The following is a 558,189-nucleotide window of genomic DNA, read 5'->3' on the forward strand; positions in this document are numbered from 1 at the left end:
AGTAGGAGACAGGCCCTATTGATGCTGTTATTGGTGCCCTGGGTCCCAGCTGGCACTTTCTCAGTTCGGTACCGCAAGTCCCACGTCCCAGGACCCCTCAGTTCCAGGCACATGGGCGGTGCCAGCCTGGCTGTGCTGCAGGGCACAGGTGGGGAAGCATGTGTTAATATTGCCTCTGCCACGAGACACAGCTTCCATGGAAAGGAACTGCAAAAAGCAGATCCTTTTTGTACCTCAGAACTTCAGTTCCCAAAGAAACTAGTTTATTCTGAACTTGCTGGCCTGTCCAGTGGGCCAAAGCCTCTAAGTATTGATATCACACACCTGCTACTCAGAACCCTGGGGATACCAGGACCGACTGACCGAGCAAAGAGTTGCCAGATTGAGTGAATAAAATACAGGGTGCCCAGTTACACGTGAATCTCAGAGAAGACGTGCGCAGGGGGCCCGCTTCCCTGAAGGCGAGGCCGTCCCACCAGCCGGTGAGGTGAGAGCCTTCTGTTACGTTGAGCACCTCATATTTTGGGTTTTTGTCACTTGAAACTAATCCTGGTACAAGCTGTGAATACACACACTGCTCTACAACCGGAAAATGATGTCGCAAAGACAGCAGTGACACAGACAATACCCTGCATCTGACAGGCGCTGTTGTCTGAGCGTCATAATGTCGATGACAATGCTTTTCATCACCCACGCTTCCTTTAGGTGGCCAAGTGGAGTTTTCCTTTGGTCTCCATGGGAACCACACCCTCTGACCCCTGACCGGCTTGGGGGAGTGGGGTGTGGTTTGATCGCAGAGAGGGCAACTACTTGAACAGGAGAAGGAAACCTCATGAGTATTTGTGCAAATCCGTTACTCTTTGGAACTGTCTACAAGTACTGTGTTGTTTCTATAAATCACCGTGGTCATTTGAAAAGACAGTGTCAGACTGAATTTTTGTGACACCTCTACCGCAAAATATGCACCATTGTGAGGTTTGTGCGAATTGTTTGATTTTATTGAACTCGACAGATACCTCCTGCCACGTCCAGGTACTGAGGCTGCATCCAGGAACACATGAGACAAGAGTACCCTGCCCTCATGGGACATGTTTCTGGTTACAGGAGACAGATAAGTTGTGTACTATGCTAGAAAATTATACAGGACATTACGTAGACATTCTATAGAGGAGTACGTTGGATATGTGTTGTGAAGATAAAAACTTTTCTTTTTTAAAAGGTGCATATATCCTTGCCACAAAGCACTAAAGGTGCTGACTTTCTCTGAAGTAAGAATGGGGTTCTAAGAGGCATAAACAGATCAACAGATCAGTGGGCCAGTCAGTAGAACCACCATGAATGTTACGGAAAAAAAAGACTCGCCCGTCTCGTTATCCGATGCACATTACTCAGTGGAGAAGCCAGAGCAGCAGCGGGGGCGGGGGGGTGGGGGGGGCGTATGGCCTGAGGAAGATGACAGCCCCTTGCTAGCCTCCTGAAGCAGTGGCCTGGGGGACTGCCAAGGGGGCCGTGGGGAAGTCTGGACCCGCTGCCTCTGGGAGCTGCTGGTCAGCGGGCTGGCGGTTGGGAGGGGAGCCCATCCACACCTGGGGTGGGGGAGGTCTGGCCGCTGCTCTGCTCCCTCCTCGAGCTCCCAAAGCTCCTCTCTTGGCCGAGTGGAATCCAGAACCACACCGACACGGCATAAAACCGCCACAATCGCCAATCTCACTTTTTCAAACCTAAAGCGTTGTGAGGGTAGTCACCGGGGCACCAAATGTGTTCCGCGTGGATTCTCGCTCTTACTGCAGCTGGGCCTGAAAGTCGCCTCCTCTGAACTGCACGGGTGACAGCGAGGGAGCCCCGACACGGTCCACGGTGTACCTTCAGCAAATAGTCTGAAGGACATCTGCTCATCCGGCCCGCGAGTGGCCAGCCCTGCCCACCGCCCCCCTCGTCCGCCCTCCCCGCCGTCTCCATCCTCTGTCCACGATCCTCCATCCCCGTCCCCGCCGTCGGGGCCGCCCTGAGGCCACGAGGACGGAACAGGCGGTTCACACACACTCTGCAGGTGCTCGCTGCTCCGGGATCTTCTGCAGAGTTCCCTACCGGAATCCGGATCCCCGGAAGCGGCGCTGACCCCACAAAGCGGCTTAGGGCCCCGCCCCGCCCACCGCGCACGCGCCCCGCCCACCGCGCACGCGCCCCGCCCCGCGCACGCGCCTTGCGTCCCGGAAGGGCTCCTGTGCCCCCGCGGCGACCCGGAAGCGGCCCGGGCGTCGGGCGGGAGGGAGGAGCGCTGAGGAGGCGAGGTCGACGGCGCAGCTGTTGCCCGGAAGATGGCGGGGACGGCGCTCAAGAGGCTGATGGCCGAATACAAACGTGAGTTCGGGGCGCGCGCCGCCCCTCGGCCCCCCTTCGGGCCCCGCGCCCCCTCCCGCCCGCTGCTGGCGGCCGCCCCGACGTTCGGGTGCGGGGCGTGGACTCGGTCCGCCGCCGAGCCCGGCCCGTCTGTGCGCCGTCGGGGCGGGTTTCGTGCGGTCGCCGGGGGCCGCCCGCGACCCCCGGCGGGGAGAAGCCGGCGCGGCGCTGGTCTGCGGACCCTGGGCTCCGGCTCTGCCAGTAACCGGAGGGCTCCCGACCCAGCCTCGCGGACGCCGGCGGGCCGGGCGGAGGGACAGCTCACCGGCCTAGTGAGAAGTTGCAGGAAGCGTCCTAGGAGGGGAAGCGCGTACTGATGAGGCGGAGGCGAAAGGTCAGATTCGGGTTTTCTCTTTAACGAGGGAACAGGGTTTTTGGACAGTGCCACCTGCCATTCTTCCCGGGTAGCGTTGCAAAAGCCTCCTTCGTGCTTTCTTAGCCCGCAGAATTTTCTGATGTTTGGGGAAAGCAAAGGGAGAAGCGAGAAGCGTGTTCTCCCTTTTACAGCGGAGGCTCCCTTGGAGGAGTCGCTGTGAGAAGCCGGGGATGGATGCCCTTGTGTTTGCTGGGCGCAAGGTGGGAGGGAGCCTGCTGGGGGTTCACACCTGCCTCTGCTTGTTAGCTGTGGACCTTGACCTCGGACGTCGCCCTCTGCCTTTCCGCGTCTGTGGAGATGGTGCTTAGCCAGGTACCTGACAGCTGGCTCTCCGCAGCGTGAGCTGTTCCTTTTGTCATTACACTGAGGACACTTTCCAAAGAAACTGGAACATAAACTAAAATAACGAATGTCGTAAAGCTAACTGGTAAATACGCACGCAGCTGAGTTTCCTAAACCATCTTGGCGGCCCTGCGCAGCGGGTGTCAGTGTTTGGCTAGAGCAAACCACAGGGTTGCAAATGCAGGCTCGTTAAGATAAATGGTTAGATAACGCTCACCATCTAGTGTTCTCTAAAGTAAGAATGTATATTTAGGGGAGACTTTGGGGGGCAGAGTGGGGGAAGAGATGGTTCCCCCTGAACAGAGGGTTGGAGATGGGGGCGTTGCCTCTGTCTCCTCATGGGAAACCTGGCTGGGGGTCAGATGTCTGGGAACACGTGCCATTTCCTGCCATCCTGGTCTGTGTCGCTGCATCTGTTTTAGTTTATTTGGCCCTGTTTCTAGACTGCCAGCAGGTACTATTTTCTCATTTCTGTAGAGAAGGACTCTGTTAAACCCCTGCATGGGGAATTTAGGTGGCTGCTTCAGCCCAGTCTTTGCATTGTTGAACTTGTATTTCCTAATATTTTCCCCTTTTCTGTGCTTACAAAAGTCCCATCCGGTATCTCAACCATGTTGTCAATTTGTAGTAATAAAACGTAAGTAGCAGTTGACTTCCAAAGCTGTATCACAGAAGTGTATCGTGTGTGTTTTTATGTGTAAATATACGACATTTTGGAGTGTGTCGCAGACAGAGCTCTACAGGTGTCTCCCCAAGACTCCCGTCCCCCGGTTACTCAATCAGACACCGACCTGGGCACCGTGTGAAGGGACTTTGGAGATGTTGTTTACAGGTAACTAAGGAGCTGACATTAAGATGGGGAGAGTGTCCTGGGTTATGGAGGTGGAACCCCATTGTCACGTGAGGCCCCCAGACGGGAGAGGAGACAGGAGAGGGGAGGCAGGAGACCCAGCGCAGGAGGAGCACCCCCTGCCGTGGCTGGGCCAGGAGCTGAGGAACACGGTGGCTTCTAGAATCTGAGAATGACCCCGGCTGACAGCGGTGAGGGCCCTGGAGCCTCGGTCCTGCAGCTGCAGGGAGCAGGATTCTGCCAACCCTCTGAATGAACTTGGGGTGGCAGCCTTGTGAGGCTCTCGGCAGAGAACCAAGTGGCCTGTGCGGTGCCCAGGCTCTGACACACGGAAACCGCGAGATCATCAGTGGGTGTTGTTTTTAGCCACTGAGTTTGTGGTCATCGTGACATCAGCCGTAGAAAATGACTCCATTGTGTTGCTGGGGACGGGGGTTGTTGATGCGGTATCTTAGGAACGTGATAAAATCCCACTTAGTGATTCTTGTCTTTTGTGTCTTAGCATCTGGTTTGCCCTCCTACCACATTCTAAGGCGGCACATCCAGTAGAAAGATAGGCTTTACAGAAGCAACTTCTGTGCGGAATGGGTTTAGGTAGATTTGGATGGGGTTCAGGCCCCCTGTCTTATATTTGGAATAGTCACAGAGCTGCAGAAACTCAGAGGTGGTAGGACCTTGGATATGATTCCATTCAGGCCCCTAATTTTACAAATTTTATAGGAAATTGAATAACAGACAAAATGATTTGCCCAGGTTCTTACAACCAGAAGAAAGGAAAGACGGGAAAAGAAACAAGGTGTCTTAAACCGATATCTTTTCTGGATGTTTTATCTGTTTTATCTTCATGCATCATCTAGCCTTTTCTAGGAGTATCAGAGATGGACTTAGGTATTAGTTGCCAGGGCTGCCGTAACAGAGTAACAGAAATGTATCCTCTCACAGCTCTGGAGGCCGGAAGTCCCAAATCAAGGTGTTGGCAGGGCCAGGCTCCCTGCAGAGGCTCTAGGAAGGATCCTTCCTTGCCTCTGCCAGCTTCTGGGCATTGCTGGCAGCCCACGGTGCTCCTTGGCTAGGTAACAGAACTCCCGTCTCTGCCCCTGTCTTCCCGTGGTCGTCTTCCCTCTTATAAAGACACCAGTCACTGGTTTAGGGCTCATCCTAATCCAGCGTGATCTCGTTTTAACTTGATTACATCTGCACAGCCCCCGTTTCCAAATAAGGTTATTTTCACAGGTTCTGGGGGACACTGTTCAACCCAGTACAGTGTCTAGTAGGAACCCCAAACTTACACGTGTGGCGCCAAGCCGCTGTGCTCCTGCATCGTTGTTGTCCCACAGCCTTACCTGTCTCAGTGGCGGCCTCATTCTTCCAGCCGTTTGGGCTCAAAACCTTAGATTGGTCTTTTGAGGACTCACTTTCTTCTGTATCCAAGTGTAACCTGTTGACCTGCCTTCAGACTTTATTCATTTATCCGGAGTCCAGTGCTGGCTCAGGCCACTCGCCTCCGGCCTGGGTAGCTGCAGCCCAGTCCTGACGGCGGTCTGCTTCTCTTTTGCCCCGCTTGGCTCTGTTCTCAGCACAGCAAAGTCAGATCGGGTCTCTCTGTCCAGAAGCCCTTGCAGTGACTTCTCAGGCTCTGTGTGCTCCGGCCCTTCTCTTGCCTCTGACCTCAGTGACCCCTGCGCCCTGGCGCGTCTCCCCAGCCCCACTTGGTGGCTGCAGCAGCGCACTCCTCTTGGGGTGTCGGCCCTTCCTTGCCCTGCTCCCCTGGAGACACCTTCTCTGAACCACCAGACTCAGCCTGTCCCTCCCATTACTGTCATCCTTCCCTGTCATTAACCCGTTTTAGTTTTTTAAAGCATCCTTTATTGTAAAGTATGTTACGTATGTAAAGGATATAAAAGGTGTACTTTCAGATGACATAGTGAAATGAACACCTGTACCTGTGACACCAGCCTAAGAAGTAGGACGTTAGCAGGAACTGAGCAGTCTGGTTTGTGCTCCTTCCCACCGCCACCAGGAGTTACCACCACCGAATTTTGTGTGACTTGTTCTTTTCTTTTTCTTTATAGTTCTATCACTTAATATTCTCCTACACAACATTGTATTTACTTCTGCCTGTGTTTGTACTTAGTGGAAATAGGATTGCACAGTATGTATTGTGCAGATTGAATCTTTGCTCAGCACTCTTTCTGAGATTCATTTATGTTGAAACATATAGCTGTGTCTATTTTCACTGCTGCGTAGTATTTCGTTTTATGAATAAGCCACAATTTGTCCTGTACTGCTGGGCATGTAGGTTATTTCCAGCCTTTGCTTATTATACAGATTGGTCGTTGTGGACATTTCTGGTGCCTGCGCACGGTGTGCCACAGCCCTGGAGCGCTCACGGGTCGGCCTTATGGATGATGCTTCCCTGTGTGCGCGGTCCGCGTGCATCGCTGTGGGTGTTCACCGACACCTTGGTGTTGTGCGGGGTCTGTTCCTTCCCATCCGGTGGGTGTGATGTGGTTCCTTGTGGTTTTAATTTGTAGAGCATGACTAATGAATGAAGGTGAGCATCCTGTCATGTTTTCCCTTTGTGAAATGTCCGTATCTTTTACCAGATTTCCATAGTGTGGTTTCTTTTTCTTACTGATTTGTAGGAGTTCTTTATAAATTCCCTATCCCTTTTTATATTCCTAATCCTTTGTTGGTTATATGTGTTACAAGTATTTTATCCCAGTTTGTGCTTTGTCTTTTCAACCTTTGTGGTGTCTTTTTTTCTAGCCACCCTTTTAAAAACAGTTTTATTGAGGTATAATTGACATACAGTAAGCTGATGTATTTAAACGTACATTTGATGAGTTTGGATGTACGTGCACACACCTGTGAAGCCATTGCCACAGTTAGGATGCTGAGTAACCACCGCCCCCCAGTCTCCTCCTGCCTCTTTGTAATCTGGCTTGGCCTTCTCTCTCCTGCACCCCCAGGTCCCAGACAATGACTGATCTGCCTTCGGTCACTTCTGTAGTTGTTTTGTACTTTCTTTGTCAGAGGTCCTTCACTCAGCATAATCATGTTGCAGTTCATCCAGGTTGTTGCTTGGGTCAGTAGTCCCTTCAAGACCACAGCTTGTTGCTGCATTCACCTGTTGGTGGACCTTTGGATTGTTTCCAGTTCTTGGCTATTACAAATAAACCTGCTGTGAACGTTTGGGTTAGGGTTAGGGTTAAACCTGTCTTTCCGTGGACATATGCTTTTGTTTCTTTTGAGTAAATTCCTGGGTCATATGTGAGGTGTGTGTTTAATTTTTAAGAAATAGCCAAACTGTTTTCCCAAGTGGTTGTACCATTTTACATCCCCACCAGCAGTGTATCAAGAGTTCCACTTCCTTGCTGACACTTGGTGTGGTCAGTTGTAAAGTTTTTAGTCATTCTGTTGGGTGTGTAGTGACATGTCATTGTGGTTTTAGTTCATGTTTTTATATGCCATCCACATATCTTTTCTGATCATGTGTCTTGAATCTTTTCCTCAGTTTTTAATCGAGTTTATTGTTAGCTTATTAAGTTGTAAGAGTTCTTTATATAATGCAGGTACAGGTGTTTTGTTGGATATTTTGTAAATATTTTCACTTAGACTGTAGCTTGCCTTTTAAAAAATTGTGGTAAGAAACACATACTGTTGCCCCGTTGCCATCTGAAGTGTACAGTGCATTGTTGTGAGCTGTGTGCATGTGGTTGTGTGACAGGGCTCTGCAGCTCCTTCACTAGGCTGGACGGAAAGGCTCTGTCCCTTGAACGACAGCTCCTGTGGTTTGCCTTGTAATTTTCATAACATTGCCTTTAAAAGAGCAAAGGTTTTAAAATTTTCAGTGACATCCAGTAGATTGACTTTTAAAACATTTCTTGCTTTCTGTGTTGTGTTTAGAAAATCATTGCCTAACATAAGATCACTAAGGTTTTGTCCTATGATTTCTTTATACTCTCAGCTCTTACGTTTCAATGTCAAGTAAAGTTTTGTATGTGGTATGAGATAAAGGTCAAGGTTTATTTGGAGATGATTTGCAAATGGCCGTCCAGTTGTTTGAGAACTGTATTAGTTTGCTTGGGCTGCTGTAACAAAGTACGACAGGCTAAGGAGCTTAAACCACAGAAACTATTCCCTTACAGTCAGAGATCCAGTTGCAGCAGGGCTGGTCCCTCCTGAAGCCTCTCTCCTGGATGTGTAGACGGCCACCTCCTCCGTGTGTCCTCACAGCGTTTGTCCCTCTGTCCATGTCTGTGCCCTAATCTCCTTCTTATAAGGACATCTGTTAGATTGGATTAGGGCCCACCCCGATGACCTCATTTAATTACTTCTTTTTTAAAGACCGTAGTTATACACTCTAATGCACTTTTTGTCATTTACTATGTCCTGGAGTTCATTCTGTACTAGGACACAGAGGTGTTCATCATTCCCTTTTACAGCCGCAAAGTGTCCCATCAGTAGACGTATCATAATTTGACTGGTCCCCTATTGATAGACATTTGGGTTGTTTCCAGTTTTCTTTTTGCTATTACAAAAAGCCCTGACATGAATAACTTTACGCATGTGTCTTTTCTTGCCGAGGGGTAGATTCTGAGAAGGAGAACTACTGGTCAAAGTTTATATTTATATTTTATTTTGCGTGGTGTCTATTTTTAAAGCCACTATTTATTGAAAGCAGTGTTTTTATTAACCAATTAACATTCTCAAGGAATCAGTGCCAAAGAATGGTCATTGCAAATTTCTCTGATATTGTTAAGATTTTGTTTCTCTTTTTGAAGTTGTTTTTATCATTAAACATGAAACTATATGGTTGTGGGTGTGTGTTTTGAAAACAACAAAACAAGGAAACAATGTAATCTAGAAACATTCCCTCCCTCTGGAAAACTCGGTTGCTGTAATTCTTTGCTGACCGGTAGATGCCGCTGTTGACCAAGGATGCAGGTGGGCAGGCTGCTGGAGGTGGCAGTTGTGACCCTGAAGGGAGGGTGTCACGGAGGGGAGTTCCCAGGGGATCTCCGCAAAGGAGAAATAAGGCCAGCTCTTTTTGGTGTAAGCTCCTCCTCGAGGCTCCAGGTGCCCCGCTCCCTTTCCCACCGACATTCTATCCTCCGCCCCTCTTTAGCACTTTGCAATTCATCCGCCCTAATCTGGCGTGGGGCTTTTTCTTATAGAAGATGAGAAGTGCTGGGGATGCCATGTACAGCATGGGACTGTAGTAAATAAAGCTGTGTTGTGTGTTTGACAGTTGCTAAGAGAGTAGGTCTTAAAAGTTCTCACCACAAGAAAAAAATTTGTAGCTCTCTGTGGTGATGGACGTTAGCTAGACGCATTGTGCTGATCATTTCACAATAGATACAATTATGGAATCGCTTTGTTGTACACCTGAAATTAATATAATGTTCCATATCAATTATACCTCAGTTAAAAAAAAAGAGAGCCCACCTCCAGTACCACCTGCCCAGCAGGCCTCTCCTGACCACCTGGCCATGTCGTGCTGTCACTTCATTGTGTTCTTCACTGCGCTCGTCAGTATCTGAAACACTCTTTGTGTTTATATGTCTCCGTGTTCACTGCCTGTCTTCCGCCACTAGAACTGAAGCTCACTGGAGGCAGGACCTTGTCTGTCTCATTCACCACGACACCCCCGCTGCCTGGAATAGCTTTGCAGAGAGAAAGTGTAATTGATGTTTGTTAGTTGATATGTGATTTGTGGTTGGCTACTTCTGGTCATATTGGCCAAGTGTGGGTGCTCAAGCCATTGCCCTGTGGCTTGTCTAGCTCCTCAGAGCTTCAGATATCACCACGAAGCAAGCGTAAAGAGAAAAATACCACCTGGAATTGAATGAGTCTGTGATTAGAATTGTAACTATAACATTATATAGGGGCTTCCCTGGTGGCACAGTGGTTAAGAATCTGCCTGCCAATGCAGAGGACACGGGTTCGAGCCCTGGTCCAGGAAGATCCCACATGCCGCGGAGCAGCTAAGCTCGAGCGCCACAAGTACTGAGCCCGTGTGCCTAGAGCCCGTGCTCTGCAACGGGAGAGGCCACTGCAATGAGAAGCCCATGCACCACAACAAAGAGTAGCCCCTGCTCGCTGCAACTAGAGAAAGCCCGCGCGCAGCAACGAAGACCCAACACAGCCAAAAATAAATAAACAAATTAAAAAAACAAAACAAAAAAACATTATATAGCAAAATAGAGACATGTGACCCACTTTTAAACCACCAGTCAACGATATTTTCATGACAATGAAGAAATATTTAGATTGTCCTTTGTCTTACAAGATTTAGATTCATCAAGGCTCTTCAGCAGTGGTACTGGCGAATTCTCCTCCTTACTCTTGCTTAAGCTACTATCCTTGGTCAGAGCCCATTCTCTGTCCCTTTTGGGAGAGTGCCACATGTTACAATAGAAAATTCCTTAATCACATCCAGTGACATTTCACCTGCTATTTCCCCATGTTTTTCCAGAAGTTGACACATACGGGGATTGTTATAATTTGTTTCAAGTTGCTCTGCATGTTGGTTGCTACCTAGATTCTGAAGCTAGTCTTCTAAGTCACGACATCAACAGTAAAAAAAAAAAAAAATTCTTTGACATGTCTCTTGGTGCACATGTGCACATATTTCTGTGAGTTTGCACTCTGGAGAGGAATTTCTAGGTCATAGGAGGTGAGAGCAACCTCATTTTCAAAGTGGTTGTACCAGTTCACACTCCTTCCGGCATTCTGTTTCTGTGGCTCCTTTTCTGTGTGGACACTTCGTAGGGTCAGCCCTCTCAGCTGTGGTCACTGGGTGCTTCTGGTTGGGGTAGTACTCTGATTGTGGGCTTAGTTTGCATTTCCCCACAATTAATGAGCTTGAACACCTTGTCTTAGGTTTATTGGCCACTTAGGTGTCGTGTGTGTGTGTGTGTGTGTGTGTGTGTGAAGTGCCTGTTCAAGGCTTGCTTGTGCTTGATTTTCTTTTGGGTTGTTTATGTATTTGTATTGATTTGTAAGGCATTCTTTCAAAGTTCAGATAGTAGCTCTTTGTTGGCTATATCTGTTGCAGATGTCTTCTTCCTCTCCGGGGCTTACCTTTGCATTCTCTTAAAGGTGGTTTTTTTTTGTTTGTTTTTTGGGGTTTTTTTAGGATAATGAAGCTATTTTAGTATTATTTAAAATAAGAACAACCTTTAAACTGTATAAAGTGGGCAATAGGGGAGAAGCACGCCCTCCTGAGAAGGGTCCTCCGAGAAGGGTCTTCTCAGGGGAAAAGGCAGGAAGGGTGGGTGGGCAGGAGGAAGTGAAGGCTTGGACGTCAGCAGTGCTTCCTCAGGGTGGGCTCTGCAGGTAGGAGAGGTGGCTCTGGGGCTTGGCACCCCCTGGCTGGAGTGGAGGGAGCTGGCCTGGCGGTCGGTGCCAGTGACTCAGGCAGGGGTAGAGCAGGGGTCAGCTGGGTTAAAAGAACTGTGGGTTTGAGTGTCAGGAGGAGGTGGTGGCCGGGCCTTGGCTCTCAGGACTCAAGGGGGACATCAGGCTGCAGGAGGCCCAGGCCCGGGAGCGCTGATCCGCTCCCATCTCTCCAGCGAGGCTCTGTGACTGTGCCCTGGGCAGGGGGTGGCCTTGCCTTGTCTCTTTTGAATATTAAAAACAAAAATATCTTTTGATGTCAGACTTTTTGTTTCTTTTTTTTTTTTTTTTTGGCTGCGCTGCTTGGCTTACGGATTTCGGACCAGGGATGGAACCTGTGCCTGCCTCCCTCCCTCCCCCGAGACCGCCAGGGAATTCCCAGAAGTTCTTAATTTTAGTGCTCTTAATTTTATCAGTCTTTTCCTTTATGGTTCGTGCTTTTTGGTTATTAACTTTACTGTTAGTTCTGTTTAAGAAGTCTTTACACTAAGAGCATGAAGAGATTCTTCTGCATTATCCTCTAAGAGACTTATTGTTTTATATTTCATAAAAAAACATTAATTTGGGGCAGTCAACTTTATTGAGATAAAATTTACACACTATAAAATGTGTCAATTTCAAGTATACCATTTTTTAGAAATTAATTAATTTATTTTTGGCCGCGTTGGGTCTTTGTTGCTGCGTGCAGGCTTTCTCTAGTTGTGGCGAGTGGGGGCTTACTCTTTGTTGCGATGCGGTGGCTTCTCTTGTTGTGGAGCACGGGCTGTAGGCGCGCAGGCTCCAGTAGTTGTGGCTCGCGGGCTCTAGAGTGCAGGCTCCGTAGTTGTGGCGCACGGGCTTAGTTGCTCCGCGGCATGTGGGATCTTCTCGGACCAGGGCTCAAACCCATGTCCCCCGCATTGGCAGGTGGATTCTTAACCACTGCGCCACCAGGGAAGTTCCAAGTATACCATTCTTTGAGCTTTGACACGTGTATGCTGTGTATAGCCGTCAACACAATCGTGAGAGACTGTTTCCATTGCCCTGGAAAGTTCCCTTGTGACTGGCCCCTGGTCTCTGGCAATGTTGGATTTGCTTTTTATTACTATAGCTTTGCTTCTTCTAGAATTTCGTATAAATAGACACAGTGTGTAGCCTCTATGTCAGGTTCCTTCACCCAGCCCAGTGCTTTGAGAGTCACCCTTGTTGTCACGTGTGCCGGTGGTTTGCTCCTGTCTGTCGCTGCCTAGTGTTCCTGGTGTGGATGGATCACCCCTCATTCATTTACCAGTGGATGGATATTTGGGTTGTTTCCAGTGTGGGGCTGTTGTGAGTAAAGTTGCTGGGCACATTCACATACAAGTCCGTGGGGACGTAAGTTTTAATTTTATTTGTTTGTATTCCATTCCTGTTTTCAGGTACCATCCTGTTTCAGGACCCCTGATTTATGTGTCCAGCCTGGACTACTGTTTAGGGCTCTAGTCTCACGTCCAGTTTCCTCCTTGACCGTCCGCACTTAGATGACTTACAAGCATCTTTAACTTGATGTTTTCAGAACTAGACTATTTTCTTCCCTCTGAAACGTGTTTCTCTGGTGGGGTTTTCCAACTCAGTAGCACGCATTCTCCGTGTGGTTCAAGTTCGACGCGCTACTGCGTCCCTGACTCTCCTGGTCCTTAGCTGCCTACAGAGTTCAGCACGCGCTGTCTGTTACGTCTGGTTGCAGCCGTGCAGCTGGTATCAAGGCTCCAGGATTTCTTCGGGCTTCGTGCTCGCTGGCTCCGCTGTAGGAGCAGTGTGGCAGGATCTACCTTAGCAGCAGGTGTTGAACACTGGGTCTGCTGCAGCCGGGGGGTCAGCTCCCAGAGAGGAATGCAAGAGATCTCAGGATCCTTAATGCAGTATTACCATTTTGATGATAAAACTATTATTTATATCATTTTTATTAACTGAACGTATACACTTTGTGTTAAGATAAATAATACACATTTCTGTTGGGGAAGGGGAAGGAGGTACTTCGCTTTGTCCACAGTCTTTAATCCCTGAGAATCAAGTATAAGAAAATATTACAGATTTACAGCACCAAATCAAGCAAATGAAAGTACAATGTAAACCTTTTCTATAAACAACGTAGTCAATCAAGTATTTCCTGAACACCCACTTCATGCCAGGTGCTCTGCTAGGTGCTGTGAAGGGGCTCACTGACCACCAAGACAGGGCTCCTGCGTGTGCACAAAGTAGTCAAGAAAACAGGTTTTCATTTCTCTTGGGTAGGCAGTCCGTAGTAGAGTTGCGGGGTCTCAGGGTGAGTACATGTTTAAACTGTTCGCCAGGGGCAGCCAAAGCATTTTGCATTCCCACTGGTGAAGCGTGAGAGACCCAGCTGCAGAACTTACCCATGCTGGTATTAGCAGTCTTTTAAATTTTAGCTCTTCTGTTCCAAGTGAAGATACTCTCACCAGTAGGGCTGTAGAGCAGTGTCTGTTAGTGGTCTTCATTCCGTTTCCCTCTGACTCACCGTGTTGAGCATCTTCCCACGTGCTCGTTTGCCTCCGTGCCCCGCTTTGGTGATGGGCCGGTTGCACTCTCTTGCCCTGTTTAGAAAACCTCGCTTGTCCTGCACTTCTCCTTTACGCTCCTTCAACTGCCGCACTCACAGCACTTCTGACGACAGACGCTTGGGGGTCTTCCTGCACCCGGCACTTCTGTGACCCCAGCTGGGTGTCCTGCGATTGCACTCAGTTCTGACACTACCTACCTGGAGTTAGTGTGTCAGATCCCACAGGCTAAGGGCCCAGTCCCACGAGGCTGCTCCCCCTCCCCCGCCCATTGCAAATCCAGGGTATTGCCTGTGCTTCTGACTGATCGGCTATAAATTGGAGGTTTCCGTGACCCCCCCCTCGGGGTTGATTAACCTGCCAGAGCAGCTCACAGAACCCCGAGAAGCATTTTACTTGCGTGGTTTCCAGTATATTGTAGAAGGGTAGAACCCAGGAATGGCCGGATGGAAGAGAAGCAGAGGGCAGGGGTGGGGAGGAGCCCGGAGCTTCCTGCTCTCTGGGTGCCTCTCCCTGCCAGCCCCGCCACGTGCTCACCAGCCCGGAAGCTCCCTGACCTTATGCTAGTGGGATTGTATGGAGGCTTCCTCACGTGGGCCTCACTCACCAGTAACTCCATCTCCAGCCCCGCTCACTCTGGAGAACGGGGGGTGGGCCTGAAACCTCCTAGTCATGGCTCGGTCTTGTGACCAGCAGCCACCCACAGTGGGAGATGCTCCTGGTGCTCTTGTCACTTGGGAGTTTACGAGGGACTTGGGAGCTTTGCTGGGAACTGGGGCAGAGGCCCATGTGTATATTTTCTACTAGTTCTCATACCCCTTCTCCCCTTTTCCTTATATACTTTGATTTTTGTATGTGGTTTGAGATAGGGAAAAGGGTTTTCTCTTTTCACCTCTGTTCTTTTCTGTTCTTTCACCTCTTTCCTGTGGGGCGACCTTCCTAGCAGATGGAGGACCTCTCTTTGCATGGCCTGCGCTGGGCGTGCTCGCTTCTGTTCCATCGTCTATTGAACTTTGTGCCAGTGTCTACTGCCTACTTACTGCAGCTTTGTAATGAGTCTTGCTAGCCCATGGATGGTTCTCAGTTTACCCTTTTTAAAGAATGCCTTGGCTGTTCTGGTCGTTCACATGTTCATGTGTGTCTACCTAGGCAGAGTCAGACAAGAAAACCTGGTGGGGTTTTGGCTGAGGTTGCGCTCGATCCGTAGGTGCAGTTTGAAGAGGATTGATAACTTGACAATGTTGAATGTTTTAGTCTATGAACGTGATATAATCTCCATTTATTAAGGTCTCTTAAAATTTTTTGTTAATGATGTTTTCTATTCTGTTACAGATCTTGCACATCTTTGAAAAGCTAATTTCTGCATGTTTCCCATTATAATTGGTGTCTTTTTTAGACTTTTCTAACTTGCTGATATATAGAAGTACAGTTCAGTTGTATGTATTGACCTTGTATTCAGCAACTTTGGCAAACTCACTTTTTATTATAATTTATCTTTTGACTCTTTTGGACTTTATGTAGGTAAGCGGAGCATCTGTGAATAATTATTTTTTCTTTTCCGGTCCTTACGCTTTATGTTTACTTGGCAGGGAATTGTTAGTTTTATGTCGCTTCAGAGAACTGGCTTTTGGTTTTGTTGATCTCCTGTGTGTTTCTCGCTGTTTTAGTCATGTCCCGGCCCTGCACTCGGCCCAGAGGGGGTGCCCTTGCCACCTGACCCCTTGCTCCCGTGGCCGTCCTTCTTGCCGAGTGCTCCTCCGTCTCCCGGTGTTCCCTTTGCCAGATTTGCCAGACTTGCCCGCAGGTGTGGTTTCATTCTGTAGCCTCCCGTATCTCATACAAAGCGAGGAGGCCAGGAGTGGAAAGGACAGCTTCCAGGTTGGCAGAGCCTTAGAACAACTACTAGCCTTCAGTTGCTGAGGAATGCTGCTGCCCATGGTTTCTTCCTGCTTCTCTCTCACTCTGCTGTTCTGTGGGACCTCACGCGTGGGGGGGGCTCATGGATTTTGTAGCGTGGTGTCGGAGGTCGACAGCCAGCCTATACGGTGCTGACGGACTTGATAATACCAGGCTTTGGAAACCTTGGCGCGGGCTCATAGCTCTACTTTGTCTCATTCAGAAAGCTTTGTGCCCACTCTCAAAATGACAGGAAATGCCTTCAGTTAGGAAATAATATACCGTGTTTGATTTATGAGCTTTAATCAAAATAACCAGCAGGAGTATTTTGGAAAGAGAGTTAACAACACCTTTTGTTTGTTTCTTCATTGTAAAGTGAAAGTGTTGACAGTTCTAAAATTCTCCTTTTTGCTGGTATGAAGAGCTGTTGACACAGTCTTGATCAGAAATGTAACTGCGGCAGGTGTTCACTTGGGACAAGCAGAATTTTAATTTTCATCTGCTAATATGTATGCCATATAATTTGTAGCCTTGTATACGTTTTAATGTTTTTTGTTAAAGTGCAACATAATATTCATTCTTTTTCATAATGGTTTTACTTTTTAACCTTATAGAATTAACACTGAATCCTCCGGAAGGAATTGTGGCAGGTAAGGTAGTGTGAAGTTCGCCTCTTTATCATTTACTCCTAATTGCCAAAGTTTCCTTCAAAGTAAAGTTGTGGAATTTCTTCTTTTCCTGCAGGCCCCATGAATGAAGAGAATTTTTTTGAATGGGAGGCATTGATCATGTAAGTTAATCATATGTGTTGTTTGGTTTTAAGCCTTTATTGGAAATTAGAGCCATGAATCACATTCTGCACTGTGAGTGATCAGAAGCGTCAATGGGGAAAAAAGGCCAAGTGCGCCATTGTCATCGAGCTTTTCTGTGTCTGCTGATCTGAAAGCAGACAACACGTACGTTCATCCAAAAGAAATGAAAGTACTTCCTTAGAACCAGTAAAAGGTTTAGTTGTAAGTATTTATATTTGTAGAGTTTCAAAATAATGAAGTTTGCGTGTTGGGTTAGCCTCAAACAGAATGGGCTTTGGCTTCAAGGAGTCCCTGTGAGCCTGGGGCTCTGACGGTGCGGAGGGGTCCTCAGGGCGTGGGTGACGCCCCAGGCCTATTGGTGCCGCCTGGGCCCTGCCCGCCTGTGTGCCTGGGTTCGTTCCCCTCCCCCTCCCCCTCCCCCTCCCCCTCCCTTCCCTTCCCAGTTCTCAGCTCCTCTGCTGCTCCTCCTTTTCTGTGTTCCTTGTCTGGCCTTCCCTTGCCCCTGACTTAGAGATCTGGCTTAGTTCTAAGGTGAGCAGTGTGGCTCCTGACCTCATTCTAGAAAGATCCTGACTGGATTTCATATTTCACTTACAGTGATGTTGCTTGGAAAGAGCCAAATGGACCCCTGATTCCAGAGTATTCTTTGGCCCTATGACCCAGGCCCTTTTTTTCTCATCTTTCTGCCTTAGATGTGCAATTCTTGGCCATTCTTAGACTGTACTTTTAACAAAATGTGGTTAGGTAGACTTTAGGAAGTTGAAATTTATAATCCATTTCAGTAGTCTTGTTAGTAAAATGAGAAAGTAGCTAGAAAGTTTTCAGGTGGGATTTCGTTGGGCTGAGGCGTGCTCTAGTGGGGTGGGCCTGGAAGGTGTGTGAGGGGATGTAGTGTCAGCCTCACCAGACCTTCTGCGTTTGCCCCGTGCTTGTATCCCATTTACTCTGAGAAACAGATTGCTGCTCAATGTTGTCTGTGGAGCTTAGATTAGTACATGAAAATTGGTGTGAAAATGAGTTGTTTTGATAAGCAGATTGTTTTAAAAATAATTAATAAACACTATCCAGAGAAAGTACAGCGCACCTAACATTTCCTGATCATTTGTTATACCCTAATTGTTTGGGCCTGTGATACCCATTTTTTTTCTGTTTAAATGTTTCTGGCATGATGATGACTTCACAGTCTGTGTTTGTATCTAATATGGTGTTGTGTCTTTCACCCCCTGAAGCACTTACAAATTGTGTGGTGGGTCTCCTGGTCAGCGGTGTCCTTCGTTTGGTGTAACAGGGCATTGTGCACTTGGGTCAGCTATAGCTTTTCATCTTTAGGGAAACAGTACGCCCCAGGGCAGCTGGCCTGGCTGGGGTGCACAGATGATTGGAAGGCCTTTGTGAGTGCACAGGTCAGCGGGCCCCTGACGGTTTTTCCATCTTTGGAAGACGTGGCTGGTGCGCACCCACAGGAGACTATTGCGAAGCCCTTCCAGGGACACTTGAGCCTCCCAGTATGGTTTTTTTTTAAGTGTTTATTGTTAAGAATCTGTTAGGATAAATATTACTAATTACAGATAAATAACGTAAAATTAAACCAATATTTTGAAAACTTATCTTAAAAAGTAATTAGAACTGTTTTTAGGTAGAGCACTTTTATGTTTGAATAAGGCTTTTGCGTTAGTATGGAGTTCCCCTGCTTCAAGATCTGGTGAGTTTGTGGGTTTTGGTCCTGTTCCAGATCCTTTCACAAACAAGAGGCCGTTTACAAATGTACTTAAAACATCTATTAAGGAATTAACTGTCCTCCTATTGATTTGTCTCACTCCGCTGTTTTGGCAGACAGCTGGCTGAGTTTCACTCCTTAGTGATAGGTTTTCTCTTCTCTTCTCTCATTTTATTCTTTGATTGTTTCCAGAGTTTCTTCCATACCCTAGTGCTTCTAAAAACCACACTTGCCTCCGTTTCTGGGAGTCTGGTGCTGTTGCAGTAGTGCTTACCTTCGGAGCCTCAGCTGTGCAACGAAGAGAACATCTTTTCAGATGTTCAGGCAACAGATACTGAGTGCCTGTTATATTAGGGCCCTCGTCTGAGGATACAGGCGTGTCCTAGGTGACCCCAAATCTCTACCCTGAAAGAACAAGATTAAGGGACTAGGATGGGGAACACAACAAATTAACCAACAGTAATAAAATCATCATTAGCCTGTTCTCTGATTAAAAGGAGACAAGAACTCTAGTGACTCCAGCCGAGCTTAGGGCGGAGTTTGAGCCTGTGACCCAGTGGGAGAGACCTGGGGCTTCCGGTCAGTCACACTGACGGCTGCGGGCCCCTGAGCTGTGTGTGGCTGGCCTGGCTGTATGGTCTTGGGCAGTCACTCTGCCTCTCTGACCTTCACTTATTAGGATCAGTACAGAGCCTCGACACCTTTTTAGACCAGTGGCTTCACTTCCACCTCTTCCAGCTGCAGGGTCTCCGGCCTGTGCAACCTCGTTGGCCCTTGGCTGCGGCGTGGCAGCTGTGGAGGGTCGACGCGAGCTTCTGCAGGACAGGAAGAGCCCTGCCGTGCAGGACGGCGGTTTATCCTCCGTGGCTGGAAGAGGCGTGAAGCCCTTGGCGTCTTGCTGCCCCGTTTCTGCCCTGCCCCAGGTTTCTTCAAGCAGCCGCATGGTGACCTCCCTGCCTGGTCTGTGGCCGAGCCGCTGTCCCGTCTCCAGATCAGGGCCCCGAGGCTGTGGTGAGATGAGAAGGCCCTTCCCTTCCCCAGCAGTTGGGAGCCCTTGGCTGACCCCATCCCCGCATCTCCGCTGGCGCACTTGGGTCCCAGCTGGTTCACACCTGCGGCGGGGAGGATTCCCCCGGCTGCGGCTCCTCCTAGGCTGTGCTTGGCTCATGCTGGGTGCCCAGGCCACGGTCATGGCACTGCCCTCCGCAACAGCCTTTCTTCTTTACAGAAGCCTGGCTCCTGTCAGGATTGTGCCTGCTCAGATAAACCTGAGATACTACAATAGATGTTTATAATTTGCACTGTATGTTCTCTGACCCAGCGGTTCCCACCCTGGGAATGTCTTCATCAGACATTCTGTTAGGAAAACCTCTGTGTGAGGAAGTTTATTACAACATTCACTGCAGTCATAAAAGAAAGTGGAAACATCATTGTTCAGTATAAGTTACGGACATCCAATCAGCAGGATGCCGGCAACACTGCCATGGTTCAGGCAGACGCTGGACGACGGGTCTAGACCAGTGTTGTCACCAGGTGTGGCCTCGCCCCCAGGGACTTTGGGCAGTGTCTGGAGACATTGTGGCTGTCACACCGGGTAGCAGGGGGAGATCTCTACTGGCCCCGGGTGGGAGAGCGCTGAGCGCCCAGCCGTGCCCAGGACGCCCGAGGTGGCAGTGGTGCTGAGGCTGATCTCTCAGCCTGGTGTGGCCGGGTGCATTCAATAGCTTTATTGAGATAGAAGTTACATGCAGAGTTTCACCTGTATTAAGTGCACAAGTCAATGATTTTTAGTAAATTAAATTTATAGAGTTGTGCAGTCATCACACTTCACTTTTAGAGCATTTCCAAACACGTGCTCATGCCCTTGTGCACTCAGTCCCCCTCAGCCACGGGCACCCTCTGATCTGCTCTCTGACTCTGTCGATTTGCCTTTTCTGGACTTCTGCTGCAAGTGGAATCACACGATACAGCATCTTCGGTGTCCGGCTCCTTTTTCTGGGCGTGGTGTCTTCGAGGTTCCCGGCGCAGCCTGTGGGAGCGGCTCCTTCCCGTCACCACCGAGCTGTGTCCACCGTGAATGGACCCGCTCACCTGTCGACAGGCATTTGGCTGCTTCCCTCTTCGGCTGTTGTGACGGTGCAGCTGCGAACACGGGGCCTAAGTCTGCGCGGACGGGTTTCCCCCTCCCTCGGCTGGATGCGCAGGAGTGGGCCTCCCGGCGTGTCGTGTCACCATTTTACACTCCCACCCGCAGTGCTGAGTTCTCGGCTCTCCACTTCCTCACCCTCTTGGTGGTGTCTGATGCCAGCTGTCCTGTTGGGTGTGAGGTGGGTCTCCTTGTGGGTTTGGACTGCATTGCCCTAATAACCGATGCTGTTGAGCATCTTTTCATGGGCTGATGAGCCACTCACCTATCTTTTTTGGTGAACTTAAGAACTTTTGCCCATTTTTTAATTGGGCTGTCTTCTTATTTAGTCCTAAGAGTTCTTTATATATTCTGGATACAGAGTCCTTTATCAGATGTATCAATGTGATTTTCAGATATTTTCTCCCATTCTGCAGCTTTCCTTTTCCTTTTCATTTTTCTTTTCTTTTCTTTTTTATGTTTTAGGCCGAGCTGTGCGGAATGCGGGATCTTAGTTCCCTGACCAGGGATCAAACCCATGCCCCCTGCATTGGGAGCGTGGAGTCTTAACCACTGGACCGCTAGGGAAGGTCCCTCCTTTTCATTTTCTTAATGGGGTCCTCTGAAACGCAAAGGTTTTCATTTCCAATGAAATGCAGTTCAGCAGTTTTTCCTTGTATAGATTATGCTTTTGGTGTCATGTAACCCAAGGTTGAAAAGATTTTCTCCTGTGTTTTCTTCTAGAAGTTTTATATTTATAGCTCTTAAATTTAGGTTTTTGGCCCATTTTGGGTAATTTTGGAGTATAGCATTAGGTAGGAGCCAGCTTCATTTTTTGGCATGTGGCTGTCCAATTGTCTTGCACCATTTGTTGAAAAGAAAATCCTTCCTGCATTGAATCGCCTTGGACCTTTGTCGGAATCAGTTGACCCATAATTATATGGAAGGAAGCCTGTATTTGTTACCACCGTGCTTTCCTGAGATGGAAGGCCCTGTCCTTTTCCTCCCTCACAGTTTAACCAGCGCTGGTTCTCTACATCAGGATCGCTAGGGTGCTTAGCACACAACAAAAGAGGAAAGCGGCTCTTGGGTCCATCCCCAGAGACTCGGCGCTGAGTCAAGGCTGGTGCCAGATGGGTGTAGACACATAGTCCGGCTGAGACCACCAGGCTCCCAAGGAGAGAGGCAGCGAGGGCACTGTCTCTGGGACGACAGCTCCCTGCAGCCCGTCCTGGCTTTCCTGCCGGTGTGAAGGTCCTGTGAGCGGGACCTTCCGGTCAGTTTCTGTGCAGCCTCGCTGCTGGCGGGGTGACCCTCACGCAACAGGCGCTCCTTCAGTGACTTGGGGGCTTAGAGGCACAGCAGGGCACCCCGGAGCTGGAGTCATGGCTTCTAGAGCCCCTGGCCTGGGGGCTGTGCTTGCAACCCACCTGCACTGGGGAGGTGGGGGCTTTGGCAAGAAGCTTTGGCCGAGCTGCGGAGCCAGGGGCGCAGGAAGGAGGTGGCACCCCTGCTCTGACTCCAGGCCCCCTCTCGCCACCACCGGGTGCTCCGTGTGGGTTCTGCAGCGAGAGAGCGAGGGCAGTGACACCCTCGCCTGGGCTGGAGGGTGTTTGTGAAGCAGTGTGCCCTTCTTTTTTATGCTTCAAGTGGTCATGGCTTTGGAGAATAATTGTCCCTTGGTAATCCAGTTCAAGGGTGCGCTAGTGAATGGGTTTACAGTCTCCATTATTTCAAGCCTCGTATGTATGTTTGAGAATTTTGTCTGTGTGCTGTGACAAACTTGCAAAAGAACAGCGCCAAAACAGCTTCTTCCACACCTGCCGCAGCTGGAGTGACGTGCGGGCTGCGGTCCTGGAACATGCCTGGCGGGCAGGTGGCTCACGGACGCCCAGACACACCCAGCTTCCACGGTGGAGTACTCTGGCCTCGCTGCCGCCTTCAGTGTGCAGGCCGTGGGCTGCTTCTGTTACCTCCGTACGGTTTTAGAGGTGAAAGGCAAAGCACGGTGCCTCACTCGACTTTAATGTTGAAAGACTAACCAAGCGTGTCTCCAGTTTTTATTGGCTCTGCAAGTGACCGACCACCAGTGACGGCGCGTGGCTGCAGGTGTTGAGCCAGCGCTGCCCTTTGGGAGGAGTGAGCGTTGCTGGGCCCTGGTTGGGCTTAGAGCGTGGGTGCTCCTCCCAGTGCTGGCTCCCTGGCCGCTCGCTCCCCTGAAGCCGGGAAGTCAGAGGGCACTGTTGCCTTTCCAGAGGGGAGCAAGGGCGTTCTGCTTTGCTCTTAATACTAGTCTCAGAAAATAAATAAAACACTCACCTCAGAGCTCGGAAATAATTTAGGCCGTTGTTTTAATCAATTAAGATAGAAAATAACTTGCAGGCTTTGAAGAGTTTGTATTTGCCTCAGATAAATTTGATTTTGAGGTGAGGCCTTCTTTGGTGAAAGAGGAGTGAGGCTGTCCTGAGTATGACAGGAAAGCTTGTCCAAAAATAACACTAATTATATCTCCCATCTTGGTCCAGGAATTTACTCGATAGCGTTTTCCATGAAGTCAGCGGGCAGGCCCCCGTGCACGTGGGCGCACCTGTGTGCTGGGCCAAGGCACTGGGCATTCTAGAAGAGAAAGAAGCCCCTGTTTCAAACCAGTAGCAAACCAGAGCATTTGAAAATGGCTTGGATATTTCAGATGTGGGAGCACTTTAGGAAATGTTTGATCTTGCTTCGGAAGCTATGGACGACCTAGTGGGTTTTGTTTTTTTTATTTTAAAGAAAGCTCTATTATGAGAAACAAAGACCTGAGCAAATATCAAAGTCTTGAGAAAATACCATTTGGCTCAGTCCAAAAACACTTAACTACCCAGACATTCTTTTCCGTTCTAACTTGGAGGTACCAGGAATACCGAGGCGCTGCGAGCATTGCTGGTGTGGCCGCAGCCCTGATTTACAGGCTCCTGGGTTAGCAGCCTGAGCTGCCCTCTGCTCTCCACTGAGCCACCCGATCCGGGACCTGGCCTGAGTCAGGTGACCCTCGCTGAGGTGACAACACTGCTTCCTGGCACCTTCCCTCGGGAGGCCGTGTGAGGGCCAGCGCAGTGGTGTTTATCCTCTACCGTGAGTTGTAGGCTGGAAGAGGGGCGGGGGGCGCAGGCTCTCCCCTGCCGTCGGCGCTGACCCCCTTCAGAGCGGAGGGCTTGGAGGGCGGCTGTCGGGGAGCCCTGGCCCCCGAGCTCGCCTCTCCGTGCGGCCGTCCTGTTCCTGCTTCCTGCCGGGGCTCTGGGTGCCGCTGTCCAGGGACGCTTATCCCTCCACGACAGAGTAGCTTTCCACTCTTGGTTTCCCCAAAAGTAGCAAGGACACAGTTTTCAGAATCCAGATGTGTGTCTTCAATTGAAAAAAATGTGGCTCCACCAAACACTTGCTGCCTTGTTCTTGTTTTGGCCATTTTACCACCCCCCCCTCCGCACCCCATGATGCAGTCCTGGCCTCCACTGCACTGGTGCCGTCGAAATCCCTGGGCGTTGTCAGCAGGTGGAAGTGAAGCTGCCTGCACAGTTTCTTTGAGAATTTTTTGTCTACTTGAACTGCTGCTGTAGCGCAGGGTCTCGGCCCCTGTGCTGGTTTGGGGCTCGTGTGTTACACGCTTGGGGCCTTGCCCTCTCCGCGCCCAGAAAGAGAACGGGATTCTTCTTCGTTGTTGAACTGACCCGTCTTCCCAGAGTGCTTGTCTGGTGTCGCTGTGTGTAGCTGTCATTCAGCAGCTCTGCCTCCTGATAAAAATGTACAGAGGAAGGGTGGTCTTAGATTTTAAACTGCTGTTGTGCATGTTGTATAAAGGACGTTTGTGAGGGGAGGAGGCGTCCCTCTCTCTGTTACGGTGCGAGCTGGGCTGCTGTCCCCCTCCCTCTCCGGCTGGCCTTCGCGTCTTGTCTGTTGGTCAAGATAGTGTTCATTTACACATATAGAGCTTTAAAATTTGACAGGACTTTGGAAGTGGTTTGGCCCGTTTCTGCCATTTTCCACGTGAGGAGGACGTGAACTTCGGCAGGCAGGCAGGCAGGCACTGGTGCCTGGTGACGGTGAGGACTCAGGTGACCACGTCGTCCCAGGATGTGGCACGAGCCCAAGCCTGCAGGTCAGGGCTTGCGGCTGACGCACGTGCGCGCGAGCATCACAGTGATCTGTGTGTGCTCTGTACCTGTTTCTTGAAGGTTACAAAACCACTTCTCAGGCGCATTTAAAGATTAAAAATAGACTTTGAAGTAACAACTCTTAACCCCTCATTCATTTAGTACAATAGAATCCTGCTCTAACATGTACCATGATTTGTATCTTTATCCTAAAATGTAATTGTACCACATAGAAAAACAGAATCCCTGCGATCTTGCAGTGTCGGCTGCAGTTCTTTTCTCTGATCCCGTCGTTTTCAGCAGGTGTTGCTGCCCCACTCTCAACCTTATTAATGTGAAAACTGTGCCTGTGATCCGGTCTTTGTGATTTAAACCTGATTGGAACAGAACAATGACACATTACTTTCCAACCATAAAAAAATACCAATTCATCGTTATTATAATATTTAGATAATCTTTTCATGCGCATTTGTAAAGCAGTAGATATTTCCTTAACTCGTTTCTAAAGTGTGGTAGACATTGAAAAAAATCTACCTTGAAGTTCTGTCTCTGTATTTTGTATCTTTTAGGGGCCCAGAAGACACCTGTTTTGAGTTTGGGGTTTTTCCTGCCATCCTGAGTTTCCCACTTGATTACCCGTTAAGTCCTCCAAAGATGAGATTTACCTGTGAGATGTTTCATCCCAACAGTAAGTGCTTTTGAAGTAGTTTCGATGGTTCCAGGAGAGGCCTAGAGATTGTGCGCCTGTGGGCATTCATGGTATACTGCTGTTTTGCTCTGTGTTTGGAATTTTCCATAATACAAAGTTTAAAAATTCATTATGGTCAGAAGAGTTGATTGAGGAAGTCAACAAGTTCAAGGTGATTAACCATAAAATGCAACTATGAAGAGGATTGTGGGTAATTAAAAAATAAATGATAAGGGCCTCCCTGGTGGTGCAGTGGTTAGGAATCCGCCTGCCAATGCAGGGGACACGGCTTCGAGCCCTGGTCCAGGGAGATGCCACATGCCGCGGAGCAACTAAGCCCGTGTGCCACAACTACTGAGCCCACGTGCCGCAACTACTGAAGCTCGAGCGCCTGGAGCCCGTGCTCCGCGACAAGAGAAGCCACCGCAATGAGAATCCCACTCACCGCAACGAAGAGTAGCGCCCCCCGCCCCGCTCGCCGCAACTAGAGAAAGCCCGTGCGCAGCAACGAAGACCCAATGCAGCCAAAAATAAATAAATAAATAATAAGATTATATTGAAGATAAATACATTCTTTAGAACGATACCTGTGATGTGGTTTAAAGACAGATACGGCCAATAAACTGATTGAATTATGTGTGTACTAAGAATAGCCTGATAATATTATTTTTGATGTTCAGGTAATCAATGCAAATAGTTTTTAAATTTGGCATTACTGTAGGCGGGTATGTGTTACTCTTACTTTGTAAAAATTATTTTTGAGAAGAGCTATTCAGTAGGTCTACCAATGTCATAAAAATTGGTCGGTCCATAAATACTTTAAAACATAGTCCAACAGATTCACTGAGAGTCGCTGGGATGGGGTGGCGAGCAGACCGTCAGAGGTGGGGGGCTGGACGGTCAGGAGCTCCCAGTCTGAGGGCAGCGATGGACGCTGATGAAGGAATCATACAGGGAGATGTGAAACCACATGGGAGGCCAGGGAGGCACCTGCAGGGGTGGTGGTTGAACCCACCACCTGCAGGAGGAGCTGTAGGAGTTGCCCAGGGGTCTGTTTGGGGTGGGGAGGGGGTCTAGCAGGTGCAGAGGCCCGGTGTGGGGGGGGAGGGGGAGGGGAGGGGGGGGAGGGGCCAAACCGGTTCAGGCCTTTCGGTCAGCATGGTCAGCATTAAGGACTTTGATGTTTATCCGAGGAGCTGTGGAGACCCGCTGAGGGGCTGGGAGTGAGCGTGAGGGGCGGCGTGACCAGCATGGCCTTTGAAGGGTGACTGTGGTGCAGGCTGGAGGTGGAGCGGAGCGCGTGCTGGGTCGCTGCCGTGGCCTGGAGGGGAGACCGCCGGCCTGGCACCAGCGGGAGTTGTTGGCGCTGAAGCGCTGCGGCTGGGCGGGGACTCGGGAGGGTTAGGAAGTGACGCTGCTGTGGTGTGGTGGGGGGGGTGGCAGGGACACAGCTGCTTTTTGATGTTTCTGGGGTCAGCGGTGTCATCGCATGGTGCTGTCACCTTGAGGAAGTGACACTGAAGTTGAGAACTCTGCATCACCTCCTCTCTGTCCGTGGCAGAGAGAACTGTTCAGAGCATTCTGGGCGCCAGGTCCCGTGTGTGTGGACTTCAGATGGACATCCTGGTGTCTGAGACAGATCGCGCGTGGTTTCCTAACCCTTCAGTGAGAGTTTGCGGTGCAGTTTCAAAGCGCAGAAACCACTAGAACAAGGGATGCATGGGGAAAACGAGGGACCAGGTGTAAAAGAAAGGCCGTTTATAACGACTCACATTTCTAAATGGTCATGAAATGCTGAGCTCACGAGTGAGGGTGAATTAAATTTATTTAAAATTGTCTGGTATTCTTATTATTATAACTTAATAGCCTTACAGTTTTACAAGTGATTCCTGGATATCTGAGCATATACTGAATCATCTGAGAATTTCCCCAAGTATGTGTAAAAGAAAGATAACAGATGCTTTTGACCTTTTTGACAGGACCAACCCCAGACTTTGAATTGAAAATTTATTTTTCTTGAATCAGATCTTGAGGGTCTTGTTAGTGATGCTGTTGATGGGAGATGCATTTAGATTCAGGCACAGCTGATTTCCAGAGACGACAGGCGGTCGTTTTTCTGTTAACAGTAAGTTACCAAGAGAAATCTTGGTATCTGTCTTTCTCTGGATATTTACGTAATTCCTGTAGCGTTTTTCCCAGCTATGGCGACGTATATTTTACACAGTCTATTTCAGGGATTTAATGGCAGAACGAGGGATATCTAAGAAACTTTTTATGAAAAGTGTTGTGAAGAGTCCTAATTACATGAGATATTTTGGTGGACTGTCTGGCTGCCAGGTAGCCTTTCATTATCCCCTTTGGATATAATGCTTTTAAAATCCATATGAAGGTGGAGTCACCCCATGATACTAGAACTGTTCAGACCGGCCCAGCACCCTGTCCGTGCGTGGGCGCTGCCCTGGGCGCCCGGCCGGGCCCGCGGGGAGCGCGTGGACGTGAGCATGGCCGTGAACGTGGCGCTGGGGCCGCAGGTTGTGCCGCGTGCAGACGGCTCCGTCTCGGTGTCTGCGCCGCTTGCTGCCTTTCCTCTGTGGGCCTGACCGAGCGCCCTGTCACGGGCCCATTCCCTCGGCTCACCGGCTGTGCTCTGACCCCGCAGTCTACCCTGATGGCAGAGTCTGCATCTCCATCCTACACGCTCCCGGCGACGACCCCATGGGCTACGAGAGCAGCGCCGAGCGGTGGAGCCCCGTGCAGAGCGTGGAGAAGATCCTCCTGTCGGTGGTGAGCATGCTGGCAGGTAACGCCCCCCCCGCCCCCCGCCGGCTCCTGACACGCTGCAGGTTCACGTCCAGAGCGGGGAGACCCGACACTCGGTGCTGCTTCTCTTTCCTCATCAACCCTCGTCTTATAGCTCCCTGTCCGCCGTGAGGAGTCGACATATACTGTTTTCTTTTCTGCTTTTTCATGTAATGTTACTCATACACACTTTTCCAAGCGTAAGCTGCTTTTTATAATTACGGATGTAAAGATGGTCTCGTGCGTATCACATTGTTGGCCATGAGTATCCGTGGGCATTTCATTCATTCAGTGGGCACTACATTGCAGACGCCGTGTCCTGGGGTGTAAAGCTCAGGTGACACTGACCCCAACCTTAAGGCCCCACATTCTCAGGGAACTTTCACAGCCACCAACTATTGCAGGACACTGTGATAAATCCTGAGATCAGGGTACAGGGGCCACTTCCCGAGGTGAGTTTAGAACATGTGGGAGTTAACAAGGTTGGTGGGGGGCGCGGACCCTCTGGGGGCGTCACCAGGACTGGTATGGCTGGAGCCCGGCTGGGGGCGGAGCGCCCTGTGGACCTGCACCTGCCCGGAGCTGACGCTCGCTCGTGGGGCTGTTAGACCACGGATCGCCCTTGCAGCCCATGTGCTTGAAACAGGCGGGGTGGGTCCCAGGCCAAGAGGACGGGGGAGGTTGGGGAGGGGGACCTTGGAGACTCCGGCTCTAAGGCTCAGCGTCCTGGGGGGGGGGGGGGCTCCTGCTCCTGCCCTCACTGCGGGGTGGAGGGGTGCTGACTGTGGGGACAGGACTCCAGAGGGAGCAGGATTCAGGGGAGACAAGAGTTCGGGGTGTTGTGTGAGTGGCCGCCTTGACGGGGGCTCTCCCAGGACTGGCCGTGGAGGTGAGGGACAGGGCGCGTGGGGGGAGGGAGCCGAGAGAGGAACGGCCCGGTGGCCCCGGGGGAAGAGAGCGCCCGTGAAACGGGGGAGCATCGAACGGAGGGAGCTGGTGGCCAAGCGGGAGGCCCGAGGGGGAGGCCCACAGCGGCCGCTTGATCTGCTCGGCTGGTGCCTCCTGAGTGAGGCCGAGCTGGCTTGTGTGGGCCCTTGGGAGGCTCGGGTGGAGGAGCCCTGAGGGTGGGTCTGTCCGCTGCCCTCTCGCCGCTGCTCAGCCCCGCCCCTCAGGAGAAGGCTCTTGTCTCCACAAGAACTGATGTCCTTGCCCGGAGTTCCACATCCCTCGGCGCTTCCGGTTTGTCTCCGGTTACCTCTCTGGGAAGATCAGTGATGTTCTTCCAGGGGGTGGGAGGTCTTGCCGGGTCCTTCTTTCTTGAGCCCCTTTCACGTGGAGGTTCTCCTTCTCTTTCAGAGCCCAACGATGAAAGCGGGGCCAACGTGGATGCCTCCAAAATGTGGCGGGATGACCGGGAACAGTTTTACAAGATCGCCAAGCAGCTCGTGCAGAAGTCGCTGGGGCTCTGAGCCTTGCCCACGTGTGTGCACAGCCGTGTGCCCGCGCCTGCGTGCAGGCGCACCACCGAGCAGACTTGGAGTTCCTCCTCCAAAACGCTTAGTGACAGTGACACTCTGTGCTGGTACCAAAAAAGGCAAGCTTGCAGAACCACAGCATCTATTTCTTTTCTACCTTTCCCACCCCAAACAGCCTTCTCTTCTGCAGTGATGGTTTCTGTAGGACGATGACAGCTGGGTGCAGTTGAGGGACCCACCCCTCGTTCTTGCCGAGGTGGCCCAGGGGGATGATGAGAGCTGTCACCACTACCTCTCCAGCGGACGTGCCTGCGGACCCAGCACTTAGTGCGGAGCGGGGCGGGGCGTACGCGCCGGCCCCCAGAGACTAGAACCAGTGCCGCTCCTTCCGAAGACGCGGGGCCTCGCAGCCCAGGAGGGGGGCGGCGGCCGGCTGTCCCTGGGGGCCCCTCCGGGCTCCCGTGTCCCCCGTGAGGAGGACATGACTTTGTTTCAGTACTTTGCTTTACAAACAGATATTTTTCTTGCAATCTAGTCACATTTTTCATTTGTTGTATGTTACAAATAATCACATTTAGAAATACTTTCAGGAAATAAATACTTTTTTAAAATGTGGACTAATGAAAAATGGGGCACATAGAAAAGAAGTTTCCTGCTGGCCATGAAGACCGGCGTTTTCCCTGCTGGTGTTGATCACACTTTACGCTTGTGTCTCAGTTCCTAGTGCATTTACCAGAGCAGGGGCACGTGAGACCGAGATTTTAGTCAGAGTGTCTTCTGGGTGTGTCGGAGCTTTTCTATTCCACTCTGAAAACTGGAAAGTTCTGAGCGTTTGTACGTGGTAGCTGCAGCAGAAACTTAACTATTGGGACAAAACCGTTCTTGGCAACTTGGGAAGGGACGCTCCCGTTAGCGCAGAGCACGGAGGTGTGCTTCACCCCGGGCCTGACCAGCGCTCGTGTTCTTGGCAACTTGGGAAGGGGCGCTCCCGTTAGCGCAGAGCACGGAGGTGTGCTTCCCCCGGGCCTGACCAGCGCTCGTGGGAGCGTGGCGCACGGGGTCCCCGGGGTCCCCGGGTCGGTGCGGGGCGCTCAGCTGCGGCTCGTGGTTTTGAGGGGGTCTGGATTCCTCCGGCGTGGGCAGCTCAGCCGCGGGGCCAGGGCTCCGTTTCAAGCAATAACAGATCTGTTGCGTGCAGTCAAATATTTGGCCTGTTTCAAACAGGTTAAATTTAAATAGGAGTTTCTATTTTTGAAATAAGGGACAGTCTACAAGACGTACATTTTACTTTACGTTATCCTTTCCCTTTCATAATGTGCCCGCGGGCAGGAGTCTTTTACTGAAACCTTGCTCATTTCTTGGTGTTACGTGGTACTGGCTAAAGGGCTTCTGTGGAAACCAGACTCTCCTTCTCAGAAGGGAACCATTTACAAGTTGAAATTCAGTACGAGGACTTGCATTCGGAAGGGGACGGGGAAAGGAGAGGTACTGTACCTACATAGTATCTGCGGGCATGTTGGATGGGACGTAGCCCTCTCCATAGAGAGGAAAAGGTGAGTGTGGTGGAGTGTGGGCCTGTGGCCACGGGGGCTCAGGAAATCTGGAGAAGGAAGAGAGGCAGTCTCTTTGCAAAAGAAAGTATTTTTATTCATTTGTATTTATTAAATGAAACAAAAGAGAAGGAGTCCCATGGTGTCCTTATTCTGTGACGGAGTTTATTAATTCCTATGGTAAAATAAAGCTATATTTTCCCCCTGTCCCGAGCAGTGTTTTCTCTGCCGTGTTTTAATATAATCGTATGGGAACCCCGTGGCCGGCGGGCAGCGGGGGTGCCCCCCTACGGGTGGCACGGCCGCCAGGACTCCCACTACCACCTCCTTCCGAAGACGTGAGCTTCGGAAAGTTTCGCTCTTTCCTGTTCCTTCCGCCCGCTGGTCTCCCCTGGAACTCCCGGGTGTCCCTGTCGGGGTCTGCAGACGTTTTCACCAGCCTCCACTGACCCTCGGCCTTTCCTTGACCTGTGAGTGTTGGCAGCAGACGGCCGTCGGGCGAGGAGAGACCAGCAGGCGCGGAGGTGGCGCTTCTGTCCTGCTCTCGAGTCTCCAGTCTCGTCACGGCCGCTGACGTGAGTCTGCTTATGTCCCTCAGCCTCCTCTCCCCCAGTGCCCTCTGCGCCGTGTCCGGGCCAGGGGCTTGGCCCGCCCTCCAGCAGCCTTCATTCTGCCTTTTGCCCAGGGGTTTCCAGCATACTTCTTACTATTGAAGATCTCCGACGTGATCGTGAGTTGGGGTCCCCGATACCACCCCCACGTTCAGTGGTTCCGTGGGAGGCTATTACAGCCAAAGGCCCAGGGACTTGAGCACCACAGGGAACGTGGCGTGGGGAGGGGTTGGGGGGCACCAGGCACAGGCCTCCCGAGCACCCCCAGCGGAGCCACACGGGGTGCGCTTGACTCCCCAGCAGGGAGCTCCTGGGGGACCAGCGCCCAGGGTTTTTATCGGGGGCTGGTCACGTGGGTACCCTCTGCCTGGCACCGAAACTCCAGCCCCCCGAGGGAGAGCAGGTGTGCAGCGCACGCCATACTGTGGTGCAGATTGTTTAGGCCAGTGAGGCGCTCCTGTCCCACCACGTGGGACCCCCTCCCCGAGCGCACGTCCCCAGCTGCCTGAGGACGCGTCCCAGGCCAGCTGTGCTCTTTCCCACACAGGTAGCCTGAACTTCTCCCCTTTGGGGATTTTAATTAGATTTAATTGAAAAGGTTGGTTTGCTCTGTTAGGTTTCTTTGTGTTTCATTTTTCATGTGTTGTGTTTGGTGCCCCTTCTCCATGGCATTGGTCTCCTGCAAATGTTCGGATATTTGAGGCAAATGCCCACCCTTGTCTTCCTGTTTGCCAGTCTGGTTCCGGGCACAGAGAGGGGAGTTCCGGGGTTTTGTCTTCTGGGTGTGGGAGCCCCACTGCGTTGTCCTGGGTGTGTTCTGGGGGGAGGGGCGCGTCCCTGCCGGCCCTGTGGCCCCGGATGACTGGAAACACGGAGCCCGCAGGGTCCACTCCACCCTTCCCTCCCATGTGTGGGCTGTGGCTGCTTTCCGTCTGGTTTTCGTACAGGTCAGGTTGCTGATTTTTCAGAGGTTGTGCTGGTGTGATGCATCCGTCCTGTGCATCAGTCAGGGCTCCTGGGTGGGATACAGAGCCCACCCTGGTCACATGGGGAAGGCTCAGGATCGCCTGCTGCCACTCCCCCCGCCCCCCCAAGGCCTGACCGTAGGCCACGTGGCCAGAAGGCTATGCCCCGGCCCTGGAAGTCAGCTCAGAGCACAGCAGGACACTGGACTGGCCTTTGTAGAGGGCACGGAACCACGGTCCAGTCCCTGCAGAGGCAGAAGCGTGCCTTCCCCACCCCTGACCATGTCCCCGAGCCCTGCCCCCGCCGCCCGGGCCCCGCGGCATCTGGCCTGTGTCCTGGGTGTGGCCTCACCCCGGGCCCACCACCTCCCCGCTCGAGCGAAGCCCAGCTCCTGAGGATGCCAGCCCGGCCGGGTCACCAAGGCCGCCCCTCCAGCCTCCCCTCAGCACCATCTGCCTGGGCCCCCAGCCCTGTCACCCTGAGCCTCTCTCCACCAGCACCTGCCCTGCTGGGCGCGGACTCCCCGCAGCTGTCTGCGGCGCCCGCAGCCTCGGGGGAGCAGTGCTCTCTCCCCCGCCTGGCTGCTCCCTTCCTTCCGTCCTAGGGTGGGGCCCCAGAGCCCGCCACTGCCTGCGTCCCCGCGGCCCTCGTCAGCCCGGTGAGCTGGCAGGCCCCCGCCACCCCGGGCTCCTCATCTGAATGCCCGTGGGGCGCGGCGCCCGGGCGGGTTCCGCTGTGGCCCCACGGACGCAGCGTTGCTGGGGCGAGTCGACCTGCCGCCCTTCGGACACAACATGTGGGGCGTCTTCGGCCTCACCCTCTCTGCTGACTACACTTGTCACGTGAAGGACGACGTGTAAAACGCACGGAGCATGGCAGGGAGAGGTCCCCGGGGTGGGGAGTGTCTGCTGTGACACCGAGGGGTGCTCGCGGAGCCAGCAGGGGCGCAGCCGCGCTGTGGAGGCCCTCCCTCGAGTCCCAGGGCGGCTTGGTAGTGTCATCTCCTTTCAGGGGCCCCGACAAGGGTGGACGTGTTCACGGGCCCCAGGCCTGGGCATCCAGCCCTGCAAGGAGCTGAGCTCAGCCTCTGGAGGGGCGCAGGCTGCGGGGGACGGGCCGGTGGGGATGGCGGTGGGCGGTGAGACCGCATCACCTCCGTCCCTCCGCGCAGGTTGCTGCGTTGCGGGCGTGGGCTGCCCTGTCCGAGCGGCTCCCACTGGGCCCTGGCAGCAGCACTGTGAGGGCGCCCGGGCCTGCTGAGTGGCGGCCGCGGACGGGGCCTGTCCCCACCCCACGCGGCTCGGCGGAGCTGTGTGAGCGGCTGGACGTCCCTGTGACTCGTGCTCGCTCCAGGGAACGGTGGCGACACGTCCCTTTCAAGTGGGTGTGAGCGTGTGTGCGCGTGTGGGCTTACCTTCCCGGCAGAGGACCTGACGCTGGAACCGACTCGGTGGAGATGAGACCGAGGATTGTCTTTTGCCGGTGGCTTTTGGAAACCCTGGGTGATGCACTAAACGAGTTGGAACCACAGGAAACACTCGCAGCTTCAGGGCAGAGCAGACTCGGGGATTCTCACCGGGTTCTCCCTCCTGGACTAGTTCCCGCCCGCGAAGCAGCTCCACGGGGCGACGGGTGGCAGGGAGGCCCCACCTGCAGCCTGGGCACCACCTCGCCCAGCCCGGCCCTGCCTGCTCCAGGCCGGTGCCCCCACCCCACGTGTGCCCGCACGGGGCTCCTCCGGGGCAAGAAGCCTCTGGGCCTTGAAGGCTGGGGGAGGGTGAGCGCCGGCGCCCGCACTGGACCCTCGGTATCCAGGGAGGATGAGACCACCGAGGTCCGGCCGTGCGGGGCGGGATGGAGCTCGGCCTTCACGTCTCGCCCCTGCACCCCCTGGGCACCGCCGGGATCCCGGCAGTCTTACAGGGACCCTGAGGCCTGGGCGAGAGACGGAGGGCGTCCTAGCCCTGCTGCGCTGGAGCTGAGGTCACCGGGTTGTGACCGGCCGCCAGCCAGGGACCAGCAACGGGGGAGGGCGGGAGTGAATCCTCCATCTGTCCACTCTCCTCCGGGCCACGGGGACATGCTGGAGCTTCCCTCGGCCAAACCTGGCCCAAGGCCCCCGAGAGCGGGGCCTGAGCCAGGGTAACAGAGGGAGGAGGGGTGGGCCGGGCCCCGGGGCTCAGCGCACCCTGCAGGGGGGGCCCACGGGGGGGCCCACAGGGGGGCCTCGGGGCCGGTCTTCTTTTGGGCTGGGGCCCGTGGGTGGTCGAGGGAGTGGTCACAATGCGTACTTGAGCCAGGGCCCCTGGGGGTCTCTGGTACGCCTCTGGAGAGAACGGAGCCTGCCCTTCAGCGCAGACCTCTGTGTCTCCTCTTACCCCCGTCGGCCGGGGCCACCCCGTTGCATCAGCGCTCCCCGCTGTGGACGTGCAATCAGGGTGGACGAGCACAGCGAGATGCCCGCTGGGTGTCATCACGCTGCTGCCCAGGGCCGAGGGCGCCACGGAGTGGGGCTGCCAGTCGCCGCAGGGAAATAGAAGCTCCCCCCAGATCACTCGCCTTTCAGAGCACACGCTGAGTCCTGCGGCCCCTGTGCTATGAAGCCCGAGGGCTCCCGGTCACCAGAGGACAGGACTGCCCAGGAGAGCCTGCCCCCCGACCCCCTCCCCGTGCTGAGAGGCAGCCCCCGCTCCGGGTAGTTTTCTGGGCGCTGCTCAGACTTCACTTGCTCTGATGATGACTGCCCCGCCCCTGCCGCCCGCCTGCACCCATGAGCACCCTTTTCCTGTTAATCCATAAAGTGAGTTGCGTTTCCAGATTTTTCTATAATTGCACCATCCTGTGTTTGTGGGGTAATCAGCTGTGTTCTTCCTGAAATTGTCTGTTCCACTTGACCGGCAGCGTTTGGCTGAGGGGTTTCTGGCTACACTCACGAGGGAGTGGGTTGGCTTCTCCTCTCTGTGTCTTGGTTTTGGCATCAGAGTCAGACTGACCTCAAGGATAGTTTGGGGAGTCTCTGTTCTTTTTTCTTACTGGATCACCTGTTTCTTGAAAGTTTGGTAGAACTTACCTGTTAAACTATCTGGACTTGCTGGTTTCTTTGGGGAATTTTTTTTTTTTTAAACATTTAAGCCATATATAGCATTATATTTAAAGTGGATTTCTTATAGATAGCATGTATTGGGGTCTTGTTTCTCTGTTTTTATTATTTTTATCCGATGTGACAATCTCTCTTTTAATTAGTATATTTTTGTTTAATAAAGTCATTGAAGTGCTTGGATCTGGTCTACAGCTTTATTTGCTTTCCGTCTTCTCCTCTGGTTGGGGTATTTGTTCCTGTTTTCCTGCCCTCTTTTAGGTTATTTGAATCTTTTTTAGTATTCTGTTTAGTTTGTTAGCTTTTAAAATATATTTATTTGTATTAATCTTCTAACGATTGCTCTAGGGATTACAGTAGACATACCTATTTTGCACAGTCTATGTTAATAATTTACCACTTTAAGTGACACCCAGAACCCATACAGCTGCGCAGGACCCCCCCATTTGTCATCCGTGTCACATGTGCACACGGGGGGGGGGTGTCACCCAGACGATGTTCTGGTTTTTGCTTTCAGGATTTAGTTATTTTAAAGACTTTCAAGGAGACAAATAACGTATTATCCTTATTGAGATGTTCACTCTTTCTGTTTTCTGCACCGGCCTCTGGGGCCTCGTCCCCCTGGTGACATTTTCTGCCTTGAGAATGTCCTCCTCGTTTCTTTCCTCCCAGCCTGTTGGTTTTGCCCCTGTTCCTGGAGATGCTGCACCGCACGTAGGATTCGGATTGGACTCGCCGTCCCCGCTGCCTCTTGGCCTCCACATCCGGCGAGGAACCGTCGTGGCTGGACTTGCCGTCCCTTGAGCACTCCGTCCCTCTGACGGCTTCCAGGCTCCGGCCTCCGTCTCCGGTTCTCTTAATGGGATGAGTCTGGCCCTGGGCCCCTTTGAGTTTGTCCTGTTTGGGTGTCATGGAGCTTTGTGAGTGTGTAAATTTGTGTGTCTGCCAGATTTGAGCAGCTGTCAGCCATCCTTGCGCCGAGGCACTTTGCTGCATCATCTTCTCTCTCACCCTGGACGCCTGGAGGTTACTTTTAAAGTGTGTTTCACATTATTTTTTGGCTTTGACCGACCGTCCTCTGTATGAACCCACACTCTGTTTTGGGGCCTCGCACGGACCTTGATGTCAGGCCCATCCAAAGACCCAAAGCAGCAAGAACCAGAACCCCCGACGCGGCAAGGCCACCGTGCAGGTGTGCCTGGCCCGGGGACCGTGGCGGGTGTGGTCAGCGACTAGTGCACGGAGGGCGCCCAGCATCCGTGGGGCAGCCCGCCCAGGAGGTACGGGCCACGGGAGCAGGGGAGGGTTTCCTGCCACAGTGATGGAGTGGTGAGCGAGGGGGCAGTGCATGGGGCAGCCTGGGGCAGCGGGGGTACCTTGGCTGCCAGAGGTTCTGCGTTGACGGCGGGAGGAGCCAGCCGTGGCCGGTGCTCTGTCTGGCTGTGTGCAGCCCCCCGAGCTCCCCTGCAGGGTTAGCTGGGGGAGCCAGAACATTCCGGAGGGATGGCTGAGCCGGCAGGTGGCCCGGAGCAGGGCTCTGACCAGGGGTGGGGGTCAGGAAGGCTGAAGTCTCAGGGGAGGAGCCAGGCGGGGGGGCCCTGCATCCCACGGTTTCTAGATTGATCTAGAAAGTTCAGTTGTGCTGCTAAATGGAAGAGGGTGGGTGGGACGAGGGGGCCAGGACGGAGGAGCTGGGGTGGGGACCCCACTATGGTGACAGCACCCAGGGGCCCGCTGGTGACCCAGGTCTTGTTGTCCAGGCTTATCGAGGGAGGGGCCTCAGGGCTGGGCAAGCAGACAGTGCCCGGAGCACACACTCACATCTAAGTGCCTGGACACCCCGCAAGGGGCCCTCAGTCCCCTCCCAGAGCAGGGCAGAGGCCTGGCCTCAGCGCCGTCCCCCGCCCCTGGCACTCCCTGCCGCTGGCATCCCGTCCATCAGATAGCGCCCTGTACCCGGCAGCGCTCCACGTTTGTGGACTGGCTTCAAGTATTTTCATGTACCCTTGAGAGGATCATTAAAAAATAATTAACCTAATTTAGCCTGACTGTCATAAAGAAATTAGCCACATGAATCACCTGCGATTTGCCAGCCTGCGCACGCCTGGCTCCAGGTGATTGCGGTCGCCGGGGAGACGGCTGCCCGCCGCCGGGGGAGGGGCCCAAGCCTCATCCGGAGGACCGGGACCCGCCAAAGCCCCTGTCCACTGGCTGCGTCCCTGCTGACCGTAGGTGGCAGACGAGGTCCCCGGTGCATTGGCACATGCCAGGCCGCCTCGGTGGCCGAGACTGGGGCCCCTGCCCGGAGCCCCGTGGGCTTGCCCGGGCACTGGCCGGCCCCTCAGCCCAGCGCTCCAGGGAGGGGCGTCCTCTGACGCAGGAGCCTGCGGGGTCTCCAGATGTGGCCTGGGTGGCCACTCGTGCTGCGGCCAGGTGGCTGCGGGGCTCCGGGACGGCGGGGGGGCGGGCCCGCTCCTCGCTGCCCATCCCGGTCCGGCGGGTCTGCAGGGGCTCTCGGCTGGGGCTCCTCCCCTGCACGCCCCTCCAGGAAGGGAGGGGCTCAGAGCCAGCAGGTGGCGGGGACGGGGGTGTCTGCGCATGGGAAGGACGAAGGGGAGACAATAAACCGTGAAGACAGACACGTGTGTCCCCATCCCGACCAGGAGGTGTCGACGGCAAGGTACGAAAACACAGTTTAGTTGTGGCCGCTTGGGTCTGGGGCCTCTGTTGGTGAGCTGGTGACGTCGGATGTGTAATGAACACAGACACGGTTTATTCCCTCGTTGTTGTGCATTTATCCCATAAAATGTATATTCTTGCCCTCGTTTCAACAGAATCACTAATCACGTCATACTCAAGATTTTCACTAAATTAATATCTATTAACAGTGTTGCTCTAAAATATTCTTAAAAGCTGTGATTATATTCAAAGTGTACAAAACTTGAATACATTTCCATCAAATAAGTAAAGTTAAATAGAAAGATAAAAGACAAAGTACTTTTCAGTGTTTTCAAAAAGTTCTCTTCTGAGGTATTCAAGGTACTTATTAAAAGTGAAAGTGCAAATTATAACGGATGATTTGCAAAATTCAAATATAATTAATGATTATAACATGGAAATCAAAATTATTAAGATTAAGCTTTTGAAAATCTAATTCTTTTGAAAATGCAGCTAAATCTTATTGAAGGTGCTTTAAAGGAACGACTTGCCATCTGAATATTGAGTAGAAGGAGGAACCAGGTGTCCTTCTGGGCCTGCATCTAGAGGATGCTTCATCACGAGAAACGTCTCTGGGTCTCAGCAGCAAGGGCTGCAAATCCGCGAAGCCCCGAGGACGCCGAGACCTATCGCCCATCAGAACGGGAGGAAGCGCCGGGCAGCCAGACTCGCACTGCTCTGTGGCCAGGACTGGACAGGTGAACTCACCTGGTCCTCTCACGCCCGGAGTTTCCTCCCGTCATTCCGGGGCCCAGGCCCAGCTCTGCAGCTGTACTAGCCACAGGCCAGCCCTTCCCGGGATGAGGGCCTGAGCTGCACTGGGCAGTGCTGGGTCTCTCGCGGGTGTCCCCTCCCCGTCTTCAGTGAGTGTGACCTGCAGGTGCCTGACAGGTGGGCCAGGACCACCCCCGCCACCTACCCTTCTGGGATGCGGTCACCTCGCTCACAGCCCACTGGCCAGAAGCAGTCACCCACAGGGCTCGGGACAAGGATGGGGCCTCCCGGGCCTGGAAGGATTGGGGGGTGGCCGGTCTTGGATCAGGACTCTCCTCTCACCCCCTCCCTCCCCTGGAGCCTCTCCCTGCACTTGACCGTGGGCTCACCTGGGGCTTGTGATGTCTGCTGGGGAGGAGTGGACCAGCCAGGATTTCGCTCAGCTGTATGCATATTTTTGAACTCTGTTTCCTTTGAAATTTTGTAAATGCACATGAGTAAGTGTGACTGCCCTGACTCCTGTCCCAGCATTCCGTGCCTGCCGCTCCTCTAGGACAGGGTCCCTGGCTCTGCTGCGTTGAGGGCCACCTTCCTAGACTCCCTGCGTTCGGGACTGTGGTCACCCAGAGAGTGTAGCCCTTTGCGGGGTGTGGCCCCTCTTCTCAGGAGCCCTGCCTTCCAACGTGAGGGCTCAGCCAGGCTGGGCAGCCGACGCCCAGGTTCCCAGGTCCAGCCGAGCCCGGGTTCCCAGGTCCGGGTGCCTTCCTGGTCCCTTCCTCCCCCCCACCCCCCCCGCGGGCTCCTGCTGTCACTCGGCCCTGAATGCACTGGGGGGTGTTTTTCGTACCCCCACCACTGTCTGCCCCAGCACCCCACCCTTCCGTCTAGTCGCTTGTCTGTCTCTATGGAGACACATGGGGAAGGCATGGCACTGCCAAGTGAAACGCACGGGCGGCCGTTTGAACAACGGATGTTCACTTCTCGTGGGTTGGTGCCCGGAGGCCGAGGCCAGGTGCCTGCACGGTCGGGTCTGGTGAGAAGCCTCTTCCTGGCCTGCAGCCTCCTTGCCGTGTCCTCTCAGGGCAGGAGCGGAAGCTCTGGTCTCCCCCTCTTCTCTCAAGGACACGAATCCCGCTGGGGCCCCACCCTCATGACCTCGGTTGACCTAGCTACATCCCGAAGCTCCCACCTCCAAACACCATCACACTGGGGCTTCAGTGTGTGAATCTGGGGGACATGACGGCCTCCTGCCCTGTGCAGAGAGCTGGGCCTGGCTTGGATTCCCTGCCCCGTAAGTGTTCATGGAACGAGCGGTCCCCTTTCCCAGCACTGGCCTGGTGCCTCCTTGATGGCGTGAATGTCCCAGCTTTGGGAGCCTCCCGCACCAGGGGGCCCCAGGGAGGGGCGTCCTTCTCTGCGGCTCCTCCTCTGTTTCCCTTGGCCCAGCTTCAAGTCCAGAACCTCTGTCCTCAAGGCAGAGCCACGTCTGCTGCTGTAGGGCCTCCCGCGTCCCATTCCCCGAGTCTGGTGAGAAGCCTCTTCCTGGCCTGCAGCCTCCACAGCCGCCCTACTGGCTGTGACGTAGTGATTGAAACTCACCCCAGGAGGGCTCGTCCTGAGGTCAGACAGTGGAGTCCCCATGGAGGGCCTCGCAGAGCAGCCCAGGGGTGGCTGAGAACTTAGCTCGGGAGCAGCCAGACCTGGGTTTGAGTCTGGATCCTTCTCGCTGGAGCTAGAGCCTGGCGCTCAGGGGCTCGACGTAAACAGGACCCGTGTCTGTTGTTATTGTCATTTGTCACCGCCGTCGCCCACTATGGCTCAGGGGGCTGACCTCCCCGGGGTCCTCGAGGGCAGGAGGCCTTGAGTAGCAGGCACTTTCTACTAAGCTGCCTTCCAGGGTGCCTCCACCGCCACCTCTGCCCAGAGCACCGGCATGGGGAGCCCCACCCTCACCCTTGTGTATGTATGCACGCACACACACACACGCACACACACACACACACACACAGAGGCGGGCTCACCGCGTGTCCAGACCAGTCGCCAGCCCCTCATTAGCGATGACCCTCCTGGAGTCAGTCGTGCTCGGAACCTGTCCAGCTCCCTCCCTCACCTGCAGCTGCCCTGCGCACCTGGTCTGCCCAGATCCTATCAAAGCTGGGCCTGCCCCCAGCACTCGTCACCTGCGGCTGGAGGAGACGCACAGGCCTCGGAATCTCGTGGGGCCCTGTCCTTACTGGTTAGACAGCCACACGCGCAGGCACAGGCACATGCGTACATACACGCCCACACGCAAACGTGCACAGAGACGGCTGGGAACCGGGCGCCCCGCTGAGGCTGGACGGAGCCGCCCGGACGTGGCCCCGTGGGCGGCGTGTCCAGTGTGGCTGTCCCTCCGCAGATGGTGGGGCCATCGAGGTCTCAGGAGCCACCCGTGTGGAGTGGCGTCTTCAAAGGCCCCTCCTGCTGGTGGGGGACGGGTGGGGCAGGGGCCACGGAAGCCGGTCAGCTGGAGGCTGTGCTAGGGGGTTGCGGGTGGAGAAGATGGAGACTGGAGGCAGTCGAGGCTGGTTTTGGAGAATCCATGGGATTTGCCGATGGATCCGCGGAGGAGCAGAGGCAAGGGACTAAGGCTGCTAGCTGGGGCGGCCGGGCGGCCGGGGGGACGGGGACAGCTGCTGCAGTGTGACATGTGACGTGCTTGCTTGGGCCCTGGGCCCCTTCTCCCCTATTTTGGCAATGCCCCCCACCCCCAGCGCCGTTTGGGAATTGCCTTCCTCCATGGCTGCCATCGGTGGGACGGGGAGCCTGCAATCCACGCCTCAGCCACTAGGGCCGTGCCTCGGTGGCTGGAGCCCTGAGCCGAGGGTCCCAAGACAGACGCACCCCAAGCACGTCCCCCTCGGGACAGACGTCCTGTGGCCCCGTGACCCCGGAGCCCTCCATCCACTTCCGTCCCCAGGGGCAGATTTTGTTCTTTGCAACCCGAGGAACCCCGAGAGTGAGTGACACACGTGTCCTGCCTGAGCTCAGGGGCCCACGGCAGGTCAGAGGCACAAATCCCAGGGAGTGAAGCCGCTCGGAGTGTTGGAAGGGCCGGAGCTTCCACGGGGCTGTTCCCGTCTGCGGAGCTCACCTGTAATTGGTCTGCGCGTTCTGGTAGATTCTGTGCGGGCACTGCCCTCGCTCCACTTGCAGGTCGTGGCCCTGGCTCGACCGTCTGGCACACACGCGCCGGGCGTTTAGTTCTGCCTGTTATACGCCGATACCCGCCACCGGGAGCGAGGGGTTAACCCTGCCTAAAACCACTCTAGTTTCAGAGTGCAAGAAACCGGCGGCGCGTTGTGTTGGTTTGTGAGTAAGAGCATCTGGGCAGACACTCGTCACCTGGACGCGCAGAGAGCAGAGCACAGGGGACGCGGCTCAGCCTCTGTGTCCACAGCCCAGCGTCTGTGTCCATCGCCAGAAACGTAAGAGCTTCTGGCGGGGCCCCTCCTGCCGTCCAGAGCCAGTGAGAGCCGGCTGGCGCCCCAGACCAGGGTCTGAGTCCTAGGGGGAGTGCAGGGGGGCAGCAGGGCTGCAGCCAGGCCTCGTGGGCTGGGGGAGCCCCAGGAATCCGCCAGCTCCTCAGTGAGCTGTCAGCGGGGCAGGGACGTCATTCACTCATCCATTTGGTACGAACTGCGTTTGCTCAGCCTGGCAGTGCGGGGGATGAACCGCAAGACTGTTGCACAGATCTTGGAAACATCTGGCCAAGTGCTTCACAGCTTTGGGCAGGGGCTGGGTGGCCCACGCTATCCCTAGACACAGGCTCCAAAGACCCAGCCGCCAGGCCTCTGGACTTTTTCACTCGAGGCTCAGGTGGACTCTGGTTGGTGGAAAGGCCCTGTAAGCACGGACGCTGCAGGATGCGGCCCCCAGCGTGGGGCTGGCTCAGGCAGACTTGCTTCACGTGGGGTCCCTGGCAGGTGACCGGGGGCGGGGCCAGCATGGTGCAGGCTGCCCTGGCCGGGTGGGAGCTCCTGGGACCAGCCTGAGAGGAGCCAGGGGTCGGCTGGGCCAGCGGCGAGTGTCCTGTGTCTGGAGACGCCTGGTCAGGCTCGGCTGCGTGGGGAGAACAAGAGCCACCCACCCTGAAGGGGACCGCAATCACCCTGCTCCCCCAGACCCGGTGGACATCTGAGCCTGAGCGCTGGCGCCTGCCTTTCCTGTTCCTGATGTCCCCGTTTAGGGGCTGCAGGCAGTGATCTGGGACACGGCTCGGGTGACAGCTCTCAGTGGTGATGGCGCCTGGCCCAGAGCCCCGGCCTCTGAGCTAAGCTCGCACAAGGCGCCCTTGGCCTCAGGGCAGCCCCGTGGGGAAGCTGCACCGTTGCCACCCCCCCCCCCCCCCCCCCCCCCGCCAAGGCCTTAAGAGGTTCTTCCCGTCTGGGACCCTCCCGGGGCCACGGGGCCGGGCAGAGCCCACCGGCATCACTGACCCGCTGATCAACGAGGCCTTTGGTCTCTGGTACTGGGGCAGCTGTGCTGACGGGAAAGGATCTCAGACAGCTTGTGACCTAAGGGACAATGGAAGTGTGGGCGGGTGACAGACGGAATCACGCCGTGGTCCCCAGCGGGCTTTTTTTAGAGAAAATGCATATAACATAAAATTACCAGTTTTAAAGTGACCGTTCAGCGGCATTTAGCACGTTCACATTACCGTACAGACATCACCTCTGTCTGGTCCCCAAAGGTGAACCCCGCACCCATCAGCCGTCGCTCCCCTCCCCTCTCCCGCTGGCACCCCCGAATCCGCTCTCTGCTGCTGCAGAGCTGCCCTCTGAGCACTTCACAGAAACGGAGTCGCACACCGTGCTCCTGGGGCCTGGCTGCTTTCCCTGAGCGTGGGGTTTTGAGGTCCGGCCGCGTCTCCTGGCCTGCGGCTTTTACTGAACAGCGGCCTGGAGGGAAATCCGTGCCTGGCGGGGCCTCCCGCTGGGGCTGTGGGGGGAGGGCGCAGGGAACCGGGGCTCTGCCTCGTTTCTGACCTTCCCTCCCACGTCCCGGCGCCCTGGCGCCTTCTGCAGTGCAGCCCGTCCTGGCCCACGCCTCCCCACACCTGAGGGTCTGGGTTCTCGGCCTTTCTGCCGCAGATGCAAAACCCCACTCTTCCTCCTCCCGCCTCCGTGTCCCTCCTCCTCCCCACAGCTGCTCCCCGTCCGCACCCAGCAGCTGCGTCACCCAGAGGCCTGTGCCCCCAGCTGGGTGGGGCCTGAGAATTTGCATTTCTAAGGAGTACCCAGGTGATGCCCCTGGGGCTGCTCTGGGAGGCCCCGCCCCTGAGCTGCTTCCTGCCTAGGCGCCGGGCCCGGCAGAGCGGGGGGGGGGGGGGGGGGGGGGCCTGCACGTGGCACGCCGAGAGCAGGCTTGTCTAACTGACACCCAGAGGACAGCACGGAGCCGGGGGAGCTGGTTCCTCAAAGAAGGGCTCCGTGCTACCCACGCTCACAGTTTAACCAGAGTCCCATTGTTTTCCTGGGAAAGGCTTTTGTGGTTCGTCCTATCCCACTTCTCTGTAACAGAAGTCGGTGTGCCAATCGAAACGAGCATTTAAAAAGTTCTGTGAGCATCAGGCTCACAGGGCTCAATAATTTCTTTTGGATTTTTCTGGATTTTCCCTTAAATTAATCTTAGTACAAAACGCATAACTCTGCATAAACATAATATAATTATATATATATATTTTTTGGCTGTGTTGGGTCTTTGTTGCTACGCGCGGGCTTTCTCTAGTTGCGGTGAGCAGGGGCTACTCTTCGTTACGGTGCGCAGGCTTCTCATTGCGGTGGCTTCTCTTGTTGCGGAGCACGGGCTCTAGGCAAGCGGGCTCAGTAGTTGTGGCACGCGGGCTCAGTAGTTGTGGCTCATGGGCTCTAGAGTGCAGGCTCAGTAGTTGTGGCGCACAGGCTTAGTTGCTCCGCGGCATGTGGGATCTTCCCGGACCAGGGCTCGAACCCGTGTCCCCTGCATTGGCAGATGGATTCTTAACCACTGCGCCACCAGGGAAGTCCTAATTATATCTTTTGATAAAATATTTAAAACCACAGTAGGCATTTTTTTTGGGAAATGCATCTCTTGCTTAGATGGCTGTTTGGGTTTTTCTGTGGTTCATGTATCATTGATTGATAGGATCAAACAAGCCTCAGTGGACATTAACACTGAAATGATGACCACGTCATAGGCCACTCAGAAGTCCGGGGCTCACGCGAGTACTTCGATGACTGGCTGAGTGTCTCATGTGAGCTGAGGTTGACATTGCATTGCTGTTAGTTTGATCCACATCCAATCGGTAGATGATGGGGCTGGATGGAGAAGTGAAGGTGGCAGTCAGGTGACAGGAGGAAAGGCTGTGTCTGAACAGAAGAGGGTACCTGCCTGAGTACCTGCTCTGTAACATGTCACCCAAACTTAGCTACTCAAGACAGACACACGTTTCCTGTCTCTGAGGGTCGGGCATCCCGCGGCCACTGGGCTGGGCGGTTCTGGCTCAGACATCCCTCGAGGCTGCCATCAGGGTGTTGGCCGGGCTCCATCGTCTGGAGGCTCCCGTGCGCTGGAGGGTCCACGCCCACGAAGGCTGCCTCGCAGGATTAGCCTCGTCGTGCTGGTCATCAGCTGGGTGCCTGAGTGCCCTGCCTCGTGGCCTCTCCAGCGGGGTGGCCTGGACCATTTTACGTGGCGGCTGGGCTCTGAGAGGGGGTGGGGGAGAGACAGAGAGATGAGGGTGGGAGAGAGTTGGGGAGAGAGAGGGAGAGACTGGGCCGCCCCCGGAGCTCCCAGCCCGCACCCCCAGGGCCGCCCCCACCACCTCGGGGCCACATCTCTCATCTGGGATCTTCGCTTCCTCCTCTGAGGGGCCGTGCATGGCACATCCCGCACCCCTCCCCTCTGCCCCGCTAACAGCTGGCAGCTGGCCCTGGGGCCCATGCCACTCAGGGCGTCGGGCCGAGCTCTGGGACAGGGCACAGTTCGGGTGCAGATGGTCTTCCTTGCTTCGCAGGGGCCGGTGGGGAGGGGAGACTGGCCAGGTCTCCCGGGTCCCAGGCCGGCCCCTGCGGAGGGACGTGGGGCAGCGGCCAGAGGCGGTGCCTCCCCTGGTTCCAGTGCCCGGGGTCAGGGGTGGCGGTGAGCTCCCCTCGCCGGCCTGCAGCTGCCTGCGCGGTGCAAGGTCCCCTGGGGTCCCCCGGTGGGGTTTGGCGCTCACCAACCTCGGTGCCGTCCGGGCTCCCGAGCCGCAGGCAGCGTGGGGAACGTGCCGATGTGCCCCCTCCTCCTGCAGCTCCTCCACGCACTTGCCCCCCGACTTGAGACCCCTCCGGCTGATGGCCAGGATGCCTCCATCCTCCACCGGTGCTGCTGACAGCCTTCTTCTCTGTCCTTGTGCTTCTGTGGGAGTAGTTTGTGACAGTGTCCCCGGCGGGACTTGCTGGGTCAGAGGGCCAGACGCTCTCAATGCCGAGCTCCCACCGGGGGCACGAGGCCCAGGCCCCCACCGCAAGGACGGTCGCACTGGCCTGGCCCACCTTCCCAGCTGGGGCAGGGTGGGCCCTAATCCAACAGCGGGCATCCTTTAGTGGAGCTGTGAGAAGACAGACCAGGGAGAAGCCAGTGATCAGGGGCAGAGACGCAGCCACTAGCCTGGACACCGGGGCTGTGGGCACTGCGGGCGTGGAGGTCAGCCGCTCGCAGACCTGAGACGGGTCTCGGCCCCCCGCCTCCCACCCCCGGACACCTGCCACTCCAGGGCGCACGCAGCCCTTCCTCTCGGGAGCTGCCGCTCCACGAGATTAGGGGAGAGAGGGCTCAAGGTCTGTGCTGAGAGGCGGAGCAGGAGGGGGCGAGTGAGGAGGGGGCCCAGGGGGCACGAGACTCTCCAGGATGGGGAAGGAGCCTGTGCCCCGGGTCAGGGCACAGGGGGTCCCAGGCACCGGGCTTTCAGAACTGCTGTCCCGGAGCCTCCCTTAGCAGGTGGAGTGAATGGCCCTCGCGGGGGGAGGTGGAGGGGCTCGGAGGGAGGGGCGCCCTCAGGAATGAGGGCCATGGAGAGGAGGAGGGGCTGGACACCCCCGGGGGCTGCAGCGACCCGGGACTCGGCCTCACCTGCAGGGCAAGGGGGCAGGTGTGTGGACCTGGTCAGGGGGGAGTGAGGCGGCTCAGCTGAGGAAGAAGAGGGGGTGTGCCGAGAGCCCGGGCAGGGCACACGGCCTCTGACCCCGCGGTCCCACACGCAGCAGAGAGGCTGAGGCCGGGCCGGCGTTCATGGGAGTAACGGAGAGACCGCATGCACTCTGACACGCGCCCGCCCCCGCCAGCCAGGTGGGGTCACGGCCCTACCCCCTCACTGACCAGGCAGAGTGACACGCACGCCTGCCTGGGCAAGAAGACATCGCGAGAGAAGATCTCCATGCAGGACTAAGAGTCCACAAGTGCCCCAAACTCCATTTCTATTTAAGCCAAAACACTATGCGTTCACTGTCACTACCCCGAAACCCATTTAAAACTGGGCACACGGTGCCCCAAGGCAGCATTCGCACAGCCTGTGTCTTCGGAAGACATGGTTTGTCTTAAGGTAGCAAGGCTAGGACACCAACATGGAGGCCAAAGTACTCTGATTTGGGGCCAGTCTGGGGCCAACTGGCCATCAGGCAAGTGGCCCGTGGGTGGTCACCCTGGACCCCGAGCTTTCTTCTCTCTGGTAGGTCCCTCTGGAGGCCCCCCAAGCCTGGCTTCCCTCTCCAGATCCCAAGGTCCCCGTGGCAGGGAGGGCGGGACCCCTGCTCTTCAGGTGCCCGGGACACCCAGCCCCAGGGAGGCTCTGACCTCTGCCTGCCAAGGGCAGCTGGGGTCCCGAGAGGGTGCAGGCCAGGGCGCAGACCTAGCCCTGTCCCGGCAGATGCCCCCCAAGGGTGGGAGGCAGACCACGCCCATCTCCGTCCTGCTTGGGGCACCCAGGCCAGCACTGATAGGGAGCGGATGAGCCCCGTTGGTCTCCCCAGAGCCTGGCCTGTTGCATCCCTGAGTTTGCACCGACTGGGCAGAGGGAGGGCGGCTGGCGGGGTCCCCGGGTGCAGGGTGCAGGGTGCAGGGTGGAGGTGCACGCCTCCCCTCCTGGACTCGGGTGGATTCACATCAAACAGTGGGGCCTTTGTTCCTGCCGCCCTGAGTGTGTACACACGGCTTCCTTGCTCCTCAGCGGCCGCTAATTACAGCTCTGCCTGCTCCCGCCCCCATCCCCAGCCTTTGAAGTGGGTGCTGCCCCGCCGGCCTGCACCCCGTAATTGCAGCTTCCCTCCAGGCCCTGCTGCTGGTTGCTACGTTTTCTTGGTTTTTTCACCAGGTTGTTGGGGGAAATTACAGTGCAGCTCCGAGTAGAAGGTAAAACCTATGCTTTTATCGGGCTTAGATTAATGTAGGTTAATCTGTAAAGAATTTTAAGGACATGCTTTGTGTGGCAAGGATGGGCTTGGCCTGGAGGTGGGAACTGGTGCCCCCGGCCAGCTGGAAATGACAGGCCTGGTGGGCCAGGGGGAGGAAGCAGCCTGGTGGCCTCGGCACTGAGGCTGAGAGGTGCAGCCTGGCCTCCACAGGGCAGATGTGCGACGTCCCTTGTCCTGCCTTTGGGGCACAGCAGTCATAGAAATAGCACAAAGCAGAATGCCCTGGCTACCTGGCCACTTCGCATCTGCTCCCTTTTTATAACCAGCAAATAAAACTAACTTGAGTGATTAAACTAATGCAGCTTTTGGTATTTATTTACTTATTTTAAAATTTATTTAATTTATTTATTTATGGCTGTGTTGGGTCTTCGTTGCTGCGCATAGGCTTTCTCTAGTTGTAGCGAGTGGGGGCTGCTCTTCGTTGTGGTGCGCGGGCTTCTTATTGTGGTAGCTTCTCTTGTTTTGGAGCACGGGCTCTAGGTGCGTGGGCTTCAGCAGTTGTGGCACATGGGCTCAGTAGTTGTGGCGCATGGGCTTAGTTGCTCTGCGGCATGTGGGATCTTCCCGGACCAGGGCTCGAACCCGTGTCCCCTGCATTGGCAGGCGGATTCTTAACCACTGCGCCACCAGGGAAGCCGGCTTTTGGTATTTAAAATAAGCCAAAAGCCTGTTAGTGGGGGGAAAAGCAGGGTCGTACTTCCTTCTACCCAACTCCACTCCCCCATCCCACATTTGGTCCCAACATGATGGGTGGAGCCTTTAGAGATGACCACTCCAGCAGTAAACATGCTTCTAGAAACAATTACTTGGGGTTGGGACGGGGGTTGTGGTGTTAGAAATTCAGCATGCCTTCCTCCTCCAGGCAGGCTCCTGGTGACAGCGAGCTGCCTTCCCTCTTTCTGGAATGGGCTTCCCTGGGCCACATTTGTGGCAAACCTGGCCGAGCCCAGAACCTTCAAAGGAAAACTGCCAGGGCCTCCTTGAACCATAAATATGACATAATGCTGAGCTCTTGGACAGGGTTTGCCTGGGTGGAGCTATAACAAAGAGTCCCTTAGAAGCTTCTGGGATGTCATTATAGGGCAGAATAGTGTAGAAAACAGTAAATAAGTGCCTAAGGCGTGTGGTAACCTACTCAAGGAATAGATCCTACCATCTGGATCCACGTAAATGGATCACATTGAACTTCCCTACCACCGTGGTTTCTAGACTTAAATCTTAACGTAGGAGACCCTTTCCCCCTCAAGTGACATCACACGGAACTCCAGTTGATAAGCTTAGTAAAAGCAGAGCTCTGTTTGCAGAGGGGTCAGTGTCCAGGAGCCTCACCTTCTCAGTTCCTCTTCCTCCTTCTCCTCCCCCTCTGCGCTCCCCTCTCCACCCTAGGGTGTGTCCTGAAGATAATTTATGAAGCACTGCCTTAGCTATAGTAGTCAGGGTTCGCCAGAGAAACTGAAGCAACAGGAGAGAGAGAGAGAGAGATTGATTTTAAGGAGCTGGCTCCCGTAATTGTGGAGATTGGCGAGTCCAAAAAGTCCAAACCTGCAGGGCAAGCTGGAAGGCTGGAGGCCCAGGGAAGAGCTGACATTGCAGCTCCAGTCTGAATACAGATTTCGGGCAGAACTCCCTCCTCCTTGAAAGCACATCAGTCTTTCTCCTGAAGCTTTTAACTGGTTGAAGGAGGCCTGCTCACCTTATGGCAGGTAATCTGCTTTATTCAAAATCTACTGATTTAAATGTTAATCTCGGGCTTCCCTGGTGGCGCAGTGGTTGAGAATCTGCCTGCCAATGCAGGGGGCACGGGTTCAAGCCCTGGTCTGGGAAGATCCCACGTGCCGCGGAGCAACTAGACCAGTGAGCCACAACTACTGAGCCTGCGCGTCTGCCACGTGATGCAACTCTCCTTATTTAACCAGCAGGAGTGTCCTCATGGAGAATCAGGGAGCAGCCGTTAGAGTGACGAGACTGGTGTGTATTTGTTGGAAAGTTGTTCACAGTACAGTAAGCGAACAGCAGAAGCAGCAGTGGCTCTGTGTCTCGTGCTCACAGTACTTCAGGGGCTATTCTAAGAGCTTACTGTATATACCACCTCATGTAACCCTCCCAACAAACTGGCAAGGCAGGGGCTGTCCTTATGCCCATCTCACCCAGGAATTAACAGAGGCACAGAGAAGTTAAGTGATTTGCCTAGGATCTGCACAGCTAATAATTAATAGAGCCAGCATTCAAAGCCAGGAATTCTGGCTTAAGAGTCTGTGTTTTAACCACCGTTCTACATTGCCTCTGTCTAGGCAAAGATGTATGACATAATATCACACTGTGAAACTGTATCAGCTATATATTTACATATAGGCTTATGGAAAGATCGAGACTAAAATTTTAAAAGTGATTGTCTAGAATTAGAGACACCATTTCCCCTTTTTTGCTTAATTATATATATATATATATATATTTTTAATTCTAATTATTATTTATTTATTTATTTTATTATTATTTTTTTTGGCTGTGTTGGGTCTTCGTTTCTGTGTGAGGGCTTTCTCTAGTTGCGGCAAGCGGGGGCCGCTCTTCATCGCGGTGCGTAGGCCTCTCTGTATCGCGGCCTCTCTTGTTGCGGAGCACAGGCTCCAGACGCGCAGGCTCAGTAATTGTGGCTCACGGGCCTAGTTGCTCCGCGGCATGTGGGATCTTCCCAGACCAGGGCTCGAACCCGTGTCCCCTGCATTAGCAGGCAGATTCTCAACCACTGCGCCGCCAGGGAAGCCCCTTAATTATATTTTTATACAATGAAAATGAGTAATATTTTATGCGTAAAGTAGTTGTTATACAGTGAAACTTTTCTTAAGGGCAAAGAAGAGACTGGCATTGACCCCCCTATAAACACCTTTAATCCCAAGGCAGAATGAGGCTCTCTACTACACCGCTCATTCCAGTTCCGTGAAGTTCCTCTTCCACAGCTGAAGGATGAGAAGAGGATTCAGGTTTTTCCATCGTTTCCCACGCTTTCCAAGCCCAGAGATCTTTTCTCTGTCTTGATGCTTCTGGAGCTGCAGCAGGATTCCTTGTCCGCACTGGCCTGTATGACAGTCAGCTCTCAGGCCGCTTCGCTGATCCCTCGTCAAATAAGTCATCAATATTAACTCATGAAGAAGTATAAAGAGTAAACAAATAAACATAAAAGAAATTGTAAGTTTGTTTGAAACATATATCATTGAAAGAGTCCCAGTCTGGAACTTAAATATGGTCATTACTGGATTAATGGTATTTTTCTTAGGTATGATAATCTTATTGTAGAAACATTGGAGTGTGTCCTTATTTTAGGAAACACATGCAGAAATATCTGGGGTGAAGGTCATGTTAACAATTTATGTCCAAATGGTTCAACAGAAAAAAGAGTTTCTATAGGCACATATAGGCATGAGAGAGAAGCAAATATGACAAAGCGTTAACAACTGCTGCATTAAAGCACATTTTCTGTCAAATTTTCTGTAGACTTGAAAAGTTTTTTAAAATGTTGCAAGAAGAAGAAGGCTCAAACATTTTCACAAATGAGGCCCAGTTTATCACCAGAAAACAAATTCTTACCATACTCAAAGTATTCTAGACCATGGAAAAGCCTGGAAAGCACCCCAATTAGTTTTATAAAGCTGGGATAACCTTAGTATCACCCCATGATCAAGATAGTAAGTTCACTCATTGATTACATGTTTTTGAATGCCAGGATACAAGGCTGAGCCCTACAAGGTGTGGCCTGGGCGCCGGAGCTTCAGACGTCATTCAAAGGGTCACCGGAACGAGGGAGCTCCTGCAGGGAGGCTTCCCCACAGGAGTTAGGCCAGGGAGGCGGAGGGTGCTGGGGAGCCGCCCCACCTGGAACAGCCTGGGGCAGGAAGAGGCACAGCCTGGACGTGGCGTGTGTGTAGACAGGTGAAACTGCAGCTGGGTGGAGGGCAGGGCCGGACCCCAGGCCACACCCTGGATGTTGTCTTTATTCTGGGAGCCACTGAAGGGAGACCAGCCAGGCCAGGTCTGGAGTCTGCAGAGGTGGCTACTGGCAGGTGCAGGAGGCCCAGAGGGCGTGGGAGATGGCTGAGCAGAGGCAGCGTGGAACGGGGGTGGCCGGACCAGGAATGCGGGGGGCAGGAGGCAGGAGTATTTGGGGGTAAACCCAATGGGACTTCCTGAGGGAGGTGCCAAGGATGAGTCCTGGGTTTCTAGCCTGCACCCAGGACGGGGTCTGCTCTGAGTGGGGAGCAGTGGGACGGTGCCTCTGAGACGCCAGCGGGTGGGAGATGTCAGGTGAGTAGCTGCAAATACGGCCTGATGCTCAGCACAGAGGTACAGGCTGTGTCCCCTGCGTCCGGGGGTAAGACTGAGCCCCAGGGGCCTGTCTGGGAAGAGAGCGAGGAGAAGAGAAGGATGTGAGTATGAAAGCAAGCATTCCAAGTGCAACGTTGGGTGGACTCGGCAGTGTATCAGAAGAAAAATGCACCACGACCCTGTGTGCTTTACCCCAGGAATGTAAGGATGGTTCAACATTAGGAAGAGATCTTGTGATTAATTCCATTGACAAATTAAATAGAAAATATGTGAAATCATATCAATCGAGGTGCAAAAGCATTTGAGAAAATGCAGCAGCCCTTCCTCCTCTAAGGAAAAGAGGAAAAGAGAAAAAATTCTTTAATATGATAGTGCTTCCAAACTCTACTGTGATTCCCACTGAACTCAGGAATGAGAAAAGCTCGCTATTGTCACTGTTTCCAACATTGTTTTGAAGGCTCTAGTTCATGCCATAAAATAAGAAGACAGGCTGGCGCACATATTAAAACAGAAGGGCCAACATTATTTTTATTTGTAGACAATGTTTGTCTAGAAAAACAAGAGATTCTAAAATCACTTAGTAAATTTAAAGTTGTTAGATACAAGATAACTGTACAAAAATGAACCAGTTTTCTTTTCTTTTTTTTAATTAATTTTTTTGGCTGTGTCCCACACAGCTTGTGGGATCTTAGTTCCCCTACCAGGGATCAAACCTGGGCCCTCGGCAGTGAAAGCATGGAGTCCTAACCACTGGACAGCCAGGGAATTCCCCCAATTTTCTTTATACTAGCAATAACCAACGACAAGTGGAAATGGGGGGATTATGTTCATGATGATGATAAAATCATAAATAAATTTATAGGATATTTACAGGAAAAACTTTACAGAAAAAGTACAGAATCTCTATAGTCAAAACTATAATTTTTTTGATGAATTTAATTCAAGATTGGAATAAACAGAGAGATACACATATCCCTGAGTGGGAAGACTTCATATCATAAAAATATCCAGTATTCTGAGATTAATCTATAAACTTATTGCCATTCCAATAGGTATTCCTGTAATGCTTTTTGCTCATTTGTTCAAATTTCATTTGAAAGGCAGAGATGAGACCCAATTGTTTTTAAGGTCATATGGGACAATACATGAGAATTGCTAATACATTCTTGAAAAGTGAAAACTAGTGCGTATATCCTTTATCTGTCTGTATGAACACTTATTATAAATGCTGTTGTCAAAATAATATGCTGGGAAAGAAAAGAGACAGAGGTTAGTAGAACAGAGATTAGTGGAATGGATCCAAGTATACGTAGAAGCCGAATCCAGCATAAATGTGACATTTCAAGGTGGTGGGAAAGGAGAGATAGTTAATGAATTGCGCGTGCATAACAGCTTCGTGGAAATAGAGTTCAACTCACTGCATTCGAAATATTCAAGACCACACTCCAGAAGGAATAGAGAGTTACACAAATACAACAGCAGAGAAATTGAAAAGTCCTTCAAGACCCACAAGTCTTAAGGAAACTGTTGCTGACTAAATAAAAAATTTAAATACCTGGCAAAAGACAAAAGCATCAAAAAGTATTCAAAAAAAAAAAAGCATTTAAATCAAAGCATCAAAAAAGAAGTGACAGGGAGAAAATACTTGCAGTAACCCTTTAGCAGACAAAGGGTTACTAGCCCTAGTAATCTAAAGAACGCTTCTTGTGATAAGAAAAGCAAGCTCTATTCTCTTACTCAATAACCTAATGAGACCTCTCTTATTAGATCACTTTCAAAATGGAATTCTAGCCTGCATTTCCTGGAGACAGTGGGTCTCATGAGCTCCTCTCCAGGTGAGTCAGTGATTGATGGGAGCACAGCTGGGTGCCAGGTGGGAGCCCAGCCCTGGAAGGGGGCCTGGCCCAGGAGCAGTTAGCCTGAGGTCGGCTATCCTCACTGCCCAAGCTTGCTGGGCCCTCCCAAGTCCATCGACACTCACTGTCACATGCCAAGTGTTCTCTTCTGTTCCCCAGAGACATTTCCAAACATCCTTAGAACAACGGTCATTAAATACCAAATTATGGCATATTTCAGAGGAGTGTTTGTGTCTTTAAATTACTAAAAACCACTGAGGTTCAACAGTCTGCATAAGTGACAGGTTAGTTTAATAGAAAGACCAGGGGATTAGGTGATATATTTTTGTAACCCAAAGTTACCATTTCAAATTTCTCCTTTACCTGTGACTTCTCCCTGTTTTCCTGGAGGAAGCATCACCCCTGGTTGGGATACAAGCTTCCCTTCCGGTCTGAACAGCTCCAGAGAAGTGGACACACAGTGGAGAGGGGCAGTCAGCACCAGTTAGGCAGGATGTGTTTGGGGACATTCTCGGGAGATTTCCTGTGCTTTCATTTGGAGGCAGTTAGCCGACCCAGGATGGGCTGGCATTCCGGCCTGCTCTTCCCGGGACTTACCCAGCCTGCTTCCCAAGAGGGAAATCCCATCTATGAAAAGTTCGCGCAGCTTCTAAACAACCACACAGATAGGGGCAGGGTCGTGCTCTGTTCTTCACACACGCATTTGTCTTAGTGGGTTCTGGGGACGCATCTCTGTGACTTTAGTGCCTGTGATGTGGGGAAAAGCGATTTCCACGGCAAATGAGCCTGGGGAAAGCTGGGATAGAAAGCTGTAAGCAGCTTTCTTTGTTGCCAAAGGCTCAGAGGCTTCCACTCCTGGGCGCTTGTGTGTCCCCGGGGAGGGACGTGGAATCCCCCTACTCTGGCTGCGTCCCTCAGAGCCGTGTGACTGGGACGCGTTTGCAGAAATGCTGCTTCATGTAAACTAAACCCAGCACGTAGCTCACAGGACGTCCCTGCCGTGCAGGGCTTACGAGGCACATTCTACAGATGTGGAAACAATTCTGAGCATTTATGTGACTTGTCCAGGGTCACATGGGAACCAGTCTAGAGAAGGAAATTCTGAGCTTTCTCTGCGTTCAGGCACATATTTTTGTAGCTTTAAAAATGAATAAATTTTCACTAAAGACCCTTGTTGATCATCAAGAGTCTGACTAGTATTACTGGGTCAAATGTAACAGAAGGAAAACTTTTTTGGAAGGGTTCCAGGTAACATAATTTTGATTTTTCAAAACTGGCTGTTAAAAAACAATACATGATTTTATTTTTATCAACCAGTTAAAGGTCAGCAAGAGACTTGGGGGTCAGAGGTCATTGGTCATGTGGCGAGGTCAGCAGGAGTCACAGGGACGCTGCCTGGGTTGGTGGCCCTGCCCGAGGGGCCACCTGCCCATCCTGTGGGAAGTCACCTGTCCTTCTGACCTGCCCTGCCCCACCCAGGGCCACCGTGACCCCGAAGTTCTCATCAATTGAGAAAGAAAAGAGAAAAGCTCAATTTGTTCAATTTAAATTCCTGTCCCTTCTCCAAAGACCAGGCCTTCCCTCTTTGGGGGGACTACATCCTTCCTCTCATCAAATGGTGCCCGTATCTGTACCGTGTGTGAGCGTCTCACAGCTCCTGGGGTCCCGCGGGGTCAGAGTCTCCTTCCCTACCCTGTGGGTCCGGCCGGACCTGGGTGGGCAGGGGCCCTGGGGCAGGGGTGAGGGAGGCCCCCCCAGGGATCCCTGGCGCTCTGAGGGGGCAGGTGTAAGTGGGGGGGGTCACAGAGTTTCTTCATGTGACCCCAGAAAAAGAGACCCTATGACTAGGATGTAAAACACCTGCGTGTGGACAGACAGACGGAGAGACAGACAGAGCAAGAATCTCTGGAGTCACAGCGGCTGTTTTATGGGAAGAGCCTTTAACATGTTCTTTCTCTGCCTACCCCCCCCCCACTTCTTTCTCTCTGTCTCCTGTCTCTCTCTGTTTCTCCCTCCCCCTCCCCCCAAGCCCTAACCCCAGGGTCTGTGTCCTCCACAGGCCCCTCTGTGTCAGACCGGCCTCTGCCCACACCTTGCAGCTGGGGCTTCCGGGGGAGAACTTGGGGTTCACAACCATAACGCTGCCTCTGAAACGAGGAAAGGGTGCCCTTTGGGGGCCTGTGAGTTCTCTCCCCCTCCCCTCTCCCCGGTCTGTCCTTGCACACTCAAAGGAAGGGTTTTAAAAAAGAATAATCACACTTAGTAACTGTCCGGCCTGGAGAAGCGTTGCACGTGGACCGCGGTTTGGGGAGGCCAGAGCCCAGTGGCCGGTCGCCAAGGAAACGAACCACCCGCCTCACGGCCACGCCTCTCCCGGGACGCTCCTGTCTCCTCATTAGCTGTTCCCCTGAAGGACTGACTTCCCTCCGGAGGGAAATTCCTGAAACCCAACGGTTGACAAACCCACACGCCCTCGGGAGGGCTGGGCACCAGATAAAAGCCCTGGGCGGCCACGTGGGGACCACGGCCAGCTCAGGACCGCCCACCGGCTCTGCTCCCTCCTCCCGGCGGCGGGTGGCCGGTGCTCCTGTCCTCAGCCCGCGGGCGGGCGCGGGGCCTGCACCCAGGGAACACCGGCCGGGAGTTTTCTGGTTTGCTCTCAGCTCTCCCGATGATCTATTTTGTCTTTCCTTTGGGAAAAATGCGCTTTGCCAATGACTAATCGTGGCCCCGCCAAGATGTTATCAGCTGTCACCTGCAGGGCAGGACCACAGCCCAGGTGTGAATGAGATAGAGTGAGGCTGCAGCCCGACCTGCCAGCACCACCAGCGTCCTGTCCCCGCCGGGCGCCGCTGTCCCTGCGCAGGCCCCGGGGATGTGGCCACCACAGTGACCGCCGGGCCGAGGCCGCCCTGAAAGGGCCGAGCCAGGTGTGCGAGGAGCAGGTGCCTACCGGGTGCGGGCGCGTGTGGAGCCCCTGGATGGAGCTTGGGACCCGGGCCCCTCATGTCTGTCCTGCTGACTCTGTGTGTCGTGCTCCTGCCCCTGGCGACCCCGGGCCGAGGCGCCGGGCGATGGGGGCCCTGCACAGGTAAGTGGGGGGCACGGGGCGGGGCGCGCGCGGGGGCCGGGAGGGGCGCCGGGCGTGCGGTGCCACTTTCTCAGGCCGAGTCCAGGTCACGGTGCTGAGTGGCCCTGGGAGGAGGGGGGAGAGAAGATTAAAGGGAGCAGCAGGGCGGGCGCTCACGCTAGGAAAGCCAGCAGGGTGGGGACTCCTTTCAAAGGGTTACCCTCCCCCATCCCAGGCCCTCCACAGTACTTACCTGCTGGGCCTGCAGGAAGGCCTTACACCTGCCGGAGGAATGAGGCCCAGCGGCTGGCGGGTCACTCGCCCGCCCTGGACAGAGAACCCAGGGCTGCACTTGGCACAGGGAAGGCCCGCCGCTGGGGCCGGGCAGTCCTGTCCCGCGAGAAGAGGGGCACGTGGGGCGGGTCCCAGGCATGCGGACCCCCCTCCAGCGGAGAGCGGAGTCGGAGGGGAGATCCCGCCCCCTCCTCCTTAGAAAGGCCGAGTTGACCTGCCAGTGACCACGACATCATGCCTTTCTGCAGTTTCTACCAAGAGACTATTTATCCGACCTAACACTGACAAACAGAGTAAAGGGGAAACGAGACCCGGAAGCTAGAAGCTGAGCTTTGGGATGGGGAGTGAGCGATGGGCGTGCGGGGCCTTGCCGAGGGTGGTGGCGCGGAGATGGATTGTGCGTGGCTCCCGGTTTATTTGCAGATATCTCAGCCTGGGCTCCTGGAATCCTCCCAAGTCCCTTGCGTGTTATGGCTCTTTGCTCTGATGGCACTTGGTTCCCAGTGATGTGACCAGGAGATGGCCCATGATGACCCAAGTTTGGAATGCTGACCTGTGTTCACACTTGGGGGGGGGGCATAAAAATCCCCAGGCCCCCAGGGAACAGCCAGACCGTGCGGGTGGAGAGGAGCAGCCCCCGGGTGTGTGTTGGGAAGGACTACCCGGGCCCACAAGGCCCCTGCACCTGCTGCAGTCACAGCCTTGGGATGCATGATGTGCAAACCACACAGAAGCCGAGCCCACCTGTAGCCCTGAAACACCGCCGCCCCCCACCCGGCTTTGAGCATGGAGGACAGACCCGCACACGGGGTCTGGGGCGCAGCACCCGCTCTGCGTCGTCCTGAGCACTCAGTGTCTCCCAGGTGGGGTGAGTCACAGACGTGTATCTTCATGTTCCCTTCAGCACTGGGAACAGAATCAACTTGCATAGTAATAATAAAGGTTATTTATAAAGCCCGCCCCCTCTCCCCTGAAGGTATGTTGCAAATAGTTAAAAGATGACCCAGTTATAAATACCGACAACCAGGGAGAAAAGATAAAAGTCAAGTAAATAATATTGAACTAAATTTGGAACTCTCCCAAGACACTTGATAACGGCTAGTCAGGACTCAAATAGTTAAAGAAGTCACTTTGATCGCATTTGGTTTTGAAAAGCACAGGAGGTTACACCGTAGGGTTTGTGTGGGGTTTGGATTTCACTTTCCCTTAGCCCTTGCTCCTGGGCCTGCGCTGCTGCGTGTGAAGTGCCTGGACCTTGGCTGTGACGACCTCGGGTTTTGAAGTCCTGTCCCCCTTCCCCACGCCCGTCCGAATCTGTGACCATGAGACAGCAACCCCTTACAGGAGGTGGTGTGGACAGTTTTGCCAATGAGGAAGTTGAGGTTACATCTCTGCCCGGGGTCTGGTGCAGACCTTCTGATAAGGGCTGGGTACTGGGGCTGGCCCTTCTGCACAGGGGCATCTGAGGACGGGTCAAGTCTCAGAGAGCCTCAGCTGACCCTGGCAGGCTGTCAGCACGAACGAGGCTGCGGAGGGCGGGTGGGAGGTGCAGGCTGGGAAACCAGCTGCAGCTGCTGGACCAGCCTCAGGGCGGGAGGGTGAGGCGGGTCTGGAGCAGAGAGGCCGGGCTCCCGGCGCGCAGCGGGTGTGTGGGGCGGGCTCCCCTGGGATGCTGTGGCAGGCAGGATCCTGGGGCCTCCCTGAGCCCAGAGCCAGCCTGGGTCTTCTGATACTCGGACCCCTGCGCTGCTCCAGCAAGCCGGGCCAGCCGCCCTGGGACAGAGGCTGAGCCAGGAGTGGAAGACCTTCAGCTCCCACACGAAGTCCACGACTCTGGGGGGCGTGATGTGCGTGGTGCCAGGAAAGTGGCTGGGGGTGTCCTGCCAGGGGACAGCTTGGTGGCCTGAGTTCTAGACCTGGGCTCTTGGTCAGGGAGTGACCAGCCGCCGTGGCCAAAGAGCCTGCCGTCCACCCCCGACCCAGCCTGTCCCGACCCAGCATTGTCTCCACGTGGGTGGGAGGCCAAGGCGGAGGGGTTCTGTGGAAACTGTAGCGGGGGCAGCTGGCCCCCAAGGCTGGGTCACTGGCGGGGTGCGGGGGGGGTGCTCGGAGCGGGGTGACCTGCCGCGGGGTGTCCTCTGTCACCCGGGGAAAGTCAGAGGCGGCTCCTCACCGGGGTCTCAGGGCCGCGCTGAGGCGTGAACCTGGCGAACATGGCACCCTCAGCACCCCCTTCCCTCCTTCACTTGCTCGACGCCCCTGCAAGGAAGGCACTGCGCCCGCGCTGTCACACTGCAGCCCGGCCCCGTGCGAGGACAAGGCTCTCGGCCGGTGTGGGGGACCCCGGGGCGGGCGGGGGTCAGACCTGGGGTCTGGGCTGGGCTGCATCCCTGGAGCTAGAGGAGGTGCCCAGGAAATGAGGGGCACAGATTTGCATTATAAAAGCTAGTTGGGGTGTGAAGGCTGCAGGCGGGCGGCCCAACGAGGGGCATGGGGTTGGGGGGGAGGAAGCCCTGCCCCTCCCTTGCTGGCGGCTCCCAGGAATCCTTCCACCCTGTCCTTTGGGCTCCGTTAATGGAAACGCTGCAGGAAGGGCAGTGCTGCCCAGGGAGTTGGGGAATCCTGGCCACCTGGCGAGGCCCGCCGCCGGGTCCTGGGAGCCCTGTGTGGGCACGACGCCCCCTTCTGGGCTCACGCGGCTGTCAGCAGGGCCGTGGGCAAAGCCGCTAGCAGTTTGCAGTTAGGAAGCTGCCGCTAGGTTCCCAGTCAGCCTCCTTTGTCCACCTTTGTGGGTGTGGCTTCCCGCCCCGCCCTCGGGTGCTGGGGGCCCCCGAGGCTGCTTCCGAGCCGCCCCAGCCCCAGGCCGGCGCCCCGTTCAACACCAGCCTCATCTGAGCTCCACACCCCAGGTGGCCCCCGGAGCCGGGCACGGGGGACCACTCTGCGTGGGCCACAGGAAGGAGAGGCCGCCAAGTGGCGGGTCGTGTGGTGACCGAGGCTGAAAGGCCCACCTGGCCTGCTTGACAGTTTTGCAGGGCTGGCAACTGGAGACAGACTGTCAGCCTGACGCCCATTTCCTTTTAAAGAATTCTCAACCGTTAAACCAGGGTGTTGTTTGCACAGAAATTAGGAAACCAAGAATATTCATTTTTATAATGCAACCTCATACACTATATGCTGGTTCTTTGGTTTTGATTTTTAAGAGTAAATCATAGATTTCCAGGAGGTCTTTTTCCAGGAGAAAATCTAGGAAGCCACCAACGCATGCTTCAGGGTCTGGGCTCTGTTTCCAGCCGGAACCCCCCCCATCTCTCCCTCCCCCCTGCCCCACAATACCCCCCCCCGGGGTAGATTCTGAGCTCCGGGCTTAGAGGGGACCTCTGTGTCTGTGTGGGGTAGGGATGGGAGGGCGCCCACTTGTCTCCCCATCCTGAGAGTCTGGGGAGCGACGGGGACGTGGTCCCCAGCTGTCACCCTCGGCGTCCTAACCACACATCTCTGCCTGAAGGAGCGTCCGGGGCGCGGGCTCCGGCCCCAGCGGTCCGGGCCGGGGTCTGGGGGCTCCCGGAGCCTCTCGGAGACCCCTCCTCACCCAGCAGCCATGCCCACGCTAACGCCCCCACGTGACCCCACCCCCAGCCCCGCGCAGAAAGCCTGAAAAAGCCGGTTCCTTCGCGCGGGTCTCGGTCCCCGGGAGGGGCTGGGGCTCGGGGTGGGGAGCCCTCTGTTAGTGGCTCACTTTCCATCCCACCCCCAGGTCGGGGAATGGCGCTTTGGGGACTTTGTGGGGGACTCCGGCGAATCCACTCTAGTGAGCATCTCTGGCACTGCCAGGGGGTACTTACCCGCCGCTGGGAGGTGGGAGAGGAAAAGGAGGATGCCCACCCCACCTCCACGGTGACCCCACGGTCGGTTTGCAGACGGCGAGCCCCTCCTCCGCCCCCGCTTGGGCCTCGGGTGATGGAAGGGGGAAGGGAGGTGACCCCGAAGGCGGGAGCTGCCCACCTCTGGGCGGGGCCTCGCTGTCGCCCCTGCCGGCCTGGCGGGACCGCGGGGCGCGCGTGGACCGAGGGGGGTCTCCCTACACCGAGGGGAAGGCGGGGTGTGCGCGCGCGTGGATATGTGAGTGTGCGCGGGTGCGTGAACACGTGTGAGCATTAGTGTGAGTGCGTGTGCGCGCCTGCTCGCCGCTGGGAAGAAGCCGGAGGACATCCACCCAGGTGGTGAAATTCGGTCGTCTTTCTGGCCCCGCGCGTTTCCGCGGTTGCTGCAGCGGCCGCGGCAGCGCGGGTAACCGAGGGAGACGGGAAACTCTTCCAGGCCGCGGGCGCGGCCGCTTGGCAGCTCCACGTGGCGCAGGCGGGCTGGACGGTGGCTCCGGGCTGGGGCTCTCGGGGTCAGCGGTGTCCGGGCTCGGGTGCCGCCGCATGGGGACGGAGCTCAGGTGGGCGCTCCTGGGACCCCTGCGCTGGGGAACGGTCCTCCCCGGGATGCCTCGCTCCGCGTGTCGCGCGTCCGGGGGCGTCGAGCGCTGAGCTTGGGGCGCCCCAGGGAAGAGTCACCAGTCTTTGGTGACTGGCCGCCGCCGCCGTCCGCGTGCGCTCTGTCCCCGACGCAGCTGGCTCCATCCAGGGTCGGGGGCTGGAATTCAGTGGCCGTGAACTTGGGCAGGAACTTGGGCGCTGCACCTTCGTCTTCATAACTAACCCAGACGCAGCAGCTGCCAGTGAGAGATGTGCCTGCCTTGGGCCACACCTGGGACTGTCACCAGCTGAGCCACCGGCATCCTCCTGCCCCGCACAAATATGCACAAACGTTCTGTCACCCATCCGCCTGAGGCCCGCCGCTCCTCTTGTTAACGCCTTAGTAAAAAAGCCCACATCTCACTACATCATTAAAATTGTTTTTTTTGTTTTGGTAATTGGTAATGATAATGGTCTCCCCTTGAAATCTGGAGTGTTATATTTTATGCAGTTAAATTCGTGTTTCTGAGAAGGGGCCTGTGGGTTTCACTAGCTGGCAGAGGAGTCAAGGCGTACAGGAAGCTGGGGCCCCACAGTTCACTGGTCTCTGGGATGCGGGATGCTGCTCTCTCTCTGGGATGGGGGTGCTGGTGGGGTTGGCCAGAGGGAGGCTGCTAAAGGCATAGAGGAGGCCCTGGTGGGCAGAGCCCCAGTGAATTTTCTGGGCCCTGTAATAGCTGGGGGAATTGATTTCTCACACCTTCTCCTCCATAGGAGGGTCCCAGGAGGCAGGGGCAGGGTCCCCTAGAGAGCGGTGGGGAGGGGCGGGGCCCCAGGGGAGGCTGGGTTCAGGACTCGCACCTCCTTCCGCAGCCCCAGAATGTAGGAGGAGGGCCGTAGGGCACTAGTCTGTCTGTACCCATTTCCACCACCCAGTTCTAGCTGCAGGAGGGCCCTACTTCCACTGACAGATTCCCTGAGGACCCCCTTTTGGGGGATAGTGGCACTGGAAAAGCCAGCCAGGGAGTCTGGACCCGGTTCTCCAGGGGAGACCACCGGAGGGTCAGGTGATCTCTCAGACCTGCTCTAAGGGGGCATTCACTGTTGACCCCCCTCCTTTTGGGGAACATCTTGCTGGATTTCATGGCCTCCTGGGAGGGAGGGAGGTGTCACGTCAAAAGCAGGGTAGGGTTAAGAGCTAGAGGTGGCACTGGGGGCAGGGTGGAGGTGGAGGGAATGCTGGTTAGGAATGAGGGCTGGCCATGGGAAGCTTGGGGCTCCGGGAAACATGGGGGCCCCATCCAGACTGGCCCCAAGGGTCACCCTCAGGCAGCAAACCTAGGCTTCAGGCCCCAGAGTATGGGCCCTGGAAGTCACCTACCTGCTGGCCTCTTCCCCTTGACCTCTGCCCCACCCAGCCGGGAGCCGGGGCTGGGGAGGGGATGTTGTCACTAGTCTATGTGGCACAGACAAGGCAGGTTGGGACATTTGAAGATTGAATAAAGCGCACAGTTACAGGGGAGGTGGAGGGACAGGCACAGCTGGTGGTCAGCAGGGACGCTCTACTTCAGCTGTGTCCCAGGGGGCCAGAAGCCAGCGGGGCCCTGCCTTCTGCGTGTCCCCAGGCTGACCAGGGAGAGCCAGGCCGGGGGCAAGGGGGCCCTCTCGCCAAGGGGCCCGCTGGCCAGGTGGCGTTGGCCACCACAATCTCAGACACACAGCACAGCCACCCAGAGCTGCCCAGAGATACAGACGCAGGAGTCGAGGGCCGTGGGGACGACTGGGTGGGCCTCAGAGCTCAACACCCTTGGAAATGCTCCCAGGGCATGGCTTGGCTCCAAGGCTGCTGAGGCCAGAGTCATTTATGTCAGCCCCGAGGGCCGGAAGCGATGAAACATACAACCAGCTGGGAAGGAGGACCAACTGAGGGGAGGATGGCGAGTTTATTCACTCAACTCAAGACCCCTGTGAGGGGAGGGGAGGGCACACAGCAGCAGGAGGGGCAGAGACGGAGCAGAGTAAGGCTCCAAAAGGCTAGGGCCGAAGAGCGGTGTCCATGGCTTTCAGGAGAAACCTGGGGGCCCGCAATAATAGGGGCGGGCTGTCTCAGGTTCATCTGGGCCTGATCTGGAGGCTACAGATGGGCTAAGCCCTGCTTGTTGGGGTCCTAGGTCAGCTCACATTCATGTAGAGGTGTAGACCGCAGCTCGTGCTGGGTTAAATCCTGAGGGTGGCCAGTGGCTGGCAATGGCAGAGGTGGGGGTGGCCCATAGCACCTGGCTGGCCCTGAGGGGACGTGCTGGTCAGCTGCAGGACGTGCCCGAGGCGGGGATGCAGCAGGCCAGGCGGGAGCACAAGGGGCGGCAGAGGAGGGACACGGAGGAGGAGGGTCTGCAGCAGGACGAGGGGCAGGGGGTGGGCTGGCAGCACGAGGGGGCTGAGCAGGGGGTGGCGTCACAGCACACGGGCTCGCAGCACACAGGTGCGCAGCAGACAGGTGTGCAACAGATGGGCTTGCAGCAGACGGGCACACAGCAGGCCTGCTGGCAGGGGGAGCAGGTGCAGCAGGAGGGCTGGCAGCTAGACTGCTGGCAGCACGGGGCCGTGCAGGAGCTGGTGCAGGCTGGTGGGCAGCAGGGGCTGGACACGCAGCTCACTGGGGCACAGACGAAGGTCAGGCAGGGGGCCGGGGCGCAGCAGCTGGGGGCGCAGCAAGGGGGCTCGCAGCAGCTCTCTGGGCAGTCGTCCACCTGCCAGCAGGAGCCGGTGCAGGAGTCACAGGAACCGGGCAGGCAGAGCCGCTGCCGTAGCTCAGGGCGCTGGAGCAGACGGACGGGGTGGACGCGGCCGTGGTGGGGGCGGTGGCTGGAGGAGGGTGTGAGGGTGAATGTGTGAGGGAGTGGACGGGTGAGGCTGTGTGAGGTTTTCGGGTGGTTGGAGGTTATATACAGCTCAGGGGTGTGTGTCGTTGCATCAGGAAGGCCCAGCAGAGGCCATTTCCTTGTTGTTGGTCCTGAGGAGACTCGTCATAATCCCATGACAAGTAACTCAACTCATTAAACTCCCAAGGGGCTGGAGCCCAGGGGATCCACGGAACAGGGGTCCAGCCACAGAGGTGGTATCCAGTAAGCTAGAGCCAATCCCGTGGGTGGACCCTAGAGGGCCAGCAGCTCCTGACAGCCACCTGCCTCCCCTCGCACTGAACATCTTTCTGGGGCTTCTTACTATTATTTCCCCTACTTCTCAACACTCAGTGGAATCACTAGCATATTTTGTTCTTTTTAAATATTCTCTTTATTTCCTCCTGAATCCATATACCAATGAAGGGCACGTTGAGTGTCATGTTAGCTGTGGAGTTTTCATAAATCCCTTTTATACTGTTGAGGAATTTCTCTTCTATTCCTAATTTTCTGAGTTTTTTTCTATCATGAAATTGTGTTGGATTTTGTCAAAATCCTTTTCTGCATCAATTGAGATCATTTTTTCCCCTTTATTCTGTTAATGTGGTATATTACATTGGTTGATTTTTTAAAAAAAATATCGAACCAACCTTGCATTCCTGGTATAAATCCCACTTGGTCATGGTATATAATCCTTTTAATATGCTATTGGAGTCAGTTTGCTAGTATTTTGTTGAGGATTTTTGCATCTGTGTTCATAAGGCATACTAGTGCGTAATTTTCTTTACCTCTGGGAAATGCTGGCATCATAGAATAAGTTAGGAAGTGTTCTTTCTTCTGGTTTTTGGAAAAGCTTGAGAAGGTTTGGTGTTAATTCTTTACATGCTGGTAGGATTCACCAGTAAAGCCATCTGGTCCTGGGCTTTTCTTTCCTGGGAGGTTATTGATTAATAATTCAATATCTTTACTATTGAGATCTTTACTGTTGAGGTCTGTTGAGATTTTCTGTTTCTTTTTTAGTCAGTTTAGGTAATTTGCATGTGTATGGAAAAATTTCCATTTCATCTAGGTTATAGTTTGTTGGCATACAATTGTCCATAGTATTCTTTTATAATACTTTTTATTTCTCTAAGATTCATGGTAATATCCCTACTTTAAGTTCTGAATTTACTTATTGCACCTTCTCTCTTTTTTTCTTTGCTAGTCAATTTTGTATATCTTTTCAAGGAATCAACCTTGGTCTGTTAATTCTCTGCTGTTTTTCTATCTTCTATGTCATTTATTTTCACTCTAATCTTTATTATTTCCTTCCTTCTTCTGTCTTTGGGTTTAGTTTGCTCTTATTTTTCTGGTTCCTCAAGGTGTTAAGTTAGTTTATTGATTTGAGATCATTCTTCTTCTTCTTTGTCTTTTTTTAATGTTAAATTGCTGTGGTAATTAATACCAAGACAGATGTAGAAAGAATCCAAGCATGACTTCTTTTTTTAAAAAAATTTATTTATTTATTTATTTGTCTGTGCCATGTCTTAGTTGCGGCACGCGGGATCTTCGTTGCCACATGCAGGATCTTCATTGTGCGTGCGGGATTTTTAGTTGTGGCATGCGGGCTCTTAGTTGCAGCTTGCGGGATCTGGTTCCCTGACCAGGGATTGAACCCAGACCCCCTGCATTGGTAGCGTGGAGTCTTAACTGCTGGACAGCCAGGGAAGTCCCATTCTTCTTTTTTAAATGTAGGCATTTACAGCCTTAAATTTCCCTCTGAGCACAGCCTTCACTGCCTCCCACAGGTTTTGATACATTGCATTTTAATTTTAATTCATCATTAGTATTTTCTAATTTTCTGTGACTTTCGACTTTGACCCACATTAAGAAAAATAGTATGTTGTTTAATTTCCACATATTGTGAATTTTCTAGTTTCCTTCTGTTATTGATGTCTAGCTTCATTCCATTGTGCTTGGAATAGACCCTTTGTATGATTTCAGTTTTTTAAAAATCCACTGAGGCTTGTTTTGTGGCCTAACATATGGTTTGTCCTGGAGAGTGTTTAATGTGCTGTTGATGGGTGGAGAGTTCTGTATGTGTTTGTCATGACTAGTTGATTTATAGTGCTGTTCAAGTCCTCTATTTCCTTATTGATCTGCCTAGATGTTTTGTCCATTATTGAAAATGGGGTATTCAAGGCTTCAAATATTGTTAGAGAACTGTCTGCTTCTCACTTCAATTCTGCCAATGTTTGTTTCATATATCTTGGGTCTCTGTTGTGTGGTGCATATGTGTTTTTAATTCTTATATCTTCTTGATGAATTTAGTCTTTTATCCATATACAGTGTCCTCCTCTTGTGCATTTTTACAGTTGTTATGATATGGATGAATTGGTCCTTGGTAAGTGTTATGTTGGTCATTTTTTAGAGTCTTAGTGTGTTGATGGGGACTTACGAATTCTTGAAAAATAAGTTTATTATAGAGAAAGTCAGCTATAAGTCATGGCTGGTTCATCATACTGTGTTAACAATTTAAGACAGTGGAGACATAAGGGTGAAGGCCATTCTTTGCTGTAAGCTCTGCTCCCTGATAACCAATGACGTACAGGCCAATTCCATGATCTCTGGAAGCTTGGGGAGAGAGGGAGTCAAAGTGACAAGACTTTAAAACCAAGTCCTGGGGAGATACTTCAGAGGTGAGGACGTGTGTCAGAGAGAGAGGGGAGGGGAAGAAGGAGAGAGAGGGAGAGAGAGGGAGAGTGAGAGGGAGGAGGGGTGGGATGGAGGGGAGGGGAGGAGGACAAACTGACAGGTCTCTGGATTCCCCATCCTACTTTTTTTTAAAATAGATCTTTATTGGAGTATAATTACTTCACAATACCGTGTTAATTTCTGTCGCACAACAAAGTGAATCAGCCATATGCATACACATGTCCCCATATCTCCTCCCTCTTGAGCCTCCCTCCCATCCTCCCTATCCCACCCCTCTAGCTCATCGCAAAGCACCAAGCTGATCTCCCTGTGCTATGCAGCTGCTTCTCACCAGCCAACTTTTTACATTCGGTAGTGCATATATGTCCATGCCACTCTCGCCCCAGCTTCCCCTTCCCACCCCATGTCCTCAAGTCCATTCTCTACGTCTGCATCTTTATTCCTGTCCTGCCCCTAGGTTCTTCAGAACCTTTTTTTTTTTTTTTTTAGATTCCATATATATGTGTTAGCATATGGTATTTGTTTTTCTCTTTCTGACTTACTTCACTCTGTATGACAGACTCTAGGTCCATCCACCTCACTACAAATAACTGCTTCATTTCTTTTTATGGCTGAGTAATATTCCATTGTATACATGTGCCACATCTTCTTTATCCATTCATCTGTCGACCCCATCCCACTTTTAACTAAAGAAGCCATTTTTAAAATGTGGACCATTTTTGGTATATTTTCTAATTTTTTCTTTTTCAAAACCTCTTGTCCTTGTCTTATGACTGTAACATCTTCTTGAATGTCTTTGCGTTACATTTAGGATCTTTAAAAGGTCTCCCCTGCTTCTTAACTTTTCTGCCTCCAGTGGGGTGCATTTTTACGTTTGTATCCTGGTCTTTCATTTTCATGCCGCTGCTTTTCCTTGTTTGCTGGGGTGAGGGTGGGGGTTGTCCTTGGTGGCCTGGGCTCCTCTTGCACCGCGTGTGTCATTCTGTGCTGTGTTAGAGAAATCTCACCTGCGTGGGGAAGTTGACATGGCGCCTGGCATTGGGGTGGGGGTCTGTCAGGCAGTGGGCTTCACTTTGGAGTTTGGAATAAGAGATGGGAGCCCAGATGCAGGAATGAGAGAGCTGTGGACTGGGGTGCCAGCAGCTTCCTAGGAGCCTCAGCGTCCTGCACCCCCCGCACCCCAGTGAGGGGTTAAACTGCCCTGGAGATACACACATCCTGGGAGGGTGTGGGACAGCCGGGCACTCTCCCTGGGTCCAGCCGTTCGCTCGGCCCCCCTCCATGTGGCCACGTTCCATCCTCCTTCCCCCAGGCCTGCCCACGGGGAGCAGAGTGGCGTGGTGCTCCTGGGCCAGGCCAGCCCCCACCTATTGTGCCCTGCCTTGCGGTCAGCACACTCTCTTCCACTTCCATCTCATGTGTCAAGTCCCTCATACATCTGTAAGCTGACCCCCCTGTCCCCACAGTGGGTCTTGGGAAGTTTGGGTGGGATGGTGGGTGGGCTGAGCCCTCCATCTTGAACTGGAGGCATCAACTCTCTCGGGGGGCTGGCTTTCTCACAACCACCCCGCACTCTGGATATTTGGCTGACCTGGAGTCCAGTCTTATTCCACTTGAATTCCGAGTACCCAGATTCTTTTGACTGCACCCCCATTCACTTTGCTGCGGCACAGACACTATTGGTTTAATTTCCCCATCCAAAGCAGGAACTCCATTTGTGGCTCCTGTTTTTTTCATGAACATTTTAATTATTTTAAACCCCTTAAACCTTAATTATATTTTCAACTCTTTTTTTTTCATTTTGTTGTGAAAAATTTCAAACATATGGAAAAGTTGAAAGGATTAAACAGCAAGTATCTACACGTCCACTCCGAGAATCCACTGCTGACCCTGTGCTTCGTTTGCTTCCTTGGGTACCTACCCAGGAAACCCTCATATCCATGCATCTTATTTTGTGAAGCATTTCAAAGTAAGTTACCAACAGCTGTGCACATCACTCAGGCACTTTAGGAAGCATACCCTTAACTAGAGTTCAGTGTTCATGACCTGGAACGTCCTTCCTGCCCCGCCCCAGTCAACTTCACCCCAACCCTCCAGCAGCAGCCACTCTTCTGATTTTTTCAAATCACATATTAGTTCAGCTTGTCTTAGGGCTTCAGCTAAATGGGATCACACAGCAGGCGCCTTCGTGCCGGGCTTCCTTCACCAGCACAGTGTGTTTGAGGTTCATCCCTGCTGTTGTGCTGATTGCATTCTGTTGCCTGACTACACTAGGCTTTGTTGACTGGCTCCCAGGCTGACGGACATGTGGCCGGTGCCAGCTTCTGTCTGCTGTCTTCCAGCCTCCAGCACCCAGAAGCCGGGACAGTCGCCAGGTGCCCATTACACTGCAGGGTAGCTCTGACTTGTAGGAAACCCTTTCTTCTCTTGAGCTGAAATCCGCTCCCCTGTCACCCCGGTTCCTGGTCCAGGCTTCTGGGCAACATGCAGCGAACCTCATCCCTAGAAAGCCCTTTGGGAGATTGCAAGCAGCTGCAGGTCCGTCAGGCTCTTCCTCCCTGCCCCCCCCACCCCATTGATCATTCCTCATCAGCACCGTTTCCAGGCTCCCAGAGAGCCCTGGAAAGGATCAAGGAGGATCAAGGTCCTCAATGCAGACACTGAGGAGAACGTCCCCTTTGGATTCAACAGCCTGGGCCGCCACTCCTCCCAGAGGGCCCCCGCCCCCCTCAATGTCCCAAGGGGCGTGACTGTCCCAGAAGAACCGCCCCAGGACAGGACTGCATGCTGGCCTCAGCTTGTCCAGGACAGCAAACCTCAAGGAGACAGGACTTAGGGAAAAATCACACACAAACCCAGCATTGAGGGGCAGAGATTTATTTTTTATAGATTGCTAAGCTTTCATGGGTAAGAAAAGTATGGCGGATTTCCCGCCCTTATGGGATGTGGGTCCACCTCCGATTCAGCACTGAGATGTGTGGACGGAATCTTGATAATTAGACAAGAAGTCTTCTGAAATCAATAGCAGAGAATTGATTTTCCAGATCATTAGTCAGCAGCAGGAAGGGGTTCCACAGGGGACAGGCCTGTAGGTGAGGGCAGGGCAGGAGGGCTGGTGGGGGGGGACTACCCACATGATCGGCTTGCAGCTCACGGGCACGCAGCAGGATGCCTGGCAGGGGCTGGGCACGCGGCAGGCTGGGCTGCAGCCGGAGGCCACTGGGCAGCACGGGGACGGGCAGCTGCAGGCCGGCCGGCACAGCAGAGCCATGCGGGGGGCATCGCAGGAGCCCCTGCAGCCCAGGGCAGGACAGCAGACAGCAGGACGGGCCGGCTGGCAGCCCTCAGAGCAGCTGGCGTGGCACACGGTGGCGTGGGGCTGGGTGCGGTCAGGGCAGAGCACAGGGCTGGTCCGGAGGCTCCTTCCCCGGAGCAGCCTTCATACCCAGGCTGTGGCGTCCTGGCCATGAGGCACCTGGGTGTCTTCCTCGTGGCGGCCTGTTGTCTTTCCTCCTCGTCCCCCACTCGGGTCTCTTCCTGGAGTTTCCAGTGGCAGTGATTCAGTTCAGGAAGCTTCTCAGCTGGAGGCTGACGGTGACCCAGCGGCCCTGTGATTTCTGGAATCGGAGCCTGGGTTGGATGGGGAAGGGCCGTCAGCTGGGGACGGGGGCCCCACTTCATGATTTTCAAGGCCCTCCCCAGTTTTAAACACCCTGTCCTTTGTCCACACAAGTACGGCCACACTCACCACACCAGCGTCCCCCATTTCGATTTGGAAACTCAGTGATCCAGAAGGTTCTCCCTCAGGGTCGGGCGCCTCACTGGGGGCTGTGGCCACGTTATTGCCATAATCATAACGGCGGGTGATGATTCCAGCTTTGTGCCAGAGCTGAGCTAAGCATTTTACATGGACTCTCTCGTAACTGATCAATTATCAATCCTGCCACCATTCAAGGGGCAGGTGATACCCCATTTGCACAGATGTTCAATCAGGAAGATCTGGAAGGATCCCAGGATGTGTGCACGTTCTCACCGCTGCAAACGGAGAAGCAGGCATTGAGGCTGCTCAGCCTCACTCTGGGATCCATGGTCTTTCCATTGTGCCTAACTGTGCTGGGACCTTAAGGGGTCACTGGTGACATATCCTAAAGTCCAGAATCAGTTGGCACAGACAAGAGTGAGGGACAGACAGATGTAAATATCCATCACATTTGGCCCTGGAGAGCATGGCTTAGGTGTGTGACCCCTGTGGGCTTCCAATTCAGAATTGCCCACCTAGGTCAGGCAGCACTGGGTCGGTCCCAGGAGGACCGAGTGTGGAGGGAGGGGCTGAGCAACCTCTGGATTCCTCTCCCCACCCAAGGGTCTGGTGAGCCGGGCCCTGCAGAGCAGTTTGGAGCGAGCTTGGAGCCAGCGTGAGACTCCCCAGTGCCCCTCCGTGGGCGGGGGGCAGCGGGCTGGAGTGTGGTTTACAGGATCCTCCCACCTCCCTGCCCTGTGTTGTCTACATGTCGGCCACAGCATGTTATTCTACGGTGGGTGCTGTTCACAGGGCGTGGCCGTCTCGCAGGGCAGTGCTGCTTCCTCCTCTGAGGCTGTGTCCCCGAGACCCTCTGCACCTGTGCAGGCCCCCTGTGACTGCTGGTGTGGACAGAGGGGACTCCCCTAGGAAGCCCTGTGAGGAGTCAGACACCACAGTAATGAAGTCACCCAAAGGCTGAAGACCACTGTGGTCTCAGGAGCTAAAGCATGATCAGAACTTGCAAAACTAAGTGACTGGAGCTGACCCGAGACCACACAGCAGATGAGCTTGAGGCCTCTGGACAAGCCGTGACCCATGAGGTCAGCCCTCCTTGGGCTCTGACCGCAAGTCAAAACCATACTTAAAACAAAGAGAATTTGGGGCAGCCCCATGTGACCACATGTCCATGTATGACCTTGTTACTGAGCAATACATTTGAAACAGTCAGTTGTCTTACAAGTCAGTCGCTAGAAGAGTGAAAGCGAGCCTTCTGTACTTACCTGCTTTCTACGTCTCCTGTGCTCCTCATTCCTTCCTGTACAGCCAGTGTCCACCGGAGCCCATTTCTATTCCACCTCAAGGACATCCTTCAGTACTTCTTGTAGTGCAAGTCTGCAGGTGAGGAATCCTCTCGCTTTTGTTTTTCTGAAATTGTTTCACTTCACCCTCAGTTTTGAAGGAATTTTTTTTTTTTGGTGGGGGGCTCGATCTAGAATTCTTTTTTTTTTTAAACATCTTTATTGGAGTATAACTGCTTTACAATGGTGTGTTAGTTTCTCCTGTATAACAAAGTGAATCAGCTATACATATACATATATCCCCATATCTCCTTCCTCTTGCATCTCCCTCCCACCCTCCCTATCCCACCCCTCTAGGTGGTCACAAAGCACTGAGCTGATCTCCCTGTGCTATGTGGCTGCTTCCCACTAGCTATCTGTTTTACATTTGGTAGTGTATATATGTCCATGCCACTCTCTCACTTCGTCCCAGCTTACCCTTCCCCCTCCCCGTGTCCTCAAGTCCATTCTCTATGTCTGTGTCTTTATTCCTGTCCTTCCCCTAGGTTCTTCAGAACCTTTTTTTTTTTTTTTTTTATAGATCTAGAATTCTTGATTGGGAGTTTTGGTCTTTATCATTTTACTGATGTCATCCCACTATCTTCTGTCTTTCATTGTTTCTGATGAAAAGTCAGCAGTTGTTATCTTTTTTCTTGTATGTAGACTGTTTTCTCTCACTGCTTTGAAGACTTCTTTTTATTTTTGGTTTTCATCACTAACTATTAAGTGCCCAGATTTGGTTTTCTTTGTATTTATCCTGCTTTGGGTTTTTTAAGATTCTTGGATCTGTAAGTTGTTTCAAATCAACCTCAAATCAAGTTCTGAGGTTGAACTTACATATATGTTAGCATGATATTGTCTCACAGGTCTTTTGTTTTGTTTTGTTTTTGTGGGCAGGATTTTAATAAGTCAGAGACTCAATTTTTTAAACTCATATTTGTTCACAGTAAAATATATCATACTGTCCTTGAATTTATAGCTTATTCACCATTTCTTAGAACGTTTTCTAAAAAGGCTTACAATTATGAATCCTTCCTTTGTCTCTTTTTCTTTTGAATTTTTGAATTTTATTTATTTTTTTTATACAGCAGGTTCTTATTAGTCATCAATTTTATACATATTAGTGTACATATGTCAATCCCAATCTCCCAATTCATCACACCACCACCCCCCCTGCCACTTTCCCCCCTTGGTGTCCATAAGTTGGTTCTCTGCATCTGTGTCTCTGTTTCTGCCCTGCAAACTGGTTCATCTGTACCATTTTTCTAGGTTCCACATATATGCGTTAATATACGATATTTGTTTTTCTCTTTCTGACTTACCTCACTCCGTATGACAGTCTCTAGATCCATCCACGTCTCTACAAATGACCAATTTCGTTCCTTTTTATGGCTGAGTAATATTCCATTGTATATATGTACCACATCTTCTTTATCCATTCGTCTGTCGATGGGCATTTAGGTTGCTTCCATTCACAGGTCTTCTCATTTTTCTTAATTCTTCTTTCTCCTTCAGACTGGATAATTTCTATTCATGTATCTTCACATTCACTCACTTTTTCTTCTTCCATCTTCAATCTGCTGTTAGGCCCACCTAGTGAATATTTTATTTCAGCTATTGTGCTTTTCATTTCTAGAATCCCCCCTCCCTTTTTTTAAAGTTTCCATTCCTCTACTGAGATTCCCTATCTATTCACTCATGGAAATAATATTTTCCTTTAATTCTTTGAACATACCTTCCTTTGATTCTTTAAACATATAGCTGCTCTAAGTCATTGTCTGCTAGCCCAATATCTGGGCCATCTCAGGTTGCATTACTATTGTTTTTTCCTTTAACTGTGAATTACATTTTCCTAGTGATTTTTGATTGTATATTAGAAATTATGGTAATACATTAGGAGATCCTGCATTCTCTTATCTTTTACTGACTATTCACTGATTTTCTAGCAGACAGTCACTTACTAACTGATCACCTTGAACTTGTTTGTGCAGGTTTGGTTTTACACTTTGTTAGGGTGGAACTGTGGAAAGTCCAAAGTACTTCCTAAGCTCTACATTTTGGTGAGACTCAACTTCCAAACTGTCTTCCCTGGAAATCTTGTCATGGGTTGGCTAGGCTTTGTCAGGGCAGGTCTGGAGTGGGTCCTACTAGAGTAAGGAGTAGGGACCCCTGCCCCTTAGGTGCAGACTGTGTGGGGTCTCAGTGGGACACCAGGGGAATTGCGCTCTCAATCCTACAGCAGCTTCTCTGTAGACTCCGGTGGTCTTGCCCTGAGTGTAGACAGCCCCTCCCTCTTCCATAGATTTACAGGGAGCTTATGCACAGGACCCTCCTTTCTGATGCCCCTCCCTCAGATTCTAGGTGATTTCAGTGCCAACTACTGGTCTCTTCCTCTTCAGCAGAGTGGGGCCCTCACATTCTGCCCAAACTCCAGCTCACTGTGCTGCATTTGGGACGTTGACCCCAGGCCAAGAGCTGGGCAAATGTGCAGGTCATCTTGTGGGTTTCCTTCCTCTCAGGAGTCACAGTCTGTACTGGTTCTTGCCCACTGCCTGGGAATGGATGCTCATCAATTTTCTTTAGTTGTGTACTTGACAGGAGGGCTGGCTTGGTACCAGCCTCTCCATCCGGTTTTCCCAGTATTATTTTGTCTCCATGTTCAACTCTGTCTGCAGCAGAGGCTGTGGCTTGAGGAGGTGTCTGGGTATCTTTCATCTTTGCCTCAGTGTGGAACCAATGGACATAGGCATCTGTCAGGCAGGTGGAGCTAAATCCACCCCCGTTGCTGATAGAGGACTTGGATAGGAGTGTGGCTTCTGGAACAGAATGAGGCAGACTCTGCTGTCAGGCTATCCTGGAACACCATAGACCCCCAGGGGCAAGGGTCTTTGTGCTGAGGTCACCCTGGCTAGGCAGACCAGCAGGTGCTTGCCACAGGCAGGCAGGTGCCACTCCTCGTCCCAGAGCCGCCCCTTGGGTGATCCTCCCACTCCTGCAAGGGAGGCTGGGGTGCTGGTGGGTGTCTCTCCTTATGGAAGAGAAGTCAGGGGTGGGGAGCAGTGTTTCCCCTAACAGACAGGTCCTACCCGTGAGTGTTTGCCTGGGCCCGGATGTGTGTGCATCTGTGCGGTGCCTGGACCACGCTGGGCTGTGTGCCAGTCTTTGGGGACCCTGCCTTAGAAGAATCTCGTCAATCCAGCCCTGTGTCTTTCAACTCAGCAGCCTCTTGCAGGAGTTTGTTTGTTTGTTGTTGTTGTTTACAAAAACACCATCTTCTACATTAAATTCTCAATTAAGCCTCCTCATTGTCAAGGATGGAGGTGCAATAAGAGAGACCTTGAATTCTTTATGAAAACGGTATGGAGGTTTAGCCACATGCATATCCAGATTTTACAGCAAAAGCACCAGGGAGGGCAGTGAGTGGCTTTGGGGCTGTAGGACGGGCAAGAGCCGGGGCAGGCGGGAAGTGGGTGCCGGGCGGGAGTGGCTGTGTCCCCTCACCTTGGCTGGTCAGTGTACCACCCGCCGCCAGACCAGACAGCCCCTCCTCAAGTCCCTCACAACCCCACACTGACACCTGCAGGCCCCGAGGTTGTGCTGGCCACACGGGTGCAGGCGGAGCCCACTGGACGTGTCCAGAGGCGACCCTTCCACAAGCAGCGCACACCTCCTGCCGCTGCCCCCCGGGGCCCCTGCCCCTCACACACTTCCCTGGGGACATGCTGGTCCTGCTTTTCGTGGAGCTGCGTCTCCGTGGCTTTGTCACTTGGTTCTCTAACTACAAGGCTTTCTCAAGACGAGGAGCCAAGGTCACCAACCACCAGAAGTTCTCCGAGACCCAACCCTTTGTCCTCAGGACACTGTGGCCAAGGAGTCCCCATCCTTCGTGTGTGTCAGCTGGCCCCCCCCACCTCCAGCTCGACACCCCTGGATACTCGGGGACCAGGCAGATGTGCTCTGCTCTCCTCGCATCCGCAGTGGAGCCGGCTGAGGAGGAGAGCAGCTTCCGTGGCTGTTCGAGGACCAGCGTCACACAGAGAGGGACGTCTGGAGATTTGTACAAAAGTGGCTCAGGTGAAATTTTAAGGAATGAGGCAGAATCCAGATGGAGCCAGTAAGGCACGCAGGCAGGTTGCCAAGTGACCAAGAGCTTGAAGAGGGGCAATTAGTCATGAAGGTAAGTCAGGGCCAAACAACTAAAATCTACAACAGAAAACTATGTCCTGGGAGATGGCCCGGAAGAAGCAAAAACAAGGAGGACAACAGTCGTGTCCGTGTTGTCCAGACGCCCACGGCCCGGGTATAAAGGCCCCCGGGGCAGCAGCCTGCAGACATCACCACTCTCCTCCCGACACCAGCGCAGCCCCATGCCACCGTGTGCCACACCAGCTGCCCCTCGGGCTGCCAGGCTGCCTGCTGTACGTCCAGCCCCTGCCAGGCGACCGGCATGCCTGTGAGCTGCAAGCCAGTTGTATACGTGCCCGTGAGCTGCAAGCCAGTTGTATACGTGCCCGTGAGCAGCAAGCCTGCCGTGTGCCTGCCCGCGAGCTACAAGCCTGTGCGCGTGGCCTCCTCCTGCCACTCCTCCGTGTGCTGCCAGCCCTCCCGCCCCGCCCTGCTCTGCAGACCCGCCCCCTGTAGCACCCCTTCCGGCTTCTGATCACGCGCCTCCTCCCAGCGGCTCCCACTGCAGACGGGGTCACACCTGTACCCCTCCCGGCACGAGTCCTCGGTGGGCCTCCAGGTTCTGCACGTGGCAGGCGACAAGCACGCTCAGCCAACCCTCTGAACTCGGGCGAGGAGATGGCAGGATGATCTGGACCCTTCTGTGAGCTGGCGCATCCCCCCTGGGAAGCCCTGGTCCCCAGGGTCCTCCTCTGTCTCCAGCAGGAAACCACGCCCCACGTGAGCCAAATAAATCGTGCTTTCCCCATGCAACAATCTTCCTGGCTGTCTTTCATTTCTGTTTCCTGGCCAGCTAGTCTGCTACCAAGGATTTAAGGCTGATCTCTTCAGTGATACCTGTCCCCAGCGGCTCATGGAAGGTGGGAGGTTTTGGGCGGAGGGAGTGGCCGATGAGGCCCAGGTGCAGGTGGCACGGGCACCGACTTGTCTGTTTCTGTGGCTGGTCTTGCTTCCCGTCAGCTATCGTGTCCTGCCCCAGGGAGTGAGGGCCAGCTTCCCCATCGTGTGGGAAGACGTCCCGTTTCCCGTGTCACGGGAAGTCGAGCCCAGTGGGGCAGCTTTGACTGCTTTGGAGTCAGGTTCGTAGAACTAGGATAGCTCTGGTCCTCAGCCCATGACTCACTTCCATCGCTGGTGCACGTATCACCCACTGTTAATTGATGATCAATTATTGCTTCTTATAATAAACCCCCATGAATACCCTACCTAACATGGAAAGTAGAACATCAGTAACTTACCCCTAACTTCGTGGGGCAACCACAGTTGGAAATGTGTGCTCATTATCCTGTTACCTTTTAAAAAAATATAGTTGCGTCACATCTCTCTGTATTCTCGAAAGGTGTAATTTCTGATTTGGTGGTTTTGCATGATGTTGGAAGGGCATTATCCCGAATGTAATCTGGAACTTACTTTTTTCACTCCCTGTTCTGTTGCTGTTTCCTCCGCACATCCGTGCGGTGTAGTCCATAGGTTTAGACCCCTCCCCACTGTCCTGTTGTGGGACTATCTCAGGTTAGACCTGCTCCAGTGGATGGTGGGCGTGCGGGCCCTGAGGGGATTGTGGGGGGACCTGGCTGTGGACTGTCCTTGACCCTCCTGTTGGCATCCACGGCCTGTCTGTTTGGGGCCAAGCCAAGCTCCGCCCGATGCAAGGTGCCCGCGGTCAGTCTGTCTGGCAGAGAGAATGACAGCACGTGGGAGAGGCGGGCACCGCAGGACAGCGCTGGGCAGGGAGCCGGTGTGCCTGGCAGGGCCAACTTCACCCACAGGAGCACTTTCAGGAAACGTGCCTTGGGCCCAGGTGGAGCACCGCCGGCAGGTGAAGCTACAAGGAGCTGACGGAGATGCAGGAAAATTGACTTCTCCCCCCTCAGAAGCAACCACAGATTCCATGCCTTTTGTTTCTGGGATTTATTTTGTAACAAATTTTCCTCAGAGCTTTTCTAAGGCAGCGGATGGGTGTGGTTTGAGATACACCAGCACCGCATTGGCCAAGGTCTCTTCTACTTTGTTTCCAGCCATAGAGAGAGCCCTGCCCTGTGGGCCTGAGCATGACTGCCCATCTGGGGGAGTGGCCTCCAGATGCCGCGGTCCTTCCCTTCCAGCCCTCAGGGGACCAGAGGTCACAATACAGCCAGAGATCCCAGTGCGGTGCGAAGCGCCCCAGCTCTCCAGGGGTGGCCCCTGAATCCTAGGCTTCCTTTGCTCTCTGTCAAGGGTAGCGCCCCTTCCCCTTCCCTGTGGGCGGGGAGGGGACACAGTCCCTCCCAGGACGTTCTCACTACTGATTGCCCTGATTTCCAACCTTTTAATTTATGCCCTGGAGGCAGATGATAGAGCTGATCTATCGAGGTGATCTGGGACCTATTTCCATGGTTTAAATTTCCCCAAAGTTAAATTTCCCCAAATTTTACCTTTGGGTAAAACTGAGCCAGAAACGGAACCAGTCAGCTTGGACATATAGTCTCACGCGCATGCACGCACAGGTGCAAGTGCTCACACAGGACATATACACTCACGCATGTTCCTACGTCCCGCGTAAACACGTATACGACACGCACGCACGTGCACACGCACACGCACGCACGCACGCACACGCAGGCAACCCAGGGCGCGCCGGCCCCTCCCCGCACGCGCCGCCTGGTCTGACAGCTGTCGCAGCCTCTGCAGCCCGTCTCGCCTGCAGGAGCAGAAGCCGGTTCTCTGCTGTCAGGTCAGTCTGGGCTCTACTTTCCGAGCAGTTTGTCGAGCCCACAGCACCGTTGACCTGACAGACCCACCCCCAGGTTTCCTGTCTCAGGTCGGGCACGTGGGGACTGAGATGCTGAGTGCCAGGCTTCCCAGCAAAGCCCCGGTCACAGCGCCTTCCGTCTGCGCCCTCTTCCGGCTCCAGGCTGTTACTGCAGGGGGTTCATCCATCCCGTCACCACCTGGACCACACATGCGCACACAGGTGCACACACAGGCACACACACACAGGCACACGTGCTGGACTGGCTCCTCGGGGTCCCTGGTTAAACTGGCCGATGGTAACTCCTGTGAAGCTCGTGGCGCAGGTGGGGACGGGAGGCCAGCAGGAGCTGTAGCTGTGCTGCCAGGTGAGCTGTGCAGCGAGATAAAGATGCCAGCAGAGCCGGAGAAGGGAAATGAGTTTTATTACCTTTGAAGCATTTTCCCTAGCTCCCCCTGCAAGAACCCCCTGTGTGAACTTGGGGTTTATCTCCCAGTGCATTTCTTCATCCAGGTTCTGAAACAATACATTTCCATTCCTTGGCATGTTTTTAAAGTTTAGATGTTGTCATAAGCTGTGTATCTTTTTGTAACTTGCTTTTTTCCCTCAGTGTTATGTTGGAGCAATTCATCCCTGCTGATAAGCGTAGCTCTTGGCATCTGTTCAGGGCTTTATAGTATTCCACTGACCAAATATACTATGGTCTATCTGTTTAGTCTCCAGTCACAGACATTTAGGTTCTTCTTAATTTTTAGCTACTACCCCAAATGCTGCAAGTTTCCATTCTTTTAACTTGTTTCTTGTGCACAACATGCCAGTGTTTCTTGAGCTTATCTATCCAGAAGTGCCCTGCTTGTGTGTCACCATGCACGTCTTCACCCACACCAGAGGGTGTAAATCTCTCCACAAAGGGGTTGTTCCCATTTGATGCTGCCAGCAGGTGTGAGATGGGCTATTCCATGTCTTAAACCACAGCCACCATGGTCAGATGTTCCAAGTTTGGACAGTCTGGTAGTTGTGAAATGTCTTGGGAACTTTATTTTCTATTTTATATATATTTTTATATATTATATATTTTTATAGGGTGATGCCCATGCAGAAAAGTACACAAAACATAAAGACACAGCTTGATGGCTATTCACAGAGTGAGCATTACCTGTAACTGCCACCAGGCCCAGGAAGTGGGCACATCCAGCCCCGACACCGTCCGGGGCCTCCTCCAATCACCCCCAGCCCCCAACCTCCCAGAGTATCCATCATTCCTCTAGAAGGAATGATGTGTTTTGAGTGGTTTTGAGCTCCTATAAGTAGAATCGCACTGTATACATTTCCTTTTATCAACAGTCTTTACCTGTTTTAGGTGCTCAGGTGAGTCTAGCCTCACAAAGTGAGGGAGGGAGCTGTCTTCCTTTTGTATTCTCTGGAAGAGTTTGGACCAGTTTGGAGACATTTATTCCTAGACTGTCTGAGTCTGGTATTGTCTTCGTGGGTGGATTCTAACACCTGATTCAATTTCTTTAATGGTTAAAGGTTATTCAGATTTCTGAGAAGTATACTGTGGTAAGTTTTATATATTTTTAGAGAATTTATTGGGATAAAATTGTTGTAATAGCCAATGATTATTTTAAAAATCTCATATCTGTAGTTCTGCCGTAATTTTCAATCCCAATTTCCTAGGAGTCTTTATCGTGCCTTGTCTTTTATTCTGCTGGCCAATTCCACAAGCCAAAGATTTGTCTTTTCAGAGAACCATCTTTTGGCTTTGTTGGTCTGTGCAGATAATTGTTTTCTATTTCATTAATTTCTGCCCCTGATTTTGCTATGTATATACTGAATGGCTTTAACCACTTTTCCACGATACTTTTCATAGAAAAGCTTCAGAAAACAGCACAGATATTTTCAATATGTCATATAGTGGAACAAAGCCAAAAAGGAAACGTCAGTCCCTTGTTTCAAAGTGATGATAGTCAGTCATAGCTGAGTATCATCTTGTGACAGATACTATTTTGGGGGGTATTTAGCTGAAATTCTTTTTTGATGGATGTAAAAGATTCAAATGTATTTATACCTGAACCGCAATTTTTTAGGCCACTGTGACATTTCCTCATAAATTTGGAAGTTCTTTGAGACAAAATGTACCCAAAATATTAGTTGGACAGAGTCTCATTTCAGCAAGATCATCTAAAGCTAAAGAAAAGTATTTGAAAATTTTCAAATTTTGAATAAATTAACCTTTAATGCCGTTTGTCTGCTTGCTCTGTCACGTTCTGAGAAGAGTGTGTCAGTCTTTCCCTGTGAGGATTTGTCTGTCTTCCTTGGAATCCACCAGATTTTGCAATTTTGAGGCTGCACTTTGTGGTATATGGACGCTGGGGATTATTATGTTTTTCTGGTGAATTGAACTTTATTATCATTAATTAGAAATCGTCTTCATTCATAATAACATTTTCTACCTTAAAGTATATTTTGTCTATTAAAATAGTTGTTCTAGATATCTTTGGTTGGGTGGTTTTTTTTTTGGGCTGCGCCGGGCAGCATGCAGGGTCTTAGTTCCCAGACCAGGGATTGAACCGTGCTCCATGCACTGGGAGCCTGGAGTCTTAACCACTGGACCGCCAGGGAAGTTCCACGGTTGGGTGTATTTTTTCTCCTCTTTTACTTTCAATCTTCCTGCCCTTTCTGTTTTGGGTGTTGGTCACACCTCTACCCTCCTTATCACTGAAAGCGGGTTTCTCCCACTCAGCTGCAACGTCCGTCCAAGGCTCTTGTTTTACCTCGACTTTTTTCTAACCCCACGAATTAGCCGCGTTGTCATTATTCTAGTCAGCTCGTATTTGTTCATCCACACGCCTACCAACTAGTGCCCTCACTGCCCGCCTCCCGGACCCTCCTGCTGGGATGCTGTCCTTCTTGCCTGAGACCCCTTTCAGTGAGGGTGTGGCTGGTAAACGCCGAAGGATCGTGTGCTGTCCTGGTTCTCAGTGGGTGTTTGTCGGGGATGCAGGTCCAGCTTGACACCATCCCATCCCCGCGCTTCGACTGCCCTGCCTGCCGCTGCTGAGAAGCCCCCTCTTCGTTGTTCTTCACGGTCAAGCTGCTCCTTTTGTTACCCACCAGGGTTCTTGGCCTCCTTAATCAATAGAAATTGATCAGAGGCCAGATGAGAAATTCAGGCAAAGCTTAACTGGGACTCGTGCTGCAGCAGGAAGGAGTGAGAACAAGTAACGGGTACCCTTGCTCGCTCCCGGAAGTGGGGGGCGAGCTGCTTCTTAAATGGGTTGAGGGTAGGGGCGGGGCAGTGGGGCGGGCCAGGGGGGTGGCTTGGGTCGGCTGCCCACTCCCTTGGTGGTGCTGTGTGCAGGGATCACGCGCAGGACCTTCAGAAGTGGCAGGTGGGTTTTTGGTCTTTTTGTATCTTGTTGTCCATAATTTGCCCCAGCTGTGTGTGCACGCAGTTATTTTTAGTCCCTTATAGTTTCTTTGTATCTGTTGCTTCAGGAGATGTTTGTCCAGGTGCAAGCACTGCAGCAAAGGGTCCCGGGTCCCGGGTCCTGGGTCCCAGCCCATCTCTCTCTGGTGCTGTGGACGCTCCCTCTCCTGAGCATTCTCTGTTTTCACCACGTGGATTTCTTCTTTCATCATGTGTCATTTCTGGAACACGGTCTCTGTCTCTGCTTCTCTCTGGAGAACCACGTGACGTGTACCAGCCCTTCTCTATCTTCCAAGTCTGCTAGTCGCTTGCCATTTTTTAGAAAGTGTCTTAGTTTCCGTGTAATTTCTTCAGGTCAGCATCCTGGTTCGTGTGCAGCGTAGGCCCTGGTCTCTCCAACCTGCCGTCCCACCTGGGCCGTGGGTTTTATTGCAGTGATTTTGTATGCTTTGGCTTTAGAAGTCGTATTTGGTTCTCTCAAATATCTGTTTTTAAATAGTATCTTGTTCCTTTCTCTCGTTTCTCATCCCACCTTTTAGTTCTATGGTTGTTTAAGCACACGTACTTACAAGTCTGTGATCAAGAACCCACAGCATGAAGTTCTGGGAAAGTCTGTTGTGTCCGTCGCCCCTGGCGTGGGGACGCGTGTCCCCATGTGCGTGGGGGCTCGTGGGGGTCGTGGGCTCACGCTCAGGTTCTCAGTGGTGTTAGCGCTGCCCGGCAGGCTGCGGGTGCCTCAGGGAAACATGTGCCGGGACCGGGTGCAGCTCACTGTAAACCGCATCTCACTGAGCGCTCCTGAGTCGGGCACTGGTCAAGACCCGCTTTACAGATGGGGACACTGAGGTGACAGGTGGGCATGCGGTTGCCCCAGCGACAGAGTCTAGACGACACAGCTCCCCTGACAGTGCAGCACCTGCCAGGCGCATGGGGACGGAGCACTGACCCCCCCAGGCTGTAGATGCCACGTGAGGGAGGGGAGGGCGGCAGGTTGCTGGGGCCCAGCAGGTATGTGGGGCGTCACTGCACATTCACCTGACCTGCCTGGTCAGCCGAGGGGCACCTTGTCCCCCACGGCTGGGGCTGGGGATCTGCGGTGGTGGCTTGTGGCTGTCCGCCATGGGCCCCCTCGGGTGCTTGGGAAACAGTGAATGTGGAATCAGATGCGAGGGGAGAGCCTGCCATCTGGCTCCTCTCCATCCTCAAGCATCCACGGCCAGGAGCGCCCACGGCCAGGAGCGCCCATGACCAGGAGTGCCCACGGCCAGGAGTGCCCATGGCCAGGAGTGCCCACGGCCAGGAGTATCCACGGCCAGGAGTATCCACGGCCAGGAGTGCCCATGGCCAGGAATGCCCATGGCCAGGAGTATCCACGGCCAGGAGCATCCACGGCCAGGAGTATCCATGGCCAGGAGCATCCACGGCCAGGAATATCCATGGCCAGGAGTGCCCACGGCCAGGAGTGCCCACGGCCAGGAGTATCCACGGCCAGAAGTATCCACGACCAGGAGTGCCCATGGCCAGGAATGCCCATGGCCAGGAGTATCCACGGCCAGGAGCATCCACGGCCAGGAGCATCCATGGCCAGGAGCATCCACGGCCAGGAGTACCCACAGCCAGGAGCATCCACGGCCAGGAGCGCCCACGGCCAGGCGTCATGACGGCCAGAACACTGGCCGAGGCGCCCCTCGGTGCTCAGAAGATAGGTGCCACTTCTCCCTGCCGAGGGCCAGTCAGTGGCAAGAATCGAGCAGCTCAGGGAGCTGAGGGGAGCAGCCTGGCTGGGCTGCCAGTGCGCCCCCTGCTGTCCTGGTGCCGGTGCCCCCGGGTGGGGGCTCTTTCACAGGTGTGGCCGAACGTCCCACGCTTCATGATCAAGGGCAGCGTGGCGCTTGGCCGGCCTCACAGGCTATGCAGCAGGACCCCCGAGGGCAGGGACGCGATGGCAGCCTGCAGGGAGGATGGAGGTGGGCCCCGAGCTTGGGCCACACTCGGGATGTCCTCATGAGGATGGGCCAACCCCCAGCCCTGCCTCCCAGATGACAAGTCGCCCCTCTGGACCCTGGGGCGTGTGCTCGTGACGATGTCCAAGGAGAGGAGGCTAGATGGATCCATTTATTAACCAGCCGGTAGGAGTTGGTTCCTGGTTCAGTCACCCTGTAGGAGCTGGGCAAAGTCCTTGGTGATTAGCTGGAGACCAGTGTGGGACCTGGAGAGCTTGCTCCCATGAAGGGCAGAGCTGGAGGGTCAAGACCTTCGTGGCACAGCTCAGCTATCCGTGACCAGGGAGCCATGGCTTTGGTGGGCACGGCTTCAGCAGCAGGCGGGGATGCAGAGGAAAGCAGGCATACAGATGCAGGCGGGGCAGGAGGAGGCCTCGCATGCGATGGGCTGGCAGGTCAAGGCCACGCAGCAGGCCGGGCTGCGGGAGGATGCTGGGCCGCAGCCCGCAGGGCAGCACGCGGACTGAGGGTCTCAGGCCTGCTGGCAGGAGGTGGCCGTGCAGCCTATGGGACAGCACAGCAGAGACACGTGGGGGGTCGGGGTGGCCGCAGTCACTCCCACAGACCAGGGGAGGACAGCAGATGGGGGCGCAGCCCAGGGGACCACAGCAGACCGGCTGGCAGCCCTCAGAGGAGCTGGTGTGGCACATGGTGGCCGGGGGGCCGGGCTGGTCTGGGGGGTCCCTCCCCGGCAGCCTTTGTTACCCGGGCTGTGTGTCCCGGCAGCACGGCCACTGTTTGTGCTGTTGATGCTGTTTTCACTTTCCTGTCCCCATTTTGGGTGCCCAGCCCAGCAAGGAAGCCCCACACGGAGTGCAGTCTCGGGGTGGGAACGGCTGGCGCCAACAGTGGGCTGGGCTTGTGCTGGGCCGGGCACTGGGCTCTACTGGTGCCTGGGGGTGACACACTGCCCGGAGGACTCAGGGTCCTGGTGCACCCGTCCCCCCGGTGTCCCTGGGGGCCGACACTCGTACGCCGCAGGGTGTCTGCGCCTGCCCTGCGGGGGGTGGGGCACCGCTGCTCAGCCCCCCACCCAGTTCCCCACTGGGGCCTCTTCCTGTGGGGACGTTTGGGCGTCCTGCCTGCTGGTGTGGGGTCCTGGTCTCGGGAAGGAGGGGAGCTCACTGGGGTGATGCGCCCAGACTCCCGCCCACAAGGCCCTGCAGCCCCCGGCGAGGGCAGACCAGCCGGTCACCACTGAGAGCCAGGGAATTCAGCCCCGGGTGTCCCTGCCGGCCCCGCTCCAGGCCGCGCATGGCCTTTTCCACCCACAATCTCCATAAAACTTCCCTCTGAATCTCCAAGGAAGCAATCCTTACCCCTGTTGATACAGGCAAGGCACCTGAGACTCACCTGGCACCTGGTCCCGGGCCAGACAGCAGCTGGCAAGGGCGTCTGGTGGGTGACACTGGCACAGGTGGATTCCAAAGGATCCCCACGTCCAAGACAGCGGACTCTTGGGAGCAAGGGGCAGAGAGGGGGTGGTGGGGTCCCCGAGGTGTGTGAGGAGGCCTGGCCCCGGGGGCCGGCAATGCTGTGTCGGGCCTTTGCAGAATCGTGGATGGATGCTTGTCTTTATTTTTATTTTATTTTATTATTATCATTTTGGGGGGCCGCACCATGCGGCATGCAGGATCTTAGTTCCCTGACCAGGGATCGAACCCACGCCCCTTGCAGTGGAAGTGCGGAGTCCTAACCACTGGACCGCCAGGGAAGTCCCCCAGATGCTCATCTTTAAAAACCGAGCGATGGGTGGAGTGGACACCCCGTGTGATGCAGAGATGCCCCGGCTACTCCCTGATGCCTGGACCTCAGTCCCCTCTGTTCACGGGCAGGCCTGCACTGATTCCAGCCAGGAACATTCCAGAAGAGAAGTTACCAATGACCTCTGTGCTCGCCTGGCACAGAGGCGAGCCTCCGAGTGAGGCCGAGTAGCAGATCCGAAGGGTGAAGTGCCGCAGTTTGATCTCGCCGGGTGCCCTGGGGGCTGGAGAGGTGATGGGGTACAAGGCTCGGGCGTGAGCGGGCCTCTCTGGGGCGGCTGCCCGCGCGTCTGCTGTCCCGGCTACAGTGTTGCTGTCTGCGCTGCAGGCTTCCTCTGTGTGGAAGCGGGCGATGCTTCTCTGCAAGGGCCCCACAGGGAGGGTGCACGCTGGGGAGCCGGTCCTCACCCTGCTCCCAGTGCCCCCCCACCTGTGAAGGACGGAGCCTCGTTTGGAGACCCCCAGGTGCAAAGCACAGGCGTCGGGTGCTGTAATGGTGAGGCCAGAGCGAGGCGCTGCTGATGCGGAAACCCAGCCTCTGTGCACCAGGACCAGATCAAATCTCGGAGACAGTTTTGGGATTGTGTTGAAACTGTACATCAATTTGGGGAAAGTTGACATACCTGGCAATCCATGAACCTGATATATGATTTAGGTCTTCTTTGATTTCTCTCACTAATGTTTTATATTTCTCAACATACAAATTTTACACATTTTTCCCAAGATTCATCCTTAAGCATTCAGTATTTTTTATGCTACTGTAAATGGTACTATTTTAAAATTTCCAATTATTCATTGCTAATATATAGAAATAAAATTGATATCTGTATATTGACCTTTATTCTTTGACCTTGCTAAACCCACTTATTAGTTCTAGTAGCTTTATTAAAGAATTTTTTTTGATTTTCTAGATAGACAATAATGTAATATGTTAATAGAGATGGTATTATTTTTTCCTTTCTGGTCTGTATGCACTTTACCTATTTTTATTCCCTTAATGCACTATTTAGGAACTCCAGCGTGATAATTAATGGAAGAAGTAGAACTGGAAACCCTTGCTTTTCTCCTGATTTTAAGGAGAAAGCACGAAGTCTCTCATCATTAAGTTTGATATTAGCTGTAGTTTTTTTGTAGATGCCCTTTAAGGGAAGTTCCTTTTTTAATTTATTTTTTTATTGATTTACAATATTTCAGGTGTACAGCAAAGTGACTCAGTTATACACACACACACACACACACACACACACACATACTTTTTCAGATTCTTTTCCATTCTAGGTTTTTACAAAATATTGTAATACAGTTCTATACAGTAGGTCCCTGTTGTTTATCTATTTTGTATATAGTATTTTGTATCTGTTAATCCCAAATTCCTAATTTATCCCTCTCTCCTTTCCCCTTTGGTAATCATTAGTTTGTTTTCTGTCTATGAGTCTGTTTTTGTTCCATAATAAGTTCATTCATATCGTTTTTTTAGATTCCACATGCAAGTGATATCATTTGATGTGTGTCTTTCTCTTTCTGACTTACTTCACTTAGTCTGATACTCTCTAGGTCCATTCACGTTGCTGCAAACGGCATTATTTCAAAGAAGTTTCTTTTAATTCCTGGTTTGCTGAGAGTTTTTATCCTGAATAGATGCTGGAGTTTTTCAAATGGTTTCCTGAATCTATTGGGATGATATGTCTGTTGATATGGTGAGTTACATAAATTGGTTTTTGAACACTGAGCCAGCCTGTCTTCTTGGGATGAAGGAATCACACCATCATGCCCTTTTATCTCTCATATATTTCCTGATTTGATTTGCTAATATCTTGTTGAGGATTGTTGCATCTTTGTTCATGAGAGATACTGTTCCATCATTTCCTTGTAATGGTTTTGTCTAATTTTGACATCAAGATTATGCTGGCCTTATAAAATCAGTTGGAAAGAGTACTTTCCTTCTATCTGCTGGAAGAGTTCATGGACAGTTGGCAGTATTCCTTCCTTAAATGTTTGGTAGAATTTGCCAGTGAAGCCATTTGGTCTTGGTGTTTTCTATGTTGTAAGATTTTTAACCGCAAATTAAATTTCTTTGATAGATATGGGACTATTTAGCTTATCTATCTCTTGTTGAATGAGCTTTTATGATTAAGTCTTTTAAGGAATTTGACCACTGCACCTAAGTTTTCAAATTTATTGGTATTAAGTTGTTGATCTCATTCCCTTATAATCTTTTTAATGACTATAAGATTTGTAATAATGTAAGTATAATCTTTTTGATGACTGTTAGATCTGCAATAATCCTGTTATTCCTAATATTGTATTTTATCTTTTCTTTCTTTTTTATTTTCCTGATTAAGCTAGAGGTTTAGCAATTTTATTGCTCTTCTCAAAGGAGCAGTTTTTCGTTACTTGATGTCTTTTTCTATTGTTTTTCTATTTCATTGTTTTTTCTGGTATTTTAAATTATTTCCTTGCTTTTGTTAATTTTGAGTTTAATTTGCTTTTCTTTTCTAGTTTAAGGTGAAAACTTAGATAATTGATTCCAGAATTTTCTTCTTTGTGAATATAAACATTTATCCCACCTGTTTTGACATATTGTCTTCTCATTTGTATTCAATTAAAAATATTTTCTAATTCTCTTGTGACTTCTCCTTTGAACCATGGATTATTTAGAAGTGGGTTGGTTAATTTTTAAATATGTGTGTGTGTATATGTGTGCGTGGGTTTCCCTCTGTCCTTTCGTTATTAATGTCTAATTTAGCTTCATTGTGGTCAGAGAATATTTGTATTTTTCAATTTCTTTAAATCTGTTGAAGTTTATTTTATGGTGCAGAATATGTTATTTTTGGTGTATATTTTATGTGCACTTGAAAAGAATGTATTCTGTTATTGTCAGTTGGAGTGTTCTGTAAATATCAATTCACTCAAGTTGGTTGATAGTATTGTCAGGCTTTTACATCCTTACAAATTTTCTGTCTACTTGTTTGATTGATTACTAAGAAGCTGAACTCAAGTGATAATTGTGGATTTGTCTGTTTCTCCCTTTGGTTCTATCTCATTTTTTTGTCTCATGTGTTTTGAAACTTGTTGTTAATTGCTTACACATTTAGGATTGTTAAGTTTTCTTGGTGAATCAACCCCTTTTTTATTATATAATATCCCTCTTTATCCCTGGTAATATGTCTTGCTCTGAAATATACTTTTTTTGATATTAATATAGCCATTCCAACTTTGATTAGTGTTTGTGTGGTATATTTTTCCATCTGTTTACTTTTAACCTATCTATGTTTTTACACATAAAGTGGGATTTCTGATAGATAGCTTATAGTTGGGTCTTGCTTTTTCATCCAATTTGAAAATCTCTGTCTTGATTTTGATGTTTAGACATTTTACATTTAATGTAATTGTTGATATATTTAAATATATCTTGATGTATGTAAAATAACATCTTGCTAGTTGTGTTCTATTTGTCCCATCTGTTCTTTTTCTTCTTTTCCTTCTTTTTACGTTTAATATTTTTAATTAATTCCATTTAATTAATTCCATTTCATCTCTACTTCTGGCTCATTACCTATACATCTTTTGGAAGCTGATTGACCTAGAGTTTATACTATACACCTTTAATATAACACAATCTACCTCCAGATAATATTATGCCACCTCATCTATACTGTCATGACTCCACAGCAGGGCACGTCCATGTCCCTTTCATATCCTTTGTGTTATTGTCACATTTTACTTTCATGTAGGTTAAGACACTCAATTATCTTGTAATGCCTCTTATATTTATCTTCTCTTTTAAAATCGTCTCTAGAGCCATTCTTTTCCTTGTGTAGATCTAGGTTTCTCAATGCTATCACACTCCTTGGCTTGAAGACTTTTCTTAATATTTCTTGTAGTGTATGTCTTCTGTTAATCTCTCTCATTTTTTGTTTATCTGAGAGATTGTTTATTTCACTTTCATTTTTGAAAGGTACTTTCAGCTTCACAGGGCTGACAGATTTTTCTTTTAGTATTTTATAGATGTCATTCCATTGTCTTTTGGATTGCATAATTTCTAATTAGAACTCTGATGTAATTCTTATTTTTGCTTTTCTGTGCATGGCATGTCTTTTTCATATGGGTGCTTTCAAGATTTCCTCTTTATGTTTGGTTTTTGACAGCCACCATTTTAATATGATGTGTCCAGGTCATTTTTTTTTTTTGTAGGGGGAAGATATTTATCTCACTTGAGGTGCTCTGGTATTTTTAGATTTATGGTCTTATGTCTTTCATCATTTTCAGAAAATTTCTCTGCTATCATTTCTTCAAATATTTCTTCTATGAAGAGGTAATTTCTATGCCTTTTTTCTCTCTCTTCTCTTTCTGGGACTCTAATTACATGCATCAATGATAATTTGATATTGTCCTAGAGTCTTTGATGTTCTGTTCTTGTCCCCCCCCCCCACCATCTTTCTCTTTGTGTTTGAATACAGTAATTTCTATTTCCCCATCTTGGAATTCAATGATTCCACACTTGGCTGTGTCAGGTCTACTGAAGAGCTCACTGAAGGCATTCATCTTTGATATTGTATTTTGATTTCTACACTTTCTGTTTGACTATTCCCTGTAGTTTCCATCTCTCTGTGGCAATTCCCCATCTGTTCATATGTGTGGTCCATGTTTTACCCTAAACCCTTTAACATATTAGTCACAGTTATTTTCAAGTTTCAGTCTGACAGCTGCAACATTTGGGTCATTTTGAGTCTAGTTGTGTTGATTGCTTTGTCTCTTGACAATGGATTGAATTTTTTTGCTGCTTTTTTGAATGTCTTCTAAGTTTTGTTAATCTCAGATATCATGTGTTAATTTAAATGGACATAAATGGTGTTTCCTCCTGGGAATAGGTGTCAGGTCATCAGTATGTGGGGAAGTTTGAATCAACCTGCTCAGATGTTGACATTGGTTTGGGTTTTGGTGTTCTTTGAGGACCTCCAGGGTACCAGCAACTTCAAATTCCTTGTGGGGAGCCATCAGTACCTTGTGCTTAGGATGAGGGCTGGGGGACACAGTGTGTTTGCTCTGTCCTACCTTTCAGCTGTTCTCCACACAGAAGGGACCTCTACACGCACCTGCCTTTCCCTGGTGGGGAACGATGCTGCTCAGGCATCTGTGCTGGCCAGGCTGGAGCCAGGGGGCGGTGGGGGGGCTCTCTGGTCCTGGCCCAGGGTCAGCCTTGGCAGGCCCTGTGTGCCTGGGGCTTGGGGGTGAGGCTTTCTCAGACTTCTGCCTCTTCTCCCTGGGATGGCTGGACCCCCCTTTGTGTGTGTGGTGGGTTTGTGTGAGTGTTTCCAGCCCTCCCTGTATAGACATCCTTTAGGCACCAGGTGGGACCCTGGACCCAGGCCTGTTTCCTGTGCCCCACTCAGAGGAAGGGGAAGTCCTTCCCCATGCACAATGTGAGTCTCGAGTGGTGGATGTGAGGACACACCTTCCCCCACCCTCCACCCACCAAGGACCCTCCACCTTCAGCTGAACTGTCAAGAGGGCTCTTTGAGGAGGGTCTTCTGTGCTTGTGATTTGTATATACCTTCAAGAAGGAAACTTCAAAAATATGTGAAGCTAAAACAGGGGGACAGGCTGCATTGAGAAAGCATGATTTATGTGGCTCACGTGGGGCGTGGTTTCCTGCTGGAGACAGAGGAGGACCCTGGGGACCAGGGCTTCCCAGGGGGGGATGCGCCAGCTCACAGAAGGGTCCAGATCATCCTGCCACCTCCTCGCCCGAGTTCAGAGGGTTGGCTGAGCGTGATTGTCGCCTGCCACGTGCAGAACCTGGAGGCCCACCGAGGACTCGTGCCGGGAGGGGTACAGGTGTGACCCCGTCTGCAGTGGGAGCCGCTGGGAGGAGGCGCGTGATAGGAAGCCGGAAGGGATGCTACAGGGGGCGGGTCTGCAGAGCAGGGCGGGGCGGGAGGGCTGGCAGCACATGGAGGAGTGGCAGGATGAGGCCACGCGCACAGGCTTGTAGCTCGCAGGCAGGCACATGGCAGGCTTGCTGCTCACGGGCACGTATACAACTGGCTTGCGGCTCACAGGCATGCCGGTCGCCTGGCAGGGGCTGGACGTGCAGCAGGATGGCTGGCAGGAGCTGGGCACGCGGCAGGCAGCCTGGCAGCCCGAGGGGCAGCTGGTGTGGCACATGGTGGCATGGGGCTGCACTGGTGTCGGGAGGAGGGTGGTGATGTCTGCAGGCTGCCTTCCCGGGGGCCTTTATACTCGGGCCGTGGGCGTCCCAGCGACACAGAAGCACAGCTGTTGGCTTCCTCGTGGCTGCTGCCATCGTGCTTCCCCAGCATCTTATTATCCTGGGACGCACTTTCCTGTGCTGTTCTCCACCATAAATTAGTTTGGCTTTGAGGCCAGTTCCTCCTTCTGCAAACAGGATGTTGTGGTTTGCCTTCCCGTGGGGTTCGTGGTGTTTCTCCAGGCCATCGCTGTGCACAGAGCACCCCAGGATCCACTCAGAGTGCTGTACCCTTTTACTCCTTTTTATCTCATGCCGTCAATGAAGACTTTGAGGTCGTCATGTATTTTGAGTTTTTATTTTGCACAGGAAAACATTGAAGCCGGAGTCTGCAAACTGCTGTCTGTGGGGCAAGTCTGTCCTGCTGCTTGTGTGTGAGGAAGTTCTCTGGGGCACAGGCACGCCCGTGCGTTTAGTGTGTCTAAGGCTGCTTTTCCCTGACAGCGCTGAGTCGTTGTGAGCGAGACCATGTGGCTGCAAAGCCTGAGATACTTACTCTCTGCCCTTTACAGAAAGTTTGCCAGCTCTGCCTTACCGTAATCGTACAAGAACTGATTTGTTCATGCAACAGATTATACTGTGGGCTGGCAACGGAGATGTTCGGCCTCATGAGCCTTCCAGGGCAATGAATAAATGGAAAATTAATGCATGAAATCATTCGGGGGGGGGGGCGCTGAGGTCTGGAAAGGAAAGCAGGTTCAGCTGATAGAGAGAAGTGGGTGCTGGTGGGTGGTCTGGGGGCCTCGGGGAGGAGGTGATGCAGAGCCGGCACTGGGTGCAGTGAAGGGTCAGGGGTGGTGCTCCAGGCAGAGGCAGGCAGGGGGCTGTGAGGACCCTGCTGCAGAAACCGGCATGTTCCAGGAGCAGCATGGGGTGCTAGGGAGCCGGTGCAGGCGGACAGATTCATAAATTTCTTTATTTATTTATTATTTACTTTTGGCTGCATTGGGTCTTCGTTGCTGCACACGGGCTTTCTCTAGTTGTGACGAACGGGAGATACTCTTTGTTGTGGTGTGCGGGCTTCTCATTGCAGTGGATTCTCTTGTTGTGGAGCACGGGCTCTAGGCGTGCGGGCTCCAGTAGTTGTGGCTCATGGGCTCTAGGTGCGCAGGCTTCAGTAGTTGTGGCTCACGGGCTTAGTCGCTCTGCGGCATGTGGGATCTTCCCGGACCACGGCTCGAACCCGTGTCCCCTGCATTGGCAGGTGGATTCTTAACCACTACACCACCAGGGAAGCCCAGGGGGGACAGATTCAGACCATGGAACCCGAGGACCAGACAGCACAACCTTGGGCTGATGGAAGAAGAAAGAGTCGGTGAAATTGAAGACACATCAGTTGAAAGTATCCAATCTGAAGAAGAGGGACAAAGAGTTAAGAAAAATGAAGAGGGCCTATGAGACCATATCAGAAGGGCTAACATGCAAGTAATTTCATCCCAAAGGAGAAGAGAATGACATTGAAGCCTAAGAACATTTCGAGGAAGTAATGGACAAAATTCCCAAATTTGATTTAAAAAATTACAACTTACAGATCCAAGAATCTCTGACCAATTTTGATTTAAAAAAATTCCAATTTACAGATCCAAGAATCTCAGACCACCCCTAAGGTCCCAGAACCATTAGGCACAATGGAAAGACCATGGATTCCACAGTGAGGCTGAGCAGCCTCAATGCCTGCTTCTCCGTTTGCAGTGGTGAGAACGTGCACACATCCTGGGATCCTTCCAGATCTTCCTGATTGAACATCTGTGCAAATGGGGTATCCCCTGCCCCCTGAATGGTGGCAGGATTGATAATTGATCAGTTACGAGAGAGTCCACGTAAAATGCTTAGCTCAGCCCTGGCACAAAGCTGGAATCATCACCCGCCGTTATGATTATGGCAATAACATGGCCACAGCCCCCAGTGAGGAGCCCGACCCTGAGGGAGAACCTTCTGGATCACTGAGTTTCCAAATCGAAATGGGGGACGCTGGTGTGGTGAGTGTGGCCGTACTTGTGTGGACAAAGGACAGGGTGTTTAAAACTGGGGAGGGCCTTGAAAATCATGAAGTGGGGCCCCCGTCCCCAGCTGACGGCCCTTCCCCATCCAACCCAGGCTCCGATTCCAGAAATCACAGGGCCGCTGGGTCACCGCCAGTCTCCAGCTGAGAAGGAGCTTCCTGAGCTGAGTCACTGCCACTGGAAACTCCAGGAAGAGACCCGAGTGGGGGACGAGGAGGAAAGACAACAGGCCGCCACGAGGAAGACACCCGGGTGCCTTGTGGCCAAGACGCCACAGCCCGGGTATGAAGGCTGCCCCGGGGAAGGAGCCTCCGGACCAGCCCTGTCCTCTGCCCTGACCCCACCCAGCCCCATGCCACCATGTGTCATGCCAGCTGCTCCTCGGGCTGCCAGGCTTCCTGCTGTGTGCCATTGAGCTGCAAGCCTGCTGTGTGTGTGCCTGTGAGCTGCAAGGTGGCCCTATGCCTGCCCGTGAGCTGCAAGCCCATTGTGTGTGTGGCCCCCTCCTGCCAGGCCTCTGGGTACTTCTAGCCCTCCTGCCCTGCCCTGGTCTGCAGACCTGTCCCCTGCGGCCTCCCTTCCTGCTGCTGAGCCCATGGCCAGCAGGACCCCTCCTCCGTGTGTGGGTCAGAAGCAGCGGCTCTCTGAACTCCGACGAGGCGGCCTAGACATCGTCCTCTTCACACCTCCCAGACCCGACTAGGCCGCGTCGCAGCAAGGCCACCTGGTCCCAGCCAGCTGGGCCAAGGGACTCACCCCCCAGTGTCCCCGGGACCCGGCCCGGGTCATCCCCGCGGCGCCCTCACCGGCTGGCGCGGGGCGTCCAGGCTCTGCGGCCGCCAGCATCACAGGTCTAATAAACCTCAGAGTGCGATGCTTACAGAGTGTGCGATGTCTCTCCTCTAGCGTCTTCCCCTGAACTGCTTCCTCCGGGCGTGGTTCCCCAGGATTCTGGAAAGTCCCTCTGCAGAGAAGGCCAGGTCACCAGATGGCCGGGCCGGTGACCGAGCATGGGAAGGCGTCCTCTGAGATGAGGGGCGAGCTCCCGGCGCTCAGCCCGAGGGACCCCACTCTGTCCCCTGAACTTACGAGGTCAGTCCTCACCCTGCTCTGCGTGGATTGAGGGCAAGTCACTAGCTTCCTGAACTGACCCCTTTTAGGTAAAAAGGTCTTCTGCTCCGCAACTGATACGTGGTGCCCCGTGTCCCCCTACCCGGAGTCTAAATGGGAATGAGATGCTCCACTGGCAAGCAGGGCTCCTCTGCCTCCCGATGGGTGGGAAAGAGCCTCGTGGGGACCTTCCGTGGTCCCCCAGAGGTGCCCACGGCCCGCCCCCAGGACTGTGACGCGTCCCCTCACACAGCAAAGCGATTTTGCCGACGGGAGTAAAGTAAGGGTCTTGTGATGGGGGATGGTCCTGAGTCATCCGGGTGGGACTTGGGAGAGGGTCCGGGGAGACTCGGCCACAGAAGGGGAGGCCGCGGGAAGAGGGAAGCCAGACGCTAGGCCACAAGCCGAGGATGCTGTGCCTCTGTTTATCTATGAAGATTGTCGTATTTTTCTTAAATTTGAATAAGTAAAGAGTACAGGTCTTGAATAAACTCGGCAAGATATTTAAGAGTTGAGGCAGATTTATGATCCAACCACTTCCTGTTTAAAGGTCCTCTTTGGGTTTTGCTCTGTCCCCACTTCCCTGCATATAGCTAAGCTGGGGTGGGGGCGGGGCCCCCTGGGAGGTGCCTTCAATTCCTGGTCCCTCCTGCCTGGCCTCCACTGTTCTCCTGCTCCTAGGGGCCTCATCAGTCTGTTATTGATGGGGTGATAAGTAGGGCATCCAATGCTGACCTGGTCAGTCTGACTGCTGCCCTCTTGACTCTAGAGCTGGTGGTCCACTGAGACTGCAGGCCCATCCTCCTACTGTCCTGAGGGTTTGTTCACAAGGTGTCTTTTTTGCTCTGTGCCTCCTCACTCAGGCCTTGAAATCTTGAGTAGAACGAGTGATGTCTGAACCGACCCTGCACCGCCCTCGGGGCCCACAGGAACTCGTACGCAGACCCGCATGCAGGCAGCCCTCCTCTGGGTGGGCACCTCCCTCCAACGGTGCTCGTCCTGGACTCTCAGATCCCGACCCAGTAGGGTTTCCGCTGCTCCGCACGTAGCATTAACCTGCACAGGCAGGGGGGTGGGCATGGGAGGAACCCAGGGCCCGCTCAGGGTCCGAGCCTTCTGCCCCCACGCCCGCCTCCCTTGCCGGCTTTGGGGAGGGTGGGCCCTGGGGTAGGAAGGGACACGGAGCGTGCAGATGGCACCCACTTTCAGGTCCTGTGGTCTCTCAGCTGCTTGAACTCGGATTCGAGACTGTGTCTTTGAGGAGGACACAGTATTTTATTGATGATAGCAGCTGACCTTTGTCACATGGGATTCAAGCTGCCAACCTCACAGAGGAGGCGCCCGGGGCCCGCAGTCCATCCTGGTCGAGGGGTCTGTGGGATGGACGGCAGGTTCAAATCCCTTCTGGGCAGCCACTGAGTGTCAAGCGAGGGGGAGAAGGGAGGTCCTGGCGCCAGCAGAGGGGCAGGGGCTCCCGAGAGACAGCAGCTTGTGGGGGGCAGATGATCCAGCTGGTCAGGAGCAGGACGTGCCCGAGTTGGGGACGCAGCAGGTGGGGCGGGAGCACACCGGGCGGCAGAGCAGGGACACGGAGGAGGCCGGGCGGCAGCAGCTGGGCTGGCAGGAGGCGGTGGGGGCACAGCAGGCGGGGCGGCAGAGGAGGGACACGGAGGAGGAGGGTCTGCAGCAGGACGAGGGGCAGGGGGTGGGCTGGCAGCACGAGGGGGCCGAGTAGGGGGCGGCCTCACAGCACACGGGCTCGCAGCACACAGGTGTGCAACAGACGGGCTTGCAGCAGGTGGGCACACAGCACGCCTGCTGGCTGGGGGAGCAGGTGCAGCAGGAGGGCTGGCAGCTAGACTGCTGGCAGCACGGGGCCGTGCAGGGGCTGGTGCAGGCTGGTGGGCAGAAGGGGCTGGACACACAGCTCACTGGGGCGCAGACGAGGGTCAGGCAGGGGGCCGGGGCGCAGTAGCTGGGGGCGCAGCAGGGGGGCTCGCAGCAGCGCTCTGGGCAGTCGTCCACCTGCCAGCAGGAGCCGGTGCAGGAACCGGGCAGGCAGAGCCGCTGCCGTAGCTCAGGGCGCTGGAGCAGACGGACGGGGTGGACGCGGCCGTGGTGGGGGCGGGGGGGCTGGAGGAGGGTGAGCGTGTGTGTGTGAGTGTGAGTGTGAGTGTGATGTGCTCGGCTGTCGGCTTTTTTACCCTCCTCGGTGTGTGTGTGTGTGTGTGTGTGTGTGTGTGTGTGATGTGCTCGGCTGTCGGCTTTTATACCCCTCCTTGGTGTGTGTGTGTGAGTGTGAGTGTGTGAGAGTGTGTGTGTGATGTGCTCGGCTGTTGGCTTTTTTACCCTCCTCGATGGGTGTGTGTGAGAGTGTGTGTGTGTGTGAGTGTGTGTGTGTGAGTGTGTGAGTGTGTGAGTGTGAGTGTGTGATGTGCTCGGCTGTCGGCTTTTTTACCCTCCTCGGTGTGTGTGTTGTCCCTCCTGTCGTTCCTGGTTGGTGCCTGGCCCGGAAGCCTCGGTAGATGAGTCAGTTGCCCACTGGGTACCTGGCTGACTGCCTGCCCGGGGTACGGCCCTTGAAGAGGCTGGTGTTGGGCTGGGCTGGGCTGTGGTCCAGCTGTTCCTTCTGCAGGTTCCCTGATGGCGGGTCAGGGGACACGTGTGGCCGTGATTCCCTCGGGGGGGACACCATGGTGGCTCCTGGTGAGGTTGCTGTGGCTGTGAGGGGGTCCCAGGGTTTATGCCCGGAGGACAGTGCCCGCCTGCTCCTGGTGCCCCTGGGCAGGGGCATGGAGGACAGCCCATCCCTGAGGGGGAGGCCAGGAGCTGGGCAGGAGCAGGGGGCCGTGCTGGGACTCAGCCAGGATTCTGCTGGATTAATTTGTCTTTCCTACCCACAACTGGGGGGGCATGTGGGGTGGGCGAACATTGGGCTGGAGCCATCCCCAGGGTCAGACGGGCCGTCTGGGGAGTTAAGGAGGCAGCCAGGTCCTCACCCTGCTGGCATATCCCACGGGGAGGGGCCTTCAGCTCCGGGTGTCCTGGAACAATATTGAGAGTGGAAGGAAGATCCTGGAGGTCTCAGTGGTTATGTGACAGTGACAGCGGGACCGGGGCAGCGCCCTGGTTTAGGCTCAAGAGAAGCTGCTGGGGCATTCAAAGGCCACAGCATCTCCTGTGGCCTTCTCCTAGTGCCCCCGAGATGGTGGACGTTGGGCTTGTTGGATGTGCTGGTGTTTTGTGTCACGCCTGATAGAATTCACCAGTGAAGCCGTCTGGGCCTTTTCTTTGTGGAAAGTTTTTTTTTTTTTTTTCTAATTTCAATTTTGGGACTTCCCTGGCAGTCCAGTGGTTGAGAGTTTGCCTTCCAATGCAGGGGGTGTGGGTTCAATCCCTGGTTGGGGAGTTTTTTGCCTTGCGGCCAAAAAACCAAAGCATGAAACAGAAGCAATATTGTAACAAATTCAATAAGGCTTTAAAAATGGTCCACGTTAAAAAAAAAATCTTTAAAAAAGATAAATAAATAAATTTTCAATTTTGAAGTAATTACAGATTTCCAAGAAGTTGCCAAAAAGGAGGTACAGGGAGTTCCTGTGTACCCTTTACCCAGTTTTCCTTAATGACAGCATCTTGGGTAACAAGCGCAAATCACAACCAGGAGATTAACAATCCACAGGTCTTATTCAGATTTCATCAGTTTTTTACATTTAATTTTTATTTATTTATTTATTTATTTTTGGCTGCCTTGGGTCTTCGTTGCTGCACGTGGGCTTTCTCTACTTGTGGTGAGCCGGGGCTACCCTTTGTTGCGTCGCGTGGGTTTCTCATTGCGGTGGCTTCTCTTGCTGCAGAGCACGGGCTCTAGGCGCACGGGCTTCAGTATTTGTGGCTTGCAGGCTCAGTAGTTGTGGCTCACAGGCTTAGTTGCTCTGTGGCATGTGGGATCTTCCCGGACCAGGGCTCAAACCCGTGTCCCCTGCCTTGGCAGGCGGATTCTTAACCTCTGTGCCACCAGGGAAGTCCTATATATTTCTCCTTGAGTGAGTTTTGGTAGTTCGTGTCCTCCAAGGAATTCATCCATTTCACTTAGGTTGTCAAATTTATGGGCATAAAGTGATTCATAATGTTTCCTTATTATACTTGCAGTGTCTGTAGGATCTCTAGTGATGTCACATCTCTGATTTTTCATGTTGGTGATTAGTATTTTCTCTCTGACTTGCTGGTCAGTATGGCTAAAGATTTCTCAATTTTATTGATCTTCTCAAGGAAACAGCTTTTGGTTTATTTGATTTTCATTTTTATTTTTCTGTTTTCCGTTCCATTGATTTTCCACTCTGATCTTTGTTATTGTCTTTCTTTTTTGAGTTTAATTTACCTCTTAGTTTCTTAAGGTGGAAGCTGAGGTCATTTATTTCAGAACTTTCTTCTCTAACAAGGACATTCAGTGCTACAAATGTCTGCCTCAGTATTGCTATAGCAACATCCCACAAATTTTGATATGTTGTATTTTCACTTTCATAGATGTCAAGATATTTTCTGATTTCCTCTTTTCTTCATTTCTTGATTTTTGGGTTATTTAGAAGTCTATTTCATTTCTAAATAGTTGGGGATTTTACAAGATCTTTCTGTTACTGGTTTTCTAATTTAATTCCACTGTGGTCAGAAAATACCAGTTTTACGATTTAAATCTTTTCTAATTTATAGAGACTTGCTTTATGGCCCCCATATGGTCTGTCTTGACAAATGTGTACATGTTTTGCCTTCACTTAAAACGAAGGGTTATTCTGTTTGGGGGTGGAGTGTTCCTTCAATGTCAAATAGTTCAAATTGGTTAATAGTATTGTTCAAATAGTCTATATCCTTCCTGATTTTCTGTCTACTTCTTCTATAAGTTATTGAGAGAGGATTGTTGAAATCTCAGGCTATAAGAGTGGACTTGTCTGTTTCTCATTGCAGGTCAATCAGTTTTTGCTTCATACATTTTGAAGGTGTGCTATTAGGTGCATAAACATTTAGGATCAATTGGCTCTTTCATCTTTATGAAAGGATTCTCTTCATTCCAGATCATTCTTTGATCTGGGATCTATTTTTTATGGTATTGATATAACTACTGCAGCTTTCTTTTGATTAATGTTAGCATGATATGTCTTTTTCCATCTTTTTACTTTTAACCTATTTTCATCTTATATTTAAAATGCATTTCTCATAGGCAGCATAAAGTTGGGTCTTTTTTAAAAAACTCCATCCACCAGTCTTCTAATTGGAGTGTGTAGACAACCTATGTTTAGTGTGATAATGCTCTCTATTTGCCCCACGTTCTTCTTCCCCTTTTCTTCTTTTTCTGCCTTCTTTTTGGATTCATTGATTTTGTTTACGATTTCCTATTATTTCCTTTGTTGGTTTATTAGCACAGCTCTTTGTTTTGTATTTTAGTGCACCAAGGTCTTTCCAGGATCCAAGAAAGGGTGATACGCACAAGTAATGAGTAGATGAAGCCATTATGTGTTTAAATTGAGATACATGCAAATCAAGGTGAAAATTTTGCCAGAATTCTTCAGAACAGATTGAAGTAATTTAAAGGCAACCAGAGGCTGGTGAGAATTTTTCATGTACGAGTGTTGCTCTAGCACTGGGCCATAGCTTAGTTACTCATTTCCTTCCTCCTTGCTTCCCTCCCTCCCTCCCTTCCTTCCCCGCCCCCTCCCTTTCTCTCCCTCTATCCCTCCCTCCCTCCTTTCTTTCTGCACTAAAATGAGGGTGCATGTGTCAGCTTGGGTTCTCCAAGAAGCCGATGCCAGGACGGGATAGATTTGCTAGCGATTTGTTGTGGGGCTGCCTGTGCACGAGTAAAGGGGAGTGGGGTGGGGAAGAGCCTTACCGCCGCAAGGTTGACCAGACCTCTGTGAGTGGCAAGCGGGAAGGAAGGAGGGCCGGGTGGGCAGCGCCTCGGCCCACTGCACAGCTCTGAGAAGGCATGGGGCTGGGGGATGGGTGGGAGAGAAGACAGATGAAGCAGCATATGGAGTCGAGAAGGCGAGTTTAGCAGGCCAGGCAGGCAGGTCCTCCCAGGGGAGCGGAGAGGGGTGGGGCCGGGAGGAGGGGCGGGGCCCAGAGAGACAGGACCTGGACCCGCTGTGATGACTCAGGCCTGGGCTTAGGCTCTGGGATGGCTGTGGCAGCAATTGCTGAGAAGACCCTGGAGGATGAGGAAGTCCTCGTCATTCCTGGTGACACAGAGGACATGGCCTGTGGGTGTCCTTTCTGGAGGATAAACTCCTGGAGGAGGCTAAGTGCTGGTATCTCTGAGCTCAGCCCCTCTGCTGAGGGACCATGGAGACCAGCTGGCCTTGGGGGGACGTGCCCGGTCAGCAGCAGGGCTCCAGGGCCGAGGCGGAGACACAGCAGGCCGGGCAGGAACACACGGGGTGGCAGAGCAAGGACACAGAGGAGGAGGGTCTGAAGCAGGACGAGGGGCAGGGGGTGGGCTGGCAGCATGAGGGGGCTGAGCAGGGGGTGGCCTCACAGCACACGGGCTCGCAGCACACAGGCGTGTAACAGACGGGCTTGCAGCAGACAGGTGTGCAGCAGACAGGCTTGCGACAGACAGGTGTGCAGCAGACAGGCTTGCGACAGATGGGCACACAGCAGGCCTGCTGGCAGGGGGAGCAGGTGCAGCAGGAGGGCTGGCAGCTAGACTGCTGGCAGCACGGGGCCGTGCAGGGGCTGGTGCAGGCTGGTGGGCAGCAGGGGCTGGACACGCAGCTCACCGGGGTGCAGACGAGGGTCAGGCAGGGGGCCGGGGCGCAGCAGCTGGGGGCGCAGCAGGGGGGCTCGCAGCAGCTCTCTGGGCAGTCGTCCACCTGCCAGCAGGAGCCGGTGCAGGAACCGGGCAGGCAGAGCCGCTGCCGTAGCTCAGGGCGCTGGAGCAGACAGACGGGGTGGACGCGGCTGTGGTGGGGTCAGTGGGGCTGGAGGAGGGTGAGAGTGTGTGTGAGTGTGTGTGTGATGTGCTCGGCTGTCGGCTTCCCCCCCTCCCGGGTGTGTGTGTTGTCCTGGGGAGGCTCCACACCCTCCCTTCCTGCTTGCTGCTGAGAGCAGGTCCACAGAAAGAGCGGCAGCTGTTGTTGTTCCAGGAGTCGTTGCTCAGCTCACAAAACTCTTGAAATTGGCTTGGGACGTCTTTACTCGTTTTTGTCCTAGAAAGAAACCCCAGGGTGGAGTGTAAGTCACCTTGTCATTTTAGGCGGTGTCGCGAGTCGGGGCCGGTGTCTGTGGGCACTGGGTCCTGGCCCCTGGTCAGGGTGAGCGCTGCTGGGGTCGCCCAGCTGGCTGAACGAGGTCATGTGCCTCCGTGGTTGGAAGGTTAGAGAGGCGATGTATTGGGTTCTAAATAAAGATAACGTGAGTCATGCTTTGTAGGCAGCACTGCATCAGCGTCCAAGGCAGCAGTGAGAGCACAGCAGATGGGTCGGCTCACACAGCAGAAACGTATCTCATAGTCTGGACATCGGACGTCTGAGGCCAAGGTGCTGGAAGGGCTGGTTCCTTCCAAGGCTGTCGGGGAGAGTCTGCTCCAGGCTGTCTCCTAGCTTCTGGGGCTTTTCTGGCAATTCTTGGGGTTTCTTGGCTTGTAGAAGCATCACCCTGATCTCTGCCTTCACCTTCACAGGGCTTTTTCCGTGTGTGCCTGTCTGCGTCCAAATTTCCCCCTTTCATAGGGACACCAATCAGGTTGGATTAGGGGCCACCCCAAAGACCTCATTTTATCTTGATTATATCTGCAAAGACCCTATTTCCAAATAAGGTTAGATTCACAGGTGCTGGGGGCTGAGGCCACAGCATCCTATTGCGACACAATTCAGCCCCTCATAAGTGCTGTCCCTGCTCTGAGGCTGACACATGGCCAGAGTCTGGGATGGAAGGAAAAGCCGAGCAGGTGTTCTTTCTTCTTTCTCAGGGACAGTAGTGAAGGGCGGGGTGCAGGCAGCAGGTGGCCTGACAGGTTTGGAGCACACCCACAACTTCTGCCGGTCCAGGCGTGGTTTGAGCTCATGGGTTGATTTTTTTTTAGTTTATTTTATGGAATGATCATAAAAGGAGTACAGAGAATTCACGTATGCCCCTCTCCCAGGTTTCTCTATTGTTAACGTCGCACAGAACTGTAGATCAATTACCAAGTCTTAGAAACCAGCATTGGGACATTACTATTCACTAAGGACAGACTTTTCGGATTCACCAGTTTCCCAGGAGTGTCCTCCCTCTGTTCCAGGACCCCACAGTGCATTCATCAGATCTCCTTAGTTGGCTCTAGTCTGGGACAATTGCTCACAGTTTCCTTGTCCTTTGTGAATGTGACACTTTTGAAGAGCAGTGATCAGGTGTGTTGTGGGCTGTCCCTCAAGTTGGGTTTGTCTGACATTTTCTTATGATTCGACTTGGACTGTTACATTTAGGGGAAGAATCCACAGAAGTAATGTGTCCAGCGAAGCAGGGGTTACTTGGTGTTGTTATGTCTAATCACTGAAGATGTGACTATTTCTCTCTTTGTAATTAATAAATATCTGGGGGAGATTCTTTGAGACTTTGCAGATATCCTCCTTCTGCTGAAACATTTGCCCTGTGGTTTCAGCACCCCTCTGGGGATCATGCCTACAGCATGATGACTATGGTGTGCTAATGGGATTTTCTACTTCTACGGCCCATCTCCAATTATTAATTAAAATTCTTCTCTAAGGAAGAGTTGTTCCCCCCACCCCAATATGTTTATTTGTCCTGTTATGGACTAAAGAATGTTAATTTTATTGATTTCTACTACAATATTATCATTATTTTCTTGTTCGAATTGCTTCAGCTTTGGGACAATGACCCATCTTTGACATTTTGACCACTGGAGCTCTTTCATTCAACTCTTGGACCCTTCCAGCATCCCTGGAATCAACCACTTCTCCAAGGAGCCCAGGTCCCTGGTAGTGGATGGTGGCATTTAGAAACCAAGGCCTGGAGCTAGGTGTGCTCACTGCCGCTGGGTGTCACTTCCCCCATGCCCTCTGGTGGAGAGAGCAAGGAGGTTCATGTATGTCAACTAACACATGCCTGAACTTAGGGGGAACGCCTTCAGTCTTTCACCGTTAGGGATCATGTTAGCTGTAGTTTTTTCTAGATTAGCTTTCTCAGGCTAAAAGTTCTCTTCTGTTGCTGAGAGATTTTATCATGAATAGATGTTGGGTTTCATGAAATGCTTTTTATGCATCTGTTGAGATGATCATATTGTTTTCTTTGTAAGTCTGTTAACATGGTGAATTACATTAACTGATTTTTAAAAACTTTTTATTTTGAAATAGTTATAGATTCACGGGAAATTGGGAAACTAGTATAGAGAGGTGCTGTGTACCCACATTGATTGATATTTGAATATTGAAGCAGTCTTGAGTTGCTGGATAAACCCCACTTGGTTGTGATGTATTGTCTTTCTGGCATGTTGCTGGACTTGATTAGCTAATATTTTGTTCAGGATTTTCATATCCATATTCATGAGGATATTGGTCTGTAGTTCTCTTTCACTGTAACATCTTTGGCTTTGATAACACGGTTTTCATCATAGGAGTTGGCAAGCTCCTTTTCCATTTTCTACAAGAGATGGTGTAGAGTTGGCATTTTGTCTTCTTCAAATATTTGGTAGGAATTTCTAAGAAACTGGAGTTTTCTCAATAGATATAGGAAATTCCAGTTATTTGTTTCTTCTTTAATGAGTTTCGGTAGTTTTGTTACTGAACCAAACTTGGGTCCACTTGCCCATGCACAGTAAAGCCAATCTATTGATGCCGAATTGTGGTGAAGGAAAGTGCGGTGTTTACTGCAAGCACCAAGCAAGGAGTTCGGGTGGCTCATGCTCAAAAGACCCGAACTCCCCAAAGGCTTTCAGGAAAGGTTTCTAAAGACAGGGTGAGGGAAAGAGTTGTGGTACGTGATCATCTCGTGATTGGTTGGTGGTGAGGTAATCAGGAATCAATATCATCAGCCTACTGGTTCCAACCAGCCTGGGGTCTACATGCTTGTGGTCAGCATGCAGTTAACTTCCTCCACCTGGTGGGGTTTTAGGATCTGTGAAACAACTCAGTGGTATGACTCAGGATATTACCTATAGCCCTTGAGGAGGAACTAAAGTTCTTTGACTTTGTTTAATGACTAAACTATTATTATTTTGTCTTGCTTGACTGTCTTCCTTTGTTTCTGCATTTTCTCACTTCTCTGATTAAATTTTTTCTTTGGAACTCAGGGAAGGCCTAGGAGGCTAAAGTTTTTCTACCAACAAGAGGCAGGTGGAGGACATGGGGGGGCTCTGTCCCAGGAAGGCCCCACAGGGTCCTGCTTGGTTACAGTTTGTGCCTATCAAGGAGTTGGTCCATTTCATCTAAGGTTTTGAATATATAGGCCTAATGTTGTTTGTAGAGTCTCCTCATTATCCTTTTAATTTCTTTTTTAAAAATTTATTTTATTGAAGTATAGTTGATTTACAATGTTGTGTTAATTTCTGCTGTTCAGCAAAGTGATTCAGTTATACACATATACATACATTCTTTTTCATAGTCTTTTCCATTATGATTTATCACAGGATATTGAATATAGTTCCCTGTGCTGTACAGTAGGACCTTGATGTTTATCCATCCTGTATATAACAGTTTACATCTGCTAATCCCAAACTCCCAATCCATCCCTACCCTGCCCAACCCCCTTTGGCAACCACAAGTCTGTTCTCTATGTCCCCGAGTCTATTTCTGCTTCCTTTTAATTTTTGAAAAATGTTTAGTGATATCTCATTTTTTGTTCTTGACACTGATACATTGTTTCTTCTTGTTTTTCCCTGTCAGTCTGGCTAGAAGTTTATCAATTTTATTGATCTTCTTGAAGAACCAGCTTTGGTTTCAATGAATTTTTCTTTTGTTTCAATCACATTGATTTCTGCTCTTCTCCTCCCTTCTCCTCACTGGCGGTTCCACTTGCTCCTCTTGTTCAAGTTTCTTCAGTGGAAGCCTCGATGGTCGGTTTGGTACCTTTCTTCTTTTCTCATGGAAGCACTTAGGACCACACACCTTCCTCTTCTTCAGCTGCACCCACACATCCTTTCCCTGCAGACCATCCTGGTCTATAATCTGAGGCTTTGGATGAGCTGATCTCCACGGCCCCTTTCACTCTGATTCCATGATTGCTGGATTCATACACAAGTTTTAAGGGTAGTAGAATCGGGGGACTTAACGCGCAACAGGATTTGGGGGCAGCTGAGCCTCTGGGTGCTGAGTGTTTGGACTTCCACTTTCTGCAGCCCGAGGCCACCGCAACCGGATTCATCGCTGTTCACATTTTCACTCGCCGGGAGGATGTGCGATAAGGGAACACGGAAAGCTGGCTGGATCAAAGAATGATCGCGCCCAGCGGGAGTGGGCATTATTTATATTGCAAAGGCCCCTGAAGTCGGGGCTGCCCCTTCATCCTCGCCTCGCCCACCTTGGCTCCTGGTAGGAGAAGACGGGGAGGAGGCTCTTCAGATCAGTGGAGATGCCTCTGTGGGCGGGACCCTGCGGGCAGATGAGCATCCCGTCCAAACCCCCTCGTCCCCGTGCCAGCCCTGCCGCCTGCGTGGCGTGCGCGCTGTCTTCGCCTCCTGAATGTCCACGTGCCTGGTGAGGCCATGCGGTTGCTGGACCCAATGGAGAACATTTGAGGAAGGTTCGGGTTTGGAGCTGGCAAGCTTGGGCCGGGAGATGGGCTGGTTCTGCCCCGCGTGCGGACTTCTCCGCGTCAGCTGACTGAGGCATCCTGGATGCCCTGTTGCCTGTTTATGTGAAGTGAATTCACGTCAGCTCTTTACCAGCTGCGTGGATCTTACTCAGGAGACCTACTTGGCCGCCCTGGCAGCTGCCCTCTTGCAGGCAGACACAGATGCTCTCACAAATTCAGGGGGCAAGTTAAAAACTGACCCACAAAGTGGCCCGGCGCAGGGCTGACTGCACCATGAGGGGTGGGCAGTCCCTCTCCCAGTCCCTGTGAGGCAATCCCATTCAGGGAGCAGCTCCTGCCTGCCTGGCAATATTCCCAACCCCTCCCACAGCCCCCCAAGAAAGGGGGGAGCAGCCTCTGAGAGGTCAACACAGAGGCTGCCGTGGGAAACAGCGGGTTCCGGGAGAGCTGGGTGCAAAGGCAGCGGTCGTCACTGTACACTCTGCTTGGCCCTCTGGACAACGTCAGGCATTCCCAGGGGCTAACGCAGACTTTGGAGGATGATTGAGGGAGGGGATGTGTGTGGGTTTGAAAGCGTGGATATGTGTGCAGCCCGAGCCGGCCCAGGGGCCTCTGTTACATCTACTGGTCATTGCTGGTGTCCTGGTCTTTCGATGCCTCCCCTGTAGCTTCCATGGCCTGGTCACTATGTGGCCTTTGGCTTTCTAGGCTCTGGACATCCCAGGAACATCCCACGCTCCAGCCTAGAGAGCCCAGGTCCCGTTCGAAGCCCAGCAGCCCTGCCTCACTCCACATTCCTTGACGTCCTTTAAAACAAGTGAAGAAAAGCAGATTTAAACACACAACAGGGACGGGCCATTTGCCCCTTTGTGCTCCATCTTTTTTTTTTAATTGGAGTATAGTTGATTTACAATGTGTTAATTACTGCTGTACAGCAAAGTGAGTGGGTTATATATATATATATATATTCTTCTTCATATTCTTTTCCATTACAGTTTATCACAGGATATAGAATATAGTTCCCTGTGCTCTACAGTAGGACCTTGGTGTTTATCCATTCTATATACACTAGTTTGCATCTGCTGACCCCAAACTGCCAATTCCTCCCTCCCCCACCCCCTCCCCCTTGGCAACCACAAGTCTGTTCTCTATGTCTGAGTCTGTTTCTGTTTTGTAGATAAATTCATTTGTGTCATATTTTAGATTCCACATATAAGTGATATCATATGATATTTGTCTTTCTCTGTGTGACTTACTTCACTTAGTATAATAATCTCTAGGTCCATCCATGTTGCTGCAAATGGCATTATTTCATTCTTTTTTATGGCCGAGTAGTATTCCATTGTGTATATTTTTTTGTACCACAGCTTTTTTATCCATTCACCTGTCGATGGACATTTAGGTTGCTTCTGTGCTCCATCTTTATATTTTTTCCTGTTTCCTTTTTTAACCAGTGTAATAGGAGAATAGTGATACCTTGTCACTGTTTAATTTGCATTGACCGTATTGACTTAGCTTTCATCATATTTGAGTTGTTTCTTTCTTAGGTTGCCTGCCTTTGGGGTAAGGATTGTTCTTATGTTTTCCTTGCTGGTGTCCTGGGTGCCTTGTTCCTTCTGTGTGTTCACCCCTTGTCAGTTTTAAGAACGGCAAACCCCTTTCCTGCTCTGTCCTGTGACAACAGCACGGCGCATGGTGTCCTTTATTGAGCAGAAATCCTTGTTTTGATGTAAGCAGATGGGACCAGCTTCTTTCTGATGGTTTGTATCTAGTGTTGAGAAATCTTCCTTAACCCCAGGTCACAAAGAGAGCCCCCAACTTCTCCCTCTGACGTGGAAGTCTCACTTTCCACCCCACCTGGAGTTGATGACCTGTGTCCTGTTCAGGGAGAAATTGGGCCTGGCTTAACTCCCCACCGAAGCCCAGCTTTCCCACCACCACCCACTGATCAGTCCACCCTCCACGGATCTGCGTGGAGCCCGGACCACGTGTCACCCCTGCTTGCGTGGCTCTCTGAGCTCTCAGACCTCCCCATCACTGGTCCATCTGCCTCTTCTTGGCCCCAAACTGGACTGTTCTGTCACTATGGCAGTGTCATCGGTCCCACTGTCCCACAGGGCAGACCTAATAGTAGCCTCACCTAAATTCTTGGAAATGAATTGCTCCTGGTCCCTGGGCACCCAATGAACTCAACGAAATCCACAGAGTAAAGAGGATCTTATTGGCCATCTCGTTTCCCGCCCTCCCCACCCCCAGTGGAGAGGCCCATCTCAGAGACCGTCTGAAGCTGGCCGGGTGTCCACCTGGCTGCAGGCCTGTGGCTCATACCTGTGCATCCAGCATAAGGCAGTTGCCCCTCCAGCAAATAACCTTGGTCTTCACGGCCCCAGCATGGGGGGCCTCCCTAGGGGACTTTTCCTGGACACGAGGAGCCTGGCTCCCGGCCAGAACTGCTATGAGAGATCTCGCAGGCCAACCACAGGCCTCACAAGGACGCTGCCCACTCCCCCCAGACTTGGGGCACAGCCAGGGCACTGCCGTCCTTGGGGGAGCTGGCCTCACCGGCCACGGCCATGGCCACGGCCACACTCACACGCATATCTGCACTCCCAGCCTCCTTTCAGGCCTCCTGTGAAGACACTTTCCCCACTCTGGCCCACGCCCCAGTGCTTTCCCACTCGTGACCCTTCCTCCTGCTCCCTCCCTGGCCCCAGGGCTCATCAGACTGCAGGTGGCTTTTGTCCTGGGCTCCCTGGCACGCCCGTTGGTGCCCTTCTGGGGGGGTGGGGGGTCTTGCTGACACTGTCACAGTACAGGGTTAAAGTCTTCACTCTCCTTCCGCTTTGCCTGTTGCTGTGATCGGTTCCTCCGACACCTGGCAGCTCAGCTCTTTCTCCAGTTCAGCTGAGCCCCTGACATGGACAGTTGCCACCCTCCCATTTTACAGATGAGGAAACTGAGGCTCGGAGAGGCACAGCGAGTCAGTCGTGGGCCTGATCTTACGATACTGAGGTCTAGGTCAGGGCCCTACTGGTAGCCAGCTTTGAGTTCATCTCTCTGTGGCCACCACAGTCTCTCTGCTAAATTATAAGCACCTGAGGGCAACGACTATTTATTTTGGAAACTGGCATTTCAAGAAGCCTTTGTGGAACTGACGAAGACCACGCAAATGAGGGCAAGCCCGGCTGTTTATCCCGCTGGCTCTGGCAGGGGCCCACCAGCGTCACCTGGGTTTGGCAGGGGCTCAGGCAGGCACAGCTTAGAGCGGAAAAAGGAAGGCCCGGGTGCGGCCTGATGGAGGCTGTCGGCGAGGGAAGCTGGGGGTGCACCAGCAGCTGCGCCCCATGTGCCTGGTTAGGGAGCAGATCTGGTTTTCTCCGTGGGGTCCTGAACTGGACGTGAGGACGAGAGTTAGGGAAGCTGGTGGTCCCTGGCCACATTCTGGCCGTTCCGGGCAGCAGCTACGGAGGCTGTGGGCTGGCTTCCGGGCTGGTCGCTGCCGAGGTTGTAGGTCAGGCTTCTGTGGCCATGCATCTATGGCTCGGCCACTGTCTGTCTGTCTGTCCAGCCTGTCAGCATGAATCCAGCAGGTGCCAGTGTACGTGTCCCATCGGTTAACTTGCTGGACTCTATCACTTAGGCATCTGGATGTCCTGAGGTGGCACTGACCTTTGTGAACTTGGTCACTCACTCATTCCTGCATCCAGCGGGACTTTCCCAGGAAGGCACGAACGCACTGTCTCTGTTAACCTGGAGAACCCTCGGCAGGTGTGCGGGTGTGCTGAACCGGCACAGGTGGAGAGAGCCCGTGCGGATGAGTACCTGCCAGGCCACAGGCCGCTCGGGCCTGCATGGGTTCTGGGGGGCGGGGGGGCGACCAGGAAGAGGCCGTTTCAGTTAAGCAATGGAGGGAGAGGCTCGCCCTGGGATTAGCCGAGTTCGGGTCCCCCCAGTTGCCGGTGCCTGGGGCTTGGCCAGGCTGAGGCATGTCCTGGAAGCCGAGCGGCCTGCCTGGTGGAGGGCCCACGTACCCTGTGTCTCTCAGTTTGTGGGTGAATTTAGGGTGCACAGTGTTTACTTAGAGCCCCGTGCTTCCCAGGGACCCCAGCCAGGCACAACCACACAGCATGTGGAATCTGACCCCCGGCCTGGGCAGCCCGAGGCTGGGGTCAGGGTCCGTCCCCCAGAACATGGACACCCCTCCAGCCCTGAGATGCCAGACTCCTCCCTGGCGTCTCTCTGGGACCCCGTCCCCAACACACACAGCGGCCTTGGGGTGACCGCCGCCCTTGACCTTGGAGTACATGAGAGCGCCGAGCTGCGAGCTTCTTAGTTTACACACACGTGCTTTCCCAGGAACGATGCTCTCTCCTCCCAGGCTGCTTCTCGCTTTCAGTGGCATAAATGACAACAGTGCCCTGCCCTCCCGTCACAGAGCAGCTGCCGTCCCTCCCTCACCACATCCCCCAGAGGGCCTCGCACGCCCGTCCTCCCAGACACTGCTCCGGCCGCCACATCCCTCGGTCTCGCTGTCCCCCCCGGGCTGGCAGGAGCCTCGGGCCGGAGTCCAGCTCTGCACGCGGCCAGGCCGCCCACCGCCGTCCAGCCTGCCCTTGTTCCCGCACCCTCGGGCATGTCCACACGCCGTGGGTGCCTCCGGGCACATGAGGATGCCCCTCTCCCGGAGGACGTCAGCGTCCCTGGCGGTGCCCCCGCTTGATGGCCCCGAACTCTGTATGATGTTGAGCACTGGGGCGGGTTTCAGGAGCCCAGTTCCTTGCTTGCACAGCCCCTCCTCTTTCCCGTGGTGGTAAGAATTCCCGGTGTCCTGGATGCAAATCCTCTGTCCGCTTGGCCTTGCCCTCCCTGTGCTGCTCTGGTCCCTCTAATCACCGACCGTTCCTTCCGGGTTTCACGCTCTCACTTTGAGCTGCTTTCTCCTCCTCTCTTCTTTGAACTCGGTGTCTTTCCTCTGAACTGGTTCGGAGAGACCTCTTGTTTCCTAGATTCCCTTGACTTAATGGAGAAAATGAGCTCCTGTCTTCCGCTTCATCTGCCCCCGTTTGTGACGCCCCCCCGCTCCCCCCACACTCTCCCCTCAGTGCCGTGCTGGTTGCCCTCTGGCCGCTGTGAGTCCCTGGACGGGGGACGGGGGAAGGGGCAGCCCCGGCGAGGGTGGGGGCCGGGCCCGAGCGCGGGGGGAGCGCAGAGGGGGCGTCCTCTGCTCTCATGGCCGCAGCCCCGCTGATTTGCTGACCCATCCCTGTGGTGCACTGACCGCTGGCTCCAGGGCCAGCACCCCTGTGTCAGGCTCAGACCCCTTAGCAGGACCGCCAGACCCCGAGGGAAACGGCTCTGGGGAATGGCTGTTTCATGCGCATGTGCCTGTCGTTTGTCCCAGGCCACAGCCTGACACATGGTGGCCGAGTCTGGAAGGGTCCAAGGGGCAGCCATGGGCTCTGGTCGGAGCCAGCACTTCCCTTCCACTGCGGGGCCGGGCGGGCCGTCTGGAGCCCCACCTCTAGTCACAGGTGCTCTCTGCGCGCCCCGCTCTCCTTTCCTATCATCTGGGCTTAGGTGAGTTTTGTTTCTGATGACCTTGAACTGCAGAGCAGGAGCCTGTCTGCTCCTCTACAACGTGTGGGGAAGGCAGTGCCCAGGCCAGGGTGGCGTCCAGGTCCTGTCGGGGGCCCTGCCCTCCGACGGCACCACCGGGACCGTGTCACAGACAGCTCTGCTGGGGGCTCGGGGATGCTGTGCCTGCCTTGTCTCAGACCCCGGAGGCTTCCCGTGTGTGAGCCTGTCTCCCAGGGACCACGGGCTCCCCGGGGCCGGGTGGGGGCTTCCTTGTGCCCCAGCACACCCAGCACAGCGCCTGGTGGTTGACTTGAAAACGGCAGCAAAACCCAGGGGGACGGGGTGGAAGGGTGGGGAGGAGGGGTCACGGGAGACCCAGGTGGGTCGTGAACCCTTGGTGCCTCCGTTTGCTCACTGGATAGACGGGTGTTGACTGAAAAAAAATGCACAACCTAGAAGTTGAGAGTTAGGGTTTATTCAGCGGACAAAACTGAGGACTTAACCGGGACACAGCGTCTCAGATGCGCTGAGGGACGGCCCCGAGGTCAGGGCGGAGCCAGGATACAGAGGAGTTTTGTAAAAAAACCAGGTAGTCAGACCATCAAAAGAACGCTGTTAATTAAAGAAAACCAGACATCTCAAGTTAAGGAATTCAGTGCGTTTCTGTGTGTGGGAAGATGCAAAAGTCCGGGCTCACTGAAATCATTCCTTTGATGTGCACCTCAGCTACCTGGTGCCAGCATCCCGTGTTTTCTCATCCTGAGTCTCCTCAGGGTGCATGTCAGGGACGGCTGTAATGTGATGGCTTGATGGCTGAAACATCCTTTGTTTTCTGATGTGGCAGGAGACATTCTTAGTTCACACGGGATAATCGTGACGCCCTGCTCACAGGGCTCTTTCGAGGACCCTGTAGGACACTGAGACCAGAGCCCGCACACCCACACCTGGGCGCCCCTGTAAACGCCCTGGCATAACCCATGTGTGATTTCCTTGACACAGACCTGCGGCCCCTGGACATCCTGGCAGAGGCGGTCCCTCCTGATGGCACTGCGGTCGGGGTCAGGGTGACACAGGTCCAAGGTGCGCGAGGACTTCAGCTCTCAGCCGCTGCCCCCCACGACCTGAGCTTCCCTGCGTCAAGGATTTTCTTCAGATGCGACCTCTTCCCGGAAGAATTTTCCATCGTTGTAACCTTGAAAGTTCCCAGTCTCCCCGCTAAGGTCAGTGACACTTCCCACTCTTCCTGTAGAATGACCCCCCCCTTCCCGTACCTTTGCACGTTCTCAATGCCAGAGCGTGCGAAGGGCACGACTGATCTGGTCAAGAGGTCAAGAGTGGCCGGCCTTGATAGGTAGTGAGGTCCCCATCACTGTGAGTATGCAAGCAGAGCCTGTGTGACCATTTGTTAGGAGTCTGTACAGCAATCATAATTTTCTGGTGTGCTAAGCTGTCAAGGCTAGGGATAAGGCTCAGAGTTTTTAGTTTGACATCCTTTAGCAGGAAATGTAAACAAAATAACAAAAACATACCCTTTTGGGGTCTGTTTACCTGTGATTTGCAGTCCCATCCACCGCAGATCCAGCTAACATTCCCACCGTCCCTGGCTAGGATGGAAGCGTCCCTGGAGGTTTCCCCAGGGTCCAGGACAAGGCACTTCCTAGGCGTGTGACCAATCCTTCACATTCCAAGTCAGTATCCTCCATTCTCTCATAGCCGAGGTTCTCCCAGTTGGTTTTCTGTCGACCGTGATTCCATCCTGATACTCCCCCGGGGGCTTCTGCCTGCTCAACTTCATCATCCTGTACAATCTGCTCTCAAACCCAGCTGCTGAGCTTTCAGCTCCAGCCATTGCATTTTCAGTTCTGTAATTTCCATTTTCTTCTTGTTTTTAATGTAAATTCCAGTTCTCAGGCGAAAGTCTTTGTCTTGGCAGCTGCTTTCTTGAACAAGACTCCAACCCGTGGGTCCCCCAGAGGACTGGCTCGCCGTCAGCTCCATCTCTTTATTTCCTGTCATGCTCAGTAACTTTCTAACAGGTTCCCTGAGATATGATTCACACATCTGAGGTGCACAGTTCAGTGGTGTAGGGTGCAGTCAGCTGCTCAGTGCAGCCCTCACCACAGCACGTTGTAGCTCATGGTCGTCACCTCGGAGAGAAGCCCCGAGCCCTCTGGCTCCGCCCCCGACCCCACTCCCTACCCCCAGCGCTAAGCAGCAACTCATTGACTTTCCGTATCTGCGGGTTTGCCTACTGTGGACATTTCATATAAATGGAATCATATACTGTAATATATGATCTTTGTAACTAGCTTATGTAGTATGTGTTCAAGGTTCACCCGTGATGTAGCGTCTATCAGTGCTTCATTCCTTTTTATGGCCATGTCATATTTTACTGTGTGTATATAGCACATTTTGATCACCCCATTCATCGTTGATGGACATGTGGCTTGCTTCTACCTTTTGGTTATGATGAATAATGCTGCTATAAACATTCATGTACACATTTTTGTAGGGGCATGTGTTTTCATTTCTCTTGGGTACATACTTAGGAGTGGAATTGCTGAGTCTTAGGGTAACTTTATGATTAACTTTTTAGAAACTGCCAGACTGTTTCCCAAGGTAGCTGCACCATCTGATATTCCCACCAGCACTGGATGAGGGTTGCAACTTCTCCACATCCTCACCAACACTTGTTATTATCTGACTTCTTGATTCTAGCGATCCATGGGGGCCTGAAGCAGTATTTCATTGTGGCTTTGATTTGCATTTCCCTCATGAATAATGATGGTGTGTATTTTTGCATGTGTGTATTGGCCACTTATGTCTCTTCTTTGGAGAAATGTCTAATCAAGTCCTCTGCCTAGTTTTTAATTGGATTTTTTGCCTTTTTAATTGTTGTGTTATGAGTTCCTTATGTATTCTAGATATAAGTCCCCTATCATATATAGGATTTTCAAATATTTTCTCCCATTATATGGGTTGTCTTTTCACTTTCTTGATGGTGTCCTTCGAAGCACAAAACTTTTTAATTTTGATGAAGTCATATTTACCTATTTTTTCTTTTCTTGCTTATACTTTTAGTGCCATATCTTAGAATCCAATGCCAAATCTGAGGTCATGAAGATTTATCCCAAAGTTTTCTTCCAAGAGCTTTATAGAATTAGCTCTTATATTTAGGTCTTTGATCCATTAATTAAAGTGGAAGGTTAGGTTTGATTTGAGACCTTTCTTCTTTCTTAATATAGGTACTTACAGCTATAAATTTCCCTCTAAGAAGTGCTTTAGCTGCATCCCATAAGTTTTGGTATTTTGATCTTTGTTTTCACTCATCTTAAAGTATTTTATTATTTCCTTTTTGGTTTATTCTTTGACCCTTTGGTTATTTTAGGTGTGTATTGTTTAATTTCCACATATTCATGAACTTCCCACTTTTTTCAATTATTAATTTCTAATTTCACTCCATTGTGGTCAGAAAACATACTTTATGTTATTTCTGTCCTTTTTAACTTATTGAGGTTTGTTGTCTGTCCTAGTATATGTTCTCCCCTAGAGAATGTTCCATGTGTGTTTCTGTAGAATGTATATTCTGCTGTTGTTGGGTAGGGCGTTCTACAGATGTCTGTTAGGTCTTGTTGGCTTATTGTGTTGTTCAAGTCTTATGTTTCCATTTTGATCTTCTCTCTAGTTGTTCTATACATTATTGAAATTGGTATTTTACAGTTTTCAACTAATATTGTTGAACTGTCTATTTTTCCCTTCATTTCTTTCAGTTTTAACTTTATGTATTTTGAAGCTCTGTTATTATTTGCATGTATGTTTATAATTGTTATATATTCCTGATGGATTGACTTTTTATTATAAAATGCCTGTCTCTAGTTACAATTTTTGTTTAAAGTCTATTTTATCTGATATTAGTAAAATATTAATATTTTCTTGTGGTTCCTGTTTGCATGATGTATCTTTTTCTATCCTTTTACTGTCAATCTATTTCTATCTTTGAATCTAAAGTATGTCTCATGTAGAGAGCATATAGTTGAATCATGTTTGTTTATGCAGTCTAACAATCTCTGCCTTTTGATTGCATTATTTGCATTTATGTTATTACTGATATATAGTTGATCCGCATTATTCACAGATTTTGTATTTGCAAATTCACCTACTTTCTAAAATTGATTTGTAACCCCCAAATCAATACTTTTGGCACTTCCAAAGTCATTCATGGACATGCATAGAGCTGCAAAACATTTGATATCATGGGAACAACATGCATGTTCCCAGCTGAGGATGACAAGGCTATGCTCTGCCTTCTTGCTTCAGCTCATACTGTAAACAAGTGCCCTTTTGCTGTCATTTAGAGCTACTCTCTTCACATTTTTGTGCTTTTCACTGGTGACCTTGCTGCTTGAAATGGCTCCCAAACATAGTGCTGAAGTGCTGTCTAGTGTTCCTAAGTGCAAGAAGGCTGTGATGTGCATTAGGAAGAAAATACGTGCAACAGATAAGTGCCATTCAGGCATGAATTATGTTGCTGTTGGAAGTGAGTTCAGTGCTAATGAATCAACAATAAATATTAAACATACATTGTGAAATAATACCATATCTATCTATATCTATCTATCTATCTAACCCTGGCTAATATTTGGTATTTGACCCTGGTTTCTGACACAGATCTCCTAATCCCTTGGAATTTCCTGGGATAGGAGTTGTCTTTTATTCTAATAAGGCAACTCTTGGTGGGCTCCTGGATGGGAGAGGGTCACCAGAAAGACCAAGCCTTGATTAGTAGCTTGGTATTTTCAGCCCCACCTCCTATTCTCCAGAAAGGGGAGAGGGGCTAGAAATTGAGTTAATCAATGCCTACAAGATGAAGCCTCCATAAAAATCCCCAAAGTACAGGGCTTGGAGAGCACCTGGGTTGTTGAACATGTCCACATGCCAGGAGGGTGATACACCCCAACTCCATGGAAACAGAAGCTCCTGCACTCAGAACCCTTCCAGAACTCATCCTATGTATCTTCATATGGCTGTTTATCTGTATCCTTTAAAATACCCTTTGTAAAAAATCAGCAATAATAAGTAAACTGTTTTTCTGGGTTCTGCTCTAGCAAATTATTGAAGGAGTCATGGGAACCTCCAATTTGTAGCCAAGTCAGACAGAAGTTGTGGGTCACCTGGGTGCCTGCTACTTGTAATTGGCATCTGAAGTCGGGGGCAGTATTGTGCAACTGAAACCTAACCTGTGGGGTCTGTGTTGACTCTGGTTAGGGTCAGAACTGAACTGACTTGTAGGACACTCATATGGTGTCAGAGAATTTGTTGGGGTGGGTGAAGACCCACACATCTGGTGTCAGAAGCATTCTTCATGAGAGTAAAGGAAAACTCAGTGCAATTTTCCAAGACACACATAACACAAGGTTATGTATTGATTAGTTGATGAAAATGAGGCTAGAGGCTCACAGGAACCTAAATCTTTATTTCCCCTAGAAGCAATGGTTCAGTACTTGCTAATCCAGTGTTTGCAGTGACTTTCTATAACAATAATGAGCATTAACTGTGGTTGGATTTATGTCTGCTATTTCACTTTTTCGTTTCCTATTTCTCTTTTTTGTAATTGTGTTCCTTTAGTCCTTTTCTACTGCTTTCTTTTGCTTTTAGTAAATATTTTCCAATGTAGCAATTTTATTTCTTTAATGATTTTTTCACAATATATTTTTAAGTTTCCCTTTGCTCTAGGGTCTTCCCTTTGCTCTAGGGTGTGTATTTATTTTAACTTATCAGAATCAACTTCCAATTTATGCCAACTCAATTCCATTGATTTATAAAAACACTGCTCATTTTTATATGTAACTCTATTCCTTTCTGTCTTTTTTGTTCTTCCTGTTATAATATTTCATCTTAAAATGTTAAAATTCCAAGAATATATTGTTATAATTATTACTTAGTATACTTTTATGATTTTTAAGAAGCTTAGAGAAGAAAGGAACACAAAGCTTTTGTTATCCTAGCCTTTTTATCATTTCTGGTTCTCTTCACTTTTTCCTGTGGATTTGAGTTCTCATCTGCTGTAATTTCCTTTGCCCAGTACAGTTTTGCTCCCATGTACCTCCTTTGTGCTGATGTTGTCAAATATATTGCATTTCTATAGACTATAGGCCCCAAAATACATTGTATACATATTGTTTTATACAACATGCGTTATACATATATTGTTTTATAAATTGTGTTAAATCAAGTAAGAGAAGAAACGAGAAAAAATATGCATTTGTATTGTCTTTTCTAATTACATAATTAACTTTACTGGCATTTTTTTTTCCTGTGGATTGGAATTTCTGTCTGGGGTTACTTGCTTTTAGCCTAAAGAACTCCATTTAGTATGTCTAATAAGATGAGTCTGCTAATATCAAATTCTCTCAGTTTTTATTTATCTGAGAATATACTTTTCCTCCATTTTGAAAAATAGCTTTTTTGCATATAGGATTCTTGATTGACAGTTTTTACTTTGAGCATTTTGAATACATGGTCCCACTGCCTCTGGTCTCCATTGTTTCTGATGGGAAGTCAGCCGTTAATCTTACTGGGCTTCCCTTGTGAGTGACTCAGCATTTTTCTCCTGCTGCTTTTGAGATTTTCTCCTCGTCTTTGATTTTTAGCATATTTAGTATGATGTGTCTGTTTGTGAATCTTTTGTGTTCAAAAGATTGAAGTTCATCAAGCTTCCTGGATGTGTAGATTAGAGTTTTTCAATGCGCTTTGACAGTTTTAAGCTATTATTGCTTTGAGGTAATAGTTCTCCATTGCAGTCTGACTGCCCTGTGGTCCTCCAGCAGAGTCCCCAGCCCCACCCATCAGAGGTCAGTGAGGCCTCACCCTGAAGCCCACTGACCCCCAACAAGTCCCTGATGGAGCCCTGGCTACTCTTGCAGAGGCCTGCAGCCGAGCACATCACCAAGGGCCCTGCCCTTGCCCCTCAGAGTCTTGGCAGAGTACAGTGGCTGAAGAGTGAGGACACGAGGGACCGTGGCCAGATGTCACTAGGTCCCAGGTGTAGACCGGGCACTGGGGCATGGGCTGCTGCACGCTGTGCAGGTGTCTGTGGGCAAGGCCCCACGGACAGCGAGGCTCTGCTACTGAACGTTTCATATGACAACTGACAACGGAGGGTCATGACACAGCCACCACATCCTTCTGCCTGTGAGGCGGAGTGCTTGAGGGAGGAGATCTTGTCCTAATTTGCACCCAGGGGCTGTAGGAACCCCTGATATTGTCTGGAGCCCCCTGATATTGTAGAAGAGGAGGAAGGTGTGAGCATTAAGACTCTATCAGGGGAGGTTCTGTAAAAGTTCAAGCTGCAATGAAGCAAAAGGCGTTTGCCCCCATGGTCATTCTCTCTGCGCTAGCCTGCGTCTGCATCCCTGCCCCTCTCTGGGAGCCAGTCTCTGCCCCAGGAGGACACCTGTCCTCACACCTGCCCCAGGGCTCACTCCTAGTGGACACAGGCCTCCATACCTCCCCCGACAACCAGCAGCATCTGCTCACAAAGTGCAGCCCACCCTGTGGCCAGGCCAGCGGGGCGTGGCCAGACCTGTCCACACCTGAAAACACCTCCCTCGCCTCAAAGCCCAGATCCTGGGATTGTTCCTCCTTGTGTCTTCCTTTGGAGCGGTTTTGTTTATAAGAGCAGCCCCTGCCCCCAGTGGAGCAGAGGGCTGTCACTGACAGAAAGCCGCCTGACTGCTACTGTCCCTGCAAAACATCAAAAAGATTTCTACTGTCTATCCTCTGGAGACAGACACAGGTCAGGATAGCCCCACCTCCACTCAGGAGCCTCACCAGCCAAAGGCATTTACAGACAGTGACCAGTGCTGCCAAAACAGAGCAGGACACTAAACAAAAACAAGGAAGGAAAGACTTCACCAAGCTGCTGCCATGCCAAGACACAACACAGAGGACGGGTGTAAAGCTGGACAGCCCTGAGCACCTCACATACACACTCTCACTCACACACACTCACACACACACTCACACACACTCACACTCACACACACACGCTCACCCTCCTCCAGCCCCCCCACCCCCACCACGGCCGCGTCCACCCCGTCCGTCTGCTCCAGCGCCCTGAGCTACGGCAGCGGCTCTGCCTGCTCGGTTCCTGTGACTCCTGCACCGGCTCCTGCTGGCAGGTGGACGACTGCCCAGAGAGCTGCTGTGAGCCCCCTGCTGCGCCCCCAGCTGCTGCGCCCCGGCCCCCTGCCTGACCCTCGTCTGCGCCCCAGTGAGCTGTGTGTCCAGCCCCCGCTGCCCACCAGCCTGCACCAGCTCCTGCACGGCCCCGTGCTGCCAGCAGTCTAGCTGCCAGCCCTCCTGCTGCACCTGCTGCCCCTGCCAGCGGGCCTGCTGTGTGCCCGTCTGCTGCAAGCCTGCGTGCTGCACACCTGTGTGCTGCACACCTGTGTGCTGTGAGGCTGCCCCCTGCTCAGCCCCCTCATGCTGCCAGCCCACCCCCCGCCCCTCGTCCTGCTGCAGACCCTCCTCCTCCGTGTGCCTGCTCTGCCGCCCCGTGTGCTGCCCCGCCTGCTGTGCCCCCACCCCCTCCTACCAGCCCAGCTGCTGCCGCCCGGCCTCCTGGGTGTCCCTGCTCTGCCAGCCCGTGTGCTCCTGCCCCGCCTGCTGCGTCCCTGCCTCAGTGTGTTGCTGACCGGGCACACTGCCAGCTACGCCTAGGGCCAACCCTGAATTCCATCTGAAACCTCTGCAGCCTTGAGCCCAGTCTGGGATCTCCTTCTGCCCTAGAACCACCCACTTCCACAGCCTGGGCTGAGTCCTCACTGCCCAGCTGGCTCGCTGGACTGGCTCCTGGCTTCCTCTAGACCCTAAGTCTCAGCAAGCGTCCTCCTCTCCATCCCTGTCAGATCGTGGATTTTGTTCTGCCCTATGTGAGGGGCCTGTCTGTTAACAAATAAAGTCATTGTCAGGCCCTCTCCGAGACCCTGAGTGCATATCTGTGCAAACCCTGGGGAAGAGCTTTGATGTGGAGTGTGGCCTTGAGCTGCGTCCAGGGCAGTAGGACCACTGGGCAAGGCCAGACAGGCCCTCCCACACTCTGCCTGGGCATCCTGTGCCAGCAGTTCCCCTGCAGCCTCCAGCCCAGAGAATCCTGCTCACCTGGAGACCCCTGCAGCCTCCACCAGTGAAGGACGGCAGCAGGCAGGTAACCAGGCCCTGGGTCTCACACACTGGGGACTTGGAGCTCTACTAGGGACAAAGGACACTCCGTTTAATAAAGCATCTGCCTTGAAGGCATAAAGCCCACTCCAGAAACAGCTTCAGGCAGGCTGGGGCCACCTGCTCTCCAGTGCCCTGGGCACGAGGGTGGGTGCTTCCCTCTGTGTGAAGAGGCCAGGAGGGAGAGAGCCATGTGCAGTGACGATGGAGCCTGTGTTAGTCAGGGTTCTCCAGAGAAACAACCAATAAGACGTGTGTGTACATATGCAGAGAGGTTTATTTTGAGGAGCTGTCTCACATGATGTGGAGACTGGCAAGTCCAAACTCTGCAGGGCGGGCTTCCCAGGGAAGAGCTGGTGTTGCAGCTCGAGTGCAGAGATGGTCTGCTGGTGGAGCCTCTTCCTCCTCTGGGGACCTCAGTCTTTTCTCAAGGCCTTCAACTGATTGGGTGAGGCCCACCCATGTTTGGAGGGCAATCTGCTCTACTCAGAGTCCACTGATTTCAGTGTTGCTCTCACCTGAGAAATAAGTTTGTCATGACATCCAGACATGTTTACCCAAACAACTGGGCACCACGACCTGGGCAAGTTGACCCATGAAACTAACCATCACAGGGACCAATAGCCAAGGGGGAGGTGGGATATTTGGAAGTGGCAGGTGTTCATTGGGTGATCCCCTCAGGAATTCAAATATTAAGGCAGGTTGCCCTCTTGGGAAATACAGGGAGGGGGGAGTCACCCTGGCCCTGCAGGGACGGTGCTGGGCAGGCAATCACCTGGAGGACATGGGTGTTCCCCAGCGAGAAGGGCCTTGGCTGGGGGCCTCAAATGTATCTGTTAACTGTTATAATAGCTACATTTAAAAGTGAAAAAAGAAACAGGTGAAATTAATTTAATATATTTTATTTAACCCAATATATCCAAAAAGTTACCATTTCATTATGTGTTACTAAAAGCTGCTTTTAAAATGCTTGTAGATTCACTATTTGTTCAATATTTTTCTAAAGTGATTTTTGGAAGGAAAAGAGCAGTCTAGGCATTTTGTTCAATCTTAGTTAAAATTTAAAAGCCCACTTAATATTCCTGTTTAATGATTTAATGTACTTTTTTTTTTTTTAGCAGAAATTTTTTAAAATTTATTTATTTATATATTTATTTTTGGCTGTGTTGGGTCTTCGTTTCTGCGCAAGGGCTTTCTCTAGTTGCGGCAAGCGGGGGCCACTCTTCATCGCGGTGCGCAGGCCTCTCACTATCGTGGCCTCTCTTGTTGGGAGCACAGGCTCCAGACGCGCAGGCTCAGTAGTTGTGGCTCACGGGCCCAGCCACTCTGCGGCATGTGGGATCCTCCCAGACCAGGGCTCGAACCCGTGTCCCCTGCATTGGCAGGCAGACTCTCAACCACTGCGCCACCAGGGAAGCCCTAACGTACTTTTTAAAAAATAAATTTATTTATTTTTGGCTGCTTTGGGTCTTTGTTGCTGCACGCGGGCTTTCTCTAGTTGCAGCGAGCGGGGGCTACTCTTCTTTGCGGTGCGCGGGCTTCTCATTGCGGTGGCTTCTCTTGTTGTGGAGCATGGGCTCTAGGCGCGCGGGCTTCAGTAGTTGTGGTGCACAGATTAGTTGATCCGCGGCATGTGGGATCTTCCTGGACCAGGGCTTGAACCCGTGTCCCCTGCATTGGCAGGTGGATTCTTAACCACTGTGCCACCAGGGAAGTCCTGATTTAACATATTTATTGAGCACCTTCTATGTACCAAGCACTGTTTCAGGCACCAGGGATAGAAGACTGAACACAAGAGGAAAAATTCTTCTCTAACAGAGTTTACATTCTAGGTGGGGGAGGTGACAATCAATAATAAATAATACAAAAATTTTAAAAGTTGGGAAAATGGGTAGGGATTGTTGAGGGGATCTTGTAGTGTTTTACTATTAAATATTTAGTGTTTATCAGTGTTTTCAAAATACTTCCAGAGATTAATACCTTTATCTTTGTACCTTGTTGTTTTTCATAAGTTAATGTAGCCATGTTCTTATCATATCAGTTATATTGAAAGAAGAGAATCAGTTGTGCATGTCCAGCAAGTTGAAGATCAAATTGAGAGTAATCCTGTTTCCATTTGCATACAGTCATCATTTGTTTATTCATCACTGCTGATCCAATTAGGAGGTAGTCCAGACTCTTGATTTTCCCCCTTGTTCCTTCTGTAGCTCATCCACCGGCCTTTGTAGCATATTCCAAATGATCAAGGCATTTGTATTCAGGGATTATGACCAACTGTTCTGAAAAGTAAATTTGAAAACAAATGACTTAAATGACTTTTGAGGTAAATTTTGATTAAATGAGTTTTGAGGTAAATTTTGATTGAGTTGCTTAGGACCTTGAAGAATTGTATAATAATTCATTCCTACCTGTATAGAGCAAAGTGGGAATAGAAAAATAATCTACTTTGCATTTCTTATGCTTCCACATGTCGGGTTTTCAAAAAGTTTTAGATCTATTTGTGGATATTTTTGTTTTACTTAGGAATATGACTTGTGGTAAGATGCTCTGTTACTCTTTCATACAAATGGGCCCTTCTGTGTATCAATACTAAGAATTGTTCTAGGCACCAGAGATACAACAGTGAACAAAACAAGTTTCTTCTCTTAAAAAAACAAACAAACAAAAACAAAAAACCAAACATGTGGTACTGGCTACTTTTCAAGGGCTCAGTAGCCAGGTGGCTCTCACATAGACAAAGCATCTGATATTAATAAAGTATTAGAACCTCACCAGGGTCATTGCCTAGGAAGGATCAGACTCCGCACATAGAACCCATCTCGCTGGCTATTTAGACTTGTTTCTCCTTCTTAGCACCCACGCCAGCCCAACTCCCCAGGCGCTCCTGTCTGCTTCATCACTTGGTCATTTGTCTTATTTCTTTAAGTGTTTTTTTCAAGAGGGAAACATGAGTGGAGTACTTTCTAAGCTCTTGCTTATATGAAAATACACTGCTGTTCTCTTTACTTGAGAAAGATGTAATAATTTGAAAAAAGATCAAATCAGCCTTAATCCTGGATGTTCCCCCAGAAGCTCTGTGTCTTTCACTGTTTGGTGGGAGAGGGGTCCGGGGTCAGCCCTGGGGGGGTTCATTTCCAGACTATGTGCTGTTTCTTCCTGCACGGTGATGGGGTGCTATTAATTCTGTTCATTTTAAAACTGCCAACACATGTCTAGGGTGAGTGGGCTCTAAAGACCTGAGGCTCTTGAAATTCATGAAGCCCTTCCAGTCCAAATACACACACATCTTCGTGCACTCAGCTCAGAGCGGTTCATGCTCAGTTCTGTCTCTACTGTTTTATCCTAGCTGTGCCTTCTCCCTCCCTAGCAAATGGACTGTCATGTTTGGTGTTGGCGAAACACATGGTTCGTTTATTACATTTTCTCTCATCATATTTGGGGTTTTATTTTTTACCTCTGTGATTTGGAGGAACTAGCAGTGTTTGTCCTTAAAACCACTGAGTTGATTTCTCTCCACCTCTGTTGTGAATTTTCAGTCCAGCTGCTTGGTAAATTTCCTTGGACACGTGCTTTCTTCCATGTCCGGCCCTGAATCTGGCCCGTGGGAAGTCCTGGTTAAGAGCCTCGGTCCTATATACAGACGGCTGGCTTCCAGTCCCGGTCCTGACACTCTGGGCTGTGTGACCTTGAGCAGGTTGCTTAACCTCTCTGTGACCAGGCCTCCTCATCTGTTCACAGTAACTTCCTTGCCGAGTTGATGTGAAATTCAGTGAATTAACATACGTGATTCACTCAGATCCCCGCCTGGCCTAGAACAGGTGCTCAGACAGTGCTGTCTAACCCCACAGCTGTGGCCAGGGCCATCGTGACCGTCACTGCTCCAGACGTTGACCTCTTCACCAGAGTCAGCCCATGCTGACTTTCTGTTCCAGGCTCCCCAGGACCACATCTTCTTGATCCACGAGGGAAACTGACTGTTGCCTGGGCTTTACTTTTGGGTGTTACCTGGGGTCCACGCGTCTCCACTGCTCACACACAGGAGACCCTCTCCCTCTCTCTGAGTCTTTCAGGGCATCACCCTTGAGGGAGGCAACCTCGGGTCAAGAGGGGCAATTTGCACAGCCGAGGAGCGTGGGGTGCACAGCGTGTGCCGAAAGGCACTTGTGTTTGGGTGAAATGTTGATGAAAACGGCCCCCGATTTACCCTGCAGTCCTGCGTCCCTGTCACGGCCCCAGACTCACTCAGACACCTGTGAGCTCTGCTCCTTGAGAAAGTTTCATTACAGAGTCCACGTCCGACCATGCCCCATGAACGCCCCTCTCAGGCGCGCTAGGCTGGGCTGCGAGGGCTCTGGGCATCCCTCACCTCCTGCTGGCAGAGCCTGGGTCTCACACCAGGCCCTGCTGGAATGTGACCCTAGACCCCCTCTATGGTCCAATCCTCTGAACCACTTGCAGTTTATAAGACGTGCCAATGTCACTTTACACTTAAGATTTTTTTTTTTTTTTTTGGCTGCATTGGGTCTTCATTGCTGAGCGTGGGCTTTCTCTAGTTGCGGCGAGTGGGGGCTACTCTTCGTTGCTGCACGCAGGCTTCTCACTGCGGTGGCTTCTCTTGTTGCGGAGCACGGGCTCTAGGCGCGCGGGCTCAGTAGTGGCGGCACGCAGGCTACACTTAAATTTTAAAATGCTTAAAAGTTAAACTGATATTAAAAGTACCCCAAACACAGGAGAGATGGAACAGAATTCATCAATTTAGACATGTGTTCACCTCTAAACCACACTCAGCATAATCTTGCCTCAATATTTTCCATAACTTTCTGGAGCCAAACAAAGGAGCAAAGGGAAAACATCCTGCAACTCAGGATATTTACACTCACAAGTTTAACGAGGGAAAACTATTGTACAAACTACGCCAGCACTAATGAGGGATTCCTGCAGCCAGCTCTCAACCCCAAGGAGGAAGGGCAAGTGTGGGAGCCCCCTGCTGAGACAACACAAGCCAGGAGCCGGATATAAAAGCCCTGCATCCCTGAGCACCTCACACACACTCACACTCACACACACACACACACACTCACACACACACACCGAGGGTAAAAAAGCCGACAGCCGAGCACATCACACACACACTCTCACACACTCACACTCACACACACACTCACACACACACACTCACACACACACCGAGGAGGGTAAAAAAGCCGACAGCCGAGCACATCACACACACACTCACACTCATCCTCTCACCCTCCTCCAGCCCCCCCGCCCCCACCACGGCCGCGTCCACCCCGTCCGTCTGCTCCAGCGCCCTGAGCTACGGCAGCGGCTCTGCCTGCCCGGTCCCTGTGACTCCTGCACCGGCTCCTCCTGGCAGGTGGACGACTGCCCAGAGAGCTGCTGCGAGCCCCCTGCTGCACCTCCTCCCCCTGCCAGCAGGCCTGCTGTGTGCCCGTCTGCTGCACACCTGTGTGCTGCGAGCCCGTGTGCTGTGAGGCCACCCCCTGCTCAGCCCCTCATGCTGCCAGCCCACCCCCTGCCCCTCGTCCTGCTGCAGACCCTCCTCCTCCGCGTCCCTGCTCTGCCGCCCCGTGTGCCGCCCCCCCTGCTGCGTCCCCGCCTCGGGCACGTCCTGCTGCTGACCGGGCACGTCCCCCCAGGGCCAGCCGGGCTCAGGTCCCCCCATGACTCGGTCCTCCCAGCCTCCCTCAGTCCTGACCTGGGTTGGGTGGCTGCCCCCACTCGGGACGGGGTCCCCTTCGTCCCCCCTGTCCTGACCTGACCTCTGATCCTGCCCCGGGAACCCCGACCTCGCTGCTCCCCAGGTTTCTGCCTCCCGGGAGGCGCCTCCACCTGCCTCTGGGTCACCTGTCCCCCTCCCAGTTCCTCTGCCTGGGTCACTTGGCCTCGACTTCCATCCTATCAGCGCCTCCTCGGGCACCCAGATAAATAAACTCACTTCATCACCTGATCCGATTCCTTTATCTCACCTTCACTGGGGGGAAACACAGGGTTCTGACCAGACACTGGTCTCCTCCAGCCACGAGTATTTCTAGGGGTGAGCGACTGAGAACCCCAAAGGTCAGTGGCCTGACCCCTCTGGGTGGGGCCCCTGCCCTCTCCAAGAAGGTCAGCGCCTGCTCAGGCTCCGTGGTCCTGGGACGTGAACATGGGGGAGTAAAGATGCCTGCCCACCCGGACGCCCTGCCTGTGACGTCACTGTCCTTCCCAGCCACCCGCCTCACAGGCCCAGCCACCACTGTGAGCATTTTGTCCTACTGTGTCATTTCCACCCATTCCATGCACTTCCTGAGAGTTGGCTCATGGGAAGGCTCCCTTCACATGGAAGATAAGTGCAGGGGCCACACGTGTCCCCTCAGCGCCCGGAGTGGCCAGAGGCCGTGTGACCCAAGCTGTGCAAATTGATTTTGCTAAATTTGGTGTTAAACATGAAGACCATGGAGTTTTTCCACTTCTTTAGTATAACAGTTGCGTGGAATTCACTTATAGTTTTAAATGGGCAAAGACTTGCTAAAAAACTATATTCTATATTTAACGTATCTGCTTAGCATTCAGGTTTAATCACTTTCATTTCTTTACGCTTTTTATTGTGTTACGCTAGAAATGAACAGACTCTAAATTGCACTTACGTACAGTCAAGTATATATGGTCTCTCCCTGGTCCGAGCTGGAAAATGATGCGCAGCTGGGGTTGCTGGCATTTGGAGATCGCGATAATGGCGGGTGGCGCGAGGTTTTTTAAATTGTGGTAAAATACACGTAACATGAAATTTCCCTTTTTAACCCTTTTTAAGTATACAGTTCAGTGGCATTAAGGACAGTCACACTGTTGTGCAACCATCACCACCGTCCATCTCCAGAACCTGTTTCATCTTCCCCGAACTCAAACTCTATACGCATTAAATAACAGCTCCCTGTTACCGCCCCCAGCCCCGGCCCAACCCCTACCTTCGGTCCCTGTGAATCTGGCTCCTCCAGGGACCTCACATCAGTGGATCGTACACTACCTGTCCTTTTGTGACTGGCTTACGTCACTGAGCATCATGTCCTCAAGGCTCATCCACGCTGACGTCAGAACTTCCTTTTTAAGGCTGAACAATATCCCATTGCATGAATGGACCACATCTCAGTTATCCATTTCTCCATCGATGGACACTGGCTGCCTTGACATTTTAGCTATTGAGAGCAAAGCTCGCGTGAACGCGGTTGTACAAATACCTCTTCAGGACGCTGCTGTCAGTCCTTTTGGGCATATACCCAGAAGTGGAATTGCTAGGTCAGATGGTAATTCCACACTAGTTTTTTGAGGAATCTCCATACTGTTTCCTGTAACAGCTGCACCATTTTATTGCTGCCTTCCCACCAACAGCGCACAAGGGCTCCAATTTCTCCACATCCTCACCAACACTTGCAATTTTCTGTTTTACTGATCGTAGCTGTCCTCGTGGGTGTGAGTGGTGCATTTGGTTTCATCACAGACTGTGGTTACTGTCTCAGGCGCTGCGGCCCAGAGACCCGCCCTCACCTGCCCCCCTCACTTGCTCCACCTCACCTGCCCCCCTTCACCTACCGCGCCCTCACCTGCCCCCTCACCTGCTCCCTCACCTGCCCCCCTTCACCTACTGCGCCCTCACCTGCCCCCTCACCTGCCCCCCCTCACCTGCCCCCTCCCTGCCCCGCCCCCGCTGCCCCCTCTCTTGCAGAAGAACGAGTACCTGTTCACGGTGGTGGCGGAGGAGCGGGACTCGCTGCTGCTCGGCCTGCGCTACTCGCCCGCCCGGCTGCACTTCCTCTTCCTCAGGGAGGCCGGGGCGCGCGCCTGGCGGGCCCGCGTGTCCTTCCGCGGCCCGGCGCTGACGGACGGCCGGTGGCACACGCTGGTCTTGGCCGTGTCCGAAGGCTCCTTCTCCCTCACCACGGACTGCGGCCTCCCCGTGGACATGTAGGTACCGCGGCGCCGGAGGGGGTGGCAGGGGGCCGTGTGCTGCCGGCAGGGCTCGCAGGGCGCACGCTGGCCCGGGCCTCGGGCTGAAGGCCGCTGGGGTCACGCTGGAGGAGGAGCGCCAGGCTCATTGGCTGGTGGACGTAGAACGGTCCCCCGCCCCCCAGAAAGGCGGCGATGGGTGGGAGCGCACGGGCAGGGAGGGAGCCGCAGCCTGCCCGCCGGGGCTGGGGGATGGGACTCGACCGCATCAACGCGCCCTGCGGAGTTGGTAGCATCGAGGCAAGGCCCAGAGGAAGGTCAGGGTGAACTCGGGCACCAGGAGCCCAAAAGGAGCTGCCGCCTGACTGAGGCCCAGGTCTTGCTTTGTGACTTTCAACCCATCACTTAACCTCTCTGACTCAGTTTCCTTTTCTGGGACGAAGGAGTAATTATTCACCAGAACACCAAATAAACGTGCGGAATCACCTTAGTAGCTTTGACGCAACCCCGGGCACTCGAGAGCCCGAGCCCATCTCTTGTCCTTGCTGTGGCCTGGTCCCCATGGCCTGGCTCCCGAGTAAGCTGGGCCGGGACGACCCCCACCGGCACTCAGCATCCATCCTTGCTGGCTGGGGCTCGCCACTCTTTCTTTTTTAATCACAAATGGTCCATTTACATTAAATCTATCATTATGACAAATATTCCTTTCAAAGGTAGAATCTCACTCTGCTTTGTTATTATGAAACTTGTTGGAATAAAAAATTCTCCTTAACACTTATACACTGTTTAAACATGCCTTTATCACAACTCCTCCCCACCATACCCCCAAATACACTGGGGCCTTTACAGGGAGATGGCGTCTCAGGTGGGAGAGCCGACGGTGGGGCAGTTCTGTGATGGGGGCGATGTGCAGGAGGACAGAGCTGGCGGTGCAGGTGCTGGAGCTGATTGCGGCCAGGGAGGAATTTACGCCCCGGGGCCGGGCTTCACAGGCCTGACAGGCACCGAGGAGGGCTCACACCCAGACCCAGGAAGCCTGGGAGCTGTGCTCGGAGCGCAGGCGTTCTGGGACCTTGCCATGGCCAGCTGCAGCCAGATGGCAGACCCTGGGCGAAGCAGGTGCTTTGGCTAGAGGACGTGGCATCATGGTCCGGGAAGTGCTGGACAGTGGAGAGGAAGCACACACCTGGCTCTTCCCCCAGAAGCTCCAGCCACTCCGTCCCCTCCAGGAGGTCCCCACCTCTTCCCCATCCCGAGTTCGGCCTCCACTTGCACCTCAAGACCCAACTCCAGCCACATCTTCCCACACATCCTGGCTCACCAACGAGGTGAACCCCATCTCGCCCCGACATCATCTGTCCCACGGCTCTGGGCTCAGAGGAGGGGGGCGGGCTTGGGACCCCATGCCGGGAGAAGCCACTGGAGACCCCCGTGACATGGAGAGGGGCCACTGAACACCTCCGCAGCACACACTTTTGTAGAAGACCCTTGTCCTGGGGCAAAGAGCGTCCGCACAATTTCACATCCGCTAGAACCGGAGAATGGGACCTCGTTTGGAAACAGCATCTCTGCAGGCATAACCGAGCTAAGCTGAGGAGTAGGTTGGCCCTGACACAGTGACCTTACAAGGAGGCATGGAGGAGAAGGCCACACCATTCAGCTGCAAGCCAGGAAACTCCAGGAGCCCCCAGCAACTGGAAGAGGTGGCAGGACCCTCCCCTGGAGTCTTCAGAGGGGGCACACCCAGCCGACACCCTGATCTCAGACTTCTGGCCTCCAGCACTGCGAGAGAACACACTTCTGTTGTTTAAGGCTCCCAGCCTGTGGTACTCATTATGGCTGACCCCGGACACTGATACAGCCTCAGGTGGTGCTGCCCCCATCCTTTTCTATGTAAATGGGCCATGACCCTGCTCTCCCATGGCCCTAAAACCATCCTCCAATGTTTTCAGAATGGCTGATATGCCCTTCCCGGCCACCCTATCGGTGCAAGGAGCCCGGTTCTTCATCGGCAGCCGGAGGAGGACCAAAGGCCAGTTCACGGTAAGTATGGAGGAGCTGCCTGCCTGGACCTCCCAACACCAGTGCTCCTGGGGGACTGTCACCACTGGTCTGGCACCCCAGTTTGACACTGTTGTGTGTGCAGTTGGGAATGGGGAGCATAAAGGTTCAGTGGAGTCCCATGCATGCCAGGCACACTCCCACCACAGGGCCTTTGCACCTGCTGTGCCCTCCTCCTAGAACATTTGTCCCACTCCTGCCATGGCACACTCCCTGTGACTTTGGGGCCCTGCCCTGTGCCCTCATACCATGGAGGCCTTCTCCTCCACTCTGAGAAGATGACACCCACACCGAGCCCTCTCATCCCCTTCCCCAGATTGTCTTTGTAGCCCTGACCACCTTCAGACCAGCTGTGTGTTTGCTCATTGCCTGTCTTTCCCTTAGAGTGCAGGGGAGGGGAGGACCTTGCTCAGACCAGCTGTGTGTTTGCTCATTGCCTGTCTTTCCCTTAGAGTGCAGGGGAGGGGGGGACCTTGCTCCATGAGGGTAAGGGCTTTTGTTACTTGCCGTGTCCAGTGTAAAGAACCATGCTCTGAATATTTACCGATGGCATGCTTGGATGGATGGATGGATGGATGGATGAATGGATGGATGGATGGACAGACTAATGGACAGATAGCTGAATGGTGGATGGACAGATGGATGGACAGATAGGTGGGCAGATAGATGAATGGATGAATGGCATTTGGGTGGATGGATGGATGGACAGACTAATGGACAGATAGATGATGGATGGACAGATAGGTGGACAGATAGATGAACAGATGTATAGATGGATGGATGAATGAATGGGTATTCGGGTGGGTGGATGGATGGATGAATGGCTGGGTGGACAAAGAGATGGATGGATGGACAGAGATGGACAAATGGATGAATGGATGGATGGACAGATAGGTAGACAGGTAGACGAACGGATGGACCTATAGATGGATGAGCAATGTACCCAGTCACTGTAGGGTAGTCCGCAGGAAAAATCCCTTCCGTGGTGTAATCACCTTTGAATGGTGCACAGCTCTCCACCTCTGCTCCCAATGCCCCCCTTACCCAACGGGCTGACTCCTCTCTCCTGGCTTCAGAGGTTACACCCGCACCCGCATCTCCACCCCTCCCTCAGGGTCTGGGTGGGCTGAGCCCAGTGGCCGGGGCCGTCTCCGGCAGTGCGGGTCTCAGTGCGCTGTCCCTCTCGCTGCAGGGCCTGGTGAGGCAGCTGGTTCTGCTGCCTGGCTCAGACGCCACCCCGAGGCTCTGTCCCTGCAGGAATCCTGAGCTCGCCCTGCTGTCCATCCCCCCTATCCTGCGGGGACTCACGGGGAAGCCGGAAGATAATGAGGTGCTAAAGTATCCCTATGGTTAGTAGGCCACAGCTACCCCCTCCCCACGCCGACAGTAGACCCTGGGAGCCTTGTCACTTCCAACCTCCCCGGGCACAAGACAGGAGGGCGCTTGGCACATGGATGAAGGGAACGCCGGGGCCTGACGCAGACGGCCCCACAGGGAAGGCAGATGGTGCCGCCAGACCCGCCTCCCTCCCAAGGGCGCCCCCCATGGCTGTTTAACCCCCGCCTGGACCGTGCCCTCGATTGACTGCTCGTCCCGCCTGGGACCTGGGGCTGAGCTGACACATCTTGCGTCCCTAACTCCCACCTGCTGCCTGCTTTGCCCCCAGAGCAGCGTTTGGGGCCCTTTCTCCCCTTCCTCTCTAACAGACATCAAGCGTCAGCACCCCACCCCCGCGGGGACCCCGACCTTCGTGAGGTTCATTGCTGTTTTCTGGGACCCCCCAGCCTAGAGTGTCCCCAGCTTTGCCGTCTTTAGTTTGTGTTTGCACCTCCCCAATGTAAAGTTAGTGTTGACGGTTTATTTAAGCCACATCCCCTGCCATGGAGAATCTGAAAGCCCCTCCTCCCTACTAGGGAGGCGGGGAGACAGCCCGACCCTCTCTCGGGCCTCACGGTCCTTGCTTCACGAGTCAGGGGAGCCCCCTGAGCAAGTTGGCCCTTAGACCCAATCCTGGACCCGTGTCCCCAAATTCCCAGAGGCACACGGCCTCTGGGTTGTTTGCCGGGCCTCGGGCAGGAGTCCGGCCCCAGGCCTCTGCCGGGCAGTTCAAGAGGTCGAGGACGCGCTCAGTGTCACAGACTGGCCGTCGGGGCCTCAGCGCGGACGTTGCTGTAAAGGGGCCAAGTGGCACCATCAGGGTGAGGGCTGGACCTGGGATGAAGCCGTGACCCCCGGGGTCAGGGGTCAAGGGGCCTCAGAACTAAGCAGAACGGAAGTTGGGTGGATGCGTGCCAACAAGTCTCAGACGGAAGAGGAGAGCGGGGCGGCGTGATTACTCAGGGCTCTCAGAAGAGCTGAGGTCACGGGGAAGAACTAGGTGGGTGGGAGGCCGGACTGCAGGGGCATCTCTGCATCCTGCGCGCAGACGCCCCGGGCAGGCCATGGGCTCTCGGGTCTCCCTCCCTCCCCGAGACCCTGAGTGGTTCCTGGCAGCTCAGGGGGTGGAGGCGAAGGCGAAAGCAGGAGCGCCTGGGTCAGGGGTCACCTGACACTCCCGCCTCTGCCCTCCTCCGAGGAGCACGTGCCCACTGGACACCCATCTTCCTGCCTCCCCGCAGAAACCGACATGAAGGTGACGCTGGGATCCCGGCCGCCGTGTACCAAAGCGGAGGACGCCCAGTTCTGGTTTGACGCCGGCCGCAAGGGGCTATACCTGTGCGTGGGCAGCGAGTGGGTCTCCGTGTTAGCAGGTGAGGTGGGTGGGGCTCTGGGGACCTCGGGGTCTTCTCAGAGCCAGTGATACTTAGGGACAGGGACGATCCCCCCACGGAGCAGTGAGCCTGCGTGCGTCACCTGGAAACACGTGCCCTCCTGGGCCCGACTGGTAGGCTGGCAGGCTCTCAGCTCTCGAGCCATCTAGGGGAGACCATGAGCCTCCCTGAGGGGGCCAGCCCCACTCCAGGAGCCCCACCTGCTCTCCTTACCCTCTCCGCCCACTCGGGTCAAGATTGGACGCGATGGTGCCGGGAGCCCGGGAGTGGTTCTGTTGGCAGGGAGGTGAGGAGAGGTTCCATGATGCTCCCTAAGGGGGTCGTCGGGAAATGGGAACTGGCTCCAGGGGAACGTCCCCGAGCCGTGGCCTCTACTCTCTAGTTCACATCAGGGCACAGCCTTTCGTGGAAGCCGCGAGCCGTGGGAAACGTCTAGTAGGGACCTGACGTGTCAGTTCCACCCGACTAGTATCCCTGGGGGCTCTGCAGACCCTAAAACCTGTGCGGGGATGAGAGGCTCCTTTGCCGGGCCTCCTGGTGAGGGCGGCACGGCACTCAAGGCCACAATGCTCCGGGCCATGGCCCAGGTCCCTGGGGTCGCACCCCGGGACGGCCATCCCGGCTTCTGTTCTGGGAAGCATTGACTGGGTCTCTGTGTCTCTGTCACAAGCCAAAGAAAGGCTGGACTACGTGGAGGAGCACCAGAGCCTGTTCACGAAGGCGGAGACGCTTGGTATCGAGGTCTTCGTCATCCCTGAGGCCGGGCTCTTCGCGGCCACTGCCAACCGCAAAACCACGTCCGCCATCTACAAATGGACCGACGGGAAGTTCTCCTCGTACCAGGACATTCCCACGCACCAAGCACAGTCCTGGAGACATTTCACCATTGGAAAAAAGGCAAGTCTGCATTCGGAGACTTTCTCGATCCTTTTTACCTTGGAAAAACCCACAGAGCCCAAAGGTTGGGGCTCCTTACATAGATTTTATGGGGAAAAGCACTTCTACTGGTTTCGAAGCCTCAGGCAGGTTCTAAATGGCTTTTAAAGTCAGGCACGGCTGCGTCTCTATGTCCAGAATGTGACTGAGAAAGTCTGTTTGGCTTCCGCAAAATAGAGATAAGCCCGTTTCTGAGATGCTCCCCAGCTCCGTGCAGACCCACCATTGCCTCCTTAAACCTTTGAGATAATCTGACCTAAACCAGTCAGCAGGGCGGACATCACGTCAGAATGAAAGTAGGCCTCCATTCCCAGCCTTCCTTTACTCGCTCCATAAACACTGGGGACACGTGATGTCCTAATGGAGGGGACAGGTGAGGATGGTGAGGGCCGGGCCAGGAGGCCTTGGGTGGGAAAGCCTCGCGGGCAGACTCCCCTTCCTTCCACCAGGGCTGCGTTGAGCAGCGGCCCATTGGTCAGGGCTAAGAGGGTCGTCCCCTTGCGAGAGTTCTCCCTCACCTCCCCTTGCCCGCCCCCAAGTCGCTTGCTCACTAACACGTGTGCCAGGTGCAGCCCTGCCCTCACCTGGGCCCCCCCGACTGGGGACAAAACTGAGCAAAACAGACAAACCTCTGCTCCCCGTCCCTGCCGACCCTCAGGGTCCTGCACTCCAAGCCAGCCTGCTGAAGGAGTGACTAGCCCTCTGGTCTTATGGTTGATGATATTTTAAAGGTTTATATTTTTTCATTATAAAAAACAACTTTATATCAAAGAAAAATTGGGAACTTTAGAAAAATAAGAAAAAAGTCCGCCCCGTCCCCTAAGCAGCGGCAGAGCGTACCTGGGGCTGCTTTAGCCGCCGTGAGCGTGCCCCACCCCCGGGCTTCTGGCTCCTGCCTCAATCACACGACCCGCCATCTGGCCTCCAGCTCACGTCATGCGTAGGGCGTTGCCATGTTGTCCTCGATTGCGTGACAAACATGGGCTTCCTGAGACAGCAGGGCGTTAAGAGTTTTCCTCTTCACCCGGGTGATGAAGAACATTTCTGTGCATAAAGCTTTTCCTGGGTTTGGGAGATAGGAACGGAGCTCATGGGCTGGTAAATACGGACGCGGCTATGGGTCTTAATGTAATTAAGATCTGGAGAGTCAGTCCTGGGTTCTTGGGCCCGCCCCAGGCCGTCAGTCCCCAGCTCAGCCCCGTCCCGAGGCCAACATTCAGAAGCCTCGAGTGCCGACCCCTCGCACGGATCACGAGAATGCTGTCCTTGTCCTCTCCCCAGATCTTCCTGGTTGTGGCTAATTTTGAACCGAATGAAAAGGGTCAGGAGTTCTCTGTCATTTACAAATGGAGCCAGAGAAGGCTGAGGTTCACACCGTACCAGAGGGTCCTCACCCACAGCGCCCGGGACTGGGAGGCCTTCGAGGTGGCCGGGGAGCACTTCCTGGCCGTGGCCAACCACCGGGAAGGTAGGGGCTATGGCCTGGACTCCAGGGCCAGGGCGGGATCACCTGCAGGGTTCAGTGTATCTCATTAAAAATGTATAATAAACCACACGCGGCCCGTGTCCTCGGGCTTGGCAATCTGACAGTGGCGTCTGAGGGCGGACACACCTGAGCACCCCCTCATCTGTCCAGGTAGGGGCGTCCCTGCCCTCACCCATTCTGGGCACAAACTCTGTGGGATGCGGTGGGTGCAGTGGGGGACAGTCCTGGCAGGGGCTGGGAAACCTGGCTTCTGGGCCAGGTGACTGACCTGAGCGACCACAGTGAGCCCTTCCCTGCCCTGTAGCTCTCGGGGGAGAGGGCCCTGGGGGGCAGCCGGCCCTGCAGGGCACCTCTGGCCTCGGCAGGCTCTGTGGCTCAGCAATCACCTGAGTCTACACCTCGGGGAACTCCTGGTGGGGGGCTGGGGAGGAGACCCCACCACCGCTCATGGGCAGAGGGGACCCCAGGAGCCCGCTACCCAATACCCCTCGTGGCAGTGAGTGTCCCGGGAGAGGCTGGCCCAGCCCTGGGGGTGGGTGAGGGGCTCCAGGGAGCACGATCCGGGCAGGCCTGACCTGCGGGGGGGGGGCGTGCGAAGGGGATGGCGGGCAGTGTGAGGGGTGAGGCTGGGGAGGGCCGGGGGTCCCACCTGCAGCGTGCTGCAAGGCCTCAGGGGGTCTGGAGCCGTCCAAAGGCGGGGCCCCGGAGGGTTCTCGTCGGGGCACAGAGGCAGGAAGGTCACGTGAAGGGCGTTGTCACTGCTGGGGGCCTGGGGAGGGTGCAGGAGAGCAGGGCCTGGCTGGACGGGACGGGCTGCAGGGCCTGGGGCAGGGTCCGGGCGGCAGGGTCCTGCCAAGGCCGCCGCAAGGCCACGGAGGCGCGTCTCCCTCCCTCCCTCCATGGTGCTCGGCTTCCAGGCGACAACCACAACATCAACAGCGTCGTCTACAAGTGGAACCCAGGCACCCGGCTCTTCGAGGCCAACCAGACCATCGCCACGTCAGGCGCTTACGACTGGGAGTTCTTCACGGTGGGGCCCTACGCCTTCCTGGCTGTGGCCAACGCCTTCAATGGCACGTCCACGCGGCTGCACTCCCATCTGTACGTGCGGCTGGGCGGCTCCTTCCAGATCTTCCAATCCTTCCTGGTAAGGCCCTGAGCTCAGCGCCGGCCCCGCACCCCTGCCTGGCCCCTGGGCGACGTGGGACCCGGGCCGCACGAGCCAGGACCAGGGCCCCAGCCCGGGCCTCCGCACCCGGGCGCCTCCCCAGAATAGGCTCAGGCCGAGCCCCTGGGACCCCAAATGTAGCCTGGGGAGCCCTAAAATGAGGCGGGAGGGCTGCCCTGGCACGGAGTTTCCGGCAGCCCGGCTGCTCAGCCGGGTCCCCTGGCCCCTGGGGGCCCTCACAGTCTGACCCACCTTTATGTGGGCGTCAGGCTCTTGCCCTGGGGCAGCAGGCAGCTGGCCTGTGACCTGGCCAGGGGTCGCGGCAGCAGTGTCCACCTTCCCTGCAGACCTTGAGTGTCCCTCGGCTGGTCCCAGCTGTCGCGGGCTGCCCGGAGGGACCTCTGACTGAGGCAGCGAGAAGGCTTTATTATGTGGTGTGGCCCCGGATGTCCGGCTGAACCACGCACGTGCCGCCGAGTCCCGGGCTAGTGGGTGGCGTTGGCATCCCCTCTTCACGCCCACCGTGGTCTAGGGTGACGATATGGGGCCCCAACCCTCCTCCCACCTTCCCTCGCCCTCCTCCCTCCAAGCCGCCTGGCTTGTCCCTCTCAGTGTCCGACCCCAGGCCAAGCCCCCACAGATGATTCTAAAATCGAGAGTCACTGTCGGCATTTGCATCGTCCTGGCCGCGTCCCAATGTCGTTCGTGCAGAGCCAAGAGCGCGGCTGTGATCACTCCCTTCTCAGTGGTTTCAGTGGTGGGATGACCTTCGTGCCACCCCTGGGGACCGTCCCTGAATGCGGTTCAGACTCTCCTTTCATGCCACAAGCCCACCACACATGGCTCACTTCATACGTGGACCCCATGTGCTGCACATAATGTTTTTCGGCAAGTTCCTAATTGCTTTTTCCGAAGTCCCTCCCTCCCCCTTCTTTCCTTTTTGGAGAAGAAAACCCCCGTCTCTGCACATGGTAACGTCCCCCGGCTTCTTGCTGGCCATCCCCGTCCCCAAGAGCCCCTGCGAGCACCACGTCTTCAGCGCCTCCTGCGTTTCCACCCGCGTGTCGGTGCTCCCGCTGCGTCTGCAAGGTCTCTGGCCGGTGCGCGCCCGTGAAAACCCCTCTTTTCCCATAACCCCCCTCCTGGGCCCTCCTGCCTGTGCTGTCCAGGCTGACTGTCTCTAGAACTGACAATGGTCCCCTTTCTGGAACTTTCCTTTACCTCCATCTTTGGCTGGAGCCACCATGTCCAATTCTGATGTCCGGTGTTCTGGTTGACCTCAAAGACCCCCCACCCCTGCCTTCCAGGTGCTCCCCGACACTCCCCAGCATCCCTGCAGCTCAGCCAGGTTATGTGACCAGGGCCAGCCAATGGGTGTTGAGCAGAGTGAGCCCACGTCAATCCTGGGCTGAGGGTGAGAGCTCACCCCTCGCCCTCGGCAGCCACGTGGGCCACGTGCCCCGACGGCACAGCCACAGGCTGGGGGAGCCGTGACCTCGCCGGCTTCATCCCAGTGAGAACCACCCTCTGTGGCGGGAAGTGTGGACACTCATGGTGGCTGCATCCCTTACCCTGCCTGAGGTACCGCGTGCAGGATTTTTGGGTGGAAGTTTCCTTGGGAACACTGAGGGCAGCCCTGCCTCCCCAGGTGCCTTTCCTTTGACCTTCTCTGCCCTCAGTGCCCACAGGTTTCTTCACAGTGGTTTCCCGTGCTTCCTGTCTGATTGGTCTCAGTGCCCTTTCAACCTGAAGGCGTGCATCCCCAGGCCTGGGAGATTTTCTTAGTTTTTCTTGATCGTCTCATGCTCCCCTCTCTCTAGAATGGTTAGCCAGCTTTCGGATCTCCTGGATTGAATCTATCTTTTCTTTTTCTACAACCTAGAAGCTTTCCTTATCTTTATTCTCTGATCATGTTGATGAGCATCTTCTTGTAATGCTAGGAATCGTGTTTTTAATATCCAAGAACTCTTCCCTTTAACGGCATTCTGTATTTACTCTATAAATGCGGTATCTTCTTGAATACTTCTGAAGATAATTATAATTTTATTTTTTAAGAGTTTGTGTAATTTCTTTTCTTTTTAAATTTATTTATTTTATTTATATTTATTTTTGGCTGCGTTGGGTCTTCGTTGCTGCGCGCAGGCTATCTCTAGTTGCGGCGAGCAGGGGCTACTCTTCACTGCAGTGCACGGACTTCTCATTGCGGTGGCTTCTCTTGTTGTGGAGCACGGGCTCTAGGCGCGTGGGCTTCAGTAGTTGTGGCACGCAGGCTCAGTAGTTGTGGCTCACGCGCTCTAGAGTGCAGGCTCAGTAGTTGTGGCTCACGGGCTTAGTTGCTCCACGGCATGTGGGATCTTCCTGGACCAGGGCTCGAACCCGTGTCCCCTACGCTGGCAGGTGGATTCTTAACCACTGCGCCACCAGGGAAGTCTGATAATTATAATTTTTAAAAATTCTCTTCTGTTCCTAGAACCAGCTCAGTTTCTTCCAGTATGAGTGTATGTATATGTTATAGCCTGACTCTCATGTTCCAGGTCTTTTATAAAACATCTGGAGGACCCTTAGTTTTCTGTTTATGTTTAATGTTGAGCATGGCAGTGGGTGGCATTGTCACTGGCAGCTGTGCCCCGGGGAGCTGGGGATCTGGTTGAGGCCCTTGATGAAGTGCCATGATGAAGACCTTCCTAAACTGGCCTTTTGCTCAAATGTAGGTGAGGCTGGATCACAGTGTTGGCAGCTACAGGATGATGATCTCCAAGATGCACTCCCCAACCAGCTGCACGAACCCTCTTCATATCACATGCTTGGTGTGACAGCCCTGCTAGGCACCTGTGTGGTTGACCAGAAGGCCGCTTGCCGGGCCTCTGTGCCAGGCTGCAGGACTGTGCTCTCTGGACACCACAGGGGTCTGCTCCCCTGTTCCACCGGCTTGTCTGCTAGATATTTGGAAACAGTCACCCCAAATCTCTCAGAATAGTCTTCAGTTCCTGCCATTGTCCCCCATGCGGTATGTTCCAAATCCCAAGGAGATTCTGACCAATCTCCTTGAATGCTTCCCAGTGCGCCAGCTCCAGATATGTGAGCATTTCAGGCAGCATCTGGATTCAGCTCCAGTCTGCACCCAGCCCTGCCGTAGGCCTCAGACACAGAAGGGAGGCCGGGGCCAAGGGGCAGAGACGGTGCCAGCTGAGCCAGGGCGGGGGCCATCCGGGTTACATGACCTAAAGGAGAACCAGCCGAGGGGTGTGACGTCAGCTGGAAGAATCATCCACAAGGGCGGGCGAGAGCAGGACCACAGTGGCTGTGAGAGAGCGTGTCTCCGGCCAGCGGGCAGAGCTGACTCTGGGGGCTGTGAGGGGGCACTGCTGCCACCCGAGCCCGCAAACAACTGCGGGGCACTGCCTGAAGGCTGCCTTCTCTTATGACCCGTGTTTCTTCACACTCGATGAGTCCTCAGAACCCACAAGATCCCACTTTCATGTTCTTCCAGCATTTTTCATATTGTGTTTTAATCCTCTTAGGTCCTGGAGATGTCTTCATGTGTTTCCACTTGATTTGGAGCTTTGCACCATCTCTCAGGGCCATGGGCTTTGAAGCAGGAGAGGCCGGTGCTTTGAAAGCATGTGTGGGTGGAGAGGCGCCCACATCACAGGGAATCCTTTCTGGAGGGACAGCCGGGCAAGGGGCGCACGCCGGTGTTTGCGAAGCTGTGCACACAAACGGTGCTGGGCGGGGTCCCAGGGCTGCGGGGTGAGTTCAGCTCACCAGGAGGGCCCGGGCCGTGCCCACGCCAGGTCTGTGGCTCAGGTGTACGTGGGAGGCTGGCTGCCCACCCTGGACGAATTCCTCAGCCCCACCCTCCAGACCTCCCCACCTCTCCCACCAGGAATTCTGGAACCTTCCTCAGGTGGCAGAGACCACAGCTCCAACCACTTGGCCTCGCCATCTTGGACCAAAGGAGGTCTGAGTGGGGTGTGTCCAGGAAGGAATGGGCTCTGTCCACAGAACTCCAGCCTCCAGCGCTGGGATTTCTGCTCCCTGAGCTGTCTGGCTGTGGGGTCTGTGGTCACGGTCATCACGTGTAGACCCAGAATGCAGGGGCCGGGGGAGGGGAGAGGGAACGGTGGACCAAGATTTGGGCTTTATTGCCTGGGAGGTGGGGCTGATGGAGGTGCCACTGGCAGAAAAGAGAACCGAGAGCAGCGGGAGATTCAGGGCGGGGGTGGGGGGCAGCCGAGGGCTGACAGGGGCCCCAGTGGAGAGGGCTAGTGAACCCCAGGAAGCCATGCGTCGGGGCAGGTGGAGGGGATGGGCAGAGGCGCTGCCCAGAGCTATCAGTGGGTGTCTGGGGACGAGGGTGAAGCTGTGGGCTTGTCAGAAACGTAGTCTCCACCAGGAATGTAGATGTCCAGAAACGAAGGAAAAGGAGGCATGTCTGTAAGGAGGGTGGTGTGAGAGCGCCCTCAGCAGTCAGCACCGGGAGGGGCCGGGCTCAGGTGCTAGCAAGGGCCCTGGCACTTCCTCCTGTGCCTCGGGTTTGCTCTGTGAGGTAGAAGAGGGCAGTGGACCAGGCAGCCTGGGGAGGAGCAAGGTTTGGAGGGGCTGCTGGGCCAGGGGAGAGCTGGGAGGGGCACCCCCTGAAGCCTCCTAGGATGGGACCCTCACCCACCTTAGCCAGCTGCCCACAGTGAGGATGGCAGCGTCCCCCGAGGGCCCTTTGGGGGGCTGCCTGCCTTGCCGTGGCAGTGCGCCCCGCCCCTCCCTCCCCAGGCACTCCCAGACCTTGGGTCTTTGCTCCTTCGGAGCCGGAACCTGAGGGCCTTCTCCCCAGCAAGTGATCCGCTGATTACCGGGAGCCCACCCACCCTCGAGAGAGGCTGTCAGGGGCTCCAGGTGCTCCCGGCTGCCAAGTCCTGGAAGCACCATCATCCCTCGAGGTGCTCCAGAGCCTGCCAGGCCCGCTGCCAGGGGATTCCAGGGCAGAGCTCCAGGGGAATTCCGCTCAGAAGGAGGGCGGGAAGGGCCCACCAGCCCAGCAGGTGCCTGGCCTTGCTCCGGTGCCAGGCAGGGTTTGGCAGGTTGTTTGATGCGGGAACTCCTTCTTCGCTCCCTGATGAGTCCCTAATGCACTTAGAATCCAGGAGCGGCCTGACAGCGGGGCCTCAGGCCCGCTCACCCCCTGCCCAGGCTGGAGCAGCCCTGGGTGGGGACTGTCCCCCATTCACTTCCGAGTGGGAGGAGCCCAGCCTCTGGCTGAGGGCGCAGGTGCTGGTCCCACTCTGCGAGGAGAGCTCATCGCCAGCCAATGACTGTGAGCCAGGGGTGCCCCATGCTGGTCTCTGCCAGCCTCTGGCGGATAAAATACAGGACACCCAGTTCAATGTGAATTCCAGATAAACAACGAATCATTTTTTAGTAAAAGCGTGTCCATACACATACACTGAAAAACCATTGTTTATCTGAAATTCAAATTGAACGAGGCGCCACGTACTTGCTGAATCTGGCGCCCGACCCAGCTGCTTGCACAGCGCAGAGGTAGGGTGAGAGCACCCCCCACCACCCCCACCCCCACCCCCACCCCCACCCCCACCCCCACCCCCGGCCCCAACCGCGCTAAGTCACGCCCACCTGGATGCTCCTCCCCGCCTCCCTGCCGTTGGCCACGCCCCCGTCCTTCCTCCTCGGTTCCTGGCCCTTTTCTCCCCTTTCCCAGGCCCTGGCAGCCCCTTCACCGACCCCCATCTGCACGCCCCTCCCCCTCCACGCTGGGGCTCAAGGCAAGTGAGCTGAGGGTGGAGTGACTCGGAGCTGGAAGGCAGCCCTGGCAATCTGCGGGATACCCCCTCTTCAGACCAGCCCTGGCCCCTTGTCCTGTGTGGGTGTGTGCAGGAGTGTGTACACGTGCGTGCTTGCAAGCATGTGCATGGATATACACAATGCATGTGTGTGCATCAGGTATAAGGGTATACAGGTGTATACATGTGGGTGTGTACATAAAAACTTGTGTGCCTGCAGGTGTGTGTGCACATGTGTGCTTGCAGGTATGTGCACATGTATACACTTGTATGCATGCAGCATTGTGTGTAAAATCGTGTCCATGCAGGTGTGTGCAGGTGTATACACAGGTGTGTGCATGCAGGTGTCTTGTGTGTCTGCACACGTGCACGTGTATGCAGGTGTGTGTGCGGGTGTGTGCGTTTCCCACTGACGTGGTCTCATCAGCACGGGGGTGGGAGGAGCCGGCGATCTCACCCACCGACTGCTCCGGTGGTTTCTGCGACCTGGCGGAGCTGGCGCGCGTGTCACTCTGCACACTCGTGCGGGTCTTTTAACGTCGGTCCTCTATGAAGCGGCCACAGAGCAGATGAGGCTGGCGGCCCCGCGGGCCCGAGTGTCCCCACCAGCTAGGAAGTTTCCGGGTGACCCCAGGGGACATAGTGCCACCTCCGGAGCCGCGGTGAGGAGAAGACGCCAATGCAGGAAGGCCTCAGCCCAGCTCCTGGCCCGGAAGGGGTTGGCAACGCCAGGTGTCCTGGCCCCTGTCCTTGTCCTCGTGTGTCACTTTTAGCTTGAGCTCCCTTGTTTCGGCTCCTCAGGACGGGCCCAGGCCTGTTTCTACGGCAGCGGCTCTGCCCGGGATCGGGGCTCCGCGAACCGGGCGGCGACGCCCTCTGCTGGGCGTGGAGAAAACACCAAGCCGGGCGACCGGGCCGGGTACCGGACCCGCCGGGGCCAGAGGACGCGCTGGGCGGCGCGGACCCATCTGCGAGCGGGGACGGGACCTCCGAGGAGAGGCAGTCATCAGACCCGCCCTGCCCGGCCTGGGTAAAGAAAAACGGAGCCGCTTCCCACGTGGGGTGGGGATGCGAGTGTTCCTCCAGCGTCGCTGGGCATCGGGTGACTAGCTCTGCCCCCGCCACGACCCCCTGCGTCTGGGGACGCGCGGTGTCCCCAGGAAGCAGCCCGGGCCCGAGCCTGTCCGCTGCGTGGCTTCCAGGCTCAGTTCCTTGTCCGTACAACCTGAGCTGTTTCCAGCTTTTCACTATTATGAATAAATCTACTAAAGGCATCTCATACAAGGCTTTCCGTGGGCAAATTGTTTTTATTTCTCTTGAGTAAAAGCCTAGGAGTGGAATTCTGGGCCATAAGGTAGGCGGATGTTTAACTTTGAAGAAATTGCCAAGCAGTTTTCCAAAACGATTCTACCATTTCACACACTCCCCCGAACAGCATGAGTTCCAGCCGCCCCGCGCTCTTGCCAACACCGGGTTTTGTCTGTATTTGCAGTTTTACTTGTTGGGTGTGAAGCGGCACCCCAGTGTGGTTTTTAAGTCAAAATCCCCTGGTGACTAGATGGCGGGTTTCCATCCACCTGCTGGCTTGCTACCGTCCCCTTGCGAAATGCCTATTCAAGTCTTTTACCCATATTTTATTTTATTTTTTGCCTTTCATTATTGATATGTAGGAGTTCCTTATATGTTCTGGATGCAAGCCCTCTGTCACATACATAGTCTTCTATCTCCTCTTTTTTGTATTGATTCAATGTGTTGTGTAATTGTGTGCTCCGGTAATCACGGTATATGTATTCAACTTACTACAATCTATTTTTTTTTATTAACCATGCGTCCCTATTAATATGTACAATTCAAATTCAAAAAAATTTTTATTTTATATTGGAGTCTAGCTGATTAACAACGTTGTGTTAGTTTCAGGTGTACAATCTATTTTGAATTAATATTATACCTTACATATAATGTAATAACCTTACAACAACATGATTTCATTTACCCCCACCCGTCTGTCCGGCTACCGTGAGCATGTATATACTCACACGTCTACTTAGGTTATAAGCTCCACAATTTATCATTTTTGCTGTCGGTTGTCTTTACACCCACATGCTCACCATTCCCAACGCCCTCTGCATCCCTTCCGCAGACACTACTCTCCTGTGGTGTAATCAGCCTTCAGCTTCACAGCTTCCTGCGGTACTTCTTGTAAAGCAGGTCTGCTGCCAATTCATTCTACCACTTTTATCTGAAAATGACTTTATTCTACCTTGAAGGATATTTTCACTGGTTGTAGAACTCTGGGTTCACGTTTTTTCTTTCGTTTACTTTAAAGATGGTTTTCTGTTGACATCAAGCTTCCACTGTTTCTGATGAGACGTCGGGTACCATTGGTACCACTGTTTCCCTATATCGAATGTGTCTTTTTCCTCTGGTGGCTTTTGCAATCTTCTCCTTTTCTCGGATATTTAAATATGATGGGTCAAGGTGTGGGGTTTTTTTTTGTCTTTATTCTGGTTGGGGTCTCTGATCTTCTTGGATCTGTGGTTTGGTGTTTTTAATCAAATTTGGAAAAATATTAGCCATCATTTATTTAAATGTTTTTTCTGCCTCATTCTCTTTTCTTTTCCTTCTGTGACCCGATTACATGCATGTTAGACTGCATTATATTATTCCTCAGTCATGGAGGCTCTGTTCACCTTTATTGTAAATTTTTTTTTAACATATTTATTTATTTTTGGCTGCGTTGGGTCTTCGTTACTGCACGCGGGCTTTCTCTAGTTGTGGTGAGTGGGGACTACTCTTCGTTGTGGCGCACGGGCTTCTCATTGTGTGGCTTCTCTTGTTGCGGAGCACGGGCTCGAGGCACACGGGCTTCAGTAGTTGTGGCACGAGGGCTCTGTAGTTGTGGCTCATGGGCCCTAGAGCACAGGCTCAGTAGTTGTGGCACACAGGCTTAGTTGCTCTGCAGCATGTGGGATCTTCCCGAACCAGGGATTGAACCCGTGTCCCCTGCATTGGTAGGCAGATTCTTAACCGCTGTGCCACCAGGGAAATCCCTATTGTAAACTTTTTTCCCCCTTTCTGTGCTTCAATTCAGGTAATGTCTATCGGTCTATCTTCTAGTTCACTGATCATTTCTTCTGGATTGTCCAGGTAGCTCTTGATCCCATGCAATAGATTTGTGAATACAGATATTTTCCTTTTCAGGTACAGGATTTCTATTTGGCTCCTTTTAGAGTTTTCCTAGCTTTCCAAATCTCCCCATCTCATTGTTCATTACACACATATTTCCCTATAGATTCTGATCATAGCTACTGTAAAGTTTGCATCTGTTAACTCCAATATTTGCACTGTGTCAGCCTATTTCTACTTGCTGTTTCTTCTCTTGATTATGGGTCACATTCGCCTGCCTGTTTCCCCAGGTGTTTAACTCTCTGGTCAGTTCCTTCAGCCTCTCAGCTGTTGTTTGTCTCTGGGTCCCTGGGATCTTGTCCCCTGTGTGTGCACTTCAGGAGCTGGACAGGACTTGAAAGAAGTTAATAAGGAGACATTGGGGCTCCCCCTTCTGGGGTTCCCTCCTTCCTAGGGTAGTCCCCTTCCATTTCTAGAGACTCTGCAAGCCCCAAACTCTCACCTTGGACTCCCCTGTCCAACCAGCCTGCTGCCTCCATTTGAGTGTCATGCCCATGTGCCACAGGATGGGGAGTGCCCTCAGAGAAAACATCAGATAAACATGCATTCGGGGGTCGCATCCCCCCCCACTTTCCACCTGCCCTTGGCCCTTGTCCAGCACCTTTAAACAATTGTGTACTTTTTTAAGCATTGCATCCAGAGTTCACGATTATTATCAGCAGGAGGGTCAGTCTAATGTAAGTCTCTCCACCAGTATCAGAAGCCAGAAGTCAAGAGGCAAAACATTTAAAGACAATTTCAATGCAAAGTGTTCCATCGGAGCTTCTGCAGCCCTCACCAGCCCATGGGAACAGAGTCAACCCCTTTCTGCTGACGTAGGAACTCAGACCCCAGCAGCCTCCTCAGGCTGTGGTTTGGGGTCCCCAGGAGCTTTGGCACGCTGTTCCACCAGCCACAGGCCCCTCCCTGCTGCGGGGAGCTGCCACATTCTACCTGCCTCCACTTAAGCCCCTGCCATTTGCTGCCTTCCGGGGTGGTCACTCCTTTCGTTTCTGCCTCGCCCTCTCTCTTCAGGGCTCAGACCAGGGCCTGGATCTGGACTCCTCTGGTCCTCCCCTTCCCCATGCACCCCCACCCCAGCACCCCCAAGATGCTGGCCGTAACTTCCTCCTCCTGGGTCCCACCTGCAAATCAGCTCATGCAGCTCGAGGTCTGGGGCCAAGGCTTGGCAGCCGGCTATTCATGTAAAGGTCCAGCCCTGTTGCCCCATGCACACCTCACCGTCCAGGGCGATAAGTGATTTCAGAGGAACAGCACAGGCACCCAGAGATGGGGCGGTCCCTAGAGCCAAAGGAGAGCCTCAGGCCAGGGACAGCGTGTAGTGAGAAACTCCGGAGGTCCCTAGGGTTTGCTTTGGAGTTCAGAGCCTGACTGCGGGAGCAGGGAGGGCTCCCCGGAAGAGAGGTTGTAGCAGCTGGACCTCCCGGACGGGCACACTGGGGCGTGGGGGAGGGGCGGCACAGGTGGTAAGAAGCACTCTATGCAGATGATGCCCTGACTCACGTGCAGTGAGGCTGGGAAAGCGCAGCGCTGGCGGGAGGGCCCCGACCTGGCGCCTGGAGCGCGCAGGGACTGGAGCCGCGTGGGTGGCCGTTCTGAGGGTCTCCGTTCACGCGTGCTCTTGGCCCCCTTCTCACCGTCCCAGACGTTTGGCGCCGCAGACTGGGAGGTTTTCCACATCGGGGAGAGGGTGTTTCTCGCCGTCGCGAATAGTCACCGCTACGACGTGGAAATGCAAGTGCAAAACGACTCCTACGTCATCAACTCCGTCATCTACGAACTGAACGTCACCGCGCAGACGTTCGTCAGGTTCCAGGAGATCCGCACCTGCAGGTACCGGGGCGCGGGGTAGAGGGGCGGGGCAGGGATCCAGGGGTGCCCGCTTCCCGCCCGGCAGCCCACAGACGGCAGCGTGCCTGTGCCTCCCGGAAGCCACGGGTGCCCCGTGTGACTTCCTGGAGGTGTGACGTGGTCTCACTCCCCACTCCCTGCAGACCTACTTTCTCCAGGGCCCGCTGAGTGATTGCGGCTCCTGTTGTAATCTTGACTCTGCTTTCAAATGATGTGGCTTGTGTGTGTGCTTTTTACAATTCAGTGTTTTTACATTAAATTCACAGGTGTGTGCCACCATCACCACAGTGACTTTAGAATATTTTCATCACCTCAAAAAGAAACCCCACCCTTTGGCTATCTTTGCCTCTCCCCCCACCTCCCCAGCCTCTGGCACCCACCAGTCTGCTTTCCGTTCCTCTGGGTTTCCCCATTCTGGACATTGCCTGTGAATGGAATACATAGGATGTGGTCTTTTGTGTCTGGCTTCTTTCACTTGGCATGTTTTCAAGGCTCATCCACGTTGTACCTCAGTGCTTCACTCCTTTTAAAGACTGAGTAATATTCCGCTGTATTTATTTACCACACTTTGTTTATCCCTCATCAGTTGATGGACATTTGTCTGTTTCCACCTTTTGACCAAATGGTGTGGTTCTGAAGAATAAAAATATGCTTCATATTACTGTCAGTGGGCTTACTGTCGTGCTGCTTTAGAGGAAGAACAGGAAGTAACACCAGACGTTCACTTCCTCCTGGATTAAGCCGAAGCAGCTTCTGATGTGAGCTGTGGGGCAGACAGTTTAAGTCAACACTTTGCTGTTTGCTTCTTTTCCACGGCCTCGGTTTTAGAACCCAGCTGTGACTGGCAGAATACTGCACGGGGACCACACGGCTGCCCTGCTGCCCACAGCCACACCTCGTGCTGCCCCTCAATGAACATGGTCATGGCCACCACTTTTTTTAATGACCGAATCGTGACTGGCCATGGCTGGAAGTGGCCTGAGACAGGATCCCAAACAATAGAAGAAGGAAGCAGTGAGGAGCCCCAGGGCCCCCACCTGCCTCAGCCCCCCTGCATGTCCCCGGGGACCCCCGTGGGCCCTCTCACATCCAGGGTCCTGTAGGAGCTCTAGGCCGGCACCCTCAGTGCCCCACTGAGAAGGAACCCAGGGGTGAGTATCGACCAAGAGAGAATGGCCCTCTACTGCCTGAATAAGCCATAACCCTGAGGCCACTGGATGCAGATGCACCGGCCTGACCTTTGGCATCCAAGTGACTCCCACTTGCTGCAAGGCTGTGGCCTCAGTTTCCTCATCTGTAAAGTGGACACAGGACAGTAATGCAGTAATCAGAGCGGTGACTGGGGAACATGGCTGATGCCCAGTTGGCCTCCTTGGATAGACAGGGCCCTGGGATGTCCTTCCTGGAAGCCCTCTGTCAGACCCCTGGGAACTGAGCCATCTCTGAGCACAGACTCACCCTTAGCAAGTTCAGGAGGCACTTGTTGAAGACAGGATGCAGTGGTCTGTTTGCAGTAAGAACCACAGCTTGCAAATGTAGGGGAACGTCTCTATGTCAGCAGACCCTGCTGGCACCTGAACGGGTGTCAGGGAAGGAGCGGGTGAGTGGGTGACCTCACGGCCAGTGTCCTCAAGTTCCCGCCTCCAGAGGGTGCTGCAGGCCTTCATGGAGTGACCACAAGCTTGGGACTGTTCCTCTATTTCAACCTCTTCTAAGTGAGTGACTTTTGCACCCATGTTCATAGCATCAGCGTTGACACTTGTAACCCAAGTGTCCATCGACAGAGGAATGGATAAACAGAATGTGGTCCATTCTTACAATGGAATATTATTCAGTCTCAAAAAGGAAGGACATTCTGACAACTGTGAAAACACGGATGAACCTTGAGGACATGATGCTCAGTGACCTAAGCCAGTCAGAAAAGGACAAATGCCATACGATCCACTGATACGCGATCCCTGGAGGAGCCAGATCCATAGGGACAGAAAGCAGGACGGTGGGGGCCAGGGGCTGGAGGAAGGGATGAGAGTGCGTGTTCCGTGGGGATGGAGTTTCAGTTTGGCAAGATGGAGAAATGGGAGACGGGCGGTGGTGGTGGCTGCACAACAGTATGGACGCACTTAATGCCACTGAGCTGTGCACTTAAAATGGGCAAAACAGACAGTTTTCTGTTATGTGTATTTTAGTACAATTAAATTTTTTTAATTTAAAAAAGTGAACAACTAATTTGCATTTCCCGGGAATAGACCAACTGGCTGTGTGACTGAGAAAATTGCTCCCCCTTCTGTGGATTTTGGAAGTGGGACCTACCCCCCTGAATTCTGAGATTAGGGGGAGAACTGGCTGGACCCCAGCCCCCCGAGTTCCATGGCAACATCTCCGAGTCCTGTGTCCTAATGTCCGCTCACTTGCTTTTGCAGTGCTCTGGACTGGGAGTTCTTCTCAGTGGGAGAAGATTATTTCCTGGTGGTTGCAAACTCCTTCGACGGAAATACCTTCTCGGTAAACAGTATTATTTACAGGTAAAGTCCGTGCCCCTCCTCACCACCTCAGTTCACCTGGGGTGTGCTTGCCTTCCCCACTGGTGACCACAGGCTCAGAGCGAGTCACAGGTTATCAGGCCCCGTGTGTCACTGGCACCCAGCGCACCTGAGTGCAGGCTGAGTCTGGGTGATGCCACTGGGTTAGCCAGGTGACCGCTAGTCTCGCTGATGCTTACGACTTTGGATTCTGGCCAGAGATGCAGTGTGTGGATACACTAATTTGAGAGTTATTCGTATATTATCCTGTTAAATGTTTCCATCCAGGCCTACGGTAGATCCCTCTGTTTTTCATGTGTCCTTCAATAAAATTTTACACTTCGTCATAGAGGCACTGTGGTGTTCGCAATACATTCACTTCTGGGAGTTTTCCGAGTTGTAAGCACATGTCCATTTCCATCTGCGTATCCTGACAATTAATTGTTGTGTCTGGCCATCCAGCCACGTTATCTCTTTCAGTTCTAATGGTTTCCTGAAGAAATGTCTGTGGGAGCTCTAGAAGGATAACTACGCCTACAAATAAAAGCAACTTTGCCTCTGTATTTCAAATGTTTTTACTGCTTGTCTAGTTTGCTCAATTAGCTAGAAATTCCGGGATGATTTTGAATCGTAGGAGCAGTGACCAGCCGTTCCGTCTGACTGATGTGATGGAAACGGTCTGGGCATTACGCAGTTTGACAGGATGTGAGCAGTCTCGCTCCGCTGGCACTCTTTAGTGCCTGGCGTGCATCTTCCCGGTCAATCTGTTGACATAATGATTTATGAGAGGTGACCTTGTACTCCGGGACGAGCATCACTTAACGAGGATGTGCAATTATTTAACATGTCACTGGCTACCAATCATTATGATTGATTTCAGATTTTTGTATCTGTAATAGGAAATGAAATTGCTCTGTGATTTCTTCTGGACACTTGATATGGAACCTAACTTAATAGGCACACCGCCTACACCTGTGGGCTGGGATCGTTTGAACAGTAGGACTTATCTGTTTTCTTTATGATGTGGTTAAATTCAGTTACAAAGCCGTCTCGGCCTGGTTCCTTTTCAATAGTGTTTGTGGAGCAGCTTGTCCAGTCTCCCCCGTGGCTATTGGTTTAATCAGGTTCTACGTCTCTTCCTGAGACAACTTTGCTTATCTATACTTTATTAGAAAAATCATCAATTTTCTTTAGACTTTCTACTTAATTGCTGTTTTCAACAAGACAAAGTAATTTTAAAATTTTAAGTAATTTAAAACTTTTTAAAATTTTAAGTAATTTAAAATTTTAAAAAATTTTAATTAATTAAAAAAATTTTTAATTTTAAGTAATTTTTAAATTTCAAGTAATTTTTAAAATTTTAAGTAATTTTAAAACTTTAAGTAATTTTAAATTTTAAGTAATTTAAAATTTTAAAAATTTAAGTAATTTAAAAATTCATGTGGAAGAATAAATTTTCAAAGATGGCCAAGAAAATGTTGAAAAAGAGAGTAGTGAAGGGGGTCTTGACAGTATGCAAATAAAGCAGTATGATTTTTGCTAAACATAAACAAATATGTAGGAGTAGAATACAGTCCAGAAAAGAGCCGATCTTTCACAATCATCTAGTGTGATAATGCTATATTTCAGCTCAATGAGAAAAAGATGAATTACTTAATAAAATAATTTCCTGTAATTTTCTGTCCATCTGGAAGAAAACACACCTATACCTCTGCTTCATAGTATATACAAAGTAAATTTTATAAGGAGCAAACACCTAAATGTCAAAAATTCAACAACAGAAATGTTAGAAGAAAAGCTAAGATGACTTTGTAAAACCACAAAGTTCTACAGAGAAGATGTGAGACCTTGCATAGGCTGGAAAGAGGTCGCCAGGCCGACCGCCTACATTTAAAATTTTCTATGGAAAGGGCGTCCCATTCAAAATCAAAGAACAAACTGTCCACCACACATATGGCAGAACAGGAACCCCACAAATTAATAAAAGATTTTTTTTGAATTTGGAAAAATGGGCAAAAGATATGAATAGGGGTCTTCAGAACTAAAAATGGACAATGTGGGCTTCCCTGGTGGCGCAGTGGTTGAGAATCTGCCTGCCAATGCAGGGGACACGGCTTCGAGTCCTGGTCTGGGAAGATCCCACATGCCGTGGAGCAACTGGGCCCGTGAGCCACAACTACTGAGCCTGCGCGTCTGGAGCCTGTGCTCCGCAACAAGAGAGGTCGCGATAGTGAGAGGCCCGCGCACCGCGATGAAGAGTGGCCCCCGCTTGCCGCAACTAGAGAAAGCCCTCGCACAGAAACGAAGACCCAACACAGCCATAAATAAATAAATAAATTAAAAAAAAAAAAGTTCAAAAAAAAAAAAGGACAATGTGAATAAACACGTTAGAAGTTGTTGTTGCAGAGCGCGAGGATGACGCATTTCCCCATCTGTTTGGACACTGTTTAAAGACCCACAGTGCTGAGTGTGTGTATGTGTTGGGGGGGGCTGGCCCTTCCCCACCAGGACAGGAATCACCCCAACCTTTCCATAAAGTCATCTGGAAAAACATTTAAATTAAAACTACGACGGCTTTTGACCCAGGCGGCCCACTCTGGGGCCTCCACCCAATGGAAACAGAGCTACCTGTCGATAAATCCCTTTTGAAGGGCAAAACCTAGAAACCGCTGACTGTGCCGGGGCAGGACGAAGGGCTGGATGCAGCATCCTCATGTGGGAGCGGGGGTCACAGAGCCGTGTGCCGGCAGTGGGGTTCCTGCATCCAAAGACGGGTGCCATACCCGAGCGGTGCCAGGTGTGTGTCTGAGGGCCGTACCTCACTGCCAACCCCAGCAGTGCGGAGGGGGCTTCAGCTCGGACCCCACTATTAACCCACCAGGAGCCCCTCCCCATCCCCTGCCTGACGGAGGCATCCGAAGGCACTCTGGGCTGGGAGCAGGACCCTGGGTGGATCAGAGCAGCTGCGGGGTCTTGGACAGGGCAGGTTCCCCCTTCCCAGCCTCAGTTTCTTCTTTGCAGGCTGAGAAGGCCCCTCCTGGCCCAGCTCCCCGCGATTGTAAGCTGGGGGGATTGTGAGGCTGGGATGCTTGGCCCCTCCATGCTGTGCCCGGTGGGAGAAGCAGGTGAAGAAGGCCTGGCGAGGATCACGGTGGGAGGGGTGTCCAGTGGGAGCCCCAACGCCCAGGCACCTTCTCCTCTCAGAACAGCCTGGCGCCGGCGCCCCTGCCCCGAGGCTGACAGTGTCTCTCCCCACAGATGGCAGGGGTACGAAGGCTTCGTGGCTGTGCACAGCCTCCCGACCTTCGGCTGCAGGGACTGGGAGACCTTCCGCACGGCTGCCGGCTCCTACCTGGTCTACTCCAGCGCCAAGGAGCCGCTGTCCCGGGTGCTGAAGCTGAGGACAGGGTGATGGGCCCAGAGACCCAGGAATGGGACCCATCTGGCCGCACCCCAGAACCCCACCTGAGAAGGAACCTCCGGGGAGGGGGATGAGCCTGGGAGAAGCTGTGGCTTCCAGAGCCATCACCTCGCCACCCCTGGCTCTTGTCCAGCTGGGGATGTTTTCACTTCCACCCCAGTAACCATGGTGGCCGGACTCATGTGGCTCTGTGGGTGTCCAGGTGGAAGGCCAGAGCTGCCCCTGCAAGTCTGGTGTCCTGCAGGGATTTCGCTTTAAAGGAAAAGTTCATACAAAGTTTTACCTCAAAAACAGCGGGGCCTGGTCACCTTCCCATGGTGCCCACCACGTGGCCAGATGCTCGGCTCTGCTTGGGGAGCCCAGACATGGGAACTGGCTTGATGCTGTTTGACATATTTGTACCAGCTATTTATTGTATTCTATCTATACTGAAATATATTTATGATGCTCTTTACCAAAAGCTCTGCTGCGTCTGTGTGTTTCTGGCAGGGACTCGACCCTCATCGAGAGCAATCACAGGGCCGTAGCATGCACTTTGCCGCCACGACCCGATGTGCCCTTGGGTCCCTGGTCACCAACACGCCTCTCCTCTGCAGGAGCTTTTTCCTCCAGCCTCAGTTTACCCATGAATGCAGTGGGGTAGGGTCAGGTCAGGAATCCCAAGCATGCATGGCACGGGTCTTTTCTCCTCCCTGAGCCACACCCATGGGAGACCTCGGGTCGATGGGACCCTCTTGCCTCTGCACCCAGGCTGGCGTCCCCGGTCATCGTGGCTGGCCTTGTGGGTGTACCGGATGGACTTGAAGTGCCAGCGCTCGCCCAGCTCCTCCCATGTCCAATGCCCTGAACCTACACCGGGCGTGGGCCTCCTGCCTCCCTGGGATGGCTGCTAGGTGTGACATGACACCACCCCAGGAACCTAGGGGAGGAGGAGGGGAGGTGCTATCACCACTGGGAAGCCTCCTCGGTGGAAGGGGAATTCTCCATGCCAGGAGCTTTGCTGGGAAGACCCTGTGGGGTCCTCATCCAGCCAGGAGACCACGAGGCAGTAGCCAAGCCAGGCCTATTCCACTACCCAGGCCCCGCCTGCTCTAGGATGGGATATAGGAGCCAGGACCTCGGTGGCAGGAAGGCCCCATGCTTGGTCTAATGTTCTGCTCTTTCCGTCTCGAAATTCTGGCTGATTTTTGCCCAGGATCACACAGCCAGGGGCACGGTGGCAGCTCCAGGCAGCCAGAGTCCTGGCTCTCCGTGGTCGGTTCCACGCGAGAACTGGGGAGGCCCAACTGCCCAGGAAGGAAAGCTATGTGAGCCGGCTCCCTGTCTATCCTGACCAGATTTGAGATCTCAAGACTGTGACCAGGGCCCTCTTGAATTCCCAAAGTGGAGATTTTCCTAGAGCCTCCTTCAGGCCAGTAGCTGAGCCATGTGCCTCGGGCAGGCTGAGGCTGACCTTGGACAAGGATGTCCCCTGCCCGGGAGAATGGCAAAGAACGGGGGGTGGGGAGGGGGGTTCTGGGTCCAGGCCAGGTCACCTGTGTGAGAGAGACGGCCCGGGTCTAGGACGCCCCCGGGGCAATTCCCTGCCCTTGTATACGCTGCGTGCTTTGGAGAAAGAGGATGTGCCCCCTCACTCCAAGTCAGGTCCTGCTGCTGCAGTCCCGCATCCCTGCTGGACCCACATGTCCTTGCTGCCATGGTCCCTAGGCCTGGCTGTGTCCCTGCCCTGGGCAGCCGGGGCCCCAGCGGACCTGGCCCGGGGGCTATGGATCTGCTGGTGCAGGCAGGCTGGGCCGAGGGTGCCAGACAAAAATGCAGGATCCCTAGTTAAACTTGAATTACAGATAAACAATGAATGCTTTTTAAAAAAAATACATAGCCCCAGTGTTGCATAGAATATATACTAAAGGAGTTCTTGGTGTTTATCTGAAGTTCAGATTCAAGCAGACTTCCCGTTTCGATTTTGATTTGCTCAACCGCCCACCCTTCCTGAGAGGGATGTTTGGACGGCTGGGGGCTCTGATTTTAACCGGGATTTGAGGCAGGGCCTGAGCAGCCCGTGAGAGGGACAGAAGGAGGGTCACGGGCCAGGGGGCCTGCGGGGAGGCAGCCGCAGTCAGGGCTGGCTGGGGGCTGGGGTGCCACGTCACCTCGGGGCTCCTTGCACAGGTGGACCCCCGGAAGGGCCCCCAGAGGCAGGGCACCCACACAGGAGAGGGGCAGCCTTCCGGGCCAGGAGCACAGCAGGGCCTCCGAGACCCCTGTCTCCACGCCTGGGATGGTTGCCTTTGTGTGTCTGGACGAGACGAACACTTGCATCAGCGGGAGGGCTTCCCCAGCAGACCGCTCCGGGCCCGGCACTGCACGTCGGCTCTCCCGGCTCTCCCCCAGGCCCACCTCCCTGCAGGTTTGGGGCTCGCATTCTCCACAATCCCCCGAGCCAGTTCTGATCATGTCTCCTCTCTACACACTGTTTTCCCGGAGAGTCCTCCACCCCCAGCCCCCGAGGACACAAGGCTCAAATGGGCAAAGGCGCCCGGGAGTCAGGACGGCTGTGTCTAGTCCCGTGGCCGAGCCTCAGTGTCCCCACGTACCCATGAGGGAGGGGTCAACTGGGCGCTGTCCGTGCTCCCCAAGCACCCATCCTACGCGGCTTCTCTCTCCCTTGGGTGACCCGGTTGTCCAGCTGGTGCCCAGGGAGGAAGACGGCAGACGACAGACACCAGTGCCGCCAGCGCAGCAGCGACGGAGGGAGCGACCGCCTCCTGTCCCTGCCTGGGGCTTCGTCCTGACCAAGTGGTGCCACCGCATCCCTGCACAATGTCCGATCTCTGCTCCACTGGGCGGAAACAGAAGAACATAAATCAAGATCTGTGTAAGTTATGAATGCAAATCAGAGGGGGAACAACGCAGAAAGCATGACAGTATTTACATCTTTCCAAGTCAGCTTTCGGGCTTCTGTCCTGTTGATAAACACCCCAAGGCGCGTGCGGCTCCCGGAAGTTTGCACGCGGTGTGACGTGACCACAATCTTGTCCCTTTGACGCCCATGTCATATTTCTTCACAGCCACATCCTGGGGTTTGCTGGGCTGGTCATCCTTTGTTAATCCACAGAGATGCAATGGCCTTTACTGTGATAAACAACACTTCAAGAACATCTTTGCACAAACTGCATTTCTTTGCAGTTTCTTCTTCAGGGTCATGATTTCCCGGAGAAATAGCATCTGTGGCAGTTTTTGCATTTCCTTACCTCTGGGGCTCCCCTCCCTGAAACCCGATCCAGGGGAAGGATGACCATACGTGCGAATCGCACCTCTTCCACCAGCTATCCGCACCCCCCCCCACCCCGAGACCAGACTTTACCTACTTCCCCATCTGCCAGGTGTGTCAGTGCAGTGTTGCTGGCAAAATTATCTCGTTTTCACTGTGGTCACAGCTCCTGGCCTTGGGGGTTGCTGGACTTTTCCTGTAGACACCCTTTAACCTTGCCACCAGCATACAGCCCTACCCTCTGGCACACTCACACACACACACACACACCCCCCTCCCCACACGTGCACACATCCCCCCCACATGCTCACACACTCACAAACTCCTACACACGTGCACACACACGCACCCACACGCGTGCACACGTCTTCTGGTCCCTTCCAGCCAGGGGCTGTGTCTCGGGCCATTCCCCTGAGTCTGCCCAGTGGTCCGGGTGGCCATAGCTCTCCGCTCACACTCTGAGTGCCCACTCTGCGCCAGCGGCCCGGCTGGGCCTGGGGACACACACGTGACCACACGGTCTCGGCCACACCTAAATCGTCAAGTAGCTGGAGCCCAGCTTCCTCACGGGGGCCTCCAGGCTCTGCAGGGCCGCCGGCCGCCTGCCCGCCTAGCCGCTCCTCCCCAGGCTGACCCTCCTGTCCTTCGTCCCCCCGGCTCACGGCCGGAGCTGGCTCGCCGCGCCCATTCCCTTCACACTCGTCTCACCTGCTTACGTTACTAAACAGCCTTTATGGAAGTTCAGATGCTCACGTTTGCTGACTCATTGGTGTCTGCTCCTCTTCTGGAACTTCGGAGAACGTGCTCCAGGGGCTCCCAGGTTCCTCACGGAGCAGGTGCTCCAGGGGCTCCCGCGTTCCTCACGGAGCAGGTGCTCCAGGGGCTCCCGCGTTCCTCACGGAGCAGGTGCTCCAGGTGTGCGTTGCTGAGAAGACACAGCCCAGCAGGACAGTGAAGAGCGCAGCTTTCCCGTCAGACCGAGAGCTGTTACTACCCCGGGTTTTCCACTCACTGTTTGAACTTGAACAAGTTACCGAACCCTCCCAGGACCCTCCTCCCTGGGACGTGGGTGCCCTGCGGCCCCAGCACAGCTCCCGGACCCGCAGGTGGGCAGTAGGAGCCCCCGCATTCTTGTCACTTACCTGCCCACCTGTTTTCCTGAACAAAGTTGGACTTAAAATCACACTTGAAAGAAAACCCTGAGCCTGTCCTACTTTTGATTGCAGATTCATTGATTTAAACCACATGCCAGCAAATCAGAGCTGTCAGTAACGCACAGTGCCCAAGGACAGCTTAGTCACTGACGGAAAGACAGTCAATATTGGCGAGCCCTTAAGATAATCTGCTATGCCAGAAACATGTGAGCAAACCCAGAGGAAAAGAAAGGGCGTCTCAGAGAGCCCTGTGATTCTTTTTATGACTCAAATATTATTTTTAATTGTGTTGAGGACCCTTATCTTTGCTTAATTTTATTTTGATTTAATTTATTTAATTTAATTAAAAACGCACCGACCTTAAGTGTTCTGTTCACTGAGTTTTGCCAATTGTACAGTCCATGGAACCGTCCCCCAAACAAGGCTGGGGGTGTTTCTGCCCCCCAGAGTCTCCTGTGCTCCATCCGGCCACCCGCCTCCACGATCTGCTTTCTGTCGCGGGAAGTTCTGCCCATCTCGGGAGTCCCTTCCGTGGGACCACGCAGCGCACTGTGTTTCCCTCACTCAGCTCAGTGTTTCTGTCATTCATCTGAGCTGTTGCAGCCGCAGGCTCTTCGCTTTCACTGCTGGTTTTTGCTGTTCGCTTGGTGGCTTTAGTGCATCGTATCAATAGCCCATTCCTCCTACTGATCTGCTTTGGGATAGTTTCTGTTTGGGGTTGCTGTAACCATCATTGAACAATTTTGTGTGGATACATGTGTTTACTTCTCCTGGTAAATATCTGGGAGCCGGACTGCGGGGTCATAGGGTCGGTGGTGGCTTCGCTTTGTAACGAACTACCAAGCTGTTCTCCAAAGCTGGGACCCACTTCCACATCTGTAATTCCCATAATGACAAAGAAGCTCTCAGGCCAGAGATCAACAGTATATTTACCATGAGACACTCGAACCCTCAGATTATAATCAGGGATGTGCCCAGGGACCTCATGGTGCCACTGTTTATGTACCAAAGTCCAGGCAGTTCTGGCCTCTGCGGTGAGAGCAAAAGACAGAGAGACACGATGTGAGAAAGGAGACAAAGTGTGATGCCCTGCGGACGGTCTCTTTGCTGATGGAAACTACTAGAAACAGCACAAGAACTTTGTGAGTTCTGTTGACCATTAAGCGTGTATAAGGATCCGAGCCCACCCTCCCTGTCCTACCTCATTTCCATGGAGAGAGGACAGCGGACTAGCACCACCTGCACGTCCACAAAGCAACGGGCGGCCCCCACCTTAGTGTCCGGTGTGGCTGTGACAGATTATCACACACTTCGTGGCTTAAGACAACAGGACTGCGTTGCCTCACATTCCTGGAGGTCAGGGGTCCCACCCAGGTCTCACTGGGCCAAAGTCAAGGTGTGGGCAGGGCTGGTTCCATCTGAGCCTCCAGGGGAGAATCTGTTTCCTGCCTTTTTGTGCTTCTAGAAGCGCCCAAATCCTTGGCTCTCGGCCCCTCCCCCACCTTCAAGGCCGGCAGTGGGCAGTGGAGTCTTCATCACCCCGCCCTCTCTCTGGACCGCTCTCTGCTGTCTCCCCTTCTGCCTGTAACGACCCCAAAGGCTGCATTAGGTCTACCTGCAGAGTCCCGGATAACGTCCCTTCCCCAAGGTCAGCTGATTAGCAACCATAATTCCCCTTTGCTATGGAACCAAATGGAGTCATGGGTTCTGGGGACCGGAATGTGGATCTCTGAGGGCTGCATTTTGCCAACCACTCCCAGGGGGTCTGACCCCTCCCCACTTCTACCACGTGGAACAGCTGAGACCCCCTCCTGCCTGGTGTCCCAGGACTCCTGCTCCCCAAGAGGGCGCATCAGGTCGGGAGCTTCCCTCTGGCCGGCGGGGTTGGGGTGCGTGGAGGACAGAGCTACATTCAGGCAAGCCCCTCAAGTTTTTCATCCAACAGAATGGTAACGTTTGCAAAGATGGACAGTCCCCCTGTACACAGCAGTACCTGCTTAAAACTGTCTGAACTCCTTAGAAACAAACTCTAAGGAAACCATAAAAATCAGACCACAGGATGGAATTCCCTGGCGGTCCAGTGGTTAGGACTCCACGCTTCCACTGCAGGGGGCACCGGTTCAACCCCTGGTCAGGGAACTAAGATCCCGCAAGCCGCATGGCGTGGCCCACCCCCCCAAAACAAAATCAGACTGCGGGAGATAGAAGAAGATTTGGATAAATCTTCAAATTGATATCCTAACATTGCCAAAATTTCCCAAGTTCCAATGCAGTTTTTATGCGATGTCAATCAAAATCCCAAAGCTGCCCTTTTTAATAAATGAAGCGCCACTGAACATCTCAAAGAATCAATAGGCAAAAATATTTTGAAAAAGTGAGGGAAAGCTTGGACTCCAGTATGAGTTATACTAAAATTAAACAATTCAACCTGGTCTTAGCATAATATGGAAAAGTTAAAGTTATAGATGTTGGAAATAAAAAGAGTCTGGAATAGAATTTCTTTTGCTATTTGGAGGGAAGTTTTCTAAAGGTAAAAACAATGGAAGTAAATGAAGTCAATGAAAAGGGAAGATAGAGGTAAAGAGATACAGTTTATATATTTGTCAAACACATAACATTGTGTCTTTTAAAAATATAAATAAGTAGAAACGCCAGCACGAACTGAGGAATCATCAGGACTGGAGTCATTCAGACGGTCAGTGCTTTGAATGTGTGAGTAGCCTTTACAAACCAACACAAACACGACGCCCCACGCGGACAAGAGCAAACATTCCCAGCAGGAGAAATCCAAGCGGTGCAAAACAGACTAAATTGGTGAGTTATGCCCACAGGTCATCGAGCGAATGTCACAACCCCAGGTGCTCCGGGGCCGGCCGCGGTGACCGGGACCTGCCCAGGTCCTTCTCTTGGGGCTGCTAAACAGCTAAAAACTGAGCAAAGCAGTTCTTCTGTTTGCAAGTTACTGGCTTGGAAAACCTCAGTCTTGGTGTCCTCATTACTGTGACGTCCAGACTGATAGGCTCTGACTCCAAGGCGACTTCTCAGCCCGGGGCAAGGATGGGAGGGTTGGCATCCACTCCGCGCCCTTGATCCAGTGACCCCTGCAAGACCGCTAAGCCCAGGGGAGCCTGGATGGGAACTGGGTCCTGCTGACCATAAGCTGGGCCATCCTCTGGCAACACCACTAACCCCGGGTGATAACCACCCCCCAGAGAGACAGCAGGACCCGGTCCTTCCGGCCAAGCAAGCCCCGCCCTGGCTGGTGCCCCACGGTGGACACAGGGGAAATGCCAGCTGAGCCAAGACAGTGGGGTGCCGAGGGCTCTGGGGAGCAGGACGGCCCAAGGGGGCCGCTTCCAGCTCACCTGTGCAGGCGGAGGGGCCGCCCTGGTGGGGCCTGGCAGGGGCAGCAGCTCAGAGCTGTGCCGGGGCGCCTGGGTCGGGGCCCGGGTGCCCACCCTGCACACCGCCTCAGACAACAGGCCCCTCAGAGAATTCCAGCGTAGAGGTGACCCTGCCCAGAGATGCCTCCAGGCCCTCATCGCTGACCTTCCGAAGGTCTGAGTGGCGTGTGTGTGGCAGGGCAGGCGGAAGGGGGAGGGGCGTGCAGAGCCATGGTGATCATTCCTGTGGGGTCCCTGCCCCGGGCTGCCTGGGCGCTGGGAGTCGGGTGTGACTTGAGATAAGGGACTTTGAACAGGTGACAGCTCAGTGTCCTGACTGTTCTGAGAGCTACACCTGCCACAACTACAAGTCCAGTGACTGTGGTCATCATACGTTTACATAAATGTGTTCTTTTGGGATTTTCTCCATATCGTAACTCCTCTGATGTCACTGCCCGGCTGCGGAGGCTTCATGGGCGGCCGCCGGACGTCTCTCTGCCGTCCACTGCTGCCCAGCAGCCTGGTCACGCCCCAGCTGAGAGCGCGGCAGCTCGCACGACCTTGGGCAAGTGCCCTCAGCACTCGGTGCCTTAGTTTCCCCGTTCCTAAGTAAGGGTCGGCTGTCAACATGGGCTCTGGTGTCAGCGTCCTAGCCTGGTGGCCACTCTCCACCTACTCCCAGGCTGCTTCTGTCTCTGCTACTTCTGTAGCCCTTCCTTCAAAGGCCCCCTCCTCTCCAAGAGCAGTTGGGCACAGAGGGAAGGTCAGCCGGTGGGCTTGTCTCCCCCTCGCTTTGCACAGAACTCCAGGCAGGTGTGTGGCTGCGTCTGACAGCTGAGTCAACCACGTGCCCGCCCTCTTTCTGGCCAGTGTTGTTGCCATGGCTACAGATGCAGACCCTGGCACACCTGGGTCCCAGTGAGGGAACCTCCGCTCCTGGCCGGCCTGGCTGCATGCAGGACGGGACCCGTGAGGCCGGGCTCTGCTCCGCCTCTAGCTCTGGCCATTCTTCAATCTGGGGCTAAGCCCGGGACTTGCCTCTGTTTTGACAACACTCCAGGGTCCAGATGAGGACTTCCAGGCCTGGGTGTCGGAAGGCCCAGATTCCAGCCCCACTCTGCCCGCAACAAGCCAACTCCTGCATCCACCGTTTCTCCCCGTGGACCTCAGAATCTTGGGTTTCTTGTCTGAAAATAAAAATATTCCCGACCGAGCCAGGCCCCCGTGAGAATCCGCTGAGGTGCCCTGTCCCGCAGTACGTGCTGTCCACGTGCCTTCATGGCCGCTGCTCTTTCCCAGTGGGCAGCCTGCCCTGGGCCCACCCGGGGGCCTGAGCGCTGATTTCCATGCCCGGTTCCTACAAGGCTGTGCAGCTTGGCCGCCGCTGAGCCCGATCTCATCCCCATCAGTCAGCACGTCCTCCGTGGTGCCCCCCGCGTGCAGCCTGCCCCCCGGCCCACCCTCCCCAACTCCGGGCCCGGAAACCCACCCAGAGGCCCTTCCTCCAGGCCGGGTCCAAGCTGCTGCCCACGAAAAGCTGTCCCTCCTGACACGCGGCCTCCTCAAGATCCCGCACCCAGCCTGGCACGCGGGAGTCCCCCAACAGCTGCCCTCAGGGACCCTGGTTAGGGGTCGGCGAGGCCTCACCTCCCTCCCTAGCCTGTGGGGCGCGAGGCTGAGCGGGGCCCCCAGACGTCCCCTGGGCAAAGGAGAAATGAGTGCGTGTGCGCGCGTGTGTGTGTGCGTGCGTACACACTTTGTGGGCACGTCTGCTGGCGGGGGCAAGTGTCCAGTGTATGGCCCTGTGTGAGCGTGAATGCGTGCACCTATGGATGCGTGGGCTTGCCTGGTGTGGGTGTGTGTGCCTGGGTGAGAGTGTGTGCGTGCACGCGTGTGCACACTGTAGGTGTGCAGTGTGCGCGTGTGTGGGGACCGTGGAAGCCGGTGGGCTCGGAGTTCCAGCCCTGCTGTGGCCCCCGCACCGTGGCCCTTCGTCTGAGAGGGTAGCTCCCATCTCGCAGGGAAGGGAGTAAGGCCAGCAGGTGAAGTGAGCTCCTGAGGTCACTCTTGGTCACTCGGCCAAGGCATTAAACACGCACTGACCCCAAGAACCGGGACTCAGTGAGGACGAGCAGGGCGGCCACGGAGCTCAGATGGCCACCTGCTCTGCGCACAGCAGCCGCTCTCAAAGTGGGGAGACTATTAGTTCCCTGAAGCTGCTGTAACAGAGGACCACACACTTATAGTTCCCTGAAGCTGCTGTAACAGAGGACCACACACTTATAGTTCCCTGAAGCTGCTGTAACAGAGGACCACACACTTATAGTTCCCTGAAGCTGTTGTAACAGAGGACCACACACTTATAGTTCCCTGAAGCTGCTGTAACAGAGGACCACACACTTACAGTTCCCTGAAGCTGCTGTAACAGAGGCCCACACACTTATAGTTCCCTGAAGCTGCTGTAACAGAGGACCACACACTTATAGTTCCCTGAAGCTGCTGTAACAGAGGACCACACACTTAGTGGCCTAAACAATACCAATTTATTTTCTTAAAATGCTGGAGGTCAGAAGTCCGAATCGGGTCTCACTGGGTAAAACCAAGGTGTGCGGGGCTGTTTCCTTCCAGAGGCTCCAAAAGAGAATCCATTCCCTGCCTCTTCCAGCTTCTAGGGGCTTCCTGTGTTCCTTCCTGCATTCCTTGGCTGGTGGCCCATTCCCGATCTTCACAGGCTCCCAGGATTAGGACCTGGACATCCTTGGGGCCCACTGCTCTGCCCCCAGAACTGACCTGAAGGGGGAGGTGATGTGAAAGCAGAACTGGCTCACTGGGTGCCAGGCGGGGCCCCTGAGGGACCCCAGGAGCAGTGCTAACAACCTCCAAATGGCCAACAGCCTTCTCGGGGCAGGAGAGGGCGTCTCGATTGCAGCTGCTGTCAATGGCCTTGAAGTAAAGACTCTCCCATGGACAACCTCAAGCTGCCATCACGGTGTCGACTGACTCACAGAATTCGTCAACACCTGACAGTCGGCCTGTTCAAGCCACTCCAGGCGGGCCCAGCACCCCCTGCACCCCGTCCCTGGCCCGGCTCTTCTAGCCGTGGGCTGCAGCGCTGGCGGCTCCACAACATGGCGGGGTAAGCAGCGAGGGCAGGTCCGGCCCGGGTGGGGTCGCAGAGCCACAGATAACAGAGCCCCTCCGCAGCGGACTTAAGCACAAAGGTTTATTGAGGATTCGCAGACGGTAGGTGGAGAGGACAGTAGAATGGGGTTTGGGGCCAAGCCTCCAGGAAAGACGACTCCAGAAACCGCCCCAGGCTCCTGCCATGGCGGGGAGCTGCCATGAGTCCAGAACATTCCATCTCCTCCACAGTCTGCAGAGCCTCGTCCCCAGGGAACTTAGTTCAGGACCCAAGTCTCGTGCAAACACATCTTGGACAACGGGCTGCAAGGGAGGCCGGGGAGCACCGGGCACAGGGCTGTCCAGTCCCCGTCTTTATCCCCTCTCCTCCGCCCCACCTCCGCCCCACCTCCGCCCCACCTCCGCCCTGGAGCAACTTTCCTTTAAGAAAAACACAGCCAGGTTTAACCCCAGTCCCACGTCCAATTTAAAACTGCCGTCCACCCTCCCTGCAGGGGGACTGAGGGACTGGGTCCCCGGGCTGGGGGGCAGTCCCTGGTTCCAGCACCGGGGCCCTTCCCGGAGAGGAACCGTTTCAGGCATCCTCCCAGCCCCAGCCTCGAGGCCCTCATACAGCCTTGCAGCCGACCTCGAGGAGGGGCCTGGAGTGTTTCTGGAGCAGAGCTGGGGGCCCAGCCCACCAGGGACAGCCTCTGTGTGTCAGGGTGGCTCTGCGGGGGGCTCAGCGGTATGCCTGCTCATCCCCCAATGCTGGACCACCCAAGGAAGCCACTGTGGGTGTCTGGGGGCCCCAAAGTCCAAAGAGGAAGGGAGGTGGGGTGTCAGGAGGCTGTGAGTGTGGGGTGTCCCCTCCTAGGGTCAGGATCAGGGGTGGGGCTCTGGTTTCCAAGGGGACCGTCCATGGTGAGGCCAGGGACCAAGAGAGCACGCAGTCTCACCCCGGCCCAGAGCAGCTGGGCAGGGGGACCGGGCTCCCGAGTGGCCCCATGAGCCCCTTCCCTCCCCTCTGGCCCCCATGGGAAGGATGAGAGGCCCAGCTGGGTGGCTGTCAGGACAGTCCACTCACACCGCCCCTCTGCCCCATAAGGAGCCCCAAAGTCATCCCGCTCTGACCCCCAGACCCTGTGAAGTGCTACCTCCCCAGGCAGGCGGGGCTTTGCAGAAGCGGGGCTGTGCGCACGAAGCTCTTTGAGGCCTCTCACCTGGGCTGCGATGACAGCCAGGGGCCACGATGTCCCACAAAGGCTGCCGCCCACTGCCGCCCGGCTGAGGCACCCCTTTGCTGTGTCCCCACCACTGCCAACACGGGTCCCCTCTATGGGGCCGGCTTGACCCCGGCCTCCACAGAACTAGAAGACAGCAGATGCCGGCTCATGCTGGCCCATCGGTGCTGGGCTGGAGGTGGAGGGTCAGCCCGAGGGCCCACGGGGTTGGGGATGGGCGTCTGCACTCACACAGGGCAGCAAGGAACCGGGTGGGCCCAGGCAGGGCATCGCCTTCAGCAGTCCCTTAGGGGAGGGGAGAGGAAGACAGAGAAAAGGAGGAAGGGGAAAAAGGGAGAGGGGAGGGCTGGGCTCCCAGACACCAGGGCTGGGAGCGTCCATGAGCAGGAAGGAGCTTCCGGGTCCTGGAGTTGGGGTCCTGCTGGTCTGGGGAGGGAGGTATCCTCTCCGGGGAGACTCCACGAGAGGTGAGGAGCCCAGAAAGGCCAGGAGGGCCCGGCAGCGCCCTGACTCTGGACTCAGGATGAGAGGGAGTGGGCCTTCGGGTGTGCTCTGGGGTCCTGGGCCCACTTCCTCTTCCCAGCAGGGCGGAACAGGAGCCCGGCAGGCCCACACCAGGGGGAAGGTTGGCTGGGCGCTGGGTACCAGCAAAGGCTAGGGGGAAAGAAGCCCCACTCACTCCCCATGCACCCCCAGAAGAGCATCTGGCTGGCAGCAGGCTCTGGGCTGATTCTGTATAAGAGCAAACGAAGAGTTCCCTGGCAGCAAGGAAAGGGCCCCCCAAAGTGCCCAGGCTGGCTGGCACCTATGGGACACGAGCCGCAACGGCAAGACCCTGACATCTGCCCCCACCTCCATCCAGGCCTCAGGCTGCTCTCTTCTCCTGACCCAGGGACTCAGGGTCACGTCTATCAGGCAAACCCGCCAGGTGACGGCTCCTTGTGTGGCGGGACCCCTCTCCCCACTGTGTGCTCCCTGGGATGCATGGGGAAGGGGGACCCAATTCACCCACGGAGCCCGTGTCCCGCTGGTCAGCCGGCGGCCACACGTACCTGCTCCCATGGCGTTTGTCCCACGAGTGGACCGTCACCCAGGCTGGCTGCTTGGCTTTAGTTCTCCCTGGAAGGGTGGGTGGGCCGCTGGTTTCCCGAGGAGTGGCATCATTCGGAGCGTCACCTTAGCCCCACCCCCCACTCCTGCACCCTGGTCTGGGCGGCGGGCAGAGAAGGGCCCACCCCACACTCACAGCGCAGAGCCCCCGGCTCACCCTGTGCGTGCTGTGCCCCCCGTGACCGCAGGTGGGGGTGCTGGGGTGTGGGAGGGTAGTGGCATCTGTTGGTTGTTTTTTAACGCACCACAACTGAAAAATCATGACGCGCTGCATCAGCGCGTAAATGTGTTTCCCACTGCCAGTCACACGACGCTTTCCGAGTACAAACCTCCCTCCACCTTTACCCTTTCTAAGCATCTGTCCTTTATACCTTAGATCCATGAGCAATGTACCCCTAACTTGCTTCCCCCCAAAATATGTGAAGTAGTTTAAAATATAAACGCTCATACAAAAAGACCGTGAAAAATAAAACTGGAAAGACAGATCAGGGTTACATAGGTGGAGGTAAAGTCTGCCCTGAACATGAATTAGGTCAGAAAACTGAGCAGTAAAGTAGCACTGAGAGTCCTGTCAGCAAAGCTGAAAAGGAGAGAGAGTCCCTGTCGCTGGAGGAAAGGAAGCAGCCCGTTGATCAGCCCTGAAACATGAGGTCGGTCGTCCCGTCCATTGGAAAGGAGCTGCTTAGTGAGTAGAAAAGCAAGGCACGGAGCGACCCAAGATGACAGGCTCCCTGGGGCGGGGCACAGCCGGAGGGGCAGGAATCGGGCATGGCCACACTTCTCTGGCTGCTAACACGGCCCCCTGATGACCTACTATGGACCTTCCTCAGGTTTCTCTCCATGGTTTAAGTTTTTTGGTTTTGGGTTGTTATTTTTTTTTTCCCTTCTCACTGGACTGAAATTTTGGTACAAGTGTTACTCTTAACAAACATTCTGAGAATTGACAAAGTTGTTCAAAGGTTACATGTTCCACTTATCTCCCGAGAAAAATCCGGTCTCTACCACTTGTCTGTGGAAAGAGCCCTGCGGTCAGAGGTGTTCAGGAAATACTGGGGAAGCAAAGGCAAACCAGTTCCATGGGGTGGGACGACCTGTGCCTACAACCAACAAAATGCACCCAACCTCCTCGGGGAGCCTCACTCATGGGCACGCACCCTTCCTTCTCTGAATGCTAGTTCACCCTACGGGCGCCCCGTGGGACAGGCTCCCAGAGCCGAAGGGACATATCAGGATGGACGGCCTGGTGTTACATCCCAGCTGGATCACTTCCTGTCCGCGACCTTCCATTTCTCTGAGCCCGTGTCCCCATCTGTCAGTGGGTCTGATGGTAGAGTTGCCTGCCCTGAAGGTGTTGCAGCAACTACATGCCCTATGGAAAGAGCTCTGTAAGAGTGAAGCACTGGACAGAAGCAGCCGTGTCACCGCCTCACCTGGGGGAACATCAAAGGCGGGATTCAGTCACCATCTGCTACAAGAGTGACGGGAGCCAGGTGGGCCTCGGCCTGCTCGAGCCATTGGGCCCTAGGGCGCAGGGCTGATGGGGTCCTTGGACACAGGAGTGCTGGGCAGGGCCTTCAGGTACTCCAGGTGCCTCCTGGCGTCCTCCTGGTTCTGGCGCACATAGTACACGACGTAGGTGATCACCATGGCGAACCAGCCGAACATGGTGACAAGCATGGCCACATCGGTGGTCTTGTGGGGGACGCTGCAGAAGCTGACGCCAGAGTCGAGAGCCTGGATCAGCGGCTTCCCCACGTATTCCTCCTGCACCGAGGTGTGGCAGGCGATCTCGTCCACCGAGTCAGGGTCCAGCTTCAGCTCCCACAGGGCCTCCTGCAGGGCGCACTCGCAGTGCAGGGGGTTGTGGGACAGGCGTATCTTGGCGCTGAGCTTGCCCAGCGCGTCCTTAGGAATCCTGCGGATGTGATTGTGGGATAGGTCCAGCAGCCGCAGGCCCCCGGCCAGGCCCGAGAAGGCGGCGGGGCCGATGGTCTCGATGGCGTTCTGAGACAAGTCCAGCTCTCTCAGCTGGTTCAGGTGCTGGAAGGCTCCGTTGGGGATGCGGGCGATCTTGTTGGCGTCAAGCTTCAGGAGCACAGCGTCAGTGGGGATGTCCTTGGGGATCTCCTGCAGGCCCCTCCCACTGCAATGGACGGCCACGGCCCCGGCATGGTCAGGGCACTGGCAGCTCTGCGGGCAAGAGGCACCCAACCGCAGGCAGAAGAGGAGGAGGAGGCAAGACCCTCCCGTGGGGACCGGCAGGGAGGACGGGCTCTGTTTGCCCATGGGGCCCATCCTGACCACCTGGAGACAGACGGCACGCTGCTCTCACTCAGTGCTGCGGTCTACACTCTTCCCCACTCCCCGGTGCCGCTGTGGAAGGCACCATCCCACACAGACATAAACTCTCCTTCCTCACGTGCCAGGAAGAACCGTGTTCTCTTTCGGTCCTAAAAGAGAGGAGCAATCAGCATTGCCGGCCGTGGTCTGGCTGGGGACCCGGTGGCACACTTTGACTTTGGGGGAGATGTCACAGCCAAACGGACACACTTGGCCAGTGGGGGGTCTCTGTGACTTACTCCTGGAGAGTCCCACTGCCACCCAGAAGAGCAAGGCTGTGCTGCCTGCTGGCTGGGGGTTGGTGCCCAGCAAAGCCGACCGAGAACACCGCCACCCTGCCCTGGACACACCCACTGCACACCTTGGGGGTCAGGGGCTTGGACAGCACGGGGTAATGGGAGTCCACCCCTCCTAGCTGCTCAGGGCTGGAAAGCAGGAAGAGTGGGCTGCAGGGTTTTCATAAGAAACTGGAACGCAGGGGCGACCGCCGGCCACCACTGGGAACCAAGCCGGCACCCTCATCCCCGCGGGGCTAGGCTGCTGTCAGAAGCTCAGCGCTTTGCTAATTGTGACAATCCCTTTGACAATTATAACATTAAAGCTCTTCTCTGTCGGCCCTAACGGGAACAGCCACCCGCACCGGCATCGGGGTCGGCGCCTTTTATTTCAATTATGTTTGAAAACGGGAAACGAAAAAAGAGAAAAGCCAAGCCCTGGGCGCGCGGCCCGCGCTGGGCGTGGAGTGGCAGGGCCGCGCGGGGCCTGGGCGGGCGGGGCTCGGGCCCCGGGGGGACCCCAGACCTCGGACCTCGGGATCCCCAGGCTCGGACCCCAGGGACCCCCGGGACTCCCGGGTGGGGGATGGACGGGGGCGGGGGTGTCCACGCTCCGGGATGAGGCGGGAGCTTTACCTGCGTGGCCGCGTCCGGAGACTGCTGTGCATGAGGCTCTCTGCCGCTCGGAGTCCGAGTCGGCGCCACGCCCGGAGGGCGGCGGCGACCCGGAGGCCTGCGCCCAAGTCTGCGGCCGCAGGGTACACACGCGGCTCGGCCTGCGCTCCCGGGGCGGGGCCTGGGCGGAGTCTGGGGCGGAGCTGTGGGGCGGGGCGGAGTCCGGAGCGGGGCGGGGCCTGAACGACAGCAGGGCCTGAGAATTAGGGGCGGGGCATGGGCGGAGCTTGTGTGGCAGGACGCGGCCAGGACCTCGCGGGGCCTAAAGATGGGGGGTGGGGCCAGGGCGAGGTCTGGCCGGAGTCTTGGGTGGGGCGGGGCCTGGACGATGGAGGGAGGGGGTCCTGAGGACGAAGGGCGGGGCCTTGGGTGGGGCCGTAGAGGCTACACGGGGCGGGGCCTGGGAGCCTAGCTTGTGGGAAGGCGTGGGGCGGGCCTGGGATCAGGATTTTAGACAGGAGTGTCTCATGGGCTGTGGGCGGAGCCGTGGGGGACCCCAGAGCCCCGCCCCTGCCCGTGTCCAGCCCCGCCCCTGGCTCTGGCCCCAGGATGTGGGGGCCGGGGAAGTTGGAGACCCTCGGGTCGGCGCGAAGACCCAGAGCGTCTGTCTCAGGTATGGTGCCAACGGCTGCCAAAGCGTTAATGGAGTTAGGTCTTCGCCCACCTGGGTCTCTTCCTGCCCACCCCCCATATCCCCACCCCCACTCCTCCACCTCGCGTCTTAGGGTCCATGCATGGGCGTCCACGGCGCGTAGGCAATGTGGGGATTGAGCCATCCTTAGGGTTTTTATAACAGCTTTACTGTGGTGTAATTGATATACAATAAACCACATATTCAAATTTGATACATTTTGACATTTGTATACACCCGTGAAACCATCACCACCTCAAAGTATTGATAGTAAATACCCCCGAGTTTCCCGTTTGCAATCCATCCCTTCTGATCCCCATCACCAGGCAAACACTCATCTGCTCTATCACTAGATCAGTTTGCATTTCCTGTAATTTATATAAATGGAATCGTGGGTGTGTACGTTTTGTCTAGCTTCTCTCACTCAGCATAATTAATTTTGGTTCACCAGGTGCTGATGCGTTTATCAATGGTTACTCCTTTTGGGGCTGAGTAATGAGACATTGCAGGAATGTTCCACCGTTTGTATATCCACTCACCTGCTCATGGAGATTTGGGTTGTTTCCAGTTGTTGGCTATTACAAATAGAACTGATATGAAAATTGTGTACAATCTTTGTTTGGACAAATACTCTTATTTCTCTTAGGTAAATATCTAGGAGTGGAATGACTGGGTCATACGGTAGCTTATGTTTAACTTTTAAGAAACTGCCAAAGTGATTGTACAATTTTACATTCCTGTGCTGTGTATGCTCCACATCTTCCCCAGCACTTGGTATGGTCACTCTTTTTAATTTTAGATATTCTAATAGGTGTGTAAGGGTATATCTCATTGTGGTTTTAATTTGTACTTCACTCACGACTTAAGTGTCTTTTCATCTGTTTATTTGCTGTCTGTCTATCTTTAAGGAAGTGTTCTGTTCAAATCTTTTACCCACTTTTGAGTTGTTTTCTTATTTTGAGTTTTGAGAATTCTTTGTAATTTGTATCAGATATGTGATATGTATATATTTTCTCTGATTCTGTGGATTGTCTTTTCATTCTCTTTAAAGTTTTTCAAAGAGAAATTTTTAATTTTGATAAAGTCCAATTTATCAGTGTTTTATTTTTTATGGATCATCCTTCTGGTGTCGTATGTAAGAAATCTTACATATTGCACTTATATTTTGCATTTGGGTCTGTTATCCATTTTGAGTTAGTTTTGGTGTACGGTGTGAGGTATGATTCTTCCAACTTTGTTCTTCCATAAAGTTCTTCTGGTCATCCAAGATTCTTTGTATTTCCTCATGAATTTTAGAATCAGCTTGACAACTTCTACCCAAAAAGCCTAGTGGGGACTTCCCCAGCGGTCCAGTGGTTAAGACTCCACCTTCCAATGCAGTGGGTGTGGGTTCAATACCTGGTCGGGGAGCTAAGATCCCACATGCCTCGGGGTGCAGCCAAAAATTAAAAACAAAAACAAAAAAGCCTAGTGGGCTTTTGTGTGGGATTGCATTGAATCTACAGATAAGTTTAAGAGAATTAACATCTTGACAATATTGAGTATTCCAATCCATGAACATGGTATATCTTCTCATTTATTTAGAGCTTCTTTTATTTCTTTCATTTGTGTTTTGTAGTTTTTGGTTTACAGATCTCACACACCTTTTGTCAGATTTAGCTCTGATTTTTTAATGCTATTGTAAATGGTATTTTAAGTTCAATTTATCTTTGTTAAATGCTAATATATAGAAATAAAATAGATTTTTATATACTGATATGAACTTTGCTAAACTCACTTATTAGTTCTAGTAACTTTTTAATAGAAGCCTTAGGATTTTCTACATATACAATCACGTTATCTGTAAATAAAAAGAGTATTACTTCTTTCTTCCCAGTCTGAATGTCTTTTACTTCATTTTCATACCTAACTGTGCTGGCTAGAGCCCTAGTTCAATACCGAATAGGAGGAGTGAGAGCAGATATCCTTGTTCCTCTTGACCTTAAGGGAAAACATTCAGTCTTTCACATTAAGAATAATGTTGACTGTAGGGTTTTGTGGCTGTCCTTATCAGTATAAGAAAGCCTCCTTCGATTTCTAGTTTGCTGAGAGTTTTTAACAGGAATGGATGTTGGATTTTGTCAAACTTTTTTTCTACATCTATGAAGAATATTTTTATTAGCCTATTAATATGATGGATTATATTGATTGACTTTCAAGTGTTAAATCAACCTTGTGTCCTTGGAATAAATCTCACTGGCTCATGATGTATTTTTACATGCTGTGGAATTATTTGATAGATACAGAGTTGCCGAGGTTATTTTTTTCTTTGACTGAATGTTATAGCCTGCATCTCTCAAGGAATTGCCCATTTCATCAAATCTGTTGAATTTATCAGCATAAAATTGTTCATGCTTTCAGTATAGAGTATGAGGTGATGTCACCTCTTTCATTCCTGATGTTGGTACTTTGTGTCTTCTCTCTTTCCTTTTACTGACCAGTCAGTATGGAAGTGTATCAATTTTATTGATAATCTCAAAGAACCAGTTCTTAGTTTCATAGATTTCTCTATTTTTTTTCCTTTTTTTTTTTCCATTGACTTTTACTCTAATCTTTTACTTACATTAATTTTCTCTTCTTTTTCTAGTATCTTAAGGAGGAAGATGAACTCACTGATTTGAGACCTTTCTTATTCTCTAGTATAGGCATGTCTTGGAGATATTGCGGGTTCAGGTCCAGACTACTGCAATAAAATGAATATCAAGATAAAACGAGTCACTTAAATTTTTGGTTTCCCAGTACATATAAAACTTATGTTTACACTATACTGTAGTCTATGAAGTGTGCAATAGCATTATGTCTTAAAAAAATTTACATACCTTAATTTAAAAATATTTTATTGCTAAAAAAATTGTTAACCATCATCTGAGTCCTAGTAGTAACACCAAAGATTACTGATCACTGATCACCATAACCGATGTAATAACAATGAAAAAGTTTGAAATATCGAAAGAATTACCAAAATGTGACAGAGAGATACAAAGTGAGCAAATGCTGTTGGAAAAAATGGTGCCGATAGACTTGCTCGACTCAGGGTTGCCACAAACCTTCAATTTGTAAAAGACACAATATCTGCAAAGTGCAATAAAGCAAAGCGCAATAAGACAAGATATGCCTGTGTAGGCATATAAATTTCCAAGTCTTGCTCTAGCTGCGTCCCAAAAACTCTATGTTGTATTTTCATATTCATTAAGTTTGAAATATTTTCAAATACACCTTTTGATTTCTTTTTGACCCATGGGTTTAGAAGTACGTTATTTCATTTCCAGATATTTGAGGATGCTGCAGAGATTATTCTGCTTTTGATTATTAATTTAAACCTATTGTTGTTAGAGAACATACACTGTATGCATCAGATCCTTTTAAACTTGTTTAGACTCATTTTATCGACCAGAATATGGCCCATGTTAAAAATTGCTATGTGTGTACTTAAATATGTGTTCTATTGCTCAGAGGAATATTCTATAAATATTGATGAAGCCAAGTCTGCTGATGGTATGATTACTGATTTTCCATCTACTTGCTACTTAATATCGACAGAGGTGTGTTGAGGTTCCTGAGATCTGTCTGTTACTCCTTGCAGTTCTATCAGTTCTTGTTTCACACATTTTGAAGGCTTATATTCAGATTAGTATGTCCTTTTGCTTAATCGACCACTTTATCATTATGAAAAGAGCCTCCTTATCCCCAGATTCTTTGCCTTGAATTCTACTTTTCTGACACTAATAACCACTCCAGCTCTCTGTTTTGATGGGTTAGCATGGGATATCTTCCTCCATCCTTTTGCTTTTAACCTCCTATGTCTTTTTAAAAATATTTTTATTGGAGTATAGTTGATTTACAATGTTGTGTTAGTTTCAGGTGTACAGCAAAGCGAATCAGTTATACATATACATATATCAAATCTTTTCCCATATAGGCCATTACAGAGTATTGAGTAGAGTTCCCTGTGCTATAGAGCAGGTTCTTATTAGTTATTAGTTACGTGTTTTGTATATAGTAGTGTGTAAATGTCAGTCCCAATCTCCCAATTTATCCCTCCCCAATCCTATGTCTTTATATTTCGTTTCCTTCAGGATTTCCATAGCATCAAAGTTTCATCCTCCATATATTTATTAACTGCAAAGGGAAAAATAATAGCTTTACAGTGAAGAAACCTAGCAGAAACTACCTTACATATGTGACCAAGGTTAATATCATCAGTAATAAGACAGACTGACATCATGTAGCCCTTGATACCACGGCCTGAGAAAGACACGGGATCACTGCCATGGTATTCTTGCCAAAAACGCACAATCTCTTTCCAATCGTGGGAACACGTCAGACATACCCAAATTGAAAGGCACTTTTTACAAAGTGACTGATCAGTACGCTTCCAAAATGGAGAGACCATAAAAGACAAGAAATGGCAACTAAATGGGATGTGGGATCCTGGAATATACCCGGGCACAGTGGGGAAACGGGGCACACAATAAGGCTGGTGGTGCAGGTGATGGCTTGGTAACCCACATCCGCAGGGTGATGGGAACCGTGAGCTCCCGTCTGTCCTCTGTTTCTGCCCCATTTGGCCCTCTGCTCTGTTTCCTTTTCCTCTTTTCCTGCCTTCTGCTGGACTGAGTCTTTTTTGAGCCCATTTTCTCCCTTTAGTTGACTCCTAACTGCTATGTCAGTGGCTGCATTAGGGGGTGGTGTAGGCTGTCACTTCTCATCACAGACTGCATTGGGTCACATCAGACCACCTGCCATGTAGGGTGGGAGCCCTGCAGGGTGTGCCCGTCCCCGGCCGTGCTGTGGACATCCACGTGTGTAGGAGCCCCTCAAATCTTACCATCAACAGTCTTTTAAAGGGATATAAATAAGATGAGCCATGAAGATGCCGCCATGTTATTGTAGAGTAGATTGAAGAGGGGAGCCCCAAATTATGGAATATTTTTAATATTTAAGTTAAACACATGAATGTGGTCACCACCCAAAACTACAGTGTGGATGCAGGTGAACCCAGACATTATGCAGTGGGGGGAGGGACCAGACACTCAGAGTTCACGCTGTGGCTTCTGTTTATGGAAAGTTCAAGATCAGGTGGTGGAGGCAGGGACGGGGAAGAGGTGCGAGGGGGCTTCTGGGGCTGCATGTTCTGTGTCTTGATCTGGGTGCTGGTCGTCCACATAAGTACAAAACCCACCAAGCTGCTCATGCTTCAGATGTGGGCGGGTGACTGAGGGCGTGTAACTCCTCAATAAAAGAAAACAATGGTGTGCTGGCCACGTGTGTGTTCACAGGTGGTTACGCGTGTATGTGATGAATAGAGTGATGGATGGGTGGGTGGATGGGTCCATTCAGGGTGCAGTGTTGCCCTCCTGGTCCTCACTGGTCTGTGGCCTCACTAGGTGATGACGTCGGAGACTCCATAGAAGGTGCTGGCAGCCGGCCAGGTCCAGGCCGCAGGGCCCCGCGAGAGCCTGGCTCACTGTCTGCTCCAGACCACGAGCCTGCTCTCAGAAATACCAGAAACCTTCTAACACCGTCCTGGCCACGTGGTCTGCCCACTGTAGCCGCCCTTATAGCTGTGAATGGGCTCCGGGCTGATTAGCTCACCCATTTATCCACCCAGAATCCAGGCCTTCTGACCCCAGGGAGAAAGCACAATGCCCAGCTGGTTAATTGCGTCGCATCAGGCAGGCTGTTTTGCTAGCAAGGTCTGAGTGCACCTCCCTGGGGAGGAGGTGGGAGGAGCAAAGCCTGCTGCAGCCACTATGGTGGGGATGAATAAAACATCCTGGCAAGGCCGAAACCTTGCCTGCCCACAAAGACACCTCAGAGAAGCCTGGGACTGGCCCCTCCTTACGGCGTGGCCGGCCGTCTAGCTGTGTGCTGACCGCCCTGCTCCCCCACCTGCCCGCCCACAGTCACCAGCGTGGCCCTCAGCCACCCCAGCCTCACACTGGCTCCAGAGGCCCCGCCTCCTGCCCTCGTGCAGCCGTGGGGACCCTCAGACAGAACCCCAGGCCGGCCAGGCTCTGCTGACTGCAGCCAGCTTGTGGGTAGGGGCTGGACCCAGGGCACCTGACAGAGCCCGCCCGCTGCCCAGCACCACAAAAGCAGGGCCTGAGCTCGCCAAAGAGCCTCGATGGATGGATTGCCTTGGGCAACATTACCCTCAGCAGCTTGGACCAGACTCGGCCTCCTCCTATGCTCCCTGAATCCCTGGATCTCCCGGAATTCTTGGATCGAAAAGCCCTGACGTTGGTTCCCCTCGAGGGCTTCCCGAGCACTGGGCCTGAGCAGCTAGGGCCCAGCCCCCCACGCCCTTCCCGAAGCCCCTCGGAACCAAAGGGCCTCACGCTCTGGGCCGCCGCCAGGATTCAGTGTGGGAGCAGAGGGCGGCCTGTTTCCCAGGGAAGTGGAGGCCACCTGCACCTTATCTAGTAGTTCTGGGTTTTCCAGGGCAGTCTCCCTCACCCCTCGCCCCAGCACACAGCCCCCTCCCCAGGTCTCTCACGCTTCCTCTTCTCCAAGTTTTGTCCATTTTGTTGCCCTTTTTCAAGAGCTGAGTTCTGAATATATTCACCATGCCAATTCTTAATTTTTCCCTCTCTCATTAAATTCTGACTTGGTCCCTGCCTGAGCCCCTAGGTTGATGCTGTAGCTATTTTTTGAGCTTCTTGAGTCATAACCTCAGATAATTTACTTTTACTCTTTTCATTTTCAAATAAGTGCATTTAGGGTCCTAGCTGTTCCTTCCTGAGACTTTCAGCCACAGCCCTGGGGCTGCGACCTGGGACTCTCTCACTGTCTCGCTCTGGCTGCTCCCCAGGAGGGTGCAGGTCTCGGGCGGGAGGTGGAGGCCGTGGAAGCACATGCAGCACCCAGCCTGCAGGCCTCACTTGCCCCAAATTCCGAGCAGCAGGGGTGGCCCTGGACCTAGTGCCAACCAGAGGCTCGGGGACAGCCACCACTCTCCCCACAGAGACACTGCCGCTCCACATTGGTCCTCCTGCCGTGAAACTAGAGGCTCCAGAGTGAGGACGGAAGCCCCCCACCAGGGAGGGCAGAGGGTGGGGCGCCGCAGTGTCCTGTGCCCGACGCCGCCTCAGCTCCCTCCCAGTGGTCAGGGGCCTGGTCACTCACGTCCCGTGAAGGCACCTGGAACCACTGATGTATCTTCTGTCCTCTTCTGGGGCACGGCCGCGTTCTAACATTACTCTTCGGAAGCTGTGAGCCGAGTGTGGCCTCAGTGATGGAGCTGCCTTGGAGACTTGCTGAGATCCACACACTCGCTGGGTGTGATGCATGCCCACTTCTGTGAATGTTCCGTGTCTGAGAACCATGTGTCTTTTCTGGGCCATGTTGTTGTGGTGGTGGGTACAGAATCACACACACGCCATAGACTGTGTGTACACATATGCGCATATTACGCATCATTTACTCTACAAATATACATATATATTACACATATTGTACCTAAATAAACATATTGCACACGACTTACATATAAACACATGTATGTGTAAATTATGCATAATATAGATGTATAATATATAATATTTATTTATAAATACACACACGCCTAATATGTAGGTAAACATGCACACACACACCGCACAGAATGACCTCAATCCTGTTGACTGCGTTATTCAAATTCCACCCTATTTTTCTTTTGCTCCTTGATTCCTTGATTTCTGAGAGAAAAGTCTCAAACATTACTGTGAATTTGCCCATTTCTCCATGAATTTCTATCAGTTTTGCATTATATATTTAAAAAGGTATTGTTTTAGGTGGATAGCAGTTCACAAAAGTGCTACCTTCTTAAAGGACTTATACCTTTTCCCACTCAAATATTCCCCTTTGTCCTTAAAAGGACAAACTCGAGCCTTGGGTTCTGTCCTCTGCTGGACCTGTCTCCCCAGTTTTCCTTTTGAGAGTGTTTGCTAGGATGAATCCCTTGTGTTGTCATCTAGTACATGTCTCTTTTGGGTGATAGAGAAAAATATATAGAAAAGAAGAGAAATTTTTTGTTAATTTATGTTTTATCCCAATATGACTCACAATTTGTGTGTGCCATAACTGCTGACACGTTTTGACTGCTTCCTGCCATTTTATTTCATGTGAACAATCTTCTACTGATATTTTTTCTTTCCTTGATTTGGTCGTTCCTTTTGTTTCCTCCGGTGGTTTGACATTATTCCTCTCTTTCTATCCTCTGGAGGTCACCCTGGACCTGTAATACACTTATAGGTCTCACTGCCTGCGTTTCTCTCCCAGCGCTATGCCCGGTCAGCATCTATTTCTTCCTCATGAGCAAGAGGAGACCTGCGCTGCACTTGGATTGGCTGCGTTTGTTCTTCTGCCGGCTCCCAGGGAGACCAGCTGGGGTTTCAACAAGAAGCTATCATTAAATTTTCTTTTTATATTATGCCTCAACAATGATAAGACTTGGCCCTACATTTGCTGGTTCCTTTGCTTCCACAGAGCTCAGTCTGTGCACGCATGTGTGTGTGTGTGTGTGTGTGTGTGTGTGTGTGTTGGACTAAATGTTTGTGTCCCTCCTCAAAATTCCTACGTTGAAGCCATAATCCCCAGTGTGACTGTATTTGGAGGGAGGACCTCTAAGGAAGTAGGGTTAAATGAGGTCATAAGGGTGGGGCCCTGACTTGATAGAATTAGTGCCCCTATAAGAGGAGAACCAGAGCCCCCCCCCCAACTCCTGCACACTCCAAAGAAAGGCCACCTGAGGACACAGTTCAAGGTGGCCGTGGCCAAGCAGGGGAGAGCCCTCCCCAGGAGCCACGCTGCCCACACCTTGACCCCCACCCCAGCCTCCAGAACTGTGAGAACGTGGATGTTCCGTCTGTGGTGCCTGGTTCTGCAGCCCAGGCTGACTAGGACAGTGTGTTTTGCTTTTCTGTAATTCATCTTTGAGAAATTCTTTCAGAAAGGGTGCATGAGGAGCACACTTTCTGGGTCCTTATGCTTTTAAAATGTCTTTGTTTGGTGCTGCCACTTGAACACTAGTTTGGCTGGATATGAGATTCTAGATAAAAAACCAAGGCCCCCACAGTGGCTGAGCACCTGCAGGGTGGGGGGGTGGGGGAGGCGCAAGGGGCTGAGTCCCAAGTTGGGGGCCGGAGCCGGGGTCTAGGAAATGAGGAAGAGGGAGTGTGTGTGTGTGTGTGTGTGTGTGTGTGTGTGTGTTGGGGGGGTGTTGATTGGAGGAGAAATCATGAGTTTGGACGGAGGGGCTGCAGGGTGTCCACAGGAGACCCCCTCAGGCCCCAGGAAGCTTGGCTGTGGGCTGGGTGAGGTCTTGGTGACCCAGACACAGACCCTTGACCACTGCTTGCGTCTATAACTTTATTTGAGGGACGCACAGAAGAGGCGGGCGAGGCTGGTGTAGGAAAGCAGATTTAATGTGGGGTTTTCACAACATTCCGTGGCTCCTGATGGCTTGTGCTGATGGCCTGTGAGTCGCTGATGCTGAGCTGGGTGGCCCCTCAGTCCACACCTACCGCCCCTCCTCCTGGGCTCTCAGGGTGAGGGGAGGGGCACCATGTGCAGGAGAGCCCCCGCCCGCCCGGTGCGTCTGCGTCCTCCCCGCCTGGGTCCCGGGGCAGCACACAGGCAGAGACCTCTGCATCTCGGGAGGAGGCCGGAGCTTGCCTGCACCTCCTGCCCTGCTAAGGGGCTCAGCCCTGACAGCCAAGGGAAATGGGTCCCACGGTGCCCCACCCCAGGCCAGGCAAGGGTCTGAGTTAGGTCACGGTGGAGGCCCTCTCGGGGCTGTGGGCCCGAGGAGGAGGCCACAGGGGATCCCCGACTCTCCAGGAAGTGCCAGCCTTGGGTGGAGACACCTCTGATGGTGGACATGCTGCTCACAGGACGTGGCCAGGAGGGTGTCCACTGGCCGCCAGCAGGCTCGGGAGAAGCAGTGTTGGTTGGTGGGGTGTCTGTGGCCACCTCAACCCTGAGGCCCTGCCTCATGGCCGGAGCCCCCCTGCGCCCTGCTCAGCTCTCCTCCCAGGGCACCCCGAAGCCTCCCAGTTCAACAGCTGGGCAGGAGGGGCTGCTGATCCGAGTGGGCCGTGGATGGAGCAGCTCCGCCGGCCCCTGCAGAGCTGCCCGGGCTGCGTCCCCAGGTTAGTAGTAGGCCCCGAACAAGGCGGCCACCTTCTGGAGGATGGCCTTGTGGTTGGCGTACAGCGGGATGCGTTCGTCCACCACCTGCCACCGGATGGACACCCCCGCATCGCAGGAGTGCAGGTGCTGCGAGGACAGGGGTAGATCCTGACTCCCTCCTGAGCCGGCCCTGCCCCCACCCAGACACCCCGAGACTACAGACGTCAGGGGGTGGCGGGGACCCCGCGACCTGGCTCCCGGCCCTGCCACAGGCCTGGCCAATGGCCACTTGCTTTATCCTTCTGCTGCACAGGCACGAATCAGAAAATGCCCACAAAGCCTTAAAAACCCTTAAAGGAGGAGAGAGAAGAGGTGCAGCCTTGTTCTGGGGTTTTCTGTCCTGCAGACACAGCCCGGGTTTTGTTCCCTGGGACTTCCTGGTCCCAGTTCTGGATTAGGGATACGTAGGACTGATCTAAGTACAGGGGACGGCATCCCCACAAAAGTGCTGGAACCAGCCTCCCCTGGGTGCGAGCCTGGAGGCCTCCAGGGTTCCTGGCCAGCCCTGGCTGCGCCCCAGACTCCTGCTGCTGCCCTCTGGCCTCTCCCGGACGCCCCCTTGGTACCCTCTGGCACAACTCTGACCCCCGCAGCTCCCACCCTCTGGTCCTGGCCAGCTCTGGCCCCAGGCCCCGGAACCCCTCAGACCCCTCCCTATAGGCCCTGAGGCTCTCTGGGGCACTGATGCCCCCCGCCCCCCCATTCCTCAGAGCCTGAGACCCAGGCCACATACAGAGTTCAGCCTCTTCAGCTCCACATCGCCCTGGTCTGGAAAGTGGACGCTCACGGCCACCGTCTCGATCCAGGCGTTGTCCGTGTTCCTTGGGTCATCCACGTACCCTTTGTACACCTGGGAGGCAGCACAGGTGTGAGCTGGTTCGCCTAATGGACCCCTGAGCCCCTGGTCTTCTCCCAGAGGAAGGGGCCCCATGCTTTCCCTGCAGCCGGTCCGGGTCTGGGATGCTCTGAGCCCAGCTATCCACTGCACCCAAGCCCCGCCTGGCTCTCCCCCACCCCGTCCACCTGTCCCCAACACCACCTTCAGCTTGACTGACACATCATGGGGACCCACAGCCTCACTCGTCTCCCTTCTGGTCTCTGGCCTGGTAACCAGACCTGCCTCGACTGTCCTTGGAAGGATTAAAAAGGGCCAGTGGACCTCAAAACATTACGCAAAGTGAAAGAAGCCAGACACCAAAGGCTGCACGCTGTATGGTTCCACCTATAATAAATGTCCAGAACAGGCAAATCCACAGAGACGGAAAGCAGCCTCGTGGGTGCCAGGGGCTGGGGGAGGGAAGGGAGTGACTGCCAATTGGTATGGGTTTCCTTTCGGGGTGATGGGATGTTCTGGAACTAGACAGAGGTGGTGACCACACCACGCTGTCTGTGTACTAAATGCCACTGAACTGCTCACTTCAAAATGGTTCCTTTTATGTTGTTTGGATTTTACCTCAACAAATAAAGAAGTTTATTTTTACAAAGCAGAGAAAAGAGAGATGGCAGTGCTCCCTGTGGGGTTGCAGGGGACAAGCCGTGTGAAACTGCTTGGTTTGTAGGTCAAAACCGTAAATATCAGCCATTGCTTATTTCATCCTGAGACGCCACAGAGACAGAACCAGCAACGACTCAGATGCCCACTTGGAGGACTGTTTAAATAAATCATGGCACAAAATATTATGTGGTCCTGAAAAAGAGCGAGGTGGATTTGGAAATGTGGACCTAAAAATATGGCCTTTGCAAATTAACTGAAAAGCGAGTTACATCTTTGTGCCCAGCTGTGCTCAGGGCAAGAGGGAGTGTGGGCTGGACACCAGGCGTGCCCCGGCCCCAGGCCAGCAGAGGCCGTGGCCCCCCACTTGATCTCCTCGGAAGGGGCAAACCCAGACAGAGAGAGAAGGCGAGGGGCCCAGAGCCGCGGCCATGTGGGTCCCTCCAGGAGGCTCCCCAGCTCCATGCAGCCCGCCCTGCAGCTGTCACGACCCGCACCTTGGGGCCCCAGACGCACAGGTGCGAGCCAAGCAGAAAGGTCACCTCACCTCCATGCCCTGCATCAGCAGGCTCTCGAAGGAAGGCCAGAACTCTCTCCAGAGGACCTGCTTCAGCTTCCGGGGCAGCATCTCTCCTGGTTCCCGGGAGCCCTGAGCAGAGAGGGAGGAAGGGGCGGGTCAGCACGGCTGTCTGGGGACCTGCTTCCTCTGGCCACCTGCCCGGCGTGGGCCGCGGGCCAGCCCCCTGGAGCCACAGGCGGACAAGTGTCTGGCAGCGGCTGCCTCGGGGCTGGAGTGACATTGCCCAGAGCCCAGAGTCCAGGTCAGCCCGCGGGGCAGGAGGGTGGCACAGCCTGTGAGGCGCGCAGGGCACTGTAGGGGAGCCAGCCCCCGGACCACCACCACCCTGACCACCAGCCGGGCTGTGTCCTGTCTGTGTCCACCCCTGTCCCTGTCTCCAGCCTCTGCTCTGGCACGCCGGGCGCCTGGCCACTCCCGACGCCCCGGACACGGGCCTGCACCCGCACTCCCCTCCCCATCCGTCTAGGGGACCCTCTCAGTCCACATCACGTCCATCCACGTAGGCCCTGGAGACGCCCTAGCCCCTCGCTGGCTGCGGTGGCAGGGACCATCAGATGCCCCTCAGTACCTCTCTCGGGGACACAGGGACACAACTCAGAAGATGCCCATCAGCAGGAGAGACCGAAGTGCCAGAGAGGGAGGCTGAATGGTGCCGGAGAACCCGCGGGAGGAGAGGGCCGGGCCTGGGCTCAGAGCCGCACTCCCTCAGCTAGAGAGTACAGGGGCTATGGCTGCAAGAACGAGAGCCGCCCAGGGCCCTGGAATCCTGGTTGGGGTCTGAAGACCCTCAGTGGCACCACTGCCCCACACACACCCATTAACTTGCTGTCCCAGCAGAGCAGCTGCTGGGCCACCGGGTGGGTGGTGGGGAAACCCGACGGCCTCTTGCTGAGCTGGGCGAATCACGGACTCCCAGGTACAGGCTCAGAGGAGGGGACCCCGGACAGAGCTGCACCCAGAGACCAGCCGGGGGCCTGGTGGGCGACACGGTCCTCCTGCCAGGGTCAGCCTACTCCAACCCCAGAGCAGTGACAGGGTCGTGGGGGGCAGAGGGCAGATTGATGGGTCAGGATCTGAGTGGTTGGGCCTGCTTGGACAGGACAGGCCCAGGGCCTTCCACACCCCAATTCTGTCACCACAAGGCCTCTGGGGTGCACGCCAGCCTTCGGTCCTGCAAGGAGCTGCCGCCCTTGAGCTGAGGGGCTGTGCACCCCCGTCCCCTGCCCCAGGCTCAGCTCAGGCCCCAGGGCTAGGGGCAGGTGCGCGCCTGAGACACCCACCTGGCAGCTGCGTCTGACCCCAACCCCTGAGCTCTGCAGGGAGACCCAGTCTAGCCTCCGAGGCAGCCCCAGCCCTGAGCCTGGTGCCCCCCGGGATGCAGTAGGTGCTCAATTAGTGCTTACACGCTGAAGAGCACCTGAACCCGTGTTCACAACCACAAAACAAGATACTAGGAGGGAGAAATCCCTCTAAAAGGCAAGGACCGGCCTTTGTCATTCAGGACCAAGGACAGTCTGAGCTGTCCAGGGCAGCGACCACAGGGGGTGGTGTTCCTTCGGTGGGTGGAATGGGCAAAGGCACGCAGGGCCCCGGGACCCGGGACGGCGGGCGCGGGCTCACCCCGGGCAGCACCCAGTGCTCTGAGAGGGAGCGCTTCACCACCAGCACCTCCAGCATCTTCTTTATGCCCTTCCTGCAGATGGCGCCGTCCTGGTTCCGCCTCCAGCTGCAGGAGGGATGGTCTGATGTCAGCCCCTCCCCCGCTCCGGGGGAGGCCAAGGCACCCCCCGCACTCCTGAGCACCTGCTCCAGGGGCTCAGGGATGGTAACCATCGCTCCCGTAACTGCTGGTCTGACTAGAATGGGTAGGCCTTTTGGGAGAATATTTTTCTATCAAAAGCCTTAAAGAAGCACGTGCCCTGGACCCAGCCCTTCCACCTCTGTGACTCTTTGGAAATGACGGGTAGATTGATATGGATTTTCATTTTGTCTGCGTAGTGAGCCCTGGCCCTGGCTTTGTCCCTCCCCCAAGGGGCCTCTGAGGGAGGGGGACCCACAGGAAGTGAGGGCAGCCTGGGGGCAGGAAGGGCCTGGGCTTTCCTGGGGGCATAGACGCTCCTGCCCTGTGTTTTGGGGCGCGCCCGCGCTTATCCAGGCCACTATGGGGTAGGGCGCGTGGCGCACGCTGGGTGCTCATCCGGGGCTACTCACCGGGTGACCACGGGCTGCAGCGTGTGGTTGGGGCCAAAGCAGCTGAGGTCCCCGCGCCCGCGCAGCCCTGTGCGGCCCATGGGGTTCCTGGGCGGACAGGGGTCTGCTCAGCCTGCCGCCTGCAGCCGGAGAGCCAGGCTGGGGCAGCAGGCGGGGCCTCTGATGGGGCGCGTGCCGGTTCCGCCCACACCTGCCCCGGCCCAGGATGGACGGGAGCAGGGAGGAGGCCACCGTATGGAGCCCCGGAGCCGACCCCCGACGCCCACGGGCCCCTTGACCGACTGGCCGACTCCGCATCACCCGCTGGGGCTGTCCACCCCGAATCCTGTCCCTAGGGGGCTCCAAGGCTTCAGGTCACCTTGGCGTGAGTTGGAAAGGAAAGGGGTCTCCTTGGGAGCAGAAGCCCAGCCCCACCGCAGACCTCCCCAGAGAGCGCCTGACCGCCCATCGTGCTGCGTCCGAGGGCCTCGGCCAGCCTGTGACCTGGCACCCGACGGTCCCCCCCACGCCCCGCTGTGACACTCCGTCCTGCTCTCATCCTGAACACCACGTCCCCCTAGGTCCCTCCCCTGTCCGGGGCTGGAGCCGCTCCTGGTCACTTCTGTTCTCCTGCCCCACCCGTCCCCCACCACCTCCTTCCACAGCCTCTGCTCCCTGTTCCAGAACCTTCCCCAGAGGCCCACCACACACCTCCCCCCCCCAGGTCCCCTCAACGACCGCCTGCTCCATGGGGTCCCCACATCCTGGCCATCTGTGGTCCCTCCGCAGATGCTGACTGCCCTTCCTCGGCCTCCGCCCTGCGGTGCTGCTTCCCCAGCAAACCCCATCAGAGGAGGCCCTCTGATCTCCAAACCCCAGGCTGGCACCCAGTAGGCGTCCACTAAGTGCCTGCTGGGTCTGACGCCACGGGTCACCTGACATCTTTATGTTGATTCTTCACCTGTACAGTGGGCCTCAGTGCCCGTCCCTACAGAGAGCAGACCTGGAAACACCTCCGTCCCCTACACGTAACCCCAGGGGCCCTTTAACAGCTCCCCCCTTTCATTCTCACGATCGGTGCAGCTGGCAGCCGGGCGGTCCACGTTTTACCCCATTTCCACACCACAGGAACGGAAGCCGTAAAGGTTACATCGGGGGACGAGGGCGCAGCGCCCAGGCCAGCGGGGCCAGCCCACGGCCCCCACCTCCCCACGAAGGAAACGCCTTGGGTGGATGTTTCTTTTCTTCCGTATTTTGTTTGTTTTTATCAGAAAAACGCCCACTCTGCCGGAGAGGAAACCTGACCCCGGAAGGAAACCCCCAGAGGCCGCGGAGGAGGGCCAGGCTGCACTCACAGAGGCAGCCCATCCTGCACAGCGTAGACCCCGTGGAAGCTGCGCCGGTCCAGGCGTCCATCCACCGCGTTGTAGCTGATCCTGGACAGAGGCTCCAGGGCGCTGGGAGCGAGAGGAGAGGTCGCGTCCCCGACAAAGACGGCGGGATGCAGAGCGGCCGCGGTGAGCCCTCAGGGGGTCCACCACGAGGGCCCCTCCCCGGCCGCAGCCCTCCCAGCATGCCCCAGCCCCCAGGGAGGACGGGCCACCCGCCCAGGCAGGAAGCAGGGCACTCACTCCCCCACAGGGTCCACCAGGTCTTTGTTCTTCCTGTCGGCCGTGTAGAAGGGCGGGTTGTAGATAAGGAACTCCGTCTGCATGACACGGGGGCTCCCCTCAGTCAGTCACCACCCCAGGTCAGCTGGCACCCAGGACGGCTGACCTCAGAGCCCAAGACCCTGGGACGGCCCAAAGGGCCCGGGAGCCTGAGCTCAGCAGACCTGAGGACGCACACACCCGGACCAGCCCCCAGGATGGGGGATGGGGGGCTAGGCTGGGCTCTAGAGGGTAGAAGGGTTCCCACTGGCAGAGACTGGGGAAGAGTAACAGCCTGGAATGTTCCAAGGAAAACCAGAGAGAAGACTGGGGGGGCACCCCCATGCCTCAACCATCTCTCCCTCTCTCTCTCCACCTCCGGCCTCCCCGGCACTCAGAAACAGGGCGGGGACCGTTCACTGGGGACAGGGGGTCGGACAAGCAGGGCAGTCGGCTGTGTGTGGATGGAGGCCCACCAGCGTCCTGGCTCAAACCCCAGCTCCACCCCCTCTGGCCACGTGGACCGCGTGCCTCCGTTTTCTCATCTGTTGTCATGTCCCTGTGAGGCCGCAGCGGACTCATCCACCCCGGGGGGCTGGACTGCTCCCCCCCAGGACACCGGGCCCCTGCAGCCTGGTGGACGCGGCAGAACAGGCACTCACCTCCCAGGGCACCTTCTCGTTGGGCACTGGGAAACGCTGGACGGGGCAGCTGGGGTAGAGGAGGTGCCGGGCATCCACGTGGTAGGCGTCGCCCGGGTCCTCCACCTTCAGCCCGCCGTCCAGCTCAGGGTCCCGCCCCACCGAGGCCTTCTGGGGTGCTGGGAATGGGAACAGCCGCACGGAGCTGTGGGCAAAGCTGGGCCCGGACTCGGGTGCCAGGCGCGCAGGACAGGGCCATCCTCTATGGTCCCTTCCCCTAGATTTCTGGGCTGCCTCTACCTCCCCAAGCCCGGATTGAATGCCAGCCCCAAAGAGGGTACCCTCCCCAGGGCCCCCAGCACTGCGGCCCAGGAGGACGGAGACCTGGGGTCAGGCAACCACCACCTTGGACAGCTCCCAGCAGAGCTGTCAGTAATCAGCTGGACGCACAGGCCCTTACAGAAGCTTGGCCCGCTGAGGAGGGCACACTGCTCCTTTGGGGCCAGCAACACCCCAGGAGGGTTACTCATGCCCATTTCTTGGCCGACTGCAAATTTAGGAACAAAGACTTGCTTTCTGTCACCCAGTCGACGTGCCTGGGTCTCGGGTATCTGCTGGAGCTGCCCCCACTTTGTAGCTTGATGCACAGGAGGAAGATGGGGCTGGGGGCCAGGCGACCTCTGGAAGTCCCCAGCCTGGTCAAGCGGGGGACTTGGCCACACTCTGCACGTGCATCTGTGGGGTGCGCCATGCTCCCCGAGGCACTGGGTCTGCTGAATCTCCTCCCCACGGACCCCCGGACGCAAAAGAGCACAGGTGGTAGAGACCAGCTGCTGGTACAGCCATCCACTCACCCAGGGTGGGGACGCCCTCCTCCGAGCCAAAGCCGCTGTCCCTCAGGGCCTTCACGATCCAGTGCAGCGCTCTGGCCGTCTGGGCCACCTGGAAGGCACGTCCCAAACAAGATTTGGTCAACACCTGCCCCCACACGGAATGCCCAGCTCCCACCCACCCTGTTCCCCTGTGTCGCAAGGCACAGGCCCTGGGGCCAGAGCACCCAGAGTGAGGAGGGGAACCCAGGGCAGGCCCACAGGGTTGGGGGGCACAGGGTCAGGGCACAGCAGGAGGGGCACGGAGGGGTGGGGACCTGGCCTTTGCCTGGTCCACCCCTCCTCGTCCTGGAGTCCCAAGGCCTCCCTGACCGAAGCCCCTGCATCCACCTCCTTCACTGTGCCTATTGAACTACATTGTGACAATGAACCTTTATGTCTGTGCCTCCCTCTGACTGGGAATCCTCAAGGATGAGATAATGCCTGTCACCCTGACATTCTCAAGGCCAGCTCTGGACAGGCATGGAGGAGGCACACAGGAAACGTGGGCTGGATGGATGGATGGATGGATAGATGATGAATGGACAGACAGATGGATAGAGGGATTGATGGATGGATGGATGGATGGATGGATGGACAGATAAATGGATAGATGGATGCATGAATGACTGGATGGATGGATGGATGGATGGATGGATGGATGGATGGACAGATAAATGGATAGATGGATGCATGAATGACTGGAAGGATGGATGGATGGATGGATGGACGGATGGATGGATGAATGAATGGATGGATGGATGGATGAATAGATGGATGGATGGATGGATGGATGGATGGATGGATGGATGGATGGATGGTTGGATGGATGGATGGATGGATGGATGGGCAGATGGATGGATGGGCAGATGGATGGATGGAAGAATGGATGGATGGATGGATGGATGGACGGATGGATGGATGGATGGATGGATGGTTGGATAGATGGATGGATGGATGGATGGGCAGATGGATGGATGGGCAGATGGATGGATGGAAGAATGGATGGATGGATGGATGGATGGATGGATGGATGGATGGATAGATGGATGGATGAACTAATACACATTACTGTCCCTCAGCATCACTCAGGCACCTGAGCCCAGCTGGCCTATGAGGCAATGACTCTTGGACGTGAGGCCACTCAGGGCTGCCCAGCTGATAGGGGGTCTGTCAGTGGACACTGAGGGGGGAGGGGCGGGTGGAGGCTGCTCTCCTGTCGCCTACTGGCCACCGCTCTCTCATCTGGAGCTGCTCTGAGACATCCACATGCTGCTTTCCGATGTTGCCCCTCAGTCCAGTTGTCCACATGGACATCCATACGCATCCTTGCTGGCCCCATGGCCTCCCTCCCTCCCAGCATAGCTGGCAGCCTGAGAAAGCAGCCAAGGGCTGTTAGTAATTTCCACGGCCCCCTCCCAGGTTCCAGGTGCAGAGTCTGGAGACAGCGGCTGTCTCAGAGGACAGCTCCAAGGAGGCCAGGAGAAGGTCAAGAGTTTGTTCCCTCAGACCAGCCCCTGATGTGGCCGCCACACAGTGAGGTGTGGCAGAGCTCAGGCAGGGGAGTGTCTGGTGGAGTTCCCTGGAGGACGGAGAAGGTGCCCTTGCCAGTTGGGAGCAATGGCCCCGATGTCACCGCCCCCTTCTTCTGGTTGGTTTCCCAGTGTGCTCACTCTCAAAGCCACCACACCACAGAGCGACCTTCCAGGTCCATCGGAGCTGTGCCCAGAAACAGAGGTCCCAGCCCGGAACCCACCTGCTCCTCTAGGGAGGCCAGTCTCTGCTCCATGGAGCCCGACTGCTTCAGATGTGCCATTTCCAGCAGGTCCACCATGGTGTCCACCCTGCAAGAGGACACAGCTGAGCCCCGCAGGCCAGCCGGGGGCGGGATGTGAAGGAAGCCTGGTGCCTCTTTGCAGGTGGGTGGCCTATCAGATCCAGCAGCCCAGGCTCTGTTGGCCTTAATTTCACGCATCTTCCTCTTAATTTGAAAGTATTTATACCATACGTTTCCGTACAGAATGAGCACCGCCTAGTGGCCCAAGGGGAAGATCTCTTAGCCAACGGATGCCCCCGGCTCACAGGGCTGCCCAACAGCCCCAGGGTTTGGCGGGGGGGGGGTGTGTGTGTGTGGGGCACGGCTAGGCAGGAGGTGCAGGTGTGCAGACGCGCACACGGCTGGCTCCTCGCCTCGATTTGCCACGAGTTCCACAGCCGAGTCACAATGGGGAAAGCTACCGCTGGGCACCACTGGGGACTTTGGAAGGAGGAGGACGCAGCCCCGTTGTCTGGGGAATGTCTGTTTGGTTTCTGTCTTCTTTTGCTACAACATAGGAATTGCACCCAACGTGGCCTCTGTTTTTATACGAAAAATACTTCCAAACGCTCTCGTCTTTTGCGTGCGGGGTTTCTGAGCTGCCTTCCCCCGGCGCCGCGTGTGCTGTGTGACAGGAGCACACGTGTCAGGAGCCCCGAGGGGACCGCCCTGGCCCCGTACTTGCCGCTGACGTCCTGGATCTTCTGTTCCGGCCTTTGCTTCTGCTGGATCTGCTGGTCCTGAAGGTAGTTCTCCTTCAGGTACATCTCCCAGGACAGGAGGGCCGCCTCCTCGTTCTTCTCTAGCTTGTTCTCTGTCGGGGGAGGGGAGCCTCTGACCCACTCGGGGCCCCGCAGGGAGGGGCCGAGACCCTGACACCCGCCCCCAGCGGGCTGGTGGGAAGTCGGTGGGCGGAGCGGTCTGCACGCCCACCGAGCTTCCGGAACGCTCCAAGGAGCTGCTGCCCCCGCCCCGCCCCGTCTGCGCCCCAGACGCAGCTCTGGGATGAGGGAGACGGCAGCGTACTGAGCTGCTTGTGCCGCTTGGTGGGGACCTTCAGGATGACCCTCCTGATGAAGAGATGCAGGTGGTTGAGGAGGATGAAGGGGGGCGGCGCAGGGGGCCTGCCCTGGTACTCCTCGATCAGGTCGTGGCGCTGGAACTTCCAGATCTGGTCCGTGCGCTCCTGGACCTGCTGGAACGTGTAGCTGCAGGGGGTAGAGAGCACTGGTTACAGGGGAACACGGGCCACCCAAACACGGTTACAAACACACCCGTGTCGCTGCCCGGCGTGTCTGCCGTGACGGCCCATAAAGAGCACACACACCACCGAGGGGGGCCACTCCAGATGCAGGAAAAGGCAGCTGAACTGCCGGCCTCAGAATTCTGAGCTTCCTGGGAGCCAAGGGGAGAAGGAAGAAAGAAGACCCAGATTTTAGGTTCTACAGACCTCGTTAGAGGGTAAAACAGAGCTGCGTGTGTTGGGAGATGCACAGTGTCCTGCACTGGACTCTAAGAGGGGCTCGTCCCTTGAATCTGACACACAGAAGGGACGCTGTCTTCAACAGGCCGACACGTTTATTCTCTGCAACGTGTGTGTCTTGTGGATGGACTTCAACTGACCCGAATCCTTGCCAGAGAGAGGCCCTCGGAGGGAGGGAGGGAGGCCAGGCAGGGCCAAGATGCAGCCCCTGCCCGCTGGCCTTCTGGCCTCTCTGTCTCTATCACAGCCCAGCACAGGTCAGGGTCTCTCACTGTTCAGAACACGTGGTAAATCAGAAAGCAGCGACCTCACCACGCTAGCTGATGAAAGGGAAGAGAAACGGTGCCCAAACCAGGAATTAAGGGATTTTCACCAGGGTCGCCGCGGGTCCCAGGGGCCCTTCTGCAGAGGCCGGGAGGGGCGCTGAGGGGCTGGCGATGCCCTGAGCCATGGAGAGCAAATACAGGTCATCCTGCATCGTCGGATTTTCAATAAGTGTGACACGCACCTCCACATCTAGAGCCGGCCTCAGCCAGGTCGCTGCCCCGCACCCGCTCCCTCCAGGGTGGGAGGGGCGAGACTTCCGTGTGCCCCAGCCCGCAGCCTCCGGGCACATGGGCCGTGCACTGGTCCCGCAGCAGCAGTGCCTGGGACGGACTCAGCGGTGACCAGAGAGCGTGGCCGTGCACGGTCAACCTCGGCTGAGCCAGGTGCCGGGTGCTGGGCCCCGCCCCATCCGCACCCATGGGGGTGGCGGTAGGGCCAGGGGTGTGCCCGGCCAGGCCGGCGCAGGGCACTCACTTGAACATGGCGATGAGGAGGTTGAGCAGCAGGATGTTGGTGAAGAGCAGGTAGAGGCAGAGCAGGATGACCGTCAGCCACTCGGGGAAGGCGGGCTCCCGCCGCGTCGCGTCGATCTCGGGGCACTTGGGCTTGTACGGGTCGGTGCCATTGGGGCTGCAATGGTCCAGGCTGAAGTTCACGCCTGCCTCGGGAGTTAGGGGGCAGGTGAACCAAGAAAGCCAAGTGGAAGCACAAGGGTCCTCGGGCGATGACCCCGCAGACCTGGACACCCACACATCTGGGTGACCGTGGCTGTCAGCTCAGGCGCGAGGGCAGCCCAAAGAGGGGCATCCATTTACACCCAAGCATCCTCGCGGGCAGGAAGTGCGGCTGCCGAGGGAAGCCAGACCTGTACTCCAGGCGGGCACGTGCCCCTGCCCAGATCCAGCCATCCATCCCACCAGGGCACTTTCTGGGCCCCAGGCGGGGGCAGCACCAGGAGGGGCTGTGTCATCATAAGACACAGGTCCCAACCCTGGGGAGCAAAATGCGGTGGGAAAGGATTCAAAGAGAAAATTAACAACTATCAAAAAGAGAAGGGAGACACGAGAAAGGAAAAAAGCTACAGAGGCAGCATTCCTATATGTGGAACGAGTGATTACAAAACAAAATATAGCCACACAACTGCAGAAAAGTAAAGGATAATATTTATACTTTATCCTTTATTATAATATTTGTAATATAATATTACAAAACATAAATATATATTCCATTTGTGCATTTAAAAATCTCTGAGAAAATATACTAAGTTAATAGTGGTTAACTCTGGGAGGTAGGATTATGAACATTCCTCTTTATACTTAACTTGAATTTAAAATTTTTTTAGCAATGAGTATGCACTGTTCTGTAATCAAATATATTTTTGAAAGTGCTACAAATTTTCTAAGGTAGAAACTCATTATAACAGCTAGAAATACCTATATTTTTTAAAAAAAGAGATCAAATCAATAAAATAACCTTCCATTTTAGTAAAGTAAACCCAGAGCAAGCAGAAGGAAGGAAATAATAAACAGCAGAATGCAAATAAATGAAATAGAGAATTCAAAAACAATAAAGAAAATCAACAAAACCAAAATCTGGTTCTTGGAAAAGATTAACAGAATTACAACCTTTTAGCTAGACTGATCCAGAAAAAAAAGAAAGACTCAAATGACTAAATCATAGCTGAAAGAGAGGACATTGCAACCAACCTTACAAAAACAGAAAAAACTATAAGGAAATACTACAAAAAAATTGTATGCTAACAAATTAGATAACTTATAAAAAATGGAAAAATTCCTAGAAAGACAAAAACTACCAAAAGTGACTGAAAAAGAAGTAGAAAATATAAATAGACCTATAACAAGTAAAGATATTGAATTTGTAATTTTAAGACTTCACACAAAGAAAAGTCCAGGCCTAGATGGCTTCTCTGGTGAATTCTACCAAATATTTAAAGAATAATTAAGACCAATCCTTCATAAGCTTTTCCAAAATATAAAAGAGGAGGGACTACTTTCTAAGTGATTCTATGAGGCCAATATTACTCTCATACCAAAACCAGATAAAAACATTACAAGAAAAGAAAACTACAGACCAACACCCTTTAAGAATATAGATGCAAAAATCCTCAACAAAATGCTAGCAAACTGAATCCTGCAACATATAAAAAGATTTATACACCATGACTAAGTGAAATATATCCCAGGAATGCAAAGTTGTTTTAACATCTGAAGATCAATTAATATAATACACCATATTAATAATATAAAGAAAATAAACCATATGAACATTACAACTGATGCAGGAAAAGCATCTGACAAACCTAACACCCTTTCATAATACAAACACTCAAGAAACTAGGAATAGAGGGGAACTTCGTCAACCTGATGAAGGATATTTACAAAAAACCCATAGCTCACATTGTACTTAGTAGTGAAAGACTGAAAGCTTTCCCCTAAGATCAGGGACAAGATAAAGACATTTGTTCTTGATACGTTTCAACACTGTACCAGAGGTTCTAACCAGGATAATTAGGCAGGAAAAAGAAATAAAAGACATCCAGATTGGAAAAGAGCAAGTAAAAGTATCTCTATTTGCAGATGACATGATCATAGCAAATCTCCAAAAAATGCACTTAAAAACTATTAGAACTAATAAAGAAGTTCAGCAAGGCTTCAGGATACAAGTTCAATATACAAAATATAGTGTATTTCTATACACAAGCAGTAAACAATCCAATTAATAAAACAATTCTACTTACAACAGCATGAAAAAAGAATAAAACACTTAGGAATAAATTTAACAAAAGAAGTGCAACTTATACACTGAAAAATAAAAAATATTATAGAAAGAAATGAAAGATCTAAATAAGTGGAAGACATCACATGTTTACAGTCAAAATCCTAGATGCTCTTTTTGGAAAAATTGATAAGATGACCCAAAAATTCATGTGGACCCAAGGACCCAGAGGCCAAAACAATCTTGAAAAAAAGAACAAAGTTGAAAGACTCACGCTTCCTGATTTTAAAAATTACTACAAAGCTATACTAGCCAGGACTGTGGTATCGGCACAAGGGTAGACACATAGATCAATGGAATAGAACTAACAGCCTAGAGATAAACGCTTTCATTCATGGTCAATTGATTTTTGACAAGGGTGCCAAGACAATTCAATGGGGAAAGAATAGTCTTTTCAACAAAGGGTGCTGGAACAACTGAATGCTTTCTGTGAAAGAATGACTCTTATATTGTATACAAAATTAATCTAAATAGATCAAAGGCCAAAAGTAGGTGCTAAAGCTATAAAACTTTTAGAATAACACCATAGGCGTAAGTCTTCCTGACCTTGGCTTGGGCAGTGTGTTCTTAGATATGACACCAAAAGCACAAATGATCAAAGAGATTGACAAGGTGAGCTTCAACAAAACTGAAAACTTTTGTGCTTCAAAGGACAACATAAAGAAAGTGAAAAGACAACCCACAGAATGGCGAATATACTTGCACATCATAAATATGATAAGGGACTGGTAACCATATGTAAGGAACTCTTACAACTCGATGAAAAGACCGATACCCACTTGAAAACTGGGCAAAGGATAGAAACATATTTTTCCAAAGAAGATGGCTCAGTAATCACATGAAGAGATGCTCGACATCATTGGCCATCAGGGAAGTGCAAATCAAACCGCAGTGAGATGCACTTCCCGCCCAGTAGGGTGGCTAGAATCAAAAAAGACAGATAATAACAAGTGTTGGCGAGAATGTGGAGAGATTGGAACCTCATATATTGCTGGTGCAGCTGCTGTGGGAAACAGTTGGGCAGCTTCTCAAAAAGTTAAACATAGAATTACCATGTGACCCAGACATTCCACTCCCAGGTATACATCCAAAAGAAATGACAACGTGTCCACACAAAAATTTATAGAAAACATAGTCACATTAGGCATAAGAGCCAAAACGTAGAAACAACTCAAATGTTCACCAGCTTATGGATGGATAAACAGAACATGGCAAATCTATCCAATGGAGTATTATTTGGCAACAAAAAGGAATCAAATGCTGATACAGGCTACTATACGGATGACTCTTGAAAACATTATGCTAAGTAGAAGAAGCAAGACACAAAAGACTATGTATTACATGATCCACTTTATATGAAATGTCCAGAAAAGGCAAATTCTATAGAGACAGAAAGTCGATTAGAGGTCACCTACGGCTGAGGGGAAGGGGGAAGGGGAGTGACTACTAATGGGCATGGGGTGCCTCTTTGGGGTGATGCAAATGTTCCAAAATTAGATTCTGTAAATATACTAAAAACCACTGCAGCGGACACTTTATACAGGTGAGCTTTATGGTAATGTGAATTAAATCTCAATGAAGCTGTTCAAGAGAACAAACTCAGTACACAGAGAGTGTTCTCTGTGTCCAGAGAAGGAGGACTTATTTCTGACTGCAGTGGGAGGAACAGAAGGAATAGGGCAGCATTTAATGCTGGGGGGTGGGGGTCAGCTGATGCCCCAGGGCCCCATCTCCCCGAAGCTGCGAGGTACAGCTCAGGCTCCGCCAGCTGACGCCCTCCCTGCTCAGCTGGACCCAGCATGCACCTGTCTCTTTCGGCCACAGGCACTGCAGGAGCCACAGCCCCCGGGCCCTCCCTCCCCCACTTCTGTGAGCTAGCAGGACCCCCGCTGGGCTGGCACCTCCTTTCCCATGGCTGTCAGGGCCCATCGTACCGTCGATGTAGGCCGGGATCTGCCCGAAGATGGTGAGATACGAGTGGTAGACGACCCCCCGGAAGATCCACTCCACCCGCCTCTCATTGTGGATGAGGATGGCCTGCTTGGCCACCCCGAAGGACACGACCCACACGGCCAACAGGAAGAGGAAAAAGAAGACATCCTTCATCTGCGGGGACAGGGAGACAGCAGGCTGCAGCCCCACACCCTCACTGCCCACAGGTGGGCTCCTGTGTGCCCTGCAGTGGAGGGGGACTCCATCGACGCCCACGGCATGGACGCCTAGAGCCAGGAGCTCCGGGGGAACAGCCCTGGGGCTGCCCCAACACCCCAAAGGTGCGCTGGGCACCCCCTGAAGTGCAGGAAGGGTCCAACATGACCATGACCCAGGAGGGGAGTGATAGGAGCTGTAACCGGGGTTACAGGAATGAGCTGTGGAGATCTGGCAAGGCTGCCTGGAGGAGGCGACATACAGGCAAAGACCCGAGATGGGCGTGCCCGGGGGTGGGAGCCCAAGGGGCAAGGCAGGGACTGGGGATCTTACGGGGTGCGCTGAAGCCCTGGGGCGCCTCACTTGCAACTGGCATTAGGCGCCCCTCATCCCCTTACCATCCGCTTCACGATGATGATCTTGGGCCCCAGCGTCTTGCTGATGGTGAAAATGTGCATCAGCCGCAAGCAGAACATGATGAAGTCCAGGGAGAGGATGATGCGCCCGGGGTACAGCAGCGAGGGGATGAGCCTGGCTGGGCAAAGCAGGGGCCTCAGCTGGCCGCCCCAAGGGCCTGGCCCCAGCCTCCTGCTCACCTGCCCCAGTCCAGGGGCAACCCCGGGACCCCAGAGTACTAAAGCTGGGTGTGAGCTCAGGGGCAGAGCCTCCAGGAGGGTCCAGAAGCCCAGCCACGGGCAGAGAAGCCAGGCCGCATGGGCGTCCCGGGAACCAGAAGGCTGGGCCGGGCAGTCTCGCCTGGTGGAGAGAGTGGGTCACGGCAGGGCAGACACGCGCAGCCCTGACGGGCAGTGGAGAGGTCAGAGCCCCAGGCTGGGATGCAGGCGCACGCACACGGCAGCTACCCGCAGCGACAGAGCCCCGAGTCTCCGCTCTGGTTCCCTCACTGTCCCCGGGCAAGGGGAGGGCACCCTCGGGACAGATGCGCCCAGAGAGGAGCTGAGCCCCACGGGGGGGCCCTGGCGTCTGGCCTCATCCAGAGCCAGCCCTGTGGGGCGGCTGCCTCAGACGGGATGGACGGGGCGGGCACCACACGGGGAGGCTGCTCACCGGCAGGTCAGCCCCGCGATGAAGAGCAGGATGGCACAGATGTCCAGCTTATTCCAGAAGTCGCTGAAGTACCGGAGCGCCATCTTCATCAGGCCACACTCGTCCGGGTCATAGAAGAGCTGGGAGGGGACACAGTGGGCCCGGAGCGTTATCCCTCTCACGGGCCCAGCAACCAGCAAACCACGGCTTCCTGGGGAGGGGCCGCGGGCAGGACACGTGGCCTCCTCTGGCCCCAGCCTCAAGCGAAGGTGTCAGGGGCCAGCTCCCCGCCCCCTGCAGCGGCCCCCAGAGGAGGGAGAGACGGTGGAGGGACCGCGGCCCCGCTTGGCCTGCCCCACGGGAGTCCCCACCCCGGACCCCAGCAGCTGGGTGCGCGGGGCAGGCGGCCCCACGGGAGCAGCCGGGTCCCCTCCCCGGCACCGCTGGGCAGCCTCCGGGAGAAGGGCCTGCCCTCTGTCCTGGGCTGCCCGCCGCGAGGCCGAGGCTCCGGGACTGGGGGCTTCTGTTGCAGGAGGCCGTGCGGGACGAGGCGAGGCCAGCAGAGCCAGCACGGCCCCAGGCCTGGCCGCCCACCCTGCACCTCCTTCCTGGGGACCCTGACGGTGCCCTAGGATCCCCCGCAGGCGGTGGTGTTGACGCTTGTGAGCTAAGCTGGCTTTATCTTGGGGCTCTTGGCCGCCAAGTTCAGAGAGCAGGGGTGAGTCTGAGCGGGCGTCTCTCAGCGGGCCGGCCCCTCCCCACACCAGCTGAGGGTCACGTTCACCGGCTGCCTCCAGGTACTGGCAGGTGGGGACAGTGTGGGAACGGGGTGGGGGTGGGACAAGCCGTGAGGATCAGCCTTTCCCTCTGCCCTGGGCCCCCGAGGAGGCCTCCAAGCCCGGAAGGGGTCTTTGTTCACCAGGTTGGCTCACAGCGGGACTCAGGATGGGGCCTGGACCGCGCAGGGCCAGCTTGACCTCCAGAGGGGCTGGACACGGAGGTGGGCCACCCCGCAGTACCTGACCGACCCCCGGGAAACACCCTGCCCACCGAGGGAAGGGGGTAACAGGAGCTCTGTGTCCAGAATCCTTGGCCGGACGGTGCCGTGCACCTCGACCCTCAGCCGATGTTAAGCTGTGGCCTCCCGTGCGGTCACTCTCCCGCGACCGCCAGCTGCCGGCTCAGGGCGCCGGGGGTGCTTCTGGAGAATTATCAAACCCAAGAGCGGTCTCGGGACCCCACCCTTTGCAGCGCCCTTCACAGCGGAGCTGGGGTCTCACACGCCCCCAAAGTCCAGGAGGCCACGGGTGAGGGCATCCCGTTCGGGGTGATCAGAGAGGGTTTCAAGCAAAAAGCAGAGCCTGGCGAGGGGAGGTCAGGTGGAGGAGGAGCAAGGGCCGGTGTGGCTGGGGGGCCGCAGGCCACCCTTTCCAAGCGGCCTTGTGCGGCTCTCAGCGGCCCCGTGAGTCTCGCCGGGGACGGCGCTGGGCCAAGGGCCACCGTGAGAAAGCGACCGAGCCCAGGGAGCGGCCCGGGGGGCGGGAGGGTCAGTGGGTGGGGCTGGGGCCGGGCAGGGCCCCACCTGCCGCAGCTCCTCGCACACCAGGGAGAAGAGCCAGAGGTAGATGAGGCACTCACAGCCCGAGGGCCTGGGCTGGAAGTCCACCATGAGCACGTAGGCGAAGAGGCAGAGGAAGGCGAAGTAAGACAGGATGTTCAGGTGGAAGACGACCACGGGCGCGCTGAAGAAGGCGCGGATGCGGGGCAGGCCCCCCTCGGCCTGCAGCCGCCTGTCCCTGGGGGCAGACGCGGGGTGGGGGGACCGCGGCCGTGAGGCGCCTGACAGCCCACCCAGGTCACACCGCAGAGAAGGGGGGCCCAGGACCCACATGCGGCTGCTGCCCCTGCATGCATGGCTTCAGCGGGGGCTCGGCCAGACGGCCCCACAGAGGGGTCCCCAAAGGGCCCTCGGGTTCCTTTCAGGCTGTAACGAAATACTCAGGCCACGGTGGATGGTGCGGGCAGGGTGGCGCTCGGCCCCCCGCGGGTACTGGGGGACAGCAGGTCTCGGCCCGGAGGGCCCCTCCCCCAAGCATGAGTCCCCTCCGTCCTGGGATCAGTGGCAGCGGTGAGGACCCCCGGGCCCCCAGCCCCCGGCCCCCGCCCGCAGCCAGGCTGGCACCTGAAGGAGACGAGGCCCGTGTAGAGCAGCGGGAAGGCCAGCGTGCACAGGGCCAGCTGCCAGAGCCCGTTGTCCACGCAGAGCTGACCCCACCACACCTTGGTCAGGAAGGCCTGCGGACACAGGGGCCGGTGTCAGGGCGACGGGCATCCCCCACCCCCGACCCCGTGCTCCCTGAGGCCCCCAGGAGGAGTGACTCTGCACGCTGCGGTGGCAGCTCAGCACAGGCCCCGTCACCTCCCGGCCGAGGAAGAGGCTCCCTGTGGGCAGGGCAGGGCAGGGCCAGCTCTCCCAGACAGAAGGGGCGGAGAGCAGGGCTCAAGCCCAGGACTTCTGTCCCCCCGTCTCTCACCAGCTGGCCCCTCTGAGCTCTCTCTGGGGGTAGGGGGGTGTGGACAGGACCCCCTCCCTGCCACGTCCCTGGGATCCAGAACGGCCGGCACACGACAGTGCTGTGGACATGGTGACAGCAGGAGGCTGTGCTCCAAGGAAGCGTCAGGGTTCCGAGGGACACCCACTGTGTGCCATGCGCGCCATGTCACCAAGGAAACGCCAGAGCATCCTGCACTCGGTGCTCCAAGCGGATGCCCTGCCCCCTCCACGTATCCCTCGTGAGGCCCCAGGTAGAGGGGGTGGGCGTCCGAGTCCTGTCCCTGGGACCTCCTGGAGGCCTGCTGGGGGCTCCCACATAGGGACCTCCTGTGCTGTCTGTGTGAGTGGGAGGCCGCGTCTGCCCCTGCAGCAGCGCAGCAGGTGGTTTCTGGAAGGTCACCTGGATGCCCCCGTGAGACACAAACTTCATGTCCTTGGCCTCCAGGGCCAGCTGCAGGCAGGTGGTCTTGCCCCAGGCCTCCGACACGCGGACCAGCAGCTTCTGAGCTCTCTCCTCATCTTTCCGGTAGCACTCGGTGAAGACCCCTGGATGTGAGGAAGGTCACGTCACAGCAGCTGTGTCCCCAGCAGTGACAGCCGAGGACAGTGTCAGAGCATGGCCTCTCCAGATGACACAGCCTGAACAGGGATGGCGTTGAGACTCGGGGCGAGGACCCCAGGGTGAGCCAGGAGGAGCCGAGCCCAGGTCCAAGGCCGCGGCCCCAGGAACTCACCGATGGCTCTCTGTTCATACTCGTCCGCGACCACCAGCATCTCCTCCAAGCTGTCCGTGTCCTCCTCCTCCTTGGACAGCTCCTTCAGGATCTTGCTGCAGGCCAAGGCCGCAGCGATGCAGTCCTGGCTCTGGGCACCAGGGGAAGCCACCGTGAGGACCTGGATGGTCCAGCCCCGGGAACCCCCGCCCAGGGTGATGAGAGCAGAGGCCCCGAGACAGCACAGGCTGTGGAGCAAGTACTTGTGGATCCTTCCATATAAACCACTGGGCTCACCCAGATCACAGGTAAGCCCTGCTGGTGGCCAGTTTCCTGCACGGGCCGGTGGGAGTGGTCTGCTTACCAGGCAGCCCACTTGCCTCCCCAGAACATGGGCTGGACACTGGTGCTAGCACAGCCCTGCCAGCACGAGGCCCACAGCTCCCCGGGGATCTGGCCAACCTCATGCATGGAGCACCCTGAAGGTGAGAGGCGGGGACCAGACCCTCGCACGTCCCTGTCCAAACCCAGGGTGCCCTGACTCGGTGGCACTGCCAGTCCCAGGCACCAGAGTGGGGGCCAAGAAAATCTCACAGAGGGTCTCAAAGCTCAGCCCGGAGGCGGTGGGTCTGAGGGCAGTGCCAGCCCAGGCGAGGGGTTGGTGTCAGAGCCTGGAAATCCGAGTTTGGCTTTTCTGTCCCCTGAGCCCCAAGGGGCACACCTGAGGCCACAGTCGGGCCCGGCTCTGTTGCCGACCCCCTCCCCAAGCACCTTGCGCGAGGGCAAACCTCCCAGAACTACGGAGAAGGGGGGGCCACCAGAGCCTCTGCTGGGACCCTGGGGGGAGCGGGCTCCTGAGAGCATCCTGGAAATGCCAGCACGTAAAAGCGGGGCCTCGCTGAGAAAAAATTACAGAACTTTACTTTCCCGTTACGAGGAGAGTCAGCTTGAACTAAAGGAAAACCACGCAGGGAGACTTGGGCCTGCAGTGCCCTGTTTCTCAGGGACCTCCCCGGCAAGTCCCCCGCAACGGGTGATGAAGCCGCACGCAGGCCCAGGGACTAAGAGCCGACAGGCCAGCTGGCAGGTGTTCCCAGACGGCCCACCAACAGCTCAGCGGCACCTGGGAAGCGCCCATCTTAGTAACAGATTGTGTCTGAGACCCCCAACCATCAATGGAAAGAGAGGCCGCCCCTCCGGGGATGGAATTTGCCTGCAGAGTCTACTGACCAGGGGGGCAGGGTGGGGGGCACAGCACGTGCGCTGACCACCAGAAAGTGTGGGCCACAGAGGGTGGCCTGGCCTGCTTGGTGTGTGTGCCAGGTGGGCCTTGGCCCAGACAGACCACAGGAGGAGATTGTGTGGCACTCCTTTCTAAAAATTCTCTTCTTGCCTAGGGCCTAGGGCCAAGCTCTCTGTCCTCCAACCCTGGACACCCTGAGTTCCTTCTGGTGTTGTGGACACCCACTGCCCTCCCTGCATGGCCCTGTGCTACTCACCCACCCCTTGCGGTTGGTTCTCTGGCCAGAAGCCCCAGCTAGAGCCCTGTCACTGGTCCACCCATAGCCATGCGTGCCAGGAAGCGGGTCTGGGTACCTGAGCCCAGATGATTTCTGCCAGCTCCCGGCGGTTCTGGATGATGGCCCAAATGAGAAGATCACGGACAGGGTCCACGGTGAAGGCAACGTGGCCTGACGAACGCTTGTACAGGGACCGGAGACTCACTCCCTGCACCTGGTGAGCAGCGGACAGTTAGAGCCCTCACCTAGGGCCCCACGAGCATCAGAACCCCGGGGCCTATTGAGGGTCCTGAGCTCAGCCCCACCGTCCCTGGAGGATGAGCCCTGCAAACTGCATTTCCAACAACACCCAAATCTTTCCCATGCACACTGGGGTTTTTAAAGCACCACTCTGGAGACGTGAAGACATACCCAAAAAGTGCAATACCCAGTTACCTCCCACACCAATATTTGTAGACCCTTGTTGCCAGCCAGGCACCCGAATGTTTCCTACTCTTATCTGCTGGCATCAAAGCCTTTTTCTATGAAGTAAAATTCTAACACAGAGTCTGTTAATAGATTCATGCTGTGAGCTCCTCAAGGGAACCTACACCATGTCTCCTGCAGAGAAGGTCAGCAAGAAACACCAGACAGACAAAGCCATGTGTGAGTGGGAAGACCCTGACCCCAGACACACTCAACCTACAGTGATATGAGAACCCAGGCTTCCTGGCCCATCAGTAAATAAACACATCCTCAGACAGTCTGGAAACAATTCCCAGAAGCAAAGAACACAGTTCCCACATCACACACAAAATTGCACTTTCTTTAAGTGATTTTAGAAATCACCTCAAGACTCATCTTTATAAAAAAAGAAAAATTAGTTCATCTTCTTAAATTACAGACATGGGTCTGTGTGAGCTTCCACTTGAGCACATTCCAACTGGACATCTTAAACACAGTGGAATCAAGAGAAGCAGAACTGTAAATATATAAAACCAAGCCACAGCCACATCATTCTCAGGGGTCAGGAATAGCTCACACAGGACAATGGACAGATCTGCAAACCTGAAGGAAGTGGATAATTTTCTAGCAGGAAAAATCAAATATTATCTTAGAATAGACAGAAAACCTAAACATCGGGACCATCAGGAAAGAAAATGAGAAAGTTATCAGTTACTACCCAAAAAGGCACCGGGCCCTGATGGACTCCTAGGGGAGTCTGCCAAGCTTGTAAGAAGCAGTGAACTCCAGCCACATAAAGTGTTCCAGGGCAGAGAAAGAAGAAAGGCTTCCCAATGTTTTTACAAAGCTAACATAAAATTGATACCAGAACCTGACAAATATAACCCCCCCGAAATAAAACTACAATTAAAGACTTAAACATTCTGATGCAAAACCCTAAAAATATTGGGAATCCAACACCATATTAAATACATGTTACCCTGCAATCAAGTTGAGATTCAAAACAGGAATAAAAAAATAATAACGACCTATAATTCACCAAATTCATAGGTCAAAGAAGAGCAGTTCAACTCCTCCAAAGGCATCTGACAAAGATCGGCACTGAGGCTTCACTTGTAAAAACTTAATAAGTCGGAAGAAGAGGCTCCCTCACATAAATACACACACAAACGCCAGCGTTGTACTTAATGTTGAGAGGCTGCGGGATTCCCATCAAATAAGGATGCAGACTAGAAAAGCCCCTGTTCTATTGTTGCAACACACATGCATTTCACACAGATACGAGTGGGAGGTGCTGACCTGGCTACACAGACACCAATTACACCTGTGAGCAGGGCTCGGGGTACAGGGCACAGGGGAGAGCATTTTCCCCACATAACTTTTTGTACCGTTGGAGGTTTTCAGAAAGGGAGAGTTATGGACTGAACTGTGTCCCCCAAATTTCATATGTTGAAGCCCCATCCCCTAATGTGACTGTATTTGGAGATGGGCTTTGCAAGCATGTGATCAAGGTTAAATGAGGTCATGAGAGTGGGGTGCTGATCCAACAGGACCGGTGTTCCTTGAAAAAGAGGAAGTGATACCAGACACACTGAGGACAGGCCGTGTGAGGACAGGGTAAGAAGATGGTTGGTCCCCTGCAGGCCAGGAGGAGAGACCTCACCAGAAGCCCACCTGCCGACACATTGACCTTGACTCCAGGCTCCAGAGCAAGGAGAAAAAGACGCCTGCTGTGTAAGCCTCCCCGTCTGTGTTACGGCAGCCCAAGCTGACTTTCCCAGTGAAAATAAAAGCTCATGTTTCAAAGCTCCGAGGACGCAGCGGTGCGCGTGGCACACAGCCAGCACTCACGTTGAGCTTGATGTTGGGCACAGGGAGCAGGAGGCGCGGGCGGTCGCTGGAGCGGGGCCGGGGGTACAGCGGCTGCGTGGAGTCCCCCAGGAGCTCCCGCAGCACCTGGGCCACATGGTGCATCTGCACACGGGGGGCCGGGCGCTCGGGCTCCTCGGCCAGCACCTTGCGCAGCTTGTAGTGGAACAGGCAGGTGGGCTCCAGGTTCTCGTACAGGTAGAGCAGGGTGTCCCACGTGACGAACTCTTTCAGCCGCACCCCATTCTCCAGGAAGAGCTTCACGAACTCGGGCTTGTTGGTGATGAGGGCGGCCGTCATCATGGGGTACAGCTCTGAGGGCTGAGAGGGGGACGTGGGGGGCCGTGCATTTGGTCATCGCCCCGCATAACCCTTATCTCAGTGCCCCTGAGACAGGGATGCCGGCGTCTCCCGTTTCGGGAGGAGGAGACGTGCCAGCTGCCCTCACTGAGGGCAGAGCTGGGGTCTGGACGAGGCCACCTCAGGGCCTGCCCTTGTTCCGAGGCCCAGCAAGCCCCTCCCCAGGGCACCCCCCACAGCCTCACCTTCCACTGACGCTCGTCCGTGAAGATCTCGCTCCGGGCGATGTCCACGCGGTTCCACGCCACTGCTAACTTCAGCTGGTGGTCCCAGTTCTCGTGGCCAAAGTGGTCGTGGCTCCGAGAGGCTGCAGGTAAAAGCACACGCGTCAGGGGCTTTGATCTGGGCCTCAAAGCCACTTCCCATCTAACAAAGTCAGAGCGGGAGGGGTGTGTCACCAACCCGTCGTCGCCATCATTTTAATTGAATAGATAAGGTGCTCCGTCACAAAATCACCGCCACCCCCCACCCTTCCCCTGCACGCACCTTTATAAAATCGCTTTTCCTTTCAGTGGGAGAATCAGAGAATCTCTGGGTTTCTGTCACCACTTCCACTCACCCCAGCCCTCCACTCTGTCCCCAGCTCCTGGTCAAGCCCCCACCCTAAGTTTAAACTAGACACGGGTCTCTGAAAGGCAGGCATTTCAGATTCATACTCAAAAGTTGGACCACAAAGGCCATCACATTTCCTTCCTTTGCCCTGTTTGCAAAACCACCACCTCACCCAGGTTCTCAGTGCAAGTATTTTGCCCAACTAGTTTCTGCTCTCGCTGGGTTAACATTTTAAAACATGGGTTGTTATTTGGGGAAAAAGAAAAAAGAACTTTGACCCTTACCTCACACCACATAGAAAAAGTAAACTGAGGCAGATCATAAACCTAAATATAAAAGCTGTGGCTATAGAGCTTCCACAATGAAACAGACGAAAATATTTGCAACCGTGGGAAAGGAAAAGATTTCTTGGGATGCAAAGAACATGAATCATAAAGAAAAAAATTAGTAAACTAAAATGTGTTAAAATATAAGCTTTCTGCTCTCCAAAGACACCTCGAAGGACATATAAAAGCAGACCATGAGGGGCTTCCCGGGTGGCACAGTGGTTAAGAATCCGTCTGCCAATGCAGGGGACACGGGTTCGAGCCCTGGTCTGGGAAGATCCCACATGCCGCGGCGCAACTAAGCCTGTGCGCCACAACTACTGAGCCTGCGCTCTAGAGTCCGTGAGCCACAACTACCGAGCCTGCGTGCCGCAACTACTGAAGCCGGCGCGCCTAGAGCCCGTGCTCCACAACAAGAGAAGCCACCGCAATGAGAAGCCCGTGCACTGCAAGGAAGAGTAGCCCCCGCTCGCTGCAACTAGAGAAAGCCCGCGTGCAGCAACAAAAACCTAACGCAGCCAAAAATAATAAAATAAATAAATTTATTAAAAAAAAAAAAGCAGACCATGAACCAAGAGAAAATATGCCCAACACACATATCCGTCACAGGGTTTGTATGAGACTATATCAAGAACTCATACACCTCAGAAATAAGAAGATAAATAACCAAATAAACACAGACAAAAGATCTGACAGACATTTCACCAAGATGAAATACAAATGGCCAAGAAGCCCAGGGAGACGCAAATCCAAACCACATGGAGATCTCCCTTCATAGCCACCAGGAGGGCTACAGCTTCAAAGACTGACAGTACCAAGTGTTGGCGAGGATGCAGAACAGCCCAGACCCGCATCCATGGCGTGTGGATGGATGCACAGAAATAAAGTGAAAGCCGATCCTCTGCTACGACAGCCTCCTGCTCTGCCATCAGGGCTGGCGTCCCTCCAGGGTGAGGGGCTGCTCAGCGCAGAGCAAAGGCTTCTGGGCACCAGGGCTGTCTCAGCCATGTCAACACCGGCGGTGAGGGGCTGCTCAGCGCAGAGCAAAGGTTTCTGGGCACCAGGGATGTCTCAGCCATGTCAACACCGGCGGGAAGGACAGGGAAGCACTGGCTTCCCTCCCCCACAGAAGTGGGAGAAGAGGGAAGAGTGAAGTGTGGGCCCGGGGAGAACGGGCTGGAGGGCAGAGGTCAGACTAAGGAGCAGAAGTTGGTCGAGAGCTCTATTGGTCATGAGGACCCCTGCGTTTGGACTCTGCCCTGCGCCGGGGGCAGAGGACTTAAACATGAGACAGACCGTGGGGAGACAGGAGCAGACTTCCAAGGTTCTTTCTTTCTATGCTAGAATTTTATGAGAAACTATGATGACCACTAAGGGGTAAACCAGTGCAGGCTGCACTCAGATTTCAGGGAAGAAGGTAAGTTGAGAAAGGAGCCTGTACCCCAACATTGGTGGTGGGCACCCAGCTGCCCAGTGGGAGCATGAGGTAGGCCTGGCGAGGTCCACCACCACCTGCCCTCTGACCAGCGCATCTGCCCACGGGTGGCATTTCCGGCTCCTCTGGGCTAGGACTCAGGGTCCTGAACCCTGACCTGGCTCCTCCCCCTTGTCCCCACTTTGCGTGACCCTCACCCTTCAACAAGGCCTGCAGGATGGCCACATCCACGTCCTGCTGGCCATCCTTGCCTTCCCGGAAGACAGTGAGCAGCTGCCGCCTCCGGACGATGTCTTGGATCTGCAAAAGACAGTCCCCACGTGAGGTGCCTCTTGCCTCCTCAAAGGGCACCCACAGGACCAAGGCCCTGGACACGGAGCCAGAGCCCCAGGCAGGAGTCCTAACTGCTTGTGTAGCCAGGGCCACCCCCTCGCCCCCCCCCCAACCCCAGACGGTGAAGATGAAAGACGCATGAGGACCAAACACACGGTGCTTGAGAGTGGCCCGTGGGGTGGAAAACACAGCCCAAGCGTAGAGTCTTCACCTCACTGATCGGTCACTGATCGACACTCAGCACCACTGAACTGAAGACTTCTCCCCGGGTCCTCCTGCCTGGGGGAGGACCTGCCCACCTACCTGTCTGTCCATCCATCCATCCACTCATCCATCCAATCATCTACCTACCTACCTGGCTATCCATCAGTCTGTGTGTGTATGCATGTATGTATGTAGGTATGTGTGTGTATGTATCTATGTACCTATCTGTTCACCCTACCCACTTGTCTACCTACTTACCTACCCTACCTACCTACCTACCTACCTACCCTTCTATATATCTACCTACTCACTCTATGTATCTATTTAGCTAGTCACCCCACCTACCTATTTATCTATCTATCTACTTATCTATACACCTAGCTACCTACCTTCCAATCTATCTATCTATCTATTATCTATTATCTATCTATCTATTATCTATCTATTATCTATCTATCTATCTACCTATCATTTATAGGCAATAAATGGCAATAAATAGTTATCACCTATCGTATCTATCATCTCTCAGCTGCCGTGTCTGCCACCAGCAGCTGCCCCGCCTTGAACCCTTCACCCTGAGACCGGGGGGAGCCATCCACTAGTTCCCCACACCCCCAAAGCTTCAGGCTCTTCCCCCAGCTCCCGGCCGCCCCGCCTGCCTTCCCACCTCCTCTCGCAGCCTGGCCGTGCAGCTCCCGCCTCTGTACAGACCGCTCCCACCTAGAGGGCCCCTTGCACACCCCACCTCCACCTCTAAGACCCCAACTTCCCTAACCCCTCGGGGTCCAGCTTTCATGTCAACTCCAAAATACCCCGGGTCTCTCTCCCCAACCCCAATCCCATCTTCCAGCTGAAATCGCTCCAGGATTTAACCCGGCCTTTGATTCACAGGATGAAGTAGCTACCGTGAGTGTGTATGTGCCGACCAACCACTTAGCGCTCTCCCGGGTGACCTTGCGCCATCCTCTGAGTTTAAGTACCAATTACCCCTATTCTGCAGGTAAGAAAACGGGATTGCTGAGACAGGGCCAGCAACTCCTCCGACCCCAGCTATGCGGTGCTGGCCGCCGGCTGGCAGTGAGACCCCCATGGCAGATGTCCACATCCGCCAAGGGCCACACCCGAGTACCTGCCATGGGGCAGACCAGCCCCGAGGTTTGTGGAGTGAATCAGTGATCGCGGCTCTGGGGGTCCTCTCCCCACTGAACGAGAACAACCACTGAGGGCGACCCCCTGGCTTGAGACTGGTGTGTATGAAACACCGCTTTCAGGCCTCTACTTGGCAAGGGATTGAAAACACAGGCCCCTTTAAACCTTGGCAGGTTAGATCCACTTCTGAGAATTGCCTGAATAATTTACAGACTAACTGAGGAAAGGCCAGTCCCCACCATCTCCACTGGCAGCTGAGCTGACGCCAACAGCAAAAACAATCTCACAGAACATTGACTTCTAAGGAGGTCCTCTGATGCCACAATAAGACAGACAAGGGCAGGGTCACCGTGCCGCCCACAAAAACTGCCCGGCTCCCCTCGGAGCGGGCCCGCTGCCCTCCCCCTCCCCAGCCCCAATCCGGGGTCCCAGCCCTCCCCGTGGTCTTTGGCTGGTGGGCACAGACCGTCCACATGGCCCGAAATGGGACGCGGTGGGAGCTAAGCTGCTCCACAGACTTGCCCTGAAAAGCACATGTCAAGCACTTAAAACTGAATTTCCATGAGTTTTTACAGCCTGGCTTTTAGCATCCACGGAGCTGGATGAAAGTCACAGACCCTGACTGCTTTGTCAGCCCCAATTTGTTGGGGAAACCGAAGGTCAGAGAGGCACTTACTGCCTCCATCCCACAAAGAATCCTGCCAGGAAATAGAGGTCAGGTGACCTTGGGGCGGGTGAGCCCCTGCCCCCGGGGCTCAGAGTGCGGCCGGACAGCGGGGTCGGCAGGACCACAGGGGCCGCAGGTGCAGGGGTTCTCCGCCGGCCAAGGGCTTCGTGGGTGCTCAGGGCTCAGCCAGCGCTCTCCTTCACACCTACCCCCCTTGGAGGCTGGGGCCATGGCCATGGGTTAGGGTCCCTCTGCAGAGCTCACTGGGGCCCCCGAAATCTGGACTGGGGAGACGGCCAATTCTGAGGCCCATTCCAAAAGCCCCAGATCACCCAACTGAGCCAAACAGCCTCAGAGTATGTGAGAGAGAAATTCCTTCTTTTCAGGACCTGGAGAGACTTCCGTATGCACATTCCTGCGTTATTTCTCCCCCCAGGTCCACCAAGGACCCCGTCTATAAGGGATGCTAGCAAAGTCTACACCCATCTGTAACCAGTGTTATCTCCCACTGTAGCTACGAAAGAGCAAATACCAATGCACTTTAACGCAAAAATACTGAAATGCAGGGCAACTATGGTCCTGGGCTGTAACAGCCATGGTCTCCCGGGGTCAGGAGAGGGGCCCAAACCAGAGCTCTTGGGGCTGGGAGCACCCACGAGGCTCACGGCTCAGGAGTTGAGGGGATGGGCAGAAAGCGAGGCCCCAGAGCCCCCAGCCCACCCCACAACCAGAGCAGCCCACTTTCACCCAGTTCATATGGTGGTGTTCCAGAAAATCTTTGGAATCCGGTGGGCTAGTTAGAAAATGTCACACTTAAAAAAAACAAAAGAAAGAAAAAAGACAATGAAGAGACCAGGCTAATGGTTTGGATTCCAGCACAGAAAAAGGCCACTAGTAGATCAACATGACATCTGAACAGTCTGAGTTTGGTCAACAGGGATGAAGCAGAGCTCACTTCTAGGTTCTGATAAATGCACCGGGCTTATGTAGGACATTGACAGCAGTAGAGTTGGGGGAAGGGTAGACAGACACCCTCCACTACCTGTGCTGCTGGCCCACAAACCTACAATTATTACAAAACAAAGACAGAGAGAGGAAAGGCAGGCACATGGAGTACAGCTGAGGCCGCCCTTCCAGCGGCCTGTCTCCGGACTTGTCACCGCAGGGTCACGTGTGCCCTGCTCAGCACCCAACTCCCCGTGCCCCCACTCAGTACCTCCTGCCCACAGGGCAGAAAGGGTGCCCGTTTGCGGCGTAACTAGCTCCCTCCCAGGTCTCAAGTCTCCAAATCCCCTGGAGATGGGGGGGGGGTCTCCCAGAACACTGGTCCCAGGATGGGCCCGGGCCACCGATGCCTCTATCTAAGGGTGCACGTGAAGCAGCCCCCAGGTCACCACACGGTTCCCAGAACCACGCATGGGCTCCCATCTGGCACGTCTGCCCGCCTTGTCGATCCCAGAAGGTCTCCATTAACCTCTCCAGTGGCGTTGAGGTCACCAGGCCTGGAGGCTGGGCCGGACCCTGCCACCCACTGCCGTCACCTGGCAGCGCCCCTCTGCCGGAATCTGGGCTCCCCACCCCTCTGCGTCCCCCAGGGCCTCAGCACCAGCCTCCTGCCCACCCAGGGCAGCAGGGGCCTCTTCCCAGGACAGCCGTGCCTCGTGCCCTGCGGTACCGGCCCAGGCCCGGAGTTCTGCGGGCGAGAGGCTGAGCACGTCCTCCCTTGAGGACAGCCTGCTGCCTCAGCCGAGGGCTTCCCGCCTGCCCTGGGCCCACTGCCTTCCGGGCTCACAGCCCCCCACCTTCTGCAGATCACTCCCGTGCCCACCCCAGGCCCGCTGGGGTCTCCGTGTCTGGTTTTGGCGTGTCCTGGTCCCGCTCACCAGGCTGACAGTGTCTAACTTACTGGCTGCAGGTCCACGCCTGGTGACTCATGCGCCCGTGTGCCTCACCTTTTTGGTCCACTCCACAATCCTGCTCTCGGTGAAGGTCTCGAACATCTCCTGGAAGAACAGGCCCAGCTTCTGCTGAATCAGGGAGATGGTGATCTCGGAGATGGGCAGGCTGGCCACCTGGGCAATGACGTCAGCCACTCGTCCCGAACCCTCCACGATCACGCATGGGGTGCCGTTGGTGATGGCATTGTAGATGGTCTGCAACACAGGGGCTGACCGTGAGCCCGGGACCTGACTCCTCACCCGCACGGACACCTTCTAATACAGAGATGCTCAAACAGTGTTGATGTCTGGCTATTGCGAAGTTTACAGAAGACATTCGCTTGGTAGCATGCCACTGCTCAGAGGGGAAAGTGGCTAATCCTGATGTACGTGGGATACACACCCGATACACCACCTCCTTCAGGCCTATCACTCAACACCACTGTCACGAAAGGTTTGGATGTTTCCACCCTTTGATGCGTGGACACGGGCACCACCTCCAGAAGGAGGGGGCACTGCCAGAGTTCCGCCCCCTCGTTAACCAGGACATCGAGGGAGACCCCCGGAGACCCAGGGTGAGAGCAACCTGAGGAAGGGGTTCTACCCCAGCAGGAAGGACGCCCTGCTCTGGGCCTGAGGAAGCCGTCTGGGCGATGCTGCGGGAGAGCCAGGGTGGGAGTGGGGACCAGATGTATCCCGTCCTCCCAGGGACCCCAGGATCCTGTGTTGACCTCCTGCGGTTACTAAACATAAACAGACACTTTCGATGATCCCATAAACAGAACGTCATGCTCTTGCCCCAAATCTGCAGGCTGTAATGTCGTCGTGTGTTACTACAGCAGAGGGCAAGTTGGCCCGCGTTCCAGGAGGGAGGCCCACCCCACGCCAGAGAGTGGGTTCTGAACAAAGGTCCACGGCAGCTTGTCAAAGCCACTGAGGATCCTGCTTTACATCTAGCTGCTGGTCCCACGGGGCTGAGGGGGAGCCGAGGGCTGTACTTTGAGAACCCCACCCGGGAGTCTGGGTGCAGAGCTGCAGAAACCCCCCATGGGCTGCCCGGGGGTCCTGGGGGGGGCATGGGCTCCACCCTTGCCCCAGTCCCCTCTGGAGCCCCTCTTTCTTCTGTGCAGGTCAAGCCCCAGGGCCAAAGCCAGAGCACCCCTCCTGCGGCAGGGCCACTCAGGGGGCTCCGACCCCCCCACCCAGCAGACAGGATCCCTGTCCCCTCTTGCTGATGACCCCCCTGGGGGGCTGGTGACAGCACTTGGGGCAGTCGTCTCACCCGCAGCAGGACTTGACCCCCAAGAGCCCACCCCTACCACCCACCCTGGCCAGGACTCACGTGCAGTGTGCCGGGTCCCCCTTCCAGCACCACGCAGACGATGGGGATTTTGATGGCCACGCCTAGGACGAAGCACAGAGCCCAGTTTAGGACCGTGGGCCCCCCACCCAGCTGGCCACTGCAACCAGCCTGTTTTTCCCTGCAGCCCTTTCGTGGCGCCTCAAATCTGGGCAGGGCTGGGGACACGTCAAGCCAACGGGCACCATGCATGGCGCGGGAGTACGGCGTCGCAAGTCCGTCCTCTGGCCAGCCAGCCCCACCCTCAGCCTTTCATCCAGCCTGGCAACCAGGAGGGCTTGTGAAGATTCTAGAAACATCTTTCCCTGGGAAGCAAACATTCTTTCCAAGAGTCCACATGGTCTCGCCGTCCCCAAACACTCACACACCCCAAACACTCCCACCCAGCTTCTCTTGGTCAAAACAAGTTCTCCAGGTGTGGTCCCCAGGCCAGCAGCATCCGTGTCCCCTGGGGTCTGGGAGATGCAAGTCCTCACTACCCGGACCTGTGAATCAGAGACCCTGGGGGTGAACCCACACTCTGGGGACCCCTGATGTGCAATGAAGCTTGAAAACCTCAGCTCAAAGGTGTCCCACCAACCTGCAAATCGTGTGCAAAATCCTGTGTATTTGACCTCCCAACACCCCAGAATCCATCCCATCCCACCCACAAGGGAAGAGATGTCAAGGTCCAAGCTTTGACTACTGCACGCTCTGATTTCTGAACCGAGATGTGTTTGTGATGTAAAGTGACCGTAGGATGCTGTGACCTCAGTGCCTGCCCGAACTGTCCTTCTGCTGGTTAAAAGGGACGCGAGAAGATGAACCCCTGAGCGAGTGTACAGACATCCAGGTGTGTTCTGACCACGCCTCCCCAGCGCCCCACCTGCCGAATGTCCTGGTCACGGCCAGCGGAGCCCCAGACACCTGGACCAGCCTGCTCCCCTCTCCCCTCGAGCACCCTGGAAAGCGTGCCTCGCTCACCTCCCCTTTCCTTGGTCTGCTCCGATATGAACTTCTCTAGCTTCGTCCTCAGGGGGATCTCGACGCCGTAGCGGCCATGGGTCCCGTCGTCCACAAGGACGAAGTGGGAGTGGTTGCTGTCGAGACAGGTCAGGTGCCCCTGGCCGTCCTCATCCATGACGTACTCAGCTGGGAAGCCGCCCTGGGGACGGGGAGGAGGTGGGCACGGACAGACGGAAAGCTCTACATCTTTCCCACCAAGAACAGGAGCTCCATCAGGCTGGATAAGTGACCCCACCCCCACCAAGATATCAGGCTCTAATGCCTGGAACCTGTGAATGTTCCCTCATTTGGAGAAAGGGTCTTTGCGGATGTGATGAAGCTAAGGATCTTAGCACGGGAAGATTAATCTGGATCATCCAGGTGGGTCCTAACTGCCATGACAGGTGTCCTTAGAAGAGGATGCAGAGGAAGAGGAGGGGGCCATGTGACCAAGAGGCAGAGACTGGAGTGATGCGGCCACAAGCCAAGGAAAGCAGCAGCCACCAGCAGCTGGAAGAGGCAGGGAATAGCTTCTCCCCCACAGCCTCTGGAGGGAGCCTGGCCCTGCCGACATCCCGATTTTGGCCGGGTGGTACTGGTCTTGGAGTTCTGGTGCCCAGAAATGTCAGAGAGTACATTTCTGTTGCTTTAAGCCACCAGCTCTGTGGTCATTTGTCCCAGCAGCCCCAGGACCCAGATCCAGGAGGGGTGGCTGCCGGACCCACGCACACGGCCCCTGGTGTCCACAGAGGATGGCAGGTGGTATCGCAGGAAGTCTTCTGAACTCGAAATGGGGAGAAAAGTGCAGAGTGATCTTGGAAGTCAGCCAGTCTCCCATGGCCTCAGATTTCCACTCCGTATAACAAGCATTCAAGACAGAACCGGTCCCGTGCACTAAGCACGTCTGTGACACTGACGCAAAAGGACAAGGGCCGAGGGGCAGAGTGGCCTGATGACAAGAGTCTGTGACGGATACAAGGCATCACCTTCCAGAGGATGCTCTCCCCAGGAAGTGAAGGCACGCCGCCACCAGCCGGGAAGGGCAAGGGCTCGTTCATAAATCACCCCTCGAGGGGCTGTTATAATAACGTCTCATCAGCAAGTCAAGGAGACTTGTCTTTGGGGCCAGTGTTTCCCCCAAACTTTCCTGACTCTGTGAATTAGGTGGACATGTGCTCATTATGTCACATCTACTGTCCTCCAAAATCTTACTGAATGAATCGAATGATCTTTTCCACTCACATCCCCACATTTAAGCAACTGCTTCTCAGGGCTGCACCCAGGTGAACAGACGCAGGAAGGCTCTGTCTTCAGTAGGGGAACCAGAGTGTTGTCGATCCTTGGGCTAGAAGGCCAGGCCCTGGGATCTGACAACCCAGATGCTCACTGGCTGTGTGCTCCCGGCCAAGCTACCGCCTTCTGCAAAGTCCATTTCTCATCAGGGAGGCGTTAGGAGGAGCCCCTGACCAGTGGCGGCTCCAGAGACTCTTGTGTGGACCCATCCCATGATCTCAACGGAGGAAACCAGAGTCTAACCAACGTAGCTACTCGCCTGGGTTCACCAGGGTCCATGGCGTGGGGGCTTGAGCCTGGGTCTCCTGTGTCCCCGTCCAGCCACTCCCCTCCACACTGCATTTACCCTGCTGCCCAGGTGGTGGCCTCCCCGCTGCGCCCCGCCCCCGCCCGCCCCAGGAGCAGCCACCAGCTCACCGCGGGGTAGATCAGGCTCTCCCGGTTATGCAAGGTGCCCCACGTGGCGATTCCGATGGTGACCACTTCCCCTTCATTGTAGCCGCTGCTCAGGCTGAAGTCCCGCACCGCCTCGCCCACCTGCTTCATCACGCCCGTGTGGGACCCCCCGGTGATAATCCAGGCCCCTGGGAAGGAGCAGAGGGCCCTGCCACGCACACGCCCGACGCCTACGCCCTGTGCGTCTCCGGGGCTCACTGCCCCACATCTGCAGCCCCTCTACCCCAAACCAGGGCCTCAGGGAAGCCCCGCCATGATCACGCCCTCCTGCAGCAGCTGGGAGCCGCGGTTCCCCACGTTGCTCAGGCGGGGGCGGGGACAGGAACAGGACCCCCGTCGCTGACTGCAGGCCTTGCCCTCTCTCCCCACCTCCCCGCTGCCTCTCTCTGTCCTGCTCTCGGGAGCACGGCATCTCAGAACTGCCTCTGAATGTGTCTATTTCAAAGCATCACTAGTGGAGAGCCAACCAGAGCTGCATCTGCCACCGTGCGCAAGCCAAGCACAGCAGCAGACAGGGCGGGGTGAGTCCGACCGGACACACCCCCCCTGGCCCGGGCCTGGCTTCGGTGACCCCCGAGGGCCAGCCAGTCCCAAGGCCCCGACTTGGCCTCCCAGGGACCCTCCGTCCCGCCCATCACTCCCAGGCCTGAGCCCCTCCTGTGGTCGGGGCCCTGGCCCCTCCACCCCCGGTGCTACCTGTGGTCTGGGCCACCTTGACCAGGCCTCTTCGGAAGACGCTCTTCAGCCTGGGCTTCATGTTGAAGTCCTTGGCCCCGCCCGTCACGGAGATGAGGAGGTTGGGGGCATCTAGGCCCCAGTGCTGGGTCATGAGGTGGTAAATCAGGCTGGAGGGTGTGTCCTGGGACAGGCGGACGTACTGCGGGGAGGTCAGAAGACCCCAGAGCGCCAGTGAGCGGCCACCCCAGGCCCAGAGCCCAGCCGTCCTGCACTATCAGTGTCTGAGAGCCCCAGCTGGGCGGGTGGATGCTCGCACCCGGGTCCAGACCCAGCGAGTAAAGGGGCCACACCCGAGCAGGACACTGCTTGAGGGAAGGGGGAGGCAGGGGCAGGGAAGGGAGGCTGCCCAGAGGAGACCAGCCCCTGGCCCCTGTTCTGGGAGCACCCCCAGCCTGAGCCCCATGCCCGATTCCAGTCTCCCTGGAAGGCCACGCCCGCCATCGCCTCCTCAGGGTTTGACCGGCTGCTGCCCGCCTGCCCTGCCCCCATGCTGCAGAAGACCGCCTCCTCCCTCCCCGCTCCCACCAATGCTCCGCAGAGGACACCCCCTCTCAGATTAAGCCAGCTGCGTCTGGAGGGGTCTGGCATCGCACTGACACTGGCTTACGAGGGGCAGGGCTTGGGGACGGTGCTGAGGCAGGTGGCTCTGGGGCCAGTGCCCACCCCAGCCCAACCCTCCTTGTTCAGCCTCTTTGGCCAAGTGGGCAGCGTCTCAGCGACTCAGAGTCGTCGAGGGGAAAGGTCACACCCGGCTAACAAGAAGCTCAAGGTCCCAGAACCCCAGCACAGAAATAAGTGGCTACACCAGACCCTCCAGGACAGTGCGGCCCAAGAGCTGCTACAGAATCCTCTGGAAGGCTGGTTAAAACCAGGGTGGCTGGGCCTCTGATTCAGCAGGTCTGGGGTGGGGTCCAAAAATCTGCTTGGAGATGCTGCTGGTCCAGCGATCACTCTGAATCTGCAGCACCTGGGAGCCCAGCGGGGCCTGGCCCTCCGCTGCTGCCGCCCCCCTGCCCCCGTGCTCCCGGGCAGGCCTGGGACCCCGCCCCCCCGCTGGCAGGACTCTCGCCTCTGCTCCTGGGTCTCACCCCATCCTCGAGGTCCTCCCCACTGCCCTCCCTCCCCCACCCCTGCCCACCTGTGCCCCGTGTACTCTTCCCACTCCCTCCTGGCAGTGACAAAAGCCATCCATGCCACCCTGCCCACACCCTGCAGAGCGCCAGCAGCAGCCCTGCCTGCTCCCTGAGGGCACCGCGTGTCTCCTGTCTGCCATGCGAGCCCCACCCACTCTGCCCTCAGCGCTGGGCAGGTGGGCTCCGCCCCGGGTTTCCACCAGCCTCTCACTCCCACCCCAGGGAGTCCCAGCCACCTTGGTCACCCACAGTGGGCTCTGGTCCACAGTAAGAGCAACGGAGTCATGGAAACCAACCTTTCCCACCTTCTGGCCCAAGCCCGTGAAGACGATGTCACCAAAGGCGTCTGTTGGCATCTCCTGGACGTGCTTTTTCGGGTCCCACTCCTTGCCCTGGAAGGCGTGGGGCCTGGTGGCCTCCTCCAAGTGCTGTTCACGCGTGTAGCCGCACTCACACACCACCTTCCTGCAAAGGCCACTCGGTCACCAGGGGTGACCAGCGCCTGCCCCCGCCCCACTGCGGGGGTCAGAGGAGGCCCAGAGGGGTCAGGACTGGCGGCCCACCAGGGCGAACGAGGCGCCCCAGCCGAGAGCCGGTGGAGACACATAATCGTCAAACTTCTAAAAACTAAAGACAAAGACAAAAATCTTGAAAGTCAGAAATGACACCTTACCCATGAGGAGAAAATAATTCCAACAACTGACTTTGAATCAGAGCCAGAAACAAGTGCCAGAAAGAAGTGACACGACATTTTTCAAAAGACAAAAACTACCAACCCAGAATATCCTACCAACCCAAAAATATCCTTCACATATGAAGGGGACGTCAAGACATTCTCAGATGAAAGAAAACTAGGGAATTTGTCACCAACAGAACTACCCCAAAAAGGTTGGCTAGAGCAGGTTCTCTAAACAGAAACAAAATGATAAAAGAAGGAATTTTGGAATATTAAAAAGGAAGAATGAACAATGGAAAGAGTAAAAGTATGGGTGAATATAGCACATTTTCCTCCTCTTGAATTTTCTGAAGTATGGTTGATGGTTGAAGAAAAATTGCACCATGATCTAACATAATTCTCAGTGCATGTGGACGAAATTTTGTAGATAATTATATTATAAACGGGGAAGGGCAAAGTGTTGTAAAAGGTGGGACTGTTTCTACACTTCATTCAACCTGGTAAATGTCAACACCAGGAGACTCTGATGAGTTTTGGATACATCAGTAGGTAAGTAGATGTCAGTAACATGCGATGAGTTGTGGATATATAATGTAATACCTGGAACAACCACTAAAAAAAAAAGCTATGCAAAGAGATACGGTCAAAAACAGCATAGATAAATCAAAATGGAACTCTAAGAATTATTCAGGTAACCCACAGAAAGGCAGGAAAAGAAAAACAGAGAGAAATGTAAACAAGAAAATACAGTGGCAGACTTAAGTCCTAATATATCAATAGTCACATTAACTGTAACATTCTAAACACCCTGATCAAAAAAAACAGAGACTGGCAGAGTGGGTAAAAAAAATAATAAGACCCAATATTTGCCGTCCACAAAAGCCTCACTACAAATATTGTGATGGCGGCCACTTTGCTCCTCGGCAGCAAACAGGAGGTAACTACCAACACACACAACTCGAATGGATGTCAAAGGCATTCCGCTGAGTGAAAAAAGCCAATCTCAACAGATCACACTGTGTATGGCTCCATTTATATGACATTCTGGAAAGGAAGCAGTTATAGGGATGAAGAGCAGATAAGTGGTTGCCAGGGGTTACAGATGGTGGGTTAGAGGAGGTGACCGTGTAACCACTGGTGGAACCATGGGATCTACTGGTAGTATCTTTGCAGTTTCCTATAAATATATAGTTATTTCAAAATAAAAAGGTTTAAAAAGCACACAGTGCAGGCTCCAAGCAGAAACTTCTGGACACAGGGCTAGCAGGATACACGTGGTCCCCCAAAGAGACCGCCCTGCTACCTCTTTTCAACTGTCACCTCTTGCCTTCTTTGTCTTCGTGGGTTGAAATCGTTTTACTCCTTTACGGCTATTCTTTGGGGTTGCAGGAGAGAGAGAAGACAGCAACTGTGTTCTTTACAGCTTGTTTAATCGGAAATCTACACATTTTTTTAGAGTCTTGCTTTTGCTAGTGACAAGTGACCTAGAAGACTAGATATAGATGAGACCAAAGCAAAAAAGTCCAAAAGCAGGTGAAACCTGAGCCGATGACATGGGGGAAACACGACTGGACTCAGAGAGAGAAAACAAGCTTCCCTGCTGCTTACGGAGTGTTTGTCCTTAGGGGCTTCTGACTCTCAATTTCTCAGTCGTTAAATGGGGAGAATAATACGTTGTCTGACCTCGAGCTTTCAAAACCTGTGAGGGCCAAATGAGGTTCTAGATGGGAAATAATTTATAAAGTTCGTGCAGGTTAACTAGCCATGCAGAGGACCAAGGAAGGGTTAAGAGGGCCACGGCCCGCCCTGTACCCCAGTCTCCTGGGCTCACTTGGGTGCCCTTTCTCCACCCACAAGGCACGTCCCTGGCTACCCCCGGCCCCACTGCTCAGGCCGGGGCCCCCAGGGCTGGGAGCACAGGGCCAGCCACGAGGAACTCCCAGCACGCCCCATACACCTTCCTCGACGACCCCTAGGGACTCAAGTCACTCGCAGACTGGCAGGGCTCTCTCCGAGCACCTCGTGTAAGCTCCTTCATTTACGGAGGAGAGAGCTGGGTCCGAGGCGGGGAAGAGGGTCGTCAGGACGAGGACCCCTTTTATGATGATCTGGAACCAGACGTGCATGATCACCGACGGTGACGCTGTTTCTGGGGTCCTGGGATGTGCCCAGGGTGTTATCACAAAAAGTGCCCCGTCTGGGAGTTCACGCTCCAGCTTGGCCCGAGGCTACCCAAAACTTTCTCATAGGTTCTAACAGTTAGCCTAGAACAGACCCTTTCCCTCCTCTCTTTAAGCATTCCCCCGGTGGGATTAGATCTTAAGTCAACGTGGCATTCCCAAACCGGACACAAAGCAGGAAACTGCACTGAGACCGCTGACCCAGAAATTGAATAATCAGAGAATTTCTTCCTGCACTCGTGGCCTACGTGGGCGTAAGTGAGGCACCCCCGCCAGCCCCTCGGGACAAATGAGGAAGGAGCCACCACAGGGAGTTACACACACTCAGAGCAACGTCTGAGTGACAGCCCGCTCCACCTGCCACCACCGTAGCTGCTCCTCGCGTGGATCCTGATACCGAGAAAGGTGCTTCTGGAAGTTTCAGAGCCAAACGCATCCTGAGCGTCATTTCTTCAAAGCGGGACGGAGACACTGAATGAGGAGGGAGCCCCATTTCCGTCTCAAACTGTACCCCAAGCCTCACTGACTCCTGTGGACGTTTCTGCACTGGCTCAGAATTCAGAGGAAATGATGGGGCAGAGGCTTGACGGATGGTCAAGCCCCCGAACCCCTACCAACCAGACCCAGGTTCCGCAGTAACCGTCTTCAAAGTGCTTTGGAACCAGTGATTCCTGTATGGAAAGCTTGGGTATAACAAGTCGCCTCTGAGGCTATTTTTATAAACCTATTTTTAAAAACTAAAACTGGAGACCTCAGTGCAAAGCACTCTCTACATATTGTCAGGATAATCGGTGTGAACTTGAACTCTGATTACCACCAAGTACATTAGAGGTTGCCAGCCTTGAGGCCGTCATCTGGAGCACGGTGGCCACTTTCTCTGATGCGAGGGTCCGCCCCTACCACTACCCGGGGAGAAAGGTGGGCTCTCGTCTGAAAGGGAGCCAAGCTGGAGCGTGAACTCCCAAATGGGGCACTTTTTGTGATAACACCCTGGGCACATCCCAGGGCCCCAGAAACAGCATCACCGTCGGTGATCATGCACGTCTGGTCCCAGATCATCATCCTCTTCTACCATCCCCGCAGAGGACGCCCTTCCTCCCCGTATTGTTCACAGCCTGAGCTGGATGCTGACCATCTGTCCAGCAGGGAAGTGATGAAGTAACTCAGACACGGTCAGCGCTCAGAGAGGACCACAGAGCCACACGATTGCAGCGCCGTTGGCAACTGGCATAAAAGAGAGACACGGCGTGTAGTGGGGGAGGGAGAGAGGTTACATCCCAGGGCGTGGTCAGGGAGGGCTCCATGGCAGAGGCAGCGTCACCAGGTGACAAAGGAGTGGAAGTAAGAAAGAGCGAGGCCCGTTTGTGGCACAGCGCAGACGAGGGTGTGTCTGGAGGGGAAATGCAAACACGAATCAACCCTGTTTGTGGGGTACGTGGAAACACTCCGAGCATCCCAGGCCGGTACAGACACAGGGACTGTCCCCCACTGAGGCCCCCCGGTCGGCCCTGCTCTGATCAGCCATTCCACGTGGGAACAGGGAAGGGGCCGTAAACACAGAACAAGCCACTCACCCAGCATCGGACAGTTTGGAGCTTTCCACAAAGTACACGCACTCTTTCTTCTTGATATTCTCAGGAATCCATGAACTAAGGTTTCCTTGCTGAGGGTAAAAAGGGCACTTTGAGATCCTCAGACAGTCAAATCAACACTCTTCCAAAGACCACATCCCACACCTCTCTCAGACCCACCTATGCGCCCTGGCACACGTCAGGGGTCTTTCTTCAGAGATGGGAGACCGAGCCCTCCCCATCACCTGCTGGAGGCCCTCGGGAGCAGATTGGGGAGGGAGGAGTGAGCCTGAGGAATCGCTTCCTCCTGGGCCCCAGGGAATGTTCACAGCCCTTTACAGTTTGTAGGTCAATGTTGCCTATAAACTGGGAAGCACTGTGCTTCCAGGTCGTGCCCTTCCTCAGGAACAGCGCGATGGGGTGCAAAGGCGGCCAGTGAGCGTCAGGATACCTGCCTATGTCCCGCGGGGCTGCGGGCTGAGACACGAGACACCCTGCTCCCACCCGACCAGGGCCTGTGACATTCAAGTGTCTCCAACACAGGCCTGCCGGGGCTTTCCGTGAAGCCAGCCCAGGACTTGGCGGGTGCCCGGGACCTTCCCTGTCGGGAGAGGATGTGCAGTCACTGCGCAGTGATGTGGGTGGAGAGCTTTCTGTGAGGGCGGCCCGGGACCCTAGTGCCTACCCAGCACTTTCCCAAGCGGACCAAGGACAGGAACAGTCCCCGGGCACAGACCCAGCCACCCAGCACTTTCTCCAAGTCCCCTCCACTAAAGGGCCTTTCTGGGCTGGAGCCCCCAGCTCAGCCGGGTCTCTGCCCTCCCTGGGTGTTCACTGTACCCCACCAGGGCCCTGGCAGACCCGGTGGCACCCAGACCTACCTTTTCACAGTTGCTGAAGGGGTACTGCGACCTCCTGCTCCTGCAGAGGCTGCTGTTGCTTTGCCGGAGGCTGGGGACCATGCCCAGGTCAGCCACCCTCCTGGGCTGCACCCCGAAGCCGTCCTCCTGCCTGGAGCCGGCTCCATCCCGACGCCTCAGCATCACCAGCTCCATCCTGACAGCCCCGCTTTGGCTCCGCAGAACGGGCTCTGTCCTGCTCCCTCAGAATGGGTTTTCCTCCAGCCTGCAAGGCTGAGGGGCCTGGAAGTGAGGTAGACCCTGGAAGTGGGCGAGACCCAGGCTGAGCAGCTGGAGTTTATCAGTCTGAGCAATTAGACACTCAAGGAAAAGTTAACGGCAGCAGCAGAGGGGAGCTACGCTCTGATGGAGTAAAAAGATAAGATGACCATGTTTTTCATTCTTGAGACCAAGAAGACCTCCCCCACTGCACATGCACTGAAAAGTTCCACAGGGGTCAGAAAGGGAGGGGGCATTAGCCCCTAATATGTCCTGTCAGCCTCCCAGAGACCCTCGCACTGGAAGCCATCTTGGCTAGAAGATGTGCACGCACACAGGGAAGGGCCCTGAGTCAGACCGGATATGGGAACAAAGCAAGATGATTGTCCCGAGGAAAACAAAGACCTGGAAAACGGCCCCCATATAAGTGATCTAAGCCACCCCATTGCACGTGACTCTCTGAGCCCACCCATGTGTCTATCTGCAGGTATTCTGTTCTTAATAAACTCTTTACTTGCCTCACTACTTTCTGTCTCTTTGCTGATTTCTTTCTTCAAAGCAGACAGGAACCAGGGTTCTGACCCTAGCCACTAGTCCCTGGTGGTCTAGCAGTTAGGATTCGGCACACTCACCACCTTGGCCCAGGTTCAATTCCCAGTCAAGGAACTGAGATCCCACTTCAAGCTGCCACACCCCACGGCCACCCGAGGTCAGAAGCAGGCCATGGGGGCTGCTGCAGTGGATCGGGGGAAATGAGTCAGATGCGTCCTCGTGCAGGGCCCCATCTGCTTGCCGGTCTGTACATTTTCCTGGCTGCCCAAGCTCTAGCCCCATCGGGCCCTGGGCAGTCCGGAGGCACATGCGCATCCCCGGGGCCCAGCCACCCACTCATAACCTCAGGTCACTGTGAAGGGCCAGAGAAAGAGCGCCATCCCCCCCCCACCACTCCTTGTGTGCCTGGTGGTGCCCAAGAGCCCCCAGACCAGGGGGGAAACCACCCAGTCATCATACGTGGTGCTCACACTGGGGTCTCATCCTCCTGTTTCCAGACATGGTTCACTTTTTTTTTTTTTTTTTTTTTTTTGGTTGTGCAAGGTCTTAGTTGCAGCTCGCTGGCTCCTTAGTTTCAGCATGCATGTGGGATCTAGTTCTCTGACCAGGGATCGAACCCGGGCCCCCTGCATTGGGAGTGCAGAGTCTTAACCACTGCACCACCAGGGAAGTCCCATGGTCCACTTCTTTTGTTTTCCAAGAAGGAAAAAAGCCCCCGCTGCCCACAGAGCTGGTTTCAGGGAGTGGCGCACTCTGCACTCCATGGCACAGGTCCTCCGAATAGAACAGATCTCATTTCCTCAAACCCTTTGCTCCAGCTCCGACCTGGTCTCCATCACTGAGACCTCCGTAAGCAGCCCGATCATTTCCCTCAGTTCACAAACAGGAAAAACAAATGTGTGTGAACCCCACAGGCCCTCCCTGGAGCCATGATGCCCATGATGATATCCCATGATGTCACCCCATATCACCCCAAGGTGTCATCCAGGGAGGCACCCCCCACCAAGCTGTTCCAAGAGTGTGAACGGGGGCCATCTGGGGCAGAGAGCAGGTCACAAGGTCTCCCTCCGTCTCCCGCCCTGAAGCCCTTTCTGGCCATATCACCTTCCCCCACACATCATGGTCACTGACGGACGGTCCTTTCTCTGCCCATTGTTGGGCCCAGTGTAGGTGGCCCCAAAATATGCCTCAAAGGCATATTGATTATTTTGAATTAGAGTTCCTTAAGAAACGACCAATGCAAGAGGGACACTCTGACCCTCCTTTCTGTCTCCCTGAGAGCAGGAAATGTCTCTCGTGTGAAAGGTGCAGTCCCTGCACCTGGAGGTCGAAGGACACTCTTATCATCAAAGGTCGGGGATTCTGGGCCGAGAAGCCTGTATAAACCAATCTCATGACCTCTCTCATTGATTAACGCCCAAACTCTGCTTAGATCCTTCACTCGTTGGGCACCCAAAACCTGAGTTTCTTTGTCCTGTCAATTCTTTACAAATTTATACTAAAAAGTATAAAAGCTGCCTGCTTTGGCCACTTCTTAGGTCCCATTTCTATGAATTAAAATTAGTTTCTTTCTCTCCTGCTAATCTGTCTTGTGTAAATTTTACTGTTAGTCCAGCCACAAGAACCCTAGAGGGGCAGCGGAGGGAGTTTCCCCACCCTAACACCCTTCATCCAGCGTCAACATGCGGTCACTGTGCTCTGGGGAGGGGCGGGGATTTGTCGGGGAGTGAGGCACCCGTCCAGCCCTCATCTGGACCACCTGGCCGTCCTGGTCCACCCTCTTCGGGGTCGCTCAGCTCAACACTGGGCACTTGGGGTTCAGCCACCCAGTCGCTGGCGCGCAGGGCTCAGGCCACCCTCACCTCTGCATTCTCATTCCCTCCTCCGGGCAGCTCCCGTCCCCCTTGTTCCTGGGGCAGGGTCACTCCCAGAGGCGCCCACACCTGCTCAGAAGAAGGAACCAAACCTCCCTCGCATGAAAGCACCGGGATAACACAGAACATTGGTACCACGAGTAGGGGCTGCTGGTACAAACACCTGCAAATGGAAAAGCAGCTTTGGAACTGAGCAATGTGCAGAATGGAAGAGTTCGGAGGGGCGCTAGAAAAAGCCTCCATCGCTGCGGACAGACAGAGCAAGTTTGGTGAGGGGAGCTCAGAGGAGAGGAGAGCTGGAGAGAGGGCCTCAGCCTCCTTAAAGAAGCCTGAGTGGTCACGAGCAGGTGTTGGTAGAAAGTGGATGGTAAAGGCCATTCTGACGAGGTCTCAGACGGAAACGAGGACCATGTTATTGGAAACTGGAGGAAAGGGGATCGTGTTATAAAGAGTTGGAAACCGGAGGAAAGGGGATCGTGTTATAAAGAGGCAAAGAGCTTGGCTGAACTGCTCCTCTCCTGGTGTTTTGTGGAAGACAGAACTTGTAAGTGATGAAACCGGAAATTCGGCTGAGGAAGTGAGGCAAAGTGTTGAAAGTACAGCTAAGGCTTCTCTTGAATGCTTATAGCAAATTGTGAGGAGAGAGAAATGACCTAAAGATGGACTTCTAATCAAAAAGGATTCAGAGTTTAGAGAGTTGGGAGATTCTCAGCCTATAGACAAGGAAAGGAATGAGAAAGCTTGTTCAGGACAGAAGATGCAGGGGGTGGCCAGGTTTGCTAAGGATGTAGGTGGGCTGCTTGTCTTCATCCAGCTGGGGAGACTGGTCAGCCATCTCAACAGAAGCCGGGACCCACGTCCACGACAATGGAAGATTGACCCCAAGGCACTTTGGAGCTCACGGGGCTGCCCTCCCAGCACAGGCCCAGAGTGGGAGGGCATGAGGGGCAGAATGATCTCAAAGGGGGGCCCAGCTGCCCTGCACCCCTCCTATCCTGGACTCCTCAGCAGGAGTGTGGCCCCAGCCAGTCTGGTGTGGCAGCGCCTGCAAGATGCTGTCTGCCGATGGGAAGCGTGCACAGCCCTGGGGGTAGCGTGGCTACCTGCCCCCGGATTTGAAGGATGGAGGCGCCCAGAGCCCAGGGCACGCGCCCCGGCAGAGGGTTGCCTCGAGGGCAGTGTGTGGGGCAGGGCAGCCCCAGACCGGTGGAGCCCCTGGCCTGTGATTCCAGGCCAGGAGCGTGCACAGCAGACGGTGCCCAGCAAAGCAGAGGGGCAGGACCACCTCCCAGTGGGCCTCAAGGCTTTAGACCTGCTCAGGACCTGTCACCCTGCCTTTTTTTCCAACCTCTCCCTTTTGGAATGGGAATGTCCTCCCTACGCCTGTCCGTCCACTGTGTTTTGGAAGCACACAGCTTGTTGTAAGCATGCAGGACCCTATGGCGCCTTCCGGGGGCAGGCCCTTTCCCCACATCCTCTGCTGTACATTTCCTGCATTGTTTCACATCTGTGAAACCACCCACCCCCTCCCCCACCAAATGGAAGATGTTAACTACTTGATGACTGTGAGCATGTAGCCCCCAGACCTACTGGAGCCTGCGCATTGATAATGTGAGCCCCTGTGACCCCGCCCGTTACCTCATCATCAGCCAATCAGAGAACTGTGCACGAGCTGATCACAGACCCTGTGACTCCCCCCGTCACTTGGCCTTTAACAATGCTTTGCTGAAGGCCATTGGGGAGTTTGGGGTTTTGGGAGGCACAAGCCACCCATCTCCTTGCTCAGCCCTGCAATAAACCTTTCTCTGCTCCAGACTCCGACGTTTCAGTTTGTTTTGGCCTCACTGTGCGTCCGTCGGACACACGAACTTGCACTGGGTAACACTGTCTGGTTTCCCAGGTTCACGGCCGGAGAGGACTCTGCCTCGGGGTGAATCTGTCTCAAGTCCTCCCACACCTGACTTAGGTAGTATTTAGAAGAGACTTTGGACTCAGACTTTGGAGTGGACGCCGGAATGAGTTAAGATTTGGGGGCTGTTGGGATGCAGTGAATGTATTTTGCATGTGGGAAGGACGTGAATTTTGGGGCCAGAATGCTATGGTCTGACTGTGTTCCCCTAAAATTCCTATGTTGAAACCGCCCCCCGAAATGTGATGGTATTTGGAGATGGGGCATTTGAGTGGTGGTTAGGTCAGGAGAGTGGAGTCCTCGTGAATGGGATCAGGGTACTTATAAAAGAGACCCCTGAGAGCTCCCTGCAACCCAAAGGGGGCCCTCACCAACCCTGCGGGCACCTTGATCTTGGCCTTCCAGCCTCCAGAACTGTGAGGAATAAATGGCTGCTGTTTATAAACCACCGAACGTGGAATTCTGTTATAGTGGCCTGGATGGACTGAGACACGGCAGTGAGCAGCGCTGGCTCTGCAGCCCCTCCAGGGCTTCCTGGCACAGCACTCATGGCGGAGGGGGCCTTATACCTGTGTGGCCCTTACAGCACCATCTGCAGTCCTATATAGCAGCTCACCTGGCCTCACGACCAGCTTCTCAGGGAAGCAGATGAGCAGGAAGTGTTCCAGGTGACCAAAGAGGAAAATGAGGCTCTGAAAAGCACACAGCCGGGCAGCTAGTCTGTAAGGGGACCTGGGCTAGAGGCGGCTCCCGCCCCCCTCTCCAGGGCTCGGTCCTGTACAGGACAAAGAGCAAAAGGATGAGCAATAAAGGACTTGGTCTTAAGAAACTCAAGTGCGTTTGCTCAGATTCACATTTTTCAGACAGTTGCCCATCTCAGACACCCACAGAGGCTTGTGCGGATCTTCTCAAATCCCAGCTGCCAACAGGTCCCTGGGAAACGTGTCAAACACCACTCCTCCCACCCACCACCCCATCAGACTTCAGGGGACAGAGCCAGCCATGTGTAACCATTCCCATGCCCAGCTGCAGGGGGGATGCTGGCCTGACCCTCTCCTCCCTCCTCCCCCTGTTCCTCCCCCCAACCCAGCTCCCTGTCCAGCAGCCTAGGCCCTGGGAGAGTCCGGAAGCCCAGCGCTGACAATGACCTTACAAAGCCCCCCATCCAACCTTCTCTGGGGTTCTTCTCCCCAAAATCATATCATCAGTTGCTTTCTTCACATATCACCTAAAAGCAAACTTGGCCACCCTGTTTTATAGCTAAAGTTCTTCATAAGCAATTAGCACAGGTGTGTTGAGAAAACTCTAAAAGTGAATGACTTCCAAGAAGAGAGAGGGAGTACCTGACTGCATAGGCCTGAATATACGGCCACACCACACGCACACCCACAAACGTCACCTAGCACAGGACACTGGCAAGAATGTGAAGCTGTTGCCATAGAGGGGAGTGAGGGGGGTGAATGTCCCACTCAAGACCACGGGTCAAGACCACGGAGACTCACCAAGACAGGGCTCCTCCTGGTACCCCACCCGCCCCAGCCCAGAAGACTCACCAGGAAATAGAACCGCAAGCGGGCCTGGGCACACTGGCTGCGGCCCTATGTGCACCCCCCTCTCCACTTCTCTAAACCCTGCAGCTGCTCCCAGCGGCTCCCGCTCCAGCATCCTTTGAAATCCTGGCTGTGAAAGCACTTTCCAGACTATAAATAGCCACACGCGGGGTGAGGGGCAAAGGAAGTACCAGCCACAGAGGTCTTTGGCGGGGGCGGGGCGGGGGCGGGGCGGGGGGGGGCTCGGAGCAAGAGCCTGAGATGGCCAAGTCCCTGATCTCCCCAAGTTGGGACACGGCGCCCCCGGACAGACCGCGCCCAGCCCTGTCGCAGCGCCTGCGTCCCGCGCCGCACCCCAGCGGACGCCAGCACCCGCGCTACCTGGGTCCCTGCCTCCGTCCCCGCACGCCCGCCGCAGCCCCGCACCAGCACCCCAGCCCGGGCCCGCGCCCAGCCCTCTGCGCCCCGGCCCACTCAGACCCTAGAGCCTGCAGTCGCCCCCGAACCCCAGCCGCGCCCCAGCTCCCGCCGCCGCGCCTGCACCCAGGCGGGTGCCTGGGTCCCCGCACCCCGCGGCGCACGCACCCCAGCCTGTGCTCCGCTTGTGCCGGCCCGACCGGCGCCTCTGGACCCCTGCGCATCCTCCCCGCGACCTGCGCCTTCGCCGCACCCCGGTGTCCTTCACTCCGGCCGGCGCGCCTACCTGCTCGCGGAGGCCCGCGCCCCCGCGTCAGTCGCGCCGCTGCGCAGGACTGCAGCCCTGGCCCCGCGGGGCCGCCCGCGTCTCAGGCCCGCAGCGCGCTCTGCGTCACGGCTCCGGAGAGAGCAGCCCGCCCCGTCCCGCGCCCGAGGCCGAGCCAAAGAAGAGAGAACAGCCGCAGGAGCAGGGTCTCCCAGACGCCCGAGCTGCGGGGTCAGCCTCCCCAGATCCCCTCCCGAGAGGCTGGCGGCACGTGCAAACCCGGAGGCAGCGATTCGGGTCAAGTCCAAAGAGCCCTGGGAGGGGGGGTGGGCAGGGCTGGGTGGGGATTGTGTCAGCGGGAGCTGGAGACCCAGGGGGCCCCCGGGCTGGGTCAACCACTTCCCCTACCGGCCTATCCCTGCCGTCACCTGTCTTCCTGGGGGCCCCAAAGCCAGGAGACCATTCCCGGTAAGGCAGGAACCGAGGCAGCAGGAGGAGCCGGAAAGATGCAACCGCACAGCATCCACCCTGGCACATGCTGGCCCCTGGGCCCACAGGTGCCTGATTTCCACCCTGGCTGCCCTGCCCCGCTCAGTCCTCCTGGCTGGAGGGCAGAGGGGACTGACTGTATTCTGAAAGACTGATCGCAACTTTCCCTAAAGGTCCAAACTCCCCGGCCACAAGTCTCTCACCCAACAGAGACCCTCTGCCCTCTCCTTCCCAGCTGCCACCCCACAAGGCCCCACGGCCACTCCCGGGCCCTTGCTCAGGGTCCAGGGAAGTGAACAGGGTCCTGTGCCTCTCTGATCCCGGGGCCCGGGGGGCTGCCTGCTGACCCTCATTTCCTCTCCTGGGTGTGCTGACCTAGTGTCCAGACTCCTGCCCGGAGCACCCCCCTGTGGAAGGCCCTTCGCCCCCACCCGCCCCTGCCTCTCCACCAAGCAGCCAGCCGGCAGTGCCACGGGTCCACCGGCCAAAGGCTGGCCCCTGTCTCACTCTCCGGTCATCAGGAGGTTTCTAAGCAGCTTGGGGAAGGTGTCGGAACCCATCAGAGCCCCTTGTACAGCACTTGATCGTTTTTTCCAGACACTTTAAAGGCAGCTGGAGCCACTCCTCCAAGGTGGTTGGCACCACGGAGTTAAAGAACAGCAACAGTGGGTGTTACCCAATGGCTCTGGCCTGCAGGACTGCACGCTGCAGGGGGCACAGCCTTCCAGACATCACTGCTGCATCTTCAGAGCCCGCAAGCAGCAAGCGCTCAGTGAGTGGCCGCTACAGGACTTATCCTGCTACGAGGATGGCCACAACCACAGAAAGGCATCTCAGACCCTAGTCAACAGGCAAAGGAAGAGGACACCCACCCGTGTCTGCAGCTGCTTGTCAGCAACTGTGCCCATACTCTCACCCAGGGCTCCTTCCTTGATGCCCTCTGGCCCAAGAGCCATCATGACTAAAAGCACACTGAGGGGAAGTTAATATTTCATGAGACAGAAGTAACTGCAGGACCATCCGATGGACAGGTGCAGACGGGCTGGCTTTCGTTTCCAGGTACCCCAGGGCCTCTGTGGGAACATTGCTTAAGGTGAAGTATCTCATGAATCAGGCTTCTGACGAAACATATGTGCCCACATTGTTCCCTGTGGGGCTCTTTCCCTTCTAGAGACGAACGTGTTTCACAAGAAGGTCCTGTTCCTCCTGCCGGACACTGCTGCAAGAGCAATTATGAAATGTCTTTTCCATAAAAATAAAAAGCAGGAACCATAAAGTACAAGAGCAGCAAGTACTGACCTTGACCGAGGGTTGTTTCAAGTTCAGATAAAGGAAATGCAGCGCAGAAGACTTTGTTACATCACGGACATCATGCCCAAGATATAAAGCCCCTTGGTCTGGCAGCGAGAGAAAAACCACAATCACTGAAAAGATAGTGATCTAACCGATTAGCATGGCGAGCCCTGGTCATGAATAATGCACAGGAGCAAAGAGAGGCCAGGCTGCGGCTCCTTGGAGGAGAGCAGAGGAAGGCGGGCAGAGTCTGAGGGCTGGGAGCCAACATGGCCAGAGCCTAGAGCAGGGGCTGCAGACTTTTTCTGTACGGGGCCGGATGGTCAATAGTTCAGGTTTTGCAGGCGATGGTCTCGGTTTGAACTACTCAACTCTGCCCTTGCAGCGAGAGAGCAGCCAATGGCAAAACATAAGCGGATGGGTCTGGCTGTGTGCCAATAAAACTTTATTTACAAGAACAGGCAGTGGCTGGATCTGGCCTGTTGGCTGTGGGTTGCTGACCCTGGTCTAGAGAGAGGACCAAGAGAAGTGGGCTTCATGCTGGGGGACAACCTTGTTTTCCTTCATCACTTCATTTCTGAGGTCAAAGGATGAACTTCATTCCAGAAACGTCTAATCAAAAGGGACTGCCCATGGAAGTAAGTGGGCGTGGTGGTGCTGTCCAGGAGGGTAGAGACCGTGGACACCCTCGTGGCTGTGTGCCCGCCCAGAAAGCTCTACCAGGTGGCCCATTCATTCTGCAGCGACAAGGATGAGAACGGAGATGGAAATGGCCCGGACAGTCAGGACACAGAATAAAATGAATAAACACAGGACTCAATTCTCTTCCACAAGTCCATTCTGTGGTTTGCAGCCGAGTCTGTCCGTCCGGACTGCTCTCTGCACTGGCCGGCGTCACCGTCGGTGGACGAGGGCAGAGAGGCTCAATTGCTCGGCTGGTCCCCCCACCCCCCAGCTCCCGTCCGCTTGCCAAGCACCACGCTAAGTTCCCACGTCCATTGGCAGTCCTCACGACCCAGTGTGGAAGGAAACCTTCTCACCCCCAGTGGGTGGGGAGGGAGCGGTGACTCGGGGACCTGCCAGAGCTGGCATCCGAAGGCACCTGCAGACCCTGCGTGCATGTTGGTCAGCCAGCCTCACCACGGGCAGACCCTGTCTAGGGGCTGGGGCTCCGGGGAAAAGAGGAGCCCAGACCCGCAGTCCAGGGGAAGAATGACCTAAACCACCTCAGGGCGTGAAAAACATTGAGGAGTTCAGCGGGACAGGAGCTGGAGGTCACAGGGTCAGTGTCAGGCAAGCTGGGACAGCCTTTCTCAGCAGGGTGCATTGAGGAAGTGATCCACTTTCTAAGGAAGTGTGATGGATTGAACCAGAACAATCCAATGAAAGCCATTTGGACCCAGGGAAGAGTAGGTGCAAAGGCCCCGAGGTGAACTCAAGTCGTGTGTTTGAGGACCACCAGGAAGGCCATGGTGGCCGGTGGAGTGCCCCAGGGGAGTGGGGCATGAGATGAGGGGAGGGGGCAGGGGCCAGATCACGCAGGGTCTTCGTGCCCCTGATATGGGTCCCCTGATCTGACGAGATGTTGCGGGACCCTGTGCTGGTGGATCAAACCACATCGAGCCTTCAGACCATGGTGCTGCCTGAGTCCCTGCGGGCGGGAAAGCCGAGGCCAGCCCCAGAACGTGTCCATCCTGCCCGAGTGCATCACCGTCCCGTCTCTCCGAGAGATGGTACCGTGTGCGGCCTCCGTCTGGGCCACCATGGCCTTGCCCTCTCTGACTCACCAGCCAGCACTGGGCTGGCTGAGGACAAAGGCTGATGGCCATCAACTGGCCGAGGCATTGCCCTCCCTGGCCTTCCAGCGCCTCGTCCGTGGGGGGGTGCCCGGTGGCCTCACTGCTGGGTATGAGGATCTCCGCACCGCGGCCCACCCCCAGTGTCTCTGCCAGACCTCCCAGTCCCCGATTCTCCCGTCTCTTTCCTTTCGGTCCCACCACCACCCAGAGGGTCAGGCCATTCCTGCCCGCCCGTGAGTCCACGCGTGACCCAAAGTCAGTGCTCTTCCCCACCCCAGAGCGGAGGAACAGGCGCTCCACGCGGGGGGCCAGCACTCCCGGGACCTCTTGCTCACCTACAGGTCTCGCTGGTGTGCCCAGGCTGCAAGGCCGTTTCCTTGGGTTGTTCCTACAGCTGGTAACCGTGAGACATGAGAGATGTCGCCCCTGGACCAAGATGAGGATTGCTCACTGGTGACTGGAAAAGCGGTGGATCCAGAGCTCCCTGATCCCTCCTGGTACCGCATGAACCCACAGCGTGGGCAGTGAGCATCCACTGAGCCCCTCGCGTCGCTCCCGTGGAACTCGGGTCAGGGCGCTGACGCAAACGTGCCGGTGCCGCGAGGAGTAAACCGTCCTTTGTCTCTGACTCAGGAGCCGCAGTCTCCTGCCGGCACCCGCGAAGGAGTAACAGGCTGACTTACCAGCCTGCAAGTGGGATCAAACCAAACCCCAGGCTGACACCCTGCTCGAAGCTCTGCCTGTTGCAGGCATCAGCCTTCACCAGTCTTTCAGGGCCACCGGAGGATGACATCCTGCAGCTCCCTAGTTTCCAGCCCCACACTGAGCCAGCCATCCTTCACCAGCTGATCAGAGGAGCCCCCGTGTGGCCACAGGCGCTGGGACAACGGTGGAGGTGGCATGGGGGTCTGGGCCACCTGTGCTCCAGCTAGCTGTGCCCTCCGCCCCACGCCCCTCGCACCCGGTTCCACTCACTCAAGATTGTTTCTGGGCCCACCCACCATACGGTAGAACCCAGGCATGGATGAGGGGGCTCAGGGCAAGAATTGACTGATAGACCCCTCACAACACGGTGTGTCCCAGCAAAATACAGCACACAGGATGAAATACAGAAAACGCAGCAGTTGTTAAACTACTGTGGGGATGCTTTTCTTTTTTTAGAATTCTCTGTATTGTCTTTACAGTAAAAATGGTGGGCTTGGATGGGATGGGAGATCCTATAGCAAAATTCCACTCTTCCCCACTGAATTGCAATCCCTGGTCTTGCCAGGGGTCCCTCGTACAGGCAGGTCCTTCACCACTCTCCAGGGCCCTGGGCTTCGGGTGTGGCTGTGACACCCTGGGAAAGCAACCTTTGACCCCTGTGAAAGAAAAAATTATTCTGACACTTGTTAGAAGAGTAAGGAAGACTTTATTCAAGATTATTGTAATTAGAGGAGAGAGATTGTGCTCAACTCCAAGTTCAATAAGGAAAAGGGGGATTTACAGCCAAGGAGCAGTGAGGGGCCAGTGGATGGAAAGTTACTAAGAGACTTCAAGGGCAGGGGATCTTGCAAACTACAGGCCAAGAAGATTAGCTACCACTTGTGAGGGAGGCATGAGGCGCTTAATCAGATAACGGGGGCGATCAGAGATCAAGGGTGGGGGTGACTTCGCAGGATCTTTGCTGAGATCGGGCTGGGCAGGCCAAAGACTGGACCAGGGCCTAATGGGAAAGAGGTCCCAGAGGAGGCTGAGTTTGGTCTTGTCAATTCTAACGGGTCTGAGATCCCGGGTACCTGTCTTAATGTACTTTGCAGCCCAAGTAACCTTTGATTTCTAAAATGTTTAAGTACTTGCGAGGTCTCTGTTAGGGCTGGCCCGTACCTTTGGCACCTGCCGCCTTTCCTTAAATGCTGAGAGGGAGAGGATCAACGCAGCCCTGGGATTGTCCTGGAGTTCTCCTCTCAACACTTTAAATCTTTCTAATTCAGGGCAGTTAGGAGACCATCACTTCTAATGCACGGGACTCGGGCCGGGGACTGGGGCCCGGGGCGGGGGCGGGGGCTGGGGCCAGGGGATGGGGTTCGGGATTTGGGACTCGGGGCGGGGACTGGGGCCCGGGGATGGGGTTCGGGATTTGGGACTCGGGGCGGGGACTGGGGCCCGGGGATGGGGTTCGGGATTTGGGACTCGGGGCGGGGACTGGGGCCCGGGGATGGGATTCGGAATTTGGGACTCGGGGCGGGGACTGGGGCCCGGGGTTGGTGTCCAGGGTTCGGGGATCGGGGAGGGGGCTGGGGGCCGGGGGTTGGGATTCGGGACCCAACCGGGGTCCCGCGGCTGGCTGCAGTCTCCAACCCTGTCGCCTCAGAATCGCGTCAGAGTCGCGCCAGAATCGCGCCAGAGCCGCGCCAGAATTGCGTCAGAGCCGGGCGTCCCCACAATGCGCATGCGCAAAACCGGGCGCGCGGCGCCGGGGGCAGAGCGGAGCGGGCGAGACGGAGCCAATGCGCGGAGCAGAAGCCCAGGCGGCCCCACTGCGCTCGCGCCGGCCAGCCCCCTCGCTGCCGGCCAATGGGCTCTCAGCACCCGCCCCTGACGACGCGGGCACCGCCCCTTGGAGAAACGCCGCGGCCTGGCGGACGGCAGCCGTGGTAGCTGGCGGTTTGAGAGCTGGGCCAGGGTGAGGGCTCCGGGCGGCCCGCCGTCATGAGGCTGACGCGGAAGATGGTCCTGTCCCGGGCCAAGGCCTCAGAGCTGCACAGCGTGCGGAAGCTCAACTGCTGGTGAGGCCCAGAGGCCGGGGGCCGTCCCCGCGTGTCCTCCCCGCTGCCCGGCACCCCCTTCCCGGGACCCTCTCCCTGGGACAGGGCTGGGAAGAGCCGCCTAGGAATGGAGACCCCTGCCCAGCACCTCGGCCCTGGAGCGGGGACCCCAGCCCGCCCCCTCTGCTCTGGGGCGGGACCGAGAAGGGCCTGCGGAGGATGCAGAGGGGTTCGGGGTGGAGGGGGGCACCTCTGGCCTCACCTTCCTGGCCCCTGTCCAGGCTGGTCTGCCCGGTCCCAGGGGCTCACAGCCTCTGGGAGGTGATGCCATAAGCTCAGGGGGCCTTTGGGGAAAGGTCGTTTCAGAATTTTCACTCCTCCTGAGCAGTGGTATTTCACACACAGCTCCAAAACTGCCCTCCTTGCTGGAAACAATTGGAATTACCTTGAAGACTGGCTCTTGGGCTTCTAGGTAGCTTTAGTGGGCAGACGTTTCCCTCTGTGGACAGGTCTCATTTCTGACATTGCCAGCAGTCCCTGGGAGCCAGGCCTGCTGATAAGGTGGGAGATCAAGGTGATTGACACCCTTGCTAGGGGAAAGAAAGGAAACTGAGACTCTAAAGTGATGCTTCAGTAAACATTTTTGTAACTGAGCCCTGGGGGGTGCGGGGAGGGGTTGTCCCCCAGGGGACTCACTGTCCGGGAGGTGACAGGAAGAGATACAGGTGCAGATTCAAAGGCAGGGCGGCCAGGCCTAGCTGAGCCGAGGAAGGACCAGAAGTACTTCTGAAACTCCGGAAAGGTCCGCACACGTTCACTGGGGGTTCAGAGCACGGCTCCACGCGCCCTGTACACTGGACAGTTCAGGTGGCGCTCAGCCAGAAGTAGACCGTCCTCCCACTGGTGTCGGGCAGATTGACCGCAGTGAGCTCTGCCTGTTCATTAAAAGCCTTTCTCTTTGCGCTGCACTTCTGGTATTTTGGCCACAGCATCCCTGTCATTGTTTTCAATAATGCGTGCCTTTGTTCTGCATGGGGCGGTCATTCTTCCCCTAAGCAGGGAGGCACAACAGCCCTATTCCAGGCTTTCTGAAGTGTGTTTCATAAGTCGCATGTTTAGCCTTTGAACTTGGCCCTTACAAAGACTCCCTTGTTTATGCACATTAGTGAGGGAATTATCCCTCAGTGCAACAGCCTTGAGAATAGTAAATCTTTGTGTCCTTCAAATGGGGCAACCTCTGCCGTGCCTTAGTCTGCGAAGGAGCCCGCCAGTATCAAATAGTTTTGTCCAAAATCTACCAGGAAACGATTTTTGGCACCTTTGTCAGTTATCTGGGAAAGCTGTCTTTTACTTTGTCGTTGAAATCACAGACTCTTAAAGTTTGTAGACGTTTGTCATTAACTTTTGTTTTTAATGTTTTAAATTCAACTTTAACAAAATAAAAGCGCATATGTCTTTTTCTCTCCCCAGGGGCAGCCGCCTCACTGATGTAAGTATCATGCTGATCATCTCCAGACAATCCCTGGTCCCCAAGAGGCTGGTTAAATGGACAGACCGCTCCCATTTGATCCAGGCGGCCGACCAGTCCTTTGTTCCTTGAGCAGTTTTTGTAAGGCGGGACCACTCATGAAAGAAAAGTTCTGTAGCACCCAAGTGCACTGTGACGTTCCCGCACACATTCTCCTGCAGGTGAAAGGCAGGCCTCTCAGAGGAGCGGGCAGGTCCAAGGCACAGACCTGCTCCCACCCGGGGAAGAGCCCCGGTGGCTTGGTTGACTTCCAGAAGCAGTGCGCTCAGCTGGTGGTTTCTTTGTATGGGTTCCTGGACTTCACGTCCCCGAGGAGTTTCTTCACTTCAGCTCCTCCCCTTGGTCAGATCCAGCTTCACCCCGACTCCTATGGCAGGAAGAGTTGGGGCCTGGGTGGGGGCAGAGCACGGAGCTGGGCCGCTGGGCTGAGCTGTATGTCCATGAATAGATTTCTGCCCCCGCCCGCCCGTTTCTGGGATGAAATGTCTCCAGCTCGTACAGAGTGTGGGTGCTAGTCAACGGGTTCTTATTGACTTCTGTTTTGTACCTTGAACCATACCTTTTCTGAGAAACAAAGTTGGAAGTGCTGTCAGGCTGTCCAGCCGGTTCCGCCTCATTCTGTAGCTGAAGTGCTGCCTATTCAGCAGCAAAAACAAACGAAGCAAAACACCACTGTAACAGAAAACACATCCACTGCGAATGTGAAGCATTCGGACCAGGCTTGTGCTTGTTGATGTCAGGGACCCCATCTGGCCCCGTGCGTGGTGTCTGGCAGGCACACAGACATTTGGGGCTTCACGCTTCATCAGCCTCACAGGTCAGGCAGCCTGCATGGACCATCCTGAGCGCCGCTGCTCTCTTCCGCTGAGTCAGTGTTAAGATGCTCTGAGATCCAGTTTCAAGCCTGTCTCCCTATTGGCACAGCTCTGTTGGCCAGAAGCGGCTTCTGTCCTTTCCCTGGATGTCAGGGCAGCAAGAAGACAGGTTCTCTGTCCATTCAGCTCCCCTTACCGATGTCCTTCGAGGGCATCTAAAATTACGAATGCTCCGTCTCGAGGGCTGGCAGCATTTGGTAGTAATGATGCTGTTTAAAGTAGTGGAGAGGGTGCCCGTTTCTCCATCAGGTGGAGGGACGTCTGGGCTGCAGAGGGGAGCGGGATGCAGAGCCCGCGTGCTCCTGGGGCGAGGGAGGCGCCTCTGCTTAGGCCCTCGGCGTGGGGTAGGCTGCGCCTCCATCTTGGTTCTCTTGGCTGCTGGAGAGGGGTGACGTCACAGGGCCAGTGCCCAGCGACTTTTGCAAAATCACATTCTTTTCCTTCCTAGATCTCCATATGCCGGGAAATGCCCAGCCTGGAAGTGATCACCCTCAGGTACTAAATGCCGGCCCGCCCCACTCTTAAGTCACCGGGGCTGGAGGAGGAGGAGAATGTTCAGATGCCTCCTGCAGGCCCTTAGATAACCTGAAAATTCCCAACTGAGGTCTGGGAGGGCCGCTGCTGCAGGCCGGGCCCAGGCAGCACGAGGGCCTGGCAGCTCCGCCCCCTTCCTGGAGGGCACCCGGGCCTCCCCCTGAGCTCGCCTGCCCGTCCGGGGGGTCAGTGGGCGCCGCCCTCCTAATGGTGAGCAGCCGCCCCAGCGTGACCACGTCTGCCCCAGCGCGCCAGCCTTTTCCGCCCTCCTGGTTCTGTCACTGCCTGGAGCTCTGCCAGCTTCCCTGCATCACACGATCTGTCCTTGGTAATAGTTGACCTCTTCCAGAGTCATTAGCGGTTTAACAAAGGAAGCCTCGAAAGAACCAAATACTGCCTTTGGGGCTTCAGGCGCCTGGGGAGTTTGCAGGGTCAGGGGGAGGGAGGAACGCCCTCCAGCCCTGAGCTCTGTCCTGTCCGCTCTGGGCCCGGGAGGGAGCTGACCCTGCCAGATGCCCAGATGCCAGGGTGGGTGCTTTCTGCAGGTCCCCACACCTGAAACCTCAGGGAGATTTAAGCCCTGTAAGGAAGGCAGACTCCCTGTTTGGCAGCTCAGAAGGTCGCAGGACTCGCCCTGCGCGTGGGGTCGTAGGCCCTTGGTCCCGTGCAGATCCCGTGACTTACCTTCCTCATCACACAGCCGGCCATCCTGTTTGTCCCTCCCTAGCCCTCTGCTCGGCCTCCTTTGCGCCTTCCGGGGTCACCTGGTGGGTGCTGCGCCGCCCACCTTTTGCTCACGCACCCCCAGCCCGGACCCGACAGGCTCAGGCCGGCACCTTCTTGCGGGATGAAGGAATGAATGAAGGAGTGGGCCCAGGACCGGTCTCCCACCCGGGGCCCAGCTCGGGCCTGTGTGCCTTGGCTTCCCTGGCTGTAAGACCCGTCAGACGGGGGTGAAGGCAGCAGCGGCCCCGGGGTGGGGTGGGGTGGAGGCGAGCAGAGCAGGTGCAGCGGGGAGCTCGGAGCGCCAGCATGTGCAGGCGCCAGCCGTCCACTGTCACTTACCTGGTACGATGATCAGTGACGCTGCGATTTGAGCCCGCGCCCCAGAAGGCCTTACCTGACAAACAAATGTATACACTTTCATTACCCAAAGACAGCAGGAAACTTGCAGCGGCTGCGGACTTAACCCCGTCGCTGCCGAGCGCTGTCTGAGGAACTTGGGGCAAGTTGCTGGGCCTCCGAGCCGAAGGCTCCCGCGTCGTGCAGCAGGGGTTCTCACCTCCGCAGCCGGGGGAGGACAGTGCCCAGGGCTGTCGCCTGGCTGTCTGGCCGCTTGAACTGGTGGGGACTGCTGCTTGGATGCGGGTTGGCCGTCCTGTGAAGATGACGTCGTTTGGCTTTGGTCTCAGTGCCCGTGGGCAGGAAGGCTTAGTCCATTCTGGCCGCTCTAGTGGGATTTTACAGACATTCATTCCTCGCAGTTCTGAGGCCACAAGCCCGAGATCAGGGTCTAGTGAGGGGCTGCCTCTTGGCTCACAGACGGCATCTTCGCCCTGTGTCCTCACCTGGCAGAAGGGCGGAGAGCTCTGTGGGGTCCCTTTTATAAGGGCGCTGACCTCGCTCATGGGGGCCCCACCTCCTAACACCACTGCACTGGGGGTCAGGATCTCAACATCTGAATCTGGGGGACACATTCGGTCTGCAGCAACAGCAGCCTTAGCCCAGTGGGCGAGGAGGGGACTCTGGGCCCTGCAGGTTGAAGTTCTCGCTTCACCCCATGGCCTGCGCAGCTTCCCTGATGGTGAGGATCCCAAAGCCTGGGTTTGCTGGTGGTGAGATGGCGTCAGCCTCATCCCGGCTGCCGGGCGAGGTGGTGCCGAGCACTCCAGCAACCACGTTGACAAGCGAGTGTCGGGTGTGGCAGCAGCGGCCCTAAGGCAGGAGTTGGGACAGCCTGCCCAGCACAAATGCAGCGGCCAGCAAAGGGTGGTCTAGACCGGTCTGGCACGTCGGGCAGGGTCCCCTGCGGCCTGGGGCTCAGGGCATGAGGATGCTCGGCTGCCCCCCTCGAGCTCAGCCAGCTGGTCCGACTGGGTGTGCACGGGGTGATCCCGTTCTGTCAGCTCAAACCTATAGGTCTCTGCCTGGTGCCTGGGTGATTTCCTGTCTGTGGTTCACTCATAATTTAAACCCGTAGCTGTTTCTCTTGTGAACCTGGGGTTTGGAAGTTCAGTGCTCGGTTCTCAGTCACATGGGTTTTCCCGGCTGCTGCCAGCTTTGGGCTTGGTGTGTCCCAGGGAGGCTGCAGTCTCCTGTCCTATAAGGGGGCTGAGACCTCCTACCCCCAAGGTTGACTCCTCGCGGCCTCAACAGAGCGGGGTCTGCCGCTCCCACCTTCAGCTGGAGGAGCTTCCCCCGCCCCCAGGGCTTTCTTCTGGGCCTGGGCCCTCCCTTGCACTTGACTAGCCATGCCGGGTCTGACCTACTTCTAAGGCGAGGGCAGGTGGGCACTGGCCCAGCAGTGCTCTTGTCTCCGTGGGGCGGGGGTGCCCCGGTGGGCACTGACGGCCGTCTCCCTGCAGCGTCAACAGCATCTCCACCCTGGAGCCCGTGAGCCGCTGCCGGCAGCTGAGCGAGCTCTACCTGCGCAAGAACTGCATCCCCAGCCTGGCGGAGCTCTTCTACCTGAAGGGCCTCCCGTGCCTGCGCGTGCTGTGGCTGGCGGAGAACCCCTGCTGCGGCGCCTGCCCTCACCTCTACCGCATGACCGTCCTGCGCAACCTGCCTCACCTGCAGAAGCTGGACAACCAGGGTAGGTGCCCGCGGGCCGGGTCGCACGCGAGCAGGCTCCACCCCTACCCTCTCGCAGGGGCCAGGGAGGCCGGCCTCCTCGGGGTGCCCCAGGTCGTGCCGTCTGCCACCCGGCGTGGCCCCTCGCGGAGTGCAGGGTCTCGGCTGAACCCGCACAGTTGTTTCTCTGTCCCGCCATCGCAGCGCTGAGTTGCTGCTTCTCCTTTTTATCCTGCTAAGTACCCTCTGCTCCAAATGCTCACCCACCTGCCCCGGGAGCACGTGACGGTCTGGGTGGCCGGGCAGCATCGCTGCTGGTCGACAGGGTCCCAAGGTGGTGATGCCAGCAGGTGAGGGCACTGCATCGCTCCTTGACCCCCCCCACCCCGGGTTGCCTTGCTGTTGGAAGGGTGGGGTGGGGGGATGGGGGGCGCCTTCCTGCAGTTTCAACCCGCGTCTCCTCCATCACCCACGAGGCGATGTGTGTGGGCCCTTCCTGCTCCCACCTCTGGGGTTCCAGCTCGTTTCCAGGGCCATGCCTTTTTCCTGTGAATCCCCTGGCGTTCTCTGTGCTGGTTCCTGACCCTTATGTGCACGATTATTTTCTCCTAGGTGAATGATTTTAATATAAATAAACTTCAGATAAACTGTCATGTGTGAGTGAAATAGAAGAAATACAGTGTAGTCTGTTCCTTTTAAAAACCTGTCTTAGTTTAGGGTTTTCTATGAGTATCTCTCTGCTTTTGGCAAATGCTGACATTCAGATTCACAAGCAGTCACTGGCCATCTGTCGTGTCTCCAGCACCTCCAGGGCGGGATGCAATGGTGGGGGGCCCAGCCCTGCTCCCGGGGGCTGGCCGTCGGGGTGGACAGACAGCTGCCTCATCTCCGAAGCAGACCGTGCTGAGCGCCGAGGGGCCGGCCGGGCCACGGCTCGGGGGGCTCGCGGTGAGGCTGCTGATGTCTTGCCCCTCCCCCTCCCCTCCCCCCCAAGCTGTGACGGAGGAGGAGGTGTCCCGAGCGCTGGTGGAGGGAGAGGAGGTCACGGCCCCCAGCAGAGAGGACTCGGGGAGTGGCCCGCCCGAGCTGTCCTACACCCCGAGCGCCGTGGATGCCGCCGCCGAGATGCCACGGGACCCGCTGAGCCTCGGCGAGGAGGAGACCAGGTGTGGCCCGCGGGCCTGCCTGGTCCTCCCGCGCGCGGCTGCGCCTCTGGGGCTGGAGGGGGCGTGCAGCCTGGGGTCAGCCACGTGGCCAAGGGGCCCCCAGCCTGGGGTCAGCCACGTGGCCAAGAGAAGGCCCAGGGCAGGGAGCTCGTGCGCCTGCGGGACCAGCCCTCCGCAGGGAGTGGTGGACTCGGGGCGGTGGGCTAGTGGGCGTGCAGGGCCCCCTGCGCAGGAGGGAAGCCTCGTGGCCATGGCTGTGGCCGGCCGAGCCTCTGTGCAGCCTCAGGAGCCCCGGGGACGGCGGGGCAGGTGGGCTGAGGGAGGGGGCCCTCCCTGACCCACAGGGCACCTCAATTGAATGATTGTCACAGACGTTTGTGGGCAGAAACTGGACTTGGGGAACGTGGTGGAGACCACTGTTCACAGCAGGGCCCCAGGCCGGGCGCCCGCTTGCAGATGAGGCCTGCGCGCCTTGCTGCCCCGCGGCGGGAGAGGGAGGGCACATGGCTTTTGCTCTTTGTCCGGGGCTCGTGCATCATCTGTGCTCGTGCCCCACCCCCCGGCCCTGGGGGGAGCTCCAGGAGCAGGGAGGTGACCCCAGGGGTCAGAGAAGTAGAGCTGCCCCGTCCCCCCGGCCACTGCTCCTGTCCCCCCAGAAGCAGAGTCCTGCAGTGGGGCTCTCCCTGCGGACGGGGTGGGGTCCACTTTTAGGAGCCTCTTCCTCGCTGTGCCCCGAGGCGCTGGACCCACAGATGTTGTGTGAACCGTGCGGGTGGGGCTCCGTGCCCCCCGGGCCTCACGCACGCTGTCCTCCCCCCCCACCCGCCCCTGCCGGCAGCATCCAGGGGCAGCTCGGCCTGAAGCGCCCTTCCCGGGACCAGTTTCCTTCCTTCTCGCAGAGGGCGGCCACAAGCAGTCGCAAGAACAGGGTGAGTGTGACGGAGGCTGCTCTGGCCGGAAGTGGCCCCAGAATGTGGAGATTGGGGGCCGGGGGCTGGAGACACCACAGGGACGTGCGAAGCCAGGCCCTAGAGGGTGGGAAGCCGACCGTCTGGGTCCAGTGTCTGTGTCTACATCTAAGCTGGTTGGACGTGGCAGATGGAGGAGGGGTGCCTGAGTGCGCAGCGGGGGGCCCCCCCGCACCCGGGGCTGTGCCGAGGGCGGTCTGGGGGCGGGAAGGTTGCTGCCTGGGGAGAGGCCTCCCGCCTGCGGTTAGAAGCAGGGACCCTCCTGGCCAGGGCGGCGGCGGTGTCCCTGTGCAGTGACCAGGCGGCAGGCCCCATGGCTCCGCAGGCATCCCTGTAAGGATCACGGCTTGTTGGCTGAACGATAAGTAGGTCATGTGGGCAGTTGAGTGACATCGGCGAAGACCCGAGTCCCTCCAAGTCCTCTTGTGTCACTCTGGCTTGTGCTTGGGCTCGTCCCGCGCTCACAGGGATGCCCTGCTCCAGGCTCGCGGCCGGCAGAAGGGTGGGGCCGTTTCTTGCCGTGTGTCCTCTTACCAGTGCAACATCTTCCCCACGTGCCCCCTGCCCCCCAGCAGGCTCGGTGTCAGTTCCCTGAGCCGGTCATTGGCAGGGGAATGGGTCACCAGTCAGCTCAGCCCAGAGGGGGCCTCGCCACCGGCTCACGTGGGAAGGGGAGCTGTCTGAGCAGAACCAGGGTCTGTGGGGAGGCCCAGCACCTGCTCCAGCCCCTGGTGCGGCCTGACCAGAGCTGTCAGGTGTTGTGACCTCCCTGTGGCATCATGAAGGGGGGCACCACAGTCCGAGCGGGGCTGCCCGAAGCCACGGGCTGGGCCTCGCTCATTCACGTGGTGACCACTTGAAATGCGTGCAAAGCTCACGGGAGGTACAGAAGTGGATGGACTGAGGCCCCGTCCTTGGAAGTGCCAGCCCCCAGGGCTGTGGACAGATGTGACCGCAGGCTGAAGGCCGATATTGGCAGCAGTCACTTGGCCTGTGGCTAGTCTCCCCCGCGCTGCCCCACGCCGGCAGGTCACTGTCCCCTCATGACAACACTCTCAACGAGGTAGCCGCGTGGGGCAGCTCAGGGTCCCTGCACACACTTCCCACATGTTTTGGGAGGAGCCCGAGGTATGTACCGTCCCCAGTGGCAGGTCTGCCCAGCAGGTGGGCTAAGGCCTGAAGCTCCCACCACCCTCACTCCCACTCCAGGGCCTCTGCAGCGCAGAGTGGACCAGAGAGTGAAGACACTGGTTCAACTCTGCGCCTGCCATAAATGCAAACGAAAGACCATCAAACCTGCTCAAACAGGACGCCTGCTCTGAAAGCAGAGAACAGCAGGGCCATGGCTCTGCCACCGAGGGTCCCGGCCAGGCTGGGTGTCCCTGTGGGCATCGCAAGCCTCCGAGTGCAAGGTGCCGGTGGCCAGGAAGACCTGGGGACACGGGGGAGGGCTGGTGAGATTTGAGGGGAGCAGGAGTCTTAGGGCGTTGCAGAGCCAGGGCTCAGCACCCCAAGCGTGAGCCTCTGAGCGACGTCCTCACGTGTCCACACGGGCCGCATGCTCCCGCTTGCGGCTGTGCCTCAGGTCATCCCACAAGAGGGATCGGCTCAAGTAGCCGCCTTGTGCAAAATCCTTCCAGAATTTTCCTAGTAGAAATGGCAATGTTTCCCTGCTCAAATGCAGATGGACACCAGGTGTAGCTATGTGGACACGGGTGCATCACACACTAAGCACGTGTGCATTTGAGTGCGTGTTGCTGAGAGCCTGCTTCTGGCCCCTGCTGCATTGCCGCCCAGCCTCTCTGGGCCTCAGGGCTGTGAACAGGGGGTAAGTCAGTTCGTAGGAAGTCCCTGCCGGCGGTGAGTGCCACACCCGTGCCACGACTGGGGCTTCCGTCCGCTGGAGTCTCCATCTATTGCCTGCAAGGCCGCCCTCCTGCAGGCTGTGCTCCCGCGATGTGCGCATGTGTCGTGGTGTGGGCGGCCCGGCCTCGCAGGCGTGATGCTCACCCAGTGACTCTCTGTGCCCGCAGAACAACATCCTGACCGCCATCCTCCTGCTGCTGCGGGAACTAGACAGCGAGGGGCTGGAGGCCGTCCACCAGCGCGTGGTCAGCCGGCTCCAGGCCCTGCAGAAGCAGGAGCTGCAGGAGGCCATGGAGTGACTGTCAGCGGGGACCCCGAGCTGAAGCCCGGCGTCTTCCCGAGCACCTGGGAGAGCGGGGGGTGGGGGCACAGCTGCGGCCTCTGCTCCACCCCAGGCTGAGCCTCGGCGCACAGGGCTGCGTCCTCAGGAAGCCTCGCCCACCCAGGAAAGCCGAGCTTTCGCTGTGGATGGGCACCACGCCAGGGCAGGAGGGGCTGGCTGGGCAGACCTGCCCCTGTGCCCTCTGCTGTGAGGGGCCGTAGCCAGATGCCCTCCTGTATGGCAGGGCCACCTCGACTTGCCTCTTCCTGAAGGTGGGCTTTGCAGCCGTCCTCCCTAATAAATATTTTTCCGAAGTCTCATCTGGAAGCAGATGTTTCCTGAAGGACAGGCACGGCCTTGACATTCTTGTTAAAGGCGAGGGCAGTCGCGCGCGCATGTTTTCTCAGCCAGTTGTCTGACTCTGTCATGGGGTGGATTTCTGTTGACCACAGGAGACTTCCAGAACGGTGGCAGCCTTAGGGATGGGCTGCCTGCCGCCTCCAGGGACGTTTTGTCTGCAGGGCACTGGTGTCCCTTCTTGAGAGCCCCGCACGACACAGACGGTCTGTGCTGCCCGAGTGAGAAGACCTGGACAGCAGGCCTGCCGCTTCTGTCTGGGGACCTGACGCAGCTGCGTGGGAAGGGACAGCCTTCTGGAAACCGCGTCTTATGTTCTCCTCCTTTGGGAAGAGTCGCAGGCCTTGCTGCGGTGACCAGGATGCGGGCGGTGACTCCACAGCCCTGGGGTCCTTCCTGGTGCCCCCAGTGCAAGGGGAGGAGGGTGCCCTCCGAGCCGTTAGGGGAGGTCCTTTCTTGCTGGGCTTGAAATGACCGGGACTGGTGTCCTGTCGGGGCAGGAACATCCACGTCCCTGTGGGAGCCGAGGGTGTGTCGGGTTGCATGAGGGCTGCACAGACCCAAGGGAGACTGACCACAACGTGTGCAAGAAACCAGCCCGCAAGACCACCGGCTCCGGGAAGGTGAAGCTGCACTCGTGGTGCAACCGCCTCGCGCTGGCCTCGTGGGAGGCCCCGGGGAAGGCGGTGGTTCACCTCGGGGCCCCCCTGTAGTTCTCAGGGCAGGGGGTGAGGTCTGGCCGCGGGAAGCGAGGACTCGCCACGCGGGGCCGTCTAGGACGGGTGGCCGCGGCCTGTGCACGTGCCTTCTCTCGTGTTTACGGGACGTTGGATGCTCTCAATAAAGCCCCGTCCTGGTTAGAACGAGCTGGGCGTGCTTATGTTTCGTTAACACCCTCCCTCTCCTCACCCACCAGGCGCGGCTCACACCCACTTCCCTGCCCCACGATCTGGTACGCCTCAGTCGGGGACCCTCAACTCGGACCCCGGTCGGGGTGAGCTGCCCGCCTCAGCGCCTTGACTCTTCAGTTCCCCGCGCATCCACCCCTGGCCTGGATCCCAGGCCTCCGGTCTTTGTGGGCACGTCACAGTCCCAGCTGTGAACTTCACCCCAGGTAGCCCTGAAGGTGGGGTTTCGGAGCAAAGCAGGTGCTGGCACTACAGCCTGTGTGTGTGTCCTGTTGGCCCCCGTTTAAGGAGGAGAGGGCTGAGACCCAAGAGGACACATCGCTCGTCTGAAACGCTGGCCAGTGCAGTCAGAGGTGGGCCAGACGCACTGTGTGCTCCCCACGGAGCTGCTGCCCAGGAACGAGGGCGGTCACTCTGCATCTCGGACCCCACCACTGGGTCACCTGGGCCAGCAGCCCCTGTGCTGCACGCAGCGTCCAACACTCGTGGCAGGACAGGCCGAGATCTGGGTCCTGACCTGACGTGGGGCGCTGGGCCAGGCTGCAGTGCAGCCAGAGCCAGGAGGTGGCCGGTGTCCCCCCGCCGCCAGAGCCTCCCACGTGGAGGCGACACCCCGTCTCCCGGCCGCCAGGTGGGTGGGGACCCCGAGCACCCCCCCACTCTGCTGAGCTGCAGACCCTCCTCCCTCAGCCCCCTCCCCCCACCCCCCAGCGGGTCAGGAGGTGAGCTCTGAGTTCTGGGGAAGACTCAGCCGGGGGTGCCCTCTGATCGTGCTCACTGGGGGCGACTTTCAGGAGGAGCGGGAGTGGAAAGGAGCCGTCCAGGGGCCACGTACCCACCTTGTCCCCGAGCCCAGGGCTGCCCTGTTTGCAGGGGGACACTGGGGCTTCCCTCTGATGGTCATCCTCCGGGAAGCGTTTGTGGGGCCTCTGTCCCCAGAGGGGCTGTGGGATGCTCACGGGGCCCCCGTCAAACCATTTGGGAAATTAGACCAGAAACAAGGGGTCCTGGCTGCCAGCATCCCCTGAGGACAGCGGTTCTCCAGGGCGCTGTGAATGGACACGGGCTCTGGTGTCTTCCCGGGGAGCCTGCGGTTCTGAGGGGCCCCGCCAGGGCGTGGGAGCACCTGGGGATGCCGAGCGGGATGCCACCGTGGCGATCACCGGATCTTCTCGGGCCGAGGAAGAGCGCTGGCCCAGCTAGGAGTGGATGCGAACGGTGGCCTGGCCGAGTGAGGCCAGCAGTGCCGCCAGTATGAGTTGTGCCTGCCCTGTGCTCCCGCGGCCGCTCAGCCAGCCAGGGCGACGTGGGCACGCGGGACCCCGAGCTTGGTCTGTGCCCTGCTGTAGCCAACCTGAGTGTCTTCATCCCTGTTCAACACGGGCCCTGGTCCCTGGGAAGTCGGCGTCTTTCTGCTCTTGCAGGGCTGTCACTTTTTGCTATTTATACGTAAAGGGCAAAGCTGCCCATCACAGCATCACGTGAGGGAGGTGGGTGGCCACAGCTCACCTGAGGAGCCCGACACATGCCCTGCCCCCTCTGCAGACACTGGTGGGCAGGGCAGGGTTGGAAGAGACAAACCTATGAACCTTAGCCAGGCCAGGGGTGTAGCATCTGCGTAAACCCTTCCTCAGGACGTCAACAAGTAGCCAGTACGGCGTCACCGTACCGTCCCCACGTGCCCAATGGGTGGGACTGCCGACAGGTGAGCACCTCAACAGGTGAGCACCCCGACAGGTGAGCATCCCTGACAGGTGAGCAGCCCGACTCGACCATCAGACTGAGACAAACACACTACACGTGGCCTTGATGTCCCCTGGCCGGACTGTCCAGGGTCTGGGACAGTGTCTGAGGGCCTCCCCCCACCCCCCTGCATTTAGGCCCTCAGGGGAGGCCCCTCCCACAGTCCTGTCGTGAGCGCACCTGCGCAGGAGCCTCTGGGGTAGTCTTCAATGCTCTCCAGCCCTGCCGAGCCCCGCCGCCGGCACGATTACAGAGAAGGGCTCTAGTTGAACCTGCTGCACAAGTGTCTACTTTGGTGGATGCTCTCAAAGTTCCATCACCCCCGCAAGACTGACTCATGGGCTGTGTTCCCTGGAAAGCTCACAGGAATAGCAGTGTTTGCCAGGGCCTGAAATTATAGTCTTCATGTAGTGAGACAGAATGCAAGAACGCTGAGACAGAAAAACTATGCGTTTGTGGTCACCTGCGTCCCAGAGCCTGCCCGGGCAGCCTCCCCGGTGGGCACCAGGCTCAGGGAGGGGGCCATGGCTTCGGGGGAGCTGCCCTCCAGGACCGTCCTGGGCCTCGGGGGTGCTGTTAGGGTTGAGAGGGGCTCAGGGTTCAGGCCCTCCCCACCCTGCTCAGCCGGGTGGCCCTAGACCAGTGGGGCTGAGGGGGGGTTGCAGGAATCGTGGGGATCCGGCTGCTTCCCAAGCCAGGTGGGTCATCACCCCTGCTCTCCAGACCACGTGGACGCCTGCCCAGCACCCCAGTGCGCAGCAGACCCCACCCGGCCCCTCCCAGGGCCCTGTCCCGGCCTCAGGGAGCCCGACGGTGATGCCCGGTCCCTGGCTCACCCCGTTCCTGGGCCTGCAGCACTTTCCTTCCCCAGCCGTGTCCCCTGAAACGTGCCCTTGGCCTCACACCCCACCCCCATCCTGTTCTGAGAAACTGCTGCACACATGCTTTCCTGCAGTTGAGGCCCAGTCTTGTTGTCTGTGGCGGGGGGGCAGGATTCTGAGGTGGCCCCAGGTCCCAGACCCCTGGCGTGTACACCCTACCAGATCCTCACCCCCAAATGGGGGGCCAGTCTGTGAACGTGACGGATATACGGCCGTATATGGCCAAGGTGAAGGGGTTGCACAGATGTAGTTAAGGCCCCTAATCAGGTGACTCTGAGTTAACAGAAGGGAGTGTCCTGGCGGGCCTGCCCTAATCCGGTGACCTCGGTGCCCCACCTCACCCCCCTCCAGGCATCCCCGGATCAGGGCTAAGGAGGCCGAGGGCCTTCCCTCCCTGAGCTCAGCAACTAGGAGCAGAAGACACCCTCCTGCTGCCACTGGAATTCTACCAACAGGCAGCTCAGAAGGGCCGAGGTCCAGGTGAGACCAAACCCAGCCGAACAGGGAGCCCCCTTTTGCTTGGGGAGCCCAGGGGCTGGCTGAGAGGAGGAAGGGGGGCGACAGGGAGGGAGGAGCAGGGCAGGAACTGGGCCCGGACACCTCGGCCCTTCTGCAGCTGCCGCAGCCTCTGCCTGGGCCTCCCAGTTGCTGGACAGGCGGCCGGTGGCACCGCGGCCGTCCTTCCAGCCTGGCAGGCAGCCTCCTGTGTGCCCCGCGCAGGACGCCCTGGGGAGCGCTGAGTGCTCGGAAGGCAGGCAGCAGGCCTGGAGGGCGCGTCCACGCCTCGGAGGCCAGCACGGGGCCAGGTCCTTCACGGCTGCTGAGGCGACCGCCAAGTGCTCGTTATACCAGCATCCGACGACACTGCACATTTAAGCCAAACCAACCCGAAAACCCTGGAAAAGTAGCCTTCCAGCGCTCCTCCCCCCTCCCCCAGGCTGGGCATTGGGCACCCTGGGAGGGGCTGGCCCCAGCACTGCAGGGGTCAAGTGGAGCCAGGCGAGGGCGAGGCCGGCACTGGGCAGTGCCTGGGCCAGCGTGGCATCCTGGCTGGGGCGGGCGTGTGGTGAGGACAGAGGGGACACGGCTGCCACCAGCCAGGGTCGCCCCCAAGGGAGTCGCCACCCCTGAGCTCCAGCCTCCCGCTCGTATGTATAGGCATGTGTGCGCACATACATGTAGGCACATAGGTGTGCACACGTGCACACACGCACAGGCACGCTCACATATGCACACACACTTACACACATGCACACATACTCAGGTTTCTGGGCCCTGGAAACTTGCCCCTGGTCTTTTGAGACAGAGGCTCAGACCGCTGGGGGACTGTCCCCCCTTGGCATGCCCCAGGGCTGGCAAAGCAGACCGGAAGGTCTCCAGCTCCAGAAATGGCCACCCAGGAGCCCCCAGGCTCTCGGCAACACAGTGAGGCTGGCGTGGGCCCCCAGCACAGGTCAGCCCAGCCAGGCCTGCGGCGCCCAGGAGCCACCAAGGCTCCCTGCCAGGGTCTGTGGGGACACGAAGGCAGCCTGAGACGGTGCGCCCCAGCCTGGGCCCGACAGGGAGACCCCCTCCCACCCGGGGACCCCCAACTTGGCCTGTGGGCCTCCCCACAAAACGCCCTGGGTCCCAGAACCTCATCCTGACCTCTAAGGGTGCCAAGGGCAGGAGTGCAGGCAGAGCAGCCCTGGGCGAAGGGCCCAGGTGACTGCAGTGGGAACACACGTGGATGGCAGCCTGCGCAGGGGTGACGGGGACCTGCCAAGCACAGACCACGAGGTCGACATCCAGCTCGTCCTCCCGAGGACCCTGGTGCCGGCGCCACACTGCGGAGCGAGGGCCGCCTGCCCTCAGCCACCTGCCCCGGGATGCTTGGCTCTGCTTCTGAGACCCCAGACTGAGTCGGGGGGAACGGTCCAGGTCAGACTTGGGGCCTAAGAACCAGGCTCAGAAGTCCTCCCAAGACGGGGGGAGGCCAGGCCTGTCACCCCTCAGGACGGGGTTGGGGGGCTCAGGTCACCCCGCAGGATGGGGGGCTCAGCTCATCACATGGGCAGGGGCTGCTGGTCCTGGGATGAGGGTGCGGCCCCAGAGGGCCCGTGTCCCTGAGACCGGGCTCAGCCCAGAGCCCAGAGGAGGCCCCCAGACCCGTGTGTGCAGGTGGGGAGCTACCAACCACCAGATTGCCCACCCTCCCTAGAAGGTTCCAGAGGCCCTGCTTTCCAGAGACTGACAGCACCCCACAGTCGGGGTGATTTTATTTCTAGAAAAGGTGACAAGCGCTGCTCAGCCCCGGCGGTCAGTGCACACAGGGGTTGGGTCACAGTGAGGCGCGCCGGGGCACGTCCCCACTCTCCGGCACGGAGACCCAGGCTGCTGCGCCCCCAGGGCTGGTGAGGGTGCAGGGCCGGCTTGGGGAGAGGTACCTCGGGGTACCGAGGCAGAGGGGCGGCGGTGTCCAAACGCGGATGCCCCCACATACCGCTGCCGTGGAAGGTGGGTGCCCAGGGTGCTCTGTCCTGGGGGAGAGCCGAGCGGACAGCAGGCTGGAACTTGGGCCGTGAGAGTCCCGGAGCCAGGGTGCACACCCACCCCCCCCCACCCGCCCGCCTGCCCGCCCGCCCGCCTGCCCGCAGGCTCCAGGAGGCAGCAGCCCAGGCTCCAAAGTGGGGGCGGGGGGGGGGGGGGCGGGCGCAGGCGGGGGCGGGGCAGGGACGCGGCTTCAGAAGCCTGTTTCGATGCTGAGGGTGCTGCGGGTGACGTGCTCCAGCTCCCCGGACACGTAGTCGGCCATGCTGATGCGGTAGTGCGCCAACATCTTCAGCATGAGCCGCAGGTTCAGCCACCACTGCTCCAGGGGCATGCGGTGCCTGCGCGGGGCCGGGACTCAGTCAGGGGCGGGGGCGGGGCGGGGGCGGGGCCTGCGGCGGGGCGGGGTCAGGGCCAGGGGGCGGGGCCTGCGGCGGGGCGGGGTCAGGGCCAGGGGGCGGGGCAGGCGGTGCCAGCGGCGGGGCGGGTCAGCCCCCGGGCCGCCACCCCAACCTGGGCCCCGCACGCCCCCTGGGGACACCTGGACCTCGGGACCCGGGACATGTGGAGGCTAGCTCCGGCCAGTGCGCTTCAGAGGTGCCGGGGCCCGCCCGCAGGAGAGTTCGGCAGACCGCGAGCGCCTGCAGACCCGACCATGGCTGACCCCACCCTCACTCTCTGCCCCTCCAGAGCAACAGGGACCCGGGGTCAGCCCTGGGCGTGGGGACCGGGCGGCCCTGTGGGAGCAGCGGTCCAGGCAGGTCTGGGCCCGGCGGTCCACCCCTCTCTTCGGAGGGACTCACTCAAAGTCGGTGTCCTTCTTGAGCTCGGTGACGGGGCTGAAGGCCACCGCCTTCTTCTGCAGGCCGATCACGCAAGCCGAGCCGGGGGCGTTGGCGAAGACCCGCCCTGTGGACACAGGCACGTGCTGGCAGCCCCACACCCAGGGCCCTCGGCGGGGACAGGTCACGCTACCCACCACCTCCCTCACGCACCCTTGCGGTAGACTGCCCGCAGCTTCTCCGACATCCAGAGTATGGCCTTCACCCCCAGCTTGGTGCCGTAGTTCCGGTCGAAGGGGGTGGGAGCCCCGCCCTGGAAACACAGTGGGTGAGGCCAGGTTCTGGCCCTCAGGGAGGAGCTGGGCCTCAGGCAGCCGAGCCCTGGCCCGAGCCCAGCAACCAGGCCCTGCCATGACCTCAGGTGAGCCCTGCTGGGCTGACACCCCTTCCCCTGGACCTGCAGCACTCCGGCCCCTTTCTCCGTCCCAAATCTGGCCTAAAAGCCACCTCCAGAGGCCGGGCAGTGGGCTGCCTACTCATTGACTGGGGGGCCTCCGTGGGCCCCTGCATCTGGCAGGCAGGTCCCACCACCAGTGAGCAAAGACCCCCCGGGAGAGGGGAGCCCTAGGGGTGCACACGGCCCTCAGTCTGCTTGGAACCCACAGCGCGGGCTTGCTGCAGGGCCTCCAGGGGGCCAGAAGGGGAGGGGGCTTGTCAGGGTGGAGGTGGCTCCCGGCCCCACCCCTTCCTCAGGCTGAGGCCTCGGCAGGATGCGAGCCTTGCTCGGGGGTGTGAGGACGAAGGGGCACCTACAGCCAGGTGCCCCATGAGGAGGGGCACAGAGAGGGGTCCTCATCCTGCCACGGCCTCCTGGGACCCCTCGGCCCGGGCACAGTTGGGGGCCGGGGGCCACGGAGCAGCCTTCCACGGAATCCGTGCTCCCTCACCCCGTACCTGCTGCAGGTGGCCCAGGACGTTAGTCCTGCAGTCGAAAATGCCCTTCCCCTCGGAGGAGTACAGGTTGTACAGAAACTCCGTGGTGTAGTATTCGTGGCACTTCTCGTTTCTGGGAAGAAGAACGGGGTGGGAGCGGCAGGGGAGGCCTGAGCCTCGCCTGGATGCTGAGCCCCTCCGGGCCGGGCCACAGGCTCTCGGGAAAGCCCGACCCCACCCACTCCTTCCTAAGCCCCCCAGCCTTGCTCCACCCAGCTGCCCCCACTGCTGGACCCTGCGGGCTCGCCTGGCAGCCTCACCGGAGCACCAGGCCCCTCTGGATGTCCGTCTTCATCTTCTCGGTCATGTGCTCCACGTTGGCCTGTGGGGTGAAGACCTGGGCTGAGCGGAGTCGGGGGCAGCAGCCAGCACTGCACACCCCTTCCCGCAGCCTGAGGCTGTCTGGGAGGGGCTATTCCGGACTAGCCAACAGGTGGGGCTGAGAAGACCCAGATCAGCCTGGGGTGGGGGGGCGGGGACCAGGCTGCGGTTGCTGGAGGGCTGTGTGGGGTGGTGCGGGTGTGGGCCTGTGGCTGGACCGTGAAGCCGCGTTGGGAGGGCCGGGGCCAGCGGCCACGGAGGCCACAGGGCAGCAGGGGCACTGCCCGGGGGAGGGGGAGGGGTGCAGAGGGTCACGGGCTGGGTCCCCTCGAAGGCAGCGAGCCCCCAGCCTGCTGGGCCATGGCTGCTTGGCGGGGGCCCTGGCTCCTCCGCAGGCCCGCTCCACCGTGTCTCAGGAGGGGACCCTTCAGCCTGGCCGGGAGAAAGGTACGGGCTCGGCTCACCTTTAAGTCCTGGATGTTGAAGGGGTCCTCGAAGACGTAGGCGGCATCGGCCCCCACAGCGATGCCGGTCACGGTGGCCAGGTAACCACAGTAGCCCCCCATGGTCTCCACGATGAACACACGGCGCTTGGTCCCCGAGGCCGACTGCTTGATGCGGTCACAGCTCTGAGGACCAGGGTGCGGGTCAGAGCCCTCCCCTCGGATCGCGGGGACCCACGACGCTGCAGACACCCGGGTCTCTCTCCCCAAGTGACTGAAGATCAGGAGCGGCTGGGACAGCCCTTGCCCCATGTGCCCAAGGCACTGGCAGCCCTCACCACAAGCCCTCCACGCAGCCACACGGAATTGGGTCCTCAGCCCGGGCATTTGTGCCCCCAGGACAAGGTGGGTGGCACTAGCATCTAGTGGGTAGGGGCCAGGGACGCTCTAGGAGGCTCTCCCTGACCTTGGGCCAGGGACACACTGGGCCTTAATCTGCTCATCTGCCAACGGGGGAAGACACTCTGCCAGGGCAGGGTCTTCGTAAACAGGGGCCCTGACGACACGTGAAGTAAGTGCTCTGCAGATGCTAATGATGATGACAATCATAACTGAACAGTTCAATGAAATTCAAGCATTAAATAAAGAATTGAGGAAAGAGAAATAAAACAGATATGTAGGTTACTGGTGTCTGAACTATGAGCATAAACCCCAGATAACAGATGAAGAGCAAAGTGGAGGAAACAGCTGCAATGTTTGGCAAAGGGTCTATAGCCTACATATGTAAAGAACGTTTACAAATAACAAAGAAAATATGCCCAGAGAAAAATAGGCAAATGGTGGAAAAACATAATTTCAAAAAAAAAACCCCTGACAAATGGGCAATAAACATATAGAAAAATATTCAACCAGAAATCAGAGCTGCAAATTAAAACCGAACCCCGTCCTCCCTCATCTGGTGAGGGGCAGGGGCACCAGAAGGTTCAGAGGAGCCGTGGGCGACCCACAGCCAGTTCAGATGGGAGGTAAATTCAAAGAAAACCCCTGAGGATCATGGGACTGTGGGTCAGGAGATTGGGGTGGGGTGGGATCTCCTTTAGCCTCTTGTTTCACTTGTATTTTCTCCTCCATCTAAAAACACGCAGCACTTGATTGAACAACACGCCCCCTTCCAGCTTCAGACCCCCCAAAACGGAGGCGCTGAACCCCTGGGGAAGCTGGGCTCATGTGGGGTCACAGTCGAAGGTGGGAAAGGTCTAGAGGGTGGGGACAGTGGTGGGGATGCCCCCAGAGAGCCCCTGGTGGCGCCAGCCTGCTGGGACCCCTCCAGGAACCGGGCTCCCACCTCCCACGTCCCAGCCGGAGCCCTGGGTTCCCCCCAGAGCCATGTGTGGCTGCTTCACCGGACAGGACTGTGGCCTGATGTCCACACCAGTACGGTAGCTCAGTTAGGTCAGCGGCAGCCTTGACCACCGTCATCCTCACACCCTGGTGACCCCAGAGCTACACCCTCGCTGCCATCCTTGAGACCTCGGGGGCAGCCGGGTCCTGCCCACTCCCCATGCAGGCCGCAGCCTCGGTGGGGGCCCTGCACCCCATCCCACCCCTCGGCAGCCCCTCTGGGCGCTCTCCCCTCCCAGGCGCCCCGTCCGCCCACTGCCGGCCTACGCGGGGGCAGCGGCCCCATGCCCCACCTCCATGGCGGCGTTGACGGCGGTGTCCGAGCCCAGGCTGAAGTCGGTGCCCGGCACGTTGTTGCTGATGGTGGCGGGGATGACACACATGACAATGCACAGCTCCTCGTAGCGCTCGCGGGCCTCCACCAGCTGCAGCACCCCCTCGTAGGCCTGCAGGGATCGGTGGGGGCTCAAGGCCGGCCCAGGGGAGGCCGGGCTGCCGGGCGAGGCAGGAGGAGGGGCCCCTGGGTCCTGCTCCCGGCTGTGTGCCTGGCGATGGGCATCTGGGGCCACCTGCCACACCCCAGGACCGAGAACAGGCGGGCCCCACCCAGGAGCTCTGCAGACGTTTTCACCAGGGAAACTGGACTCCAAGGACGACAGGAAGGAGGCCCGCCCACCCTGCCTTGACCCCAGCCCACGCCATGCAGTCTGCGGGGGCTTGGGCTCCTTCAGGAAAGGGCAGGAGTGGGTATCTGTCATTTACGGGGGCTGACCAAGCCCCAGCATCACACCGACGTGCCCCCCGCTACCCAGAACTCTGCCGAGAGACGCTCTGGACCACCACCTCAGCGGCGGAAGGCTGAGGCCACTCGGCCCTCCTGCCTGGGCTGTCCCACCCCCACTGTCCCTCCCCTGCGGTCAGAGCTGCCCCTCCCCCTCCTCCTCCTTCCCCCTCCCCCTCCCCCTCCCCCCTCCCCCTCCTCACCAGCCCCACCACACTCACCCTGGTGGCCCCGTCAGTCCAGCTGGCTCAAGGTAACCTCCTGCACACGGGGCTTCCGCAAGGGCCACCTCGGCGGCCCACACCCTGGGGTGTCCTCCACCCCCGCTTGCTCCCCTGCAGCTGCCCCCTCACCTCGAAGCCTCCGATGACCAGCAGGGCGTGGATGTTGTGAACGTGGATGTTTTCCACAATTTTCTCCATGTAGCCCTTGGGCAGCGTCCTGCAGTGGGAGAGAAATCACACGGACGTGCTGCGTCTGCACGGCACGCCAGGCTGGACGGACCCACGGCCGCACCGTGTCTGAGCTCGGGAGAAGGCAGGCCTGGGGCGTGGCGGTGGGGCTCCCGATGAGAGGTGGAAGCAAAGGTGGGGCACCCGGGGGCAGCGGGGCCCACCAGCGGCCTGGCACCCGTTCAGTGCCCTTGCTGGGCACTGGCCACTGCCCTCCCGACAACCTGGCTGTGAGCCTCACTTCCTGCCCGAGGGGATCCCTTCTGTAGGTGTGGAGCCACCCGAGCAGCCTTCCTCTACACAGGTGACTTCAAGTGAGCTCTTGGCCAGGAAGCCCCAGGCAGGAGGGTCTACGTCCCGCTCTGGACAGGCCACCAGCCAGAGGAGACCTAGCCCAGGGCCACAGGGCTGGTTTCCCTTGCATCCCACCCCCCTGCTGCCCTCGGTAGCCAGGTGCTCACCTCTTGGTCCCCAGCATGGAGCCACCACGCCCCAGCCAGCCAGCCACATCATGCCAGCCCACTTCTTGCACCTGCAGGGGGGAGGCACGGCTTCAGGGGGGCAGGCCAGGGGCGCTGGCCCACCCCTCCTCAGGTGATGGACCTGTCCTCAGGGAGTGCACGTCCTCGGGGGAGGGGGGACAGAGGCCGTGCCTGGCACTGACCGTCCTACCACAGGTCAGAGCGGGGTCTCAGGGCCCGGGCCGGGCTAAAGTGGGCCCAGCTGCTCCCTCTCCAACCCAAGGAGAGGACCTGGCCTTGCCCTTAAACCCACATCGTGAGCCCCTTGGTCCTTGTTTGCTCGTAAGCAAGCCGGGGACACGTCATAAACTGACCAAAGACATACAGGTCCACCACCGCAGGCCTGGTCCCCCGCCCTGCCTCAGGCACGGCCACGCCTACCTGCCCCTTGGCCAGGCCTTCAAAGCCGTCGTGCACGACGTACACCGTGTGGCCCTGGGAGATGCCGGTACGCACCGCCGAGCGCACGGCCGCGTTCATGCCAGCCGCTGGGGCCCCCACGTTCAGGATGGCCAGGGAGAAGCTGGTCTTCAGGGGAGGCGGGGAGACAAGAGCATGAGCGCGGGGCTGGGGCAGGGGAACCGCCGACCCGGACAGAAGTCAGCAGAGAGCAGCTTCCGGAGAAGAGGCCCCAGTCCTTGTGGCAGCCTGGACACGGGCCAGAGATGGGACTCCCCGGGGCATGACAAAGACCTGTCCTCCTGACGCCACAAGGCCCTGCCCAAGAGCACATGAGCTACGGTCCAGGCCCCGCTCACGACCGCAAAGTCCTCGGCCAAAGGCAGGAGCGGGACTCGGGCCGCTGTCGGCCAAGCGCGGCTCGCGGGGGCAGCAGTGGCTCGGGCCAGAGTCAGCGCCTGCCTGGAGGCCCTCAGCAACCACCCCACGCTCTGGGCTCAGGGCAGCAGCACCCCAGAAAGTCCCTGGCGAGCAGCACGGGTGCGTGGAGGGAAGGGGGCCACTGCAGCCACGATAGGAAAGCGCAAAGAAGCAGGCGATGCTCTTTTAATCCTAGGGTTGCTGGAACCTGATAGAGCCAACATGTCATCACCTCAACCCGGAATCAATGTAAGACACTGCTATGGGGCGCTTTCACACCCGTTTCCCTCGCTGCTCCTCAGAACCTGCGCCCGTGTGGCGTGTAGGCACACCTCACTAGCGCAGCCACGTCCCCAGCACTCCGCAGCCGCGTGTGGCCACCGGCTCTGCTGGGCAGCCTGGCTCTAGTGGGTCCTGGTAATACCAGCCTGACGCGCCCGAGGTGGTCATGCCCCAGGCGGTTCTGGAAGGGGATGTGGGGACCACTCTGCCTTGCCAGAAGCCGCTGCCCACCCCTGACCAGCTCCCGGGATAAATGGGGGGCCAGGACCCCACCGTCCAAGACTGTCTTGGTGGGACCCTTTCCTTGTCCTCGTGGTTTCAGAAACGAATCCTGCTGTCATCTTTATTTTGAAGAGAGTCCATTTCCTGAGGGTTTTAGCTATTTTGGAACGTGTCATAACACTGCATCCCTCGTCTCCTGAGTTAAACCTCCTCTCCTGACTTAAATTCCTCCAGCCGTTTGATAAGCAACGGGCCAGCGTAATCCCCAGGCCTGTCTGGGACCTGCTGGTCAAGCATAGGCCAGGTCTGGTCCTCTCAGCTCGCAGCTCAGACCCCAGACAGGAGGGAGGGTCCCGGCTCAGTGGGGCCAGCTCCCCGCTCCCTGGGCGGGGTGGCAGGGCAGGCGGGAGGAGGCCGAGGGCACAGCCAGGTGTGGGCTCTGCGGCTCGCCTCTCACCTTCTCCTTGGAGATCTTCTGGTGCGCAAGCAGCTTGTAAATGTTCCAGTTGTTCTCAAAGCTCCTGGAAAGGAAGCGGGTCGTGCATGGCGCAGCCCACAACCAAACATCTCAGCACAGCACGGGGCCGGCAGCACAGCCTCAGAGGAACCGGACACGGGTGTGGCCCACCTCCCCACTCCTGTCGCCACGGACCCTGGCTGGGCGCCATCGCCGGGCGGCAGAGACCCCCACGGACACGCGAGCCCAACGCCCCTCTCGGCAAAGCGAGCGCCCGCTTTCAGCCTGCGTGGTCCCGGCAGCTCCGCAGCGGGGCGGGAAGCGTGGCCACGGGAACCACAGGAAGCAGACCCGCAGGGCCAGTTGACCTGGCCCCTCCGGGCCTGCCTCGCTGCTGCCTTCTGTAGTTTCCCCCTCCCCCTTCCCAGGTGCCCTCCCTGTGCTGTGTCCCCCCCCATCCCCCCAGCGCCCTGCAGGCCCCGCCAGCCCCGCGGGGCACATCCACACAGCCTGCCTACTTCTCGGCCACTGTCAGGCCCTGTCCCTCCTACACGATGCACGCCCTAGGAGGAGGGTCTCAGAGCGCCACCTCTGCAGGTGGGCACGTCCCCGTGTCGGGGGTGGCCGTGTGCGAGCCACTTGGAGTCTGCTGTGGGCCCCACTGAGCAGACAGCTGCCCAACACCAGGCCCCCCAGGCCCTCACCTGCCTCGGAGCTGGATGGCCTCTTCAAACCTCTTCTCATCCATGGCCTTCTGCACCTCCTTGGTCTTAAAGGAAACAAGATGCACAGGCTGGAGGCAGAGGCCTGGCACATGCGTCCGAGCCCAATGTGGGGGGCCCGTCCCAGACCCGCCGGGCAGCCGTCACTGCCGGCAATCGAGAGGGCTGAGGGGCCGAGGGGACCCCACCTGGCCTGCCAGGTCCTCCCCTCCCTGGAAGGGGCACCCGGGCCTCGCTCCTCCTCAGCCCTGGGAAGGGGGTGGGGGGCAGCCAGGGCCTAGGAACGAAGGGTGAGGCTGCTCTGGCCCCCAGACCCACCACCCACTGGCGACCAGCCTGCCCGAAAGCGAGGCCCAGGGGAGGTCGCCGCAGGAGGATCTTCCAGAAGAAGCGCCAGGGAGGCCCCCCTCCCGCGCCAGCCCACCTCCCCTGGGCAGGCCCCGCTCTGCCCCCAGCTGCAGGGCCCCCCAAACCTACCGAGCCCCCCACCCCAGTGTCCCCACAGCCAGCCTCTCAGCCTCTCTCTGCTCCCCACTCCCCACTCCCGTGGTCCCTGGTCCGACCACATGAGATGTCCCGGTGGCTCTGGCCACCCGCTCCCCCTCCCCCTCCCATCCTAGCCCCAGGGCCCCACCCTGCCCAGTTTGCAAAGCCAGTTTGTCCCAGGCCACTGGCTCTGGGAAGCTAAGTGTCCTTGGCTCCCCCCAGCTACCCCCCCCCCGGCTCCCCTGGGCTTCCCCTGGCTCCTCCCAATCCCAGGCTCACCAGGCCCCCCACAGGCTTCCCAGGGCTCCCCAGCTCCCAGCTCCCTGCAGCTCCCACACCTGTCTCGGGCTTGTCTTACCTTGGGGGCACCTTGGGGATGTGCTCACACCTCCCTCCCCCACCTGGAGGACTGCAGGCCTCGGATACCCTGAGGCCCGCTGGGGGGCTCAGCAACACACTCGGAAGGGGGGCCACAACAGAAGGTGTGATGCACCTGCCGCCCGCTCCGTGTAGCGCGTGGAGGAGCAGCACGGCTCCGAGGGGCACGGGGGGCGGGGGGCTTGCAGCAGGCCTGCTGGCTGGGCCCTGAGAGGCCTGGAAGGACAGGCAGCACCGGGGTTGTGGCCGGGAAGGGGGCACGGCAGAGCCCAGCAGGGCACGAGAACCCCAGGCGCTTCCCTGGGAAGCCCCCCACGCCGGCACCCCGGGCAGGCGGGTGCTCACCATCTGCACGCACTCCATGAGGGGCAGCCGCACGGACTGGTTCCCGGAGAGGCTGACCACGCAGGCCGGCGTGTCGGGCGTGGTCTCCAGCAGTGCCATCACCGCCTCCATGCCCATCTTGCTGCTCTGAGCGGAGAGAGGGGCGGGCGGGGCTCAGGCAGGTGCAGCCGGCACGGAGCCGGCCCCACGCCACACACACGCCCTCGGCTCTCAGAGCCACACACACACGCACACGTGCACACACGCACACGCACACACTAGAAGCTTCTGGAGTAAGCGACACTGTTTATTCTAGAAATGGTGACTTAGCATGACCACGTTTCACAGCAGCCCCCCGGCACCATTTCACCGGGTCTCAGCCGGCCCTGCTAGGAGGGCGTGGCCCCCACACCCCGGGGTTGCAGTGGCAGGGCCAGGGCTGGACCGGGGTTTCCGGAGTTCTCTCCACTATGACGAGGTTCCTCGCTTGGGGCTCCTTTGTCACAGCTGTCCTGGTGTGTGTGCAAACTTGGGCATGGGCTGGCGGGCCGGACCAGTTAAAACAGGTAAGGACCGCCCTCCATGGAGACAAATCACAAACAGGGGTCCTGCCACGGCCAACGGGAACAGACAGGGGTGCCAGAGACCAAGGCCCGCAGCTCAGCTCGGTGAGACAGCGGCGTCCCCTGCCCCCGCCGCGCCCCCAGACCGCACCCCCGGCCTCCCACACTGGTCAGGTGTGTGTCGGGAACAGCCCGGGAGAAAGCTCCTGTGTCCCTCGGGAACCGTGTGATGGCCGCTCTCCTGTAACCCACTGTGTGCAGGTGTCGCCCTGCAGGACCTGGGCTCAGGGACCAGCACTAAGCTGTACCTCCGGCGCCCCTTTGTCCCCGACCCAGGCCTCCGGTGTCCCCACCATCTGCAAAACCAGCAGGTGAGCCCATTCTCCTGCCACCAGGCGAGACCCCGGGCCCAAGCTGGCACTCGATAGCCCCTTCTGTGCGCCAGGCCTGGTGGAGGGCCAGTGCTTGGCCCCCCGTCCCGAGTGCACCCCTGGGGCCAGACCCCCTCTGAGGTCAGTGTCCCCACTGCTTTGTGTGGGATGGGGACGCACTGAGGCCTCCTGGGAGAGGTTCGGCCCAGCGGCTCCCCCAGGCCCACGCTGGTCACCCGGCCTCACCCAGCACAGGGGCCCAGGCACAGCTCCGGCCAGCCCTGCAGTCTCCAGCCCCCAGCCCTGGTGACCAGCGCCTCACAGGCGGGCGCTTCACCACCTCGGGGCCTCCCTGGCCCCGGGCCCTGTCCCTGTGGGGCTGCAGCATGACTCCCACCCTGCAGAGGGTGAGGTGGGACCAGCAGTAATCAGGATTCGGCACCCAGGCCCTGGGCCAGACTCAGAACCACCAGACATCGACCTGCTGCTCACCCCGCCCTCCTTTCCCAAGGTCCTGCCAAAGCCATCGCCAGGAGGGTGCGGCCTAGGCTGCCAGGCCACGGTCTCACCCACAAGCACCAGCAGCAATGAAAAAACGCTCATGCACACACACGCGTGCACACCCAGCACCAGGGTGACGCCCCACCTACCAGGACGCGGTCGAACGCCGACGGGGTCCCTCCCCTCTGCACGTGGCCCAGCACAGTCACACGTGTGTCAAAGCCCAGCCTCTGGACCACTAGCTGCTCGTGGGGACAGAGAGGGGGTGCCTGAGTTTGTCGCTCTACCCCACTGTCCCACCACCCCGTGGCCCCCAGCCCTCTCCCCTCCCCCCCTCCCCCCCCGCCTCAGGGATTTCAGGGTGTCAACTCCCCAGGGGCCCCAGAGAGCCAGCCCAGGGTTCACGCCTACAGCCTGAGTGTGTGCACGTGTGCTCCTGTGTGTGGCTGTGTTTCCATGTGAGCGTGTGGGCGTGTGCTCCTGTGTGTGTGGGTGTGTTTCCATGTGAGCGTGTGGGCGTGTGCTCCCACACGTGCCGGCTGCAGGAGCTCATCATGGTCTCCAGCCCCTGTGGGTCAGGCCTTGCCAGGTACTGTGGCAGGAAGCACAGCGCACAGAGAGTCGGCAGAGGGGCCGGCTCCTGGCAGCACCTGGCTGGGAACTCAAGGACAGGGTGGGCGACCAAAGTGAGGGGCATGGAGGCTCCCAGGGGCTGTGCCCCACTGGGGGATGGGGCCCCAGGGCCCTGGGCAGAACCTGGCAGGTGGATGCCACTCACAGGGACGAAGGAGTCCCCCCAAAGTTGTTCTGTTATGAATCTGGTACTGGATAGGCAGTGGGCTCCCCTGTCAATGGGGGGCCAGCAGGGGCTGGACCCTGTCACTGGGACACTGTTGGGGGGCTGGACAGGGCCCCTAGGATGGGGGATGATCTGAATGAAGACTGGAAACCAGAGGGTTGGGGGTTCCCAGCAGGTGGGAGCCACACCTCAGCCTCGGGGGGGCCAGGGCTTCTCAGGGGTCCCGGCCGCACCCACCCCACATCTGGCAATCATTAGGGACAAGAAAGCCCCCTCCAGGAGCTGGGGGTGGGGCCCCAGCAAGAGCACTTGGGCACTGGAGATAAAGGGGAGCCCCCTCCCCAAGGCCCCGCCCACCCCACGTGACCCGGGGCCCCGCACACTCACGTCCTTCACGTAGCGGGATGAGATGGGCTTCCCGTTGCGGTCGATGGCGCCCTCGGCGATGATGATGATGTTCAGTCGGGACCCTCGGCTCCGAGTCTGGGTCAGAGACACGGCAGGGCTCAGCCGCCAGCCTGCAGACACCTGCCCCAGACACGGCTGCGACCTGCAAGCCCTCCCTGGGGTCCACGCCGCGGGGCTCGCGTGGGCGACGGGCGGACTGAGGTGGGTGAACCAGGACCCCGCTGCCCCTCCTGCGGGTAGAGACTGGGGGACTGGAGGATTCCTCCTCCCCCTCCCACTCCCCGGACTGAGGGAGGATTTCCTACATCAGCTGGTGATGGACGAATTAGCGTCACTTAACTGTTGCAAAGGCAAAGCTCTTTGGGGATTTGAAAGTGCTTTTTGCTTATTTATTTCCTCAACAAATGTTTGTGGGATTCACTCTGATCCACCAGCCTCAGATGTTTGCCCCACAGCACCCGAAGAGACTTAGAGAGAAAGATAGGGTCAGAGCAGCTCCTGCAAGACCCGGGTACAGAGGGGCGGGGGAGCCAGGAGTGGAGGGCTGCCTGGAGGAGGTGGGGGTGGTGCAGTGAAGTGAGACAGCCAGAAGAGCCCACACCTCCCTCAGCCTCACTCGCTGCAGCCCAGGAGGTGGGCAGGGCAGAGGGTGACACCTGCATGTAACAGGTGGGGAAACTGAAGCTCAGGGAACCCCGGGTCGGGGTGGGGCGAGGGCCTTACACAGAGCAGGAAAGAACCAGGATGTGAGGCCAGGCCTGAGTCCAGGCCACTTCCAGGAAGACCCAGCCCCAAGTTCTCAGCGAGTAGGCCAAGGCCGAGGTCAGCCAGAGACCATCACCACCAGAGCCCCCCTCTACCAAGGCGAGGCCACAAGGCCAGCCGGGGGTGCAAGGACTCCACCCAAGGAGAGGACAGAGGTCTCTGGCCAGCTTCGCCGCCAGGCTCAGCTCGGCCCTACCCTTGTCTTCACTGGGGAAGGTTCCAGAAGCCAGTCATGACCCTCGGCCCCTCCCACTGCCCTGGGCAGGGGTACAAAACCCTGGGGTGTGAGTGGGGGGTAGGAGAGCAGCATCCGGCAGCGGACGGGAGTGATGCCACCACGTCGGTCACATGGGGACAGGGACGCTCCAGAGCCAGCCCCGGGCCGCCCGTCTCTCCCTCAGGAAACACAGGGCCTGGCACTGACCTCCCAGGACTCCAGAACAAAAGGCCCGGCCCGGGCAGCCTCCACGCTCGTCCTGCCCTTGGGCCAGGATGCAGAGGACATTGGGGGTAGACACAGCCCATCAGGGCCCCAGACTGGGCCCGAGTGTGAACTTGGGTGCACAGTCTCGGGGGCTCCCCTGCCTTGAATCCAGACCACAGCCCTCGAGTGCCCCCCGACCCCTGATCTGAAGGCGCCTCTCCCCCCCGTCACAGCCCTCCCACCACTGGCCTAGCCAAGGGGCCAGCCTATCCTAGTTGGGGGGCCTCGGGGATGCCCAGGGCAGAGTATCTGCCTCTTCTGTGCCAGAGCCCCCCAGCTCCATCTTGAAGGGCCTGGAGAGCCGCGTTCCAGGCACCCCGTCTCAGGCACCCCTGCTCATCTCTCCTGGATGAGGCCTCAGCCCCCCCATCTGCTCCCGCCTCCACAGCCTCTTCTGCTGGAGCCACTGCCCCAGGTTCCCGTCCACCGGTCTTCACAAAGCCATCCCCCCGTGCCCAGGCTCAGCGGTCAGGGCCCGAGGGAGCCAGCTTGACCGTGTCCCCGCTCCCGCCCCTCGCCCACGTCAGCACTGACCACGCAGAGCCGAGCCTGGGGCAGTGGTGAGTGTCCCCCTCAGCCCCCTCTGCGCTCCGGGGCAGCCCCCGGGTGTGTCCATCGGCGGCGGCCCCGAAGCCCTCTCCACTCCTCGCGGTGCCGCCCCCAGGGGGGGATGCTTGCAGATGCTTGTTGAACCAGAGGGAAGTGAATCGGCCAAAGCCGGCCACGTGACCCCAGGGACACTCTCGTGGGGGACACGGGCCGCGCAGCTCACGGCAAGGACCCTGGGAGAAGACCCCCAGGCCCTCACCTCACCCAGCCGCGCACACATGAAGTTCTCCCAGCCGTCCTCGGGCGGCGCCTCAGGGATGAACAGCCAGTCGGCCCCCGAGGCCAGGGCGGACACCAGGGCCAGGTACCTGGAGGGGCGGGAGGGCGAGGGGCTGCAGTAGGTGGGCCCCGACCCGACACCACGGGCCCCGGTCCCTGGGTTACAGGGGAGGTACAGCTCTGAGCGGCACCCAGCCCCACAGTCAGGACTCCCCACACCCCGGCTCTCACACCCACAGTGTCAAGTGAGCACCTGCCACGCGCCAGGAGCCCTGGAGGCGCTGCACCCTGCTCCCGCTCCCCCAAAGCCCCGGGCCCCCCGGCTGACCCGGGCAGCCCCCTTACCCGCAGTGCCGCCCCATCACCTCCAGCACGAAGGTCCTCTGGTGGCTGTGGACACGGAAAGGGCAGAGGGCATCAGTGCCAAGTCCCCCTGAGCGGAGTTGAGCCACGAAGCCTGGCCTCTCGTGCCACACCACCCATGGCCCCAGCTCTGCCAAGGGCGTGCCCAGGAGAGACAGAGGACGCGGGAGCAGCCCAAGGACAGACAGCCCTTGTCATTCCCAGGGGGGCCAAGGCTCTGGGCTAAGAGCCACCTCTGTCTCGGGCTCACGGCCAGCTTCACGCTGGTTTTCACTGATCTTTGCTCCTGAGGCTGAAGGCCATTCACCCTGCTGGGGCCTGGCTGTCACTAGCCAGCAGCCTGAGAATCCCCTGTGGGGTGCATCATTGCCCCAGGGCCGTAGGAGACCTGTCAGAACCACTGCCCACCTAGGGCTCGGGACAACCTGGCAGGGTGGGGACCAGACCCCCAATCCCCTCTGCTCACCCCACTGTAAGTCTCCCCCCACCTGGGGGCTGGGGGCAGCCAGTACAGGCTCCTAGGGATGGAATTACGCTGACAAGCCATTGACCCTGCAGAAGGGCAGCCTCAGCCCCTCGCCGGGAGACGGGATCCCAAGCTTGCTTGCCTGGTGGCCTGGCTGGGCGGGGGGCTGCGGGCCTTACTCACCTCTGGGCGGTGGTGGTGATGGCGTCGATGACCTCCATGATGCGGTGCAGGGCCGAGTCCGTGCCGATGGTCATGTCGGTGCCGCAGAAGTCGTTGTCAATGGAACCGACCAGCCCGGCGATATTCAGGTGCGAATAGGTCTGAGCCGTGCTCTGTGAGATCTTGCCTGGGAAGGAGGAGCCCAGCCCAGGTGCAGCCTCAGCGGCCCCATCCGGCCCCCTTGGCCACAACACGGGGCCCAGAGCCCGATCCCCACCCCCTCCCCCAGCCCACCCGGCAGTGCAGCCTGGTCAGGTCCCCAGGCTCAGCTTCCCCCTCCTCAGGTCCTGCAGCAGGGGTCCTGGGGCCGGGCGGCAGTGGCTGAACCACTGATTACGGACTTGTCACCCTCTGGGAGACGTCCAGGGGAGCCCTGGAGAGTGCACCCCTCACTTCCGGGTCCCCCACGAGCAGCACAGAACCAACGAAGCTCCAACAGGTCACTTTCCGACTGGTGACCCCCCAGGACTCTGTGTCTCATGTTACCAAATTTTAACTATCACACTTCTGCAAACTGTGACAAGCCCGTAACCCACATCGGGGAAAGAATCACAGCGCAGGTGAGTCAGCCTGGGAACTGCCATCCAGCACCAGGAGGACAGCACTGCCTGGGGGTCCCTGACGTTGGGTCCCCACAGGCCTCACTACCGGCCAAACCCGGGCCCGTGGCTCCTGGAGCCCCCCAGGGTCCGCCTGATCTCGGGCCAGGCCCCCTCCTCCCGGCCGGCAGCCCAGCAGCACCTCGCCTCCCCTGGTCCTGCCCGTTCCCGGCCCTAGCCGCTCCGCCGCCGACCCACCTTCGCTCACCAGCTCCTCCAGCAGGCTGCCCCACTCGCTGCGGAAGATGTTGGCGCCCGTGAGGCTGCCGTCCCCGCCGATGACGCACAGGTTGGTGATGCCACGCTGGACCAGGTTGTAGGCGGCCGCCCGGCGCCCCTCCCGCGTGGTGAAGGCCTTGCAGCGGGCGCTGCCGATGACGGTGCCGCCCTGCACGGAGGAGGGGCAGCCTGGGCCAACGGGGCACCGGAGGGACCCGCGTACTGGGCAGGGGCGGCCTGGGAGACCCCAAGGAACGGAGGGCCAAGTCCAGGGGCTCCTTGGAAGCCTGGGCAGGTGTCCGCCCCCCCCACCCGGACTTTCTCCTCATGTATGCAAGGAGGAGACTGCCCACCGTCAGGCTCGGGGAGCTCGACAGGTAAGGGACGAGCAGGCTCTGAGGTGTGTAAGGCACGCGCACACGCGCGCACACACGCGCACATGCACACGCACACACGCACATACTCTGGCCCACACGGCCGGGCACCAACGCAGGGACGTGCCTGGGCAGCTCATGCCGTTGTCCGCATGCCCCGCCCCGCCCCAGCCTCAGCCCAGGCTCCCCAGACCCTGCCCACAGGCAGAACTGCCGGCCCCTGCACTCGGCCAGGTGGTGGGGACAATGTGCTGCTCCCCAGACCACCGAGAGCACCGGGTTGGGCCCTGGGCCCCAGGCTTCACGGAAAATGCAAATCAGAGCTGGCCCTGGCCCAGCCCAGCGTCCTCCTGCACCCCTCCCCGTCGCCCCCATGCTCTACGCTCCTCACCCCTCTCCAAACACCAGCCCGGCCCCGCATCCTCACCTGCCCACCTTTCATGCAGCTTCACACCCCAGCTAACACTTGGCCTAAAGCTCCTTCCCCGGGCGGTCTCTCAGGACAGAGGCCACAGCCATCCTCAGACACAGGGTCAGAGCAGAGCAACGGCTGGGTCCAGGCCTGAGGCGTGATGGCCGCCCTCCCTGGACCCCTGGGGCGGAGGACGAGGTACCCAGGCTGCAGCCCCACCCATGACGGGGTCAGGGAGCACCGCACCAGAGCAGGACGACATGGGGTGGGGGGCTCTGATGAAGCCCAAGAACAGGGCTTGTCCGTGCCCCACTGGACCATCGAGGGCTCAACAAACGGGCCTGTTCCCACGAGCGCCTGGAGAGCGCGGTCCCTTGGGGACGTCCACCCTGGGCAGGAGGGGTGGGTGGCACTGCAGGGCTGGCTGTGCCTGGATGACCCAAGGTCCAGGCCCGTCGCCCACTGCTCCGCTGACCCATACATAGCATGTGACGACCACAGGCCTCTTAAATAAGCAGGTATCAGCTGGTGGTCTAGGATACACAGGTGACAGGTGCCCCACAGCGGTCCCTGCTCTGTGGGAGGACTAGGGTCTCCCTACAGAGACCTGGTTCAAAGACCCCCGCTCCTAGGAACCCCTGGCCCCAGCGAGGTGCTCAGCGCCCCACCCTCAGTAAGTAGGATGATGAAGGGGAAGGCGGGGGAGGCGCAGAGAGGCCACTGAGGCCAAGCATGCCTCTTCCAGGGTGTCCTCTCCTCCCAGAGCCCGCAGCTGGAAGCTGAGACATCCTGGGGCCATCGCACCCCCATGACCTCCCACTCCCGCGTCCTCAAGACAGTCGGACAACAGTCAGCCGGGAGCCGAGCCCCTGCGGGATGGTGTGTACGCCTGTGTGCCTGTGTGTCTGTCTCTGTGTGTGTCTGATGTGTGCACCTGTGTATCCTTCTGTGTGTCCCTCTGTGTGCCTACGTGTGTTCTGCGTATGTGTCTCTGTGTGTGTCTGATGTGTGCACCTGTGTATCCCTCTGTGTGCCTATGTGTCTCTATGTGTGTGTCTCTGTGTCCTCTGTGTATCTCTGTGTGTCTGTGTGTGTTCTGTGTGTCTGTGTGTGTGTGGTGTGTGCACCTGCATATCCCTCCGTGCGTCCCTCCATGTGCCTGTGTGCATGTGCCCGGTGCACACGCGCGCTCATGGCGGGAAGGGCCGCGGGCCTCACCAGCTGGATGATGTTGGAGACGCTGAGCCAGTTGGCTGGCCTGATGTTCTCGCCCCCTTCCACGAGGCCCTCGTAGCCCTGAAAGCGAGGGGACAGGCGTGAGACGGGTGCCCACAGCAGCAGGACACGTGGAACCTCGGCCAAAAGCCCATCTGGCAGGAAGCAGGCCCAGGGGTCCTGAGCGCGGAGGCCCCTCCACCCCCAGGGCCTTGGGGGACAAAGCCGGGGTCTGCTGGGGTCAGGGGTGTCAGGGGAGAGGCCGGGGTGCCCAGACGCCTCCCCAGGCACGATCTGTGGGGCCTGCAGGGCAGCGCGTTACAGACAGAGCACGACTTGCTCGGCAGCGCTCCTGTCGCAGGCAGCCCTGGGATGCGTGCCCACGAGCCACAGCTGGGTCACCGCGCCCGGGTCAGAACCAGAACCAGCCCAGCGCCCAGCAGCCCCTCTGCCTTCCAGGACCCTCCCTGCCAGAGACACCCACTGCCCTGCCTCCCAAGGGTGCCGATTAGATGCAGAAATGACAGCACAGCGTCCCCTCTGCGTCTGGCCTCTTTCGCTCGGCCGGGCATCCGCGAGGCCCCACGAGGTCACGTGTGACTGTGTCTGTGCTCGCTGCCGTGCGGGAGTCCCCTGCACACGCCCACAGTTTATGACCTGTCCGCCGCTGATGGACATTCTGGAGGGATCCGGTTTGGGGCCATTGGAAATAACTCTCCGTATCTCCCAGGAAAGGACTCCCGGGTCACTGGGTGTGCAGGCAGCCACCGACAGTGCTGCCACGCGGTGCCCACGGGTGCCTGTGGCCACCTCGCCCATCAGCAATGCGGCCAGGGCCTCAGAGCGCCCCACCTCCAGCGCCGGGCCATGCTGGTCTCCATCCCGGAGGCTGTATGTGGTCCCTGCAGGGCTTCTCCCCTGCGTTTCCCTGATGACACATGCTGTTTCGGATATGACATAAGCCACAGGCCACCTGGACAGCCTCTGCGAGGGCGGCCCATTCCAGTGTCTTGCCTGTTTCTGCTCTCGTGTGGCCAACCCCTTCTTATTAGCAGGAGCTCTTTATACAGTCTGGACAGAGGACATGTGCTTTCACAAATGGTGAAAAGACAAGGCACCGCCGAGCCGAAATGAGCAGGGCCACCTCCTCCGTGCAGCCCTCCCAGCCCCTCCAATGAAGCAGCCATGAGCCACCGCTCCGCTCCTGCCTGGGGTTCGGCTCTGCGACCCGCCTCCTCCGTTCCCACACTTGTCATTAGATCAGCTGGGGCCTGCAGGGTCCTGGGCAGCAGGGCCTGGGGGCGGGCGGGGCAAATGCTCCCACCCCTGGGAATAGAGGGGGAAGCAGCACTGCGAGAAGGTCCTCAGGGCCACAGGACGAGACCCCCGTCTAAGGGATCATCACGCTACCTTCCCCAGCTCAGGCCAGGCCTGGTCCCCTCTCGTCCCTTCTCGCTCCGGTCAGGAATTCGGCCACTAGGACACACCCCACCCCACCCCACCCCCACCCCCTCCCCACAGAGAAGCAGGAAAATAACCTGAAAACCCACAGACACTGTCCAGAGCAAGCAGCGACAAAAGAGGCAGCCCTGAGTCTGCAAAACCCCAGCATGGTGCCAGCCTCACCCCAGCCCCACGGTGCTCCCAGCTCGAATCAAAGTCTCACAGGCACAGTCCTCCTTTCCTGGCCTGGGAACCTTCTGGAATGTCTTTGCACACCTCCATCCACTTTGTGTCACCTCTCCCCCCTCCCCTCCCCACTCCTCTGCCTTCTCCACACCCACCTGGCTGGGCACCCAGGCAGCCTCAGAACTGGCCGCAGGCCCAGGGCACTTCCAGCAGCCATCCTTGTGGCAGCTCTGAGCCCACAGGTGCAGTTTGGGCTGTCGGGTGAATAAAGCAGCCCCATTCACTGAGCCCTTCTCGGCGCCAGGGGCTGTGAAAAGTGCCTTAACTCTCAGTGTTGCATTAGCTTTTTGCCCTAACATCCCCACTTCATAGAAGAAGAAACCGAGGGTCAGGGAAGTGAAGGGATGCCCCTGTCACATGTGTACAACCTCCAGGAGCCGGGCCTTGGACCCACCCCACCTTGATTGGAGACCACTTGTTCACAAAACTAGGCCACTCCCTGAAGAATCTCACCCTGTCCTTCAGAATGTTCTAGACCATTATCAGGGCATGGGTTCCACCTGCCCAGCTCCTGAGGCCACAGGTCCCTGAGACTCTGAGGAGATGTGCTCCCGAAACATGACCTAAGGCTTTGCAGGGTCCTGGCCATCCAAGCCTGGTCTGAGGGTCTGGACTCTGCGGGAGGGAGGGGCCTGCAGAACTGCCCACCCATTTGTTCATTCAGATGGCCCCATACAGCCAAGGCTGGGGAGGAAGGGCCTGACCCGGACCAGAGTAAAGGGACAGGGATGCGGACACGCCCAAGGTGGGAGGAGGGAAGCTCTGGGGAGAGCAGAGCAGGTTGGGGTTCGCTACGTTTTAGCAAAGAATGAAAACAAAGTAACACAGTGGGCGTGTGTGTGTGTGTGTGTGTGTGTGTGTGTGTGTGTGTGAGAGAGAGAGAGAGAGAGAGAGAGAGAGAGAGAGAGAGAGAGAGAGAGAGAGAGAGAGAGAGAGAGAGAGTCTGCCCCAAATCTGAAATAGGGATTTGGGGGGATAGGAATTGGGGGGATAAAGCAAAGGGCGCACCAGGGCGCACCAGCTTTAGCCAGAACGAAATAGAACAATGATTCTCTGTTGCTTTGCGTAAGGAGGTCGTTTACTGCTGTCACTAGGGTAGCTCGAGCTCGGGTCAGGTGAGGAGGGTACAGGAGGGCTGGGCGTCGGAGGACGGGTGGGGCTGAGGTCCTGGCCTCTGAGGAGAACAGCAGCTTCACGCCCTCCTCTCTCTCAGGGGACGCGCCCACCCGTGAGCGCCCAGGCTGAGGGCGGCCTCCCGATCCACACCCCAGAGCCTGGCAGCCCTGCCCCATCCGCCATCCACACCCCTCTCCCCACACTGCTCCCTGCCAGAGCGTGGGGCGAGGACTGCCCTGCCCGCACCTTACCTCGTAGATGAGGAAGACTTTGGCTCCCACGTAAATGCCCATGCGCGTCACGGCTCGGACGGCAGCATTCATGCCTGCGAAGGGGTCAGGGAGACGCCCGTCAGTGGAGACGCGGAGTGTGGGCGCCCTGGACCGTCCCTCCCACATCTCAGGGGGCGCCGAGCCAGGACCCCGAGTCCAGCATGGGGTGAGCCCCCCGCATTGTATCGGCTTCGCACTTGGAAATAAGCTGCCCCAGAGTTAAACCGGGAAGGTCCCCACCAGGGCCCGATTCCTCCTGAGCCCGGAGCACAGGCACCTGCAGACCTGCGACATCGCTTCCGGCCGCATCCCCGCCACCCATGCTCACCTGCGGCCTCTGCTGCTCAGCTCAGCCCCCCGCCCCGGCCCCCAGGGCCCTGACCTGGGGGAATTGCAGCAGGTCGGGCACATGGCCCCAAGATGCAAAACAGGGCAAGTGGAATGCAGGGGCAGCCGCCTTCCAAACGCGCCCGCATCCTCTGTTAGACTCTTACGCCACCACCCTGGGGGGCAGCTTGGGGGGCACCCTGAGGTCAGCGCCTGTGGCCCTGGGGCCATGAGCCCCCTGCTCCTTGGCCTGGAGGTGGGCTCCGTGAGACAGGAGAGGAGGACAGCACCCCCTAGGGCCAAGTTCTGGCTCCTGGGGGTCGGATGGCCCCAGTGCAGCTGAGTGGGCTGGCACCCTTGCTCCCCAGCCTGCACATGTACGCCGGGGCCACCAGGCTCAGCGGGTCACCTCTCTTCCCTGTCCCCCAGCCCTGGGACCCCCGCGGCCCCCCCCCCCCCCCGTCTACAGCAGCCACCTTGCAGTATAGGCTTCCTGGAAAGACGGACACTCATGGGGCAGGAGGAGGGGGCAGGAAATGCTCAGAAGAGCCCAGAGGAAGCTCAGTCCCCTTCCCTCGTGGTCAGTTCTGAGACTGAGACCCAGAGAAGGCAAAGGTGTCCCTGAGGTCCCTGCACAGGGTCGGAGGCACCCCATTGCGTTCCTGAGGTCCCTCCACGGGGGGCCGTCCCACTGTGTCCCCGGGGTCTCGCACACAGTCAGGCTCACAAGGCACAACCTGAAGAAGCCCCCGTGGGCAGCCCCACAAGAGACTCGAGCACCAGCAGTGGGCCCACGCGGTGGCCCTGCCCTGTCTGTGGGTGGGACGCGGCCCTGCCCGGGGCTGCAGCTGCTGCGGGCCTGGACAGTGCCAGGTCAGGGGCCAGGTCAGGGGCCCTGTGCGGGCACCCGGGGCGGGCCCAGCCTCCACACTGACTGCCACCTGGCTGGGGCCCAGGGACGGGCGAGGGGCAGAGGGTGAGGGGGCAGAAGCCTGGAATCAGTGGCTGTAGGCAATTTGCCGCAAACCTTTGCCCATCACAAAAGATGTCAGTGGTTCGATACAAAGGGGCAGGCAGTGCAGCCCCCACGTCCTCAGAGAGGAAGACAGTTGGCCAGTCACCTGCCCTGGGCTCCAGCCTCTGACCCTGGGTCTGGAGGCTGGATCACAGACATGACCTGTGCTTGGTCTGGCCCCAGGACCACCCCTGCTCCCCCGGCCTTCCTCCTGGTGGTCCTGGCCCAGAGCACGTGCACATCCCGTGGTCTGTCCCTAAACTGTGAAAGCCTTTCCTTGGAGGGGGCGGGGCACCAGCCAAGTGTGGCCGAGGCCCCAGGAGCCCTGCCCCACCCCCGGGCCCTCTGAGCTGGTGGAGGGGCAGTGCCCATCAGCTTGGGCGTCCTACGGGAGTGCCGTCACCCCCAGGGTCCCTCGTAGCTTGCGTGGTCCACAGGGTGACCCTGACGTGATGACTCTCGACCTTTACCATACTTACACTAGTCTCACCCTGTCTCCAGCCTGGAAGGCGGGCCCAGGGGGAGCAGGTAGCTCCCAGAGGACCATGGAGGGCTGTATAGCATATGGCACCTGAGGAAGAGCCCAGCGGGTAGAGCCTAGCCCGGTGCAGGCTCACGGCACCAGGCTCCCAGGAAATCAGCCCGCTGTCACCGTCCCAATTCTGCAGACGAGAAACCGAGGTCCCAGAGGGAAGGCAGGGGAGCTGCTAGAACCCCGGCAGGTGAGGGCAGTGCCAGGATGTACCCTGGACCCTCCTTGGGCTCAGCAAGCTGCCCTGTCTCCAGCCGGCAGCCGAGGCTCCTGCTGTCTGACGTCCAGAGCCAGGGACTCCCGGGGCAGAGGTGCCCAGATGTCACGGCTGGCAGAGCACAGAGGCCAGAAGGGCCCTGAGCTGGCCACACTCACAGCTGACACACCTGCCTTTAGCAAAAGAACCCCATTTCTAAAGAAATCATAAAAGTCTCACGTCCCCAAAACGAACGGAAGTGGGGTTTCAGTGACTGAAGTTAGGGGTAGGAGCCCAGAGAGTGTACCCCACACACACCCCCAGACAGCCGGGCTGCCCCAGGAACCAGATCTGAAGGGCTGACAGTCCTGTTGCCTGAGGTCAGGGGGCCTCGAGCTGCAAGCTCCCTTTCCTGCCTGCCCTCCCTGGCCTGCCTGCCCTCGCTGGCGGGAGGCAGGGCAGGGGCAAGGAGGGAGATGAGACAGCTGCAAAGCTGCCCCCCCGGCCCCCAGCAGGCCCTGGGTCCTGCAGAAGCATTCGGCCGCCTCTGGGGCCTTGGGCAGCCCAGGTTTTCCACCCTCAGGTAGCTGCCTCCCCAGCTGCCCTCGCTGGGGTGAGGCCACTTTGGGCTCACTGCGGGCTCAAGGTCCAAGCCCCACCCCTTGGCAACAGGAGGGAGGCCAGCAGTTCCGGATGGGGTGGTGAGGGGCGGGGGCAGTGGCTGGAGACCCAGGCCACCATCCAACCCAGAGGTCCTGGCCATCTCACTAGCCAGCCTGGCGGGCTTGCCTGGAGCCCCAGGGACTGCAAAGGGCCAGGCTTAGGGTAGTGTACTCAGTCTCGTAGAGGAGAACAAATGACCATATTACAGGAAAACTCTTCAATCTTAGAATGGAACTGTGCCAGCTACCATGGATACGGAGGCCTGAGGGCGTGGGTTTCCCTGTAATCCTCACTGTAAGCTGCCTCCCTGAAAGGGCCTTTTTAATTGGCCTTTAATCTGCTTTTCTTCCTCAAAATAAACCCAGGGTGGCAGTCACAAGCCCCACAGGGCCAGAGGAGCAGGGAGGAGAGCAGCTGCATCTCCCACTGATGGACCAGCCCTGGACCCCTCCACTCCACCCTCCAGCCTCCAATGGGCCAGGGAGACTGCAACAGATGACTTCCTGTTGGAGGAAATCGACACCACAACCAAACTGATGTCCGAAGGTGGATGCCTTTGTTCATAAGGTGACTTTTCATCACAATTAGTTTCCGGGAAAACAAAATGTACAAGAAAGAGGTGATCCTGGCAGGACACGGGGCCCCGCAGATTCACACTTAATCATCAGTCGATGTGAAGACGTGGAGCCAGGCTGGGACATAACGAGATGGGGGCGGTCCTCACCCGCAAATACAGGACATCAACGTCCACACTGATCAACCCAGAAAAGGCAGGTCCTGCGCGTTACTGAGGGACAGGGTGGGGTCCGCGCCAGGGGCGAGACCGAGGGGTGGAACCAGTGGGCGGCGGGGCTATGTTATAGTCTTCTAGTCACTTTTGCACAAAGTAACATCCGTAACGACCACCTTCCCTCAACGCACGGACACCTACTCCCCGCCAACGGGAAGGGCAGAGGATGTGACTTTCAGGCTGGCTTGGAGGAACCCACCAGGTGGCTTGTCTTGTTTACAGAAGGGGAAACTGAGACCCGAGATGTGCTCGGGTCAAGTCAGGGAGCTGGTCAAGGCCGGCCCAACCAGGACAGGGTCTGCCCGCTCCCCTGCCCCCCACCGCCTCGAGGCTGGCTGGTTTCCACTCACTCCAACAAAGGCAGACTTGAGCCTCGGGGAGGCAAGTGCAGGTCTGGGTGGGTGCCCGTTCTCCACGGTGGCTGTCAGCCCCGCGTCCACCCGGGAGGGCACGCGGGGAGGGCCCGCCTGGCACCATCAGGTCCCTAGAGGTCGGCCTCTATTTGGAAGGCAGTGGGGGCCCCTGAGGGCAAACCAAGAACCCACCGTCTGGAGCCAGCTCCCCGGAGCAGTGCTGGCGAGAGGGCACGGGCCCGGGGCGGACACCCACAGGCTGGCCTTCAGAACTTACAATACAGAAAGGCTCCCTGCCCCCCAGAGATCCAGCTGGCCCTGGCATCTTCCCCCAGGCATCAGCCCGAGCCCTAAACTGGGGAAGCTCGCGGAGCCCTCCTCTCTCGCAGCCCCGATCAGAAAACCACGTTACAGCCAGGGGTCTAGGGAAGCGAGGACACAGCGTGAGGTGAGGTGGCTGACAGCCCAGCCGGCGGTGCGCTGACGGCCACACTCCTGGGTGTCCAGGAAGCACTGCCCGTTCCATGTGGGGCATCAGGGCCGGGCTGGCCAAGGGGAGACCCACAGGTCAGACAGGCTTTGCCCCCCACTAGCCCACCGGCCCAGGCCGCAGCCCCTTCCTCCCTGGCCCTTCAGCTGCCCCCACTGATCCCTCGTCTTGTTTAGTCTGTGCCACCCACCGGCTCGGCTCCCCTGCCTAAACGCGCAGTTATCTTTCCCAGCCCTCCCTGCAGTGCTGTTGTCTCCATGGTGCAGACAGGAGCCTGGGTGGAGACCCCTGTGCCTGCTCGAGCGGAGAGCTGGGGCCTCGCAGAGGAAGGGCCTCTCTGGAGAGGCGGGCCCAGCCTCTCAGGAAGTGTCTGTCCTCCATATACCAGGCCCTTCCCGTGGTCCAGTCTCACAGGACACTGCTTCCCCAAGACCACCCTCCAAGCCCACTCTCCTCCCACCTGGCCCCGGCCCACTGGCCATGCCCTGAGAGGGAGCCGCCGCTGCCCAGCAACAGGCAAGTGCTCTGGCCACGCGGGGCCGCGGACGTGCAGCAGAGCGCACTGTCCGCCCGCCAGACCAGGTCCGGAGGGCTCAGCCCGAACCCGCACAGGCTGGGACGCAGACAGTGCCTGACGTCTCTGCCTTCCCGGGCTTGCTCTCCTGTGAAAGCCCCTTCCTCCTAGCTCTTCCCTGCTTCTGAGTGGCGAGCGGGGAGTCGGGGGCCTGAGGCAGGGAGAGGAATTATGTGTCTGGACTTTCTGATCTGGAAGGAGGCAGACCAGGCCCGGCTGTGCAGCCTGAGTGCCCGCTAGGTTCCTTCCAGGCCTGCTTCCTGGGCTAGTCAAGGTGTCTCCTGAGGTTCAAGGTGTGTGGCGTGGCCATGCGGCCAAGCCCAACAGGTGTGACACTGGCCATCCCAGGCCAGGGGCGCCGGAGAGCAGCAGTCAGGACAAGTCCAGGGCACCAGGACAGACCCCAGGAGGGGCACTCAGCCAGCTCTGCCAGGTCCCAGCTGCAGGACCCTGGGCAGGCCAGCAGGCAGGCCACCACCTTTAGCCTCCCCTGTACAAGGGGGGTGGGAACAGCTGTGCACTAAAGAAAATGCCCCAGAGCCGCCCTGGAGGCAGTGGTTTCGGGGAAGCACTGTGCCCCCAGGTCGTGTTTCAGAACTAGGAAGAGCCGGCGCTCTGCGGGCCTGCGGGGACCTGCCCAGCCTTCAGCGGCCTCCAGGAAATGGGGCTTCTGACACGCGCCACGGGGAAGGGTGCGGGGAGGGCCTGGGGGCGGCTTGCGCGGCGGCCGGCGACAGCACCCTGTCCCGGCCACGGCCGGCCGCGCGGACACACCCCCGGCGGGCGGGGCGCAGAGGCCGTGGTGGGCGGCACGTACGCGGGCCCCCGGCGCGCGGGGGCGGGTCCAGGACGCGGACCGGGAAGGGGACCGGGCTGGGAGGGGGAGGAGGAGGCGGGAGGCGCAGGCCAGGAGGAGCACCTGCTGACCGCGTGTCCCAGGTGCCGGCCGAGGGTGCGGGCGCGCCCCAGGGACCCGGGGACAGCAGAACCCCCGCCCGCCTGCGACCGGCCCCCGCGTGCCCGCGCCCACCTTGCGCGTCGCCGCCGCTGGTCAGCACGCCGATGGCCTTGCCGGCCCCGGACATCCGCAGCTTCTCCAGATCCACGGTGGCCATGGTGGCGCCGACTCGGCCGCACTCGCTCTCCCGCCCGGCGCCGCCGCTGTCGATGGTCCCGCCCCGCGCCCTGCGCTCCGCCCCGCGCCGTGTGAGGTCACCGCTGTCCACGCCGGGGCGGGGCGACGTGCACCCGGCACCTGGGCGGCGGAACTGGGCCTCGACCGGGCAGTGCCGGCCTTTTTGTTCAAGTTTCTAAACCTGTTCAGTCTAACGGGGGCGGATCGCGGCCGTCTGGGTCTGTTAGTCACAACCTGCGGCAAAGCTGGTCAAGCACGGTGACCAGACCTGAGGGAAGGCCAGCCAAGGGAGGCCAGACGAGTCCCATTGCCAATCGCTGCCTGCCCGGCTTCGCAGGAATTTGTTATTCTAGGCGCCGGTCTATTTCAACTTCGTTCATTGCAGGAGCCACAGAAGCCCTACCCTCGACTCGGGGCAACCCCGGTGATGGCCCTCTCACCCGGAGGGGTGCATGATTAAGATGCGAAAAGAGTTAAGAGGAAAACCAGCCAGCATCCATCCATTCATTTATCCCTCACTTCAGCAAATGTTTGCTGGACCCTTGGAAAACCTGCACACCAGGCATCGTGTGGGGTGGGCACCTGGGTCAGGACAGGGGGCTCTACCTTGGGTGGTCAGTGGGTCAGTCACTCGGAGCCACGAAGCCCCTCCCCGGATCCAGGCCCCCCAAAAGGTGGGAATCCAGCCCAGTCACCAGACAGACTGGACCCTTGCCCTCAGGAAGACTGGTCGCTGGTGGGAGAGTCCCCATGAACCAAATCGGGGGCTTTGAGGAAAGGCATCCATCGTGACAGGGCCCAAGGCACCCAGTGGGGTGGGGGGCTGGGGGTGGGGGTGGGTAACATTCTGTTTCTTTTTATTTATTAATTAATTTATTTATTTATCTGGCTGCGCTGGGTCTTAGTTACGGCACACGGGATCTTCGTTGTGGTGTGCAGGGTCTTTTTTTTTTTTTTTTTTAGTAACGGCATGCGGACTCTTAGTTGCGGCATGCGGGGATCTATTTCCCTGACCAGGGATCGAACCCAGGCCCCCTGCCTTGGGAGTGCGGAGTCCTAACTGCTGGACAGCCAGGGAAGTCCCGGTAACATTCTGTTTCTTGAGCTGAGTTGTGACACAGGTGTGTTTGCTTTATGAAAATTCAGCAAGCTGATCACCTATGATTTGTGCATTTTTCTTTATATGTGTTATGTTCTAATACAAAGTTTACGTAAAAATATTCCATTGTGGGGGAAGGGGGAGGTATGAGTCAAAGGGAGAGAGTTTCAGTTCTGCAAGACGAGTGTGTCCCAGAGCTCACTGTCCGGCTGGAAGTTAATAATTCTGTAGTGGGCACTTAAAACGTGGCTAAGAGGGTACACATATGTTAAGTGTTCTTATCACGAATAACAACAAATATTTCTTAAATTATCACAGAGGGGAAAGAGGGACCTCATTAGTCACAGCTGTGCCAAGTCAGGCACAGATAAGAATCTGGGTCACTTGACTGAACTTCTGGCCTCAGGTTAAGAAGATGGAAGAATGGCAGGGAATCCCAGGCAGTTCTCAAACTCTCTGTGCCCTGAGGCCCCCGCCCTGGTGTGGATGGTGGCCTCACCACTGGGCTCACAGCTGTCGTCCTGGGGTCCCTGTCACCATCAGTTTCCCTTGTGGACCTCGTGGTCACCAGCTCCCAAATCGTCCTCCTTCGTTTGGGCAGAGCACATCCTCCAGGAGCTTCCTGAGAAAGGGCTCAGGGCGTTTTTGAGATTCTGCCTGTGTGAAATTGGCCTTTCTCGACCCTGGTACTTGATTGAAGACTTGGCTGTGTGTAGAATCTTGAGTGAGGAATCATCGTCCTACAGAATTTTGAAGGTGGCTTCCATCATTCCTTGATTCCAGTGTTGCTACTGGGAAGTCAAAGCCGCCTGACTCCTCTGTGTGTGCACAGGACCCAATATTTCCTCCCTAGAAGCATGCAGGAACTTCCTTTCCCGGGGGCTGTGAAATTCCACAGGAAATGCCTTGTGTGGGTCTGCTTCCCAGTGCGGGGCTGGCCACGTTCTGGGTCCTTCCAAGGCAGCAATGCGTGTGTTCTATCTGGGACAAGTTCCTGCACCATTTCCCCGACAACTCTTTCCTCTCTGTGTTTTCCCTTTACTCTTTCTGGAACTCCTGGTATTTACATTTTGATATCCTATATAGTTTTACTTTCCATTTTTAGAAAGTCTTAGCTTGACTTTCCTATTTTATAACTCATTTTTGCTGTACGTTCAGAGAGCTTTCTTCAGCTTGCTATGCCAACCTGGTGTAAAGTTCTCCATTTCTGCCGTCACGGTTTTGATTTCCAAGAGCTGTTCCTTTTAACAGAGTCTTGTTCTTGCTTCATGAATACAGGGCCTATCTCTCCAAGAATCTTATAGTTTTATTTGATTTTTTAACATTCATTTCTCCCTTCTGAGTCTCTCTTTTCATCTGTGCTGCTTTCTTTCTTTTCTTTTGTCTTGGTCTCTGCCATCCTAGGGGCCTTCTTTAATGTCTGGGAATCCTTGGCTATCTGTGATTAAGAGGCAGAACCTCTGAATGTGACAGGTGACTTTTGGTTGTTGAGTCTTGCTGTAGGGTGAGCTTTCTGGGCCATTTTTTTGGTATCCCCCAGAACTGTTGTCCCTTTAGGTTGGTCAGATTCAAGAAAAGAATCTTCCAGTCTCTTGTCTGGAGGGAAGATCGGATCAGGAGCTGAAGGAAGAGAGGGTGGAGCCCCGCATGCAGCCTTCTGCCTGGTGATCCGGCCACGCACTTTCCACGTGGACCCCTTGCCTCAGTTGTTTATGGCATTCCCAGGTCCAGACACTCTGCCTGACCTCCAGAGTAGAGCTCCTGACCTCTGCTGGGGTGAGGGAGGGATGTGGGGCTCCATTTTTCAGCCAGCCTGACCCCTCCTCTCCCACCAGGCACATCTGCTGAGGCCTCAGGACCACTCAACGCTTGGCCGGGGGAGCCCGTGTTTATGCCCGGGGTTCTTCTGGAAGACTGTGAGGAGTAGATTGGCTTGCATACTGGGGGACCCCGACCTTGTACTGGCCCAGCCTGGTTGTTCGCACCGGCTGCAGAAGCACTTCAGATCCCAGCCTGTCAACCACAGGGACGACCCTTTCCTGGGCTCCAACCACAAGCCTTGTCTGCCTGCTCCAGGCTCATAGTCTGTGAGCCCAGGAGACACAGGTGCTGCACATGGAGTACAAAGTTGGAGACGCGGGGAGGGGACCCTGCCCAGGGAGGTGGGGGACGGGTGGACCATGAGTGCTCAGGATGGCCCCTCCGGGAGAGAGGCAGGGCAGACCTGGCTGAAAGCAGAATAGGGGTTTTGATCATCCCCCTGCAACTCGGGAGAGCCTTGAAGGCCCGTGGTCTGGGGTTTGTTGGCTTGCTTTTCCATTTTGCCGTGGAGGATTCAAGCGTGCACTTAGGCAGAGAGAGCAGTAAGATGGCCCCGTGCCCCCCTCTCCAGCCCCCCGAAGGTTCCGTTCAGGACAGGGTAGGCATTTCAGGAAGACGGCTCTGAGTGGAGGATGGAGGGAGGGGTGCATCTGGGGGCCATGAGCAGTGATGGCTGTTCTGGGGCGGTGACGGTGGAGAGGGGACGGATCTGTGAGGTGTCTAAGAGGCCCAGCAGGAGGGTCTGGGCGTGGGGGTGGGGGATGAGGGAGGGGGGCTCCTGCACCCCATGGGAGATGGGGAGGCAGTCAGGGCTGAAGATCCTCTTCCCCCTGCCGCCCTGCCCTCCTGGGCGCCCCTTTAGCTCTGGCAGCACTGCTGCTGTGCGTGTCCCACCCCCATCCCTGGGGCTGCCCCTGATCGCCCCCTAAAGTAACGTCCACCCCTCTTGGAATGACGGGAGCCATTTACAGAGAACAGGGTGCCAGGAGTTCAGCCTCCTTGGGATGGAACGCTGCCCTTCAACACATGGGAGGAGGATGCCCTTGGCTTTCCCACATCCGCTCGTGCAGGGATCCGTAGAGCCAGGCAGCCTGGGCTCGGGGCAGAAGGGGGGCGACTGCCCAGCCACGGAGAGCACAGCCTGGCCACCTGCAGCACCAGCCCGCCTCGGCCAGGACACAGGGACACGGTGGGAAGCGGCTGTGCCTTTTGGAAATCATACTTTTTAAGTTATTTAAAAATCAACCAGAGTGACAGAACAGTTTACAAAGGAAAAATCATCTATAATCCTTGTTTCAACACAACTGTCTTCATCTTTTCAGTGTTTTCTTCCAGTATTCCCCTCTATACACACACACATACACGCATATACATACACATGTACATATGCACATATGTACGCGTGTACACACATATATTCATACATATGTCTATATACATATGCTCTCTTTTTATATATATTCTGTCTATATATATAAATATACACTTTCTAAATGTATATGTATATACAGGGGACCCTTGAAAACATGGGTTTGAACTGTGGGTCCATTTAAATGCAGATTTTTTTCAATAAATATATTGGGAAAACTTTTGGAAATTTGTGACCATTTAAAAAAACTTGCAGACGAGCCACATAACCTAGAATTATCCAAAAAGTTAAGAAAAAGTTAAGTACGTCATGAATGCATAAAATATATGTATATATACATATAACATACAAAATACACGTTAATCAACTGTTTATATTATCGGTAAGACTTCTGATCAACAGTAGACTATTAGTAATTAAGTTTCAAGGGAGTCAAAAGTTATGCTCAGATTTTCAACTGTACAGGGGTAACTCCTGAGTTGTTCAAGGGTCAACTGTACATACTCTGTCATAGATAGATAGGTAGATAGATAGACACTTTCTAAGTACACACATACACGCTCTCTCTATACATAAAGAGATAAGGAGATGGATAAACAGAGTGTATATACATATATATGCACCCTGTGTGTATACATAGATTTTACATATATATAAATATAATTTAATAAGTATCTGTTCACCCACCGGGCTTGTGTTTATCATTCTTATTGTCTGTCTGGATAACATCCCAATCTCTGGGATTATTTCTGCTTGGATACTGAACGTTTAGTCCATTTTCAGAGTCGGATTCACTAATTGTGTGGCGCTGGCTGGCCTGGGCTCTGTGCAGACCTGCCCCTGGCACACGCTGTCTGGAGGGGATGGTCAGAGAGCAAGTGACCAGGCAAAGGGGACTATGCCCTGAAGGGATGGAGAGGAGGCCGTGGCGAGAACGAGGGGGTTCCCTGAGACTGGGATGTGTTATGCTTGGGATGGGCGTCCTCTGGTGGGTGGTCTCTGTCGGAGGGCTGGGGGGCTTCAGCGGAGCTGCATGGAGCTCACCATTGTGGACATCAGTTACCCGGCAGCTTAGAGCCAGGCTGCAGGAAAAGCCGCAGGTGGAACAGAGCGGCCGTCAGAGCGCCCCCGGGGAGCTGGTCCCCCCTGAGCGCCTGTCCCTGGGACCCCTGTGAGACCCCTGCCTGCAGTGCTGCCACCAACCTCCCAGAGGGGCTGCAAGTCCCGAGAGAATTAACAGAGGTGAGGCGACCATCCTGGAAGCTGCAGGTTGACGGTCAGATGAGCAGAGCTCGGGTGACGGGGTGAATGAGGCTGCGTCCAGTCCAGTCCAGACCACCAGCCAAGAGCTCAGCCCCGCTCGGTTATCTCGACTCTGACCGTGTCCAGAGCACTGTCTGCTCCCAAGCCCACCAAGCCCCCGACACGTCCGCCTGCACCGGGCTCTTCACCGCTTGTTAGCGATGACCCCCGACCCCGTCCAGGGGTCCAGCACGATACGGTATGAAATTCACACCCCTTGTTCACAAATTGTTATCAATTTCAGAACACTGACAGCTAAGCCTCCAACCAAGTGTGGGAAAATAAGACCTTTGCCAGCCTCGTGCAGATGAAAAGAGCGACGTTGGGGTCATGGCCAAATCCTGTCCCCGTTAAAGAAACAGGTACTCATGACACTTGCTAAGTTAGTAAGGAACTTTATTCTAAGGGGACCCCTGCAATGGGGTTTGCAGGAGGGGAGAGAGGTCCGGCTCAACTCTGAATACAACCTGGAAAGTGGGGATTCATGGCCAAGGAGCAAGGTGAGGCCAGTGGATGGAAATTACAAAGAGCAAACACTGACGTGAGGGGATGCGGCTAAGCCCCTCGACGGGACCCTTCCTGAGGGCGGGCCAGGTGACCAGCTATTGAGGGTGGGGATGAGAAATGCAGCAGACATCGAGAGACATCAGAGTCCAAGGGTGGGGTTTCCCCGAAACTGACTTGGCAAGATTCTTGCCAAAACTAAGGACCAAGGACAGAGGCCAAGTCTGAGCCGATTCAGAGGAGCCTGAGTGGAGTCCGGTCAAGGACAGCGTCTGTGTCCCCACCCAACCCTCATGTTGAAGCCTCAGCCTGCAGCACCTCAGAACGTGGCTGTACTTGGAAGCAGGATCTCACGGAGGTGGCCAAGATAAATGGGGTTGTTAGGATGGGCCCCGGTGTCCTCATGAGAAGAGGAGATCAGGACACTGACCTGTACAGAGGGACAACCATGTGAGGACCCAGGGAAGAGACAGTGGTCTACACGCCCAGGAGGGGGGCTTTGGGAGGGACCAGCCCTGCCGCACCCGGATCTCGGACTTCAGCCTCCAGGACTGGGAGAGAATAGACGTCTGTTATTTGAGCCCCCTGGTCTGTGGCACTTTATCACAGCAGCCCAAGAAACGAGCCCGGGGACAGGATGTACAAATGACACCGCTGGCTGATGCCCTCTCACCCACTGGGCAGACACACGCTTCAGGGCGTTACGTAGCCGGCAGTCGTTCGGTGCTGGATGAGCAAGACCGGCTTCCAGCCCCACAGACAGACAGACGGGAGCAGGGGATGGACGGTCAGCCCCTGAGGAGTAAAGCAACGCGCAGGGGCTGCAGCAGGGCAGGGCCTGCTCTGGACAGTCATCCTCTCGTCCTCGTGTCCACTACACTTAAAATGCGGGACAAACGCAGCACCAGCAAACTCAGGCTGCTGACGGCAGGGAAGGATGCAGCTCACGGCCCCTGCGTGCGTCCTGCTTCCCACACTTCCTTCCACGCACACCATGGACGGACAGACAGACGGGACTCGGGACTGCCGCGAGCCCCCCCCACCCCGTGCTCAACTCCCGAAAGTGACATTTCCTGAACTTGTGGGAAGTGACACGGGTGCAGTGGAGGCCACCAAAGGGAGGACTGAGCCCCCGGTGGAGGGTCTCCGTGGACCCGTCCGTAGAAGGATTCTGATGAGGCAGGGTCTCCAGAGCCCAACGTGAGACCCAGTGGTGCCGGGGCTGCAGTGGGCTCAGAGGAGGGCCGGCCGAGGCTGTGCTCAGCAGCAGTGGGGGTCCTGGGAGGGTGTGACAACGATGGGCTGGGTGTCTGTGACACCTGGGTTCACTCTGGTCAGCTCCCTGATATACCCCTCCACCACTGCCATGGTACCCACACCACGTCGTCCCCACCGGCCTCTGCAGACTTCATCCAGCCCTGCTTCGTCCTGTGGGTCGGTGGCGGCCGGGGGCAGAGACAGCAGCTGGGCTCTGTGGGGAGGAGCAGCTCTCAGGTAAGCAGGGCCCCCCCCCAGTTGGGAAGGGCCTCCGCTCCATTCCCCCCCTGCCTTCCCCCCGCCCCGGAGGACCCTGCTCGGGGCATTCCCCCCACCCGCCAAGCCTCGACTCTGGTCTCCTCCCTCCTCTGGCTCTTCCCTTGTCCACAAACGTGATCCGGCCTCCAAGCTGGGACGCTCCACATGCGGCCACGGCTGCTGTGTCCCTCCTGCCATCACTCTCCACTTCCCTCTGTCCCACTGCTGCCCGCCTAGCCGGGCCTGGCCTGGAACAGCTGCCTACTCATTCATATGACACTAGTGTCCTCACCAGTGGGTCCCTGTTTGAATAAACGACTCGACCTTGTGGCCTGGGGCACTTACCCCCTACGCTGGAGGGCATCGGCCAGCCCCTCCCCAGTGCTGTCCTCGGTGGGCCGACATGCCGTCCCACCCCCGCAGAGGCTACCTAATGTGTGCCCGGCACAGAGGGGCTCCAGAGGGTCTGAGTGAGCCACGAGACCCCCAGAAGTCCAAGGGCAACAGACCCCCATCCCCGAAACAAGCACACTGTACTGGAGAGCATGTCGAACCCACAGAAGTGACTTTAATTTCAGCGCACACGATGGCTTTGTGCCGCCACAGGCATGGCTGCTGACAAGCTGACTGTTGACGGCACTTGGAACATCTCAGTTCCTGGTCCTAACCTCCCCCTCGGTCCCTTTCCAAGCCAGTGGCCGTGCGTATGAGGTCTGCTCCGGCTCTGGCAGCGTCCTCCAGTGCCTCCCCTCCTCCTCCCATGCTGCCTGAAGGCTGGGGTCCTGGATCAGGAGGGGAAGGTGGGCGCCTCGGCCACCGGGCGGGACATGCTCTGGATGGCCCACTGCAGGATGCCGTCAAAGGAGTGCTGCAGGACAGAGCAGAGAGCGGGGCTTGGGCCCTGGCCAGAACCTCAGGGGACAGGTGTGCCTGCCGGGCCCACATCCGGCCCGCCCTGGCCTCCGCGGCCACCTGAGTCATAAACATCGTGATGGGAATGCGCCATCCAACCCAGCCCTCCTATTCAGAGGTGCGGAAACAGGCCCGAGGCCCCACCGGACGTCGGTCGGGGGGCACGCCTCATCCCATGCTCCTCCGAGCTTCCCGTAAGCCCAGGCACAGCCACCACGGCTGTTCTGCCAACTGGTGGCCTCTTCCCGGGTGTCTCGGCAGGGCCAGCTCCTTCCCTCACTCTGCCCAGCTCTGCGCAGGGCCTGGCGCTCCAGCGGGACTGGGGGAGCTGTGGGAATGCCCGATATTCCAACAGAACAGGGGTGACCTGCTCCACAGGGGCTTGTGGATCTGCCCCACTCTGCCCACCTATATTGGCACCTCAGGTCACCCCTGGCCCTCTTGGGGCCTCTAAAGACAGCTTCAGTGTCTGGGACCTGCCCGTGCTTGGCCCACTACCCAAGGCAGGGCCCCCGTGGTCAGCTGGGATCCCCACCGTGCCACGCCAGGCCGCTGAGGACACGTACGAGCCACCTGGGGTCTGGGGGTGGCTGGAGGACTTTAACCTTTTCTAAAAGCCACCTTTTCTTCCCCGTGATTCTAGCTGTTCATCATCGGGTGGAGGGGCCTGGGTTGAGGAGGCGGAGGGAGGGATCTGCGAGGGGGCGTGGTCCCAGAGTGCCTAGCTCCCACCCCCACCCCCGGGGAGAGTCACGGCCTCCGCATCAGGCTTCAGTGGCCCTGGTGCCGGTTCCTGCAGCCGCCAGCTCTCCGGGGTCCAGGCCCCCGGGACCTCCAGGGCAGCTAGAAAGGGGAGCAGCTCGGGGCCCGCTCTGGCTCGTTGGTGCGTGGAGGGTCCAGCGCCATCTGGGGTGACACGGGCCTGTGGCGTCCAGTGTGCCCAGAACAGGGGTCTGCAGCTGCTCCCGTGGCCTGGGAGCTGGCTGCTCCAGAGGCCGTGGAGGCGGAGGCAGAGGGGGGCAGGGGTAGCCCCAGCCGGGTGACGTGTTACCTCACTCAGGAGGGACTCCAGGTCATCCCTGTGCAGAACCGGCTCATGAGCAGCAGAATTGTCCCCCGCCTGGAACCCAGAAAAGGGACGAGGTGAACCCGACTTCCGCAGCCCTGCCGGGCTCATCCCCACGGAAGCAGGGCTCCCTACAGAGGCAGCAGCGGGGTTTAGGGGCGGTGTCCATGCCAGGGCAGTGGGGTGCTGCGCGCTCCTCCAGGCGGGAACCTGGGAACTGAATTCTAACATCCAGCTCCAGAGACGAGGGGGCGCAGGCGAGCTCGGGGCTGCCTGCCCAGGTCCCTGCCACCCCTCTGGGGCGAGGACCAGCTGGAAGGGACCCTGTCACCGATGGGAAACGTGAGGCCCAGACAGGACAGAGCCTGCTCCCACTCCAGCCCTTCAGCCACCCAACAAGCCTGCGGGGCCAACCGTGCCCCTGAGGGGCGAGGGCCAGAGCCGGGGACGTGGCACACTCCCCCTGGCTCGCAGGCTAGGAGGAGCGAGGCCATACTAAGTGGAGCCATATGCAATCTCCCAGTGTGTAGCTGAAATCAGCCAAATCTCGGCACCTCCTCCAGCCCTTGATGCCACCAGCCCTGGGTGAGGGCTTGGCACGCACAGTGCAGAGGGGTGGGGATGAGGAATGAGGCTTCCAGAAGGAGCGGAACGCCAGTAGGTGTGAGCCCTCTTGTGCCCAGTGCCTGGGGTGCCCTGTCACCCACCGTGTGTGCAGGGGATTACGAGGCGGGACTGGGAGGTAGGATGGACCATGGACGGGGGCAGGACATCACCACCCTGGGCCCCCGAGGATTCTTCAGGGGCAGGGATGTGGGCAGGAAGGCCCCTGCTGCGGGCAGTCGGGGCAGATGCGCCACCTTCTGCAGGCCTCTGAGCAGGAGACACACAGGACCCCCCCCCCCGCCCCCCGGCTCTGAGGGAGCCCTGGGAAGTGAAGGTTCAGTGAGGCTAGTCACTCCTCCCCAAGGTCCCAAGGCCCAAGGCTGCTGGAGGATTGGAGGCGAGGGAGTCACACGTGTTCACTCCTGGTGTGGCGCCTCCTTCCACTCTCCCCTGCCCCCACCCCACCCCGAGGACGGCGCTCCCTGCACGGGGCACTCTGGGGGGTGCGGAAGGGGCCAGGGCAGCTGGGGGATTAGGGGAGCTCTGGGCCTGCGACCAACCGGCGACTTCATAGCCACTGTGGCTTGGGAGGGTTGCCTTCTTCGGCAGATTTAAGTTATCAGACGGGAGTCGACTTAAACAAATATATCGTTTGTACAGAATGAACACACGGTCAGGAGGTTTGGTGCACACCCGCGAAGCTGGCGCCCGGGGCCTCCCCTGGAGATGTGCTTCCCCACCCCCAGCCCCGCGGCGCCCCCCCTCACCTGCGCCCCAGGGCCGGCGGCGGCGGCTTTGGCGATGAGCTTGGGGGTCCCGGGAGCCGGGCGGGCGGGGCTCGGGGCGGGACTCGCGGCGGGCGCCCCCTCCCCGGGGGCCGGGGCGGGGTCTCCGGAGCAGGATCTGCAGCGCAGGGCGGCCCTGGCGAGCGGAGGAGAGGCCGCAGGCTGCCGGGGCTGGGGCAGGGCTGGGAGTGCCCTCCGGACACCGGAATCTTAAAGCCGTTGGGGGGCGCCGGGCCTCCCCCCCTCCCCTCCCCCTCCGCTCCCGGCCCCGGCCCCGCACTCACCCGGGCCGGGCAGCGCCGGCGGGGTAGTGGCAGCGCCAGTGGAAGGCGGCGGCACAGTGTGAGCACCGCAGCGCGTCCGCGCCGTCCCCGCACACCCCGCACCGCGCGCCGGGCGCCGGGCCCTGCAGACGGACCACGGCGGGGTGACCGGGGGCCGGGGAGGGGCGCACGGCCCTGGGACCCCGCCCGGGCTTGAACGGCTGGGAGGGGCGCACGGAGTGGGGGGCGAGTCCGAGGTTTCGGGATCCAGGCCTGAAGAGGTCAAGGGCGCCCCAGCACCTTTGGGCTGCAGCTTGGCGAAACTAGGTGCCCCGTCTCGGTCCCCCTTGGTGGGCCCGGACCCCCTTCAGGGCTAGTCAAGGGGACCCAGAAGGGCGTCCGCTCCAGAGGAGGCAGGAGGGGCTGGGAGACCTGGGGCTGCGAACTCTGCCCCCTTTATCGTCCTGCCCTTGTGAGGGGGCTTTCAAGAACGATGAGAGAACGGTCGCGTCCTCTGGAATCCCTCCAGCAGCCCCCTTCCCTTCACCCTCCCCCGCAGAGCCCGCACCTTGTTCTGGGTAATCTAGCAACCCCAAGAGCCCCTGGGCCTCCCTCCAGCCTCCTCCACCCGCCCTCCCCCTGGCCTGCCTGGCTGCTCCTGGCAGCCCCCCTCCCCCGGCCCCCACCCCTAACCTCCATCTGAATCCTACCTCCTTACCCCCGCCTGTCACGGTCCTGTTTCAGGCTCGCCTGGCTGCCCCTGTAGACCCTGAGCTGCCTGAAGACAGCCACCCTGACCCCAGCACCCCGCTCACCTGCTGCCCCTCAGGGCCCACACACAGCAGGGGGTGCAGGGCCGAGGGGTCCAGCACAAGCGGGGGGGCTGCAGGAGGTGAGGCCAGCAGGTGCTTGTAGGTGACTGCAACATCCATTCCAGCGGGGCGCTCCCTGGGAGGTCCCCTCGCCTCCTCTCCCGCTGACCTCAGTGCCAGGAGGACCTGGAACCGGAGGGTCAGTTCTCAGAGGTGTTGCAGGGGACTTGCCCAGCACCACCCAGGAGTTAATGACCACTGGGGCCCCGGGAACCGGGGGCTGGTGCCGGGGGGAGGAGCGCCATACTAGGTGGGAAAGCCCCGGGTGCGGTTCCTGGCTCTGTGGTCCCAGCAAGTTCCCTGACCCTTTCCCCATCTAAAGGCGGGGCCCCGTGGCCCTCACGGGCTGTCAGAGTACACACTCGGCATATGCTGGGGCACGCATCGTATCCGTTGTGACTTTGCAGTAACAGAACACTTAAAACATTTTTGGAGAATGTTATCGGTGGTCGAAGTGCGTCCCCTGTGTTGGGCTGACAGAGCCGAAGGCCCCCAAATCAGAGTACTGAGAAGCGGGGCCGTTGTAAGGGCCGCTTCCCGGTGGCCTGCACCCCCGTGGCCCCACGGGCGAAAGTGGAATTGATGGGGCCAGGCCAGGGTGGGGGACACATGGCTCTCTGGCTGGGGCAGGCCCGACCCACAGGAGCGGCCAGGAGGCAGGCAGCCGGCGGACAGAGGGCCTGGGAGCGGGCCTGTGTGTACCGGGGTCTCTGCAGGCGGCTCCCGGGGCCGGGGCTCCTCAGCCCGGGGCAGCTCCTGCTGGGCTCTTCCCTGGAGGCAGCTGGGGCACCTCCAGGTCCCGCTGCTTGCGTTGTCACCGGCCGGAGACATGCAGGGCGAGGCAGAGGGCACGGTAGACTCCCAAGCCCGCAACACAGGGGAGGCCTGAGGGCTCCTCCAGGTCACCCTTTCCGTTCCCCGATGGGGAAACTAAGGGGAATGGGCAGAGCCACAGGGGAAGGGCCTGCCGGCCGGTGCGCAGGAGAGCCCAGGATGCTGGGGTAGTTACCCCAGTGGGGCAGCCCTCGCCAGCCTGGCACATCCCCTGTGGCTCTCAGATGAGAGCCACTCTCCCGGGGGGCCAGGGCAGGGGGCCTTGCGCTGGACCTAGGATGGGCTCCCCCGGCCCTTGGGGGGCAGCTCTGTGGCCTCTGTGCTCCCCAGCCCGACTTGGAGTCAGACTCTGCTTAGTGCTGGTGGTCAGCTGCTTGTGGCGGTTTGGGCTGGGGGAAGATGGGGCGAGATGGGACGGGATGGCCATTCCTTGCCTTGGGCCTCAGGGCCCTGCCGGTCAGGCTCGGGAGACAGCGCGGCCACGCGGGGAGGTGGGTGGGAGGCTCCCGGGCCCCAGCCCCACCGCCCGGCGACCTAAGCCAAGGCCCCCTCCCAGGCCGGCCTCACTGCCCATCCCTGGCGTGGAGAGACTTCTGGGCGGCCTCCCACTCAGGGCGGGCGAGTGAGGAGGCTGCGAGGCCGGGCGGGGCGGCCGGTGCCGGGCCCACCTGGGGATCCGGTGCAGCGGCGGGGTCAGGCAGGCCAGGTGGAAGGCGCGGGGGCAGCCGTCGCAGCAGAGGAGCTCCCCGCCGTCCCCGCACGCCGCGCACTCGTCCTCGTTCTTCTGACACGGGGGAGAGACACGCAGCATCTGGAGGACCCGGGATGGGGCAGCGCCCTCCCCGAGAGACTCCCCTCGCCTGCTCCCTGCTGAAATCCCGCCCTGGCTGCCTGCTCCCCAGGGCTCCCCAAGACTCCTCCACCTCTGAGGCTCTAGCCCCGAACACCTCCTGGGCCACCCCTCTTGGGAAGAACGGTCCTTAAGGGAGGCTGGTTCCTCGCGGGTGCCTGTGCTCCAGGCGGCCCCAAGACCGCACGCCCACACCCACGGGGCGGCGGAGGGGCAGGCCCAGCGGTGTTCCTGTGGGCCCTGGGCACCCGCTGTCCCCTCCGCCTGAGGCCTGCTTGTGCCCTTGCCTGGATGGCACCCACCGTGCCCCCCTGGACGCCACTTCCTTCAGAAGCCCCCCGGGGACTACAGAGCTGGGCAGCCCCTCACAGTGACGGGCGCACTCATGGTAGCAATCCCCCCCAGACCCCACCAGCCCAGGAGCTCCAGGGGGCAGGCACGAGTCCTCATTTCTTGGTTCCCCGGGGCCCAGCACAGCGCCTGGCGGATCCATGGCAGAAACGGTGCTGGGAGCCCAAGGGCGTACGTGGTGCTTGGGTTCCTGGCTGCTAGCAGGGGACACAGCCACACCAAGGGCCCACCTGTGAGGCATGGGACAGCTGGCAGCTGGACCAAATGCTGTGGCTTTAAGAGCCCGGGAGGACTCACTTGCTCTAACTTATGTGAATTTTTACAATTGTGTATTATCAGAAAAAAATACCATGAAAAATAAGGTGCTCCATCCCGTGAACAGAAGCTTAGACCTCTGCCCTCCCGTCCCTGGAGTGACTGCCCTGGACACGTGGCAAATCGCCAGGAGGCCCCGCCCTCAGGACCCTGGGGGTGCTCTGGGCGTTACCTGGTGCAGCTGGGGCTCACTGGGGAGGGCAGGGGGGCCCGGGGCCCTGTCCGGCTGGCCTGCCCTCGAATCGCCTCCACCCTGCCAGGGAGAAGAGAGAGGGTCACCAGCAGGGGAGGCATTCGGGCGGGAGGGGCAGTCCCCAGCCCCAGCAGAGCTCCCCACCGGAGGTGACGTGAAGCTGCTGCCCCGGGTGCTGGGGGAGGGGGCCGAGGGCCAGGCCTCCCCAGGGGCGGTCCCAGCAGCGCTTACAGGGGCAGGAGCCTGGGTCCCCTTGGCTCGAACCAGGGTCTTCAGGCTGCCGCTTCGGGTCTTGTTCTTTCCCCCACCGGGGTCTTCAAACTTGCTGGGAGTGTAAAACTCCCCCCCAACCTGGATGCACTTCTTGGAGCCGCCTGGGAGGAGACGGGTCGGGGGGCCTGGCAGGGAGGCTCTACAGCTTACTGTTCCTCCCCCACAAACCCCACCCCTGTCAGCTCTGGGCCCAGGGTCCTGAACACAGGAGGGATTCTCTGCTGGGGGAAGCACGTCTCCCAAAGTCTCGTCCACTTGGAGTCTTGGAATGCAGCCTTATTTGCAAGTAGGGTCTTTGTAGATGTTAAGATGGGCTTGCCCTGGACCGAAGTCCAAGGGCAGCATCCTTATGAGAAGAGAAGAGGACGCAGAGAGACACAGGGAGGAGGCTCTGTGGCGACGAGCTGGAGTGATGTGACTACAAGCCGGGGCATGGGGGTTGCCATGAGCTGGAGGAAGCAGAGAAGACTCTGCCCTAGAGCCTCTGAGGGAGCAAGCCTGGCCCCGCCCACACCTTGATTTTGGCGTTTCTGTTGCTTTAAGTCACCTAGTTTGTGGCAACTCATCATAACAGCCCTAGGAAACCGCTCCTTGGGACCATCCCTGGTAGGTGAGACTGGAGCCCGCATCAGCTCCCAGGGTCCTCGGCGTCCCCAGAGCGTGTGCAGCACACGGAGTGGAGGAAGGAGGAGATGCAAGGATGGGGCGGGTGGGGCCGGGGCCGCAGGTTGTCCAGCTTAGAGTCCAAGAGTGCCCCAAGCCCTGCCCAGACCATCCCCTCCAGAGATGGCAGACCCCCTGCAGGGAGTGGGGGCTGCCTCGTCCATGTCCCAGCTGCTCTGGAGCCACCAGGGAGCTGAGCGGGGACGTGGATCCCCTGGCAGCCCCTCCCCAGCGCCGTCTACCTGCCTCAAACACCTGCTGGATGAGGATCCCCTCCACGGCCCCGCGGGCTCCTGGGACGTCCCCAGATGACACAGCCATGGCTCTCTGGACCGAAGCGGACATGGTCTGAATTCCTGGGGAAGGGAGCACCAAATGGGGGGTCATCTATTGGGACGACGGCTCCTGAGCATGGGCAGTGGGGAGTGAGGGGTGTCTGGGCAGCAGAATCCTTCCTTCTTTCCACGCAGGGCAGGCCGGGGAGGGGGTCCAGCCCCTCCACAGACAGACAGCCCACATGTAAGTGCAGAGACGGGCCATGGAGTGCGTGTGCGTGTGTGTGTACACATATGTGGTGTGGTCTGGTGTGTGGTGTACGAGCCGTCCGAACCCAGCTGGCGGGAATGAACAGAGACGCTGGGATGTGGCCCTGGGCTGGGCTGGGAGGGAGGCAGGGTCCCCAGAGCCTGCCCTCAGGCCGGCACCAGGGGCCCATGGGAGGTCTCCGGGTACCAGGTTGCATCCGGCCAAGGGGCAGGGGGGGATTCTCCGGAGGAAGCAAAGTCGGAGATGGCCCTGAAGGATGGGGCACTCAGATGGGCACAGGTGGGGTGACCCCAGGCCAGCATGGTCCCAGCTCCCAAGACGGGCCCCTGACCCCCAGACCTGGGGCCTGGCTCACCGTTGCCCAGCGGGAGGCGCTGTGGCTCTGCGTTGCTCTCTGACTTCTTGGAGGGCTTGGCCTTGGCTTGGGAGCCTGTGGGGGAGCAGGGACAGCCTGGCCCTCCTCCCGCTGCTGGGCCAAGGCCAGGGGGCAGGTGGGAGAGTGCCAGGTGGGGTATCCCGGACTCTGGTGTGTCCTCTTGCTTTACCGGGCTCTGGTGTCCACATCAGGAGAAAGGAAGTACACCCATCTGCCTACTCACAGGGCCCGGGGGTCAACAAGGGCTGGGGGGCTCATACAGGGTGTCCATCCAAGTCCCCAGAGGGACCTCTGCCAGGCTGGCTCTGGGCCAAGCAGGAGGGACAGATGCTCCCGGACCAGGTCGGGGAGGGGGTGTGGTCAGGGGGTGTAGGGCTCCGTGAGGGGATCTGTGACCCCACCGGCTTCTCAAGCTGGGTACCTGGGCTGGAGGTGCCCCTCGGGGACAGAGCTGCTGGCGGGGTGGCCCTCGGTTCCTCCAGAGCCTTCCTCTTGGTGGGGGGCCTGGGCAGCAGCACGGTGGCCTTGGGGCCAGCCGGGGGCCTCCTCCCCTTCCGGGGCTGGCTGAGGTCCACATCTGTGGGCGTGTGCAGGGCCGGAGGCTGAGCTTCAAGCCCAGAACTGACGCCCCGTTCAGGCAGGTGAGGCCTCAGCTCTTTGCTCTTAGAAGCCAAGATGGTCCAGGTGATGTCCGGGGCTCCCTAAACAGCCCCGCGCCTCCCCTCACACAGTCCAGCTGGGGCTCAGAGGATGACTCCAGCCGCCAGCCAGTGAGGGAGGCTGAGCCGGCCGGGACCCCAGCCCCCAGTGCCCCCCACCTTTGGGGAAGCTGTCTAGGATGGGCTGCAGCCGGCTGTATCTCTCCAGGTTGTAGTCCTTGAAGAGAACCCTCCAGAAGTCCAGGATGACGGCCGTGTCCTGGGTCAGGAGCCACGAGAGGAGCGCGTGGAAGGCCTGTGGGCAGCCCTCCTTCTCCTTCAGACGCAGCGTCTCCTGAAGCAAAGTGGGAATGGGGGCCCTGCCCTTCCCAGGTACCTCCCTTCCTGCCACCTCCACTGCGGGACCAGAGGGCAAATGCTGACCCCGAGGAGGCCGCTGGAGACTTGGGCACCTGTGTCCATCCCCTTGGCTTGGGGCAGGTCTGGGGATGGCAGGGGGGTGCTGGGGTGAGGTGGGGGCCACCTGGAATTCATCTTAGGGGACTGTGCTCAACTTGGAGGGAGGCTTGGGAAGGGCTGGGAGGGGGCTTTGGGGATCTGGGGGGGGGCACCGGAACTTGCCTTGGAGACCATGCTCTCCGCTGGCGGGTGAGGCGTGGGGCAGGCTGCGGCGTTAGCGGCAGGGACCTTACCCCTGGCGCTGGGGCTTGGGGGCGGGGAGGGGCTTGGGGGCGGGAGAGTGGGGAGGGGCGGGCCTGGGGAGGGTCCCTCTGGAGCGGGTCTTCCGCGACCTTGCCGGCTCCTGGGCGCGGGCGTGGGGAAGGCTGGGGCGCGTTGCTGGCTTGCTGGTCTGGTTGTGGCCCACCTGGAATCTGTCCTCGGGGACCACGTCGTGGTCGACCAGCGCGTGCAGCAGCGGGAAGGCGCTGTCCACGGCCACGGCGATCTCCGTGCGGTGCAGCCTCAGGAGGCGGCGCAGCGCCGTGTCCCCACCGGCCCGGGCCTCGCCCGCCATTGCCGGGTCGGGGACGCGGGGCTGGGGGCCCCCTCTCCCCGCCTGGGGTCCCGCGGCCTCGGGGTGCCGCCGGACTTGTGGGGTGTCTGGGCCGTGTCAGCCTCCTGGCCCTGGCGCGCCCCCTGCGCCGCCGGGCACCTGGGCGGGCACACCTGGCCCGGGAAGAGGGAGCCCCAGGCGCTTCCTCCGGCCTCCGCGGGTCTGAGCTCACGGCCCGGGTCTCTATTATACCGGGCTCTCCTTGGAGAGAGCAAAGGCCGCTCAGCCCGAGCCAATCAGGGCCCAGGGAGCTTCTTCAGGGGCAGGAATGGAAACTTCCCTGTAACCCGAGTGCGAGATGGTCCCAGCCACCTGCCAGCCCCCTTGTGCACCCGCCAGCAGGCTGCTGGCTTTTCTTTCCTTTTTAAAGAAGCCTCTGGACTCAATTCCCGAAATGTGGTTCCAGCCAGCATCCCACAGGGCCCTGTTCAAATGGGGAAAAGCCAGGACAGGTGTCTTCACCTCACCTGGGGCCCAGTGTCAGACACGAGCAGGGGCTGCCCAGGTGCCCCAGCAGCTGGCAGAGGCAGCACGGGAAGCCTCCACGGGGCTGTGCGGGGGCAGAGTCCCTGGTGGGGAGTGGGCACCGCTGCCACCGCCGCAGCAGCTGCTCAGGGTCCCAAGCCTGGGGCTGTAGGAGGAGGTACCCACCTGATGGAGGACCTGGGGTATGACTGGTGCATGTCAGTGGGTTCAGAGCTGGGCATTGCCTGGAGGCTGGTGATGCTGGGCAAGTTGCTTTCCTTCTTTGACCTTCACTCCTCTCATTTTTTGTTTGTTTGTTTTTTTATTATTGGGCTATAGTTGTTTTACAATGTTGTGTTAGTTTCTACCGCACAGCGAAGTGGAGGTCCCTGTGCTAGACAGCGGGTTCTCATTAGTTATCTATTTTATACATAGTAGTATATATATGTCAGTCCCAATCTCCCAGTTCATCCCACCCTCCCTTTCCCCCCTTGGTGTCCATACGTTTGTTCTCTCTGTCTGTGTCTCTGTTTCCACTTTGCAAACACAGGTTCATCTGTACCATTTTTCTAGATTCCACATATATGAGTTAATACACGATATTTGTTTTTCTCTTTCTGACTTACTTCACTCTGTATGACCGTCTCTAGGTCCATCCACATCTCTGCAAATGACCCGATTCCGTTCCTTTCCGTGGCTGAGTACTATTCCACTGTATGTATGCACCACATCTCCTCTACCCACTCAGCCGCCAGTGGGCATCTAGGTCGCTCCCAGTCCTCTCATTTTTAAAATGAGCACACTCCACTGGGAGTCCCCAGCTGATAGCCACCTTCTACTTCCTCCAGGTGTGTTAGAAAGTAAAGCTTCTAGAAGGCAGCTGGCCCCATGGACAGACATGCCTGTGTATGGGCCATGGGAACCTCTGTCTCTGTCTGGCTCACAGCCCAGGAAGGGGCGCCCCAGGAGTCTTCCTAGGTGGGGGACAGAGGCTGGGGGACAGAAGCTTCCAGGGGGAAGTAGGGAAGGCTTCCTGGAGGGTCGCAGCAGGGGTCCCTAAGTCCACGAGATGGGAACAGCATCCGAGGCAACTGGTGGGCAGGGGCAGTGGACTGGGGCGTCCAGGGATGCTGAGCTCGCGGGGGCCCAGACAGCATGGTCTGGGTAGGGGGCAGGGATGCAAGACACAGTGGGAAGGACCATCCCTGTGGTCAGCCTGCAGAGTTGGGAGGACTTTTGGAGGAAGCTGTCTGGCCAGGTTGTGTTAGGGAGAGAAGCTGGGCGCCTGGGGACGGGGCTGGAGGGTGAGTGGGGGCTCCAGGAAGCCTGGGGTCAGGGCCAGCACTGGGCTGGGACTGGCCACATGGGGCAGGGGGAGGGACTCGTGACCGATGAGATGGGGGTGTCACCGAGACTTCTTACATGCGTCGGCCCTCATGTTTTACACTGAGGTGGGAGCCCAGGGTGGGGCACTGTGAGTCCCCTCCTGACCTGGGAGCCCTGCCTTTGTGTCCTCACCTCCAGGCCCGGGCCCCTGACGGTTCAGTTCTGGGCCTCGGGCTGCTCCAAGCCTGGGGCAGCGGTGTTGGAGGTGGAGACGTGAGCTCCATCAGCCTGGGGCCGGCTCAGGGGGTGGTGGTGAGGGCTGAGGGCATTGTCCTCTCAAGGGCCAGGACCTGAGCGTGGAGCTCTCGGGCTAGCTCTCCTGTAGAATGTTCTGGGGACTGAGTCAGGAGCAGGGCCCTGGCACTGCCCACCTCCAGGGCGCCGAGCCCACAGGCTGCAGTGCCGTGGGTGCAGCCGTGGAGATGTGGGGCTTGGGGGCCATTCCTGCCTGTCCTGCGTGACCCCAAATTTCACACACAGAAGCACCCAGATGCCAGGGAGCTGTGTTTGTGGCCTTGGGGTGACCGGCCCACAGCCCCGATTCAGCATCATGATGGCCAGCGTCACTCTACACCCAGCACATTTTCTCCCTGGGGGGCTGAGTGGTCCCTAGGGAACGCTTTAGTCACAAGCCAACGGTTCAAGGGAAATTAAAAACTGCCAAGAAGAGCAAAGTCTTCACTTCACTGTTTAAAGCCCTGATACCCTTGCAGGTGCCTCTGTCGTGAGGCTGGCCTGGCTGCTTCGGGCGTCACGCAGGCTCTGGGTTGGAGATTAGCAAACAGGCTCCTGTAGAGTTTCGGACTTTCCACTACGCCGGGGGTTTCCATAGCAGCCCCTTACCTGCTAGCAACCTGGAGTGGCCCAGGGTGTGTGGAGGCGGCCTGCGCGACCACAGAGGGGCCCCTCGAGGGCCGGCACTGCCTTCAGCCAGGTCACTGCCTTCGGGGCCTGAGCCTCAGCGCCTTCTCCGGACAGCAAGCAGCCCAGCAACTTGCCCACCCCTCAGTAGCGAATCTCTGAGCCTCTGTCCTCACCTGCAAGGGAGCGCGCACAGGAGCTTCTCCTGCAGTGCAGTGACGCTACGTATGAGACACGCCAGCCCCACTACACACTAGGCACTGTTCTGAGTACTTTGCAATTGCCCTTACTTAATCCCAGAACCACCCTGTTTGTTCAACATTATTAGCGTCCCCATTCTACATATAGGGAGATTGAGGCACAGAGAGGTTAAGGAACTTGACCAAAGTCAGACAGCTAGTAAATGGCCTTAGATGGATGGTGTCCAGGTCCATGCTCTCAGCACATAGGACACTCCTTGGGTGCCCAGGTCATGTCAGGCACTCCCAGCTTGCAAGGAGGAGGAAATGCTCCCTGAGTGATACGCCCAGATATCGGGGAGGAGGAAGCCCAAGTGGCAGGGTGGGAACAGGAGGGGGTCCTGTCCCTCGGCTGCTGGCCTTGGCCCCTCAAGGAACCCTGGACACTACAATCTTCTCCTTTTGCCCCGGACGGAGGCTTCAGTCTCTGTGGCTCCCCAAAAAGGGCTGGGGTCCCAGGGATCAGGAATCCTGAGTTAGAATGCCCTCAGGGTCCTCAGAATGCCAGCCCAGGCCTCAGCTGGAGGAGCAGAGCAGGAGAGGCCCTTGGCCTGCCCCCTGAGCCCTTCTTGGGTGGTGGGGCACCCGGGGAGGCTCAGTCTCCTGGTGACTCTCTGCCAGGACTTTAGCACCCTCTTGTCCTCCGCTAGCTGTGTGACCCTCTCTGCACCTGTTTCCCCAAGAAAAGATGCTCAACATCATCACTCACTACGAAAATGCAAATTAAAACCAAATGAGATACCACCTCACACCCACTAGGATGGCTGTTATCAAAAAACAGACAATAACAAGCGTTAGAGAAGATGCAGAGAAATCGGAACCTCACACGTTGATGGTGGGAATATAAAATGGTGCAGCCATTCTGGAAGAATGTTTGGTGTCTCCTCAATGAGTTAAACATAACATTACCGTATGACCCAGCAATTCCACTCCTAGGTGTACACCCAAAAGAATCGAAAACAGATACTCAAACAAAAGCTTGTACACAAATGTTTATAGCAGCACTACTGACAACAGCCAAAGGATGGAAACAACCCAACTGTCCATCTACAGAAGAATGGATAAAGTGTGGTCCATCCATACAATAAAATATCGCTCAGTTACAACATGCATAAACCTCAAAAATGCTAGACTAAGTGTAATAAGTCAGACATAAGACGCCACCTATTGTGTGACTTCATGTATGTGAAATACCCAGAATAGGCAAATCCATAGAGAAAGAAAGCAGATTTCCAGGAGGTGGGGGCAGGGGAAGGAGGAGTCACTGCTTAGTAAGTATGGGGTTCCCGTTTGGGATGATGAAAACGTTCTGGAAATAGACAGTGGTGATGATTAATACAACATTTTGATGTACAAATTGCTCCTGAATTTTAAACTTCCAAATGGTTAAAATGGTAACTTTTATGTTATGTATATTTTACCACAATAAAATTTAATTAATTTTTTAAAAATCAATTGGGCATATTTGTGTGAATCTATTTCTGGGTTCTCTATTCTGTTCCATTAATCTCTGTGTATGTCCATCCATCCATACCACAAATAGTTGACTACTGTAATTATATGATAAATCTTGAAGCCCAGTAGACCAACTCCTCCCATTTTATTTTTTTTCAAAATTGTTTTAGCTACTCTTGTTTCTTTGATTTTCCATATAAATTTTAGAATAATCTTGTCTCTATCTACAAAATTGTTGCTAGGATGTTGATAGAAGTTACAATTTGGGGAAAATTGGCATCTTTATTACGTTAAATCTTCTAATCCATGTGTGTATGTTTCTCCATTTATTTAGAACTTAATTGATTTCTTTTATCAATGTTTTGTAGTTTTCAGCACACAAGTTCTATACCTGTTTTGTTATACTTACACCTAAGATTTAAATTTTTGAGCAAGTGTAAGTAGTTTTGTGCTTTTAATTTTAATTTTTGTGTCTCTATTCATTGTTAGTATTTAGAAATACAAATGATTTTTCACGTGTTCATCTTACATCCTACAACCTTGCTGAATTCATTTTATTTGTTCTAGGAGTGTTTTTATTTTGTTTTGAGATTTTCTACAAAGACAATTTTATCATCTGTAAATAGGAACCGTTTGATTTCTTCCCTCCCAATCTGTATGCCTTTTTTTCCATTTTCTTGCCTTGTTGCACAGGCTAGAACTCCCAGTACTATGTTGAATAAAAGTGATGAGAGTGGACGTCCATGCCTTGTTCCTGATCCTAGAGGAAAAGCTGTAGATTTTTTGTGGATGTCCTTTATAAAGTTTATGAAGTCCCTTCTATTCCTACGTTTATGAGAGTTTTTATGATGAATGGGTATTAAATTTTGTTATATGCTTTTTTGGCATTGATTGATATGATCATATAATTTTTCTTCATTAGGCTGTTAATATGGCAGATTACATGGATTGATTTTTTGAATATTGAACCAAACTTGCATCCCTGGAATAAACTCCACTTGGTCATAGTATATCTTGTTGAATCTGATTTTCTAATATTTTGTTAAGGATTTTTGCATTTATATTCACAAGGTATTTTGGCTTATAGTTTTCTTTTTGAGTCTGTCTATTTGGTTTTGGCATTAGAGTGATATTAGCTTCATACAATGAATCAGGACGTATTCATCCTTTTATTTTCTGGAAGAGATTGTGTAGAATTAGTGTTAATTCTTTTTTAAATGTTTGGTAGAAACTCCAGTGAAACCATCTGGGCCTGGAGATTATTTTTTTGAGGGGAGTTAAATTAGGAATTTCATTTCCTTAATAGTTACAGGCTATTTTCTAATTATTTTATATCAGGTTAGTTGTGGCAGTTTGTGGTTTTTAAAGAATTGGTTCATTTCATGTAAGTTGTCAAATTTATGAATGCAGAGTTGTTCATAATCTCCCCTCATTTTCCTTTTGATGTCCTTAGGGTCCACAGTGACACCACCTTTGTCAGTTTTAAAATTGGATATTGTGTTTTCTCTGCCTCTTTTTTTGTTTTTGTTTTTGTTTTTTTTTTGGCCAGTCTTTCTGGATGTTTGTTGATTTTTAAAAAATTTTCTCAAAGAACCAGCTCTTTGTTTCATTGATTTTCCCTGTTGTTTTTCTATTTTTAATGTTATTGATTTCTGCTCTTATCTTTACTATTCTTTTCCTTCTGCTTGCTTTGGGTTTATTTTGCTCTTATTCTTATAGGTTCTTGAAGTGAGTGCATAATTATAACCCTCTCTTCTAAAGTCTGCATTTAGCGCTATAAACTTCTCTCTCTCAGCACCGATTGAGCCACATCCCACAACCTTTGATATGTCGTGGTTTCATTTTTCATTCAGTGTATTTTTTGAGACTTTCTCTTTCATCCATGGATTATTTAGAAGTGTGATGTTTAGTTTACAAGCGTCTGGAGAATTTTCTGTTATCTTTCTGCTATTAATTTCTAGTTTGATTCCAAGAGAACACACACTGTGATCAGAGAACACACACTGTATGGTTCCAATTCTTCTAAGTGTGTTGAGGTTTGTTTTAGGTCCTAAGAGATGGTCTATCTTGGTTTATGTCTGTGGACACTTGAAGAGGATGTGTACTCTGTAATTTGGGGGGCATGTTCTGTAAATGTTGATTAGATCCTGCTGGCCAATGGTGATGTTGAGCTTCTCTGTTTTTTTGTCTCATGGTTCCATCAATTGCTCAGAGAAGGATTTGAAGTCTCCAATTACACCAGATTTATCTATTTCTTCTTTAGGTTCTATTAGTTTTGCTTCATGTATTTGCTGCTCTGTTGTTTGTTGCATACACATTTAGGCTTGTATGTCTTTTTTGGTGGATTGACTGTTTTATCACATGATGATAAAGGGTCAATTTTCATTGTTCTGGTCATTTTCTTTGCTTTAAAGTCTACTTTATCTGGTATTAATGGAGCCATGCCTGCTTTCTTTTGATCAGTGTTTGCATGATATACCTTTTTTTGTCCATCCTGTTATTTCTGATCTACTTTTACGGTTATATATGAAGTGAATTTCTTGTGCACAGCATATAGTTGGGTCATTTTTTTAAAACTACTCTGCCAAATTCTTTTAGTTTGTGTGTTTAGAACATTCACGTTTAATGTAATTATTGATATGTTGGGCTTAAATCTACCATTTTACTCTTGTTTTCTGTTTGTTTTCTCTGATTACTTTTTCCTTCCCTCCTGTGGGTTCCCTGAACATCTTACAGAATTCTATTTTGATTTATCTGTAGTGTCTTTGAGTGTATCTCTTTGCAGAATTTATTTATTTATTTATTTTGAAGTATAGTTAATTTACAATGTTGTGTTAGCTTCTGCTGTACAACAAAGTGGCTCAGTTTTATATATATATATTATTTTTCATAGTCTTTTCCATGATAGTTTTTTACAAGATTTTGAGTATAGTTCCCTGTGCTATACAGTAGGACCTTGTTGTTTATCTATTTTATATTCTTTGCATAAATTTTTAGTAGTTGCTCTAGGTATTACACTATCCATTCATAACTTATCACTGTCTACTGGTCAAGATTTTACCAGTTTCAGTAAAGTGTAGAAAGCTTACCTCTCTTTATATCTTTTTAGCGTCCTCATTTATAATATAATTTTCTTAAATATTTATTCTAAATACTTTTAGAACTACATCAGTGTTATAATTTTTGCTTCCACTGTCAAATATAAATGTATAAAACTCAAGAGAAGAAAGAAAATGTTTTTACTCATATTTTTAGTCTTCTCATTGTCCTTTCTTCCTTTCTGATATTCTAGAATTCCTTCTTTATCATTTTCTTTCTGTTTAGAGAACATTCTTTAGCCACTCTTTTAGGGTCGGTCTGCTGGTGACAACTTTTTTCAGTTTCCTTTATCTGAGAATGACCTGATTTCTCTTCATCCCTGAAGAAGGTTTTCACTGGACGTAGAATCCTGGGTTAGGAGGGCTCTTCTTTCAGCACTTGAGAAATATTGTGCCCCTTGTTTCTGGCCTCCATAATTTCTTTCTTTTTTTAAAAATAAATTTATTTATTTATTATTATTATTATTATTATTATTTTTGGCTGTGTTGGGTCTTTGTTGCTGCGTGCGGGCTTTCTCTAGTTGTGGTGAGTGGGGGCTACTCTTCGTTGTGGTGTGTGGGCTTCTCATTGCGGTGGCTTCTCTTTTTGCAGAGCACAGGCTCTGGGCACTCAGGCTCAGTAGTTGTGGCGCACGGGCTTAGTTGCTCCGTGGCATGGGGATCTTCCCGGACCAGGGCTTGAACCTGTGTCCCCTGCATTGGCAGGCGGATTCTTAACCACTGCGCCACCAGGGAAGTCCCTGGTCTCCATAATTTCTGAAATTGGTACCATTCAGATTTTTTAAAAATAAATCTTTATTACTTTTTATCAAACTGTTTTTTTTTCTATTATAAGCAAGATGTCAGATCTCTCTCATTGCTTTCAAGAGTTTTCCATGTTTTCAGTTTTTAGAATCTATGCTATGATATGTCTGGGTGTGTATTTCTTTGGTTCTATCCTATATGTTCAGCTTCCTGAATGTATAGGTGTTTATGACTTTTGCCAAACTTTGGGAACTTTTCAGTCATTGTTTCTTCAAGTACTTTGTAGCCCCATCCTCTTTCTCCTCTCCTTCTGGGACTCTAAGGGCACAAATCTTTTTTGTAGACCTGCAGGTCCCTTGGGCTCTGTTCACTTTTTTCACTCTGTTTTCTCAGTGTTGTTTGAACGGGGTAATTTCTATTGTTCTGTCTTCCAGTCCGCTTATCCTTTCATCTGATCCCTCCATGGTGGTTTAAAAATTTTAGTTATTTAGTTATGCTCATTTGGCCCTTCTTTATATCATGTATATGTATATATATTCATATATATATTTTTTTCTTTTGTTGAGACTTTCTCTTTTTTTTTTGACCCTGCGGCATGTGGGATCTTAGTTCCCTGACCAGGGATCGAACCTGTGCCCCCTGCAGTGGAAGCACAGAGTCTTAACTGCTGGACCATCAGGGAAGTCCCCCAGAGACTTTCTATTTCTTAACTGAGAGTTGCTAACTTTCCATTTGTTTCTAATGTGTTTGTAATGGCTCACTGAAACACTTTAAATAAGGCTGCATTAGTCAGAGTTCTCTAAAGACACAGAGATTATATAAATAATATGTATTTGTTATAAGGAGTTGGCTCACATGGTTATGGAGGCTGAGAAGTTCCAAGATCTGCAGTCAGCAAGTTGGAGACCCCAGAAGAGACAAGGTTTCAGTTCAAATCCAAAGGCCAGAAAAGATGTCCCAGCTCAAGGCAGTCAGGCAGGGGGACTTCCTCTCACTTGTGGGAGGGTCAGCCTTTTTATTCCATTCGGGCCCTCGACAGATTGGATGGCTCTTTTTGGCTGTGCCTGTTGGTGTTTCTGCGTTGCTGACATCTCCAATAGCAGGTCTGGGGTATGAGAGGCAAAAATTACAAACAGAACAAAAGAGGGGACTCATCACCATGTTTTTCTGAGGGCCCTGGCTGGTCTGCCTGCCTCTCTCTGCCTTTCAGAGTCTTCGTATATTAGTTTTGTGTATAATGTCCAGGGGTTTGAGTTAGACTTAGCAAGAGGAATAGAGAAAAGCACATCTATCATTTTCCCAGGCTAACACTGCTGCTTTCGAGCATGTGTTAAATGCACGCTTGTCCAGCCCGTGCACAGCTGCTCAGGTGGTTTCGCCATGACAGAAGGTTCTAGGGTTTCTTCACTTCCTCCTTTGAGTAAAAGGCGTCAGCGAGAGGGCAGCGGGCATGCTCCCTTCCCTGGATCCCAGCTGTACCAGGTGTGCCGCGTGTGGACAAGGGCCGAGGAGCCCCACCCCTGCCTGTCTGAGTCTGGCAGATGGGCCCACCCGTGTAACTCACACCCCTATCACCATACAGAACATTTCCATCTCTCCAGAAAGTTCCTTGGTGCCACCTCCTGGAAGGGACCTCTGATCTACTGTGGGTCACTGTGGATTCATTTTGCCTGTTCTGGAACTTTCTGTAAAGGGAACGGTCTGGTATGAAACTTTACCCATTTGACTTCTTTCACTCTGAGTACGTCTGGGTTCTTCCATGTGGCTGTGAGTACTGGTTCTTCATTCCTTCCACTGTCCGGACCTCCCAAGCTTGTTCATCCGCTCACCTGTTGAGGACATCTGGGCTGTTGTGGACAAAACTAATGTGAACCTTCTTGTCCAAGTCCTTGTTGGACCAAGGTTTTCGTTTCTCTTGGGTAAGTAAATAGCTAGGAGTGGAATTCCTGGGCCATAGGGTAGATATGAATTTAGGGAACGCAGAGTTTTCCAAAACAACTGTGCCATTTTGCATTCCCACCAGCAACATGTGAGGGTTCCAGTTGCTCCACATCCTCGCAACTCCTGGTGGTGTCTGATTATGGCTATTCTGCTGGGTGTATGGTGACATCTCACTGTGGCTTTGATTTGCATTTCCCTGATGACTAACGTTCTTGTGCTATTGGCCGCTGGTGTATGTTCCTGTGCAAAATGTCAGTTCAAGTCTTTTGCCTGTTTTAAAAAATGATTTGTTTGTATCATTGATTTGTCAGAGTTCTTTACATATTCTAGATACAGATTTTTGTCAGATATTGTGAAAATGTTTTGAGTATTTTCTCTGAGTCTGGGAGTTGCCATTTCATCTTCTTAGGTTTTGGTATCTCCTGGCCACAGCCTGCAGCCCTGCCCAGCCCCTGCCAGGCCCATCCTCTGCAGGATCAGGACATGTTAAGTGGACAAGAGGATGAGCCCTCGCCCGGCTGGGGAGCCAGCCTGGGACGTGCCAATGGCCTGGAGCTGGGAAGAGCATGACCTTGGAGTGACGGGACGGGGACCCAGCTGTCACTGTGCAGGAGCGGAAAGTGTGGAGGGAGTTTCCAGGTCAAAGAGCCTCTGGCTGGCACAGCCACACCCATGTCCCCAGCCTCCGCCTGTGGCCCTGAATCCCCCGTGCAGATGCTGGCCACCCACTGGCCCCACTGGGAGTCTGGCAGGCTGGGACCTGGGCCACGGTGGGCCGTGAAAATGCACACTGACACCAGTGTTCTTTGGGGACATCCCTTCCAGCAGGTCCCCACCAGCTCCCGTCCCGCTGAGCGTGCAGGGAATGAAGCAGAAAAGTTACCTGCTCCGGGGTCAAAGGGGAGTCCCCTGCGGATTACGTGTGAGGGTGAAGGAAGGGAAACCCCCAAAATGTCCCTCAGCGGAGACAGGTCAGCATCAAGGCCGCCCTCCAGACAATGGCCGAGCCAGGGGGAAGGTGGGGCGGCTGCAGGGCCCTCCACGGTGTTTACTCTGTGCTGCAAATTGCAATGCGGTGTGTACAGGGTGACTCGATTATTGTGGTGAAAACAAGAGAAGGAGAAAGAAAACCTCTCCGTCTGGAAGGAGACATAACAGGTGTGAGCCCTGGGGCAGGCGGGAGATGGTGAGATGGGGCTTCACTATTTCACCTGTACACTTAAATATGGTTTGAATTTAATAACATGCACAGATTAGTTTTTACATGAAAAATAGGAAATAAAGTATAATGGAAAATATTCATAGCACCAAGTAAAATATCAGATAATTAGGAATAAAGATAGGAAGAGATCTGCTGTACCCACATTTTACGTTTTATTTATTTTTATTATTTATTTATTTATTTGCTTGTATCTCTTTTTATTAAGGTATAATTAACATATATAATTTTTTAAAAAGAAGAAACAGAAAGATACACCATGCTTCTGGATTTCATTTCTTAATTGCATTTTAAAAGGCAGTTCTTCATATCTACGGAACAGAAGCAGACTCACAGACGTAGAGAGTAGACTTGTGGCTGCCAACGGGGCTGGGGCGTGGGGGAGGGGTGGAGTGGGAGTTTGGGGTCAGCAGATGCAAACGAGTATTTATAGAATGGATAAACAACAAGGTCCTACTGTATAGCACAGGGAACTATATTCGGTATTCTCCGATAAACCATAATGGAAAAGAATATGAAAAAGAATATATATATGTATAACGAATCACTTTGCTGTATAGCAGAAATTAGTACAACATTGTAAATCAACTATACTTCAATAAAATTTTTTTTTAAAGGCAGTTCTTCCTTAATTATTCTCTAAAACTAATGTAATTCCAATTGAATTACTAAAGGGGTTTTAGAAGTTGAGTCTCATGTTCTTTTGGAAGATGAATGAGCAAGAGACAAGACACCTTTGAAGAGGATCAAGCTGCCCCAGATAAAGTATTAAAAAGCTACAGTGAGGAGGGCGGGAGGACTGGTGCAGAGAGACACAGATGGCTGGTGCGAAATGCAAAGCTTAGCACGCGATCCAAACACAACTGTGGATTGTTAGGTAATAAATGCCTTGCATGGAATATGTTGGAGGGGGCAGTAGATGGACCCGTCGATAAATCATGTGACACGTATATGAGGATTAGGTAATATCTTTAATATAGAGAATTCTCAAATCAATAAGAAAAAGACAAATACTCAAGAGTTTAAAGAGAAAAAGAAACAGAGAAGAGACACTTGATTTTCATAAGTTTTATTCCACAGCCCAACAGCAACAGGGGCTGGAATCCAGCATCATTTCACCATCTACTTTGGGACTTTTTGAATATCAGTCTATAAAAACGTATAGCCTGTGCACAGATAATAAAAATGGTGTTTTCCACTGAGTGTTTATAAATGTACTATAAGGGGACTCCCTTGGTGTAAGTGGGCTTGGAGGAAGGGCAGGTTAAATCCAGTAAGCTGGTGGGTCATCGCCATGTTCTCAGGGACATCAGTGCAATGACGCCACCATGAACGGGGGTCCCAGACAGCAGCCCTGCTCCCAAGGCTCCCCCACAGCAGCTCTGGATGGGGTGCTGTTGGGAAGGGGAGGTGCAGGGACCTGGCGCCCTAAGGCCTCTCGTCGGGCAGTTGGGAAGATGTGCAGTCACCGTTTTAGCCAGGAGGGGGGGATGTCTGGTCACTTTTGTGGGTGGCGGAGGCCCCAGCTTTTGTGCTCAGACAGACTGGGTAGGGGTCTTGTCTTTTCCACTCCCCTCATCACCGCACAGAGTGGTCTGTCTGAGGCTGTGCCCTGTGAGGTCGCTGGCATCCACCGGGAGCGCCAGGACACCTGGCTGTGAGGCCAGACCCTTCTGAGCCGTCAGCGGCTGCCTTCTCTCTCTCTGCATACTTAAAGCGTCATTAGTGGTCAAGACAGCGGCAGGCTGGGCGGAGGGTCGGACCAGAGCCTGAGGACCAGTGGGTCACCTTGTGGTCAGGCCAACACAAAGGCCAATTCCTCTTTTACCCCCACTGCACTTTGTCTTGGGGAGAAGAATGAATGTTCGTTCATCCATCCATCCATTCCCCCGAGAGCATCACAAAACACCACCACTCCCCTCCCACTAGTGTGAGGTGGGTCATGTGACCTGATGTGGTGACTGAAACATGGGCGGGTCCCTGTGTTCCCTTCCCCTGCCCTGGCTGCACATTCCAGATAGGAGAAGGCACTGGCCGTCAGTCTGCCCCACAGGGGCCAGGACCATGAGGGTCAGGAGGAGGGGACAGGACACCAGCCTCTGCTGCTGCAGCCCTGGGCCCTGGGTCGTCAGTGCTGCAGCCTAACCAGCCCACCTGCTGATGTGCCCAGCCTTGGGCCAACAGCCGGCAGCTTCTCCCACCCTCCAGAAGCACGGTCATGGGCAGCCTTGGGAACAGGATGCCCTGGTCGGATCAGTCGGGGCCAGGCTGTATACCATCCCCTGCTTGGAGGTTCACAACTTCCATCACTGAGCCTTCCATCATAAAGGCTCTGATAAGTCCCGCAGGAAATGCACCCACTTAACACTCCACTTCCCCCAACCCTATTTCAACAGAGACTCTTCCCTTCATGGAACATTTATAGACACTGCATGTGGAGTCGTATGCCTGAAGCACCAGTGGGGGAATCAGCTCCAGACACGCAGGATGACTGAGCCCAGCCGGTCTCCCCAGGAGCCTGTCTCCCTGGGAGCTCACCGTGCAGTGAAAGCATGAAGACCTGGAGTCGCGAGCCCGCTTAGTGGGGGCGCTGGGCTTTGCACCCCCCACTTCATCCCGTGCCCTGGCCCACAGCCCGGGAGACGGGGCAGTCTCTGCAGCGCCTCCGCCTGAATGACATACAAGCAGCCAGGAGCCCAGGCCTGACACCTGCAGACAAAGGGAAAGATCTGAACCCCAGTCCCTGATGGCCCTCGTGCTCTTGTGGCCTCCCTCATGCAGCTTCTGGACAGCGGTCCCATCGCCCCCCCACCAGTGTACGCTCCCAGAGAGGCACGGCTCCACCCGCTGCCAGGCCCCCCCTCTGCTTCATGTGCCCAAAAATCCTCTCCAGATGCCTGATGTGTGACGCGAGACCCCCTGCTACTCTGGGGCTGTGCAGGAATGCAGAAGGACAGCATGAGGACCGAGCAGTGTAGGGGGTCTCTCCCCATTGCCAGGAAACCTGGTCGGTGCCCCGGCACCAGGACAGGATCCTCCCAGGCCGTACATAGCCGCCCCCAGACCCAGCCTTGGGTGAGGGGCCGAGCCCGACAGGAGTCAGGTGCCATTCAGGATGCCTTTGGGCCCAAAAGCCTCTGAACCGAACTGAGATCAAGCTGTGGGTCACCCTGTCAGTCCAGCACCCAGAGGGTGACCACCAGGCCAGGCGGAACCTAACCACAGGCCCACCGTGGCTCTGAGGGTGTGGAGGCTCATGCAGGGGCGTCAGCAGGTCCTCACTGGGCCCACGTCAGCCCTGCAGAAGTCCCGGCCAGGGAAGGCAGGGGTATCAGGCAGCCTGGGCTGGGTTGGGAGGGACTGGGGTTCACCCAGGAAGCTTCAGAACTGCCCCTCGCAGAGCGTGGCCACTGCTGGGTGCGGGGCCATAGGGGGAGGTTGAGCTGGCAGGTGGTCCCCATGGAGATGGAGGCCTGCTTTGTGTCCTGCCCTTTGCTCCCATGCATGTGATTTTCCGGTTTCCTGGGGTGTCCATGGGTGAGGACAGGGGTACCCTTGGCTGGCAGAGGGTCCTGACATGTCAGGGTCTGATGCTGGTGGTGGCCTCAGAGACTGAGCTGGTCACCAAGAGGCCAGCTCCTCTGAGGCCTGTTTCCAAACCACTAGGGCCCCCCCACCCCATGCCCCCCCCAGACAGTGCTGGTCTCTGCCAAGCTGCAGCAGGGCATACAGTGACCCGAGACCCTGACAGGAAGGCACCTGCCCGGGAGTGTCCTGGGTTCCCCCCACCCCCGTACTTGTCCACGTACCCTAGGTGGAACCTTCCAGGAGCCTCTGCTCTACGTCACCAGGCCAGGTGATCTTGCCCCCAGGACGCCCTCCCTGCTGTTTGGGTCCAACAACGAGAAGATAGTCCCTTCCGTGGAGCTGGAATGGGCCCCTGGAATCCCCACATTCCCCTTCTGTTACAGGAACAACATGGACAGGGCAGAGTGGGGAGCAGGGGTGTGACATGGGAGTTGGGTGGTGTGGTCAGGTGACAGAGGCCTGCACCCCAGTCACTCCTGGTCCTTATAATAATTTTTAATCTGGTGTCCTAGTTAAAAAACAAAGCTAAACTAAGTAAAAAGAGGAGAAGGCAATCAAGACAATGTACTCAAACATGGGGAAAATGATTTCATTGTCATCATCAGTATTCTCTTCCCTCCACTAAAAAAAGTTTTAATAAGCTCTTGTAGAATAAATATTCTAAAATATTTAGAAAGATATGTTCATGGATTGAAAGAATTAATATTGTTAAAATAACCATACTAGCCAAGGCAATCTACAGATTCGATGAAACCCCTATCAAAATTCCAATGGCATGTTTCACAGGAATAGAAAAAACAATCCAAAAATTTATGTGGAACCACAAAGACCATGAATTGCCAAAGCAATCTTGAGAAAGAAGAACAAAGCTAGAGGTGTCACACACCCTGGTTTCAAACTATATTACAGAGCTACTGTAATTAAAACAGTATGGTACTGGCACAGAAACAGACACATAGATCAATGGAACAGAATAGAAAGCACAGAAATAAACCCACGTATATATGGAAAATTAATTTATGACAAAGGAGCCAAGAATATACAATGGGGAAAGAACAGTCTCTTCAATTAATGGTGTTGGGGAAAACTGGACAGCTACATGCCAAAGAATGAAACTGGACCACTATCTTACACTACACACAAAAATTAACTCAAAATGGATTTAAGACTTGAACATAAGACCTGAAACCACAAACTCCTAGAAGAGAACATAGGTGGTAAGCTCCTTGACATCGGTCTTGGCAATGATTTTTTGGATTTGACACCAAAAGTGAAGGCAACAAAAGCAAAAATAAACAAATGAGACTACAATCATACTAAAAAATCTTCTGCACTACAAAGGAAACCATCAACAAAATGAAAATGCAATGTACTGAATGGGAGAAAATATTTGAAAATCATATATCTAATAAGGGGTTAATATCCAAAATATATAAAGCATTCATATAGCTCAATAGCAAACAACAAACAATTTGATATAAAATCTAGGCAAGGAATCTGGATAGATGTTTTTCCAAAGAAGACATACAGATGGCTAACAGGTACATGAAAATGTGCTCAACATCACTCATCAGGGAAATGCAAATCAAGACCACAGTGAGTTACCACCTCACACCTGTCAGAGTGGCTAGTATCAAAAAGACAAGAAATAACAAGTGCTGGGGAGGGTGTGGAGAAAAGGAGATCCTCGTGCACGGTTGTGAGAATGTAAACTGGTGCAGCCACCATGGGAAACAGTATGGAGGTTCCTCAAAAAAGAAAAAATAGAACTACCATACAATCCAGCAATTCCATTTCTGGATATTCATCCAAAAACAAGGAAAACACTAATTTGAGAAGATATCTGCACCCCCATGTTCAGCATTATTTACAGTATTCAAGACATGGAAACACCCTAAGTGCCCATGAATGGATGAATGGATAAAGAAAATATGGTGTATGTATACAATGGAATATTACTCAGCCATAAAAAAGAATGAAATTTTGCCATTTGTGACAACATGGATTGACCTTGAGGGCATTATGCTAAGTGAAACAAGTCAGACAGAGAAAGACAAATACCATATGATCTCACTTACATGTGGAATTAAAAAAAAAGCAAACCTGGGACTTCCCTAGTGGTCCAGTGGTTACAACTTTGCGCTCCCAATGCAGGGGGCCCAGGTTCGATTCCTGGTCAGGGAATAGATCCTAGATCCCGCTGCAACTAAAGATCCCACATGCCACAACTAAGACCTGGTGCAGCTAAATAAATAAATAAATATTTTAAAAAAAATCATAGAAACAGAGAAGGTGGTTGCCAGAGGTGAGGACTGAGGGATGGGCGAATGGGTGAAGAGGGTCAAAAGATACAAATTTCCAGTTATAAATAAATTCCCATAGATAGGGATATAATGTACCGGCATGGTGACTATAGTCAATAATACTGTGTTGTTAAAAACAGAAGCTATTTTAGAATAGTTTGTATCTACGGAACATTTGTGAAGCTAGGACAGAATTCCCCAAAACCCCACCCAGTCTCCCCTATTATTAACATCTTGCATTAGTGTGATACAATTGTTACAATTAATGAACCAATACTGATACAACATTCACTACACTGATAAGCCATAGTCTACTAGATGCCCTTGGTTTTCCCCTAATGTCCTTTTTCTGTCCCATTTAGTCATCATGTCTCCTTACGCTCTTCTTGGCTGTGACAGTTTTTCAGATTTTCTCTGCTTTTGATGAGCGTGACAGTATTGAAGAGTCCTGGGCAGGTATTTTGTACGCTGTTCCTCCCCTGGAATTTTCTGGTATTTTTCTCACGGGTGGAGGCAGGGTCATGCGTGGGGAGGGAGCCCACAGAGGTGACAGGCCATCCTCATCTCAGCGCCTCCAGGGCAGTACTGTCCACTCCACTCTTGACGTCGACCTTGACCACCTGGCAGAGCTGTGTTTGTCAGGTTTCTCACTGCAAAGTTACCCCCCAGCCTCGCACTGAGCTTTTTACGGGAAGGTCGGGAGCCCCAGCCCACACCCCAGCAGAGGGGGGGGAGTTATGCCCCCTCCAGGCCCCAGCTGAGCCCCTCCCCCCCACTGCCCCTTGGCCCCTCCCACCGCAGTAAACTCCCCCCCAACCTTCACCCGGCACCTCCAACCCCACCCTTGAGCTCCCTAAGCCCACTGAACTCCCTCTGCCCACGCCTGCCCTCCTGCCCCCTCCCCCCAGCCCTAAGCCCCGCCCCTAAGCCCACTGAACTCCCTCTGCCCACACCTGCCCTCCTGCCCCCTCCCCCCAGACCTCAGCCCCGCCCCTAAGCCCCCCACCCCCACCCCCGCACTCAGTGCCCCATTACTGAGCCCCCTCACCCCGCCCGCAAGGCTCTCTTCACCCCTCCCCCCCCTGGGGACTCTCCTCCCCCTCCCCCCTCCCCAGACTCCCTAACCCCACCCAACAGGAGCACACCCACACGAACCCCCACCCTTCCAGCCAACACCCAGTGGCCCTGAGGGCTCCCCCGACCCTCCCCCCTCCCCCACCCCCGCACGTCACGTCACCTTTCACACCCCCCACGCCCAGCGGGCCCAGCACCCCGGGTTCCTGCTGGTTTCTGGAAGGCCCCTTCCCAGGTTCCATGGCCCTCTCCTCCCCGGGAACCCTGAGCCTGGAAACCCTGGATGACTCGGACCCTGACCCAGCCCCGCTGCTGGATGGGGAGCCGTGGCCCCCGCCCTGTGAAATCAGTGAGGCCCTTTCTTCTTCTTCTTAGTCCCCCTGCCTTTGAGGGTTGGGCGGGAGAGACCACAGGCTGGGGTCTGGGGGACAGTGGGGCGGCAGGAGCATGGGGGTGGCTGAGGGGCGCACAGCTAGGGAGGACACAGAAGGAGGCAGGGGCCGTGGTGGACTCTGGGCCATTCGAGGCCCCCTGCCCTCCCATTTGTGGGGAGAAGCGGCCCACCTGACCGCGCCCACCGAGTCCCCTCTCGAGGTTGGCACTCCCCACCGGTCTTCCTGCTCCTTGACCCTGGGGGTCGAGAGGGGTGAGTGTCATGTTGGGAGGTGGGTAGGGGCCGGGCTGGGTGGTCTGCTCAGTCCCCGTGCTGGGGGTCTGGGGCTCCAAGACGGAGGCTGATGGGACACTTTCTCCCTGTCTGGTGCGCGTCCTGTCTCCTGGTTTGGTGTCCCCATGGCCACTGCTGCAGTCCTGGACCCAGAAGCAGAGCACAGCATGGACGTCATCCTGGTGGGCTCCAGTGAGCGGTCATCCCCACCGTCACCCAGGCTCCGCAGAGGTGAGGGCTCATTTAGGTACTGGATCCATCACTTGGGGTGCTGACCCCAGGCCTGGGCAGTGTCTAGGGTTCCCGGCCTCTGGAATACTCCCACATCATTCAGGAGCAGGAGGGCCCCACTCAAAGCCTCCCCCACCCCACCCCACCAGCTCAGATGTTTAACATGTCACCATGAAAGGTGGAGGGGACGGGGGTGGGGGGGTGGGGAGGCGGTGCTGATCCTCTGGTTCCTGTGACTTCAGAAGTCCTTCGCCAAGGACTTGTGAGGCTCATCTCTTGAGGTGTTTAAATTAGGAGACAGGCAGAGGAAGGGGCTACTTATTTTCTTTTCCAGATCTTATTGCATATGAAGTCAAGGTTAACCAGCGAGACATAGAAGGTGAGCATCGCACACCTGCCCAGGTGAAGGGATGTCAGCCAGCTGAGGAAAGACTTGCAGCCTCACTCATTGTCCATCCCTGGAAGAGGGCAGTGGACGCCGCTGGTGCCCAGCTCGTATCCCCTCCACCTGTCCCAAGGACGCTGACACTTCATTTGAAGTGTACATTTCAGTGTCTTTTAGTGTAATCACAGATATGCGTACCCATCACTACAATCTAATTTTAGGGCATTTTCGTCATCCACAAAAGAAACTGGTACCCATCAACAGTCAGTCCTCATTCCTCATCCCTCTGCCTCCCCTCTTTCAACCCTAGGCAACCACGAATCTACTTTCTTTCTCTTTGGGTTTGCCCATTCTGGATCCCCTGCATTTACATATAAATTTTAGGATCATCTTAGCAATTTCTAAAAAAAAAAAAAAAAAAAGAAAGAAAGGAAAAGGCCAGCTGGGATTTTGAGAAGGATCTGGTTTCTCAAAACCAGATTTGGGGAGGCTCTCCATTTTAACACTGTTTAGTCTTCTGATCCATGAACATGGGATGCCCTACCATCTGTTCGATCATTCATTTCTTTCAAGACTAGTTTGTGGTTTTCAGTGTACACGTCTTGCACTTTTTTTGTTATTGTTAAACTTATTCCTAAGTCTGTTGCTGTGCCTGACGGCATCGTGACATGTTGCCCTGTGGGTTTTCGCCTCAGACATATGTATCTGCTGTGGAAGTTTCCAGGTGCACACGCAGCACCCTCTGTTTGAGGGAGGGATGTGCACTCCTTGCAAGGTAAGCAGGGAGGCGTGGGGCGGCTCTGTGGAGGCCTTGGAGCAGAGGAGGCAGCCTGGCTTTGCCCTCACCAAGGACAAGTTCCTGGAGTGCCTCTTCTTGTACGACGAGGACGGGTACCAGTCCTATTGCTCCATATGCTGTGCGGGAGAGACGCTGCTCATCTGCGAAAACCCCGACTGCACGCGGTGAGGCCAGGGGCCCCGGGGGTCCGGGCAAGGGGTGAAGGACCACTGCCCACAAGCCTGGGAAACTCCCATTCTTCTCAGCTCCACATCCTGGAGTCCAAGGGGGTTCACCCCCCAAAAGTATGACTTTCTCCAAAGCTTTCCATTTCCATCTCAAATGTTTCATTTAGTGTATAGCCTTGACTTAGGGGAGGGGGGTGTCAGAAGATCTGTGCTTGTGATTTTTCTTTCTGTTTTTATCGCCAAGACATAGCTGCTCCCTCCGTGGTTAAGTAGGGCAGTGACAGGAAACCCACGCGGCTGGGGTCAGGCAAGGCGTATTCATTCCCTGCTACATGCCAGCCTGAGCTTCACCCGTGGTCCCCTCCCCTCAGTCCTTCTGGGCCATCCTGGTATTTACTGCTGCCCCGCCCCAAGTCTGCAGCCCCGACCCGACCCCGTAGTGGGTGCTCCTGCAGAGATCTTGCCTGGCTTCTCAGGATCTGGAGTTTGGAGGAGGGAGCCAGCTGGCTTAGGGGAGTGTTTGAAATCTGTCACTGCCCACAGCTCCCCTGCTGTCTTCTGCAGATGGCTGGGTTCCCGTCGCTCTGGGTCCCCAAGAGGGACCGGTCCCCCTTCCCCGGGCCACAGCCTCGCCTCCCGCCCCTGCCAGCTCCGTCTTTTCACCTGAGCCCGTGTGTGGCTTCCACCCCTCACTCCGGGGCAAGGAGCAGGCTCTCGTCTGCCTGCGGGACCACCGGGGTTTCACCTGGCGGCCAAGGCAGTGGTAGTCCTGTCGCTGTGGTTCTCTGTTTGACTCCAGGTGCTACTGTTTCCAGTGCGTCGACAGCCTGGTGGGCCCCGGGGCCTCGGGGAAAGTGCATGCCATGAGTAACTGGGTCTGCTTCCTGTGCTTGCCCTTCCCCCGCAGTGGGCTGCTGCAGAGGAGGAAGAAGTGGCGGGGGTGGCTGAAGGCCTTCTGCGACCGGGAGTCGGTGAGGACACAGCGGGTGCTCGGCGTTCCTTTCCTCTGGTGACGGGCTGCAAAATGCCCGTCCGCTCCCTTACGCAATGAAGTTAAGGGCTTTTAAGCAAATGCGCTTTTCCCATCTCCTCTTTGTCCGCTAGATGCTCTCTGTCTTCTACGAGTCACTTTCTTTTTTTAAATTTTTTTTCTTTTTTTTAAATTAATTTATTGATGTTTGGCTGCGTTGGGTCTTCGTTGCGGTGCGTGGGCTTCTCATTGTGGTGGCTTCTCTTGTTGCGGAGCACAGGCTCTAGGCGCATGGGCTTCAGTAGTTGTGGCACATGGGCTTCAGTAGTTGTGGCTCGCGGGCTCTAGAGCGCAGGCTCAGTAGTTGTGGCGCACGGGCTTAGTTGCTCCGCGGCACGTGGGATCTTCCCGGACCAGGGCTCGAACCTGTGCCCCCTGCATTGGCAGGCGGATTCCTAACCACTGCGCCACCAGGGAAGTCCCTCTACAAATCACTTTCGCATGGCAGTTTTGTTTCTTCCAAGCCTGGGACTGAGGCATTTGTAGGACGTAGGAGGGGGGCCCAGCAGAGGTGTGCCTCTAGGTCCAGCAAATGGGAGCAAACGCCCGGGCAGGGTCTCCTGGTCCAGCCCGGACGGCTGGCACGGACGTGGGTCCTTTCCAGGATCAAGGCCGGGAGCCGGGAGCTAGGCAGGAGTATGGGCTCATCATGGTGCGTTGAGCTCTGTCCCCCAAAGATACATCCAAGTCCTAACCCCTGTTACCTGTGAACATGGCCTATTTTGGAAATGGGGTCTTTGCAGGCGCAATTTAGTTAAGAATCTTAAGGTAGGGTCATCCTGGATTAGGGTGACATGAAATGCAATGATTGGTGTCGTCTAACAGGAAGGAAGGGGACAGAGGCGCACAGAGGGAGGGTGGCCACGTGATGGGCAGGGCTGAGTGCTCACCGGGGCGGCCTGGCTCTAGTCTCAGCCCGGCTCCTTCATGGCAGGACTCAGGGGCTGGCTCAGGCCTGGCCTGGTAGACGCCTGACACTGGTAACCTTCAGGGGTGCTGTGTGGCTTGAGGCCCACGTTCAGAGCCCGCAGAGGGGACGGAGAGGGGTCGGGTGAATTCCATGGCCGTGGGTATTCAGAATCCCCCAGGTTTGAGACTCTTCCCAAGAAATACAAGGGAAGTGGTTTCTCTCGAAATAGAATGATCTTCTTTCTCCATCAGGAAAATCCCCTCGCACCTGCCTTTCCTTTGCTAGAGATGGCCCAGGTTGGGGGGTTGGTGTGGAGGGCAGAAGCCCTCGTCCTGGGGGATGGGTGGGGTCTCACGGAGGCCTGGGGGTCAGGGCAGTCAGGGCGGGGCCAGCCGCCTCGGCGGGTGTGTCGTCATTCATCAGGGGAAAAGCTTCTGCAGAGCCAGAAAGAAGTTTTCTTGTCACTCATGAGCTCTATAACCAAGCAGTCATCAGAACGTCATGTTTTTTAAAAAATAAATAGGAGAGTCCCCTTGAGATGTACAAAACTGTGCCCGTGTGGAAGAGAGAGCCCGTCCGGGTGCTGTCCCTTTTTGGGAACATCAAGAAAGGTGGGTACAGTGATGTCTGAGGACTGACAATGGAAGATGGGTCTGCCTGGAGCGAGACCCACGGGGGACTGGGGGGGTGGGCGGTGGGCGGGGTCGAAATGTCCCCTATGTTGCACTTGCTGCATGTTTGAGGCTGGGGGCCTGAGGGTCATTTTCAGGAGGGGAGGGTTGCAGGAGCACCTGGGGCTCCTTCCTTCAGCAGAGATGCCTTGGAAAGAAAATTCACGTAGCAAGACGGTGGGTGTGAAATGCTGTAGTGAGGGCCATGGGGCCCAGGCCCTCTGCCTAGGACAGCCCTGCCTACGGCCACCAAACCTCAGACACCTCCACATACCTGGCCACCTTATAGGGCTGCCCCACCCCTCTCAGGGCTCCCTGCACCCTTCCTCTCTACCCAAATCTCCCAGATTGCCCAGGCTGGTCACGTGCTGCATTCCAGCCTTGCCTGGGTGTCCTGCCCCTCTGTACCCTGAGCAGACCCCACCTGCTGGTGCCTTTGGAAATCCTATGGATTCTCCTGGGCCTGGCAGATGTAAGAAGAATCCATGAAAATACTCCTTGTCTCTGGCCAAATGGAATGGGGGGGGGTCCACCCCGCTTCTGGCACTACGTCCCGTGTCTTGCATAGTGTGGTCACAGTGGCCTCATGCACACCCATGTTAGGGACCTGGGGGCTGAGACGCACAGAGTAGGCACAGCCTTCCCCTGAAGGAAGCCCATGGCCGCCCAGCCTTCAAGTCCCTGCCCAGACGATGCATCCTTAGTTCAATTTGTTAAGATTCTTTCTGGGCTAGTTGTCCCATGCCCAGGCTGCAAACTCCCCTGCAACTCAGCCGTGTCACACAGCCCGACCAGGTGACATCAGCAGGGACTGCCATCACCCAGTGGTTTCCTAACCCAGAGAGTGACATTGCAGCCAGGAGGGCCTGGTTCTGCAACAAATTGCTTGACTTTCTGAAATCAGTACTCGGCGGAGTTTGCCTGCTCAGCCCTGTCATGCCGTTGAAAAGATAAAGTCTGCTTGCTAACGGCAGCCCTTTAGTTCCACATGGGGTCAAAAACCAACGTCAGCCCTGTGTTGTCCCCTTTGCTCCCCACGCAGAGCTGATGAGTTTGGGCTTTTTGGAATATGGTTCTGAGCTGGGAAAACTGAAGCATTTGGATGATGTCACCAACGTAGTGAGGAGGGACGTAAGTACTGCTGTGTTCCTCCAGGCACCAACGTGAGAGCAGACGGCGGGGGGGGGGGTGTGCTTCGGGGGGGGGGACTGGACAGGAGGAGGAGGGGGAGGTGCAGCCTGGATGCTCTGTCCCCAGCAGGGCCCACCTGGGGGGTGTCGACCCCCCCCACGGTGGGAGAGCTGAGAGAGGCATGTCCACGGCCCCCCGCTGCCCACCGCCCAGAGGAGAACCATTGGCCAAACCTCCTGCCCGACGTGTTGAAATCCAAGGGGCTATCCCACCACCTGTGATGGTGCCGCCCAGGGAGGGGGATTCCCCCGCCCCCCCTCTAAAATAAAGTGCTGAGTCTTGAACACAACCACCACTGATTGTTTGAAAACGTTCTCCGAGCGCTGTCATGAAACGTTCTGGCTCCCTCGAAGGCTATTTCCTGCTGTCCTGGACAGCGGCCTTGGAGGAAGGGCCTAAAAATGACTCAGCATCTGGGCCGGGAGCCGCTGCAGATGGGAGAGGGCCAGGACACCTCCTCTGTGGCCTCAGGGCAGGAAGGCCTGATCCGTCACCCGCTCGCCCACACAGCCTCTCACACGAGAATTAAAGCCTGTCATCCCCAGAGCCCGACACCCACGGACACGGGGTCAGAGGGGCCGGAGCACTGGCCATAGAAGGTGGCAGCAAGGAAGCAGCCAATGTGGGGGGACCCACTTCGCCCCCCGGCTGCCGGCAGGGCCTCTCAGCTCTGCTCCCCATCTGGCCGGGGGGCCGTGTCCCAGGGGCCAGCCCTCCTCTCTGGCTGAGACTGGAGACGCCCCCCTCCTCCATCCCCCTGGGGTCTGCCCTGCCCCAAAGCCCAGCACAGCTCTCTTCTTGCCCCTCCGGCCCCTTCGGACGTCCCACCAGGAAGCATTTCTGGAGGCTGCGCCCACCCGCACACTCGTCCCAGGCTCCCCAGGGCGGGGTCCTCCCTCCCAGGGCAGGACGGTCAAGGCGGGACCGGAGAGTGACATGAGCCCTCCCCAAGTAGCAGAGCTGCAAGAACAGATCAGACATGGAGGGGCTCTCGCTGGCGCAGCCAAGGGTCTAGACACCCCCTCCCGTAATGAGCTTTCACGTCTCAGGGGTGACAGTGGCTCACGTGTGTCATCATCGCTCGGTTCCCCAACGACCAGTCCTGGCTTCACTCCTTTTTCACGAGGCCTGTAAAATGGGCTTTCCCACCGTGCAGCCCACCCTAGAGATGGGGGTGTCCGGCTTCCACGTCTATACAGCCACACCTGGCTGTGGGTTTCGGGGGATTTAAAGTGCACACTGGTGGGTTCTCGGGGACAGCGGGGTGTTCCCTCTAAGACCTTGCTTCCTTCACGACCTTTCCTGGGGTCATTTCAGTAGCCACCTTGGTGTAGAGTGTTGGGATGCGGGTCCCGGGCCCCCAGCCCATGCTCACCTCCTCTAGCCCCTTTGCCCCTTTGCTGTCCAGACCCCCTGCTGTACTTGCGCCGGTCAGCAGGCTTCACTGGAGCCCGGTGCCCAGTTGCCACCAGGAGCGCGCCTGGGTCAGGGTCAGAGCTGACTGCGACAAGGCACGTGAGGTCAGGGGCACGTGAGGCCGGGGGCTAACGTCGGGTGTTGGCTTCTGTTAAGTGACTTGGGGAGGGTCCAGGGAAGCCACGTCTGCTCTGGATGGGCTGCTGTCAGAAAGCCAGGGATCCAGTATTTGGGTCTCTCAATTGTTTTTCAAGAAGAATGACACAGGCTAGAGTCTCTAACCGGGTCCCTCAGTCACCTGGGCCCCTGATGGGGGAAGGGCATCCTCAGCGTCTCAGCTCAGGTGGGATTGTAGGGGCCTGGACGGGGCTGGGGGGCGGGGGAGGTGCAGCAGGGGCGGCTCGCGCTCGCCAGGGAAGGCTGCCTGCTGCCCAGTGACCCATCAGGGCTTCCACCTGTATTTCCCAGCAACACACAGAATCCGCATGAATCCTTGGGGGCCCCGTGTCACCCTCCCTGGAGGGTCTGTAAGGGCGACGCCCAGCACAAAGGAATCACAACGCTCGGGTTCCCAGGGCTCTACTGAGGGCCGGCCTCCCTGAGATGATAGAGAAAGTGGGGCTCCCTGCACCCCCTGAACCAAGGGGCGGGTCTGACCTGGTGGGTTTCACCACCCCCCGACCCCTTCCATGAGGGTCAGCCTGAATCACACGGTCAGACAAACAAGGTGACCGGCCCCAGGGGGAGGAGCTCTCTGCCCTCCTGAGCCGCCCGTGTTCTCCTGCAGGTGGAAGGATGGGGCCCCTTCGACCTGGCCTACGGCTCTACGCCCCCGCTGGGCCACGCCTGCGACCATCCCCCAGGTAAGAGGCCGTGGCATTCTGCACAGACTCCAGAGCCTCTTGTCCGCCACGCCCTCCCACGCACCCCAGCCCTCCTCAGGGAGGGCAGGAATTGCAAACTCTCTGCATTCTTAAAAAATCAGCTTTATCGGGGGTATCAGAGACATACGTCAATTGTCCGTATTCAGTGAGTACAGCGTGGTGGGTTCTGAAGTGCGTACCCTGTGAGCCATCACCACAACCAAGACAGCGAGTGGGTCCGTCACCCCAGGGCGGCCTGGCGCCCCTCCCACCCCGTCCGCAGGGCTGTGTGTCCCTGTGGGGCGTCGCCCAGCCTCCCGCACCTGCGTTGTCTCGTACCCGGCCCGCCTGTGCCCTCAAGGCTGCAGGGAGCAGGCGGCCCTGCCCCCACCAGAGCCCCGCCCTTGCGTCCCAGGTCCCTCCAGGCAGAGCCCAGACCCACCTGATTGCCCCCCACCCCAGCATGGTACCTGTACCAGTTCCACCGCATCCTGCAGTACGCGAGACCCCGGCCAGGCAGCCCCCAGCCCTTCTTCTGGATGTTCGTGGACAACCTGGTGCTGACCAAGGATGACCGCATCGTGGCCACTCGCTTTCTGGAGGTGGGTGAGGGCCGCAGCCTCCCCGAGGGACACTTGGGGCCCTTGCGGGGCACCGCTTAGGTCCCGGTCCCGAGGCCTGGGTTTTCAGAGTTCACAGGGCCCGCGAGGGCCGTCTCACCACTGAGGTCCCAACGGTGTCTTTGCACTGCTCTGGATTTAAGATCCCGCCACCTCGGGTCATGTCCTTCTCCTCCCCGCCACCCCATCTGTGCACATGTACACTCACACGTGCACACACATCACACTCGCACACCGCAGTGCGCAGTGCACCGGTCAGTTACACACACACACACTCAAACCCATCCTGGGGCACCGACAGCCTTGCTGTTTCTGTCCCCAGGCCCAAGTCCTGACCATTAGAGCAGCCACTTTTGGACTCAGTGACCGGTTTGTCCAGGGCTGAGCTGGCCCGTCCCTCCCAGCTGACCCCCACACAGGGCAGCCCCAGGCCAGGCCCGGGGTCCCCGCAGTGAAAGTCTCCTGGCTTCCCCACCCCTGCTGTCCCCACTGCACTTGTCTTCGGGTCCTTGGCCATCTCCAGGACGTCTTCACAAACCTGCACATCTGCCCGCCCCGCTGCCCTGCGTCGGGCTTTTTTCACTTAACCGTTACCTTGGAAATCGTTCTGTTGGAAAAGTACCCTTCTCACTCTTTGTTTTGATGTATGTGTTTTGTTTTGTGCAGTTTTACTTTGTATGGATGTGAAAAATGCCTTTAACCTGTTCCCGGGAACAGATAGTTGGCCTGTTTCCAATCTCTTGCTCTTACAAACAATGCTATGAGGAGGGGGCGTGAGTGGGGACGTCTGCGGGGTGGATCCCGGAAGTGAGATTGCGGGGTCCACTTTCCGTTTTCAGGGATGCTGCCACTGCCCTGGGAGGGTGTCCGCGCAGACCCACCGGCGGCCGAGCTGCCGTTTCCCTCACCCGGCCACGGGGTGTCCCCAGCTCTCTGCCTTCCCTCGCCTTGGCTCCCAAATGTCCTGTTCTTCCCTCCTCTGCAGTTGGGATTTTCCATTTTGTATCTTACTGGTTTTGTATCTTACTGGTTTGATTCAAGAAACTATTGATCTCTCTACATTAATTTAGCTTCTGCTGCCTTCTTGGATTACTTTGTGGATGATAGTGGTTTATAGTTGATTCAGTTAGACTTTCTAGGTATTTGAGCAGATTATCTGCAAGTTGTGATAGTTTTTTCTTTCTAATTTTGTACCTCAGATACATTCTCTTGTCTCACATTGAATCACAGTAGTGATGGGACATGCCTGCCTGGTTCCTGACTTTCACGTAAATGTTTCCAGTGTTTCTCTACTAAGCTGATGCTGGCTTTGAGGTCGAGGTTGATAAATTTCACTATGTTAAGGAAATTTCCAGAAGTTTCCCTTGATTTCTATTTTTTGAGCCATTTTATCAAGAATAATTGTTGGATTCTGTCAAATGTTCTTTTTTACGTCTAAGGAGATAAATTCCTTCTTTAGATCTATTAATAGGATATAATATACTAATAGATTTCCTAATAGTGATCCGTCCTTGCATTCCTGGAAAATGCCCACTTAGTCGTGGTGTATGGCTGTTTTGACGGATTGCTGAAATCTGGTGAACAGCATTTCCTGCAGGATTTTTTGCTTTGACGAGCACGAGAGACGTGGGTGTGTGAGGTTTTCTTGTTTTGTGCTATTTTTATTGGGTTGGGATGTCAATGTTAAGTTTGCTTCATAAAAATATTTTAAAATTTGACAGACTTTTCCTGTGCAATTGCCGGGATTGGTTGTTGTTGCCATTGTTTTAAAATGGGACCAACTCTTCTGTGGGAACTAATTTGTTAAGATTTTCAATCTTTTCTGAGATCAATTTGGTAAGTTATGTTTTCCCGGAATATCACCCGTTTAATTAAAGTTTAAAAATCATTTTCATAGGGTTGAGCAAAGTGGCCTCACGATTCTCTCACTTTCTTCCGCATCCGTGGTTATTTCTCCCTTTTAGGAAGCCTGGAATTTTTAAATACTGACATGTCACCACATACCAGCAGTCATGATGAGGCTTGTAAGGTGACCTGTTTACTGAAAAATCTATGAATAGTAATCATGAGTCCAGACAAAAAGCACAGTCTCCAAACCTGGGTGCCAGCCATCAGCAAACTTGGAGGGCAGCAAGGATACTGGCTCTTGATTGTTTTGTGAGCACATTTGGTAGATCGGAATTGGTCCCAAATCAGAAGTAGGCAAAAAAGAGACCTTCCCGGGCTTCCCTGGTGGCGCAGTGGTTGAGAATCTGCCTGCCAATGCAGGGGACACGGGCTCGAGCCCTGGTCTCGGAAGATCCCACATGCCGCGGAGCGACTAAGCCCGTGAGCCACAACTACTGAGCCTGCGCGTCTGGAGCCCGTGCTCCGCAGCAAGAGAGGCCGCGATAGTGAGAGGCCCGCGCACCGCGATGAAGAGTGGCCCCTGCTTGCCACAACTAGAGAAAGCCCTCGCACAGAAACGAAGACCCAACACAGCCAAAAATAAATAAATAAATAAATAAATAAATTTAAAGTCCAAATTTATATAAAAAAAGAGACCTTCCCACACGTCCTATCACTGCTCCCATCTTGCTGTGGAACCACATTCCTGCTGATGGCAGGCAATAGCTAGACGTGCCCAATACAGGACTGTCTCTTTCTGCCCTGCGCCTGATGGTACATCCAGGTGTGAGCTCTCCTCCCGGCCAGGTGTCTGGACACGGGAGGAGACTGATGTGTCCAGGGATGGTCAGACTTGGGAACGGTCCATGTGGGCCTTTCTGCACGCCGCACCACTCCAAGTCCGGAGAGGTAGAGTTCAGGCCACCTGGTTGGGTGTCGGGGACTGGATGACCTCCCTCCTGCCACGGCTCCCCCCCCAGCCCCTCCTTCCGTGACCTTCCGGTGCTTTCTAGGGAGACTGTGGTCCCAGGATCTAGGCACTCCCTTGGCTCCTGTGGGCATCGTGAAGCATCGGCCCTTTAGGAAACACTGCTGTCTGCCCACAAAGCCTCTTATCTGCCTGAGATGATGTATCTCTTGGCTCAAAGAGCAAGGACTTCTTTGTCCTTCATGGGAATCCACCTCTGCCGTGGAGCAGGCGGGGAGTCCCTGGGCCAGGTGACCTGTGGGAGTGAAAATAATCTACCAGTTAAAAGGTCTAAAATAACATCTCGGCTTTTTTCCTTATAAGGTGATTTATAGGAAAAAAGATGTGACATGTAAGCAATGTCGACTGGGAGACATAATCGGTCTGGGAGGCCCAGGACGCTGTTCTGGGCTCAGGTGTGGTGCCCACGGTGGCTGAGGCCTGTGGGTCCCCCCAGTTCATAGCTGATGTTTTTATCCCTCAGGCTGACCCGGTGACCATCCAGGACGTCCATGGCAGTACCATCCAGAACGCCGTGCACGTGTGGAGCAATATCCCCGCCGTGAAGAGGTATTTCCTGTGCATTTGTGGTCCCTGGAATCTTGGAGGGACACCGGCTGCTTCGGGTTCACTAGGGAAACAAGTCTGAGAGTGCAAGAGAGCAGAGGGTTTTCTACACAGAGCCGTGCCCGGGGCAGCCTCTGTGCCCAGGTCAGGGGCCGCCCCACAAATTCTGGACAAGCTCAAGGTCAGCGGTGCCCCCTTTCCACTTTGGGGACCTTCTCCCTGTTTCTGCACTGGTGCCTTCTGAGCGTCTCACCTCCGGACGAACCCCTGGATGGGAGCCACGCGGCACGTGTGCCCCGGTCCCGGTCCCCACTCCCCAGGCTCCGGGCACCTGCCTCGCCCCGCACAGCCCCACGCTCACAAGCACACACTCGCCCACAGGCTCACACTCATCACACACACAGCACACACTCACACAAGCCCACATCCTCACGGGCACCCCACTGTGTGCGTTTGGGCCGCACTGAGCTTCTTTCAGCCCCTCAAACAGGCCTGCCTTGGGCTTTCACACACACACATACACGCACACGCATGCGTGCACACACACATACGAGTACACACACACAAGTGCACACGCATACACACGCGTTCGTGCACAGGCGCGCACACACGCACACACGGCCTTCTGTGCTCCTGGAACATTCTCAGGACTGGCGATTCTCACGCACGTCCCCTCGCCACCCCTGCACACCCACAGCCCTGGTCCGGCCACCCCGCTGCTCCAGGCAGCCTTCCTGCTCCCGGGACCCTGCCCTCCTCCACTGTCCCTGCCACACACTGCCCCCCAGAGCCCTTGAGGAGAAGGCTGTCTCCTCCCCCAAGCCCCATGCATCTGGCCTTTGCCCTTGTGTTGGACCAACGTTGCCTGCATCTTCCAGGACAGTAAGTCATGGGTCCTCCTCCTGACAGCGCCTGGAAACTTCTTTTCACCACCTCCCAGTGCCAGCCTTCTCCCCGCTCACGCTGTGGCGCCCAACAGGCCCCCAGCCAGGACTGTAGCGGGGAGGTGGGGAGCCAGGTGGAGCAGATTCCGAAACATTATCTTTTCGGAAGACCTGAGGGTCACCCCACCTCCTCCACGGTGTCTCCCCACTTCTCTCCCCTGGAGGTGGGTGGCAGGGCCTGGGCCCCAGGAATGCAGCAGGTGCTTCCCTTCAGGCTCACATTGTCTCAGTCGTGAGGGAGACCCCCCTCACTGGAAGGAGGGACGGTTTTGCTGGGATGATGGGCAGCTGCCTTCAGACAGCACCCGCCTCCCTTGGACAGTGGAGCTGCCCCACGGAGGCGGGCAGGGAGGGCACCAGGAGGGGCGCTGTGTGTTTCTGGCACCTTGTCCGTGGCCTTCACCACCCCCCCCAAACTGAGCCGAGAAATGTTCCCCGAGTCCAGCGAGGTGCCAGGCGCCACATCTGCGAGACTTGAGTCCCCAGGGTTGCATCACATGACGAGCGGGGTGCCCGCTGCGTGGCCCTCCGGCACAGGCAGCCCGGGGCCCGCAGGCAGCCGTGCTCAGCTCGGGTGCAGCAGGACCCTCAGGAGGGCCATGGAACACCGCTTGACCAACCTTGCCCGCAAGTCCCACCCTCCCTTCTCTGTGGCTCTGCTCCGTGGTGGCCTCTCCACCCTGAAAGTGAGACCTGCTGAGCTGCGCTGGTGGTCTGCCCTTGGGGACCCTCTGTGCACCCGTCTCGAGTGACAGGCCCCTCCCTGGGAGGGGTGTGGGAGCCATCGTCCCCTACTGCCTAGGACATGCTTGTCATCCTACCATGGGGTGAAAAACTCACAGAAGGCAGGTGGGGTCTTTCTCTCAGAGACCTCGGGTGATCTAGTGAGACTGGCACCCCCCAGCTTTCCAGGTGCCCGCCCTGCCCACGGTCTCCCAGGAGCCCTTGGGTGGGTACCAAGCCCGCGCTCTCCTTCACAGCAGGCATTCGGCTCTGGATTCCCAGGAGGAATTATCCCTGCTGGCTCAGGACAGGCAGAGAGCAAAGCCCCCCACCCAGGGCCCAGCCATGCTGGTGAAGAATTGTTTTCTCCCCCTGAGAGAATATTTCAAGTATTTTTCAACAGAACTCACTTCCTCTTTATAAATGAGTCATTATACTGTGAAAAAAAAAAAAAAAAAAAGACTTTTCCTAGAACAAAGACAACTTTCCTTACATTGTCTCTTTTTTCCTTTTCAAATTATTATTTTATTTGCTTAACTTTGGATTTCCCGTAGTTGCTACAGACCCATCATCCCTTTGGGTCTGGAGATACAGGGCCCTGACCCCACCATGACCCTTGGTGGGAGGGGCGAAGCCTCGGGTCTAACGGTGGACAAGACCCTGACATTATCGTGTACGTTGTGCTGCTGGAAATGTTTCTTTGTGCCAGTTGGGAAGTTAAAATATATTTATTATGATCGTTGTGGGTCATTTTTTGGTGTTTTTGTGTATAAGCACAGCCTTTATTTTATTCTGTAGGACACAGGAAAGTATGTGAGAAAGACGAGCAGGACACATTGTTATAACCACGCGCTGCACCTGTGCCATTTGTACACGTAGCCGATGCCGTCACGGCTGCCATGTGCCTTGATGGTTAAAATCACCCACCCTGATTAGAGCCACAGGAAACATCCCAAACCTTTGCAAAGTGTAGATGTCCACTCGGTCAGCCAAGTAGGACAGGCTGAACAGAGGGCACGGAGGCCAAGGCCAGGTCCACTAGTGAAGCATGTGACCTTTGGTCCTCCTTAACCCAGAGGGACTTGCCTCCAGAAGGCAGGGTCCCAGTTCGCCCCGGGCTCTGGTGAGGACACGACCATTGGAGCATTCACAGAGCTGGCTTCAAATCACGTGTGATGAATCCCAAAGGGGCCTTTCCAGGTTAACCAGAAAACTCCCCAAAGGGACGCAGACTCAGATAGGCACATAGATTCTGCTTGTCCTGGGCGCTACACTGTGACCTGGGGAAGCTTGGGACCAATGCTGGTGCTGATAGTGGTTTGTGGAAGAAAGGTGGGGTTACAATTGGACTTTCTGAAGGGTGTTTTAAAAGTATCTTGAAATAGAATAGACGTTGTGATGGTTAATTTTATGTGTTGACTTGGCTGGGCCACGGTGCCCAGACATTTGTTCAAACATTATCCTGGAGGTTTCTGTGAAGGGCTTTGTGGATTACATTGATACTTAAATCAGTGGGCTTTGAGTAAAGCAGGTTACCCTCCACAGTGCGGGTGGGTGCTGTGGTCTGAACTCATCTGTTGATCCTAACCTAACCTAACCTCCAAGGTGATCGCATTAGGAGGTTGGGCCTTTGAGAGGTGACTCCAAAATGGGATTAGTGCCCTTACAAAAGAGGCCCCAGGGAGCTCCCTCACCCCTGCCCACGTGTGGACACACGAGAAGTGTGTGGCCGTGAAAGGGCCCCTCACCCGACCCTGCCAGTACCTGACCTGCCACTTCCAGCCTCCAGAACTCCGAGCAGGACGTTTCTGTTGTTTACAAGCTGCCTAGTGCGTGGAATTTCACTGTAGTGACCGCATCAGACTGAGACAGTCCCACGCCATCAAAGGCCTAATCTTCCCTGAGCAAAGAAGGAATTCTCTGCGAGGACGACTCTTCCCGGGCCTCCAGCTCACCTTGCAGGTTGCGGGTTTATCAGGCCTCCATAACTACATGAGCCAATTCCTTGAATAAATTGTCTCTCTTCCTGTCTCTCTCTCTCTCTCTCCCTCCCTCTCTCACACACACACCCCCCCACACACACGGAGAGCCCTGGCCGATAGAAGCATCTTCATCTTCATGAAGACCTTCTCTCCAGGCTAGCAGGAGGACAACACCGGGCTCTGATGTCACAGGTCTCCCGTCCAGGGGCTAAAGGTCTGTAATGAAACCAAGGTCATGGCAGCCCCAGAAAACACGGAGGGCCAGTGGGGACAGGAGCATCTGAGCACAGATGAGACCCTCCAGGGAGGCCAAGCACTGGGACCAAACTGACCACAGAGACGGGCACTTGTGTCGGCGGTTGACGGGACAGGGCTGGGAACAGCTGCTTCCACCCAAGGCAGCCAGCGCCAAGGGGCCCGATCTGCCAGTGTCAGCTCTATGTCAGCCTGCTCCCAGGCGGGGCCCAGAGCCTCTCAAAGCAGCTTTATATCTTCTGCTCTCTCTCAAACACCTTGAGATTCTGCCTCTAAGTATTTAATCCCACCTACAGAGGCCCCTTGTGACCCCCTGTGGTCATCTGAATAATGACCCCAGAAAGATGTTCCTGTCCTAAATCCCAGAACCTGTGAATGTCACCTTACAGGGCAAAAAAGGACTTGGTTGCTGTGATGAGATGGAAATGGAGAGACTGTGCTGGATTACGTGTGATCCCGAAGGCCCTCGCCAGGGGTGGCCGAGGAGACCTGACCCCATACAGAGAAGGCCATTGCCGTGGGGGCAGAGACGCAGCCGCAAGACAGCGGGCGCCTGGGGCACCCGGGGCAGAAGAGTCAGGAAGGACCCTCACCTCCAGCCCCCCGAGAAGCGCTGGTTCAGGCATCGCGCCTCCAGAGCTTGAGAGGGTGCATTGCTGTTGCTTTAAACCCCGAGTTTGAGGTAATGGCGTCTTGCTTCTGCGTCTGCACCCAGAGCCTTGAATCTTCAGCACAGAAGCAACTCCGGCTTGGTTCCCAGGTTGGCCTAGATAGCCTTCCGGGTGGGCTTCTCTCTCCGGCCCCCCCACAACACACACCCCCGCCCCGCTGCCTGAGAAACAGTCACGGGTGAAGGGCAAGAGAGGAAAACCTAACCTCACCCGCAGGAAGCCTCCTGAGGGCTGTTCTGTGTGTTCATTCGTCTTGAAATCCTCTGTTTATAAGCCACGTGCCAGTATTGGTGTGAATGCTTTATGTGTATTCACTCACAATAACCACGTATCAACTTAGCTGCTTTATGAGGAAGACGTTATAACTATCACCACTTCGCAAACGGGGAAACACAGGCACAGAGGGGTTACCAGTCTGAGGTTCCTGGGGCTGATCTTCTGTCCACTCCCGGGGTGTCCCTCCCCGCCGCCGCCCCGGTCCTGCTCGGATATCCCCTTCCAGCCCAGCTGCACTCCCTACTGCTTGCCTGCCTGCTCAACAAAAAGCGCGTTCCTTGGGCCCAGGGTGCCCACTCTTGGATGGGCCTGGCAGCAGCACTTGGCCCTCCAGGGTCCGGGGAGGAGGGCTGCCCAGGAAGCCAAGCCTGACCCCTTCTCCACAGCAGCCGGCCGCTCCGTGGTGTTTGCCCCCTGAAGCCTCCCGCGCTCCCTCCCCCGCTGCCCTGGGGCCGTGCCCCTGCTGCACGGTAGGGCTGCAGCCCGGGACGCCGACTGGGCACCTTTCCTTCCCCGCTCCACGTGAGCCGACACTGTGAGGGAGGCTTTAACCGAGGGGGACTCTCCATCCCCCAGGACCCGAGGTTGCGTGTGGGGTCCACCCCTCCCGCTCCCCAGCACTGCGGGTAGGGTGGGGATCTTGGTGGGAGCGGGACTGGACCCAGGAAGGCGGGAGGTGTCGGACCCAGCCGGTCCCTTGTCCCTTCCTCCTCACCTGCGAGTGACGCTGGGTTGGCCCTCCCCAAACGCGGTCCTCCTCTGCCAGCTGCTGCCAACCCCGGGGGAGGGGATCTAAGGCCACCGATATCACGCCCCCTCCAGCCCTGCTGGGCCTGATACGGTGACCACCCCACCACCAAGTGTCCCCGCTGCATTTGTTCTAGATGCGGCATTGGTTTTCTGGCTCTGGGGATGGGCAGCGTCCTGAGACCCCATCTCTGATCTGATTTATACCCACGCCTGGTTCTCCTGGCCAGATCTTACTTTTCCTCCTGGCCCCCATCTTTCAACCCCTTCCTGATGCCCCCCACCCAAGTTCAGGCTGTCTGTGCCCTCACTGGACACTTGAATGGGAGTCCTGGCCGGGACCCCTGTCCCTTCTCCTCCCCCCCACCAAAGGGAGGATAGATCCTGCTTGGCCTCTCTAAATCCCCCACCCCAACCTGCAGCCTGACCTGGGAGGGGTGAAGCCCCTGCGCTTTAGGACCGCAGTCCCCCCCCCTCCCTGGCCACCTGCAGCCCCCACCCTCCTCCTCAGCAGCATCCCCATCTCCCAGCCCAGCTCTTTTGCTTCCTTGTCTTGTTTGCTCTTGTCGCCACAGAAATGTTCATTTCCACCAGGCAGAGATTCTCTTATTTTAAGCTTTTCTCTTTAGTACTCACATAGGCCGCGTGTGGTAGGTGGGCACTAAATCTTTGTTGAAAGAATGACAGCATGCAGGTGGCTGGGGCCAGGGGAGCCCCCCTGGGCTCTGCCCTCACTTTACACCCTGCCTCTCCTGCTCGCCAAAGGCTGGCCTCAGCATCCCCACCAGCCTGGGCCGCAGGACACACCCCTGGCACCTGCTCCACCCGACGGGAGCCTCCAGACCTGAGGTGGGGTGCCTGGGAGCCCAGGCCCTTCGCGGGCGGCCTCTTGCCTCATGGCTCCACCCACTCACCTCGCCGGCACGTACCTGGCCGGTGCGGGAGGAGGGCGGGGGAGCACTGCCTCAGCTGGGCCTGCAGAGAGGAGGCCGTGTAGACTGGGAGGGGTGGGCAAGGAAGGAAACAGGGCGTTTGCCCCTAGCTCCGGGGCTCCGCGCCGCCTTTCCCAGACCAGAAAAAACAAAAAACAAAAAAGAGTGACAAGCCCCACACGCTTGGAGGAGCAAAGACGAACTGGTTTCCACGCGGTGGGCTTTTCAGAGCCTTTAATAGGCAAATATGCTGCGGCAGGTGGCCCAGGACTGACAAAGGATGCGGCAGCAAGGCTGGGTGGGGGGAGACTAGGGCCGAACTGGAAGGTGGAGCCCGCCCGCCTGCCTTCCCTCCTTCCGGCCACTCATTCATTCGTCCCTGAACAGTCGTGGAGCTCTGACTTCACCCAGCGCTGGAGGTCCTGACTCTCAGCGCGCCGCGCCCCGCTGGCTCTCAGGCCGCAGGGGCGGGGGGCGAGCGCAGGCGGAGCCGGGGACGTTCTGCGCGACTCCGGGGCAGCACTGAGCCTCCCACGGCCCCTCCAGCTGGGCAAGCCCTCCCGCAGCGCCCTCGGCCGCCCTCCTCCACCGGACCTTCCCTGCCGCCAACTTGCCGGGGCACCTACTGCGCCCAGGCTCAAGGCCCGGCGGACCTGGAGCCCCACCCTGCAACCCGCGGGGCCCCGACTTACGCCCCCTCCTGGGAAGGGCTGAGCTTTCGGGAGTCAGCGTCCAAGTTTCCGTTCCCTTGCGCCGGGCCCGTGGCCAAGGCCGTGGGAGGGACCGGGCCGGGGGTGGGACCAGGGGCGGGGCCAGGATCGGGAGGTCGCTGAGCCGGCGACCAGCTCAGCGCCCAGAGCCTCCGAGGCGCGGCGGGAGCGCAGCGAGTGCTGGCCGCTCCGAGGGCTCCCGCGGCCCGAGGTCGCTCGTGCTCGTGCACGGAGCTGTGCCGCGGCCCGACGGCTTCCGCGGCCCGAGGTCTCCCTCTGCCCGAGGTCTCTAGCGCTCCGAGATCTCCCGCCGTCCGAGTTCCCCCGTGGCCCGGGGTCTCCGCCCCCACCATGCGGCCGAGGAGGTGAGCGTGTGCGCGGACGCGCCCTCTGGGCGCGGGGAACCGATCCCGGCGGCACAGCGGAGGCCTCGGGCTCCGGGAGCGGGGGCGGCACCGCGCGGGGCCGCGGGAGGCGCGGTTACCTGCCGGCGTTGTCCGCCCGGCGGCGCGGGAAGGTGTCAGTGCGCGGGTGTGCTCGGGGCGGGGTCCCTGCCGAGGGAGGGAAAGAGGAAAGCTGGGAGAGAAGACGTAGCGACCCACTCTCACTTCCCCCCCCCTCCCCTCCCCTCCCCTCCCCGCCCCCGGCGGTGGCCCAGAGGAAAGAAGGATGTGACTCTGCTGCGCCGAAGTCGCTCTTATTTACCTCGAATGCCGTCTGGTGCCCACCGACTGGTGACATGCCCCCCCGCACGCCTGGGTTTTCCCCCTCCTGCATCAGCAAAGGCAAACTGGGGAAGGTGCCGGCCAGCTGGTCACTCCTGGTCTCTCGCCAGCTGAGGGGGAGGCAACAGCTTTTTGCCAAAATGCCCCCTTCAGGGCAGTCTTAGCGTCGGCAGCCTGTGCTTCCCTTGACGAGCTGGTGAGGCACCCCGTCCCCAGGTGTCCCACACGCACAGCCCAGAAGCCCACCCACCCCAGGGCCCCACCACCCAGTCTCCCCAGCTGGAAATGCAGGTAAAGACTATTCCCTCAAGAAAGGAAAATTAAAATACTGCAATGTCACAGCCACCTGCCACCCACACCCCTGAGCAGGGGGCCCCGTCTGTGCTTTCTCCTATCTGACCCAACGAGAAGTGGGCTGGGGCAGGGGCAGAGTGGTGACAGGTGAGGCAGGGGCCACCGCTGAGGCGTGCATGGTGCAGAGGCTCCCAGGCTGAAGGTGCCAGGAGCCTGGGAGTCATGAGAGGGATCTGCCGGCCCCCAGGCCTGAGCTGTCCACCAGCTCCGCTGGAGCCACCAGATCTGGTTTCAGATTGATGACGTTCCTTCAGAAGGTTGTCCTGGAGCTCACCCGACCCTGGCGGGGTGGGGGGGGGGGCATCTTACATCTTCTCTGTCTCTCAAACTTCAAATACCCCGAAAGTGGTTTTTTTCCCGATTTTATACAATTTCTTAGACTCCATCCGTGCAAAGCCAGGCCACCAGGGGGCTGGTGATTCCTCTCGATACCCTTTATCACACTCTCATAATTGCTTTGAGGGGCGTTTTATTAGCTTGGGAGCTGGTCCCTTGCAGGGGCTGCCAGCCCCTTGGGGCTTGCCTGCTGGGCAGGGGGGAGGGGGTGGTGCTGTCTCCTCTCCCTGAATTCCTGGCTGCCCGGGAACCTGGGCTGATGGGCTGGCTGTGGTGTATGCCCGCTGGGATGGTGGGTGTAGTCGGCTCCTGACCGCATTTGGGAGATGCGGGACTCACCTGCCTTTCTGGTTGTTCCCCGCAGTCCTGGACTACTCCTGCTGCTGCTCTGCGGCCTGCGAGCTGGTAAGTGCAGACGGTGCTCTTGCTGGAGACTTCCAAGCCCTTCAGTGCTGAGCAGTGAGGACCGCGGGGTGCAGGTGTCAGTGGGGTCCTCCCCACAGCCCTGCTTGCTTTTCCAGGGGCCCTTGTGAGAAAGCGGGGCCCCCAAGCCCAGGGTAATGTGTGGCATCGAGAGCCACCAAGGGGAGCGCTCGGCCAGACCCCGTGGTTCTCGTTTTGTGTTGTGTTTGGGGCAGGCAGAGTGCAGTTCCCCCCAAGTGTTTCAGAACCTCCGCTTTCCAGAGGAGCTGGGAGCTGGGCTTCCTGTTTCTCATGACCGCTTTGCTCCCCAAAGCCACCAGCTTCCAGAAGAGCACAGAATGGGGCTATGACACCACAGTGGAGACTGAGACCTTGCCTGGCCTTCCAGCCCACAGGGCTATGGGTCAGGGCACATGGCCCCTTTCCCTGCTGGCATTTGAGTCGTTGTAACAGACCACAAAACTTTGCCTTCTCTGATGGAGTTGCAAACACTACTATGATGATGTTGTTGAGAAGCTGATGTTTTCTTTTCAAATGTCTGAATTTTTTAAAAAACCTTTTTATTTTGAATTCATTGTAAACTCCCAAGAAGTAGCAAAAACAGAGCAGTCCTGGCTGGCCCCCGACATGATGACAGGAAACCAGCCCTGGCGATACGTCAGAGCAGCTTACCGCCAGTGTCCCAATTTTTAAACTATTGTTGCTTTCCTATGTACATCTTATTATTAATACATTCCTTTCCTACTGAAATGAGTCAGAATTGGGGTTTGAGTCTTGCAACCCAGAAGCTCCCCCGCCCCTCAAAAGGGCGACTTCAAAGTTACGAGTCAGGTGCTGAAGATGAATTCTGTTCTTTTTGGATGCTTGCAGAGATTCAAGAAGAAGAAGTCAGAGCGATGGTGGGCAGTGATGTCTGGCTCAGCTGCATTTACCCTAAAGGAAACAGCTTCGATTTAAATGACCTTTATGTTTACTGGCAAATCAGCGTGCCGGGCAAACGGAACACCAACTCTGTGGTGACTTACTACCTCTCGGGAAACAGCTCTGCCGGCCACGGTGACAACCACTACAAGGGCCGGGCCCGGCTGTCCCTGGACGGCATGAAGCAGGGCAACTTCTCTCTGCACCTGCACAATGTCACCCCCCAGGACGAGCAGAAGTTCAACTGCCTGGTGTTTCGGAAATCCTTAGAATTAGAAAAGATTTTGGAAGTCACGGTCACGCTAAACGTGGCAGGTAAGACGGAGGAGCTGCCGAGTTGATTCCATCCCAGCCTTACGTCCTGGAAGAAGTGTCAGTAAGACCTGTTTTCTGTGGCTCATTCACCCGTGTCTTCCCTTAAAGGAAATCCAGATCCCTCTAGCGGGCTTCTGTTTAAACCATGTGTGCAGCTTAGGTGGTGGAAATATCGTTCAGCTCCTAAGAAAGTTTTCCAGTAGCCTGGAAGGTGCCTGCTTTCTCACAAGAGCTCCTAAGCTTGCTGTCCTTGCCTTGAAACTCTCCAATTCAACCCAAACGATGTTTTAATGAAATTAGGAGGGAGTGGTATAAGGCACTAAATGAGATCAGAGTTTAGGAAGAAAATTAAAGCCCCTCCACCAAGTTGCTCGGGGCACCGTTCAGTGGAGAGACGGGTGAATTGCCAGCTGACTGTGTCACTAGACTCAAAGGAGGCCAACCCCCTTGGGGTGGGACGTGGGTGCTGGTCACTGCCCGCCCGGCTCATAGCGCCCCTATTGGTGGGTTGGGGGGCGTGACTCTGGTAGAGCAGGGCCTGTGCTGCTGCCCAGACCACAGCCTTGGTCCCGGCCCTGCTCCAGGGTCCGGGGCATGACGGCTGCCTCCCCGCTACCCTGGCCCTTGGCACTGTGTCCCCCCCCTTCTCTGACCTTCGGAACCTGGCACCCCTCAGCCCATTTCCCTCCCCTGCAGCAAACTACAGCATGCCAGTGGTCAGCGGCCCATCCCAGGACGAGGAGTTCATCTTCACGTGCACATCCACGAATGGCTACCCGCGGCCCAACGTGTACTGGATCAACAAGACAGACAACAGCTTGCTGGACGACACCCTGCAGAACAGCACCGTGTCCCTAAATGCGCGGGGCCTGTACAACGTGGTCAGCGTCCTGCGGATCGGGCGGAGCCCCACCGTCGACGTGGGCTGCTGCATCGAGAACGTGCTTCTTCACCAGAACCTGACCAGCGGCCAGACAGGTAAGGTCCCGGGGTCTGCACACTGACCCCAACCCAAGGCTGGGGGCCAGGGGTGACTTGGGGGATCTTCTCAGGTGGGAGACAAAGCCCTATGAGGTGACTCGGCAGCGGCTTCAGAGGTGGTGACAGGAAGAGGAGGTGACAGGCATCACCGTGCGATGGAGGGCAGGGGCCGGCCAGGTGCTCGGGGCGCTTAATCCTCACGCACCTGGGGGGCGGGGGGGGGTCAGTTTTGGTGACCCATTTCACAGATGAGGGACTGAGGCTCCGAAAGGTCATGTAACATTTCAGAAGCTGCAGGCTGAGGCGGCGGCAGCATCAGGATTGAAGCCCCTCCTGCACAGCCACCACCCCAGCTCTTTGGACGTGTGCCCCCTGGGAAGCCAGAACCCCTCCTCCACCGGGGGTCCGGCTGGGCCTGGCTGCCGTCCCAGGCCCCCTGTGGAAGGGCGCAGGCGGGTGACTCCTTCGTAGAAGCCACAGGCTCTCTCAGCCTGTGTGTCCCTGTCACCAGTGTTGAGACGCCAGGGAAGGAGGGGCAGGAGAGCTGGAGGATGGGGGTGTCGGGGGCCTGCCTGCTGCCGAGAAGCTGCCCAGCTGCCGGGAGCCCCCGTGCCTGGGCACTCGCCTTCCTGGAATGCAGGTGCAGCCCTGGGGCTCAGCAGTCACGGTTTTCCGGCTGCACCAAAGGCCTCCGCTGGCCTCTGCGTCCCAGCCGGTCAGCCGGGCGCAGGGGAAGGGGAACGGGAGGGCCTCCTGGGGCTGTAGTTTCGGCCCAGCTGCTCTGGGGGACAACTGGGAAGCCTGTCAACCCCCATCACCCCGCCCTGTGCCCAGACCCTCTGAATCAGCACCTCTGGGCTGTGCAGGCAACAGGACATGTTGAAAAGCTTCCAGATGGTTCTAAGGTGCGTGGGAGGCCTAGCCACCGTCTGGCTCATGGCTTCTCCGGGTTTTGGCAAACACGGGACACTTGTAACAAGCTGCCCAGGGAGGTTATTGCTTGTCTGCCCATGAGAACCACTCTCAAGGGGCACAATGGTTGGACACTGGGACAGGAGGATTGGCCCCCTCGTGCACTGCCAGCGGGATGGGAAATGGTGCAGCCGCCGTGAAGAACAGGCTGCTGGTTCCTTAAAAATTAGCATGTGACCCAGCAATTCCACCCCTAGGTATGCACCCCAGAGCGCTGGAAACGAGAATCAAACAAATACTTGTACGTGAATGTTCACAGCAGCTTATTCGCAATAACCAAAAGGTGGGAGCAACCCAAGTGTCCACGGATGGACGAAGGGATGTGTCCACCCACACAGGGGAGCGTTCCTCAGCCACGGAAGGGAATGAGGCACTGACCACGCTGCAACGTGGATGAACCTTGCAGTTGATGCTCAGTGAGAGAAGCCAGACACAAAAGGCCACATAGTTTATGATTCCATTTGTACGAAATGTCCGGTATAGGTAAATCCAAACAGACGGAAATTAGATTAGAGTTTGCCAGGGGCTGGGAGAGAGGATGGGATGTGACTGCTGCTGGGTAGGGGGTTTCCTTTTGTGGTGGTGGAAAGTTCTGGAGTTAGATAATGGTTTTGGCTGCATGACCTTGTGAATGTACTAAATGCCACTGAACTGTTCGTTTCAAAATGGTTAATTTTATGTTATGTGAATTTCACCATCATTTTTTTTAAAGCCAGCAATTAAGCTAGAAAGAATTAAATTAAGTTTAGTTTAAAAAGCCAGGAAGACTGTGCTTCCCACCACGCCCATTCCCAGGGGTGGACCTTTAGGAAGGGCTGGGGTTACAGGTCACACAGGTAGGGTGAGGGGGAGTGACATCCCAGGAAGAGATGAAGGCTCACCTGAAAGAGGAAACCCTTCTCTCCGTCAGCTTTATAGCTTAAAAATCACAGAATACCTCTGGGAAAGTTTGGTGGATCAATACTTCCCTTAGCGCTCTCTCCTTCAGGATGAAGAAACCCCCTTTTCCTCCTGACCCTACAAGTCCTGGGTTACTTTCCTTTCCTGCAGAAACGTTCACGGGAACCAAGGACAGCATCACAGAGGACCCAGTGGACGACACCCAAGATGCGGTGAACCGGCCCGTTCTCAGCGTCCTTGCTGTGCTGGTCGTGGCCGTGGCCATGGCCGTGGCCACGGGCTGGCTGTGCAGGAGCAGATGTCCCTACGGAAGCTACGCAGGTACCGGAGAAGCCCACGCTGCAGACATTGCACATTTATTTTGTTGGGGTGAGGGTTGGCCTTTGCCAGGATGTTTACAAGCTCTGCGTGGTGTTGCTTTCACGGGAAGCACGGTGTAATAGTGCTCACGTGCGTGAGGATAGCAACCCCAGTGCTCCTGGGTGTGATCTCCGCCTCCGAGATCCTGACACAGCTGCGCCCCAGAAGGGAAGTCCGGTCTCTGGGTCTGGGGGGGACGGCGGACGCCCAATGTGGACGTGGTGTGTCTGTGGAAGCCGAGTTGCCTTCAGTCCCTCAAGGCCGTCTGTCCAGTTCTGGCCGAGCTCGAAGACAGATCCAGAAAGTCTGGGTTTTGACCGTGTAAAACGAAGAAGCAGAACTCGCAGTGGGGAGCAGAAGAGCCTAGAATGTGGACCCTGGGACCACCCAGGTGTCACAAGAGGGCCTGAGGGCTGGGGCCTCAGGGGAACCCCTCGGGGGGGGGCCAGCACAGTCTCCCCAGGTCGGCCTGGTGGTGGAGGTCAGCGGGCATCCCCGAAGGTCTTATTAACTAAGTCGGGCTCCTCCTGGACTCCTGGGAGGGCGGGGAAAGGGAGCGCGGCTGGATTGCAGAGCCCGCGCACAGTGGGAGCCCTGCCTGACGGGAGGGGTTTCTGCATGCCGCCTGGAGCTTCCACTTGGTTGCCAATGCCATCTGCCCAGAAATACTGCCCACGGCCCCTCTGCCGACCCAGCCAGGCCGCTGAAGGCCCTTGAGCATCTTGAAGCGCTTCCCACCCTGACCTCTTACAACGTCTCGTCCTGGAAATCAGGACGGCCTGAGGAGCCCCCCACCCGAGCAGGACGGCCTGAGGAGCCCCCCACCCGAGCAGGAAGCCGGAGGAGCCGTGGAGTGGGGCGCGGCTGCGTGCGGGGCCCCTGGGGTCTTCAGAGAGGCCCCCTCACGGCCCACCCTGAGTGTTTCTGGTTTCTCCCAACAGGCGCCCAGGCTGCGAGGCCGGAGCTGGAGCTCACGGGTCAGTTTGCCAGGAGGGAAGGAGACCCGTGGAGGAACTGCGGGTCCACGGGCTCGGGCGAGCTGGGCGCTCCACTCTCTCTGTGCCCGCCTTTCCGCACGGGTGCTACTCGATGACCAGGAAATAGGCGTTTCCAGTTTCAGAGACAGTGAAACCCCAAGCGAAGGCCTGTCCCCCTGGCCTTCCTTGGCGTGTAAGCCCGTCCTCTTGCTGACACTGTGCTATGGGATTTTCCAAACGTACAGTTACACATACATGTTAGCAGAGAGCCTGGGACCACAGCCCGCTGCCCCTCCCCAGCTGCCTGGCTCGTCCTCCTGTTCTCCCTCCGTCTCGGCCCCACCCCTCGGGGGCGGGGGCTCTCCAGCGAGTCCAGACCCTTTGTGCAGGCACCTGTCAGTCCCAGAGCAAAGGTCAGAGTGATTCCCGCCCCAGTTTGGGAAAGTAGCCACACGCAGGGCCTTTGGTTTCGGTTTCCCACTGGCAGGTGCCTCAGGCTGCCAGGGCCTTTGTGGTCAGGCCGGCGGGCTCCGTGCCTGAGGCCAACGACCATACCTCTGAGCCCCGTTTCTCCACCTGTGAGAAGGGTCGTCAGGGGAGGGTGGGCCCAAGGTGAGCACGACCCACACGGCAGTGCCCGCCCACCTGTTCACCCAGGTGATTCCAGGGCACGCGGCTGCCTGGTGCCGCAGCAGATTCCCTCCCGAGGCCACTTTCAGACGATGCGGGACACAGCTTGCCAAAGAATCCGGGCCTGCTGACCTGAGAGTCCGATGGGGCGCCCGTCTGCAGGCGTTTTCAACCCTGTTTTCACTCATCTGGAAGATGAGTCTCTGCTTCCGGAGTGAGAATGAGCCGACTCTGCGCACGGCCCTCTCCCCTCTTTCCTTCCGAGAGCACGTGTGACGAGAGCTCCCCCAGGACGTGCCACCAGCGGGGACGTCGGTTGGCAGCTTGAGAAATGACCCGGGCAGGCTGGGCAGAGGACACCATCTGCGCCCGTACTGGGGGCTGCACGCACACTGGGCCACCTGGCCTTGTGGGGACACGCGGGCGCCCCTGGAAGGACCACGCTGACCCCAGGGAGCACATGGCGGGCACTGCCCTGATCCCGGCGGCCTTTTCAATAGGTCGGCAACTCCTCGGGGATACACGTGCCCCCAAGTAGGTGGGCTCCCCACCTTCGCTGCCAAACACAGAACAAGAAAAGGGCTGTGACGGCTCCTTTCCGCCACCAGCCCCCGAGAGCCTGCAGCGCTTCTCAGCATCCTGGACCAGACGGGCTTCTGAGGCCACTCTCTTCCGGGATGACCTGTGCTAGGCCGTGTTCGCTCCAGGTGCAGGGGCCACGTGCTGGCTCTGCCGGTCAGTCTCCGCCCCGAGGACCCGGTGTCTGTGCACACGTGTCCTGAAGCACTGAGCGGGTGGCACCAGAAAAACCCCTGGAATTCATGTCCCTCCAGAACGCTCCCTGGGAGGAAAACCCGACCTCATTTGTTTTGGTCAAAAGCTAGGTTTCCCTCCTCAAAAACACAATGAAAAAAAACAACAACAACAATGAAAAAACACAGTGGAATTTTGGGAGAAGGTCTGTGCTGGGCGGTGCAGCTGGGCATGGTGGCCCGGGGCTCAGGCTCCGCTGCAGGGGACAGGCAGGCAGGGCTGGGACACACGTCTCCAGCAGACACCAGCACGGACAGGTGACCGTCAACAGTCCTTCAAACTGGGGCCGTGAGTGGACGGTGGGCGGCCTTCCAGCCGCATGGCAGCCTTTCTTCAAACGCAGCAGCAATTCCCTCGAATCTTGCTGGGCAGCCCCTGCCGGCCCCGCACCATCACCCAGGGCCCCTCGCAGGCCTCCCCTGGGGACCTGCACAGTCGTGACGGAGACTTCACCTCACGGGCCGGGTTCCTTAGAGCCCGCCGGGCCCCCTGGGCGACTGGAGTGGGGCAGTGGCCAAGTCCACAGAGGCGGCAGCCCGACGCCCTGACCCTGCCCAGGCGGTTTCCACGTTGATTCCTGGATTGCATCTAGCAGTTCACTGTTTCCAGAAGGTTCTGCAAAGGTGGCTGCCAGGTAACCCCGGTGGGCATGCCCCCAGGAAATGGGTCTGTTGCCCCTGGGGTCATCAGCACCGACGGGCACGTGAGGCCTGTGCTCCCCAGACCCAGACTCGCAGCAAACTTAACGAGGCCGGCTCAGCGCGGAGCCTGAGCCAACAGTGTCCCAGGAAACTGTGCATGTGTTTTTGTCTGTTTCTGTACCAAAGAGCCCTCACGTGGCTTTTAAATAGGTGTCATGAGGGATCCACACGGACTTTAGCATGAAAACATTAGAAGACAAGTGTGGTTCCTCAAAGAATGACAGAAGGTGACTCGTGGCACCACGAGCAAGAAGCCCGAGGGGCCCTTGAGTGCAGCAGGTGGGGTGCGTCAGGTGGTCGCAGGCCTGTCCCCAGTGACTGTGATGTGACACCAGGACGGGTGCACCCCGGGGCCTCTCCGCTGTCCTGCCCGACCCTGAGAGGCCCCTGGAGATGGTCGGGGCGGGGGTCTCAGCCCGGCAGGACGGGGCAGCCGCAGGCAGACTGAGTGTGCTTCCAGCTTTCCTATCAGAAGGGGTTTCCTTCTTGAGGAAGCGGCTAGGCCGGCCTCCCGCTCCGGCCCCGTGACGCGGCCGCCCGGGGCTCTCCCCCTGTGCGCTTGTGGGCTCTGCCTGGGCCCCGGGCTCCTGGGCGGTCGAGGCCACGCCCTCCAGGCTCCGGACCCTGAGTCATCATCTCCCCGCTGGGCCCCAGCGGACCCTCGCCGCTCCCTCCGGCCTCTGGGGCCACGGTGCACTCTGCCCAGCTCGCACGGGTCACCCTTGGCCTGTCCCCCTGGGGGCCGCTGCTTGCTCCTCACCTGTGCCGTGGACAGCGTGCGAGTGGCACGTCTTGACGTTTCTGGAAGCCTGGTTTTGGAGAATACAAGCAGTCGGCGTGCCTGCGTCTGGCAGCTTTGGTCAGTGTGCGCGCGGGCTCGGTCCACTCAGCCCGTCCTGACTGCCGTCGGGGACCCTGCGCCTGCCCCGTCCGTCCTCACCCAGGTGGCCCTGTCCCCCAGGGGACATTGGTCAGTGTGGAGGCATTTTGGTTGTCACTCTTGGGGGTCCCTACTGGCTTCTGACGGGTGGTGAGGGGGGACGCTGCTCAACGTCCCACCACGGACGGGGACCCAGAGGTCAGTGACCCGAGGGTGAGGATCCCGTGTCACCTTCCCGGGGAGGGCAGGGCTGTCCCGGTCCCCATCGCACGGGGCACAGGAGAGGTGACTCATGGTTCAGGGCCAGACCCGGGGAACGTTCCAGGTCAGGGGCCGGCCAGGCGCAAGAGTCCGAGGTGCTGGCACTGCCGTGGGGGCAGAGGCCACCTGGCCGTCCCAGCAACCGGAGTCCTGGTCTCTGGGGCCCCGTGGCCCCTGCCCCCAGCGCCCTGCTCACAGTAGCTGCGCAATGAACACCCATCAGGGTGGCGGAGCCAGGCCGGCAGATGGAGGCTCGTCTGGAGGGCAGGGGACAGAAGGGAAGTAGCAGCCGCGGGACCAGAGCGCCTCACCCTCCCGCAAGGTGAGAAGGCTGGAGCCAGGTTCTGCCTGCAGCTCGGACCCTCCCTGTGACCGCAGCCCTCACCCTGGGGAGGGCAGCCGAGGCTTTGGAGAACCTCAGGAGAAGGCCCCCCTGCTCTGCCACTGCCCCGCGCAGCACCAGTGCTGTGACGCTGGCCGCTGGTCAGTGGCGGGGCCCGCAGGCGTCTCCGGGCAGTACTGGGGCCTGGCAGGCACATGCTGTGTTCATCTCCCTCCAGGCCAGACTTTTCGGAAAGAGGACGCTTCCAACGAGAAGGCAGCTTACGTGACCTGGGGTGATTCTGTCCTTGGTGATGGACGCCCCGCCCCGCAGCCCAAAGATCATCTGGGACTGAAGGGGTCAGTCTTGCCCCCCTAGGGTGGCCTTCCTGGCCCACAGCCATCCTGCCTGCCCCGACGTGTCCGTTCTCCAGCCCTGACACAGCCCCGCCCCCTGGATCCCCAGCTTCCCGGTGCCCCTTCCAGACTCTCGAGTTCCATGGGGAGAGCCTCTGTAGTTACTAGTAAACATGGCACGGTTTCCTTGAATCCGTGTTGGTCCTGCCGTCATCAGGGAGAAGCAAGAGGCTGGGGTCTTCAGTGTCAGGAATTCAGGGGCTTGTCCCAGTGACCAGAAGTACGGCCCACCCTGAGCTCTGGGGAGGGGGCTTCTGGCACACCCCTGTTGGGAGGGTACAGTGCACATTTCCTGGGGGGGGGATGGGCCCCGCAAGACTGACATTGACAAGCTGCAAGGCCCAGGAGCTGCACAGGCCCCTGGTCAGCCAGCCCGTGTCAGGGCCAGACGCAGGGCCACACCAGGATCCAAGGCTCCAAAGACCCCGATCTGGGTCTTGGGGCAGTGACCAAGCAGTGTGCAGGCTGGGAACGGACCAGGATCCTCCTCCCCTCCCCCGCTGCCCTCCCTCCTCACCTTCCTGGCCCTTCTGTACCCCCTTACACTGTCCTATGGCCTGAGCCTGGCCCTCCCCTCCCCCCAACCAGAGAGTGATTCATTGCTCATCCCTGCTCCGTGGGCCTCCTGACCCCAAGGTCGCAGATGCCTGAGGCTGCTGGGAGGGGGCCGACCAGGAAGGGGGGCACCTGTCACACCAGAGTGGGGTTTCCTGGGCCGGGACCGGGCAGGGGGGAGGGGTAGTCCCCCACAAAGGCACGGGCTGTGCTCTGAGAGGCGCTGGAGGGGGGGACTCAGGAAGATGCTGGCCTAGAGGAAGGAGAGTTTCTCGGAGAACACAGCTGTGCCCCTGTGATTCAAAATGTCCCAAATGCACTGCCCCATGGGCTCTCAGCAGATCCAGGGCCGCTCCCCCTCACCTGAACCCAGAAAAGGACACTGTGATTTGGCTAAAATGCAGCCTGGGAAGGCTGCTGGGCCCAGACCCAGGGACCCCGACAGGCAGGGCCTCTGTGCGGGGTCTGCCTGCCATGGGGGTGGCGGTGGGACTCACCCAGGCTGTGAGGCTGTGTGCTCCTGGGAGGGGCCGGGCGGCTTAAACAACAGAACCCCACTCCCTCTCCGTCTGGAGGGCCAGAGTCCAAGATGAAGTTGTCGGCAGGGCTGCTTCCCTGACCTTTCCGTGTCTCATCCAGCTTCTGGTGGCTGCAGGTGGCCCCTGGTGCAGCCCACAGCCCTCAGTCTCTGGCGCTCTGCTTCCCTTACAAGGACGCCAGTCACTGCATTGAGGGCCACCCGACCCAGGGTGACCCCATCTTCACTAGTGACATCGGCAGAGACCCTGTTTCCAAGTGAGGTTCCGGGATGTGAGTTTGGGGGACCCTGTGCGACTCACTACAGCTCCCAAGAGGAGGAGAGAGAAGGATGGAGAGATGGGGAAGGGACACGAAGAAGGTTAGGAAACGGCAGAGACGGCGGGCAGGGGGGGCGAGAGGGAGGGTGGGGACCTGGGCACCGGCCTGTAGCCGGGCTGAGGTCCAGACCCGAAGGCATGGCCCAGCGGCCGCCGCTCCTTTGTCCCGTGTGACAGCCGCGCACGGTTACGGCCCTCTTCGTGCCTCCACTGCAAGGGGTACCCACCACAAGCTGGGCCCGGCGGGCGAACCCCAGCCCTCACCCGCGAGCGGGTCGGGTCCTGCCCCTGCCCCTGCAGGAGCGTCCTCGTGGGGCATCACAGCGGGGACCACGATTCCCTTTGCACGGGCACTGGCCCTGGCACCCCAGGTTGTCCTCACCGTGATCCCCACTCCTGGCCAGTCTCCTGCAGTCGGCACCGAGCCCACAAGGGTGGCTAAGGAGGCTGGCACAGCCTAGGGAGGGGCAGGCCCACACCTTGCTCTGGGCCTTCCTTGGGACCTGTGCCCCTGGCCCACTGGGTCGGAGCCCTTCAGGTGGGTGGGCAGCCCCCCAGGACGTGCACTTGGACGTGGCCCCGCTGCAAAGGATGCTGGGAAACGGAGTCTTTGATCTCAGGAGGCCACAGGGACCAGGCTGAGGCTGGAGGAAGCTGAGGGTGAGGACAGGCAGGGCGGGGGGTCCTTCGAAAGAGAAGTGGCTGACCCTGGAGGAGTGACAGGGAAGATGCAGCCGTGGCCAAGGCGGCTGACGAGGGACCGTGAGAGTGACGGGGCTCAGGCTCGGGAGGACCTCGGCCCAGCAAATCCTCTTTAACCCCAAATGCCAAGCACTGTGTCCTCAGTGGCTCCCGCCCCTCCCACCTCGGCCAGGGCCAGGGTCACTGCAGACCCCCTGCCCTACAAGGCCCGGTGCCTGTGGAGGCCAGCCTCTACCCGGACCCAGACAGAAATGTCACCATCGGGATTCCACTGCAGACTCCAAAATCAAGAGGCTTCGGAGCCACTCTTTAGTTTTTTAGGGGAAAAAGTTACTTAAAAAAAAAAAAAAAAAAAAAAAAAACCACTTCCTAAAAAACAGGGGTGAGGTATGAATTGCAGAGCCTGGATTCTGACCAAGTTTTCACTTAATTGTGAGTGAAGTACAGCACGGGAGGAGAGGGCAGCACGGCCAGTATCCCAGAGAGCAGACCCCGCCGCGCAGAGCACACTCGGGTCTGCTGTGTCCGGACCTGGAAGACGCAGCAATTCCTGCCCTGAAAGTGGTGTCCTCTCCGGGAGGGACCCCCCGGCCTCAGCAACAGCTTGAGGGCCGCTCCTGTGGGGACTGGGTCAGGCAGCATGACACACAAGACGGGCGGCGGCTGCAGCCAGAGCATAGGAAGGCACGGGTCCCTGACGTCTCAGCCCGCCCGGAGCCTCACACCTGAGTCACCGGGTACTTTCCACCTCTGCCCCCAACCGCTGGACACGTCGGGGCTGTGTGCACAGAAGCGTGTAGCACCTGAGACATCTTCCGTTTATACCCACGTCTGCGATCGTAACCTTGGAACCTTCTACTTTTGTTAAGTGATTGGGTTCTCTGATCATCTTCCAATGAAACCTCCAAATCTGAAAAAGAAACTCAGTTCCTGGGTGTCTAAGCAGACCCCTTTGGGAAGGAACAGCGTTCACTTCAGTGTGTGGATTTAGTGTGTCCTTTTTGGGGGGCCAGGTGGGAACGGGTAGGTGAAGGGGGGAAGGGGGGAGAGCTGGCCAGGGTCAGGGGATGTTGACGGGAGAACCTGCACTTTGTGCTTTGGAGGACCGCAAAATCTCCCCAACTTGGGAGGGATTATTTATAAACCATTACTTAATGATGGGATAAACCTGGGAATCCCTCACCCTCTATAATAAAATAAAGCATCAAGCAGAAAGTAGTGGTAACAGGGCTTCCCTGGTGGCGCAGTGGTTGAGAGTCCGCCTGCCAATGCAGGGGACGCATGTTCGGGCCCTGGTCTGGGAGGATCCCACATGCCGTAGAGCAAGTAAGCCTGTGCGCCACAACTACTGAGCCTGCGTTCTAGAGCCCACAAGCCACAACTACTGAGCCCACGTGTCACAACTACTGAGGCCCGCCCGCCTAGAGCCTGTGCTCCGCAATGAGAGAGGCCGCCGCGATGAGAAGCCTGCGCACCGCAACCAAGAGTGACCTCCGCTGGCCGCAACTAGAGAAAGCCCACGCACAGCAACGAAGACCCAACACCGCCAAAAATAAAAAATATTTTTTTTTGAAAAAAGTAGTGGTAACGTATTGTGACAAAGGGCACTGAAAAAAGCTGTTAACTACAAGGTCCCAGGTCTGGGAAAGGCTCCTGGCTGTAGATGAGAGGCCCACAGTTCGGGGTGGGGCATCCCACGGCCAGAGGGAAACCTCATACTCAGAGGAGACCCCACAGCCAGAGGGGGACCTGCCATGTACTGAAGAAGGCATGATCCTGCATTGTTTTTCATTGGGAAGAGTCATGACACAGAATCAGACTTAGTGACTTTGACTTTAGCAAGACATTCCTGGAAGGACTTTGTGGAGGGGACTGCTGGCTGGCATCCTGGCCCTGGCAGTGGATTTGGTGCCGTCCTTCTCGGGGAGAGTGGCCCTGTCCACGGGGCGAGTGGGTGCCATGTGGGCGTCTGCTCCAGGCGGGGTCTGGGCTTCGGGGTTGACGGATGGGGGGTCACGGGGGCGGGTCTGCACCAGGCTGTAACCATCGTGCACACCTGCCTGGGCCCGAGGCGTCCCTGACAATCGCTGGGAGATTGTCAGGCTGGGAGAATCTCAATAAAGCTCAGTCCGGGTAGAGGCAAAGCAACAGACTCGGTTGAAATTACTTCCCAAACTTCCTGTCTGCCTTTAGCACCTAAAAAAGGAAGTGACACTTTCGTAGTCAAGAAGCCAAGTCAGAAAGGACCCTCTTACATGTGCAGTGCTCCCAAAGCTAGCCTGGCACTCCTCCCAGAACTGGGAGCATGGCGGGCAGTCCCTGGTTCCCAGAAGGTGTGAGGGCAGCTCTGCGGCCACAGCAAGGGGCCTGGGTCTGGGATGGGCCAGCCAGGCCCCTCCACCGGGGCAGTGCTGCCCTCTGCCCACCCGCGCAGCCAGGGCTCTGTGAGGACCAGCGAGAAAGGGCTTGTGATGCTCAGGGAAGTGACAGGGTGCTGTTAGGATGTCAGGTCTGCATTTGCGATTATACGGTCCTCCTCCTCCAGGGAGACGGGGTGGGAGGCTGCAGTCTCTGGGGGGCAGCACTGTCAGATACTGGGGGGACGGGGCGAGCGGGAGCCTGTCTGCCCCAGTGTCCAGCTGTCCTCAGGCTGGGCTGTGACAGCTCCACCCTGGGGGAGGGACCACCAGGCCCGGCCACCGAGGCAGACCCTCTGGTCAGAGCCGGGGCAACCTTTCTGCCAGGTGGGCTCAACTCCACACATGCAGCTCAGCGCTGCCCGAATCCGGTGCCCAGATCTGCCAGTTCCAGCTCTAAGCTGTCCGGCTCCCCCTTGGCCTCGCTCCAGGGGCTTCCCAGGGAGGCTGCAAGGTGTCTGATGAGAAGGTGGGCCATGAGGTTGGGGGAAGGGCGGCTCGTCCCTCCCAGACCTCCGTTGAAGTCCTTCAGAGGAAGTGGGTCTGGCCCAAGGACAGTCCGTCAGGATGTGCAGCCTGGACGCTCCAGGGTCCATCCCTCAGGCCACAGGGTCCCTGGAGCCCTGGGCATGTCAGCAGGTGCAGATCACCGATTACCTGCAGATGTGCATCCCTAGGCAGGTAGGTCAGGGAGGCAAATGCAGGCATGAAGCAGACACGGAGATTAAGGTGTAGATGGGAAACCACGGTGGATGGAAAAGTGTGATTAGATACATACACAAACTAGTTTTAAATTGTTTGTATCAAATTCCAAAACGCCTGCAATTTTTTTCTGAAACAATTCCAGACTAGTTGGACTCCGCTAGACTCTCGGGCTGATCTCCTGGTTTCACCCCGTGAAGAAGAGATCAGGCTCCTCTGTTCAGACAAGAACACCGAGGGGGGACCTCGGATCACAGGACCGTGCCTGGCTCTTCCCTCCCCTCTGGTTCAGCCAGTGGGAGTGGGGGCAGGATAGCAGACGGACGGGCATCTCCCCCAGCTCCCTCCCAAGGGGTCAGGCTGTGCCCTGGTCCAGGCCTCCATCAGGGTGGTGGCCACCCTGCAGGTGCTCACCCAGAGGGCAGAGCCCGTCACGCTCTGTCGCCTGTGTGCATGGCCCCCAGCCTTGTGTCTTCCTAAAGCCACACCGTGACTAGCGAGCATTTGCATGGCACGGAAGTCACAGCTTCCTAATAACATTGTCATGCAAGTGGGACACGCATGATTGCTGCTTCCCGGGGGAGGCCAAGCGTGACCCACCGCCCATCACAGTGCTGAAGGCAGAATCTTCCGATGCCATAGTCTAGCTTCTTCCTGCTGTGTCCAAGACGCCCCTGCTGCACCATCTGGGCTGCTGGGTGTCCCCCAGTGGGTTAGATTTCGGGTACACACCCCAGCTCCCGTTAAGGCTGCCTGGGAGCTTTCAGCAAAGTTGCAAACCAGGCCAATTACACCGGAAGGCCTGGGCTGGGCCGCAGGCTAAGAATCGCTGCTGCCGATGCCCCAGGAAACCTGGCTCCCGGGATTGGGCAATGCAGCTAACCATGGCTCCCGCCTCCTAATTTTACAGAAAGAAGACAAGGCCCAGGGGGCTTGCGAGCAAGCCAGTGACTGAGCTGGCCCGAGAACAGGGCCGCCCCCGGCCGAGACAAGCAAGGCACCGGGGCACAAAAAGTCCAAGGTGGGCTCACCCACGGGCCCAAGGCTGTGCACTTGAACCTGCGTGTGCCTTCCTCCTGCAGCTGGGCTCTCTGGGCACCACAGACCCCAGGCGGTGGGAAACAGTCTTAAACATTCAGTAAGTTTGCAGCCTGTTGTGATAGGGCTGGTAGCTTGCAAATAACTGCAGGGAGAAGCCAGGCACACACATGCGGGCTGGGGTAGGGCAGGCTCCCTGGTCTCTGATGCCCGCTCTTAGCTCAGGACCCTCCCCCAAATTATTTATCTGGATCCTTGCATTTCCTGTCCTATTGTCCTACCCAGTGAAGTGCTGTTCTGTCCCCCAAAATCCCCAGTACAAACTGGCCGAGGGCACTTTCCCTAAACAACGCCCCTCTGCATGGGGCCCATCATTTATTTGCCAACTCCAGGAACAGATTGTCGGTGTCCTTTCTTTTTTAAAGACTGTTGAGTGCCTGCAGACCTTCGCTCACAGCCTCTCCCCTGGGAAGTCCCCAGAGATGGCATTCTTTGCTCAAGAAACGGTCCTCAGGTCCTGGACCTCACTTCTGTGGCTTGATTTGCAGCAGCTCCTTTCGATGAAGGGAATTTCCATCCGTTGGTTAGAAACACTTTTTTAACGGCCTCTATTTTTAACACTAAGGTTTCTCAGCCTAGGCCCCCTGTTTGTCTGGTGAGGCTCACACTCCCAGAGATTTCTCTTCTCGTGCAGCTGGTCCCCTGCAGAACTCTGGGTGCTGGGCAGGCGCCAGTTCTGTTCATTTACTCATCCATCCAGGGTCACTCATTCAGCCCCACCCCGCCCCCAGGAGGGGACGTGCTCACGGAGAGCCGTGTAGGGGGCAGGAACCGTTCCAGGCATCAGGTCATAGGTGAGCCGCACAGAAGTCAGGTAAACATGACGACACGGAGAGATCAGAGCCCTAGAGGGAATAAAAGAGGAGACGGGGTTGAGGGGCCGTGTCTTAGAGTTCTACAGGGGTTTCTTTCTTTTTATTTTATTTATTTATTTTTATTTTTGGCTGCGTTGGGTCTTCATTGCTGCGCACGGGCTTTCTCTAGTTGTGGCTGGTGGGAGGAGGGAGCTCTGAGGATTTCCCAGGCTGGTCAGGAGCTTGGGGAACATTCTTCCAGAATCTGCTTCCAGGTGATGACTCATGATGTGCTCTGACACAGCTGATACCCCTGTGCTTCAGCCGAAGAAAGGCCTGGAAATGGCCTGTCAGTGCCCTTGGCTTTCAGAGGTCCCAGTGGCCACGTCAGGTGTCCACGTGCAAGTGTTGGGGTCCTCTTCTGTGGTTCTGACCCCCAGGGACCATCTCTGAGGCTTTGACACCCCTGGGGCTCTGCTCTGTGGTCCTAAACCCCCCAGGGCCCATCTCTGTGGTCCTGACCCCCCCCACCAGGGCTCTGCTCTGTGGTCCTGACCCCCCAGGGCCCTGCTCTGTGGTCCTAAACCCCCCAGGGCCCTGCTCTGTGGTGATGGAACAAGCCAGACATTTATCTTCTGACCTGGAGGCACGTGAGAAAGCAAGATTTAGAAAAGGGAGCCCAGAATAACCCCTTAAGAACAGCCCTGCCTGTGGGCCCAGGGGGACTTGCACCTGTGCGAGCAGACGGGCATGGGAGGGACATGCGGGAGAACACCTGCGTGGGGACATCGTCCAGGTCAACCTCCCGAGGCTGGGCCTTCATCCCCTCCTCCCTGGTCAGCTTCACACACCTTCCAGCCACACAGCTGTGTTAGGGGCCCCCGTCCCAGACCTGCAGGGCTCCGTGCCCCCTGCTCCCTGCACGCCCCCCTCCAGGGGCTCAGGCCGTCCCTGGCCACCAAGAGACCCTGTTCTCACCCACCACGGGCTTCCCCCCAGAGCCCCCCTCCCCTGTCCGGCCTCTGCTCCCCTCCTGTGCCCACCAGCTCCGAGGCCCCATGTCCCTGTGGAGCCTCCCCGCAGCTCCAGTGGGGACTGATGTGACAGGAGCCCAGCTCCTCAACAGGAGGCAGAAAGGCCATGGGCCCCCAGGCCTGGCACCCCCATGGGGCTCTGATGCGCCAGGCTGACACCTTCGCCCTCTGTGGTCCACTCGGAGGCAGTGCACCCCAGGAAGGAGGGCGGGAGGCCCCCCAGAGGGGCCGGGAGCAACGTCTCCAGGGGAGGGAGAAGGAGGCGGACGCAGACGGCGGGCCCACGGTGCAGGGCTGGAAAGAGAGAAAAGTGGGCTCGCGGGTGTGCTGCAGGGGCCGGTCACAGACGGGGCGTGGCCACTGCACAGACTGGGCAGCGGACGCAAGACAAACCCAGTCTGAGGAAGTCAGCACATCTCTAGTCCAGAGCAGGGCCCCCACTCAGCACCCTGGACGTTTGGGGTCACGTCACTCTGTCCCGGGCCCTGCAGCTGTTAAGCGGCACCCTGGCACCACCCACCGCCCGGCAGTGACAACCCAAAATGTCTCCAGACGTTGCAGGTCAAAGTCATGCCAGGTGAGAACTCTGGTGTCCACTGAGCCGCATCCCCAGACAACGACCGTGTCTGAGCCGCCTGCCCCCAGGGTCCGAGTCAGTGGTCCGGCCGCCGCTGGGGGTGATGCTGGCTGCACGCTGCGCAGAGCAGGCGCACCCGCCTCCCTGACCCCAAGCCAGCGTTGGGGACAAACATGCCGGTGAACGATCCAGTGAAAGAAGAACGAAAGAGAGGGCAGAGGAGATGCTATGTCACCCCAGCCCTGGCCTCCCTGCCCTGGAGGTGAGGTCACCGTCCCACTTTGGAAAACCCCTCCAGAAAAGTTGAGGGCAAGAGCAGGTGTGCGTTTATGCTCGGGAGGAACCAGAGACAAGGGTGACGCATCAACGCTTGGGCGGCCACCTGCAGTGGGGTGAGAGGACCCCTCTCTGCACAGATGGAGGGCTCAGAGCCCAGCTGGTCCCCTTGCACCCAGGGCGCCTTGCTAGGCTGCTGAGTCTCTGGGCCAGCAGCTGGGGAGTGAGTGGGGTGGGCCCAGGACAGAGCCAGCCTCGGGAGAGGGCAGAGGTCACCACAGTGTCCCCGTCACCCACAGAGCCATCCTGAGCCCAGCCTCCACCAACGCCCACTAGGGTTACTATTACTGCCTTTGTTGTCATCTGTGCCTTTATTGATTTCAACAGCCTGGGCTGTAGAGCTGGCATTTGGGTGGGGGGACATGGAAGGAGGGAAGGGGAGGCAGCAGGGCTGCGAGGGGCGGTGTGCTGGTGGAAGTGGCTGGAGACGGCAGCCGCCTGCTCGGCCTGGGCTGAGCCGGGCCAGCGGCCTGCGGTTCGCGGCCCGGGGCCCCAGGTGTGACGTCCCCGCACTGCCACTGAGGTGGCCCCTGGGACACAGACCTGCCCTCGGCCCTCAGCATGGTGCAGGGCCGAGGAGCCTCAACGCCAACCTCACCCCCCAGGCCGCCTCGTTAGGAAGCCAGCCGGTCCCGCCAAGCTGGCACTCGACGCCCGTCCCAGCCGTTTCCTGAGGCTCCCGTGTATGTCTCCTCCTCAAGGCCCCACAGCCAGGGCCTCACCAGACCCCAGCAGACCTGCTTGGGGGTCATTTTCTTCTGGTTCCAAAGCGGATGTGCCTTGTGGGGTTAAAGCCACTTTGACTTAGTTTTTTATTTTCCTCCATCATGAGTAAATGATGGGGCAGGTGCTCAGACCAGCAGCCAAGAGACTCGTTTCACATCCAGAAGCTTCTATTTTGCCATCCCTATATCATTCGTGTAAAAGATAGTCTTCAAAAAGAGGCAAAATCGTGACTCTCAAGCAGGTTTAAAATGAATGCACGTTAAAGATTTTATTTAACTCAATTTAGCGAAGGAACTGGTAAGATGGTCCAGCCAGTTCAAAGGAGAGTGAAAAAGCATCAATGTACAGGGAGAAAAGGAATGGACGGAGCTGGCTGGTCCACGGATGGGGTGGAGGGAAGTCGACTGGCTCCGAATTCATCGGCATGCCGATTGGTCTCCGGGGCACAAACTGACAGCTTAAAACAGCAGAGATTTGCTCTCTCACAGTTCCCGAGGCCAGAGTCCTATCAAGGTGTCACAGGTTGATTCCTTCTGGAGGCTCTGGGGGGATCCTTCCTTGCCTCTTCCAGCGTCTGACGGTTACCAGTAATCCCTGGTGTTCCTGGTCTTGTAAATACAGCACTGCAGTCGCCGCCTCCATCTTCCCATGGCTTCTCCCTCTGTGTTCACGTGCCTCAAATCTCCTTTTCCTTTCTCTTGCAAAGACCACAGTCACGGCATTTAGGGTCCACCCTAAACCAGGATGATCTGATGCCAAGATCCTTACCTGATTACATCTGCAAAGACTATGCCCAAATCAGGTCACATGCGTGGGTACCAGGGTTTAGGGTGTGAACATATCTCTTTGGGGGCACCGTGCAACTCACTGTCTATAAATAAGACTTACCTGTACTACTATCAGTTATCTAATGTTTACAGAGGCAATAAGAGACTAGACTCAGAAACCCCAGAAGGCGTCATTGCCCCTCGTCTCTGAATCTCTGTTGCTTTTCCAAATTTCCTTACACTTGGTCCTCAGAAATCATTTCTAGGCCCCCACAATGACAGACGTGTTTTTTATGCCCTTTGGTCATCAGGGGCTGCAGGCACGGGATCTGGGGGACCTGGTAGGCTGTGTTGTGAACAGGGGGTCTAAGGGTCCGAGGGATCCACCTTGAAAACCCAAACCACCACCACGCAACCCCGACCTTCTGCCCTCTCCTCCTCCCCTTCCTGCAGTTCCTTCAGCTGGCCGAGGGCACGCCTGCCTCAGGGCCTTTGCACTTGCTGCTTCCTCTCCTAAAGGGTTGGCAGGCACACGCCACTCACTTCAGCTGTTTCTGCTCAGAGAGACCCACTCTCCCCCTGCACTGCACTCATGGCCGCTCTGCTCTGCACTTGCCTCAGGCCCGAGCTCTGGGACTCTGTCCTCTCCACCCCGTGTCCCCAGCGCCCAGGACAGTGCCTGTCCCGTAGCCGTCACCGTCAACACCTGTGGAAGGATGAGGGGCCACCCTTGCTCTGGGCCTGGGAGGGGAAGTGGCTCCCTCCTCACCTCCCCCTCCCCCATCCCGGGTCATCTCAGTTGCAGACCCGCCCGGCCTCAGGCCCCGTTGGGGCCAGCCCACTCACCCTGGTGAGCAGACGACTGCCCTGCCCTCCCTCTGCAGCATCTCTGAGGCTGCTCCCCGCTGGCCTGGGGACCAGGAAGCAGACAGGACGAAGTCCCAGTCCTCCCGGGGCCTGGGTGGAGAGTGGAGAGGTTGGGAGGAGGAGGGGATGGACAGCCCAGCAGGGACACACAGGACGCAGCCCCTGGCTGGCGGGTGGTGGGGGGCAGCAGGTGTATTTCCAGCCCAAGGGGTGAGGCCACCACAGGTAGAGGAGGAGGTGAGAGAGGACCCGCCCACACTTAGAGGTGGGGAGGAGGGTCAGCCAGGCTCAGCGTAGGGCAGCGCCGGCCGAGAGGGCGACCCTTCCTCACCCTGCTCAGCATGTATTTATGGGCAGCCTGCCCAGCTCCCCCGGGAGAGGGGCCTGCTTGGGCGTTTCTCAGCTGTGGACACATCCCAAAAGCATCTGCTCTTTCTTCTTCCTTGACATCCTAGATTTTTGAAAATCCTCAGTGGTTTTGGCCTCCTGTGCCTTGGGGAGAAGGTTTGGCCAAAGTGTTAAGGGGACCCAGGGCACAGCCCCAAGGGACAGGAGACGCTCGGTGGATGCCGGCACGACACCCCCGCCCCCCACCAGGGATCTTCACTCCCAGACCCCTGCTTTGCCAGGTTCCCAAGGTGGGCTGGGCAGGGGTGGCAGGGGGCAACAGTCCTGGCCTGGGTGGCTGTCTCAGGAGCAAAATGAATCCCTGACACAGTCTGTCTGCATTCAGGAATTTCGAGGGCCCCCAGCACGAGGTCAGTACATCCCCCTGGATCCTTATCGTCTCGTTCTTGGAGACAGCAGACAACCAAGGGTCATCTGGTGACATAAAAGAGAGACCAAGACACAGAGGAAAATAAAGATGCTGAGGGAAATAGGTAAGTCAAGGAAGGAGGAGAACTTACCAAAGTCAAGCACCCAGCTGCTAACGTCCTCAGAGAAGACGTTGCCTCCATAAACCAGGACTGAGTGCAAGAAAAAGCTTCTCGAAAACGAAAATAAAAGCACTACTGAAAATTCAAGGGGTTGGAGATAAAGATGAAGTCTCTCTGAAAGCAGCAAAAGAAGACAGGAAATAAGAAAGAAAGGACAGGAGACAGTGAGGATCCATAGAAGAGGTCAGATGCACAATGACCCAAAATTCTGGCAAGGGAAACCAGAGAAAAATGGGTGAAGAAGCTGTCAAAGATATAACAGAAGAGAGTTTCTCCAACTGAAGGGATGTGAGTTTCCAGGCTGCAAGGATCCACTTGAGTGTCCAAAAAGACGAATGATAATAATAATAAACCCCCCATCAGATGCACCATCGTGAATTTCAGAATATCAAGGGGGAAAAGGAGATCCTGAAAGATTTCTGAGAAACAGAGTACACGTCACCCACAGAGAGCAAGGATGGACTGCCTGCAGCTCGAGAGGCTGGAAGGCAGCAGGGCAGTTCCTCTGGATGCTGGCAGGAGTTATTTTTGCTGAGAATTCATTCACTGACCAAACTATCCATCAAGCGTGAGAGTGGATAAGGCTGTTTTTAGGCATGTAAACACCCAGAAAATGTACTGCCCACACACCCTTTCGTAGGACACTCCTTGAGCACACACTTCAGCAAAATGAGGAGATAAATCAAGAAAGGAAAAGACATGGGTCCCTAAAACAGTCTCTCCAACTCATGGAGACAGTGTCGGGAAATCCAAGAAAATCCTTTCAGCAGGTCTGGAGAGCAGCCCTTCCAGCGTGGAGCAGGAGCGGGGGGGCTCTGGCAGGAAATCCCGGGGGAGTGTGATAGGACACGTGAGGTTATGGGTTGAGTTGTGTCCCCCAGAAAGATATGTGTAAGTCCTAATCCCTGGTACCTGTGACTGTGACTTTATTTGGAAATTAGGGTCTTTGCAGATATAATCAAATTAAGGTGAGGTGATACAGGGTCGGAGTGGGCCCTAATCCAATATGCCTGGTGTCCTTATAAGAAGAGGAGAGACAGACACAGAGAGAATGCCATGTGACCACTAAGGCAGAGATTGAGGTGATATGGCCTCAAGCCAAGGAACTCCAAGGATTGTCAGCAACTGTCAGAAGCTGCAAGAGACAAGGAAGGATCCTCCCCCAGAGGCTTCACAGAGAGAGCATGGCCCTGCCGACCCCTTGATTTTGGACTTCTGGCCTCCTTAATTGTGAAAGAATAAATTTCTGTTGTGTTAAGGCACCCAGTTTGTGTACTTTGTTTCAGCAGCCACAGGAAACTAACACACCTGACATGATGGAGAGTTGAAAAAAAATGAGGATATGATTAAAACAGTGTAAGGAAAAAAACAAAGGCATGTAGGAAGGCCAGGAAAAACATAGAGCAGTATCAGAGAAGAAGTGTAATCATAGTATACCACTGGCCTTTGCTATAAGCACTATTTTCAATCAAAATAACATAAACACTATTTATTGATTAAAAATCATGACATTGAGAGGATAAGGAGGAGAAATTAGGGTGCAGAAGGGCTAAAATATAATCATTCACAGCAAGAAGCCAACAAATCAGTCTAAAAATTGTAAGCCAAGAAGTAGCAGTATGGACCTGGGTTTCCCTCTCTGCTGTGACAACCCCTTCCCCACTGCCCTCCCCTCCCCATCCTACTGACTGGCAGCATGGGCTATGCCATGGCTGACCCTCTGGGGTCCCTATAGTCAAAGAGTCATACCATGAAAAAAAATGACATTGACTATCTCAGGCCACAAATAAGGCGTTTACACTACTTCTCCAATGAATTGATCAGGAGCATGCAGCAAAGTTTTATTTCTATTTGGCCAGGAAGAGAACCAGTTCCATAAAAGCTTGTACATGGATTCTTCTTGACAGAGATATTTTAGAGAAAAGAAAAAAGATGGTTGGATGATTGCTGTTAGACTAAGTTTTAAATAAATATATACGTAAAAGCATCCCACAAAGCTCAGGGTCCTTCGGTTCCCGGGCAGACCAATGATTCGGGTGGAGTAAATCTAACTTCTCAGAGAGGGGTCTCCAGCCCATCAAAATCACTCAGAAACGTGCTCAAGCATTTTGTCGGGAGTGCCAGTCTCTCCCTAGAAGGGATCCAAAGGGCATCACACAAAATAACACTCTGCCCCAGACCTGGTCTGGGAACATCTTCTTTCTCAACAGTCTATGTGGGATTTTAATATTTGTTTTAGAAACCAACATAGATTAATTTTATTTTCTTGTAAGAAGCAGCAGGAATGGTAACAATTAAACCCAGTCTTACCACAAAGAACAGCATTCCAAAGGAATTTCACATTCCAAAAAAAAAAAAACAACAAAGTAGAACTTTTGTTTACTTTGTTCCATCTCATAAACAGCCTCAGCCCTTGGTGCTGATCAAATCACTCCCAGCTGTGAGGGGGATGCTGGCCCGTCCTGAGGAGCCCCTCGATGATGGGGGTCCTGCGAAGTTTAGAGAGAATGACAATGTGACAGATCTGGGTGCCTCTTCGAGGTGTCGACCCCAATGGTTCAGACGCAGGGTGCAAAGCAGCCTGCATCGTGCTGGTTTCATTTTAGGGGCTCCCCAAACCCCAGTGGTGTGGGGGCAGACGGGAGGGAAAGTAGGGCTGGTCCCCCTTCCAACTCTCCCACCCCCACTGGGCCTCAGTTTGTTCCTGGAGTGACCAGGCTTCCACAGCAGAAGCCAGCTGGAGCCTGTTTTCCCTGGACACTTGGAAGCCAGCTGCCGGGGTCTGGATAGATGTGTTGTGCTGCGGCCGCCAGCAAGAACACAATGCTGAAACTTCCCTAATAATGCAACTAAGATGAAAGTCATCTGACTCTTTTAAGTGGCAAAATAAACATCAGTGTCAAGGTTCTGGACCGAGGCCACTCCATTTGTTAAGATGTACTTGCAGCTGTTTATTATTATTAAACAATTATGTCTCATTTTTAATTTGGCTTTTCTTAAATGCAGTCTTGTTATGCCAGTTTCTGTAACCACTACACAAATGTCTTCAATCATGCTGCTTAAGGATGTTTTATGGGTATTTTGATAACAAGAGTATATTAGTTTCCTAATAAATTACCGCCACTGAGTGGCTTAAGACAACACAAATTTACTATCTTGCAGACACAGAGGTCAGGAGTCAACCTCAGTGGGCTGGATCGATGTGTGGAGGCTGCATTCCTTGGGGGGGGGGGAGGGCACAGGGTAGGTTCATTTCCTGCCTTTTCCAGCTCCCAGAGGCGCCTGCCTATCCTTGGCTTGTGGCTTCCTTCTCCATCTTGAAAGATGCAGCATCACGTTTTCTGCCCTCTCTGGTCTGTTTCCATCATCACTTCTCTCTCTGACCTTTCCGCCTCCTGATAAGGATAATCTCCCGTCTCAAGAACCTTAATTTAATCCCATCTGCGAAGCCCCTTTTACTCTGCTAGGTGACATAGTCACAGGTTCCGGAGATTAAGATGTGAACGCCTCTGGGGGACCACGATTCAGGGCACCTCAACTAGATTTTGTGCAAGTTTGCAGCAAAGCTTTCCAGTTAAATAGGGAAGTATTTGACAGTGAAAAAAATACAAAGAACAGCAGAGATGACCCTCAGAGAAGAGTTAGACGTGGTCATCTCAGCGGGCCAGCCCCAGAGGGGGAGGGGTGGGAACAGAGAGTGTCTTGTACATTCCAGATTTGTTTGTTTGTTTTACTAAGTGCAGTTATTATAAAATAATATTTCTTCAATTACAAAAAAAAATGAATGCTATGTCCCCCTTTTCCCAGGACGCTGGCAGTCGGAGGAGATGCGCCTACATGTGATTCACTGAGATACATGTGACCGTGCAGTGGAGGAGCTGGTACCCAGGGCCAGGTGAACCCCGGGGGACGAGGGGCCAGGACAGAGGGGGCTCTCTAGGCTGGTGGCCTTCAAACTGGGGGCACAGAAGTGCCGAACTCTTTCCCGGGGACACAAGGAGGGGACCAGGTGCCGGAGCTTCAACATCCCTGTGTTCCCTTCTGGAGTTCAGCTCACAGGGGGTCCTGCCCCGGCATCCCTGGTGGCCTGCACACATCCCCAGGGGTTCTGGGGCGACCCCGAGTGAGGGGGCAGGAGGGGAGGTGATGCTCTGGGCCCCCCAACTGTGGTCAGGGAGCCAGTCCCTGGGGGACCCCAACACTGACTCTCCAAGCTCAGAGGTGCCCACCTTCTCGGCTGATCCCAACACCCCTCCGAGGGTGTGACACGGGGGGAGGAAAAGCACTCAGACACCGACGGTTCAGGCAAGGCTCTGACCTGTGAGTGGGTGGGACAGCTTCCTGCACGGCCGCATCTTCAAGCCACCCTGGGCAGAAGTAGCGTTTCCTTGTCCGGAAGAAGCAAGCTGCTTCCCAGCCGGGTCCCCACCCGCAGGATGTGACACCTGCCCCCTCGTCTGCTGAAAACACGGGAAAGCTGACCTCTGGGCTGATGGGGTCAGTCATGCTACCTGATTCACACCGGATCCTTGTTTGATAACTGATGAGCACGGAGTCCAGTTCACCCCCAGCACACACACACGTGCACACACACGTGCACGCACACGCACGCTCCTTCACGGGCTCACACGCGAGCTCTCACACACACGCCCCCCTCACCAGGAGCACCGTGCCTGGGGCAGCCCCCCCTTCACAAAGAGCCCACCCTTCAGCCATGCATGACATCGCGTTGCTGAAACACGGTGACAGGACAAAGCACGTTGACTCTCCGTGTTCACGATTCATTGAGGAAGTTAATTCCGAGTGACCCTCATCTTGGCCCATACAACACACGCTGGCACTCAGTTAAAAGAATGACCTCGGAGTTATTGTCTCAGTGTTGGTTTCTACAATATGTCAGATGCTACCACTTAAACTTAGGAGGAGAAATTTTAGTTGTTAGAGACTGAATTTACCCATGGACCGTGGCCAGACAACATAAAAGATGAAACTCTGACCCACAACCTGCAGCCACCTGCCCGGGTGGCCAAACCGCCATCTCCAGGACCAGCTGGGACGGGCCTGTGAGTCACAGCGGCTCAAGGCCAGACGGCGGTCATCTGTGAGTCCAGGAAGCCAGATAACAACCAGTAAAAATCCGCTGAGAACAGATAAGACTTGACCTGTGACCGCCAGCTTCCCTAGTTTCTCTCCCTGCTTCCAACTCAGGACCAACGGGAGGGAGCGGATGTGCTCCGGGACAGCCACGCAGCTCCTGGACACCCCCTGCTCCCCAGGCCCTCGGCCTCCCTAGGCTCCCCGACTCCCCCTCCCCAGCACCAGGCCACCCCCTCCACTGCCTGCCCGCGAGTCCCTGCCCAGCACACTGAATAAAGAGCCTTTGATTTGGATGGTCTTTGTCTGTTTCCTCAGTTGTTAACTTAAAAATGTACTGGGGGCCACAGAATTTCTCAAGACTCCTTTAGGGGCCTGTGAAGGACACTGGTCTGGGAAAGGGGGGGAGGCGCAGTGCCGGCTGGGGAGGGGTCTGGAGGCCGCCTGAGACCACGTCGGTGGGGGCGTGGTGGGGGGCAACACTGGAGACCCAGGGGCAGGTGAGCGGCAGCCCCGTGCGCAGCCAGGTCAGCCTCAGCACCCAAACGTCACCCCATGGGCCGTCGGGGACCGAGGGGCTCACAGAAGAGCGTGCTAGCTGCAGGGGGGGCCCAAGTGGACCTGCAGACACAGGAGGCGGCCACCTGCTGGCGCGGGGTGGGGGGTTGCGCCTCACTCTGCCCCACCCCCCCAGGCTCATCCTACGGCCAAGGCAGGTCTCCCGTCCCCGGGGAAGCGGGTGCCTGTGGTTTAACTCCAGGCAAGTTTGCATCTTACCTGGTCAGAGTCCAGTCCAGGACGTCGGCTCCACGCAGCCCCTGGGGGTCCCAAGCTTCTCCCCTCTCATGGCTCCGCCCTCCTCGCACCCAGACTGGACTAGGAGGAGTTGGGGGCTCAGGCTGGGGAGGGCTTTAGGGCCAGGCCTGGGGGGGACACGTCACTTCTGCCTGAATGCCACCAGCTTGCACTCAGACCCACACCTGACCGTGTGGGAGGCTGGGGCATGGATCAGCCCTGTTCCCAGAAGGAGGAGGACCAGCCTCGTACACATGAAGGCCATCAGGGTCACAGGCGAGACAGAGAACACTTCTCCATCTCCAGCCCTGCCCCTTGGAACTCCCTGCTGGCCAGGATCAGATGATATGTCATCCCCAGAACCACCTCTCGTGTGTTTTCACTGGTCACTTGAGTTTGGATTCTGGGTCCTCCCGGCTCACCACCCCCTGCCATGTCACTAAGTACTGTGTCCTCCTCATTTATTTCATGGCCTCTGTCATGTGACACGTTGGTATCCTCTCTCAAAATAAATTTGGCATCTCAAATTCTACTGTTAGCTATTCTTTCCTTTGGGTTGTTGTAGCAGTCAGCGTTTGCTGCAGTAACAAACAGCCCCAGCAGCTCAGAGGCTTACGTTACGTTATGTGAGGACTGAGTCCACTGTAGCAGAGGGCTTGGCTGGCTCCAAGTGACTGCTTGTTCCAGGATCTCCTGGGACCTCTGTTGTCACCGTGGATGAGAGAGCAAGAGGGGAAGAACCAAACACGTGGACTATTCGGGCTCAGACATGCCTACATCCATTGGCCAAAGCAAGTTGTGTGGTCAAGCTCAATGCCTGTGGGGTCAGGGAGACACTGACCACTGTGGGCGAGCAGTGCACTGGCCACACTCCCCCGTCCATCTTCCTTCAAGCCACATCCATGTCTCCCACAGAAGGGGGTGGATTAGGGTGTTGGTCACTCCTCCCTGCCCGCTCCCCAGCAGAAAAGCATATATGAGATGCATGGAAATGGGCCAGGGAGCAGGACGGAACAGGAAGGGGCAGGGGAGGGGAGGCGAGGCCCCGAGCCAGGACAGCCAACAGCTTCTGTCATCACCGACCTGGTCAGTCTGTACTGGAGGGACCCTGAGAAGAGCTGCCTCCCAAGGTGGTCAGGTCCTCAGGTCCAGATGTGCCTGGGGTGGGACGTTCTCCCACAGGCCCAAGGGGCCCCCTAAGACATCAATCCTGGGTGCTGGGGGCCTGGGGGAGGGAGGGAGGCCAAGAATCAGTCCGGGGCTGCTCACAGGTCCATCTGGGGCAGCGCCCTTCCTCTTGGGTTTCCTGGGACTCTGTGGGGACAGAAAAGAAAGACTCTCTGCTGCTCCGGGAACTCTGAGCGGAAGGCCTTTCTGGACACCAAGCCTGGCGACCCCTGGGCACTGGCTTGTGATGTCTGAGCTTGTGCATCTGGGGAGACCCATGGGAGCCACATCCACGCCTGCAGCTGCTGGACGGTTCCGAGACGGAAGCTGGGTGGGCGGAGGGCGGTGCGCCAGGCAGCCCCATCCAGGCAGCGGGGGCAGAACCTGGGTTTTCTGAGGCTGTGAGAAAGCACCTGTCACCTTCCTAGGTGTGGCCCTATGTCTGGTCGCCACCACATGCCGTGGGATTGAACTGAACAGGGGAGGAAGAGGACCACACCTGGAGGGACCCGGCTGCAGATGTACAGCTGGGCCTGCCCCGTGGCCCGAGAATTGAGTCCACACGGCCCCCCTGCGTGGAGCAGGCCACCTGTCCAGCTGTGTTGCCAAGCCCCCGCGACACAGAGGAGGGACACAAGGCCCTCCCATGGGGGAGGAGGGGGACCCCTTGCCCCAGGGAAGTCCAGTCCCCAGGCCTGACCCCCAAGAGGGCACCCATCTTGGTTGGAACCCTTGAGCTGTGGAAGCAGAGCTGGGACACCTGCATACGCGGGAGCCCAGAGAAGGTGCCATGGTCTCTTGGCCATGAGGCTGGTGTGAGACGGGCCTGGTAAGTGTGAGGGTGAGGACGCAGAGGCCCTGTCACTTCCCTCTCTGCTTCCATGTTCTTCCTCTAAAAAATGAGCATACGACAGGTACCCCGGGGGGTCAGTGTGGTGTCACCATGGTGCCATGCACACAGGGTCAAAACACAGCCAGCTGGGGTCGGTGCCCCACTGCAGCCACCCACCCGGACGACCTGGGGTCCCCCTCCCAGGCCCACTCACAGCCGCCTGGTGCCCGGGGCCCCTGCTCCGCATCCATTCATGTGACATCACAGCAATGGATGAGGGAGATGCCTTTTCAGCCCTGTGTCCAGGGAGAGAGGGGCTTCTCCCTCTACACAGGCTCCCTCCCTGGCCCCTCCCCGGTCCCCAGACCACAGAAGGTGCCGCCTCCCCAGAGACCCCAGATAGCGCCCGAGCCCAGAGCACACAGGCCCAGAGATGCGAACCGTGCATCATGCAGCCGTTCCGGGTGACAAACGAGACCAAGAATGACCTGCCGTCAAGGGCAAGATCAGTGACCAGACCGGGCAGCCCAGCAGGGACCAGCCCAGGCCTATGGCCAAGCGAGGAGGGGAGGGCCAGCAGGTCCAGGAGACTGGCTGGTGTGCCTCGTGGTGAAGGGAACCCAAGTCCTTGCAGAGGAAGAGGAACGAGAAACATCATTCAGCAGCCACTGCTGGGCTCTCCGGCTCATCAAACCTCGGCCGTCGCACCTGGCCAGTGAGCTGCGCGCGGCTCTCAGCCTTTCTCCGCATCCCACTTCCCTTGCCTGTCTGCTGCTGGCTTGGGAGGAGGCCAGGCGGGAGGGGGCCGCGGGGCAGCCGCAGGATAGCGGGGACCGGGGGTACCACCGTGTGAACAAGCCAGAACCCACGCCCTCATCCAGCCTTTCCACTGTCAGTGAGCAAGCAAGGAACTGGTACAGTGGCAGGACGTTGTCAGATTTCCATCCGTATGTGGATTTTTATTGTTTTTAGCTGAGACTCATCAAGTGGTTTAGGATGTCTAGGACTGTCTCTGTGTTTACTTGCAAATCCAAGCCAAGATTAAACAAATGGTCTTAATCAAACATTCACTCTGTCCCAGGCCCACAGTGTGCCAGAAGCACAGCTGGAGGCGAGCAAAACTAGAACGCAGGAAAATCTCCAGTGAAAAAGCACAGTTAACTCTTCCTGAAGAAGCCCACCAACGTATTCACGAGCAAAAGAATGAAGCTGGGCCCTCACCTCACGCATGGCACATACAAAACTTTTCTCAAACCAGACCAAAGACCTAAATGTAGGACTAAAACTGTAAAACTCTTAAATGAAAACAGAGGAAAGGCTTCATGACGTTGGATTGGGCAATGGTTTCTTGGATCTGACACCAGAAGCACAAACCAACGAAAGAAAAAAACTAGAGAAATTAGATTACATCAAAATTTAAAACTCTTGTGCATCAAAGGACACGATCAACAGAGTGAAAAGGCAAACCACAGAATGAGAGAAATATTTACAAATCATGTATCTGATAAGGGGTTAATATACAAAATAGACAAAGAACCTCTAAAACAACAACAACAAAAACCAAAGAACGCCGATTTAAAAATGGGCAAAGGACTTGAATAGGAATTTCTCCAAAGAAGATATAAAAATTGACACTAAGCACATGAAAAGATGCTCAGTATCACAAATCACTGGGGAAATGCAAATCAAAACCACACAAGAGGGCTTCCCTGGTGGCGCAGTGGTTGAGAATCTGCCTGCCAATGCAGGGGACACGGGTTCGAGCCCTGGTCTGGGAAGATCCCACATGCCGCGGAGCGACTAGGCCCGTGAGCCACAACTACTGAGCCTGCGCGTCTGGAGCCTGTGCTCCGCAACGAGAGGCCGTGATAGTGAGAGGCCCGCGCACCGCGATGAAGAGTGGCCCCCACTTGCCGCAACTGGAGAAAGCCTTCGCACAAAAACGAAGACCCAACACAGCCATAAATATAAATAAATAAATAAATAAAAATTAAAAAAAAAAAAAAAAGGAAGGACACTCTGACACCTGCTACAACATGGATGAACCTTGAGGACATCATGCTCAGTGACATAAGCCAGACACAAAAGGACAAATCGTGTATGATCCACTTACTTGAGGTCCCTGGAGGAGCCAAATTCACGGAGCCAGAACAGTGGTTGCCAGGGGCTGGGGTACGGGCATTGCTTAACAGGTGTAGAGTTTCAGTTTTGCAACGTGAAAAAGTCCAGGAGATGGACAACAATGATGGTTACACAACAAAATGAATGTACTTAATGCCACTGAACTGTTCATTCAAAATGGTTAAAATGGTAAATTTCATGTTGTATACATTCTACCACAATTTAAAAAAATAAAGAGGCTAAACTTAACTACATATATATTTTATAATAGAATGTTAAGCTTTACAGAGCAAGTTCTTTATAGACGTATCAAAGTTAGCATTAAGCTATAATGTAGCGAAACAACAAAAAAATTTAATAGAAATAATGCACTATATCAATGTTCTTGTATTAGTTCTCTTTAAAATTAAGTTTAGGAATGACCTATTATTTCTATTAGAGTTGTGATTTTAAGCTGAGAGATGTTAAATAATTTAAGTGTGTAAAACAGTATTAGAATGTGTATGTGAACTTGATTTGTTATAAGCTTAATTTATTACATAAATAAGAGTAATTTAAGTGTTTGAGAGGTTTGGTGTGTTTGTGGTGTAAATGCTTCTTGTCAGGTATTTGAAATGCTTAAAAAGAAAAAAGAATATATTAAATTATAATAGAACTTAAGACATTAAAGGGAATTTAACCTTTATAAAAAGCTGATGAATAACAATCAGTGTTTAAAAGACATGAACTGTGCATTAGGAAGGCTGGAAATTACCCAAGCTTGCTGGCCCTGAACTTGATTAACCAGTTTTCAAATAATAAGATAATATCTGGTGAAGACTATTCCAAAGTGGTGGGGTAGGAATGGCATTTGCTGATTAAGACAGCAATGCTAAAGATAACGCCCTTCTCACCTGTCCCTAAAAATGTCTGTTATTGTACTGCCCTGAAAACACACCCCATTGTTTTCTTCCAAAGTGAGAGTGTCTTATCAGTAAGCACAGCCATGTGACAACCTGACATAATCCAAAGGGAGACCTCGGACCCAAGCTGGACCCATGGCCCCTGCCCGGCCCCTGCCCAGAGTCGTGGTAGAGGGGTGGGCAGGGAAGCAGGGCTGGGCAGAAGAGGGAGTCAAGCACATCCCCATGAAAATATAGAGGAAATGGTTGCTCTTCTAGCAAAACAGAAATTACCAAAATCAATCCTAGAAGAACTGGGACATTTATAAAGTCCAACTTCCACAGAAGAAATTAGAAAGGTGACTAAAGATCTATCTTCGGAAAAATTCCAGTCCTGAATTTCAAATTCAACTAAATTTTATTTACTTTTTAAATAGATATTTAAAACTTGTGTAAACTTTTCTAGGCCACAGAAAAAAGATGGAAAGCCTCCTTTAATTTATGAAAACATAACTTTCATAAAGATAGCATGTGAAAATGATGCTATTTCACTTATGTCTATTGATGCAAGCATTCTAGATCAAATAGTTGCCAAAAGACTCTACCAATGTATTTAAACATTGTGCCAAAGTATCCAATCATCATACACAATCACCAAGAAGGGTTTATGTTAGCAGTGCAAGGACGGTTCAAAAGCAGGACAACTGTCACCATTAAGAAGAAAAATTAGTGAAGGAAGAAGATGCAGAGAACCCAGGCTAAGCTTCAGAGAACAAAAGCCCCCTGGGAGGCCTGAGGGAATACAGAGAGCGTCTGTGGCCTGAGCCAGGGGTGAACGAGGTGGGTGAGTGACAGGAGCACAGGACCTCCACCAAGGGCCTTACCAGGGGGCTCAGTGAAGGCACGGCAAGGTGAAAAATCAGTCCTGTGCCCAGATGGGCTGGGAAACTTGTGGGAGATGGAGAGCATTGTGTCGTTGGAGGGACCGAAGGATAGGAGAAGGGTTTGCTCTTCGCTGTGACAGTTTGACTGCAGGTCACGGAACGCAGCTCAGTCTTGCAGATGCAGACAGGGAATACATGAGAAGGGTGACTGGGGTGTCCCAGCCCTGGCCGGAAGCAGCAGATGACAGGCGTGCCCAACTCGTGGACTCTGGTCTCAGTCCTTCTCTCTGCTCCTTTCTGGGGCAGGACACCCCCTCCCATCGCCCTCTCCTGCTCTAGTCCGCAGGGTGAGAACTTGGGCCACCCCCAATCTGAGAACGTTTCACCCTCAGTCCAGGCATCGTGGGTGGGCGGCTGTAGCTGCAGCTCCACGTTCCTGAGGAAGGGGTCTGATGGGCCTCTGGGGCCCGTGCCCACCCTGGTCAGAGGTCAGGGCCAGGCTGTCCATGGACAGGAGTTTAGGCAGAGGATGGGCAGGTCAGAGACCACCTCTCTCCCCCGTACCCGCATCCTCTCCTGGCCCCTCCGAGGAGGCCAGCAAACGGCATGCCAGGCAAGCTGGGCTAAGAGCACATCAGCCAAGGTTATGCTGGGGCCTCAAAGAAGATGGAGTGGTTTGCGTCTTTATTTGGTGGTCACGATACTAGTAAAAATAAGCAAAACAGCTTTTTTAACCTTCCCGCTCACCTGCTGGAGGGGCACCATGACTGCCTCTAAGTTACAGATGGGGAAATCAAGGCAGGGAATGGTTAGAGAGCTCACCCACGGCCAGACAACTAGCCACCCAGGTGACCAGGCTCCCCTTTGGGCTCCTGACCCCTCACCTGCCTGCTTAAGTGTGACAAGTAAGGACAGCACAGTGCATTTGGGGAGAAGCACCCCTGTCCCTGGGCCCAGGCTCACTGACAGACCTTCACCTGTGCAACTGTGTGAGCCGGGCTCTCCTGGGCCCATGGGGCATGGAGGAGGGGGTGGGGGTGCTGGGTCCTGGAGCTGGGTGTGCAAGGGCTTGTGTCTACAGGCTGCCCCCTGCTCCTAAGTCTCCAGGTCCCAAAGTTCTGGGACAAGTGGCTGTACACGGGAGCAAACTTGTGCCAGTAGTTTAGGGACACTTGGGGGACCACTGACAGCAACAAGGGCCCTGCTCCTGTTCCACCCAGGCTCACCTCGTTGGGTGGAAAGCTTCCCAAAGTGCAGACAGACCACACGGCCTGTGGAGCCAGGGCACCCCGCGCACACCATTGACTAAAGCCCAGGCGTGGTGGCCCTGTGAGCGGAGGCCTCACCCAGGGCCTCCTGGACGCTGGTGCCAGCTGATTGTTTCAAAGGAAGATGACAGGAACTGAGGGAGAGGCGTCTGGGACCCCAGCGCCCCTGGCGTGGAGGCTGAGCTATGAGGGCAGCCAGGGCCCAGGCAGGGGACCTCAGCACCTTGGGTACAGGTGGCTGAGCTGGAAGCTCATGGCGGGGCCGAGCAGCAAAGTGCTTCCCCGACCAGTGACAGCGCCTGTCAGAGCTGGGTCTGTGCCTGTTGGGCTGGAAGTCTGGGCACGAGCTCCCTGATGGAGCAGGGCTCACGCGGGACAGAGGAGTTTCTGGTCCAAGTGGAGGGTGGAGGGTGGACCCAGCCTGCAGTGGACCCGGCCCACGCTGGGCTTCAGTCCACAGGACAGAGAACCATGGAATTTCCCAGGGCCCCTCCTCCACCCCGTCCCCGGAGCAGCTGCAAACACCGCCCACGAAGTGACAGCAGGAACCAGGAACGTAGCCACCAAATGCAAACGGAGGAGAATCAGGAAGACCCGCTCTCCCTGTGTCGGGGGAAACACCAGCCTCTGTAAGATTCTGATTGTCCAGGGAGCAGTAAAAAGAAAAATAAAACCAGCACGGAACCATTCATTATTCTGTTTCATAAACCCAGGAAAACACAGCACCTACTCATGAAAAAAAATTCCGAAGGAAGAATAATACATCCAGGCTGTTATTTTCAGTCAATAAAATTTAAGAAATCCTTTAATGTAGGAAATAAGGGCTGAGATGCAGATGAAGTAGACTGAAATTGAGCGCAAGTTGGTGGATAGACAGATGTCCACTGAGAAGAGAGCAGGCGAACTGGGGAAACAGTGTGGAGTAAAGACACAGTCATGAGTTGAAAGGACATTTGAAGACAAAAGCTAGACACTCGCCAGGTACAGAATTGCTCTTCCAGAGGAAGAAACATGAACAAAAAGAACAGAGACAGTAATCAAAGATACAGTAGAAGAAATTTTCTTGAACTGAAGACAAATCTCAATCCATTTAACAGAAAGTCTCATTGGGTACCAAGAAAAATTCATGACAGTCTGGTGAAAATCTCAAGTATAAAACATCAGGCAATGGGCTTCCCTGGTGGCGCAGTGGTTGAGAATCTGCCTGCCAATGCAGGGGACACGGGTTCGAGCCCTGGTCTGGGAAGATCCCACATGCCGCGGAGCAACTGGGCCCGTGAGCCACAATTACTGAGCCTGCGCGTCTGGAGCCTGTGCTCCACGACAAGAGAGGCCGCGACAGTGAGAGGCCCGCGCACCGCGATGAAGAGTGGCCCCCGCTCGCCGCAACTAGAGAAAGCCCTCGCACAGAAACGAAGACCCAACACAGCCAAAAATAAATAAATAAATAAATAAATTAAAAAAAAAAAAGAGTTCATGGTTAAAGCAGGAGATATTAAAAAAAAAAAAAAACCACATCAGGCAAGCACACACAAAGAAACTCAGAGTGGTCCAAGAGAGTTCTGCACAAATACCAGGAGACAACAGAGGATGGCCACGGCGCCGTGGCTGCAAGCCCCAACTTCTGTACCCAGCCAGGTCGCTGTGGGGTGACCTTCTGCACGTGCGCAGGCAACAGAAAAAAAGGTTCTCAGGCACCAGGGGTTCAGAAATTGTGCTAAGAACATTCCCTTCCTGAAAAACCAACTCAAAAAATTACCCAGGCAAACAAGAGGTGACTCAAAATAAAGACCCACAAACAGGTAAGGGCAAGCAGGAAATGGTGAATGGGGGAATCAAGGTGATTGAAGCTAGAGTGAAGTTCAAGTAGAATTTGTGAATAAAATCCAAAAATTACAAAAGAACTATTGCTAAAGCTAAAACCTTCACCTTTCAAGGAACGATGGCTCTTGGGGGTCTCACTTCCTAGCAGACAGGCATAATCTGGTAGGTAGAACCTGGGAGTGGTGGGGATGCTGTCACGGTCACAGCTAGCACCAGAGTCTCAGGGTCCCCTGCCCAGCGAAGGGTCCTTTGACACAGGTCATATAAGAAGGAACACCGGTCCCCATCCCACTCCCATGACCAGCACCCTTAGCTCAGCCGCCTCCCTCCTGCCAGGTCCCTCCATACTTTCTTGTGGATTTGCAGCTTCTTGTAACATTCAGTCTACCCATTTCTCTTGTGTATGAGACAGGGTTCTGCAGAGAAACAGAACCAATAGGGGATATGTCCATGTCTATGTCCCTGTCCATATCTATATCTATATTGGTATATCGCTATGCAGAGAGAGGAAGAGAAGGATTTATTTTAAGGAATCGGCTCATGTGCTTGTGGAGGCTGGCAAGTCCAAAATCTGCAGGGTGGCTGGAGCCCCAGGAAGAGTTGGTGCTGCAGCTCGAGTCTGAAGGCCATCTGGAGGCAGAGCTCCTTCCTCCTCAGGGGACCTCAGTGTGTTTTCTCTTATGGCCTTCAACTGATTAGATGAGGCCCACCCACATTTTGGAGGGCAATCTGCTCTACTCAAAGTCTACTGATTTAATGTTAATCTCATCTAAAAACAAATCTTCATGGCAAGATCCAGATGTGTTTGGCCAAATATCTGAGTACCATGGCCCAGCCAAATTGACACGTAAAATTAACCATCATGCCTTATCAATCCTTTAAAAATTACGTTGTTGAAGAAATTATAAGGAGAGGCAAATATCCTTTCTGAAGAGTGAATCACCTAATCTTACCTCACATAACGTGAGTTATTTCTACCATTTGTGTGTATGTTTATTATTACATTTCAAAAAAATAAAGTTTCATTCTGAATTACATAGTTGGAGCAGGGGTAAGGGGACCCCCAAAGGCATTAATCTCACCCTAAATACTGGCGTATTTTCTTTCTACTTTATTAATGCTGAAGAATTGACAGCACACCACAGACATCATGCCATTCCTCCCTGAAATACTTCTGTTTGCATCTCTAAAATAATACAAATATTTCCCATAAACAAAGAATATCATCACCTTAACAAAATCAGGACAAATTCTTTCATAATGTCTAATCCCCAGTTCATGTCCTGATTTCCCAAACTGCCCAAGAATATCTTCCACAGCTGGTCTCTCTCGAAGAGGACTTGATCCAGACCGCACACGGATTGTGACAGCCCCGGGCATGGCGTTCCCAGACCACATGCCATTTCCATGACACTGATGTGTGGAGCCTGCGCCGGTGTCTGGGAGAAGCCCTCCTGCCTGGGTTTGCCTGGTCGCTGGTTGTCCTGTCCCTTGTCATTCCTGCAGCTGGAAGTTCGCTCTGAAGGCCTGTTAGACTCAAGTTAAATAGTTTTGGCAAGAGTGCCCCGTAGCTGATATTTGTGGACTTGTACCACAGTAAGAGACACGAAATCCAGTCGTCACCTTGTGGGACGAAGGACGACTTCAGGATCGAGCTTCGGTCAGTGATGCCAGCTCACCGCACGGGACAGTGACAGCCCCTGGCCCGCCTGCCGCCCATCCAAAGACCAGTCGCAGCCACTGGTGAAGAGTCCACGGGGCAGCAGCAAACCGGCAGGGCAGGTGCGCGCGAAGCTGGGGGCCGTGCCGCCACCCTCCCCGTCGCCGGCTCCGTCGTTGTGGCCTCGCAGCTCCGGAGTGGCTGGTCTGACTCCTGCATGGGCTCTGCGGCTGCTGGGCCTCGGTCGCCACCCGGGTGAGCAGGGCGATGGCCGGACAGGGTGGGACCCTGGCCAGGGGCCACTTTGGCTGATGAACTCCACTGAGGCCCCCAGCACCTCACGGGTCCCCCACTCCCACACCCCGCGGCGGTGTGGGCCCAATAAAAGCTTCCTTCATTGAATCATGTTTCAGAAACGACCGAGCAGGGACGGCGGACTTGCCACTAACACACAGTTTCTCCAAGCGCTGCTCACGTCTCTCGCTTTCCCCAAATGGCTCCCTTCACACGACTGCACCCGTCCCACCCTGGGTCACAGAGCAGCAGCCCCAAACTCGGCCCCTGAAGCCAGCACAGCACATCCGCAAGCACCAGCCTACGCGGAGAGGTGGACAGAAAGCCACCCGTGTCCCCGGTGGGGGGCCAGCGAGAACCGCGAGGCTCTGCCGCTCAGCCACCCCAGGGACCAAACTGCCTCCGCTGGGAGAAAAGCCCTGATTTTTAGCATCTGCCTCTTTCCATGGTGTAAATACTCCAGCGGGCAGGGGTGGGGTGAGGGCCAGGTCTGGCCAGCGTCTGGGGGACCGGGGACCCAGAAGACCTGGCAGGATGAAAGCAGAGACCAGATCCAATGAGATGTCGGCACACGGCCCCTGAAAGTCAACCTCCCATCTTCACAAATGTGATTGTTGGCTGTGCTCTGTTTATCCACTGCTCTGCAACGGACACCCCAAAACCCAGTGGCTACCGCAATGGCAGTTGTCTGTTTAGCCTGGAGGGTGGAACATGGCAGGGCTCCACGTGGCCAGCTTGCCCCTTCTCCGTGGGCATCAGTGGGTGACTCCGAGGAGGGCTAGGGCTGGAATCGCCTGCAGGCTAAGCTCAAACCCGTGGAGATGGGGTGCAAGCTGCAGGATTCGCCCAGGAGACACCAAGGTAAGACCAGGGCTGCTCAGACTGGGGCAGGGGACCAGGAAGTGGGGCGGGCGCCACAGCTGGCACCGAGTCCACGGGGCCATCAGGGACCCGAGGTCCTCAGTCTCTCTGTCCACGTCGCACGGGCCACGCCAACCGCACCATGTAACTTGGACGTGCCGTTGTGCACGACAGGCTGCTGCCCACGACTAAACTGCTGGCATCCTGCAAACGCAGGGTCGAGGGCCATGGAAAGGCCCAGTGTGCCCCGCCTGGGGCCTGAGTTTGGCCACTGGACATCCCTGTGCCCAACCTGGGGTCTGGGGCATGTGCTCCAGAAGCAGGCCATCTGGGCAGCGCTTGGCGGGCGGCCCAGGCCCGGGCTCCTCCTGCCTCCCCGCTGACCCCAGAGCCCTGTGAGGCCGAGTGAGCCTCCACTACCTGCAGCCGAGAACCCTGACGGGTGCCAATTGCTCCTCAATAAAATAGGGGGGGAAATGAAGCCTGAGTGGTACAGCAGATATGGCTAAAAAGGGGCAAAAAGTCAGAAAGACGCTCACGCAACCAGACTCTGCTGCAGAGACGCGGTGGCACAGAGGCACCGAGCCAGGAGCAGCGACAGAGCAGAAGCTGGGGGCCTCCCGCTCCCCCGGGACCACCCCATCCACGGGCCTCGGCCTGCAGGCCTGCACGGGTCCACCCTGTGTGCAGCCCAGGTTCCTGGAAGCCGCTCGGGTCCTGCTCTCCCCAAAGAGCAGGGGGCAGATCTCAGGGATCGTGGGGTCCATGTGGGCTAATTACCAGCTAATTCCTGCTCTGCCCTGCCCAGCGGTGTCGTCGGGGCCGGAACATGCCACCAGCATTATTCTGCCACCCCGGGGTCTGCACGGGCTGCAGCGCACACCGGTACACATGCACACACATGCACACACTCACAGATACAAGCAGACACAGACACACACACAGATGCACACACAACACAAACACAGATACAAGCAGACACACACACACAGACACAGATACAAGCAGACAACAGACACACACAGATACAAGCAGACACACACACTCACAGATGCAAGCAGACACACACACACAGATGCACACACTTGCACACTCACAGATGCAAGCAGACACACACACACACAGATACAAGCAGACATACACACAGACACTCACAGATACAAGTAGACACACACACACAGATGCACACACTTGCACGCTCACAGATGCAAGCAGACACACACACACACACGCAGATACAAGCAGACACACACACAACACAGACACACATAGATACAAGCAGACATCACACACACACTCACAGACACACACAGACACTCACAGATGCAAGCAGACACACACACACAGATGCACACACTTGCACACTCACAGATGCAAGCAGACACACACACACACAGATACAAGCAGACACACACACAGATGCACACACAACACAGACACACACAGACACAGACACAGCCTCCTGAGCACGGCAGCTGGTGGGCGGAGCCATATTCCCACCAGGGCCGCATTAAGCTCGGCCTGGGAGGGCAGGGGGGGCTCGTCGGCCCCGGGTCGCGGGTGGGGTCGGACAGTGCCCGTGGGGAGGGGGTGACACAGGTGTGAGCTCTGGACGCACTGCTCAGGGATGTGGACGGCAGCCTGGGCACCGTGGGAGGGTAACCCCGGAACCCCGAGCTGCACCTGCGTCTCACGGGCTCCCGTGACTCAGGCGCAGTCCCTCCTGAGAAGGTCTGGAGGGACTCAGGCTGAAGGGACAGCAAGCCGACCCCGGCGCTCCGTCAGCAAGGGGACTGGGGGGTCTCGGGCCCATGCTGCCCCGGTGATCGTGGACACTTGGCAAAGAGATCCGAGCCTGTGATTCTGTTACGACCCCGCGGACCTTCATTAGGGAGAGGATCGGGGGGCCTCGGGACACAAGCCCTTTGAGAGCAGAGAGTTCTCCTCGTGGGAGTCGACGGGCCGCTGCTGGCTGGGGGACCGAGGGCCACCAGGAAAGGACCTAGGACGACGTCCAGGTCAGAGAGCAGCTCCTGCCCAGCAGCGAGCAAGAAAAGGGGGCTCTCGGTCCTGCGACCGCAAAGACCTGAGCTCTGCCAGTGACGGCACTGAGCGTGGAAGGGGCCCCGAGCGCCAGCCGAGGACGCAGCCCGGCCAGCACAGGCCTCGCCGGCGACCTCGAGCAGGACCCAGCCACGCCGGGCTGGACTTGCCACCTACAGAGTGAGCTGGTAAGTGCCCGCGGGTTCTCCCATTTACTCATTTATTTTTATTGTGGTAAAATACACACCACATGAATTTACCATTTTAAATATTTATTCAGTGGCACCAAGTAATCCACAGAACTGTGCAACCATCACCTCTGTTCCAGAACTGTCATCTCCCCAGACGTGCTGGGTAGACGGACCCCAAATTCAAGTCTTTGAGGAAGCACTTGGAGAAAGTGTAGGTCTTGGCCAGAGGTCATAGGAGCCACGGGAAACCCCGACCCGGCCACTGGGGCGGTTCGTTTCCTCCGGGCAAGCCCCGCTCTGTTTACTTTCTCTGAGCCTGCCGCCTGGGAAACTCCACAGCCAGCACATGGAGACTAGCTTCCAGGAGAACATTCCACCCCCGCGAGCACAGGCTCAGTGAGGAAGTGAGCAAGCCCTCCTCCAGACCTGGAGGTCCCGAGCAGGCGCTACCTGCTCGGTGGGAAAGAGGAAGGCGTCTGCCCGCCCTTGACCTTGGGCGCCAGGGCCAGCCGGCCTCCTTCCCCAGGCCTTCCTGGCACCCTGGCTGGCACCTGCAGTCCCAGGGTTTCTCCAGGGGAGTGGCAGGAGGGGGCTGATTTGCACTTGACCCGTCTTGGCAGTGGCGGGGGGCGCTGCTGAGGGCCCCCCAGGCAGCCCCTCTGGGCAATCACTGCTGGTTCAGGGCAAGAAGCCTGTGGGAAGGCTGCTGTTCTCCGACCTTCCCCAGCACCTGTTATGCCTTGGTTACCTCTGGTCTGCTGGGCCCATGACAGCCTCCAAATAAAGATGCCTCCCTCATGGAGCAGAGTTTCTGAGTAGATGTGAATCCACACACACACACGCATGAACACGAGGGCACACGCACCTGCACGTAAATGCACGCAGGCCTCAGAAGTCCAGGGCCGGGACAGCGCGGCCGCCGCACCACGGGGGTACTGCCTCCCTCCCCGGGACCAGACGGGCGTGGGCAGGGAGGGGGCGTTTTGGCTCCTCTGTTGACCTCACCGAGACGCTTGTCCCGGGGTCTTCTTTCTGCCCATCGAAGTAACTGGAAATGTGATCAACTCCCCCTTCCACTCCCCCAGCCTCAGCTTTCTCGTCTGAAAGCTTTCCTTTTTGCAGGAAGCCTGCATGAAGGCGGGGCGGGCCTGGCTGAGTGTGGGCTCCTGGCTCTGCATGGGGTGCAGTGGCACCAGCTCTGGGAGGGTCTAGGGAGGATCCTGTGGGCGGACGGACACCCGGCCATTCCGCCAGGGCTCGGGAAGCTGCCCGCCACCGCACACCTGCAGAGGGGCCCGCGTTCCCGGCGTGACACGACACACTGGACGTGAGCGCTGGGCGCGGGAACCCGGCCTGTGTTCAGAGACGCGTCTGCTCCCCTGAGGTCACACCACAAATGCGGACGTGTGCGGCTTCAAGACACACCTTTCCATGGCTGTTGGCATACATGATATTGTTTCTGATGCACTTTGTGGGGAATTTGGGAAGTCTAAAAGAGAGCGGAGAAGAACCTCAAATCACCCAGTTTGTGGCCAGCCACCGCCAGCTGTTAGTGTGCTCCGGCCCAGACTCCAGAGGGGTGTTTCGATTAACCCAGGGCCGGTCATATTGAATGACGTAACGGAGATGTTCACTGTGCCAGTGAGGACGGGAAGCCTGTTAAATACGACAGGGAATCAGCGCTCATTTTCCGCCCCCCGACCTACGGCAGCAGCACAAGCCGGGGACACAGCAGGCAGGGCTGGAGGTCCCTGACTGAGGAGCAGGGCAGGCCGAGGGTCCCGGTGGGCGGGGACAGGCGAGGGGTAGTGGCTGGCGGTTCCGTGGCTCTGTCTGCGGCTGTGTCCCTGGCTGAAGGTGGGGACAGGCTGGGGGTGGCAGCTGGCGGTTCAGCTGCCTGGTCTATGGGGAGGTTCCCCACCCCCCAAAGTCCTGGCCCTCCCCCGTCCTCACTCTGGGGTTCTGCTGCCCCAGGAGCAGTTTCCCAGACCCCAGGATGGACCTTCAGGACCCTCGCGTGGACAGCTCACCAGTCCCCTAGGGGCACGTCCCCTCCCTGACTGCCCCTGGGGCAGGGACGAGGAAGCCTTCAGGATGGAGACCACGGGGAAAGGGCTCGGCCCCCAGTTGGAACCCTCGGCCTCCCCAGCCTGCAGCCAGCAGCCCTCTCCGGCAGACTGTGACCCCAGGGCTGCGCCTGCCCTCACGCCGCCCTCACGCTCCCGGCCCCACCAGCAGCCCCAGGAGCCCCGGCATCCAGCTCTGTCCCCCAGCCTTTCTGGCTCACAAACCCCTTCACCATTTTGCTGGTTTCAATAAAGACATGAGTTTAGGCTAAAAAAAAAAAAAAAGAGTTAATTTCCTATCTGCATCTCACGACAGCTTTATTTAATAAAATTTAAACTAAATATAAAAAAGGCCAATGTCAGCCTCCACTCAACGAGTGACATACATCGCATATGTCATTTCTGTAAGAACACGTATTTTTGTAAGGGATAACGTTTTTAACACACCGCAAAGTGCTTGGTCTGGGAGCGAACCTGCACTAAAACACGGGTGACATCTAACTTCCTGTCACAGCTGCAGGGCCAGCACACCGTCCTTGGTCACGAATGTCACACTGAGAAGTCACCTGGCCGGGTTTCATCGTGTCCGAGTGCCGTTTCCACGTGCTGAGGGCGATGCTGTGGGCGGCTCGGGTGCCCTGCCCGGCGCAAAGCGGGGCGGCGGTCTTTGGGCCCCGAGAGCAGCCCGTGGACCACGCCGGGCACGGACCCTTGGCACCAGCTCTGGCTCACGGGGCAGCCAGACGCGCGCTGGGAACTCCCACCTGCAGAACCACTGTGGTCTGTGTCCTGTCGCCTGCAAATGAAAGACCAATCCTGAGTCCACCGACTCTGCGGAGGAAGGAGGTCAACGCTGTACCCGACGTTTCTCAATGATGCGTAATACGTATAAATCAATAAAGCTGCGCGGACACAAGTCCCAGGACCGAACCACCTGAAAAGAGATGGGCCCGAGGTGCTGCGGGGTCCAGGGCTGGGCAGGAGGACCCAGGCGAGTACCCGACCTCCAGCAGGCTCGTCTGAGCCACCCTCGGGGCACACGGGGGTCTCCCAGATCGCCCCGGGTTTAAAGGAATGTCGTCTGTCCAAATTCTCCTGCAAGTCGGTTCTTTTAGAGAAATCAGGCAGATGCTGCCCTAACGACAACAGGCCCTGGTCCTGGCCCCGAGGAACGCTGCCTGGCAGGAGGCTGCTTGTCCCCAGGAAGTCACGCCTGCTGCCCACTGGACCCACCCCTCCTTCGCCTGAGGCTCGAGGCCGGTGTGGCACTATGCCTGGCTGCCCACGGCCAGGGACGCGGTACCCACTCTCCCACGGCCGGACCACCCAACCTACCTGCGAACCTACCTACCCTCCCCCTCCCCAGGTGCCAGGATGCCATGTGTACGCTGGGCGCTGGGCGGGGAGTGGCAGGCACACCCCAGAGCCGGCAAGTGCTGGGGGCCCTGGGCCGGAGTGGATGGAGCCCCAGGGGTCTGCTGGGCACCCGAACCCGTCCCCGCCACAGCGACCAGAGGCTGCAGGTTCTACTGGAGGAAATTGAGGCCCGGCGAGAGGGAGGCCCAGGGGGGACCTGCCTGCTCCCACGGCCAGGAGGGCTGAAGCCCAGGCTGCTGGTCTGGCTCTGAGCACGTGCCCCTGTGAGGACCGCCGCCAACCTCACAGCAGTTCAGGGCCCGCCTCCGCAGGGACGTGGCACTCAGCACACGCGCCCCTGGCCACCGGGAGCAGAGGCGGGCAGCGCGCGGGCACACGCTTGGCCGCGGCGTCCACCCTGCCCGGCGCCGGGCCGGCCAGGGGCTCAGCGAGAGCAGCTCGCTTTCTCCTGCTGCCTGTGCCAGGGGCCGGCTCCCACGTGGAGAAACAAAAAGTCAGGCAAGTCCCCAGGCCGCTTCCCAGGAAAGTCCCGACAAAGCCCCGCTCCCTCCGACATTTTCAAGGCTTATTTCAGCCCAAGTAGGAAAGGGGATTTCTTCCTCAGGCGTCTGAGGGGTCTGACGGGCAGCGCCGTGCCCGCCATGTGTCCTCACCCGCCCTGCCGCCCGTCACCAGAGCCCGCTGCAGCCACGGAGCCGGAGCTTCCAGAGGGGGCCGACGAGGCTGCACCCACAGAGGAGGAGAGGGGCCATCCCCCAGGCCAGCGCCTGGCGCGCCCCCAGGACTGGGGGCACTAAATGCTCGAGCACAGTACGTCTCCCCTGAGCAGCTCGCATCACGCCCCCGAGACGGGCGCTCTGGGGGTTCTGACCCAGGCGGGGTACCCCAGGACGCTGGCAGGCCAGCACTCTCCCGTGCCGCCAGCTGACCTGGTGACCCCACTTTCACACGGGGTTTCCCCGGGAGTGTCTCTGTGGCAAAGGAGCCTGACCAGGAAAGTCCCAGACCACAGTCAACGAGGGAAAGTGGGCTCCAGGCCAGGTTGGGCAAGCCAGGCCAGCAGAGCCCTGCAGGACTCCTGAGTGCGGGGCTCCAGCTCCTCCGAGGGCAGAGAGCGAGGCACCGCACGGCCGCCAGCCCTTGTGACACCAGCGGGCCCAGGAGGCGGCCTCCATCGGGCCTCACCCCTGTGCCTGGCGCTGGCCTCCTTGCCTCCGCGCTGCCCTCAGTCCAGACGTGGGCGTGGCCCACGGGCCTGAGGGCCTGAGAGTGGGTCGCCCTCTGGGAGGTGACCCCAACGCTGGGGAGCGGGGGGGCGGCCGAGAGCAGAGGTGCGGGGTCTGGGGCGCAAGGAGCACGCCCCCAACCTCGGGTGGCCGAGGCGGGGTTCAAAGGCACGGGGGCGGGGCGGCGCGGAAGGAGGGCTCAGAGCTCAGCGGGTGACGTGATGGAGGAGGATCCGGGGCATCTGGAGTGGGGGATGACGGGGAGGGGCCTGCGGACACGCCTGGCAGAGTGACAAGCAGCAGGTGATCTCACCCTGGGAGGCCCTGCCCCACCCGCTGCAGCCCCGGAGGCCGGAGGTCAGCGCACGGACGGCGGCTGTGCTGTGATCACAAGCCAGGCTGCGAGGCGGGGTGCAGGGCTGCGATAAAGGGGCGCAGTGGGGGCCACGCACAACGCCGAGGGACGGCAGGTGTCCTGGGCCCAGGCTGCCCGCCAGCTCCGGAGAGCACGGGGCAGCCGGCATGGCTGGGGCTCCGGAGTCCCCACGCACTCGCCCATGGGGTTCCTGTGGACCGGGCGGCAGGTGGAGGCCACAGTCCTGAAGGAAGGGAGGAGGGGACCTCCCCTCACCGAGGGAGAAAGCCCAGGCCTCACCATCGCCCCTAGAGGCCGTGGTCAGCGTGTCCCCCGGTGCTGCCCGCTAGCCGGGTCCCTGCTGGACGACGCCCTTCCTAGCTCCTTCCTCACCCTTCCCGCTCTGTCCCTGCCCTCGGGACCAGGGTTCCCTCAGGGTGTGGGGCCCACGTGGAAGGCGCTCGGGTTCTCCCGACGTGACCCCACTAACCAGCGTCCACTCAATGATGGACCTCGCTCCACCACCCCAGGCTCAACAGCCGCTCCTCCTGGGCCCCGGACAGTTGGGGTCCTGTCTGACCCCTGCCCTGGGGCCTCCACCTGCTGGGGGCCGGCCCCTCCTCCGTGGCAGCCAGCCCTCTCCTGCCGCTCCTCCCCCAGGGAAATCTCCAAACCCGTGTCCAACCTGTGGACGGGCTGTGGGGCTCCCTCCGCCCTGATGTCACCTGGGGTGAGAACCCAACCCCCGTCACCCCAGAACCAACGACCCTCGAGCCCCGACTTCCGCTGGTCTTCTCAGCCCCGCTGACCACCGCTGGTCCACTCCCCATGCCCCGCTTGGCCTTCCCAGGCCCCCTCCACGGCAGCCGGGCGACCCTCTAGATGCCACTTCCCGCCGTCCCTCCCTGCTGACTCCAGGGTGACCTTCTGACGTTGCTGCCTGAACGCAGCCCCCCCCCCGCCCCACGTGGCTCTCCCCCCCGTCGTCCCTCTGGCCTGTGCCCTTAGTTTCGTCTGCACCCTGGTGGGTGCACCCTTGGCACAGGGCTGGCGTCCTCTTGCAGGCAGTGGCAGTAGATACCTGCCACGTTTGGACGTGAGTGGACCCTGACCCGTCCCACGGAGTCCACTCCCTGGTGGCCTGGACAAATACTCACGTGCCAGGGCCCAAGGCTGGAGGCACCTGTGCCCCTCGCATGCAGCAGCGACCTGACGCCCCCAAACCCCCAAGCGCCTCAGGAAGCAGCTTCCTTATTTTCCCCATTTCACAGGTGAGGAAGTCGAGGTCCAGAGAGGTGGGCGGCTTGCCCCAGGCCACACAGCGCGGAAAATGGAGCTCGTTAAGAGAGAAGGGGCCCTGCCCGGCCCCCACCTCAGTACTGCGGGGCCTGACCGCCCGACCAGCGGGAAGCGCCCCCCAGAGGGAAGTGTGCAGCTTGGCAGGAGAAAGCCCAACACCGGCCAGCTCCTGACGACATCTTAGGACACTTCAAATGTCAAAACATTTTTCAAGAGCGGAAAGACGTCTGTGTGCAAAGCATTGCTTTTGGTATCTTGAGGAAACATGGCTGAACGTCAAACATTCTTCAGACTGCTAACACCCCCCCACCCCCCGGGGAAGAGTCCCTGCAGGCAGCTCTGAGCGTGTGCTTCTGGCCGCCGCTCCTCAGCGGGGCCCGCGCTGAGGACAAAGAACCACGAGGAGATCCAAGCTGCCTCCGTGCGGGAGACCGAGGCTGGTATCGCGGAACGCAGGCCTGTGAGATGGAGCAACTGAGTAATATCGCGAAGTTCTTAGAAACCGAGAGTTTCAGCGCAAGAAAAAGGTTCACACAGCCAGCCAGCCAGCCAACGCGGTGGAGCGCCCTCCTGATGTTACGCTTAAGTGACAAGGCGCCGTGCACGTGTTCACCTGTGTGTGTGTTTACTCTGTGCTCTATATTCTAGGCTAGTTCGATGGAACGGTCTAGAAACAATGACACCAGAGGCATCTGATCTTGCCTGGGCCTCGATTTCAAAACTCTTTCCCTCCTGAAAGGAAGCAGGCAGGTGGTGGACCCGAGCCCAAGGGGGGAGCACAGGGGCGGCAGGGAGGACGGTGCTCGCCTCCTGGGACCGTGGGGGGCGTGCCCAGCGGCCACACTGTGGACACCGAGCGTCAAACAGAATAAAGGCGGTGATTCCCTGTGACGCTCCGAATGAATAAAAGTCCATAAATCCAGAGAGGTATTTTAGAAACTCTAAGGCTAAATCTAAACAAAACAAGCAAAAGAGACTGGAGGAAGGGAAACAAAGGAGGCTCTTCTTTACAGGGGAACGTCAGCCAATAAATGCAGAGGCGCTGATGAAGAGACAGCATCGCTACCTGTGGCCCCAGTGTGACCACCCACCCACCCCTCCTGGGATGGAGGCGGCGGCAGAAGCCACCAGGTGAAGGGTTCCTGGGGACCAGCTATCTCTCGGGGCTGAAGCAGGGCCCCAGGTGACTTAGGAGTCGGCAGGGGCGGTGCACTTGCCCCAGGGGAGGGGTCACAGGCGCTCCTTCTCGGCTGCCCTCCTGCACTCGCTGCAAAGACCTGGGCAGAGGCGTCTGACCTGGAGCTCGGCAGCCTCCAGACCAGGGGTTCTCACCTGCGGCGCTGCTGACCTCTGGGGGGCTGCCCTACACGATGCAGGGCGTTGAACAGCACCCCCTCTGGTGTGATGGCCACAAACGTCTCTTGAGTGTTGGCAAATATCTCCTGGGGGCAAAGTGAAGATTAAGGACGGCCACTCTAGAGCCAACCTCCAGGTTACGGGAAGCAGGCAGGAGAGAGCGGGCAAGCTGGAGACTGCAGGGGAGCAGAGAGACAGACCCAGAGCGTGGACACTGTCCTCAGCCAAGGGAGTGTCATCAAGAAGAGTGTAGCCCGAGGCTGGCTGTGACCCCCGTGCGCAGGCTGGCGGGCGTCTGTGGGGATGGAGGGCAGCTGCTGCCACGGGTGTCCTGAGGGCATCGAGGTCGCTATGGTATCGTTCTCCTTATCCCAGAAGTCTGCTGAGGGATCTGGTGTCCAAATGTCTACAACTTGCTTTTAAAATGGTACATCCAAAAACAACATGTATGTTGATATCGAAAGAGGTAAAGTGAACTTGGTAACTGTTTTCTTGGGATAAAGAATGTGGGCATTCAGTCTCCCGGTCTTCAAACTTTCTAGACACTTAGCAGTTTTCACAACACATCCCCATTAGGAAGATTATGACATAAAAACAAAGACAGAAACAGAGGGCTTCCCTGGTGGCACAGTGGTTGAGAATCTGCCTGCCAGTGCAGGGGACACGGGTTCGAGCCCTGGTCTGGGAAGATCCCACATGCCGCGGAGCAACTAGGCCCGTGAGCCACAATTACTGAGCCTGCGCGTCTGGAGCCTGTGCTCCGCAACAGGAGAGGCCGCGATAGTGAGAGGCCCGCGCACCGCGATGAAGAGTGGCCCCCACTTGCCGCAACTGGAGAAAGCCCTCGCACAGAAACGAAGACCCAACACAGCCATAAATAAATAAATAAATAAATAAATAAACCCAAAGTATTAAAAAAAAAAAAAAAAGATAGAAGGGGAAAAGCAAGCATTACATCTGGGCTTGTAAAGGAAATGGGTGAGTTAAAAAAAAAAAAAAAAAAAAGACAGAAACACAAGTGTTGGTGAGGATGTGGAAAAATTCGAATGGTGCAGCCGCCGTAGAAAACAGGATGGTGGTTCCTCAAAAAATTAAAGATAGAATTTCCATATGACCCACTTCTAGGCATAGACCCCAAAGAATTGAAAGCAGGGTCTCAAACAGGTATTTGTACACCTGTGTTCATAGCAGCATTACTCACAGTGGCCAAGGGGTGGAAACAACTCAAGTGTCCATGGGCCGATGGATGGATAAAGGAAATGTGGTCCATCCACACAATGGAGTATTATTCAGCCTTAAAAAGGAAGGACATTCTGACACCAGCTACAACATGGATGAACCTTAAGGACATAACACTTGGTGACATAAGCCAGACACAGAAGAACAAACACTGTGTGATTCCACTTACATGAGGTCCCTGGAGGAGCCAGATTCATAAGGACAGACAGCAGGACGGTGGGGGCCAGGGGCTGGGGGAGGGTATGGGAGGGAGTGTTTCATGGGGACAGAGTTTCAGTTTGGGAAGATGGAAATTCTGGAGACGGACGGTGGTGATGGCTGCATAACAGTGTGAATGGACTGAATGCCACTGAGCCGGACGCTGTAAAATGGATAAGACGGTAAGTTTCACATTATGCATATTTTCCCACAATTTTAAAAAAGGAAATACTGGTTCCAAAAAAAGTTTTAACAAAGCACTGGAGAAAACTTCAAGCTGACTCCTCTCTCAGGCTCCAGGGCCCTTTCTGGAGAGAAGTTCCAGTCACGTCCACCCTGCTCACGTGGCTGCAGCCTGTGAACGGCTGTCCGGGGCTCGGGGGAAAGGGGAACGCTCCGGAGCCCTGGCTGCTCCCGTCGCTGGGCCACCGCAGGGCCGGGGGGACTTCCCCTCTGCCCTCCCGAGTCTGCAAGCTGCCCACTCAGGGGTCCTGAAGTTCGGGCCCCACCGCCCACCAGCCTCCCAGCACGTCCCCAGTATTCCCTGAGACCTCGGCCCGATGTTCAGCTCTGAGGGCGGCAGGCCCTGTGGCCGCAACACGCACAGCCAGCCGCCCGCAGCCCAGAGCCCCGGGGTTTCTCTCCACTTCCCTCCAGGGGCAGCTGCCTCGTCCACCCCGAGTCCTGCGGCCCGTGCTCTCCATCCCTCGCTCGTCCAAACCCGTGGGGCCGGGCAGGTGGCCGTCACGGGGCCAGGGCCTGGCTTGCGGCTGCAGTCACCCCCGGGCCCCTGGGGGCGGTGCGGGGGTCAGCAGGGCGGGCACTCCGCTCAGGATCACGGCCCACCAGCCTCCAGCCAGGCCTCCCACAGGGCTGCTCTCCTGGAAGGGCGGGGGCCCTCCTGAGGACGGGGAGAAGGGGTTCTGTGAAGCAGCTCACCGAGGGTTCCCCACCACTCCACCCGCCTGCCCCTGTAGCCCCATCACCGCAGGCCTCATCTCCTCCCTGGAGGGACGTCCTCTCCCCTCTGGAGGTGACCGGCAGCTCGCCACTCCCGGGGGTGGAGGTGGACTGAGCAGTCAGGCTGTGGCTGAGCCGGTGCTGGCTGGCGACGAGTGGTCAGGGGTCAGACGGGCACCCGGATGCATGGGGACCCAGGGCAGCAGGGTGCGGGGGAGGGAGGTGTTGGAAGAGGCCGACACAGCACTGGACCCAGGAACTGGGGGTCCGCTCCCCGGGCTCGTGGGGACGCCACTCTGAGCCAGGTGGGCCCCACTGCGGGGAGGGCAGGGGTCCCGGCAGGGGGCGGCCCCAAGCCCGGTGCTTCCTAGTGAGTCACTGCATGGCTTTGAGGACAGGCTGTTCTCGGTCACACTGGTCACAGCACAAGGATGGCCTTGGTGGGATCCCCAGGGTCCGAAACCCTTCAGAACGGGAGGCATTTCCTCTGCCCCTGCCTCAGGTCACTGCGGGCAAGTGGAGAGATGGAAGCAGCGGCCACGCTCTGCTGGCGCCGGGCGCCCGAGGCCACTGGCTCTGAGCCCTGGGGCGGGGGGACAGCAGGGGTTTGGTGCAGCCTCTCGGCACAGAGCATCCCATCCCTCCCATCCCTCCCATCCCTCCGTGGTGGTGACTTCGGCCGGATGCAGGGATTCGGAATCCACATTTGAAGTTCCCTGGTGGATACACCGAGGGTCAGGGTCAGGTCAGGGAGGGAGTGGCCCTCAGGTCACTCCTCTCACGAACCAGGCTCCCTGCCGGGTCTGGTCCTGGAGGGTTGAGGGCGCCCGGTCAGGCAGCAATGAAGGCCTTTGTTTCGCAACAGAAGACGGCCTGCGGTCCAAGTTCAACAGCCGGGGCAGACGGGAAGTCTTGTGCTGACGTCACTGAGGGGAACCTTCCGGTAGGGGAGTGGACCCCTCCCTGGGTGACTGCACACACGAGGCTGAGGCCCCGGCCCGGACGAGAGTCCATCCGCCCGTCCCCGCACTCGGCAATGATCCCACTGCAAACCCCGACTGACGGCGACAGGCCCCCACGCGGCGGCCCCGCCCCTGCCTCAGGCCTCGCCTGTCTTAGGACCTGGTGGACCCTGTGGACTCCGGGAGATGAAGCCGACCAGGGAGCTGCCCGCGGGCACCCAGCTCCCTCCCTGACCTGCGTCTCTTGCTTCAGGGTCAGGCCCTGACCTTCCTGTGACCTGGCTGTGTTCCACTCAGTCACATCCCTTTGGCTGGTTCTAGAACGTGTCAGGAGCCCCCCCACCCCCCGTCCCCGGTGAATGCAGGCAGCTCCTGCGGGGACACTGGCCTCCAGGTGCAGGCGGGCACCCGCCATCCTCAGCGTCAGGACTGGGGCTGCTGGGCACGGGGTTCCCAGCCTGGCTGTACAAAGGGGGCCCCGGGGAGCTTTGAACACCCTGCTGCCCAGCCCACGCCCCGGCCAATCCAAGCAGGGCGGTGAGGGCGGGTCCCCCAGGGCACTCCGGAAAGCTCCCAGTCGTGTCAGAGGTTCTGTAACAAACGGTTTCCGTCCCGGCCACTCGTGGTCCAGAGCCCACCAGCACGGAGACACCGGAACCAGTGGGAAACCCAGTCTCAGCCACCCAGTCACTGAGTCAGTCTGCTTTTCAGGAGGGTTCCAGCGACTCTGTGCTCAACAGCATTTGCGATCCGCTGCTTAGGGAGAACTTGGGAATCACCGTGAAGAAGTGGCCACGTCTAATCTGAGCGGGCAGCCCACACCCCTGGGGGGTTGGGTCTCCGTTCAGTGTCCTGTCAGCTCCCTAGAGGGGCTGTAACCAATTACCACACACTTGGTGGCTTACGGCAACAGAAATTCATCCCCTCGCATTCAGAGGGCCGAAGTCCAAAACCAAGGTGTCTGCAGGGCTGGTTCCCTCTGGAGACTCAAGGAGAATCCGCTCCAGCCTCTCCTCCAGCTCCTGGTGGCCCCAGGCGTCCTTGGCTGTGGCCGCATGACTCCAGTCCAGCCCTGTCCTTACACAGCCGCCTCCTCTCCCCATGCACTTCTTACAGGGACACCCGTCACTGGATTCAGGGCTGACCCCAGTAACCAGGACCATCTCATCACAAGGTCCTTAATTTAATCACCTTTGCAAAGACCCTACTTCCAAAATGGGGTCCAGGTGGACGTATCTTTTGGAGGGGGGCCACAATTCAACCCTCTACAGGATCTGGGATGAATATACTTGCACGGAAAAGCAGCCGCATCTGGACTGTGCCCAGCTGCGGGGCAGACGTGTCCGCTGGTCAAGCGTGGGCTGTACTCTGCAGGCCCAGCACCTTCGGGGGACTGAGGGTCGGACAGCGCCCCCCAGCGAGGCCACAGCCAAGGGGTGCGGGGGGGTCGGCCGTTTAGGAAGCCAACACTTTTAGTTCAGTTCCCAGGGCAGAGTTCCCCAGGGCAGGTCTCCACGAACAGGACTGGAGCAAGATATGGGCAAAGAAGAGGGTCGGTGGGGTCAGCGGGGTCCATGACCCTGCGAGGCGCGTCCCTGGGAAGCATGCGTAGGGCCTGAGACATTCTCCAATAAAGACGCCTGTTCAGCTCCGTTTAACCTGCGTTTTCCTGCACAGGAAGGGCCACTTGTCAGGATGCTTGCTGGACACCACCCCCCCCCAAAGTGGGTGGCGCCGTGGACCTGGCCCTCCTGGGCTGGCCCAGCATCCTGGGGGCTTCCCCTCGCTGCGTGCCCTCCAACCAGGCTCTCTCTTGTCCTCACCCCAACCCTGGGGCTCCAGGAAGTCCTCGGGTGTGACATGGGAACCAAACCAGCTCACAGTGCCAGCTGCTGGGCTCGGGACAGACGCCTGGAAAAGGACTCGGGGTCGAGGGCTGCTTGTAATTTATGACCCAGATCCCCCAGCTGAGTCTGGAAGGAGCCTGCAGAGGGAGAAAGCCTTCCGACGCTTGTTAACATGGGAAGGAAGTCACTCGGGACCACGGCTCAGCCCGAGTACCGTGGAGACAGAGGGGGTTCGCTGCTCAGAGACCCCCGAGCGGACAGGACCTTGGGGGACGGCGGGGGAGGGGAGATGCACCACCTACGGAGGGTGGGATTCTCCCCGGATGCCAAACGGACTGTGCAGGGTTCCTGCTACGACTGGACTGGGCAGGGATGGACCCGGAAGCCCGAGGTGGGGGGGTTCCAGTGGGGGGCACAGAGAAGCCTGGCTGGTTTGTCCAGCTCCCGGCTCTTGGTCACAGTGTGAAGAGGAGGGAACACATCTGTCCCCGGACAGAGGCTGAGGCTGGATGGGGGCGGGCACGAGGCAAGGGCACCCAGGAGAGGAGAGCAGGTGGGGCTGGGAGACACAGTGAGGGGGGATGGGCAGGGGGGAGGCACCACGATTGGCCGAAGCTTCCAGGAGAAAGGCTCACGGGAGGAGGGGACCCTGAGGGCCGGGGCCTGGGGCAGCCACCCGGGGCCCCCAGGGCGTGGAACCCCGAGCGTGCTCTGGCCTGCCTGAAGCTGGGGGTGATGGTGGGCCACGACAAACGCGGTGACGGGGTCGGAGGGCTGGGAGGCGGGCCCTGTCCTGTCCTGAGCGGCCCCGCCTGCCCTTGGCTCCTGCCCAGAAGCACCGCCTTCACTTACTGGCCCGCCACCCGCCCACACGTGCAGACAATGTCGAGTTGAACGTGTTCACAACCTGGCTCCTCTTAGACTAGTACAGAGAAAGGGGTCCCGGCAGCCAACCCCCGTGTGCCACCCACCCAGGCCGTGGGACTGGAGAGGACCCGTGCCACGGGGACTCCCAGCGCAAGCCACCGGCCGTGGCCACGACACAGCGGCCTGGCGCGGGGCTCCCAGGAGAAGGGAAGGCCTGGGGGCCCTCCTGCCCAGTCTGAGGATGCCCAGCCCCCCAGGACCCCGGGACCCCGGCAGGCCCGGTCCTGGCCCATCACGTTGGAAACGTCCTCCGACAAGCAGCCCTCACGTGGGAACCTCTCCACCCTGCAGCTTGCCTGTGAAACGTTCATACCCATGATCCCGCAACCCCGGTTCTGAGAAAATACCCTGAGGAAAAAGCCTTAGAGGCCAAACATCCTTCCCAACATCATTTTAATCAGGAAAATTGCAAACAACCCCAATGTCAGTTATAATAATGGGGCGGGGGAGGGAGTTTTATGTCAACGCCCCTTGAAAAAACACCACGGGGCCGTCCAGAAGTCCCCACGTCCCGGCAGGGATGTCAGAAAGGCCGTGAGAGCACAGGGCTTGTCACCCAGGCTGCGTCACGCACACAAGTCTACGCGCACGAAACGCACCAAACACGACGAGGCTGCTTCGGGCGCCCCCGACTGTAACAGCACGGTTGAACGCAGACGGCGGGGCAGCTCAGCTGTCGGAGAGCCCCTGGACGGCCCTCCCTCGGCGTCGTGACTGGGCTCTTCCCTATTGGGACCAGGTTAATTAAGGGCCTTTCCACAGTGAGGACCGCCTCCGTGTCCATCTGGGCAAAGGGCGGCACGGCCACCACCTCCGGCCAGGCACCCACCTCGGCGAGGGGCAGTGCTCCCCACTGCCCGGCCTCACAGCTCGAAGACCCCCCTCACCCGGCTCAGCCTCCCGGGAGGCCTGAGGGGGACAGCAGCCGCCCACTGTGACCGTGGGGCGTCGGGCAAGCCCCTCATCGGGACAGTGCCGCGAGCCCTGGCGTCCTGGGACTTGGCCAGCGAGGGGTCGCCCGAGTCCAGGCTGGAGGCTCCATGGGGTCCTCGTGTTTGCTTTGGTTTCCTGTTGTCTGGCTTAGCTGTGATCGCTGGGGAAGAGGGCAGAAAGCCCACCGAACGCCCCCTCAGACGTGCCCAGAAACCCTGTTTAATCTGGGTGCCCCAAGGCGTAGTTGACACACAAAATGAACCACAACAGACGGGCATCAGCCTGCTGGAGGGGCTGGGGAGCTGGGCCAGGGAGGCCTTGCCTTCCGTCCTCCTTCAGGAGCCTGGCTGAGCACCCCCCAGGCACAGCACGGGACCTGAGATGCTGCAGCCGCGACTCTAAGCTCTAAGGTGACTCACTTGATAAGGGACTGACCTGGGGACTTCCCTGGCGGTCTAGCGGCTAGGATTCCACGCTCCCAATGCAAGGGGCCGGGGTTCGAGCCCTGGTCAGGGAATTAGATGCCACAGGCCGCAACTAAGGATCCTACACGTGGCAGCGAAGATCCCACGTGCCGCAACTAAGAGCAGGCGCAGCTCTGGAAGGACTGACCTTCCAGAAACATCTATAGCACCTCCATAACAGCTGGCGCCTGGATGGAAATCCCCCTTCAAAACCCCCAGCGGGCTCCCGAGACCAACTTCCTCCTCCAGACCAAGCCGCGGGCCCTGACGCTGGCTGTCAGCTGCCACAGCTCCAGACTCAGTGCCGGCCCCGCCCTGCAGGAGCAGCCAGGCCGGTGAGAGGACCAGGTAGGTCCCACCCAGGGACGGCACGGGCCCCGGGCTGCTGGAGGGGCGGCACTCTCCCAGACGCCCTCTCGGCTCCTCCGTCCTTTCGTGCCCCCAGACACCCACCCACCTGGGCTCCCGTCTGGGCGGAGGCATCTGGGAACCCATCCCTGATGGATGGCGCGGGGGTAAGGATGCCCCGCCCACCTTTTCAGCTGGGGCTCCTGAGGCCCCTTCAGGGCCTGGGGGGCCAGTGATCACCTCAGACCTGCCACGATGGCCTCCCCACCTGTCTGCCCACCTGTGCGCCACTCCTCCAGAAATCCCTCGGCCGCCGTGTCTCGGGTGGCTTCTGGAGGTGGCCTAGGGCAGCCAGTGGGAGCCCCGGCTGAGAAGAGGAAACCCCTGTGGGCACCGCGGGGTCATGTCCCAGCCCTGGGGGGGCGGCCACGAGAGAGTGGGCCCTGGGGACAAAGCAGCCATCAGGCATCACCGCTCCGTGCCGGGGCCCCGCTGCCGTGCTCTCGGACCAGCGGGGAGAGGCAGAACGCACTCCGGAGGCCGAGGCCCCACCGCTGTCGGGCAGAGCTGGGACCCGACACCCAGGCGGCCTCTTTCTTAATTTCTTCTCTGAGCCCCTGCTCAGGAGGGTGTCCACGATCCAAAACCCACGTCCACCCGGAGTGGACGAGTCCTCCAGGCGGGCGGGCAGGCAGGCGGCTGCCAGGTGGCGTCGTCTGGGGACCCGGAACTTACTCTGGGGGCCGCACGGCACTGGGACTGTCCTTGTCACCACCGAACCATATGCTTCAAAACAGCTAAAGTGGTAACAGTTATAAACAACAACAATCCCTGTAAAGGGATTTCTCCCCACGAAAGCCCGGGGGCCGGGGGAGCCGGAGCCCTTGTGCCCTGCGTCCTGGGCTGTGCCAGGGCCGGCTTCAGGCAGGGGCCCCACGAGCCTGTCAGGAGGGTCCCAGGTGCAGCCTCATTCAGAGACCGATCCAGAACAAGCTCTGCTGTTAGAGGGGCACTGCCTGACCCGAGGTGCTCAACAGCCACACCTTCAGCCCTGGATTGACTTTTTAAAAAAGACGGTCTGGGGGCTTCCCTGGTGGTGCAGTGGTTAAGAATCCGCCTGCCAATGCAGGGGACACGGGTTTGATTCCTGCTCCGGGAAGATCCCACATGCCGCGGAGCAACTGAGCCCGTGCACCACAACTACTGAGCCTGTGCTCTAGAGCCCGCGAGCCACAACTACTGAGGCCGCGTGCCACAACTACTGAAGTCTGTGCGCCTAGAGCCCGTGCTCCGCAACGAGAAGCCACCGCAATGAGAAGCCCGCGCACTGCAACGAAGAGTAGCCCCCGCTCGCCCCAACTAGAGAAAGCCCGCGCGCAGCAACGAGATCCAACGCAGCCAAAAATAAACAAACAAATAAATAAAGACGGTCTTATGGGCTGACTTGTGTACCCTAAATCCATTTGTTGGAGCCTGGTCCCCAGCACCTCAGAATGTGACCGCTTTTGGAGGTTACGCCTTTAAGAGGTGACTGAGTTACAATAAGGTCACTGGGGTGGGTGCAATTCAACCTGACTGGTGTCCTTATGAAGAGGGAAGGTCGGGACACAGACGCACACAGAGGGACGACCACATGGGGACACAGGGAGGGGACGGCCACGGGCATGCCCAGGAAGGAGGCCTCAGAGGGACCCTGTCGACGACCTGATCTCAGACCTCCAGCCTCAACTGTGAGAATGAACTTCTGTTGTGTAAGCCGCCCCATCTGTGATGTCTGTTATGACGGCCAGAGATGAGCGGCTTCCTAACTTCCCCTTTGATTCCTGTAAGGTACAGGTGTCGTCCCCAAGCCAGGGATGGGCCCCTCGGGCTGAGAGCCCAGTGTCCCTGTAGGACCCCAGGTCACGCGCATAGAGCCCACGGTGGACGCGGAGCCTTCCGGCGACAAGTCTCACGGAACTTCCTGTTCGGGGCCGGATCCGAGCACCAAGAGACACTTGGTGAGAAATATTTTAGTACTTCTGCTATTTGACCTCAGCCCAAACCAGGAAGTGCAGGGAAGCATGAAAATGAGACAAAATATTAAAGAGAACATTTTTTAAAAGAAGCCACAGGTTACGATATTTGAATTCAATAAATTCTTCCCAAGTCCCCCACCGTGTCGCTGGGCCTCGGCCCCCAGCGGGAACACCCTTCTGGCGCCAAGAAGTAAGGCTGCACGTCGTGCGAGGGGCGGGCAGCGGAGACACAAGATCCAAGCGGCTGGAGCGCAGACCAGAAAGGCCAGGGCCGACCGCTGTCTCCGTGTGGGAAACGATGGGCAGGGATCAGAGCCTGAGCTCCAAACCGGGTACCTCGAGGCCCCATGGCCCATAGTCTGGAGGCAGAGGCAGGAGGCTGGGCCCGCGCCTTCAAGGGCCCCCGGGGGCTGGGCCAGGCCCCATCACAGAGGAGTAGATCACTGATTCTCACCTTTAAAAGCAGCCTCCACCCCTTGGGGGGTCAGGACGCTTCTGGCTTCCTGTTTCAGCACAGCCAGCCCCCCAAGTCCCCCTCCCCTCCAGGTAGAGAGGTGGGAACCGGCTTAGCCAGGGCCCCCCAGGAGCCACGAAAGCCCTTCTGAGCAGGGCAGGGGCGGGGGTGGGGCTCTGAACTGCTGTTGTCACAGCAACAGGGAAAGCTGGACCCTGAGGTCAGAAGTGACACCCCTCCCCCACCCTGCTCCCCACACGCGGTTCTGCTGCACTTGGCCGCCAAGTCCAGGGGCTCGAATGACTGAATGGTGATTGTTCTTCTTGTGGCTGTAGTGGTTTCCTAAGAAGGTAACTCGTGCTGTGAAATAAAAAGTAACTACTGTTTCTGCAATGCCTACGGGCTGGCATCTCCCTGACTCTATCCTAGATGCCGACATTCGTGCCCACGCATAACACGTGTGCACACACACCTACATGCATGCATGTGCCAACATCCACACACAACTACACGTACATGCCCCCCACACGGACATACACACCTATACACACGTGCATACATGTGCGCGCACACACACACACCCCAAGTCCTCTCAAGCCCCCGTGAGCAGGCGTTGTCACCTCCATCTCTCTGTGGCCTCAGCAGTCAGGCGACCTGCCTGAGGTCCCGCGGGAGGAGGGATGAGGATCCAGCCTTTGCCCAGCGGCGCCCTGGGGCGATGCTGCTGGTGGCCACGGGGCTTGTGCGCTCACGGCGCCGGTCCTCCTCCGGCGGCACCGGCGGATCACAGAGCGCCCGACCTCCTCCACTGCTCAAGCTGGTGCCAAACGTCTACCTGGGAAACCCGTCCCCCTCCCGATATCCAAACACCTGACCTCAGTCCCCAGAGGACTCGCGTGGGGCCGCCGGACCTGACTGCAGAGCCTGTGGCCACCTGGATGGGCATCCGGGGAGCTGGGTCTGCCTCGCTGGGGACACCTGTTCTAGAAACACCTGGCACCCACCCCTGGCAGCTCCTGTCCACACGTGGATGAGCCCCGAGCACACACAGCACCTCAGGTATTTCTTCCTTCTAGAGTGAAACCACTCTACTTGTCTCTTGGACGGACAGCGGCTTCGCATTTTCACATCTGTGACCCTCCGAAGTCCCTCACCACTCCCTTCACTGGGGACTCGCCCAGCAACCTGGCTGCAGGGCCCTCTGCCCCGTGAGGCCCCTCCTCCTGACCCTCAGAGCCCCGCTTGGGGGGCACGCATATGGCACAGCCGGCGGGGCGGGGGGGCAGGGGCAGACTCTGGTGAGCAGGGCCACCCACGCAGGCAGGATAAGCCCGAGCCCCACCTGGGCAGGTGTGGTGCTCACCAAAGTCACAGACGATCTGTCCCTTTGCGGACCACGGAGGCGCACGGCCTCTGCTGCACCCCAGCCGCAGACGGGCCATGCCCCAGCCTTCCCTTTGATCACCCACCCAATGTACAGGTGTCTGGGGACCTGCTGACATTTGGCACAGACCGTTCCAGATCCCACCCCTGCTGCCTCGTCAGGTCGGGGAAGGCGCCTGTGGGGCAGCTGTGGGAGCCCTGGGGTATTCAAGCCACTCGCTCACGCCGCAGACCCTGGCTCAGCGCATTCCTGACCCAGGCCCTGTGCCGGGGGGTCGGACTCGGTGTGAGCAACAGCCCCGTCCGTGGGGAGATGGGCCAGGGGACAGACCTCACGTCAGGGGAGTTGAGCGTGGGCAGCCTGCTGGATGGGCCTCTAGCCCAGCCTGCGGGATGTGTGTACCAGTTATCTCCTGCTGTGTAACAAGCCACCCCAAAAATCTAGTGGCTTAAGACAACCATCCTTTCACTGCTCATGGCTCTGCAAGCGGGCAGTGCGGGCTGGTCTCCCCCAGGGCCGCTCACGCCTACAGTCACTGTCTGTGCAGCTGCCAGGCTCTGCAGTTACAAAGACGTGCAGTGCAGACACCCCAGCCCACCGCCGAGAGCGGGACCGCAGGGGTTCATGCTCCTCATCTCCAAGGCCCGGCTCTGGGCCCGGGCGGGGCTGAAGGACTTGGCACACACGGTACCCGCCTGCCACCTGCCCCTCACCAAGGTAGCCGTGGCAGCTCTCCAAAGCCAGCATGCCCCTCCCCCAGCACCCACCCACTCCCTTCTCACGGGAGTGTTTCCAGGTCTGTCAGGAACAGACTGAGCGGGACTTCCCTGGTGGTGCAGTGGGTAAGACTCTGCGCTCCCAATGCAGGGGGCCCGGGTTCAATCCCTGGTCAGGGAACCAGATCCCACATGCACGCTGCAACTAAGAGTTCGCGTGCCACAACTAAAGAGCCCGTGTGCCGTAACTAAGGAGCCTGCCTGCCACAACTAAGACCCGGTGCAACTGAATAAATAAGTAAATAAATACATATTTAAAAAAACACAACAGGACAGAGCTTCCAACACTGCACCCCGCCTCCTGCAAAGGTACCCAGCATGCAGCAACGCTGGCCCAAGGCCAGGGCCAATTCCAGAACCGTCCGCCTGACTCGGATGCGGGGCCCAGGGGCTAAATCTCACCCCTATCACGGCACAGGTTAAAGGTGACATCATGCCAAGAACCTAGAACCAGGCACATCATAGTCAAACTGCAGAAAATCAAGATAAATAAAAAATCCCGGAAGAAGCCAGAGAACAGAACACCTCACCTACAGAGGAACAAAGATAAGAATTACATTTGACGTCTCCTCAGAAACCACGTAAGCAAGGACAGAGTCGAGTGAAATATTTTAAGTGTTGAGAGAAAAACCCACCTAGAATCCTATACCCTGTGAAACTGTGAACTTTTATTTTCCTTATTCTCAGTAGATGTAACAGATGGCAGTTTGTTCAAAATAATAATAGCAACAAGGTGACCAATGACTGTGGCTCACGGACAAGTGAAGTGAAGGACAGCACTGGTACCAGGGTGGGGGGAGGAGTGGGGAATGCTCTGAGGTACTCACACTACCCATGAATCGGCACAGGGTTACCTGAAAGTAGACGTGGAAGAGATGTAAACCTATTGCAAACTCTAAAGCAATTACCGAAACAAGTAAAAAAGAAGTAAAACTGATACGCTATGGAAGGAGGGAAATTGGAATCATATAAAATGCTCAGTTAAAACCATAAAAGGCAGAAAAAGAGTAGAAGACTAAAATAGGAACAAAGACCAAAGGCCATGAGCAGAAAATAGTAACAAGTATGATAGATATAATGGCCAAAATACAGCAATTAAAACGCAGAGACGGTCAGACCCAACTACATGTAGCCTACAAAAACCCCACTTTAAATATAAAGACACATATAGATTAAAATTAATGGATGGAGAAAGATTTACCATGTGAATACGAATCAAAAGAAAGCAGGAGTAGCTGTATTAATTTCACACAGAGCAGCTTCAAAGCAAGGAAAGTGATCAGGGACAGTGAGGGGCACCACACAACGATAAAGGGTCAGTTCTCCAAGAGGACTTAGTGATCCTGAACGTGTACGCACCTAACAACAGAGCATCAGACAACATAAGGCAAAAAGCGATAAAACTGCAAAAAGAAATAGATAGTTGAAGACTCTGACACCCCTGTCTCAGAAATGGTCAGAGCCAGCAGGCAGAGGACCAGTAAGGGCACAGTTGAGCTGACCACCGCCATCAATCATCAGGATATAATTGTCATTTATAGACTACTTCAATCAACAACAGCAGGACACACATTCTTCTCAAGCTCACATGGAACATTCCCAAAGACAGACCACATTCTGGGCCATAAGACACATCTTAATAAATTTAAAAGAATAAAAATCATACTCTTAGACCACAGTGAAATTAAACTGCAAAGACAGCTGGAAAAGCCCTAAAAACTTGAAGATTAAACAACACACTTCTAAATAATACATGGATCAAAGAAGAAATCTCAAGAGAAATTTAAAAATATTTTGAACTAAGTGAAAATGAGAATATAACTTAAAATTTGTGGGATTTAGCTAAAGCAGTGCTTAGAGGGAAATTTATAGCATTGAATGCGTATATTAGAAAAGAAGAAAGATCTAAAATTAATAATCTAAGCTTCTACCTTAGGAAACTAAAAAAAGAAAAGCAAATTATAAATCCAAAGCAAGCAAGAGAAAAGAAATAATAAAAATTAGAGCAGAAATCAATGAAATTGAAAACAGTTAAGTTAATAGAGAAAACCAATGAGACCAAAAGCTGGTTCCTCTTTGGAAAAATCAGTAATATTGATAAGCCTCTAGCCAAGCTAACTAAAAAGAAAAAAAAAAAAGATGCAAATTACTAATATGAGAAATGAAAGAGGAAACATCACTACAGATCCCATAAACATTAAAAAGATAATAAAGGAATACTATGAACCATCTATACTCACAAATTAACCTTGATAAAATTGACCAATTCCTTGAAAGACACATCCACCAAAACTATGTAAGAAGAAATAGACAATCTGAATAGACCTTTATCTATTAAAGGAATCTAATCAATTACTAAATAATCTTCTAAAACAGAAAGTACCAAGCCCAGATAGGTTCAGTGGTGAATTCTACCAAACATTTAGAGAAAAAATTACACCAATTCTCTACAATCTCTTCCAGGAGACAGACCGAGAAGGAATACTTGCTAACTCATTCTATGAGGCCCAGTGACACTCTAATACCAAAACCAGACAAAGACATTACAAGAAAACTGCAGATCAAGAAATCTCATGAACACAGATGCAAAAATCCTCAACAAAATATTAGCAAGTCAAATCCAACGATGTTGAAAAAGAATGATACACCACGAGTAAGTGGACTTCTCCCAGGTAAACAAGATGGGTTCAACACTTGAAAATCAATTAATATAACCTATCACATCGACAGACTAAAAAAGAAAAATGACATGATCACATCAATTGACGCAGAAAAAGCATGTGACAAATTCCAAGACCAATTTATGATAAAAACTCTCAGTAACTAGGAATAGAGGGGACTTTTTCCTCAACTTGATAAAGATCATCTACAAAAACCTACAGCTAACATCATACTTAATGGTGAGAAGCTAGAAGCTTTCCCACTAAGATCAGGAAAAAGGTAAAGAAAGATGTCCCCTCTCATTACTCCTTTTCAACATCATACTGGAAGTCCTTGCTTAATACAATAACACAAGAAAAGGAAATAAAAGTTATTCAGATGGAGAAGGAAGACATAAAAGTGTCTTTATTCACAGATGACAAGAATCAACAAAAAGCCTCCTGGAAACAAAGAAGCAATTACAGCAAGGTTGCAGGACACAAGGTTAATGTACAACACAATATGGAAGGAGAACAACTTGACTTCAAGACTTATACAAAGCTACAGTAATCAAGACAGTGTAGGATGGTAACAGAACAGAGAACTAGATCAATGCAACAGAATAGAGGCCAGAAATAGACCCATGTAAATAGACCCACATAAATCAACTGATCTTTGACAAAACAGCAAAGGCAACGCAATGGAGCAAAGATAACGAAAGGTGTTGGAACAACTGGATGCCACATGCAAAACAATGAATCTGGACAGAGACTTTACACTCCTCACAGAAATTAACTCAAAATGGATCACAGGCATAAACATAAAATGCAAAACCATAAAACTTCTAGAACATTAGAGAAAACCTAGGTGAGCCTGGATATGGTGATGCCTTTTTAGATATAACACCAAAGGCATGATCCATGAAAGAAAGAACTGATAAGCTGGACTTCATTAAAACTGAACATTTCCGGGAATTCCCTGGCGGTCCACTGGTTAGGACTCCACGCTTTCACTGCCGAGGGCCCAGGTTCAATTCCTGGTCGGGGAACTAAGATCCCGCATGCCACACGGTGCGGCCAAAAGAAAAAAAAACTCAAACACTTCTGCTCTACAAAGACACAGTCAAGAGAATGAGAAGACAAGCCACGGGCTGAGAAAAACAATTGCAGAAGAGATATCTGAGAAAAGGCTGTTACCCAAGACATACAAACAACTCTCAAAACGTAACAAAGGGCTTCCCTGGTGGCGCAGTGGTTGAGAATCTGCCTGCCAATGCAGGGGACACAGGTTCGAGCCCTGGTCTGGGAGGATCCCACATGCCGCGGATCAACTAGGCCCGTGAGCCACAATTACTGAGTCTGCGCATCTGGAGCCTGTGCTCCGCAACAAGAGAGGCCGCGATAATGAGAGGCCCGCGCACCGCGATGAAGAGTGGCCCCCGCTTGCCGCAACTAGAGAAAGCCCTCGCACAGAAACAAAGACCCAACACAGCCATAAATAAATAAATAAATCCAAAGTTTAAAAAAAAAAAAAAAAAGTAACAAAAAGAAAATGAACAACAGATTTTTAAACAGGCAAAAGATCTGGAAAGACACTTCATCAAAGGAGATATACAGATGGCAAACAAGTATATGAAAAGATGCTCCATGTCATAACGTCATTAGGAGAGGGAAAATCAAATAAGCTACCACTCAGCACCTATTAGTATGGCCAAAATCCCACACCCTGACAACACCCAATGCTGGGGAGGACGTGAAGTCCTCATTCATTGCTGGTGGGAATGCAAAATGGTGCAGCCACTGGGGAAGACTGACTGGTGGTCTCTTCCAAACTGAACACGCTCTCACCATGCAATTCAGCAGCTGTGCTCCTGGGTATTCACCCAAAGGAGCTAAAAACTTACGTCCACACAAAAACCTGCACACGTGTTTACATCAGCTTTTTCATAATTGCCAAAACTTGGAAGCAACCAAGACGTTACTCAGTAGGCACATGGATAAACTGTGGTCCATTCAGACAATGGCGTATCATTTCAACATTAGAAAGAAATGAGCTATCAAGTCAAGAAAAGACGTGCAGGAAACTTGAACGCATATACTAAGTGAAAGAAGCCAATCTGAAAAGGCTTCATACTATATGATTCCAACCATATGACATTCCAGAAAAAGCACAACTATGGAGACAGTAAAAAGATCAGTGGCTGCCAGGGGTGGGAAGAGGGGAGGGATGAACAGGTGGAGTACAGATTTTTAGAGCAAACTAGTCCGTCCGATACTACAGTGGTGGGTAAGCGTCATCACACGTCTGTCTAAACCTGCGGGACACACACCACCAAAAGTGAGCCCCATGGAACCTGTGGACCCAGGGTGATGATGACGCATCCGTGCAGGCGCGTCGACTGTAACAGACGCACCATCTGGTGGGATGCTGACAATGGGGGAGGCTGTGTGCGGGGCGGGGGAGGGTACGGGAACTCTCTGTACTTTCCAGTCAACTCTTCTGTGAACCTAAGACTGCTCTAAAGAATAAAGTTTATATAAAACAAACCAAAAAACGTGTTATCAAGGAAGTCTTGCAGGAAAAGGAAGCTGTGGAAGGGCACGTGCCGTCCAGCAGAGGGGCCACGGGGGCGGCCTGGAGCTGGGCTGAGGGCGGTACCGGGGCCTCCGAGTAAACCCCACGCTGGTCAGCGAGCCTCACACGCATGCACACGTGAGCGTGCGCACACACAGGTCACAGACCGTGAGCTGTGGCAAGCCCTCTGCAGAGGGGCCCTGGGGCAGGGAGCTGAGGGCCGAGGGGCTGGCGATACAGACGGGGGCCAGGCTTTCCAGGTGGAAGGGCCTGCAGGGGTGGTGAAGAGGCGCCCACGAAGGGGCCCAAACAGACAGGGGAGGGGGCAGGGACGGTGGGGTCCAGGAGGGCCGCGGGCAGATGACCAGCCCTGTCCCCGCGGTGCCCGCAGGAGGCGGCTGGGGGGAGGCTCAGGGAGGCCACCCAGCCAGGCCTGCTCAACCCTGGGAGCTGCACCAGACCCAAGGATGGCTCTGCAGCGCCCCCGGCGGCCTGGCCCCCGCCAAGGAGCCTCCAGGCACCCACACGGCCCCGGCTGTCCTTGAGCTCCCCGGGCCGCCCGCTGGGACCGCTCTGCACACACAGCCACCTGCTCGCCCCGCCTCTGGTCCTCGCGGAGACGGTGCCTGTCCCTTCCCTGACCACCCTCCTGCCCGGCGGGTCCCCCGGTACCCTCAGGCCCCTGGCTCGCCTGCTCACGGACCCGCCGTCCCCCAGCCCGGGCCCCGGGAGGGCAGGGTCGTGTCCCTGTCCCCGTCCCCTCCCCCCCGCCCCCGGCTCTGCGACGCTGCCTGGCACGAAGCAGGCGCCCAATCCTCGTCAAACGAATTCCTGCCTGGACTCCCTCTGGCTCTGGGCTGCTGGGGCCCCTCTCGGGCTTTGGAACGTTTCAGACGTTTCCAGAGCCAGGTTCTCTGCCGGTCTTTCTGCCTGACCCGGGCCCCCCCTTCGGGGACCCCCTCCCAGGACTGGCGCCAGGGTTAAGCGGGCAGATGCAATGTCGACAGGACAGCATGTTGGCTGTCACCGGACTTCACCCCCGCGGTGGCCATCCTGGACTCGGTGACCGGGCATTTCGTGTGGAAAAGTCCAGGGTGGACAACAGGGAACTGTGAGGTGACACCGAGCGACCACACAAACATTCTCTGGGGACTTCCTTGAGAGTTCGCCCTTCCCTCTCTGGTCGCGGGCCCTCTGGCGGGTCACAGCAGGTGGCGGCAGAGGTGGAATCCAGGCAGCCTGCTCCCTGTGGGTCTCCACCCCTCCGGCACTGATGCCCCACCGCCCCCGAGACCGCCCCGGCCCTGCTCCTGTGAGATAAACTCAAGCAAGTGGGGCCCCAGGTGGCCTCGCAGTGACAGCTCTCGGGCCACTGCAGCCCACTCTGCTCTGCGGGCACATCCCCTGGCATTTCCAGAAGTGATGAATCAAATGCAGAGCAGAATGACTCATAAACACCAATTCTAGACGAACCACTGATCTAAACATGGAGGTGAAACAACCGTTAACACGGATTTCAGAGGATAACACAGGAAAATGCCTTCATCCCTGGGGGAGGGAGTTTTCTTCCACAGAAAGACAGAAAAACACAAACAGTAAAGGGTGATCAACAGGCCAACATTAAATCAGGAGGATCTGCTCATCGAGACCACTTGGAACGAAAAGACAAAGTGGGAGAAAACATGTGTGATCCATTTAACTGACAAAGGACCTGTAATCAGAGCACAAAGTAGCTCCAATCACCAAACACGGACAGACAACCGATAGCGAAACAGCCCGAAACTCCAACAGACACTTTGCCAAAGAGGTCCCCAAAGGACCAAGAAATAAAGAGAGAGGAGATGGGCCTCAGCGGACATCAGGGAGAGGCCAGAGAAAACCATGGGAACACCTTCCACAGCCACCGGGATGGCAGGAATGAAAAAAGAAGGTCCAACAGACCCCAGGGCCAGAGGCCCGTATCCTGGGGCGGGGCACACGGGAGCCGAACACACCACTCCACACCCGGCGCCCGGGGGCCACACCCTCGGCACGCCCCCCAGAGGCCACGCTCACCGGACATGAACAGCCAGCGGAGAACCCTCCAGAAACGTTTCTGTAAAGGAAAGTCACGCAGCCAGGACACACACCATCGCCTGGGCATCCCCCTGGAGCCGAGCGGACCCGGGCTGGTGATGCTGTGGTCTCTGGATCCAGGCGGCAGGTCATTCCATGAAAACTCACGGAGGTGCACACCTGTGATTTTGCATTCTTCTACGTGCACGTGCATGTACACACACACACACACACAAATCTGTAAAAGATATTTCCGTGAACAAGTTTCTTAGGGTGAGCTGTCACCCTCAGGTCCCCGACCTCCGACGGGCCCTGCAAGGCTCTCCTGAGCAAGGACGACGCTGGCCGGTGTGGCTGGTGCCTGCAGGTGTGCCTCGGGGGCTTGCGTCCCATGGGACCCAGCGTTGTGGGAGGACAGGCCACCAGAGAACAGAGTTCCCATGCAGGGAAGACTGCCTGACGTGAGATACCAAGGGAGCTAAGCTGATCAGGTGGGCGTGGTCTCAGGCTCTACGGCTCCTTCCACAGGCCCGGCCCTCCCCGAGCTCCCTGAGACCCTGGAAAGCTGCTAGAGGCGCGTCCGTCGTTTCACCTGATGTGGCGGTGGAGCGGGGTGAGGGGCGGCGTGGGCGACCTGCGACTGCACTCCACCCCCAGGCCACCAGGACACAGCTCAGCGTGGGCTGGACCCGACTAAACAGCCCGCTGTGTCGGCCCTGGCAGCTTTCGCAGGACCAGACAAGGACGCGGCGGCACCGAGCACCCGGGGCGCCATCCTGGGTCACAGAGGACAGGCCGGTGGGGCTGTGCTGTGACGGGCGAAGCCCCAGTGAACCGTCCCAGGACAGAAACCACACGCCCACGGAAAGGCGCCAGCCAGCCTGCCGGCTCACACGTTATTGCTCCTCCTGCACGTCCCACGTCGCCCTCCTTGGGGCCCGGGCCCCACCTGCAGGTCCACACAGGCTGAGCACCTGCACCCTCCCTTCCTGAAACAAGGAGACCCGAGTCTAAGGTACGGAGCCTCGTGTGTGCCCCTCACCTGCTGGCCTCAGGGGGCCTGGAACGGAGCTGCCCATGCCTGTTTCGGAAAGAAGTTTCCTCTCCCCAGCCAAAGGGCCTGCCTGCTCTAGAAAGCCGCTGACTGTTCTAATTAATACGTGCTCACTCCAGGTTAGAGAAGCTTTAATTGTCAATGAGATGGTATTCTGGTTTCCTGATTCGATTTGCAAACTTAAAGAATGTTTCCTTCCAAACACTAAGTAAGGTGCTCTGAAGTGAGTCCAGCCTAGGACTGCGGTCCTCTCTCTCCCTGCTGCTGGCGCAGAAAAGCAGACTTGATCTTAAGCTTGAAGCTGCACACGAGTCCAGGTGCCAGCGCCCCTCTCAGAGGGTGGGCCCTGCCGCCCTGGCCTCACTCCTTGAGAGGGCGTCTACCCCTGACCCCGAGCGTGTCGCGAGCGCCCTCCTTACAAAGACAATGCCTGCAGATTAAAGCGAAGAAATCAGTTCCTGCCCGGTTCCAAGCTGACAGGCGAGCAGCCCCGGCACCGAGGGCCTCACTTGCTGGCGAGTTCCAGCACCTTCCGCACCATGGCCCCGAGCCCGTCGTGAACGTGGTGGAAGGCGGCGTCACACATGAAGGCCGGGGTGGTGACCACCTTGTTCCTCTGGTCTACGTGGGCCTCGTGCACACAGGTTACGGAAGAACACTGCACGGCCGGGAGCAGAGCGCACGTGGCGTCAAGCACCGCCCACCCCCTCCCAGGTGCGCATCCCGCCCCCACCCCAACGGCACCTGGAAGGGGCTTTCTGCACCCCCTGCGCTACTTTAACTGAAGACCCTGGAACCTGACCCCACGGGCCGCTTCCTAACACACGTCCCAGCAGCGGGCCTCACGGGACCCACGGCTGCAGACGCGGGCCAGACGCCCGAGCACCAGCCGGGACCCCGGGGCCACCCTGAAGGCAGCGGCAGCACCGCCATCCTTCGCATCAAGAGACTGCATTAGAGGCTTGTCCGAATGCCCGCTGTGAGCACGTGGCAACCGGACCCGGGCCCCAGCCTCAGCACAGAGGCGCCTCACCTCCTCCCTGAGACCTGCTTCCTGGGCCAACGCCAAGCCCCAGGCCCGGGGCTGGCCGCTCTGTGCTGGACGGGGAGGGACATTCACACCTGAAACTGCCTGCAAGTAGAGACACACCGAGGAGCGCACGCCCCGGCCAGGACAGACGCCGGAGGATAACGGGCTGGTCTCCTGCACCGCCTGGGGCCCCGCACTCTTCTGCTCCTGACTCCAGCCCCCATGGAGACCCTCAGGTCCAGGCGCAGAGCTGGAAGGCGGGCAGCCTGTGGCCTGAGGCCCTCTACACCCGCAGCGCACCCTGGTGACCTCAGGACACAGTGGACCCGCTTGCGGGAGGAATGGGGGCGACAAGGCTGCCGGGGGTGGCTCTCCATCTGTGCCACCCAGGGGACTGCCACCAGATAAAGACGCGCAGCCCCCTCGCCTTCCACCCCAGCCTCTGGCCCGGCACCGGGTACTCACTCTCCCTCCGCCACAGGCAGCGCCCTACCCCACCCCACGCGAGCCCACGCCGTCTCCTCACCCGACCCACTGAGCCCCGGGCCTGGGGTGTGCTGAGCTCAGCCAGCATCACTGCGGGGACTTGGGAACGTGGCCACTGGATGGCGGAGGGGTCACAGCCTCGGGCACTACGCCCCTCCACGCACATGCTCTGGGTGCCCTGGCTGTGCAGCACCCCAGGGCGGTCCCGAGGGGCCAGAGGGGGGTTTCCCATGTCGCCCCCGCTGCTGGAAGGATATGGTCACTCCCGTCACACAGTGCTTGGCACCCAGGGCTTTGATGACCTGCGCGGTCCCGGCATGTGGCCACTTGCCGCCTTCCTCCTGCTCGTGGCCCACGGTGACCTCGACACTTCTGAGCACTTTGGCCGCGAGGACGGGAGCGATGCAGCACAAGCTGAAAGGCGAGGAAAGGAGGGTCAGCTTGGGGCTGTGCGTGTGGCCGCCAGGCCGGGGGCCCAGCAAGGCATGCTTAGAGAACGCGGTCAGCCTCAGAAAGGGGCACAGACACCAGTGCCGCGGGGACGGAGAACCCAGTGCCAGAGCCTCTGCCAGCTCCGCGGGCTGGAGCCTGCCCCTGCCCCTGGGCTGCCTGTGGTGGTTGTGACCGGTGGAGCACGGCGGAGCCTCCAGGCAGCCGGCGCCAGGCTGGAGAGCGGCGGAGGGCAGCCAGCTGAGCCCCGGCTGCCAGACACGCACCAGGCACCTGACACGGTGCCCAGAGTGCAAAGGTCCACCCGGAGAGAAGGCCACAGACGGCGGCACGATCTTCGGCCCAAGCTTTAGGGTGGTTTGTCGCACAGCCACTGAGAAGCCCAGCTGTACTGACCGGCTGAGACCTAGACCCCTTCTCTGGAGGGGGCGCAGGAGACCGGGGGACATGGTCCAAGCAGCAGCCTCGCCTGACCTGTCGGTGCGGAGCCAAGGGCCCCGTCCTAGCAGCGTGCCAAACCCTCCCCGACCCCCCGTGAGCAGGCTGTCCCCAGAGGCGTCTGAGCCCTGCAGGTTCACACGGGACGCCTGCCCTCGGGGCTCCTCCGAGGTCCTGCTCTTCACCAGGGGGCCCCTCAACCGGCAGCTTCTGAGCCCCTGGATCAGCCAACATGGAGGCCTCCAGCAGCCAGGCCTCACCAGTGCCCTGCCCCCAGCGAGAACACGCATGACACCTGCCACAGCTGCTCCAGCCGGGCCGGTCCCCACTCCCCTGGGGTCCACACCCCTCTGGGCTGTGCCCCACCTCCCCGTCTGCTCAGCTGGTCCTCTGAGCTGACGCAACACAATGTGGTGAGAACACACCTACACGCTCGTGCAATGCCGAGAACACCGCCACAAACCCTGTTCAGGGACCACGAGACAAACCCTCTCAGCCCCGAGCAGGTGAGCGTCATCGGAATGGCCATCTCGGGAATCTGTCACGTCACCAGGTCCCCAGGCACCTGACTCTGCGGGCGACGCGCGAGACGAAGGCTAGGCTGCCTGCCCGTCCTTGGCCGGGGACGCCGACACAGGCTGCTGGGGGCTCCCGCACGGTGGGGAGGGAAGCACGGGCCCGGCGGCAGAGCTGGCCGGACCCCTCGCTCTGTCCGTGCTTCTGACGAGCAGGTCAAGGAGTGATGGGGCGGCCCAGAAGGGGGGTGAGAGATGCCCTGGCCCGGAAAGGGCATTTCGCACGTGGCCAGACGACGCTGCTGCTTTTGGAGACAGACAAGTGGCCTGCCGCACGAGGGGCTGAATGGAGCTGCCCACGGTGACACGGCGGCCGGAACAGGACCGTGTCACCATCCTGCACCCCCGCCGGGTTCTTCTCCAGCTCAGCTGAGAAGCGTCTGTTCACTCAAGAGGACACGGTGCCCGCCGTGAGGTGGCCAAGCTGCTGGGCTTCTGTCCCATTTGTCGTGCTGACTTTCTAGAGAAAGGGAGCCGGGTCCCCGCCCCGGGCGCTCGCCCCCACACACCGGTGCTGCCCCGGCGGGGCCCCCGGGAGGTGATCGGCTGGGCGCTGCGAGGGCAGGCATGCTCCTGGGCTACGGCCGCTGGTGGGGGGTGCCCGGGACGCTGAGCGGGCAGGGCCTCCAGTGAGTGGCCGCAGGTCTGGGAAGGACGCTGCCCCTGGTGGACTGTCCTCTGCAGCCTCTGTGCTCTGTTCAGACCCAGTGCTCTAACATCCTCATTCTTCTCCAGTTTCCAACAGGAGGCGGCGAGTAGCCATGTGATGGAGAGCCTGGCGGATTTTGTTTTTGGCGCATCTGTGCACCGCTGGGCTCCTGGGACGACTTCCCCGGACAGAGATGACTCCAAAGCGTGCGACCCTCACGCTCCAGCACCGGCGTCGTTCGCCAACGCCCATGGCAAAGCAGCACCGAGGAGCCCTCCCCCAGGACACTCGTGGGAAGGGCAGCCTGACAAGCAGGTCTGACGATGGGGTCGCCGTCACTCGTCCGCAAGCGCCTCCTGGTGTGGGTTACGACTGGCCTCGCCCGTCTGCCAGGCCGAGGACCCCGGGCCGGTCTGTGAGCAGTGGCTGGGCCCGTGAGTGTGGGCCCAGTGTGTGGCCACCGCAGGATCCAGTCCCCAAAGAAGGGCAGCTGAGAGCGACAGGGGTCGGGAATGGTGCTCACGGCAGCCGTGGCATGAGGAAGGACAGGGGCCAGCTAGCCGAGGGGCTGCTCCAAGCCAGGACGGGAAAGCGGAGGCCAGGCATCGGGAGAGGACTGGCAAAGGCTGGGGGCCACGGAAGGACTGGAGAGCCTTCTAGACCCTGGGAGGATCATCCCCTCCCCTCCTCACTAAGTCATCAAGAGAAATTAACGTTAACCACACAACCACAGAATTTTCAGAGCTGGAAGGCACCTGTGAGATCACACGAAACCCCCTCAGTTATAACAAGGAAAAGGGCTGAGAGTCTCCAAGACCACACAGCTCCAGGCGCCAGCTCCTGGCTGTGAGCCACGGCCTCGGCCACGGGCTCCGCCACCGCCCTCCCTCCACCACTGCCGGGCCCGCTGGGCTGCACGTACCCGATGGGCTTCCCGGCCTGGTGGAACTCCTTCAGGACGCGCTCCACGTCTTTATTCACCTTGCAGTCGCCCCCATCTACGGCGAACGTGCTCCTGCCACGAGAAGAGGCTTCCTTAGACTGCAGGGCTCAACATCTGCCTGCCTGGGGAGCCCCCAGCCCCACTTCCCACCCCCCGGGATCCTGTGTGCTCCGCTAACTTCTCAGCAACTGCAGAAAGTAACACGTGTGTGCAGGTACACGTACACGGCCTTTCATGTAATTACACGTAGACACGTGTATTTTTTTCTATTTTTTGAAACATAAAGCGGCATGGGAGGGTGAAGGCAGGGAGGCCAGCAGAGGTGAAGGGGAAGCTGACACGCAGGCGCTCGGGCCATGAGCTCGGCCCACCCAGGAACAGTAGGACATGCCATTGGCCCAAAACCAGTGACAGATCCTGCACTTCACTAACGAGGAAAAGAAACCCGAATCAAACAAGACCCCGTTTTTTTCACCAGAGCAAGACCGCTGGGGCGTCTGGAATGGTCTCCCTCCCAGTCAGTGGGCTCACACCAGTACCATCTCTTTGGAAGGCAAACTCAGACCCATCAAATTTCAAAGGCCACGCCTCTCTGCCAGGAGCCCCATCCCGGGCTTCCTCTGCCTTGTTCACGTGGTCGATGCCTCTACCCCGGGCGCCCGGCGCGTCGCGTGCACGACGGGACAACCTGTGGGTGTGAGGGATGCTGGCTACCCTGAAGTACTTTCTCAGGATGCGCAAGCGTCTCAAAACAGGTCAGATTATATACTTTAAATACATGTACGTGAGTCATACCTCCAAAAGCTATTAAGACAAAAGAGAGAACGGGAAGTGCCGGAGTCCCATCAGCACTGGGTCGCCTACACAACGGGATCTGCGTGTGTGGCTGTCAGACAGTTAAGGGAAAAGCCTCAGCGTCAAGTGAAAGACACAAAGTGCAGAACGAGAGGCTACCATCTGGTTGGATTTTTCACGCAGACATTTACGTGAATCTTTCGGAAAATGAAAAGCTGGCAGCGTTGCCGGAGGTGATCCTGGGGTCCCAAGCAGGAAGAACTGGGTTTCCACAGTGAATATGTCACACTGACCCTGCCTGCTGCCCCTGTGCACCGCACAGACCGCTGATGTGGAGCCGGCCTTTCCTCTGGAAAGGTCAGGAAGGCTGGGACCAGTGGCCAGAAATCACAGCTTCCCCCAGGGGTCTGGGAGGTCACAGACATGGACGCTGACCCAAGGCCCTGCTTCCTTGTACATCGAGACGCACCACCACTAAGTCACCCGAGGCAGGTTGTCAGCCTCGCCAGGGACATAACCCCAATGAACCCTCAAGCTACCCTCACGCCAGGCGAGGTCTAAGGGCTGAGGGAAGGCACAGGGTCTGTGAATCCAGCTCATCTTTCAGAGAAAGAAACCCGGTCCCGTAAGAAGGACAAGCACAGCCGACGCAGACTGTGATCCGCCATCTCCCGCAGGGGGCTCAGGAGGATGGCGACGCAGGGAAAGCACTCCCAGGCTGGCTCTGGGAGAGGAAGTGGACACGAGGCGGGGCAGGGGTCCAGGCGGGAGAAAGGACTGTGGGAAAACTGGTGGGAACGTGGAGAAAAGAGGTGCTCTGGTGATGCCCGCAAGCAGAAAGGAGCCTCAAGATGTCAGGATGCAGAAGGACCGAGAGCAGAGGTGGACCTCAGGGAACGTAACCGCCTCTGCCCCCGCTCCTGGGTGCACGGCGCCCGGACAGACAGAGCGCCAGCTGGGAGGCCCTCGCGCTGCTGCGGGAACCTCAATGATCAAGCCATCAACTGACCAAAACGCATGTAGTCCGGGCTGTGACGCACGCTGCACTGTGTTTAAAGCCCCAAAGCTACGGGGCGCAGCTGCTGGGTGCTTTCCCACAGCCCTCGAGCCCCCTCCATCACGGGAGCAGCAGCCCCGCGCCATGTCGGAAGGGATGTGCTGGGCCAGCAAGGCCAGCGCAAGAGAATTTCTATGAAACGCGGAGAAGAAAGAAAGGAACGAGAGAACAAAGAGAGAACCTGAAACCCAAAGCACATCACGGCTGCGGTGTGACGGCCTCCCAGGCTTGAGGTCCGGTTACCGTAGCAACAACCCAAAGAGCAAAAAAAAGAAAGATCTCTCTTTCTCTGGTCAGGACCGTCCTCCAAACGGCCCAACCGGAAAGGCACCTTTCCGCGCTGCAAGGTCCACAGGAGAGCAGGTGTCTGCGGGGAACACGTACAGGGACGGGTTCTGACGTGATGAGACCCCCAGCACCGCACCTGGATGGCCAGGTCCCAGGAGCCTCCTCCCACCTGGGTTCCCTGTCATGGGGCAGCTGCGTCGTCGCTGGGCCAGACCCCCCAACAGCTGCTCCCATCACCACCGCGTCCCCATCTAACGGTCCAGGGGAAAAGCAGGAGAGCCCCGAGCTGATACACGTACAGGTTTTTGGCAGCTCCGAAGCCCCCGGGGAAGACGGCCGCGTCGTGGTTAGCAGCGCTGAGTTTGGCCAGGTCGGTGATCTTGCCGCGGGCGATCCTCGCGGACTCAGTCAGAACGTTCCTGGGGAAGGGTGGAGAGAGGCCCCAGAAGGTTCAGTGTGCACAGACGGGAGAACGCGGCAGGAAGGCGCCTCCACGAGCCAAGAGGACCTGTCCCCCTGGCTCACAGGCAGTGCGGGTCGCTCCCTAGAAAAGGCAACACAGCGACAGTGACCACAGCGGGTCTGTGCTCGAAACGCCCTCTGGAGCCCTTTCCGACGGGCGCTTCCGAACCACCACGCCTAGTCACCCGGACTCCTGCGTCAGGCAGGGCCACCAGGCAGTACTTAGCGCTGGGAATGGATGGTGATGGAACCGCGGGGGGAGCGTTAAGAAGCAACTTCGAGGGACGAGTGAGGCAGCCCCAGGACTGGCCGCAGAGGGAGCTCCTCCCAGCCCCGGCTGCGCGGCCCAGGGCCAGGGTCCTGACTGGGCCGCAGTCCCAGGAGACGGCACCGCGGCTCCTTCCCACCGTCCCGTCTCTCACTGTCTGCACCCGCTGGAGGGCACCTGGGAACCACAGCCCCCAGGGGTCACAGCCCTGCAGTCTGGGCCAGGCCGGAGCGGGGAGGTGGGTCTCAGGGGACGCGAGGCCAGGGCCACAATCCCCTCAGGAACAGAAATGCTGGTGGGAGTTGCTCACAGATACGTGGGTCCAAACGGGTGGATGAGGTTTCAGACCAAACGAACGCACATGCTTTCGGTCAGAATGAAGGTACGAGGAGCTCACTCGGGGGGAACCTTCCTCCACTGCTCCAACAGTGCTGGACGGTGAAGAACGTCCTGAGGTCCAGCACAGCCTCAGGACCACTGCTGTGAAGTCCACTTAAACGTGGACTCGGCTCCCAGCTAAGATGAAGCAACCGCGTGCAGGTTCTCGGGGAGTTTCAACCCGTCCACGTTCAAGGACGAGGAGGAGGGGTCCGTACCTGGTTTCGCCCTCAGAAGGCTGCCCCTTGGTGTGGTCAATCACGTGCATCTGAGGGATGTCAGGAGCAAAGATCTGGACCTCGGCCCCCGCACGGCTCAGGTGAACCAGTATCCTGCACAGAAGGGAATCAGACCAGACTCTGACATGTGCCTGGCCCAGCTTTACCTGCCACCGGGTGTTTAAAAACAGGGTTTTAGGTGACTGACAGGTATACACTTCTCACATAGGTTAACAACCGCCTTGCTTTGCAAAAAGTCACGATTGGCTTGCTAACGACCCAAATGCCCTCTATTGGAGTTTGCTGTCACTGAACTGGCCTGTGGAGACCAGCTAGCCCCCCCAAGCTCCCTTTACAAACCAGGCTGTAGGGACGGGTGACCCGGCAACTGTCACAGCCTGGATGTCTGCATGCCCGGGCGCCCTCTGGGTGTTCTTCCTCCCATGGGCCAACTGACAATGGCCTCGAGGGGTGGAGGAGGGCTTTTGGTCTCCAAAGTAAGTTCAGTTCCTGGTCTGCCCAACCTTCCCCTCATGGGGGTGGGAGACACGCAGGCGACCCTGGGGGCTGCTGACGATGCCAGCATCTACCAAGGGTTGCTCTGCGGCAGGTCCGAGTCCAAACACTGGCACGAAATCTGTCCCTGGCAGTGCTGTCACTACCCACTTCCAGAGAGGGAGGAGACACGAGACCCCAAGACAGATCACAGCCATCCCCTGGCAGGGCTGGGATCCCTGGACTTGGGTTCAGCCCCTCGGAACCTCCCGGGCACTCGACCTACAACTCCTGGCTCTGCCCGGGAGGTTTCAAGCTGCTGGCTATTCCTCGCCTCCTCCCCTCTCCTGCCCCACCCCGCTCAGCCTCCCTCAGGAAACTCCTGGCCCTCTCCACCCACCAGCCCAGCACGCTCCAAAGTTCCCTCTTTGTCCGGCCACCGCCAGCACACGCTGGCCACGCCCAGCGGCCACCCCCAGCCCCAGCCTCCTCCCCGCGCTTGGGGGGGGCGTGCTCCCCAACCACTACCTAACCCTCCCCTTCAACTAACTCTGAACCTGACAGCCCCTACACTCCTGCTCGCAGGAACTTTTAAATCAGTCAAAGGACAAAGTGCTCGGCAACAGCTGACAGGCTACCCCAATGATATCTGTCTACAGCGAGGTCACTGCACAGCCCTTAAAAATCATGCTGTAAAGACGGAAAAGAGCTCTCTCTGATTTCCAACACGCAGGACCGTGTGATGCCAATGTTTACAACACGTGGGTGTGGAAAAACAGCAGAGTAGACGTAAGCGGTTACCACTGTGTGACAGCATCACAGGTGATACTAGAAAGCTCATTTTGTGTCTCCCTGTACATTACACGCATTGAGTTTAAACGCTGTCCTTCGCGCCTCCCTGAGTTTCGTCCGGCAGTCCTCTCTGCCTTCCTAACCAGCAGGAAGGCTTCTCCGAACGGTTCAGGAAAAGGGGGACCGCCCCTCCCGCGGGCGAGCCCACAAGGGGCTTACGATGAGGCCTCGTGGAGCTCCGTCCCGTCGTAGACCCCGCATCCGGACAGCACCTGCGGGGATGGCGGGCCGGTCACAGGGGTCACGCGGTCCACCGTGCGGGCCGACCGCCTCCAGCGGGGGGGAGGGGCCGACCTGGAGGGGAGGGAGGTCAGCGCGAGGGAGGCGGTGGGCGGCGGAGGAGCCGCCCGCGGGCACCGGGAGGGTGGGAAGGCCGACCTCGGCGACCCGCCCCTCGTCCCCACGCCCCGCCCGTCCGCTCACCACTGCGACCCTGGCCACGGGGCGCGGCGCGGAGGCGTGGAGGGCCGCGCGCGGAGACGGCGCCGGTCCGCCGAACGGCAGCGGACGCAGGCCGGGGCGCGGCGCGAAGGCGGGGGTCAACGCCAGCCTGGACGCTACCAGAGCCCGGATGGCCGCCATCCTCCGCGAGGACATCGGGGTCGCGGGGTCGCAGGGTCACGGTGAGCGGGACCGCGCCTGCGCACAGCCGCCGCCCTGCCCGCGAGCGCGCCGGTGGGCGGGGCCGCACCTGCGCAGTCGCCCGTGGCTCGCGCTCAGCCCGGCAAGGGCGCGTGGCTCTGCAGTGGGTCAGCGCGGCTTCGGACACCGTCTCCGTCCCGCCCCGCGGGGGGCGTCGCCGGGCGGCGCGCAGGGTCGCGGTTGCCGAGAAGCGCTGCGCTGAGATACGGGCTCTGGAAAGTTAACTTCGGTGTCGTCAGGAGGCCTCAACGTGACTCCGCGACACCTAGTGGCCGGCGCCCAAGTGTCCAGTTCTCATCTGCGCCCCCCTTTCCCGGCCGCTGAGTCCGGGCCGGAGTGAAGCCCTCCCGCTGCAGCGGTCTGGCGCCCCTCCCCCTGCTGCTCTTCGCCTTTCCATTGACGTGGGTCCTTTTGTAACCCAGCTGGTTGTGGAGAGGAAAGGCCAGGTATGAGGCCAGGTCTTTGCAGAGAAAGAGGTTTATCATAGGGGGGCCAAGCAAGAAGGGACGTAGAGGTGCGGTGCAAAGCTCAGATCTGTGTCCCCGGGGCCTGCTGAGGGGGTATTTATCAGGAAGTAGGGAGCAAGAAGGGGAGGGGGCTCGGATATGATTGGTGGAAAGTAAGTGTAAGTTTCAGTGTAAGTATCAAGAGCTCTCCTGCGCAGGCGCTGGGGCTGCTCGTTAAGCCTCTGACCGGTCGCGGGTGCAAATTGGCGGTCCCGGGTGTAACATGCAGTGGGGTTTTGGCCCGTGACGTCTAAAGGTCACTATTGTAGTCCCTCGTTCTAGTCCTTCAGTGTGGCTGCGCAGTGCTCAGTCGGCGGGGCTGTCAGCAAGTTTGTTTCCCTGGTTCTCTGCAGAAGGAGCTTGGTGTTCTCTGTGTCATTTTGTTTCTACCTCGTGGGCTTTATAACTCACAAGTGGTGATTTCAGTCCATGCCTGTCTTTGGATCCTTCCTCAATCTTGAGGGATGAGGGGTGACCGCCGCTCTAGCCGCTTTCTGCTGCCAAGGACGAAGGCCCAGGAGGGGCTTGAGGAATGAAACAGTTTGGCGTCTAGCTGTCCACATTCTAGGGTATTCAAACTGGACTATTGGAGGTGTTGGTATGCCCCCAATTCAGGGTTGACACGACAGAGGCATAATCTGGTGGCCTGCAGTCTTTGAGAGACAAACTTGACATGGAAGTTAAGAATTATAGGCCCAACAGAAGAATCAGTAGCGCTGTGACTCAAGGAAGTGTCAGTGGATGGAGTAAATGGCCGACTTACTGGGGAGAAAGCCCTTTACAGAATTGCATGCCTCCGGGGCGCGATTACCAATGCTGTGTCACCAGCTGGCCTGTTGATGTTATTTCCTTTACGCTGGGTGGTGTGTGGCACTTGTCCACACGCACCAGCAGGTGTTGCAGCCACACAGACGCCGCCTTGTTCTGTCACGGGGTAACTGGAGGCTGTTCTGGTATCCATTACTACATTGGCTATGGAACGCACCACGATCTTTAGTCAGTCTAACTAGAGGCTGGCGTTTTGGCCAGTTCCTCCACTGAGGCAGGTAGGTTTTGAAGGGTGGCCTCGTGATAGGCACCCCCGTCCCCGTGGGGCTGCTCATCCTGGTGCTAAGCCTATGCCCGTGACTATTAAGTCTGAGGCCGCCTTCCTTTTGTCTGCTCTCCTGGGGTGGACGTGTTACCGACCCTTTTGAGTCGGGCACCAATAAGCATCCTTCTGCCCCGTGTCACTCGCACCAGTAGACAGAGACCAAGTTCAGTTGAGAAGCAAAGGAAAGCTGTATTCTTTGATCAAAGAATGGAGAGATGGGAGCTTGCTCTACAGCACAGGGTCTCCCCTGAAAGGCCCAGGGGCGGTGCTGCTTTATAGGGTTCTGGCAGAGGGAAGGGTGGAGTCATTGTGGGTCAGGCGGGTGCAGCACTTCTGCACACGGCTCACCCAGTTGGGCTGTCAGGCAGAGCCGCTTTGCACTGGGAACACTAATCCGACACGTTAGGTGGGAAGCCTCTGCACGAGGCCCCCTACAGGCAAGTAAAAGTAGAATAAACACAAAAGAGGTTGGACCGTATCACCTGGATTCCATCCTGTTTTTCCCGGAGACCCCAGTGGGCTTTGCTGGGGACATTTCCTTTAGGTTTTGGCTCTCTGGGCCCCAAGGAAGGAACACACATCCTCCTGATGTCCACATCGTCATCCATGTGTGTTTCTGCAGAGGCCAGCGGGCTGGGGCCAAAGATGAGTTAGTGGCACGTGAGTGACGTGAGAATGGGGCCAGCTTGTAGGGTCTGGTGAGCTGCAGGCTTCTTTGTTTGGGGGCCTATTACACCAACTCTTATTTTGGTGTGCTTGAACCCATTTTTGCCATTTGATGGGCTCTTGGTAGGCAGTGTGTTCTAAGGCCCTCCAGGCAAGTTGGGAGTATCCTTGGAAGGCTTGACCATCTTTGGTTTGGGTCAGTTCCTCTTCTGGCTCATTTTAGATTTCTCCACAGAATAGTTACAAGTTGGAAGGTTATAGTTTTCAGTGGCTCCCACTTGCTAGGGTGTCCTGGCTTGTGGATGAACGGTGGTCCGAGCTCTGTAGGGGGGACATTTAAGTACATCGTTAAGTGAACTGTAGAGGGTGCAAAGGGAGGTCAAATTACACGAGAATTTTGCTTCGGGAGTGGGTATTAGGGTAGCCTCTAGAAGAAGGTCAAGGTTATATTATTTAGTCCTCCTTTAATCATTAGTGGGGGAGCCTGGGAGAGGGCTGGCAGGGCTGAGTGTATCTTTCCCCAGCTGGGGGTTAGGATGACAGACCCAACACTGCCTTTCACCCCCTGCTGCAGTGGCTTTTGAGAGGTGAGTCAGTGTTTGTGTCTCAAGCTCGGTGTGTGACAACCCCTGGCAGGAAGATGGGAGGAGGAGAAGAACAGGGTCCATCCCAGTTCCTTTCAGGACCACGGGGATAGTTTACAGATGAGTTATTTGCATCTGAAAATACAAGACTGTCAATGTATTTATTTTCTACCTTAATACCCAAGAACAGAAGAGGCTCTGATAGACATCATTATATTTACAAAGGAAATGACTCCATCCCGAGATAGCACATGCGTTTCATAAGCAGATAGAAGAGCACACAGCCCCACCAGACTAGCAAGAACCTGCCTGCCATCCATCCTAATAATGGTCCAGTGACTCGTGGCCGCACCTCTGGTGACCTGCAGGCTGGGGCCTGTGTCCTGACCCTGGAGGCCATAGCTCCCAAGGGACCAGGGGCCTGGCTGTGATCTAGGCTGCCCTCACAGTGACCCTTCCCGAGGGGCATCGCAGGATGGAGTCTTCCTCTCAGAGCTGGCCAGCAGGTCTGATGGGTCCCTGGAAAGCCTGTCCAGGCCCAGCCCCAGGCCCCTCTCCAAGGTCAGAGTCAAGCAGATGTTCCCTGCCAGACCCTGTGCAGGGGTGACGGGGCTGGCAGCCTAGGCTGGGGCCGTGAGGGCGAGCCACCTGCCCTGCTCACCTGTTCCCTGGCACAGAGGTGCCAGCAGGCAGGTGGCCCTGATCCCCCAGCACGACAATCACACCCAGGATACATTACAAACATTTCAAATTCAGAGGTCAGACTCAATACCTACATTGTAGAAATACACATCTTTTTCATCTCTAAAATTATCAAAACTTTATATTAAAAACATAAAACCTCATACAAAGTTTGAGTCTATACACGTGAGCCCATTCACCTCTCCGCAGGGTGCTTTCGACGGTAGACACTCCTGGGCCCTGGGTGCCAAGCCCATGCCTGCCAGGGACCCGTCAGCTCACGCACTGACCCCGTGGCCGCGTTTGATTCTTGGAGAATGAGTCCTGGCGACAGTGCCCTTGCGTCCCGGCTGCCCCCCGCGGTGGAGATCCCACCTTGCCCAACATCCCAACCGAAGCCAGCAGGGCTGCAGGCGGCCAGCCCTAGGCCAGCGGCCCGTCTCCATCCCCAGGTCCTCTCCTGAGCAGGTGCAGGCTGCTGTCATCGTCCTCGGATGCATCTGCTTCCTCCTCGCTGCCCGGTGGTTCCGAGGGCCGCTTCAGGCCCCGCTGCTTAGAAACGGCCAGAGCGTACTGCATATTGTAGCGGTTCCAGTCGCAGCTGCCGAGGGCACACGGGACTCACATCAGTAAGACCGACACTGGGGCCTTCTGTCCCCAAAAATCAGACAACACAGGGAGCGGCCCTGGCGTGGAACCAACTGGAACCTGCTGGTGCCAGTGAAAGCCCCGCCCTGCCCATCAGCCACTCCCGAGACACGTACAGTTTGGAGACGTCGTCCCAGTGGCGCTGGATGCTCTTCTGCAGGAACTGAACTGCCGGCAGCAGTGTCCCCACTCTGGAAAGGAGACGTCCCTCAGCGTGGCGGCCACCACCAGGCCACCCGGACCTGCTCCGCGCTGTGCGCTTGTGAAAGCCTCCCCTGGTCTGTGCATCCACACAGACAGCTGGCCCAGTGACAGGTGGCCAAGGGGGCGGGCGGGTCGTACCTGGACTTGAGCTTCTGTCCGTGGACCATAAGCAGTTTCTGAGTCCATATGAGGTAGAATTCTAGATGGCGAGACTCTTCGAAGGACGAAGCTAAAAATTCCAGCACCTTCTCCACGTACAAGTCAGGCAGGGAGGAGCTGATGACCCCAACTGGAAGAGAAGGAGGAAAGTCCCCCTCAGCCCGCGAAGAACCCGTCAGGAGAGGCGCGCTCACAGCGCTGCACGTGCGGAGACCCGGCCGCCGCGTGTGGCCGCAGGGCCCCCTCGGCCCCGCGGGCCTCCCCAGCCCTGGCCCGGGCTCACTCTGGTCCCAGGGCACCGACTCCAGGGCCTCCTGCAGCAGCTTCCTCTCGTGAAGCCGGAAGGCCATGGGGATGGCCCTGGTGAAGTCCCGCTGGCGCAGCGCCGCCCGGATCTGCGCAGGCGTCACGCTGCTGTCCAGCTCGAACGGGTCGAAGAGCATCCGGGCGTCCAGGGAGTAGATAAGCAGCCCCTCGGTGGTGGTGGCCGCCCAGCAGCGCCCTGGGAAATCAAGCAGACTTAACAAAGGCTTCCGGCACGTTTATTTCCGCTTTTCCCCATTTTCTGAAGAACAGGTACTGAATACGTCCCCGGGGTCCTGAGTGCAACAGCGGGGAGGGAGCCTGGGGGACGCCGGCCCCTTGGGAAGGAGCGCCCCGTGAGGCTCAGCCCGCTGCAGCCCCGTCCTGCTCCCTCCCCCGCCCGACACTCCTGGGTCGGCCGACAGGCACACGGGCAGGGCACTCAGGGCAGGTGCCTACCTCCCCGCTTGGAAGCTGGGTGTGTCTGAAGCCACAGCTTCCATGGCCGTCCGCCAGCGGGGACAAAGATGGCCACGTCTTACCCCCGGGGGTCGGCGGTGCCCAGAGCTGGCCAGAGGCTCCATGCTGCCCTCGCCCCGGGAGTGGGCTGACAGGCCCACTGTGCACACCGCAGGCCCGGAAGGCCATCGGGACCAAGCCCACCCCTCCCACATCAATGACCTGACACCCAGTGCGCACCGGTGGGAGAGAAGCGGAGCGAAGTCACCCTGATCTCAGGTTTGAAGTGCCGGGAGCTCATGTCACCTGGGAACAGAGGCACCGCCCGTCACAGGGCAGCACATCCCTCACCACTCGCCCCACAAAGGGAGGCCCGCCCTGCGGACCCAGCAGGAGCAGCAGCCCCGTGTCGGGGCCTCAGGTGCTGCTTCATGGGCGCTGCCAGCCTCCACGGACGAGCCCTCAGGGCGGCCGCTCTCTGGGCCCCGGCCTGGCCAGCAGCCGGCGTGTCTGTTCCGGAGAAAAGCCCTGCCCAGCCCAGGCTGCGAGGCAGGTGGTTCCAGCCCCTCAGGGCCCTCAGGCCGGGGAGGCTGCCAGCCCGACACTGGGCTTACCCTGAAGCCCCCCGGGGGCAGGTGCAAGGCACAGGGCTGGGCACCGGCCAGATGCCCAGCCACTCGCAGGGGGGACCCCGCGCCCTGGCCACCGGCGCCAGAGTTCCTGGACGTCAATCGCTGCAGCCCCGACGAGAGCAACACCGCCCGCCATCCCCCAGGAAAAGCAGGTGGTGAGCAGGGCGGCCTGCCGTGCCCTGGCCAGGGGGACACAAGAGGACCCTCTGCTCACCCTTCTTTACGCCCGGCAACGGTATCGTGACCCCGCCCTCCTCCGTAGCGTCTTGGTCAATGAGTGCCAGGTTGCCAAACTCTGTCATTTTCCTTCGGTTCAAAAATTCCTAAAGGGCGAAACCTGGACATCTCACTGCGGGAGGTGCAGGGAGGGTGCGCTCGTCTGCCCCACCTCCCTCCTGTGCCACCAGCACAGGCTGGGGGGCGGCCAGCCCTGCCTGGAACCCCACGGGGCACACGGAGCCTGAGACAGGACAGGGCAGCGCCTCCCCTGGGCTCCCGCGGCCAGCCCCGTGGTGGGCGGATTCTCTAACCCGACAGCCGAACGAAGAGCGTGCGTGAGCCCGCGAGGGAGCCGCACGTGGGGTGGCGTCTGCTGCCACCTGCCACAGCCCGTCCTGCTCCGCGTCCCCGGGGACATGACGAGGACAGCCCACCCCGGAACACCCAGGGGGGCGGGCTTACAGCCGCACGCAGATGCCCCTCGCCCGGCAGGGGAGCCACAGCAGGTGAACCCGGGCAGGCGCACCTGTCCAGAGGCCCCGCCCCCCCCCCCCCCCAGGTCCCCGTGGAGCCGGGGCGTGAGCAGGGCCATGGGCGAGGCCGGGCAGCCCCGGACGTTCGCAGCAGGGACCACACAGGGGTCCCGTGCAGCCCCCGGGCCCTGCTCTGTGGCCTTGCAGCACTCGCTCACCTCCATGGCGTCCAGAGAGAGGTTGCAGGAGATCTCGAACTTCTTCCTGAGAATCTGCTCCTTGACGTGATAGATGCACACAAACTTGGACATCCCTCCCGCCAGGATACTCTGGCCGTCCGCAGAGTAGCACAGAGTGGTGAAGGCCCTGCGCGGAGGGGACGGGGACTCAGTTGCCACCCAGAAGGCAAACAGCACCCTCCCCAGCACCCTCCAGGGCTCTGGCCTACACCCTGCAGGGTCAGAACCCATGGCCCAGTCACCAGGCTCCTTCCGGGCAGCACGGCCCCTGGGGGAGGGGCAACGCCGCAGCTTCCGAGAGGCAGGGCGGCTCCCAGAAGGGCCGCGGGGAGGGGCCCACCTGCCCTGCTCACAGCGGCGCTCACTGCCCTGCTGGCTCACAGGACTCGAGACGGTGACCTTGGATTGGGCAGAGGATTCTTAGATACAACACCGAGAGCACAAGTGACAAGGGAAAAAATATACAAGTGGGCCTTTGTCACAATTAAAAACGTGCTTCAAACAACACCTTCAAGAAAGTGGAGACGAGCCACAGGAGGAAGAAGATGAAAATACTTGCAAAGTGTATATCTGATAAGGGTCTCATGTCTCAAGTACACAAAGAGCTCTTACAACTCAGCAACACTGACAGACAGCCCATTCGAACAGGCAGATGCTCTGGAGAAAAAGTTCCCCAAAGCCCACACACAAATGGTCCACCGGCACGTGAAAAGATGCCAAGAACTTCATTGCTCAGGGAAACGCAAACCAAAACTATGAAGCACCAGCTCACACCCACCAGGACAGCTGGGATTTTTAAAAACAGGCAGGAAGGAGCATTGCTAATAATGTGGGGACAGCGGAAGCCCCTGCCCTGGGGGGATGTAAACTGTGCAGGCTCCTTGAAAAACAGTCTGGCGGGGGTGGTCCTCAAAAGGTGAAGCAGAGTCACCAGGGGGCCCGGCAATGACACTGGCAGGGATGCACCCGAGAGAACTGAAAACGGGCCCCCAGATTCTGGTCCTCGGGGTGGGAGGATGCAGAAGCCTGTTCATCGACACGGACCCCGCCAACACCCTGCTCCCTCCGGGAAGGGCCCCCGCTGAGGAGCTCCTGGGCTCCGGGACAGCCCCACCGAGCACTCACTTCCCCTTGGCCGAGTGCTTGGCAGTGATCTTGTCCAGCTCCTTCCTTCCCGTCTTGAGGTCGTGCCTGCCCTCGATGGAGCCCGTCTGCACCGCGCTTTCAGGGTCCCAAAAGGTGATCTGCGAGTTCAGCGTGGCCACAGCCAGCTCGGCACCGTCAGGGCGAAAGGTCACGGCCAGAGCTGAGAAGAGGCGCGGAATTAGGGCCAAGGAAGACCCTGGGCTCCGGGCGATGGGCCACACTGAGCTGCCCTCATCCCGGCACCCTGAGGGCCTGGGGGCCGCAGGATGCGCACAAGGCATAACCGAGCAGGGGCGGCCCAGTGGAGGGCTCTGGGCGGGAGGCGTCACATGGAGGTCACGGGCAGGCTAGAGACAGACTAGCTGGAGGCGGGGGTGGTACAGAGGCCCCCAGAAGACGCAGGGGGCCAGTGGCTAAAAGCCTGAATCAGAGCCGGGTCGGGTGGCAGGAAGCAGAGACCACCACAGAGACCACGAGCCCCCGGGCCAACGACCGGGTTCCGTGAGGGCCAGACACGGGCAGCTCGGTCTTCACCATGACCCATCAGCTCTGCAGCCCGGCCGGCTGCGCACCAGGACACTTTGCCCCCGAGCGCGGGCAGTGGGGCTCCAGGACAGGGCCTCATGCCCAGGAAGCAGCAGGAAGCTGCTACAGCAGGGCACCCGGCTTGCTTCCCTGGGGGAGCCCGATGCCAAGTGACAAAACCAGGCTGCCAACCCTAACAGCCCACGGCGCTCGGAGCCCTGGGTTTATCCAACCACGCGCCCGAGACCGGGCCTTCCCCCCAGTGCCCGGGTGCCGCTTACCGTCGGAGGTGAGGGCCAGCGTCTCTGTGGTCCTCCAGCTGTCCGCCATGTCCCACAGACGTACCGTCCTGTCCCAGGAGGCGCTGGCCAAGACCGACTTCATTGGGTTAAAACACAGACCACTGATGGGCCCCTCGTGGCCGGACAAAACCTACGGCCGTTCAGAAAAGGGCTCTGAGGACGAGAGACGCCCAGCGGGCCACCCCGGGGTGCACAGGCCGTGGCCGCTGGGCTGCGGTGTGGGCCAGGAAGGGGAGCCCACCCAGGAAACGCGTGTAAACGGTGCCCGGGATGTGACTCCGTCCCCCACTCCTCTCAGGTCAGCCAGGCCCCCTCCCCACACCCCAGCCCCTGGACTCGCGGCCCTTACGTCGAGGAGCCTGCCTGTCTGCATGGACCAGATGAGGATCTCAAAAGAGTCCTGGGCCCCAGCAGAGACGATGTCCCCGCTCGAGTCCACGGCCACACAGGAGAACTGGGTGGGGCGCGGGGATGTGAAGGTGCGGAAGTTGCGGTACCTGCGGGAGGACAGCCCAGTCGGGACGGTTCGGGGGCCCACGAGCTCTCGTGGACCTCACCCTGTGTCTGACCGACGAGCCCAGAACCCTCAACCTCGCTCTCACAGCCCAGCACACGGGGAGAGGCTGCGGGGCAGGCATCCCCGCAGGAAGGTCACCTGTGAAGGTCAAAGGCGCGCACGGTCCCGTCCATGGAAGAGGTCACGATGACGTAGCCAGTGGTGGTGAAGGTCACGCCGGTGACCCCACTCGAGTGCTCCGTGAAAGTGATGAAGCAGAAGCCACTGAGGGTGTTCCACACCTTGACCTGTGGCGGGCAGCGCCACGGCTCAGGACACCCCACGGGGGTGCCCCTGCGAGCGAGGACTGGGGGGCTGCGGGGGGGCAGCCTCCCACATCAGAGAGCAGCTGCTGGCACCATGGACCCCTTAGACGTGCCCAGAAAACCGAGCCAAAAAGGGGGAAACAGACACCCAAAGGCTCTCCACTCAGACCGGGTAAGTCTGCAAACGGCTTCTCGGGAAGCCAGATGAGGCCGGGTGGGCTCTGGAGCTCCAGGCTGAACCCAAGTCAGGGCCTGGCCACGGTGCTGCACCCCGCCTCAGCCAGACCAACAGAACAGGGACAGGACCCCTCCGGCTCCCCCTCGCCACCCCCGCGGCCCACCTTGCTGTCGTCCCCGCCGGTCACAATGTACTGCCCGTCGGGGGAGTAGGCCAGGGACACCATGCTGTTGAAGTGGCCCTGCTGCTTGAGCACGTAGGACTCGCTCTGCCACTCCCACACCAGCAGCTGGCCCAGGCCTGCGGGGCACACAGGGACTGCTCGTGACACCGCTCGCCCGTCTCGGCCTGAGGCAGGTGCCGTCAGCCTCCACCTGAACGAGGGGCCCCAGCACGGAGACGCCAACCTCCCGCGTCACCCGCCAGAGGCCAAGGCGACAGGCCAGGATTCAGGCGGCAACGGGACTCAGGACTCAGAGGAGCCTTTGTGCAGGAAGTTTCAGCGGCTGCTCCTTCGTAGTGAGCCACCTGGCTGCTGGCCTGGTGCGGCACCTTAGGGGGAGGCGGGATGGCCGGCAGGCTTCCCGGAGGAAGAGTCCCGCTCCTGTCCTCACAAACCCAGGTACCAACCTGAGCACCCGAAGGCGATCCAGTCCCCAGAGCCGTTGATGGCAATGGACGAGACCCTCTGATCCGAGACACTGCGGAGAAACGCGGGGCTCGGTCAGCACAGCAAGGGCTCCCATCCCTTCCCCGGGGTGGCCGTGCGAGTGAGGACAGGGCCAGGTCTCCCTGCTAGCAGCACCCACTTCCTCCCCACCCGTTTACTAGACATAGACGATTCATTTCACTGAGTGCATCAGAAAACCCAGAGTTTTCTTGCCCCGCGTTCAAAATCTCGAAGCTGCGTGACTTCGGGAAACCAGTACTTTTAGTTTTCTCAACGTTCCAAAGATGCAGGAGAAGAAAAATGAGAACAGGAAATAAAAACAATGTGATCTACACGTGGAACCAAAGCTCCCTCTGACTGGGGGGTGGATGGGGCCGAGGGGACTGCACGTCTGAGATGGGGGCAGGGCAGCAGCGTCCCCAATCTCTCTAATCCAGGACAGAGGAAGGGGCAAGTGTCCTGGGAAGCCATCCGTGTGGCTGGACGGGCCTCCTGGCCACTCCACGGCCCTCGGTCCAGACGGGCACAGCACGGCTTCCACCTTCCCCCACTGCCCGCCGGCGGACTGAGAGCGAGCGCGCGCGCACACACACACACACACACACACGCGCACATGCATGCACACACGTGACCACACAGAGCAGAGTCGCTGACCTCAGGGAGTGGATGAGGTTGAACTCCGGGAGCTCGTGAAGGTGGAAGATTCCGGAAGCAAAACCAGTGACCAAGAGGTGGACCTTCTTGTGATACGCTGCAGCTGTCAGATGGTTGAAATCTCCTTCTTTATTGAAGAAGTACCTAAGCAGGCAGGGACACAAGAACTGTGGGAAGAGGACCAGAGAGCTCGGCTGGTCTCACAGCCCCAGCCCGACCCCCAGGGCACGCAGAGAGAGGGCAGCCTGACAGCGCTGCCCCTCATCCTGAGGACGACCCACTACGTCCTCACACTCGCAGCTCTGCGCTCCCAGCTCCTGACCCTTGGTCTGCCTGGGACCGCACATCCCCAGGTACCCCCGACTCCTCACCCGCCCGCCCCCGCCTGGGGCCCCGGGGCAGGAATCACCACGCGCCCCAGAGGGCGCGAGGCCCACCCCGTGCAGGCGGGAGACCTACTTGGCCACCCGCGAGTACTGCACTTTCCCCCGCTGCTCCTCGGCAGCCGGCGCGGCCTTCCCGCGGATGGTGGTCTCCCCCTCCGCCCCGTCCCCGTCCTCGTCCTCGTCCTCGTCCTCCCTCTGCAGCAGGTCCGCCTTCCAGCCCGCGGGGGCTTTCAGCCTCAGGCCCTCAGGGGGGGTGTCACACTGCCACACGCACAGGGCGCCGTCCTGGCTGAGCGTGTACAGCTGCGGGGGGAGACGCGAGAGCCTGGGTCACCCTGACCCCCAGCCCACGGCGGCCCAGGCTGCACAGGCACCTCCCAAGCCTGCCCCGGCTACCGCGGCCCCAGCCTCCCCAGGGAGCCGGGAGCAGCCTCAGGGGAGGGCCCAGCGCCCACTCGAGGCTGTGACCGGGGACGTACGTCCAGGCTGCTGGACTCGAAGAAGCAGCCCACGATGGCGTCCTTGTGTCCCCCCAGCGCGTAGTAGATGAGGTTGTCCCACCGCTCGGCCCCAAACACCCACGTGGACATGTCTTTGCTCCCGACCGCAAAGCACCTGGGGGACGGGGAGTCACAGCTCAGCCTCGGGCTTGCAGGTGTCAGCCTCCCCGTGGGGTCCCCGGGCACAGGGGAGACGCCCAAGGCTCCAGGCGGGGACAGCTCCGGTCTGCTGCCTCCACCTGTGCTTCTCCCGGGACCAGGAGCCTCACTGCACGTGTGTCACTGTCCCTCCGAGCAAAGCAGTCTCTCGGGGGGGCAGCCCAGGGGAGCCTGAGAACCGACCACTGAGCCCGTGGGGGGCTGCCTGGGGACCCTGCTCTTCACGCCTCCCTGACCTGCCCTCGATCCCAGGACCCACGGAAGGGCAGGAAGGCTTGGCTATGGGGCGCCCGGTCCTCCCCACAGACCCACCCCTGAGGAGCCCACCCGCGTCTCCCGCGGACGCACTGTGCGCCTGGGGGCTGCGTGCCCCGCACTGTGGCCAACCACGTGAGAACAGCCCGCCTGGTGTATGAAGTGGCAGCCACCACCAGCCTCCCCTCCCCCTCCCGGCGCACAGAACCCAGGGCAGCGGGGACGCAGCCAGCCCCTCTCAGGGACGGCTGGGCGGCGCCCACCAGCTCCCCTCCTGCCCGCAGCTGCCCTGGAAGCTGGGCCACCGCACGCTGGCTTGTCGCGGTCCTCATCCAGGGCCGGGCTCTGCTCTGGTTTCCGGTGACAAGGGCCAGACAGACCTGACTCAGACCCAGGAGCCAGGCCTGCGCCCTGTGCCACACGAGGCTCGTGAGAGACCATTTGAAAACAAGACGGGGATGCGACAAGTCACTCCGAGTTCCCCTACAAGGTGCTGTTTACAGGTTCCCCTCGGGCCCCTCCTATGCCCAGCCCCACCCCAACCAGGCCTCACCGGGAGTCGTCTGTCCAGTCAATGCATGTGGTCTCATCGTACGGCCCGAAGTAGGTTTTGTCCAGAACAAACGCGTTGAATTCCCGCTTCCTCCCAGGGGCGTGGTACATCTGAGCAAGGTTGCCTTTGGTGACAACAAATTTCCTGCCGCAGGAACGGGTGCCATCAACATCCAGCGCCAGTGAGGGCCCCGAGCCCAGCTCAGCGCTCCAGAGAGGGCCGCTCTCCTGCTCCGAGGCCAGCCCTACAGGCGGCAAACCTGGGGCCCTAACCCTGCCTCTCACGGGCCCCGAGTCCCCCCTTCTCCGGGCGGACAGAGTCAGGGAAGAAGTGGACAGACCCCGGGCCCTGCCACACCTCTGCCCCGGAGCAGAGCCCCCTCAGGTGTTCCCGTCGGCCCAGGGGGCGGTCAAGGCCAGGCCACCAAGGCCAGGCCAAGCTCAGACAGCCCCGGGTGGAACCGAACGCAAGACACAGACAGGCCCTGTGACAGGACCTGGGCGCGGTCCCTGCCCAGGACGCCTTCTCCGGGGTCCCTGAGGGTGGACGTGGGGCGGGGCTCACGGCTGACTGCTGGAGCCGCCCCTTCCACGGCACAGCCGGCCAGCCTGGGCGTGAGCAGCCGGGACAGCCCCCCTTCCCACAGCCCTGGAGCCCAGAGCAGGCCCGGGACTCGCCACGTCCTCCTGCCAGCGGCGGTCAAGGCCGGGGTCGGTGCCGCTCAGCACCAGGGCTCCTTCATGACCCCGCTGTCTGGGGGCACAGCTTCCCTGGAGACGGTTTTGGACAAGAACCTGCAGAACCTCCCACTCGAGGTGTGAGCACCAGCCCCGGGGAGGAGAGGAGGGGTCTGTGCGGCCCGGATCCAGAGGGGGACCCAGAGGGGCGCGGGCTCAGGGACTGTCTGTGGCCGCCGCGGTGACGTCCGAGCCCACCAGGCGCAAGGGAGCCTGCAGCTCGACAGCTCCCGCCCCGCCCGCAGCTGCGTACCTGCCATCGGGGGAGAAGGAGACGCTGTGCACAGCGCCCTTGAAGTGGAAGCGGTGCAGCACGGCCCTGCAGACCAGGCCGGCGAGCAGCGCGTCGCCCCCTGTGGGAAAGGAGAGCAGAGCGAGGCCCCGCACGTCGCACGCAGGCATCAGGTCGTGAGGCCCAGCCCCGCGGTGCCGGCGGCACACGGCCAGGGAGGACACCCCGCATGCCCGCCCGAGGCCCACCGGGGCCCCAGACACGGAAGCAACCGAGGGAGGCGAGGGGACCATGCGGGCCTGGACCCCCAGGGGTCTTAGTGTCGGCCTCGGGTCAGCTGGACACCCGCCCCGCCTGCCCCGCAGTCACCACCCCATGCCGTCGCCACCTCTTGGCCGAGGGCGGTTACCTTCATCGACAATGATGGCGAGGCGGCCGTCCGGGGACAGCCCCACACACTTGATGTTGTACCGAGTGGCCAGAGGCAGAGTGTCGGACTTGTTGCTGGGAGACAAAAAACCAGAGCTGCGCTGCTGCTCTGGTGTCATCGGGCGGGGGTGGGGGACCGGGCCAGCCTGGACCAGCAGCACCCACCCTGCACCTGTCTCCCCGCCCCCCCAGGCCTGCCAGAGCCCTGGACTCCTCAACCGCCCCTCCCTTGAGAGATAGAAGAAATTAGACAACGTCCTGGAGAAGATTTCGCTAAACATGTAAAATCCTTAAAAGGGGGTTTCGAACGTGTCAATTTTGCTTCCAGGACCTCATCCTGAGAGGACCCTGGAAACATATAGTCAGGAAACCAGAAACAATCCAGCTGTCCAACGGGAGGGTGAGCTCAGGGACAGCATGCCCGGTAAAGCTTTTTGCAGAAATGCAAAAACACAGAAAAATGGAAAGCTAAGTAAAAATAAACAACCACCGGATTACATTCTAATTTTGTTCTTTATTATATAGTGCCACCACGTGGTCATTCCTCTAGATAGCCCCATCACTATCGACACCAGTGATGACCCCGCCAGCAGCTGGCCCTGGGTGCGCCCTGCACTTCAGGAAACAACTCGCAAGCAAGGCAAGTACTACGGCCCCATCTTACAGACTCGGAAACGGAGGCCTGCAGAGACCCAGGCAGCCTCTGCAACAGGAGGGTCTCGCCCAGGCCACACGTGTCTGCAAAGGGGTGACAGCCTCCCCCCGAGAAGACAGAAACGGAGCCACGTGCTTGCTCAGCAGGAGACAGAGTGAACCTGAGCACACAGAGCTGGTCCCGGTGAGCACGCCGGCCGGCCGGCAGTCCAGGGCGGCTCCCACGCCCCAGGCACCCCCTCCCAAACGTTTCAGCCAAGAGACACGGAGCTACTACCCTGAAGGGAAGATCAACAACCTCATTACATGGGGTTCAGCTGAGAGACTAGAAGGAAGAAACCGGGATCCCTACAGCCAGTCCCACTGCTGACCCATCGGCACTATGTAAATCCCGTAGCCCCCTATCAGGGGGCTCTGTCTCCATCGCCTGTTTAATAGTAACAGGTGTGCTATTAAAAAAAGAGGTGAGGAAAACACTGTGTTTTTACCTGCCAACTACAATCATCACAGCTGTTAACGTCACTTTAGTGAACTTACTTTTTTAGGTCAAACACAGTGACTCTGTTTCCCACGGGACTAATAACTGAATTTCCATCACACGTGAAATTTAAGTTTCCACACCGATAGACTGTCCCCAGCAAATTTGAAAACTGAAAAGAAAACAAAGCTGTCTTAACACAAAGAAAATACAACTCCGGTAAAGGGCTAAGCGAGGCCTCCGGTCAAAGAGATGGCGCAGAGACCTCCCGCAGGCTCCCTGCTCATTCCTGGGGTCCCGCTAGCCACCCCCCACCCCCCGCGACACTTCCTGGGCACCTACAAGGCCAGGCCCTGAGCAAGAGAGAGGAGGAAGTGAGCCCAGTCCCCAGGGGCCCTGAGCTCCCGCTGGGGTGGGTAAGGGGCACGGTGAGCGCGGGGAAGCCTCTAGACAGGGTGTCTGCGGGGTGGAGGACAGGACAGGACCCACGTTGCAGGAAGAGAACAGCTGTGACAACGGAACAGCGTCCCAAGTGCACCCTGGGTTCAAGGCTTCCTGAACAGGGTAACCTGCTGCAGCCCATCCATTCAATCATTCATTCAACCATCAGCCGCCCTCAGGTTCCATGTCGGGCAGGCGGGCGATGGAGACAGAGCTGTGATTGCAAGGGCGCCGTGCTGCCCAGACAGCCAACCCCGTCAGCAGGAGAGGGAGAGGAACTTCAGAGGGTGGTCAGGGAAGGACCCTCAGAGGGGCCACCTGAGCTGGAACCCAGATTACAAGGAGCATCTGGAGCTGCAGGCGGGCAGGGCCCTGGGAACCCCAAGGAGGCCACAGGGAGAGCCCGGTCAGCCAATGTTTTAAGCAGAGGTGAACCATGATCGATCCCCTTTTTCGAAGGTCACGCTAAGTGACCCCGGGAGCCAGAGGAGATGCAGGGAGTCGGTGAGCCTTTGGTGCCATTCCACGCAGAAGACAATGGTGTCGGAACTGGGGAGATGACCCAAGGAACGGAGAGCGTGGATGAAATCAGGCCCGAGAGAAGCTGGTCAGCGGGAGGTTTGGGTCACAGTGGGGAAGCAGTCTGAGCGGGAAGACCAGGTTGGGTGGGGGCAGCGTGGGTGTGGGGTGGAGCTGCTGGAGGCCCGCGCTCTGGCCAGGGCCAGACCAAGCCTGTAAGGAGCTGGGACCGCACGGAGGGGGAAAGGCCGGAGGCGGCGGCCCTGCGGAGGAACAGCCTTCAGGGGAGTGGCAGCAGCGCGCGGGGCCGCGCAAACGCCCAGAGCTCCAAACCTGCGGGTGGCCCACTGTGCCAACGGTCCCGAGAGATGGGGAAGATGCAGAAGCGCTCCAGTGGGCTCGGCGCCTGTCCCCCCGCCCTCCCCACGTCGCGCGCTGCGGGCTCCGGGAACCAGGACTTCCGTCCGGGCTGGTTTTCGCTGCCCTCTCGGAGCTCAGCCGGACGCTGCCGCAGCGCTCCTGCTCCTCCCGCCCACGCCCGCCGCTCCGTCCCAGGCCAGGGCGCTGCGGCCCCTCGCCCGGCCTGTCTCAGGCTGCACGGTGAGGGACCGACCGGTGCTGCCGGACCCAGCCCACCCAGGCCCGGCTCCCTGGCCCCGAAGGAGCAGTCTCGAGCAGCGACCCCACCGGGACCCCGGGCTAAGGACCCCGCACCACCCCCGGCCCGCGCTCACCCGGTACGCGAACTTCATCGCGGCCGCCACACGTGTGTTGCTTGCAGCCTCTGCGCCCCGCCTCCCGGCCTGCAGCAAGCACTTCCGGGGCAGGAGAGCGGTTCCCGCACCAACGCACCACAGCGCCCCCCCGGGGCCCGGAAGAGCTGCGCCGCCGGAGGCTGGGCCCCAGCCCGCCGGCCCCGCCCCCGAGGCGTGGGTTCCTGCCCGCCGGCCCCGCCCACCGCAGTCCAGTCTCGGATCTTCACGGGCTTGGGCCGGGCCCTGACGAGCCATTCAGGCACCAAGGAGGGTGAGAAGGTCCGACCCCACGCTTATTCGTTCCAAAGCTCTCGATTATGAAGTGGGGACCAAAACAACGAGACTGAATAAACTGAAAACCTTTTCCGAAGAAACGAAATTGTATTAGCGATGCTACCAAACATGACAGAGGCGGTTTTACCTTGTCAAACTTCAGGCTGGCAAATAGGTCTACAAAAAACTCGAGAACTCTGAACACTGAAATGTCTTACTTCTAGTGAGCTATTGGGTAGTACGTTGTGAAAAAATCCCTAATGCTCCCCCAAAAGTAAATAATCTATGCTCAGAGTCAAGAACAAGGATTAGGGAAAGAAAACAAGAAAGTTCTTTAACTTTAGACACTCAATTTTCACACTCCACAGCAAAAGAATGAAGTTCACAGCGGCAAGTTTCTTCTTAAAATGTGTATTTTCAGAATTATAATGCTTACATTTTAAACAGTCTTAATACAATGGCTTTAGTCTAACAATATATTACAGAATAATGTGAAAAATGACTTTCATAGTAAACCATGAAAATGGAGTTAATACCTGCAGTATCAAAGTCACCAACTTGTCACCTTTTCCAGCCACAGAATCCCAGCAAACCATATCAACAATGCTTTTGGGTCTTACAGCCTGACGCACAGGATGAATACATTGCGAGAAAGGGGCATTTTCATGAAAAATCAAATTTTAAAATCACATAGGCGATTTCTTTTCAAGATCACAGTTGACAATAAAACACTTTGATCAGCCTAGTTTGTTCTTTTATAAAAAGTTGTATAAGTTTTCATTTTATGTACACACCTGGAGTGTTTAATTTCATTTTATAACTCTATTTTAAACACTAAAGAAAAATTGACTAGAAGCCTGTGTGTCTTTTCTCCACTAACCCTTTATGGGATACCCAGCCCCATCAACTAAGACGAATATGGGAACCCGACCCACTACAGGCTGGGCTGACAATGGAACTGTAGGTAGAAGTCATTTTCAGATTAAATACAATTTCCACATTATAATCAGAAGAGTTATAATTTTTCCAATCATAGGAGTCCCTATGAAATTCACCAAAATTATAACTTATTTTCTTTTTCATTTGCTAGTATTTACATCTTCCACAGATATTTGTAAAATGGCTGCATATTCTGCTTCTTAGATGCACATTCAGTATCTGGCTTCACAATTGTTTAACAGCTGCTACACCTTTACCAACAAAACCAGCTTAGCTTGTCTCAAACACATAAGCCTTATTTTAAACAAAACAAAAATCCAATTACAGCCTTTTAGTTGAAAAAAAAAAAAGACGAAGTTTTAGGTGACATTCTTCATCTGTGTTAAAAACAACAACAACAACAGAGGCACCCATGTAACTTAGATTGCAAAAGGTCTTTTGGGTAATTAGGGGGTAAAAAACAAACCTGTGATAAATTTGACTTCATTCAATTTCCAGACATAAGAAACTACCATAAACATTTTGGATTTCCCCTCCATTTTCTTCTCCTCTAAATATGTAAGTAGTTAGAGAATTTCATCCTGGGATCAGAACCCAGCACAAAAGTCAACCAAAAATCAGGGAAGCACTGACTCACATTCCCCCTCCAGAAGGTGAGAGGGAACGCTACATTACACACGAAGCAAGGGCGCCTTCCCTGGGCTCCGAGGCTCACCACATGGATGAGAGGCTTTTCTGACAGAATCAGATATCAAAGATCTCTTCATTCACAAGGCTTGGTGGATCTGTAGGGCAATCATCAATTTTTACAATAAAACAAACTTATGTTAGAAACCCTAAACTATCATTAGATTGTGAACTTCTAATTTGCCTAGTTTATTAGTTTTAAACTGCACATAAGGAAGGTAAATTTCTGAAAAGTTTAATTAAACATACAAGCATTTATCTTCTTTGTACACTTCTCCAATTTCTACAAATGAAAACCATGTGGGGGGGGGGGCGGGGATCACCACCTTTATTTGTTAAGCGAGCTAAAGACCACGCACAGGAACCAACTGCTCTGCTCTATATTCACTTGGCCCTGTGCCTTCTTGCCCCACACCGCCAGCAAGTGGCATGCCAGGACAGTGGCAGCTGCTGCAGAAGGCTCCTTCTTCCCTACCGCTCACACGCTTGAGGTTATTCATGAGGCCCCACCCTCTGCTGGACCGGCTACACTCGCATTAATCTGGTCAAGTTCAATTCCAACCACACTTTCCCAGTGAATTAAGAGTTCTCTATTTCTTATGTACAAAAATACATCGCTTTGGAGAGCTGGAAAAGGTTTAATACATACAATACTTATTTACAAGCTGTGACTTTCACACCAATAAAAACAAACACACGTTTATTTTGTCCTTGATTTTTGGTGCAACTTAAACATTACATCAGTTAGTTTGTACTTTTAAAAATAATAAATCGACCATATGTACAATTAAATTTACAACCTAGAGCAAATTAATCCATTTGCATGGTATGACTGCAATGTAGTGGAGAGCAGAGAATAACAGTCCAAGACTTTCGTCCTTCCTACAACCAGACTAGAAATACACTGAGAAGACCCCTCTAATCGTCATTTAAATGGAACCTCTTAATTTGAGACTTAAGGTGCAAAAGAAAAATATTCATTATACAGTTACAGTTACATGTAAAGACTAAGTTTAAAGGTGAGAGAAAAACAACGTACTAACCCCCACAGACACAATTACAATTAAAATAAATATATATTTAATTCCATGTGCATGTAATACCTAATCAACATCGGGGGAGAAGGGAGAAAGGGTTCCAGAAACATTTACTTCCAAATTATTTCAATACCGAGTTCTTTCTCACGCCCTGGTCTAGTCTTAAAGTACCTTTAAAATGGCTCCAGCTGCTGAATGCTCCAGGTCCACCCAGTTTGACATCCCAAGGCACAGAAGGGGTTTTGTTCTTTCCCCACCCACCCCCGAGCGCCATCCCCCTGCCCAGAAAGGGTGTTATTCTAGAAAAGCACAACTAGATGATCTGGGGTAAAGGACTGTGTTTTACCCCTTAGGAGACATACAAATCCACCTGGTCCAGAAATCGGGCAGCCGTGTGACCGGAAAGGCACACACGTGTCACTAGTAAGTCTGCAAGGCCTGCTGTGAGTCTACCGGAAAGACCCCTGGGCTTCCACAGAGAACCAGCAGGTGACAGGCTGCTCAGGTGAGAGTGCTAGAAGCTCCTTCCTGAGCAGAGGGTGAGGGGAAAGCGGGGCTCTGGGCAAACACGGGAGGACAGCAGCACAGGGACGGGGAGATGAGAAAATAACAAGGCATCTTACACCCCAGACAGCACACAAATAACGATGCAACTCAGCTGACCAGCTGTACACTGAAATTCTCTGATGCGTCCACGGCCAGGCAGAATCACCAAACGTCTGGCTAGAGCGAGAAAGTTACAATCGAGGCAGGATCCCTTCAAGCGTGCGCACGCAGGCACGCGCGCACGCCCGGTCTGGGGACTGTGTGCGCCCCGGGCGCGGTCACGTGACGCTGACTTCGAGAACGTGGTCGTCCCGGCTGGGGACGACCAGGACCTGCGTGCCCGCGCTGGCGCTGAAGGCCTGGCCGGGGGGCAGCGCGCGGAGCCGGGGCATGGGCAGGCCCTTGTGCTCGCTGCTGGCCGCCGAGCGCGTGCTGCCCCTGCTCTGGACGCTGCCGCTGTCCAACTGGTCGTCCACGGGCTTGTCCACCGAGAGGCTGTCGTTTTCTATCCAGCTATCTGCAAAGCGCACAGGAAGTGAGATGGAGGCCGCCCCGCGCCGACCTCTCCCCACCCCAGGGAGCCGCCAGCCTCCCGAGTCGCCCTTCAGGGCACGAGGATGTCAACGGCGGCCTCGCCTTTGAAGAGAATCTAGCGCCTGGGTCCTGGGCGGATTGCTCTCCGGACCAGGGCCCAGGACGTGTAACCCTGCCTAGCGTTCGGCCCTGGACACGGGCCGTTAAGCAGCAAGCCTGTCCCCATGCTAGCCTGTGGCCGCTCCGCACGGAGCCGCCCCTCCCACACGGACGGTGCCTTCGCCGCAGAGTCCTTACCAGCATCCAGTTGTGACGAGTGCGCAGAGTGATGGGGCAGGTATTTAAACAGCCTGACGTCGGGGAGGGGCAGGTAGCCCGCAAAGAGGGGCATCACCTCCATGTGGACTCTGTGAGTGGCCCGAGCAGCCACAGGCATGGAGATGACCCCGGAACTCTTCCCGCACACTGCCCAGTTGCTGCTGTTGTCGACAACTGAAACAAAGAGGGAAAGCACCGTTTTCACCCCAGAAAAGGACCTTCAGTGTTCACACCAAAATAAGAGACATCAGCAGTCTCACACTCCACAATGTGAAGTCCAGAACCGGAGCGTATACTCTGTATCTCGACGCCTTGTAACTGCACCTCAAAGTAAAACACATCTGATTTAATAAGCAAGGTACAGGTTGGGTGCACAGGGAAAAATCACTTTTTCCTCCTCAAGTTAATAAATGAGCAGTGATTCAATTCTGCATTCAAACCCCCTTGAAAGCGCCGTGTGATGCTTCAAGAGCACGGTCGCTCCGGCTGCAGAATGGGGGCGGGGCAGGGAGCTGGCTCCTCTGGGGGTGGGTCTGACCCCAACTCTGCCACTCAAAGAAGCCTCTGATGGGATGGGAAGAAAAGATGCAGGTAAAGCACTTAGTTCCTCTACGCGCACCTCGGAGAGGCTTACTATATGGCAGGTGCTATTACGAGCACTAACTTAAACCACGACGGGGATGTAATTCAGTGCGATTCAAACACCTAACCCAGCAGTCATGCAGAAGTTAAGTAGGACAGGTGCTGCTTGTCCTCGAGCAGCGGATGACCTTGCACAGAGGTCAGAGCATCCCTGCCATGGGACACAAAGCACGAGCCCAGGAGCACGTGACTAGACGCTCCACGAGCAAAGAAGGGGTGGCAGAGGGCCAACTTCCCACAGGTGGGGCCGGGGGGCCTTTGAGGACGGGCAGAAGCCAAAGCAGCGTCGGGGAGGGGCACACGGGGCAGCGGTTCTCGGAGCTGGTCCTCAGGGCACCCGCGAGGGCACATTCCTGCCTTCCTCACAGTGTTGACACGCCCTCTGGTGGGAAACGCGAGGGCCCGAGCATGAGCCGGGGCCCCACGTGCACTCAGAGTCAAGGCATTGTGTTCTTCGCCACCACAAACTTGCAGGAAAAGACCGCCAGTTTTAGTTAAGGATGCCCTCATGAAGCAGTCAAAATCAATTTAATTTTATTAATTCAACCCTTTCCTACACATCTCTTTTTTTAACTTTAATTTTGAGATGATTAGAGACTCACAAGAACTTGCAGCAGAATAGTAGAGAGAGAGGTCCGTGCACCCGTCACCCTGCTTCCCGTAACAGGGGAAGCGGGCCTGGGCACAGCACAGGCCGCCAGGCCACTGAGCTCGCTGGGACCTCACCAGCGAGCTCGTCAGCCTCAGGCATCCGGCAGACGCCTGCTTATAAATGAATGGCACGAGCCTGGCACTTCAAAGAAGTTGCCCATGATACAGTTCGAAACTCTGATCAAAAGTTAGCATTTTGGAAAACCTGCCTTTGCCACTGTGAGCTTGGCAGGGTCCCGGCACTCCAAGACTCTCGTGATGGGCCCAGCGTGAGCCTGAGACCAGCACGAGTTTGTGGCCCTGAACAAAGAAAGGGGCTGCACAACTCAGGAACCGTGTTTCACAAATGACGGAGGCGTGGGGCTACAAAATGTGCCCGGGTAAAAGATCCTTCCAAAATGCAAGGCAGATGACAGGACTGAATGAAACAGCACGAAACGCTCACTCATGTGATTTCAGATTCCACGTTGTAACCAGCCTGTCAAAAACCACCGCTTGCTGAGTTTTGGTGGAGCATCAGGGAACGTCCACAGGTATCTGAAGGCTGTTAAGAGAGCTCCCTTCACCAAGTACAAATCTGTGCGAGACTGGAGTTTCCTCATCTACCTTAACCAGTACGGGACATCACCAGACTGAATGCAGCAGACAGGAAAATTCAGTACCTGCCATGAGCCAGACATTAAAGAGATTTGAAAGGCTGCAAAACGCCATTCTTCTCGCTCTACTTACCGTTCTGGAAAATAGTTCTTTTTCAAGAGTATTACCAGGTAATGGCTTCCCTATTATTTTAAAATAAATAAATAAATATTTGCCTCCTTAATTACTTTTAGAGCATTAATGGCCTGACGCCCAAACCTGAGAACCGCTACTGAAGAAGCCCAGGCCCAGGAGGAGGGGGGCTGCAAAGGGGTGTCTGGCAGAGACTGGGGAGGGAGGAGGGCCGGGCATGTCGGGGTCCGGGTGGGGGTCCGGGGAAAGGGACTGAAAGGAGGCTGGAGGGAAAGGGCAGGAGCATGACCACAGGGCGCCCGGCCTGCTAAGCGACGGGGTCTGGGCTCTGCTTCGGGGGGATGGGCCTGACTCCCGGGGAGAGAGGACAGGGCAGCTCTAGGCACCGCTGTGTGCTCAGCCCTGAGCCCCACGGCTGTTCGAACGCCTGTTAGGAGAACGACTCCACAGTAACCAGGCTCAGCATCCTGTGGGCCCAGGACCATGTCATACACGGGAACATTCAGACGTGCTCTTTCAATTCTAGAACGTTCTCTCTTCAGACGAGGAACACTACACTTTGTGGACGGCAGGGATGCGCACAACAGTCAGTGGAAAGAAGCCTCCAGACCCACCTTCATACATAAGCTTCGTTGAAAAATACTCAGCGCACTCTGTCAGTGCCTCGTCCTTGTCCGCCTCCGAGAGGTCCGAGAGCCGCGTGATGGACACCTCCAAGGAGCAGAGAGAGCCTGTCTTACAGAGCTCCGTCCCTGGAGGGGGCGATATCTCCGCTCTCACACTGTACAAGGTCTGCGCAAGAAAGGAGAGAGAAGGGCAAAGGAGACACGTAAGCCACCTGAAGAAATGCTGCTTGGGGCCACCACGGCGCCGCCCGCAGACTCGAGAGAGAACGGACCGGAGGAGCCCTGCGCTCGCGCCCCCTGGCCGCTGACCCCCTGCAGAGATGGTGCCCTCGGGAAGCCCCGCCTCGAGAGCCTTACACTCTCTTCCTGACGAGAACGCGTCCAAGCACCTCAGGAGGCGGAAGGACGGCCCGCGACTCTGCGTGGGCCTGTCACCCACAGCGGGTCAGGTCCTGCTTCGTGAGCCTCCGCTACCCATCGATCCACACTGATTTACCTGCCGGGCTACTTTAAAGCAGAGTCCAGACCTGTCACTTCCCCCATATATACTTCAGGAAGCGTTACTGACAGTACGGACGTTTTCTTAGCGAAACACAATGCCATTATCACAACTAGCAAAATTAACGGGAGTTCCTTGGCAAGGCCCATAATGAACCTTCTCCATAATGCTTCTTTCTCCGTGACCTGCCTGGTAGTCACCCGTGTTCACACTTGCCCACCACCCGGGACAAAGGCCCCAAGCCCGCACGAGGGATCACAGCCCGGGCCCCCCACACGCGGCTGCCCCCATTCTGAAGGAGAGAACGGCAACACCAAAGGGGCCGATGGAAGAGGCCCTGGCCCGAGAAGCTCACGGCCGGAGCCCGCACGGTCCACGAGGTCTGCGAGGGCAGCCGGACGAGCACGACTGCGCTGAGAGCTGGAGAGGCAGCTCCAAGTGACAGAGCAACGAGGCAGCTGCGCTCCTAGGTGTGTGTCCTCGCACACGGCTTTCTGGCTGCTCTCGGCAAGGAGGGGCGGCTGAGCCTAAGTCAGCAGCAAGGGGCCTGCTGACAGCAGCCGCGGAGGCTGCGGGTACAGCGCCTAGAAGTAAGCTCCCCAGAAATCAACTCGGCAGATTTTCAACAAGGGTGCCAGGACCATCCAACGGGGAAAGAAGGGTCTTTTCAACGAACGGTATAGGGGCACCACATGGAAAGAATGAATCTGGACCGCCACCTGTCACCATACATAAAGTTACCTCCAAGTAGATCGCAGACTGAAATGTAAAAGCTAAAACTATAAAACTCTTAGAAGAAAACATGGGAGGAAATCTTACTGAACTTGGAATAAACAATGATTTCTTAGATCCTACACCAAAAGTACAAGAAATAATAAGAGACTAAGGTTGGACTTCACCAAAATTAAAAACTTTTGTGCTTCAGAGGACACCATCAAGAAAGTGAAAATACAACCACAGAATGGGAGAAAATATCTGCAAATCATATGTATGGTAAGGGACTGAACATACAAAGAAACACTTACAACTCAATAAAAAGACAACCCTACTAAAAAACGGGAAAAGGATATGAACAGACATCTCTCCAAGAAGACACACAAACGGCCAAAAAGCACAGGAAAGATACCGAACATCATGGGCCATCATGAGAGACCAGCTCACGCCCACTGGGATGCCAGTGATCAAGGGGCAGCAAGAACAAGTGTTGGTGTGAATGTGGAAACTGGAACCCTCACAGGTTGCCCGAGAGAATATACAGTGATGTTTCTTTAAAAAACAGTTTAACGGCTTCTCAAAAAGTTAAACATAGAGCTACCATATGACCCAGCAACTCCACCGAGGAATTTACCTAAGAGAATGGAACACATACATACACATAAAAACCTCCACAAGGATTTTCACAGCATTATTATTCATAACAGTCCCAAGGTGGAAACGACCCAGATGTCCAGCCACAGGTAAACGGAAAACAAAATGTGGCCTATCCACACAATGGAATATTATTCACCCACAACAAAGAATGGAGTCCTGAACATGCTGCGAAATGAATGAGCTTTGGAAACATCCTGTCACGTGAAAGCAGCCAGTCTTGAGAGGATCACACATACCACGACTGCACCTGAACAGGCAAAGCACAGGCACACTTGCCTCTGGATCAGGGGTGGCCCAGGGTGAGAAGAGGAAGGAGAGGGGGTGAGTGTGAACGGGGCACAGGCTTCTTCTTGGGAGGATGAAAGTGTGCTAAAACACGATCATGGTGCCGGTAGCACAGCTCTGTCAACACGCTAACTTCACTGACGTGCACACTCCAAACGGGTGAACTTCATGGTATAGAAATTAAATCTCAATGAAGCTTTTTAAAAAACATGGTATCTGGGGACTTCCCTGGTGGCGCAGTGGTTCAGAATCTGCCTGCCAATGCAGGGGACACGGGTTCGAGCCCTGCTTGGTCTGGGAAGATCCCACATGCCGCGGAGCAACTAAGCTCATGTGCCCAACTACTGAGCCTGCGCTCTAAAGTCCGCGAGCCACAACTACTGAGCCCACGTGCCTAGAGCCCGTGCTCCGCAGCAAGAGAAGCCACCGCAATGAGAAGCCCGTGAGCAGCAACGAAGAGTAGCCCCCGCTCGCCGCAACTAGAGAAAGCGCACGCGCAGCAACGAAGACCCAACGCAGCCAAAAAAGAAAAGTGGTATCTGTATTTCTCAGCCTCAGAATACTGGTTTTGAAGAGAGCAATCCACCAGGTATTTTTCTCTGGCCTTTAACTAAGCTTGTTCAGTTCTAAAGGAAAATTTTTCCTATGCTCAATTTGAAAAGGAAGCAAGAAAGACAGAAAATAGTGGAAACCACTAACTAGTGTTAATCATCATCTGCAGTAAGGAAACCAGATTAAATTTATGCAGACTCTTTACCATATGAATAATTTAATGTTCCGCTGCTATTAACACATCAAAAAGGCATCTGTTTGCCCAACAAAAAGAGGAACTATGCTAGTGATTATGTTTAACTCTAAAGCTAATAAGGAGAGCTCAAGGAAACAGGAGGGTCGAAACAAATAGTCTTTTGGTTGGAAGGAGGTGCTGAAAAAATTGCTAACGTCAAGAGCTATACAGACACCTTCTCAAATAAAGTGTTTGACGATCTCAGTCGTAAAGAGAAGAAAAGGGAACACCACAAAGTTGTGTATCCATATTTTGATTTACCTAACACCAAACCCAATCATCTCACTAAAGAAACAAAACACAACTACTGCCTTTACTCACCTAGGTCTAGGCTGCTTTTAGCTCCACACCTAATGTGCAGGTTAAAGAAAATCTGCTTTAAGTAAGTTTCCATAATACTTTCAGTTTTTCTTCTAAAAAAACTAGAGACGTAGCAGCTAATGCTCAAGATAAAAGGACTCTAAGAAACGGGTGCAGGACACGACTAAGTCAGCGTAAGGCAGAGAAAAGGGAGGAGAGGCGGGGGTCCTGTCTCTGGAGAGGATCGCGCTCAGCGCGAGCCGCGCAGGAGGGCACGAGGGTCAGACACGCCACCTGACCGGACCTCGGGCCCTAACTAGCCAGTCAGGGCCGCCACGCCCCAAGTGCTGGCTCTTTTCTGTGACTGGTTGCTTCATTATATTGAGAGCTTTTGTCTGATTTACAGAAGGTAAAGAATATGATGCCCTCTTCCATCTTGCCACCACACAACCCCACCAGAAAATAAGGCAATACATACCAAAAAATTGTCCACTTGAAATTCATAAGTATAGGGCTTTAAGGAGACAGACAGCCGCTCCTCAGAAGCTGGGGAGAATCCAACGGAGAACCGGCAGTGCAGGGAGGGGGGAGGCTCCTGCGTCCACTTCAGCTCCCAGACAAAGAACACCGCCTGCTTGCTGTGGATGCGCTGCAAGAGAGTCGGCCGTCACTGCGCGCGCACGCAACACAGGCGCTCAGTCCCAGGGGGCGCCTCCCGCCAGGGGGGTGAGAGGGTCGGGGAGGCGGTCCCCCAGGGCCCGCTTCCCCACAGGCCGCCTGCACTGCCGTGCCTGCCTCCCCAGCACTGCCCTCAGCTGCCCTCGAGGAAGACTGCCCCGAGCTGGTCAAAAGGGTTTCAGCCTTTGTGATTCCATAAGCTCTACAGCACAGGGGATTATTTTAAAAAGCATAAAGAACAGTTACTAGTATTCAGCATCCCATACATTCCCAAAGTGAGAAATGTCATCAAACAGTTAAAGGGACATCCTTACACCCACGCCAACTACTGTGTATTTGCCACTAAGTTAAGTGAGGAAGGGAACTGGCACCACCTCAGGCAACAAGTCCGTACCTGTAGGCACAGTGACAGACCCGGGAAGCATTCGAAATGGGTCAAATGTTGGGGGAAATCCTTTGAAAATGCTAAAGATCAGACATCCATTAAGAAAACCTTTGATCTTCTCAACACTCAGCACTGACTGTCTAAAAACACACGCAACCAATGAACAGAAAAAACAGGGCCAGGATTCAGCCAGGCAGTGTGAACATGAACGTGACTCCTTTACAGAGCTACCCCGACACCTGAGAGCCCGTCGCTGGGCAAGGCAGGCATGTACGCAGCAGCCACTGTTTCTGGGGGTGATGGCGTCCACGCACTCAGCATGAGACTGATCAGGACAAGCTTGGAATAAATCTGTGTGTGAAGTCTGACAAATGTAAGATTTAATTTTTCTAAAAATACAAATATCAACCTATTTCCTACTCCATGTGCTGCGTCACCCGGCCCACAGAGGACCGCAAACGTGCACATGGCAGCAACACAGCTGCATGTCAGGGCGTGCTCCCCACTGACCACCAGCCAGGTCGTTCCCTACACGGAAAGGCTCAGCTGAAGCACACGGTCACTTCCATCAACATCAGTACACTCTCGTTCTCCTCTGTGTTCTGCTGAGAGGTTCGTGCTGGGTTCTAGGAAACGGTCACCTGTTCGGATTCCGTGTTCAGCGGTATTAGTCGCAGGTCGGTACTATCACCGGTATCCACAAGATGACTATCTGACAGCTGAAAGTCAAGTTCTGACAAATTCTGGACACACACTTGAACATATTTCCTAAAGGAGAAAAATAATAAGATTTTGCCATTTAAGAACTTTATTAAATATATTTTGGCTGTATTAAGAAGATGCTCTGTAAGGAATCAAAAAAGTAACACAGGAAAATAAGAACCAGTTGTTAACATGTATTTCTACTTTTAATTTCACATGTAAAAGTGTCAGAAAAAGACAAATCTTTCTAAGCAAGCTATCTCTTAGGAAAAATGGGTCAAAGAATATTCTATTTTGGATACATTATTACACGACTGTAACTGATTTTCCTAAACATACAATAGCTTGCGATGAGTCATGGAAGAAAGAGTAACAATTACTCTTCATCTATAGAAGTAACGATTACTCACTGAAAAACAAGGTCAGTACAGAATTCACTTGAATTTCTGTTACACGTAAAGAGGGGTTTTGAAAAGCCAGGCTCAAATAAAGCAACCCAGATTCTCTGTAGAGCTGTTGTGTTTTTAACCACCACACACTGAGTCTCCTGATGTGGGGACAGGTGAAGCATAGGATGACACCTGCAGACTTCCTGGTCCAAAAACTGAATCTGAACCTAGTCAAGCCTCTAAAGCAGCAGATCTCAACTGGGGACAATGTCTGGAGACATCTGTGGCTCACACTAAGGGTGCGGAGGGCGAGGAGTGCCCCTGGCAGAAAGCGGGGGGCCAGGGGTGCTGCCAAACAGCCACAACACAGGGATCTGACCGAGCGTCGGGAGTGCTGAGACTGCAAGCCCCCTCTAGAGGTGACAGACAGCAGCTGACAGGGAGCTACTTACACAAACCCACGAGGACGTGACCAGGGGAATCCAGAATGGCAACTGACCCAAGTCTGGCAAAGGGCCAATGGCTTGAAAACAGGGGGAGGAGGGATAAGAAGGGATCTCAGAAACAGAGGGGACTGTGTTTGAATCCCACATCCTACAAACCAAATCTGAGTATGGGCTGGGCGCTATGGGATCCGGGGAATTACTGCAAATTTTAACAGGTGGACAGTGGCATCATGGCTATGAGAAAACATGCTCAGTGTCACCAAAGCCAAGCTCTGAACAGTAGGGCCTGCAGGTAGGGGAGCCTGGGAGAGGGGCCTGGGGTCCTTTACCGTGTCCCGGATGACAACAGGGAGTGCGTGGTCCCGAAGGGCATGCTGAACGTCAGCGCGATGACAGTGGAGTAGATGGACCACGGGCAATCGATGGACACCTGAGGAGAGACGGGGGGGACAGGTGTTCAGACCCCTCATCACCTGGGACAGGAACCGCCACCACCATCCATCCAGATCTGTGGTGGCTGCCAATTTCCTAGACGTTTGATGTCTTTACCATTTCTTATCCAGAGAGATAAACCCCATTAAACATACACACAAACAAACGAGAGAAAAATGAGCCATCAGCACAGTATCAATGGCTCCGAGCAGACGCCGCAGCCCGCAGCGCAGACCCTACCCCGCTATTCTCACGGGCATGTGGACGCAACGCCAAATGCGTTTTTAATGTGCAGGAGGTTACGACAAAGTGCTTTTAGTCACTCATGTGCAGATGATACTATTCAATCATTAACTATTACAAATCAAGTGAATTACCCAAACTCTCAATCCACAAGACACTGAATACATAGCTGAAAACCAATCTGGGGCTGTCGTGTGGACCAAACTATTAACTTCCTTAAGGGCAGAAACCAGTTCCCAAACTTGTATTTTATTTCCCCCCACGGAACAAAGGAATATACTGAGTATAGAACGTGCGCTTATTGTTGTTAAGTATCATCTTTGCCTCCTGAACTCTGTATCAGATAAGGAGGGAAGAAATTTCAAGGACTGAAAATTAAGACATTATTTTTGAGATCCTGCCTTGTCTGGTATTCTATGCCATAATCCCTTTGAAATGACTGCATTTATTAGCCTTTTATCCTACTGCTTTTGCGCATTCACTTCTTTTTTTTAAATTATTCAATTTATTTAAACTAAAACACAAAAACAAAATAACAAAAAAACAATTCATCCATTTCTCTCAACCCCTACTCCACGCCTCGGGCAGCCACCAATATGTTCTCCCTATCTATGAGCTTGGTCTTTATTTTTACTTTTTAGATTCCACATATAAGTTAGATCACATGGTATCTGTCTTTGTCTTATTTCACTTAGCATAATGCCCTCTAGATCCATCCATGTTGTCGCAAATGACGAGACTTCTTCTTTACGGCTGAATAACATTCCTCTGTGTGTGTGTGTGTGTGTGTGTGTGTGTGTGTGTGTGTGCGCTCATCTTTATTCATTCATCCATGGTGGATGCTTCGGTTGCTTCCATATCTTGGCTATTATAAATAATGCTGCAGTGAACACGGGGGTGCAGATATCTTTTTGAGTTAGTGTTTTTGTTTTCTTCAGAAAAATACCCAGAAGTGGAATTGCTAAATTGTATGATAGATCTATTTTTAATTTTTTGAGGAACCTCCATACTGTTTTCTACAGTGGCTGCACCACTTTACATCCCCACCAATAATACATGAGGGGTCCCTTTCTGCCGACACTTATTATTTGTTGTCTTTTTGATAATAGCCATTCTGACAGGTGTGAGATGATTATCTCATTGTGGTTTTGATTACATTTCCCTGACGATTAAGTGATGTTGAACATCTTTTCATGTACCTGTTGGCCTTCTGTATCTCTTCTTTGGAAAAATGTCTGTTCAGATCTTCTGCCCATTTTTAAATTGGATTGCTTGGTTTTTTTGCTATTGAGTTGTATGAGTTCTTTATACATTTTGTTTATTAGCCACTTATCAGACATATGATTTGGAAATATTTCTTCCATTCAGTAGGCTGCCTTTTCATTTTGTTGATAGTTTCTTTGCGTGTAGAAGCTTTTTAGTTTGACGGAGTCCCATCTGTTTATTTTTGCTTTTATTGCTTTTGCTTTTGGTGTCAGATTGAAAAAATCAACATCAAGGCCCACGTCAAGAACTTACTACCTGTGTTTTCTTCTAGGATTTTTATGGTTTCAGGTCTTACTTTCAAGTCTTTAATCCATTTTTAGTTCATTTATGTGTACAGTGTAAAGTCCAGTTTCATTCCTTTGTATGTGACTCTCCAGTTTTCCCAACACCTTTTACTGAATGTCCTTTCCTCATTACACATTCTTGGATCCTTCATCATAAATTAATTGACCATATGTGTGTAGATTTATTTCTGGGCTCTCCATTCTGTTCCATCCATCTATGTGTCTGTTTTCATGCCAGTACCATACTGTTTTAATTACTATAGGTTTGTAATATATTGATAGTTTGAAATCATGGAGCATAATACCTCCAGCTTTGTACTTCTTTGTCAAGATTGCTTTGGGGACTTCCCTGGTGGTGCAGTGGTTAAGAATCTGCCTGCCAATGCAGGGGACACAGGTTCAATCCCTGGTCTGGGAAGATCCCACATACTGCGGAGCAACTAAGCCTGTGTGCCACAACTACTGAGCCTGTGCTCTAGAGCCCACACGCCACAACTACTGAAGCCTGCACGCCCTAGAGCCTGCGCGCCACAACTACTGAAGCCCACGCACTCTAGGGCCTGTGTGCCGCAACTACTGAGCCCGTGCTCCACAACAAGAGAAGCCACCGCAATGAGAAGCCCGTTCACTGCAACAAAGAGTAGCCCCCACTCACCGCAACTAGAGAAAGCCCGCGGGCAGCAATGAAGACCCAACGCAGTCAAAAAAAAAAAAAAAAAGACTGCTCTGGCTATTTGGGGTCTTCTGTGGTTCCACACAAACTTTAGGATTGTTTCTTCTATTTCTGTGAAAAATCTCATTGGAATTTTGATAGGGACTGCACTGAATCTGCAGACTGCCTTGGGTAGTATGGACATTTTACAATATTAATTCTTCCAACCCAAGAGCATAGACTATCTTTCCATTTATTTATGTCTTCTTCTATTTCTTTCATTAATGTCTTCTGGGTTTCAATAAACAAGTCTTTCACCTTCAGGGTTAAATTTACTCCTAGGTATTTTATTTTTTGATGCAATTGAAAATGGGATTGTTTTCTTAATTTCTGACAGTTCATTATTAGTGTAAAGAAATGCAACAGATTTTTGTGTATTGGTTTTGTATCCTGCAACTTTACTGAATTTGCTTACTAGTCCTAACAGTTTTTTGTGTTGGAGTCTTTAGATTTTTCTCTATATAATATCATATCATCTTCAAATAGTGACACTTTTACTTCTTCCTTTCCAATTTGGATGACTTCTATTTATTTTTATTGCCTAATTGCCCTAAGACTTCCAATACTATGTTAAATAAAAGTGGTGGGCATCCTTGTCTTGTTCCTGATCTCAGAAGAAAAGCTTTCAGCTTTTCACCGTTGATTACGATGTTGGCTGTGGGCTTGCCATATATGGCCTTTATTATGTTGAGGTACGTTCCCTCTATTCTGGCTTTGTTGAGAATTTTTATCATAAATGGATGTTGAATTTTGTCAAATGCTTTGTCTGCATCTATTGACAAGATCACATGATTTCTAATCCTTCATTCTGTTAATGTAGTGTATCACATTAATTTGTGGATGTTGAACCATCCTTGCAATCCTGGAGTAAATCCCACCTGATCATCGTGTATAATCCTTTTCATGTTTTGTTGAATTTGGTTTGCTAATATTTTGTTGAGGATTTTTGTACCTATGTTTATCAGAGATACTGGCCTGTAATTTTCTTTTCTTGTGGCATCCTTGTCTGGTTTTGGTATCTGGGTAATGCAGGCCTGTAAAACAAGTTTGGGAGAGTTCCTTCCTCTTCTATTCTTTGGAAGAGGTTGAGAAGGACTGGTATTAATTCTCTGAATGTTTGGTAGAATCACCAGTAAAGCCATCTGGTCCTGGACTTTTGTTAGTTGGGAGGTTTTTGAAAACTGATTCAATGTCCTTACTAGTAATCGGTCTGTTCAGATTTTCTATTTCATCATGACTCAGTCTTGGCAGGTTGTATGTTTCTAGGAGTTTATCCATTTCCTCTAGGTCATCCAATTTATTGGCATATAATTGTTCATAGTACTAGTCTCTTATGACACTTTGTACTTCTGTGGTGTCACTTGTAACATCTCTTTCATTTCTGATTTTGAGTCCTCTCTCTTTTTTTCTTGGTGAGTCTAGCTAAAGGTTTGTCAATTTTATCTTTTCAAAGAACCAGCTCTTAGTTTCATTGATCTTTTCTATTATCTTTTCAGTCTCTACTTCATTTGTTTCTCCTCTGATCATGTTATTTCCTTCCTTCCACTAACTTTGAGCTTTGTTCTTTTTCTAGTTCCTTGAGGTGTAAAATTAGGTTGTTTGTTTGAGACATTTCTTGTTTCTTGAGGAAGGCATTTATTGCTGTGAACTTCCCTCTTAGAACTGCTTTCACTGCATCCCATAAATTTTGATATGTTACATTTCCATGTTCATTTGTTTCAAGGTAGTTTTTTATTTCTCTTTTGGTTTCTTCTTTGACCCATTGGTTCTTCAACAGCATGTTGTTTAATCTCCACATATTTGTGCAGTTTGCAGTTTTCTTCATGCAATTAATTTCTAGTTTCATACCTTTGTGGTTGGAAAAGATGCTTGATATGATTTCAATCCTCTTAAGTTTATTAAGACTTGTTTTGCAGCCTAACATATGATCTATCTTGAAAAATATTCCATGTGTACTTGAGAAGAATCTGTATTCTGTTGTTTTTGGACAGTATATTCTGTAAATATCTGTTAAATCCATCTAGTTTAACATATTTAAGGCCGATGTGTCCTTATTCATTTTCTGTCTGGAGGTTCTATCCATTTATGTAAGTGGAGTATTAAAACCCATACTATTATTACACTGCTATTCTCCCTTTAGATATGTTAATATTTGCTTTGTATTTTAGGTGCTCCTATGTTGGGTGCATAAATACTTATGAACATTACATTTTCTTATTGGATTGACCCCTTTATCATTACATAACACCCATCTTTGTCTCTTACCACAGTCTCTGATTTAAAGTCTATTTTGTCTGATATAAGTGTAGCTACTCCAGCTTTTTTTCGTTTCCATTTGCATGGAATATCTTTTTCCATTCCTTTACTTTCGGTTTGTGTGTCCTTACATCTAAAGTGAGTCTCTTGTAGGCAGCTTATAGATGCGTCTTGATTTTTTTATCCATTCAGTCACTTTGTCTTTTGAGTGGAGAATTTAGCCATTTAAATGTAAAGTAATTATTGATAGGTGTGTGCTTACTGTCATTTTCTTAATTGTTTTCTGGCTGTTTTTAAAGTTCCTCTCTGTTCCTATCTCCTTCTCTTGCTCTCTTCCTTGTGGTTTGATGACTTTCTTTAGTGGTATGTTTATATTCCTTTATCTTTTGTGTATTTACTATAGGTTTTGCTTTGTGGTTACCATGAGGCTTATATGTAGTAACTTACATCTGTAACAGCCTATTTTAAGTTGATAACAACTTAAGTTTGATCCCATTCTAAAACTCAGCATTGTAACTCCCCCCTCCAACATTTTGTTTTTGAGATGTCACATTTTACATCTTTTTATCTTGTGTATCCCTTAACTAACTACTGTAATCATAGCTATTTTTACTGTTTTTTTTTCACCTTCATACCAGCTTTATAAGTGATTAATCCACTACATTTATCAAATAGTTACCTTTCCAATGAAATTTATTCTTTCATGTGTTTCTGTTACTAATTAGCACAGTTTCTTTTCGTCTTAAAGAAGTCTCTATCATTTCTTATAGGGCTGGCTTAGTGGTGATAAACTTTAGTTTTTACTTGTCTGGAAAACTCTTTATCTTTCCTTCAATTCTGAAGGATAACTTTGCCACACAGAGTATTCTTGGTAGGAAGTTGTTTGTCCCCCACCCCCTCCCCCAGCAAGTTTAATATATTGTGCCACTCCCTTCTGGCCTGCAAAGTTTCTGCTGAAAATCTGCTGATAGTTTTATGGGGTTCTCTTGCACATAACAGATTCTTTCCTTGTCTTTAACTTTTGACATTTTACCTATAACGTGTCTTTGTGTGAGTCTCTTTGGGTTCATCTTGTTTGAAACTCTCTGGGCTTCCTGGATCTGAATGTCTCTTTCCTTCCCCAGGGTAGGGAAGTTTTTAGCCATTATTTCCTCAAATAAAATTTCTGCCCCTTTCGCTCTCTCTCTTCTCCTTCTGGGACCCCTGTGATGTGAATGTTTGTCTGTCTGATGTTGTCCCGTAAGCCATCTTCCATTTTTTCCAATCTTTTCTCTGCTCTGATTGGACAAATCCCCTGCCTTGTCTTCGAGTTGACTGGTCCTTCCTTTGCTTCATCTAGTCTGCTGTTGAACCCCTCTCGCATATCTTTCAGTTTGGTTATTGTGCTCTTCAGCTCTGAGACTTCTATTTGGTACTTTCTTATAAGTTTCCATCTCTTTGTTGAAGTTCTCACGGTCTTCCTCCATTTTCCCCCCCAGTCCAATGAGCGTCTTTATGAACATTACTCTGAACTCTTCACCAGGGAAATTACATATCTGTTTCATTAAGGTTATTTCCTGAGGTTTCATCTTGTGCTTTCATTTGGGAACATGCTCCTCTGTTTCTTCATTTTGCTTGTCTGTGTCACTTTCCGTACAGTAGAGGAAACGACCACCTCTCCCAGTCTTCAAGGAGTGGCCTCGTGTAGGAGATAAACCTTGTTGTTCAACTCTGCCCCAGCTCTTGGTTGTCTCTCAAACCTCTGTGTTCGTCCAAGCAGCCTGTTATATTTCTAGTGGTTCCCAGGAGTTGAGGGTGTGCCAAGACCTGTCAGTGTCCCAGAGGGGAGGGTCTCAGCAACTACCTTCAGGCTGTTTGGAAGCCAGACCCTCAGGCAGCAGCTTTTAACAGTATGCCAAAAATACAGTCCCATGGGACCACAAGCACACACTTCTACACTTGGGTTGTTCAAAAGCCCTCAGAACTGATATCTGTATTATAAGACATGGACAAACTCAGAAAAAGCATGATGCCAGTGACTGGTTCTGTGAGCTGACGGACTGTGGATTTAGGATCAAAGTCATGGATCTCTCAAATAACTGTCAATACATACCAGCACCAAAGCATAAAATCTTAGCACTTCTTCCTTGCTAAGTATGATGTGGTGTTTCAGGGAACAGAAAGTAAAGCACACCAAGACACAGAACTCCCTCTAGCCTAATCACCAGGACAAATGGACCACAGAGGCAAAGTCACTGCCCTCTAAGCAAAAGCTGTATCTCTTACAATAAACCATCCTTCCTCGAGTTGGGACAGAAAAGGTAAGAGCCGGTCTGTCTTTGTCTTTGCAAGATGCACCCCTCACCTAAGAAGGGGCGATTCCCAGCCATAAACGCTAAGCCCAACCCGAGCTTGTGGTACAGGGACTGGAACCCTGTCACCCAACAGAAGTCACCTTGTGTGCGCTGCCTCTCAAAGCAAGCGGGACACGCAGAGGCTGCCCCCGGGGCTGCACCGTCCCGGCCCCTCCTTACTTTGTGGTCCATGGTAGCCATGCAGTGGCCAGCTTTGTGTGTGTCCTTATGCTTCCCATGGGGCTCTGTCATCCCCAGCATGGTGCTCTCCCCTCCAGTTGCTGGAGCTGAAGGTAAAGAGAGAACTTCCAGTTCAAATTCGATCATGTGGTATGCAGGCGCAGCCGGCAGGCTGATGCTCGTGACCTTGTCGGACGACTGAACCCGGAGCGGAGCGTCAGAAGCCTTTTCTAGGGGAGACAGAAGAAGTCACCTGTAACACAGTCCCCCTGTTTCCGTGCTCCTTCTCCTGTCGTAGGTGACGGGCCCAGGAGTGAAGCTCCAGCCCAGCTCCTGCTACTCCTACACACACGCAAGAGTGTAACCGGGAAGGATGACAGAGGGGGGAGACAGGAAAATCAGGGGCAAAACCCCCGAAGACGGAGCAGCACCGCATGAAAGCTGTCCAGCTGAGCTCGGCTCAGGGAACTGCCAGCGTGCTCAGTCTGAAGACAGAAAAGAGACGCTCTTCACACAGCCCACCCGAGACTGCGCGTGTCCCCACAGGACATGCTCCCACTCAGAAAGAGGGCTGCATCCTTCCCTCTCCGTACCTCGTGGCTGGGGACTGTGGGAGACGGGACTTTTTTAGGGCTTCCAACCAGTGTCTTAAAAGGCTGGTCTGCTTTTTCTTTCTGCTGAGGAAAGCTGCGGAGGGTGGAAGGAGGCTGGAGGCCAGCAGGGCGCCACCACAGAGCGTGAGCCCAGGCAGTAGCGCTGCATCACGAGACCGCAGCAAGGTCAGCACCACCTGGCCACTGGGCACGTGCACAGCTCTAAGCCTCTTCCCCTCAAATGTAACGCCCCACCGAGGGGAAGGGCTGCAGTCCCCCTACAGGTGGAACGTGGCCACGAGAGAGCTGCAAGGAGAAGCGGTCCTCAGATGCCACCTGAGGACGGCGGGGACGACAGGCTCCTCATATCCTCATGGTGCATGACAACGCCAAGAGTCCACCTGCGCCAGGTGACTGCTGCCTTACCTCTCATGTTGGAATAGATCACCGCTCTGCTCTCTTCATGACACAGGATAAGCATGGCTTCCACATTGCTGAGCTGAAGGCTGTCCCCGTGTTTTACTGTGTAATGGCCAGTAGTGACAGTGAACTTGACCTTCTGAGGAATACCAGCCAAAAGGCTATCTAAAGGGAAGAAGACAGCCATGAGCACCACTCCCAACCAAGAGTACCAGCGGAAGGCCTCCCGTGGGTCAGAGGAGCGCTGTGTCTTCTACTGGAGAGACCCGCTCACTGTACATATCCACAAAGTCGCTCAGCGCCCACCCTCACTGCTCATCTCAGTTACGCGGTTTGCAGCGCTGAGGGGGTCCTCGCTAGGCACAGGAGAATCGGAGAGCCTCAGGGACCTTATCACCACTTCAGTTTAGAGAGTCAGGGATCGTGGTGGCAACCGTGTCTATGAGGGTCTCAAAATTTACCCGCTAGCCAGTTATTGAGAGAAACTCAGAGAACAACACTAAAGAAAAAACTAATGAAACCGCACGTGCTGCTGCTATTCAGATTTTCCTCTGGCCTTTCCAGGTTAGGCCTCTTCCAGATCTCTGGTTCAGAGCAGCTCGATAGGAGATACGGTACACTTTCTCCTGGATGGAAATGGAGGGCGGGAATGGGCTGAGGTTTCTAAGAATCGGTTCCAGGGAAGGCAGAAGGAAGAAGGCAAGAGACAAGACACAAGGAGAAGGAATAACAGACAAGAGGGAGAGAGGGAGGAGAGCCGGGAGGTGAGAAAGGGAGTGCGGGCCGGGGCAGGGCGGAGGCGTGAGCCAGCACCTCCCAGGCTCTCCCAGCCGCAGGGCTCAGCCTTTCTCACAAAAGGTTCTCTGAGGGAAGAACCACTGAGAGACTGCTGTGTTCCACGCCTGAGGGCCTTTCCAGGTAGCCAGGGGAGAAGTTTAAAAGCATAAAAATAGGTAGTTTAGAGAGATTAAATAGGGGAAAAAAAGCTTTCCTTGATTTTTTTTTTCCCAAATGGAAGAAGCAGGCAAATAAATACATTGTTTCTAGCCTAAACCACAGAGACACTCACTCATTAGTGTTTTACGGAAGTGCCATGTGGTCTTCAACAATTTGTTTACACCAACTCCTCCTAATTGTAGGACTTAACAAAAAGGACAGCAGCACTGAATTTCTGAAATGCCATGCGGGGGGGTGGGGGGTGTCAAGGTTAATCAACACTTTCAAAGGAAAAGACTTTTGATCAGAGCACAGACCATAACTAATCTAGCATTCAGCCTCTGAAATGGAACTCTAAGCAGGAAATTGTATTTACTTATTAAATTCTCTGCAGCAGACATCAGCTGAGATTTAGCTCATTTTTCTCAGCTAATGTTTAGTAAACATGAAAGCAGCAATTACAGAAAAGCAAATATTCAGATGAACAAAAGAACCAGAGCCAGCTCCCTGGCAAAATCTCCACGAGGCTCCCCGAAGTGTCTCTTACAGAGGGACACGGCTACAGAGGGCCGCAAGCGCGACGCTGCAGAAGGCCCTCCTTCCACGTGCTGCCTTAGAATAAAGGAGCCAAGTGCGGCGCAGAACCCGCAGAGCCCCCGCGGCCCACTCACCGGCCAGCGGCTCCACGTGCAGCTGTGGCTCCTGCGAATACACTTCGTACTGCACCAGCGGGTAGATGTGAGGCAGGACGAACCACACCGGGCCCACCGAGGCGCACAGCTGCCGCAGCGTGTAGGTTCCCGGCTCCCTGGCCTGGGGGCAAAACCGAGCATTGGCACAGCCGTCCCCGTGTCCCCGTTCCTGCAATGACGAGCTTCTCACGGGGAGGCTGAGCCAGAATCTCCGAAGCGACCGTTTTTCTTACCCTCTTTATCCTGCGGCTCTGTGCTAACACGTCTACACGCGGGCTGTTCAAAAGATCCCTCAGCACCTCTCAATGGAGGATCTTCTGAGTAACTGATGCTTAGGTTTGACTTTACGCTTAATAATGCATTCTCAATTTAACAAGCTTTATCTGTGGCTTTCTCTTCTGGAAAAGGTATTTAATGGAGACAGGGAGCATGAAATTTAAGACCTGCTCTAAGACTAGACTAAAAACACATGTGGCAAATAGCTGTGCTTTCCACTGGCCTCTTGGGTCAGTGGAACTAACAGAACCCGCTGCCCTGGAGGAAGATCCGTATCGGAGCGGGGCAGAAGCAACTGTTTTGACATCCATCCATGCAGCCACGAAAGGAAAAGAGAGTTTAACATGAAAGCGCCATCTTCTCTGAAACTTCCTCATTTTAGCAAATGAGGGTGTATTCTAATACAAAGGGAAAAAGTCTAACTAAATCCAGTGGGAACACAAATAATTACCTACATCAAGAACTTCATTCAAAATTTATCAACTGCCTTAAAATTATATAAGTACAAAAGATTTTTTCAAAACATCAGTCTGTTTTTCTTTAAGGATAAAAATCAAAGTCAGGTTAACAGAACAGAGGCGTCTACTGGCTTCTCAGCTTCTTCAGAGGGTTCTCGCAAGTGCCACCCGCTCCCGACCACCCTTGAAGCCAACTCCCCAGCCCAACACATACCTGCGTCCTGAACGTGATCGTGTTGGGCCCTGGCTCCAGGGTCACAGCGGTGCACTTCAGCACGTGGGCCGCAGCCTCCAGAGCGGCACCCGAGGGCGCGTCCAGGGACGCGCCGCTCTCCTGCTTCCTTAGGAGCATGTGGACGTTTTTGCAGATAATCCCTGTTGTGTGCAAGGAATTGTCGGAAGGACTTCTTTCGAACATCTCGCATAGCTCCAGCGCGGGCAGGCTGTTCTGGGATGTGGGGAAAGGCGCGGTCTCTGCCGGGAAGCTGACGATCCCGTTGGCCGTCTTGTGCTTGGTGAGCCACTCGGCAGTCTTCCGGTAGTTGTTTTTCTCGATGCTGAAGTGGACGTTGATGGCAATCTGCTCCACGTGGACAGGCACGGGCATCTGACTGCACACGGTTATCTCCACGGACAAGACACCACCCACATGGACCACGGCATTGGAAGGGGTAAAATGGAGATCTCTCAGTTGTGCAAAAGAATGCATAGGGAGTACTATTTTGTGACCTGTAAATACACAGTACCATGTTTTACTTCCTAAGTCACACTTCCAGATGCTACAGAGACTGCAGGACTGGGCCACTATCAGACCCGCAGGAAGCAATGACGTGCAAAAGAGATGGTTCAGACCCTCCCAACCTTGTGCCTTCTTCACACACCAAAAAGAGTTATTCTGTCAAAAAGAGAACAGAAACACATGCCTAGATAACTCCTGGAAATCATAATACCTGAAGAAATTAACGTTTCTAACTCCTGTTTTGGCAAACCCAAGAGAAATACAGGTCAACTAACTCCTCAGTTTCAAAACTAGATTTGTAAAGCCCAATTCCTAGAGCTGTTTCAGGGAATTCCACCACCTTCCCACGCACATAAAGATTCTCCAGTAAAGATGCCCAAATCCCCCTGTACATCTGGAAATAAACCCAGGTGTGTGCCACCCTGTGAGGTCAGCCAGTGAAGTGAGGAGCCAGGAGGGCAGCAGGTCCCCAGCCCCACAGGCGCCATCAGGGGAGAACCCACTGCATCCTCCAACTTCCTTTCCACAAGCACTGGTGGGTCCAGAACATCCACAAGGCCACTGGACTGATCGGTAAGGGAGGCAGTGCCGAGACTGATGCCATAAACTCACAAGAAAACAGGGACAATCACGGAATATTTTCTTCACAGAGACGCCACGGCAAGTTGGCAGGAACAGCGTAACTGCACAGCCTCACGCACGTGCCACACACAGCAGATTCAGCACACAGCTCTACAATGACCAGTCTGGGCACATTAAAGGCTCTAAAACACAAATCAGTGCCACGCTGCCCGAGAGACCCATGCAGATGGCTCGACGTGCGTGACGCGCACCCCAGCAGGCAACGACCACAGCAACCTGAAGCCAAAACCTCTGGAAACACTGGCTTTCAAGCAGTTAGCAACCGCTATGGACTGAATGCAGTCCCGCCAAAATTCTTAAGTGGAAGCCCTACCCCGCGGTGGGCCCTCTGGGAGAGAGTTAGGGTTTGATGAGGTCATGAGGGATGCATGCCCTTGTAGGAGGACGCACCAGAGAGCCCTCTCCGTCTCTCCCCCCACCTCCCTTCCCCCTCCCTCTCTCTGAGTCTCTCCATTTCTCCCCCATCTCTCCCCGCACCTCCCTTCCCGCTCCCTCACTCTCTCTGAGTCTCTCTCTCCACCTCCCTTCCACCACCCCCCCACCCCTTGCCATGAAGGGACAAGCCAGGAAGAGGGGCCTCATCAGAAATCCACCCTGCTGGCATCCTGACCTCAGATGTCAGCCTCCAGAACTGTGAGAAAATAAACACCCGCTGCTGAAGCATCCAATCTGTGGCATTTTGTCATGGCAGCTCGAGCTAAGACAGTGACTATTTTAAATAAATACTCTTCTTGATAAACTGAACATGAGAAGCTAAATATTACAATAAATTTAATCTTACTACACGGCAATTCTTAAAGTATATTTGCCAAAACATTTAGCCTGAACCCAAGGCTTTGAGATCTACCTTGCTGTTGGACATTCCCATAAGGAAATACTCAAGAAACTTCAGACGGTGAGATAGTCTATGAGACAAGTGGCTCGATGTCTTTAAAAAGTCAGTGCCGTACAACCCTGTTGTCAAACAACCGCTGAAGGGATGAACACAGTGTGGTCCATCCATACCACGGAATATTATTCAGTCACAAAAAGGAATGAAATGCTGACACACGCTACAACATAGTTGAATCCTGAAAACATTGTGCTGAGTGAAATAAGCCGGTCACAACAAAACACATATTGTATGATTCCATTTACATGAAATATCCAGAACACGTATCTTCAGAGACAGAAAGTGGATTAGTGGTTCCCGGGGACTTGCGGGGGATGGCGGGTGGTAGGAGGTTGGGAGGAAATAAGTGTGGGGTTTCTTTCGGGTGATAAAAATGCTCTAACACTGACTGTGGGACGGGTGCACGTGTCTGTGACGACACCAAAAGCCACAGAGTCGTATACTGCACGCTGTGAATCCTATCTCAATAAAGCTGTTGTATTTTAAAAGGTCAGTGTCTGGAAAAGAAGAAGAAAACGAGATGGAAAGACTGTTCTAAGTTAAAGGAGAACTGAGATACAACAATCAAATGCAGTGTGTGACCCGAGTGGACTAGTCGAGTCCAATTATTTTGCATATAAAATAATTTGTAAGAACACTTTTCATGACAATGGGGGAGACCTGAAGAGGGGCTGACTTGGTAGCCCGACTTAGAACCCTGTCCAGCTGTGGGCAGGGTGGTGAGGGGATCACCTCTGTTTTCAGAAGATGCTACACTGTTCCAGGGTCTGGAGCTGCTCTGAAGTTCAGCAAAAAGGCAAAAGAAAGATAGAGACACACGTTTGCTACATGGCAAAACGTTAACAACTGCTGAATCTAGGTGGTCAGTATAGAGTACACAGGCTGTATTATCGTGTTTGCTGTTCTATGACATCTGAAATTTTTCACAGTAATGTTTGAAAACAAGCCTTACCTGGGCTGTCTGCCTGCCGCTTGGCGAAGCCGAGAATCTCTCTGCAGAAGTACTCCCGCTCGCTCTCAGTCAGGTGCCGCTCGCTGGCCAGGAGGCTGCTGGTCTGAAGGTAGCTGAGTGCAGAGTCAAGGGGCCTCAGAGGACCACGCGCTGGGGCGCTGCACACACAGCCCCTCCAGTCCCCAGAGGGTGCATCCCGACGGCTGTTCCCCTTTCTCTAGGGTATTAGGAACTCAAGCAGAGGTCAGATACGCTGACTAGGCACCAGCTTCTATCCAACACAGTACGTGTGTCAAGGCAGGCTTTTCTCTCCAGTTATCAGGTACTCATTAAACCCTCAATGGTGGGCACTGCTGCCGTACAAAGAGAAAGCAATCCTCCTACTTCATGAACGTATTCAACTTAAAGGATACTTTTCAATTTGTCCAAGGTGTTTCTGACATTCAGCTAGTTGCTTCCTTGTGTGTGTGATAGGCAGTGCCCAGCCCTCAGCCAGGTAATTCTTCAAGGCTCCTTGAAGATAGATTTCTGCCTTCTGGGGAGACTTCTTCCTCCTTGCAAATCAACAAACAGAAGCTTTCATTATGGGTCGTGATAATCAACAAACTCAGACATAACCTTTCACGGCCTGCTCTCCACCCGTGACAACCCCACACCATGAAACTGGTGCCATCTGCAGACAGTCCTTCTCTGACCACCCCCCCATACGAGAAAGAACAAGAAATCAGGAACACCTAACTGGACCAGAGAAATGCGCTCAGGCTGAGAATCCCACACACGCTGTTTGCCCAGCATCCTACACTAGCCAAAGAGCCTTCGGAGTTGAATCTCCGGATAAGAACGTGAGGGCATCATTCACGATTTCAAGCTGACATAAGAACACCAAGCGTGAAGAAAGCGGAAGGCTTTGTCTACAGGCACACAACTAGTTAAGGAGGAAGCTTCGAAACCTGGGCTCGGGGCCACACTACCTGCTGAAGACAGGCCAACACAGAGTGGTCTACACAGGCCAGCCGACAGGGGAGCCTGACTCAAGTCGGAAACTCAGGCAAAAGCAATGAGCAGGTTTCAAAGATTTACAGAGAACTATGAGGAATTTAAATATCAACACTTATCACCCAAATTTAAACCCTCAAGACGTTCAGAATATAACAAAGTTTAAAACCCAATTAATGAGAGCTTGCCAAAGCTTCAGTGACAACATGGATGCCCTGGCCTTTCCCAGAGGGCTGGGGTTACTGACTTCACGGGACAAAGGCCAACACCAGACAAGCACTCGCTCTCTAAGCATCCTGGGACAACATCCCAGGCTTACCTCTGAAGCAATGAGAGTTCTCAAATTCTCAAATAAATTTTAAACCTATCAATTACATGTGTCAGTTTCTCTAGACTTTTATGGTCCCCTCCCCCATTTTTTATTTTATTTTATTTATTTAATTTTAAAAATAAATTTATTTATTTTTGGCTGCATTGAGTCTTCGTTGTTGTGCGCGAGCTTTCTCTAGTTGTGGCGAACGGGGGCTGTTCTTTGTTGCGGTGCACGGGCTTCTCATTGCGGTGGCTTCTCTTGTTGTGGAGCACGGGCTCTAGGTGCGCGGGCTTCAGTAGTTGTGGCTCGCGGGCTCAGTAGTTGTGGCTCATGGGCTCTAGAGCGCAGGCTCAGTAGTTGTGGCTCGTGGGCTCTAGAGCACAGGCTCAGTAGTTGTGGCGCACGGGCTTAGCTGCTCCACGGCATGTGGGATCTTCCCAGACCAGGGCTCGAACCCGTGTCCCCTGCATTGGCAGACGGATTCTTAACCACTGCGCCACCAGGGAAGTCCTCCCCCATTTTTTTTTTTTTTTTTTTTAAAGATTTTATTTATTTATTTATTTATTCATGGCTGTGTTGGGTCTTCGTTTCTGTGTGAGGGCTTCCTCTAGTTGCGGCAAGTGGGGGCCACTCTTCATCGCGCTGCGCGGGCCTCTCACTATCGCGGCCTCTCTTGTTGCGGAGCACAGGCTCCAGAAGCGCAGGCTCAGTAGTTGTGGCTCACGGGCCTAGCCGCTCCGCGGCATGTGGGATCCTCCCAGACCAGGGCCCGAACCCGTATCCCCCGCACCGGCAGGCAGACTCCCAACCACTGCGCCACCAGGGAAGCCCCCTCCCCCATTTTTTAAAGGGGTCAGAACCTTCTATATACTTCTTCAGTTACTATCTCCAGCCAAAGATTCTTACACTGTAGAGCTGGAAGGGAGACCATCTGTCATCCAGTCCCCGGAGACCCAGGCCGAGGGTCACCTGGCTAGTCCATGGTCAGGCCAGAACCAGGACCCAAGTCTCCAGTTAGCAGGCCAGCATCACCCCACTGCAGCTCCAAGCCTCAGCTCACAGCACCTGAGGACATGGCTACTGATTCAGTCATGAGATACACTAGCTGGAGACTCAGGAGAGCCGACCTCCAGCCCCAGCATTACTCAGCTGTGCAACTGACTCCCTGCTCCAATCACACCTGAAACACTAGGAAGTTCACTTAGATGATCTACAAATCCCTTCGGAGCCCTGCAATCAGTTAAAGTAAATTATTCTTTCTTGTTTCATCTAACGACATGACTATAGATTTCAAGATACCATTTCAAACACACATTTCTTTTGAGAAAATGTAAACATCTTTTCCCTCATAATCTGTATCTCTTCCCAGTGCTTTGAACTAGCAGTTACACTGCCAGCAGGGGTTCTTTATCAAACACGTGAGAAATATGGCACGTTTTTAGTCTTTTCTCTGGAATCCACTCCAAAGCTGGAGCCAGACTAGAAATGCTCACAGTGTTTGCACACCCCAGCTCACAAGCACTCACGGCTCAGCCCTCTCTCACGGACCTGACACATCACGTGCTTCACGTCACTGACCTCGAGGCTTTCAACCCTCTGAGGAGGCACTTAACAGCAACTAGAGAAAATGCTATAGAACACATACTATGTATTGCATATAATAGTATATATATTATCTACATGTATATAATATTTACATATAAGTTCATTAAATTAATTAAATGAAGGAAACACAAAGATCAGTAACAATTATTAAGGGTGATAAGCTGAACTCACTCTGGTTTTCAAAGAAATTCTCTTAAGAAATGATGATTGGTTACCAGTTTACATTTTTTGTTCTACAAAGTTATGTACACTTCATATTAACTCCTACCTAACAAACCTCTTACTACACGTGAGATGTCTGAAATTCAAAGAAAAGTTCAAAATCAATTACATGTAAAACTCCGCCAGATCCTTTCCAACGAACTTAGCGGATCGAATTCTCCCAATACTCGTATACATTTCAATGGTGGCATGGGACAAGTCCTGCGGAAAAGCAAAGAACCAAATAATTCTGTACTTTAAATTTAATGTTAGACAAATCCTACATTTATTTACCCAAGGCTGAAGCAAAAGACTTCCTTATTAATATAACATAATTTTTTACTTTGTATCTCTTTTTGTGTTATTTGAGTTTTTATGTAATAGTGATTTATACAAAGTCATTAACTTGTACATAAAACTATAAAGCATAATAATAAAAGAAACGTGAACTCAGCAGGCACAGAATAATTTTTTTCGAAGTATTTTCCATCTGTGGGTAACATTTTTAATATTTTTCTCACATTTTGGATGACAGAGACAGTATTATAGACTACTGTCAAATGCTGTTGAATTAACCGTGCGTGACTCGGGAAGGCAGACGGTCCACCGAGCTTCTACTGCACTGCTTTCTAAGACTGTCCAAATTTAAGTCCTTTAAAATCAAGTACAATAGCTCTGTTCAGGTTCAAATTGTTCCTTTGTACAGAGAAAACCATTCACTATCCTTTCTTACAATTTCTGTTCTACTGAATGAGCAACACCATTGTGAACAAAATTATAAATACCTAAAGATGCTTTTATGCCTAATTATGGCACCATGGATACTAATAAACCAACTATTCCAGGTTTCATGCACAACTCCCTAGGGTACCACAGAAACTTCAAAGGCCAACAAGAAGGAGGTTCCAAATACCAGCTCATTCCCAACTCAAGAGGTCACAAAGTAGTGAAGTCCAGTAGAGGCGGGCTTTCTGCCACGGGTAGACAGGGAGGACTTGTAATACTTACTAAGTAGTGTTTTTCAAAAGCTTCTACTGATGACAACGCTTCTTTGAGCTTCTTATACGGACTCTGAGCAGTGTTGGCTTAAACAGAAAGAAGGAAGAGTCCTTATTCATCTTCATCGAGTCCAGTCATGTGAGCTTACACTCCGCCTCAAATGTCACAGCTAAAGGACTCTGTCTGATGCTTATGGAAATCACAAACAACCCATGCCGACTGAAACTACGTTATCACTTACATTCTTGTCTAATTAATATACTCATGAAATAGTCTAAACCCTTCAAGTAATACTTTTATCTTTAATAGAGACTAGAATTTTTTAAGCACGTGTTACAAATCCTACAATGAATTAAATTACTTCCGAAATGATTTGATGTGGTCTCAGGTGGAAACAGTGTAATATACACATAACGCATTTTCCCTGACAAACTGATTCAATCCAGCAAGAGGCCTCTCAGGCCATTAGGTATGCTCTACTTCAGCAACAGTTTTGCTAAATCATACTCATCACTGTGTTCGTACCTAAAAGAATCAGTAATGTTCCTTTCAAAGTGCTTTATTACCTAGGGGTAATTTACTCAATAAAAGGATTTGTCGGGCCATATCGTTAGAAAAATAATCATCTGTAATTCAGAGGAAGATTGGTGCATTTAAACTTCACGTGGGCTGTAAAAAGTCATGATCAGCTCATTTAGGCCTACAAGAAACTCAAGACACATTTTTAAGAATCGTTACAATTTCTTTCTTTCTTTTTTTTTTTCTTTGGCCACACCGCACGGCATGTGGGATCTCAGTTCCCTGACCACGGATGGAACCCGCGCCCCCTGCAGTGGAAGCGCGAAGTCCTAACCACCAGACCGCCAGGCAAGTCCCACAATTTCTTAAACTATTTCTGACATTTCTTTATGCTATTAAAAGGTAACATATCCTATGTATTAATCTGGTCAGCTAATAATGAGTGTAATTTCCCAAATGGTGAGTAATTATATCGCGGAACCCAAATTATACGTGCCAGTTACAGCTGACATTCTCGTTGCTTTCCACCACGTGTACGGGGACATCTCAAAAAGTACCTGTTTCAGGCTGTTCAGCTCCCAAGCCCGCCAAAAGATCAACCGTCCTGTTGAGGTCTTCTGAGTTAGGTCCCTGCTCTGACACAAGTCCACACAGATAGCCCAAGGACTTTAGCTGTTGAGATAAACCCCAAATTTCAATTAATTTGCCATAAGAGTCAGCAGAGAATTTACAAATTTAAATATAAAGTTAAAACCATCTAAATACTAGAAGAAATTTAGCTTTCCTATCCAAATGATTCTCATCTGGATATGAAAATATATCTTACTGGGATCATTTCAAACTCAAACCTTCTACGTAATAATCCTCAGAGTGGCTCTGACGCTGGTCATTCCCAGCCTGTGCTGTTCACCCACGCTCTCCCAAGCTTGCAAGGTCTCCCACTCCGCCTGCCCCACCTCAACCCCTCCCGCGGCAGGCCTTCCTGCTGCACGCTCGGGACTACTGTCATTTTCTGCACTTCCGCACACGGCTGCACGCTCACCCTGCTTCGTCCCCCCACCCATTCCTGGAGCAGAAGCCCACCTTTAGCACGAGCGCAGCGAGTGTCTGATGTCTGCCAGATACAGTGATACTGGCAGGGAACGACTGCATCCACGCTGCTCCAGACGCACCCTGAAGTAGCCAGAAGTAGCCAGAGCTGCCTGTGCAGGGACTAAGTGAGCAGCACTTCTCCAAACAGCTAACTCCGTCCCCTAGCCCCGCAGGCAGAGCCTCGGCCGAGGCTCACATCTGCACTGGGGCAGTTACCTTCTCTGTGGCGTAGCTCCACAGACCCACGGTGTGGGCGATGTTTGAGTCTATCTGTGCCCGGTCGCAACACCCTTCTATCCTCTGCAGCACCTCCAAGCAGCTCAGGAACACCCAGCAATCCAGGGCACCGGGTGGCACGGAGACCTGGGGGCACAGGCGCGGGCGCGTGAGGAGAGCGCTGGGGGAAGCACCTGCGCCCGCTCGCCCTCCTTTGCCCCTCCAAGCAGCTACCCAGTCTCTGCAAAACTACAGCAAAGAGAAACGGGACCTGCACAGCAGTCCACCTACGGGAGGAAAGGAGCGATCTGTGTCCAAATACACTATTTGGTGTCATATTTCTGATGATACTGAGTGACTTGGCAGGGATATAACTTGCAATAATGTACTTTAAAAGCTTATTAACAAAAGAAGCCTACAAAAAGGCTGACCGTCATCACTTAGTCTACGTTTGAACACTGGTCACCTCTCAGTTTAAAGAGCATATAAGGTGAAAGTGGGAGGCTAAGACCTCAGAGGACCACTTGATCACATTTCAGAAGATCACGTTCAACGCTAGAAATCTAAATATTAAGTAAATATGGGATGATATTTAGAAATTGTTATTAATTTTTTAGGTGTAATTATGTTTGTAAAAAAGAGCACCTGTTGCTTAGAGATATAATAAAATGTTATCAGAAATTCAAAAGCATCTACTGTATGTGATTGATTCTAAGATGGACTTTTTTTCTACGTTTCAGTGTTTTTGACATAGGAATGCCTCACAGTCAAGGGCATCTTAACACTCACACTTGGCAGAGTAGACTATCTTCTTGGTGGCACTAATATCATGAGGTATTTTACAACTGGTGTCCTAGCTTTGGTGAGACGCTAATTAGTCCTATTCAAAGTGGGAAAGGAAGAGGTGCTGCTACATCAGGTGACAAGGGAAGAGCCGCATAGGCTGATGAAACTGACTCATGTAAGAAGGACTCCTTCAACACACCCTGAGCACAAACAAAAGGACGTGGCACCAACTGGAGAGAACAGAGAATGCTATCTAATGTTCCTATAAATGCTAAATTACCCAGTCTTTGAAAAATGAGACAAACTGCTTAGATCCTTTGAAAAAAATCAGTACAGAAAAAAAATTACATGACCAGAAGCAACTTTCATAAAGTGGTACAACTGACTCTCCTGCCCAGAGTGGAGCACCCTCAAAGGGACGCACAGAGAGCTGGTCGGTAGGATGCAGCTCAGGGACCCTGGACAGAGCACGTGCCTCCCCGCAATCGAACTGGGCGAGCTCCACAGGGCGCGCAGCCGAGGTGGGCGCACGCACTCCAACAAACGCACAAGGGGTGCCAACGGCCCACAAGGTTCTCACCCAGGAGCCACACGTCTACAGATGGCAGCAGCCCGTGTCCCTTTGAAGACCGCCCACCCCAGCACCCACGTTGCCTGCACCTGGCAAAGAGCAAGCCCTGCCCCCGCGCGAGGGCCAAGCCCCGGCCGGAACTGTGCGGCGCGCTCGGCGTCTCACAGCTCACACGCCCTAACAGGAAGGACGCGGGTGCCTTTCCATGGGCTCTGGGTCCCTCTGGACAACTTCCTTTGTGAACAACAGACTTTTTAAAACTGATTCCTTAACATGCACCCTTTAGTTTTCTCCGAGCCTCTCTCTTCTTCTGCTATCAGTGTTACTGGTAACGGCAAGAGTCGCTTTACCATTTTCCAAGCATACGATTAAAGGCATTCTTTTCATTCTCTTTTGCTAAAACTACCTTTTTTAATATAACCCAAATACTGAAAAACCCAGCATCCTAACGTGAACCCTGACGGGGCCGCCCCGCTGGAGGGCCGCGGCCGCCACACGCTTCCCGACACAACATCTGAGCTTCCTCTCGCACCTGTACACGAAATCAACAGGCAGGTATTCTTTGGCGTCTGACCGCTCCAGCTAAACTTTACATTCATGAGACTCTGGGTTCATTCGTTCCCACTGCCAGACGCCAGTCTGCTGTCTGAACAGACGGCAGTCACCGTTTCCCTCGTACGTGATGGACATTTGGGTTATTTCCGGTTCTAGCAGTCACGAATGACGCCACCACGAGCATCCCGGCACTGTCTCCTGGACACCTGCGAACACCCTTCCGTGCAGACCTGGGGGAGACTGCCGGCTCACAGGGCACGCGCAGGTTTGGCTCCAGCAGACACCGCCGAACCGTTTTCCAAAGTTGTGGCGCCAACTCCCACTCTCCTCGTCAAGGAGGGAATTCCGGCTCCTCCCCCGTCACTAACACTTGTCAGGTCTTTCTACTTCAGCCACTGGGGGGGTTTCACTGTGGTGGTAGTTTGCATTTCACTATAATTAATGAGATTGAGCACCTTTTCATATGCCTACTGGCCATCTGGATAGCTTCATTTGCCTACTTTCTATTGTCAGTCTTTTAAGCTGATCTGTAGGAGCTCCTCCCATATCCTGGGTAAGAGCCCTTCCTGACCGCACAGCTTGTGGCCCCGTCACCCCCTCCGTGGTGCTGACTGATGAAGAGCAGCTCTGATTTCCATGCACTTCCCTTCTGGCCAGTGCCTTTCTGTCCTGTTTAAGAACCACTTGGTAACCTCAAGGACGTAAAGATGCTCTCCCATATTATCTTGCAGAAGCTTTGTTGTTTTATCTTTCATAAAATAATAATCACTCGTGGCTGGTGTGAGACTCAGCTGACTCGGAACCGTGTATTCATTGAATTAGTTTTACCTCATGTACTCAGACTCTAGCCCAGCGCCTGGGCTCAGGCCTCAGCTTCTCCTTGGACTCCGGCCGCACCTCGGACTCTTCTCCACGCCTCCTCCTAACCCTTCGCTTCTCTCCGCCTCCACCTCCAGGTCCTAACACCTTGCATGGCACCCCAGCTTCAAACCCAACAACGGCTTCCCAATAGCTACAGAATAAAATCCAACCCTCCAGATGACGTACACTTTCAAAACCTGGCTTCCAGTACCTCTGGAGCCTCACCTCCAAGCCCTGCCTCACCCCTTAAGTTCTAGCAAGACTAAGCTCCTTTAGAGTTCTTTAAATAACAGTGAATTTTCTCTGCCTGAAACACACTCTACTCTCTCTGCACCTGCCACCCAAGCCACGTCCACCTGTGGATCCTGACTCCGCCCGTGAAAACCAAAGCTCCTCCACAGGGCAGGGGTTGGTCTGTCTTGCTCTCTGCTAAAGACACAGTGCCTAGAATAAATGCTTGCTTGGCGCAAAACAGGTGCTCAACGAATAACTGCTGGATGAATGAATCTTCTAAAACCTAGCTCACACGAGACCACCTCTGCAGACCTTCCCCGGCACACGTCAGGCGCTGCGACGCGCCCACGCAAGCTGCCCCTCCCTGCTTGGCACCCCGCCACCTCCCGGACATCCCGCTCTCACGGCCTGGCGGCCCCGGGCACTGACGGCCTGCTCACCTGCTGGCCCCGCGCGCCCCGCTGCGGGTCTCTTGAGGGTAGGTGGGACCCATTTCTTGTGCATTTGCGGGCCCTCTCCGCCACCACTGTGTTTACCACAGTGCCCAGCAGGTAATCAACTGTTTCTTGAACGGTACTGGGCAGTTCCTCCTCGAACGCTTTTTCCCTTTTCCTGGGAACCACTGGCTTTCACCGGTGTCGACACCTTTCACGGCTACCTCCTCCTGTCCGCCCCTACTGCTCTCCCAGTTCAGGGCGGCAGGGCTCAAGGTCACACAACGACCCCCACCTATCCACGTGGGGAGGAGCCCAGCAGAGTGGCTGGTACACAGCAAGCACTCGACGACCCCGAGGTGCGCTCCTCGGCCACACCTCTGCTTTTGTCCTCTGCGGGGCCTGAACCTTGGAAGAGCGATGCCAGCTGGCAGGCCTGGGTGGCTCGCCTTACCCCTCCGGGTCAGCCTGGAGGGTCTGCCCCACACGGCCCCGCGCACACGGCCAGCGGGGCAGTGGCCGCGCACACACGGCACCGGCCTGTCTCTAGACCCTGAAGAGTGCTGATCCCTCTTGGCCCGCCCTGCCTGTGAACATACGCAGAACCGAAGCTGATAACAGACAAGTCAGTACTGAGGCGGACACGTTAAAACAGAAATCCTCTGGGCAGTCATTGTAACAAAAATAAAACGGCCTTCTAGAAAACATCTTCCTTATATTGTTCTCGTTTACCAGTCTGGTAAAGATTAAAATATACACACACATTACTTTCTTTCTTACCATAGATGCAGGAAAATAGCACTGCTAGTGTAACTAAAAATGGGAAGATCTTTCTGGAAGGCAAACTGGCAATGTACACTAAAAGCGGTAAAGACATATGCATCCTTGAACTGGCCATTCTACTTGTACGAACGCACTGCATAAAGATGACGTACAAGGATACACACTGCTGCAACTGCAGACACTGCTGAACAATCCAAATGTCCGAAACAGGACCAATTAAACAAACAGCAGCTCTTCTACAGACAGAAAGGCCACAGACCAAAAAGGGAACCTCTTGCTTTAGAATAAGCAATGACATTTTCTTCTGTATATTTGTCTGTATTTTCCAAATTTATACAGAGAATATACTCAACTTTTGGTAAAGGGGAGGAAATCTTTTAAATGTTGTAGACAAAAAAGATATACTCTGTAATGGAGTCACTGGAGCTCACACAGAACTGACATAACTTTCCAGGTGTTACTCCTTGACCCCAGCAGCTGTACGGGGTAGGTACAATTTCCATGTTCACACATTTGCAATCGGGGAGCTGGCCCCAGGCCTTAGGTAGCACCCCTGGGGTGTAACTCCAGGCCCCACCCCGGAGCTGGCATCTGGCCACCACAGTGCCTCCTACTCAGAGAAGATACTTTAAATTAACTGATAAGCCAACCAGGAAGTTACCAGGGCATGCTTTACAAGCCACAAGAGCAAACACGCACAGCATTTTCTGCAGAAGAAATGTTACAATGAGAAACGCACAAGGCGGCTGCAATACTTAGGCTTTTGGCTTTAAGAGGATGAACAAGCGTAGCCTAACCCTAGAAGAACCACGTACCGGCTCAGCCTGCGCGTTGCCTGACGCCCTGGCCTCTGTGCCCGCGCGGCTCCACCCGGCCCTGTGCAGCAGAACCCAAGGCTCCACGCCGGCCTCTGGCCGTGGACGTGACTGTGAACAATAGTCACCAGAAAGCTAGCCAGACACAGGAAATGAGTCTAGTTTGGAGGGTACAATCAAATGTACAGAAAAAGTAAACAATTCTGAGTCTTGAATTTTCATTGTTTCCGTAAAAATTTAAAGAAACTCTAAGAGTAAACTTTTCGGGTTAACTGCCAACTGCAAAGCTTAAGCTGTAACAACCCCCTGCCCCCAAACTACCTAGAGAAAGAATCTCAGTTGAGAAAGTTGAGAGAAGAATTCTGTGTGTGAAGCCCTGCGTGCCCTCTGCAGTGTCATCTTTTGAAAGAAAGAGCCTAGAAGACGCCAGTAAGGAGTGTCCTCACTTGCCTGAAGGATGACAACGGGCTGACCGCCCTGAACTCACGTCACCTCGTGGGTCCCCGACCCACAGGCAGCCACTGCTGGGCGCCCATCCGCAGGGCCGAGCGGGAAGGCGGGGGGCATCCCGTGCAGGCGGGCTGCTAGCCTCCGAGCTGCACTGTCGCCCTGCAGCTTGCCCCTCACGAAGGGTGCCTGACTCGGGACAGGAGCCAAGCTTGGGGCGAGAGCGGAAGGCACCTCTGAAGCACAGCAGACAGGACAGGCGGCCCCACAGGAGCGCCGCGCCCGGAGCCTGCCAGGCGCCCGCCGGGACCAGCGACGGTGGCTGAGGAGGCACCTCAACGGGCCCGGCCGCCCCGTCTGCTGCCCTGACACCAGGGGACACCAAGCGGGGCACGGCCACACAGCACGAGGGGGACAGGGAACGGGAAGCCGTGTCCTCGGGGAGGAGGGGACCACAGTGCGGCTCCCTCCCCGACTTCAGCACCCTGCTGGCTCTGCAGCAGCAGCAGACAAGCGCCAAGAGCGGGGGCAGCGCCTTCACGCGGGGAGCGACCACCGCGCTCGCTGGGGAAAGGGAAGAGCGCCAGCCGGGCGGGAGCTGCAGGGAGCACCCGGGCCCGGCAGCAGCCGCCCTGGAGGACAGGCGTCCCGGCCGCTGCCCCCGCCCCGGCTCACGCCGCCTGCCACCACTCACTCGGTTCTCTTTCCAGCCAAGAGGGTAAAAACTGACCCGTTCCAGCGACTTCTACAGAACTCGGGACACAGGCCAAGCCAGGGGACCCACCGCACAGCAAGTGAGTAGGACACCGTCCCCACACGCGGCGGGCAAAGATGCTAGTGGCATCCGCTCCACACCGGCTGTCCCGGCCGCCTGCCTGGGAGCTGAGTGTACCCCGTCCCCAGGCGCCCTGCCTTCCAGCTTCCAGAAGGCCTGGAGGGGAGGAGAAAGAAGTGCGGGCGGCACCCTGATCCTTCCTGCAGGGCCAGAGGCCCCCCGACGCTCCCTCTCCTCTCTGCAGCCTGGCAGTTGACTGACTAGTCAACTGTCTAAGGCAAGAAAAAGAATTTGAAAAAGAGAGTTTGTGACCGGCTGGGCCCAGCACTGAACAGGCTGGCTCCGACCACCATCCGTGGCTTCCCACACCTGCCCCACATCCGTGCACGTCCTGAAAGTCCCTCCTGGGGCGACCCCAATTTGAAAGCGCCACGGCTGAACTGCTTGGACTCTAATACACATCCCATGTTTTCCCCCAATCCAGTAACAAGACAAAATCTCTAAGTCAGTAAACTCTCTAGGCACCCATGAACACAGGCGGCCCTGCCCCATTAAATGAAGCAAAGCCCCCGCCCACCCCAGTCTGTACAGCTACACAGGAGTAGCCAAAGCAGATTATCGAAATCTACTCGGTGACAGGCAGCCACAAGAATATCATCTCAAGGTTGAAAATATTATTTTTCCTCATACGCTTGATTAGATGTCCAAGGAAAAAAAATAATTTGATAAAAAGTCTTAAATTCTCAAGTTTGTGACTCAGCTAGGCTAGGCATCTCTTCCTTAGAAATTAACTAAAACAGTGTCTCTTCATCTGGGTTTTAAAAAAAATGTGTAGACCTCTTAAGGTCATTTCAAACTAAGTGTTGAGCCAGTTATTTAGTATTCTAGGGAACACAAAACAGAAATTACTATAACATGAAAACTACCCCTACCGCCGGCTACCCTGGGTCTTCTGTAACTGTGCCCCTGCGAGCCCTGGTGTGGAGCACGACAGAAAGGACAGTAGGCTGGCTTGGAGGATTTGATTCTGTGCCTAGCTATGTTACTTACAAGTCATCTAACCACTTCCAGACCCACTTTCCTCATTTATAAAATGGAATTAGACCATCCACTTAGTTCTTAACCAGGGAATGGGGGTGCCTATGAATCCTCTGAAATTATGTGTAACATTTTGTATGTGCATATGTGCATTTTTCCGTGTAAAGAGGTCAATGAAACAAAAAAGGTGAGAACCCTCAGACTGGACAGTCATTAAAGTTCCCTTACCTCACTAAAATGTTTATGATGCTATGGGCAAGAAAAGAGTTCAGTAGCCCTGGGGGATATTAGTCTATAAAGACAAATATTTCACTATAAATAAACAACTTAAGGCCTCGCTAACTGGTTTCTTTCATACAGACATGCACACACGTACTCATAGCGTACCTCCATTAAACTTCGTGCTACTAATTAACATGGCACAGCTTGCTGTGTATCACTCACATGGTTACCGGCATGTTCATGTGCAAAATCATTTATCTGAAAAGACAGTTCTGAAATAAAACAAACGTCTACCTACAAAACCTAATTCTGTGTGTCCACCAGGTAAGAAATCTTTATCGGTGAAGGCCAGCTTCCACAGAATAAGCCAAAGTTACCTTAAAAAGAAAGTGATCTAAGAGGCTCGCTTTGGGCCAACGTGAGTGAGCTCCACCGTGTTGAGAGCAGAAATTACATTTTCGAGCAATTAGTTAATCAGTGTAAAGAGTAAGTATGCAAATAATACAGTAAAAATTAAGGACATTGACAAAAAGAAAACTCTTTCCTAAGCACACACAGTTCAATGCCTGGGATCGAAGGTTCCGCGTTTTCTACACCAACAGTCAGGAAGCGGGTAAATGGGGAAAAGAGACCACTCACTTCCAAGAGCTTCAGCTCCTGCACACAGCTGTGCAGCAGCTCTAGGGCGCGCTGAGCCACCTCCCACGGCCTCTGCAGGAAGAGGAGCAGGGTGCACTGGCGAGAGAACAGGTAACTGCGCAGATCTAACAGGGTGGCTTCTTGCCTCTGTATCAATCCGCGCTTCTCCATATCTATGGGCTTTCGGAGGATCAATCCATTCCAGCTCTTCACCGGCTGGCAGAAAAAAGTCAGCCAGTTGGCACCATCTAAACAAACACACATCGTGAAAGGCGCTGACTGCAGATTCCTCCACCTCACTGCGCAGGACCGTGAGCCCTCGTGGACCGACAGGCGGCTCAGCTACTGGATAGGCCCGAAGCGCCGGCCCACCCCTCTGTCTGCGGGGACCCCGTCTAGGGACGCGGGACAGGGTGGTGACCGCAAGGACACCCACTGGGTACCTGGCACCTGGTGACGAGCACTGGGGGACAGGACGTCGGCCACGGGGCACAACGCCGTACCAGGCCCAGAAGGTCCTGAGCAGGTCAGGATGCAACCAGAGGCTGCCAGGCCGAGGGTCAGGGACACCTCAGGCTCTGCGGTCAGTCGGCCCCAGGAGGAGGGGCGAGGCCCGGGCGGGAGCAAGCTGAGCGTGCTGTGCGGCTCATCTTCCTTCATTTCCACACTTTGCCTGACTTATTTAAGCCTCATGCCTGTCTCAGCTCAACCATGTCAGTACCTGAGTCACGCTCCTAGAGGAAGGGACGGCAGGCACAAGGAAGACGTAGTAGCAGGAAGCAGAGGAGAAAAATTCTTTAACTGTCAAAAATTTCCAATAAGACTCCTCGATTTTAACTTACAGCCCTAAGACTCAAATGTGATCTTAAAATAAATATAAGAATCTACAATAACAAGTCACTCGATCTTTATGAAAAATGTTTTAATCTACCCTTCTCACTCCCAAAGAGAGGTGTCACGGCCATCTGATTCTACGTTCTCTTCAGGAAGTGACTCAACACTGGCACACTGACGTTACTATATGTCTGAAGTGCCAAATACAGCAGAGCATCCTTTACTGATCTGAACTTAGACTCAGCTGATTCAGTGCCCACTAAGTGAGGTGTCCCCCACCCATCAGGGTCCCCTCCCCAGCAGGTCCCTCTGCCGGGGCCCCCATCCCCAGCACTCTCCTGGCTCCCCCCACATTTGTCAGGCCTCTCCTCAGAGAGCCTCCCAGGCCATCTATCTAACACTAAACAGCACCTACCGTCACCCTACCTCTGCACCTGTGTCCTCTTCTGCAGGCCACACTTACTAGTCTCACTACCTGACTTTAAGTCACACTTTTGTTTTTCTGTTTCTGTTTCCCCTTCACGTAAACTCCATAAAAGAAGGAATTTTGTTTTGTTCCCTACTGTATTTAGAACAGGGCCTGGCACAGAGTGGGCTCTCAGGAAGTATCTGTTGTATGAATGAACAAAAATGAACAATATTATTTAGCTGCTCAAGTTGGTCCAGGCTTACTTTTGGATTTTAAATTGCTCCAGGTTTATTTTAAAACTGAGAGAACAAAGAAATTATGTGAAATATAATGTAAGAAACATGTGAGCTATTTGAGATATATGTGTATAATATGGATATGTAAGATATAAGAAATGGAATTTTACCTCTTCTAAATTTTTAAAACTTAATTGGTAAATACTTTGCTTTGGTTGTATGCTTATGTTTGTGTCCCAGCAAAGTAAGGAGATCCAAACCTGAACTGCATAAAAACTGTTTTGGAGTGGGACTCAATGGGTGACATTTCATCACTCCCAGAACAAGGGCAGTGCCCACAGCCCACGCTGACTGTCCCAGCACCTCACTCCGTACCGGTCTCCTAGCAGACACTACGGTGGCTCCTTGGAATCATGCCTTTCTTCAGACACTGTGACAAGGCTTCTCAAAAGAACCCCCAACAAAGATGTCTATCACAGCACTGCTTGTGGTAGCAAGAGCGGAAACAACCCAAATGTCCAACACCAGTGGGCTGAATAAAGTCTAACGAATCCACACCGTGAAGCACTCTGCAGCTATTATCAGAAATAGCTTAGAACCTGATCTGTTAGCTTGAAGAGATGCCTGTGATGGACTGTTAGTAAGAACAACAAGCTACAGACAAAGGTCATGATAATATGATGCCATTTCCTTCAAAATAAACATCAAGCAAAGAACAGTGAGCGCAATTATAAACTTTTTCTTTGTATATGGGTCACTGTGCTAGTTCTGTATTTTTAGAAGACTTTAAGACATCATTTAAAAGTCTAAAAGAAAGATGAACACCCTTTGCAATGGTGTCATGTAGGACTCAACGTAATGAACTCTCAAACATTACAAAGACAACCTCTCAACAGAAGAACAAGATTCCCACTCTTATGCTAGCAAGGAGACACAGAATCAGAAGCCTCACTAGCCAGCTGGAGCTTGTCGAAATGACACTTTATGTCTAAAAAACAACTTCCTAAACACTTTCATTACTCAAGAGTCTTCTACAAGTGTAAGTGACTAATTCTTAATTCTCATTTCATTTCCTATAGGAACCATGCGAATATATTGTATATAATGTTTTTTAAACAACAACAACAAAAGATGATTTAATCATCAGGTAAATAAACAGCAGCTTCCATACTATTCAAAAGTGGGGGAAGCTATATTGCGAAAAGAATTTGTTTCTAAAATTTCATTACTCACCCCCAGCACCAAAGTTGACAACATACTGAGAAAACAGAGCGTCCAGTTCATCGTACTGCACCAGGGCATCTTCAAACTGCTGTAGCATCTCAAAAACAAAGGCAAGTTCCTCCTATTTACCCAAAAAAAGTTAAAAAAAAAAAAAGCAAAAATATAAATCAGTGTTTTGAAACAAGTAGCTATGAAAGATTACAACAGAGAAAAGCATGCAGCATAATGAATAACGCTTGTGCTACACCAAGAAAAGATCAATTTAATGACCACACATGTCAACATTTATGCACACACAGAGAGAAGACCAGAAAGAAGCAGGGAACGGCCAACATGATCCCCAGAGTCTCTGCGTGACCTACCAGCAGACTGGGCCTGACTGGTCAGCCTCTCATCCTCGGTATTTCCCTGGCCCCCAGACACACACTTTTTCATTAGAATTCTGCTATATGGAAGAGCAGAATTTTCTCCTCCATTTACCTATTTATTTGTATCTATATAGACTCATGGATATGAATTTTACCCCATGGGTTAAAACCGAAGTCTGTTAGTACTTATTTTGTTGCACAAACTGCTCCCGCTTTGGCCACTGAGGGGGGCTCCTGGAGGTGGTGCATATCTTCTTTTGACAGACCTCCACCTTTCTTGTGCACCTCTTAACTTTCTGGTTCTACACGATACTGTATCTTCCCTACACCAGCCCTGCAATCAACCACTTCCACAGGAGCCCTGGCACCTTTTATTGGAGAATGCAGTTTAGAAACCAAGATCTTGGCACTGAGTGTGTTCATTGCTACTGAGGTGTCATTTTTTTCTAGGCCCCATCAGAGGAGAGAGCAAGGAAATATATGTATATGTATTAACCCTCACCTACACGTACCTCTGTATTTGTGAATCTATCTAGCCAGCAGCCATCCAACCATGGGTTCACACTGATTCTAAACCAGCACCACTGGGTTCATTTAGACTCCCTCTTTCCTGGTTTGTTACTCTTAAAAAATAAGCTTAATAAGCTTGAAGGGTAAAGAGACAGGGAAATCTGAAAGATCTGTCATTGGTCAATCATACAGGGAATTATGAACACATTCAAATTCCCTTATGTGACCAAAATCATCCAAATACCACTAAGACAGAAGCATCAGAATAAGAGATAAACTTCAAAATTTCTAATGAGAATTGGTCTTTTACTTATTCAAAGTGCATTATTTCTTCAGTGATTAATATACAAGTGATGTTTAAATATGAAAATCACACTGTTTCCGTCAGAACAGGGTGAACGAGAACAAGGAGCCCTACGAGCAACATCCTTATCGCTCTGCAGTGTTAAGGAGGTCCCCTCCCCCAAACTACTCTAGTACACACCCCTTTGTTCTCTTAAGACTTTTCTTCTTAAAAGAGAAAGAGTTGGGGCTTCCCTGGTGGCACAGTGGTTAAGAATCCACCTGCCAATGCAGGGGACACGGGTTCAATCCCTGGTCCGGGAAGATCCCACATGCCGCGGAGCAACTAAGCCCGTGTGCCACAACTACTGAGCCTGCGCTCTAAAGCCCGCGAGCCACAACTACTGAGCCCACGTGCTGCAACTACTGAAGCCCGCGCACCTAGGGCCCGTGCTCCGCAACAAGAGAAGCCACCGCAATGAGAAGCCCGTGCACCGCAACTAAGAATAGCCCCTGCTCGACACAACTAGAGAAAGCCCGCACACAGCAATGAACACCCAACGCAGCCAAAAATAATAATAATAAATAAATAAATAAATATTTTTTTTTAAAAAGAGAGAAAGAGTTGATTACAGACCATACTTCTGTAAACTAGAGTAAAGAAACCAGCTTAAGACAATCTTTTATTGGAACCCAAGGTTATAAAACAAAACTACAGAGGAAACGTTCTTGGGAAGTCACAATTTAATCACAGCGCCAGGCAGGGAGTGGACATCTTTATCATCAGGATCATCACCACTGCTGGGGCTCCTCTGCCTAAGCCATGTCCACGGTAGACACCCCAGGAGGCCCGAGACACTAACAAAACCAGAATTACTCTGAGGACAAGGCCATTTCATAAAAGGCTAGATGCCAAGCTCTGAAGCAGCAGGGCAGCTGACAGAATGATTACTCAGCAGACCATCTCTGATCCTCTGCTTAAGAAGCCAAGAGAATGAAGCATCATTTGTTACCTACTGTATTGTCTTTTGGTTTTAAAAACTATGTCAATATGAATTACCAAAAGAGAGCTGCCTTATTCATAAAGAATGAAAGAGGGAACGAGAGAAGAAGGAAACAGCCTAGTTCTATACACTCAGCCAAGTACCTGCACCATGAAATAGTCACAGAAGCTCCAGCCTGGCTCAGTCCTCTTCTCCCTCAAGGTTCTCATGTCATCCTCAAACTTGCCTAGGTTTTTGGTAAAAGACATAAGAAGCAATGTCCTGAGTTTGGTCAGGAAAGCATTCCAGGATTCCTGAGTCCGGGAGGAGTCCTTCAAGGGGTCGGAGAGCACGACACACCTGTGGAGAGATGAACGGACTGTGGAGAAACCACTGCAAGCACAGAACCGCTGCCCCATGGCTACCACTTTCCTGGGGTGCAGGTTGACTTCCTCCCTCCCCTTCCTTCCTTCCTTCTTTAACGGGTAAAAAACATTAGGCAGGTGGTGAGAAATCAGATTAGGAAAAGGCTTCATCGTGAACTGGTCGAATGCCACATGCGCAGTCGGTGCTGTTCCCAAGAGTGTTGCTGTAGAATGGACTGGAAAGGGGGAGAGGGATTTATGATGAGTCTTGAGTCTTAGCTCCTGTCTCCAGGGCTCTCTGTAAAATAAGGTGATCGTACCTCACTCAGTTCCCAAACCCCATTTGCCCGGCCCCCTTCAAAAACCTTTTGGTTCCTTGTAACTGACAGACTAAACTATAGATGTTTTAACATGGCACACGAGGCCCATGACAACACGGACCAACCCAGCTGTCCAGCTTTGGTTCCTACTATCTCCAGCTCAAGCCCACTCAGCTTCTCATGCTCTCCCGTCTTTTTACCCAGCACCTTCCCCGCACAGCCCTGCTCAGCCGACACACCCTCACTGAACCTCTCCCCCAGCCCCGCCCCCGCTGCTCTGCGCTTGGCCCCACTGCGATTCCGATTCCACGACCACAGCAGTCAGTGCGCCCTGGAAACACCTTCTCTCTTTGCTGGTCTGTTTCTCCCACCAGACTGTGAGCTCCTCGAGAGCAGCGTTAATAAATACTTGATAAATAAAGGCTTAGAAGGATATTGCTTAACTTGTAGGTATATTACAATTTCACTACAAAAAGACTTTGTATGCATGGTGTAAAAATATCAAAGGCATAAAATTACAAGTGTTTCCAATGGATTTGGAAAAGGCAACACATTCATCCAAGAGATTGGAAAAGGTAACTTTCTTTATCCTTGATAACAATAATTCAGAAAGATGAATAAATCTGAACTCAGAAATAACTTTTAAATATTGATGTTATGAGTTTCAACATTCCTCCTCTGTAAATATTTTACCTGAACTACCAGCAAGTAGCAAAATGAACAGATTCTAAGTTTCATTTTCTCTGGGCCCCATCATACCTCTTGGAGGGAGGACTAAAGCTATGGATTATAAATCAGTGGACAAAGGGTGAAACAGCCATAGCCTAGGTGGTCCACCAGGTGAGTAATCAGTACCAAGAAGAAAATTTTTAACTCGGTGGCCGGCTTTAATCCAGTCATTCCATCCCCACTAGATTCTGTTTCTTCCCCTGAAAGATAAAGGGGTCCAGTCAGCTCACTCCTAAGCCCCCTCCCTCAAAGGACTAACGTGTATTTATTCACTATATGAGCTGCGAGGGTCTATCAGCTCAGTAGTTTCTCCTTAAGGCATTCTCAAGGATTATAATCCATGTTTATTCCTGACCAGACACAGAGTTCTCTATACCTACAAGGGGTAGATGAAAAAGGAAACTGACACAAACACCAATCACCAAAACGATATTTTCCTTCAGTGACCTGGTGCTTATCAATCAGACAATATATTCATTACACTCTCCATCCCTTATTATGCCCTTCCACATTTACTGTTTCTACTACGTCTTCTTCTTCTCTTATCAATTAATACAACAAACTATGCTTCAGAAACCCACATCGAGCGTCATTAACTGAGAAAGGGAGAACCCAAAACTGCCCCTCAAGTCAGGGCTGGTGGAGTCCGATCTGGAGTAGAGCAGCGTCCACAGGTCACGCGGCTGCATGGCAAGGAGCTCCAGGCCGGGGTCTCCGCCAGTCACGGGGACGCTGCTGGCACAGACAATTAACACACGACCCTCTGTTTCAGCATCACTTACCAAAAGCCTGAAAGTGCACAAAAACTTTCACCAAGCAATTTTCCTTTTAGGGAGTTATCCTAAGGAAATAATTAAGGATGTAGATAACATCTGAGCTAGAATGATGTTTATAATTTTATAATAATAAGTAAGCAATAACTTATAAGTCCAGCAGAGGACTGTATAAATAACTTATAGTGCATTAATACTATGGACTACTATATACTAACTAACAATAATAGTGTAGAAACACAGTTACTGTTCAGAGAAAACATTTTATATTAAGTGAAATCTATACTTTAAGAGTACAGATTTGTCAAAGGTGGCTTTGCAAATTCATGAAAATCAAAATGTTAGAAGGCATCTCTAAATATTGAAGATGAAATGTTAAAAATTTTAGTAAGTTAAATTTTTTGTATAAAGAATAGTCATTAAAAGCAAGTTAGGGCTCCCCTGGTGGCGCAGCGGTTGAGAATCTGCCTGCCAATGCAGGGGACACGGGTTCGAGTCCTGGTCTGGGAAGATCCCACATGCCGCGGAGCAACTAGGCCCGTGAGCCACAACTACTGAGCCTGCGCTCCGCAACAAGAGAGGCCGCGACAGTGAGAGGCCCGCGCACCGCGATTAAGAGTGGCCCCCGCTCGCCGCAACTAGAGAAAGCCCTCGCACAGAAACGAAGACCCAACACACCCCAAAATAAATTAATTAATTAATTAATTTTTTCTTAAAAAAAAAGCAAGTTAGTTTTAAATGGGCCTAGCAGAAACATACTTTTGGAAATTAGATAAAATTATAACGTAGACAAAAGTAATCAGTAAGCACTTCAAAAAAATTATTACACAATTTGAACTTTTCATAAGTTTAGACTAACACACCCCATTAGTACCAATTTATTTACTTAACAAAATCCCAAACAAATATGATTTCTTTTGTTATATTAAAAACCACTCAAGGACTCCCCTGGTGGTGCAGTGTTTAAGAATCCTCCTGCCAATGCAGGCGACACGGGTTCGAGCCATGGTCTGGGAAGATCCCACATGCCGCGGAGCAACTAAGCCCCTGTGCCACAACTACTGAGCCCGCGCGCCTAGAGCCCGTGCTCCGCAACAAGAGAAGCCACCGCAATGAGAAGCCCGCACACCGCAACAAAGAGCAGCTCCTGCTCGCCACAACTAGAGGAAGCCCGCGTGCAGCTATGAAGACCCAATACAGCCAAAAAATAAATAAGTTAATTAAAAAACAAAACAAAACAAAAAAACACCACTCAGAGGCCATTCGGGTTTGACTTTGGGCTCCCCCCGTCTCAGCATTCCCTGCGGCCCACTTCCCCTCAGATGGTAAAGCTGCTCTCTTCCCTCCAGGCCTTACGGCCGTCCACTCTTCTTTCAGAACAAAAATGTTAGTACAGCTAACCACAGAGAAGAAAAGGACACTCAGTAATGGAGCATCTAGCAGAATGTTAAACTGATTCCTTTGAGATAACTAATGTATGAATAACAGACCTCAGAAAAAAATCCCCAGAAGTCCAGACTGAGTGAGATTCCCCTAAGATAAACTGTAAGCTCAACCATCTAATTCAAACTTTAAATAAAGCAAGTGTGGACATTCCTGTGTACCCAGTATTGTGTGGAACATAGAAAGGAAGCCCACACATGGCTCCCTCCCCGAAGAACTGTCAGCTCATCAGGTGGCCCTGACACAGGATGCGGTCACGTGGCAGCCACGTGGCAGGGTCTGGCTGGGACTCCTGGCCGCACACACCCAGGATCTCTTCCCTTAACTCCTCGCACGTCCTTCATTTCTTAGCCCCCAGAGCAGGCCAGCTCCCCTACTCCCAGCTCTTGCCGCACTCTGGAACCTTCTGTCTGAGCATTTGCCACTGTGGTGACCACAAGTGCGATGACTTGGGTGTGAAGTAATGCCCGCCTCTGCCACTAGACCACGCAGTACCAGAGCAGGGACGAGGCTCACCACTGCAGCCCCAGCACCTCAAGTGCTAAACTGGCCGGGTGTTAAGAGAGGCACTGGCTGGCACGGCTAGGCATGGACTCACTGGAGAGACGGGAAGTGAGCTACCAGTAGGAGAGAACAGGGCCCAGACACGGCTGAGCAAGAGGGGAAAGTCAGTCCAGGCACTGAAGTAGCCACCAACGTCTCAGGTTCCCTTTTAAAGTTTCTGAAGAAGATTAAACCAGCATTTTATAACTTCTGTCTTAAAGAACTCTTACTAGGTGTTAAGGTAAACAAAACACAGGGTCCCAGCACCAAGAAACGCCCAAGGAGCCCTGCTGTACACAGGCTGCAGACTTCTCAGAGCCCTTCCTGTGCTAACACCCATCACCGGCCTTCCAAGGGGACCCACTGTGGTCTCTCCCACGGTCACCAGGCCTCGGGGCCTCCCCTGCCAGGCAACCCGCTGCAGATGACTGTTCAGAGTCTCTCGCCAGCCAGCCAGGAACTCCACGAGGAGAGGGACCTGGTCTTCTCTTCAGCACCCATCACATGCTCAAGTGTCACGCATAGGACAGGTGCTCACAGAGCAAATATTTACTACTACCTGGAAGCCAGTAAACTATATCATCCAGACATCAGCCCAAAAAGGTAAAATGAAACGTACACTTACCTGTCACTCTGTTTATTACAAAAATCGTTTCTTATTTTGTCCACAATAGAAGTTCGGGGAAGGATGTTGGTTTTGTTTTTTTTCTTGGCATCGTTTTCAACTACCACTATTAACCAGTCCACGGAGCTATGAGCTTTCAGAACATTCTGCCACTTGGTGAGGTCGTCTTTTACTGTAGCTTTATACACTTCAGTATCCTGAAAATAAACAACTCACTGTGAAAGCAGGTTAATTAGCATCCTTTAGTTTATATGGCAAATGTGTCTAATAACAGAAGACAGCATGCTTTACTGCTCCGGGGTGGGGACACTGCACGGAAAGCCCGGCGCTGGTCCCGGCTGCTGGCGCTCTGGGCAGGCTCAGCACCACGCCCCAGGTGTGCATCGTCCCCCAGACCAGGGAGGCCGAGGGGAGGTCTTCCAGCGTCACAGAGGAAGAGGTGGAGAGGCAGAGGGCCGAGCAAGCTGCCCACAGCAACACAGTCTGCTAACTAAGTTGGGACTTTAAAACCCAGGTCTGCAGGGCCAGAGGCCCTGGGCCCAAGCACAACAGGGTCCCAACACAGTCACAGCCCCACCTTGATGGGAGAGGCGAGTGTCTCTGGAGCCCCCAGAACCGCTCCAACCTCAATGCCACGTGCAGGCCACGTCAGGGGCAAGGCAGCTTCAGAGGCGAACCCGAGTAAAGAGGACACTCCAGGGCTTTTGAAAGTTGTTCTCATTCACATGGATCGATAAGGGAGCCGGCCTGGGCCTAAAAATCAAAGCTGCTCCTGACTCAGAGCACCACACCCCAGCCTGCTAAAGAGCGCCCCCCGCCTGCACGAACGCCGAGGCGAGCCTCGGTTCTCTTCCAGGGAGAAGCAAGGAAACAGAAGTCTTTCTTGCTTTGTAACTGTTTACAACTGACGTTATGCTCCATAAATCCACTTAGCAGATTCAGAGTGAAAAAACCAAGATGCTTAACTCATTTCAATATCAGGCACTTAAAAACCTTTGGAAACTATAATTAATAGCTACTGTCTAAATATATGCTTTCCCCTCTTTTAATAGAAAGATTCCTTACTATCCTGCCTATATTTTCTCCGGATTTTTTAGTCTCTCTCGAGTAACACTCATGTGATTGTGATTGATCCATGAATGAGTTAAATCTCAAATTCTGTATCAAGTCCCTCCTTTCGTTTAATTAATAAGTGAAAAGTTCCAAAAGGCAGTACTTAAAAATTTTAAAAACTGCTATGTCCTCAGTTTAAATTTGAAATAAGTACAATCTGAAAGAGATCTTTTGGTTAAAAAATAAAAGGAAAACCATCCTGCAAAAATCTAATTTCTGTGAATTAATATCCAACAGTAACATACACATATACTGCATATTTTCCATACAGTGGCAGTGCTTAGGACTGGAAGCTTAGATTTTACAATGCTGGTGTTCTGTCAGAACCCAGATGCATGAAGCCTGGAAAATGAAACCAAAAGGCCAGGGGTCTGCAGCCACAGACCCCGGCAGCTTTAAAATCAAGGCGCAGACACAAATCACAGGGCGGACAAGGGGCGGTGAGGAGCCCTGACAAGCTCCAAGGCCGTCCCGGGGCCAGTTCAGGGCGCCCTTCACCAGAATCCACACTGAGGAGAGGTGGCCGCACCCCAAGGGGACGCCAGCCCCTCTCCTGGGGACATCCTGTGGCAGCTTGCGGGGACTCTTGGGAAGAGGCCTCGCTGAGCAGCCGGCTGGACAGAGTCCCCCAAAGCTCTGGCGGAATCGGGAGGACAGAACCCAGTCCATCACTCACGACGGTGAGCAAACAGCGAACGTTCCTAAAAAGACTCGCTGACTCTGCAGAAGAGGAACCCAAGCTGAGCCACTGACGTTAAGGGTCTCTCAGGAAACCACAGCGAAGAGAGGAAGACGCCATCACAGGGAAGGAAGGGGGACGAGGGGGTCCTAGTGGGGAGCAGCCGCCCCGGCGCCAGAGCCAAGCCGGTGAGGAGGGCATCACAGCGCAGATGACGAAGGACTGGGGGCTGGCTTGGGGTGTCCCAGGCCAAGTAGGGCAAACAGGGCCTCCGAGGGGGGTCATGGGTCACATGAGGTGAGGAGGGGGTGATCCAGCAGAGCGTCAGCCCCAGAGCGGGGGCGGGGGGGCACCCACGCCACAGGGCAGCAGGACAGCAGTGACGGGAGAAGGTTCACAGGCAGCGATGATTCCAATAAGCAAACACATGGAGGATAATGAGTGCCTGGCTTCTCCAAGCCAGAGAAGGGAGTTACAAGGGGGGAAAGGGAAGGAACTATGTCTCAAGTAGTATAATATGACTTGGAGGAAAGAGGTGTAACTTACAGTGCATACTATAAACCAGAGTTCCCCAACCCCCCGGGCCAAGGACTGGTACCTGTCCGCGCCTATTAAGAGCCGGGCCACACAGCAGGAGGTGAGCGGCGGGCGAGCAAGCGAAGCTTCGTCTGTTGCTCTCCATCGCTCCCCATCACTGGCATCACCACCTGGACCATCCCCCCACCCCACCCCCCGTCCTTGGAAAAACTGTCTTCAACGAAACCGGTCCCTGGTGCCAAAGAGGTTGGGGACCGCTGCTATAAATCCTAAAGCAACTAGTGAAATAACATAACAAAGAGTTTTACTTTTAAATCTAAACTCCTAAACATTGTCAACTTGCTCCAAAAAATTTTCTTAACAGATGGTAATCAAAACTATCAATAGGAACTTCCCAGGTGGCACAGTGGTTAAGAATCCACCTGCCAATGCAGGGGACACAGGTTCGAGCCCTGGTCCAGGAGGATCCCACATGCCACAGAGCAACTAAGCCCGTGCACCACAACTACTGAGCCTGCGCTCTATAGAGCCCTCGAGCCACAACTACTGAGCCCGCGTGCCACAACTACTGAAGCCCGCACACCGAAACGAAGAGTAGCCCTCGCTCCCGCAACTAGAGAAAGTTTGCGCACAGCAACAAATACCCAACGCGGCCAAAAAAATTAATTAATTAAAATTAAATTAAATTTTTAAAAAACTATCAATAAAACAAAACAAAAAAACTAAAACAAAACAAAAAAACCCCACAGGCTCCCTACTAGAAAACAAGTTTAAGGAAAAAAAAAAAAAACATCATCCATAGTGCCCACAAAAACTACACCTAGCAAAAAAATGCAAGACTTTTATGAAAAACATATGACACGTTACCAAAACATAAAAAAGCCATAAAGAATGGAGAAACAAGCCAGGTTCCCAGAGGAGAAGATTCACGATCATTAAAATTCTTCTCAGATGAACGTGTAACTCTTTCAAGACAATCCCAATCAAAACACCTCAGTCTTTTGTTGTTTTCTTTTCAGTCACTGTTCCAGTTACCTACAGCTTTGTAACAAACCACTACAATACGCAGTGGTCCAGAAGATTTGCTCACAGACCTGCACCCTGGAGATTCGGTGGACAGCTCGTGTGCCCCACATGGTGTCAGCTGTGGCACTGGAAGGCTGGGAGCGAGAAGGCAATGACATGTCTGCTGGTGGACGCTAGCTTGTTGACAGGATCTGCTGGGGCTGGGAGTGCACACCTCCAGATGGCCTTCCCACAGGGGCGCTGACTTCCTCTGAGAATGGTGGCCAGGATCTGACAGCAAGCATCCCAAGAGGACGCAGCAAAAGATATATTCCCTTTTAGGACAGTCTCAAGAGTCATAGCTTCCCTTCTGTCAGTCAGACCCACCCAGATTCAACTGGAGGAAACACAGACCCAGGCTCTCATGGCAGGAATGTCACTGCCGTGCAGAGAAGAACACGTGGGATGGGAGATACTGGTACAGACATTTTTGGAAAATAAAACCTGTACACCTAACAATCGGATTCTAAAATTCATATGAAAGAGAAAATGCATGCTAGCCAAGAGATTTAGTTTAAAAGAAGAGATATCAATACGTATTATAAAAATGTAATTAAATGTAATTAAAAGTCTGGTCCAGGCATAGAACAGACAATGATCAATAGAACTGATGTGTCCAGAATACTGTGCATAAAGGATACTGCTTTAAAATAAAGGTGACGGGACTTCCCTGGTGGCGCAATGGTTAAGAATCCGCCTGCCATCCCCCATGCAGGGGACACGGGTTCGATCCCTGGTCCAGGAAGATCTCACATGCAGCGGAGCAATTATGCCCGCGAGCCACAACGACTGAGCCCGCGCGCCTAGAGCCCGTGCTCCGCAACAAGAGAAGCCACCACAATGAGAAGCCCGCGCACCGCAACGAAGAGTAGCCCCTGCTCGCCGCAACTAGAGAAAGCCCGCGCGCAGCAACGAAGACCCAATGCAGCCAAAAAATAAAAATAAATAAATAAATAAATATAAATAAATAAATAAATAAAATAAAGGTGACATTTTCAATAAGTGGGGAAAAGGTAGACTATTATGAAATGATATTAGGTCAAGTTGCTCCCCATTTAGACTACAGATTAGACACTGAACCCACATTACTCCTACCATATAAAAAATAACTTGAAGCTATACAGATCCAAATATAAAACACAAATTATAAAAATATTAAAAGAAAATATAGGAGAATATCAGTTATTATCTTCAGATAGACAAGGCCTTCCTAAACGTGAAACACTACTCAGAAACCATGTTTTTAACGACATATTTCACTCCATAAAGATTATAATAGTTATTAATATCCATGCACTAAATAATACATCAACTACCTATATAAAACAGAAACTACAGAAGATGCAGGAGAAATAGAACCATTCTAACAATAGAAGACTTTAACATACCACTGTCAGTTAAAGATAGATCAAGTGGACAAAACAAAATATAAATGACCTCAACAACATAATCAGTACAATAGCTCTTATGGGTACATAATTAATATTACAATCTAAAAACAAAGAAAATACATTCTCAAGTACACATGGAACATCCACAAACACTTTATTAGGTCCCAAAGAAAAAAAATTTTCCTAATAGCAGAAAATATTAAAAACACCACTCTAATCACAATGCAATAAAATTAGAAATGTTAAAGTGAAAAAATTTTTACACTTCCTTCTGGAGATTAAAAAACTTTCTGTTAAACTATTGAGTGTAAGGGGCGATACAAACAGAAAATAGAGAATTTCTGAAAAATAATAACAGAACACAGGGATATATTTAAATTCACATCTTTAAAGACCTATACCACTAAAAATTTAAGAATGAAAATAAATGCACTCCCAACTTAAAAAAACTAGGAAAAGAACAAAGTAAACTATAAGAAAACAAAAGGAAGGAAATAAATTGACAAATGGCTGAAACAGACCAATTTCCATGGAAGGGATACAGAAAGTGATCAAGGAACTATCCCACAAGAAAGTACCAGGCCCAGATGGTTTCTCAGGAGAACTCCATCAAACCCTAGAGACCAGACAGTACTAGTGCTACATAAACTGTTTCAGATATAGAAAACAAACAAAAACTTCCAAGTTATTTTTATGAATCAAGTATAACATTGATACCTAAACCTGATAAACACAGCAGAAAAAAAAGTTATAGACCAATCACTTGTGAATATATTGATAGATGCAAAAAATTCTAAATAATGTGAACAGACACCAATACCACATTAAGAAAATAATACTCTGACCAAGTGGAATATACCAGGAATGCAAGTATGGTTCAATAATAAGAAACCCATTAATGTAATTCAACAAATTAGTAGACATAAGTGGGAAAAATCATATGATTATCTCCACCAAGTATGAGAAAGCCTTTAACAGGATTCAACAGTGTATTCCTAATAAAAACCCTCGAGAAAATAGGAACGGATGGAAGTTCCTTCACACACTCGCTCAAATTTACCTTATTCCCATAGCCAGCGCCCTACTGTGGGGAGACACCACAGGCATTTCCACTGAAGTCAGGAATAAGGAAAAGATACCCACTGTCTCCACTGCTACTAGACAATGTCTTACAACAGGAAAAGCAATCTGAGGCATAAGAATTGAAAAGGAAGAAATAAGACTCTCTGCAGGTGACAGGATAGGATATCTGGAAAACCCTAGACTTTGGGGCCAAGAGAACCAATGATAAAACTAACTCATACAATAAAAGAATTCAGCAAGGTTAACATGAAAAAAATCAATGTCTTCATATACAAAAAAAATAACCAACTAGAAGATATAATGGGAGAGAAAACCCCGTTGACAATAGCAACTAAAAAGTAAAATACTTAGAAAAGTAATTTGATACTAAAATCCATGTGGAAAAATAAACATGCCAGAGCAACTAGGCAAACACTGAAGAGCATGACCCCTGAGAGAGGACCAGCCCGAGCAGGTACGAATGTGGACTGTCAGTCTAGGGAAAGCACTGCAAACAAACTCTGAACTCTTCACAGCAGGTTTGTTTCCGGCTGTAGTACAGGTGTAGCAATTCTGAAACAATCCTATGCACATTGCAGGACTGAGCAGGTGAGTGAACGTGTTGATGCGTCAGAGCCAGGGTAGATATAAACACGGAACAGGGTAAGGCAAGAAAGAGCCCTGTGGGGTTAGGCTAAAATCAGAGGCATCAGTATCAACTCATGATTTCTAAGACACATGCTTCCCTAGCCCTGTGTAGTCAAAAGGCATAAAGCAGGGACCCTCCCACAGGGCCAGGGGAACCAGGGCTCTGTGAAAAAATGGCTGATTCCAGCATAAGGGTAGCAAAGGGACAAGAACCCAGAATACCTTGTTGTGCCAGAAAGTTAGAAAGTGCTCAAAAGGACACAGGAGCCAGCTTGAAGTGACTCTCACTGGCCAAATCTGGGACAACTTGAACATCAAAATAAGTAGGGATAATTGACTATGAAGCACTAAATAAAACAGAAGCCCACAAAGGCTCTTCCCTAGAGTACAGCGCTGACTGATAAATTTGGGGAAGTGGTATGTGCAAGCCTTGGTAATGACTGGTGCAGGAAGAATCATCACTGGGGGCTAAATCTAGTCTGGATTTTGGAGGGGTTCCCGTCACTGTGCGATAGGGGTGCCTCCCTGGGCATAAACTGTGCAAACAACATGGCTTATGCTGAACATCTGCATTCCCCCGGGAGTCTAGCCACCCCTGGAGTTTTGCTGTGTGCCAGGCGGAGGCTGCCTATGTGCCTGGCCCAATAAAAACCCTGGGCGCCAAGTCTCCAACGAGCTCCCCTGGTGGACAGCATCTCACATGTGCTATCACACTTGTTCTCGGGAGCAAGCACATCCCACGTGACTCCACTGGGAAAGGCTACAAAGCAAAGTCAGCAAGGGCAAAAGGTGCACGGTGTGAAGGGGAGAACAGGCGTGAGCTTCGAGTCCTTTCTCATTAAAACTACAAAAACTACTTCTATATCCTCAGTTTCAGGTTAAAATGTCACAATATGTAATGATTTATATATTTTGTATACTGCTAAATGCTTGTTTTATTAGAGTCAAACAGACAGGAAGAAATGACCCACAGAATTTTCTATTCGTTCATGAAAGAAGAATTCCGTCAAGAATGGGTTCATGAACACAGAACTGCCAAGTACGAGTAAAGGCCGCAGTGCCCGCAGCTGCAGCGTCCCCTCCCTCAATGGGCGTTCCAGAGCGCCTCCTGCACCAGACACGGATCGTGAGTTAGGAGACACAGTCCCCTGCCCCCAGAGAGCCCGCAAACCAGAACCAGAGACAAACAAGGATTCGCAAGTACAGTAACTGTCATGATGGTGAGTACAGGGTGTTATGAAAACAAAGCTCAAAGTAAATATTAAAAATACCTAGTGCCCGCTAGGCCACAGTGAGATGGCTCACAAGAACTGGAAACACAAGTAAGACTATATTTGGTGATCACCACGAGTGCCCCGCGCTGGGCCAGAGCAGAAAATAGGCCACGGCAAAGCCACACGCTTGGCTGAAGGATGGAGAAAAGAGAAGACTACCAAAAAATTAAAATTAAAAAGTAAATTTCAAAAAGTATAGCTGTCTTAGCAAAACCCAGACCTCTGAATCTTAACCCCATTCCAAGACACGTTCTTGTAACTTTTCCTTTTAAATGAATACTTACACAGCATTCCGTCCAATAAATATGAAGAAAGGGGAACGTGAGCAGAGCTTTGTTTCCTTCTTTGGGCAGCAGCTCCTCTTTGAATTGAACAAAGTTAGATTCTAGGTGAATCATCTTTGGAGCTCGGCCATAGGACCTATAAACAATTTTTAACAAGTCACTGAGAAAAATGAGAATGTTTAGCAGAAAGAAAAGGAGAAAACGACAACAACAATTTAATCATATCTATGAGTTCAGAAGTACACATAGGGCACTAAGCCTGAACTGTAGCGATTACATATGCTATCCGAAAAGACGCTGTAACTTAGTTTAAACACAGCCCACACGGACACGTCAAGGCTCCCCATAAATCTGTCGGCTTTACTTTGCTTGCAACACAGACTTCTAAGAAAAACGGATGTTAACCTACAGTCACTATAAAAGAAGAAAAGAGTTTCCCAATTGTCAAAAGTGCTGTGTGAAGTTATCAAAGCTTTAAACTGCTCTAATACTTTTGTGACAACCCGTATTATCCAAAAAAGAGAACTGTCTGGTGAAAAAGAACAGGTTTCATTCACATAGCATAAATAAAATAGTGGTAACCACCCCCTCCATTTTTTCTCAACCCAAGAACAAAGGACACATAGAGAAATCCCACAAGCTGCACTCATCTAATCTATGGCTATCAGAGGGTATGGATGCTGTTTTATTATACTTATAAAAATAAATTATGCTACATACATCTTTTTTCCATACCTCTATTTTCCACCTCTAGTAGTTGTATCTCTTTTAAATATCTATAGCTGGATTTTGTATTTTTTATCCAATCTAAGGAGTCTCGGTGATTAATAAGCTAAAACCAACCAAATTTAACGTGATTATGCTTGAACTTGTGGATTTTCTATTTCAGGCTCTCTATTTTTTTCTGTCCTTTGAGAGATTAATCAAGTTTTCTTTTTCCATCCTTTTTCTCTGTTAGTTTGAAAGTTTAACCATCTATTTCTTTTCTGCTGTTGGTTACATTTTAGTTTTTAATATGCATAAACTTAAATTTCCCTCTCAAAGACTACAGTAAATGTCTACCTCTCCTTGAACAAGACAAAGATAGTACACTGTCTTCTCTCTGCTTTCCTCCACAATCTGAAATTTTAGATTTTTTAATTCTTAAAAGCATTGACACCATAATATAGCACAGTATTTATGACTTGCGTGCTGGCAGCTGCTTCCTTTATCCTGTGAATTCATGGTTCATTTTCCTTTTTCTTGAGATACATTCCTTAATTATTTCACAGAGAGTAGTACAGTTTCTGATCATACATGTCTGAAAATGTTTCCCAACGATCTCCATCCGGTGGCAAGCAGCAAATATAAGATGTGAACAGCACTCTGGAGAGAACACGTGTGGTGCCGTGTGGCCAGACTGGCAGATCAGGGCCCCCGGCCATCCTGGGCCCAGCTGGCATCCTGTCTCTCCCAAGGCCCGGGGGAGGCTGAGGCAGTCTTCCCACTTGTATGAGTGTGAATAATACAGAACTCTAGATTCAGAGGTACTTGCCCTCAAGACTCTTCTTAAATGCTATATTTTATGCTACATTTTAAATGCTGTTAGAGACTGCAAATTTGGTTTTTCTTTTCTCCTTGTTGCTTGGCATGGCTTTTTGTTTGCTTTGTTTTGTTTCCATTCTGCTTGACATTCAGCGGCCCCTGCAATCTCCGAACTCACTGCTGGGAAAATCTTGATGCCAGTTTTTCAAGTATCGCCTGTCCTCCACCCTCTCTATACTCTCCTTCTGAAACAGCTTCTACAGGGACATTGAAACTTCTGGACTTGGCCTTCACGGCTCAGCTTTCCTTTCACACCTCCAACTCCAGCTCTCAGCATTCAACTCCAGAGTTTCCAAGCGCAATCTCCCAACTCACTACTTTGCTTTTCAGCTACACAGCAGTTCACTGCATCAAGTAAAGTTTCTGCTTCAATTTTTTTCCCCGAAGATCTAATCAATTAATTTAAAATTTTATCAAAGTAATATATATACACTTTAACATGTCAAATAGTACTAAAGAGCTTTATACACACACACACACACACACCCCCCACGGCAGAAGGAACCCTGCCCGGGCCTTCTATCACCCCTTTCTACCCCTCGCCTACCAAGGTCCTGGGACCTGGGCCCTGGGCCCTGTCACCTGTCAGGGACTCGCCTGCTTCTCAGGGAGCCACCTCTGCAGACACATGGGCTCAGCTTTCCCTCCTATTCCTCTGTCCATCCTCCTTTTCCCAAAGAGGCGTCCACGTCTCTGCTGCCGCCACTTCTGCCCTTCTCTGTCCTTGAACATTTCTCGTTCTTTTTTCTCATTTAGTTTTCAAGAAGGTGAAGAGATGAAAATACGTATTAAATCTATGCAGTGTCTCTATTTCATTTTTTTCCTCATAACCCCCTTTCCTGTTTCTTCTATCTTTCTGAATGTTTAAATAATATATACTATTGGAAACCCTCTACAGATTACTCCATTTCTTCAGGTATTAAACTCTTCCGTTTGCTGGACTGTTTTCTCTCATTCACAGCACTGGGCCTCTTGAGATGCTGAATAATTTTTCTGTAAGAGAATTCTCCCACATTCTGTACATTCTTCATATTACATGTAGGTAATTAAATACATTCCTTGTAACACTATAATCGGGCACAAAAATTAGACTAGATTCATTAGAGAGCCTGGATAAGTCACCTAGAATGTTAACTCTTCACGTTAGTAGATTACAAACTGGTGATCAGAAAGGAATAACATAGCAAGAATCAGAATTACACGAACATGAGTAACAACAGGAAATTCTTCATACACCTTGGTTAAAATCAGATTACCGGTATTAACAAGTCACAATCCAAACATTTTCTACAAATAATATCTAATCTTACCAGAAATTAGTCTTCCAGTAAGATAATTCAAAGTCAATTATTTCCTCAGAACAAGTCATTAGAGGAACAATTACAAACAATAGGGCAAACGAGAGGATTGATCTGGTTTCCCTCCTAATTTTTTTTAATAAATTTATTTATTTTTAATTTTTATTTTTGGCTGCACTGAGTCTTCATTGCTGCGCGCGGGCTTTCTCTAGTTGCGGCGAGCAGGGGCTACTCTTCGTTGCAGTGTGCGGGCTTCTCATTGCAGTGGCTTCTCTTGTTGCAGAGCAAGGGCTCTAGGTGTGTGGACTTCAGTAGTTGTGGCACGCAGGCTCAGTAGTTGTGGCACACAGGCTCAGTAGTTGCGGCACACGAGCTCTAGAGTGCAGGCTCAGTAGTTGTGGTGCACGGGCTCAGCTGCTCCGCAGCATGTGGGATCTTCCCGGGCCGGGGCTCGAGCCCGTGTCCCCTACATTGGCAGGCGGATTCTTAACCACTGTGCCACCAGGGAAGCCCCTCCTTCCTAATTTTTAAGTAACATCTTTCTGTACACTTTCTCATCCTTAAGAGAAGAGCCAGGAGCTCAGGGCAGAGAGAAGGCCTCATAAGACAGCAGACAGAGGCACCTGCTCTAATGTGGAATCGGAGTGTGCGTCTCCTTTCCAAAATGCCATGAGGAATCAGAAGCCATTCCTATAAAAGTGGGCCTTCAGCTCAGAAGAAGTGTCCCATTTCTACCATCCTATGACTTGTCAAGAAAATCAGCACATTCCTTAGAGAAGAAGGCCCACGATTACGTGGCTCCACTCAGTTTCCTGAAAACTTAGCCTTTAACTCTTACTACTTCACTTGCTCACACAAATGCCTACAAAACGAGGGAGATGCAGCAAAAACCAGAGGCGCCATACCTTCTCCATTCCATCGGTTCTCTTGGAAGCTGCTGGGAGAGCGTCGGATAAATAGAGGTAAATAAATTCTGATCTCCAGCACCTACAACAGGAATAAAAATGGCATTTTTAGGTAAATATAGGAAAAATGGCTCTAAAATTTATTAATTGGTATTTTTAGGCAACTTAATAATTTAGCAGAATGACATCACAAAACAAGATTTTTTCATATCTTTAAATAAGTGGTCTCAAGAAAACCAGCACTTGACACGTGATCTAACTAACCCTCGCCTGGCCTCTCTGAAGGGGGTATGATTCTCCCCATGAGGAGGAGGAGGAGGAGGATCAGCAAAGTGGAGTCACCTGCCTGGGGTCTGAAAGCTAAGGAGAGGCGGAGCGGGCCCAGCTCCAGCCAGCCTCGCCCCTGTGTCAGCTCACACAGCCGCTGCTCTCTCCAACTTGGACAAAACAGTCATGAAACTCCAGGCAGAGTAGGAAACCCGGACAAGTGAACATGAGTTTCTTCACCAAAATAAGCTCGATACGCATCCAAATGCCACTAGGAGCCAAGACGTACAATACGCTCTCTGTGCCCATGCCACCCAGGACACCGGACATGCCTGCTCTCGTCCAGTCCACACGGGAAGTCCTGGAGGCAGACACGACCTCACGGCCGAGGAGGGGGAGCACAAAGCTGGCTGGCTGCGGAGACCAGTGAGGAACCCAGGAGTGTCTGACTTCGCATGCTGTTAATTCAGCTCTTTCATCCTAGCTTCGACGGAACTGAAAAATCCACTTAGCTCTCATAAAATGATAGCATAACCATATCGTACTTAGGCTTAAAAAGAACCTTTCAGTAGATGACTCAAATTCTTATACTCAGCGGATCCTCTAACTTTAAGCAAAACCATTTTCCATTTGCTTTTATATTGATCTTAAAGAAATCATTGGGAATTGATGTGGGCCATTAACACATTTGCTTATTTTGCTATCATGAGCCCCCCAAAAAAACCACAACAAAACAAAACGAAACCTTCCCCACACCACATAACACTGTCAAGTGACTGCTGAGAGGAACGGTGTTTCTGGGCAGCTGAGCTGCTTATCAGAGAGGCAGTGGGGCACAGTGACTGGACACAGATGCTGAAAGGCTGATGGCCTGGCTCCCACCTGAGCTCCACCATCTACCAGCTGAGTAAGCACGGGGAGACCACCGAGCCTTTCTGTGCCTCGGGGACCATCTGTGAAATGGGAAAATAAGAATAGCTCCCAACAGGGCTGTGGTGAGACTGAGTGAGTCAACACAAAAAACCTTGAACAAGGCCTGACACAAAGTAAATCCTTAATAAGGGTTACTATTAATAATTTATTGTTGACATAAAAACAACTTTTATGTTTTAACTCATCATTTTTCATCATGTTCATTTATTTGGTAGTTGTCTTAGAAATCAAAGTAAGAAAACCTTCAGTTAGCTTCAGATTTCTTATCTTTGAGTGCCAACCCCTGCTGTCTCTTTTAAAGGTTCTAAGATCAGAAATTAGGGCAAACACATAGACGCTTTCTCCTCTTTCACTTGGTTTTTTATATATATATATATATATATATATATACACATACATATATATATATATATATATATATATGGTCCTTGCAATAAAGTCTCACATAAAGGTACAGAGGGCGGAGTCAAGATGGCATACTAGGAGGACGCGGAATTCGTGTCTCCACACAACTAGGGCACCTACCAGGCACCAGTGGGGGACCACAGACACCTAAGGGGACGGGAGGAACCCCCAACAACCAGGTAGGACGTGGGGCATGGGGGGAGTGAAGGGGGAGGAGAAGTGGAGGCAGGAGGGGACTGGCGTCCCTGAGGGGCGGCTGGGGGAGGGGAAGGGATCCCACGCCTGAAGGGGGAAATTGGGGGACCACTGGGAGGGCAGAGGATCAAAAGGGAGCGTGGCCAGGTTTCCCCTGCCCGGGAGCCTGCTGAGATCCCGGGCCCGATCCTGTGCCCACCGAGGCCTCCTTCAGCCGCGAGGGTCCTGAGGGAATGGGAGGGAGGGAAGGGGGAGCAAAAGTAAAGGCCGGACCTCCGGGACCAGCACCTGAGGGGCGGCTGGGGGAGGGGAGGAGTTCCTACACCCAGCGGGACCCACCCACGGTTAGGGGTCCAGCAGCGACAGGGGAGATCCTGGGGGAGATGGTGGGGAGGGGTGCGAAGGAACGGAAGGGAACGGGGTCAGTACTTGCCCTGTCCACTTAGGCACCAGGGAGCCTGTTGGGCTCCCGGGCCTAATCCTCTGCCCTCCCAGCCTCCCTCCTGCTGCGCAGAGCCCAAGCTCCACCCCTACACTCGGAGACCCCCTCTGAAACCCCCTCCAAGGCACTGGGACCAGGCCCCACCCACACACCCCCACTTAGGGCCCTACCTCCAGACTCCGGAGCTCCACACTCCAGAGGCCCTCCTTCCACGTGCTGCCTCTCCCTTTCCGCCCTAAGCAGAGGTCCCGCCCCACGCTCATGCGTCACCCCCCCACCCGCCTAGGTCCCGCCCCACCCTAAACCCCACCCCTGCCTAAGTTCCACCCCCACCTGAACTCCGCCCTCATAGCCAAGGCTTCTTTTTGTTGTTGTTTTTCCCTCTTTTAGACTGGGGTTCTGTTTCACCTTGTTGATTCATTGTTGTTAATTCTTTTAGAATTTTATTTTTCCTACTAAATCTTTTTTCTAATTTTATTTTATTCTTTACACTTTGTTAGTGATCTCTCCTTTTGGCTTGTTCGCCCCCCCTTTTCTTTCTTTTTTTTTTTTTCTTTCTTCTGTTGTGGTTTTATTTTACCTTGTTGCAGTTGTTTCAATTATAGTTTTATTTTTCCTAATATATCTTTTATCTTTCCAATTTTATTTTTTTATTCTTTGATATTGTACTGCACCTTTTTTTTCTTTCTTTCTTTTTTTTTTCACAGTTCCACAAAGCTTGCGAGATCTTGGTTCCCAGGCCAGAGGTCAGGCCTGAGCTCCTGTGGTGAGAGCTCTGAGTCTAAACCACTGGACTGACAGAGAACCTCAGACCCCAGGGAATATTAACTGGAGTGAGGCCTCCTGGAGGTCCTCATCTCAGCACCAAGTCCCAGCTCTATCCAACTGCCTACAAACTCCAGTGCTTGACGTCTCAGTCCAAACAACCAGTAAGACAGGAATTCAGCACCACCCATCAAAAAAAAAAAAAGAAACGACAAAAAAATGTTACAGATGAAGGTGCAAGGTAAAAACCTACAAGACCAAATAAATGAAGACGAAACAGGCAACCTACCTAAAAACGAATTCAGAGTAATGATAGTAAAGATGATCCAAAATCTCGAAAAAGAATGGAGAAAATACAAGAAACATTTAACAAGGACCTAGAAGAACTAGAGCAAACAAACAGTGATGAACAACACAATTACTGAAATTTAAAATACTCTAGAAGGAATCAATAACAGAATAACTGAGGTGGAAGAACGGATAAGTGAGCTGGAAGATAAAATGGTAGAAATAACTGCCAGGGAGCAGAATAAAGAAAAAAGAATGAAAGGAACTGAGGACAGTCTCGGAGACCTCTGGGACAACATTAAATGCACCATCATTCAAATTATAGGGGTCCCAGAAGAAGAGAAAAAGAAAGGGACTGAGAAAATATTTGAAGAGATTATAGTCGAAAACTTCCCTAACATGGGAAAGGAAATAGTCAATCAAGTCCAGGAAGCGCAGAGAGTACCATACAGGATAAACCCAAAGAGAAACACACCGAGACACATATTAATCAAACTATCAAAAATTAAATACAAAGAAAACATATTAAAAGCAGCAAGGGAAAAGCAACAAATAACATATAAGGGAATCCCTATAAGGTTAACAGCTGATCTTTCAGCAGAAACTCTGAAAGCCAGAAGCGAGTGGCAGGACATATTTAATTAAAGTGATGAAAGGGAAAAACCTGCAACCAAGATTACTCTACCCAGCAAGGATCTCATTCAGATTCGATGTAGAAATTAACACCTTTACAGACAAGCAAAAGATAAGGGAACTCACCACCACCAAACCAGCTTTACAACAAATGCTAAAGGAACTTCTCTAGGTAGGAAACACAAGAGAAGGAAAAGACCCACAAAAACAAACCCAAAACAACTAAGAAAATGGTAATCAGAACATACATATCAATAATTACCTTAAATGTAAATGGATTAAATGCTCCAACAAAAAGACATAGACTGGCTGAATGGATACAAAAACAAGACCCGTATATATGTTGTCTACAAGAGACCGACTTCAGACCTCGGGACACATACAGACTGAAAGTGAGGAAATGGAAAAACATATTCCACACAAATGGAAATCAAAAGAAAGCTGGAGTAGCAATTCTCATATCAGACAAAATAGACTTTAAAATAAAGACTATTACAAGAGACAAAGAAGGACACTACATAATGATCAAGGGATCAATCCAAGAAGAAGATATAACAATTGTAAATATTCATGCACCCAACATAGGAGCACCTCAATACATAAGGCAATGCTAACAGCCATAAAAGGGGAAATCGACAGTAACACAATCATAGTAGGGGACTTTAACACTCCACTTTCACCAATGGACAGATCATGCAAAATGAAAATAAATAAGGAAACACAAGCTTTAAATGACACATTAAACAAGATGGACTTAATTGACATTTATAGGACATTCCATCCAAAAACAACAGAATACACTTTCTTCTCAAGTGCTCATGGAACATTCTCCAGGATAGATCATATCTTGGGTCACAAATCAACCCTTGGTAAATTTAAGAAAATTGAAATCATATCAGGTATCTTTTCCGACCACAACGCTATGAGACTAGATACCAATTACAGGAAAAAAACTGTAAAAAATACAAACACATGGAGGCTAAACAATACGTTACTAAATAACCAAGAGATCACTGAAGAAATCAAAGAGGAAATCAAAAAATACCTAGAAACGAATGACAGTAAAAAAACATGATGACCCAAAACCTATGGGATGCAGCAAAAGCAGTTCTAAGAGGGAAGTTTATAGCAATACAATCCTACCTCAAGAAACACGAAAAATCTCAAATAAACAACCTAACCTTACACCTAAAGCAATTAGAGAAAGAAGAACAAAAAAAACCCAAAGTTAGCAGAAGGAAAGAAATCATAAAGATCAGATCAGAAATAAGTGAAAAAGAAATAAAGAAAACAATAGCAAAGATCAATAAAACTAAAATCTGGTTCTTTGAGAAGATAAACAAAATTGATAAACCATTAGCCAGACGCATCAAGAAAAAAAAGGGAGAAGACTCAAATCAACAGAATTAGAAATGAAAAAGAAGTAACAACTGACACTGCAGAAATACAAAGAATCATGAGAGATTACTACAAGCAACTATATGCCAATAAAATGGACAACCTGGAAGAAATGGACAAATTCTTAGAAAAGCACAACCTTCCGAGGCTGAACCAGGAAGAAATAGAAAATATAAACAGACCAATCACAAGCACTGAAATTGAATCTGTGATTTAAAAATCTTCCAAGAAACAAAAGCCCAGGACCAGATGGCTTCACAGGCAAATTCTATCAAACATTTAGAAAAGAGCTAACACCTATCCTTCTCAAACTCTTCTGAAATACAGCACAGGGAGGAACACTCCTAAGCTCATTCTACGAGGCCACCATCACCCTGATACCAAAAGCAGACAAAGATGTCACAAAAAAAGATATCTCTGATGAACACAGATGCAAAAATCCTCAACAAAATACTAGCAAACAGAATCCAACAGCACATTAAAAGGATCATACACCACGATCAAGTGGGGTTTATCCCAGGAATGCAAGGATTCTTCAATATACACAAACCAATCCATGTGATATACCATATTAACAAATTGAAGGATAAAAAATCATATGAAAATCTCAATAGATACAGAAAAAGCTTTTGACAAAATTCAACACCCATTTATGATAAAAACCCTCCAAAAAGTAGGCATAGGGGGAACTCACCTCAACATAATAAAGGCCATATATGACAAACCCACAGCCAACATCGTTCTCAATGGTGAAAAACTGAAACCATTTCCTCTAATATCAGGAACAAGACAAGGTTGTCCACTCTCACCACTATTATTCAACATAGTTTTGGAAGTTTTAGCCACAGCAATTAGAGAAGAAAAAGAAATAAAGGGAATCCAAATCGGAAAAGATAAAGTAAAGCTGTCACTCTTTGCAGATAATGTGATACTATACACAGAGAATCCTAAAGATGCTACCAGAAAACTACGAGAGCTAATCAATGAATTCGGTAAAGTAGCAGGATACAAAATTAATGCACAGAAATCTCTTGCATTCCTATACACTAATGACGAAAAATCTGAAAGAGAAATTAAGGAAACACTCCCATTTACCACTGCAACAAAAAGAATAAAATACCTAGGAATAACCCTACATAAGGAAACAAAATACCTGTATGCAGGAAACTCTAAGACACTGATGAAAGAAATTAAAGATGATACCAACAGATGGAGAGGTATACCATGTTCTTAGATTGGAAGAATCAACATTGTGAAAATGACTATACTACCCAAAGCAATCTACAGATTCAATGCAATCCCTATCAAACTACCAATGGCATTTTTCACAAAACTAGAACAAAAAATTTCACAGCTTGTATGGAAACACAAAAGATCCCCAATAGCCAAAGCAATCTCGAGAAAGAAAAACGGAGCTGGAGAAATCAGGCTCCCGGACTTCAGACTATACTACAAAGCTACAGTAATCAACACAGTATGGTACTGGCACAAAAACAGAAATACAGATCAATGGAAAAGGATTGAAAGCCCAGAGATAAACCCACACACATATGGGCACCTAATTTATGACAAAGAAGGCAAGAACATACAATGGAGAAAAGACAGCCTCTTCAATAAGTGGTGATGGGAAAACTGGACAGCTACATGTAAAAGAATGAAATTAGAACACTTCCAAACACCGTACACAAAAATAAACTCAAAATGGATCAAAGACCTAAATGTAAGCCCAGACACTATCAAACTCTTAGAGGGAAACACAGGCAGAACACTCTATGACATAAATCACAGCAAGATCCTTTTTGACCCACCTCCTAGAGAAATGGAAATCAAAACAAAAATAAACAAATGGGACCTAATGAAACTTAAAAGCTTTTGCACAGCAAAGGAAACCATAAACGAGACGAAAAGACAACCCTCAGAATGGGAAAAAATATTTGCAAACGAAGCAACTGACAAAGGATTAATCTCCAAAATATACAAGCAGCTCAACATCCAAAAAACAAACAACCCTATCCAAAAATGGGCAGAAGACCTAAATAGACATTTCTCCAAAGAAGATATACAGATTGCCAACAAACACATGAAAGGATGCTCAGCATCACTAATCATTAGAGAAATGCAAATCAAAACTACAGTGAGATATCACCTCACACCGGTCAGAATGGTCATCATCAAAAAATCTACAAACAATAAATGCTGGAGAGGGTGTGGAGAAAATGGAACCCTCTTGCACTGTTGGTGGGAATGTAAATTGATACAGCCACTATGGAGAACACTATGGAGGTTCCTTAAAAAACTAAAAACAGAACTACCATATGACCCAGCAATCTCACTACTGGGCATATACCCTGAGAAAACCATAATTCAGTCATGTACCACAATGTTCATTGCAGCTCTATTTACAAAAGTCAGGACATGGAAGCAACCTAAGTGTCCATCGACAGATGAATGGATAAAGAAGATGTGGCACATATATACAATGGAATATAACTCAGCCATAAAAAGAAAAGAAATTGAGTTATTTGTAGTGAGGTGGATGGACCTAGAGTCTGTCCTACAGAGTGAAGTAAGTCAGAAAGAGAAAAACAAATACCATATGCTAACACATATATATGGAATCTAAAAAAAAAAAAAAAAGGTCCTGATGAACCTAGGGGCAGGACAGGAATAAAGATGCAGATGTAGAGAATGGACTTGAGGACACGGGGAGGGGGAAGGGTAAGCTGGGACAAAGTGAGACAGTAGCATTGACATATATACACTACCAAATGTAAAACAGATAGCTAGTGGGAAGCAGCCGCATAGCACAGGGAGATCAGCTCAGTGCTCTGTGACCACCTAGAGGGGTGGGATAGGGAGGGTGGGAGGGAGACGCAAGAGGGAGGGGATATGGGGATATATGTATACGTACAGCTGATTCACTTTGTTATACAGCAGAAACTAACACAACGTTGTAAAGCAATTATACTCTGATAAAGATGTTAAGGGAAAAAAGAAAAGAAAAACCTATGTACAGAGTAAACAAATGCAGTGCCTCTTACACGCCCCCTCCCAAGTGTCCCCCACAGGAAATCCTGTTATACTATATAAAACTTGTCTAAGTGGAGACTATAAAGTAACAATTTTTCTTATATTCAATCATGAAATAAATCTTTAATCTGTGTCCTAAATTTAATTTTAAAAGATTATACGTCAATTAGCACATCTGTCAAGGGCAAAGACGTCATCTGACAATAACTGGGGACTTAACAAGTGACCATTTGAGCTCAGCGCCTGTTAGGAGCTAAACTGTGTCCCTGCAAAATTCATACGTTGAAATCCTAACCCCCAGTACCTCTGAATGTGTCTGTATTTGCAGATAAGGTCTTGAAAAGCTGATTAAGTTAGAATGAGGGCTTTAGAATGGGCCCTGATCCAATCTGATTGGCATCCTTATAAGAGAAAATGTGGATACACAGACTCTGGGGTGGGAAAGGACCACATGAGGACACAGCAAGAAGACGGCTGGCCACCTCCAAGCCAAGGAGGGACGCCTCAGAAACCAACCCTGTCGACACTTTGATCTGGACTTCCAGACACCAGAACTGTGAGAAAACAAGTTTCTGTTGTTCAAGCCACCCAGTCTGTGGTATTTTGCTATGGCAGCCCTAGCCAACTGATACAGCACCCCTGATTTACATTTGAAGGTCAAATTCTTCTCACCCATTGAAATTCTACATTGACTGAACATGAAGAAAAGCCTCCATGATTTTCTCAGAATATATAGCTATTATTAATGGTAATACTCCTAAGTCTTTATATTGAGTATTATGAAAAATAGAGATGTCTTTGAAAATGAGCTATAGAGAGCCAGAGCTCTAAAAGAGAGGGACAGGAAAGAGCTTAGGTGTAAAACCCCAAAAGAATTAAATCTAGGCTTATGTGATAGGTAATTAAATTAACAGTGTATACTTTGTAGCTCCCCAAAATAGCCCAACCACCTAGCAGAAAAGCCATTCCAGTTCTGAGGTCTGAATTGTAAGAGCCACTTCATTTTGATCCCATGGGCAACAGGGGCATGAGAAAACCCAATAAGGATTCAGTTGTTAGAAAACAGCTACTAGAAGCAAAAATGAGGCTTAAGATTGATGTGTTCAGAGAACCCTGTTCAGAAAACCGCTGTGTTTATTTTTCTTACTCAAGAGGCCTATTAAAAGAGTCAACTCAGACTATTGATTTCAACAACTAAGATTTCTTTCTCTTTTTTTTTTGGTGAGAGAGGGGAGACTTATCAAAATAATTTGTAAAAGTAATTCAAAGCACAATCCCATTAATACTGGGTTGGCCAAAAAGTTCCTTCAGTTTTTAAGTAAAAATAAAAGACATTTTTCATTTTCACCAAGAACTTACTGAACAATGTATTCACTGTTTTGTCCCACTACCTTCTGCCATTTTTCAGGCAACTTCATAATTCCATCTTTCCAAAACTTTTTATCTTTTTGAGCAAAGAACTGTTCCAGGTGCCTTTTACAGTCTTCCAGGGAATGGAAATTTTTTCCATTAAGAGAATTTTGTAAAGACCGAAATAAATGGAAATCGGAAGGTGCAATGTCTGGTGAATATGGCGGATGCATCAGAACTTTCCAGCCAAGCTGTAACCGTTTTTGCCTGGTCATCAAAGAAATATGTGGTCTTGTGTTGTCCTGATGGAAGATTATGTGTTTTCTGTTGACTAATTCTGGACGCTTTTCGTCGAGTGCTGCTTTTAGCTGGTCTAACTGGGAGCAGTACTTGTTGGACTTAATCGTTTGGTTTTCCGGAAGGAGCTCTTAATAGAGGACTCCCTTCCAACCCCACCATATACACAACATCACCTTCTTTGGATGAAGACCAGCCTTTGGTGTGGCTGGCGGTGGTTCATTTCGCTTGCCCCACGATCTCTTCCATTCCACGTTATTGTACAGTATCTATTTTTCACAGCCCATCACAACTTGTTTTAAAAACGGCATGTTTTCGTTATGTTTCAGTAGAGAATCGCATGCAGAAATATGGTCCAGGTTTTTTTCACCTATGTGGAACCCAAACACCAAAGCGATTAACATAACCAAGCTGGTGCAAATGATTTTCAGTGTTTGATTTGGATATTTTGAGTATGTCAGCTACCTCCTGCATGGTATAACGTTGATTGTTTCTCGATTATTGTTTCGATTTGGTCACTATCAACTTCAACTGGTCTACCCGACCGTGGAGCATCGTCTGGTGAGAAATCTCCGGCACGGAACTTCGCAGACCACTTCTGACACGTTCCATCAGTCACAGCACCTTCTCCACACACTGCACAAATCTTTTTTTGTGTTTTCAGCAGTGTTTTTACCTTTCTTGAAACAATCTAGCATAATATGCCGAAAATGTTGTTTTTCTTCCACCTTCAATATTAAAATGGCTACACAAAAATTCACCAATTTTGGTAAGTTTTTTTTTTTTTAAACGCACGCTGATATGACAGCTGTCACAATACAATCTAACAAAATTGTTTCAAATGAAGTTAAAGACAACTAGGCACTACCAGAGCCATCTTATGGAAAAAACGGAACGAACCTTTCGGCCAACCCAATATAAATCTCTCTCTCCCTGTGTGTGTGTGTGTCTCGTCACTCACGTGGGGACACGTGGATATAAGGCTGGGGCAAGTCAGGGCACCCACAGGCAGCTCCAGGGGCGTCTGCGGACCGTCAGCATCGGCGCGTGGCAGCACCCGGGCAGGAGCAATGACTGACGACAGGCAGAGGGGCCACTCAAACGTAAAGGGAAACATCAAGGGACAGTGGCCTTGCTCTGCAAAGGGACGCAGGCACTCCATCTGGATGGTGCCCAGGCTTGCTGGCACCTGACCCCAGGCTGGGCCTAAGCCCAAAGGCTGAGGAAAGCCCAGCTCAGACGCTCCCCAAGAAAGGGGGGCAGAGCCCCGGGTTTCTGATTATCTGAACCTGTTTTCTTACTTACGCCAGTTGTGATTAGATTTGCTGTTCCATGCAATCAGGTGACTGATGCAGACCTTCACTATTTCCTGAATTATGACTGCATGCTCTGAGATTTTTAGAAGCATACATTCATGTATTAATCATGTAATTTTAAACTTTCTATGTTAAAAGCAGATAAGAACTAATTAAACACGGGGTGGGGGGAAGAATTCAGAAAGATGATTTCAGTGACTTAAGCATAAACGGGTCATATTTCAACAAACTCAGCTTAACATTTTCTTAAAATTTTTAAAACAGAAGGACAATTATAAAGTAGTTAAGTTTTACCAACGTAAAAAGACACTAACACATGTCCAACAAAACATAAATAACTACAGATAAAGATGTATCATTCAGATTTTATTTATTTTTTTGTTTATTTCTGGCCACGCTGTGCGGCTTGTGGGGTCTTAGTTCCCCAACCAGGGATTGAACCCGGGCCACAGCAGTGAAAGCGCCGAGTCCTAACCACTGAACCACCAGGGAATTTCCTCATTTGGATTTTAGATGACCAACACTAAGACAGTAAAAAGCTGGTTATTTTTGAAACAACTCTAACTGTCAAAGAAGTCGATTATACCTAAAAATAGAAACGTGTAGGCTAGACAGTCTTTTAGACCCAAGATGCTATCACTAAGATGAGAGTCTAAGCAAAGCTAAGTAACAGGCCCAGACAGACGCATGAGGATGCGGCAGACCCAGCTCGGCCGGCCGTGGCCAGGACCAGTCACAAACTGTCAGTCACACATCATCTGTTGCACCCTTCACCAACCTCAAGAGCAATGAAAACTTTCAATCATTTTACGCACAAAACTTTTATTTTAGGGTCCACAAGAACTGCAAATCCACAAAGTTACTTAGTGTCAAAGCATTTTTAAAATTCAGATTTTCAATTCTTAACAGTCAATTGCAACCAGAACAGAATCAGTCTTACGTTGATACTTAAAGAGCAGAGGACTGAGTCCACAGTCCTGCTCTGTGTGAAAATGCCTCCCGCAGATAAACAAGCAGTGAATGCTTCATCCTCCTGAAAATCTACATCCAACCCAAACCGTGCAAAGTGGTTCCATTAGGGGGAGGAGATTTCAGAGGGGCTCACAGTCTGCATCTCAGGAACGTGGGATGTCTAAACTAGACTAAAATAAAGGCACATATTCTCTTAATCTAGAAGAAAAATGTTTGTATCTATGTTCAAAAAGCCATACATTCGTTGTTGCTAATGTTCCTATAATGTTTATGTAATAATTTTTAAAAGATTTTAGGACTCGGTTATGACATAAGATTGAATTTGGCACTAAACAGTCTGCAGAAAAAGTAGCGTAAGTTACCAAATGTGGTTTGAATGCTCCAGAGCTACCAATTATGCCTCGGGGGAAATTGAAAAAAGTCACCTCTCATTTGGGAAGGACACAGGGTTTTCATACTTATAGAATCATTACTTCCAATGGTTCTCTCCCAGATGCATGTTACAGGCAGTCGGAAATCTACGTAACTGGCCTACTCCCTGGGGCCTGGGAATATGTTACATTACATGGCGAGGGAGAATTAAGGCTGCAGGTGAATTAAGGCTGCTAGTCAGCTGACCTTAAAGAGATGATCCTGGATTATCTGGACAGGCCCACTGTACTCACAAGGGTCCTTAAGTAGGGAAGAGGGAGGCGGAAGAGCCACAACCAAAGAGATGGCATCACGAGAAGGACTGAACTGGTGTCACTGGCTTTGAAGGCGGAGGGGCCCAGAGAGCCAAGGACGCGGGCACCTCTAGAAGCCAGAAAAGGCAGGAAATGGATTCTCCCCTGGAGCCTCAGGAAGGATCAGCCCTGCCCACATCTTGATTTTAACCTAACGAGTCCCAGGTCAGACTTCTGGTCTCCAGAGCTCTGAGAGAATATCTATGTGTTACTTTAATGCACAAAGTCTGTGTTATTTGTTACAGTAGCCGCAAAAAACTGACACAACTATGAAAAGAGTGTAACAGACTTAAAAGGGAAAAATAAAAGCATTTGATTTGCGCTGCTGTCCCCCCTGCCCCCCCCCAAAAAAACTATGTCATCTGATCTGATGATCCGGGAGGATGTGCTAACTATAGAGGGTTTGGCCCCAGGTGAGAACTAGCTAACAAAAGTCAAAAGAGGGCCCGTCTGTTTACCGTGCATTCGCGGACAGCAGTCTGCACAGGCGCCCTGAGCCCTCCCAGCAGCCCCGGGACCGAGGGCCACCCCACACGTGGAGGCCCAGGCACCCAGCATCTGCCCACCCAGCTGAGTCAAGCGGCTCCCGAGCACCAGAGCTGGGCCGAGCCGCACCGGGCAGCCCCTGAACTCAGCGTTCTTGGCTGCCGCTCCGAGCTGCCTCTCTGTCTCCTCATTTTACTGTTTCCTAAGGAATCTGCAGTGACTGTCTTGACACCGCTTGGCTGAAACCACAGGTTCCAGAAGACCTTCCACCAACAAGAGTGCACCTTTCTGTCACTGGCATCCCACTGTTACCAATGCTTAAACATGCAAACTGTGAAGGTCCTAACACAAAAGTATGAAAGGATCAGGAAATTACAACCATGAGAAAGTGGCAAATAAAACCCAGTGTTCAGCCAATCTGCCGCTGAGGTACAGCTTTCCTAAACAGCTGCTACCATATATTTTCAATATCAGTATCTTTATTTGGAGATTTATGTTGGATAAAAGATCTTAAGTAAAGATTTTAAATATCTGTTGATACTCTCATACAGTACAATTCTTCTTCAAATTCTTTAGTGTAATCTCAGTAAAAGGAAAGAGTAACTTTTCTAATAAAATGCATCTCGCATTTTATCTTAAATTGTTGAAGACATCCAGATTACTTAGTCTGTTAATAAGATGGCTGTCTTCAACTATCTAGTGGGCAACGTCTTAACTTAAAAAAAAAGGGTCAGATTTATCCTTTATGGCTCCACAGGCTCCACAGCACTAGTGGGTGGATTGTGGCTCCACGTGAAGAAGTGTGTGGTGTAGACAGAGGATCTGCCTTTGGCTCATCCGCACCTGACGATCTCCTAGTTGGGTCTCTGGAGACTAGGCCGCTGTGGAGTGGCCGGACTCGGACTAGGTAACCTACCTCAGGCCCTTCCAAGCAAGAGATGCTATGATTTTACTTCAAAAAAAGTCAGAGGAAATATATAATTTATCTAACATTTGCTTTATATAAAAGTTTATAAAAACAGCCATTCTTTAAGCATGCTGCTAACAAAATAAAGCTACGCTTCACAGTTAGGCAGCTGACTCCTAGTTGAAAACAAGAAGTGTTAAGGAGGGCACTGTCTTTAACCCTAAGCACACGTGTGCTCACCCTCAGACCGTACGTTCCTTAATTTCTCCTCAACAGCTTCTAGTACAACAGACCTTCAAATGGACAAAAAAATGTCCAAAGTCACAAACTGGGAAGTCATTGCAGCCTATTCAATAATATGTAAAACGTATTTGCCATAATTTATGTGTAGTGTCAATGTAGTAATAAAAGTGAATTAATGCCTCAAATTGGTAGCTCTTTCATGGGGAAAACTAATATCAAATGTGTACTCCTGGAACATGGAAGCCCTCCCCAGGGGTCTTCCCAGCGTATCTGTACATGAAAGGCTTTCACATTTGGGGGTGGGGGCAGGGAGTGAAGGCTAATGAGAAAGCACAAAAAAGACCCAGATGGTATCCAGATTCTGCAAGTACTGATAGAAAGTAAGGTTTAGCCTGTGCCCGAAAACAACCAGGCAACTGATGGCCCATTTCTATGCATAAACACTGCGCTGCCTTTACTGGAAGGTGCATACTGAGAAGAAAAGCAAATGAACCCTCCCACAGCTCTGCGCCGCAGAGGCCAAGCTTAAAGAACGGTAATTCCTCCAGTCGACATGATGGGAATCGCCTACACTTGGTCGTCAGTTGTCACAGATCCCCTGCGTCAGGCCTTCCGAAATGACGGTGATTTTAAATCACAGCTCAGCACACCCTGCCATGTCATCACTAGCTTTCATGTTAGGCTGTTCCATCCAGCTTTCCCCCGAGCCTGACTGTGACAGACACACGTGCTCCCCTCCCCCACCCTGTGTCCCTCACTCCTGGTACCCAGTCTACGCAACAGTCACCACCCCGCAGGTGTGACCAAAGGGACAAAGTACAATGTGTGAGTGTTAATCAAGTTCCATACCGTGGGAGTTTGCAGAAAAGGAACCACAACCAATACACAGAGACCACTCACAAGATAGAAAGTCCTGAAGTCTTTCTTTCTTGACATGAAACAAGTTAGCACACATGCCAAGCGTTAAGGAGGTCTGAGTACACACTTCTAACCAAGGGGACAGCAGTCACCTTCTCCAGCACTCAGACACCACACTAGACTTAAAACTGAAGAGTTCCAACAGAAAAAGAAAGATCGGATAAATGCATCTAAATATGAGAAGACTGAAGAATCAGCCTTTGAAGGTTTACATATTTTTAAAATAAAGGAAATACAGTAAGATTGTAGCAGTTTGAATCACAGCATTTGCAAGTTCAGGAAGAGATCTTGCTCACTCCAGGCACGCCCCTGACCCGAGGCTTTGGATAGAAGGGTTCCCAAACCGCTCTTTCCCTGGATTTCCCCTTCACCTCCTTAAGGTCTGTTTCTCTTTCTCAATGTGGTCTAACTGCAGTTTTCAAAAGGTGCGCCGTTATGAAGGGGGTTTGAAAACATCTAGCAAGACTAAGTGTTTACCACAGTCCCAGCAATCCTTGCAGCGCTCTACCCCGACAGGTACACAGGGAAAATGAGAAGACAGACGCACACGCAAGGCTATTCAGTGCAAGACTATGTCAAACAGCAAGAGACGAAACCATTCAAATTCCACTGATGGGAGACCGGTGGAATAAACCACGGCACACGGACACGACAGAGTTCTAGGGGACTATAAAAAGCAATGGGAAAGATCTCCACACGCTACGTCCACCAGGAAACGTTGAGGGAAAAAAGCGAAGTGGGAAAATGTGTGTGTAGTTTGTAATCTCTTATGTAAGAAAGGGAAATACAAATATGTATGAATGTCTCCTATAGAAGGAGACTATTTAGGTAAGGGCAGGGATAGGGTAGAGAGGACAGGGGTATACGCTAGATTGTTTTAAATGTATCGTGTTGGTAGACTTGCCTTTGGAAGCATGTATTTTATATACTTATAAAACAAATTAAATTTTAAAAAAGCTTTCCCTAAAAATATCAGAAAAAATAAAACAAATGAGGTTATTAAATGTATGTGCAGTTGGCAGAAATTTGACTATTCATTCCTAGTGGGGTAACAGATCCAAATGCCACAAAGAACTACTGAAAAGGTTTTAAGTCTGTCTTCACTAGTCACACTGTTGATGGCAGAGTTAAAGTGTTATTCAGAGGCTGTGGAAGGTGGAGTAAGCAGTTCCCCTGACCCGCAGCACCAGCACCGTCCGGGTGTTTGTTGCAAGTGCTGGCTCCCAGGCCCCATCCCGTACCTGCTCAGTCAGAAACTCTGGGGTGGGGCCTGGCCTCAGGTTCCAACGAGCGCTCCACTGGATTCCGATCCAGTCTGAGAACCTCGCTCTAACACTATCATCCCCAAGCATCCCTGAAAACTGGAAGAAAGAAAACATAAAAGAGCAGGAAGAAAGCAAATATAGAGGACAGAGCGGTTAAATAAAACCCTAAAGTCCTGAATTTGAATTGAAAAGATCAAAGTAAACTCAGGAAGTGCTTCCACCTTTAAATTCCTAGCTCTGCCCCCTGAAAAAGCCCAGCAGCAACTTGAAGCCCAAGCACACAGACTGGGGTCTCCAAATACCATCTCCCACTAGAAGGAATCAGGGCTCCCTGGAGAATGGCTACTCCAGGTCCAGGGCAGGAAATGCATAAAATGAGTCTGGAACATTGCGTCATACCAGAGAGCAACGAAACTAACAAAGATTCCTACACTCACAAGCCTGCTGGCAAAGAGGGAACTTGCCCATCAGTAAGGATAGCAAGTGCGATGGACTGAAACAAACCAAGTATGTTTAAATCCTTAAGTTCATAATGATACTACAAAAATAAGATAAAAATAAGTAAAACCTAATTGATCACCAATGAAGAATACCAGTGAACTAACTCATTTTGAGAAGTTATGTACAGGAGAAGAATCAAGCATTTGGTCTGCCTTTCCTATACAAACTATACCACTGGGTAACCGAGTAACATAAACAAATGTGTGTGTGTGTGTGTACAAATACACACTCTTTACAGAAATCTTTCAGATAATAAATGAAGAAACGGTAAAATTAGAATAAATAGCACGGTTTTGCAACCCTTAGGGAATTAATGATGTGAGAATAAATATCTGCTAACATCACAAAAAGAGAGACCACCAGACATTATTGCGCCTGCTGACGGAAGAACACACCACCACCTGTGCAAATCTTGCCAGAAAAACCCAAACTGCATTCTGACCCAAACTCAGGCTCTGACACCCTACAGGAAACAGAGGACAGAGGATGGTGTTCAAGGACACCACAGGACACAGCTGGCACAGTCCAGGGGGGACCACAAGACACACCCCCTGGGCTCTTCAAGAAGCTGCAAGGAACAAAAGAGGGATGGGGGGAAATCAAGATTTCAAGAGAGACTGAAGACATTTATCTAAAAACCTTATTTGGATACTAAATAATTCAAAGATTTTTAAAAAAAAAGACATTTCAGACATGTTGGAAATGTAAACGCTGAATATTTGATACTAAGGAATTGTTTTATTTAGATGCCATAAAAGTTTTGCAGTTATGTTTTTTAGAAGTCCTTATCTTTTAGAGATCCATACTGTCTTAGCTCAGGCTGCCATGACAAAACACCCCAGATGAAGTGGCTTAAACAACACAATTGTTTTCCTCGTTCTGGAGGCTGGAGTGCAAGGCGCCTGACTGGGCTCCCGGGGAGGGCTCTCCTTCCTGACTTGCAGAGCGCAAGCGCCCTCCCAATCTCTCCTCCTCTTTTTATGAGCCCAGTGACCCCACCATAAGGTTCCCACCCTCATGACCCAAGCCAAACCTGATGACCTCCCAGAAGGTGGCATCTCCAAATACCACCACATTAGGGGCTTGGGCTTCACTATATGAATTTGGGCGGGACACACAAATATTCAGTCCATAACACATACATTTACCAATAAATGTGTGATGCCTGAGATTTGCTTCAAAATAACATAGGATTGGAAGGAATGGGGGGTATAAAGAAGCAAGATTGACATTCATTCAATTGTTGAAGTTGAGTGATAGGTTTGTAGGGTTTCTTCACACAATTCTATTTCTTTTTACATATTTGCAAGTTTGTGTAATAAAAAGTTTGAAATGTTAACAATTCTGCCATTTCTCTTACCTTTTTCTCTTTCTCCTTTTTTGCCTAGCACGTATCACCTATTACATTACATAATTTACTATGTATGTACACTGTCTTATCTCCTCTTGCTGGAACGTAAGCTCTAAGAGGGCTGGGGTCTTTGCTCACAGGTGTAACCCAAGCACCTGCAACAGCGCCTGGCACAGAAGAGATGCTGAGTACCCATTCGCTGATGGCGAATCTAGCCCAACTCCCTCATGTTCTACGCTAGACAATTCAGGGCCCCCAAAGCACAGGATATCCTACAGCAGATGCAATGACGGTGCTGGCTGTCAAGTTCTCAGAGTATGAATTTAGTTTTAGAATGAGTGAGATTACACTAAAAATTTCCAGTACGGCTGCCCTACTCAGTTCTTCGACTGCTGAACTAAAGGAAGTGATATTTTTATTTTACTTAACTCTATGGCAAAGGCTTTCTCTCAGGGGTGACTTTAGGGACAATCCCCCCTTCCGTGTGGGCAGTGTCTGACATCCCGACCACTAAGAAAGGTCGTGGTGGAGGAGGAGTCGCCACCTGGCTGCTGGTCCTCGCCGCGCCACCAAATACTGAGGGCTCCTGGTCAGGCACAGCGAAACTGGCCCTCAGGTCTTCAACCTCAAAATGACCTGACGCCCCTTCCCACTGTGCACCTCAATGCCTAGAAACTCTGAGCTGACCCAGCCAGACTAAGAGTGCCTACAAACGGTGAGCTACAGGTGTAGTAAAAATTGTTACCACAGGGGTTATTGTTAGTTCCAAGGCTCTACCTAAAGTTTCAGCTCTGAAACTTATGCAACAAACTTCCAAACACTAAACAGATCTGTTAAAAATAAGAAAACTTCTAAACATATCCCACTCCCTGGTGAAACCAATGTCTAAGCCTATTGTCAGTTTCTTCATAATTTCTCTGCTCACTTTTTTAAAAATTTTGCAAACAAAGGCCTAAAATAATATTGAGGAATGAAACATCATGTAACACTTGTGCAGGAAGACAAAAGCATTTATTTCCCTAGGGGAAAAAAGAGGGAAACAGAGATTGCAGAAAAGGTTCATCTTTTCCTAAGAGATCATCCCACCTTGTATCAACATCTCAAGCCCAAAATTCCAGATACCAGGGAATTGCTCCTTGGTCCGGAGCACAATGAGGACAAGCCTCCAAGGACAGAAGAAGTGATATAAAACCAAAGACACACGATGGATGCCGGCCGATGTGCACCGGAATGCCAATGCAGACACCGTAATGAAGGAGCTGAATGGGGCGCCCAAAAGATCTGTCCACGTCTTGACCCCCCCAGAACCTGAGAATGAACCTTATTTGGAAAAGGGGTCTTTACAGATGTGATTAAGCTCAGGCTCTCAAACAAGATCATTCCAGATCATATACGGATGGGACCTAAATCCAATGACAAGAGGTCACTTGTCAGGTCAGATAAGAAACAGAAGGGAAAACACAGGGAGAGAGAAAGCCGTGTGAAGACAAGGCAGAGACTGGAGTGATGTGGCTACAAGCCAAGGAATGCCAAGGATTTCTGGGAGCTGGAAAGAGGCAAGAAAGGATTCCCACCCCGCCCCCCCCACAAAGCCTTGGGAGGGAGTACAGCCTTGCTGATACCCTGATTTTCAACTTCTGGTCTCCAGAACTGTGAGAGAATAAATTTCTGTTGTTTTAAGCCATCCAGTTTCTGGTAACTTGTTACAGCAGCCCTAGAAAACTAATACATATGGTATAAAATACAAAAATAGAATGTACATCTTTCCTAGTGCTATACCAATTCATCTTTTAGGTATGTTTTTGGCCATACTTCTCATATGTCAAAGTAAACCCAGATGAACAAGCAATTCAGAAGAGGTCCAAGCACGAATAAACACATAAAAAGAACCTCACTAATTGTCAGGTATATAACACCAAAACAACTCTGATGGCCTTGGGCTGGGCAAAGAGTTCTCAGGTATGATATCGAAAGTACAATCCATAGGAAAAAAAAAAAAGGTAACTGGACTTCATCGAAATTTAAAATGTTTGTACTTCAAAACACATTAACTGAAAGACAACCAAAGATCAGGACCAAATATTTGTAAATCATATATCTGATAAAGGACATATATCAAGAAAATATAGCGAAACCTTACAACTCATGCAAATGTACAGAGCAGCATTACTCATGACAAAAAGTTGGAAACGATCCTAATGTCCATCAACTGGCGAATGGATAAACCAGATGTGGTCCATCCACACAGTGGAATACTAGTCAGCAATAAAAAAAGGAGCAAATTATAGTTGGTGCAACACGGATGAACCTCAGAAACACTGCAGAGTGAAAGAAGCCGGACAGAAGACGGCATGTTACGTGATTCACTTCTTTGGAATGTCTAGAAAACGCAAATTTATAGGGACAGAAAGCAAATTAGTGGCTGCCTATGTCTGGGGATAGGAGCAGAGATTGACTACTAACAAGTTCTTGGGGTGATGGAAATGTTCTAGAACTGAATTATGGTGATGGCTGCACAACTCTGAATATTTACTAGCAGTCAGAGGATTGTACATGTACAATGGATATTAATTTTATAGTATGTAGATTAGAGCTCAATAAAGCTGTTCAGAAAAAGTCATCCATCAGACTGGCAAAAATTAAAAAGATGACTCCCATCCAGTGGGGCAGAGGATAGCTTTTTCACAGGGTGATTCAGGAGCAGGTTTCAAAATTTAAACTGCTCCCCCCTTCTGACCCAGCAATTACACTTCTAGATTCCATTCTTCGTAATGAAAATGTATTCCTGCTTTTATTTATACACATTTAAGGTTAAAGTTTCATTTCGAAAAGTTACAGCTATATCTTCTTTCAAGGCTTCATCCAAATGCCAGGTTGACAGTCCCTCAATCCTAAATGTTCCACAGCAGAAGCTGAATCATCGACCCGAGAATGCTTTGTTTTGGTCATAGTTAAATTTCTACTGACTTGTAGTAAAGAAAACATATCTGAACACAACTCAGAAGGACCATGTCAAAGATTACGGTCCCTACCATACCACTCAGCTTTTCTTTTACTGGATTAACATGTATGTCCTCAATTCAAAAACTCCAAACAGAGAATGTCCCAGTATCAAAAAGAAAAAAACAAACTAAGTGCACAGCAGTTTACCTGAAAACAAGTCTGAGCGATCAGGATTCAAACTCTACAAAACGATCTTGATGAAGACGTGTATTTAAAGAAAGTAACTTTACACCATCAGAAGCGCCTACCTATGGAAGCATTCAATGACATATAACACGGTTTTTCCTTTACAGTAATGTTTACTCACTTATTGATTTGATTTCTTCAACAAATACGTCCTGAGCACCAACTACGTGCTCAGCACCGTCCAGGTGCCAGAAACACAGCAGTGATCATAACAGATAAAGTTCCCGCAATTCTGAACCTCACATTCTAGTGTGCGGGCAGCCTGGGTTAGGGGTGAAGAGAAACAATCAACCATGAAAAAACAAATGTTCTATCATGGGGGTGCTGAGCCAATAAGACTGAATAAAGTCGAAGCGATGCCAAACCCTAAGCAGGCCTGGGAAGTGGCACATGAGCAGCCCCGGGAGCGGGAGGGAAGCACCCAGGGGGTCAGGAAAGCAACGCGGGCACCACGGGAACAGGGGCTGCAGGGACCGAGTGGTTAAAGGCACAGCCAGGAGGCCAGTGTTGGGGGCAGGGGGCGGTAGGCTGCAGAGGGTCTCAGAGCCCGTGGGAAGGTCTGGGAATATTACGCTGAGAAGGTGGGTGGCCCCTGGAGGGGCCTGAGCGGAGGAATTACATGCTGTACTTCTCTCTTAGAGAGACTGCCTTCAACCCCAGAGAGAACGAGCTTCAAGGGCCAGGCTGGAAATGGGGTGGCCAGCTGGGAGGCTGCTGGGGTCCCAGGGAGAGATGAAGGGGGCCGGGGTTTGGGGGAGCAGCAGTGAAGGTGGGGAGAAGGGGCTGAATTCTAGATCAATTCAAAGACAGAATGCTATTTGCTGGTAGACTGAATGTCGGTTGTGAGAGAAAAAAAGAAGTTGGGAATGACTACAAGGTCATCAATTTTAAATTTAAAAACCAAATATTCTCTAAGTGCAAAATACTGTGAATACATTTAAAATTCACATTAAGAGCAGTTCCAAAGGAATGATTTGACTGAAGGCGGGGACAGAAGGGAGGTAACACAGAAGGAAAGGTGATACAAAGGGAGGACAGAAAGCCCAGGAGGCTGTGAGAGAGAGGGGTGATCGGGAGAATCTGAGGCTGCGCGGTCCCCATCCCGTGGTCTGTCGTCTAGATCCGAAGCCCCCAGGCCAGAGCAGAGGGCCTGGAGATCAACAGGGAGCCCCTGGGAGACCAAGCACCAAGTTGTGCAATCTGTGTGAAAAGACACTCCACTCCGTCAACTGGCGAAAAAGTTTTTTTAGACAAAAAATTCTTTAGTAAGTCACTGGCCTTTTCAATAAAAGGTAACCAAGGTGGCCTTTCCTACCTCTTGTTGTGTGGACCAACCACCATGCTGTCAGTTCCTTTCTAGGGAAAGACCGGCTCATGTGTTATGTCTGCCATGCTTGATTACTTCAGAGATTCATCAGTGCTTAAATAAAAAAAAAAAAATCAGACCCCTGAGTCTCATTTGCATAAACCAAACTTTACTAGAAACTCTTTAGAAACACATCTTGTAAATCAGGCACATGAGCTGACGTTCAAGTGGAAAAGGAAGCTTTTCACTTCTGAATTATTGGTTCAATTGAATCCACCCTAGAGTTGGGCTAACATACTAGTAACATGGGTTCCCAAATGTGCACCCAGGTGCCTCAGGGTACTGCAGCAAACCCGGAGAGGGCCCAAAGGATGTTCCAAATTTCTGAGGGGAAAGAGCAATACTGAAAATGTCCCAGGCCCCAGCTGGGTTAATCAGTTTCAATACTACATCGTGCTACAGTTCTTTCAATGACATCATTATCATCACAAAACAGGGTAACTGCTGTAATAAAAGGGCAAGAATCACCGCCCACACCCCCACTCCACCACCCCCCCACCCCCGTCAAATAAACAAAGCAGCAGTGTCCAATCTGATTCCCAGGTTAGAGAAGTTGTGCAGTGCCCAACAGGTGCAACCATCCCTAAAATGTTATTGTGGTTATCTAAGAATGAAATAAAAATTTTCTTCCAATTTATGTGTATTTTTTTTCAAATAACTGTTAGGACATAATACTTAATAAAATTATTTGAACCTAACTACTTAATAAATAGAATTACTAAATAGTCTTTTTAGCCTAGAGGTGCCATGAAAAAATTACTGAAGACACTAAGGCCACCATGAACAGAGAAAACTGAGAAGTCTCTCCTGAGTAGCTAACATTCTTTTTGCACATTCATCACTCTTCTGAGTGCTTTACACATATTCATTCAATCCCCATATCAACCCTCTGAGACTGGTACCATCCCTGTCCCTATTTCACAGATGAGGAAGTAGTCACACAGTAAGTCTTGCCTGTTTCTAACCACGCACAGGTAGAAGCGATTTCTTCTTCTTTTTTTTTTTTAAATATTTATTTTTCTATTTTTATTTTTCGCTGTGTTGGGTCGTCGTTGCTACACGCGGGCTTTCTCTAGTTGCGGCGAGCGGGGGCTACTCTTTGTTGCGGTGCGCGGGCTTCTCACTGTGGTGGCTTCTCTTGTTGTGGAGCATGGGCTCTAAGCACGCGGGCTCAGTAGTTGTGGCTTGCGGGCTCTAGAGCACAGGCTCAGTAATTGTGGCGCACGGGCTTAGCTGCTCTGCACCACGTAGGATCTTCCCAGACCAGGGATCGAACCCGTGTCCCCTGAACTGGCAGACGGATTCTTAACCACTGGACCACCAGGGAAGTCTGAAGTGACTTCTAAATGAAGGGAAGTACACGTACTAATGCCTCAGTCCCTGCCCTCCAAATACACCCCATGGAACCGAGGTTTCCTAAGGAGAAATGTTTCTCCCACTTCTCAATAGCTGATTCCCTACTGGCTTAAGGATTCAATATGGACCAAGACCTGCATTTATGTGTATCAGTTTAAAAAGAGGACATTTTAAGTTACTTTTCCGGCAATGAAACTGAAAGTGGGTAAATCACAAGCACCATACTTTCACGCTTGATAGAAAATTGCAATGTGCAAATTTAAAAACTTTAACCTACAGGGGGGAAAAAAACAAAACCCAACCAGGTAAAAAGCATTACGGATCTGCTCAGTTATGTTGCCTTTTTCCCCCTTTGAAAATTCATAATGTCGGATCCGGAACCCTAAATACAGAGATTGAGAAAAATTAAAGCAGCACCATCCGATGTGACTCGGTGAGAACAGATCATTCGAATGAACACTGTTGTTTTTCAGATACTACACAATTCCACGTTGATAGTTACGTGCTATCTTAGGTAGGATGCCAACAGCCAATAAAGAAAAGCCACAAATCAGTGGAATTACAATAGCTTTGTCTGCTAAATGAGATAGCTGGAAAAGGAACATCTCTTTCCTAACATACCCTTGGATCAGAAACCTCAGTCTTTATTCCAAAGCAGAGAACTGATCCAGTGGTTGAAAAAAAAAATCTAAGCTCTAACTTAAATTTAGATCAAATGGATCTGCTGGATTTGTTTCAGTTTCACTGTGCATCTTTCATGATTAGTCAGTTATACTACAGGTATTCACATTGCTATGACCAGGTGATTTATCGCCCAATGTCATCACACCACTAGTACCGCAGACTGCTCGGTGGACATCCCTGTGCATTTCAGACACATCCTCCAGTATTCAGAAGCTTCACCAGGCCTGGGAGTCTAAGCAGATCCTCCACAGAGGTAGTCACTCTGCACCAGAGGCAGTTAGGCAGCAGCTTCGGGAAACTTTAATTACAGACTAAAGGCCATTAAAACTTTTAGGTAGCTTCAGAATATTATTTAAAAAATTTAGCAAGGTTTTCAAGGAATGATGTATTCTGTTTACCCCTAATCTCTGGGGACTTTCCACTCTTCTCATGGCCACAAATGAACAGTTCCTAAATTTACCTGAACTGGTAACATTCTACATTCTTCTCAGAAAGGCTGATGCACAATTCGCTTTCACTCAAAGTAAAACGTTCTAAATCCTATGAAAAAAATTGAAAACGAGCACAAACTCTGCTCTCATTTTACGATGAACAAACACAGACCTCCTCAGGGTGCAATGGCTGGAAAAGTACTAAACAGACTTCTGAAAACTAAAATGCTGCATACTAAGGGAGCTATGTACACAACAGCAAAGCCTCCAGATGGATTTTTTTAAAGCAATTTTCCTACTACCTTTGTCTACATTGCTTACACTAGCGGCTCCCTTCAACACATGTGCAGCTGAAAGAATGGAACAAGAAAAAGAAAGTATAACGTGAAACCAGGACAGCAAGTGCTTTACCGCAGCTTCAGTCCGACACACCAAAATGAAGTCAGCCTTCCTAAAACTTAAAAAATCTTTAACTTTTAAAGGGATCTTTTTTATTTTTCAAGGTAACTTTCTCTGAAAGTTTACTGAAGCCACTTTCTTTTCTGAGACTCCAATGAATGAATGGTTGTGCCTTTTAAAATAGAGATACCATCAGTACAGACAACAGTTTTAAACACCGGAAAAACCTCTACCAACATAGCTTTTACAATAAATCTGTAGGAAAGGAAACTATCCTTTAGCTGTCTGTCATGCATGCCGGTATGAAACTAAACACTAGACCCATATCTCAAACACTACTAGGATAATGATTTACCTGTTTAGTCAAGGTTGAACCCAACCCAAGGTTGAACTTTCTCTTCAGATATGTATCTACATAACGCCCACAGAAACACTGCTATGAGATGAGAGCTAAGGGGTATGGATGAGATATAATTAGACTTGTTAATGTCTCTACGGGCAATACTGATCCAGCACTCACAGTGTGCAGGGCACGTGGGGAGGAGTCTCCAGGGTCTGGAAGACACTGAAACCTAACAGGAAGACCACCCAGAGCCTGGCTCCTCTTCCCTGAGGGTACAGAAAGCACCTGGGAATTAACTGCAGGGCCTCCAGATCAGCTCTACACACACCTGTTCTCTCGACTAAAGGTGTAGTCTTGAGCAAGACTTGCAGCTGTCCTGGTGAAAAGAGGAAACAGCTTCGATCTATGCAAGTGTCCAAATTTAGATGTGACACCGTCCATTTCCCGGAGAAAGTTTATCAGCTAAAGATAAAGCAACAGACTTCAACTTTAAATATACAATTTCTCAGGGATCTGACAAGAGAAAGCATACAAAAAGAGTATCCATTAATCAAAAAAAAAAAAAAAAAAATGAAAAAGAAAGAGAGAGAAAGAAACAAGAGAGGGCTCAAGACCTACAGAACCATCTACTAAGGCCTAAGTGCCTGCCCGGATGTTGCTGTAGAAAGAGTGCTTCCTTTCAAAGTGTGGAAGACCATCTGAAAAAATTAACTGAAGATAAGAACGCTGTCAAAGGTCAAAAATCCTAATAGTCTGAAACACCTGTCTGCAAGTCATCAAAATGTCAGCCAACATTTCAACACTTTCCATAAGCTCAGTGTTTTTCAAAGTATTTAATTCCGAAGTCATGGCTGTAAAAATTAGACGAAAATTTTCTGTAACAGAATAACAATTCCTTTGTGGATGCGTAAATGTGGCGTCAAAAAAAAAAAAAACCCAAAAAAACCCGACACTCAAACTGAAGAGGCACCAGTCCAGTGGTCCAGAGCGTGGATGAGCTCACCGAACCTTTGCAGCCTCATCTGTGAAATGGGTTTCTGCTCTGTGCCAGCGTCTCGGAAGTGCCTGAGCGGCCTGCGGGGAAGAGCCCCGGGTCGCGGTCCCGGCCCGGCAGAGCCGCCGTGCCCAGGCAAGTGCAGCTGGGCACGGCCGACGGGTCCCCTGCGTCTTCCACTACTTAACACGTTACTGAAGTACAAACCCCCGTCTCCTAACAAACACGACAACCGCACGCAAACTTCGTCCACGCTCGCAACCGAGAGCCGGGAGACCCTCTGCGGGACCGGAGGGAACGGTGCGCCTGGAGGAGACCGTCCCCGCCGGGAAGGACCGGCCCGCGCGGGGCGAGCTGCCGAGCCTGCGGCCGGACGGGGCGCACAGCGGGGCCCCCTCAGGGCGCGCCCTCCGTCCTGGGCGCCCGCGCCCCGAGCGCTGTCCAACTGCAGCCGGACAACCGGAAGAGCGTCCCCGAGGAGATCAGAGGTCGCCTCCAGGAGAGAGAGATATGAGGTCGGCCCCGGGGAGGTCGGAGGTCGCCCGCGGGGTCAGGGCCCCGCCGCAGCCGCCGCCCCGGCCACACCTCCATTCCAGGAAGCGGCCCGGCCGAGAGGGCGGGGGCCGGGCCGCGGGGGCCGAGGGGCCGGCGACCGGGGCCGGGCTGCACGCCGCGGCTGCCGCCCCCTCCCGCGCCGCCGGGCACTTACAGGTGACGATGGGCTTGTTCTCCATGGTGTAGATCACCGGCGGCACCGGCTCCTCAGGGGCGTCCATGGGCGTCCGGCGTCACCGGCCCGGCCTTCTGCGCCCCATGGGCAGCCCGAGGCCGCGCCGGGCCAGCCCGAGCCTAAGCGGCGCCGCAACCGCGACAGCGACGCCCGCCCGGCCGCGTAAGGTAGCTCCCGAGCCGGCCGCCCGCCGTCGCCGCCCGCCGGCCGCCGGCCGCATCCGCTTCCGGTGCCGGCGCGCGGTGGTACCGCTTCCGGGGCGCGCGCCTTAAAGGGGAGGCCTTTCCGCCGCGCGGACGCGGTCCTCCGACTGAAAGGCGGTCCAGGCTGCGCGAGTGTCGGCGGAGGTATCTTCCGCGCCTCCGGGCCGAAGTCCGTGCGGGCCGAAGTCCGTGCGGGCCGGAAGTGGGCGGCTGTGGGGCCCGCGTGGGGCCCGTACCGTAGGGACTGGACGGCGCCCTCGGGCGGACGGGGCTGGCGTGGGGAGGGCAGCCGGGACTCGCCGCGGGGCGCCCACAAGCATCGCCCGCAGGCGTGCCCGACGTCGAGGACGGCCCCGGGGGTCGCTGACCCGGGGCCCGTGGACCCACCCGGGGGTCGCTGACAGCCGCGTGCGGACACGGGGACCCCCCGGGGGTCTCAGACACCCGGACACGGGGACCACCTGGGGGTCGCTGACACCGACACATGGACCCCGGGAGTCACCGACATCAGCAAGTGGACACGAGCGTGTCCATTTCTCACCTGTGTGGGACTGCCGCCCATAGCCTAGCATTGTTATTTCTACCAGAGGCCTGATGCCTCGGGGGAATCAGGACACCGGGTTAATTCCCACCACTGAGCCGAATGGCAGTTACCCCTTGCAACACTCTTGGTCTTGTGTTTCTCGTTACATTGGTTTTATGAAGTAATATTGCTGCCATGAAGTAGAACAAGATTATATATCTTCTCAGTACAACCTAGACTCTCCAGCACCCCGGTCCTCCTCAAGGCGCACCTGGGAGGCTGACTCCCACAAACTCTGCCCAGCGGTTGGAAGCAGCCACCTTTCTCTGCATTCCCACTAGTTTCCTGTCTCGGTGACACTGTAAAATTCTTGAACTAGGGGCTGCCTTTTACTTGTGTCCCCACCCCCAATACCCAGCCACACAGGGCCTTCCACGGAGTAGGCACCTTCTGGGAATGCCACGAAATAAAACCTTACTTCAACTGCAGGTACGTTTCTTATGCAAGGAAAGTAGGTTTGGGGTAACTTTTGCAAATGAAATAAGGTAAATATATGTGAAACAGTTTGAGTGTGAACACAGCTGCTAAATGTGTGTGCACAGTGCAGCGCTGTGCTTTGAGGCTGGGTGAGCAGGCAGAGGTCAGGGTCTAGGACAGCTGGAGCCGGTGAGGCAGGGCAGCGGAGCACAGGGGGGTAAGGATGGGAGCCAGAAGTCTGCGTGGGGCTCAGTGTACGTGCTCAGCCTCAGCTGTGCTCAGCACTCACTGGATGAGGTTCCACAGGGCTTACCAGGAAGACAGTGAGAAGAGGGCAGAAATCCACAAATTTGATGGAAAGCATTGAATTCTTGACTTACAGATCGAGAAACTCAGGAAAACCTCAGTAGAATACCTACAAAGAGGGACTTCCCTGGCGGTCCAGTGGTTAAGACTTCACGTTCCCAATGCAGGGGGCACGGGTTCAATCCCTGGTGAGGGAACTAGATCCCGCATGCCACGTGGTGAGGCCAAAATAAAAAGATAATAAAAGGTAAAAGAGAGAGAGGACCACCACAAATGGCCAGTTATCACATGAAAAGATGCTCAGCATCCATTAGATACCCGGGAAACGCAAATTAAAGTGACAACGACATATCACTTCACGTCTACTCAAATAACAAAAATAAAATATGAAACAGAAGATACCAAATGTAGACTCCAAGGCCAGGTCTCCACGTCTTTAGTCTATTCTAACAGAGAACTAAGTCCAGAGAGACTTTGAGAAGACAGACACTAACAATTCTTCCTTCATGGCAATGCTGTGGCCTGGCCCCACTGGCCAGCTCTTGTTTGGAAGAATTTTCTTTCTGGATGGAGGGAAGGGGAGGTCAAAGCTCTTCCACTCTGTACCAGGCAACACTCCGGCTCAAAGGCAGTAAGGGGACTCCTGGGCTATTTTTTCCCCGAGCAGACCTATCAGAGATTTTTTTTTTTTTTTCACATGGGAATTTAGAAAATGCTTGAATTCAGCACACATACTGGTTTAGCAATTCCTTTCAATATTGGTGAAAATGATGCTACTTCTATTAATCGATGTCCATTCTTCTTTCTTTCAGATCCTTTTCTGCTGAGACAGCATTTGTTTTTTTAAAGGTTGCTGGAACTTGAGCCCAAATGGTCTTTCCTGGTAGCCCATTACATTGTCTTCAGGCTGCAGAGAGCCTGTTCAATTATGTATTGGGATATTGCAGATGCTTTGTCTAAGGGGAGGCCCCCCTGGGCTTGCTCTGCCCCACTGCTCAGGCCCTCTCCACAGAGGGCTGTGCTAAAACCGAAGGTGAGCCAGCACGTGTTCACAGCAGGTTTATTACTGGTAGCTGAAACTGGAAACCACCCAGGTGTCCTTTGACGGGTGACTGGTTAAATGATGTGTGGTCCATCGGCACTGTGAAAGACCACGCGGCAACAAAAAAGACTGAACTATTGATACACACAACCACCTGGATGGATCTTGACAGAATTATGCTGAATGAAAAAACTCTAGGACTTCCCTGGTGGCGCAGTGGTTAAGAATCTGCCTGCCAATGCAGGGCACATGGGTTCGATCCCTGGTCTGGGAAGATCCCACATGCTGCGGAGCAACTAAGCCTGCGAGCCACAACTACTTACCAGCATGCCACAACTACTGAGCCTGCGTGCTGCAACTACGAAGCCCACGCACCTAGAGCCTGTGCTCTGCAACAAGAGAAGCCACTGCAATGAAAAGCCCGTGCACCGCAACGAAGAGTAGCCCCCGCTCACTGCAACTAGAGAAAGCCCGCGCGCAGCAACGAAGACCCAACGCAGCCAAAAATTTTTTTAAAAGAAGAAAAAAGAAAGAAAAAACTCTAACCCCTAAAGGTTATATATTATATGATTCCATTTATGGAACAGCCTTGAAATGACAAAATTATAGATGTGGAGAACAGTTTATTGGTTGCCAAGGGTTAAGGGGCATGTGGGGGTAACGAGGGAATGGATGTGGCTGTAAAAGGGCAGCAGGAGGGACCTTGTGTGCATGGAATGTTGTGAGTCTGGACGGCACCAGTGTTGGCATCCGGATGTGATATTGCGCTAGAGTTTTACAAGACGCTGCCACTGGGGGAAACTGGGTAAATGTTACCAAGTCCAAGCTCGTACTGCTTGCCGCACACAGGCCAATAAATCGAGAGATGAGGTGTTGGGGCAGGAAGAGCGACTTTATTGGGAAAGCCAGCAGACACAGGAGAGGGTGGACTCGTGTCCGAAAGAACCGTCTTGCCCAGGTTTGGATGCTAGTTTCTTTTATAGAGCAAAGAGGGGTGGTGAGGAGGTAAAGTTATAAAGGCCGTAAGTTGTTGCAAATATTTCCTGGTTCCAGCCAGACTCCCGGAGGGGATGTGTCAATTTCTGCTTTCCTGCAGCCATTTACAGGTGGGCCTGGTCAGGGTGTTTCTGGTGAACTGAAGAAAAGGTATTTTAGCTTAAGCTCACGCATGGGGGGCAGGGTTCCCAGAGATGGGCCATTATGTTTACCTTAAGTTATAGGCAACATCCCTTTACTGATTAACTTGTAGCAAAAGCAATAGAACATAAAGATTAAAGTAAAAGAAAGATCCAGTATGAAGTCAGATTTGTTTTTCCCTATTACATAAAGGGTGCATGGGAGCTCTACATACACCTGCGTATGAATCTACATGGTCTCAAAATAGAAGTTTGATAAACTCAACTGACTTTCAAGATGTAACACACGAGTTTCCAAAGAATCCACTAGGTGAACTGTGTATTGCTTTTACCATTCCACAGCATGCCAGCTCCTCTAACTGCACCTCCTTCTCTCACCAGATGTTCAGGAACATGGCCACAGGCAGCGCTCGGCAGGGCAAGGCAGAGTGGTCCTGACCCTCTGGGGCAGGTGTTTCCTTACATTTAACCAAGCCTTCCCTAAATGGTAGCCTCAGGGGAGCAAATAGTCCACAAAAGGGAAATAGGAATAGTGATAATTATGTGGAGAAATAATCTCCCTCATGAGTCATAGAGGAAATGCCATATAAACTTTTTTTCTACTAAATTAATAAAAACTTGTTTGGGGGGTGGGGGGAGGCTGAGGAAGGTGAGGGTGTGGGAAAGCAAGCAGCCTAGCACACCTGGACAGCGGATTCTCTGAGGTGCCACCTTTTCAAACAGCAGTAGCACCCTTTCATCCTCTGACCCAACAATTCCATTTCTAGATCTCTTTAAGGAAACAGTCTCTCCCAAACCTTTATGGATAAAAACACAGGTGGCAGCGTTGTTGGCAGTAGCCAAACATTGAAAACAATGAAAATAAATTAAAATGACTGTGTTACATAAATTATGCTGTGTTTATTTGATGAACGATTATGTCACCATCAAAGTAGTGTTTAGAAGGTGTTTATGATAGTCTGGAAAATCGTATAATGTTGTTTGTTAAAGTGCATCCCTGGATCATAAAACTTTCTCCCTTGCCATGACGATGATTGCTACTAGCACTGTATTTCCCCTCCTTATTGGCGTGGTACCTTTGATGACATATGCTGAAAGTCGGAGGAATCCGCCACTCCCCAGCTGGAAGAGTCATGGAGGGATAGAATTGAACAGGTTGAAACTGAGGCTTTAGCAACAGAGAAACCAACAGTCAGCGCCTGCCTGTTATCTTATCTGAAACCTGGATATCTTTAAGGCCTTTGGACCTTTTTAAAGTCTCTGGAGCATTTTAAAAGGAATAAACATTGGCTTTTAAAAAGCTTTAAAAAAAAAAGTCTTTAACAAACGTGAAAGTGTGATATGATCACCACTACATAAAAGTAAAAAAAAGAAAAACTATTTCAAAAGAGATTGGACGGAAATGCATCAAACTGCCTTGCCCTGGCAGTGACTTCCTCGCCCTTTTTCCACCTTATCTGCATTTCCACTTGTCTGTAAGGAGCCCGACTGTGTACAAAAAAGAACAGAGCCGCACTGCACCGTTGGCTAGGTAGCTGATTCTGAGCAGGATACTTGGATTCCAAATCATTCTTCCCTTTTCCTGAGCCTCAATTTTCTCAGCTGAAAGCAGGGATCATGATAGAATTTTCCCCTCCAAAACGTGTGCTATGCACGTAATTCCCTCAAAATCCTTGAGACAGGTATTCCTATCTCCATTTCACAGATGGGGAAGTGGAGGAACAGATAGAGGAAGTGCTCGCCCGGTGGCAGCTCAGAGAACAGCCCCTGGTGCTGGGCCTCTCTGGGAACACGGTGAGTGGCGCTCGGGAGCTCCCGGAAGCCACAGCTCCGGGAGGTGTTGCCTCACCTCATCCCATTTTATACAGGAGGAACCCGAGGCACAGCGGGTTAAAGGGCAGAGCTGGGGGACAAACCGGGCGGAAGCCCCAGCCCACCTGCCCTCCTCTTAGTCTCAATAATGGGCTCAGTTCACTGTTCACTGTTACTGGCTTTGTGCATTATTTTCCACATTTGTTTGTATAGACACAGTATCCTCTTCCCAGGTTTTATTCTGCATAATGTGACTTAAATAATTAGCAATAATGAAATCCAACCTGGCACTGTGGGTGGCATTTCCGGACATTCTGTTCAATGCTCCTATTTTTAGCTCAGTTGCTTCTTTCTTGGCTTTCCGACAGCCTGGATTCTCGCCCTCTCCTTTCAAGCTGAGGTTATCCCCCAAGAGGCCTTTCCGTGCCCAAACCTCCTGTCCCTCACCTGGGTCCCTGCCGGATGCATGCGGACGGGAGGCAGGGGCAGGAACCACCACCGTGCGGGAGGTCCCCACACATCCTCCCTCCACCTGCTCGGGCTGTTCTCCAGCCCAGGGGGCTGCCCTCTTCCCCGGTGGCAGAAGCCAGCTGTGGGAGCAGGGCTAGTGGCTCTCGTGCCAGCTCCTGGCACACCTAATATCGGGGGCTGGGGGCAGAAGAGAGTGGTGGGCGGGAAGGCTGAGCCACCCAGAATGCCAGCCTCCAAAGGCACCAAGCTCCATGGGCATAAGCAGGAAGGGCGGGGTCAGCTAACCCAGACCTCCGGGTGTATCTCTTCCCCCGTAATCGTCCGGTCACAGTGGCCTGCGTGGTGACTCAGACTCCAGCAGACGCGTAGGGTGCCCCAGGCCCCGTGCCCGCAGCTCGCTCTCATCCAACTGCAGCCGGGCGGCCCTGGCACGGGTAGGGTCCCCCCTCCAGGACCCGCTGGGGCCTCCAGAGCAGGCTGAGCAGGAAGTGCTGGGAAACTGACAGCAGCAGGCCCTCCCTCAGTGAGTTGGGGGATCAATGTGCAAACCTCACAGTGTGGGGTGCACGGCTCCCGAGCGGGCCCGGCGGGTCGAGCCCACGGAGACAGCCAGCTCAATGCCAGTCACTGTCGCGCGCCTGGTCCTTGCCCCCCTCCCCCTCCCCCACGCTCTTCCTCCTCTTTCTGGGGCCACCGACAAAGAAAACCCACCTGCGTCAAGTCTGGCTCACACCTGACCTAAGACGCAGCCTGATCCGTGTCATGAAGGAGGCATGCTGCCCTAAAGTCTGAAATAGACGCATCCATGGCCTGGTCACTGAAAAGCAGTGATTCGTTGATTACCTAAATGTTACATGTTTAATGCGCTGACCAGGAACTTGGCTGGCTCAGAAAAATCACACGTAATAAATGCTTTGTTTTTTTATTAAAAAAAATTTTTTTTGGCCTTGCCACGCAGCTTGTGGGATCTTAGTTCCCTGACCAGGGATTGAACCCATGCCCGCAGCAGTGGAAGCACGGAGTCCTAACCCCTGGACCACCAGGGAAGTCCCCAAATGCTTTGTTTTGAACATCAAGAGTACTTCATAAATAGAAAACCCTGTTTTCCCTTGAATCCTTTAATGAATGTGGAAGCAATATTTGAGGAACACGGCCCTGAAGGAGGCCTGGCAGTTGGCATGGCCTGGCCACCCTCATGCCTCTGCCAGCTGTCCCCGACTGGACAGACCAGGAGCTCCAGAACAAAGGTGACAGAAGGCGACAGAGCTGGGCCCACACAGTGTCGGTGGTGAGCTTGCCAGTGTCTGTCTGCCCTGCTCTTGCCGTAGCTGGCACAGAGGCCCCAGGTAGGTTTTCTGAGTGAGGGGCTTGCTGTTGTCTCTGGGGTCCTTGCTGCTGTCTGGGCCCCAGGGCTGCTTCCCCAGGGCCAGCGGCCACCTCTGACCCCCGGCTCCTCCTCGCCCCTGCCCTTCCTTTGCAGAGATTTCTACAGACCCAGGCAGCCAGATAAGATGGCGTGGGGGGAGGAAGATACGCTGTCCTCCCAGAAGCCTCAGACAGAGCATGTTCTTTCTTCAAGGCTACTGCATGGACGAAAGGAGTGGACCGTTGCTTAAGATACAACCTCAGGGACTTCCCTGGCGGTCCAGTGGTTAAGACTCCACGCTTCCGCTCCAGGGGGCACGGGTTCCATCCCTGGTCAGGGAACTAAGATCCCACAAGCCGCGGCATGGCCAAAAAAACCCCCCAAAAAGATACATCCTCATGTCAGGAGACACAGAGAAAGGCAAGCTCTGTTGGTAAGAGGGGCGTTGACTCTGCCTCTTAGTCCATGGCAGAACCAGTGCAAAAGCAACCATATTCACAGCCCAACAAGATGACCAGTAAGGTGGACGTGAGGGAGGCATTTCCAGCATAGCTACAGGGACAGGCACCACCTCTCCACGTGGCCCTGGAACATTCACAAATGCCGACCGTACACTTAGCCACAGAGAAAACCTCAGTAAATTTCCAAACTGTAGGAAAATACAAGATTTTCTGATCATAATGCAATAATACCAGAAATTGATAACAAAATAAGGAAACAGAAAAGGCATCCTACTTGGAAATCTACAAATTTTTTCCTGAACAACTTGGGTCAAAGGGCAAATATAAAGCCAACTGCACAATTCCTAAAAATCAAAGATAATGAAAGCACTACATGTTAGGACCTGTGAGCAGTGCTTCATGGAAAACACATCGCCTTAAATTCAAATATATCAATTTTTAAAAGAGGAAGAATGAAAACAAATGAATTCATCACTGAATTAAAAGACTAGAAAATGAAAAACAAAAATAACTGATAGGAGAGAAGGAAGGAGTTACCAAAGAAGATATACAGATTGCCAACAAACAGATGAAAGGATGCTCAGCATCACTAATCATTAGAGAAATGCAAATCAAAACAACAATGAGGTATCACCTCACACCGGTCAGAATGGCCATCATCAAAAAATCTACAAACAATAAATGCTGGAGAGGGTGTGGAGAAAATGGAACCCTCTTGCACTGTTGGTGGGAATGTAAATTGATACAGCCACTATGGAGAACAGTATGGAGGTTCCTTAAAAAACTAAAAATAGAACTACCATATGACCCAGCAATCCCACTACTGGGCATATACCCTGAGAAAACCATAGTTCAAAAAGAGTCATGTACCACAATGTTCATTGCAGCACTATTTACAATAGCCTGGACATGGAAGCAACCTAAGTGTCCATCGACAGATGAATGGGGTAAAGAAGATGTGGCACATATGTACAATGGAATATTACTCAGCCATAGAAAAGAAGGAAAATGAGTTATTTGTAGTGAGGTGGATGGACCTAGAGTCTGTCATACAGAGCAAAGTAAGTCAGAAAGAGAAAAATACCGTATGCTAACACATATATATGGAATCTAAAAAAAATGGTCCTGATGAACCTAGGGGCAGGACAGGAATAAAGATGCTGATGTGGAGAATGGACTTGAGGACACGGGGAGGGGGAAGGGGAAGCTGGGACGAAGTGAGAGAGTAGCATTGACATATATACACTACCAAATGTAAAATAGATAGCTAGTGGGAAGCAGCTGCATCGCACGGGGAGATCAGCTCGGTGCTTTGTGACCACCTAGAGGGGTGGGATAAGGAGGGTGGGAGGGAGACGCAAGAGGGAAGGGATATGGGGATATATGTATACATATAGCTGATTCACTTTGTTATACAGCAGAAACTAACACAACATTGTAAAGCAATTATACTCCAATAAAGATGTTTAAAAAAAAAAGGAAGGAGTTAAGAAAGACAAAAGAGGTGAGAAAATAGAAAGCTGTAGAAAGAAATAATCTGGCACTTTGGAAAAAATAAGTAAGTGACTAGCTAATTGGGTGAAGGAAAAGGGGAGAGAAAGTACAAATACACACAATAAAAATGACAAGGTGAGAAATAACCACAGAGACAAAAAAATGTCTTTAATTTAAATGACTAATTTGTACTAATTAATTTAAGCAACTATTTGTTTAAAATAAAATTTAAACCAAGATGAAATTTCATTTTCTAGGAAAAAGTTGATTCATAAACATGGGAAGACCAAACAGATAATTTCCAAATAAGAAATAGAAAAAGTAGTTTAAGACCCACCCCAAAATCCCACCCAATCAGACAGTTTCCCAGGGAAAGTCTACCCATCTTTAAACTACTCCATAACATAGACAAAGAAGGAAAACTTACAACTTTTTTTAACTGAAGAAGTATACTATTGATGCCAAAACCTGATGAAGACTGCACACAAAGAGAAATCTAGAAATCAGTGTAACTTACAAATATCAATGCTAAACCCTTAAATAAAATATTAGCAAACAGGATCCATCAACTCTCTTTTTTAAAATTAACTTATTTATGCCTGCGTTGGGTCTTCGTTGCTGTTCACGGGTTTTCTCTAGTTGCGGCGAGCGGAGGCTACTCTTCGTTGTGGTGCATGGGCTTCTCATTGCGGTGGCTTCTCTTGTTGCGGAGCACAAGCTCTAGGTGCGCAGGCTTCAGTAGTTGTGGCGCACGGGCTCAGTAGTTGTGGCTCGCGGGCTCTAGAGCACAGGCTCAGTAGTTGTGGCGCACGGGCTTAGTTGCTCTGCGACACATGGGATCCTCCCCGACCAGGGTTCGAACCTGTGTCCCCTGCATTGGCAGGCAGACTCGTAACCACTCTGCTACCAGGGAACTCCGATCCATCAACTCGTAAAAAATAATCTATTACCAAGTAGAGTTCGAAGCAAAAGTGAAAAGGCAAGTTAATATTAGAAAATTTATTCATATAACCCATCATATTAATAGATTTAAGGATAAAACCCTTAGGATTATCTCTATTAATTCAGAAAAAGCTTTTCCCAAATTCATCAGTCATTCTTGAATTTAAAAAAAAATGCTTCATAAGATAGAAATTGATGGATTCTTCCTTAACTTAGCAACATGTATAACATTATACTCATATAAATACCAGCCCCAAACTCAGCACTGTACGTAATGAGGAGACTCTGGACTTATTCCCATTAAAGTCAGAAACAAGACAGGAATCCCCAATACCATTACCCCTGCGTAACACTGAACTAGATACCCATCATCAGCGCCATCAGGCAAGAGAAAGAAGTTAGAGTCATAAAAACGATCACTATTTTGGAAATCAGATTCAATAAAGAATCCATTTTAAATGAGCACGAATAATAAGAGAGTTTAGCAGATTTCTTTTAAAATTAAAATAAAGGCTTCCCTGGTGGTGCAGTGGTTAAGAGTCCACCTGCCAATGCAGGGGACATGAGTTCGAGCCCGGGTCCAGGAAGATCCCACATGCCGCAGAATGGCTAAGCCTGTGCGCCACAACTACTGAGCCTGCACTCTAGAGCCTGCGAGCCACAACTACTAAGCCCACGTGCCACAACTACTGAAGCCCCTGCACAGCAACGAAGACCCAACGCAGACAAAAGAATAAAATAAAATAAACTGGTGCAAGTTAAAAAAAAGCCCCCCAAAATAAATTAAAATATATTAAAATTAATAATATATTAAAATTAATTAATATTGTGTTAATATACAGTAGACTTCATATATGTCTATAGTGATCGGCAGATGTGTGTGTGTGTGTGTGTGTGTGTGTGTACCATATAGAAGATATGGGAGAGAGAACCTCACAATAGCAACAACAACAAAAAAAGATAAAGTATCTGTGAATACCTGTAACAAGGAATGTGTGAAATATGTATGAGAAAAACCTTCAAAGACCCCAAAGTTGACTTGCATGCTCTTGGCTGGGACAACTCAACATCGTGGATATGCCAATTCTCCCTAAATTGACTTCTAAATTTAATGCAAGCCTTATAATTAAAAGTACCAACAAACTTGTTTCTCTGCTTCTAGAAAAGCTGATTTCAAAAAAATGATATGAAAACTAAACAAAAGAGGACAGCCAGGAAAACCCTGTAAAGAAGAGTAATGAGCAAACCCTAAAGCACCCTTGCAAAGCATTCCACGAAGCCTTAATAACTAAAACGAGTGCAAGGGACTATGTGCTACCCACAGAGCAGTGGAACAAAATTAGAAAATCAGAAATAGACCCAAATACATATGGGGATTTAGTATGTGATAAAGTTGGAATTTCAAATCAAAAGGTAAAAAAACGGACTTAAATGAAAATCATTTGGAAGTATAAGGAGAGACTGAGAGGCACTGAATAAAGAAGTATAGATTGTACTTCTGTTCTTTTTATAACTATTTTCAGCAATGGGGCCGAATTAGTGCAACAACACAAGCAAGAAGACTTTCCTGTTCATTTATCTGCCTGCTGCCCTGTGGCCACCGCACCACCCGGGCTGATTCTGTGATTCTGTGTCTCAGAGTGATTCTCATGGAGTGCGGTGATTTTTTAAAGTACCATCTATTAGCAGTTACTGTGTGCTAAGGGATTTACATACATGTATCTAATTGAATCCCAGCCACTGATAAAATAGCTCTTATCTCCATTGTATCATTTTGGATCTATTTATCAAATAGAATCAATACCAATCTTATAGAGCTTCTGGGAGGCTTATCAGATATTTGAAAAAGAGTCATCAAATAGACAGATATTTAATAAATTATGTTGGGACAACTAAGTACCCAAGTAGAAAAAGATCAGATTAAATCCTTGCCTCAGGGAGATCAAAAATTTACATGTAGAAGGGACTTCCCTGGTGATGCAATGGTTGAGAATCTGCCAGGGATTCTGTTTGATCCCTGGTCCGGGAAGATCCCACATGCTGTGGAGCAACTAAGCCTGCGCGCCACAACTACTGAGCCCGTGTGCCACAACTACTGAAGCCTGCCTGCCTAGAGCCCGTGCTCCACAACAAGAGAAGCCACTGCAATGAGAAGCCCGCGCACCGCAACGAAGAGGAGCCCCCGCTCACCACAACTAGAGAAAGCCTGTGTGCAGCAACAAAGAATCAATGCAGCCAAAAATGAATGAATGAATTTTTTAAAATGTACACGTAGAAAGTGAAACCACAAAATCATTAGAAGAAAACACAACAAATTTCTTTATGACCCTGGAGTGAAGAAGGCCTTTCTAATATGTGTCAAAATCCAGAGACCAAAAAGTAAAAGATTGATGAATTTGGGTAAAAATAAAAACATATGCCTGGGAAAAAATATCATAAGCAAAGTCAAAAGATAAAAGACAAGCTGGAAAAAAAATGGTAACATATATCATAAAGGGCTAATCTTCCTAATATATAATATATAAAGAGCTCCTACAAATCAAGAAGAAAAAGAATAACCCAATAAAAAGAGGTGAAGACATGAACCACCCCCACGCCAGTTTGTAAGAAGTAGGTCCTCAGGTTACCCATAGCTTTTGCCCAACTTGGCCACCAATTGAAAGCTTCTGTGACCCCCTCCTGGGTCCAAATAATTTGCTAGAGTGGCTCACAGAACTCAGGGAAACACTTATTTTCATTTACCAGTTTATTAAAGGATATGATAAAGGACACAGATGAAAACCCAGATGAAGAGATACACAGGGCGAGGTCTGGGAGGGTCCTGAGTGCAGGGGCTTCTGTCCCCGAGGAGTTGGGGTGCATTACTCTCCAATTATGTGGATGCGTCCACCAAACTGGAAGCTCTCCAAACCCACACTAGTGGGATTTTAGGAGGCTTCCTCACATCGGTGTAACCGATTACTAACTCCATTTCCAGCCCCCTCCTTCTTCAAGAGGATGGGAGGCAGGGCTGAAAATTCCAAGGTTCTCATCCTGGACTGGTCTTTCTGATGACCTGCCCCCACCCAGGAGCCACCCAGAGTCACCTCATTAGGACAAAAGATGCTCCTGTTGTTCTTGTCACTGGGGAATTGACAAGGGTTTCAGGAGCTCTGTTGCATGAACCCAGGACAGAGCCCAATATAAATTTTCTGTTATCTCACACCCATCAAACTGGCAAAAATCCAGTCTGACAACACACTGAATGGGTGACAGGGTGGGAAACTGGCCTCACGTGCAATGCTGGTGGAAGGGGGAAATGCCGCCACTTCCGTGGGTGTGGACTGGCGTGTCCATCAAAATGGCAGGGCCTTCAGCACCGCCGGATCCGACCGCCAGCTGCTCAGAGGAGGTGTGGCCGCCGGGCCTGCCTGTCGATGGGGAGTAGGGGCAGGAGACACGGGCAGACAGGCCCTGGGAGACTGGGACCTCTCCATGCGTGCTGGGTTATAGGGCGAGTGCATTAACTACTCAGAAAAACTGGATCGACTGTATTTAACCTTTCCTCTCATTTAAGAACCCTCCTCGAGGGCTTCCCTAGTGGCGCAGTGGTTGAGAATCTGCCTGCCAATGGAGGGGACACGGGTTCAAGCCCTGGTCTGGGAAGATCCCACATGCCGCGGAGCAACTAGGCCCGTGAGCCACAACTACTGAGCCTGCGCGTCTGGAGCCTGTGCTCCGCAACAAGAGAGGCCACGACAGTGAGAGGCCCGCGCACCGCGATGAAGAGTGGCCCCCACTTGCCGCAACTAGAGAAAGCCCTCGCACAGAAATGAAGACCCAACACAGCCATAAATAAATAAATAAATAAATAAGTAAAATTAAAAAAAAAAAAAAAGAACCTTCCTCGAAATGGAGTGATTTTTCTCATCTGAACTTTACACGCAGACAGACATCCCACTCAATAAAACTGGGTGGGTTTGAGGTTCTTTATAATAAAGCGATGTCTTAAGGACTGTCTTTAAAAGCAGGGAGGCCCCTCCCTCAGAGGCGCGGCCCCTGTGTCCCTGGCAGAGGATGTATGGTAACCACGGCAACTGCTGCACCCAGCCTTTCGCAGGCAGCTGTCACTTCCTGCTGTCACTCACTGGAGGGTCCTGGGCCCACGGGCCCCTCACTTCCCAAATTCCTCGCCAGCCAGTTTGCTCAGGACTCACTTCCACCAGTGGAGGTTCAGCCTAAGCGGCTTTGGGCCCTTAAGACTCCCTCCAGGCAGCCCTCCTGAGAACACAGGTGCTGGGAGGCCGTGCCCGTTGGGGAGATGGTCGGCTGACACCCCACAGCCTGTCACGGCCTCTGCCGTGGACGCTGCCAGGCCACGCGTGCACGTGTCCAGCTACCCTCCAGCCTGCGCTGGCTGCACAGACAACGCGCTGGCCCTGACCTTGTCAATCTGCAGAGCAGGTCAGCACGGACCTGGCTCTGTTCTCATTGCGGGCACATGACTCACTCCTTGTTTAGGCCACTGTTAGGGTTCCTATCACTTGCAGCTAACGCCCTGAGAGCGGGCTGTGCTCTGTGATGACTAAGTACTCAGACAAAGCGCCACCTGCTGGGCTTGGGCGCAGAGCATGGCCGGCTGGGGCCCCGAGGTGACGGCAGGGTGCTCTGGGCTGCGCTGGTCACTGCAAAGTCCTGCAAGAGAAGGCTGGACTCAGACCAGAGGGGCCACTGTGAAAGCAGAGACGCACAGAGGCCGCTCCCACCCGAGAGGAGCCTCCGTCCCCGGCCCGGGAGCTGCGACCCCAGTCCACACGGTGTCCTGGACCCTGGCGCCTCGCAGGATTGCCAGAGCCAGATCCTGCAGCCTAAGCTGAGTCTGGGACTCGCTGGGAGCCGCAGGGGGCGGGGATGGGAAACGGTATGTGTGATGCTCTTGGTGCACTTGGGTGGGAACCGGGCCAAACAGCAGCCTCAGCCCTGGCAGCCCGGGGTCCGTCCCGGCGCCGTGTACCCGTGCAGACCCTAAAACCCGCTCGCTCGGCAGACACCCCCGAGATGAGAGAAGCCGGTGACAAAGCTCAGGGCGGCAGCATTTGCCCCGAGGGGGGCGAAGGGAAGGTGGGCAGGAGGTGGAGCAGATGCTGATTCCAGGGCCCTCGGGAGAGACCTCAGGGATCGATCCTCCCAAAACCACCCAGCACCTGGCCGGAGCCGAGGTCATGCGTTTTTAAGTGGCCATTAGTCTGGGCCACCCCCTAAGTGGGTTGTGCGGCCACGGACGCGCCAGCTGGGTGCCAGGAAGGCCCTGGGTGGCTGCAGGATGTGGTTACCCCTCCAGAAACAGGCCACTGTGTTTATCCTCGCTCTGTCTGTGTCCCCAGATGACTTCTCAATCTTTGCTGGAAAATCAGGCTGTGAGTGAGAGGAACGCTGCGCCCGGGACACAGTCGAGTCCCCAAGGTGAATCTAACCTCGGTTCCCGAACTAACCAGTCTCACCCCCTGGACATCTGTGAATTCTGAACTTGGCATTTTTAACGTAAATGAAACCACCTGATGCTCACTGTTGGGGGTCCTCGGGTTCCCCTTATCTGAACACAGTGTTAGTCACGAGATGTCTCCCTGGTTTAGATGACGATGGTCCCGGCCGGTTCTGGTTTCAGGCAGCGCACTGGCCGGGCCCTCAGCGGGGTTCTCGGGTTCTGTCCCTGGACAGTCAGTCACCCCACTTGTAATTGGCCTGTCCTGAAAATCGGGCCCAGGTGACTGACTGCCCGTGACCGGGGCGTTTGTTTCCGAGGATGTGGGACTTTCAGGGCTAGAACCAGGACAGTCTCAGGGACACTGGGATGGTTGGTCACCTGTATCACGAGAGAGGCACAGACGCAAGGCGATCTAGCCATGTGACTCTGACGGGTCTCCTGTGCTGAGGACAAGGCACGGGGTGGGAATGGGACCCCAAGACTCAGGAGGGAAAAGCTTACCAAGTCATGAACTCCAAGTTGCCCCGAGCTCTGGGCCGGCAAAGCAGCCTCCGTCTCCCTTATGTGGGAGAGCATCCCCCCTTCCCTGGAGAGCTGCAGAGGGCTCCCCTGAGTCAGGCGTCCCCCAGCTGCCAACAGTCCTTGATTCCAGAACAGCCACGAGGGCCAGGCCTGAGCCTAGCCTGAGCGGGGGAACGCGGGCTCTGCTCGCTTCGGTGCAGCGTCTGGCTCCTGCGGGGCAGTGGTCCTTAGGGGGCTGGACGGTAGGGGCAGGGGTGCAGAGCGTACGGCCGGGTAGGGAAGAGGCTGCGGAGCTGGGCGCTCTGCCCCAGAGCTCGGGATCACTAGCGTGCTGGGTGGGGTGTCTGGGGTGCTCCTGACGTGCTGTGGATGGGCCGCCCTGGGGCATGGCCATGGTGACGCCCTGTAGCACGTGGAGATGCCAGCACTGCCTGGGCAGAGTGTGGAAGAGGGGCCTGGAGGCTCAGGAGGTGAAGCGTTCTAGCAGATTCACACGTGCGGTTGGAGAACCCGCCATCTGACTGGTGTTCTGAGGAAGGTCAGAGGTCCCCCCCACTCCACTAAGGCAGAGGGGATGCAGTAGCGTGGGGCACTGCCATCGCGGAGAAGCTCAGGTGGCCGCCCTCCGCGGCCAGTATGGTGGTCGAGGATGCTTCCACCAACCTCAGCTCCCTGGTGGCAGCGGGAACAGCCCCACAGGAACGTCGCAGCCCAGGACCCTAGGATTCTGGAGTGATGCCATGCCTTCTGCATCAGGGAACTAAACACTGTTTGCAAAGCGGGTCTTGGGTCCTGGTACTTCCTGATGGCCTCAACATGGGATGTGAAGTATGATTGGAACCGTCCTTCCCAAGCTAGGTGCTCTCAAACCACTGGGTCATAGGATGGGCAGGTGCAACAGCGTCTGTCCCAAGATGGAAACGGGATGTTTAGTATCAAGCCTGAGCACGAAGAAGTTACACAGACTGTGGTCCCGCCCCTCGTGTCACCTCTGTCACCCTGACACCTCCCTCTCAGCCACACCTTGCCCCTTGGGGGTGTCCCCTAAGTCCTAAGTCGCTGCTAGAGGGAGCATCCTAGGTCTGATTCATGAGTGGCGCAGCCTGGTATGATGGCGCCAAAGGAACATGCGCGACTGCACCCCAGCCCACGCAGGTGGCCCCGAAGGCCCGTGGGCAGCGATTAGAGACATCACTGTGCCGTGCCTTTGGACAGAGGGAGAGGTGGCTTGCGGTGATGCCATGGGAGGACTTCTGGGCAGCGATGAATGGCTTGGCTCACTACTCAGTTGCCTGGAAGCAGCAAAATCGGAAGACCAGATCCAGAAGGTTTGGGGGAAAGGCATCCGTGGGATGCCTTAGGGAAAGTGGATTGGTCTAAGGGGGTGGCACAACACGTGTGGATCTTTGTGTCCCGCCAACATCCACAGAGAACATCCATCGCAGAGAAAAACCAGGTGGACAGGTGGCTCATCGGGCCATCGGGCAGGTGTCAGCATCTCACTCACTGGCCACTGCACAAGACAGCTCCTTCTCCCGCTCTCCGAGGATGATGTGGCCGAACGTCCAGCCTGCCAACAGAAGACTCTGATGCTGAGCCCGTGACAGTGGTCTCTTTCCCAAGGAGCCCAACCAGCCAGTTGGGGTAGACTGGTGACAGGAGACCTCCATCCACACTGGAGAGGGCAGCGAGTCGTCACCTCCAGAGGTGACATCAGCTCCAGCCAGGGGCTTGCTCCGCTGCCCCCAGGGCCTGGGCCCGCACTGCTATCCAAGGGTTCCTGAAGTGCTGAGTTCACAGTCAGGAGACCTCACGCATCACAGCCTCAGATCGGGGACTCACTTCACAGCAGAAGAGCTGTGGCCACGGAGACCACTGCTCTGTCCCTGGTTCCCCATCCCCCAGGGCAGCCAGCCTCAGAAAACGGCCGTGCGGAGCCAAAGCTCAGCGACTTCGGGGGTAGGGCGTTAAGCTCCAGGACACGGTCTATGTATTTAGCCAATAGCGGAATGTACAGTAATGTCTCCCCATAACCAGACTCCCCAGTAATACGCCATCGGGGACCCACGGTGGGGGGTAGGGTTGGGTCCTCTCACCATCGATCCCAGAAACCCACTTGCAAAATGTGTGCTTCTCATCCCTGCGACCTTAGATCCTGTTGGATTAGAGGTTCTGGTTTAGGGGAAACGTGGAGGATGCTCCATGGGGGATACACTAAGTATCGCACAGAAATAAAGCTATGGCCACCTCCGGTCACTTAGCGTTCCTCATGCCAATGGCCTCATAATCAAAGAAAGGAGGTACCTCCCCGGAGAACGGCTTGGCCCTGAGTGTGCTGGGTGAGGAGGAGTATTTCCAGAACTCAGGGACTCTTGGGGCTTAGCCATTCGTGGTTTTGTGGGTCCAAAATGTTTCAAGTGTTGAAAGAACAGCAAAAGCACAAGGCGGAAACATGACACTATATGAAAAAGAGAAGTGTTTTTTCTCTTTTAAAAAAACATAGTGATAAAAATGTAAATTTTAAGACTCGGTGGACAGTTTAGAGAGCAGATTAGCTGCGGCTGCTGAGAGAATGTGCAAACCAACAGATGGACAGAAATGCCCCTGATGCAGTGCGGAGAGACACAGAGGTGGAGCACGGGAAAGAGGGTCTGAGACCTGGGGATGGAAAGGCAGGTATAGCACACCTGGCTGGAGCTGCAGAGAGAAAGCGAGAGGGAATGCGACAGAGGCAATATGTGAAGCACGATGATGGCTGAGAAATTTCTAGAACCGATAAAAGACTATATTCTCAGATGCAAGGGGCAAATCAAATTTCAAGCCAGATAAAAATAAATTCATGTTCAGACATAGTCTAGTGCCGCTACAGACGGCGAAGATAAAGAGCGGGGAGAATTTTAGATCAGACAGAGAGAAAGGACGGATTAGGCTACCGGTGGGGGAGGGGACGATAAGATCCCGTCCGCTGACCTCCCGGCAAGAAAAGTGGAAAATGTCTTAAAATATTGAGAGAAAGCAATGATACCTTGTAATTATCGCACAGCTAAACTCCCATTTCAAAACCAGGATGAGATAAAGACATTTGCAGAAAAGCTAAAATGGAGACGTTTACTACCACCGGACCCACTCAAGGAAGTTCCCAAAGGTTTGTTTCGAGGAGAATGAGCCCAGGGTGGGGTCCTAAGATGAAAGAGGGCCGAGGAGCCCAGAAGCTGCAGATGCGGAGAAATCCAGGCAAATGGGAACTCTCTGAAAATAGCAACAGTGACTTTGGGGGTAAAAATGAGGAAGAACTGTAAATGCTGGAAAATATTCGGGGTGGGAAGGGGAGCGACAGATGTGACACTGCCTTAGGCACATGCATTGGTAGGAAGGAGAGTGAAAAATGCCCATGAACCTCAGGGCTCGTTACCTTAAGAAAGTATGTTAAATGGAAACAACCTAAATGTCCATCTACAGATGAATGGATAAAGAAGATGTGGTACATATGCACAATGGAATACTACTCAGCCATAAAAAATAATGAAATAATGCCATTTGCAGCAACATGGATAGACCTAGAGATTGTCATACTAACTGAAGTAAGTCAGAAAGAGAAAGACAAATATCATATGATATCATTTATATGTGGAACCTAAAATATGACACAAATGAACTTATCTGCAAAGCAGAAATGGACTCACAGACGTAGAGAACAGACTTGTAGTTGCCAAGGGGGGAGAGGGGCTGGGGGAGGGGTGGGGTGGCAGTTTCGGATTGGTAGATGCAAACTATTACATATAGAATGGATAAACAACGAGCTCTTACTGTATAGTATTGAACTATATTCAATATCTTGGGGTAAACCACAATGGAAAAGAATATAAAAAAGAATGTACGGGAATTCCCTGGTGGTCCAGTGGTTAGGACTCTGTGCTTTCACTGCCGAGGGCCTGGGTTCAATCCCTGGTCAGAGAGCTAAGATCCCGCAAGCCATGCAGTGCGGCCAAAAAAATGAAAATAAAAATAAATAAATAGGGATTTCCCTGGTGGCACAGTGGTTAAGAATCCGCCTGCCAGTGCAGGGGACATGGGTTCGAGCCCCGGTCCGGGAAGATCCCACATGCCGCGGAGCAACTAAGCCTGTGCGCCACAACTACTGAGCCTGCGCTCTAGAGCCCGTGAGCCACCACTACTGAGCCCGCGTGCCAGAACTACTGAAGCCCGCATGCCTAGAGCCCGTGCTCCGCAACAAGAGAAGCCACCGCTATGAGAAGCCCGCGCACCGCAACGAAGAGTAGACCCCGCTCATCGCAATCAGAGAAAGCCCGCGCGCAGCAACAAAGACCCAACGCAGCCAAAAAATAAATAAAATAAATAAATAAATAAATAAATAAATTTAAAATAAATAAATAAAATATAAAAAGAAAGTATATATATGTATAACTGAGTCACTTTGCTGTACAGCAGAAATTAACACAACATTGTAAATCAACTATACTTCAATATAAAAATTTTAAAAAAGAAAAAGTATGTTAAGAGTAGCCACTAAAAGAATAAAAATAACCAGCAGAGGAGGAAAAGTGGGGGAAAAAACCTTAAACAGGAAGCAGAAAAGAGACACACAGAAAATGCTGAAAAGATGGTAAAAATAAAGTCCATAATAAAAATACATGTACATAGTTTAAGCTCACTGGTTGAAAGGTATTTATTTTCTTACTGGATTAATACCAAAATAGACCAGTACCTGCTGCTTACATGCTTACAACAGATACGAGAGACAAACCCCAAAATATAAAGACACAGACAAGTTAAAAGGAAGGAAAAGTTATACACTAGGCAAGAAAAGTAATATGTAGCTCTATTAACATTAGATTAGATTTAGAGCAAAAAGCAGCTCACTACGAAAAAGGAACAATTGTAAATTCATAGGCACCAAGCCATAGAAAACAAAAACTGATAGAACTTCAAGGAGAAATGATCAATGCCAACTTTGTGAGGAATTTTAATATCCTTCTCTTCATGATAGATTAGCAGGTAGAAATGAGCAAGGTTATAGAAAATTGCAAAAATAAAAGTAGCAAGCTTGATTTCAGGGGCACACATAAGACTCTACAGCCCAGAATGGGTGGCTGGTACTTATGGACAAGAGGTGTGCATAATCTGTACGGAAAAATCATAAAACTTTATTGTAAGACATGAAAGAGGACTATATGAGAGGATGAATAGGATGCTCACACACAGGAAGAATCAATGTTGGAAACGGCCATCCTCCCGGGTTAATCCAGCCTCACAATGCCAGGGAAAGTTCCAACAGGGTTTGTTGGTTTTTAAATAGAACTTAGGAGCTGATTCTAAAATCTGTGCGGAAGAATAAAGGTTGTTGAATAACCAAGAAAAATTTGAAGAATAAAAAACAAGGGCTTGCCTTACCAGATGCCTGGACTTCTTGTGAAGCCACAGCCATTAGAAACGCCGGGCCAGTGGGCCAACCGCATGAAATAAGGGCCCAGAAGCAGACCCCGCACGTCATGTCAGGAGGCCTGCGGTGACCCTGGGGGCCCTGCTGATCAGTGGGGAAGGGCAGGATCTTCAAATGGTCCTGGGGCGACCTGTTCCCTAGGCAGAAAACGTAAAATAAAATAGGATACTTACTTCTATTTGCCATCCCCCAAATTCAGTTCCAGGTGGATTTCGGTTCCAAATGAAAGCTAAACATTACAATTTTCAAAATAGAGTGTGAGAGAATCAGTTATGACTTCAGGAAGGGAACGGATCTCTTAGCAAGACACACAGTGTCCAAAACCACAAAGGAAACGATGAATACATTCAGTTCCATTCAATGAAAAAAATTCTGTGCATCAAAAGACACAAAAATAAAGGGAAAAAACAAAGCAGAAATGAGAAGACTTTAGTAATGAATAATGCCGCCAAAAAAATGAGTGCATCCAACTTATATAAAGAAAGTCTAGGAATCAATAAACAGAAGGCCAGCAACAAATTCGAAAAGGGAGGGAAGTTACAACACCTCTGCAGAGGAAGCTCCCACAGCTAACACGCATGTGCTGGGGCTGAAACCCCCCCCCCACAGTGGTCAGGGAGGCGTAGGCTGAACCACACGGGACCCCTCGCACCCCTGGAGGGGCAGCACCTGCACTCGCCGTGGACCTGTGACCGCACATCCATGGTTGGCGGTTGGGAACAAAGGGAAGATCTGGGAAAGCAGGGCCTCCTTCCTCCTAGATGTAGCCGTTCCAGCCCCAAACATACTCCCGAGGCTCTCGCACCAGAACCAGAGCGCAGATTCACTGCAGCCAAAAATGGTGCACCTGCGAGTCCAACAGGAAAATAGACTCTGACGTGTTCACACAAAGAAGCATGATACGGCAGCAAAGCTGGACCACAGCTCCTGCGTGAGTCCCCCCAGCAACGCTGGAGGAGGACAGCAAAATGCAGGGTGACCCCTCAGTGCCACCCCATGCCGCTCACCTGGGTGACGTCCTGAGAGCCAATCCTGTGGAAGGCAGGGGCTGCAGGCCCGGGGTACCACGGCCCGGCCCCTCTAGCTCTGCCACCTACTGCGTCAGTGTTTCCTCCTGGTTTGATGTGACATTTGAGTTACCGCATGTGAAGCGCCCAGAACATGGCCTGGCCCACGGAAATCACCACGGATGGGCCTCCGGCCAGGATGGGCAGGACGCCCGAGGCTGTATGGTTTAGGGACGGGCACATGGGCAATCTTTTCACTATTCTTTCCATCTTTTTGTCTGTTTCAAACGCTTGATTGTATGGTTGCTTTGTTGGGGATGCTTTGTTTTCACTTCAGCTCTTTTTCCTTCCGAAAGTTCATCTTGGGGCTTCCTTTCCAAATCACCCCACCCCCTCCCAGCTCCAGGCCTTTAGAGCAACACAGAACAGCCCTGGGAGAGTGAGAGCGCGGGTCACGCGTGCTGCGGGGGGATTTCCTCTGTAGTGGAGCGATTCCCCTTGGAAATTCCCCGCCTTCCCACTCTGCCGTGACCTTCCCAAGTTCCCTCCGGCAGCTTCTGTGCAGGTTGGCTTCCCTTTGCTCTCCAGCCCTGGTGACCCCGCTTCAGGGGCTCCGTGCCCCTATGCGCCACGCCAGGGGGCAGCTAGCAGGGCGGCCCTTGTCCCCCAGCTCCTTCCGCAGGGTGGTGAGATCTGCAAAGACTCTGGGACCAAGGGCTCTGTCCAAACCCCACACTGAGACCGACCCGGCTCTGCTGGCCCCTGCCTGCTCCAGCCCGGCTGGTGATAGGCGGGGGCCCCTGGAGCCCCTCTCAGGGCGGTTTCTCGCCAGCTTGTGGTTACAAATCCTCCTCCGCCCTTCACCTTCAGACATAAACCTCCCCGCCCGGAGCCGTTGCCCCGAGGACCAGGGAGCAAACGCTCAGCGTGCCCCACGCTCTCCCCGTCCCGTCACGTCCGGGGCAGGTCAGGGCCTACCCGCCGGGCCCCTCGCTCCAGGCGCACCACGGCCTCCTGTCCGCAGGGTGCCTCGGGCACGATCAGTTAGCTCGCCCGGGTGGCCTGGCCTCACGGCCCCAGCCCTGCCCCGCGCCCTTCCTTTGGGGCGCCCAGCCTTCCGGAGCCTCCTGCCTTGGCGTGGGGAGCAGGGCTCAGGTCCCCCTGGCTCTCCCCCTCCTGCAGCAGCTGTCGCGGAAGAAAACCTGCCTTGGCCGCCTTTGACTGGTGACCGGCTACCACCGTGTCCTGGGAGCGGCCCCCCTATTAACCCCTCCTGACTGGGCGGGCGTGTCTCTGTCTGTCTCCTGCTGGGACGGAGCCGATAGCACAGGCCTTGCCAGGCGTGCCCGGCACGAGGCCAGCTCTCCTGCTTCTCTGGGTGCTGGTGGGGAGGATGGCCAGCTGGGCTCTGCAGGCCTGAGGGACCTGGGAGCCATTTGTTGGCTGAGACCCAAGGTCCGTTTCCCGGGCCCCTGCTTCCCCCAACCCTGGAGACCTGGATGTCCTGGCCGAGAGGCGTCCGCCCTGCTGGCTGCTGCCGTGTCCTGGGGGAGGGCGGCCTTCGACCTCCAGACTGTAGGCCAGCGCCCGCCTGGGGTGGGGTAGCAGCCCTTTCTGGGACGAGCAGGAAGAATGTCCAACGATGCCGCGTGGGTCACTTACATCCTACAAGCGCGAGGGGCCTTCTGGAGGTCTCCCCGGGAGATTCCACGCACTGATCTGTTAACACGTGGTTGTGACAGAGGACGGAATTCACTCGTGCTAAGGACACTGGAAAAGGCACTGCAAAAGGTCTAAGTGGGGGGACTTCCCTGGCGGTCCAGTGGTTAGGACTCTGTGCTCTCACTGCCGAGGGCGTGGGTTCAATCCCTGGTTGGGGAACTAAGATCCCACGCGGTGCAGCCAAAAAAAAGAAGTCTAAGTGGGAACAGCGTTCAGGACAGTAAAATGAGTTTCCCTCCTTGGGCACAGGGCGTGGGAACAACAGAAGGGTCAGCCCAACTCCGGATGGCCCTGCTCAGGGCTAGACTCTGCGGCGCGTCTGCCGTGCGGGCTGCCAGGGAGCGACACGTGTGTGCTTTCACCTCCACCCCCAGCAGCTCTGCGGGTCATCGGGTCCCGGAGAGTGTGCAGCAAACTGAGCCACCAGGAAGAAACGCTTCTCCTCACACTTGTCCTGACTCAGTGCCATCGGGGCGCCGAGGACACTGGCGATGTGCGGGGCTGTCCCAGGGGAACAGCAGGGCTGAGGAGGGGCGTCTGGACTACGTAACTTCCACGCCCAAGGGCGGGCGCCTCTCCAAACCCGGAGTCCTGCGTGAGCCCAGGGGCAGCCCCATGCCGGACGCGCCCCCCCCAAACCCTAAGCCTCCCCAGGGCCCATAGCGCCCACCTCCTTCTGCACCAAATCTTTCCCTGGAGAAGGAGCCGACGCAGGCTGGCCCCAAACCCTATTTTCTGTTTGGAGCCGCAGAAAACGGGGCTGAGCAGGAGGGGTGGCCGACAATGCCTACCTGCCCGGCTGACTTCGGGCGCTGAAGGTCCATCCTGAGACCAGGAGCACAGCTCCGTGTTGTGTCCGGATGGCACAGTCCCAGGGTGGCAGTCACCGCCCTGCCTTTCATAGGGTGGAGGGCATATCCACGGCCTTGGGCTGGCCCAGTGGGCCAGCTTTCTTACAAAGTCCTGGGCAGGTGGGACCGACCATTTACTCAGACATCAGTGGAATCCTTTACCAGTAAGTGGTGATGTTTTAACACAGTCTGCGGGGAACTATGTTCCAGAGGCCTTCTGGTCCTGAGTCATGACTGAGGAGCTTGGGGTGGGGGGAGCCGGAGGAGCCCCTGGGGCTGGTGAGCAGCGCCTTCCCAGACAGCACACCCCTGCCCTGCGGCTCCCAGCCTCGCCATACCTGGAGTACCTCCAAGTCTCTGACCCCTGGCAGGACGTCGGGGCTCCTGTAGGGGGGCCATCCCCACCAGCTGGTGGATCTGGAGCCCAGAGCACGCAACATCGCCCCCTTTCTCTGAGCTGTCACAGGACAATTCCATCTCCCGACTAAGGTTTCAGCCTTTGGGGAGCACTTTCAGACCCGCTGCTGTGCGGCCACTTGGACCAGGCTATGCTCTCAGGCTCCACGCTGGGAGAAGACACGGGAGAGGTAGCCCCCAGTGCAGGCCTGGGGTGTCATCCCATTTCCTAATGGGGCTGTTCCTGTATGACCACCCCAAGCTCTCCCCTTTCTCTCTGGGGTGTGTGTGTCCCTGTGTGTGTGCCTGTGTGTGTGTGCCCATACACGTGTGTATGGGGGGGGGCACCTGTAGGCATGTGCTGGTACACGCATGCTCTGAATTCAGGATATATTTTTAAAGCTAAATTGTGGGTAGACGTATGCGTGTCGGGAGCGCCGGTCCCAGCCCGGCTTTCCCAGGTCGCAGGGCAGATGTGGGCCCGTCCCCACTGCCGGCACCAGCCCCAGAGCAGAAAAGCACATACTCGGGGCCGTTCCCAGAGCATAAGTGACACCATGGTTCTTTTAGCTCGATTTATTTTCACAAGACAGACAAATCAGACCCTGGAATAGCTCTTGGTTCTGACAAGAGTTCTTTTCTTTATAAAGAAGAAAAAGCATTCCTGGGTTTTCTCCACAGAATGCATTTGTTTTTACAAAAAAATAGTTTTTGATATATACATGCCTACTTTGGAAACCTTTAGTCCTGGATGGCTTTTAAGACCCGTTTTTAGGCAGAGGGTCACTTAGCATGCTTTATGCACCAGCTGATTTTTCTCCCTTGTTTCTGCCTGAGGATCGCTCTCCTTCTCGATTTCCCTTCCGAACGCAACTTACACGAAATGGAAAGGCTCAGAAAGTGTCCTCACAAGACAGCCTCGGAGGAACAGTTCCAGCCTCGGGAGGGTCTGTTCAGGCGAGGACCCCGCAGGCCAGGATGTGCCTGGAGGGCCTTTCCTTCCCCGGGAAAACCCTCCGCAGACCAGAAGCAAAGGGACAGAAGGAGGCAGGCAGTCACTTTTTCTTGTAGCGGGGATATTTTATCCCTCTCTTTCACAGCAGCAATTTTAATAAACAAGTATGATGCCCACAGCATTTTATCTAGAAAATACTGCCACTCAGGCAGGCTCAAGCACGCCTGTGTACAAAGTGACCTTCGCAAGCGCACGGCAAATGCAGCCAGTTTTTCGGGATACAGGCTTTTAGAATCGAAGTTATAGCTCCCCCCACTCCCTCCCCCCACAAGCTCCCACAGACCAAAAATACTGCTCTCCTCAACTACACAAAGCTGTAGCAAAATTGTAAAAATGAAGTGTACAAAAGGAAGCATCCATATAATACATTTGCACCCTGTATACAATTTATCACCCTTTGAAGCTGGCCAACGGTCAGGTACGGCAGAGGATCGATAATAGAAAAAGAACCCCGACGTCTGTCCCACACATTTGAGTCGATGGTTTGTGTGATTTTCCAAAGAGAGATATTTTCATTTACAGCTACAGTACTTGCTGACGACCCTTATGATTAAGAAGCCAGTTGAATTTCCTGGCGTTTAGGCAAGTATCATTTGATTGTCACCACATACAATTCTGAGACAATAAATACAAGTAGATCAGATGCACTTCTTCATGGTATCAAGTAACTCCAGTTTAATACAACAATTTAGTGCATTTCAGCATCTCATTCACAGTTCAACTTCCAAAATACTTTTGCAACAAAAAGTTAAGAAACTGAAAAGTTTATGGGAAAAGAAAACTCCAAGTGAACTTGTCATCACAAAGCTTAAAACTTGAAAGCGATTCAATTGTCTTTGAAAAGAATATGTGGCCGCTGCCAGGCTGACTGGTGTCAGCCACCCTGTGATTTCCTGGGCTCCCCGAAGTGCTCTTATTTCCCGAGCGTTTTGTGGGAATCGCCACCATTGCCACTGAGTTAGCTAGTGGCTGATGCTTGCAGTGAACTTAATTCACGTGTGTCCACCCCTTCCATCAAGCAGAGTGCAGTGTGACATCTCCTACCCAAATAATGTCCCTGCATTTTTGTGTCCTGGCCCTGATATGCAAGGCTGCAGAACCCCCATGAACATCTGCACACACCCGGCAGCACCACTCACCTCGTGGGACCAAGTCAGGGCCGTGGCCGGGGTGAGGCCGGCGCCACGGGCCACACCCAGCTGCTGGCGAGAGGCTTGCCTTTGCTTTGGGAGCTAACTTGCTAGAGAGAGGGGCAGACACGTGGGCCGGGGACATGCTGTCTCCAGACGGAAGGCAGGTAGGCACGTCACGCGCATGGTTTTAACCCTAAGCCTGGTTACACTGCAGAGGGTTGAAAGCCACGTGGCACCACTGCCCGCTGTGTCGCATGCCGGGGCTGCATGCAGCTGTGGGTGAGAAATTTGCAGCACGAGTTCACACACAGGGTCGGACAATTCAGCTGAAAATCAGTTGGGCTGAGAAGATTCTATTTGGCTCGTCTATAGGTGTCTTGGGCAGAGGCAAAGCAACATGCAGAGAGATACTTATTCTTCACCCCAAATCTGACACAAATGGGGGGGTCCCATGGTTGTGGACAGCTTGGAGACAGCTCTTGACCTGCACGTGACTGCACGCACCGCTTTCTCCCCAGATCGATTTCGGTGCTCAGTAACTAGTGTGACAAAGAGCGTGTGCCACGGTGCACACGGGGGTGACGGGGCAAACGGGGTGGAGATTCCAAACTGACTGGCGATCATGCCTGCATTGCCTTTGCAAGAAAGTTCTGTTCACGTCGCTGATTTGTGTCATTACTGAGTGGTTTGTATAGAGACCACTCTTCAGCCTGACTCTGTGCTTCTCAGGCAGGGGCTGTGGACAGACAGGGCCATGCATCCCGTACGCCATCACCAAAGACCGGATGCCCGGCATCACTTCTTTCTTTGGGGTTAAAACTCTTGTCAGTGGTCTCCCCGACCAGGTAAGCCTTTCCCCAGCATCTGC

General features: G+C 54.4%; 15 protein-coding genes and 1 non-coding gene across 29 annotated transcripts; 6 read left to right on the top strand and 10 right to left on the bottom strand.

Annotated features, from left to right (window-relative positions):
• Nucleotides 1-2,257: 2,257 nt before the first annotated feature.
• Nucleotides 2,258-31,308, top strand: UBE2G2 (ubiquitin conjugating enzyme E2 G2). Of its 2 annotated transcripts, XM_061192817.1 has the most exons (6): nt 2,258-2,361; nt 16,420-16,455; nt 16,550-16,595; nt 25,159-25,277; nt 27,937-28,077; nt 29,433-31,308. In XM_061192817.1, the coding sequence occupies exons 1-6, from the start codon at nt 2,319-2,321 to the stop codon at nt 29,543-29,545; spliced, it is 498 nt and encodes a 165-aa protein (XP_061048800.1). In that variant the 5' UTR covers nt 2,258-2,318; the 3' UTR covers nt 29,546-31,308. The 2 variants fall into 2 exon arrangements, with proteins under 2 accessions (XP_061048800.1, XP_061048802.1); XM_061192819.1 differs by lacking the exons at nt 16,420-16,455; nt 16,550-16,595 and having other exon boundaries at nt 2,287-2,361.
• Nucleotides 31,309-57,754: 26,446 nt separating this feature from the next.
• On the top strand, nt 57,755-156,516 carry TSPEAR (thrombospondin type laminin G domain and EAR repeats). Its single transcript, XM_061192820.1, has 12 exons — nt 57,755-57,944; nt 115,165-115,385; nt 131,111-131,349; nt 133,284-133,374; nt 134,585-134,741; nt 136,011-136,142; nt 136,834-137,060; nt 138,381-138,567; nt 139,503-139,732; nt 150,380-150,567; nt 153,006-153,107; nt 156,363-156,516. The coding sequence occupies exons 1-12, from the start codon at nt 57,860-57,862 to the stop codon at nt 156,514-156,516; spliced, it is 2,013 nt and encodes a 670-aa protein (XP_061048803.1). The 5' UTR covers nt 57,755-57,859.
• On the bottom strand, nt 64,984-66,023 carry LOC133093089 (keratin-associated protein 10-3-like). The gene is given in 3 exon segments (XM_061192797.1): nt 64,984-65,486; nt 65,489-65,545; nt 65,999-66,023. Coding segments are annotated over 3 exon segments (585 nt in total).
• LOC133093753 (keratin-associated protein 10-4-like) lies at nt 98,365-111,187 on the bottom strand. Its single transcript, XM_061193733.1, is given in 8 exon segments — nt 98,365-98,921; nt 98,924-98,982; nt 99,399-99,678; nt 99,780-99,924; nt 103,251-103,759; nt 103,762-103,820; nt 108,355-108,425; nt 111,104-111,187. Coding segments are annotated over 8 exon segments (1,764 nt in total).
• Nucleotides 121,541-129,029, top strand: LOC133093754 (keratin-associated protein 10-8-like). Its single transcript, XM_061193734.1, is given in 7 exon segments — nt 121,541-121,704; nt 122,229-122,287; nt 122,290-122,373; nt 122,376-122,850; nt 123,291-123,373; nt 128,765-128,890; nt 128,935-129,029. Coding segments are annotated over 7 exon segments (1,086 nt in total).
• A 14,744-nt stretch (nt 156,517-171,260) lies between the features above and the next one.
• On the bottom strand, nt 171,261-173,101 carry LRRC3 (leucine rich repeat containing 3). Its single transcript, XM_061192821.1, has 2 exons — nt 173,059-173,101; nt 171,261-172,257 (listed from the first exon to the last, which is right to left on the bottom strand). Exon 2 carries the CDS (start codon nt 172,100-172,102, stop codon nt 171,329-171,331), a length of 774 nt encoding a protein of 257 aa, XP_061048804.1. The 5' UTR covers nt 172,103-172,257; nt 173,059-173,101; the 3' UTR covers nt 171,261-171,328.
• A 10,021-nt stretch (nt 173,102-183,122) lies between these two features.
• TRPM2 (transient receptor potential cation channel subfamily M member 2) lies at nt 183,123-232,541 on the bottom strand. 3 transcript variants are annotated; one of them, XM_061192824.1, is made up of 33 exons: nt 232,439-232,541; nt 226,314-226,592; nt 225,436-225,524; nt 221,302-221,470; nt 219,831-220,011; nt 219,096-219,262; nt 217,365-217,545; nt 216,384-216,445; nt 215,057-215,257; nt 210,949-211,051; nt 208,624-208,745; nt 208,061-208,399; nt 205,842-205,979; nt 204,267-204,396; nt 203,933-204,078; nt 203,161-203,273; nt 202,561-202,774; nt 201,000-201,118; nt 200,330-200,462; nt 199,718-199,889; nt 195,462-195,645; nt 194,204-194,385; nt 193,859-193,991; nt 193,118-193,205; nt 191,347-191,434; nt 190,514-190,671; nt 189,834-189,910; nt 189,558-189,659; nt 188,224-188,310; nt 187,633-187,738; nt 185,980-186,081; nt 184,674-184,790; nt 183,123-184,027 (listed from the first exon to the last, which is right to left on the bottom strand). In XM_061192824.1, exons 2-33 carry the CDS (start codon nt 226,485-226,487, stop codon nt 183,902-183,904), a joined length of 4,503 nt encoding a protein of 1,500 aa, XP_061048807.1. In that variant the 5' UTR covers nt 226,488-226,592; nt 232,439-232,541; the 3' UTR covers nt 183,123-183,901. The 3 variants fall into 3 exon arrangements, with proteins under 3 accessions (XP_061048807.1, XP_061048805.1, XP_061048806.1); XM_061192822.1 differs by lacking the exons at nt 189,558-189,659; nt 189,834-189,910; nt 190,514-190,671; ... (23 more) ...; nt 226,314-226,592; nt 232,439-232,541 and adding an exon at nt 189,313-189,496; XM_061192823.1 differs by lacking the exons at nt 189,558-189,659; nt 189,834-189,910; nt 190,514-190,671; ... (23 more) ...; nt 226,314-226,592; nt 232,439-232,541 and adding an exon at nt 189,275-189,496.
• Nucleotides 186,038-186,114, bottom strand: LOC133094163 (Z6 small nucleolar RNA). Its single transcript, XR_009701381.1, has one exon. It is a non-coding gene; the product is annotated as a Z6 small nucleolar RNA (small nucleolar RNA).
• Nucleotides 232,542-239,282: 6,741 nt separating the features above from the next.
• On the top strand, nt 239,283-249,817 carry CFAP410 (cilia and flagella associated protein 410). The gene is made up of 7 exons (XM_061192825.1): nt 239,283-239,466; nt 240,916-240,934; nt 242,297-242,343; nt 244,968-245,197; nt 246,170-246,341; nt 247,180-247,270; nt 249,343-249,817. Exons 1-7 carry the CDS (start codon nt 239,390-239,392, stop codon nt 249,472-249,474), a joined length of 768 nt encoding a protein of 255 aa, XP_061048808.1. The 5' UTR covers nt 239,283-239,389; the 3' UTR covers nt 249,475-249,817.
• A 5,788-nt stretch (nt 249,818-255,605) lies between these two features.
• Nucleotides 255,606-283,105, bottom strand: PFKL (phosphofructokinase, liver type). The gene is made up of 22 exons (XM_061193834.1): nt 282,936-283,105; nt 276,945-277,018; nt 273,892-273,969; nt 271,867-272,056; nt 271,031-271,196; nt 270,364-270,408; nt 269,999-270,107; nt 267,921-268,016; nt 266,884-266,976; nt 265,321-265,446; nt 264,094-264,158; nt 263,390-263,453; nt 261,991-262,137; nt 261,550-261,620; nt 260,990-261,077; nt 260,149-260,301; nt 258,476-258,640; nt 257,951-258,012; nt 257,652-257,763; nt 256,911-257,010; nt 256,719-256,824; nt 255,606-256,256 (listed from the first exon to the last, which is right to left on the bottom strand). Exons 1-22 carry the CDS (start codon nt 283,018-283,020, stop codon nt 256,109-256,111), a joined length of 2,343 nt encoding a protein of 780 aa, XP_061049817.1. The 5' UTR covers nt 283,021-283,105; the 3' UTR covers nt 255,606-256,108.
• An 8,332-nt stretch (nt 283,106-291,437) lies between these two features.
• On the bottom strand, nt 291,438-315,548 carry AIRE (autoimmune regulator). The gene is made up of 20 exons (XM_061193743.1): nt 315,489-315,548; nt 315,215-315,385; nt 314,259-314,445; nt 312,128-312,217; nt 301,736-301,931; nt 301,382-301,469; nt 301,080-301,271; nt 300,374-300,548; nt 299,977-300,132; nt 299,535-299,609; nt 298,876-298,989; nt 297,929-298,071; nt 297,677-297,757; nt 296,657-296,772; nt 295,857-295,956; nt 295,098-295,280; nt 294,304-294,425; nt 294,068-294,155; nt 292,614-292,682; nt 291,438-291,518 (listed from the first exon to the last, which is right to left on the bottom strand). Exons 1-20 carry the CDS (start codon nt 315,546-315,548, stop codon nt 291,438-291,440), a joined length of 2,487 nt encoding a protein of 828 aa, XP_061049726.1.
• A 384-nt stretch (nt 315,549-315,932) lies between these two features.
• Nucleotides 315,933-334,102, top strand: DNMT3L (DNA methyltransferase 3 like). The gene is made up of 14 exons (XM_061193745.1): nt 315,933-316,093; nt 319,683-319,990; nt 320,198-320,287; nt 320,450-320,539; nt 320,874-320,918; nt 321,620-321,699; nt 321,775-321,887; nt 322,690-322,861; nt 324,354-324,441; nt 325,544-325,632; nt 327,896-327,971; nt 328,434-328,573; nt 331,930-332,015; nt 333,937-334,102. The coding sequence occupies exons 1-14, from the start codon at nt 315,933-315,935 to the stop codon at nt 334,100-334,102; spliced, it is 1,704 nt and encodes a 567-aa protein (XP_061049728.1).
• A 5,281-nt stretch (nt 334,103-339,383) lies between these two features.
• On the top strand, nt 339,384-349,500 carry ICOSLG (inducible T cell costimulator ligand). 3 transcript variants are annotated; one of them, XM_061193836.1, is made up of 7 exons: nt 339,384-339,617; nt 341,032-341,072; nt 341,961-342,326; nt 343,023-343,304; nt 345,330-345,500; nt 346,481-346,516; nt 347,174-349,500. In XM_061193836.1, exons 1-7 carry the CDS (start codon nt 339,604-339,606, stop codon nt 347,275-347,277), a joined length of 1,014 nt encoding a protein of 337 aa, XP_061049819.1. In that variant the 5' UTR covers nt 339,384-339,603; the 3' UTR covers nt 347,278-349,500. The 3 variants fall into 3 exon arrangements, with proteins under 3 accessions (XP_061049819.1, XP_061049818.1, XP_061049820.1); XM_061193835.1 differs by having other exon boundaries at nt 346,481-347,266; XM_061193837.1 differs by lacking the exon at nt 339,384-339,617 and adding an exon at nt 340,050-340,268 and having other exon boundaries at nt 346,481-347,266.
• A 61,950-nt stretch (nt 349,501-411,450) lies between these two features.
• GATD3 (glutamine amidotransferase class 1 domain containing 3) lies at nt 411,451-421,379 on the bottom strand. 3 transcript variants are annotated; one of them, XM_061193841.1, is made up of 8 exons: nt 421,144-421,375; nt 420,880-420,932; nt 419,374-419,487; nt 418,347-418,466; nt 416,383-416,595; nt 415,887-415,979; nt 413,110-413,266; nt 411,451-411,970 (listed from the first exon to the last, which is right to left on the bottom strand). In XM_061193841.1, exons 1-8 carry the CDS (start codon nt 421,315-421,317, stop codon nt 411,842-411,844), a joined length of 1,053 nt encoding a protein of 350 aa, XP_061049824.1. In that variant the 5' UTR covers nt 421,318-421,375; the 3' UTR covers nt 411,451-411,841. The 3 variants fall into 3 exon arrangements, 2 of the variants coding, with proteins under 2 accessions (XP_061049824.1, XP_061049825.1); XM_061193842.1 differs by lacking the exon at nt 416,383-416,595 and having other exon boundaries at nt 421,144-421,371; XR_009701311.1 differs by lacking the exon at nt 416,383-416,595 and having other exon boundaries at nt 411,912-411,994; nt 412,370-413,266; nt 421,144-421,379.
• Nucleotides 421,380-421,450: 71 nt separating this feature from the next.
• Nucleotides 421,451-438,664, bottom strand: PWP2 (PWP2 small subunit processome component). 3 transcript variants are annotated; one of them, XR_009701310.1, is made up of 22 exons: nt 438,603-438,664; nt 436,968-437,080; nt 435,757-435,851; nt 435,369-435,468; nt 434,379-434,522; nt 433,391-433,526; nt 432,985-433,214; nt 432,526-432,669; nt 431,832-431,902; nt 431,365-431,501; nt 430,857-431,005; nt 430,551-430,698; nt 430,181-430,331; nt 429,354-429,534; nt 428,208-428,355; nt 427,512-427,620; nt 426,906-426,971; nt 426,187-426,405; nt 425,883-426,033; nt 425,657-425,731; nt 425,093-425,493; nt 421,451-423,948 (listed from the first exon to the last, which is right to left on the bottom strand). XR_009701310.1 is itself a non-coding variant. In XM_061193838.1 (21 exons), the coding sequence occupies exons 1-21, from the start codon at nt 438,618-438,620 to the stop codon at nt 425,316-425,318; spliced, it is 2,763 nt and encodes a 920-aa protein (XP_061049821.1). In that variant the 5' UTR covers nt 438,621-438,664; the 3' UTR covers nt 424,354-425,315. The 3 variants fall into 3 exon arrangements, 2 of the variants coding, with proteins under 2 accessions (XP_061049821.1, XP_061049823.1); XM_061193838.1 differs by lacking the exon at nt 421,451-423,948 and having other exon boundaries at nt 424,354-425,493; XM_061193840.1 differs by lacking the exons at nt 421,451-423,948; nt 435,757-435,851; nt 438,603-438,664 and having other exon boundaries at nt 424,354-425,493; nt 436,968-437,024.
• A 627-nt stretch (nt 438,665-439,291) lies between these two features.
• On the bottom strand, nt 439,292-529,693 carry TRAPPC10 (trafficking protein particle complex subunit 10). Of its 5 annotated transcripts, XM_061193845.1 has the most exons (24): nt 529,497-529,693; nt 524,530-524,634; nt 501,339-501,420; nt 497,552-497,687; nt 489,499-489,695; nt 484,865-485,060; nt 482,567-482,678; nt 479,855-480,102; nt 471,695-471,841; nt 470,944-471,058; nt 469,877-469,953; nt 468,999-469,090; nt 466,167-466,307; nt 465,754-465,866; nt 462,743-463,257; nt 461,774-461,915; nt 460,173-460,331; nt 459,154-459,383; nt 451,777-451,877; nt 450,552-450,678; nt 449,326-449,496; nt 445,594-445,771; nt 442,937-443,131; nt 439,292-442,622 (listed from the first exon to the last, which is right to left on the bottom strand). In XM_061193845.1, exons 2-24 carry the CDS (start codon nt 524,588-524,590, stop codon nt 442,384-442,386), a joined length of 3,774 nt encoding a protein of 1,257 aa, XP_061049828.1. In that variant the 5' UTR covers nt 524,591-524,634; nt 529,497-529,693; the 3' UTR covers nt 439,292-442,383. The 5 variants fall into 5 exon arrangements, with proteins under 5 accessions (XP_061049828.1, XP_061049829.1, XP_061049826.1 ...); XM_061193846.1 differs by lacking the exon at nt 524,530-524,634 and having other exon boundaries at nt 459,154-459,260; XM_061193843.1 differs by lacking the exon at nt 524,530-524,634.
• Nucleotides 529,694-558,189: the final 28,496 nt, after the last annotated feature.

The sequence above is a fragment of the Eubalaena glacialis genome, chromosome 6, assembly GCF_028564815.1.
Source record: "Eubalaena glacialis isolate mEubGla1 chromosome 6, mEubGla1.1.hap2.+ XY, whole genome shotgun sequence".
Taxonomy (NCBI): Eukaryota; Metazoa; Chordata; class Mammalia; order Artiodactyla; family Balaenidae; genus Eubalaena; species Eubalaena glacialis.

What these genes read in the sequence shown, in the direction of transcription:
- UBE2G2 (XM_061192817.1), top strand. Translation starts at nt 2,319, where the DNA reads ATGGCGGGGACGGCGCTCAAGAGGCTGATGGCCGAATACAAAC. An exon ending in GAATGGGAGGCATTGATCAT is followed by an intron (nt 16,596 to 25,158) that starts GTAAGTTAATCA and finishes TGTATCTTTTAG; the next exon opens with GGGCCCAGAAGACACCTGTT. An exon ending in GGTGGTGAGCATGCTGGCAG is followed by an intron (nt 28,078 to 29,432) that starts GTAACGCCCCCC and finishes CTTCTCTTTCAG; the next exon opens with AGCCCAACGATGAAAGCGGG.
- TSPEAR (XM_061192820.1), top strand. Translation starts at nt 57,860, where the DNA reads ATGTCTGTCCTGCTGACTCTGTGTGTCGTGCTCCTGCCCCTGGCGACC. An exon ending in GCGATGGGGGCCCTGCACAG is followed by an intron (nt 57,945 to 115,164) that starts GTAAGTGGGGGG and finishes TCCTTGACACAG; the next exon opens with ACCTGCGGCCCCTGGACATC. An exon ending in TTCCCAGTCTCCCCGCTAAG is followed by an intron (nt 115,386 to 131,110) that starts GTCAGTGACACT and finishes CCTCTCTTGCAG; the next exon opens with AAGAACGAGTACCTGTTCAC.
- LRRC3 (XM_061192821.1), bottom strand. Translation starts at nt 172,102, where the DNA reads ATGGGCCCCATGGGCAAACAGAGCCCGTCCTCCCTGCCGGTCCCCACG.
- TRPM2 (XM_061192824.1), bottom strand. Translation starts at nt 226,487, where the DNA reads ATGGAGCTGGTGATGCTGAGGCGTCGGGATGGAGCCGGCTCCAGGCAG. An exon ending in TTGTGGAGTGGACCAAAAAG is followed by an intron (nt 211,052 to 215,056) that starts GTGAGGCACACG and finishes TGTCTTTTGCAG; the next exon opens with ATCCAAGACATCGTCCGGAG. An exon ending in TGCTGATGCAGGGCATGGAG is followed by an intron (nt 184,791 to 185,979) that starts GTGAGGTGACCT and finishes GCTGCCTCCCAG; the next exon opens with GTGTACAAAGGGTACGTGGA.
- CFAP410 (XM_061192825.1), top strand. Translation starts at nt 239,390, where the DNA reads ATGAGGCTGACGCGGAAGATGGTCCTGTCCCGGGCCAAGGCCTCAGAG. An exon ending in CTGGAAGTGATCACCCTCAG is followed by an intron (nt 242,344 to 244,967) that starts GTACTAAATGCC and finishes GTCTCCCTGCAG; the next exon opens with CGTCAACAGCATCTCCACCC. An exon ending in CTCGGCGAGGAGGAGACCAG is followed by an intron (nt 246,342 to 247,179) that starts GTGTGGCCCGCG and finishes CCCTGCCGGCAG; the next exon opens with CATCCAGGGGCAGCTCGGCC.
- PFKL (XM_061193834.1), bottom strand. Translation starts at nt 283,020, where the DNA reads ATGGCCACCGTGGATCTGGAGAAGCTGCGGATGTCCGGGGCCGGCAAG. An exon ending in TCATGGAGTGCGTGCAGATG is followed by an intron (nt 264,159 to 265,320) that starts GTGAGCACCCGC and finishes GTTTCCTTTAAG; the next exon opens with ACCAAGGAGGTGCAGAAGGC. An exon ending in TCCATGCTGGGGACCAAGAG is followed by an intron (nt 261,078 to 261,549) that starts GTGAGCACCTGG and finishes CTCCCACTGCAG; the next exon opens with GACGCTGCCCAAGGGCTACA.
- AIRE (XM_061193743.1), bottom strand. Translation starts at nt 315,548, where the DNA reads ATGAAGCAGAGGGGGGGCCTGGCAGCGGGTGGAGCCGTGCCTCTCTGG. An exon ending in GGACCCAGGCTCCTGCCCCT is followed by an intron (nt 297,758 to 297,928) that starts GTAAGCGCTGCT and finishes TCTCCCTGGCAG; the next exon opens with GGTGGAGGCGATTCGAGGGC. An exon ending in CGAGTCCCGCCCCGAGCCCC is followed by an intron (nt 292,683 to 294,067) that starts GCCCGCCCGGCT and finishes TCTGGGTTCCAG; the next exon opens with GCGGGGGACAATTCTGCTGC.
- DNMT3L (XM_061193745.1), top strand. Translation starts at nt 315,933, where the DNA reads ATGCAGGGGCGTCAGCAGGTCCTCACTGGGCCCACGTCAGCCCTGCAG. An exon ending in GACCCTGGGGGTCGAGAGGG is followed by an intron (nt 320,288 to 320,449) that starts GTGAGTGTCATG and finishes CCACTGCTGCAG; the next exon opens with TCCTGGACCCAGAAGCAGAG. An exon ending in TAACCAGCGAGACATAGAAG is followed by an intron (nt 320,919 to 321,619) that starts GTGAGCATCGCA and finishes TTTTCGCCTCAG; the next exon opens with ACATATGTATCTGCTGTGGA.
- ICOSLG (XM_061193835.1), top strand. An exon ending in GGTCACGCTAAACGTGGCAG is followed by an intron (nt 342,327 to 343,022) that starts GTAAGACGGAGG and finishes CCTCCCCTGCAG; the next exon opens with CAAACTACAGCATGCCAGTG. An exon ending in TCCCTACGGAAGCTACGCAG is followed by an intron (nt 345,501 to 346,480) that starts GTACCGGAGAAG and finishes TTCTCCCAACAG; the next exon opens with GCGCCCAGGCTGCGAGGCCG.
- GATD3 (XM_061193841.1), bottom strand. Translation starts at nt 421,317, where the DNA reads ATGTCCTCGCGGAGGATGGCGGCCATCCGGGCTCTGGTAGCGTCCAGG. An exon ending in CCTTCTGAGGGCGAAACCAG is followed by an intron (nt 418,467 to 419,373) that starts GTACGGACCCCT and finishes ACCCTTCCCCAG; the next exon opens with GAACGTTCTGACTGAGTCCG. An exon ending in GCCCCAGCGGTCTTGCTCTG is followed by an intron (nt 415,980 to 416,382) that starts GTGAAAAAAACG and finishes TTCTCGTGGCAG; the next exon opens with GAGCACGTTCGCCGTAGATG.
- PWP2 (XM_061193838.1), bottom strand. An exon ending in CCGGCGGGGACGACAGCAAG is followed by an intron (nt 431,006 to 431,364) that starts GTGGGCCGCGGG and finishes TGCCCGCCACAG; the next exon opens with GTCAAGGTGTGGAACACCCT. An exon ending in AAGCACTCGGCCAAGGGGAA is followed by an intron (nt 428,356 to 429,353) that starts GTGAGTGCTCGG and finishes CCCTCCGCGCAG; the next exon opens with GGCCTTCACCACTCTGTGCT.
- TRAPPC10 (XM_061193843.1), bottom strand. Translation starts at nt 529,563, where the DNA reads ATGGACGCCCCTGAGGAGCCGGTGCCGCCGGTGATCTACACCATGGAG. An exon ending in GATCTATTCCAACATGAGAG is followed by an intron (nt 459,384 to 460,172) that starts GTAAGGCAGCAG and finishes TGTCTCCCCTAG; the next exon opens with AAAAGGCTTCTGACGCTCCG. An exon ending in CTGTTGTCATCCGGGACACG is followed by an intron (nt 450,679 to 451,776) that starts GTAAAGGACCCC and finishes TTTCTCCTTTAG; the next exon opens with GAAATATGTTCAAGTGTGTG.